We start from the raw sequence: 576,716 nt of genomic DNA, 5'->3' as shown, positions 1-576,716 counted from the left end.
TGACATAAGCATTCAGTAATGCCCGTGACAGTGTCATGTCATAATTAGGATGGTCTTATGACAGTCTTCTGACGCTGTTGTCAAATAAAGTGTTACTGGTTAATATATTTTAGTGTAAATATCCCATAATACATTGAGGACAGCGGCAACTTATAGTGTGGTATGGCTTATCTATAAACAAATGCCATTTTCATGTCAAATTTGTTGGGTGCGCCTTATAGTCAGGTGCGCCTTATCGTCTGAAAATTACGCTATGTCACTTTTGAATGGATGGGAAAAAAAATGCGGACTGGTCATATATGGATTTAGTGACATAATTTGCTGGATGACATCTAATGATATCCGTTCATGAGCATTCATTCAGGCTCATGTCAGAGTCGTGTCATATGTATGACAGTCTTATGAACCTACTCTCAAGTAAAGTGTTAGCAAATTTTGATCAGGACAACTCTAGTGGAAACCTAAATGTGCAAAGCAGGAGACTGACTGACTAACGATACAAGTACACCATGTGCTGTACACTGTACTCACCTCCCGCTTGTCATCTACCATGTTCCAGATGATTTGGAAATGTCTCAAGTCATTGTAGCTCAACAGTTGGTCCTCCTCGGTGGAGTAGAACAGGGAGAAGTTCTCCACAATGATGGCTGCATGGCAAGGATAAGAACACACCATTTTAGAATCTTTGCAATATTCATTCCTACACGTATTTGAACTGCCATGCTATGATTGCTCCTTTACAGATCAATAGCTCTCATAATGCAATAACTGTCAGCGCCATCTATCTTCCTTATGGTCAGAATGATAAACACAGCGATACAAAAACAGGTAGTCTCGGGGTAATAATATGACTCAAGTAACACAAGAACTCGCTCTACCATCGGTGTCATGATAAATAGATATGAACAATAGATAATGGCTACAGCTAGGTGGCAGTGCTGCTCCACAAACACATTCCTGTTCTGTCTCCTTACTGTTGGGAGCGCAAATGAACAACAAGACATGTAAATACCAAAAGAGATCCGCGTACTCACCAACAAGTAGGTTGAGCATGATGTAGGCTATGATGACATAGAAGGAGCAGAAGTAGATGAGTGCTCCGGCGTAGTTACCGCAGTCGGTCTCCCAATAGCGATGCTTATCCGGGGTGCAAAATGGAGCTTGCACCTGACGAGAAAAAAAATGAATGCGTAAAATTATAAAGGCATAGAGTTAAGTCAATGCATTGATAGTGAGAAAGCATATTCTGCCATGTCCGCCTTGATTCATGACATTGGAATGAGTTCATCACTACTAAACGTCCAATTCTTTTGAAGTGGGAGGGTGGTAGCAAATGAACTTTCGATCATTCGCTGCCAGCCCTACCACTTCAAACGAATTGGGCGTCTATGGCGGTCAATGGCAATCAATGAGTTTAATTTTGGGGTATTTTAAGTCATTTGCTGTTGACATTCGGTCACTTTTTGTTGAATTTGGGGGCATTTCTTGTTCACTCCATGTTGATTTCGGGTGTATTTCTGGGTCATGAAGGAATTTGACCTAGCCAGACCGCCGGAATCACTCCAGCCGAACCAACGGACCCGCGCTGACGCAGCTCCAACGACCCATGCCAGGGGGACCCCGGCAATCCGGCCAGAAGGCCAAACTCGGTGAGTTCACCTTAGCCCTAACCCTTTGTACTGACTCCATTTTGAAAGGTTGAAAGAAGGCTCACTGAAACACAAGTTGACAATTAATTCCGGTCGACAACGATCAAAATGGCAAGGCGAAACAGAAATACTCAGGTGGGGAGGCAAGGTCACCCTATCACACGTCAACAAAGGGTTCTAGAGAAAAATGACAACGATTAGTTAAACATTCAGTCTTTGGCAGGAAGAAGGGTGTGTTAGGAATTATTGTCTGTTTGCGGATTGGACGGGAGGCTTCGGAAGTTGCTGTTGTCCGGGCAACGAGGGTTGTGGATTTTGCTACCTCAGCATCAAAGGGGCTCTTGGAGACTTGTCAGTCGTGTTATCAGTTGGATATCTGGCGTTCTCCTGTGTTCCTGGTGTTGGGACAAAGCGTCCCCCCATTTGTTCTGGACTGTCCGGGAGAACTGATTGCGGGACTTGGTGGTGCAGACGAGGGCTTGTCAGCGTCAATCTTGCTCAGTTAGTTGCATGACGCACACGTTGGGCTTCCATGATAAGAAGGCATTGTTTATCTCTTATGCCCTATATTCTGCCTGATTTCTTTAAACTATGGTAGAAGTGCTATTTGTTTTATGTAGGGTGTGTTAGAATAATACAAACAGTCAAATGGTAAATACGAGAAACGATACTATTCCCTGATTGATTATATTAAGAGTGTTAGAATAATGAAAACCTTTAGACGGTGCCGACGAGAAAAGGTACTATCTCCTTCAATCACTTCCTGTTGATTTTGGTTTACAGAACAGAAAGTGACCCAGGAATTTCCCCAAATGAATGGGCAGTGACTATATCTCTAAAGGAAATGACCTGTAAATGACCCAGACCTGACCCAGAAATGCCCCGAAAATCGGAAAGACTGGATGCGAACCTCCCAGTTTCAAAGTATTGGACGTCCAGTGCCGTTATGGTAGCCATTGAGTTAACAGACACTATTCTGGTGAAGATTTTGCTAGCAGCTTATTGGTTCTTTTTTTTTTTTTTTTTTTAACGGAGCCCCTAAAAGGACATCAATAGAAAAAAAAATCAATTCAAACCATCTATTGCACACCAGAAACAATCTGGTTAACATTAGCATTATATAGCATTTAGGCTAGCATCATTTGAGGCTAAGGTCAGGTGCTCATCAGACCCCAGCAGTTTCGACGTACTAAAAATGAAAATATCGGATTTAGTTTAGCTTTTCTTCAATCTTGGACTAAACTAGTGCCTTAGCTTAGCCTCAAACGATATAGAAAAAATAAATAAATGAGGATGTAAGTACAACAAAATAACAATTGGCTCACTTGGAAAGCAAGTCCGCTAGCTTAAATGCTATATAATGCTAATGTTCACCAGAATGTTTCTAGAGCGCAACAGAATCAATCTGGTAAACATTAGCATTATATAGCATTTAAGCTAGCAGACTTTTGCTATGCAAATTAGCCAATTAATCTTTTGTAAGATCCTCATTTATTTATATCGTTTGAGACTAAGCTAAGGCGCGCATCGGACACCAGCAGTTTTGGCGTGCTAAAAATGATAATACAGGATTTAGTTGAGCTTTACTTCATTCTTGGACTCAACTAGTGCCCTAGCTTAGCCTCAAACGATACAAAATGAATAAATAAATAATTGAGGTTCTCAGTACAACAAAATAGCAATTGGCTAACTTGCAAAGCAAAACTCTGCTAGATTAAATGCTATATTATGCTAATGTTCACCAGAATGTCTCTAGTGCGCACCAGAAACAATCTGGTAAACATTAGCATTATATAGCATTTAAGCTAGACGACTTTTGATATGCAAATTAGCCAATTAATCTTTCGTAAGATCCTCATTTATTTATATCATTTGAGGCTAAGCTAAGGCACGCATTCGACACCAGCAGTTTCAGCGCTCCAAAAGTAATATTACAGGATTTATTTGAGATTTACTTCAATCTTGGACTCAACTAGCGCACTAGGTTAGCCTCAAACGATATAATAAATAAATGAATAAATAAATAAATGAGGATCTAAGTACATCAAAATACCAATTGGCTAACTTGCAAAGCAAAACTCCGCTAGATTAAATGCTATATTATGCTAATGTTCACCAGAATGTTTGTAGGGCGCACCAAAAAAAATCTGGTAAACATTAGCATAATAAAGCATTTAAGATAGCACACTTTTGCTATGCAAATTAGCCAATTAATCTTTTGTAAGATCCTCATTTATTTATATTGTTTGAGGCTAAGCTCAGGTGTGCATCGGACACCAGCAGTTTCGGCGTGCCAAACATGATAATACAGGATTTAGTTGTGCTTTACTTCAATCTTGGACTTAACTAGCGCCCTAGCTTAGCCTCAAACGATATAAAAAAAAAAATACATAAATGAGGATCCAAGTACAACAAAATAACAATTGGCTCCCTTGCAAAGCAAAGGTCTGCTAGCTAAATGCTATATAATGCTAATGTTTACCGGAATGTTACTAGTGCGCACCAGAAACAATCTGGTTAATATTAGCATTATATTGCGTCTAAGATAGCAGTTTTTTGCTATGCGAATTAGCAAATTGTTCTTTTGTAAGATCCCCATTTATTTACGGTATATCGTTTCAGGCTAAGCTCAGGCGTGCATCAGACACCAGCAGTTTGGGCGTGCTAAAAATGTTAATACAGGATTTAGTTGAACTTTACTTCAATCTCGGACTCAACTAGTGCCCGAGCTTAGCCTCAAACGATATAAAAAATAAATAAATAAATGAGGACCTAAGTACAAAAAAAAAACAAAAAAAAACAATTGGCTAACTTGGAAAGCAAACGTCTGCCAGCTTAATTGCTATATAATGCTAACATTTACCATAATGTTTCTAGTGCGCACCAGAAACAATATGCTGTGCACTAGATCGTTTGCGGTGTGCACTAGATGGTTTCAATTTATTTTATTTCTGTCGATTTCTGCTCCATATATTTTAAAGAGTGACACCTTTTTAAACGATATATATTACCATTTCGACAGTCGTTGTTTTTTTCACTAATGAGACGTCGCAACGATAACCACATGACCTCCAATCACAGGTAACTATGTTTTTCCTCCACTAGAGGGCACTCCTGCTGTTTGGATGGGTGATATTTATTTTTTCTCTCTTGGATTCCATGATTTTGGTGTATTTCTTTGGTCTTATATGGTCTTGTAATAGGTTATAGTACAGTATAAAAATAACAGTTCATAGCGATGAAGTTGAAAAAAAAAAATCAGACAGTGTAAGCAGTTATTTACAATGTAACTATGACTTCAATTTTCTTTTCAACTAATACTATTTTACATGTACTTGAGTAAATTTTTGGGTGAACAATTTTACTTTTACTTAAGTAACATTATTTAGAATAATGCTACTCTTCCTTGAGTAAAATTTTAGCTACTCTACCCACCTGTGGAAATACATCATAGCTTGGTAATGATAGCTACGCAGATGTCGATATCAAACGTCTAATGTCAACATCATTGAGGTTTCTCTATTTTGGCGAACTTACCATGCAGTCATGCATAATTTTATTCCAGTCCTCGCCTGTGACTATGCGAAAGAGAACAGTGATCGCTTGGCCCGCCGTGGAGAAGTTGGCGTGGCTGCAAGTGGGTGACCAAAATCAGATCAATCTGACTTATTTTGCTGTGTTATTTCACTCAAAACCTACCGGTTGATGTTCTCTCCATACTTGACCGTGCCGAAGAGTACGACACCCGCAAACGCATAACAGAGGAGAAGAAGGAACATCCCTACGATGATGAAAAAGCTCTTGTACATGCTGACCACCACAGTCAACAACAGCATTTTCAGTGTTACCTGTAGACATTAAAAAGACTTACTGTCAATATTTCACATCAGATTTGACACACGTTATTTTTGTAAATTCCAGCCCTTATTATGGTAAGCGCATTATTTTTTATTCAGTAAATTTAAAGTGGGTAGTGCCTGTTTTTCCGCCATATTCAAATAACAATTTTACCTTGAGTCTGTGAAAACTTTACATTTTATACACGACTAAATACTCGGGCTGTCAAACGATTAAAATTTTTAATCGAGTTAATTACAGCTTAAAAATTAATAAATCGTAATTAATTGCAATTCAAACCATCTATAAAATATGCCACATTTTTCTGTAAATTATTGCTGTTAACATTCTGTTAACGCGATCCATGGATAGAAATACTTGTAGTTCTTAAAAGATAAATGTTAGTACGAGTTATAGAAATTTTGTATTAAAACCCCTCTTAATGTTTTCGTTTTAATAAAATTTGTTAAATTTTCAATCAAAAAAAATAAACTAGTAACCCGCCATTGTTGATGTCAATAATTACACAATGCTCATGGGTGCTGAAGCCCATAAAATCAGTCGCACCCAAGCGCCAGCAGAGGGCAACAAAACTCCAAAAAACACAAGTAACAAGTGGACATTGCACTTTGCTGTTATTTTAATCTGTTTGAGCGGGGCATGTGCGTTAATTGCGTCAAATATTTTAATGTGATTAATTTTAAAAAAATAATTACCGCCCGTTAACGCGATAATTTTGACAGCCCTACTAAATACATACTTGTGTTTGCATCTTGGCAATCCAAAACATCTGGAAAAGGGACCCTGTCTCTTTAAGAAACTTGTCCCTCCAGTATTTCTGACATAAGACATTTGTAGCTTATTTTGAGTTTAACTTGTCTATATCGTTAGGGTACGCCGCTAATGCTAAGTTGTATACTCTTCCAGTTTTACGACACTCGAAAGTGGGCAATGTTTAGAGTGAGGACAGGATATCGGGTGTAAAGGTCGCACACGCATTTTTGTGCGAAAATTTTGGTTAAAAAAATGTTATCTATACGCGAACACATACGGTAGGCTTGTGTGATGTTTGAGTACTACGGAGAGGCTGTTCAATAAAAATTTACGTCACGTTAACTCACAGTTTTGACTGTGAAATTTGCATGTGACCCTCCTTTTAAGGCAGACATGTCCAAAGTCCAGCCCGGGGGCCAAATGCGACCCTCGGTCAAATTTCATCCTGCCCCCAGCCTCTGTCATAATAATCATTAACATCTGGCCCGCACAGAATTAATATATTGGTCAGCAGTACTGCTACCAGCATATGAAGTAGCTTACACACTAAATGCTGCTCCTCATTTACCCACGAAAAGGAAGCAGCACTCTAAGCAACATTACCCCGTGTGACCCTTTACTCCCAATTTTCTAAAATGGTGACAATCAACAAAAACTGTTGACTGCGACGGCCGACGCTACAGGGATAGGTGGAAATTGGACCATTTCTTCACTAAAATACACAACAGCTGTGTCTGCCTCATTTGCAAAGAGACAGTGCGCTGTTTTTAAAGAGTTCAATGTTAGGCGATATTACCAGAGGCGATATTACCAAACAAGACCCGCTGACATGTACGAAAAGATTACAGGGAATAAGCGAGAAATTGAAGCAACTTGAAGCTAGTTTAATTTTACAGCAGCATTTTTACATTACATTTACATAACAGCAGTATTTCGCAAGAGCCCGAGGGTCGAAAGAGAACGCCACAAAGGCTAGTTGCGAGATGGTTGAAATTATTCTATTATTTTTTTTAATTCATTTTAAAAATTAGAGCTGCAGCTATTGATTATTTTAGTAGTCGATTAATTGATGAACTAGTTAGTTATAATAATCGAGTAATTGGATAAGGAACATGAAAAATTTAAATACCTGAGCTGAGCCTCAAATGGTATAAAAAACAAATAAGGATAGACAAAAGAACAATGGCTAACTTATATAGCAAATGTTTGCTAGCTTAAATGCTTTAAAACACTAACGCTTTTTTTTCTTAAAAAAAAATTGTTTTTTTAACAATGCTCTTGACTAGGGTTGTTCCGATCATGTTTTTTTGCTCCCGATCCGATCCCGATCGTTTTAGTTTGAGTACCTGCCGATCCATATATTTCCCGATCCGATTGCTTTTTTTTTGCTCCCGATTCAATTCCAATCATTCCCGATAATTTTTCCCGATCATATACATTTTGGCAATGCATTAAGATTTAAATGAATAAAACTTGGACGAATATATACAATCAACATACAGTACATAAGTACTGTATTTGTTTATTATGACAATAAATCCTCAAGATGGCATTTACATTATTAACATTCTTTCTGTGAGAGGGATTCCTCGGATAGAAAGACTTGTGACTTTGTATATTGTGACTAAATATTGCCATCTAGTGTATTTGTTGAGCTTTCAGTAAATGGTACTGTAGCCATGCCCAAATGCATGATAGGAAGTGGAACCATGACTGTGCGTAGTGCTACCAGTTGATATATCTTCTCTGCGTTGGGAAATAACATAAGGTGTTAAGAAAAAGATCAACTGCTACCTTGCTTCCCCACAATATTTCTAATCGTAGGGAGAGGGATTGTAAGGCTTTAGTCAATTAAAAAAAGGGCTCCAAAGGCTGCCCGAATTCACTCTACTTATTTTACGCTGCCTTTTATCTCTCTGTATAGGTAAAACGACGCCATTACAGATTGAGCGCGACAATGCGTGAGTGGGTTGTGCAGCGCATGCATTAATTGCGTTAAATATTTTTAGAGCTGACACGAATACTCGAGCAACTCAAGTAACTCGAGTTTAAAAACTGATCCGAGTAATTTTATTCACCTCGAGTAATCGTTTATTTAGACAGCTCTAAGCATCACGTTTCGCTCGGACTACTTTTAATGCGGGACAACTCGCTGACGTCACGTGCGTAGAGGAAAAAGTAATAAAACAATATAAAAAAACATTTCTGCAGCCGACAGCCGCTCCAAACTACGCCGACGTTGCTAAAAACTAGTCTGCATGATGTTAAATTGGTAGCAGGTAGCATCTGGTGAGTCTCATAGAGATCCCATGTATGTTGAACTAGATGCGAACTGACAGACTCGGCCGCGTCTGGGCAGCGTTAATAAACAGCCGCCATCTTAAAGCAGTAGAGCGCTAAGCGCTAATAAAGAGCGCTAAACGCTAATAAATAAGATTAACGTTACTGTCTGAGTCACTAGCTCACGTAACGTTAGCCCTGCGGAGGGCTAGGTTTCTATTAATTATGACCACTTTTGATGCGTGGCTAACGTGTCTTACATACAGGCTTTAACATAACATAGCTTTGTGGAGTGATGAGGGTGTAAAATAAAAACTCAATAATGCTAACTATCAATTTTAGCTTAGTAGTCACTGCTGGATAAAACACCAAGTAGCACTGGTCCCTAATGTGCTCTGTACACTGTAAAAACACAAAATCCTATCAGGACTTACAGTTTAGAGTAGCGTAAAACTTAACTAGAACTTAAAAATGGCTTGACACAAATAGAAATTCAATTGAAACACGTGGGAAAAAATCCCAACTTTTAAGTGATGTGTGTTATCAAGCGTAATGGCATTTTTAGGTATATATATCTTAAAATAAGATCTAAAGGTTTTTTGAGTGAAAGCAGTGAATTTGTCTTTTTTTTTTTTTAATTCTAGTTAATCTGAGATGCAATTGTTGGCTGTTTTCAACAATATACATCGAAAATAAAGACATTGATTGACTGAAAATGGTTCAAGATTAGATGAAATGTCTTGTTTTCTCATGTATATTAATAATTGCTCTTCACCTAAAAATATATTTGTTTTATCCGATTACTCGATTAATCGATAGAATTTTCAGTCGATTACTAAAATATTTGATAGCTGCAGCACTAAATATTTTAACGTGATACATTTTTTAAAAACTTAATTACCGCCGTTATCGGGATAAATTTGATAACCCTACCTTAAGCCTACACTAAAGACTCTGGATGAGTGTAACATTATGTCTGTAACGTTAAATACAATTAGAAAACGATTTGATTAAAAAATATATATATTAAAAAAAGGCATGGCCGATCATTTTTTGCCGATTCCGATACTTTGAAAATGACGTGATCGGACCTCAAAAAAAAAAAAAAAAACTTGGCTTATGTTGGTTTTAACATGGAGCAGCTGGATTCAGCCATGTGAAATGAGGCAGACTAGAGGGCAGTGTATCACTTTAATTAAACGAATACTCGAAGCAGCAAATTTAATTCAAATCTTTTTTTCTTTAATCGAATACTGGAGTTAATCGATTCATCGTTTCAGCACTAAAAAAAAATAATAAAGCAAATGTGACACACAGAATGGCTTGCTAACATTTCCTTAAATATACTGTTCTACGTAAAGGACGTCAACCAAGGTCGGCCCTCCACATTTTTACCACACCAAATCTGGCCCCCTTTGCAAAAAGTTTGGACACCCCTGTTTTAAGGATGATTTCCATTTGTGCATTCTGATTCAAATTTAATGGGAATATAGAACATTTTGTTTGCTAACACTTACGTGCTTCCCGCATATTGTAAAGAATCGGAAGACAATCACACATGTGCCCATCATGTAAGTATACGCATTCTGGAGAGAAAAAACAGAAATGGATTAGTTTTCTGAAACACATATAGCATCTGAACATAATGTTGTTTCTAACCAGGAGAGCAAAGTGAAGCACAATCCAAATGACGCCGAGCGACGTCACCAGCAGGTCGTAACGATTCCGTCGACTTTGCCAGTAACCGGCTGGAGACATGGCTATCAGCTTCATCGTAACCTAGGAACAACAAGGATTTGACCATGTTGTATGAAAGGCAACACCACCTTGAAATAAATGCAGCCGAGCAGCGTCACCTCCAGTACGAATATAAAGGTGAAGACCACCGACATCGTGGCAAGAGGAAATGTAACTTGGTCGTCTACATCCCACTTAAAAAGAGGTTGCTTGTGTTAGTTTTCCAGGTTGTTAAATTGGTCTTTCAAATGCAATTTCGTATGTACCTTGACTGAGAGCAGCACAGACTGGGCCAATACCAGTACAGCAATGCCACGTTTGAAGAAAGGGTGTTGTGTGATGTCATACATCTTGGCCCGGAACCCTCCATTCTCTAATGGGAGCAAGAACAAAACGCATGTAACACAAAGATTGTTGACAATATTCGGCACGTTTTCGCTGAAAAATCAAGCGGCTTATAATGTATTTGGGGTCTAATGCTTTAAGTGATATTTTAATTGATTTGGCTTCACACTGTCCGCTGCCAACATTTTTAGACACAGTGAAGATTCCTAATATCCCAAGTGAAACCAAACGCTACATACACTTCTTCATATTTCCTCATCTTAGCTTTCGGGAGGCATCTGACATCCGTGTTAAATGTTTTTTTCCATGGTTTCGCTGTTTGGTTAAAAAATACTGCACACACTCTGAAAATGAGAGCGCCACTGCCACCCACTGACTAAATGTGCAATTACATTTCATTTTAGTATGGCAAAAAAAGAATGTTCCCTTAAGTCCCCTAAGAAGGATTAAATATAATGCAAAAAAGGACTGATTAAATATAATGCAACGAAATGTATCGTCTATGTCCTTTTGATGGCAATCAAGTACTGCTGGATAGTGTTCTTGTTTTCAAAATGAAATGTTTAATAAATAAGCATACACATACCTGGACGGGGAGGTAGGTGGAGGGGTTGAGCTATTTTAAGGCGACTTTTCAAATCCTCCCATCGCCTCTGATCCACAGTAAGCAAAGCAGTTCCCTGGAAGGAGATATAGCCATGTTAGCCCAGACACAGAAAAAAAATATTAACATGTAATAATACCCTAAACCATCAATCCATCTCTATCTGTACTATCCATCGGTATCCATTCATCCATATCCCTCCATCCCTCCATCCATATCCCTCCATCCATCCATCTGTATTCATATCATCCATTTACAATATATCCCTCCATCCATCCATGTATCCATATTATCTGTATCCATCCATCTGTATCATCCACCCACCCGTACCATCATCCGTATCCATCCGTCTATCTGTATCCAACCATCTGTCTCCATCCATCCATCCATCCATCTGCATCCAACAGCTGTATCCATCCATTTGTAACCATCATCTGTATCCATCCGTCTATCTGTATCCAACCATCTGTCTCCATCCATCCATCCATCCATCCATCCATCCATCCATCCATCCATCCATCTGCATCCAACAGCTGTATCCATCCATCTATTTGTAACCATCATCTGTATCATCCATCCATTCATCCCTATCATCCATCCGTCCATCTGTATCCATCATCTGTATCCAACCATCTGTATCTATTATCTGTATCCATCAATCCATCCATTTCCATCTGTGTCCATCCATATCCATCATTTGTATCATCCATCCATCCATATCATCCATCTGTATACTAGTACATCCAACCATCTGTATCCATCCATCCATCTGTATCAATCCATCCATCCATCCATATCCATCATCTGTATCATCCATCCATCTGTCCATCTGTATACATCCATTATCTGTATCCATCCATCCGTATCCATCATCTGTATAAATCCATATGCGTCATCCATCATCCATCATCCATATCCATCATCCATCCATCCATCCGTATCCATCCTTCCATCTGTATCCAACCATCTGTATCATCCATCATTCATCCATTTGTATCCATCCATCTATCCATAATCTGTATCATCCATCCATCTGTATACATCCATCATCTGTATCCATCCATCCATCCATCCATCCATCCATCCATCCATCCATCCATCCATCCATCCATCCGTAAAATACATCCGTTTCCATCATCTGTATAAATACATATGTATCATCCATCCATCCATCCATCCATCCATCCATCCATCCATCCATCCATCCATCCATCCATCCATCCATCAGTATCCATCCATCCATGTTTTCATCATCTGTATAAATCCATCAAATGTATCATCCATCCATTCATATCCATCCATCTGTATCCAACCATCTGTCTCCATCATCTGTATCCATCCATCTATCCGTAACCATCATCTGTATCATCCATCCGTCCATCTGTATCCATCCATATCCATCCATCCATCCATCCATGCGCTTGTAAAAAAAATAACATACTTTTAATTTCTTTTTCAGATTATTGAACCTTAAAACTGATGCCTTGAATTATTGATGGACAACATGGGGGTTTATTGGGAGTATTGCATGCATTAACTGAAATTTAATTACAATTTTTTCGATGGTGAAAATACATTCAATATATGAGCACATTCACGTTATGAGCTCGTTCGCGGAACGGATTGTGCTCGTACCATGAGGGTTCACTGTATAAATCCCTCCCCTCATAGTCCAGTAATGTTAGTGACTTAAAGCCCTTACTTTGTTCTCATTAAAGTTGGCAATGACGACACCAACAAACAGAGTGAGTCCAATCATGCATCCAAGGAACACGAAGACATGGATGTAGATGCCATGGATCTGTTCATACAGAAGATAACACTTAACCAGTAGTTACCACAACTGAAATACAGACTATGAAGTGCATTCAATACCGGTCCAACACGGTGAATAATGACATCTCGGACTTCCACCCATCCTTTCAGAGAAAGTACCTCAAACAGCGCCAACATGGCGTTTCCCACATTGTCAAAATTAAAGTTGCGAGGATTAGCCCTGGAAGGCAGCAGAATGACACAAACACATATTTAATCACCAATTGTACTGTAACAATCCATGAGGTTTAGCAGAAATAAAAGACCACATTACCAGACTCTCGGAACCCAGAATCCTGGCTTCTTCTCTCCGATTTTCAGTTTCAGATTAAGATTTTTGGAAACGCTGACATTAATCCTGAATATACCGTGACAGTCAATCTGCCATGAACACAATCGACAAAAGTTGCAAGTAAACGTGTAAAAACAGCGATATTATAGTTCATCTTACATTCCGTTGGTGGATTAGGAATGATCACGTCTCTTGCCATACCTGCCTGAGAACATGGGGGTCGTTGCACTTGGCCAATTTTCCAGCAAACAGTTGAACTCCAAAGCTTGCAAACACCAACATCAGCGTAAGAAGTAGAATGGAAACCTGAAGATCATCAATCAACCAAAGAATCAAACGACAGAATAATCAGAATATTATCCAGTTTTCTATGACATACAGCTCACGGCTGCTAGCTCTGACTTAGCAAGAGCAGTTTGGTTGGACTTCATGAACCATTATGGGGATTTTATTGCTGGAGAAGCGTCCGTGCGCTGCTAGGTGCCACTAAAGAACAATCTAAAGCTCACCATGGGTAGTTAAATACATTTTAAAAAGACTAATATCCAAGCTATGCTACAACAAAGCACAACGCAGCTAGCCGTTCATTAAACACTGTGTTTTTAAGTGGGTTCCATCAGCCCTTTAATTTTGGTCTTCATCTTAGTCTTTGGGACAAAAATGTTTATTAGTCTTTGTCATATTTTTGTCATTTCAAAATGTGTTAGTCTTCGTCTAGTTTTAGTCGACAAAATCTCATACAAATTTCTCCTAGTTTTAGATGTACATGGCCATTAATGGCATGGACGTGCATGGCTGTCAATGGCATCGACTTACTTGGGCGCCAGTTGAATGTCAATGGGCTGTAATGGTAACGTTTTGGTAAAAACAAATCAAAACCACACAGGTTTTTCTGCCATCGAAAATGAATGGGAAATTTGGACGTACTTGTCCGCCAATGGCATGGACGTTTATGGCTGTCAATGGCATCGACTTACATGCGCGTCAGTTGAATGTCAATGGGCTGTAATGGTAAGTTTTTGGTCAAAAATGACAGCCACACAGGTTTTTCTGCCATTGAAAATTAACAGGAAATTTGGACGTACATGGCCGTCAATGACACGGATGTGCGTGGCTGTCAATGGCATCGACTTACTTGGATGCCATTTGAATGTCAATGGGCTGTAATGATAAGTTTTTGTTTAAAAAATGACAGCCACACAGGTTTTTCTGCCATTGAAAATGAATGGGAAATTTGGATGTACTTGTCCGCCAACTGCATGGACGTTTATGGATGTCAATGGCATCGACTTACTTGGGCGCCAGTTGGGTTTCATGGTAAGTGGTCAAAAATCACAAGAACCTACGTTTTCCTGCCATTTAAATTGAATGGGAAATTTGCGTGTCAATTTGTAATGAATGGGCAAGTTTTTGGCGAATTTTGGGGGAACCGTAGGTTTTTGCCAAATTCTGTATCCAACTTTTATGTCCCCTACCGTCCTGGCAAAATGGATTTTGACATGTGGTATGTTTGTTGCATTTTTGCGGGGGGTTTATGTGGCATTTTTTGGGGTGTATGGCAGTTTTGCAGGCCATGCACTTCCATGCCATTGACGGCTATGTACGTCCATTCATTTTAAATGGCAGAAAAACATGTTGCTGTTTTTACCATAAACTTTACATGAAAGCGCAATGACATTCAACCGACAACAAAGGCACGCTATACCATTCATGGCTATGCACGTCCAAATTTTCCATTCATATTAAATGGCAGAAAAACATGTGGCTGTGATTTTTGAGCATACACTTGAATGCCACATGTCAAAATCCATTTTGCCACGTAGCAAAAAAATGCCACATGACAAAAAAAAAAAAAAAAAAATGCCACATGGCAAAATCCATTTTGCCATATGGCAAAAAAAATGCCACATGGCAAAATCCATTTTGCCATAAGGCAAAAAAAATGCCACATGGCAAAAGCCATTTTGCCATATGGCAAAAAAAATGCCACATGGCAAAAGTCATTTTGCCACATGGCCATGCACTTCCATGCCATTGACGGCTATGTACGTCCATTCATTTTAAATGGCAGAAAAACCTGTTGCTGTGATTTTTGACCATAAACTTTTCATGAAAGCGCATTGACATTCAACCGACAACAAAGGCACGCTATGCCATTCACGGCTATGCATGTCCAAATTTTCCATTCATATTAAATGGCAGAAAACATATGTGGCTGTGATTTTTGAGCATACACTTGAATGCCACACGTCAAAATCCATTTTGCCACAGGGCAAAAAAAAAAAGCCACATGGCAAAATCCATTTTGCCACATGACAAAAGAAATGCCACATGGCAAAATCCATTTTGCCACACAGCAACAAAAAATGCCACATGGCAAAAGCCATTTTGCCAGATGGCAAAAAAAATGCAACATTGCAAAAGCCATTTTGCCACATGGCAAAAAAATGCCACATGACAAAAATACGCCACATGGCAAATACCACTTTTGGTTCTCGCTGTCTCTCCAAAATTTTCGGTCATTTTGATATTTGAACGATGCCGATCGGTCAAACATTTGCCTTGCAAAGCCCCATCTAATAACATTTGATTGTCAACTAAGCTACCAACCTATTAACCTTTTAAACATCTAGATGAGAGTGGAATCGCTCACCAGGAAAATCTCTTTGAAGCCTTTGAGGACCTCCCGCACCACCTTCCTCATCTGAGGCACCAGCTTAAAGATCCTTAGTGGTCGCAAGCTCCGTAGCATCATCAGCAGCTGAGCGCCAGACTCGGGAGGGACGTCATGCGGCAGCCAGCACAAAAAGATGAGACTAACCTGCGGCAGCAAGAAGAACACTCGTTCATTTCACACTATTCAAGCATACTCTGTGCGTCAATCTTTCCTCACAAGGTAAATAAAGATGTCCATCACGCCTCCAAAGTCTCTAATCACCGCCGTGGGTGTGAAGAACAGACCGTCTGCCATGATCTTGAGGTTTAATTCGATGCTCATGAAGATGACAAAGACATACTCCCCGATCTTTGGGAGAAGATTGTTGTTCAGAGATGCTCCATGAAGGACGCTGATGCTTTCCTCACCTGCAGGGTCGGTACGTGCATGACCCTGGTGAAAGGTGACTCGAACATCATGGAGATGCACGAGCAGATGGTCACGATGATCATCACCCAGTCCAAATAGGTGACCAGGCCCAATAGGTCGCTGCAGGCGGAAACATTAAAACACACTTACACACGCATTTAGTGAAAAAAAAAAAACATTAAGGATTTCAATGAACATATTCATTCATCTTCTGTATCGCCTATAGAGCCTACCCACGTACCACGTGCTTGCTGTATGGTTCCGCCCACTTGTCCGTCATTTTGACTCTGTATTAGCATTGTTTTCAATTGATGGCGGAATTTAAAATGCATTTCATGGAAGACCCGGTGCTTTCTGATGCCGCAAACTCACTGGATCTGTTGCATAAAAGGCGTTATGAGGAAAAGCTTCGTTCTATACAGTCGCCAGATCCATATTTGATGCCCAAATCGATGTTTTTCGACCCACTGTCTTCGCCCTGTCTGCCTGACATCTGCTACGCAGATATTTACAATTATCTTGTCCACACTAAATCAGCCTATTCTCACGAAAATATGAAAAACTTCAAGAGCTTGGAGGCTTATAAATACTTCGTTGCTGGTTGGGTGAAACAGGTCCTCGTCCACGAAAATTCGGCAGGAATCTATCTTGTGCTTGGAAAGGTGAGTTACGAAATTTTCAATTCAAAATCTTTTGTTATTGCTAACATCCACTGTCAAGTCTAATGTATTTCATGTCGTTTGTCAATGGAGTTAAGGCTTTTAACGTTTATATGGTTTAGCGATAGCATTCTCACTACATACATACGTGTATGTTGTCGGCGATTAGCCTAGCAATGATCTTAATTGTGGTTATTTGTCAGCCCCGTAGACGAGGCCAGTTTCTTTCACTTGGTACCAGCTAAATATTATTCAAAAAATAACGATGGTGGAAGAAAGGGAAGTCACAAACATCTTGAATTTGAAACTATGTCGTACTACGTCGTATGTTGTCGGCGATTAGCCTAGCAATGATCTTAATTGTGGTTGTCAGGCCAAAACCCTCTAAATATATATTAAATGCATCTTACCGGATATAAAATGACTACTACATAGTCTGTGGTGATTTTTTGGTGTCCAGTTTTCACGTCGAATTGTAGCCGTCCATTTCGCTCTCCTCTTTGGATCCCTCGGAATACGGTAAAACTTCAAGTCTCTCCTTCCATCTTCTCTGTTAGTGCAACCAACAGCCACACACGCCTTCACCATTTTGATTATTAATGTTAAGGAGCAGAAAAACACGCCGTAAATAGGAGAAATGTACGTAGCCGTAACAGGTTAACACTATGTTTTGACGGACAAGTGGGCGGAACCATACAGCGAGCACGTGGTACGTGGGTAGGCTCTATACTCACGAGCAGGGGACTGGATCCTACAGTGGTATGAAAAAGTAACTGAACCTTTTGGAATTTCTCACATTGCTGCATAAAATCACCAACAAATGTAAAATACCGTATTGGCCCGAATATAAGTCGGCCCTGATTATAAGACGACCCCTTTTTTTTTTAAGACTCAAGTTTGAAAAAAGACTTTTTGAACACAAAATTAATTTTCATACAGAAAGTAATCACAATACATCTAAAACGATTATAACAATATATTTGAGAGAAAAAGCATGTTATTTGGCCTCCTTCAAATCTTAATATCTGAACATTTAAATATCTAAAGTGCAATCATATTCGTAAATGAATGGTTTATTTACATTTCAAAAACCAGAAGCCAATCTATTGTGATAAAACAACAAAATTGCAATAACTGCATTAACCATCAAAGTGAAGTCTAACTGTAACTGTAGTCTTGAAACTAATCTGAATCAGGAAAAACATTGCAATAAAATAATGCAAACTGGTTAAACTTGAGAGTAGCTGAGATCTGTCATGACAGAACATCGCTTCAATGATATCTGGCGCCATCTAGCATCGTGAATTGGTATAATGTCTAGACCCCGAATATAAGACGACTCCAACTTTTTCAGTCTTATTTCAATGCAAAAAAAACCACCGTCTTATATTCGGGCCAATACGGTACAGTGTCTGCTTTAACTAAACTAAACCACCCAAACATCTATAGGTTTTCATATTTTAATGAGGATAGCATGCAAACAATGACAGATGGGGGAAAAGTAAGTAAGTAAACCCTCTGCCTAAGGAGTCTTAAAGAGCAATTGAAACTAATTTTTACCAAACATTTTAAGTCAAGTGTGTGCCCAATCCCTGATGAAGGATTTAAAGCTGCCCTGCCCACTATAAAACACACACCTGGTAAGAAATGTCTTGATAAGAAGCATTGTCTGATGTGCATCATGGTTCTGTCAAGAGCTATCTGAAGACCTGCAATCAAGGATTGTTTATTTGTATAAAGCTGGGAAAGGATACAAAACCATCTATAAAAGTCTGGATGTTAATCGACAGTCAGAGAAGTTGTCCTCAAATGGAGAGAGTTTGGCACTGTTGCTTCTCTCAAAGGAGTGGCTGTCCACCAAAGATGACGCCAAGAGTTCAGCGCAGAATACTCAGAGAGGTAAAAAAAGAACCCTAGAGTGTCTCCGAAAGACTTACAGAAATCACTTGCACAGTCCAATATCTCTGTGCACCCATCAACTATATGTAAAACTATGGCCAAGAATGGTGTTCATGGGAGGACTCCACGGAGGAAGCCACTGCTGTCTAAAGAAAACATTGTTGCTCATTTAAAGTTCGAAGAAGGCACTTGGACACTCCACAGAAGTTTTGGCAACATATTTTGTGGACTGATGAAACCAGAGTTGAATTGTTTGGGAATAACACACAACGTCATGTGTGGAGGAAAAATGGAACAGCTCACCAACATCAACACCTCATCCCCACTGTGAAGCATGGAGGAGGGAGCATCATGATTCGGGGCTGTTTTCCTAACTCAGGGCCTGGACAACTTGTAATTATTAATGGAAGAATGAATTCAAAAGTTTATCAAGATGTTTTGCAGGAAAACCTGAGGCCGTCTGTCAGACAGCTGAAGCTAACAAGAAGATGGATGCTTTAACAAGACAGTGATCCAAAACACAGAAATAAATCAACTTCAGAATGGTTTCGGAAGAACAAAAATACACGTTCTGGAGTGGCCAAGTCAAAAGCCAGACTTGAACCCCATTGAGATACTGTGGCATGACCTAAAGACAGCGATTCATGCCAGACATCCCAGGAATCTAACTGAACTACAGCAGTTTTGTAGAGAAGAATGAGCCAAGATAGTCCTGATTGATGTGCCAGACTGATATGCTGCTACAGGAAGCGTCTGGTTGAAGTTATTGCTTCCAAAGAGGGCACAAATTATTAAATGTGATGGTTCACTTACTTATTTTTCCCCCCTTCTGTCATTGTTTGCGTGCTATCCTCATCAAAATATGAAAACCTATAAATGTTTGGGTGGTCTTAGTTAAAGCAGATGCTATTTTTTCATCTGCGTGATTTTAACAAAGATCAGATCACATGATGGTAATATTATGCAGAAATGTGAACAATTCCAATTTCATACCACTGTACCTCACTAGTCATATCTGGCGCTTTTGATGAGTGCGTCTGGCTCTACAAATGTTTCTCTGTTTACTAGCTGTTTTTTGGTAGACTATCCTAGAATGATTTCCTGACCCATGTATCGGTAAATTGTATCGCCATATCGTGAGATCTTCGTATTGTGAAATACCCAGAGATTCCCCGACAACTTTGGGTGTTCCACTTTGTGATACTTCAGAACTTCAATCTGGCAACCATTCACGAGGATTGATTGGAGCAGACAGTGGTAGCATGTGCTGCATCATGACTTGAAAAAGAATATGATCCTTTGGCTGCTAATGAGAGCTGTCAGGTGAGCGCAGGCCTCAGAATAATTGAAATCTCCAGGTGCCGTGGCCGAAATGAATTTAATTATTGAAGTTCCGCTAGAAGGCACACGTTCCACAGAGAAATGTTTTGGAAATTGAATCCCAAATCAGCATAACAAGACACTCATTGGATATAGCGTTTAGATACACCTGCGCGATGATAGAGTTCATCGCACTGAGAGATTTTAATAATTATGCCCCTGTCATCTAGCCAAATCCATCATCTGTCATTTAGTTATGATGCATGGGTGTTGTCAGGGCCGGCCCAGCCTATACGCAGACTATGCAGCTGCTTAGGGCCCCTGACCACGAGGGGGCCCCCAATCTGGCAATTGTTTAATCTGTATTCTATTTTGTTCACTACAGTTTGATTTATTTGACTTTTGTGAGTTTTGAGACTTGATTACAAGCTTAAAAAAATAAAATCTCTTCCTTAACTTTTTTCTTTCCTCTTTTAGAAAAAGGTTTGGCGCTATCTACTGTAAGTACTGACAATCATTTGGGGTGAGAAGTTTGAAGTATGCAGTACAACAAAATCTGATTAATATAGAAAATATGGCCGTATGGGTTGGATTGCTTGTATGGGTTTCACAGTACACTCTGACGAAATGGTGGGCCAAAAATATGGGCCCCTTTGCATCATTTTGCTTAGGACCTCCAAATGGCCTGGGCCGGCCCTGGGTGTTGTACACCACAAAAACATAGGAGTGGGTACCCCACGATACGATTATTCCGATAAGATACAATTTGCGATACCAGGCTCACAGTAACGATGTCACGATTTGGCGGGACAATCATAACACCATACACAATAAAAATATGAGCCACAGAACCATGTTACTGTATCTATTGCATTTTCTTTGAACCCAATTTTGAGTTGTTTTTTTTTTTCAGGTAGGAAAAACAATTCTGAAAACCACTTACTAAAGTTGGTGATACTTTGTGTTCTTCACCACTCCTGTGATCGGGTCCGTTTTGGATCTAGAGATGGATTCACAGAAATAAATCATATTATTATGACAATAACGCTGCCTCCATGTGGTGTCATAATTACAGTAAATATCACTTGTCAAGTTTAAAATTGCATGTGAACACCCCCTCAAGTGATATTTTCTACTAGAGAACTGGGATTGTATTATGATACTTGAGTTTCCAAGATAGTACTATTCAGTGGCGGTTCTAGGATTTTTCTGAAACAGGGGCCAAGAGGGGGGGGCCACATGTAACCCACAGGGGCTAAGTGCTGTTGCCATCTTTGTTCAGTGTTTGCTTTGTTCAACAAGGCAATACACAGATTATCCTGCATGTGACAGTAAAACATCTTTGCTTGACAGTGTCAAGTATAGTTTAACTCTGCGAGGTTGGGCCCCCGTCACAAGCAAATTTATATTAAAATTATGTCAATCATTTGTGCTTGTGCGTTTTTAAATTATTAAATGGTGTCGCCGGCCGAAAAATGTGTGTCAGCCCACCGGCCGGACGGCCAGTCCACCTCTGCCTCGAGGTATGAAAGTTTCTGTATAAATTTCATTTTACAACTTGATATGCCACCTTATATGATGCTAACAGTACTTGCTGGTTAACTGATATAGCGGCGTATCAACGTGATTGGGGTCTAATGTCTTTAAGTGACATCTTCATTGATCTGGCTTCCTGCTGATCGCTGCCAACATTTTTAGATGTAATAAACAGACTGGTCTTCCTGATCTCCCAATGTATTAAAAGTCAAAGCCAAACGCCACATACACTTTGTCATATTTCCTTGTCTTAGCTCTTCATATCTCCAGTGCTCTTTGCTGTGTGCTCTTGCTTTGGTTCAAAAATACTGCGCATTCTCTCTAAATAAAAGCGCAACTGCACCCCACTGAGTGGATGTGCAATTACACTTTATTCTAGCATGGCAAAAAAAGCTAGAAGTAGTGTCTTACGCATTGAAGCGAGCTCGAACGATCATTCGGCAGAAGTTCCTGAAGCGGTGTTCCCGGCCGACAATAAATAGAGGCTTATCGAAGTATGGGTGGTTCTCCCTCAGCTCTTCCTCTTGGACTTTTCTGTCAGACCAACCAGGAAGAAGCATAAGTCAAACAGTGGTTTAGGTACAATAAAGACAGTTTCCTATGTTGACTAAATTTTATGTGCGACTACCGTTTCATTTCTGCTTGTTCTTTCTTTTCTTGGATCATCTTGATCTCGCTGTCCTCTCTCTGGGCGTTACGGTAGCGGACAGTGCTGGAATGCTGACCAAATAAAGACAGAAAGTTAACAAATACTAGGGCTGTCAAAACTATCGCGTTAACGGGCGTTATTTTTTTTAATTAATCACGTTAAAATATTTGACGCAATTAACGCAGATGCCTCGCTCAGACAGATTTAAATGACAGTACAGGGAAACGCTCACTTGTTGTGTTTTATGGAGTTTTGCCGCCCTCTGCTGGCGCTTGGGTGCGACTGATTTTATAGGCTTCAGCACCCATGAGAATTGTGTAAGTAATTATTGATATCAACAATGGCGGGCTACTAGTTTACTTTTTGATTGAAAATTTTACAGATTTTATTAAAACGAAAACATTAGGAGGGGTTTTAATATAAAATTTCTATAACTTGTACTAACATTTTTCTTTTATGAACTACAAGTCTTTCTATCCATGGATCGCTTTAACAGAATGTTAATAATGTTAATGCCATGTTGTTGATTTATTGTTATAATAAACAAATACAGTCCTTATGTACCGTATGTTGAATGTATATATCCATCTTGTGTCTTATCTTTCCATTCCAACAATAATTTACAGAAAAATATGGCATATTTTCTAGATGGTTTGAATTGCGATTAATTGTGATTAATTATGATTAATTAATTTTTAAGCTGTAATTAACTCGATTAAAAATTTTAATCGTTTGACAGCCCTAATAAATACGTCATCTTGGAGAGTCAAATATATGCATGTCACTGTGAAAGTATATTTTATTCATGCTCATAAAAACACAAACATCAACTGCTGTGAAACTATATGCGTTTTTTATGTTTTCATGTGAGACTGTATCAATGTTTGAGTGCTCCATGTATTCCTTTGAACATTCTACAATGAGTATTTGTTTTGACTGCCTTATCTGATTTGACTCCCTCTTGTACCAGCCAGAGCTAGATTCCAAGGTCATAACTCAGGATGTTTTTCTGTGGAAAATCACCAGAGGGCTGTAATAAAGTTCACTTTTGTTTTCGTAAGGTATCGTTTCATAGTAAGCAACGCCCTTTCAACAAGCATATATATATATATATATATATATATATATATATATATATATATATATATATATATATATATATATATATATATATATATATTAGGGCTGTCAAACGATGAAAATTTTTAATCGAGTTAATTACAGCTTAAAAATTAATCGTAATTAATCGCAATGAATCGCAATTCAAACCATCTATAAAATATGCCATATTTTCTGTAAATTGTATATATATATATATTCTGTAAAATAAATTGTTGGAATGGAAAGATAAGACACAATATTGATATATACATTCAACATACGGTACATAAGGACTGTATTTGTTTATTATAACAATAAATCAACAAGATGGCATTAACATTATTACCATTCTGTTTAAGCGATCCATGGATACAAAGACTTGTAGTTCTTAAAAGATAAATGTAAGTACAAGTTATAGAAATTTTATATTAAAACCCCTCTTAATGTTTTCGTTTTAATAAAATTTGTAAAATTTTCAATCAAAAAATAAACTAGTAGCCCGCCATTGTTGATGTCAATAATTACTTACACAATGCTCATGGGTGCTGAAGCCTACAAAATCAGTCACACCCATGCGCCAGCAGAGGGCGGCAAAACTCCATAAAACACATTTAACAAGTGGGCATGTCACTCTACTGACATTTAAATCTGTCTGAGCGGGACATGTGCGTTAATTGCGTCAAATATTTTAACGTGATTAATTTAAAAAACTAATTACCGCCCGTTAATGCGATAATTTTGACAGCCCTAATATAAATATATATATATATATATATATATATATATATATATATATATATATATATATATATATATATATATATATATATATATGTATACCCTTGACTTGTGTATTTTCGTTGTACTCCTGCGTGGTCACAGCTCCTGGCTGGATCACACCATTTGTACCCTTGATATACATCTAGCTTATAAAGTCTTCGTAGAAGGCAATCCTTGGCCGAGTTGTATTCTTTTCTCTTATTTGAGCTATTTGTTGATACTTGTCTCGGAGCTCAAACGTGAACTTCCCTGACACTTGAAATCATAAGAAGTGCTTAATCTGTGATTTAACATGTTAAACTACTAGTTGGGTTCATTTTGAAGTTTTGTAACAGATTCTAAAAATGGTGATATGTAAGATGCATACAGTAACATTCCTAAGAAAAAGTACTCACATCTTGGGTGAGGGTCTCTAGCGACTTTCCTCGGCTGATCCTCTGACTGGTAGAACCATGTCGTAAAGACCTGCGCTCTTGCCGTATGTGATGTTGCACGCTAAGGATGGAACGTTCCTTGGTCGGCTGCCCTTCCAAGGACCCACTGAGCATTCGCTGTCTTGTGCAAGCCCTGCATTAAACAGTAGGCGGTGACATTTATGTTTCAAAATCAACTAATCTCATTATTTGAACAGAGGGCATGTGGTAAGGACAAACGCCAGCTAGTCTTGAAGGAAGTGCATGCAGAGGTTGAGGAGAAACGAACCAGCAAGATGGTGGACATGCAGCAGCAGAGAGAATGGACAAGGTGGGAGGGTGCACTGGAGAGGTAGGGGACCTGGTCTGGGATCAGGCAGGCAGAACCCAAGCCCAATAAGTTCCCAGCCCAGCCAATCTCCAACTCTGGGGCCTGAATGACTCTCCATCCTGCATGTTGTGCTCCAAAAAGGCTGGAGCACATCCTGAGCAGCTGCTCGAAAGCTCTGGGGGAGGGTCACTACAGTTGGCGGCGGGAACAGGTGCTGAAGACCATTGCTGAAGCCATAGCTTAAGCCGTGGCTAAAAACAACAGCAGCAAACAACAACCTGACGAGGAGAATCGCCTTTGTCAGGCCAGGAGAAGAGCCTCGGTCACAGCCCAAACCAGCTGCCGGGCTCCTCATCTCAGCATTGGACTGGGTTCTACAAGCGGACTTGGGCAAACAGCTCAAATTTCCAGACTGCATTACAAAAACTTCATTGAGGCTAGGCATTGTACTTACGTCAGTATCTTCAAGGCAGGTACTACTGATACAACTGACAGTTCCCTTGGAGGATCGCATAGAGGAGGTGAATAGAGGAAGCGGTCAAAGTACCAGGAGCTCGTTGAGCAAAGCCCATTGAAGTTGGGTGTAGAGCAATGGTGTCAAACCGATTCCACAAAGGGCCGCAGTGGGTCCTGGTCCTTGCTCCAACAGATCCAGCACAGACAGTTCAACCAATGAGGTTTCTGCTAAAATAAGCAGCACCTGACTGCAATCAACTGATTACACTTGTAAGATACCAGATTGGTGAAAAGGTGTCGCCTGGTATTGTTGGAATGAAATCCAGCACCCACTGCGGCCCCATGTGGAATAGTTTGGACACCACTGGTGTAGAGGGTTTTGCGGGACGCTCACCATGCAAGGTGCTAAAGGGAATAGTATCTTTTCTCGTATTTACTGTTTGACTGTTTGTATTACTCCAACACACCCAATATAAAATAAATAGCTTTTATATCATAGTTTAAGAAAAACAAAATATATTAGATATTATGACCAGTTGCATGATTGGAACTTGCAGCGCCAAGACAACGGGCAGATAAGAACAGAGAGATACAGGACACCAGACCACAGAAGCCCAACGCGTGCATCATGCAGCTGACTGAGCAAAATTGATGCTGAAAAGCAGGTGATAGGCAAGACATCTGCAAGCCCACGTCTTCATCACCAAATCCCGCAATCAGCTCTTTTAGACAGTACAGAACAAATGGCGGGACATCTTGTCTTGCCACAAGGAACATCTGATATGGAGGAACCAGCGACCGAGAAGCGAACACTCAATAATCACGTGGCCCTGAGGTGGCAAAATCCTCATGCTGTCGTTGCCCTGACAACAGTAACGCACCCTCCAGCCCAATCCACAACAGAGAAGAATCCTAAACAACACTTAAACACAACCTCTTCCGGACCACAGCCCGCCTCACCAGAGCCTTTAAAAGACTGAATGTTTAACAAGTTGTCATTTTTTTTCGGGAATCTTTTGTCGACTTGTGATATGGTGACCCTGGATCTAGTTTGCCTCCTCGCCTGGGTCTCTCTGTGCTGATTGCTGCCGACTTGGAATAAATTCTCAACTTATGTTTCTAGGCATTTTTCCAGCTTTTAAAATGGAGTCAGTGCAAGGGGTTAAGACTGAGGTGAACGCACGCACCGGCACGGGTCGTGGGAATTGCGCTAGCGCGGTTCCAGCGGTTCGGCTGGCGTGATTCTGGCAATCTGGCTAAAAAGTCAGATTTCTTTAGTGCTCACAATTCTGGCCATCACAGGTGATGATGATGAGGATGGTGAGGAAAGGAAGGTAATGAAAACCACCTTGAAGGCACCAGAGAAAGCCTCTAGATGGCTCTGGATCAGGAGGCGCAATCAGAGGGCCAATGCTACTGGGACACAAGCCGGGGTCTGATCAACCCTGCCTAGGTCACCTGAGGGAGGGGGTATGATGTTGGAAGACCCGAAACCCCTGAGGATCTTAGGCAAATCACTGATAATGTGTCCCAGTGCATGCTACAATGCATCTTACAACCATATGACATATAATACATGTTTTTGGATAGTTACTTGAGATTTAGGGGTTATTTAAGGGTACCTAAAGGGTTAATTCTTGGAAACTCGGGTTATGTCGCCACCGTAGGAACGGAATTTGACTATTGATTACCGTAATTTTTGCAGTATAAGCAGCACTGGACTATAAGCCGCAGCTGTCCTCACTGTAATACGAGATATTTACACTAAAAGATATTAACCGGTTTATTTGACAGCGGCATCATATGACTGTCATAAGACCAAATGAACCACCATGAAGCTTTGAACCAATTGGCTGCAAAGCTTCATTGCTTCATGAAGCTTCATTTGGCCATCACTGCTTCCATTGGGGAGACAGTCAACATCTGCTGCCACCTGCTGTCAACTCTGTTGTCGTCCAACATGCCTCCTGGCATGCATTGCAGCACTACAGATGTAAATAAGTATAAAATTCATGCTCTGTGCTAAGTATTTCTTCAGTTACTGTTCCAGTTGTTTCATTAATTGCTAGTTATGGTATTTGGTAACACTTTTTTTTGACAGTGGTGCTATAGGACTGTCATTAGACAATCATAATTATGACATGACACTGTCTTGAGCACTAATGAATGCTTATAACAGATGTCATTTAGTGTTATCCGACAAATTATCTCACTTTGAATGAATGTAAAAGATCTGAGTGAGATAATTTGCGGATGACACTTAATGACATCTGTCATAAGCATTCAGTAATGCCCATGATAGTACCATGTCATAATTATAACGGTCTTTTGACAGTCTTATGACGCCCCTGTCAAATAAAGTGTTGCATATTAACCCCAAAAAACCCACAAACAAGCCACAATGGACTTTAAGCTGCAGGATTCAAAATGAAGGAAAAAAGTAGCGGCTTATAATCCGAAAATTACGGTACTTTTCAAATGAATGAATCATTAAGTCTTACAGCTGAAAAGTGTTTCCCCTTGCATTCTTTGCGTAAATAAATACACACATCTATTTCTTACCGTAGTATTTTACTGATCGTTGTTTCTTTTTCCAGCAGGTTCCGGGCCTGGATACTAAATATTGACCTGCGAAGCTGAGAGGCCACACACAGATTGCAAAACACTGCAAGTTAATTAAAGTTGGAACAATTGATGAATGTAGACGCACACACACACACATTATAGCTCTCTATTATTGCTTTTATTACTGAGTATTAGTCCCAAAGTTATATAAAGGAAGAAAGTTATAACCCTCATACCTGTGTGGTGGTGGACAATAACTTGAGCATTAAATCACCTTTTGGTCGATATACTTGTTGTCTTCAATGGCCGAGCGTTTGGAGTGGTCGCAGGAGGACGAGGAGGCTGAAGGGAGTCTCCGAAATAAACAGCTGGGGTCCTGCTGTTGCCTATCAATGAACTGCTTCATGAAGCTCTCCCTTTAGGATGTAGCACACAGTAACGGTAAGCATTTATACACTTTTATGATAGTAACTGATGTATCAGGGACATTTTGTCAGAGTGGGATTCTTGCTGGAACCAAATTGCTTTAGAGCAGACATGTCCAAAGTCCGGCCCGGGGGCCAAATGCGGCCCGTGGTCAAATTTCATCCGGCCCCCAGCCTCTGTCATATAATCAATAACGTCTGGCCCGCACACAGACTTAATAAATTGGTCAGCAGTACTGCTACCAGCATATGAAGTAGCTTCCACACTAAATGCTGCTCCTCATTTACCCACTAAAAGGCAGCAACACTCGAAGCAACATTACCCCATGTGACCCTTTACTTCCAATTTTCTAAAATGATGACAATCAACAAAAAAAAAAGAAAGTTGACTGTGACAGCCGACGCTTAAAGAATAGGTGGAAATTGGACCATTCTCCAAAATACGCAACAACTGTGTCTGCGTCATTTGCAAAGAGACAGTCGCTGTTTTCAAAGAGTTCAATGTGAGGCGATATTACCAAACAAGACACGCTGACATGTACGACAAGATTACAGGGAAGATACGTAGTGAGAAATTGAAGCAACTTGAAGCTAGTTTAATTTTACAGCAGCAGTATTTCGCAAGAGCCCGAGAGTCGAAAGAGAACGCCACAAAGGCTAGTTGCGAGATTGTTGAAATAATTAATTTAGGGCTGTCAAACGATTAAAATTTATAATCGAGTTAATCACAGCTAAAAAATTAATTAATCGTAATTAATCGCAATTCAAACCATCTATAAAATATGCCATATTTTTCTGTGAATTATTGTTGGAATGGAAGGATAAGACAAGACGGATATAAACATTCAACATACTGTACATAAGTACTGTATTTGTTTATTATAACAATAAATCAACAAGATGGCATTAACATTAACATTCTATTAAAGCGATCCATGGATAGAAAGATTTGTAGTTCTTAAAAGAGTTATAGGAATTTTATATTAAAACCCCTCTTAATGTTTTCGTTTTTTTTTTTTTTTTGTGTGTAAAATTTGTAAAATTTTCAATCAAAAAATAAACTAGTAGCTCGCCATTGTTGATGTCAGTAATTACACAATGCTACTGGTGCTGAAACCCATAAAATCAGTCGCACCCAAGCGCCAGCAGAGGGCGACAAAACACCAAAAAACACAAGTAACAAGTGGACATGACACTGTACTGTCATTTTAATCTGTTTGACCGGGGCATGTGCGTTAATTGCGTCAAGTATTTTAACGTGATTAATCCAAAAAATTAATTACCACCCGTTAACGCGATAATTTTAACCCTAAATTAACTAAAAAAAAAAATAAAAAAATAAAGCAAATGCGACACACAGAATAGCTTGCTAAAATTTGATTAAATATATTGTTCTACGTAAAGGACGTCAGCCAAGGTCGGCCCTCCACATTTTTACCACACCAAATCTGGCCCCCTTTGCAAAAAGTTTGGACACCCCTGCTTTAGAGTGACGTATGAAGCAGTTCTGCTAACTAAAAATTTGGAACAATACACGGTTAATGGTAGCTTTGCAGGTATTACAAAAGCTACCTATCTATGGTATTCAGTTTTTTTCTTCTTTTTTTTCAGCAGTGTTTGTTAGGGATGCAGCTTCGATTATTTTAGTAGTTGATTAATCGATGAACTTGCTAGAGTCTCAAACGGTTTGAAAAATAAATAAGGATCTATGTATAACAAAAGAACAATTAGCTAACTTACATACCAAAAGTTCGCTAGCTTCAACGCAATAAAACGCTAACTTTTTTATTTTTTATTTATTTTTTTTAAATAATGCACTTAACAAATGGTCCAGACACATATTCCCACGAAAAAAAAAAAAAAAAAAAAAAAAAAAACGGCTAAATATACTTATAAACTAAATTATGAATGCATTGAAATAAGCATTAGTGCAAACAAAAACTTGGCTTATGTTGGTCTTAACATGGAGCAGCTGGATTCAGCCATGTTAAATGAGGCAGACTAGAGGGCAGTGTATCCACCTAAATCAATAAAACAGAATGCAAACACTTTCAGAATAAACCATGAAAACGCCACTTTAATTAAACGAATACTCAAAGCAGCAAAATTTAATTTGAATCTTTTTTTTCTTATCGAATACTCGAGTTAATCGATTATTCGTTGCCGCACTAGTGTTTATACACAGTTTATACACCAAAACGACCTGAATTCTCATGTGACACGGGCTCTCTTTTGTTTGACACTCCAAAAATGACTGTTCGCTAATCAAATCCTTTATATTCATTGAGAAAATGAGGACGCTAAGGGGAACAAAGTTCTATAGTTTTTTGCTAAAAATGTACGGCTCGACCAAAATTTTCCAAAAACATACCCATTCATTTCTAATGGGCAAATTTTCCCATGGATTCCCAATGGCTCTATTTGCCATTCATTTCAATGGCACAAAAACCTCCATTCACTCCTATTGATTTCCAACCCAAGTGACCAGATATCAATAGGAAGTGAACCCGAATTCCCCCCAAATCAACAGGGCGTGACCCTGAAATGACCCAATATCAACAGGAAGTGACCCGATAAAAAAATTCACAACTTCAACTTTTGACTTTACAATAACGTCCATTCACTTCTATTGTTTTCCAACCCAAGTGACTCATAATAAAAAGGAAGTGACCCCGAAATCCCCTTAAATCAACTGGAAGTGACCTTGAAATGTCCCAAAATCAACAGGAAGTGACCCGATAAAAAAATTCACAACTTCAACTTTTCACTTCACAAAAACCTCCATGCAATCCTATTGATTTCCAACCCGTGTGACTCAATACCAACAGGAAATGACCCCCCAAACCCACTATATAAAAAGGAAGTGTCCTAATATCAACAGGAAGTGACCCCCCAATCTCCCCAAATCAACAGGGTGTGACCCTGAAAGGTTACAAAATCAACAAGACGTCGCCCGATAAAAAAATTCAAAACTTAAAACTTTTCACTTCACAAAAATGCACTTTCACATCTATTCTTTTCCGACCCAAGTGACCCAAAATCAACAGAAAGTGACCCCATAATCCCCCTCAGATCAACAGGAAGTGACCCTGAAATTTTGGTAATGATGTAAGTAATGAGGACTAGGGATGTCCTGATGTTTATTTTTTTTTCTTTTTTTACTTCCAATCAGGGCAACGCTGATCATCATCTCTCTGCTTCAGCTGGTACTAGATGCACAACGTAAACTTGGAGTGTTATGTCCATCAGTTATCACATGGCGAGGGTGTCACATTTTTCAGATGCTGGCCTATTCTTATCACTTACTCAAAATGCTATACTGTTTGATACTTCAAAAACAGAGGCGCCAATACCGATACAGAGTATTGGATTGGCTCTTCACTTTCTGCTTTAACAACCTCGGTGCTTTCTATTTCAACTTTTTTTGGGCCGCAACAAGCAGTGAATAAATCATTTTTGCCTGCACTATAAAAAAGGCTAATTACCTGATTCTGGGCACGGTGAAGTCTGACGGCAGCTTAGAGATCTTCACCATCTGAGGTCTGTTGGGGAATTTTTCAAAGATCCTTAACCGGAGAGGGAGCTTCTCTTTCGTATCGGCATTCGCCTCACTTTGCTTCAGCTAAAAGAGAATGAGTAAGAAGAGTGGAAAGTTACTGGTATTGCATCGAACACAACGGTTGATAGAGAAACTAAAAAATGAGCTTTTTCTGATGTAAAATTATGATATTTCAAATATTTTTTTCAAGGTTACACTACAGAGTTCGGTTGTAGGAATGTCTCAGGCTCTCCCTAAATTATTTGCAAATTAATTATTTTGTCGATTCTAAACTATGAGATATTTTCAGCCAAAATGCAAAGTCTTTCAGAACTAGTCTCAACTTTGTGTATAAAGATTTTTTTAAATAAAATATTTTGTATACAACTGCGTTCAAAATGAATCAACCCACGTGCTGGCCAAAAGTATTGGCACCGCTTTAGTTATTGCCACCACTTGTTATGTACCACAGGTAAGCAGAGGCGTAGCAAGGGGCACCAGGGGCCCCAGGCAACGAGCAACATGGGGCCCTTCGAGCGTGTGCAAGTAAGAGGGACAGTTGGACTTTGAGCAGTAGCATATTTAATAAAAGTATAATAACGCCTTGGTCTCATAGAGCACTTTTTAGGACACTACAAGTGCCCGGCTTTTACTACATTAGGACATAAAACTACAGTAACATACAGTAACTCAAAATCCTATCAGGACTTACAGTTTAGACTAATTTAAAACTTAACTAGAACTTAAAAATGGCTTGACACAAATAGAAATTCAATTGAAACACGTGGGAAAAAATCCCAACTTTTAAGTGATGTGTGTTATCAAGCGTAACGGCATTTTTAGGTAAGATATATATACATATATATATATATACATATACACATATACATATATACATGTATACATATACACATGTATACATATACATATATACATATATACATGTATACATATACATATATACACATATATACACATACATATACATATATACATATATACACATACATATATACATATGCATACATATACATATATATACATATACATACATATATACATATACATATATATATTTTTTTTAATAAGATCTAAAAGTTTTTTGAGTTAAGCAGTGAATGTCTTTTTTGTTCTAGTTACATCTGAAATGCAATTGTTTGCTGTTTTCAACAATATACATAGAAAATAAAGACATTGACTGAAAATGGTTCAAGATTAGATGAAATGTCTTGTTTTCTCATGTATATTTATAATTGCTCTTCACCTAAAAATATATTTGTTTTATCCGATTACTCGATTAATCGATAGAATTTTCAGTCGATTACTCGATTACTAAAATATTCGATATATTAATATTATTTGCGTTAAATACTTTAATGGCATTAATTTAAAAAATTAATTACCGCCCGTTAACGCGATAAAATTGACAGCCCTAAAAATAAAAATAAAAACTTTTTTTGTATTGGTCGGACAAAATATGCTAATTTTTGGAGATATCCTGGAAAAACCTAAAATCTCTTTTTTGCCAAAATCATCAATATTAAGACAATGAAAGGCTTGAACTACTTCAGTTGTGTGTAATGAATCTAAGATATATGAAAGTCTGTTTATCAGTACATTACAGAAAATAATTAACTTTATCACAATATGCTATTTTTTTTAAAAGGACTAGTATATTATAATTGGATTCAAACTGACAAGGAAGAGACACATCACATGGGTTTAGGGGAAATTGAGGATTGCGACGCTAACGTCCTGCTCAATGATTCTAACTAAGCAGCGGGAAAGGAATGAGCTTCAACTTTCTTCCTGATGATGGCAGCAACGAGCTTACCTTCAACACAGCACACTCACATAAAGGCACACTTGAGATCTGACTTACTTTGGAGAAAATAATGGAAGAAGCCAACAAAAGAGAGAAAACAAAGATTACTTTGGAGTGGTTGGTGGGGGAAAAAAGATGGAAAAAATATGGACAGCAATAGAACAATGTTGATAGAAGCAAAGAAAATAAAATGACAAAAGGGAAATGAGAGCAATTATTTCCATTTAATTACATATGGGGGAGGTTGATTGAAAATCCTGGCAGGTAGTCTGTGTGGGTGCCCGCAGATAACCTTTGATGCATTACCGATTAGAACCGCGCTGCATTTAAAGCAATGCCGAATGGCAGCTTATCATTCTGAGCGGGCCGCTCGCTGTGTGGCAAATTAGTCGAGCTTGGTTAATGTTTTGCCGTCCGTCCGCCTGTGCGCGTGGTCGCAAACATCCCGTCATGCTGGTCGTCTGGCTGTGCGGCGCGACAACAGTGCCATTACATTCCTGGAATTTTTGTTTATTTCACTTTTGATTTGGCAGTCAAAGGGAATAGTTTCTTTTCTCGTATTTACCGTTAGACTGTATTACTCTAACACACCCAATATAAAATAAACTAGCCCTGCAAGCAGGACTCAACGGGCCCTCAGGAGTCCTATGTCAATTTCTCCAATTTCTTTTCGGTTATTTTTTTTGGGGGGGGCTCATTAGGTTTTTTTCCCTTTCAGGAGGAGTCGGCCTAGTAAAAAAGGCCATTTCCTGTTCCCAGCAGGGGGCGCCAGGCCTAACGGGTGATATTTCAATGAAGTCGAGTTCAGGCTGGGATACATCAGGTAAATGCCAAATATGAAAAAGATTGAACGTTGTATTGGGGAGTTATTAGTCATTTTCTGAATTTGGTGTTTTGTCAAAAAAATGTCCGACTTTGGCACCCCATCGACTTTGGCACGATGAAAAATACTTTGTATCTTTTTTTCTCCAACAGATGAAGTAGCAGAGTGTGAAGCAACAGCCTTACTGAGTCAAAGCAGTTCTTCAATGCTGTCATTAGATGAACCAATTTATCCCTAATATATTTCATCAAAAAGTACATAGTATTTTTTTCTCCAACAGAAGAAGTAGCAGAGTGTGCTAAGCCACACACACACAAAAAAAAAAAAAACGCCCCGCACAGGTCAGGCCCGTGAATGAAAAGTCACCATTTTGATATGTGCAAATTTTGGTGAGTTTTCGAGCATGTTCAGAACTTCAAATTGGCAATTTTCATTTGCCCTGAAGAAGGCCTAACCCCAAACCCTAATCCCCAAATAAGCCCGACTTTGGTACTCCGCCCAGGTCAGGCCCGTGGATGAAAACTCACCATTTTGATAACATCTCATATGTCACATGAAGAGTCTCACCAATTTTGAGGAGGATCCAACTAACTGCCTCGGCGCAATGGTCTCAAACGTGCACCCTGGTTTTGGACAAAAATGGCATGTTTTTCAATATTCAATCCAAATTACCTGATTTTCTGTTGGTTTTGGAATATGGGTGCAAGAGACTTTTTGAAGCATTCTTAAACAAGGTATCGACTCCTCAAATTTAATCGCGCTACGTTGAAAAAAACAAAATGGAGAGGCCTTTTTTTTTTTTTTTTTAAATTCCAGGGGACGCCAGTGAGCCATTTTGTGATTTTTTCACAACGTTGCCAAATTATCGAAATTTTTGCGAATCCGCATGTTTGTGCAAATTTTGGTTTGAGTTTTTGAGCATGTTGAGACCTCCAAATTGGCGATTTTCATTTGCCATGAAAAAAGAAAAATAATAATAATCCTTTGCATAACAATAGGGCCTTCGCACCATGTTGGTGTTCGGGCCCTAATATCATAGTTTAAAGAAAACAAGCAGAATATTTTTGACACAAGGCATAGGAGATACATGACGCTTTCTGACCACGGAAGCCCAACGCGTGCGTCATCCAGCTGACTGAGCAAGATTGACGCTGACTACCAGGTGATAGGCAAGATATCTACTGTCCCACGTCTGCAACACCAAAACCCGCAATCAATTCTTTTTCCAGAACAAATGGCGGGACGTCCTGTCCTATAAGGAACACTGGCCTGATATCCAACTGATAAGACTCCAAGCGCCGCCTTTGACACTGAGGCGGGCAAACTTTCCTACTCCAGTTGCCTTAATAACAGTGACTTAGCAACTGTGACGCACGAACTAAACAGCCCAAACTGCAATAGAAGAAAATCGTAAACCAACGCCCAAACAGACCCTTCTGTCTGCCCACAACCCGCCCCGTGAGAGCCTTCAAAAAGACAATGTTTCACTAATAGTTGTCATTTTTTTCCCAAGAATCTTTTGTTGACTTGTGATATGCTGACCCTGAATCCTTGCTTGGATCCCTCTGTGCTGTTTGATTGCTGTTGACTCAGAATAAATTTTCAACTTGTGTTTCGAAGCCCTTTTCCAGCTTTTAAAATGGAGTCAGTACAAGGGAAAAAGAACAAGGTGAACGCTTTAGTTACATCAGTCCACAAAATATTTTGCCAAAACATCTGTGGAGTTTTCAAGTGCCTCTTTGCGAACATTAAACGAGCAACAATGTTTTTAGCTAGCAGTGGCTTCCTCCATGGAGTCCTCCCCTGAACACCATTCTTGGCCATAGTTTTACATATAGTTGATGTGTGCACAGAGATATTGGACTGTGCCAGTGATTTCTGTAAGTCTTTAGCAGACACTCTAGGGTCCTTTTTTACCTCTCAGAGTATTCTGCGCTGAACCATTGACGTCTTTGGTGGACGGCCACTCCATGGGAGAGAAGCAACAGTGCCAAACTCTCTCCATTTGTAGACAACTTCTATGACTATGAACATCCAGACTTTTAGAGATCGTTTTGTATCCCTTCCCAGCTTTATACAAATCAACAATCCTTTCAGACAACTCTTTTGACCGAGCCATGATGCACATCAGACAATGCTTCTCAACAAGACAATTCTGGTGAGACCAGGACCAGGTGTGTGTTTTATAAAGGGGTAGGGCAGCTTTAAACCACTCATCAGTGGTTGTGCACACACCTGACTTAAAATTGTTTGGTAAAAATTGGTTTCAATTGCTCTTTAAGTCTCCTTAGGCAGAGGGTTCACTTACTTATTTACCCACTTCTGTCACTGTTTGCATGCTATCCTCATTAAAATATGAGAACATATGAATGTTTGGGTGGTTTTACTTAAAGCAGACACTTTTTTTTTCATCTGTGTGATTTTGACAAAGATCAGCTCACATTTGATGGTGATTTTATGCAGAAATGTGAGAAATTCTAAAAGATCAGAGCTGCAACGATTAATCGATATACACGAGTATTCGATTAGAGAAAAACTTTTTTTTCCTGCTGAAAGAAGAGAGTCTAATCTTTCTTTTGGTGGATTCCATGTTTATATAGCAATAGAACAGAATTTTCTGTGGGCCTTGCAAAATCAGTCAAAATCCAGTAAAACGGCCGGGAGCGAAGAGGGTTGCACCGGTGAAAATGGCTGGGAGTAAGTGAGTTAAGAGTGGTGCCTGAACACGAAATCCACATTCATGGAGTTGAAAATAAAGGTATACTTAAGCTCTCTGCGGTGCGGCAATTCTCAGGTAGAAACCCAGAAAGTGTTGATTCATCACAACTGCCCAATTGAACCCACCGAACACAAGAGCAATGCGCACATACGGGAGACAACAATGCAGAATTAATATGGACCTTACAGTACTGTTCCCTAAGGTTCTAATCAATTGCTCTGACAAAAGAAACGTCCCATTAAACCTGAACTTTCAATAAAAATCACCCATTTTGTTGCTCCGTGTGCCAACTTGTAAGTCCCTTACTTTCCCAAAACTTCAAAACAAAGATTTAAATAGACAGTTGCGACATAAGCCAATTACTTGTATACTGTGTTTATTTCCACTGTGGGCATCCTGGCGGAAGAAGGATAAAACAAGGAAACGGTGTGCTGGATTTAATTGAATTTCACCCTGGGAGCACAGTGCCACGTACTACACTGGAGCCCATTTAGATTCTCCAAGACGCGCTATTTTACCTTACAGCAATTAACGTCCAGAGTCCATTGTAAAAAAGAAAAGTGTCAGCTTTACTAGAATGGTTTCCTTTGTTCACCGTTTATCTATTGATGTTGGGCAGGGTTGTTCACCTGCTGTGTTGCTATTGCCATGGATCACTATTAACCTTACAGTACATGTGCTAAAACTGTGCGGTCGATATACAGGATCAATAACGTGCACATTAATAAAGGGCAAAGGGGAAAATATATGACTTTTCATATGACTTTTCAGCCCATTATGTTCCGGTACAGCTTTTAAAGCAAGTGCTACAGTCCTGGTATAAACAGTTTACTTGTTGTAAGTCTACATATTCAGTAGAGCGTCTATTCTCCAGAGTGTGACGGTGAATGGATGAGATTTACTGTAACAATGGAGCGAAGACTAATGTGTTTCGCCTTGAGGAATCACTCAGTTGAACAAACCACTGCTTCCTCCTTCATTCCGGACAATTTCAGGCTCGGCTAGGCTAAAGAAGCTGAACCTCTCGAACCATTTTCCTTACCAAGGCTAAGGCGGACTATAAGGCACACCTGACTGTAGGCCGCCACCCACCAAATTTGATATGAAAACGATATTTGTTCATAGCCGCACTGGACTATAAGCCGTAGCTGGCCTTTCTGTATTATGGGATATTTACCACAAAAGATAAAAACCGGTAACACTTTATTTAACAGGGGCGTCATAAGACTGTCATAAGACCAAATGAACCACTATGAAGCTTTGAACCAATTGGCTGCAAAGCTTCAATATTTAGCAGAGACATGAATTTTGTTATTTACATCTGTAGCACTGCAATGCATGCTCGGAGGCATGTTCTACGACAACAGTGTTAACATCAGGTGTCAGCAGAGGTTGACTGTCTCCCCCAAGGGAACAGTGATGGCAAAATGAAGCTTCTTAAAGCAATGAAGCTTTGAACCAATTGCCTCATTTTGCTAGGAGGCATGTTGGACGACAACACTGTTGACAGCAGGTGGCAGCAGAGGTTGACTGTCTCTCACATGGAAGCAGTGTTGGCCAAATGAAGCTTCTTGAAGCAATGAAGCTTTGCAGCCAATTGGTTCAAAGCTTCCTTGCTTCATTTTGCTAGGAGGCATGTTGAATGAAAACAGTGTTGACAGCAGGTGGAAGCAGAAGTTGACCGTCTCTTCCAAGGAAGCTGTGATAGCCAAACGAAGCTTCTTGAAGCAATGAAGCTTTGCAGCCAATTGGTTTAAAGCTTCATTGCTTCAAGAAGCTTCATTTTTTTCTAGGAGGCATGTTGGACGACAAAAGTGTTGAAGGCAGATGGCATCAGAGGTTGACTGTCTCCCCCAAGGTAGCAGTGATGGTCAAATGAAGCTTCTTAAAGCAATTAAAGTTCATCGCTTCATTGCTTCATTTTGCTTGGAGCCATGTTGGACGACAACAGTGTTGGCAGCAGAGGTTGACTGTCTCTCACAAGGGAGCAGTGTTGGCCAAATGAAGCTTCTTGAAGCAATGAAGCTTTGCAGCCAATTGGTTCAAAGCTTCCTTGCTTCATTTTGCTGGGAGGCATGTTGAATGACAACAGTGTTGACAGTAGGTGGCAGCAGAGATTGACTGTCTCCCCCAAGGGAGCAGTGTTGGCCAAATGAAGCTTCTTGAAGCAATGAAGCTTCGTAGCCAATTGATTCAAAGCTTCCTTGCTTCATTTTGCTAGGAGGCATGTTGGATGACAACATTGTTGACAGCAGAAGTTGACCGTCTCCCCCAAGGAAGCAGTGTTGGCCAAATGAAGCTTCTTGAAGCAATGAAGCTTTGCAGCCAATTGGTTCAAAGCTTCCTTGCTTCTTTTTGCTGGGAGGCATGTTGGATCACAACAGTGTTGACAGCAGGTGGAAGCAGAGGTTGACCGTCTCTCCCAAGGAAGCTGTGATAGCCAAACGAAGCTTCTTGAAGCAATGAAGCTTTGCAGCCAATTGGTTTAAGGCTTCATTGCTTCAAGAAGATTCATTTTTTCTAGGAGGCATGTTGGACGACAAAAGTGTTGAAGGCAGATGGCATCAGAGGTTGACCGTCTCCCCCAAGGTAGCAGTGATGGTCAAATGAAGCTTCTTAAAGCAATTAAAGTTCATCGCTTCGTTGCATCATTTTACTTGGAGCCATGTTGGACGACAAAAGTGTTGACAGTAGGTGGCAGCAGAGATTGACTGTCTCCCCCAAGGGAGCAGTGATGGCCAAATGAAGCTTCTTGAAGCAATGAAGTTTCGCAGCCTATTGGTTCAAAGCTTCATTGCTTCATTTTTCTAGGAGGCATGTTGGATGACAACAGTTTTGACAGTAGGTGGAAGCAGAGGTTGACCGTCTCTCGCAAGGGAGCTGTGATAGCCAAACGAAGCTTCTTGAAGCAATGAAGCTTTGCAGCCAATTGGTTTAAAGCTTCATTGCTTCAAGAAGCCTCATTTTGCTAGGTGGCATGTTGAACGAAAACAGTGTTGACAGCAGAGGTTGACAGTCTCCCCCAAGGGAGCAGTGATGGCCAAATGAAGCTTCTTGAAGCAATGAAGCATTGCAGCCAATCGGCTCAAAGCTTCCTTGCTTCATTTTATTAGGAGGCATGTTGGATGACAACAGTGTTGACAGTAGGTGGCAGCAGAGATTGACTGTCTCCCCCAAGGGAGCAGTGTTGGCCAAATGAAGTTCCTTGAAGCAATGAAGCTTTGCAACCAATTGGTTCAAAGCTTTCTTGCTTCATTTTGCTAGGAGGCATGTTGGACGCCAACAGTATTGACAGCAGGTGGCAGCAGAGGTTGACTGTCCCCCCCCCCCCCAAGGGAGCAGTGATGGCAAAATGAAGCTTCTTAAAGCAATGAAGCTTTGAACCAATTGCCACTTTTTGCTAGGAGGCATGTTGGATGACAATAGTGTAGCCAATTGGTTCAAAGCTTCGTTGCTTCAAGAAGCTTCATTCATGAAGCTTGTAGATGACAGTCTTATGGCGCCACTGTCAAATAATGTGTTACCAAATACCATAACTAGTAATTAATGAAACAATTGGAACAGTAACTGGAGAAATAATTACCACCGAATATGAATTTTGATTGTTATTTACATATGTAGCGCCGCAAAGTATGCTAGGAGACATGTTGGACGACAACAGTGTTTACAGCAGGCGTGTCCGCCTGGACTGTCGCGTTGTATGGCTGAGAGGAGCAAACTCAGATTACTGACACAGATAAAGGATAGCTGCGCTCTTGTTTGGTCCACATAAAGCTGTAAGTTGTTTCAGCCAATACATGTTTGTGTATGCATTTCTAATTAAGTTTACAGCTCCAGTGTTTGTAAATTAATAATAAATCATTATCAAATCAAAATTGTAAATACGTTACCATTCGTAGCATTTAAGCTAGCGGACTTTTGTCAAGCAACTTAGGCTAATTTAATCAACTAAATTTACATACTGATCAGAGTAGATGGGTGTTTGAACACCAAGGATTTTGTGTCAAGTGTTTTATTGTTAAAATGCGTGTTGCTGGCCCAGGTCGTCTGCTACTCTGCATGTTGATTGGATGATCTGTCTGAGGCTGAATCCCTTTTTTCAGTGATTCTTGTTGCATTAACATTGATGGGGGAAAATATTACATTAGGCCTTTGTGATGTATGATTGCTTCTGTGACCTAGATTGTAACAACTTCTATTGTTTTTTACCTTGAGTTTCATAGTTAGGAGGGAATCTCACGAGATAACTTGTTTTGCACTCATAATATTTTCCGTGGGAACACAACATCTGCTACCGGACTGCGCAACCTGGGAACCATGCAAAGAAAAGCCCCTTTTTCGAGGGGCTGAACCAAAAGTAGTTTTGTCATTGGACGGGGCCGCGCCGCCTGGGAGCGGAGTTTGGCCGTCTCCGCCCCCGTGTGGCGCGTTCCTACAAAACCGGGCAACCAGGGAAGTCTGCCAGTGGATTACGTTAGGGTCGCCTGGTTTTGTTCCTATGCCGCTTTGCTGGAGTGTTCTGGCTCCCCGCTCATTTGTCACGGTAAGCGATTTTCATTGCTAAGAGACATTTCGTTTTGCTGTAACGGTAATGTGGAGATTCTGGGGTTGACAAACTCAAATCTAGCGTCATCTTTGACATTTTTTGTTACTTGTTTGCTTGCTCTTGTGGAATTGTAATCAATAAATCTCATTTATTCTGCATTTTCTAATCAATAAACATTGTCTATTTTGCAAAAGTGTTCCTGTTACTGATTCACCGCGAACCTGGAAATTTCGGAAAACAAACATCCACAGGATGCATTTTAAAATTTTCATTCTGTTGTTCTGAGTTGAACCAGAGACTTTCATAATAGTACGAGTGACACTTACGACTAATGAAAAATCGAGCTTCCATTTCTTGTGTTATGTTTTTCCTCTATTGTAGCTGCTCGTCTTTGTAGACTTGACTTCTGGCACTCTAGTTTCTTTCCCTACCAAGCAGCGGGTGAATCTGAGCCCTGAGCAGTTTTTTGGCATTCCCTGTCATATGTTATATGGGACTTTACAAACTCCTGCTTTTACCATGACAGCTATGGCTACAACGAAGGCTAACATTATGTGTACCGTGCCATTTAATAACCTACTTGCACTCGACACATTTGGGTTGGGTCCCCTCATGCCTCAGGGCCCATTCAGCTGCACTACCCAAGGGGAAGGAGAGCTGAGTGAGGGAGCAGGGTCACCCTCTCCTTCTCTCATTAGCTGGCTAATGAGGCGTGCCGTCGAGCCGCTGTCGAGCCACGCAGCCCATAAACCTCTTATAGCTACCTTCAAGACTAAAAACAACATAGAGCAGTGCACTATTATTATCAATAAAACACACCTATGGTCTCCGAGTGTATTTTGGCAAATCATTTCTTGCCTTGTTTTTGCAAGAAGTCTAAATAACAAATGTAAGGAATAAACACACCCGGAGCTTTCCGTTATTGTGTTTGTACTGCGTCGAGCAAAGTCCAATATTAACCGTCTCTCGCTACCTTCCTTGATTTAAGCCTCCCGGGTTCAGTCTTAAAGTTGTGAAGATGTCAGACGCAGGTGGTAAATACAAATTGATGAGAGGAAAAACTGGACTTGCTGACTGAGCAAAAGTAGATATTGGATATTGGGTACACCCAATATTTGAGACCTAAATTTCAGAAAGGGACACTTTGGAATTTATAATACAGTATGTGAGACCTACTATAGCCAATGTTCTAATAGTGGGAAACACAATCCAACTCAGGTTATGTCTACACGTACAGTGGGGCGAATAAGTATTTAGTCAACACTAATTGTGCAAGTTCTCCCACCTGAAAATATTTGGGAGGCCTGTAATTGTCAACATGGGTAAACCTCAACCATGAGAGACAGAATGTGGATAAAAAAACAAGAAAATCACATTGTTTGATTTTTAAAGAATTTATTTGCAAATCATGGTGGAAAATAAGTATTTGTTCAATACCAAAAGTTCATCTCAGTACTTTATGTTTACGGAGGCCAAATGTTTTCTGTAACTCTTCACAAGCTTTTCACACACTGTTGCTGGTATTTTGGCCCATTCCTCCATGCAGATCTCCTCTAGAGCATTGATGTTTTGGGGCTGTCGTTGGGCTACACGGACTTTAAACTCCCTCCACAGATTTTCTATGGTGTTGAGACGGGCTAGGCCACTCCAGGACCTTGAAATGCTTCTTACGAAGCCACTCCTTTGTTTCCCTGGCTGTGTGTTTGGTATCATTGTCATGCTGAAAGACCTAGCCACGTCTCATCTTCAATGCCCTTGCTGACGGAAGGAGATTTTCACTCAGAATCTCTCCATACATAGCCCCATGCATTCTTTCCTTTACACAGATCAGTCGTCCTGGTCCCTTTGCAGAAAAACAGCCCCAAAGCATGATGTTTCCACCCCCATGCTTCACAGTGGGTATGGTGTTCTTCGGATGAAATTCAATATTCTTTTTGCTCCAAACACGAGAACCTGTGTTTCTACCAAAAAGTTCTCTTTTGGTTTGATCTGACCATAACACATTCTCCCAGTCCTCTTCTGGATCATCCAAATGCTCTCTAGCGAACCGCAGACGGGCCTGGACGTGTACTGACTTCAGCAGGGGGACACGTCTGGCCGTGCAGGATTTGAGTCCCTGGCGGCGCATTGTGTTACTGATAGTAACCTTTGTTACTGTGGTCCCAGCTCTCTGTAGGTCATTCACTAGGTCCCCCCGTGTGGTTCTGGGATTTTTGCTCACCATTCTTGTTATTTTGACGCCACGGTTTGAGATCTTGCATGGAGCCCCAGATCGAGGGAGATTATCAGTGGTCTTTTATGTCATCCATTTTCTAATAATTGCTCCCACAGTTGATTTCTTTACACCAAGCATTTTACCTATTGCAGATTCGGTCTTTCCAGCCTGGCGCAGGTCTATAATTTTGTCTCTGGTGTCCATCGACAGCTCTTTGGTCTTGGCCACAGTGCAGTGTCCTCTGCAGTCTCCAGGCTTGCACACAGGGTAAGATTTGTTTTCTTATCTTGGCTAGAGAGAATATGCAACGTTGCTTTAGCCTTTAAAGCTCTGTGCTGAGTGATCATCACACACTAAATGTAACTTGTAGCATTAGCATAGCATTCACATTAGGCTAATGCTAACGGCGTGTGTCCTCAAACGCTCGGACAACGTTTTTACATACAGTTCGTGGCGTCCAGCTAGGTATAATCAATGGAAAATAATGTACTGTTCTCCTGCTGAGTGTGTATTATCACCAATTTGGGGTTGTCCTTATAGATGCTACAGTATGTGTCTGTCAATGTCCATCCGAAATAGTTGGAACTCTTTATTTTGGAGCATATATTTTTTTAATTTTACAGACGAAAACATTTTTAGGAAACGTCAACAAAAACTAGACTAAGACAAACACATCGAATTGACTAAAACTACTAAGTTTTATCATCCAAAAGACTAAGATGGTAAGGAACGCCATTGTGGCTTCTCAATTGATAACTGAAGGTGACATTCAAAGAATCCGTAAGAGCACATTGTACTGGGAATTCTCTGAGGGGGGAAAAGCTCTTTTCTTCTGCACTCTCCTCTCTCTTGTCTATAGGCTTTCTTCTCTGTCGCTAAATCCCTCTAAATAAGCCCTCGCTCCATTAAGTCCCACAAATGGAGGGCCAGGCTTTTAGTTTAATTAATAAACAATCAGGTGGTAACACATTCACCTCCATAATGCATTTGATCAGGTGGAATTCACCTTTCAATGCAAAAACAGGGTTTTAATACAGCCTTTATGATTCTTTGTCATTCTCAACATAATTTACTGAATATATCCCGATTCCTCTGCTTTATCTCTAGCTTCATCTCCACACTTGATTTCTCGCAGCCTCTTGGACAGTTACAAAATGTGGACTGACGACTGCATGGTGTTACCACCCGCAACAAGCTAGTCGTACTTGAAAGAGGGGCGGAGTGTTAATAAAAAGATTAGCACTGCATCACATCATGTTGGATTTTGTGGATTTGCAGAAGTCCCTGCAGACACAGAATACATGCTGACTCGGAGTGTGACAATACAGGTAGTCCCCGGGATACGAAATACCCAACTTACATGATTTCGATTTTACGAAACCTGATTCTCGTCGTTTTTTTTTTTTTTTTTTTTTTTTTTTTTGCCGTTTTGTTTTTTTAAAAAATGTTTTTAAATCTCGACTTTAGTTTTGTGACGCATGCTTTTATTTTGGCGCAGGAAGCGTAGAGAAGGTAGTACCTCCGCAAAGGAGCTCATGTACACAGTGAGAGCAGCAGAGTGAGAGAAAGAGGTGACAGCCTGCACTCAGATTTGTTGCTTGTGAAGCATCCAGAGGTGATGGCTGTATACAACCCCTTTTGGACTGTTTTGTTTTGCGTTTTCAATTGTGGTTGAATACTTGGGGCGAGTTTATGTGATTGTTTTTGATGATGTGTAGACATGTGCCGATTACCGGGTTCAAGGGATTAAATATTTGCTTGTGCTCATACAGTGCCTTGCAAAAATATTCGGCCCCCTTGAATCTTGCAACCTTTCGCCACATTTCAGGCTTCAAACATAAAGAGATCAAATTTAATTTTTTTGTCAAGAATCAACAACAAGTGGGACACAATCGTGAAGTGGAACAACATTTATTGGATAATTTAAACTTTTTTAACAAATAAAAAACTGAAAAGTGGGGCGTGCAATATTATTCGGCCCCTTTACTTTCAGTGCAGCAAACTCACTCCAGAAGTTCAGTGAGGATCTCTGAATGATCCAATTTTGTCCTAAATGACCGATGACGATAAATAGAATCCACTTGTGTGTAATCAAGTCTCTGTATAAATGCACCTGCTCTGTGATAGTCTCAAGGTTCTGTTTAAAGTGCAGAGAGCATTATGAAAATCAAGGAACACACCAGGCAGGTCCGAGATACTGTTGTGGAGAAGTTTAAAGCCGGATTTGGATACAAAAAGATTTCCCAAGCCTTAAACATCTCAAGGAGCACTGTGCAAGCCATCATATTGAAATGGAAGGAGCATCAGACCACTGCAAATCTACCAAGACCCGGCCGTCCTTCCAAACTTTCTTCTCAAACAAGGAGAAAACTGATCAGAGATGCAGCCAAGAGGCCCATGATCACTCTGGATGAACTGCAGAGATCTACAGCTGAGGTGGGAGAGTCTGTCCATAGGACAACAATCAGTCGTACACTGCACAAATCTGGCCTTTATGGAAGAGTGGCAAGAAGAAAGCCATTTCTCAAAGATATCCATAAAAAGTCTCGTTTAAAGTTTGCCACAAGCCACCTGGGAGACACACCAAACATGTGGAAGAAGGTGCTCTGGTCAGATGAAACCAAAATTGAACTTTTTGGCCACAATGCAAAACAATATGTTTGGCGTAAAAGCAACACAGCTCATCACCCTGAACACACCATCCCCACTGTCAAACATGGTGGTGGCAGCATCATGGTTTGGGCCTGCTTTTCTTCAGCAGGGACAGGGAAGATGGTTAAAATTGACGGGAAGATGGAAGCAGCCAAATACAGGAACATTCTGGAAGAAAACCTGTTGGTATCTGCACAAGACCTGAGACTGGGACGGAGATTTATCTTCCAACAGGACAATGATCCAAAACATAAAGCCAAATCTACAATGGAATGGTTCAAAAATAAACGTATCCAGGTGTTAGAATGGCCAAGTCAAAGTCCAGACCTGAATCCAATCGAGAATCTGTGGAAAGAGCTGAAGACTGCTTTCACAAACACTCTCCATCCAACCTCACTGAGCTCGAGCTGTTTTGCAAGGAAGAATGGGCAAGAATGTCAGTCTCTCGATGTGCAAAACTGATAGAAACATACCCCAAGCGACTTGCAGCTGTAATTGGAGCAAAAGGTGGCGCTACAAAGTATTAACGCAAGGGGGCCGAATAATATTGCACGCCCCACTTTTCAGTTTTTTATTTGTTAAAAAAGTTTAAATTATCCAATAAATGTTGTTCCACTTCACGATTGTGTCCCACTTGTTGTTGATTCTTGACAAAAAAATTAAATTTCATATCTTTATGTTTGAAGCCTGAAATGTGGCGAAAGGTTGCAAGATTCAAGGGGGCCGAATACTTTTGCAAGGCACTGTATATAACCAATATAATCATTTAATCTCAGTTAAACTCATTTAATCTTACAAATATATAACCAATATAATCAAGATTCATGATTAATGCTTGCTAGAATAGGAAATGTTTGAAGTGATTATTAAAGTGTTTGATTATGCCAGAAAGGTCTAACTCATGATGAAAACTGCCTTGCCTTTCAGACCAGTTTAGGCCAGTCTGAGTTTCACAGGTCATCTTCCAGGACAAGCCGCAGACATTAGCGAATTAGACTGTCTGGTACATTTAAGAAATCAAGTTTGACGTGCCATTTTCCTCAGACGCCATTGCTTCATGAAATGTATTAGCACACATGTATATAATTCCACCTACACGCACACACATAGCCAAACAACTTCAAGGGGTGTCACCAGCTTGTTTCCCCTTCCCTTTTAGGGCAAGACACTCATCTGTTGCTAGGGCCAAACCTCAATAAAAAGAAAGGGTGCAGGAGGGTTTAGTTTAGAGCAACTTTGGTGACTGTATAGTGTAATCTAGTATTTCACCGTCTAGTCCCTCCTGCTCTCCTTGCGCAAGTTCACAAAAGCTGAGTGCCATCTCTCCTTATTTTGGGTAATTTTATAAATGTCTACCTAAGGATTGTGATTTGAATAGGGTTGCAGCTATCGATTATTTTAGTAGTCGATTGATCGATGAACCATTAGTTCGAATAATCGAGTAATCGGATAAGGAACATTAAAAATTAAATTACCTGAGCTGTGAAAAATAAATAAATGAGGATCTATGTACAACAAAAGAACAATTGGCTAACTTACATAGCAAAAGTCCACTAGTTTAAATGCTATAAAATGCCAACTTTTTTACAATGCTCTTAACAAATGGTTGAGACACATACTCCCACAAAAATAGGCTAAATATACCTAAACTAAATTACGAATGCATTAAAAAAAAAACATTAGCTCAAACAAAAACGTATGTAGGTCTTAACAGGGAGCACCTAGATTCAGCCAGGGAAAACGAGGCAGACTAGAAGGTAATGTATCCACCCAAATCAGGAAAACTAAATGCAGTTTCAATACAAACCATTAAGATGCCACCTAAATTAAACGAATACTCGAAGCAGCAAAATTTAATTCGAATCTTTTTTTCTAATCGAATACTCGAGTTAATCGATTAATCGCTGCAGCACTAGATTTGAACTTGACATATACCGAAGTATGAAAACGCCAAGGTTTCAAAACCGCAAAAAAATTGTGTCATACCGTTCCTAAGGTATTAGCTATTTTTTTATGTCCCAAAAATACATGGAGAAATCCCTCACTGCAGCTGTAAGGCTCAACCCTCCCCCACCGGTTGTTGCTCAGTGTCAGTGAGTCAGCTGTGCTACACAATGGCTGGGGGAGGTGAAACTCCTGAACTTTTTCCCCCATAAAAGACTGGGAATACTTCAGCTAGAGAAAAGTTACAGAGGGCCGCGGCTTAGAGGAGGAGGGCAAACTAAGATGTGAAACATGCTTGCGGAGGGTGGCTACTAAGGAGGCAATACCTCCAATATGATTTTGCCTTTATAGAAAAACAAGGGTTAGTAAACACTAGGGTTGTTCCGACCATGTTTTGTTGCTCCCGATCCCGATCGTTTTAGTTTGAGTATCTGCCAATCCCGATATTTCCCGATCCGATTGCTTTTTTTTTTTTTTTGCTCCCGATTCAATTCTAATCATTCCTGATAATTTTTCCCGATCATATACATTTTGGCAAAGCATTAAGAAAAAAAATGAATAAAACTCGGACAAATATATACATTCAACATACAGTACATAAGTACTGTATTTGTTTATTATGACAATAAATCCTCAAGATGGCATTTACATTATTAACATTCTTTCTGTGAGAGGGATCCACGGATAGAAAGACTTGTGACTTTGTATATTGTGACTAAATATTGCCATCTAGTGTATTTGTTGAACTTTCAGTAAATGATACTGTAGCCATGCCCAAATGCATGATGGGAAGTGGAACCATGACTGTGCGTAGTGCGACCAATTGATATATCTTCTCTGCGTTGGGAAATAAAATAAGGTGTTGAGAAAAAGATCAATTGCTACCTTGCTTCCCCACATTGCTTCCCTCGATGTTTCTAATCGTAGGGAGAGGGATTGTAAGGCTTTAACCAATTAAAAAAGGCTGCCAAAATTCACTCTACTCATTTTACGCTGCCTTTTATGTCTCTATATAGGTAAAACGGCGCCATTACAGATTGAGCGCGACAATGCGTGAGTGGGTCGTGCAGCGCATGCATTAATTGCGTTAAATATTTTAACGTGATACATTTTTAAAATAATTAATTACCGCCGTTATCGTGACAAATTTGATAACCCTACCTTAAGCCTAAAGACTCTGGATGAGTGTAACATATTATGTCTGTCACGTTAAATACAATTAGAAAACGATTTAATAATAAAAAAATATATATATATATATATATATATATTAAAAAAAGGAATGGCCGATATTTTTTTGCCGATTCCGATAAAATGACGTGATTGGACCCGATCGATCGGCATGATCGGGACATCTCTAGTAAACACTGTCATGAACGTTTCCCACCAGCCACGAGAGTTAACTCCAGCGTGTTTAGTGTGTCTAGCGGTGGTGAAACATATTTTTTTTTTCTCTCCTCATGTTTTTTTTTCTCTCTGGCAAAAAGAGAGTGTGTGTATGATGTAACCTTGATACAAGTCATACACACGTGTTTTTATGGAAAATAATTATTTTTGTTCTGATGGTAAAAATGTTGAGCTGTGGCGGTGGGTTTAGGCTCACCTAAAGGACTGCATTTATTTTATTTTTAATTTAGAATATTTAGCTATTTTTAAAAATGTATTTTTTATTGTAATTAAAAAAAAAAAAAGGATTTTAACTTATTATACTTACAAATTGTATACCAATAAATACCGAAAAAACCTGTTCAATAGAAAAAGATTTTTTTTTTAAACCCAGATATCTCAAAGTAACACATTTTAGAGCTTTAATTGCGATACCGTGCAACCGTGATATTTTGGCTTAAGGTCATCATACCGTCAGAATATCATACCAGCACATGCCTAATGATGTGCGGATGCTAATTGATACATGCTAATCATTTGTTATTGCTGTATCAGCAGCTAGTTGTAAAAACAAATTGTCAAGAGTCAAGAATCTGCATTGGACAAGGTGTCAAGAGTCAACAATCTGCACTGGACAAGGTGATGACGCTGGAACTTTTGTTTGGTGGCGTTCCAGTGAGATATACAAAGATGACTGCCTGAAGAAAACATCAAAATTCCCTCAGTCCTTGATGATATGGGGCTGCATGTCAGGCAAAGGCACTGTGGTTAAATCTTCGTTAAATGCACAAGTTTACATTGAAATTTTAGACAGCTTTCTTATCCCTTCAATTGAAAATATGCTAGTCATTTTCCAAGATGACAATGTATCATGCCACAAAGCTAAAACTGTTAAAGCGTTCCTTGGAGAAAGACCCATCCAGTCAATGTCATCATGGCCTGCAAGTAGCCCAGATCTCAACCCTATTGAAAACCTGTGGTGGAAATGGAAAAAAATGGTCCACAGCAAGGCTCCGACCTGTAAGGATGATCTGGCAACTGCAATCAAAGAGAGTTGGCACCAAAATTTATGAATAATACTAAACAAGTCCATCCCTCAGAGACTGCAAGCTGTCATAAAAGCCAGAGGTGGTGCGACTAAATACTAGAGATGTGTTTTGATTGTTATTTCTTCTTTTGTTTCTAATGATTCAATTTTTTTCCTCAGAATGGAGTGATTCCATATATATTTCCCTGCACTTGCTCTATAATAGTCACATTTACTGACCACCGCAATGTTATTATTCAATTCTTTTAGTGTTTCTGAATGCTAAGGAGTTGCACCTTTGAACTAATCAATTATTTTTTCAAAGTTTTTGTCAGATTTTGGTCTACATGATAAAATGTCTGAGTGAGTGCTCGTCCGAGACTGGTGATTCCATACTTTTTACTAAGGGTTGTATCAAAGATGAGATTTCTTTTCATTTTATTTGGCGGGGTACACATCCACACTGGTGCTTTGTTGCTGGTCGGTGATAAAAACATTCCACTTCCAACCGTATATATAGGCGCTCCCAAGAGTTGACACAACCACGCACAGCACAGAAAGTCCCAGAGCCTCATCTACATCGTGCTCCATCCATTTTTGTAGATTCCGTGGGTTCCTCTGGATTGATTTTGATTTCAACTTTGTGTACACACAGCCGCACTTCATGTTTTTCTGTCTAAACCGTAAGTCCATGGCAAAAAAATGGCAAAAAATTTTTTTCGCTCGGGAAAGTTGTCTATATGCAGAACATTTGGGGGTTGAGGGTCAATTTACCCTCTGGCTCATCTTACCCCACTGCTCTTTGGATCCCTAGAACACAAGTACCTACTAAATCTCATTCTGATTGATCCTCTGATAATGAGGAGTAGAAATAAAGACCTCTTGCTGGGCAATCTAAAAATATTGAAAGCCCACTGCAATGGAAAGAGCACTTTTTCCTGATTTTTAATATTTTCTGATAAATCTGTTGAGCACAGAATACACACACTAATCTTTCGATTACTAATATCTGAGTAAGTATGACCAACTGCTCTTTTTGTTTGCTTGTGCATCAGAACCACAGTTGACTCATCGTGTTATATCCTGGATTTTTGTTTTGTGAGAGCTGGCATTCATGTTAGGATTAGATCCGTACTAGCAAGTACTTCTAGATAAATGGCTCGGTGAGATGAATTAATGTAAATCTAGTCACCATTAAGGGCGGGAACCTCTGGGTATCTCAAGATATGATACGATTTGCGAAACAAGGCTCAAGATAATTACGATGTCACAATATGGTGATACAACAATCATCTATACATGGATCAGGAAATCATTCATCATAAGTGAGAACATTGAATGAAATGGCGGACACTGGCTTTCTCGAGCTGGCGATTTTTGTGAGTCTGCTGCAGCTGCAAGGTTCGTATGCACAGGGGCGCAGTTCGCCCTCAGTGGTATTTCAAACGATATCACGCGCCACATTGTGTCTGTGCTCGGGTACTCGGCAGCGGTCAAAGCTCAATGCTTTGTTGTCTTTCCGCCAAAGGGGAACATGTATACGGGGCTCAAGACACACTTTCTCAGGGTCTTTGAACAGTCTTGCACATTTATGACTTCAAAGACGCTTGAGGTGCCCGTCACAAGAGCCCAACTGCACAAGGGTTCCGACGACAACAGCGACACTTTCGCCCCGGTTCCCCGCACTCAAGCTCCTGTCCCGGTGCCGCAGCTTGCTCCCAGTCTGGCGCTTCCAGACACTGACATTATTGTCTGTACTCCAGTGCCACTACTGCTCGCTTCAGCTCCAGCGATTCTCGACGACCACACAGCGTTCGTTCCTGGCCTTCTCGATGACGACCGCTGAAGGCAATCCTGTGCCTGCACCTCTGGCCATCGATGACGTCGCTTTTGTGCTAGCGCCTCCGGAAGTCTCCGGTGTCGCTCCTCTGCCAGCGCCTGCGAACGTCACTCCTTTTTCGCCACTGCTGAACGACGAGGAAGTCGCTTAGATTCTGGTTTCGGTGCACCCTTCGCTCCTGCTACGACTGGTCGGCTTGGTTCGTTCCATCAGTTGCCCTCGTCCACGGCCACGATGGGCAACACATACCACCTCTCTGGTCGCCCGTTTCTCCAGCCAAGGTTGGGCTGTGCTGCACAACGCGCTCCTCGTCCTGGACATCCACCCATTCGTCCTGCTTGGTCGGTCTATGCCTGGCATCCCAGACGTCCACCCTGTCATCGTCCACCCTTCCGTCCCGTTCGGTCGTGCCACGCCTTGCATCCCGGACGTCCACCCTGTCGTCCCGTTCGGTCGTCCCACGCCTGGCATCCCGGACGTCCACCTTGTTGACCCGTTCGGTCGTTCCACGCCTGGCATTTTGGACATCCACCCTGTCGTCCCATTCGGTCCTCCCACGCCTGGCATCCCGGACGTCCACCTTGTTGTCCCGTTCGGTCGTCCCACGCCTGGCATTCCGGACGTCCACCCAGTCGTCCCGTTCGGTCGTCCCACACCTGGCATTCCGGACGTCCACCCTGTCGTCCCGTTCGGTCGTCCAACGCCTGGCATCCCGGACGTCCACCTTGTTGACCAGTTCAGTCGTTCCAAGCCTGGCATTTTGGACAGCCACCCTGTCGTCCCATTCGGTCCTCCCACGCCTGGCATCCCGGACGTCCACCTTGTTGTCCCGTTCGGTCGTCCCACGCCTGGCATTTTGGACGTCCACCTGGTTGTCCCGTTGGGTTGTCCCACACCTGGCATTCCAGACGTCCACCCTGTCGTCCTGTTCGGTCGTCCCACGCCTGGCATCCCGGACCTCACCTGGATTGTCATTCTCTGTCGTCCCATTCTGGCACTCAGGACGTCCACCCTGCCGTCCCGTTCGGTTGTCCCACACCTGGTATCCACGACGTCCATCCTGCCTTCCCGTTCGGTTCTCCCATGTCTGGCATCCCGGATGTCCGCCCTGCCGTCCCGTTTGGTTGTCCTACGCCTGGCATTCCGGACGTCTACCGAGTCGTCCCGTTCGGTCGTCCCACGCCTGGCATCCTGAACGTCCTCCTGATCGTCCCATTCGGTCATCTTCCACCTGGCGCCCCGGGCGTCCACCCGATTGTTCCGTTCGGTCAGATTACACCTAGCCTCCTGTGTGGCTGAATTCTGGGGTGAGCCTGTATAGTGACTGCCACATCCTCTCTACATAATTCACCCATGGAACTAATGTGGGGGATGTTGTGCTCCAAAGGGGAACACTTTGACGCATGGTTTGCAGACTAGAGACAGGAGCAGCCAACACACGACACATCTGCTCAACTCGCGGCCACCAACTCACAACGTCTGCTACAACAGTATGTTTAAAGTGGAAAAACTGCCCATTGGGTTATTGTAGTTTGTTTGTTTGCGACTCATTTCAAAAGGAGGAGCAGTGTAAATATTACAAGAGTAAGTGAAAGACTTAGTATGACTCAAATCAATGTTACGGTATATCCATTCATTATGTGCATCACTGGTCCCCAAGTGGGTTGGGTTGCAGGGGTGCTTGAGCTTATTACTTAGTCTCTACTTTTACAACAGGCTTCCCTTTAGTCATCATCATTTTGATTTATAATTTTTACTAGCCCTTTCCTTTCTGTTTTTTCCCCCCGAACAATTTCTCCAACGCATCTCATGACTCATCTACCTGGCCTGAAGACGTGGATGACTGCTACACGTTTCCCTACAAACATGCCCACGTGATTACCATCACAACTGCAGCCTGAGGGCTAAACACCCCCCCCCCCCCTTCAAATTGGACGATATTTACTCGCACAGGTTAAACATTTCCGCCTATCTCTTGCACCTCCTTCTGACCCCATGGGCACGTGGGCAGTAATGATTTGTTAGATAGTATCAGTTTCTTCCAAAACTGAGGCCGATGAGGCCATCCATACACACATTTTGCAGCATTTTCTACGTTGCACATCTTCTACGGGCGTTGATGAGTGTGTGGGCGTGCGGTGACGGCGCGTCACTTCTGCTTTCCTCTACTGTCCGTCTACCACTCTGCTGCAGTCTTTTTATTAAACCTTTGGAACAAACCTAATTTCACGCGCTAAATACATTATCCTAATCAACACTGATGAGTGTGTGTGTATTTTCAGTATCACACAACAATGTGATGTGTGTCCCAGACAGCTTCCTCCCACCTCCTAATTAATACAGGACCGCTCTCGGTGCGCACACGTGAGAGTGATGAAGGCACCGCTCAGGCATGGCTTCACATCATTTAACTTCAAACATGTCATTAAAAGTGGCACAGCCGGCTCTGATCAATTCGGGATCCCCCATCTTCGCCCGATGAATGAGTCGCAGAAATACCCAAAATAAAAAGAAGTATGCCGTGATTAGAACTGCAAGTAGAGGCAGGTCAGGAGAATTAACATAATTATATTACAAGACTATAAGCCGCACCCACCGACTTCAATCGACAAGAAAACTACTGTATGTTTATGTGACTTTGGTAGACAGACTACTTCTTGCAGTCTATTCTGCAGGTGCTTTTATAAAGTCAATCTTCACTCTATTTTCAGCTCGCGTCATAAGGTGATTCTGCGAATACCAGCAGGCGAAAAGGGTTTTGGGCCCTCTAAGGTGTACATTTTTAATAGGGCATGACTCACAGACATAGCCCTTTTACTGACTGCTGACCTATTAGACTTAAAATAAAGAGAATAAGGTCACGAGTTGAGTTGGGGAAACTTTAACCACTTCATATTTTGTGAATAGCCTGAGAGTATTTGCCTGAGAGTATTTTCGAACAATTTTGGAACTAATGTACAAAACATTTAAAAAAAAAAAAAAAAAAAAAGAAAAAAAAGGAGGGGGGTGCATCAATAATTGTTTTATAATCGAATCGCAGCCTCTGAATCGTAATCGTAATCGAATCGTTAGGTGCCCAAAGATTCCCAGCTCTACTTGTTAGGGTGCATGGCATCATGAATGCTTTGAAATACCAGGACATTTTAAATCAAAATCTGTCGCCCTATATCCGAAAGCTGAAGATGGGTCGTCACTGGGTCTTTCAACAAGACAATGACCTTAAACCTATGGCCAAATCTACACAGAAATGGTTCACCAGACACAAAATCAAGCTTCTCCCACGGCCATCTCAGTCCCCAGACCTTGTTTTGTTGGCAAAAGGGGGTTGTACAAAATATTAACACCAGGGGTGCTAATAATTGTGACACACATTATTTGATGTCAAATAATTTTTTCTTTATGTGGGATTTTTTCCCCACTAAATGAATGCACTTGTATTGAAGGTTGGATTTTCTCTTTTTTTTCTATTAAGGTCCCATATTATTTGAATTTAAAAAAAAAATTTATTAGAAGCTAAAAAAAAAACACATCTTAACCAGGGGTGCCAATAAATATGGAGGGCACTGTATATACAGTATATTATATGTGTGTGTATAGTCTCACTCTAAGTTTTCACAAATTGAGAGCGCTGGTTGTACCGTACACGATGGTCATGAATTACAGTTACGTATTTTAGGTTGCGTTTGGTCGTTTTATTAGACTTCAAAAATAATAACACTTTGCTTTTGCCTTAGCAAGCGATATACTATAGAAAAAGGACTTGATAAATGGCTCCCTGGCAGCATGCATAATTGTGCAGGTAAGCTTTATTGCTTCAAGCCTGACTGCACTTTTGAATTTCCATTTCAATGTGTCACACTTACACACTTAGAAAATCACATACACAGATACGTGCACTGTATGTGTCGGGTTTTTCTTGGGTCGAAGAAGCACAATACAATGGCACCCGAGTGGAGCTGACATGTTTGGCAGCTTTTCTCTCACACATTGCTGGCGTATATGGAGCGTGACAGAAAACGTGAGATGTTGGGGTTAGATTTACAGGAACCACCAAACATCATGTGAGCCAGCCTGGTTACAGTTTTGAAAGGTTGTTTTCACAGAATATTTTCAATGTCATTTAAATCATACGGAGACAAAAACACTATAATTTGCATTCAAAAATATTTCGTTTATTGGAATTAGGTATTCTATCATTACTAGTTCTAAGCATAGATACAGTATTTAGAAAAGTGCATATCACATACATTCAATAAGCAATAATAACTTAATGCACCACTGTGCAGGACATTTTATAGTATATTTTGATGTTTGGTAGTATTTTACCATCGATAACGATGAAACAATAAAATGCAACACTCGTTTTTAGGGTCATTAACTTGTGTTTTATTTTTTTTCTAGTACTTTTCTCTGGCACTGTGCCTAAGCTTTCAAGACGAGTGTCCGACTTGTACCGAAAAGACTCAATTCTGTGAATCTTATCAATTCTAGGCTAGATTTAGAAATTTTAACCTTGTTTCATACAGTACATCCCATTTATCTGGAAAATAATTGAAAAAAATTACAGTCAGGGTTCAAACACCTTTCTCATGTCCAAATTCAAGCACGTTCAAGATGAATTATCCAGTACCTTTTAAACGTTATGATGAAATAAAATAGGAACGGGATTGCGTAACAGGGTTTATTGAAAACACACACAAAAAAACACACCATCGCAACAGTAGGTAGGGATCAATAAAAAAAAAAAAAAAAAAAACGAAGTAAAACAGTGATGAAACTAGCATTGAAGGGATAAACTGTCAAATGGCACCAAGTCAATCTCTCGGCAAGCCGCCTATGATCGGTTTAAAGACACTGCTGATGAGCTGGATGCAGGTACGACATTGGGAACTCATCCCACATCTCTAACATAACAATCTGATCAACTGCCGGAGGTGGGTAGAACAGCCAAAAAATTTTCTAATTTTAAGATTATAATGATAATTTAAGATAATTTTAAGAGTGGTGTTACTTCTAGTGTTGCAACGATTAATCGATTAACTCAAGTAGGGCTGCAACTATCGATTATTTGAAATTTCATCGCGCCACGTTGAAAAAACCTGAATGGAGAGGCCTTTTTTTTAAATTCCAGGGGGCGCCACTGAGCCATTTTGTGACATTTTTTCACAACGTTGCCAAATTACCCAAATTTTCGTGAATCTGCATGTTTGTGCAAATTTTGGTGAGTTTTTGAGCATGTTAAGACCTCCAAATGGGCCATTTTCATTTGCCATGAAGAAAGCATAATAATAATCCTTTGCAGAACAATAGGGCCTTCGCACCATGTTGGTGCTCGGGCCCTAATAGAACGTATTTAAACGTTTTTGGGAGCAAATGAGTTAATGGCTATATTATGAATTATTTTGAGGGGAAAATAAATGAACTCTATTATATAAGCTGCACACAGACTACTTTTCATTGTGTCAAAGTGTCATTTTGTCAGTGTTGTCCCATGAAAAGATATACTTAAATATCTGCAGAAATGCGAGGGGCGTACTCACTTTTGTGATACACTTGTAAGTCCAAGGTTCCCTTTATAGGTTTTACAACACTGGTTACTACCCACCTCTGGCTGCGGCACACTCGTCCTTGTTTTTAATAGTACAAATACAAGCTTCAATGATCGAGTTAAAGCCCGTGAGCTAAGAAATGTCTAATGAAGTTGACCTGTTGTGTCTGCGCATATGTGTGCATGTATGACTGTTAATTAGCTCTGCCCACTTGCTCAACCCTCCGGAGACAAAAGAAGGTGAGAGGGTGCCTGCCCACATACGAATATATTATGCAGTCTTGTCACTCTTCCCGAGTTGGTACCACAGAAGCATTTTAAATAAAATATGGCAGTGAATGGGAAATGGCCGAGAGTGGAAGGACAATATGTTGTTCGTGCTTGTTGATTCAAATGAGATCAAATTCCTTACCTGTTTGAGCTTTTTCAAATCTTCATCCAGCTCAAGATTGTCCAATATTACAGCCACAAAGAGACTGAGCAGAATCTAGAAAAACAAAAGGGGCGGAACAAGATTTTGTTAGATACCTTGAATTTTGGATTTTTGTTTTGTTAGGAGTCAAGCTGCAAAAAAGAAGTCATGCCAGAAATGACAGAGGAAGTCTGCCATTTTGATTTGAAGTGGCCATTTCTAACAGTTCTTCAAAAATAATTACAGTAATTCGATTTGATGCTCGCGCCGTCCTCAAAGACATTATTTGGCGCGAGGAGGCGGTATGAGTCATACAGACGCTTCCCAATATTAGGAGGACAAACACTAAAATGTTAGCACTCCTCAAGTCTGCTGCTGATTGGCTGTAAAGCTCGAGGAAGCGTAGCGGGGTGATCAGGCGGCAACTAATTAAATGCATTAAGATAAGAAAACAATTCGTGTAGCTTGCGTGCCATTTGCTTGCTTTAAATGCTTACAAATAATGTTCACTCAAATTAAATGTCACCCTTGTTTTCCTATCTTAATGTTATTTTCGTAAAGTGGGCTTTAGTGGACCGTCTAAATTGTTAGGAAGTAATTTTAACATTTGTTAGGTTTTAACATATTTCAGTATCAATGCATTAACATTTCGGACACTGGAGATGAACAAACCCCAATTCCACTGAAGCTGAAGTTGTGTATGTCAATAAAAACTGAGATGATGATTTGAATTAAATTGTGTACACTGCAAAAACAAGGAGAGACAGCCAGAACAGAAATGTTTTTTGGCATTTGGCAGTTTTTTTTTGTTTTTTTTTACATATGGCAAAATGGCTTTTGATATATGGCCGTTTTTGTACCTATGGCAAAACTGCTTTTGACATATGGCAGTTTTTTTTTTTTTTTTTTTTTTCATATGGCAGTTCTTTTTGCATGTGGCAAAACGGCTTTTGGCATATGGCAGTTTTTGTACCTATGGCAAAACGGCTTTTGGCATATGGCAGTTTTTGTACCTATGGCAAAACGGCTTTTGGCATATGGCAGTTTTTGTACCTATGGCAAAACTGCTTTTGGCATATGGCGTTTTTTTTTTTTTTTTTTTATACATATGGCAGGTTTTTTTTTGCATGTAGCAAAAAGACTTTTGGCATATGGCAGTTTTTTGACATGGCAAAATGGGTTTGGGATATGGCAGTTTTGTCATTCGGCAAAATGGTTTTGGCATATCGCAGTTTTTTTTGTTTGTTTTTTTTTTAACATATGGCAGTTCTTTTTGCATGTGGCAAAAAGGCTTTTGGCATATGGCAGTTTTTTTACATATGGCAAAACGGCTTTTGGCATATGGCAGTTTTTGTACCTATGGCAAAACGGCTTTTGGCATATGGCAGTTTTTGTACCTATGGCAAAACTGCTTTTGGCATATGGCAGTTTTTGTACCTATGGCAAAACTGCTTTTGGCATATGGCAGGTTTTTTTTTTTTTTTTTTTTTTTTACATATGGCAGGTTTTTTTTGCATGTAGCAAAAAGGCTTTTGGCATATGGCAGTTTTTTGACATGGCAAAATGGGTTTGGGATATGGCAGTTTTGTCATTCGGCAAAATGGTTTTGGCATATCGCAGTTTTTTTTGTTGTTTTTTTTTAAACATATGGCAGTTCTTTGTATATGGCAAAATGGCTTTTGGCATGAGGCAAAATGGCTTTTGGCATATGGCAGTTTTTTTGGCATATGGCAAAATGGCTTTTGGCATATGGCAGTTTTTTGGCATGAAGCAAAATGGCTTTGGCGTATAGCAGTTTGTTTGGCATGTGGCAAAATGTTTTTTGGCATAGGCAATTTTTTGACATATGGCAAAATGGCTTTTGGTATACGGCAGTATTTTCGCATATGGCAAAATGGCTTTTGGCATATGGCAGTTTTTTTGCCAGATGGCAAAATGGCTTTTGGTAGATGATAGTTTATTGGCAGACGGCAAAATGGCTTTTGGCATAGGGCAGTTTTTTTTTTTTTTTTTTTTTTTTTTTTTTTTTTTTTTTTTTTTTTTACATATGGCAAAATGGCTTTTGGTATAGGACAGATTTTGCATATGGCAAAATGGCTTTTGGCATATGGCAGGTTTTTTTTCTGTTTTTTTTTTTATACACGGCAAAATGGCTTTTGGTATACTGCAGTTTTCTTGACATATGGCAAAATGGCTTTTGGTATACTGCAGTTTTCTTGAGATATGGTAAAATGGCTTTTGGCATAGGGCAGTTTTTTGACACAAGGCTGTTGTTTTGGCATATAGAAGTTGTTTTTGTTTTTATTTTTTTTAATTTTGCATATGGCCATTGTTATGACATATGCCAAAAGCCACTTTGCAATTTGTCAAATACCATACCATTATTCTAACAAGCATGTGTATGCTATTATAGGCTAAAGGCCAACTGGTCACCTACAGGCAACAATAAGTCTGCACTAGCCTCTTTTGGTAAATTCCTAGCCTACAGAAAGCTGTCCTCTGCTGGCTAACTCCTAACTATAATTCCTTAACGTTAATCAGCCATGATATATAAAAAAAAAAAGCAAGCTCAGAAGATCAATAGATATTGGCCTATGTTAAATAGATACCAAGTTTCAAGACGATATGGTCACAAATGAGGAAGGAGTAGGATTTTAAGAACAACAACAATCACCTATGTGGCGACTTGACATGCTCAAGGGTGATAGGATCTTGATTTTGTATTTACCAATATGGGCTAGCATCTAATGTAACAACAAATAAAGTGAGTATACTGAAAATCAAGTAAATAGTTGCAGTCTCATATACTTCAAATGACATCAAACCCGTTAAAAGTCTTACCAAGGTTGCAAACAGATGGTAGAGAATGAAATAAATGGCCACGACAGGAGCCCACATGTGACCCACTGCCACTAGGGTCTGATCCATAACATCGACCCAGCCCTCCTGTGTCAAGATCTGGAACATGGACATGAAAGCCTACAGGGGGGAATAAAAACATGGTAGACTGTGAGAGTGTGAAGAGGCTTGAGGGCAACACAAGGTGAAGACGCAATGCACAGGATGCTTCTCGCTAACTATGTTTTCCACCCTGCCATTGCGAGATTTAGAAACTTAATCATCTGCTGCAAGTAGAGGTCAGAGATGCACGCCCTTCCTTTCTTCTTTACAGACAAATAGCATCCTCACCTCCCCTCTACTCCAATTCTGACTCCTGCAGTCCAATCATTGCAAATAATGATACAACCTACAGAGATTGAAAAAACCTGACAAATGTGTGGGTGGGAAGCACAAGCCGTAAAAAACAGACAATATTTGAGGGGCTTGTGATAATCAGGATCATTATCAAGCTCCGGCAGAGCTTGCCAAAGAGCTGATCATTTGATTCAGGTGTGTTTAAGGAGAGAGACATGGAAAACAAGACGGCTAGGGGCTCTCGAGGACCGGACTTGAAGACCCCTGCATTACGGCAAGGTTTAACTGTACTTCTTTCACCAATAAAATTAAGATTTTATGAGAAAATGATCTTCATTTTGCTAGAATATCATTGCAAGGTATTTTATTGAGAAGCTTGGTTGTTCTCTTACCCTTGGGAAGGTGGTGAAGCGATCCAGGTCTTCCACAAAGCAGAACATCTGAAGACTGATGGCCGACATGACGATGAGGAGGCTGGCGGTGAACACCACCAGGCTTCCCAATTTTTTACCCGGTCCAAATATCTTGTAGACAAAGTCTTCCAATGCTGGGGAGATCTTAATCAAACGTACCACTCGAAGTACCTTTGGAAAAACACGAAAATTTTATGGAAACAAAAACCAACAATAAAAGTTGCTTGTAGAATCTTGTCTTTCCAGAATTATATACAGTATATATAGACCTACAGTGAGCAGCAGAAGTATTTGCACCCCCTGGGATTTTGCAAGTTCACCCACTCAAAAAATAGGTAGAGGTCTGAACTTTCAATCATCTATGCATTTCCACTTAAAGAGACATAATCTTAAAAAAAAAAAAAAAATCGCGGGACTCACATTGTATGATTTTTAAAAATAATTTATTTGTAATTTACTAAGAATCAGCAATAATGATGACACTCAAAGAGCGTGGCAAAAGTGGCAAAAAAAATGCCACATGCCAAAATACATTTTGCCACATGGCAAAATCAATTTTGTTACATGCCCTAGAAAAAAAAAAAAAATTAAATGCCACATACCCAAAAATGCCACATGCCAAAATTCATTTTGCCACATGGCAAAATCAATTTTGTTACATGCCCTAGAAAAAAAATTAAATGCCACATACCCAAAAATGCCACATGCCAAAATTCATTTAGCCACATACCAAAAAAATGCCACATGGCAAAAAAGAAATGCCACATGCCAAAATTCATTTTGCCACATACCAAAAATTTGGACACATACCAAAAAAATGCCACATGGCAAAAAAGAAATGCCACATGCCAAAATCCATTTTGCCACATACCAAAAAAATGTAACATACCAAAATAAAAACATTTTTTTTTAAATGCCACACGCCAAAATCCATTTTGCCACATACCAAAAACAAATGTCACATATCAAAAAATTGCCACATTCCCAAAAAAATGCCACATGGCAAAATCAATTTTGTTACATACAAAAAAAATGCCACATACCAAAAAAAATACAACAAGGCAAAAAAGAAATGCCACATGCCAAAATCCATTTTGCCACATACCCAAAAAAATGTAACATACCACAAAAAAATGTTTTTTTAAATGCAACATGCCAAAACCCATTTTGCCACATACCCAAAAAGCAACATACAAAAATCCATTTTGCCACGTACCAAAACAAGAAATCTAACATACCAAAAAAGCCACACTTTGCCACATACCAAAAAAAATTTTTTTTAATGCAACATGCCAAAATCCATTTTGCCACATACCCCCCCCAAAAAAATACCAAAAGAAATGCCACATGTCAAAATCCATTTTTGCCACATACTAAAAAAAACAAAAATTAAACGTACCAAAAAAAAAAAGCACATTTTGCCACATATCAAAAAAATGCCACATTCCCAAAAAAATGCCAAATGGCAAAAAAGAAATGCCACATGCTAAAATCCCACTTTGCCACGTACTAAAAAAGAAATGCAACATACCATAAAAAATAAAAAAAAGCCACACTTTGCCACATATCAAAAAAATGCCACATTCCCCAAAAAATACCACATGCCAAAATACATTGTGCAACATGGCAAAATCAATTTTGTTAGATACCAAAAAAATGCCATATACCAAAAAAATGCCAAATGGCAAAAAAGAAATGCCACATGCTAAAATCCCATTTTGCCATGTACTAAAAAAGAAATGCAACATACCAAAAAAAAAAAAAAAAAAAAAAAAAAAAAAAAGCCACATTTTGCCGCATATCAAAAAAATGCCACATGGCAAAAAAAAAAAAAAAAAAAAAAAAAAAAAAAAAAGCCTCATGCAAAATTCCATTTTGCAACATACCAAATAAAATGCAACACACTAACAAAAAAAAAATGCCACATGCCAAAATCCATTTTGCCACATAGCAAAAAAATTGCCACATGACAAAATCTATTTTGCCACATACCAAATACCACTTTTCGTTCACGGCCCTGCTGAAAGCTCTTGCCCTCGCGACACTAACCCGGATTAAGCGGTAGATAATGGATATATACACACATTATACTGTACACACCAATTCCAATATTTGTCACAATGTTTAACCAACAAACTGTCAAATACTTTCATCAAACATTGAAGCATTTGGGTTTAAATATGCATCTTTTTCTTCACAACTGACTCCTTTTGAATCGGATTACTGTTACATGGCATATAAACAGTGTTTTCCAGCAGCTACAAATTAGACACGGACAATGGCACCCCTGCATCACTGCCAGAATATTCCTGGCCCCTCACAAGACATTGAAATGATTTGCATGAAATGTAATTATATGATGTATTGTAACACACTGTCGCTGTCACAGGCATCTGATTTATTTTAAACAGATATTGGCAGCACTCTCACACCCCGGCACTTCGAAGGGCCAAGAATCATCCGTCGCCGTCTTTCTGAATGAATCAGACGGACTGAGCTGTTGACTCATGCAGCTAGTGAAATCATTGCAATTCTGAGCACAGATAGAGAAGAATGGCTCCTTTGGCTGATTAAAAATCATTCTAAGCCATGTCAAAATTGTTAAGTGAGGCTGAGAAGCATGTGAAATTTGTTTGGATTGAAAGAGTATTAGGCACAGTGAAGTACCACTATTCAATACCTTTAATGTTGTGTTTGCAGGTATAATCTTTGATTTGCCAATTACAGGTCTGACATTTAAGAGCCACGTGTAAATCCCAAAAACAGGTGCTTACAAAAACAGCTTGTATTTTTGCTGAATATCCTTAAGATGATAGTTTAGCACAGGAAATGAGTATGTGTGTAAGAATGCTGACCTGAAAATAGGTGAACTGGGAATGGTAGAGATCTGGGTAGATGTGAAGGGTGGTGCCTACCACCAGCAATAGTTCAAACTTGTGCAGGGAGGAGCTGAAGTAGCCGGTAAAGCCCAGACACCATATCTTAAGAAGCGCTTCCAGGTCAAATAACACAGTAAAGGCAACCTAAAATGACAAACATTACAAAAACAGATTAGTATGCAATATTTTAAGTGTATTTATTGAATTAATTATAATTGATGGTAGCTTTGCATTATTGCAAAAGCTACAAAGCTCATCAAGTTCCTATTTCTCGTCCACTTTGTCCATGTTTTCCTAACCTTCTACACACACACTGCAGTACCTTAGCTCGGCGGTTAGCATGTTTGACAACCAACATAACAGAGTGGGTTAAATCCAGACTGAAGAGGGCAACGATGAGAAATGCTGTGACAGATGCCACCAGCAGCAAGAGTAGTTACTAAGAGTAACCGTATTAGTCTTCGTCCCGAACCGGGCATCACGGTTCGGTGCAAGCAGTCAGACAGCCAAGATGTTTGGTTAAAAAATGTTTATATTAGGGCTGTCAAAATTATCGCGTTAACGTTGTGGTAATTATTCTTTTTAATTAATCACGTTAAAATATTTGACGCAATTAACGCACATGCCCCGCTCAAACAGATTAAAATGTCAGCACAGTGTCATGTCCACTTGTTATTTGTGTTTTTTTTCTCCCTCTGCTGGCGCTTGGGTGCAACTGATTTTGGAATGGAATTTTATTGTCCTCATCATCGGTATCATTGACAATCATTGACAATTACAAGATGTGATATGATTTGCCCGAAGGAACCGAAGAGAGGACAAAGGCGGACGGGATGAAGCATATGCTTATCAGTTTCCCGTCCCCCATACAACTAATGACGCACATTTAGGCATGGAACATACATCAAAACTGTACCATAACACAATCAACAATCTGAGTTTAGTAACTTAGCGTCCAGTCAAGCAGCTCAATTAGTTTCAGGGCGTGCTTAGTCATGTCCCTGACATTTTTGCATCTGTTTGCTGTGGAACATTTTGTTGTGGTTATGTGTCTGGCAAAAGTGATTATAAGTTATCACAGCTGGTGTGAGTAGCAACAATTGGCGCACATAAAGGTCACTGTAACAGCTTCATCAGACATGAATGTATAAAATCAAACAACATGCTGTACATATTTTATCCCAAGATTAATGTCGCCACAACGAAAACATGCTTATTATTTGTTTTATACAGTATCTTTTCCATATACTAGACATTTGAATCAGGAGCTCGGTAGACACAGCAGATAATTATGTTCTTACAATTGGGGATTAGGAGCTCAATTGTAATACATTCCAGGAGATTGTCAATCATAATTGCAACACCCCCTCCCCCCTAGATGCCCGATTCATTCGTGTCATGTTATGTCCGTGCAAATTAAAGTCAGAGCCTTTGTTATCTTTAGTAGATAATCCTTAGTGTGTTTGAGATTCTTGTAGAGACTCCTGCCGTTGATAGGTTTCAGCTTACCGTCCGCATCCACGAGTTGTTATACTGGTCCGCTGTGTCGTATTTACAGTTATCCAGCTAGTATATTCAGTTGGTCAAGACTCGTGATAGCTTTTATCTTCCTATCTTGCATCTTGACAAGGATCCTGCAATCCGAGACCCAGGTGTTGGCTATTTTCCCAGCTTTCTTGAGTTGACGTGCTTTTCTTCCAATTTCGGCATTTCGAATCCAGAAATGATGAGGTCATTTGCGCGTCAGCACTGGTTGAGATCGTCAGCCAAAATTTCCAGCCTCTTGATGCGAACATCTCTCTCTCCTCGACCGCCTGCTTGAGTTTCTCGTTTTCAGCGGGAAGTAACTGGAGCTCTCTGACAATTTCTTGATTCTGGTTTTGAATCAAGCCAGTCAAGGAGACCTCCAACTTCTGTATGGAGGATTTAATTTCATCCAAGTCTCCAGGTTTCAAATTCTTTGGAGCCATACTGGGAGTCGAGCTTGCTGGCCCTGAGCGCTTATCGGTTAAGATAAGAGAGTGCTTCAGGAGTGCGTCTGTACGCGTTGAAGGCTGAGCAGCAATTTTATGGGTTTAAGCACCATTAGCATTGTGTAAGTAATTATTGACATTAACAATGGCGAGCTACTAGTTTATTTTTTTGATTGAAAATTTTACAAATTTTATTAAAACGAAAACATTAAGAGGGTTTTTAATATAAAATTTCTATAACTTGTACTAACATTTATCTTTTAAGAACTACAAGTCTTTCTATCCATGGATCGCTTTAACAGAATGTTAATGTTAATGCAATCTTGTTGATTTATTGTTATAATAAATACAGTACTTATGTACAGTATGTTGAATGTATATATCCGTCTTGTGTCTTATCTTTCCATTCCAACATCTTTCCATTCCTGGCATTTCAAAGCATTCATGATGCCATGCACCCTAACAAGGTTCCCAGGGCCTTTGGAAGCGAAATAGTCCCACAACATCACTGACCCACCCCCATACTTCACTGTGGGTATGAGGTGCTGTTCAGCATGCGCATCTTTCGTGGCACGCCAGACCCACTCAGAGTGTTTGTTGCCAAAAAGCTCAATCTTGGTCTCATCCGACCAAAGCACACGGTCCCAGGCGAACTCCAAATGTTTGCGTTTATGATTGTGAGTGAGGAAAGGTTTTCTCCATGCATGCCTCCCAAACAGCTTGTTGGCGTGTAGACAGCACCTCATACCCACTGTGAAGTATGGGGGTGGGTCAGTGATGCTGTGGGGGTGTTTCGCTTCCAAAGGCCCTGGGAACCTTGTTAGGGTGCATGGCATCATAAATGCTTTGAAATACCAGGACATTTTAAATCAAAATCTTTTGCCCTCTGCCCGAAAGTTGAAGATGGGTCGTCACTGGGTCTTTCACCAAGACAAAGACCCTAAACATATGGCCAAATCTACACAGAAATGGTTCACCAGACACAAAATCAAGCTCCCCCCATGGCCATCTCAGTCCCCAGACCTTGTTTTGTTGGCAAAAGGGGGTTGTACAAAGTATTAACACCAGGGGTGCTAATATTTGTGACACACATTATTTAATGTCAAATAATTAATTCTTTATGTGGGATTTTTCCCCACTGAATAAATGCACTTTTATTGAAGGTTGGATTTTTCTCTTTTTTTCCATTAAGGTCCCATATTATTTGAATTAAAAAAAAATTATTAGAAGCTAAAAAAAACACATCTTAACCAGGGGTGCCAATAATTATGGAGGGCACTGTATATATAACAAATAGAAGTCTTACCTCCGCCAGGTAAAACTCATCATAGTGCCTGCGATGGTTCTCGCCTTTGTAATAATTGCTCGCAGCGACGATCACGTCAACGGCGACCATACTCAAGATGAACATGTGGAACACGGATGAGCGCATCAGTTGCTGTGGAAACAAAGTAGTAATTGCTTGAACTGTCATTTCAATTTGTCTGCTATTGAAACTCAACTCATGGCTTACAGGCACAACCGGAAAAACAATTGTATTAATATATTGCATAATACGCAAAGGATCCGTACGTCATACATATGCTATGGAATGCATACGTTAATGGACAAACCAGCAAGCGCAATTCCTTAAAACTCAAAGCAATCAAGGACCTTTTTTCTGAACGCGACGTCAAGCCAAACAACCAAATCAGTGTGTATTCACACCGTCAGAAACAAGTGCAGAAAGGGGCAATCACTGTGTGTTATTTCTCGCGGGACGCGCTGTGAAATTGAACGCCTACAACAACATCGCAAGGAGGAAACAATCAGTGCACAAAGAAAAAGTGATAGAGGGAACAGACACGCACTTGCCTGTGTTGGTTTGGAAACAATTTAACAGATGTGATCACGACCTTGCATGGACTGCACGTGTGTGGCAAGAGAGGGAACAGCTTGGGAGTGGGCGAAACATCTAACCCGGAAAAAAATGAAGAAGAAAAAAAAAATGAGATGGGCAATGCTTCAAATGAGAGGAAGACAAGAGAAAGCGGAGATGTTTGACGAAAAATGACAGGGAATGAGGCTGTAATGCAGAAACACCGGCTACGACTACAGTACACTGGCATGTGTAACATAGACGCAATACAGCCGATGGCAGAGAAAACATACTTTCCTTAGAGCTGCAGCTGCAATGTAGTAATATGCCAATTATCAGTGGCGTGCACACATAGACGCCAGGTGGTGCTCAAGCACTGGCCCATGCCCTCTTAACCGAGCAAATGACCTTATCAAGGTTATTAAGTCGTGAAAATTATTATGTTAGTAATTAGGGTTGTTCCGATCATGTTTTTTTACTCCCGATCCGATCCCGATCATTTTAGTTTGAGTATCTGCCGATCCAGATATTTCCCGATCCGATTGCTTTTTTTTTTTTGCTCACGATTCAATTCCAATCATTCCCGATAATGTTTCCTGATCATATACATTTTGGCAATGCATTAAGAAAAAAAATGAATAAAACTCGGACGAATACATACATTCAACATACAGTACATAAGTACTGTATTTGTTTATTATGACAATAAATCCTCAAGATGGCATTTACATTATTAATATTCTTTCTGTGAGAGGGATCCACGGATAGAAAGACTTGTAATTCTTAAAGGATAAATGTGACTTTGTATATTGTGACTAAATATTGCCATCTAGAGTATTTGTTGGGCTTTCAGTAAATGATACTGTAGCTATTTAACTGTTCTGCCCAAACGGATGATGGGAAGTGCAACCATGACTGTGCGTAGTGGCACCAATTGATATATCTTCTCTGCGTTGGGAAATAATATAGGGTGTTAAGAAAAAGAACTACTACCTTTCTTCCCCGCATTGCTCCCCACGATATTTCTAATTGTTGAGAGAGGGATAGTAAGGCTTGAGCCAATTAAAAAAAAAGCTCCAAAGGCTGCCAAAATTCACTCTACAAACTACGTCCACATAATGGTACGGTAGATATCATTTTATATAGGACTAGATGCAAAATAACAGACTCGGTGGCGTTAGCAGCACATGTACAGAAAGCTAGATGCGGGCGTTAGTAAACGGCCGCGATCTTAAAGCAGTAGACGTCCCTGCAAGGCTGTTGTAGCGAACCTTCCAAGCGAACCTAATTAACAGTTTAACTAAAATACTCCTAAATCGGCAAAATATTGACTTGAATCTATCTTTAAAATAGTTTTAAAACTTTCAGATGTCGAAAGTAGACAGAAGGGAAATTATGGAATAACGGGAGCAATTTTAACAACTTTAACGGTTGATTCACAACATTAAATTAATTGAATGTAGTTTAAAGCTGCTGATACAGAATGGTGATTTGAGTATATTATTTATTGTTTTTAACTGTTAACTTGATACTGAAATAGTCGTTTATCTAAGCCTGCGAACATTGTGGCGGTCAGTAAATGTTAATTTTGTAGAGCAAGTGCAGGGAAGTATATATGGAAATCCTCCATTCTGGGGAAAAATAATCATGAGAATCATGAGAAACAAACAAAGAAACAACAATCAAAACACATCTCTAGTATTTAGTAGCACCACCTCTGGCTTTTATGACAGCTTTCAGTCTCCGAGACATGGACTTGATGAGTATTCTTCATCAATTTGGTGCCATCTCTCTTTGAATGCAGTTGACAGATCATCCATGCACGTCGGAGCCTTGCTGTGGACCATTTTTTTCAATTTCCACCACAGGTTATCAATAGGCTTAGGATCTGGGCTATTTGCAGGCCATGCCATTGACTGAGTGAGTCTTTCTCCAAGGAATGCTTTAACAGTTTTAGCTCTGTGGCATGATGCATTGTGATCTTGGAAAATGCAAACATATTTTCAATTGAAGGGATAAGAAAGCTGTCTAAAATTTTAATGTAAACTTGTGCATTTATTGAAAATTTAACCACAGCCATCTCACCAGTGCCTTTGCCTAACATGCAGCCCCATGTCATCAAGGACTGATGGAATTTTGATTTCTTCTTCAGGCAATCATCTTTGTAAATCTCACTGGAACGGCACCAAACAAAAGTTCCAGCAGCATCACGAATCTGCATTAGACAAGGTGTGCAGAGTCAAAACTCTGCATTGGACAAGGTGATGATGCTGGAATTTTTGTTTGGTGCTGTTCCAGTGAGACCTTAAATCGCCCAAAACTACCTAATTGCCTGGCATTTACTGCCACTGCCAGCCATAGACGTCCAATCCATTTGAACTGGGAGGGTGGCAGCGAATGAACATTCGTTCATTCGCTGCCACCCCTCCCACTTCAAACGGATTGAACGTCTACCAGTGATAATCTAATTCCAATTCACACTAGAAGGTTGTTTTTCTGGTAATTAGTTATTTGTCGAATATCCTAGAATGATTTCCTGACCACTGTATGTTATCGTATAGTGAGGTATCAAGAGGTTCCCACTCCTAGTTCATACTACAGGTCTTAATGCACGAATCCGATTTTTTGTCATATCTGCATCAAAACAAATGACTACACATGCTGGCTGTCATCAGTCATTCCAGGGCGATCATATTTTGATTTCCGAAAAGAGGACACAAATAACAGACATTAATTATCCCTGTTTAGTTTCATTTTCAAAGTTTATATGGACTGATAAAACGCATAGTGCGTGAAATGACGAGTGTGCGTCAGTTTGCCCTGGCTCGGCCATGTGTGCAATAATGAAATCGGCGCACAGAATGAAAATCGAAAATTTTAAGGGCTATCCTTTTCTTCATTTTATTTTTTTTATGACTGTGGTCAGGCCTACTTCGTTCAAGCTAGGCGCTAATGCCTACATCGCTGCCGTCCTCCATGCGTCTTGCTCTTTGCTGACGTAATTGCTGCATGAATTCCGATTTGGGAGTCTTGACAGTTCAGACCGCCAGTCACGTTCTGAAAAAATGTGGCCCAGATCGGATTTGAACCACATACGAAAGTGACCCAGATCGGATTTGAAATGGTCCACTTCTATGCGACTTGTCACGTTCAGACCATCAAGTTAATTGATGTAGTATATAGTTGATTATCCACTCCGATATCAGTCACACAGACGTCAACACAAAATCAGAACTGAGCTAAGATAATGAGCTAAAGATACTGAATTTCAATTCAGCTTGAATCAAATCAGCTTGTTGTGAACATCACGATGTATCTAAAACCTCTGTTAGGTTAGTGAACCTTGAGTTCTCAATATCCGCTATGCTTTGCCTCCTCCTCCTCCATTTCCTGCCTGGCTCTTCAGACCTGCGCATATATACGGTACGCTGTATCTGATAATAAGCTGCATCGAATAAACGGTCTCATTCACATTCATGAACACTCCAACTGTGTCACTCCTCGTTCATTTCCGGAAAGATTTGTGTCCAGGAAAGAATGGGGGGGAAATAGATTTCATCCAGCTATGCGCTTTTGTCATTCTTGATAAAACAGATTCATTTGTTTTTCATCAATTTAATTTGTATTTTCTAAGTTCCCTGAAATGTAACTACCAGGGGCGGACCGGTAATCTGAAGCTCCTGGGGGATCACAGAATGGCCGGTGCTCTGGACGGCCGGCGGCCGCCACACATACTTCACTGTTTTAACCCCCCTATCCTCTATGATTATCTACAGTTCACATCCAATCCGACAGGTGGCAGCAATGCGCCTGGCTGTTAACCACAAATCTGATAGGAGAAGAACGAAGAAAACACAGAGTAGACTACTTTGGTAAAGCCTTACTTCTTACGGAGGCAAAAGAGCGACGAGCGTGGATAAACAATATGGATTGTTTGGATTGGAAAAAAACACAACACGCACTCCAATTTCAATCTAGAACTTTGCAGAGACGCGGACTTCAATAGCTCTTCAATGACACCAAGTTCAGCTGCATTACATTTAATTTAACACTCCAGGGTTCCGAGCGCGGAAGATTCAGATTCATAATGCTTAGATATTCCTGATTTCCACTTAAATAAAACATTCACCCACACGGTCCATCAAGACTGGAGGTTGTCATATTAAAGACGTCAGGTTGCGACTAGGCATGTGCCGGTATGAGATTTTCACGGTACGATAACCGTGAGCAAAAATACCGCGGTTTCACGGTATTGCAATTATAGCTCCAAAATTTTGAGATGTATGGGTTTCAAAAAAAATTTTTTAATCCATTGAACAGGATTTTTTCAAAACATATTTGCAAATTGGAACATGAATATAATGTGAAAATAAATAAATTAACAAAAAATAACAAATATTATATAAAATTAAAATAAATAGAACCTAGACTATACCCACAGCCACAGCTCAAGTTGCTCAATATTAGAGTAAGAACAAAATAATTGCTATAAAAAGTAAAAACACTTCTAAATAAAATTAAAAATATATACTGTATGACTTTTTTTTGAGGGGGGAAGCTCAAGTGAAGTTTCGCCATTTTCAGCCACTGTGTCAACTCTAGTCTACATGATGCCATGCCTTTGTGTTAAAAAGAACAAAGAATTCATAAGTTAATAAGTTAGTTAAAAATGTATGAGTTAATTTTATAAATTAGTTAAAATGTAAATATTGTTGAGGAAAGGTTTCATCTAAAAAAAAAAAAAAAAAAGTGAGGAGAGAGGAGTGAGACCTCCTCTCTCAATTAGCGATCTTTGACGCGATTCTTTTTCTTTCCCCCCTTCATTCAAGCTTTTCTCTCACTCAGCGGCTGTGAGACATAAAAGAAGCTGCTCTCCCAGTTTAGCCTAGGCTAACATTCGTCTTTGTAAGTTTTAGTTTGTGTATTGAATTTGAAAGGAAAATGTGTGTTTTGTTTTTGGCGAACTTTTTAATGGTGCTACTGCTATCCTGTTGAACCTAATCACACGTGGAAAAATACAATTGTACAACGTTTTAAATGTATTTATTTATATATTTCACCACGATTTGAGAGCTCAATAAATTGAAGAAAAGTACGCCTTGTGTTTGGAGGATTTGTTTTTGGGTTTGCTGGCTGTTTAGTGACACTCACGGCAACAAACGGGAAGGGGTGAGCGGTGCCGCACCAAGCCACTTCGGCTGCATTTTGGCACATGAAAAATAGCGAATACCGTACTAAGGTATGACGGAAAATTTTAGTGGTTTTGAAACCGCGACGTTTTCACACCACGGTAAACCGTGAAACCGGTAACCGGCACATGTCAGGTTGCGACACAGTGGCAATAGAATTAAAAAAGTCGATAGAAAACCAGGTAAGGAGGCCAACTTTGTGCGTCTCAGCCAGCTAAACGGTAAACAGTGGTGGGATCTGGAGGTTGCATGGGAAAATAGTGACGGACAGGAACTTGTCATGTGACAACAGTTTTGGACTAAACCACAACAAAAGCACATGTACACTGCTAGCCAAAAGTATTGGCACCCCTGCTGTCAGATAAGGCTCAATTTCTCCCAGAAAATGATTGCAATTACAAATGCTTTGGTAGTAATATCTTCTTTTTTTTTTTTTTTGCTTGCAATGAAAAAACACAAAAGAGAATGAAAAAAAAAAAGTAAATCATTATCATTTTACACAAAACTCCAAAAATAAGCAGGACAAAAGTATGGGCACCCTTTGAAAAATCATGTGATGCTTCTCTAATTTGTGTAATTAAGAGCACCTGTTACTTACCTGTGGCATATAACAGGTGGTGGCATTAACTAAATCACACTTGCAGCCAGTTATAATGGATTAAGTTGATTCAACCTCTGTCCTGTGTCCTTGTGTGTACCACATTGAGCATGGAGAATAGAAAGAAGACCAAAGAACTGTCTTAGGACTTGAGAAGCAAAATTGTGAGGAAGCATGAGCAATCTCAAGGCTTCAAGTCCATCTCCAAAGACCTGAATATTTCTGTGTAAACAGTGCGCAGTGTCACCAATAAGTGTAAAGCCCAGGGCACTGTGGCAAACCTCCCTAGATGTGGACAGAAAAGAAAAATTTCAACGAAAGATTGTGCGGATGGTGGATAAAGAACCTCGACTAACATTCAAACAAGTTCAAGCTGTCCTGCAATCAGAGGGTACAACAGTGTCAACCCATACTATCCGTCGGCGTCTGAATGAAAAGGGACTCTATTACCCCTTTCCCACTGGCCAAAAAACCCATGTCAACCCACTAACAATCGGCTTTTGGTGGCAGTGGGAAAGGTGCAGCGACCCGCCTCTACCCGTGTCAATCAACCCGCCAAGCGACCCGCGTTAAAATTACCTCGGTTCTGATCGTCATGCAGTGTTAAAGCAAAACCCCGGGTCAACAGTCAACACCCTAATCTACGTGGTGACGTAGGCTCTTACGTGATGCGTCATAACAATTTCGACCATTTTGAGGGCAATAAAAAGCATGAAAACAGAGAACACAAACTGATAGGAGGCTTCCATGTTGCTCTGCATTGTTTACTTCCTTCAACTGAATGAATTCGGTCGCACTTGTGTTGACGCGCATCTTAGCGTGGTGACATCATGTAACCTTACGCACGGCTGAGGAGGGGTGGGGGGTTAGACGGGTGGAAAAATTTAAAAAAGAGACGGCTTTTTTTTTTTTGTCAATGGGAAAGGTGCCAAATGCCAATTGTTAGTGGGTTGCATCGGCTTGGAAAAAATGCGCGTTGACCCACTAGTTTCAGTGGGAAAGGGGCTTATGGTAGGATACCCAGGAAGACCCTACTTCTGACCAAGAGACATAAAAAGCCAGGTTGGAGTTTGCCAAAACTTACCTGAGAAAGCCAAAAACGTTTTGGAAGAATGTTGTCTGGTCAGATGAGACAAAAGTAGAGCTTTATGGGAAAGGGCAACAGCGGGAAAAAACGAGGCCTTCAAAGAAAAGAACACGGTCCCCACAGTCAAACATGGCGGAGGTTCCCTGATGTTTCGGGGTTGCTTTGCTGCCTCTGGCACTGGACTGCTTGACCGTGTGCATGGCATTATGAAGTCTGAAGACTACCAACAAATTTTGCAGCATAATGTATGGCCCAGTGTGATAAAGCTGGGTCTACGTCAGAAGTCATGGGTCTTCCAGCAGGACAATCACCCAAAAAGCACTAGAAAATGGTTTGACAGAAAGCACTGGAGACTTCAAGCAATTAGTCCAGACCTTAATCCCATAGAACAACTGTGGAGAAATCTCAAAACGGCAGTTTGGAGAAGGCACCTTTCACATTTCAGAGACCTGGAGCAGTTGGCTAAAGAAGAACGGTCTAAAATTCCAGCAGAGCATCTAAGAAACTCATTGATGGATACCGAAAGCGGTTGTTCGCCATTATTTTAGCTAAAAGTTGTGCTACCAAGTATTAGTCTGAGGGTGCAAATACTTTTGTTCGGAACATTTTTGGAGTTTTGTGTAAAATGATAATGATTTCCTTTTTTTCCCTTCCCTTTTGTGTTTTTTCATTGCAAGCAAAATGAAGACATAACTACCAAAGCATTTGTAATTGCAATCATTTTCTAGGAGAAATTGAGCATGATCTGACAGGATTGCAGGGTGCCAATACTTTTGGCTAGCACTGTACATGTCTTTCTATCCGTAGTACCCTTTAGGTGTCAATTTTTGAATCGCTGAATGTCTACGAACAGATTAGTGGTCTGCATTAGTACATTGAGGTGGTTTAATAGAGAGTCTGGTGGGTTTGGATGTCAGTGTGGGTAGTGCCCATCTGCCAGCATGCAAAACATTCTTATCTGATGGCCAATTAATCTGGAGGCAGACAGAACAGAACACAAGCTTACACATTACTTGTCCTTCACATGCAGGCAGATGGCACTGCAGTCTGGACCTCCGAGCTTACCTATCTTTATGTTTTAGTGCTGCAACGATTAATCGATTAACTCGAGTATTTTGATAAGAAAAAAGATTCGAATTACATTTTGCTGCTTTGAGTATTTAATTAAAGTGGCGTTGTAAGGGTTTGTTTTGAAAGTGTTTGCATTTAGTTTTATTGATTTGAGTGGATACACTGCCCTCTTATGGCAACAGTGAATATGATATAACTAATTTCACATGGCTGAATCCAGCTGCTCCCTGTTAAGACCAACATAAACTAAGTTTTTGTTTGAGCTAATGTTTTTTTAATCCATTTGTAACTTAAAGGTATATTTAGCCACTTTTTGTGGGAATAATGGTTCGAACTTGTAGCAGACCTACTACGAATAAGGCTGAGACTTGACTGATAATTTAGTGTCTTTACAGTCTTTTATTATCAAACCTTGCAAAACGTTCCCTATAACCATAAGAAAATAAAACCGATCGCCTTAGAATATAAAATGATCACTAGGGTCACTGTAAGCACTTTGCCTAATCCAGAGGGGCCACTAGACAATATAAAAACACACTTTCGCCGTCACTCCTTTTCGCCTGTCTTCAAGCTACAAACATTGGAAAACACTGGAAACAGAAAATATACCAAAATAAAAGCGTAAGTGGAAGTCATGGCAAATTACAAAATAAAACTGATTTGGTAGACAGGAAAAAAATGAGGCTTCGGTTATTTACAGAGCCAGCCATGTGTTAATAGCATTGTAAAATAAATAAATAAATTGTTAGCATTTTATAGCATTTAAGCTAGCGGACTTTTGCTATGTAAGTTAGCCAGTTGTTCAATTGTTGAACTTATATCTTCATTTATTTATTTTTTTTCATACCGTTTGAGGCTGAGCTCAGCTCTTAATTTTTTGTGTTCCTTTTTCAATTACTCAATTGGTAAATGGGGTTATACTTGTATAGCGCTTTTCCACCTTGAAAGGCGCTCAAAGCGCTTTACACTACATCGCCATCCACCTACTGGTGACTAGCGGTGCAACGGTTTGCAGTTCAAAGCCGAACTGTACGGTTCGCCCTGTACGGTTCAATAAGCCTTTATGAACCGCACCTTTTCGGTTTTGCAATTAATGTATTCCGAACGCTTGTGGAATGAATTGATCGAGCTGTGTGTGACGTGAAGTACCGCTGTGGAGAAATTCCCGCCCCGCAAGTAAATGTCGGATCGCTGTCAAGCACCTGTGTAATAGAAGCCGAGTAACGCCCTCTCTCGTTTACGAGCGAAGTGAAAGTGAAACAAGAAAACAAATAGCTATGGCGAGCGGAGGAGTGGAGAGACCGAATTTTGAGGAAGCACCGACTTCTTTCAAATCTGCGGTGTGGCAAAATTTAGGTTTCCCCGTGGACTACAATGCGGAGGGAGAGAAAATATTGAAGAAAAAAAAATTTGCAAGCATTGCCCAGCGCTTGCTAATGGCAACACTTTTATAACATGACTCCGGCACCTCACCCGGCATCACCCACAGATATCACTTTCTCAGGGCAGGACAACCCCGAAGATGACACCAGTGAAAACACACGGCGGGTTTCGTTAATTTATTTGCAACGCTTGACCCGCGTTACATTGTTCCCTCGCGGACATATTTCTCCAACAACGTAATCTCCGACATTTATGAAATGGCACGCAAAGCCATCGAAGATGATTTCGCTAAAGCACATAGTTTCGCCCTGACCACTGATAGTTGGACGCCCCGTGCTACAGAGTGCTACTATAACACTATAACAAGGTGTACGGTCTTGGCGTAATTTGTACAAGTGAGCACTGATTTTTAAATGTGTACCCCGTACGTTACGTTCAAAATCTGCACGTTTTTCGTGGATTACGGTTTTTTTTCCCATCCGTTCCGATTTGGTCACCGTTTCTGCAACGAGAAAATGTTCGTTAATCCGTTGGTTGAATGACGCAACAAAAGTCAAGAGACACGGAGAGGGAAGAGTGTTTGTTGAGATGCTGTAGCAAACGCGATGCTAGGCTAGGTGGCTCCAATATTTCCTGACTGTAGCCGACAGCATACAATCTACGCCTAGATATCTCATGTATAGAGAACTACATGCGAAATGACAGACTCGGTAGCGTTAGTAAACAGCCGCCATATTAGAGCAGTAAACTTCTCAGACAGGCTCTGTTGCAGTAAACCTTCCGAGCCAACTAAGCAACTTTTTATCCAAAATACTCCTAAATCGGCAAAATCTTGACTTGAGTCTTATCTTTAAAAGATGAAACAGTTTTAAAATTTTCACATGTCGAAAGTAGACAAAAGGGAACTAATGCAAAAACGGGAGCAATTTTATCGACTTTAACAGTTGATTCACAAGATTAAATGACCTTCAAACATAGCAACGGTTACTCTGTTTTTGTTTTTTTTTTTGCTTGTTTTGTTTTTTAAATGAAAACAAAACAAAAAAAAAACATGAAAGGTATCACCAGTCACTTTGCCAAGTAACTTTTTTACTACTGTGTATTTCAGTAGTCAGTCACTCCACTAGCCAAAGAGCGAAGAGGCATTTTAACAGTCGAAAATGTTTACATTTCATTTTTTTTAATAAGCAAAATAAAGGCAGTTTATAAAAAAAATAAAAAAAAAAAAAAAAAAAAAGCAAAACCGAAACCGAACCGAAACCATGATCCCAAAACTGAGGTTCAAACCGAACCGTGGGCTAACTGAACCGTTGCACCCCTACTGGTGACGCAGCACCAGGAGCAATGTGGGGTTCAGTATCTTGCTCAAGGATACTTAGGAGAGTTCATCAGGGCAGAGAATCAAACCCACAACTTCTGGGTTGGGGGACAACTACCACTGAGCCACGCCATCCCCATATTAATTATCTAATCATTCGAACTAGGGCCGCAGCTATCGAATATTTTAGTAATCGAGTAATCGACTGAAAATTCTATCGATTAATCGAGTAATCGGATAAAACAAATATATTTTTCGGTGAAGAGCAATTATAAATATACATGAGAAAACAAGACATTTCATCTAATCTTGAACCATTTTCAATCAATCAATGTCTTTTTTTTCGATGTATATTGTTGAAAACAGCCAACAATTGCATCTCAGATGTAACTAGAATTAAAAAAAAAGACAAATTCACTGCTTTCACTCAAAAAACCTTTAGATCTTATTTAAAAAAATATATATATATATACCTAAAAATGCCATTACGCTTGATAACACACATCACTTAAAAGTTAGGATTTTTTCCCACGTGTTTCAATTGAATTTCTATTTGTGTCAAGCCATTTTTAAGTTTTACGCTACTCTAAACTGTAACTACTGATAGGATTTTGAGTTTTTGCAGTGTTCAAAATAAATGTATGATACAGGCTGTATTGGAGCACATTAGGGACCAGTGCTACTTGGTGTTTTATCCAGCAATGACTACTGAGCTAAAATTGATAGTTAGCATTATTGAGTTTTTATTTTACACCCTTATCACGCCACAAAGCTATGTTATGTTAAAGCCTGTATGTAAGACACGTTAGCCACGCATCGAAAGTGGTCATAATTAATAGAAACCTAGCCCTCCGCAGGGCTAACGTTACATGAGCTAGTGACTCAGACAGTAACGTTAATCTTATTTATTAGCGCTTAGCGCTCTTTATTAGCGCTCTCCTGCTTTAAGATGGCGGCTATTTATTAACGCTGCCCAGACGCGGCCGAGTCTGTCATTTCACATCTAGTTCAACATACATGTGATCTCTATGAGACTCATCAGATGCTACCTGCTACCAACTTAACATCATGCGGGCTAGTTTTTAGCAACGTCGGCGTAGTTTGGAGCGGCTGTCGGCTGCGGAAATGTTTTTTATATTTTTTTATTGCTTCTTCCTCTACGCACGTGACGTCAACGCGTTGTCCCGCATTAAAAGTAGTCCGAGCGAAACGTGATGCTTAGAGCTGTCAAAATAAACGATTACTCGAGGTGAATAAAATTACTCGGAACAGTTTTTAAACTCGAGTTACTCGAGTTGCTCGAGTATTCGTTTCAGCTCTAATTCGAACTAACTAGTTCACTGATTAATCGACTACTAAAAAATGTACCTCTAATTTGTCATGATGAGTACACAGAGCCCTGCAGAGACTGCACGTACATCCCCATAGGAGTAGCAGCAGCGCTGTTTCATGGAGCCTCCGCCTAGTTTATGCTCGGCAAAATCACTTTTCTAACCCACTTAACAACTGCTACATCACATTTTTCATGGAGTGAACTGTGTTCAATGTTTCGTGTTCAACAGAAACCCCAGAATATCTGCTATGTCTGTTTGAGGAGTGTTTTCGCGCTATTGTTCTGAAGCGCAATGCTGCAGGGATATCTACAAGAAGATCCTGAGAAACCTGACAATTTGAATATAGCGTTTGACTGTTTGTAGTATTTCACACTAAATTCTCTTGAGAAAATACTGCTCCGGGTGATACATTTAATGGAGCAGAAAGCTCAGAGGGAAGTCAGCCGTGTTTATCCCTCTGGTTATCCCTATCTAAATCCTCCTCTCCATGTGATGATGGTGCTCTGGAGGGGAAATACTGCATATTTCACATGCTATATCTCCTCTCCACATTCCTCTATTTTTAAATTCTTTCTTCACCATCTTTCTGGTATCTCTCTCAGCGTGAGGCCAGTCTTTCGCCCCGCGCGGCTATCAACAGAGGTCCAGCTGCAAGCTGTGTTCGGCTTATCTCAAAAGCACTGCTGTTCGGATCACACTGACCACATGGCTAACAGCGGCGTCCTGCCTTGTTTACTGGAGACGTCATTTATAAGTCATTCATCACTAGCGACATCATTAGTGCAAGTCTACACTTTATTAAAACTTCACTCACTTGTCAGCTTGGTTGACTAATAGTTTCTCGGATTTTCAAACAGCATGAATAAAAGTTTAGCAGCTTTAAAAAAAAAAAAAAAAAAAAACATGACATGACATGAAACAAAAATAATCAATAATAATCTAGGGCTGTCAAACGATTCAAATTTTTAATCGAGTTAATTACATCTTAAAAATTAATCGTAATTAATCGCAATTCAAACCATCTATAAAATATGCCATATTTTTCTGTAAATTATTGTTGGAATGGAAAGATAAGACACAAGATGGACATATACATTCAACATACGGTACATAAGTACTGTATTTGTTTATTATAACATTAAACCAACAAGATGGCATTAACATTATTAACATTCTGTTAAAGTGATCAATGGATAGAAAGACTTGTAGTTCTTAAAAGATAAATGTTAGTACAAGTTAGAATTTTTTTGATATTAAAACTAGGGCTGTCAAAATTATCGCGTTAACAGGCGGTAATTTTATTTTTTAAATTTTTTTTTTAATCGATCACGTTAAAACATTTGACGCAATTAACGCACATGCCCCGCTCAAACAGATTAAAATGACAGCACAGTGCGATGTCCAAGTGTCCATGTGCAATGTTTTGGGAGTTTTGTCGCCCTCTGCTGGCGCTTGGGTGCGACTGATTTTACTGGCTTAAGCACCCATGAGCATTGTGTAATTATTGACATCAACAATGGCGGGCTACTAGTTTATTTTTTGATTGAAAATTTTACTAATTTTATTAAAACGAAAACATTAAGAGGGGTTTTAGCATAAAATTTCTATAACTTGTACTAACATTTATCTTTTAAGAACTACGAGTCTTTCTATCCATGGATCGCTTTAACGGAATGTTAATAATGTTAATGCCGTCTTGTTGATTTATTGTTATAATAAACAAATACAGTACTTATGTACCGTATGTTGAATGTATATATCCATCTTTTGTCTTATCTTTCCATTCCAACAATAATTTACAGAAAAATATGGCATATTTTACAGATGGTTTGAATTGCGATTAATTACGATTAATTAATTTTTAAGCTGTGATTAACTCGATTAAATATTTTAATTGTTTGACAGCCCTAATTAAAACCCCTCTTAATGTTTTCGTTTTAATAAAATTTGTAAAATGTTGAACCAAAAAAAACTAGTAGCCCACCATTGTTGATGTCAATAATTACACAATGCTCATGGGTGGTGATCCCCATAAAATCAGTCGCATCCAAGCGCCAGCAGAGGGCGACAAAACTCCAAAAAACACAAGTAACAAGTGGACATTGCACTGTGCTGTCATTTTAATCTGTTTGAGCGGGGCATGTGCGTTGATTACGTCAAATATTTTAACGTGATTAATAAAATAATAATTACCGCCCGTTAATGCGATAATTTTGACAGCCCTATAATAATCATATAATCTGATATTTGAAAATGCTTTTATCGGCTACCCGATAATATCGGACAATTTTAAAATGTGTTACTTCGGATATCTGGTTTAAAAACAAAAAAATCCATTGAACATGACTTTTATTTTTTAAAACAGATTAGCAAATTGGAACATAAGTATATTGTTAAGTTAAAATAAAAAATAAAAAATCTTAAATAAAATAAAAATAAATGCAGTTTGCTGCAACGGTTAATCGATAAACTCGAGTAATTCAATTCGAAAGAAAGCTTCGAATAAAATTTTGCTGCTTCGAGTATTCGTTCAATTAAAGTGAGGTTGTATTGGTTTGTTTTGAAAGCGTTTGCGTTTAGTTTTATTGGCTTGGGTGGATACACTGCCCTCTGGCGGTAATAGTGAGTATGACATAACTCATTTCACATGGCTGAATCCAGCTGCTCCCTGTTAAGACCAACATAAGCCAAGTTTTTGTTTGCGCTAATGTTTTTTTTAATGCAGTCGTAATTTATTTAATAGGTATTTTTAGCTGTTTTTGTGGGTATGTGTTGAAACTATTCGTTAAGAGCATTCTAAAAAAAATAATAATAATAAAAAAAAAAAAGCACTTTTTAGCATTTAAGCTAGCGGACATTTGCTATGTAAATTAGGCAATTTTTCTTTTGTTGTACTTACATCATCATTTTTTGGGGGGGGGGGGACATCGTTTGAGGCTCAGCTCAGGTATTCGAACTCACTAGTTCATCGATTAATCGACTACTACAATAATCGATAGCTGCAGCCCTAAAATGCAGTCCTTTAGAAAAGCCTATACCCACAGCCACAGCTCAACATTATGACCATAACACCACAAATAGTTGAATTATTTTCCACAAAAAGCATGTGTGTATGACTCGTATCATGTTTACATTATACACACACCATTTCTCAATACAGACAGTTGCCAAAGAGAAAAAAAACACCCTTTTTTACCACCGCTAGACACACTAAACATACTGGAGTTAAATCTCGTAGCTGGTGGGAAACATTCATGACAGTGTTGACTAACCTTTAATTTTGTATAAATGCAAAATCCAATTGGAGGTACTGCCTCCTCGGCAAACACCCTCCCGCAAACATGTTTTACATGTTGGTTTGCCCTCCTCCTCTAAGCCGCGGCCGTCTAACTTTTCTGTAGCTGAAGTATTCCCTTACAGTGAAGAAAATAAGTGTTTGAACACCCTGCTATTTTGCAAGTTTTCCCACTTAGAAATCATGGACGGGTCTGAAATTTTCATCGTAGGTGCATGTCAACTGTGAGAGAGATAATCTAAAAAGAAAAATCCAGAAATCACAATGTATGATTTTTTTTTTTTTTTTTTACAATTTATTTGTGTCATACTGAGAAATCGAATGCTAATATTTGGTACAGTAGCCTTTGTTTCTAAGTACAGAGGTCAAACCTTTCAAGTAGTTTTTCACCAGGTTTGCACACATTGCAAGAGGTATGTATCTTGGTCCACCCATCAGTCAGTTTTATGGACTGTCGCTGAAAAATACAGAGTTTGAGCTCCCTCCAAAGGTTTTCTATTGGGTTTAGGTCTGGAGACCGGCTAGGCCATGCTAGAAACTTGTTATACTTCTTACGGAGGCACTCCTTGGTTTTCCTGGCTGTGTGCTTCGGATCAATGTCATGTTGGAAGGCCCATGCAGGACCCATCTTCAATGTTCTGACTGAAGGAAGGAGGTTGTTCCCCAAAATCTCACAATACGCGGCCCTGATCATCCTCTCTTTAATACAGTGCACTCGTCCTGTTCCATGTGCACAAAAACACCCCCAAAGCATGATGCCAACACACCCATCTTCAGCTTTCGGGCAGAGGGCAACAGATTTTGATTTAAAATCTCCTGATATTTCAAAGCATTCATGATGCCATGCACCCTAACAAGGTTCCCAGGGCCTTTGGAAGCGAAACAGCCCCACAGCATCACTGACCCACCCCCATACTTCACAGTGGGTATGAGGTGCTTTTCAGCATGCGCATCTTTCGTGGCACGCCAGACCCACTTAGAGTGTTTGTTGCCAAAAAGCTCAATCTTGGTCTCATCTGACCAAAGCACACGGTCCCAGGCTTCAACTGGGACCGCGTGCTTTGTACTCTGCCCGAAAAAAGAAGGTGGGTCATCACTGGGTCGTTCAGCAAGACAATGACCCTAAACATATGGCCAAATCTACACAAAAATGGTTCACTAGACACAAAATCAAGCTCCTCCCATGGCCATCTCAGTCCCCAGACCTTGTTTTGTTGGCAAAAGGGGCTTGTACAAAGTATTAACACCAGTAATTGTGACACACATTATTTGATGTCAAATAATTATTTCTTTATGTGGGATTTTTTTCCCCACTGAATAAATGCACTTGTATTGAAGGTTGGATTTTTCCCATATTATTTGAATTTTAAAAAATTATTAGAAGCTAAAAAACACATCTTCACCAGGGGTGCCAAAAATTATGGAGGGCACTGTATATTAATTATTCTAATGTTACTTAAACATTAGTTATTGTGTAAAAATGCATTAATTAAATGTTAATTAAGGGACCCTTAGTGTAAAGTGTTACCAAAATAGCTAATACCATCGGGACGGTATGACGGCAAATTTTTGCGGTTTTGAAACTGACGTTTTCATACCACGGTATACCTTGACACCAGAAATCGGCACATGTCTAATGCTAACCAAACAACATTTCCTTGCTACGGAAGCCTGTTACGTGCAAAAGGTATTTGAGTCTGGTCTTGTTCAGACCACGGTGCGATCGCTTTCACACCGATAGCGGACCGCACCAAGGTCCGCTTAGAAGCGAACCGAGATCACCTCTCCGGTGAGGTCTCTGACCGGCTGTTTGGTCCGCACCAGAGTTCGCCGATTTGTATTCACACCAGCCCGAACGGTACGCACCACAATTTTTTTTATTTAGTCCTGACCAACAAGGGCAGGTCTGAATATGCTTAAAAAAAAATTCTACTCCGTGCATGCTCCACCAATGCCATGAGATTCCCTTCAAAAGCTATTTTCCTGCCTGTAATAAAGAGGGTTCAGGTCGACTACTCTAACCGAACACATGCCTGTGTACATCCACACGCGTCCCCGCAGCAGCAGCAGTTTTGCCGAGTGTCTACTTGGCAAAACACTTTTCTAACCCACTTAAGAGTTGTTACTAACTGTGTATACGTTTCTGGGGCTGATTTGTCGGGCTTGATGCCCGTACAAGATGTGCGACATGCACGAGCTGCAGTTACGCTTCAGGCCAGAGGTGGCATTTGCGTCTAAAAAAGTGCCTAACTCTGTATAATCTCTTTAAGAGTCATTCCATCAGAAAATAAGACCTACAATTATATTCCCAAGAGTGAAATTAAGGGAAACGTAAACATTATTCCACTCAACGCAGCTAATAAAACAGGTTAAGAAATTTACCTGGAGGCAGGCAGGTGCTCGCCCATGTGGTTTGTTGACATCCACGGCTACGAGTTGCCATCCCCCTGCAGTATCTTCGTGGAACATCTTTGGCACAACCACACCCCCCAAACAAAAACGTAATAAACCAAAGAAAAATAAATGCACACCATTAAAAACAAATAACACCATTCAAACAACACAAACATTCAAAAGTCACATACCTGTGTCGTCGCTGTGGATGTCGTGCTACTCCTGGATCCCCACATCTGCTGAAATTGAACTCTAATTTCAGCAAAGGTCTCGATAATGACAGCGATGAACACGTTCTGTGAAAAGACAAATATAAACCGTTCGTTTGCAACTCGCTACAATCGATGGCAAATGTTGGTTCAATTCAAGAGACACTTTGCAGGAAAACAATCTCACCTTCACAAGCCACGCCAGGAAGAAAATTAGAGTGATAAAGTAAAAATAGGAGCGCCAGCGAGGGAAACTGTCGATTGCTCGGTACATGAGAAACACCCAACCCTCCTGAGAGGCAGCCTCGTACACAGTAAAGATGCTTGTCCCTAAAATATAAAAACCAAGGCCAATATTAGACCAATATTGTCGAAACAGACAATGAAGTGTTTTTAAAAAAAATTCAGGTAACTATATTACCCAGCTCGTTGAAGCCACTATAGCCGAGTTCCTGCCTGCTAAGGCCCAGTTCTTCAAGGTCCATACATTTAAAGCCAAGAGGACACTGGTAGCCTTCACCATCGGGTGAGCAGTGGGTGTCAGGGATGGCCAAGCTATTCCATGTCACATTGCTAAACAAATGAAAAACAAAATACCTAGAGTTGTCCCATCATGACTTTTTAACCGATAACCGAAATCAAACCAATACAGATATATGCGTATATACTATATACAGTGGGGCAAGTAAGTATTTTGTCAACCACTAATTGTGCGTAAAAGTTCTCCCAGTTGAAAATATTAGAGAGGCCTGTAATTGTCAACATGGTTAAACATCAACCATCAGAGACAGAATGTGGAAAAAAAAACAGAAAATCACATTGTTTGATTTTTAAATAATTTATTTCCAAATCGTGGTGGAAAATAAGTATTTGTTCAATACCAAAAGTTCATCTCAATACTATGTTATGTACCCTTTGTTGGCAATAACGGAGGTCAAACGTTTTCTGTAAATCTTCACAAGCTTTTCACACACTGTTGCTGGTATTTTGGCCCATTCTTCCATGCAGATCTCCTCTAGAGCAGTGATGTTTTGGGACTGTAACACGGACTTTCAACTCCCTCCGCAGATTTTCTATGGGTTTGAGACCTGGAGACTGGCTAGGCCACTCCAGGACCTTGAAATGCTTCTTAGGAAGCCATTCCTTCGTTGCCATGGCTGTGTGTTTGGGATCATTGTCATGCTGAAAGAGCCAGCCACGTCTCATCTTCAATGCCCTTGCTGATGGAAGGAGATTTTCACTCAATATCTCTCGATACATGGCCCCATTCATTCCTTTCACACAGTCAGTCGTCCTGGTCCCTTTGCAGAAAAACAGCCCCAAAGCATGATGTTTCCATCCCCATGCTTCACAGTGGGTATGGTGCAATTCAGTATTCTTTTTCCTCCAAACAAGAGAACCTGTGTGTCTACCATTCGCTGCTCAGCCTTCACCGTGTACAGACGCGCTCTGAGCTAATCGAGCTGCTTGACTGGACGCTTAGTTACTAAACCCAGATTGTTGCCTGTGTTATTTTACAGTTTTGATGTATGTTCCATGCCTGAATGTGCGTCTTTAGTTGTATGTGGGATGGGAAACTGATAAGCATATGCTTCATCCCGTCCGCCTTTGTCGTTTTCTTCGGTTCCTTAAATCATATTACATTTTGTAATTGTCAGTGATTGTCAATGATACCGATGATGATGACAATAAAATTCCATTCATTCATTCATTCAGTCATTCAAAAAGTTCTATTTTGGTTTCATCTGACCATAACACATTCTCCCAATCCTCTTCTGGATCATCCAAATGTTCTCTAGCGAACCGCAGATGGGCCTGGACATGTACTTTCTTCAGCGGGGGGACACGTCTGGCAGTGCAGGATTTGAATCCCTGGCTGTGCATTGTGTTACTGATAGTAGCCTTTGTTACTGTGGTCCCATCTCTCTGTAGGCCATTCACTAAGTCCCCCCGTGTGGTTCTGGGATTTTTGCTCTCTGTTCTTGTTATCATTTTGACGCCACGGGGTGAGGAGGGAGTTGAAAGTCCGTGGGTTAGCTAAGAGTGACACGCTGGAAGTTCGGCCCGGTGACGTCATGCACTGTGACGTAACAAGAATGGCGACCTATCACTTAAAATATTTTTACAAATTTTATTAAAACGAAAACATTAAGAGGGGTTTTAATATCAAATTATTATAACTCATTTAATATTCATCTTTTAAGAAATACTTGTCTTAAAAATCGAAGATCTACAGTGGCCGAGAGGTGTCAGGCGAAATGCATAGTCCAAACACTTTGCAAATATAAAAAAGTATGAACCCCAGTTGCAACAAAATGACAGCAAATGGCTCGTAGCACGAATGCAAATTTTCACAACACAATCCCCAATTCCTAAAGTGCGATTGCAAATTGGCAAAAGCACGAACCCCAATTGCCACAACACGACAGCAAATGGCTCGTAGCACAACAGCAAACGGCTCACAGCACAGCAGCAAAATCACGCAACACAACGGCAAGAGGATGACCCGGAAGTTAAAAAAAAAAGAAAAAGGACGACACTTTACACACTTTAAATACGGACATCCATGAAGTTGCCCCCACCCCGCAAATTTATATAAAAATGATGTTAACCGTTTGTGCTACAACGGTTTTGTAGATACAGTATTATGCTTTTATTGAGATATTAATTTCGAGTGGTGACGTCACTCGTAGCTTTTCCTCAGTTTAGCTCCCGCGGCCAATGAAGCGTACCAACTCTCTCAATAACAGAGGGCTGTCCTAATAACTAGCACGATCATAACACATTTTGCAGTAAATGAGGGGCTTAGAGGGACGTCATCACTCGAAATCAACATCTCAAGCCCCCCAATTTACTGCAAAATTGACCCAAATTTGTGTTATGATCGTGCTAGTTATCAGGACACCCCTCTGATAAGCACTTTGAATTGCCTTGTGTTGAATTGTGCTATATAAATAAATTTGCCTTGCCTTGCCTTGATATTGAGAGAGTTTGTACGCTCCATTAGCCGCGGGAGCTAAACTGAGGAAAAGCTATGACTGACGTCACCACTCGAAATTAATATCTCTATAAAAGCATAATACTGTATCAACAAAACCGTTGCAGCACAAACGATTGACATCATTTTTATATAAATTTGCATCTGATGGGTGGGGTTCGAGCTTTTGCCAATTTGCCATCGCGCTTTAGAAATTGGGGATCGTGTTCTGGCAGTTTGCATTCGTGCTTCTTTCTTTTGCAAAGCTTTTGTAATTTGGGTTCGTGCTTTTTTCTATTTGCAAAGTGTTTGGACTTTGGATTTCGCCTGCCACCGTAAGTATCACTTTAATTGGCTGAATTCTAAATCAGATGAAATCGTGACCCTGCCAACGTCATCATCCAGCTGGGAACGCTAGAGCGGTATAATGACAGGCGGGGCTAAACGGCAGATTAAAAGACTGATTTCTCGTCATCTGCTCTTTGCCAAATTGTTGTATAGAGTCGAATTATCTCAAAATATGATTGTAATTCACATAATAATGCTATTTAAGATTTTTTTATGCTGTCATAGGCACTTTAAGACCTTTCAATTCAGTTAGATCTGTGAGAACCCTGCAAATGTAATTGCCACTAAAGAATTCTTGTTTTCGATTGCACCGTTTAGGTTAGCACAGATGCATAGGCAACAATAGTGTTAATTACCCTTTCTGCGTGTCATTGGTAACACAATGATGGTTGAAGGTTCCAAACATCTGCACACCCAGAATTCCATAAAGTAAGAGAAAGAACAGCAGGAAGATTGATACACTCCAAATCTGCTCCCCGGAACGCCTGTCCAACAACAACAAGGCTTTAGACAAATAACATTTTACTGACCTAGTTCTTGATGCACAATCAATTTCAGTAAGAATAAAATGCTCAAATGTACTTAAGAATGTTAGTGATGCGGGAGCGAGGAAGCTCAAAGCGGAAGTAGATCCTGAAGGCCCGTATCATAATGAGCGCTCTGGGGATTCTCAGCATCCCCCACGGAGACATCTGATCCACCAGCTCCGCAATCTCAAACACCTTAAAACAAAGAGAGGCAGATGGTTGAAATAGTAAAACGTCTTCAATAAAGCTGGATGAGCAAATCTGAAGCGGTTATAAAGAACGAGTGCAGCAAAAAACGTTAAATGTCGCAATATACCTGCAACACCAGGGACACCCAGATGAAAAACACCATGAATCCATCAAACATGCACCAACGATCTTTCACATAGGAGTTATCCCCCTGTGCAGAGAGTAGGAGGAAATGGCAACGGAACAAATCAACAGTTATCACTCAAAAAAAAACAAAAAAAAAACAAGAAGGTAACAGTTTTAATGAGAAGCAGCCCACAGCTTTCCGCTGTGCCTCATACACACAAAAACGCACACACACGTAGACAGCACAGTGCTTAATTTGTAAATCATAAAGGTGCCGGAAAGCAAAGTACATATGACAGCGCGTGGATGACGTGACAAGCACAGGTCCCGGAACATACGCAGAAAATGGTGCTGAAAACAAAACGCAAATGCCCACTTGCCATACTGTGGGACATTTCTTTCTTTTCTTTGCGCTTTTCCGACTCTGAACCATCTTCCGTCTTTGTGAAAAAAAGACCGTAAATTCAACTCTTTTTGGAATGTTGATATAGACCCCACTCACCAACGTCACACAATGACGTGTCGCTGTATCCGGCCACCATATTGTCCGTCATTGTTTATCCGTATTCTCAATGGTTTCAATTTGTCGTGCAATTTATAGTGCAATTCAGTGAAGCCCCGGTGCTTTCAGACGCTGTAAACTCATTGGATGTGTTGCATAAAAGGCATTATGTGGAAAAGCTTCGGTCGATCCATTCGCCAGATCCATATTTGATGCCTAAATCGATATTTTTCGACCCACTGTCTTCGCCGTCTCTGCCTGACATCTGCTACCCTGATATTTACAACTATCTTGTCCACAGAAACTCAGCGTATTCTCACGAAAGTTTGAAAAACTTTAACAGCAGCACTCTAAGGGTCATTACCCCCGTGTGACCCTTTACTTCCAATTTTCTAAAATGGCGACAATCAATAAAAAAAAAGTTGCCAGCGATGGTCGACGCTTCAAGGATAGGTGGATATTGGACTATTTCTTCATTAAAATACTAAAGTTGCACCGATACCAGTATCAGCAGGGGGCGCCGATCCGGCCCGAATTGGTGGTATCGGTATCGACGAGTACCAACATTTAGGGCGCCGATACCATCTACTGGCATCACTTGAACGCAAATGTACTGTCCTCCCCACGTGAGCTAACTTCCCAAATCCCAATGCATGACATCTGTATGCCTTTCTCTCAAAATTACCAAACGAAATTAACTCCTTCGTCTTCAATTTTAAGGATGTAAACTACAACGCATATCCGCGATGTTACGCTGCTCATCTAACATAGCATTCACAAACGATTATCATGCGTAAGCTAACGTCTGCTATTAAAGCGCCGATGGGATCAGAAACGTTAAAACCGAGGGAGACTAAGCAAACTCATGGTTTCATGATGAACAATGAGTGGCAAATTAAGAGCGCCGTACTTCAAACTCATCCTGTTTATGAAAGACGACTGTCATATGTGTTGTGCAGTAATGAGCATAAGTGACTTCTGTGGCCAGAAAACACTCAAGCGGCGCAGCCCGCACACTAGATCTCATCAAATAGCAACCTAGATGTGCTACATTAGATCCCATGCCATTAGCTGCGTGAGCCTAAAGCGACGTGTAGTCCATATACTACATTGATGAATTAGAAACCGCCATGACTGAATGGAAGTTAAGCAGGCCAAATCAATCCATACCAGTGACTATAGATAATGCTGCAAATACTGTTAATTCAGTACATGTTACAGATGGACTCGGACCACAAATAGGATGTTTTGCTTAGATGGTAAATATAGCTGCTAAGAGAGCTGCAGCAATCAACAGCGTGCCCCACTTTACAAACAGTAATGATTGTTCTCGGCACTTATAGACAAAATTTCTACAGATCAGTAAGAAGTAAGCACATAAATATTATGCACTATACTAAATACTAAATGTATTGAATTGTATCGAAAATCGTACCGAACCATGACTTAACTGTATCGTTGCAACCCTTATACATACATATATATATATATATATATATATATATATATATATATATATATATATATATATATATATATATATATATATGTTTTTTTTGTTTTTTTTTCCCAACAGAGTGGTATCGGAATGGTATCGGTATCGGCCGATACTGCACAGCCAGGTATCTGTATCGGTATCGGGCCCAAAAAAATGGTATCGGTGCAACACTATAAAATACGCAACAACTGTGTCTGCCTCATTTGCAAAGAGACAGTCGCTGTTTTCAAAGAGTTCAATGTGACGCGATATTACCAAACAAGACACGCTAACAGGTAAAACATTACAGGGAAGATACGCAGCGAGAAATGAAAGCAACTTGAAGCTAGTTTAATTTTACACCAGCAGTATTTCGCAAGAGCCCGAGTGTCAAAAGAGAACGCCACAAATACGACATTGTTGAAATTATGAATTCAAAAAAAAAAATAATAAAGCAAATGTGACACACAGAAGGGCTTGCTAAAATTTGTTTAAATATATTGTTCTATGTAAATCGGGTAGCCCCCCGCATTTTTACCACACCAAATCTGGCCCCGTTTGCAAAAGGTTTGGACACACCTGTTTAACTGATGATCCGTAGACGAGGCCAGCTTCTTTCACTTGGTACCAGCTAAATATTATTCAAAATGTAATGATGGTGGAAGAAATAAGCATCTTGAATTTGAAACTGTATGTTGTCGGCGATTAGCCTCGCAATCATCTTAATTGTGGTTGTCAGCCCCAAACCCTCTAAATATATATTAAATGCATCTTACCAGATATAAAAGGACTACTACATAATCTGTGGTGATCGTTTGGTGCCCAGTTTTCTCGTCGAATTGCAGCAGTCCATCTCGCTCTCCTCTCCGGGTCTCTCGGAATACGGTAGAACTTCAAGTCTCTCCATCTATCTTCTCTGCTACTGCAACCAACCGCCACACACGCCTTCACCATTTTGATTATTAATGTTAACGAGCAGAAAAACACGCCATAATAGGAGGAATTTACGTAGGGGTAATGCGTAAACATGACCAGTTGACGGACAATATGGCGCGGAGGCGTGGTTGTGACGTCACGTGAGTGGGGTCTATACCGTTTGATCCTAGCTCGTTGTTCCCTAGATGCCGCGAATTTCAATTTCATTTTCATTAAAAAAATTTTTTTTTTTTTAATTTCAGAGTCGTGATTTGTTGGTCCAGCTTTTCAGTGCAACAACAAATCTCAGACTCTTTCAAATGATGTTAAATTTTTATAAACAACATGCAATTGTTGAGATTTGTTCTGTAAATGAATTTATGCATATTACTGTATTGGCCCGAATATACGACGGCCCATCTTATCAATATCCTACCGTACTAGGATTTAAAATATCGCGATTTATCACCTTATCCATTTATTGTCCCACCCCAGAAATACTGCAAAGCTGCTGAACAATGACAGCATTGTTTACATAATATGAAGTGATAGTAGTAAAAAGATTATTCGAATACCTTTAAAATAAGCAGTATTCGCCTCGTAAATTCAATAATTTTCCTTTACCAAACCCTAATAACACGTTTTTTGACCTGCCCACTGAGCACAAACAGTGATGTGTCAATAGGTATTATATATGTGTGTATCTTCAGATTTTCAGCATTCCGGCCGTCGTGCGGGGAAATGAGAAGCAACCTGTTTTCAACATGATAAGCCGAGGAAAATGACAAAAGCCCCCAGGTATAAACAAAGTAAAATGTCAAGGGGACATTGGATGCAGGAGGAGAGTATGAGAAAGAAAGACTGCAAAATAGCAGGGTGTGTTCAGATGAACACCATAGATGAACAAAAGCTTTGTTCATTCAGTCAAATTGCAGATTTCTTTCCAGCAAGGACATTTAATTACCGTATTTTTCGCACAATAAGGCGCAACTAAAAGCCTTCAATTTTTGCGCTATAATGGATCGATATTTGTTAATCATGGCATGATATTCCCTTTAGCACAGCTCCATCTAGTGGAAGCATAACACAACCCCTACGACTACGACTAATGTTGCGCCTTATAATGCGGTGCTCTACCTCAAAATTAACAATTGACCTAAAATTAACTAATTGCCAGCCATTGATAATGACAGATATCCAATTAGAATCTACAGGGTTTTGGTCACGTCTCCAGAAATTGCATCTTCTATTTTTGAGTAGTTAGGGGGTGAAAGTGGGCTGGAACGGTCCGGAACGCCGTTCTCGTATAAGATTCGGGGCAGAATGGTGCTTTGATCCCGAAAACATGACTCCAACTGTCAAAACCCTATGTTAAAAATTTTTTTAAAACCCGCATCTCATCTCCAAGAAGATAATCTACCAACGTCAAATTTACATACACAAGTGAACAACAAGCATAATAAGGTGCTTGTGTAGCGTCATCCATTTCCACCGATATTTATTATTTAATTAAGCAAGTTAACCAATTGTTGTACACATTAGCATTATATAGCATTTAAGCTAGCGGACTTTTGCCATGCAAATTAGCCGATTGTTGTAAACATTAGCATTATATAGCATTTATGCTAGCGAACTTTTGCGATGCATGTTAGCCAATTGTTGTAAACATTAGCATTATATAGCATTCAAGCTAGCGAACTCTTGAGTTGCAAGTTAGCCAATTACAACAATGGAGGTTGGGGTTACTGCTTTTTTTTTTTTTAACTTTTATTTTGCAAATCATTGAAAAAATACAATTTTGAATGAAAATCTGGGTTTTTTGTTTGTATGAGTTATAGGAATAACTGTGCCCAAAGCAGTTTTATCTGCATTTCATTGTTTTAGGACAGACATGTCCAAAGTCCGGCCCAGGGGCCAAATACGGCCCGTGGTCAAATTTCATCCGGCCCCCAGCCTCTGTCATAAAATCAATAACGTCTGGCCCGCACACAGATTTAATAAATTGGTCAGACGTACTGCTACCAGCATATGAAGTAGCTTACACACTAAATGCTGCTCCTCATTTACCCACTAAAATGCAGCAGCACTCTAAGCAACATTACCTTGGGTGACCCTTTACTCCCAATTTTCTAAAATGGCGACAATCAACAGAAAAAAGAAAGTTGACTGCGACGTCCGACGCTTCAAGGATAGGTGGAAATTGGACTATTTCTACACTAAGGGACCGTTTACATGGTGACTCTCCGAGCATACGAAAAATTTCAAATTTGCATCTATATGGGCCCGCTCCATTCGAACAATGTCGAAATTCCGCATGAAAACGATGTAGTATTCATGCCAGGCCATAGGGGGCAGTGCAGATTTAAATGGAGACAGTTAATGATGCACTTTGACCCCAACAAGCTCCTCAGCCTGGAAAAAAATATGCCCGCCCACTCGAAGCAATGGCATTTTTCTTTTGTTCAAAAAGGCACAAAAATGGAAACAATCAACATATTTAATTTAAAAATATTATTAACACAGTAAATTAAAGCAGAAATTCCGCTGTTTTTAATGTTTAGTAGCACCGCTGCGCATGCCCAAAGTGACGTGTACGAGTGCTGACATTATTGGCGCGTTCTCGCGCCGCAGGAGCTTTTGATATTCATGCGGAGCAAGCCCCCCTCAATCCCCCGCAATCGAATTCTTCCACTTTGGAGGCAGGATTTAGACTTTTTCGTCTTCACCTTACGTCTTCGCCGACACCATATGCACGAGAGGCGATTCCGCTACTCAGTCATTGCGTCTTTGTGTCGCAGAGTCGCCATGTAAACTGCCCCTAAACTACGCAACAACTGTGTCTGCCTAATTTGCAAAGAGACAGTCGCTGTTTTTTAAGAGTTCAATCTGAGGCGGTATTACCAAACAAGACACGCTGGCAAGATTACAGGGAAGATACATAGCGAGAAATTGAACCAACTTGAAGCTGGCTTAATTTTACAGCAGTAGTATTTCGCAAGAGCCCAAGAGTCAAAAGAGAACGCCACAAAGGCTAGTTGCGAGATTGTTGAAATTATTAATAAAAATAAAATAAAATAAAGCAAATGTAACACACAGAATGGCTTGCTAAAATGGCTTGTAAAGGACGTCAGCCAAGGTCGGCCCCCCACATTTTTACCACACCAAATCTGGCCCTCTTTGCAAAAAGTTTGGACACCCCTGTTTTAGGAGGTTTGACCTCACCCCACCCTCCTAGTAAGAAAAAAAATTCTGGCTCCGTGGCAACCTTCATGTCCAGGAGATCCGGCAAGAAATTCTAGCCACTTTCAACCCTATGAATAGTAGTAGTAATAATACTAAGCTTGATTTCCATAAGTTTCAAAGAACAAAATGTATCATTTTTCTACTGTAGTGGTGGTCGTTACCTTGATAATTCCTCTGATGTGCATCTTGGCGATCATCTCGGCCGTGTAGAGGAACATAAGCAGCGTGTCCAGAGTGAATGTCACGTACTGCAGGGGTGGATAGTGCTCGAATGTCTTTGGGGTGTTCATGCACACAGAGATGACACTGATGATGGCACAGGCTCTCAGCAGGGTGTGCACCCACTGCAGGAAGTTAAGAGACAAATTGTTTTAATATGTACTGCACATTTTCTGTTAGAGAAATTATGAAAAAGACGCAAACACATCACTAAAGAAGCATCAAGCGAACCCACACTAATTTGGCAAAATGTGCAAATTGATATAACCATCCATGTGTCCGTCTTCCGCTTATCCTAACAGGGATGACGGGGGTGCTGGAACCTATCCCAGCTGACGAAATTTAGCTATATTTTTACATTATGATTTATTTTTGTGTTTGTATTTTTTGGCGTAGGTTTTCTCATTTTCAGTTTAGCCAAGAATTTTTATTTAGATGCATTCCTATAAAAAACAGATGACTTCCAGTTATGTGACAAGATAATTCAAGCATCTGATAAAAAAAAAAAAAAAAAAGTGAGAGGCTTTATTATTAATTTAGTTTACAGTATACTGTACATACAACAGCCATACCTGTACGACAGTTAAGCAGAGGTGGGTAGAATAGCCAAAAATTATACTCAAGTACAACTAGAGTTGCTTCAAAATACTGTAATATTACTCAAGTAAAACTAAAAGTCGTCATCCAAAGAAATTCCTGAAGTACAAGTAAAAAATGTGTTCGGTAAAAAGAAAACTTAATGAGTAATTGTGTTAAAAGGTCTTTTTTTTTTAAACAATGGTATGTTATTCTTAGCACAATGGGGGTTTACAGGGTTTCCCCTACATAAAAAACATTGTGGCTCACCTCCACACCAAAATAAAAGCTGCCATGCCTTGCAAAAGAGTTTTTTGTTTTGTTTTGTTTTTGTTTTTAAGGCCGTTTCAAACTAGCAGCAGCCTAGTGTAAAGGGTTCAGGAGCAACCTATTCATTGTGTACAGCTGCTCCCTGTTAAGACCAACATAAGGTTAGTTTTTGTTTGGGTTAATGTTTTTCATGCATTCGTAATTTAGTTTATAGGTATATTTAGCCATTTTTTGTAGGAATATATGTTTGAATGATTTGTTCAGCGCATTCTAAAAAACGTTAGCATTTTATAGCATTTAAGTTAGCGGACTTTTGCTATGCATGTTAGCCAATTGTTCTTATGTTGTTCCGATATATTTTTTTATCTTTTGAATACCGTTTGAGTCTAAGCTCAGGTATTTTAATTGATTTTGAAATGCATTTATTGCTCTTGTGAAATGAAAGTGCAATTCTGCATAGTTTGAACACTCTCCTAAAATGTATTCTGCAACGCATTAAATGTTCCTAATTCGAATAACTCATTGATAATCGATTACCTAAATAATCGATAACTGCAGCCCTACTATTATTATACTGTACTATGACCTATTACATAATAATATTAGGCCCAAAAAATACAGAAAAATCCTAAAATTACAACAACATAAATCTACTGAAATGAAACAACACCTGTCTAAAGAGCTTGAGTGCCCTCTGGTGGAGAAAATATTTTTGAGTAATGTTGACTGCAGCGCTCGATGTCAAATAGTTTTTAATAGTGCTTTAAAGACGCCATGTGATTGAACACGCCGGCGTGATCATAGGACTTCCAACTGCTAGCTTGTGCATGGTCGTGTCACTGTAATTACATTTGATTGGAATAATGCAGTCATGTGATGAGTTGTGACGACTCATAGGTGAAACTGCTAGAGCCACTGTCTGGCAAGTCAAATCGAATATGTAGATTTTAAAAAAGGAATCATGTACGGACTCAAAGTAGTGGAGTAAGAGTACTGTTTCTTCTGCACAAATCTACTAAAGTAAAAACTATAGCGTGGTAAAATTACTCTTATCAGAAAGTACTCAAGTAAATGTAACAGCGTAAATGTAACGCATTACTTACAATGTCTGTAGTTAAGAATGTTCAATTGTTTATTACCCTACCAGTTAATAAATGTCAAGGAACAGATGGCGTTCCAAAAAAAAAAAAAAGATTATAAAAGTGCACCCACTGGTTTGTTGATCCAGAAGATGTCCGCACTATCTGCTAGGGTCTCATCCGGCCCAAAGTCGGTCATGGGCTGGGTCTCGACCCTGGAGCTTTGTTTCCTCTTAAGCATGCTGGGGCTTGCTGTGCTATACAGAGAGTGGATCTGACAGAGAGAGCAAGTAGACCACACAGTGACCAAAGCTAAACCAGCAAAATCAAAGCATTCTGTATCTGTTTTCAAGTCCGGAAAGTATAATGTGGCATTCAGGTAATGCTTCTTCAAGTTGGATTAAGTGTAGATCAAGGGCAGGTCAATATTAACTACATTTATGTGAATATTTACATTTGTCGTCATGAAATCACATATGAATCAGGTGTTAGCTTAATGTTAACATTAGGTTCAAAATCGAATGACAGAATACATATACAGTAGTTTTCAGGGGGATGAAAAAGTATCTGAACCCTTTGGAATTTTTCACATTTCTGCATAAAATCACCATCAAATGTGATCTGATCTTTGTCAAAATCACACAGATGGAAAAAAAACTGCTTTAACTAAAACCACCCAAACATGAATAGATTTTCATATTTTAATGACGATAGTATGAAAACAATGACAGAAGTGGTATAAATAAGTAAGTGAACCATCACATTTAATATTTTGTGACCCCCAGTTTGGCAGCAATAACTTCAACCAGACGCTTCCTGTAGCTTCAGATCAGCCAGGCACATCGATCAGGACTCATCTTGGCCCATTCTTCTCTACAAAACTGCTGTAGTTCAGTCAGATTTTTGGGATGTCTGGCATGAATCGCTGTCTAGTGGTCATGCCACAGCATCTCAATGGGGTTTAAGTCTGGACTTTGACGTGGTCACTCCAGAACGTGTATTTTGTACTTCTGAAACCATTCAGAAGTTGATTTATTTCTGTGTTTTGGATCATTGTCTTGTTGCAGCATCCATCCTCTTTTTAGCTTCAACTGTCTGACAGACGTCCTCATGTTTTCCTGCAAAACATCCTGATAAACTATTGATTTCATTCATCCATCAATGATTGAAAGTTGTCCAGGCCCAGAGGCAGCAAAACAGCTCCAAATCATGCTGCTTCCTCCACCATGCTTCATGGTGGGAATGAGGTGTTGATGTTGGTGAGCCGCTCCATTTTTCCTCCACACATGATGTTGTGTGTTACTCCCAAACAATTCAACTTTGGTTTCATCAGTCCACAAAATATTTGGCCAAAACTTCTGTGGAATGTCCAAGTGCCTTTTTGTGAACATTAAACGAGCAACAATGTTTTTTTTTTAGACAGCAGTGGCTTCCTCCGTGCAGACCTCCCATGAACACCATTTTTGGCCATAGTTTTACATATAGTTGGTGTGTGCACAAAAATTTTGGACTGCACCAGTGATTTCTGTAAGACACTCTAGGGTTCCTTTTTACCTCTCTGAGTATTCTGCACCGAAATCTTGGCATCATCTTTGGTGGACGGCCAATCCTTGAGAGAGAAGCAACAGTGGCAAACTCTTTCCACTGGTAGACAACTTCTCTGACTATCGATTGATGAACATCCAGACTTTTAGAGCTGGTTTTGTATCCTTTCCCAGCTTTATACAAATGAACAATCCTTGATCGCAGGTCTTCAGACAGCTCTTTTGACCTAGCCATGATGCTCATCAGACAATGCTTCTCATCAAAACAGTTCTTACCAGGTGTGTGTTTTATAGTGGGCAGGGCAGCTTTAAACCACTCATCAGTGACTGGGCACACACCTGGTTTAAATTGTTTGGAAAAAACTGGTTTCAATTGGTCTTTAAGTCTCCTTAGGCAGAAGGTTCACTTATTTTACTTCTTCTATCATTGTTTGCATGCTATCCTAGTTAATATATGAAAACCTAGAAATGTTTGGGTGGTTTTAGCAGAGACTTCATTATGTATTGAGGGGACATGGGGCAGATCAATAGGGGGGCTGCATTGTTGGTGAGGCCGTCAAAGCTGATCGAGTGGAATCACAGACAAAGAGGTTTTCCGGTGAAAGTTCTAGTGAATAAATGCTTAAATCCCTGAATTCTTTATAGATATGGATGTAAAACAGTCTTGATTCTTGGTTAAAAGCAAAAAAAACCGTGCAGTTAGCATTTATTTTACATAAATATGTCGAAGTACAATGCTAGTCTGTTAATGAATGTAGCTAGCGGCCGCTTGATGTAAACAGAGCTTTTCCGGTGAAAATTCTTGAGAATAAATGCTTAAATCCCCGAATTCTTTATAGATATGGACGTAAAAAGGTCTATTATTGGTTAAAACAAACAAACAAACAAAAATAACGTGCAGTTAGCATTTATTTTACGTAAATATGTCGAAGTACAATGCTAGTCTGTTAATGAATGTAACTAGCGGCCGCTTGATGTAAACAGAACTTTTCCGGTGAAAATTCTTGTGAATAAATGCTTAAATCCCCGAATTCTTGATAGATATGGACGTAAAAACGTCTTTATTTTTGGTTAAAACCCCCAAAAAATAAAATAAAATAACGTGCAATTAGCATTTATTTCACGGAAATATGTCGAAGTACAATGCTAGTCTATTCGTGAATGTAGCTAGCGGCCACCTGATGTAAACAGAGCTTTTCCGGTGAAAATTTTTGTGAATATATGCTTAACTCCCTGAATTCTTTATAGACTTAAAACTGTCTCGATTCCTGGTTTAAAGCAAAAAAAAATGTGCAGTAAGCATTTATTCTACGTAAATATGTCAAAGTACAATGCTACACTATTAGTGTATGTAGATGGTGGCCGCCTGATGTGAACAGAGCTTTTCCGGTGAAAATTCTTGTGAATAAATGCTTAAATCCCTGAATTCTTTCTAGATATGGACATAAAACGGTCTCAATCCTTGGTTAAAAGCAACAACAACAAAAAACGTGCAGTTAGCATTTATTTTACATAAATATTGCGAACTATGATGTCAATGCCGTAGCGGCTAATTTCTCCCGTTGATTTTTTTCACTTTTCAAAATGCATGCATGATACGAATAATAATTACCTTGAATCCTCAAACAAATCACTCCTGAGACAACCCTTCCTGTTTGTATGTGGTACAGCTTTCGTACTTTTAACCTAAATCCGGCATTGAATCACTGCACGTGTCGTTGCGACCCACTGCGAATAACTGAAGCGGATTGTGGGATGTCTGGACCCCCGCTTGAAGGCGTGCACAGGGGCTGGCCGAATTGACCCGTCAATACAATTATGAAGTCTATGGGTTTCAGTTAAAGCGGACACTGTTTTTAAATCTGTGTGATTTTAACAAAGATCAGATCATACTTGATGGTGATATAATGCAGAAATGTGAGGAATTTCAAAAGGTTCAGATACTTTTTCATACCACTGCAGTATAACTAGAACTACCACCAAAAAAAACAATGGATCTTTTAATGTGAATGTATTTTAGACACTATTTCCTTATATAGTGCTTTGGAGTGTTTAGTCCAGGGGTGTCAAACATGCAGCCCGCGGGCCAGAAGCAGCCCACCAGGGGGTCTAATTTGATCATCTAATTTGATGATTTTACTCTGACATTGGCGCCGTTAAACCGGAGATTTGTGAACTAGGCTCACTTCTATGTCCGCAGTCACATTTGTTCATTCGCCTCGTTCTTGTCAAAAATGGAACTGACATCTAGCGCCATAAATAGCAGCCAATGAATTGATAACGAAATGAAACAAAAATGCCTCGAAACGAAAAGGAAATGCCCCAAAATCAACAGAAAGTGACCCGGTAATACCCTACAACAGTTGTTCTTAACCTTGCTATAGGTACTGAACCTCATGAGTTTCACATGTGCATTCACCGAACCCTTTTAACACTAGAAGTCCCAGAGATTTCTGATACTCCTAAGAGTCCCAAACAATGGCCAATATGGCCTCTCCCCCGGAAAACCCAGAGGTGGCCAAATGACCCAAGTGCTTTTGAATTGGCAAGTCGTTGTCAGACACACAACAGCCGTTTAAATGGAAATGCAACCACTAGACATACATTGACTTCAGACACAATGACCACAATCCATACTCCATGCCCCTGATTCAGTCCTTCTAAACTATGGACACAATTCCTGCTTTACACTCAAATTGCAGTTCTAAAACGCTTTTTCTTCTTCTTCAAAACAATGTACACATTTGGGCCATTCTTTCTATCGTTGTGTGTGGAGTAGAGATGTCCCGATCGGGTCCGATCACGTCATTTTCAAAGTATCGGAATCGGCAAAAAAATATCGTCCAAGCCTTTTTTAAAAAAATATACAGTATATATTTTAAATAAATCGTTTTCTAATTGTATTTAACGTTACAGACATAACATTTTACACTCATCCAGGGTCTTTGTTTAGGCTTAACGTAGGGTTATCAAAAATATCCCGATAACGGCGGCAATTAATTTATTAAAAAATGTATCACGTTAAAATATTTAACGCTATTAATATATGCGCTGCACGACCCTCTCACACATTGTCGCGCTCAATCTGTTATGACGCCACTTTACCTATATAGAGAGATTATAGGTAGCGCAAAATGAGTAACGTGAATTTTGGCAGCCTTTGAAGCAGGTCTTCAAGTGGCTAAAACCTTGCAATCCCTCTCCCTATGATTAGAAATATCATGGGAAGTAATGTGGGGCAGCAAGGAGGCAATAGATCTGTCTTAACACTATAACTTATTTCCCAAAGCAGAGAAGATATATCCATTAGTAGTACGACGCACAGTCATGGTTTTACTTCCCATCATGGTTCCACTTCCCATCATGCATTGGGGCATGCTGCAGTATCATTTACTGAAAGCTCAACAAATACACTAGATGGCAATATTTAGTCACAATACACAAAGTCACAAGTCCCTCTCACAGAAATAATGTTAATAATGTAAATGCCATCTTGAGGATTTATTGTCATAATAAACAAATACAGTACTTATGTACTGTATGTTGAATGTATATATTCGTCCGAGTTTTCTTCATTTTTTTCTTAATGCATTGCCAAAATGTATATGATCGGGAAAAAATATCGGGAATGATTGGAATTGAATCGGAAGCAAAAAAAAAAAAGCAATCGGATCGGGAAATATCGGGATCGGCAGATACTCAAACTAAAACGATCGGGATCAGATCGGGAGCAAAAAAACATTATCGGAACTATCCTAGTGTGGAGTATAGGAGAAGTGAATTAAAAAATGTGTAAAAAGTGTCAAACTTCATAAACACATGTAATTAAATAAATGTAGCTTGACTTGAAGTGATACAAACTATCACATGAGTCTCGGAGGAGAGGCCAAATCGGCCATTGCTAGGGAATATTAGGAGTGTTTGTCTTGGGAAAGGCCAAGTCAGCCTCTGCTGGGTTTTCTTGTTTTAATAATGAATTCCCCCCACTCCAAATTCAAAGACGATGCAGCTACGCTAGCAAAATAATTTCTAAGGCTATGTTCATACTGCAGGTCTTAATGCACAAATTACATTTTCCCGCATTTTTCCGACTCAAGTGAGACATGAACTTGACGTTCTGATCAAGACACCTCGAATAGGAGTCGACCATTTCAAATTTACGTAAAGACAAAAATACCCGGACTTGAACTTCCAGTACAGAGTTGTCTTCCCGACGTGTTAAACACGTGATGCATGATGCCATCATGTCACACGACAAAGCACACATGGGACACAGGACAAGTGTATTCACAGCGGAACACGTCCAGCAACTTACCGTGTGACGAAATCACGCATGATCGTCATCATGCAGCACGAGTATAAGCGAGTGCGCACTTAATGCGTGTTCTGGATTGAGCGCGCGTGTGAGTACATTGGATAGAAAAAGTTGGCGACTTTTTAAATCCGCAGCACAAAGTGAAAGAAAGGTGTCTACAAGGCCATGTTAGCATATGAACAGAAGGAGAAATGGCACTCTGAATGGAGACAAAGCGCACATACCAAAGGGTAAAGTAAAGCTGAAATTGCTCCAGCACGGCACATAACATGCGATCAGGCATACCCTGCAAATAACACACAACAGTTAGTCAACGTTATGGCTCATATGGCGTACATTTACACTATACCCACATCTACAGTACGCGCGGAGAGACAGAAATGTCCACCACATCTGACATCACGGCATTTATGCGACACGTTCTGTGAATGGGTGCGGAGGAGGAAGATGGCTCGGACGAGAAGGCAAAGACTCACTGTGAGGCTCCTCATTGGTGCGTTCATCCCCGGGGCACAGAGAGGTGGAGAGACCAACCAGAGAGAGCGGAGATGCAAAAATCAAGAGTGTCCTCAGGGCCTGAAGGTGCTGTGGCAGCAATCAGTAGTGGACATAAGTTACATAACAGTACAAAAGAGACATTGGAGGACAGAACAGTAGGCTTGACATTAGAGCTGAAACGAATACTCGAGCAACTCGAGTAACTCGAGTTTAAAAACTGATCCGAGTAACTTTATTCACCTCGAGTAGTCGTTTATTTTGACAGCTCTAAGCATCACGTTTTGCTCGGACTACTTTTAATGCGGGCCAACGCGCTGATGTCACGCGCGTAGAGGAAGAAGCAAAAAAAAAAAAAAAAAAAACTTACTGCAGCCGACAGCCGCTACAAACGACGCCGGCGTTGCTAAATACTAGCCTGCACGATGCTACGTTTGGTAGCAGGTAGCGTCTGATGAGTCTCATAGAGATAACATGTATGTTGAACTAGATGCGAAATGACAGACTCGGCCGCATCTGGGCAGCGTTCGTAAACAGCCGCCATCTTAAAGCAGTAGAGCGCTAAGCACTAATAAAGAGCGCTAAGCGCAAATAAATAAGATTAACGTTACTATTACTAGCTCACGTAACGTTAGCCCCGCGGAGGGCTAGGTTTCTATTAATTATGACCACTGTCGATGCGTGGCTAACGTGTCTCACATACAGGCTTTAACATAACATAGCGATGTGGAGTGATGAGGGTGTAAAATAAAACCTCAATAATGCTAACTATCAATTTTAGCTCAGTAGTCATTGCTGGATAAAACACCAAGTAGCACTGGTCCCTAATGTGCTCCAATACAGCCTGTATCATACATTTATTTTGAACACTGCAAAAACTCAAAATCCAATCAGGACTTACAGTTTAGACTAACTTAAAATTTAACTAGAACTTAAAAATGGCTTGTCACAAATAGAAATTCAATTAAAACACGTGGGAGTGATGTGTGTTATCAAGCGTAACAGCATTTTTAGGTGTATGTATATATATATATATATATATATATATATATATATTTTTTTTTTTTAAATAAGATCTAAAGGTTTTTTGAGTGAAAGCAGTGAATTAGTCTTTTTTTTAATTCTAGCTACATCTGAGATGCAATTGTTGGCTGTTTTCAACAATATACATCGAAAATAAAGACATTTATTGACTGAAAATGGTTCAAGATTAGATGAAATGTCTTGTTTTCCCATGTATATTTATAATTGCTCTTCACCTAAAAATATATTTGTTTTATCCGATTACTCGATTAATCAATAGAATTTTCAGTCGATTACTCGATTACTAAAATATTCGATAGCTGCAGCCCTACTAGACATTCACTACATACAGTTTTTAACCGTTAACTGATATCCCAATGTTGTCCAACTCCAAAAATCTGATACCGATATTAAACCAATGCCAATATATGCGGTCGTGGGCTTAACATATTATTGCTATTGTATTGTGATTAGAGCTGAAACGAATACTCGGACACTAGTGTGAAGCCGCCGACGACTGCAGGGGTGGAACTTAAGAGGGGTGGGACCGCACCCGGGCCTCAAAGAGGCCAGGTTTGCGTGCGTAAACGACACGTGGTTGGGCGAGAGGGTTAAATAGAAAGGTAACATGATGCTCGGAGCTATAATACAGGTAGTTCCCGGGTTACGAACGAGTTCCGTTCCTACGCTGGCGACGTAACCCGAACTTTCGCACAAGTCAGAATCAACCTTTTGACCCTTAATTTCTAGGGGTGCACGGTATCCATTTTTTGAACCGATACCGAGATCGATAACTTCCTGCTCCTCAAAGCCGATACCGATAACCGATAATAAATATATAATTTTTAAAATGTAGAACCTGAGTTTTTGAACACCTGGAGGTTTAAAAAAAAAAGTCCGCATTACTGCAGACGCTGCACCGATCCGCCTGTCGATCTCCCGCTCCCTCCTACCCTCACTCATGAACAACACCCCTAGATATTTGAACTCCTCCACTTGGGTCAGGATCTCATTCCTGACCCGGAGAGGGCACTCCACCCTTTTCCGACTGAGTACCATGGTCTCGGATTTGGAGGTGCTGATCTTCATCCCAACCGCTTCACACTCTGCTGCGAACCACTCCAGTGAGAGTTGGAGGTCACGGCTTGATGAAGCCATCAGCACCACATCATCTGCAAAAAGCAGAGATTCAATGCTGAAGTCACCAAACCGGACCCCATTAACACTTCGGCTGCGCCTAGAAATTCTGTCCATAAAAATTATGAACGGAATCGGTGACAAAGGGCAGCCTTGGCGGAGTCCAACCCTCACTGGGAAGGAATTCGACTTACTGCCGGCAATCGGGACCAAACTCTGACACCGGTCGTACAGGGACCGAACAGCCCTTACCGAGGGGCTCGGTACCCCGTACTCGCGGAGAACCCCCTCAGGACTCCCCGAGGCACACGATCGAACGCCTTCTCCAAATCCACAAAGCACATGTAGGCTGGTTGGGCGAACTCCCATGCACCCTCGAGGACCCTACCGAGGGTGTAGAGCTTGTCAGATGTTCCACGGCCGGGACAAAAACCACACTGCTCCTCAGCCAATTTGAAGAGATTAAAATAAATATCAAATCCACTATCCGCCTGATAGAACAGACACACAAATATAAAAGATTTAAATGTTTATTGAATATCCATTTTAGTCTTGTTTAACTGGGAGAATTGGTCACAAAAGACAGGCTTTAATTTGTTATATTATGCACAGGCATTGTCACAAATGTGATCACACAAAACACAACCACGCATCGCAACCCCGCATTTCCTCCTTCTCCTGAGTTCTCACAAATAAAACTAAATTTAAGGGGGGATTTTCGGGCTCGCACCTACAAATAAAACATAAAATTTTGTGGTTTTTTCGGGCTCGGACCTGCAAACCCAGTTCATTGATTGGGCTCGGGCCGGGTCGGGCTGGATTTTTTGGGGGCAAGGATTTAACCTCTAGTTTGGCCTACACCAGGCTGTAAGTTGTTTCAGCTAATATATGTTTGTATTCATTTGTAGTCAAGTTTATAGGTACACTTTGTGGAGTTATGTGTCAGCAATTTGCTATGAGAATTGTTAAGACGTTAGCATTAGTAGCATTTATGCTAGCGGACTTTTGTTTGGTAATATAATCTACTAAATTTACATATTATTCAGACTACATGGACGTTTGAACACCAATTGCTTTGTGTCGTGTTTTATTGTTAAAATGTGTGTCATTTTGAACATAAGTGTACATATGTGGGTTGCAGCTTCACAAATTGTCAAAAGTGAAGGAATGAAAAAGCTTCAAAATGAACAATTGCCTTGTTTGCTGTTTGTAAAGCCGAACAACTTCATGTTGAGTGAGGCCAGAACAAGTCATGTTAATAAAGTTAAAAAATTTTTTTTAAAAAGATACTGTGAGGTACAAATAGGTACTGCTTGCGAGACAATAGTAGACGAGACTTCGGTGCCATTAAATCGAAATCGCCTTAAGTGGAGTATGTCGTAACCCCGGAACTACCTGTATAGGGCAGGGGTATCCAACTCCGGTTCTCGAGAGCCCCTATCCAGCCGCAATTAAAAAACAGATCACTTTCACCTGATTCCAAAACGGTGCGATCGCCCCGATTCCCAATCACGTGATCGGGACATCCCTCGTTTTAAGTTGTTTGGAGAGGCCTACAGAAAAAAATTCCACCTGCACCCCACCCACACAAACTGGACAATCGTCTTGAGGAGCCCGCAGATGATTGTCCACCAGCAACCCCCCCCCCCCCCCCCCCCCCCCGGACGATACACTCAGGGGGTCCAGTTTATACTCATAATAAATAAAAATTACAAATAAATCACATTTACACTAGTTACCCCCAAAGAGGTACTCAACTGTAACCAAAGCATTATAAATACAGGCAGGTAATCATAGGACATGCATATGCAATGAATATTCCCAAGATGCATTTTGCTCGGCGTTTGCACAGATTTTTAATTATAATGTGTTTTATTACTTTTCTTAGTGACTATTTCTTTCTGGCGAAGCAGTAGTTAGTAGGTATTAAAAAGTTATTAAGTGTTGTTTGAAATTTCACCACATCCTTCAACTTATTACATCTCATTATCGAGATGTCAAGATTTTTTCAATATATATCTCACGAGAAAAGACCACCAGGGATGGCAAGCAGAAAGACTGATAGCAAAGGAAACACAGTGCTAACATCACAGTTCTGGCTGCTCCGTGCACTGAACAACTTTAAAACCAAGTGTCACAAAAAAAAGGCAAAAACAAATCTCAGCATTATGACAGGAAAGTGAAACCTGGCCATCATTTGCCTTCACATTTAAAATACACTCACATTTAGAAACAATTAGAGATTGTGATTATTGCACTTAACGTAGAGAGAAGAGTGACAAGAAAATAACAAGGCCTGGCTGCTATTATGTGGGAGGACCGGTGGTGAGAACGACAATTAACTTTCCATTTGGGGGAAAGAGGACACGTTCCTTGCAATCTGGATGAAATCACATCAATTGTAAATCAGTGTGAGAAGGATTCTTTTTTTAACTTTTCACAACAAGAAACACTAACAGACTCAGGAGAACAAGTGCACAAATCATGGACTATTCACCAAAGTTTATACAAAAGTTGTGCTTCATTAATTGTGTTCCATTCCAACAATTGGGTTATAGGTATTACAAGACATCAGTATATTCTATCTTCAATGCTAAGCATCCCATGGAAAAACACAAAGATTCATTCATTCTAAGGCTGCAACAACTGATCCATTAAAACTGATAAATAAATTAGTTGCCAACTTGTCAATTTTGCCAGGTGCCGATTTGATAATCGATTTTTGCCTAAAGCTATGAGCAGTCCCGTATTGGTCCTCCTTGCGGGAGACTGAGCGAGTTCACTGCTACACTAAGTTTGGGATGCTGAATCAGTATAGTAACATTACGAAGTGTCAAGAGTAGGCCTGAACGACATTGGAAAAAACTATTGCTGCGATTTTTTTGGTGTTTGCGATATTATATTGCGATATTATTATTTTTTTTTTTTAAGAAATTTTTACTAGATGACTTCAATAGCTGTTTGGAAAGACTTTGGATGACTCATCATGACCACAGTGTACAGTATTCCATCGTTTTTCGCAGTTAATAGGGACCGGAACCCGCCGCGATAAGTGAAAAACTGCGAAGTAGCGCATATACCCCCCCACCCCATTTCTTTTTTGGTGTGTGTGTGCTCAATGTATTTATTCAGATCTAGCACTGTAAAGAGATACATATAAGACATGTTTTTTTCACACTTTTTCCCCCCAAAGTATGATTTTAAAAAATGTACATATATATATTAGGGCTGTCAAACGATTAAAAAAATTAATCGAGTTAATCACAGCTTAAAAATTTATTAATCGTAATTAATCGCAATTTAAACCATCTCTAAAATATGTCAAATTTTTCTGTACACAAGACGGATATATACATTCAACATACTGTACATAAGTATTTCTTTATATGAATAAAGCAACAAGTTACAAGATGGCATTAACATTAACATTCTGTTAAAGCAATCCATGGATAGAAAGACTTGTAGGTCTTAAAAGATAAATGTTAGCACAAGTTATAGAAATTTTATATTAAAAGCCCTCTTAATGTTTTCGTTTTGATAAAATTTGTAAAAATTTTCAATAAAAAATAAACTAGTAGCTCGCCATTGTTGATGTCAATTAGTGATGCACGATAATACATTTTTCAACCGATATCGATAACCGATAATTACCTGCCCCTTCCACCCGGTAACCGATAATGTCACACCAATAATTCTATTCAAATATGTACTGTATGTAAAATTTTAAAGTATACAGCAGGGGTCCCCAAACTACGGCCCGCGGGCCGGATACGGCCCGCAGCCACATTTGGTCCGGCCCCCTGAACAAAAAAAAAAAAAAAAAAAATTTGTTAAAAAAAATAAATAAATAAAAATTCCCCCCCAATAGAGTTATTTATGTCCTGGCTTTTTTCTGTGAAGAACTGAGCAGTGGTTATTTGGTCATTATCTATTTAATTAATACAGTATTATTATATTACATGATATGATATGATATGATATGATATGATATGATATGATATGATATGATATGATATGATATGATATGATATGATATGATATGATATGATATGATATTATATTATATTATATTATATTATATTCAGGGGTGCACATAAGTGGTCCGCACATGCGTACTGGACGTAGACAAACGCGCTGGCCCTCAACGGCTTCCATACGCTTTTGCAGAGACGTCACCGGAGCTACCGAAAAAAAGGACTTTTGCTGAAAAGTAGCTACAGGAGGTACCATGGCTAGAAGTGAATGATGCTCGCACGGAAATGCGGTACAAAATGTGCCGTGAGAATCCCAATGTCGCCGATTAGAGCAACGCATTTTATGTAGGTTCAAAGAATTTCAGCCATCCAAACTTTGAAAAGCACGAAAAAAACAGAAAGCATGTGGCAATTAAGCAAACTATCGATGTCAAACAGGACCCCACTCGCCCTATGGACATGTGGCGGAATAAAGGTAATGAACAGCGACATGCGACAAACGTGTTTTTGCTCGCATTTTACAAAGCTAAACATACACGTTCAATGAGGTCTTATGAGGAGGACATCCCACTTTTAAAAAGGCTTGGAGTTAATGTGGGAGCCGCATAATGCCCTTTATTTTGAATTGGTGCTTTTATGTTTATTTCTTTACATTTCACTTCAAAGTAATGGCAATTTTGTTGTGCCAGTTGATGTTAATCAAGCATTAACTGTTAATATAATTAATCAAAGTTAATTGGCTCTAAGTAAAGCTTGTCATAAATTTATCGCATCAGGTGGGTCGGCTCTCAAGCTCAATGAGGACCAAGTCACATCTCCAGGTCCTCCTCTGAGAACCTGGGCAAAAAAATTATGTGCACCCCTGATTATATTATATTGTATTATATTATATTATATTAAGGGCTGTCAAAGTTATCGCGTTAACGGGCGGTAATTAATTTTTTTCATTAATCACGTTAAAATATTTGACGCAATTAACGCATATGCCCCGCTCAAACAGATTAAAATGACAGCAGTGTCATGTCCACTTGTTACTTGTGTTTTTTGTCTCCCTCTGCTGGCGCTTGGGTGCGACTGATTTTATGCACCATGAGCATTGTGTAATTCTTGACATCAACAATGGTGAGCTACTAGTTAATTTTTTTGATTGAAAATTTTACCAATTTTATTAAAACGAAAACATTAAGAGGGGTTTTGACATAAAATTTCTATAATTTGTACTAAAATCTATCTTTTAAGAACTACAAGTCGTTCTATCCAGGGATTGCTTTGACAGAATATTAATGTTAATGCCATCTTGTTGATTTATTGTTATAATAAACAAATACAGTACTTATGTACAGTATGTTGAATGTATATATCCGTCTTGTGTCTTATCTTTCCATTCCAACAATAATTTACAGATCAATAAGGCATATTTTAGAGATGTTTGAATTGCGATTAATTATGATTAATTTTTAAGCTGTGATTAACTCGCTTAAAAATTTTAATCGTTTGACAGCCCTAATTATATTATATTATACTATATTATATTATATCATTTTTATTTTATTTACTTTGGTTCCGTGAAGAATCCAGAAAGGGTTATTTGATTGTGGCTTTCTGAAAAACAATACATTTTTACATTTAGGCACTCCTGCAATCGTCACACTTTTTCTGTTACAAACTGACCCCGGCCCCTCATCAGAGAAGAGAAGGGTTATGTGGCCCTCACAGGAAAAAGTTTGGGGACCCCTGGTATACAGGATCAAATGTTACTGTGCAAAAATGTAATTTAGTGCTATTTTTTTTCCACATCGAATGTGAACAAGTAGTATATTCCAACAACTAAACAATGGCAATGACATTGTGTAATGGTAAGCTTTTGGCAACAATTACTTAGAGAATAAACACCCAAGTTGCACAAAAATGCCTTTAAAAGTAAGCCATTCCTAACATATATCGCATTACTACAATGTAAAAACACCTCCTTAAAACTAGCAGAATTGGACAAAACTGTTGATTGCGCACATTTGAAGGCTAAATCAAGTATATAATTATCGGATTGCATTATCGGTTGAATTTCGTTTTATCTGGATTATCTGTGTGAAGTCATAATTGCCATTATCGGCCGATAATTATAGATGACCGATATTATCGTGCATCTCTAATGTCAATAATTACATTACATTATGGTGCTTAAACCCATAAAATCAGTCGCACCAAAGCGCCAGCAGAGGGAGACAAAAAAACAAGTAACAAGTGGACATGACACTGTTCTGTCATTTTAATCTGTTTGTGCGGGGCATATGTGTTAATTGCGTCAAATATTTTTTAAAAATTTTTAAATTACCGTCGATAATTTTGACAACCCTAATAATATATATATATATATGTATATATATATGTATATATATATATATATATTTTTTTTTTTTTTTAATAAATAAATGCTTTTTAAGCACTTCAAATGTAATAATTATGATCAGTTTTAAACATAACTGTCCCACCGAATCATTTTTAAACAAGAATAAAGTACTATAGTAGAAAAATGCTTGGCTTTATTAAATGCTTCTGTTTACCTAACATGGCTGTGACTCTTGGAGTGACATGTAGAAATTACAAACTCCTCATAATCACTTCTGGCGTTTATTTTATATGTCTCGAAACGCCCCCCCCCCCCCCCCCCCCCCCCCCCCCACAGACACACACATTCATTCCAGCATTGCAGAAACTGTTTAAGTTAAACGATGATTGACAGATTGCTGCCGTGTGAAGTCGGCTTCTTTGGCCAGATCATCGTTAACTTTAATAAGCAAGTGCCGCAGTGACTGAAAGCTGGGAGAGGGAGTGAGGGAGGCTTTGAGCGCGGATGAAGCAGAACAAAGGTTTGTGGATTGGAATTTTTTTTTTTAAAAACTGTCGCACGTCCTTGCGATGGGACTATTGCACATGCGCACATCGCGATGGCGATGTTTAAACGATATATCGTTCAGGCTTAGTCGAGAGTTAGATTGTCTTTTGTGTGCCTCCGTCAGAGGTGAGTAAATGAAGCCAATTGTATTGTTTGTATTCTTCTTAGATGAGACATTACCACTTAGCACGGAGCGCTAAGCTAGCTAGCAATTATGTTGCCAGTGTCTTAAAGTGCCTGTGACACGGAAAAGCATGTTTATTTCATATTACATTACACGCGGTATTTTATGCTCCTGAATGAAATGGACCACTTGGATGTGTGGAGAAGCGATCCATATATTTATTCAATTTTTTAAATCCCACTCTACGAAACCAGCTTCGGTCTTGTATTGAGGAAGAGGCCGCTGTGACATGTACGGGAGGAGGAGTCCTCTTCACTATATAGCCGTACTGTTGTATGAGAAGGACTAAAGATTCAGCTGATTTTGCGGATTAATTCGTTTATTTTTCGCCTCACGCCAGCCAAACGGCTGCAGAAAAATCTTGCTCTACGACAGAGAGGCTTGTGCGCATTTTTGGGGTTTCAAAAGGTTCCCATTCACCGGTGGATATTGGCCAAAACAAGCCCTACTACTGTGGAACCATGGGACTTCCGAGGAAGTGAGTAAACATTGTGTTTTGTATTACGTCAAATACTGGGATCATTTTAATATGCAGGTGGCTTGCATTTTGTGGCTGACATGCTTCTTGTCCCCTTGGCCGACGACCGGCGGCTTGTCGCATATCCCCCCACCGGGAGAGAACTACACTCAGGTTATTGCCCTCTTCATGTGCCCGGTGCTCTGTCAAATTTTCCAACCGATCAGAAATTGCAACTTTGTGTTAAAAATAGCCGCGAATACAGGAATCACAAAGTAAACACTACAAACTTTCTTTAAATAAAGGACTACTTACGGTTGATCATGGATGAGCATGTAAAAAGCTCTCCTCATACACATGTTGTCATATTAGCAGCATAACAACTGCAGCATGATAAAATGCATGTTTATATGATGGCAATTTAATTTTTGCCCGTTAGCAAAAAAAAAAAAAAAAAAAAAAAGGAACAAAAAATACAATTGTTATTTTTTTTTCCAGAGCATTAAATGTATTTAATCGAATCGAAAATTGTGTCCCCCGTATCGAAAATCGTACCGAACCTTGACTTAACTGTATCATTGCATCCCTATGGAACACCATAGCAGAAGCTATGAGGGGGAAAATTTATTAAGTTATTAAGTGCAATTTTTTTTTTTCTTGAAAAACACATTTGACTTATTCTGTGTTTCTGTGCGGTATTAATATTGTTGTCTTTTACTTAAGAGGCATGGTCTATTGTTTTTGGTTGTGATTTCTTAAACAGTATTTTTTTAAAATTTAGGAGTAAACATTTATCGCGTTTAAATGGGTGTACTTGATCTATTGTATTCTCACTGTGTTATTGTTTTTTTTAAAAAAATTGACGGGGGGGGGGGGCAATAATATCGCATATCGCAATAATTTATGAGATAAATTATCGCACACTAAAATTTGTCATCGTGGCAGGCCTGCTTGATTCCATCCATCATTCCAAAACCATCCAAGGTAGGGTGATTGAACACTCCAAATTGTATGAATTATGGGGTGTGACAAAATATCAAATAGGCGATATACCGCGATACTTCATAGACCAAAAGGTTATCGATATGCTCGATTATACAAATTAATCAATAGATTACCAAACACATTAGCATGTCAGTAATAAAACAACAAGATAAATGCATTGATGACAGCTAGAATGAGTGCATTTTCACATCATCATCTAAGCTGTCTCACCACCGTGATATTGACCAAAAAACTGCGCACAATCATTGATGTCAATCAGGAAATGAGCGTCCACATTAAGATGAATGACACCCAAGACAGCCAAGGTTACTATGGAAACGTTTAGAGGGCTAAACCGCTACATTGTCCTTTAACAAGCAGAGTACAACACAAATAAGCGATTGGTGAACAAACATTCAAACTGACAAGCATATCAATTTATATTTTAGAAACTACACATAAAAAAAACCCAAAAAATACAAGTCATGGCCTACTACAGAGGTTGCTACATCTCCACTTCCGGTCTCCAACTAGCTAGCAGGTGGGAATGCCTCGCGCTGGTAATACAACCACTGCCGGAGTACCAGGTAGACGCCAAAAGAATACAACCGCGTCATATTTGGACGCGCGATAAATGACTTACGGCAGCGATTTATTCCCCTCATCGACTGCGTGGCATCGTGTCGGTGACATCAGCTGTTTTACTCCTGTGCTTCTGCGTGTGTGCTTACGTGGGGGTCGTTTGGGAGATGTGTGTGCGCGCGCAGCCGGCAATCTCATCAGCAGCAGCAGCTGCTGCAGACTGGCGCGCCGCCGTATCCATGGTAACACAGGACCAAGTCGGTTAAAATCCACTTTTAAAGCAACATTATGTAACTTTTCATCCTTCAAAAAATATTTTCATAACATTTTTGATGATATGTCGACTGACAACTATTTGAATGGCACCTTTTTTATATCTTGAGGGGGTCTATATCACTTTCACCGGCATGAATTAACTTTGAGGAGGGTGGCAGGAACCCTGCCACACACACACAAAAAAAAAAAAATACAAATGTGATGACTGCTTTACGGCATACGTCACTTCCCACTTTCCCCATTCGATGCTAACGCTTTAGTGCCAATTATGTAAAGATGGCAGAGTAACCAAAAGAAACAAAAAGTTTTGTTCAAGGAGGGAAAAAAATGAAGGCTACCAGGATATACAAAATATACATTGGCCCGGCTTCCACGCTCTGGCATGACGCCTCCCCCCGTCAGTGCTGACGAGTTCGGTTGGGTGGACGTGGAGGGGTTAGCCACGCTAAGCCACACGGTTGCTAACTGTTATGTGCTATTGTTTAGCCACAACTGGATTCATTACCTTATTACTAGAGCTGGGAATCTTTGGGCACCTAACGATTCGATTACGATTACGATTCAGAGGCTCCGATTCGATTATAAAACGATTATTGATGCACCCCCCTCCCTTTTTTTTAATTTTTTTTTTTTTTTTTTTTAAATGTTTTGTACATTAGTTCCAAAATTGTTCAAAAATACTCTCAGGCTAAACCAAACTACTATTTCAGTATCAAGTTAACATATAGCAGTAAACAAATATACAAAAATAACAGTAAATAAAAAACTCCAGTCCCCATTCTGTATCAGCAGCTTTAAACTACATTCAATTAATTTAATGTTGTGAATCAACCGTTAAAGTTGTTGAAATTGCTCCCGTTATTCCATAATTTCCCTTTTGTCATGTGAAAGTTTTAAAACTATTTTAAAGATAGATTCAAGTCAATGTTTTACCGATTTAGGAGTATTTTAGATAAAAAGTTAATTAGGTTTGCTTGGAAGGTTTGCTACAACAACAGCCTTGCAGGGAAGTGTACTGCTTTAAGATGGCGGCCGTTTACTAACGCCCGCATCTAGCTTTTTGTAGGTGTGCTGCTAACGCTACCGAATCTATATTGCATCTAGTCCTATATAAATGGTATCTACCGTAACATTATGTGGATGTACTTTGTAGCAGCTTTTCGGCAGCAGTCAGGTATGTTGTTGTGTTTTTTTTTTTATCTCGTGGCATGAGTTGAGCTAGAGCCGTGAGTTGAGCATTGGCATTACCCGAGGGGCCGGGTAATGAGAAGCATGATGTTTAGCTACCCTCGCGCCGTTCCTCATTGACCGCGCGGCGCGCTGAGTGTGTTGTACTTCCGCTTTACTTGGCATATTTCAATAATCGGAATTTGGATGTTTGTGAATCGTTCTCGAATATTCCACGGCCAAATCGCGAATAATCTAAGAATCGGAAATTTTGCACACCTCTACTTATTACTATTCATCCTTCACACAGCCACTGGAAACAGAAATGTTGTTTAATCCATCTGCAGGCGACCGGCAGATTGATTTTTGATTTATTGATGATTTTACGACACTGCGGGTGTGCGCTGGTCTTGCCTGGCACGGCCAAACTGTTCTCCCTGTATTTTTCAAACACTGTGAGAATAGTCTGGGACCCAGCCCATTAACGGCCTCTCGAGCAAGAACAAAATCAACCGTCCAATCAGATTCGTTTATTTGCGTGACGTGTTCTTAACGAGCATTGTCACTCTTCCGCGTCGGAAGTCAACGAACAGGAGAGCCGAGAATATGTTCCAATCCACGGTAAAATCAGTTTTAAATGAACAAAAACACATTGACACAAGTCAATGACAACAGGCTGCCTTGCGCTAGCCATGTTAAACAAACTTCTCCGTTCTCCGCTCGCGCGCACGAGTTGTCGCTTTACCTACGTCACATCTGCCCGTCGCTGATTGGTCCACTCCGCTGTCTGTTAGCTGTGGCTTGCTCCGCCCTGGAAATTTGATCCGCTCATTGGTCACTAGACTCAAGTGCTGGAACAGGTCTCATCTGACCAAAGCACACGGTCCCAGTTGAAGCATGGGACCGTGTGCTTTGGTTAGATGAGACCAAGATTGAGCTTTTTGGAACCAAACACTCTAAGTGGGTCTGGCGTGCCACGAAAGATGCACATGCTGAAAAGTACCTCATACCCACTGTGAAGTATGGGGGTGGGTCAGTGATGCTGTGGGGCTGTTTTGCTTCCAAAGGCCCTGGGAACCTTGTTAGGGTGCATGGCATCATGAATGCTTTGAAATACCAGGACATTTTAATTCAAAATCTGTTGCCCTCTGCCCGAAAGCTGAAGATGGGTCGTCACTGGGTCTTTCAGCAAGACAATGATCCTAAACATATGGCCAAATCTACACAGAAATGGTTCACCAGACACAAAATCAAGCTCCTCCCATGGCCATCTCAGTCCCCAGACCTTGTTTTGTTGGCAAAAGGGGGTTGTACAAAGTATTAACACCAGGGGTGCTAATAATTGTGACACACATTATTTGATGTCAAATAATTATTTCTCTATGTGGGATTTTTTTCCCCAGTGAATAAATGCACTTGTATTAAAGGCTGGATTTTTCTCTTTTTTTGTCCCATTAAGGTCCCATATTTGAATTAAAAAATATATATATATTAGAAGCTAAAAAACACATCCTAACCAGGGGTGCCAATAATTATGGAGGGCACTGTATTTCAAACAATTTCCGCAAAACGTAACAACAAAAATCCTCTAAAAATTCCCAAAACTGGCATTTGACTACATTTCGTGGATTCATTGATTATTAAATTAACAATTAATTTATTTTTTAACATAAAAAAAAAAAACTCAAACAATCATTACTAGCAAATAAGACCTGTTAGCACATGTAAATTTGCTGTCTTTCTATCTTCTGTCGTGGACAAGAATTTCAATAACCGCTTATGTCAGGTCGGCCAAGTTCATACAACAAAAAATAAAGTCCGCTCTAAAGGTAAACGGAGTTTAGACAAATACAGATAAAGTCAACTGAGTCAGGAAATCATAGACTTTTAGCCTCGTCAAAGTACAACAAGCACATGTGAAAGCAATAACACCCAATGGAGCGCTGAAGCATCTCAGGAATCCCAATGATTTTACACTCACACAACAGCTGGATGTTGAATTGGGGAAGCTACACAGAACTTAGTCATTGGTCATGCTCAAGGGCGATGTATTTCATAATAAAGAGTTATGGATTGATACATGACCTATTGAGGTTTCAAATTTAGATGAAGGGAGTGATGATGAGGAAAGCATGCCGTTTTGTTGTTAACATTGCGCTTTACGATATACGTATATGTGTTGTTCGTTTTTACCTCTGTGTTGATCTTTGTTTGGTCACCTATTCCTACGAATTGTGAAATTAAATCATTCAATTTTACTCCTTACGTATCAGGGAGTTAACTGCGGTAAATTACTCTGGTCGCAAATTGAAGTCGCAGATTACAGTGAGCCAAATAAGTATTCAGTCAACCACTAATTGTGCAAGTTCTCCCACTTAAAAATATTAGAGAGGCCTGTACTTGTCAACATGGGTAAACCTCAACCATGAGAGACAATGTGGAAAAAAAAAACAGAAAATCACATTGTTTGATTTTTAAATAAATTATTTGCAAATCATGGTGGAAAATAAGTATTTGGTCAATACCAAAAGTTCATCTCAATACTTTGTTATGTACCCTTTGTTGGCAATAACAGAGGCCAAACGTTTTCTGTAACGCTTCACAAGCTTTTCACACAGTGTTGCTGGTATTTTTGCCCATTCCTCCTTGCAGATCTCCTCCAGAGCAGTGATGTTTTGGGGCTGTCATTGGGCAACACAGACTTTCAACTCCCTCCACAGATTTTCTATGGGATTGAGATCTGGAGACTGGCTAGGCCACTCCAGGACCTTGAAATGCTTCTTACGAAGCCACTCCTTTGTTGCCCTGGCTGTGTGTTTGGGATCATTGTCATGCTGAAAGGCCCAGCCACGTCTAATCTTCAATGCCCTTACTGATGGAAGGAGATTTTCCTTCAAAATCTCTCGATACATGGCCCCATTCATTCTTTCCTTTACACAGATCAGTCGTCCTGGTCCCTTTGCAGAAAAACAAATGTTTCTACCCCCATGCTTCACAGTGGGTATGGTGTTCTTCGGATACAATTCAGTATTCTTTCTCCTCCAAACACGAGAACCTGTGTTTCGAACAAAAGTTCTATTTTGGATTCATCTGACCATAACATATCATTTTAATGCCACGGGGTGAGATCTTGCATGGAGCCCCAGATCGAGGGAGATTGTCAGTGGTCTTGTATGTCTTCCATTTTCTAATAATTGCTCCCACAATTGATTTCTTTTCACCAAGCATTTAACCTATTGCAGATTCAGTCTTCACAGCCTGGTGCAGGTCTATAATTTTGTCTCCGGTGTCGTTCGACAGCTCTTTGGTCTTGGCCATAGTGGAGTTTGGAGTGTGACTGACTGAAGTTGTGGACGGGTGTCTTTTATACCGATAATGAGGTAAAACAGGTGCCATTAATACAGGTAACGAGTGGAGCCTCGTTAGACCTCGTTAGAGGAAGTTAGACCTCTTTGACAGCCAGAAAGCTTGCTTGTTTGTAGGTGACCAAATACTTATTTTCCACTCTAATTTGTGAATAAATTATTTAAAAATAAAACAATGTGATTTTCTGTTTTTTTCCCCCACATTCTGTCACTCATGGTTGAGGTTTAACCATGTTGACAATTTCAGGCCTCACTAATCTTTTCAAGTAGGAGAACTTGCACAATTGGTGGTTGTCTAAATACTTATTTGCCCCACTGTAGCTGCTGTCTTTTAGCTAACTGGCTATGAATATAATGACACTTAAATGAGAGAGGTGAGAGGCTCTCACTCAAGAGCTTGGTCTAATATTGTGTTAATATGATATTTTTGATATTTGCACTGTATCAATACTGATGCTGTTTATTGGAATTTATTTATATGACCAAAATGAATTACAGTGGTACCTCTACTTAAGAAGGTCTCAGGTTTCAGGTTAAGATACGCCTCAAACGGAAAATATTGCCTGTTGTTAAGGAAGAAATTTCAGGATAAGAAAGGCAAAAATGCAGTATGGCTGGTACTCGCAGCTCCAATAGTTGACTAAAAGTAACATAGCTATTCTGCCATTGGCTATTGCCTAGCATTCTTGGCATCCAATTGGCTAAGAAAGACTGCTACTGTATGTGTATGTATGTATCCCAGTGTCCTCTTCATTCAGCCCTCATGTTCCGACAGCTTTACATGAGTGTATTACCGTAATTGTCGCACTATGAGGCGCACCTGACTATAGTTTTACAGTTACAAAATGTACTGTCAATAGTTTTTGTTTGCACCTTACTGACAGATCTTGTCAATGATTTAGTGTACATGTGTAAACATTGTACTTGCAGGTTTTTTTTTTATTTGTATTTTTGTTTAAGTCAAAAAATGTTTTGTTAATTTATTTTTATTTAATCAGAATGTACATTGTATTTTTGTTTGGTCAAAAGAAAACCACCTTTACCACCTTCGAGCTGCCTTATACTTGACCAACATTAATAAATAGACCCGTGCTTGTATGAAAAAAATATTTGTGGACCTTCAAGATTTGTATTTGAGGACCCCGGATCTAGCCTATAAATTATTTAGGTTCTAGGTTTAGATGTGTTATCAATGAAAAAAATTTAAAGTGTTCGTTGGCTGTCACTGAGTAGCATTTGCGATCGCTACACAAAGCTAACTAAATTACCCCCAAGAACGGTAAGAGACGTAGGACAACCAGAGGATATATAAGAAAGACAGGGCTGATGGTAAAGGATAGCTTGTTGAAACAGGAGAATGTAATTTCAGTCGCGTCGATAAAAAAAGCTAAAGCTATGATTAGGTCGGCTCGTCTTTTTCGTCGTTTTCAGCCTTCGACGCTAAAGCCATCTCTTTAACTGAACATTTTTATGTTCTTCCACATCTTTGCCTGTCAATTTGGCACCAGGCACATCATTTTCAGAGAGAATTGGTAGGTTTAGCTCTGTAAACATCTCCTTCGTACACGATTTCCATTTATTTCCTATTAGGGACCAACGGTGGCTTGTCCCTACTTAGCAAAAGTAACTAATGTCATGAATATTAATGAGCGGAAGTGACGTGTTGCTTGCGGTAGGCCATTGCCTACCTTTGGGATATAACCTCTAACAGTTTTACTTGTGTGCTCATCATAATTTCCAGCTATTTTACAAGCAGATCTCTTGCCAATGAATATTTGAAAGTTATTCGCTCGCAGCAAGGATAAATCAGCAAGGAGGAATGAGAGAGGTAAAATAGGTAACCTACCCAGGCAACATAAACCACTTTAAAGGGTATGACAACACCTGGGGAAATGCTAATATTCCATCATTTATTCATCAACGCATGCCTTTTGAATTCATATCATGCCACTTCGTGTGATTACACACATCGCAACACCAAGAAAATGATAGAAATTAGGTCAATTGTCAAGCTAAAAGGACCCGCCCCCGAGATGCCAGAAATCTAGCATATTGTGTGCGTGACGTCACTATAGGGAAACAACCGGCTCAGTGCTTAGTACTGAATGGCGGCGATGATGGTGGACAATTTTGTCTCTGTTTGCAGCGACGAATCCGACGTAACGAACATTCTTCTAATGGTGACGAGGAGAGTTATGAACCTTTCTTTGGTGTTTTGGGTTATCAATTTGAGCCCAAACGACAGCCAATGCAGCCTAATGAAAGGATCATTGAGGGGAGCAATCACACTGATGAAACACCGGCGGCAACAGAATTACCGAATGGTTTGTTTTGCATTTCTTTTTGTGACGCTGATACACCGTGACCGCAAAATAAAGTAATGTATAAAATAATTATCATTTTATATGCTATCATCGGTTTCGCTCTGCCAACCGACACAAATATGAATGGGATTAGAGCAGGGTTCCCCAACCTTTTTTGCACCACGGACCGGTGTGATTTGGGTCTTTTTTTCACGGACCGGTGTCCTGTCAAATTTTGCACCCTTATAAAATTTTGCTTCCAAAGCTTTTGTGGCGGTGAAAAAAGCCCTCTTTTATATTCAGTTGGACTCTCAATGTTATCCAATGGTGCTAAAAAACTATTTACATCATAAACATACATGTGCAACACGGAAATGGCGTAAATTAATGCTTAACAACACGGCGAAGTCGTTAAGTGAGAGGGCTACGTGCAGTTGTTGTGTGCGCCAAACATGGCAAACGTAAGTTAATATTCCTTTCTTTAAAGAAAGTTTGTAGTGTGTACTTAGGAATCGCTGCATTTGCGGTCCTTTTTAACGTTACGCGCATGCCAACTTTGTCAGAACACCGGCAATGTGCGGCAGAAAAATACAGCAAATATAAAATAGCATTTGTTTTTAGCCCTGTCGTGTTAAGTGCAGGGAAAAAAATACAACTCACCCGCTGAATCAGTGGGAGGGCTGAGTTTGTTTCGTTGAGACGAGATGGTCCCGAGATGGGAGAGTGAGAGAAGCTAGCATCACAAATACACGATGTTGGAAATTGTAGCACAGTTTTCAGCACGCTCCTAGCGATGTCGGGATATTCCGAAATGACTTTAATCCAGAACTTCGGTAGAGTTGTTGTCTCAAATGTACGTTGAAGTCGCCGTGATTTGCGATCTCTACAAGCTGATATTCCTGTTCCACAGACATGCTCGAATCACTCGATTTATTCACATACGGGTCAAGAATTCACTCCTTCGCAGTTCGTGGGTCTTTAGTGATTGGGAAGTAGCATAAATTTTGTTTTCTTTGAGGTTGTAGGCACATCTTCTGGCCTGTCAGGTTCCCTTTTCCCCGTAAAATTGTAAAATTAGCCCTCTTAGCACTGACGAACTTTACTCATTGTCTGCGTAGTCATGCTCTTTTTCTCGCGTTCGGGAACTCATGGGTACTACATTGCGACAAATGGCTATTTGTAAACAACATAGCATGACAGGTTTGAACCATTTTAGCGATTTTTTGATAAAACACGAACACAACTCTCTCGTCGATAAACAACGATGGCACCTGCCTCAACCTTTTGTTTCCTTGTTATGACGTCTCCGCCCCATTCGGCTGTTTCCGGAACACTTTCGGAAATCTTCGTCATTTTCGATCTATTTTTGATAATTGCTCATTAATGTGATTGATTTTTTTGTTAACTTTATCAATATTTGTTATCTTGGCACATAACAGTTCTATTGATGTCTCACACCCCCTTTGCGTTTTCATACCCTTTAAGGTCACAACCTACCAGTTGAGAAAGACTGATTAATGTTGTGTGAATTCTTGAGCAGATTTTTCCATATTTTTGTCAGTTCAACCAGCTTTCCACCCTGTAAAAACCTTTTAAGCCATATGATTTCCTTCCACATCTGATAGTGTCTTTATGCATTTGTATACTTTCCTATACATAACTTTCCATGTATGTAAAAGCTTCTGGTGGAGTCCAAAAAGAAAGAATCATCTGGAAAAAGACAGAGGAGGGGAAAAAGTGAAACAAAAAAAAGTAAAAACAGTCTGCTTTTCATTACTTTCTTAAACTAGAGAGTGAACTTTTCAGTTTGGCAGTTATCCGCCTGTAGAACTTTAGGCCAGGACCGAGCCTGGGAGTCGCAACTAATGAAAGGCACTTGTACGAGAAAAGATCGGGCCAGCCTGCTGCTTTTTTTCCTCCACCTTTTGGTTTCTCTCCCCTCCTATTTTCTTCTTCTTCCTGCAACTGTCAACGAAGGAAGAGTGGGAAAATTCCTTTAAGCTACTTTAACTCCGGGTTAACCGTGGGATCTAAACATGCACACTGAAGTTTGGGTGCAGCCTGTGCTAGTGCTGCTAATTCTGCTCTCCAGCGCCGAGGACACATTGTTACAGTCTGTGAGGTGAGTTTCAACGCAACTTCAAGCTCCACATGCAAAAATAAGTTTTTCATGTTTATATTGGGCTGAGTTGAGGGTGCTAGTAGGAAAAGGAGGTGCAGATATTGATGACGACTGTAGAAAAGTTGAAGATACCAAGATGCTGTTTGCATTTTAACTTTGTGTTGCTGTTGTTTTTAAAAACAAATCTGGAATGTAGACCAGGTTTTTCCTCTTCTTTGTATCCGTTGCGTTACAATCTGTGGGATTCATTTTAATTAAGTGAAAAAACAGCTTTCCAATCAAGTTATTGCTGGCACAGGAAAAATTAGCATGAACTAAACCCTGGGTCACTATTGGTTCTGACTACTGTGGGAACAATTCGTATGACCTCAGCTCTGAGTCACTGGCAGGGGCGGGGCTAGGGAACAGGCAAGCCAGGCAGTTGCTTGGGGCCCCGAAGGGCTGCCAAAAAATGTACTCTGCTGAAACGACAAGATTTAGCCATGGGAAATAACCTCGCTTAGCTTTGCAAGCAAGATGGTACTTCATCATTCCATTTCGCAAACCTCATCTGATGGTTGAGCCGATCAGAAGAAAGAGGCAGGAGGTGCAGACTTATATTATACAACCCCTAGCAAAAAGTATGGAATCACCAGTCTCGGAAGAGCACTTACTCAGAAATTTTATCATGCAGAACAAACTCAGATAAAAAGCTTGAAAAATATTGGGTTAGTTAAAAAGTGCAACTCCTTACCATTCAGAAACACTAAAAGAAATGAATAAAAAAACATTGTGGTGGTCAGTAAATGTTACTTTTATAGAACATATGCAGGGAAATATATATGCAATCACTCCATTCTGAGGAGAAAAAAAATGGAATCATGAGAAACAAACAAAGAAATAACAATCAAAACACATCTCTAGTATTTAGTAGCACCACCTCTGGCTTTTATGAAAGCTTGCAGTCTCTGAAGCATGGACTTGATGAATATTCTTCATCAATTTAGTGCCAACTCTCTTTGATTGCAGTTGCCAAATCATCCTTGCAGGTCGGAGCCTTGCTGTGGAAAATTTTATTTCAATTTCCACCTCAGGTTTTCAATAGGGTTGAGATCTGGGCTATTTGCAGGCCATGACATTGACTGGATGAGTCTTTCTCCAAAGAATGCTTTAACAGTTTTAACTCTGCGGCATGATGCATTGTCATCTTGGAAAATGACAAACATATTTTCAATTGAAGGGATAAGAAAGCTGTCTAAAATTTCAATGCAAACCTTTGCATTTATTGAAGATTTAACCACAGCCATCTCCCCCAGCGCCTTTGCCTGACATGCAGCCCCATGTCATCAAGGACTGAGGGAATGTTGATGTCTTCTTCAGGCAGTCATCTTTGTAAATCTCACTGGAACAGCACCAAACAAAAGTTCCAGCATCATCACCTTGTCCAATGCAGATTCTTGACCCTTGTCCCAAGAGATTTCTAGTTTGGAGCCCCAAGGGACCCTAGCGATGCCACTGGCAGTGCAGTGGATCACATGGCAGATTTAAGCAGTTGGCGTAGTTTATATGTCCGTAATCTCAACCAGTTCTAATGGTTTACTTAATTCCAGCTGTTGTGTGTACGTTTTATATTTACGGAGCTCCCTGAGTACCAGGGTAGAAAAAATTTTTCATAGCTAATCTGTACCCACAGTACAACAGCAGGGCTACAAATTGTAACCAAATGGTCGCATTTTGCGACTAAAATTATAATGCACGATCAGTAATATTGCACATTTTGTTTGTTTGTTTGTTTGCTAATTTGTTTTCGTTGAGGACTACTGTTCTGGGTCATTGCTAAACAGTGGCCACAGATTACTAAACTATGGGTGCAGATTACTAAACTGTGGGCAGTGTCGTTTTCATCGACGATAACGATAACGAAAATACCTCGTCGACAAACAATTTTTTCAAGATGACGAGTAGACGCTAACGAGCTAAAAACACTTCTTTGATAGACTAAAATATTACGAGCCAAATGCCATTTTACGTCTGACGAGACAAGAACGAGAAGAAAATGCGTCATAGTTTCCGTCAAATGTTCACAATGTGTAACATTTTTATGTATAGTTTAGCTGTCCGGTTGTATCACTCATGTGATATGCTGCACCCCCCAGCCCCAACTCACTGGTGTTCTCTTCTCTCCAGGCTTGCTTGTTTTAAAACACTTGGTAATATTTCTCATGTTGGTAAAACAGAATATGCAATGTTGCTTTAGCCTTGAAAGGTCTATGCTGAGTGATCATCACACACTAAATGTAACTCGTAGTGTTTGCATAGCATTCACGTTCACGTTAGCATTAGGCTAATGCTAAAGGCGAATATCCTCAAACTCTCAGACATGTTTTTACTAGGGCTGTCAAACGATTAAAATTTTTAATCGAGTTAATTACAGCTTAAAAATTAATTAATCGTAATTAATCGCAATTCAAACCATCTATAAAATATGCCATATTTTTCGGTAAATTATATATATATTCTGTAAAATAAATTGTTGGAATGGACAGATAAGACACAAGATGGATATATACATTCAACCTACGTACCATAAGGACGGTATTTGTTTATTATAATAATAAATCAACAAGATGCATTAACATTATTAACATTCTGTCAAAGCGATCCATGGATAGAAAGACTTGAAGTTCTTAAAAGATAAATGTTAGTACAAGTTATAGAAATGTTATATTAAAACCCCTCTTAATGTTTTCGTTTTAATAAAATTTGTAAAATTTTCAATCAAAAAATAAACTAGTAGCCCGCCATTGTTGATGTCAATAATTACTTACACAATGCTCATGGGTGCTGAAGCCCACAAAATCAGTCGCACCCAAGCGCCAGCAGAGGGCGGCAAAACTCCATAAAACACAATTAACAAGTGGGCATTTCCCTCTACTGACATTTAAATCTGTCTGAGCGGGACATGTGCGTTAATTGCGTCAAATATTTTAACGTGATTAATTTAAAAAATGAATTACCGCCCTTTAACGCGATAATTTTGATAGCCCTAGTTTTTACATATAGTTCATAGCATCCAGGTGGGTATAATTAATTGAAAATAATGTAATGTTTTCCTTGTGTGTGCATGATCACCAAGTTGGCGTTGTCCTTGTAGATGCTACAATATGTGTTCCTCTGTTAATTTTCCTTGGAAATAGTTGGAAACCTTTATTTATTTTTGGAATATTTTTTTATTTTACAGTAAAACATTTTTAGTAAACGTCAACTTAAACTAGATGAAATTAGCCTCAAAGTTTCCTCAACAAAAACTACACGAAGACAAACATATTTTGGAATGACTATAACATGACTAAGACTACTAAGTATTATCGTCCAAAACACAAAGACGAAAATTAAAAGGGCTGCCAAAAACAACACTGCTCCGTACATATTAATATCACCGAACTGACTTTTGTTTCTTGAAGATTATAAAGATAACTTTGTTGTTCTTTGTTTTTGAACAGTCAAGTTGCTGGTGTTTGTAGGCTATCTACCGAGTCGTCTCTGCGTCGCTGCCGGACACCCGATGGAAACATTTGCAGCGGGAGGGGCAAGTGCGACTGTGGTGTGTGCATGTGCCAAGCATCGGATCCAGGGAAATTCTACGGGCCTCGCTGCGAGTGCCACGACTGGGTCTGTGCCACACACAATGACAAAAATTGTAATGGTGAGTACACAATGCAGATGCCATGATTATATACTAGTATATGGCAGAAAACAGTCAGGTGACTTGAAGTTCCGCTCTGAGACCCCCAATTTGGCCAAACTCAAAATTGTCCTATATGCATGTATGATAAAGCTTAAAATCTCAATTTTCTGGGGGAAGAAAAATTTTGAACAGGAGAAACCCTATCGGGAGGTGAGCACACGCAAGAGCAGAATTACAGACGCCAAGACTTTAACGAGATATTATCGTGTAATTACCTTGTTTCGATCCAAAAACTCCATGTAGCATGCATCACTGAGTGTCAAGACACAGCTGTGAATGGCCACAGCTGGATTCTTTTGGGGATTTTATGGATGAAACATGGTCATATAACAAGGGTCGCGATGCAGAAATCGCAGACATCAAGGAGTGGTCGAGATTTTCTTTTTCATATATTTACCCTTTTAAACGTTTTTTTTTTTTTCAATATTTCTTTGTTTGGATCCATTTATCATCTAACATATCGGAGAAAATGCAACAGTAACAATAAATAAATAAATAAATAAATAAATACAATTAAGCGATAGTTATGAGGTAGATATTAAGCTTGAGAACGATAAACCGATACGACCGGATATCCGGTTTTATAGGTGAGAGCTATAGATGTATCGATAGTAAAGTTACCATTCGACAGTAACTATTAGGGTTGTTCCGATCATGTTTTTTTGCTCCCGATCCGATCGTTTTAGTTTGAGTATCTGCCGATCCCGATATTTCCTGATCCGATTGCTTTTTTTTGCGCCCGATTCAATTCCAATCATTCCCGATAATTTTTCCCGATCATATACATTTTGGCAATGCATTAAGAAAAAAATGAATAAAACTCGGACGAATATATACATTCAACATACAGTACATAAGTACTGTATTTGTTTATTATGACAATAAATCCTCAAGATGGCATTTACATTATTAACATTCTTTCTGTGAGAGGGATACACGGATAGAAAGACTTGTGACTTTGTAATTTGTGACTAAATATTGCCATCTAGTGTATTTGTTGAGCTTTCAGTAAATGATACTGTGGCCATCCCAAATGCATGATGGGAAGTGGAACCATGACTGTGCGTCGTGCTACCAATTGCTATATCTTCTCTGCGTTGGGTGTTAAGACAAAGATCAATTACCACTTTGCTTCCCCACATTGCTTCTCATGATAATTCTAATCAAAGGGAGAGGGATTGCAAGCTTTAGCCAATTAAACAAAGGCTCCAAAGGCTGCCAAAATTCACTCTACTCATTTTGCGCTGCCTTTGATCTCTCTATATAGGTAAAACGGCGTCATTATTGAGCGCGACAATGAGTGAGATGGTCGTGCAGCGCATACATTAATTGCGTTAAATATTTTAACGTGACACATTTTTTAATAAATTAATTGCCGCCGTTATCGGGATAAATTTGATAACCCTACCTTAAGCCTAAACTAAAGACTCTGGATGAGTGTAACATATTATGTCTGTAACGTTAAATACAATTAGAAAACGATTTAATTAAAAAATATATATGGCGGAAAACACTTAAGTGATTTGAAGTTCCGCTCTGAGACCCCTAATTTGGCCAAGTTTCAAAACTGTCCGATATGCATGTGTGATACATCATTGGAAAGCTTAAAATCTCCATTTTCTGGGGGAAGAAAAATTTCGAACTGGAGGGCATTTTTAAAAAAAACTTTTTTTTAAACAGCAAAACCCTATTTGGAGGTGAGAACACGCAACAGCAGAATTACAGACGCCATGACTTTAATGAGATATTATCGCGTACTTATCTTGTTTCGATCCAAAAACTCCATGTCGCATGTATCACTGAGTGTCAAGACACAGCTGTGAATGGCCACAGCTGGATTTTTGGGGGATTTTATGGGTAAAACATGATAATATAACAATGGTCGCGATGCAGAAATCGCAGACATCAAGGAGTGGTCGAGATTCACTTTTTCATATATTTACCCTTTTAAACGTTTTTTTTTTTTTTTTTTTAACATTTTTTTTGTTTGTATCGATTATCATCTAACATATTGAGGAAAATGCAACAGTGACAAAAAAATACAATTTAGCGATAGTTATGAGGTAGATATAAGTGACTTTTTTACAGATGCCATTTTTTTCATTGTGACATAATTTGTTTAAAAATTTAAAATATGCGAGTGAATAATTTTTTAAAGTCGTTTTTTTTTTTTTTTTTTTTTTAAACAAAATATTAGATCTCAATTAATGATTCTAAGCTAAAAACGACAGACATTTTGAATAATAAATATAATTACGTACCTTATTTTCATGGCTGGGTCAAAACAAAAACAGTTGCGCGACGTCTGTAAATGGGGGTTTTGAGGGTAAAACGGGTAAATTAAAAATAGTTCGGAGGCTTAATGCGCCATGAATCTGTTATGGCAGCATATAGACATATAGTTCTATCAAACACAACAGTTGTTTTGCCTTAAAATACAGCAGTTTCTTTTAAAGAGGAGTGCAAGAGCAGAAACTGCTTTTTCAGTCTTGTCTGTGTTTTCCGCCACATATACATTTAAAAAAGGCATGGCCGATATTTTTTAGCTGATTCCGAGACTTTGAAAATGACGTGATCGGACCCGATTGATCGGCATCCCGATCGATCGGGACATCTCTAATAAGTATAATTACTTACCTTGTTTTCATGGCTGGGTTGAAACAAAAACGGTTGCGCGACGTCCGTAAACGGGGGTTTTCAGGGTAAAACGAGCAAATTAAAAATAATTCGGGGGCTTAATGCACCATGAATCTGCTATGGCAGCATATTGACATATTGTTCTATCAAACACAACAGTTGTTATGGCTTAAAATACAGCAGTTTCTTTTAAAGAGGGGTGCAAGAGCAGAAACTGCTTTTTCAGTCTTGTCTGTGTTTTCCGCCATATATCAGTGGTGCTCCATACATTGTCACTAAGCGACACCCTTACCACAAACACTGCTCATCCATTTTGTTTTTCTTGTTGACGACCAATGTCCTTTTGTGAATATAAGCACAATGTACGCTAGTCATTGACCGTCCTGTGCTTCAACTGACTGTGGTGCAGGGAATGTGTGCACCATTCCAACTTATTAACAATGTGAGTGGTTGTCTGTCTTTATATGTACCCTGTAATTGCCTGGTTCCAATTCCACATGAACTGAAATCTACAAGATGGATTGATGTACTCTTGTGCAGTTGTACCTAATGTTGCAGCCATACTTTTTTCCACTTAGTTGTGTTGAATAGGCAAGCATGTCGATGTGTGATATTCAAATGTCAGGTTGAAACGAGCAGTTGCAAAAGAAGAGCTCTACAGTAATAGAGATATGAATACAGGTGTGAGCGTCAGTTGCATGTGATGACTTTGTGATTTATTGGGGCAGACAACACGGCTGCTGCGAGGGGCTCATTACGGTTCAGCAGTCTGGAACGATGAAGTCCGACTTTTTGGCCTCTGATAATGGGCTTTCACTCACGGTTGCGCTGCGTGGCATCCGAGGAGGGATGGTCTTTCACACTTTGACGCACACTAACGCCAACACACTGGCGAGAAAAGGATCTGCCGATAGCATACGGTACTATACTAGTCCGAGTAAAAGTGTATAGCAGACCAACAGAAAGACAATATTGAAAGTAGGGTTGTTCCGATCATGTTTTTTTGCTCCCGATCCGATCCTGATCGTTTTAGTTTGAGTATCTGCCGAACCCGATATTTCCCGATCCGATTGCTTTTTTTTTGCTCCCGATTCAATTCCAATCATTCCCGATAATTTTTCCCGGTCATATACATTTTGGCAATGCATTAAGAAAAAAAATGAATAAAACTCGGACGAATATATACATTCAACATACAGTACATAAGTACTGTATTTGTTTATTATGACAATAAATCCTCAAGATGGCATTTACATTATTAACATTCTTTCTGTGAGAGGGATCCACGGATAGAAAGACTTGTAATTCTTAAAGGATAAATGTGACTTTGTATATTCTGACTAAATATTGCCATCTAGTGTATTTGTTGAGCTTTCAGTAAATGATACTGTAGCTATTTAACTGTTCTGCCCAAATGCATGATGGGAAGTGCAACCATGACTGTGCGTAGTGGTTCTAATTGATATATCTTCTCTGCGTTGGGAAGTAACATAGGGTGTTAGGGAAAAGACCAACCACTACCGTTCGTCTCCACATTGCTTCCCACGATATTTCTAATTGTTGAAAGAGGGATTTAAGGCTTTAGCTAATTAAAAATGGGCTCCAAAGACTGCCAAAATTCTCTCTACTCATTTTACGTTGCCTGTTAGCTCTATATATAGGTAAAACTGCGTCATTATAGATTGAACGCGACAATGCGTGAGTGGGTCGTGCAGCGCATGCGTTAATTGCATTAAATATTTTAACATGATTAATTTCAAAAAAATTACTTACCGCCGTTTACGCGATGAATTTGATAGCCCTACTTTAAGCCAAAACTAAAGACTCTGGATGAATGTAAGACATTTTGTCTGTAACGTTAAAAACAATTAGAAAACGGTTTGATTAAAAAATATTTATATATATTAAAAAAACGCATGTCCGATATTTTTTTGCCGATTCCGATACTTTGAAAATGACGTGATTGGACCCGATCGATCGGGACATCTTTAATTGAAAGGACATTTAATGGAGCAAATGGTCTCTTAAATTCAAGTTTTTGTCATTTTCAGAATGTCAATTTGCAAAAAGTAAGACCTCTGAGAAGTTGACCCCCATCAGATGCATATTTATAGCGGAAAACACTCAGGTGACTTGAAGTTCCGCTCTAAGACCCCCAATTTAGCCAACTTTCAAAACTGTCCGATATGCATTTGTGGTACATCATTGGAAAGCTTAAAATCTCAATTTTCTGGGGGAAGAAAAATTTTGAACAGAAGGGCATTAAAAAAAAAAAAAAAACAATAATAATAATTTATACAGCAAAACCCTATTTGTAGGTGAGAGCACGCGAGAGCAGAATTACAGACGCCATGACTTTAATAAGATATTATCGCTTACTTACCTTGTTTCGATCCAAAAACTCCATGTAGCATGTATTACTGGGTGTCAAGACACAGCTTTGAATGGCCACAGCTGGATTTTTTGGGGATTGTATGGGTGAAACATGGTCATATAACAAGGGTCGCAATGCAGAAATGGCAGACGTCAAGGAATGGTCAAGATGTTCTTTTCATTTACCCTTTTAAACTTTTTTTTTTCAATTTTTCTTTGGAACGACTATTTATCATCTCAAATAACGGGGAAAATGAGACAGTAACAAAAAAAATATACAATTAAGCGATAGTAATGTGGTAGCAGAGGTTGCGCTAGACTTTTTCGTTGTCTGTCATTTTGACTGACAGGGTCATAAAAATCAGGTCATAATCTATTTTTACCCGTCACTTAAATTTTTTAAATGATGATAATGACATTGTGGTGACCCTTTGTTTGGCATAATTCACCTTCCGTACTTGTGTGTCCATTTGGCCGAGCGCGTTACCGGCTACGACAGTCACGAGACAGAGACACTTAAGAGCCGCGCGCGGTCCCCTCACTATCCACTCGCTCTCGCTATATGATTGGCCGAAGAGTCGAAATGCTCTCCCGTGAAATGCCTGTTTAAAAATGTTCCCGTTGTTACTTCTTGCGTTAGCTTAAAAGTGCCCATTTAAAAAGGAAAAGCGATGGATGATACTACACACAGAGCGTATTATTAACAAAATTTAAAGTTGTATAATCATATAGCGAGAATAAGGAACGTCACTGACAAGCGCAGGCCCCCGCGAGTGTATAGTGAGGGGAATAGGATAGTGCGCCTACAGCTAACAAGACTCTTAACATTGCATACCGCTTCAACATATTCAATAGTATTTAGTTTTCATTCATTTTAAATTAATATTCTGTCTGAACAAGCTTAACAGAGAATCCACACCGTGCCATAACACATCAAGCAGATGAATATGTAACTTTTTCTCTGCAGTGACAAAAACAGCTGACTGTGGCCCCAGTAGGTAGGCTACATTATGGAACAATGAAATGAACAGTTCACCTGCTGTGGCCTGAACGTAGTCTCACACTTTCCTCCTGGTGCGCATGGACTTGAATTGCGTGCCCGCTTGTGCAGTCCCTGTTTTTTCACCTCTTTTATCAACACCATCGTCGTTTTGGGGCTTTTTGAAGAAACTTCGAACACTCAGTTGCCTTGACATTTTTCAGAGTAAGGTCAACGACGTCATGCATCAAGAGAGACAATATCTAATTAATATGCTCACTCGCCACCCTGTGGTCTGGTATGTGAATTGCAACCGGTCAAAATGACGGATGGACTTCAGTTTTTTCCGTCAACGTTTTAAAAAATCGGTCAAAGACGGAAAATATTCGGTTAACGCGACCCATGTGTGGTAGATATCTGTGACATTTTTACAGACGCCATTTTTTTCACTGTGACGTAATTTGTTTAAAAGTTTGAAATATCCGAGTGAATAATTTTTTTAAAGTCGTTTTTTTTTTTTTTTTTTTTTTTTTTTAAACGAAATATCAGACATCAAATAATGATCCTAAGCTAAAAATGACAGACATTTTGAATAATAAATATGATTACCTACCTTCTTTTTATGGCTGGGTTGAAACAAAAGTGGTTGCGCGACGTCTGTAATCGGGGGTGTTTACTGAAATTTCCAGGTTCGCGGTGAATCAGTAACAGGCACACTTTTGCTCAATAGACGATGTTTATTGATTAGAAAATCCAGAATAAATGAGATTTATTGATTACAATCCCACAAGAGAAAGCAAACAAGTATCAACAAATGTCAATGATGACGCTAGACTTGAGCTTGTCAACCCCAGAATCCCTGCGTTAACGTTACAGCAAAACAAAATGCCCCTTTAGCAATGAAAATCGCTTACCATGACAAGTGAGTGGGAAGCTAGCAACACTCCAGTAAAGCGGCAAAGGGACAAAGCCAGGCGATCCCCTGGCGGACTTCACGGGTCGCCCGGAAATGTCCGGTTTTGTAAGGACGCACCCCTCGGAGGCGGAGAGGCCAAATTCCGCCCCCGAGCGGTGCGGTCCCGTCTAATCACATACATTTAAGCTACTTTTGGTTCAGCCCCCTTGAAAAAGGGCTTTTCACATGGGACAAATGAGCTGTGCTGCAACAGATGCCAACAAATGGTTATCTCTATGGGACCCAGGCGTGTAACTATGGGACCCAGGCATGTACTATGGTGCAAAACAAGTTATCTCGTTAGATTCTCAAGCGCGTCTCCTAACTATGGGAACATGGTGAAAAACAATAGAAGTTGTTACAATCTGTCACAGAAGCAATCATACATCACAAAAGCATAATGTAATATTTTCACCCATCAGGGGGTTTCCAGGGTAAAATGGAACAATTAAAAAGGATGTTGCTTTGATGCCTTGATGGCATCATACCTACAGTAATATAATATGAACACATGTAGCAGTCTCCATTTTCGTTGCGGTATGTTCCCTGAAAAGAGTACATTAGAGTACATAATTGATATAATATACTGGTGGCAGAAGAGTAGAAAAAAATAGCCTTTGGGCTGAATTAAAAGCTGTACCTCAGATAGCTGATACACTGTTTATTTCTTTTTGTTATTTTGCTGAGTTTGCAGCTGTACAGCCTCTGAAAATAGAGCATTATATGTATGAAATGTTACTTTAAAAAGTAATTGGTCACAGATACAAATGACTTCTTCCAAAAAGTAGTTGACTTAGTAACATAGTTTCCACGTCACTATCCTTAAATATTCCGTGAAGTAACAATATTAAATAATAATTCAAGTTGGAGAACGCTACCTTTGAAATTCCCTGGCCCGTCGTCATTATCGCTGCCTTGTCGTGTTTGCCAGAGCGTGCCGTAAAGCATGGTATGAGCCGTCCACCTAGCTAATCATCACATTTGAAACGGCGTCATCACCCCCTTCCCCTGTCATCTGTTCAGCCCTGTCAATTTAAACCCGAGAGGAATATTAATGAGCATGACAGCACTGTCGATATTTCACAAAATGAGCAGCAAAATGAACAGGAAAGACGGGATGAGACGAGACGAGAATAGGACAAAATCGGTGTTCTGCCAAAATTTGCTACACCGGCAAAAGGTCCTAAAAGAGACTTATTTGACACCCAAAGTACTACTGTGCGCTTTCAGCTTGTTTTGTTTTGATGCATACAGGCAGAACATACTAAAGATGCCTTAAGAAAATACTTAAATGTAGTAATATCTTAGGGTGGTTTAAATACGCTACGTGTAAGGTATGAGAGGGAAAACACATGCAAAAAGTCTTTTGAGGCGATGAAAAGGCAATAAAAGACTCAATAAAACACAAATAGTAAGTACTCACCGCTTTTAACCAATGTGAACATGTGTTGGATGTCTTCCCGCATAAAAAACCAAGGCAAGGATCCACAATACAAACTGTCAAATGGAAGCAAGTCAATACCAGGGCAACCTGCCTAGGAGTGGTTTAAAGACACTGCTGAACAGCTAGAATTGGATGCAGGTACGACCTCGGGAACTCATCCCACAGTTCTGTCACAAAACAATCTGACCAGCAGCAAAATGTGACAAAATCCTGCCAGTCGTCATACTAGCTTCGCTTGCTAGCTCGCGCAGCTATTCTAACAGTCCAAGCCAACTACGTCATCACCCCGAGCGTCCATTGTGCGCATCTGTTTGAGCAGGGCATGTGTGTTAATTGCGTCAAATATTTTAACGTGATTCATTAAAAAAATTAATTACCGCCCGTTAATGCGATAATTCTGACAGGCCTACTAATAACATATTTTAGTAAAAGAGCACAATTGTGGCTTATTCGAGCCTACAAGTCTTTAAATCTGAGGGTCCCTTTAAGTAAATACTGTATAGCGTATAATACACCATAGCTGTTCTCTGATGTCTCAGTTTGGCCCTGTTTCCCTATTTGATTTAATTATTATTTTGTACAACATCCCACTAAATTCTAACTACAACAGGCTCGGGCAGAGTAATATTATGGTGGCCTTGACCAACATCTGCTTACCAAATGTGCAAAAATGACTTGTCATATTTTTCCATTGTTTTGTTTCTCCCTCTTCTCTTCCTCATCTCCACATATCTTTTCATTTTGAACAGTTTTTTACAAGCCATTGTACTGAAATCATTTCCAAAGTCATCACATAACTTGAGAATAGAAAAAAACTAGTCACTGGGACTATTTAACACTCCAATTTTTTTGTCAACTTGCTTATTCTGCATCATGGGGAATAATTTTAGAAGCACAAGGACATGACTGAAGAGGAACAGTTTCATAGTTTCACACCAACAAACTAACTGTCAAACTAATACATACATAGGGGCAAATAAGTATTCAGTCAACCACTAATTGTGCAAGTTCTCCCACTTGAAAATATTAGAGAGGCCTGTTATTGTCAACATGGGTAAACCTCAACCATGAGACAGAATGTGGGAAAAAAACCCAGAAAATCACATTGTTTGATTTTTAAAGAATTTATTTGCAAATCATGGTGGAAAATAAGTATTTGGTCTATACCAAAAGTTCATCTCAATACTTTGTTATGTACCCTTTGTTGGCAATAACGGAGGCCAAACGTTTTCTGTAACTCTTCACAAGCTTCTCACACACAGTTGCTGGTATTTTGGCCCATTCCTCCATGCAGATCTCCTCTTGAGCAGTGATGTTTTGGGGCTGTCATTGGGCAACACGGACTTTCAACTCCCTCCTCACCCCGTGGCGTCAATATGATAACAAGAAGAGGGAGCAAAAATACCAGAACCACACGGGGGGGACCTAGTAAATTGTCAGGAATACGCGGGCAGACAGGTTGTGTGGACCCAAAAGCAGGAAAAAGGAAGCGAGGCAGAAGGGCGGTGCAAAAGGTTTTTAATTAATGCCAACAAAAAACAAAGTACCAACAAAACGACTGGGGTATCCAAAAACTCTTAACAAAAGTCGGGCTAACAAATAAACTTACTTTCAAAGCAGGGCGAGTAACACGAGGAACTGGGGGGGGGGGGAGGAACGCAGGCATGAACGTGGACCAGTACATTGACAATGGAATGAAAAGAAACTGGGAGCTTATATACACACACGCAGACAAGGGGTAACGAGACAACGAGGAACAGGTGAGCACAGGAGGATGCAAGTTCAGAGATAAACTAGGAGAAGGCACAACAGGTGAAATTAATAGGCAATCATGGGGACACACTAGGAGGAAACCAACACAAAGCCTAACATGAATGACCTACAGAGAGCTGGGACCACAGTAACAAAGGCTATCATCAGTAACAAAATGCGCCGCCAGGGACTCAAATCCTGCACTGCCAGACATGTTCCTCTGCTGAAGAAAGTACACGTCCAGGCCCGTCTGCGGTTGCGCTAGAGAGCATTTGGATGATCCAGAAGAGGACTGGGAGAATGTGTTATGGTCGGATGACACCAAAATAGAACTTTTTGGTAGAAACACTGGTTCTCTTGTTTGGTGGAAAAAGAATACTGAATTGCACCATACCCACTGTGAAGCATGGGGGTGGAAACATCATGCTTTAGGGCTGTTTTTCTGCAAAGGGACCAGGACGACTGATCTGTGTAACGGAAAGAATGAACGGGGCCATGTATCGAGAGATTTTGTGTGAAAATCTCCTTCCATCAGCAAGGGCATTGAAGATGAGACGTGGCTGGGTCTTTCAGCATGACAATGATCCCAAACACACAGCCAGGGCAACAAAGGAGTGGCTTCGTAAGAAGCATTTCAAGGTCTTGGAGTGGCCTAGCCAGTCTCCAGGTCTCAACCCCATAGAAAATCTGCGGAGGGAGTTGAAAGTCTGTGTTTCCCAATGACAGCCCCAAAACATCACTGCTCTAGAGGAGATCTGCATGGAGGAATGGGCCAAAATACCAGCAACTGTGTGTGAGAAGCTTGTGAAGGGTTACAAAAAAAATGTTTGGCCTCCGTTATTGCCAACAGAGGGTACATAACAAAGTATTGAAATGAACTTTTGGTATTGACCAAATACTTATTTTCCACCATGATTTGCTAATAAATTATTTTAAAATCAAACAATGTGATTTTCTCCTTTTTTTTCCACCTTCTGTCCCTCATGGTTGAGGTTTAACCATGTTGACAATTACAGGCCTCTTTAATATTTTCAAGTGTGAGAACTTGCTCAATTAGTGGTTGACTAAATACTTATTTGCCCCACTCTATATCTAAATGTCAAATCTTGATGCAGGTAAGTTAATAAAATTTTAATAAAATGTACAATACAGCTCTGCCTCCTTGTTCAAATGTCACACACACCTTGTATCCTGGGCTTTGCAATCTATTTGTATTTACCGAAATTCGGTATTAATAAACAGCTTGCAGTGTGTGGCGTTTCCTTTCAGATAACGGCTACTGCGACTGCGGGAAGTGCGAGTGTGACGAGGGCTGGTTTGGAGAGGCCTGCCAATTCCAGGAGGAGTGCAAACTGTCTGGAAAGAAGAGCAGGGAGCAGTGCAAAAACCCGCAAGGGGTGGTATGCTCGAACAGAGGTACACACTTGCATTTAGTTATAATAAATAAGTCGACATCTATTCAAAAGTTATTGTTAGCTTAACTAAGAGTACTAAAATAAGTAAAAAAAGATGGAAGCAAGAGTCATATTTAGTCGTAAACTTTCCTTGCCTTACGTTCTTGAACCATTTAGCATTGTTAGCATGTTGTCACGGGTCGCTACCGCGCGCGGTCGCTTATGTGTTCATATATGTGCATTTTACATATTTTTAATAAGTTCGCTATGTGATGTTGTAAGATTCCAAATCATCCGTGAGCAGTCCCTGAATATAAACACGCTGGTCCTCACGGGAAACGCAGTCATCCTTAAGTGAAAACACTACCGCTTTTGTCCACGGGCGTCGCTAAAATCGACTAAAACTGAGAAGTTACCAATTTAGTGTAGTGTCATGAAGCTTGTCAGCTTAGCAACCGTAACTAAGGGGGGCAAAGCTTTTGCCAAAGGTCAATTTGAATGTTTCACATAATTAATTTAAGGAAAACATTTTTTTTTAAAGGTAGAATACAATAAATACATAAATAACCAATATCCTTTTGTAAATATGCCATTTATTGGCATGTTTTTGATGTCACATAAAGCAGGTTTTGTTTTTCAAATATTTAAAATAAAAACCCTGTGGACAAAAATGTATTTAAACTAGGGCTGTCAAACGATTAAAAATTTTAATCGAGTTAATCACAGCTTAAAAATTAATTAATCATAATTAATCGCCATTCAAACCATCTATTAAATATGCCATATTGTACGTGTAAATTATTGTTGGAATGGAAAGATAAGACACAAGACGGATATATACATTCAACATACTGTACATAAGTACTGTATTTGTTTATTATAACAATAAATCAACAAGATGGCATTAACATTATTAACATTCTTTTTGTTAAAGGGATCTACGGATAGAAAGACTTGAAGTTCTTAAAAGCAGGGCTGTCAAAATTATCGCGTTAACGGGCGTTAATGAATTTTTTTAATCAATCACGTTAAAATATTTGACGCATTTAACGCACATGCCCCGCTCAAATAGTTTAAAATGACAGCAAAGTGTCATTTCCACTTGTTACTTGTGTTTTTTGGTGTTTTGCCGCTCTCTGCTGGCGCTTGGGTGCGACTGATTTTATGGGTTTCAGCACCATAATTATTATTGATATCAACAATGGCGAGCTACTAGTTTATTTTTTGATTGAAAATGTTACAAACTTTATTAAAATGAAAAAATTAAGAGGGGTTTTAATATAACATTTCTCTAAATTTTACTAACATTTATCTTTTAAGAACTACAAGTCTTTCTATCCGTGAATCCCTTTAACAAAAAGAATGTTAATACTGTTAATGCCATCTTTTTGATTTATTGTTATAATAAACAAATACAGTACTTATGTACAGTATGTTGAATTTATATATCTGTCTTGTCTTATCTTTCTATTCCAACGATAATTTACAGGAAAAATATGCCATATTTTATAGATGGTTTGAATTGCGATTAATTTTGATTAATTTTTAAGCTGTGATTTACTTGATTAAAAATTTTAATCGTTTGACAGTCCTACTTAAAAGATAAATGTTAGTAAAAGTTATAGAAATTTTATATTAAAACCCCTCTTAATTTTTTCGTTTTAATAAAGTTTGTAAAATTTTCAATCAAAAAATAAATTAGTATTTCGCCATTGTTGATGTAATTAATAATTATGGTGCTGAAACCCATAAAATCAGTCGCACCCAAGCGCCAGCAGAGAGCGGCAAAACACCAAAAAACACAGGTAACAAGTGGAAATGACACTTTGCTGTCATTTTAAATTGTTTGAGCGGGGCATGTGCGTTAAATACGTCAAATATTTTAACGTGATTAATTTTAAAAATTAACTAACGCCTGTTAACGCGATAATTTTGACAGCACTAATTTAAATCATAGACTTCATAGTATTTTGACATGACATGGGCCGCAGGGACGAGCCGTAAGGGGCCTATTTTGAAAAACTTCAAGTTCAAATATTTTCAAAACTAAAGCTGCTACTGACCGAATACAAAAACAGGCACCTACCTTAGCCATATATGAGTCTCCATGAGCAGTGGCATCAAAAAAGTCGTTCCCTTATAAAATCCCAATTATTATTTTTTTAAATGACAAAACTGAAAATGGCTATAAAATTCTCAGATTATACTCTACACAAAAATCACCAAATGCAGTGATAATCATCTATATTTTCAGGATCAATAACAATATTTAACATACAGTATATAATTTTTTTTGCCCAAAATAGCAACTTAAATTTTTTTCAACAGCTAATAAATCACTCAATTTTCACACCAGAAACTTAATACTTGAGGAAAACATGCAGAATCAATTATAAATAATTTATAAATAGATTATTAATACATTATTTATACAATCACAACTTATTATAGAATAGAAAAGCCTTTTATTGTCATTATACAGTTGTATAGTTGTATACAATGAGGCTAGCGGCCGCCTGAAGTAAACAGATCTTTTCTGGCAAAAATTCTTGTGAATAAATACTTAAATCCCCAAATTCTTAATAGATATGGACGTAAAACAGTCTTGATTGTTGGTTAAAAGCAAAGAAACCGTGCAGTTACTGTTTATTTTACGTAAATATGTGGAAGTACAATGCTAATCTGTTAGTGAATGAGGCTAGTGGCCTCCTGATGTAAACAGATCATTTCTGGTGAAAGTTCTTGTGAATAAACGCTTAAATCCCTGAATTCTTCATAGATATGGACGTAAAACAGTCTCGATTGTTGGTTAAAACTAAAGAAACTGTGCAGTTAGCGTTAATTTTACGTAAATATATCAAAGTACAATACTATATCTGTTAGCGAATGAGGCTAGCCTGATGTAAACAGATCTTTTCTGGCGAAAATTCTTGTGAATAAATGAAGTGTCAGGTCAATAGAGTTTGAAGTCCATGGCTAAATTTATGTTAATTTATCTTCCATACATTCAACTGACTATATTTACGGAATGGATTGCACTCAATATAACTGTCTTGAAGGGACTTGCCACTGCGGTAGCTGCATGTGCAACAACGAGGACAACAAAGGCTTGGTGACGGGAGCCTACTGCGAGTGCGATGACAGCGAATGTCTGGATGAAGACACTGGTGAAGTTTGCGGAGGTCTGTGTCACAGCTCGCATCTTGATGAATATAAACAATGTCATAAAAGTATAAGAGTTGAGTCAGAATAACAAGTTCAGATCATCTTAATATAGGTGAGCATCGATGTACAACCCTCAACAGGTGTGACCTCATCAGGTTGTTGCTTGTTGCACTGTGCTTCCAGGCCACGGCCAGTGTTACTGTGGAAACTGTTACTGTGCCGCCGGTTGGCATGGCGACAAATGTGAATTCCAATGTGACATCAGCCCATGGGAGAGCAAGCGCAGATGTTCATCTCCAGACGGCAAAATCTGCAGCAACCGAGGTTTGTTGGTCGGCCAAGAAGCGGCAGGAGAACTACAATCATTGAGAATTACCATATCGGCCCAAATATAAGACGACCCTGATTATAAGACGACCCCCTCTTTTTCAAGACTCAAGTTTGAAAAAAGACTTTTTGAACAGCAAATTAATTTTTATACAGAAAATAATACAGTACATCCGAAACAAATGATTATAACAATATATTTGAGAGAAAAAGCATGTTATTTTGCCTCATTCAGATCTTAATATCTGAACATTCAAATATGTAAGCTAAAGTGCAATCACATTCGTAAATGAATGGCTTCTGGTTTTTGAAATGTAAATAAACCAATCTATTGTGATAAAACAACAAAATTGCAATAACTGCATTAGGGCTGCAGCTATCGAATATTTTAGTAATCGAGTAATCGACTGAAAATTCTATCGATAAATCGAGTAATCGGATAAAACTAGAGATGCCGATCGATCGGGTCCGATCACGTCATTTAAAAAGTATCGGAATCGTCAAAAAAATATCGGCCATGCCTTTTTTTAAATTTATATATATTTTTTAATTAAATCGTTTTCTAATTGTATTTGACGTTACAGACATAATATGTTACACTCATCCAGAGTCTTTAGTTTAGGCTTAAGGTAGGGTTATCAAATTTATCCCGATAACGGCGGTAATTATTTTTTAAAAAATGTATCACGTTAAATTGTTTAACGCAATTAATGCATGTATTGCACGACCCACTCAAGCATTGGCTCAATCTGTTATGTTGCCGTTTTACCAATATAGAGAGATAAAAGGCAGCGTAAAATGAGTAGAGTGAATTTTGGCAGCCTTTGGAGCCTTTTTTTAATTGGCTAAAGCCTTACAATCTCTCTCCCTACGATTAGAAATATCATGGGAAGCAATGTGGGGAAGCAAGGTAGCAAATGATCTTTTTCTTAACACCTTATGTTATTTCCCAACGCAGAGAAGATATAACAATTGATAGCACTACGCACAGTCATGGTTCCACTTCCCATCATGCATTTGGGCATGGCTACAGTATCATTTACTGAAAGCTCAATAAATACAATAGATGGAAATATTTAGTCACAATATACAAAGTCACAAGTCTTTCTATCCGTGGATCACTCTCACAGAAAGAATGTTAATAATGTAAATGCCATCTTGAGGATTTATTGTCACAATAAACAAATACAGTACTTATGTACTATATGTTGAATGTATATTTTCGTCCGAGTTTTATTCATTTTTTTCTTAATGCATTGCCAAAATGTATATGATCGGAAAAAATTATCGGGTATGATTGGAATTGAATCGGGAGCAAAAAAAAGCAATCGGATCGGGAAATATCGGGATCGACAGATACTCAAAATAAAACGATCGGGATCGGATCGGGAGCAAAAAAACATGATCGGAACAACCCTAGATAAAACAAATATTTTTTTAGGTAAAGAGCAATTATAAATATACATGAGAAAACAAGACATTTCATCTAATATTGAACCATTTTTAGTCAATCAATGTCTTTATTTTCGATGTACATTGTTGAAAACAGCCAACAATTGCATCTGAGATGTGACTACAATAAAAAAACAAAAGACATTCACTGCTTTCACTCAAAAAACTTTTAGATCTTATAAAAAATATATTCTTACCTAAAAATGCCATTACGCCTGATAACACACATCACTTAAAAGTTAGGTGTTTTTCCCCACGTGTTTCAATTAAATTTCCATTTGTCTCAAGCTATTTTTATAGTTAAGTTTTAAGTTAGTCTAAACTGTAAGTCCTGATAGGATTTTGAGTTTTTGCAGTGTTCAAAATAGATGTATTGTAACATATCAAGTTATAATATGGCGGGGATATTTGCATGCGTTCCTGAATGCACTGCATGACGTGCGGGGTTGAGGGATGTGCGGGAGAGCGAGCGACGTGCCTTCCTGTTGTTGTGGTTCTGGCGGGTGCGTGTGTGTCGGCTTTGGCAGACAGCAGTTGTGTGTTGGTTGTTCCACAAGTTCCCAAAAAAGAAATAATTGCAACCTAACGAAGCGGGTGACTCTATGTCAACGTTACAGTATGATACCTGCTGTATTGGAGCACATTAGGGACCAGTGCTACTTGGTGTTTTATCCAGCAATGACCACTGAGCTAAAATTGACAGTTAGCATTATAAAGTTTTTATTTTACACCCTCATCACTCTACAGCGCTATGTTTTCACAGATTAAATAAAGTCTGTATGTGAGACACGTTAGCAACGCATCGACAGTGGTCATAATGTATAGAAACCTAGCCCTCCGCAGGGCTAACGTTACTTGAGCGAGTGCTTTAAGATGGCGGCTGTTTATTAACGCCGCTGACTCTCTCCTTTAGCATCTAGTTCAACGTACATGTGATATCTACGAGATGCATCAGTGCCATGAGACGCTACCTGCTGCTACCACAGTAGCATCATTTGGGCTAGTTTTTAGCAACGTCGACGTAGTTTGTAGCGGCTGTTGGCTGCGGTAAGGTTTTTTTTATTTTTTATTTATTGCTTCTTCCTCTACGCACGTGACATCAGCGCGTTGTCCCGCATTAAAAGTAGGCCGGGCAAAACGTGATGCTTAGAGCTGGCAAAATTAAACGATTCCTCGAGGTGAATAAAATTACTCGGATCAGTTTTTAAACTCGAGTTACTCGAGTATTCGTTTCAGCTCTAAACTGCAGTAACCATCAAAGTGAAGCCTTACTGTTGCTGTAGTCTTCAAACAAATCTGAATAAGGAAAAACTAATAATTGTGGTAATATTTCAGTGTGCCATCTACTTTATTTTCTGGTTAAAATAAACAAAAGATGAACAGTTTTTTCCCCCTCCCCCAAAAATGCGGAATGCACACCAGAAAAAACATCTGAACTCACACAAAGTATTCAGAAAATGGTTGTCCGGGACATTGCAATTCATTTTAACATTTAGAACAATATAGACAATGACATACCACAAAAAGAGTAATAATTGTCACAGTGTTTCCATTAAGCGGCAGATGATGGATTGATGGATGGATGAGTAACATTACAATTTACAAAATAAGTACAAATGACTTACATTAGAAATATTCTAAAGAAAAGTGGATGAACAACAGATGTACAGCAGTACATTAGAGGCATCTTAGAGTGGTAGTTGAGTGAACAGTACTACGAAGAGTTAGGAAGGGGTGGAAAATATTTGGGAACTTTTCATGGGAAAGATGAAGAATTTTAGAAGTACAGTGGTATGGAAAAGTATCTGTACCTTTTGGAATTTCTCACATTTCTGCATAAAACTACCATCAAATGTGATCTGAACTTTGTCAAAATCACACTGTTAGGTTTTGTGTTGGTTTTCTCCTAGTGTGACTTGTCCCTGTGATTGCCCATTGATTTCACCTGTTGTGCCTCCTAGTGTATCCTCCAATCTGCATCCTTCTGTGCTCACCAGTTCCTCATTGTGTCGTTAACCCTTGTCTGTGTGTGTGTGTGTGTGTGTGTGTATATAAGCTCCCAGTTTCTTTTCACTCCGTGTTGCGTCATTGTCTATGTCAACGTCACTTTCAAGTCCTGTCCAAGCCCCCGTGTACCAGTCCCTCCGTTTAAGTAAGTTTTGGTTTGAACATTGCCTTTTTGATCCCCAGTCCTTTTGGTTGTACTTTGTGCTTTTGGTTAGTTGTTATTAAAACGTGTAGAGCTGAAACGAATACTCGAGCAACTCGAGTAACTCGAGTTTAAAAACTGATCCAAGTAATTTTATTCACCTCGAGTAATCGTTTATTTTGACAGCTCTAAGCATCACGTTTTGCTCTGACTACTTTTAATGCGGGACAACGCGCTGATGTCACGTGCGTAGAGGAAGAAGCATAAAAAAAAAAAAAAAAAACGTACCGCAGTCGACAGCCGCTACAAACGATGCTGACGTTGCTAAATACTAGCCCGCACAATGTTACGTTGGTAGCAGGTAGCGTCTGATGAGTCTCATAGAGATCACATGTATGTTGAACTAGATGGACATTGACAGACTCGGCCGCGTCTGAGCAGCGTTAGTAAACTGCCGCCATCTTAAAGCAGTAGAGCGCTAAGCGCTAATAAAGAGTGCTAAGCACTAATAAATAAGATTAACGTTACTGTCTCTACCTCACGTAACGTTAGCCCTGCGGAGGGCGAGGCTTCTATTAATTATGACCACTGTCGATGCGTGGCTAACGTGGCTTACATACAGGCTTTAACATAACATAGCGATATGGTGTGATGAGGGTGTAAAATTAAAACTCACTAATGCAAACAACAATGCTATCAATTTTAGCTCAGTAGTCATTGCTGGATAAAACACCAAGTAGCACTGGTCCCTAATGTGCTCCAATACAGCCTGTATCATACATTTATTTTGAAAACTGCAAAAACTCAAAATCCTATCAGGACTTGCAGTTTAGACTAACTTAAAACTTAACTAGAACTTAAAAATGGCTTGTCACAAATAGAAATTCAATTGAAGCACGTGGGAAAAAATACTAACTTTTAAGTGATGTGTTTTATCAAGCGTAATGGCATTTTTAGGTAAGAGATATATACATATATATATATTTTTTAATAAGATCTAAAGTTTTTTTGAGTGAAAGCAGTGAATTAGTCTTTTTTTTATTCTAGTTACATCTGAGATGCAATTGTTGGCTGTTTTCAACAATATACATCATAATAAAGACATTGATTGACTGAAAATGGTTCAAGATTAGATGAAATGTCTTGTTTTCTCATGTATATTTATAATTGCTCTTCACCTAAAAATATATTTGTTTTATCCGATTACTCGATTAATCGATAGAATTTTCAGTCGATTACTCGATTACTAAAATATTCGATAGCTGCAGCCCTAAAAACGTGTTTTGAGTTCACCGCCACCTGCCTTGCTGCTTATTGTTTCCCTGCAATTGGGTCCACACCACCTGCCTGCCCGTGTTTCCCTGACACACACAGATGAAAAAACAGTTTCTGCCTTAACTAACACCACCCAAATATTTATAGATTTTATTATTTTAATGAGTATGTAAACAATGACAGAAGGGGGGGAGGGTAAGTAAGTGAACATCACATTTAATATTTTGTGGGCCCCCCCTTTGGCAGCAATAACTTCAACCACACGCTTCCTGTAACTGCAGAGGAGTCTGGTTAATCGATCAGGACTAATCTGGGCCATTGTTCTCAGATTCCTGGGATGTCTGGCATGAATCACTTTTCTTTAAGTCATGCCACAGCCAGAGGCGTAGCAAGGGTCCTCGGGGGCCCCAGGCAACAAGCAACATGGGGCCCTTCGAGCGTGTGCAAGTAAGGGGGAGAGTTGGACTTGGAGCAATAGCATATTTAATAAAAGTGTAATAACGCCTCGGTTTCATAGAGCGCTTTTTAGGACACTCAAAGTGCCCAGATTTTACTACATTAGGACATAAAACTACAGTAACATAGTACACTCACAACTGTCTTGCTTCCTTTTCTCCTCTTCTGCTCTGTTTTCTTTCTTTTGTCGCTTCCAGAAGGATAACTTCTCTTCATTTTGGATATACGCCAATTTAAAAAAAGCCAAATCGCCGCTCACTCTCACTCTGAGTCACTTTGGGGGGGTGAAGGGGCCCCTTCAGGGAACTCAGACACAAGGCTTTCACTGGCACTGTCGCACTTGTCGCTGTGACAGTGCAGTAAAGCTGCGTGTGCTAAATCTGTTGGCCCTCTGGCGGCCCCAGGCAATTGCCTGGTTTGCCTAATGGGACGCGACGCCTCTGGCCACAGCCTCTCAATGGGGTTCAAGTCCGGACATTGACTTGGCTACTCCAGTATGTATATTTTGTTCTTTGTAAACCCTTCTGAAGTTGATTTACTTCTGTGTTTTGGATCATTGTCTTGTTGTATTATCCATCAGCTTTTTAGCTTCAACTGTCTCACAGACGGCCTCAGGTTTTCCTGCAAAACATCCTGATAAACTTATGAATTCATTCTTCCATTGCAAGTTGTCCAGGCCCTGAGGTAGCAAAACTGCCCCAAATTATGATGCTCCCTTCACCATGCTTCACTGTGGGGATGAGCTGTTGATATTGGTGAGCTGTTCCATTTTTCCTCCACACATGACATTGTGTGTTACTCCCAAACAATTCAACTTTGGTTTCATCAGTCCAAAAAATATTTTGCCAAAACTTCTGTGGAGTGTCCAAGTGCCTTTTTGTGAACATTAAACGAGCAACAATGTTTTATTTAGACAGCAATGGCTTCCTCCATGGAGTCCTCCCATGAACACCATTCTTGGCCATAGTTTTACATATAGTTGATGTGTGCACAGAGATATTGGACTGTGCCAGTGAAGTCTTTAGCAGACACTCTTGGGTTCCTTTTTACCCCTCTGAGTATTCTGCGCTTAACTCCTGGCGTCATCATTGGTGGACGGCCACTGTTTGTGAGAGAAGCAACAGTGTCAAACTCTCCATTTGTAGACAACTTTTCTGACTGTCATTTGATGAATATCCAGTCTCTTAGAGATGGTTTTGTATCCTTTCCCAGCTTTATACAAATCAGCAATCCTTGATCGCCAACAGCTCTTTTTACCGAGCCATGATTCACATCAGAGAATGCTTCTCATCAAGACAATTTTCACCAGGTGTGTGTTTTATAGTGGGCAGGGCAGCTTTAAACCACCCATTGGATGCATTAATAATAATACTCGCATAACAATTCCAAAACATTGGAGTTTGGAGACATCTAATAGTCAATAAGCATCACTGCTGTTATAAACTGTGACCAGCTCTTGTACAAAGTCTTTTACATTCACTTTGAAGGCAACATGCATGTTGGCCTAAAATCGATAATAAAAAACTGATGCCGATATTATCCAATATCATTTTAAAATGCTTTTATCGACCGATATTATTGGCTACCCAATATATATACAGTATATTCATATGTTATACATTATAATGTATATTTGTCATTTCCCATAAACTCACTATAATTGGAGGTAGTCCCCGGGTTACGATGTACATGACTTATGTGATTTCGACTTAACCACGCCAGAGTCTCAACCGCCATTTTGTCTCCAGTTTTTTTTTCATGTAAACAGTACCTAGTTCCTGTTACCGTTTTTCATATCAGGATCCCGCTTTGAGAGGGGCAACACTGGCGACCTGAGCGGCCATGATATTTCCCCTCTTTCGCCTCCCTACTCGTTCTACAGCGGCCTTTTCTCTCAGCAAGGCGACTCACTCGCGAATAACGTACCTCACAGTATCTTATTTTTTACTTAATCTCATCAATATGACATATAATACATGCTTTTGGACAATTATTTTGAGATTTAGTGGGTATTTAGGGGTTCTCAAGGGGTTAATTCGGACTTGTGTGGAAATTCGCGTTACGTCGCTAGCGTAGGAAAGAAACTCGTTCATAACCCGGAGACTACCTGTATATGAAAAAATTTGAAATTCCCTAAATTTTTTCAGCTCCACAGTTAAATCACGTGTTCAGAGATATATATCGGCTAGATGCAGGTAAGGATGATTATTTGAGAAGGGTCATTCTAAAGATGGCCGAGTCCTTTTAAAGGTGAGGAGTAGAAAATAGGAATAAATTGTGTGTGTGTGGGGCTCGGGTCTATCATGGAGATCATCTGAGAGAGGTAATCAAGGGAGAAAGATGAGCCCATCCTGGAGGATTTGGAAGTTATTTGGGGGAGGATAAGGGTGATCACTGTGGAGGATGGGAGACTATTTGGAGAGGATAGGAGCTCAATTGGCAGTATAGAGCATCGTAATTACACCCTGGAAAAGTATTTCTTCAAACAGTGGCTTACACTGTAATCGACTTCTTACCCCCACTAATCACTGTATACATGTCCATTTGAATAAGTACATTCCACCCTTTTCCACCCATTATTTCATGTGACGCATACATTTCAAGTTTGACCTGAAACTAGAGTGTGTTGGTTTGTATCACTTTACAATAAAGGTCACTTAATTAACATTAGTTAATTCATTTTTAGACAACAACTAATGCTTAAGTAATATAATCCCTTACCTAACATTAATTAATATATTTATTAGCATTAGTAATGCATAATCACAGTAACTGAACTAAGAGAGACAGCGAGAACCAAAAGTGGTATTTGCCATGAGCCAAAATGGATTTTTCCATGTGGCATTTTTTTGCCATGTAGGAATATGGATTTTGCCATGTGGCATTTTTTGTTTTTTTGCCATGTGGCAAAATTGATTTTGCCATGTAACATTTTTTTTTGCCATGTGTCAAATTTGATATTTCCAAGTGGCATTTTTTTGCCATGTGGCAAAATGGATTTTGCCATGTGGCATTTTTTTTGCCATGTGGCAAAAGTGATTTTGCCATGTAGCATTTTTTTTTTGCCATGTGTCATTTTTTTGCCGTTTAGCAAAATCCACTTTGCCATGTGGCATTTTTTTGGCATGTGACAAAATTGATTTTGCCATGTAGCATTTTTTTTTTTTGCCATGTGGCATTATTTGCCATGTGGCAAAATTGATATGGCCATGCGGTATTTTTTTGCCATGTGGAATTTTTTTTTTGCCATGTGACAAAATTGATTTTGCCATGTGGGAATATGGATTTTGTCATGTGGCATTTTTTGTTTTTTGCCATTTGGCAAAATGGATTTTGCCATGTGGCATTTTTGCCATGCGGCAAAATGGATTTTGCCATATGACATTTTTTTGCCATGTGGGAATATGGATTTTGTCATGTGGCATTTTTTGTTTTTTGCCATGTGGCAGGTTTTTTTTGCCATGTGGCATTTTTTTTGCCATGTGGCAAAATTGATTTTGCCATGTAGCATTTTTTTTGCCATGTGGCAAAATGAATTTTGCCATGTGGCATTTTTTTTTGCCACGTGTCATTTTTTGCCATTTAGCAAAATCAATTTTGCCATGTGGCATATTTTTGCCATGTGTCAAAATTAATATGGCCAAGTGGCATTTTTTTGCCATGTGGCAAAATGGATTTTGCCATGGGTCATTTTTTTTGCCCTGTGTCATTTTTTTTTTTTTGCCATTTAGCAAAATCAAATTTGCCATGTGGCATTTTTTTTGCCATGTGACAAAATTGATTTTGCCATGTAGCATTTTTTTTGTTGCCATGTGACATTTTTTTGCCATGTGGCAAAATTGATATGGACATGTATTTTTTTTTTGCCATGTGGCATTTTTTTTGCTATGTGGCAAAATGTATTTTGCCATATGGCATTTTCTTTTTTGCTATGTGGCAGAATGTATTTTTCCACATGGCAAATACCACTTTTCCTTGATTTCAAGAGGAAAATGACCCAGAAATGCCCCCAAAATACTACTACGCTACAGATGCAGTGTAAAATACTAGTATTCTTATTCACTAATCAAATGAATTGTACACATTATATTCCATCAACCTACAGATGTGCAAGTTTTCTTGCAAGCATTCTTTTTCAGCTCCCCTGTGTGAAAGACTTGACTGACAGAAGACATTGAAGTAGCGTCTCCATCGCCTACCTAATAATACGCTGACTGGCGTGCTGTCAAACCGATAGCAGTTGGGTGGTGGCGCTCAGGGCTAAATGCATGCATTAACACACAGCAAGGTTCACAGCATTCTCTATAGGAAGACTGCGGGTGTGCGGCGCGGTGCACGATAGAAAAACATAAGAAATTGAATGTTCAAACTCTGTGAGGGAAATGTGGGTGTAGATGGTGCAGTAGTGGTACATAGTTGCAGTGATTAGACGGTGAGAGGATGTTGAACCTGGAGTAAAGGGAGCTTTTTCACACCCTAGGGCAAGCCATTTGGCATATTCACCAGCTAACTCATGCTATGAAAAGCAATGATCACTAGTGACTGATGGGAGGATGCGTTAACGAGATGAAAATGCGCAATAGTTTCCGTCACATGTACAAAATGTGTGACATTTTATGTATAGTTAGCCTGCATCTTAGCAGTGTCTGGTTGCATCACTCATGTGACGTGTTGCTTCTCCTACACACGGTTAGATTTTTTTTTTTTTAAATCTTGGCCAGAGAGAATATGCAATGCTGCTTTCGCCTTTAAAGGTCTGTGCTGAGTGATCATCACACACTAAATGTAACTCGTAGCGTTAGCACAGAGGTTGCGCTAGACTTTTTCGTTGTCCGTCATTTTGACTGACAGTGTCATAAAAATCCGGTCATAATCTATTTTTACCCATCACATTTTTAAAATGATAATAATGACATATTCAATAGTATTTAGTTTTTGTTCATTTTTAATTAATATTCTGTCTGAACAAGCTTAACAAGAGGCAAACCGACAGCGGAGTGCACAAATCAGCGATGGGCAGACGTGTCGTTAGCAAAGCGACGGGGGCAGGACGAGGGACTTGCGCGCGGAAGTAAACATACGAGGAGAACAGAGTTTATTCAACATGGCTAGCGCGAGACAGACTGTTGTCAATGACTCGTGTCGATGTGTTTTAGCTCATTTAAAACTGAATTTACGGCGGATTGGAACATATTCTCGGCTCTCCCGTTCACCATCCGTGTTGTTGTAGAGACGACTTTCGGCGCGCAAGAGTGACTTTGCTCGTGAAGAACACGTCACGCAAATAAACAAATCTGATTTGTCGACTGATTTTGTACCTACTCGAGAGGCTGTGTCCCAGACTTTTCTCTCAGTGTTTGAAAAATACAGGGAGAACAGTCTGGCCGTGCCAGGCAAACACTCAGTTGCCTTGACATTTTTCCGAGTAAGGCCAACGACGTCATGCATCAAGAGAGACAATAGCTAATTAATATGCTCACTCGCCACCCTGTGGTCTGGGGTGTGAATTGCAACCTGTCAAATGACGGATGGACTTCAGTTTTTTCCATCACCATTTTAAAAAAACGGTCAACGACGGAAAATATTCGGTTAACGCGACCCCTGCGTTAGCATATTATTCCTGTTCGCATTAGCATTAGGTTGCAAGTATTTTTTTCACATACAGTTCCTGGTGTCTAGGTGGGTATAATTAATTGAAAATAATTAGGGCTGTCATAATTATCGCGTTAATGGGCGGTAATTAATTTTTTAATTAATCACGTTAAAATATTTGACGCAATTAACGAACATGCCCCGCTCAAACAGATTAAAATGACAGCACAGTGCAATGCCAACTTGTTACTTGTGTTTTGGGGAGTTTTGTCGCCCTCTTCTGGCGCTTGAGTGCGACTGATTTTATGAGCTTAAGCACCCATAAGCATTGTGTAATTATTGACATCAACAATGGCGTGCTACTAGTTTATTTTTTGATTGAAAATTTGACAAATTTTATTAAAACGAAAACATTAATAGGGGTTTTAATATAAAATTTCTATAACTTGTCCTAACATTTATCTTTTAAGAACTACAAGTAGATGGATTGCTTTAACAGAATGTTAATGTCAATGTTCATGTTAATGCCATCTTGTTGATTTATTGTTATAATAAACAAATACAGTACTTATGTACAGTATATTGAATGTTTATGTCAGTCTTGTGTCTTATCTTTCCATTCCAACAATAATTTACAGAAAAATACGGCATATTTTATAGATGGTTTGAATTGCGATTAATTACGATTAATTAATTTTTAAGCTGTAATTAACTCAATTAAGAATTTTAATCCTTTGACAGCCCTAAAAATAATATGTTTTCCTGCTGAGTGTGTATTATCACCAAGTTGTACAATATGGGCTCGTCTGTCAATTTTCATTCAAAATAGTTGGAAACTTTAATTTTACGGACAAAAACATTTTTAGGTTACGTCGACCAAAATTAGATAAAATTAGTCTTGAGTTTTCGTCAACAAAAAGTACTGTAGATGAAGACAAACATATTTAAGTTGACTAAAATATGACTCATAAGTATTATCGTCCAAAAGAGGAAAATTAAAAGGGCTGCCAAAAACAACACTGGCATGAGGGAAAATTAAGCAAATTAGAACTGTGTGATAATAATTCGTATTTTGTGTTTCTTTTATTAGGCACCTGTGTGTGTGGAGAGTGCAGCTGTTATGATGTGGATCCTTCCGGCGATTGGGGAGACATCCACGGCGATACCTGCGAATGCGACGAGAGGAACTGCCACATCACTTACGACCGGTACACGGATGACTTTTGTTCAGGTAATCATGTCTTGTCATTTAGCTGATAAAAATACAGAATCACACTGTTATCGCACATTCGCTATTTTCGGAATCTAATTCTACCTTCTCAGTTGAGCTACAATAACCTTACAGAAGGATGCAGCGCAGTTCTGCATCACTATTAGAGGTTGACCGATATAGGATTTTCAAAGGCCGATACCGATTTATTAATAAAAAAAAAAAATTCAGCCGACACAAGAAAGCCTGCCCGTCTCATCAGACCATAGGACATGGTACCGGTAATCCATGTGCTTTGTTGACATGTCTTTAGAAAACTGTTTGCGGGCTTTCTTGTGTACCGTCTTCAGAAGAAGCTTCCTCCTGGGGTGACAGCCATGCACACCAATTTGATGTAGAGTGCGGCGTATGGTCTGAGCACTAATAAGCTGACCCCCCCACATCTTCAAATGCTGCAGCAATGCTGACAGCACTCCTGTAACGAGTCACATGACATTTTGGAGGGACAATGACAAGCAGTACTCAATTTGGACATTTAGGATTACGTTTTTTTCAAAGGGGTGTACTCACTTTTGTTGCCAGAGGTTTGCTAATAATGGCTATATTTTGAGTTATTTTGAGGGGAAAATAAATGAACTCTATTATATAAGCTTCACACAGACTACTTTTCTTTTATTAATTTTTTAATTTCAATGTATTTGTTGTTGTTGTTTGTGGTTCTTCTCTCTCTCTCTCTCTCTCCTTCTTTTCTTCTGTTCCCCTCCTTTTCGCTGCTGTATCCTAATAAACGAGGTACGTTGAATGATCACAATGGGAGTATGTTACACTCCTATGTGATATATTAAAACTTTTCAAACAAATCAGACACTCATTTCTCCGTGTCAAAAAGCTGCACAGGACAGGTTAAAGAAAAAAATGTTCCTAATTCAAGAATAGATATTGTTCAAAACATTATTTGAAAGCATTTTTTTTTAATGTATGTGAAAAAATGACTGACTTTTAGATGTATTGGCTTAATAGGAAAAAAATGCTAATATTTAGTAAAAGTAAATGGAAGAATCTGACGCATAAATCTGTTAACTAGCCTGTAAAACTAAAACTAAAAACAAGATGAAAATTATTCGACTAGATTTAAGAAAAATTATCAGGGGTTTAGATATTAATGGCTATATTTTGAGTTATTTTGAGCGGAAAATAAATGAACTCCATTATATAAGCTGCACACAGACTACTTTTCATTGTGTCAAAGTGTCATTTTGTCAGCAATGTCCCATGAAAAGTGATACTTAAATATCTGCAGAAATGCGAAGGGTGTACTCACTTTTGTGATACACTGTATGCCTGCTGTCTGAATCGAATGTTTTTGTTTGAAGTCTTGATTATCCTCATATTCCGTTTTTCTTGTTTGCTTAGTGTTTTTGGAAATAAATCTTCAGTTTACCATCAACCCTTGGCATTTGAAGTTTCACGAAACACTTATCTTTCTTAGCTCAAAAAATGAACAATTGGTGCAGGATTGGGTGTTTGATGAATCTTTCCCCCCTCCAGGTCACGGTCAGTGTCACTGTGGCAGGTGTGACTGCAAGGATGGCTGGTCTGGAAAGAAATGCGAGCATCCGCTCTCCTGCTCGATGTCCCTGGAGAGCAGCTTGAAGAAGTGCCGGGGAACGTCCAGATTGCCCTGCTTTGGACGAGGTACACCCTCTTTCTTGCCTTTTGTGCTCCTGTTGCCATGGTTACCCCCTTACTCTCACTTCACGGAGTAAAAGTGGGTCATTTCGAGTGCCTCTTTTGAATGGATCCAACCACAACAGAACACAACAAACAAATACCTCTCTGCCAGTGCCAATCAAAAAAATCATTACCATCAGATCATTTTATATAACTCGCTGGGTTTCTCCTCCCATCTGTGTTAAGGCTGATTTAAGCTTCTGCGTTGCGGTGACTGCAGACCTACGCCGTTAACGCAGACCCCCCCCCCAAACCCCCCCCACCCCCGATGTCCGACCCTACTTGGGCTGCCGCTATCTTTTAGTAATCGAGTATTCCACTGAAAATTCCATCGATTAATCGAGTAATCAGATATCATAAATTAAAAATATTCACGACAAAACAAGACATTTGACCTAATATTGAACCATTTTTAGAATATGTCTTTATTTTAGATGTACATTGTTGAAAACAGTCAACAATAGCATCTCAGATGTGACTAGAAAAACATCAAATTCCCTGCTTTCACTCCAAAAAACCTAAGATTATATATATATATATATATATATATATATATATATATATATATATATATATATATATATATATATATATATATATATATAAAGCTTATTTCTTACCTAAAACGTCATTACGTTTGATAACACACATTACTTAAAATGGCTTTTTTTTTTTGTATATAGCATTTTTCAATATGGCATTTTTGCAGGCCATGCACGCCCATGCCATTGACGGCGATGCACGTCCAAACTTTCCATTCATTTTGACATACCAAAAGTCATTTGCCACATACAAAAAAAATGCTATGTATCAAAAGCCACTTTGCCATATGCCCCCCAAAAATGCCACATCCCAAAGAAAAAATGCCACATACTAAAATCCATTTTGCCACATAACAATAAAAAAAAAAAATCCCAGATACCAAAATCCATTTTGCCACATACCACCAAAAAATGCCACATACCCCCCCCCAAAATGCCACATACTAAAATCCATTGTGCCACGTACCCCAAAAAATGCTACATATGAACTAAAAAAGCCACATACCAAAATCCATTTTGCCATATGCTAAAAAAATGCCACATGGCAAAATCCATTTTGCCACATGCCAAAAAAAAAAAAAAAAAAAAATGCCACAGGCCAAAAGCCATTTTGCCACATACCCAAAAAATGCCACATGCCTAAATCCATTTTGCCACATACCAAAAAAATTCCACATACCAATATCCATTCTGCCACATACCAAAAAAATCCACATTCCAATATCCATTTTGCCACATACCAAAAAAATGCCACATGCCAAATGCCATTTTGCCACATACCAAATAAAAATGCCACATACCAAAATCCATTTTGCCACATACTAAAAAAATGCCACATACCAAAATCCATTTTGCCACATACCAAAAAAAATACCACATGCCAAATGCCGTTTTGCCTCATACCAAATGAAAATGCCACATACCAAAATCCATTTTGCCACATACTAAAAAAACCAAAAAAAAAAAACAAAAAAAAAACGCCATATGTCAAAATCCATTTTGCCATAAAAAAAAGCCACATACCAAAATCCATTTTGCCAAATACCCCCCCAAAAAATGCCACATGCCAAAAGCCATTTTGCCACATAGTAAAAAAAAATGCCACAAACCAAAATCCATTTTGCCACATGCCAAAATCAATTTTGCCACATACCAACAAAATACCACATGCCAAAAAAATACCACATTCCAAATGTCATTTTGCCTCATACCAAATAAAAATGCCACATACCCAAATCCATTTTGCCACATACCAAAAAAATACCACATGCCAAAATCCATTTTGCCACATACCAAAAATTACCACATGACAAAAGAAATGCCACATGCCAAATGCCGTTTTGCCACATACAAAAAAAAAAATGCCACATGCCAAATGCCATTTTGCCACATACCAAATAAAACTGCCACATGCCAAAATCCATTTGGCCACATACCAAATAAAAATGCCACATACCAAAATCCATTTTGCCCCTACTAAAAAAAAAAAAAAATGCCACACGCCAAAATCCATTTTGCCACATAGCACAAAAATGCCACATGGCAAAAAAATGCCACATACCAGAAAATACCACATGCCAAAAGAAATGCCACATGCCAAATGCCATTTTGCCACATACAAAAAAAAATGCCACATGCCAAATGCCATTTTGCCACATGCCAAAATCCATTTTGCCACATACCAAATAAAAATGCCACATACCAAAATCCATTTTGCCCCTACTAAAAAAAAAGGCCACACGCCAAAATCCATTTTGCCACATAGCACAAAAATGCCACGTGCCAAAATCAATTGTGCCATATAGAAAACAAATGCCACATACTAAAATCAGTTTTGCCAAATACCACTTTTTGTTGTCGGCCCTGCTGTGTTTTTGGATGGGAAAAACAAATAAAAATCCTCAGCACCCCCTTTTGAGTGACTTCCAGAGCCCCTGACTCACAATGTTATTCATTGTTGAGTATTCTTTTCAAATAAATACTTTTTTACTTGTACTTGAGTAAATTTTTGGATGACTACTTTTACTTTTGTAATAATATTTAGAAGTTAACGCTACTCTTAATTCAGTAATTTTTTTGGCTACACTCTTCACTCCTGCCAAAAACTGCAGCAATTTTGGCAGCATTGTATTGACAACTTGACTGGGGGAGAAAAAACCCCCTCAAATGTAAACCGGCAGCTTGAAACACTTTTATATTTGTCTCCCTGACACACAAAAAGGGAGCACATTCTTTCCACCCTGTGGTATTTCCTCTAGGAAACACCTGCTCCCATCATCGGGATTTCCTCACCGAGTATGATGTTTAATACGATGAACGGTAAATAGTCTCATGTCTGACATTTGATGTGTGGAAAAAGGTCAGAGTTAAAGGGAGTCATTGCAGTTTATTTTGTGAGGCGATGCGAAATAACTGCGAGGCAGACTATGAGTGACATTTTCGATTCGATTTCCCTCCGCACCTCGCCTCTGACAGAATGTGTCATCCTGATGACTTCTCACTTGACTGGTCTCCAGCTGGTACTACGACACTCACTTTGAAACAATGCTGAAGGTCACTGACTAAGTAATCAAAGGCTATTTTAAAGCAATTAACACTTCTGAGGAGTAGCATCCTCAACCCGGATTTTAACATTGAGACCACAGATGGAAAGACATGTAGTTCTTAAAAGATAAATGTTAGCATGTGTTATAATAATTTGATATTAAAACCCCTCTTAATGTTTTCGTTTTAATAAAAGTTGTAAAATTAGTTTAACTAGGTCGTCATTGTTGTTGATGCACAACGCAATGCACTCTGGGCGGGGACGTCACTGTCACTTTTTAACTACATAAACATGTCGTTGGTTCTGCCCTTCCGATTTGAACCCGAGTGGCACATTAATGAGTAGGACAGCCCTGTCGATGTTTTGCAAAAGCAAAACGAACAGGGAAGACAGGATGAGACGAGCGTAGCACAAAAACCGGAAGTGTTCATATGTTAATGCTCTAGTGACGGAGCGGGAGAGTGTTTGATATCAGAATATAATTGCAGATCTTCACGGTAAACTATTGTGTGATCCAACTTATTCCAATATTATGGAGATAGTTAGCATCCAAAGCTGCCGTGTACTTTACATATAATTAGGATATACAGTGAAACACAGCAGTCTGATTATTTTTGTGCATCACAGCACACAATGCAGTTTGCCTCTACCAAGACCTCTACCGTGACCGAGAGAATGCTGCCTTACCTTATTTTTGCCACGTAAAAGCACTGTCCGGATTGATGATTAAATGGCAGTAAGTCAATATCTCGGCCAGCCGCCTAGGATCGGTTTAAAGACACTGCTAATGAGCTGGAATTGGATGCAGGTAAGATGTTGGGAACTCATCCCACAGCACAAAACAATCTAACCAGCAGTAGAATGTGACAAAATCATGCCAGTTGTCGTACAAGCTTCGCTTGCTAGCTAGCACAGCTTTCTCCCAGTTCCGCCCTACCGCGTTATCACCCCCAGCGTGCATTGCGCGCGTAAAACATGGCGCCCTCCGTAGGTCAACACACGTACTCAATATTATAGATTTTTAAATCAATGGCAATAATATATGTTTCTAATAGCATTTTAGTAAGAGATAACAATTGTGGCTTATTAGAGCCTACAAGTCTTTAAGTCTAAGGTTCCCTTTAAGCCCATACATCTAAAAATGGGTAATTTTTCACCTTCTCGTATTAAGAACATTTCTGACAAACATTAAATATACTTATTTATTATTTAAAATAAGTCTGTTTAGCTTATTTTTGGCTAGCTATTTTTATTGTTTGTAAATTATTATTGTGAGTAACTGCTTACGATGTTTGATTTTTTTTTTTTTGAAACAGTGGTATTTTTTTTCTCAGCACATATTATATGTGGCAGAAAACACAGACAAGACTGAGCAGTTTCTGCTCCTGCACCCCTCTTTAAAATAAACTGCTGTATTTCAAGCCAAAAGCCAAACTGTTGTGTTTGATAGAACATTGTCTATATGCTGCCATAGCAAATTCATGGTGCATTAAGCCCCTGAACTATTTTTAATCCGTCCATTTTACCCTGGAAACCCCAGTTTACAGACGTCGCGCAACCGCTTTTGTTTCAACCCAACCATAAAACGAAGGTAATTAATTATATTTATTATTCATTTTTAGCTTAGAATCATTAATTGGTGTCTAATATTTAGTTTAAAAAAAAACAACTTTAAAAAATTATTCACTCACATATTTTAAATTTTTAAACAAATTACATCACAATGAAAAATTTGGCGTCTGTAAAAAAGTCACGGATATCTACCTCACAACTATCGCTTAATTGTTTTTTTTTTGTTACTGCCGCATTTTCCCCGATATGTTAGATGATAAATAATCGATCCAAACAAAAAAAATTGAAAAATAACATTTAAAAAGGTAACTATATGAAAAAGACAGTCTCAACCACTCCTTGTTGTCTGCTATTTCTGCATCGCGACCCTTGTTATATCACCCTGTTTCACCCATAAAATCCCCCCAAAATCCGGCTGTGGCCATTCACAGCTGTGTCTTGACACTCACTGATACATGCTACATGGAGTTTTTGGATCGAAACATGGTATGTATGCGATAATATCTCGTTAAAATCGTGGCGTCTTTAATTCTGCTCTCGCGTGCTCTCGCCCCCAGTTAGGGTTTTGCTGTTTAAAAAAATGTATTTTTTAAAAAATGCCCTCCTGTTCAAATTTTTTCTTCCCCCAGAAAATTGAGATTTTAAGCTTTCCAATGATGTATCACATGTGCATATCGGACAATTCTGAAATTTGGCCAAATTGGGGGTCTCAGAGCGGAACTTCAAGTCACCTTAGTGTTTTCCTCCATATATGAATTGTTATTATTATATTGTACTGTACTAAACTATTATATAATCACATTAAGCCAAAGAATTATAGAAAAAAAATTCTGGCGAAAGAAAAAAAAAAAAATCAACAGAACTGAAGCATCATTCGTCCAAAGAGCATGAGTGCCCTCTAGTGGAGAAATTGTTCGTTCATAATTCCTATTATGAAATTAAAAGGTTAACATCTCCGGTTTTCCATGGTCAATCGGCGCCAAATAAAAACAGTGAGGTTAAATCTGCGCTTTCGAGTCATGTTGACGGTGGTGCTCTATGTCAAATACTTAAATTTTAAAGATGCCACGTGATTGGACGGGCCAGCGTGTTAACAGAATGGCAATCTTGAGTCTGATTGGTATCATGGAGTCATGTGATTATTGTGCCAGATCTCATTGGTGAAACTGGTAACTAGGGTTGTTCCGATCATGTTTTTTTGCTCCCGATCCGATCCCGATCGTTTTAGTTTGAGTATATGCCGATCCCGATATTTCCCGATCCGATTGCTTTTTTTTTTTTTGCTCCCGATTCAATTCCAATCATTCCCAATAATTTTTCACGATCATATACATTTTGGCAATGCATTAAGAAAAAAATGAATAAAACTCGGACGAATATATACATTCAACATACAGTACATAAGTACTGTATTTGTTAATTATGACAATAAATCCTCAAGATGGCATTTACATTATTAACATTCTTTCTGTGAGAGGGATCCACGGATAGAAAGACTTGTAATTCTTAAAGGATAAATGTGACTTTGTATATTGTGACTAAATATTGCCATCTAGTGTATTTGTTGAGCTTTCAGTAAATGATACTGTAACCATGCCCAAATGCATGATGGGAAGTGCAACCATGACTGTGCATTGTGGTACCAATTGATATATCTTCTCTGCGTTGGGAAATAACATAAGGTGTTAAGAAAAAGATCAATTACTACCTTTCTTCCCCACATTGCTTCCCACGATATTTCTAATCGTAGAGAGAGGGATTGTAAGGCTTTAGCCAATTAAAAAAAGGCTCCAAAGGCTACCAAAATTCACGCTACTCATTTTACGCTGCCTTTTCGCTCTATATATAGGTAAAACGGTGCCATTAGATTGAATGCGACAATGCGTGAGTGGGTCGTACAGCGCATCCGTTAATTGCGTTAAATACTTTAACGTGATACATTTTTTAAAAAATTAATTACCGCCGTTAACGGGATAAATTTGATAACCCTACCTTAAGCCTAAACTGAAGACTCTGGATGAGTTTAACATATTATGTCTGTAACGTTAAATACAATTAGAAAACGATTTGATTAAAAAAAAAATATATAAATAAAAAAAGGCATGGCCGATATTTTTTTGCCGATTCCGATAATTTGAAAATGACGTGATCGGACCCGATCGATCGATTGGGACATCTCTACTGGTAACGCTATTGTTAGCGCCGCTGGCAAAAAATAAAAACAATTCAAATCTTATATGTAGAATAAAGAGGACAAATGTAACGACTCGTTTAGCCCAAATTAGCTTAGTAAGAGCAGCTTTTCTTCTTCACAAATCTACTCAAATAATAGTAAAAAGTATGGCTTGGTAAAACTACTCTTAGAAGTACATTTTTGTCAAAAATTTTACTCCAGTAAATGTAACGGAGTAAATGTAATACGTTACTACCCACCTCTGCTAACATGCGCAGCAGAAGCCTGCTAGCATGAATGCTATACAATGGTAATGTTTACAACAATTTGCTAAGTTGCATAGCAAAGGTCTGCTAGCTTAAAAGCTATATAATGCTAATGTTGACAACAATTGGCTAAGTTACATAGCAAAAGTCTGCTAGCTTAAATGCTATATAATGCTAATGTTTACAACCTGGTGTGCACCAGATTGCTTAAATTTGTTTTACTTCTGTCGATGTCCCTTTAGGGGCGCCGTGCTAATGTCACGTACGTTTACAATGAAAATTTCGCACCGCATTTTGGTACTCAGCCGTAACTGAGTGCTACAAGACCCACACTCTCACTTCACCAGCCTCAGTTAGTGGCATGCACTTGTGGGGTTATCCATGAAAATTCAGCCAAAATTGTCTCTTGGCAAGCATTTGCCGACTGACTATCAAAACGCGAGTAACCTCGCACACAAGCACATTCTATGGATACACAGGCCCTCCAGGTGTGACTAGTATGACAGGCGGATATAATCGATAAGGCAAGGGTGTTATTACATCAGTGGTTGCCAGGGTAACAGACTGCCTTGCACAGATGGTGCCATGATGTGTGTGTGCATGCGTGTGATTTACATAAGTCCAAAATGTTCATGAAAGTTTGCATAACAAAAAGTAGATGAATAGATTTCACCGTTGAAATGTATTATCTTGCATTTCCACTTTGGTGCTGAAAAAAATAAATAAACGCACACATTGCGCCGCGTGCTGTCCCAATTTTTGGTTCAATGAAAACTCTTTTTGCTACATTTGTTGAATATCAAGTCAGCCAATCACGCGGCATTATCGACTTTAGCGATTAAAGCATAACTTCAGAATGAAAAAGCTTCGGCGCTGTCGCATGCATCATTCGAGGTGTCACATTTATGAATTTTTGCGGTGTTTAATACCAACACAAACAATGTATACTGCACAAAAAAAAATTTTACAGCACAAACAAACGGCACCACTTAGGGTCCATTTCGCAGGAAATGAGGGGCTGCGTGACGTCATCACAACAAATCTCCAAAACCGTTGCAGTTCAAGCCAACATTGAAAAAATTGACATTTTTTTTTTTTTTTTTTTTATACAAAAGTTACCAAGGTTAGTGAGTCCTACCTGACTTTGTTACCTCAGTCAGTCCCTACAAAAAAGAGGTGTTTTGTCTATTTTTGCACAGAATTGTGAATTTTAAACAATGTTAAAACCAGAAAAAACATGAATTTACTGAAAAAAACTCATACGCAGAGATTGATATGAAGCAGGCAAGGCAGTGTCCCCCCAGTGGCTGAAAAATATCATTGCATGTAATTGACTTTCCTATATTTGAGTTTAAAATAAAGACTCGGCCGGTAAGATAAAAATTGTAAAGCAAAAAGACAAACAATAAAAATGAATGAAATAAAACAAGAATCCGATAAAGTATTTCAGAATTGGTCAAAATTATTTTTCGAACAGATCATGTGAATTGTACCTTAGAGACCCTAACCCTACTAATCGAGCATATACCGTCATTTTCGGCCTATAAAGGCTCACCTGACTATAAGCCGCAACCCACCAAATTTGACATGAAAACAGCATTTGTTCATAAATAAGCTGCACTGGACTATAAGACAAAGCTGTCCGCACTGTATTATGCATATTTACACCAAAATATATTAACCACTAACACTTTATTTGACAGAGGCATCATAAGACTGTCATAAGACTAAATGAACCACCATGAAGCTTTGAACCAATTTGCTGCAAATTTTCATTGCTTTAAGAAGCTTCATTTGACCATCACTGCTCCCTTGGGGGTGACAGTCAAACTCTGCTGCCACCTGCTGTCAACACTGTCGTCGTCCAACATGCCTCCTAGCATGCATTGCAGCGCTACAGATGTAAATAAATCAAAATTCATGTTCTGTGCTGATAATTTCTTCAGTTACTGTTCCGGTTGATTCATTAATTGCTAGTTATGGTATTTGGTAATACTTTATTTGAAAGTGGCGCCATAAGATTGGCATAAGACCATTATAATTATGACATGACACTCCCATTAGCATTAATAAATGCTTATGACGGATGTCATTTTGTGCGATCTGGCAAATGATTTCACTTTTGAATGGATGTAAAAGATCTGATCTGGACATAAATGGAGTTAGTGACATCATTTGCCGGATGACAATGACATCTGTCATAAGCATTCATTAATGCCTATGATAGTGTCACGTCATAATTATGAAGGTCTTATGGCAGTCTTATCACACAGCTGTGGCAATGGCAATAAATAAAGTAAATGGAATTAGAAATGAATGGAAAATTTGGACATCCATGGCCATCAATGGCAGCACCCTCTATAAGTGTTAATGGAAGCGGGGAAGTTTGGAGAACACGTCCCATTGATATCTGGTCATTTTCTGTTGATTTGGGGAAATTTTGTATTTTTCCCAATTGAAAATGAATGGGAAAAATTTTGGACGTCCATGGCTGTCAATGGCATTGACTTACATAGGTGTCATGGGAATCCAAGTACATTGGCATCAACACAATGGAGAAACATGCCCGTCAATGGCATTAAACAAAGTAAATGCCATGAGAAATGAATGGGAAATTTGGACGTCCATGGCCGTCAATGGCAGCATCCCCTATAAGCGTCAATGGAATCGGGGAAGTTTGGGGGACACCTCCTATTGATATCTGGTCATTTTCTGTTGATTTGCGGGGAAAAAAATTTCCCCCATTGAAAATGAATGGGAAAAATTTTGGACGTCCATGGCCGTCAATGGCATCGACATTCATATAGTCAATAGAATCCAAGTACATTGGCATCAGTAGATTCGACAATGTAAATTCCATTGGAAATACCATTGTAAGTGAATGGGAACTTTTCCTATTAGAAATGAATGGGAAAGTTTTTGGCAAATTTCCAGGGAACCGTAAATTTTTTCCAAATTCTGTATACAACTTTTATGCCCCTCACCGTCCCGGAATTTTTGATGCCCAAATTATGTGATTAGGTAAAAAATTGTAGGGATACATTTTGAAACTCTTTTTAAATTTTTTTTTTTTTTTCGGAAAATTGCCGTTTACGAGCGAACGGAAAATTTTTCGGGGCCGTTTGAAAAATTCCCATCGTTACGCGATAATTCCGGTCGTGCCGATACTTGAACGGTGCCGATCGGTGCAATGGTTCGGGCTGCGCAACGCGCCAAAAAAACGCGGAGAATAAGATGAAAACCTAAGAAAAAAAATAAGTAGGCTAAAGTTGCAGAACAACATTAACTTGGCTTTCCCTTTGGGAAAGACCCAGGTAACAAGTAATGAAACAATTGGAACAGTAACTGAAGGAATAATTAGCACAGAACATGAATTTTGATTGTTATTTACATCTGTACAGCTACAATGCATGCTAAGAGGCATGTTGGACGACAACCATGTTGACAGCTGGTGGGAGCAGAGGTTGACTGTCTCCCCCAAGGGAGCAGTAATGGCCAAATACAGCAATGAAGCTTTGCAACCAATTGGTTCAAAGCTTCATGGTGGTTCATATGGCCTTAGCCCAAATAAATCAACAAATAAACTGCACTGGACTATAAGCCGCAGGATTCAAAATGAGGGGAAAAAGTAGCGGTTTATCGTCTGAAAATTATGGTATCTTGTAACTTCATTTTATTGCTGACACTGCGTTTCGGGGTCATCAACATGGTTTGCGCCCCTCCTCCCACAAAACTAAACAGACCAATACCATCACTTCGGGTCCATTTCACAGCAAATGAGGGGCATTCTTCTCAATATCTATAAAACAATAACACCACAAACGAAAATTTTTACAGCACAAACAATTTTTAATTGGTTTAGATCAAACTTTTGGGCTAGGTGATTTCAGATCGACCAATAAAAGAATTGTAAATATCTAAAAAAAACGATAGCAGCACAAAAGGATTGACATCATTTTTCTCCAAATTTGCGTCTGATGGGTCGCAAAATACTGACCCAGGCTACATCCCACTCCAGCAGGGCTGTACTGGTCTATTCTTGTCAAAAGGAATGGACAATTGACATGTGAAAACACCGTATTGTGTCTGTGTGACTTTTGTAGGTCAGTGCCAGTGCGGACAATGTACTTGTCACCCACCTGGGGACAGTCGGGTTCACGGCAAGAACTGCGAGTGCGACGACCGCCAGTGTGAGGACCTCTCTGGGGAGGTTTGTGGAGGTAAGTGCACTCTCGCTCAACACACAAATGATTATTATCAAAGTGCAGTGAAATGAAAAGACGGTATTGAAACTTGGCGGGACTTGAAGACAAAAAAATGATATCGCGAGTTGACTTTCTCCTTTTACAGATTGTTTAATCCTCTCAAATGAACAGAGTACAGTGGTATAAAAAAGTATCTGAACCTTTTGGATTTTTTCACATCTCTGCATAAAAAAAATCCATCAAATGTGATGTGATCTTTGTCAAAATCACACAGATGAAAAAACTGTCTGCTTTAACTAAATCCACCCAAACATTTATAGGTTTTTATATTTTAATATAAAGGATAGTATGTAAACAATGACAGATGGGGGGAAAATAAGTAAGTGAACCATCACGTTTAATATTCTGTGGCTCCCCTTTGGCAGCAATAACTTCAACCAGTCACTTCCTGTAGCAGCATATCAGTCTTTCACATCGATCAGGACTAATCTTGGCCCATTATTCTTTACAAAACTGCTGTAGTTCAGTCAGATTCCTAGGATGTCTCCCATAAATCGCTGTCTTTAGGTCATGCCACAGCATCTCGATGGGGTTCAAGTCTGGACTTTGACATGACCACTCTAGAACGTGTATTTTGTTCTTTTGAAACCATTCTGAAGTTGATTTACTTCTGTTTTTTTTTTTGATCTTTGTCTTGCTGCAGCATCCATCCTCTTTTTAGCTTCAACTGTCTGACAGAGGGCCTCAGGTTTTCCTGCAAAACACCTTGATAAACTTTTGAATTCATTCTTCCGTTAATGATTGCAAGTTCTCCAGGCCCTGAGGCAGCAAAACAGCCCCAAATCATGATGCTCCCTCCACGGTGGGGATGAGGTGTGGATGTTGGTGAGCTTTTCCATTTTTCTTCCACACATGACGTTGTGTGTTACTCCCAAACAATTCAACTTTGGTTTCATCAGTCCACAAAATATTTTGCCAAGTGCCTTTTTGCGAACATTAAACAAGCAAAAAAAAATTTTTTTTTTTTTTTAGACTGCAGTGGCTTCCTCCGAGGAGTCCTATTCTTGGCCATAGTTTTACATATACTTGATGTGTGCACAGAGATATTGGACTGTGCCAGTGATTTCTGTAAGTCTTTAGTAGACACTCTAGGGTTCTTTTTTTACCTCTCTGAGTATTCTGCGCGGAACTCTTGGCATCATCTTTGGTGGACGGCCACTCTTTGGGAGAAAAGCAACAGTGCCAAACTCTCTCCATTTCGGGAGACAACTTCTCTGACTGTCGATTGATGGACATCCAGACTTTTAGAGATGGTTTTGTATCCTTTCCCAGCTTTACGCACATCAACAATCCTTAATCGCAGGTCTTCAGACAGCTCTTTTGACCGAGCCATGATGCATATCAGACAATGCTTCTAATCAAGACAATTTTTTACCAGGTGTGTGTTTTATAGTGGGCAGGGCAGCTTTAAACCACCTCATTGGATGCATTAATAATAATACTCACATAACAATTCCAAAGCATCGGAGTTTGGAGACATCTAATGGTCAATAAGCGTCACTGCTGTTAGAAACTGTGACCAGCTCTTGTACAAAGTCTTTTACATTCACTTTGAAGGCAACATGCATATTGGCCTAAAACCGATAATAAAAAAACTGATGCCGATATTATCCTATATCATTTTAAAATGCTTTTATCGACCGATATTATTGGCTACCCAATATATATACAGTATGTTATACATTTTATAGCTTTAAACCGCTCATTAGTGATTGGGCACACACCTGACTTAAATTGTTTGGTAAAAATTGGTTTCAATTGCTCTTGAAGTCTCCTTAGGCAGAGGGTTCACTTACTTATTTTCCCCCTTCTGTCATTGTTTGCATGCTATCCTCAGTAAAATATGAAAACCTATACATGTTTGGGTGGTTTTAGTTAAAGCAGTTTTTTCATCTGTGTGATTTTGACAAAGATCAGATCACAGTTGATGATTTTATGCAGAAATGTGAGAAATTCCAAAAGGTTCAGATACTTTTTCATACCACTGTATTACCTTTCCGATATATTGTCACATCCTGAGTACAATCTGTTCTCGGTGCGAGGCAATGGCGGAAGCGGAATGAACTTCCACGCCGCTTCCGTCGCTCCCAATGAATGACTCTCCCTCCGTACCTTGACTGATTGAGGCAGCCGTGCGTAGAAGGCCACCGCTGCAAAGTTGGACAAGCCATCGCTTTTGATTTTAGAATGTTACATGTGGCGCTCGCTGTACCTCGCACACAGCGTCAGCCACCTAAATGTTATCGACAAGACTGATGTATCAGAGTGTTGCCTTTAAAATTACAATCACATTTCAATTAGCTGCGAACACTTTCATCGTGATCGCCTTTTATACTTTGTTGTTTAGTTTTTTTTAGGTTGTATTGGAAATCACAGAGTGTCACAACCTCTTATCTTATTCATGAACGATTGGGTCATGTGGAAGTATTTTTCTTTCCTTCCTCTCTCACCAACCAGGTCACGGTTACTGCTCCTGTGGACGCTGCATCTGTGAGAATGGCTGGTTTGGCAAACAGTGCCGCTTCCCCAGGTCATGTGACATCAGCGACGCTCAGAGCAAGGAGCAGTGCGAGACTTCTGATGGTGTCCTATGCAGCGGCAAAGGTGACTTACATTCATATTAACAATGAGAATTTCATGAAAGGGTTCAATTCTGTCAAATTTTATCTTATGTTGTAGGTTCCTGTCACTGTGGCCAGTGTATTTGTTCCACCACAGACTGGTGGGTGTCCGGAGAATACTGCGAGTGTGACGACAGAGAGTGTGACAAACATGACGACCTTGTCTGTACAGGTACACTAGCTGAATTTGAATGCCACAGCCCCAAAAATATTGATTTATTTGGCTCAAAATTGGCAGAACACACCTCCACCCACACCACACCACCAATAAACAGAGGTGGGTACTAACAATCTGGTGCGCACTAGAAACAATCTGCTGAGCACCATATTGGAGAGACAGCGAGAATCAAAAGTGGTATTTGCCATGTGGCAAAATGGAGTTTGCCATGTGGCCTTTTTTTGCCATGTGGCATTGTTTTTGCCATGTGGCAAAATGGATTTTGCCATGTGGCAAAAAGGATTTTGCCATGTGCCATTTTTTTCTGCCATGTGGCAAAATTGATTTTGCCATGTGTCAAAATGGGTTTTGCCATGTGGCATTTTTTTTGCCATGTGGCAGAATGGATTTGGCCATGTGGCATTTTTTTTTTGCCATGTGGCAAAAAGGATTTTGCCATGTGGCATTTTTTTTTGCCATGTAGCAGAATGGATTTGGCCATGTGGCTTTTTTTTTTTTGCCATGTGGCAAAATTGATTTTGCAATTTGGCAAAAAGGATTTTGCCATGTGGCAGAATGGATTTGGCCATGTTGCATTTTTTTGCCTTGTCGCAAAATTGACTTTGCCATGTGGCATTGTTTTTACCATGTGGCTAAACTGATTTTGCCATGTTGCTTTTTTTTTTTTTTTTGCCATGTGCCAATTTTTTTTGCCATGTGGCAAAATTGATTTTGACATGTGGCATTTTTTCTGCCATGTGGCAAAATTGATTTTGCCATGTGGCATTTTTTTGCCATGTGGCAGAATGGATTTGGCCATGTGGCATTTTTTTTGCCATGGATGTGGCATAATGGATTTGGCCATGTGGCAAAATGGATTTTGCCATGTGCCATTATTTTTGCCATGTGGCATTTTTTTTTGCCATGTAGCAGAATGGATTGGGCCATGTGGCATTTTTTGCCATGTGGCAAAATTGATTTTGCAATGTGGCAAAAAGGATTTTGCCATGTAGCATTTTTATTTGCCATGTGGCAGAATGGATTTGGCCTTGTTGCATTTTTTTTGCCTTGTTTTGCCTTGTTGCAAAATTGACTTTGCCATGTGGCATTGTTTTTACCATGTGGCAAAACTGATTTTGCCATGTTGCTTTTTTTTTGCCATGTGCCAATTTTTTTCTCTCCATGTGGCAAAATGGATCATGCCATGTGGCATTTTTTTTGCCATGTTGCAAAATTGATTTTGCCATGTGGCATTTTTTTTTTCCAGGTGGCAAAATTGATTTTGCCATGTAGCACAATGGATTTTGCCCCGTGACTTTTTTTCTGCCATCTGGCATTTTTTTCTTTGGTATGTGGCTTTTTTTTTTTTTGTTATGTGGCAAAATGGATTTTGGTATGTGGCTTTATTTTATTTTTATTTGTTTTAGTATAGAGCATTTTAGCAGGTCGTGCACGTCCAAATTTTCCATTCATTTTAATTGGCAGAAATTTTAAATGGCAGAAATGTGATTTTTGACTATACACTTACCATTAAAGCCATTACCACATGGCAAAAAAAGGGCCACATGGCAAAATCAGTTTTGCTACATGGCAAGAAAAATACCACATGGCAAAATCAATTTTGCCACATACCAAACACCACTTTTCCTTCTCGGCCCTCCAGCCGAGATTGTTGCTAGTGCACACCAAGAACAATCTGGTAAACATTAGCATTATATAGCATTTAAGATAGCGGACTTTTCCTATGCAAGTTAGCGAGAAATGCTAATGCTTACCAGATTGTTTCTGGTGCGCACTAGACTCAACTGAAAACATCTTACTGCATTACTTGCACATTTTCATCATGCTATATTGTACAATTGGCTAACTTGCACAGCAAAAGTCTGCTATCTTAAATTTTATATGATGCTAATGATTACCGGATTGTTTCTGGTGTGCACCAGAAAAAATCTGGTGTGCATCACATACTATCTGGTGTGCACCAGATAGTTTCTAGTGTGCACCACACACTATCAGGTGCGAACCAGATGGTTTAAATTTGTTTTATTTCTGTCGATGTCCCATTAGGAGCTTCGTACTACGTACAATTACTGTACATGCAATGGCATTTTTCGGCAACTAGGAGGGGCACTCCCCCCCGCCCACGCTCAATCTCCGCTTATGCTGTCAAATACAGCTTTTTCCTATTTTTTTTTTTTCACGTTGCAGGGAACGGACTATGCAACTGCGGCACGTGTGAGTGCTGGGACGGCTGGACCGGGAACGCTTGTGAAATCTGGGTGGGGGCCGATTACTGAGACCCCAACAGCGACAGCCACGAACCAATGCACAGAGAAGCAAAAACACGGACTTCCATTTTCAAAATTCACATATTGTGCTGGTTACGCGCTGTTTGTAAAATTGGGTGTTACGCCATACTTTTCATGAATAAAAGTACATAGAGTCGCTTATATGTAAAAATCAGATGCTGCCAAATGAACACAAATGAGTCGGAAAGTTTGCATTGTTTGAGCTTTTTATTTCTTTTATCTTTTTTTTTTCAAATAATAAAACATTAAATGTGCCGCATGACACGACATTTTGCATGGAAAACAATGCAAAGAAGACCTTAAACATACGTACATGGTTACAAATTCGGTTTATAACATGACATAAATCCAATGGGCATACTTGCAATGGTAATATAGTATTAGATATTTGTTTTTCCAAAAAAATAAATCATTTCATTCGTGACTTTTCTTTAATCTTCCCTAAAAGAACGAGACTCAGACTGCTAGGTACGGGTATTCCTCATACAGTACACTTGAGAGTGGAGAAGATTGAGAGGACATACAGTACATGCACTAAAGTATAAGAACATGTGTGCGTAAAACCTGAAGTGAAAATGCAAGTAAATATGGAGTTGGAACCTCCCTCTTTGCATCCCTGACAGCATTCAGAAGAACATTTATAAGTTTGATATGAGAGACAGTGGGGAGAACATGCCGATTTTGCTGGTTTTCCCACTTGCAAAGCATGTAGAGGTCTGTAATTTGTATCATAAGTTCTTTTCAACTGTGAGGGACGGAATCTAATACAAAAAAACAAAAAATCACGTTGTATGATTTTTAAATAATAAATTTGTGGCATTTAATTGCATGAAATAAGTATTTGATACATCACAAAAATCGAACTTAATATTTGGTAAAGAAACCTTTGTTTGCTATTACAGATACCAAACGTTTCCTGTAGTCTTTGACAAGGTTTGCACACACTGCAGCAGGGATTTTGGCCCAGTCCTCCATGCAGATCTTCTCCGGAGCCTTCAGGTTTCGGGGCTGCTGCCGGGCAACACTGACTTTCAGCTCCCTCCATAGATTTTCTATCGGGTTCAGATCTGGTGACTGGCTAGGCCACTCCAGGACCTTAAGATGCTTCTTACGGAGCCACTCTTTAGTTGCCTTGGCTGTGTGATTTGGGTCGTTGTCATGCTGGAAGACCCAGCCACAACCCATCTTCAGGGCTCTCACTGAAGGAAGGAGGATCTTGTCAGCCAAGATCTGGCGATACATAGCCCCATCCATCCTCCCCTCAATGCGGTGCAGTCGTCCTGTACCCTTGGCAGAGAAGCAGCCCCCAAAAATGATGTTTCCACCTCCATGTTTCACGGTTGCGATGGTGTTCTTGGGGTTGTACTCATCCTTCTTTTTCCTCTGAGTTTAGACCAAAAAGTTCCATTTTGGTCTCATCCGACCACATGACCTTCTCCCATTGCTCCTCTGGATCATCCAGATCAGGGGTCCCCAAACTTTTTCCTGTGAGGGCCACATGACTTTCCCTTCTCTGATGAGGGGCCGGGTCAGTTTGTAACAGAAACAGTGTGACGATTGCAGCAGTGCCTAAATGTAAAAATGTATTGTTTTTCAGAAAGCCACAATTAAATTACCCTTTCTGGATTCTTCACGCAACAAAATAAAATAAAAATAATAACATAATATAATAGGATATAATATCATATAATAATGAATAATAACACTATTAATTAAATAGATAATAACCAAATAACCCTGTTTGGGTTCTTCACAGAAAAAAAGCCAGGAAATAGATAACACTATTTGGGGGGGGGGTTCAGGAGGCCGGACCAAATGTGGAGGCGGGCCGGATACGGCCCGCGGGCCGTAGTTTGGGGACCACTGATCCAGATGGTCAGTGGCAAACTTCAGACGTGTCTGGACCAGTGTTGTTAAAAACGGCGTTACAAAATAACGGCGTTACAATATAACGGCGTTATTTTTTTCGGTAGTGGGTAATCTAATTACTTTTCTCATCTTGGCAACGCCGTTGCCGTTACTGAGGACGGCAAGGCATGCGTTACTATGCGTTATTATATTGGTTGAAAAGTCTGAGGGAGACGGACTCACCGAGACGACAGAGCAGAGCAGGAGTGGGGAGGAGGCAAGAAAGTTGTGATGCCGAGCAAACACGATGCTAGGTAGCTCCAATAATACCTGTTGTAGCCGATAGCCTACAAACTACGCCCGCATGTTATGGTAGATATGGTAGACATAGTAGATATCACATGTACTGTATATAGATATAACTAGATGCAAAATGACAGACACTCACTAGATGCGTTAGTAAACAGCCGCCATCTTAAAGCAGTAGACCTTTTATTACGGCTCTGTTGTAGAGAACCTTCCTAGCGAACCTAAGTAACTTTTTATCTAAAATACTTCTAAATCGGCAAAATCTTGACTTGAATCTATCTTTAAATGATGACACAGTTTTAAAACTTTCATATGTCGAAAGTAGAGAGAAGGGAACTAATGCAATAATGGGAGCAATTTTAACACCTTTCAACAGTTGATTCAGGGTAAAGGGTACATTAGGGTAAAGAATTGGGCTCGGGCCAATTGTACCAAAAACCTTCACAAAAACCTTTACATAGTGTGGCCAATGTTTTTATTTATTTATTTTTTTTGAGGGGAAAAAAAAAAAGTAATTATCACCAATTACTTTGCCAAGTAACTAATTACTCTTACATTCAGGTAATTGAGTTACTAACGCAATTACTTTTTAGGAGAAGTAATTTGTAACTATAATTAATTACTTTTTTCCAGTAAGATTAACAACACTGGTCTGGACATGCACTGGCTTCAGCAGCGGGACCTTGCGTGCGCTGTAGGATTTTAATCCATGACGGCGTAATGTGTTTCCGATGGTTTTCTTCGAGACTGTGGTTCCAGCTCTCTTCAGGTCATTGACCAGGTCCTGCCGTATAGTTCTGGCCTGATCCCTCACCTTCCTCATGATCAGTGATGCCCCACGAGATGAGATCTTGCATGGAGCCCCGAACGAGGCAGATTGATCGTCAACTTGAACTTCTTCCATTTTCTAATAATCGCTCCAACAGTTGCTACCTTCTCACCAAGCTGCTTGCTTATTTTCCTGTAGCCCATCCCAGCCTTGTGCAGGTCTATTATTGTATCCCCGATGTCCTTACACAGCTCTTTGGTCTTGGCCATTGTGGCGAGGTTGGAGTTTGTTTGTCTTTTATACAGGTAATAAGTTCAAACAGGTGCAGTTACTTCCGGTAATGAGTGGAGAACAGGAGGGGTTCTTAAAAAAGAACTAAGAGCCGAAATATTTACTAGTTGGTAATGTATCAAATACTTATTTCATGCAGTTAAATACAATTTTATTATTTAAAAATTATACAATGTGATTTTCTGGATTTTTGTATTAGATTCCGTCCCTCACAGTTGAAGAGAACTTATGATACAAATTACCGACCTCTACATGGCTTGCAAGTGGGAAAACCAGCAAAATCGACAGCGTATCAAATACTTGTTCTCCCCACTGTACGTGCAAGTGCAGTACGTCAGCTAGCTTTAAAGTAAGATTAACAACACTGGTCGGGAGGGATCTCTTAGTCGGGGATGCTGGCCAGCGAATCAGAGCGGTTGATTTTGAGTTATTGTCATTTGAGTACCTGACTCTGCTGGCTTACAAGCAACTTTCACACCATATATATATTTTTTTTAAATCTGAACGTACAAGGGCTTAAAAGTTATGAGGGATCACTGTACATTTTAGTCGTTTACATTATTGCATTGCTGCTCAACGGAATGATCTATTAAAGTACATATGATCTTCTGCATGATGAATAATCCTTCGTAATATGAAACGAACAAAGCTTTGAAAAAAGTTTTGTGTGCCGAAGCTTGCGTATCTCAAGGTTCCACTGTACTTTCTTTTCATGGATTACCGTGACCTGGACGACTGAAAATTTACACACTGTCTCAAATACAGGACAAGTACAATGCTTTCCAGCTCTTAAATCTACTCATACAAACATATTGTAACATAATATTCACCGATGATTGTGTCTTATTCGTGATAAACGTGAAAATGTGACAGTTATAAATGAACTAAAGCTGAATTAAAGCAAGACAAACCTCATGTAATGGTCAACATCTGCCAACGCTAATGATGAGAGTAACAATGTGAAAGTGCAGAGTAGCTTGCGAGAGTGCCGTAGCCTGCAACATGCCCATGTCAAGTCCTACACTACGTATATCCCGACACCTCTGAAAGTACATGCACGTGACTAATTGAAGGTAGACAAACCTCTTCAAAATGACATCAAGTTAAGACCTTTTGGAAGGAGCGGGGTAAAGAGCGCAGTCACGCATAGATCTCGCCGGGGTTCGGAACCGAAAATGCTATCACAGTGAAAGCGTTGATGACTTGAGAGGGTTTTCTAGGAATCTTCCTGGTTGGTGTGCAAGGGAGGGGCTTTGGTCATTTTAGGCCTTGTTCAGACTGGAAGCCAAAATCCGATTTTTAGCCCATCCAGATTGAAACTGGATGGCCGCCAGGCTTCGAGAGTATGTCTCTTGCGACATAAACATTTCATCTGTTCAGCCCTTTCAATTTTAACCCGAGAGGAACATTAACGAGCATGACAGCACTGTCGATATTTCACAAAATGATCAGCAAACGCAAATTGAAAAGGAAAGACGGGATAAGACGAGAATACGACAAAACCAAAATGTGCTACTCCAGCGAAACATCCTATAGGAGGCGAATTTGATACCGTGCGCTCTCAGCTTGTTTTGTTTTAGATGCATACAGGCAGAACGTACTAAAGACGCCTTAGAAAGTACTTGAACGTAGCAATATCAAATAAGGGTGGTATACCCTACGTGACTAATGTGGTCAACAGATCAGCAATCTGCTTGAAAGCTACAACAAGAAAACAATGCTGAAAAGTATGAGTGGGAAACACGTGCAAAAAGTATTTTGAGGCAATGAAAAGGTACCACAAGGAGAGACAGCGAGAACCCAAAGTGGTATTTTCCATGTGGCAAAATGGATTTTGCCACGTGGCATTTTTTTTTTTTTGCCATGTGGCTTTTTTTTTTTGGTATGTGGTAAAATGGATTTTGGTATGTGGCAATTTTTTGAGCTGTATATGGCGTTTTTGCAGGTCATGCACATCCATGCCATTGACAGCTATGAACGCCCAAATTTTCCATTAATTTAAAATGGCAGAAAAAAATGTGTGGCTGTGATTTTTGACTATGCACTTACCATAACAGCACATTGACATTCTACTGGCACCCAAATTTGCAACATACAAAAAAAATGCCACATGTCAAAATCAATTTTGTCACATGGTATAAAAATGCCACATGGCAAAATCCATTTTGCAACATGGCAAAAAAAATGCCACATGGCAAAATCCATTTTGCCACATGGTTAAAAAAATGCCACATGGCAAAAAACAATGCCACATGGCAAAATCCATTTTGCAACATGGCAAAAAAAATGCCAGATGGCAAAATCCATTTTTCCACATGACAAATTTTGCAACATGGCAAAAAAAATGCCACATGGCAAAATCAATTTTGCCACATGGTAAAAAAATGCCACATGGCAAAAAACAATGCCACATGGCAAAATCCATTTTGCCACATGGCAAATTTTGCCACACGGCAAAAAAAAAAAAAAAAAAAAAAAAAAAAAAAAAATGCCACATGGCAAAATCCATTTTGCAGCATGGCAAAAAATAAAATGCCACATGCCAAAATCAATTTTACCACATAGTAAAAAAAAATGCCACATGGCAAAAAAATCAATTTTGCCAAATGGCAAAAAAAATTGCCACATTGCAAAACCCATTTTGCCACATGGCAATATCAATGTTGCCACATGCCAAAAAAATTCCACATGGCAAAAAAATGCAACACGGCAAAAAATAAAAAGCCACATGGCAAAATCCATTTTGCCACATGGCAAAAAAATGCCACATGGCAAAAAAATGCCTCATGGCAAAAAAAAATCCATTTTGCTACATGGCAAAAAAAAAAAAAAGCGACATTGCAAAACTCATTTTGCCACATGGCAGTATCAATTTTGCCACATGCCCCCCCCAAAAAATGCCACATGGCAAAATCAATTTTGCCACATGCCAAAAAAATTCCACATGGCAAAAAAATGCAACACGGCAAAAAATAAAATGCCACATGGCAAGATCCATTTTGCCACATGACAAAAAAAATGCCACATGGCAAAAAAATCCATTTAGCCACATGGCAAAAAAAAAAAAAAAAAAAAAATGCCACATTGCAAAATCCATTTTGCCACAGGGCAATATCAATTTTGCCACATGCCCCAAAAAAATGCCACATGGCAAAAATTTTTTTGCCATGTGGCAAACACCACTTTTCTTTCTCGGCCCTGCTGGAAAGACTCAATAAAAACATAAATAGAAAGTACTCGCCGCTTTTGACCGGTCAGCGCATGTGTTGGACGTCTTGCAGCGTAGGAAGGAATTGCAGAACACCGGTAGTGTTGTTCCAGTGACGGTGGCAAACTAGGTCATCAACCCGAGCGTCCATTACCCGCATAAAACATGGCGCCCTCCGTAGGTCAAAACATGTACTAAATATTATAGATTTTTAAATCAATGGCAATATTTTATGTATTTCTAACAACATATTTATAGTAAAAGACAACAATCGTGGCTTATTAGAGCCTACAAGTTTTAAACTCTGAAGTTCCCTTTCAATCATGTGGCCCAGTCTGAACAGGACCAGATCAGATTTGGACACTTGCTAAAAATAGCGTGAACAGTCAGCCCTAAAAATCAGATTTGAGGAGAAATCCGATTCGAATCCGATAGGGCTTCAGTCTGAACGCAGCCTTAGAGTGAGCGGGGTGATTCTCGCTATGCTAATGATGCTACGTGTCCTGTTAATGATGCTGCGTGGGTGTTCAGGTGGGCGAGGCACCTCTGGCCCAGTCGGGACTGGACCGGTTTTTGCATGCCGGGAAAATCCAGGTTGAAAACAGGCACGTGATAGACCAGAATGATCAGTATTGGACTCTGCATGCTGAGCTAGGAGACGATTCCTCTTGAATAACAACCTACCTGTTTAAAAACTTCTGTTGAGTCATTTCCCCGCCCTCCCCCCCTGTACTTTTAATATAATACAATTAAAATGTTACAATATACATTATGCTGTTGCTGCAAGAGAGAGAGACAACACAAGATCAATCTTGCCCATGCTTTAGTTTGCAGATGCAGCCGATAAATGTTGAAAATGTCGCGGATGCCGGTCTCGGGCGGACCGTCTCGGCCGAAGGTCGACGGCCGATAAGTTCGAGAAGTCGGCAACGGAGGCCCACAAGGCCGAGAGATATTCCTAGAGCCCACGCTCGGAAATAAAACTTTAAGAAAAATAGATATACTGTACCAGAGAAGGCGGACTGCTGAACTTACGCTCGGTGGGACTTGTATGATATGTTGACACCGTTCCTGTGCGGCGTTTTCCCCGCTCACGTCTCTTTTAACGTGTTTACGGAGAGCCCCGTCGCACCGATTGCATCAGCTGTTGCAACTAGCGCTCCGTCGAGAACCTCTCATTTAGCGTTTCTGTACGTCTTCGTTTTACGCGAGTCGAAAAGTGAAGTGTGACCGCTTCTAGAAAAACCAAAAAGGGGAACATACTCGTTAAAAAATAGAGGACGTTCGTCCACATATTTACTCTATCTATACAGCCGTTATCCCAGGACATAGCTGGTGAAACTGTGGTATAGAAAATAGATTTCAAGGTACCTATTTGCAGGTTCCTCTGCATTAAAGAAGGGAAAAGGATTTTTTTTTGGAAAGATTTTTTTTTTTATATGAACCTTCAGCAAGCAAAGTGGCTGTAAAACACACGTTCACACTGCAACCTCACAGTTCCAGAGGAATTTTTTAAAGGCATTCCAGGATCAGAGATGTCCGTTAATGTCCTCCAGCGGCGGGGAACTCGCCTACCACCCTCCCGGTACCCTCCCCAGCCTCAATCTAAGAATCCTTCCGTCAGACAGCTGGAAAAGGGAGAGGGCGAGGCAGAGACAAAGGTGGACGAGCAGAGAGAAGAAACGGAGGAAAGATTCGCCCGCCGGGTCCGCCGGGGAAAGACGCTCCGACGAGGGGGGAAGAGGCCCGCCGCCATCTCCCCGGCACGCAGCAAACAGTCAAGAAGGGGAGGTGACATGTGGCTATGTGGCGGGTTTGTCAGGCTTGCTTACAGGTTTACCTCCGTTCATTACCACAGGCTCACTTGTGCTTTTACTGGCTGGGACCGCCACCTTGGGCACCGTCTCTCCGACGTCATGCAGTGATGGCTCTCGGTACATGGCGACTAGGGATGGAAGGAGAAATGGCACGCTGTTAGTTTATTTGCTTGAAATACACTCACCGGCCACTTCATTAGGCGTAACTGTCCGAATTTCTCATCAGCCAATCACAAGGTATCAACTCAATGCGTTTAGGCATTGGCCTAAAGTATTGACACCCCTGCAATTCTGTCAGATAATGCTAATTTTCTCCCAGAAAATGATTGCAATGGCGTACCGCAAGCAGGCTATTTTTAGACCGTTGTAACGGTCACTTCTGTGATACTCTTTGTTCCTTAGGACATCCACCACACGGTGCTGCCTCTTTATGTTGTATGTTCACTTTCTTCTTCAGTTGCTACCTACTTTTTGGGGAGTCAAGTGTGATCATGTGTGCATGGTCTGTTGCACTCCCAAGTGACGAGTGGTTGAGCTGGATTTATTTATTTTTGTCTATTAAAAGTGCATAAGTGGACGTCTACTCCCTTTTTTACCTTTTATGCACTCATCCTGCCCTGCCACGCGTTACAAATGGCGCCCGAATATTCTTTCCCTGGACCTCAGTCAAGTTTTGGATCTGAAGGTGACTTTGACTGCCTCAAGTGGATGGTTGTTGGCGATTCCTGTGCCTCTGAGGATTGGAGTTTTCCCGACCGCAGCCACGACATTAATGTGAGAGGGATCCGTCTATTTCTTGGATGTGATGGTCCGACCGCTGTTTCGACATTGGTTTGGGATCCGTCTAGTTCCTGGATCGTCAAAACGATACGACCTCAGGCCCAGACGTTGCCCCAGGATGGCGTCTGGTTGGGCTAATCGTATATGGACCAATGCCTTTCACACTGACAGACTTGACTCGGAGTAAGCAGTTTCTGGTCGTTGGCCATGTTTTGTGCTGCTGTTCTTTTTTTGTCATGTGTTGATTTGGTTATCATATTTGCCCATGTTTGTTGTTGAAATTGAGGTTCATGTTTTTCAAAGGTTTTTGAAGTTCAGAGAGTACAAACCACTGTGCATTTGTTTTTGTTATTTTTCATATAGTTTTTGCCCTATGTGCCTTTCAGCCTTTACAGTTGTCTATGTATAGCATGCTGTTTAGCTGTTTTATGGTTCATCTTCAGCTGTGTACGGCTGTGGACAGCCTTTTTCTCATCAGGGGGGACTATGTAACGGTCACTTCTGTGATACTCTTTGTTCCTTAGGACATCCACCACACGGTGCTGCCTCTTTATGTTGTATGTTCACTTTCTTCATCAGTTGCTACCTACTTTTTGGGGAGTCAAGTGTGATCATGTGTGCATGGTCCGTTGCACTCCCAAGTGGCGAGTGGTTGAGCTGGATTTATTTATTTTTGTCTATTAAAAGTGCATAAGTGGACGTCTACTCCCTTTTTTACCTTTTATGCACTCATCCTGCCCTGCCACGCGTTACACCGCGACGTTGCATTGTAAAGCGGAAGTAAAGCTGAAGTGGGACATTATAGACCCACCCTCGCATAGACAAAACGTAATGAGTGCTACTTTTCTCCGATAATCTTTCAAAAACGAACATGCCGATCACGCATTGCTTTTTTGGAACTTGTAGAAACGACTCTAGACATTACGACACATGAAGGATGTTTTCTTCATACTTTTCCGGAAACCAAAAAGTCGGGAGGAAAAAATTTGAAGACCGAATCAACTTGCGCGGACTTTAACACCAGCTCGGCGAATCCATTCACGTTTCATATGCAGTAAACATTATGTTGGGTTGGCATGGTCTTTCAGAGGACAAAGAGGTCAGCCATTTTTATATTTTCAACTTATTTTTTTAGCGTAACGTGACAATGAATGACCTGAAAAGAATTACAATGGTATCTGACTGCCACTGTTACCGTTTCTGTTATATATATATATATTAAAAAAAAAAAAAAAAAAACTTTAGTTAGGAGAAAGTGTAAATAAATTATAGGATTAAGATGTGTTATCAATGAATAAATTAAAAGTGTTCGTAATAAACAAAGAAAGAAAGAAAGACATATATGCGTAAATGTGTGTAGCGCCCCCTAGGACAAAATCAACATTTCATTTTATTTTATTTTTCTTAAGGTGAAAGAGGAGGCAACAACACAAAGGTTAAAACTTAGGACACACTATATAGAGGCGTGCGAAATTTCCGATTCTTAGATTATTCGCGATTCGGCCGTGGAAGATTCGAGAATGCACAAACATCCAAATTCCGATTATTGAATTATACCAGGTAAAGCGGAAGTAAAACACAGTAGGCGCGGTCTTTGGGACGCAATGAGGAACGGACCGAGAGTAAATATCATGTTCAACTCTGCCGCTAGATTAAAAAAACAATCATACCTGAATGCGGCCGACAGCTGCTACAAACAACGCCCAGTTGCTAGCTGCTGCAAACATACAGCTACAGTAGATATCATATATATGTAGAACTAGATGCAAAATGACAGACGACGGCGGTGTTAGAACATGTATTATTGAACAGAGATGCGAAATGACAGACTTGCCGGCGTTAGTGAACAGCCGCCATCTTAAAGCAGTAGACTTCTCTAGAAGGCTCTTTTGTAGCGAACCTAATTAACTTTTTATTTAAAATACTCCTAAATCGGCAAAATCTTGTCTTGAATCTATCTTTAAATGATGAAATAGTTTTAAAACTTTGACAAAAGTAGACAGAAGGGAAATTATGGAATAACGGGAGCAATTTTTACAACTGTAACAGTTGATTCACAACATTAAATTAATTGAATGTAGTTTAAAGCTGCTGATACAGAATGGGGACTGGAGTATTTCATTTACTGTTATTTTTGTATATTTGTTTACTGTTATATGTTGACTTTATACTGAAATAGTACTTTGGTTTAGCCTGAGAAGATTTTTGAACAATTTTGGATAAGGGTGTAACGGTACATGTATTCGTATTGAACCGTTTTGGTACTTGGCGTTCGGTTCGGAACGGGGGCGTACCGAACGAGTTTCTGACGTAATGTAACCCTTACTTTTCGAGGCTGTGAGTCGATCGGGTTACAGTTTCTTGGTGTAGATTATATTTACTCCGTCTTCCCTACTATAATGAGGACCAACACAGTAGGACAGTAAGAAACGTCAACGGCGCAACAACGTGGCCGCCGCAAGAACGCAGTGAAACGCGGCCGTTAAAGTTAATCAGCGAATGCACACCAGGCGCAGTGCGGCCGCGTGTTGCGTCCCAGAAACGGCTCAACGTGATGCACGCGAAAACAACGGCAGAGTTTATTATTTGACGCGAGACACGGCCCTCCTGCGTCAATACTACTAGCTAGCAGACCGGGCAGATCGGAAGTCACTTGTGTAAAAATACGGTGGATCCAGTCGATTTTCAAACTAGTATGCTACCGTAACCCACTTTTTGAGTCCATCAGATCTCTTGAGTGGTAGATCGGGGCACAGTTGACTTGTCTTTGTTGATTTACAGTTGTCTTCTCTGCTATAATACTAACCAACACGGCCCCATATTCAATACAAAACCCTCCTACCACAACAAAACAAGTAGGAACTAAGGCTACGTTCATACTACAGGTCTTAATGCACGAATCCGATTTTTTGTCATATCCGTTTTTTTGGCGTGCCCGTTCAGACTGCCTTTATCCATTGAGACCGTTCAAGTATTACGCATGCGCACTAATTCGCAGTCGGACACGCGCTAAGCAAGAAGACCCGCATGCGCAGAAGCATCAAAACAAATGACAGACGTCATCCGTCATTCCAGGGATATCATATTTTGCTTTTCAAAAGGTGGACACAAATAACAGACATAAATAATCCCCGTTTAGGCTTATATTCAAAGTTTATATGGATCGATAGCATGCACGCACTGTCCGTGCACGTCACACACATATGGGCAGTTTGCCCCGACTCTCTCTCGGCCGTGTAAGCAATGTTGAAATATTGCTCACTTGTAACAGAGAAAACTGAGCATTCTCAGGCTTATCCTCAACCCATTTTTATTTTTTATGACTGTTGTGAAGCCCAACCCTTCCCCAAAAGCCGTGTTCACTGCAAGCTAGGCGCTAATAACGCACAGGTGCATCGCTACGGTAACGACTCTCTCGCTATTTGATGACGTAATTGCAGCATGAAATCTGATTTGCGGGACTGGACAGTACAGACCGCCGCGACAGTCTGGAAAAATGTGGCCCAGATCCGATTTGACCCATATACGAAAGTGACCCAGATCGGATTTGAAATGGTCCCGTTCTATGCGACTTGTCACGTTCAGACCGTCAAGTTAATGCCTCACTCGAGTCGGAAAAACACGAAAAAATCGGATTTGTGCATTAAGACCTGTAGTATGAACGTAGCCTAATATTCACATAGGAACTTAAGTTATACAACATAAAATATACAATATAAATGAATACTACATCACATTTGTACAATACGATCACATAGTAAAATAAATAATAGCCCATTTAAATAAAATAACTTGAAATGAGCTAAAACAGCTGTATTTAAATAATAAGAATAATATACAGATCCTACTTACACAGTTACATTTATTAATTTCTGTGTGGCGCTTTAACTTGAGAAAATCCATCAATAAAGCTTTTGAAAACCGTTCATGAGAAAAAAAAAAAAATTATTGAGGCATTTAATTTGTAAAATTCATGTTAAAATCTTTGTCATTGGGATTGCTTTTCTCTTTAGCACAGGACTTCTTTTTTCTTCCTGCTTTCAGAGAGAAAGCTGACCAATACACGGGGTCTGAAAAGCAAAATTGTTGTTGGATTATTATCTTTAAATACCCGCTACTTTTGGAGCAGAATTCCAGCTTTGTATAGGCTACTGTTCCTATTGTTGAAAGCACAAAAGTGTGTAATCACCAACTAGCACATTGATATTTTGCATTTTGTTTTCTTACTGTACCGAAAATGAACCGAACCGTGACCTCAAAACCGAGGTACGTACCAAACCGAGATTTTTGTGTACCGTTACACCCCTAATTTTGGAACTAATGTACAAAACATTAAAAAAAAAAAAAAAAAAAGGAGGGGGGTGCATCAATAATCGTTTTATAATCGAATCGGAGCCTCTGAATCGTAATCGTAATCGAATCATTAAGTGACCAAAGATTCCCAGGTCTAGTACTATATGAATGGGATACCATTCACGGTGGCCAGACTGCGTGTACACCCCCCTCCCCCCAGTAACACCCCTGACATGGTCTGAGTTTTTCCAGAAAGTGAAGAAAACTAAGCGCCTGCGTCCGAGATATAAATACCTGGATGAGCACTAACTATCTTCTACTTAACCCTGAAAAGACAGAAGTCCTTATAATAGGCCCGAAAAGTGTGAGAGAGACTTTAGCTGCCCAGATAGTCACTCTGGACAATGTAAGTCTAGCCTCCAGCACCACAGTTAAAAACCTAGGAGTTTCATTTGACCCTGACTTATCGTTTAAAGCAGACATTAAACAAACCTGTAGAACGGCTTTCTTTCACCTGCGCAACATCGCCAAAATTAGAAATATTTTATCTAAAAGCGATGCAAAAAAATTAATTCACGCGTTCGTTACATCGAGATTGGATTATTGTAACTCCCGACTTGCAGCTTGTCCTAAAAGCTCTCTAAAAGGTCTTCAGCTAGTCCAAAACGCAGCAGCAAGACTTTTAACAGGAACCAACAGAAGAGAGCACATCACCCCTGTGCTCCAGGCACTTCACTGGCTTCCAGTCGAGTTTAGAATTAAATTTAAAATCCTCCTTCTTACATTTAAGACCATTAATGGGTTGGGGCCATCTTATCTCACCGATGCTCTGGTTCCATACCGCCCCAACAGAACACTCCGATCTCAGAATGCAGGTCTACTGGTAGTTCCCAGAGTTTATAAAAGTACTGTCGGAGCTAGAGCCTTTAGCCACCAAGCCCCTGTTTTATGGAATCAGCTTCCAGCTAGTATTAAAGAAGCCGAGACAGTCTGCACATTTAAGATTAGATTAAAAACGTTCCTATTCGACAAAGCTTATGGTTAGGCTAGTTGAAGTCGGAGTAGACTCACAATTTAGTCTAAGCTGCACTAGAAGCTATAATGCTGGGGGCAGTACAGCCGCTGAGTTCTATCTCCTTTTCTTACTCTACCTACCACTTGTCTTACTTTATTTCTATTTTTCCAATGTTAATATCTAGTTGTCTAATCTCTTCATCACTAGTCACCCGGTGTCCCCTTTCCCCCCTCCCCTATGGGGAGGGGCTATTTTTCAGCTGCAGCCTCCTGACTGTCCGGACCCCTGGCTGGATAGACGTCCTCGCTGCTACCCCCGTCTCATCTGACTAGAGGGACCTCTTCTTGCTCCTTTACTCCACTGTATTTTTACGGACTATAACTTCGCTTGCTAATTCCCATTAGCAGTTCTGGGGTTCCTGTCTATCCGTCCTGGGATTGGATCTCTCCTGACTGTGGTACTCCCCAAGGTTTCTCATTTTTCTCCCAATTGACTCTGGAGTTTTTCCTTGCCGGCATGGAGGGTCTTAGGATAGGGGATACCCAGGACTTGAACTGTATCTATTCATTTTTGTTGCTTCATTTCTAATTGTGTATCATATTGCCTCTGTAAAGCCCTTTGAGACTTCTGTTGTGATTGAGGGCTATACAAATAAAATTGAATTGAATTGAAGGACAAGAATCTTAAATTTAGCCAACGCTCTGTTGCACTACTCAGTTTTAACACTAGACGGAGCTAGTGACTTAAGCAGTGCCTCTCCATGAGCTAAAGGCAAAATCTGGTGAGTTCTTAGCAGGACAAACTGAACTCCACTGAAGCACTCTTCTCGTTATATTTTGAAAGGCTGAAATTTTGTACCAGATCGCAAATAAACCTAATATTTAAATACAAACCGTACCTTCTAATGGCTTGGGCAGGAAGTGAGCGGCTGGTTTGGTTTTCTTCACTCGGTTCCCCTTCATGGCTTGACCCTCCTTATTAAGACCGAGGAACCAGGCCCGACCTGACTCCTGCTGTCGGTATAACATGGACGAGTAGATGACGTAGTAGTTCTCGAACACCGACTCTTTGAATTTGCACTCTGCCGTGAAGAGCTCCTGCAAAGACAGACACACTGAACTCAATTTCCGTGTAACAGCAGGAGATGATCATGACACCCACACAGGGAAAGTTATTTTGCGCCTCCAAGCGAGGTCATCTGGCCCACCGCATCTCAGTCCAGCAAAACAAGTGAACTGTATGTCGCTAAGAAGAAATGCAGCAGTTGCAATTTATCGCCCCTTAAGACAGCTAGGATAGGCTCACCCGCAACCCTAATGAGGACAAGCGCGACACAATAGAAAATGGATGGCTATCGTTCGTTAAAAGCGAACCGCAATTCTCGATCCGAGATGTTTCTTTTGAGTTGAATTCACACAAGAGTTGCTTTCTTCTTAGCAACTTGTTAGCGTAGCCTCGTGGGCCATCGCGCAAATGATGATGGAGCTAACCGAGCGCCTGCTCGGTCCTCCGTCCACGCCTCGACGTGGCAAAGACAAATGAATCCAGAAGGCGCCACTTCTCTTACTCACTGTCGCCCATTCATCTCCAAACAGAAGGGTAATAAAATCGTTTCCACATTGTCCCCGCCCATCCTGCCCAGGCTAAAAATAAAGGGCCGCAATGCGATGTGTTAATCAAGGCACTTTGCGCATCTGTTATGTGAAAGTCACACACTCGAGCTGGCTAAAATACTTATGAAATACTAGAAAATGGATACACAAACATTGCTAGGACAGGGCGAAACCGCAATGGTGAAAATGATCGTTTGTGTCATTTTCAGCCATTTTTAATCAAAATGGGGGTCTGGCTGACTGTGAAAAGAATTGTAAATATCTCAAACACGACAGCAGCACAAACAACTTTTCTTGGTTCCAATTAGGGGTGTGACAAAATATCGAAAAGGTGATATATCGTGATACTTTGTATCCCAAAAGGTAATCGATATGCTTCTGCCAAAAATCGAAATATCGTTTTACAGGGTCCCCCCGGGATTGATAAATCTAAATTCAAGACTTTTAAGACCTTTTTTAATACCATTTCAACTGAAAATACTTTTCTCGCACCCATTATTCAGATAATATTGAATCATATTAAAAAAATAACGCACTGAACATCAAATTTAACCTCAATTACTGTGTTTGACAAAAGAATGCACATTTACTGAAGATACAATTAAAACACATTTAAATATAAAGTCTTTCAGATTTTTTTTTTTTCCCAGGATAAAGCAACTTCAGAAATTACATTTGCAATACAACAGGTTTCCCTTTTAAGAGGACCTAGTCAAGGTGGTAGGTTGGTGATTGTCAAGTTGGTCACCTTAACTGTAAAGTGCTTGGGAAAATCTTGCAATTGGCAGTGAAAGTTTGAAAAACAGCCACTAAATAGCAGTCGTTTACCAATAATTACCACAAAATAAAAAAAAGCTACACATGGCCGTTTCCCTTGGTCATTGTTTTTTTCTAATCACATTACAAGAAGTATACAAAACACATGTTAATCCTTTGTTAGCTATTGAAGACATTTCTTTTAATCAGATAGAGAAAATCCATATTTTTATTCAATCAAGAAAAACATTTAAATATAACAGGAGGTGTTTTACTCTCACCTACATTATAATTTGCCTATCACCATGCCATGTTATTCAGATCAACGTTACCCCGCACTCGTTCCAATTATAGTGTCAACCGTGTTGTGTATCTGAGGGTGATGGTGGATCTACGACTCCGGTTTATCCATGGTAAGGCTAGTGCACCTGCCAATACCCCATTGAACATGGCTAACTCTTGAGTTAAAACTACGAAATTCACATTCATTCGAAAGGCAAACCGTGCAGAAATACATTATTGCATCTAACACATTTTAATTGGAGAAATTGGCAACTTACTTTGAAATGTTAAGCAGGTCCACTGCCTTCGCATGACCCATAAACTGCGACCCAAAGAATCTGGATGCGACTTGGTCGCCGATCCAATACCTCACATGCTGGTCCAACTGTTTGGACTTGGTTGTCTTGTTGAGGCTTTCTTCGAACATAACAACTAAGGCATCTGAGCAGTTCCTTACGTTAGCACACAGTAGGCTACTGTGCAATTGCCTGCTGTCGTGATGTTGATGCTAATGATGCTAACAGCGCGCACGCACGAGGTGCATTATGATTTGTAGTGAAGTGCATCGTAAAAATTCTACGCGTCATCTTCGTTATGGATTAAAAAAAAACAAAAAAACTTCGTCACGGATATAATTTAGGTTGCACTGAGATGTTCTTGAAAATTAAAACCACGGTGAAAAAATTCCAGACTTACGACAGCTAATTTAATACTTTTAGTACCTTTAATAATGGAAAACTAAATTCAATGCTTTTTTTAATACTTTTAATAACCCGCGGGTACCCTGTTTTAAAAAGGTGTCAATGTCAAAAAAAAAAGTACAAATAAAAATGAACCAACAAGTGGCTACCAAAATCTTCCACCATAACAGTGTCTCAATTAACTTTAAAGGCCGAGTTATACTTCCGCGTCAGACCTGCGCCGTCAAGGAAAACCCAAGTTACGACCCTACGCCGTAGCCTGACGCGCGCCTCTCGAATTTTCTAACCTTCGCGTCACGTAGACGTGTATGACGTGGCGAAAACGGACTGTGATTGGTCCGCTCAGACTGTTGTTTCCGGTTTAGCGCGAAATCACCGCCGTTGTAGAATAGAATCAAACATTATTTTCTACACGCAAAAATGGACCAAGTCGACGGGAGTATCATCGAAGAGCAAGTCTCGTCAAGACATTCTTGTGATTGCCAAATGGCAAGGTCGGCGATTGAAAAAAAAAAAAAAAAAAATGGAAGAACCACCGAGACGTGTGTTCGGAATCGAGTAGCCACACGAAGCGGTGACCCAGTCGGCCAAAAACTGCACAGATTTGGTGTCAAAAGAGTTGTTTTTAATTTTCAATAACAGACAGTTCACACACGATACATCATCACTGATTGAGAGTGCCTCGGTGCTTTTTATGATAACGTTAAAATCAAGGCTCCCAACGCAGTTTGGGAAGTTCCATAGACGCCAGAAATCTGCTATGGCTTCCCATTGGCTGGTTGTAGGACACGGCAAACAAATCGGGCTGGAGGGCTTTGCAGACCTTGAACGCAGTGCTCGACGCCAGTTTGAAGCTAGCCGCCACAGCTAGCTCTCTCCACCCGAGTCTAAAACTCTATGTGCGTCATCAAAAGTCGGCCAGACCGCCTCGAAACCGTCTTCTGCGTCGCCTGCCCCTCCAGATTTGTATGTCCAATATTATTTTTTAAGCGCAGCCCATCCCTCCTCCCGCAGCCCAGCAAAGGAGCCCCGACCCCCCACCCCACTCCCGCGGCCGGCAGCCCAGCTTGTTTTCTGTTTATTAGTTGTTTGTAGAATATCCCAGAATGATTTCCTGACCAATGTATCGATATTCGTTGTATCGCCATATCGTCAGGTCATCGTTATCGTGAGCTTTGTATCGCAAATCGTATCGTATCGTGAGGTACCAAGAGGTTCCCTCTCCTAGTTCCAATTGCTACTAGAAAAACACATTAAATAAGCTGTCAGGTCCTCTGATAGTCTGTCTTTATTTTTAATGTATTGACCCACCCTGGTAGAGCTAAAGGTAACTAGTTTGGTTGATTCCAGCACATTCTACAGACGTTATCACATGACTACTCAAGCTCATAACAAAAAGGAAGGATGAGCTAACTTCGGCAGCCATTGCTTGCTGTTTTGTCTCGCTGTTTGTGCCTCGAAACCATTGCTTGTAAGTTAGATTCTTCTTTTGTTTTATGTACATGAACATTGTGTTGCACATTTTGTTGTGTATATTTCCTTTGTATACATTCACTCAAACGTAGTTGCAATGTTGCATTGCTGCAAGATGGACTTACCTATTACAGAATGTATTATCTTTCGTATGTAAAGTGGTATGAAAAAGTATCTGAACCTTTTGGAATTTCTCACATTTCTGGATAAAATCACCATCAATCAAATGTGATCCGATCTTTGTCAAAACCGCACAGATGAAAACACAGTGTCTGCTTTAACTAAAACCACCCAAACATTTATAGCTTTTCATATTTTAATGAGGATAGTATGCAAACAATGACAGAAGGGGGAAAAATATGTAAGTGAACCATCACATGTGATATTTTGTGGCTCCCCTTTGGCAGCAATAACTTGTACCAGACACTTCCAGATCAGTCTGGCACATCCACCAGGACTAATCTTGGCCCATTGTTCTCTACAAAACTGCCGTAGTTCAGTCAGATTCCTACGAGGTCTGGCATGAATCGCTCTCTTGGGGTTCAAGTCTGGAATTTGACTTGGCCACTTCAGAATGTGTATTTTGTTCTTCTGAAACCATTCTGAAGTTGATCTACTTCTGTATTTTGGATCATTGTCTTGTTTCAGCATCCATCCTCTTTTTCGCTTCAACTGTCTGACAGGCGGCCTCAGGCTTTCCTGCAAAACATCCTGATAAACTTTTGAATTCATTCTTCCATGAATGATTGCAAGTTGTCCAGGCCCTGAGGTAGCAAAACAGCCCCAAATCATGATGCTCCCTCCATGATGGGGATGAGGTGTTGATGTTGGTGAGCTGTTCCATTTTTCCTCCACACATGACGTTGTGTGTTACTCCCAAACAATTAAACTTTGGTTTCATCAGTCCACAAAATATTTTGCCAAAACATCTGTGGAGTGCCAAGTGCCTTTTTGCAACTGTTATAGTTGAGATATTGGACTGTGCCAGTGATTTCTGTAAGTCTTTAGTAGACTCTCTAGGGTTTTGTTTTACCTCTCTGAGTATTCTGCGCTGAATTCTTGGCATCATCTTTGGTGGACGGCCACTTCTTGGGAGGGAAGCAACAGTGCCAAATTCTCTCCATTTGTAGACAACTTCTCTGACTGTCGATTGATGAACATCCAGACTTTTAGAGATGGTTTTGTATCCTTTCCCAGCTTTATACGAATAAACAATCCTTGGTCTTAAGACAGCTCCTTTGACCGAGCCATGATGCACATCAGACAATGCTTCTCAACAAGACAATTCTTACCAGGTGTGTGTTTTATAGTAGGCATGGCAGCTTTAAAACACTCAACAGTGATTGGGCACACACCTGACATAAAGTGCATGTGACACGAAAAAGCATGTTTGTTTCATAATACACGCGGTATTTTATGCTCCTGAATGATATGGACCGCTTGGCTGTGTGTGGAAGCGATCGCTATATTTATTTAGTTTTTTGAATCCCGCGCCATGAAAATGAGTGACTTCCGGCTTCGGTCTTGCATTGAGAAGGAGGGCGCTGTGACCTGTACGGATGAAGGCATCCTCTTCACTATACAGCCGTACTGTTGTGAATGAGGACTAAGGATTCAGCTGATTTTGCGGATTAATACGTTCATTTTTCGCATCATGCCAGCCAAACGACTGTAGAAAAATCTTGCTGTATGATGGAGAGGGGTGTGCGCCTTTTTGGAGTTTAAAGGTTCCCATTCACCGTGGATATTGGCCAAAACAAGCCCTACTACTGTGGGATCATTGGACACCGGCGGCTTGTCGCACATCCACGTGCCAGGAGAGCACTATATTCTGCTTATTGTGCTCATGTGCCCGGTTTTCTGTCCAATTTTCCGACCGAACAGAAATTGCAACTTTGAGTTAGAAATAGCCGCGAATACAGCGATAACAAAGGAAACACTACAAACTTTCTTTAAATTAAGGACTACTTACGTTTGATCATTGATAGGCATGTAAAAAGCTCTCCTCATGCACTTTAGCTGCACGTTAGCTGCACAACAACTGCAGCCGCCCTACTTCGGGGAACGAGCTGTAAATTGCTCTCCGGCGAAGACAATCTACAACCCAGTCGTCATGTGAAATGATCCGGGCTAGTTATGTGTGATTTTCCGCTTCGAAGACTTTGAAACATCAACCTCTTGGTTTGTTTACATTATCCGAAGCCGGGGAAGGGAAATTACATATTTCCGATTTAGGTGTCATAAAATATCGTTCAGGAGGTGCGACAGTAAAGGTGAAGTCGACAGTTTTGACCATTATGGAGTAATTTTGCCATGTCATCCTGAATAAATGCATTTTTATTATTTCATATTCCATTTAGCACAAGACTGTTATTTGTCATGACCATGACATTTATTTAGCAATTGGGGAAAATACTTGGATAAAAAGAATATCCCGTAAAAATATTGGAGTAGAGAGACTGAAACAATGACATTTTGCGGCTCTCTTCGTCACGTTTTCCTCGTTCTGAATAATTCCCCCTCAACGGGCTGCATAGTAAAACCGATGATCCCAGTCTCCCGCTGACGTCATCCACCTGTTGGGGACGCTAGAGCCCTATAATGGTAAGCGTGGCTAACCGGCAGATTAAAAGACTAATTTCTCGTCATCTGCGCTTTGCTAATAATTCAGATAATAATGCTATTTAAGACATTTTCTCTCCTGTCGTATGCTCTTTGAATTGTTTGGTAAAAATTGGTTTCAATTGCTCTTTATGTCTCCTTAGGCAGAGGGTTCACTTTAGGGCTGCAGCTATCGATTATTTTAGTAGTCGATTAATCGATGAACTAGTCGGTTCGAATAATCGAGTAATCGGAAAAGGAATATGAAAAATTAAAATACCTGAGCTGAGCTTCAAATTGTACTAAAAAAAAATGAGGATCTATGTACAAAAAAAGAACAAGTGGATAACTCAAATGGAAAAAGTCCGCTTGCTTAAATGCTATAGAATGCTAACTTTTTTTTTTTCCCCAATGCGCTTAACAAAAGGTTCGGACTCATATTCCCACAAAAAAATGGCTAAATATACATATAAACTAAATTACAAATGCATTAAAAAACTTTAGCCCAAAGAAAAACTTAGCTTACGTGGGTCTTAACAGGGAGCAGTTGGATTCAGCCATGTGAAATGAGGCAGACCAGAGGCCAATGTATCCACCCTAATCAATAAACTAAATGTAAAAACTTCCAAAATAAAACATTACGCCACTTTAATCAAACAAATACTCGAGGCAACAAAATTTAATTTGAATATTTTAGGGCTGTCAAACGATTAAAATTTTTGATCTAGTTAATTACAGCTTAAAAATGAATTAATTGTAATTAATCGCAATTAATCGCAATTCAAACCATCTATAAAATATGCCATATTTTTCTGTAAATTATTGTTGGAATGGAAAGATAAGACACAAGATGGATATATACAATACATTCAACATACGGTACATAAGGACTGTATTTGTTTATTATAACAATAAATCAACAAGATGGCATTAATATTCTTAACATTCTGTTAAAGCGATCCATGGATAGAAAGACTTGTAGTTCTTAAGAAAAAAATGTTAGTACAAGTTATAGAAATTTTACATTAAAACCCCTCTTAGTGTTTTTGTTTTAATAAAATTTGTAAAATTTTCAATAAAAAAATAAACTAGTAGCCCGCCATTGTTGATGTCAATAATTACTTACACAATGCTCATGGGTGCTAAAGCCTATAAAATCAGTCGCACCCAAGCGCCAGCAGAGGGCGGCAAAACTCCATAAAACACAACAAGTGAACGTTTCACTGTACTGTCATTTAAATCTGTCTGAGCGGGGCATCTGCGTTAATTGCGTGAAATATTTTAACGTGATTAATTTAAAAAATTAATTAACGCCCGTTAACGCGATAATTTTGACAGCCCTAGAATATTTATTTCTAATCGAATACTCGAGTTAATCGATTAATCGTTGCAGCACTAGTTCACTTACTTGTTTTTTCCCCTTCTGTCATTGTTTGCATGCATGCTATCCTCATTAAAATATGAAAACCTATTAATGTGTGGGTGGTTTTAGTTAAAGCAGACACTGTTCATACATCTGTGTGATTGTGACAAAAATCAGATCACATTTGATGGGGATTTTATGCAGAAATGTGAGAAATTCCAAAAATTTCAGATACTTTTTATTCTCTGCTAATTTGGTTCAGGGAATGGTGTTTTAGCAATTGTGGAAAAACTCTTAACGTCCATGTAGCCTTTTAAAATGACTTAATTTCTTTGGGGAGAGTGACAGAACGTTTAGACACCTTTTATGTGTTTGGTTCTCCGAGCACTTAAGTGTTCGCTAAAGTCTCCCTGAAGAGTGACACCCTTATACTAGCCCAGGCAGCTTGGCTGACTCATTCGACACATTGACAAAAGTGAAAAAATGTCTCTTGGCGACTCGGAGTGGTAAGAATATCAGGTCAAATATGCGCGTTTTGTTCTGGGTGAGTGCAACAGCTCATAGGATGAATCATATCTTGAAGCAGTAGCAGAACAAAGTCTGTATGACTTAACAGCAGCATCTAAACGCCATTGCTACCTGCTTTAAACTTTTAAACAGGTGAGTCAAATGTACAGGGGTTCCCATTTGGCCCGCAAGTTTGTCGCTCATTCATGCTGTAACCGCCACATTGTCTATGTTGTCATTGCTACGCATTTACCGTATTTTTCGGACTATAAGTCGCACCCGAGTATAAGTCGCACCAGCCATAAAATGCCCAACGAAGAGGAAAAAAACATATATAAGTAGAGATGTCCCGATCGATCATGTCATTTTCAAAGTATCGGAATCGGCAAAAAAATATCGGCCATGCCTTTTTTTAAAATATATTTTTTAATTAAATTGTTTTCTAAATGTATTTAACGTTACAGATATAATATGTTACACTCATCGAGAGTCTTTAGTTTAGGCTTAAGGTAGGGTTATCAAATTTATCCCGATAACGGCGGTAATTAATAAAAAAAAAAAAAGTATCACGTTAAAATATTTAACGCGATTAACGCATGCGCTGCACGACCCACTAACGCATTGTCGCGCTCAATCTGTAATGGCGCCGTTTTACCCATTTAGAGAGATAAAAGGGAGCGTAAAATGAGTAGAGTGAATTTTGGCAGCCTTTTTTTAATAGGCTAAAGCCTTACAATCCCTCTCCCTACGATTAGAAATATCATGGGAAGCAATGTGGGGAAGCAAGGTAGCAATTGATCTTTTTCTTAACACCTTATGTTATTTCCCAACGCAAAGATATATCAATCGGTAGCACTACGCAGTCATGGTTCCACTTCCCATCATGCATTTGGGCATGCTACAGTATCATTTACTTAAAGCTCAACAAATACACTAGATGGCAATATTTAGTCACAATATACAAAGTCACAAGTCTTTCTATCCATGGATCCCTCTCACAAAAAGAATGTTAATAATGTAAATGCCATCTTGAGGATTTATTGTCATAAACAAACAAACAAATACAGTACTTATGTACTATATGTAAAATGTATACATTCGTCCGAGTTTTATTCATTTTTTTCTTAATGCATTGCCAAAATGTATATAATCGGGAAAAATTATCAGGAATGATTAGAATTGAATCGGGAGCACAACAAACATGATCGGAACAACCCTATATATAAGTCGTATGCTCAATTTCTCCCAGAAAATGATTGCAATTACAAATGCTTTGGTAGTATTTTTTTTTTTTTTTTTGCTTGCAATGAAAAAACACAAAAGAGAATGAAAAAAAAATTCAATCATTATCATTTCAAAAAACTCCAAAAATGGGCCAGACAAAAGTATTGGCACCCTCAGCCTATTACTTAATAGCACAACCTTTAGACAAAATAACTGCAAACAACTGCTTCCAGTATCCATCAATGAGTGTTTTACAATTCTCTGCTGGAATTTTAGACCATTCTTCTTTGGCTACCAGCTCCAGGTCTCTGAGATTTGAAGGGTGCCATTCTTTGGTCTTCTTTCTTTTCTCCATGCTCAATGTTGTATACACAAGGTCACAGGACAGAGGTTGAGTCAACTTGAATCCATTTTAACTGGCTGCAAGTGTGATTTCGTTATTGCCACCGCCTGTTATGTGCCACATGTAAGTAACAGGTGCTTTTAATTACACAAATTAGAGAAGTCTCACATGATTTTTCAAAGGGTGCCAATACTTTTGTCCGGCACATTTTTGGAGTATTGTGTAAAATGATAATGATTTAATCATTTTTATCCATTCTCTTTTTTGTTTTTTCATTGCAAGCAAAATAAATGAAGATATTACTACCAAAGCATTTGTAATTGCGTACCGCATGCATGCTATTTTTAGACTGTGACGTCGCATCGTAAAGCGGAAGTAAAGCCGAAGTGGGACATTATAGACCCGCCCTCGCATAGACACAACGCAATTAGTGCTACTTTTCGCCGGTAATCTTTCAAAAACGAACATGCCGATCACGCATTGCTTTTTTGGAACTTGTAGAAACGACTCTAGAGATTACGACACATGAAGGATGTTTTCTTCATACGTTTCTGGAAACCAAAAACTCGGGAGGAAAAAATGTGAAGACCGAATCAACTTACGCGGACTTTAACACCAGCTCGGTGAATCCATTCACATTTCATATGCATTAAACATTATGTTGGGTTGTCATGGTCTTTCAGAGGACAAAGAGGTAAGCCATTTTTATATTTTTAACTTATTTTTTTAGCGTAACGTTGTGCCGTACTGCTTCTGTCTGACAATGAATGACCTGAAAAGAATTACAATGGTATCTGACTGCCACTGTTATCGTTTCTGATATATATATATATATATTTTAATTATTAAATTTATTAGGATCATGGAAGCTTCCACTTGGGGAAAATATATACATACAGTATATCCTGTATATACATAATATAATAAAAATATACAGTACTGAACATATATATATATATATATATATATATATATATATATTTTTTTTTTTTTAATTAAATTTATTAGGATCATGGAAGCTTCCACTTGGGAAAAATATATACATACAGTATATCCTGTATATACATAATATAATAAAAATATACAGTACTGTATATATACAGTATATATACTGTGTATATATATATATATATATATATATATATATATATATACACATACATATATATACATACACATACATACATATACATATACATACATATACATATATACATATACATATATACATATATATATATATTAGGGCTGTCAAACGATTAAAATTTTAATCGAGTTAATTACAGCTTAAGAATTAATTAAACGTAATTAATCGCAGTTCAAACCATCTATAAAATATTCCATATTTTTCTGTAAATTATTGTTGGAATGAAAAGATAAGACACAAGACGGCTATATACATTCAACATACGGTACATAAGTATTAATATTAATATTCTCTTAAGGCGATCCATGTATAGAAAAACTTATCGTTCTTAAAAGATAAATGTTAGTACAAGTTATAGAAATTTTATATTAAAACCCCTCTTAATGTTTTCGTTTTATTAAAATTTGGAAAATTTTCAATCAAAAAATAAACTAGTAGCTCACCATGGTTGATGTCATTACACTATGCTCACTCCCCAAACCCATAAAATCATTTGGACCTAAGCGCCAGCAGAGGGCGCCAAACAACAAAAAACAAGTAACAAGTAACAAGCGGACATTACACTGCTGTCATTTTAATCTGAGCGGGGCATATGTGTTAATTGCATCAAATATTTTAACGTGATTAATTAAAACAATTAATTACCACCCGTTAACGCGATAATTTTGACAGCCGTAATATATATATAGTATATAAAACAACTTTAGTAAGGGGGAGAGTGTAAATAAATTATAGAATTAAGATTTGTTATCAATGAAAAAATTAAGTGTTCGTTGGCTGTCACTGAGTAGCGTTTGCGACCGCTACTCAAAGCTAACTAAATTACCCCCAAGAAAGGTCACAGACATAAGACAACCAGAGGATTTATTAGAAAGACATGGCTGATGGTAAAGGATAGCTTGTTGAAACAGGAGAATGTCATTGTAAGTCACGTCGATAAAAAAAGCTAAGGCTATGCTTAGGTCGGCTCGTTTTTTTCGTCTTTTTCAGCCTTCGACACTCAAGCCATCTCTTTAACTGAACATTTTTTATGTTCTTCCACAACTTTTCCAGTGAATTTGGCATCAGGCAGATCGTTTTCGGAGAGAATTGGTAGGTTTAGCTCTGTAAACATCTCCTCCGTACACAATTTCCATATTCATTTCCTATTAGGGACGAACGGTGGCTTGTCTCTACTTAGCAACAGTAGCTAATGTCATGAATATTAATGAGCGGAAGTGACGTGTTGCTTGCGTTACGCCATTGCAATAATTTTCTGGGAGAAATTGAGCATTATCAGACAGAATTTTAGGGGTGCCAATACTTTTGGACAGCACTGTAAGTGTGGATATGCTGACATCCTATTCTATGCTGCCTGGTCGCTAATCCTGGCACTGACAATCTCTCAACTTGAGTGTGGCTAACTGCATTTAGTCATGAATTAACCCACTCAGACATGTGATAGTCCTGCAGAAAAGTGGAAATGAAGCACGGGGGCCGCCCCAGGGTCCCGGGAGCGCTGCAGCCAATCAGGGGGTGAGCAAGCGTGCCCCATCCCTCCTCTGGCAGCTCCAGGAAACGGACCACCGGCATCTCCCTGGGACCCAGGGTGGTCCCCCGGACCATCCGCGCCCCCATTAACCGGCACTCAGGGAAGGGATGAGTAGACACACCACCGCAACCCAAAGCTCGTCCACACCACCACCCTCTTACCGGGCTCTCCAGCCACTGCCACAACACCCCAACCAACAACAACAATGACAATTATTCACGGTAGGTGCGCCGCATTTGCGCATTACACCGATGAAATTCATCTCAAATGGACATCAGAAGGCTTCAATGGCGTTATTCAAAGACGGCCAATCTTTCCAATGTAAAGCGACGCCTTTGATGGAAGATTGCATAATAACTCTCAAAAACATGCTAGCCTTCTTCGTGAACGCGCATCTTTTCACCATTCAACTCTCAAGCTGTTGTGTCGACTCACCCGCGAAGTGGGGGAGGGGGCTCGTGTCATGTTTGAAAAAAAAAACACATTTTTATGCTCGCAGCCTTTCTGAAGCTCTCACACTCTTATTGATTATTTGCATCTCATGGGGGGGGGGACTTTCATAAAACGTTTCAATTCTGCCATGGAAACAGAAAAAAAAAGAACTCCTGTGGAGAAAGGGGTGGGGGGAACTCGAGTTATTACACATAGGCAGACGAGTGGAGAACTGTGGGCATTTCTGTCACTGTGAAAGAATCCCCATCCTTCACACCCACCCACACTCGAATCCAAGCGGCTGAGAACAGCATGAACGAGACAGCAAAATAACACAAAGCCGCTGAAAGATTAAAGCCGCGGTAAACCAAAACAACTCTTGTAGCAGCAAAAGATGCACATAAATTAATCTTGATGCTCCATAAGTGAAATATAAACGGATTGTGTACGTGAGTAAAATTGAGCAGGAGTAAATCATTGTTATACAATTTACACATACAGATACAGTGGTACCTCTACTTATGGAATTAATTGGCTCTGGAAGTAGTTTCGTAAACTGAAAATTCCCTAAGAAGAGAGGCATTTTCCATGTAAATGCCCTAATTTGTTCCAAGCCCCCCAAAATTTAGACAAAAATCTTTTATAAAGCATAACAATTAGGGCTGTCAAAAATATCATGTTAACAGGCGGTAATTTTTTTTTATTTTTTTTATTAATCATGTTAAAATATTTGATGCAATTAACGCACATGCCCCGCTCAAACAGATTAAACTGACAGTACAGTGTATGTCCGCTTGTTACTTGCTTTTTGGTGTTTGGCGCCCTCTGCTGGCGCTTGGGTCCAACTGATTTAATGGGTTAGTACTAGGGTTGTTCCGATCATGTTTTTTTGCTCCCGAGCCGATCCCGATCGTTTTAGCTTGCGTATCTGCCGATCCCGATATTTCCCGATCCGATTGCTTTTTTTGCTCCCGATTCAATTCCAATCATTCCCGATAATTTTTCCCTATCATATACATTTTGGCAATGCATTAAGAAAAAAATGAATAAAACTCGGACGAATATATACATTCAACATACAGTACAAAAGTATTGTATTTGTTTATTATGACAATAAATCCTCAAGATGGCATTTAAATTATTAACATTCTTTCTATGAGAGGGATCCACGGATAGAAAGACTTGTGACTTTGTATATTGTGACTAAATATTGCCATCTAGTGTATTTGTTGAGCTTTCAGTAAATGATACTGTAGCCATGCCTAAATGCATGATGGAAAGTGGAACCATGACTGTGCGTAGTGCTACCAATTGATATATTCTCTGCATTGGGAAATAACATAAGGTGTTAAGAAAAAGATCAATTGCTACCTTGCTTCCCCACATTGCTTCCCATGATATTTCTAATCGTAGGGAGAGGGATTGTAAAGCTTTAGCCAATTAAAAAAAGGCTCCAAAGGCTACCAAAATTCACTCTACTCATTTTACGCTACCTTTTATCTCTCTATATAGGTAAAATGGCGCCATTACAGATTGAGCGCAACAATGCGTGAGTGGGTCGTGCAGCACATGCATTAATTGCGTTAAATATTTTAACATGATACATTTTTTAAAAAAATTATTACCGCCGTTATCGGGATAAATTTGATAACCCTACCTTAAGCCTGAACTAACGACTCTGGATGAGTGTAACATATTATGTCTGTAATGTTGAATACAATTAGAAAACAATTTAATTAAAATATATATATATATTTTAAAAAGGCATGGCCGATAGTTTTTTTGCCGATTCCGATACTTTGAAAATGACATGATCGGACCCGATCGATCGGGACATCTCTAATAGGTACAAATCGCAATAATAATAATAGTAATAAAATATGTACCGATTCGGATTCTAATGTGGCGGTTGTGTTTTGCATGCTGCTCCATCCTGTCAGCCGCGGGGACGTGCGTCGACATGCTATGGAAGGTAAAGAAGGGGGCTTTTTGGGGCACTCTCAGTGAAAATGTCTAAGCTCCCTGTACCCATCAGGGCATTAGTGGAACATGCATGGAGTAGAAAGTGATCCTCTAACTTAAATACATGTGGGCTCTAATAAACCACAATTGTTCTCTTGTACTAAAATATGTTGTTAGAAACACATAAAATGTTAAATCAATGGCAATATTTTATCAAATTTAGTCCATATTTTGACCGTTAGTTGGCGCCATGGTTTGCGGGCTCGCAGTGATGACGTCATTGGGATCTTTCCAAATGTGTAGCGTGTTCAACAATTGCTTATTGCTGCCTAAACTCGCGAAGTAAAATGCCACGATGTGCTGCTTTTGGATGCAATTTCCAGTCAAATGTAAACAAGGGGAGTGAAGTGAGTGGTCAAGGTGGAATTATTATTTTTAGTCAATAAATGTGCATAAGTGGAATCTTCTCCCCCTTTTTGGTCCCTGTATGCACGTATCCTACCCACCACGCGTTACAACTGGCGCCCAAACAAATTTCCTGGATCCTCAGTCACGTAAGGGATCCGTCTATTTTCTGGATCCGATGGTCCCACCGTGTCTGCAATTTTGGTTTCGGATCTGTCCATTTTTTTGATTCGTCAGTCCCACAGCGGCTTTTCGGATCAGTCTATTTTGTGGAATCGACGGCCTGATCAATGCTGCAACATTGCCATGGGATCGGTCTAATTCCTGGATCTTCGAGTGAGTAAAAAAATGTGGATTTGGATCACTATTGCTATCTTTTTTGTTGACTATCCTTCGTGGGAGTTTTCCCCAAATCATACTAAATAATTAAAGCACTATGGCACGCTACAGTGACGACAGTGACTCTGACGTGGACCTTACAACAATGTTGGAGTTCGTCAAGGAACGCGTGTTTGCATACTACTGAGCTCCCGAGTGAAGAGTGGTCAAGGTGGAAATATTATTTTTTGGGAATAAATGTGCATAAGTAGAAGCTTCTCCCCTTTTTGGTACTTTTATACATGTATCCTAGCTACCATGCGCTACAATGTACAAGACATGGATTACACAAGGTGTGCTCTTTGGCCTGTACTGTATGTAAAACACACGACAGCTCTGGATGCTAACAATCTACATAATTATATTGGGATAAGTTTGAAAACGCAATATGTTTACTTTGAATAACTGCTAATAAAACCGGAAAGCTTACACTCTCGCTCCTAACCGGAGTTCCCAACAGCACTCTCTCGCATCACCAGTTTTGCCCAACTTTTGTTTTATCAGGTATTTGCTGCACCCATTTTTCCCTGAAGCTCGTCTTGTGAACGACCGACAGTGCTGTCCTGTTCTTCGCTTTTCAGATCTGGTTCAAATAGGAAGGGTAGAACTGACGACATGTTGGGAAAGCTAACAAGTGACACGCTGGAATTTCGGCAACGGGACCGGTGACGTCACGCACTGCAACGTAACAAGTATAGCGATCTATCTCTTAAAATAATTTTACAAACTTTATTAAAACAAAAACATTAAGAGGGGTTTTAATATCAAATTATTTTAAGTCATACTAACATTTATCTTTTAAGAATTACTTGTCTTAAAAATAGAGGATCCCTTTAACACTATCGATTTCGTATAGTGCCTTTAGAGGTGGAAATGTTGTCCATGTGACGGTCCAGGGAAAAAACAACTTTGTTACACTCCTAACTGATCCACAGACACAGGTGACAAGCACTGGCAGTCTTCGACTGCGCTTTCGTATTTGTGGCTCTCGGTGTAAACACTCCCAGCTCGCTATTTATGACCCTCGTTCCGCCCTAATTGCCTTCCCATAGCATGAATGTCAAGCACCGTGCAAATACAAATTGTACACTTGTCGCCTCAAGAGCAGCGTTAATCTGGGAGCGAGTCGCAGCAGTCTGCGGTAGCTTGTGAAGCAGCAAGTTGTCTCCAGACAATAATTGAATGTGTGACACCCATAAGCATACACTCACATTTATTTATATTTAGTAGGATTGTGTATGAAAACAATTGCGCTCTATTACAGTATATATAAACTGATCATTTGGATGGATGGTTAATTGTGTCTATTCATCAGGAGGAATTGTATGCAAACAATAGGGGTTGTCTGAATTAGTGATTTTGTTATAGTGTTGATTGTAATATTAGATTAGTTCTAACTACCCGAGACAAATTCCATGAGTGTTCTAACATTCTTGGTCAATAAAATTCTGTATTTAATTCCCTTGTTTCTTTCCTTTAAAACAGGGCTAAAAACACTACTGTTTATCTACTAAAACTACTACAGGTTATCTCTATGTAGTCTAGGGGCTGGAACCTCTGAGTACCTCACGATACGATACGATACGATTTGCAATACAAGGCCACGATAACGATGATCTCATGATATGGCGATACAACAATTATCGATACATTGTTCCCCCAATAGCAAGTGACAGTGCTCCGGATCCGGCGTCAGCTCGCCAGATCCACAAAGCAATCACGCCAGCTGAAAGTCAGTGCCAGATGCGGCCGGGATCATCAATCTGACAGTCCAAATGATAGGTTACACACTGTAACAGGGCGGACCGTGCAGACCAGACGCACTAAAAATCAAGAAATTTAACGGTGGACGTGTGACGTCACAACAGCGCGCACCCTGAAGGCGGGCATCTGCTGCCACACTAGAGGGGAACACGCAGGATTCAAAACTCGTCAACTCCGCTTCAAAAAATGTTTATCGTAAGTGCTTTAGTAAAAGTCATAATATCGTTTGAAGTCACTGCTTGACTGCTAAACAAGTTATTGAATCGAGTGTTAATAAAATGGCCAGTGCTTTCAAGTGATCTGCAATGTCTGCGAGTTATTCAAAATTTGTTGTATAACAACATATAGAGTGGGGCAAATAAGTATTTAGTCAACCACTAATTGTGCAAGTTCTCCCACTTGAAAATATTAGAGAGGCCTGTAATTGTCAACATGGGTAAACCTCAACCATGAGAGACAGAATGTAGGGAAAAAACATCAGAAAATCACATTGTTTGATTTTTAAAGAATTTATTTGCAAATCATGGTGGAAAATATGTATTTGGTCAATACCAAAAGTTCATCTCAATCCTTTGTTATGTACTCTTTGTTGGCAAATATGGAGGCCAAACGTTTTCTGTAACTCTTCACAAGCTTTTCACACACTTTTGCTAGTATTTTGGACCATACCTCCATGCAGATCTCCTCTAGAGCAGTGATGTTTTGGGGCTGTCGTTGGGCAACACGGACTTTCAACTCCCTCCACAGATTTTCTATGAGGTTGAGACTTGGAGACTGGCTAGGCCACTCCAGGACCTTGAAATGCTTCTTACGAAGCCACTCCTTTGTTGCCCTGGCTGTGTGTTTGGGATCATTGTCATGCTGAAAGACCCTGCCACATCTCATCTTCAATGCCCTTGCTGATGGAAGGAGATTTTCACTCTAAATCTCTCGATACATGGCCCCATTCATTCTTTCTTTACACAGATCATGATCAGATGTAAACCAGCAATCATCATCGTACTCTAGAGTTAGTTATGGTGTGCCGCAAGGATCTGTCCTCGGGCCCATCTTGTTTACGCTGTATATGCTTCCTCTAGGTAACATCATCAGAAAACATAGCATTAACTTTCATTGTTACGCTGACGACACACAACTGTATTTATCAATTAAACCTGAGCAGGTCAGGCAAGTAGAAAAACTAAGCGCCTGCGTCCGAGATATAAATACCTGGATGAGCACTAACTATCTTCTACTTAACCCTGAAAAGACAGAAGTCCTTATAATAGGCTCGAAAAGTGTTAGAGACTCTTTATCTGCCCAGATAGTCACTCTGGACAATGTAAGTGTAGCCTCCAGCGCCACAGTTAAAAACCTAGGAATTTTATTTGACCCTGACTTATCGTTTAAAGCACACATTAAACAAACCTGTAGAACGGCTTTCTTTCACCTGCGCAACATCGCCAAAATTAGAAATATTTTATCTAAAAGCGATGCAGAAAAATTAATTCACGCGTTCGTTACATCGAGATTGGATTACTGTAACTCCCTACTTGCAGCTTGTCCTAAAAGCTCTCTAAAAGGTCTTCAGCTAGTCCAAAACGCAGCAGCAAGACTTTTAACAGGAACCAATAGAAGAGAGCACATCACCCCTGTGCTCCAGGCACTTCACTGGCTTCCAGTCGAGTTTAGAATTAAATCTAAAATACTCCTTCTTACATTTAAGACCATTAATGGGTTGGGGCCATCTTATCTCACTGATGCTCTGGTTCCATACCGCCCCAACAGAACAAACAGAACACTCCGATCTCAGAATGCAGGTCTACTGGTAGTTCCCAGGGTTCATAAAAGTACTGTCGGAGCTAGAGCCTTTAGCCACCAAGCCCCTGTTTTATGGAATCAGCTTCCAGCTAGTATTAAAGAAGCCGAGACAGTTTGCACATTTAAGATTAGATTAAAAACGTTCCTATTCGACAAAGCTTATAGTTAGGCTAGTTGAAGTCGGAATAGACTCACAGTTTAAGTTGCACTAGAAGCTATAATGCTGGGGGGCAGTACAGCCGCTGAGTTCTATCTCCTTTTCTTACTCTACCTACCACTTGTCTTACTTTATTTCTATTTTCCAATGTTAATATCTAGTTGTCTAGTCTCTTCATCACTAGTCACCCGGTGTCCCCTTTCCCCCCTCCCCTCTGGGGAGGGGCTATTTTTCAGCTGCAGCCTCCTGACTGTCCGGACCCCTGGCTGGATAGACGTCCTCGCTGCTACCCCCGTCTCATCTGACTAGAGGGACCTCTTCTTGCTCCTTTACTCCACTGTATTTTTACGGACTATAATTTCGCTTGCTAATTTCCATTAGCCGTTCTGGGGTTCCTGTCTATCCGTCCTGGGAGTGGATCTCTCCTGACTGTGGTACTCCCCAAGGTTTCTCATTTTTCTCCCAATTGACTCTGGAGTTTTTGGAGTTTTTCCTTGCCGGCATGGAGGGTCTTAAGGATAGGGGATACCCAGGACTTGAACTGTATCTATTCATCTTTGTTGCTTCATTTCTAATTGTGTATCATATTGCCTCTGTAAAGTCCTTTGAGACCTCTGTTGTGATTGAGGGCTATACAAATAAAATTGAATTGAATTGAATTGAATAGATCAGCCATCCTGGTCCATTTGCAGAAAAACAGCCCCAAAGCATGATGTTTCCACCCCTAGGCTTCACAGTGGGTATGGTGCAATTCAGTATTCTTTTTCCCCCAAACACGAGAACCTGTTTTTCTACCAAAAAGTTCTATTTTGGTTTCATCTGACCATAATACATTCTCCCAGTCCTCTTCTGGATCATCCAAATGCTCTCTAGCGAACCGCAGACGGGCCTGGACGTGTACTTTCTTCAGCAGGGGGACACGTCTGGCAGTGCAGGATTGGAATCCCAGGCGGCATATTGTGTTACTGATAGTAGCCTTTGTTACTGTGGTCCCAGCTCTCTGTAGGTCATTCTCTAGGTCCCCCCGTGTGGTTCTGGGATTTTTGCTCACCGTTCTTGTTATCATTTTGTCGTCACGGGGTGAGGAGGGAGTTGAAAGTCCATGTTGCCCAACGACAGCCCCAAAACATCACTGCTCTAGAGGAGATCTGCATGGAGGAATGGGGCAAAATACCAGCAACAGTGTGTGAAAAGCTTTTGAAGAGATACAAAAAACGTTTGGCCTCCGTTATTGCCAACAATTGGTACATAACAAAGTATTCAGATGAACTTTTGGTATTGACCAAATACTTATTTTCCACCATGATTTGCAAATAAATTCATTAAAAATCAAACAATGTGATTTTCTGGGGGGGTTTTCCATATTCTGTCTCCCATGGTTGAGGTTTACCTTATGTTGACAATGACAGGCCTCTGTAATATTTTCAACTGGGAGAACTTGCACAATTAGTGGTTGACTAAATACTGATTTGCCCCGCTGTATAGGGGCAAAGCATTTACTCTGTGTTGCTGTAAATGTTTCAATGTTTAAATACTGTTATTGAAACTGAGCCCGTCCTCTTTGTTTTTGTGCATGTGTGTCACTGCCATGATTGCACAGATGGGTGCGTCTGGGACCAGGTGCCGCTGATCATTGTCAGCAGCTTACTTAAACTGGTCCTTGGCTTCACAGCATCGCCAGATCAACAACTCAGCTACGTGACTTTCAGCTAACAAAGAATCTTGTAATCCTGATACTGAGGTCATTTTAGTTTTTTTCCCTGTACTGCTTGCCTGCCTACCCATTCACCTGCTCTATCAACAAACTGCCCACCGGATTCTTCGGACACTATCTGCCACTTGTCAATGAATACTTTTTACCACTGCCAGTTTGCCTCTGTCTCTGTGCTTAGGTCCCCCGTTCCCCCAGAACATGAACAAATACAGTTTGTTGTTTACAATCTAAAATTGGGCCATCTTTAATGTGGAGTTGCTTGTTCCAATTAAAATACTGTATATCGTGAAAAAACAATGTAGTATGGTACAACAATACGGAATAATAATGGCATGAAAAGAAGTGTTGACATTATTGCTTTTAAGAGACATTTAATTTGCAATATAAACACATTACAGTATGATACATTGAACAAAATGGACTCAAAATGTAATGTATGTAATGTAAAACAGTTTTTATACAAATCTGGCCCAGATTGGGTAACTGTGCCAGATCTGGGACATACATTAATATTGTGTCTGCTACTTTGGACCAGTTCCGGCCCAAAACTGGTCGCTGATCTAGAAAGTGACGCCCAAATGATACATTGTACAAAATTGACTCCAAATTTTAATACTGAAAACTGTTTTGATACAAATCTGGCCCAGATTGGGTAACATGTGGGCCATATCTGGGCCATACATTAATGTAGTGTTTGCTACTTTGGACTAGTTCTGGACCAAAACTGGTTGCTGATCTGGCAATTCAATCCCTACTGAGTTTGGCCCAGTGTTCAAAAAGACACTGGGGTGATCAGTTTTACGAGATTGGGCCGAAATTTGCAACACATCTGGCCCATGTCCGCTCCAGTTACAGTATATTTTCTCTATCTGGGTCAGGAAATCATTATGATATTCTACAAACTAATAAACAGAAAAACAAGCTGAGTTTATCACTAGTAGACGTCCAATCAGTTTGAAGCGGGAAGGTGGCAGCGAAGCCAATGCCAGGCGATGAGTTGATTTTGGAGCATTTCACGTCATTTCCTGTTGATTTTTGGTCACTTTCTTTTTCCTTTGGGGCATGCTGCAACCCAATGTGAGTACCGACAGGATGTGAGTGGCGCATGTGTAGTAGGGCTGCAGGTATCGACTATTTTCGTAATTGATTTTAATCTATCAATTAGTTAGTTCGAATAATCGAGTAATCGGATTAGGAACGTTTAATGTGTTGCAGAATAAATTTTAGGATTGCTAAGATTGCACTTTCAAAAGAGCATTAAATGTGATTAAAATCTTCAATCTATGCAGAATTGCACTTTCATTTAAAAATAAATTAAAATACCTGAGCTTAGCTTCAAACAGTATGAAAAAAAAAAAAAAAAAAAAAAAGGATCTAAGAACAATTGGATAACTTGCATAGCAGAAGTCCGCTAGCTTAAATGCTATAAAATGCTAACGTTTGTTTTTACAACGCTTTTAACAAATCGTTTAAACACATTCCCACAAAAAAGGCTAAATATAACTAGAGATGCCGATCGATCGGGTCCGATCACGTCATTTTCAAACTATCGGAATCGGCAAAAAAATATCAGACATGCCTTTTAAATTTTTTTTTTTTTTTTAATTAAATCATTTTCTAATTGTATTTAACGTTACAGACATAATATGTTACACTCATCCAGAGTCTTTAGTTTAGGCTTAAGGTGGGTTATCAAATTTATCCTGTTAACGGCGGTGATTAATATTTTGAAAAATGTATCACATTAAAATAATTAACGCATGCGCTGCACAACCCACTCACGCATTGTCGCGTTTAATCTGTAATGACACTGTTTTACCTATATAGAGAGCTACAAGCTAGCGTAAGCTAGCTGGGATAGGCTCCAGCACCTCTGCGCCCTCGTGAGGAATAAGCGGCATGGAAAATGAATGAATGAATGAACCTCTGGAGTAGAGTGAACTTTGGCAGCCTTTGGAGCCTTTTTTTAATTGGCTAAAGCCTTAAAATCCCTCTCCCTACAATTAGAAATATCGGGGGAAGCAATGTGGGGAAGAAAGTTAGTAAGTGATCTTTTTCTTAACACCCTATGTTATTTCCCAACGCAGAGAAGATATATCAATTGGTAGCACTACGCACAGTCATGGTTGCACTTCCCATCATGCATTTGGGCAGAAGTTAAATGGCTGCAGTATCAGTTACTGAAAGCTCAACAAATACACTAGATGGCAATATTTAGTCAGAATATACAAAGTCACATTTATCCTTTAAGAATTACAAGTCTTTCTATCCATAGATCCCTCTCACAGAAAGAATGTTAATAATGTGAATGCCATCTTGAGGATTTATTGTCATAATAAACAAATACAGTACTTATGTACTGTATGTTGAACGTATATATTCGTCCGAGTTTTATTCATTTTTTTCTTAATGCATTGCCAAAATGTATATGATCGGGAAAAATTATCGGGAATGATTGGAATTGAATTGGGGGGCAAAAAAAAGCAATCGGATCGGGAAATATCGGGATTGGCAGATACTCAAACTAAAACATTCGGGATCGGATCGGGAGCAAAAAAACATGATCGGAACAACCCTAAATATAACTATAAACTAAATTACGAATTCATAAAAAACATATTAGCTCAAACAAGAACTTGCCTCATGTTGACCTAAACAGGGAGCAGCTGGATTCAGCCATGTTAAATGACTTGTTATATTCACTGTTGCTACTCCACCCAAATCAATAAAATTAATTGCAAACACTTTCAAAAACAAACCATTACAACGTCACCCTTATTAAATACCCAGAGCAGATAAATTTGAAGATTTTTTCTAATCTATGAAAATGAATAATGTTTGCGTCATTTTATCCACCTACAGAAACTATATTAAACTCAAAAAATATTTCCCTCCCCCATCTTTTTCCATTTTCAAACATTTTTGAAAAAGCTCCATGGAGCCACTAGGGCAGCGCTAAAGAGCCGCGGGTTACTGACCCCCGCACTAAACAAACCTGCAAAGAACTTTTAACAATCCAAGGAGCGCATTAAACAGCAAAAAAAGCTTTATTCTTATCACAAGTCGACTACGACGCCTACTTCTGACCTTGTTATTCATTAATGCATGAGGCTGCTCTCCCGCCAGCTCTCATGACCCAAACTATTTCTGACACTGCATTAAAAGGTAGGAGAGAGCAACAATTTGGATATAATGAGCAAAACTCCACCACCACCCATGGTACTCCCCACGATTAAGCTGGTAATTACAACATGCGGAACACTTCTGGAGACTGTAGACATATGAAATTATTATGGTCTGCACACCTTTCACGGGTTTTAGTTAGTCAGTAGATTTGTTCAAATGCTAATAATGTGCAGAGGGACCTATTACGACCATGTTAAGTTTCATTAATAGCAAAGAGCCTAAGTGAGCTAAAATTATTGGACCTGAGAGATCGGTCGAGGCTAATTTATTGTTTTCTCGTGGTGTTGAAGAATATTAAGCTGAACATTATGAACTGCTGTAGTCATTTTTAGCAGAAAACAATTAGGGGACTGTTTTTTTCCGACACTTTTTTAATCCTCTAGCTGAAAATTGTCCATGAAATTTACTGCTTAGCTTTTGATCTGTGTTGCTGGTTATGCAAAAAGGACAGATTGACGGTAATGGTTCGGTATGGGTTCGGTCAGAGATAGTTAGTAATGTGTTACATTTACTCTGTTACATTTACTTGAGTAGCTTTTTGAGAAAAAATGTACTTCTAATAGTAGTTTTACTAAGCCATACTTTTTACTTTTACTTGAGTAGATCTGTGAAGAAGAAACACGACTCTTACTCAGTGCTTAATTTGTAAATCATAAGGTGCCAGAATGCAAAGTACATATGACAGCGCAGGGATGACGAGACCGGCACAGGTCCCGGAACATGCGCAGAAAATGGTGCTGAAAACAACACACAAATGCCCACTTGCCAAGCTCTGGGACTTACAAGCCTCAATTTCAGATAATATCCATGGTAAAAATTAGAACCCAATCGATCGGGACCGCGGGTCCGATCACGTCATTTTCAAAATATCGGAATCGGCAAAAAATATCGGCCATGCCTTTTTTTAATATATATATAATTTTTAATTACATCGTTTTCTAATTGTATTTAACATTACAGACATAATATGTTACACTCATCCAGAGTCTTTAGGCTTAAGGTAGGGTTATCAAATTTATCCTGATAACGGCAGTAATTAATTAAAAAAAAAAAGTTTCACGTTAAAATATTTAACGCAATTAATGCATGCGTCGCATGACCCACTCACGCATTGTCGCGCTCAATCTGTAATGACGCCGTTTTACCTATATGGAGAGATAAAACACTGAATTTTGGCAGCCTTTGGAGCCTTTTTTTAATTGGCTAAAGCCTTAAAATCCCTCTCTCTACGATTAGAAGTATCATGGGAAGCAATGTGGGGAAGCAAGGTAGCAATTGATCTTTTTCTTAACACCTTATGTTATTTCCCAACGCAGAGAAGATATATCAATTGGTAGCACTACGCACAGTCATAGTTCCACTTCCCAGCATGCATTTGGGTTGAATGGCTGCAGTATTATTTACTGAAAGCTCAACAAATACACTAGATGGCAATATTTAGTCACAATATACAAAGTCACAAGTCTTTCTATCCGTGGATCCCTCTCACAGAAAGAATGTTAATAATGTAAATGCCATATTGAGGATTTATTGTCATAAGAAACAAATACAGTACTTATGTACTGTATGTTGAATGTATATATTCGTCCGAGTTTTATTAATTTTTTTCTTAATGCATTGCCAAAATGTATATGATCGGGAAAAATTATCGGGAATGATTGGAATTGAATCGGGAGAATAAAAAAGCAATCAGATCGGGAAATATCGGGATCGGCAGATACTCAAACTAAAACGCCCGGGACTGGATCGGGAGAAAAAAAACATGATCGGAACAACCCTAGTATAAATGTTATGGCAACAATTTACAATTATTTAGGCTATACTCAGCACAGCATGGGCAGTTGCCCACAGGTGGGACTTACAGTAACGTACAGTCTAACTTGTAAAACATTAAAAAAAAAAAAATCTGAGATAACAATAAATAACACAAACCCACAAACCCATTCTTTTGTGAGTTTCATCCCCCGTCTTCTCTGGCCCCAAAGTTTCCACCGCCTTACAAATTGTGCAGCCCAAACCCGAATTTCCCACAGGCCTGTTGCTTTGGCTGTTGGTGGTCCACCTGGCTAACTGCTGGCGCTGTAACTGGCCCCTACTCCGGGTGGCGCTGAACCTGACCAGCTGCTGCCACGGTAGCAGCCTTCTGCCCCGGCTTGGCTGGCTGTCCGTGAACCTGGCTAGCTGCTGCGGCGCTAGCCTCCTACTGCACCCGGTCCTGCCCGTTAGCATGATCGCTGAAGCTGCCCTCATTGCCGGTTGTTGCTTTTCTGACTCGTTTTGAACCATCTTCCTTCTTTTCGAAAAAAGACAGTAAATGCAACTGTCTTTTTGGCATGTTTAAATACCGCTTGATCCTCCTGGCTGCTTGCTCCCCAGATGCTGAAAATTTCCTAAGTTTATTTTTTTTTTCTTTTATGTCAAGGGCGTGATTTGTTGGACCAAATACGTTAAATTCTTCTAAACAACATTCAATTCTTGGGATTTGTTCATAAATAAATTTATGCATATTATTATTTTATTTTATATTGTAATTTCCGTAACTACGCACGGTCCCTTTAAGACTGGGACTGGAGAGCTCTGAGGTAGTAGGAAGCGAGGGCGGGACGGGCGAGAAGCAAAAGTTAGCGGTCTAATGTAGCGGCAGTCCACTGTTATTTTGTTTATTGCTTTCTTATTGTTGCCACAATAAGGTGGAGAAAGCCATCAATGACTCGTCTCCTTCTTTCCCTCCCATTCAGGGCTATTACAATACCATTTTTAAAAAAGGTTTCTATATTATTATTATTTTCTATACACGAGAGGCGCCGGATCTGCCCAAGTAATTTTCCGAAACACAGGGAGGCCAAAAGCAAGAGGTCTTGTTCCGGCAGGATCAGTCACAAATTAATCCCTGCTCTTACTTACTACACTAGTGGTTACATTTTTCTTCTTTATTCTAGATTTTACTTCTTTTTTTTTTTCTCTTTTTTTCTGCCAGCGATACCAACAGTAGCTCTACCAGTTTGCCCAATGAGACGTCGCAACAATAATCACATGAGTCCATTATACCCATCAGACTCAAGCTTGCCGTTCTACCATCACACCGGCCTGTTCAATCACGTGGCGTCTTTAAAGCACCGTAAAGAAGGAGGAATTTGACATTTTAACTTCTCTCCTAATTTTTATTTGGCACCGATTGACCACAGAAAACCAGAGATTATGATCCATGTTATTTCATAAATGGAACTATGAAGGAACTAATCAACTATTAAAACTAGCAACAATTTTCTCCACTAGAGGGCACTCGTTCTCTTTGGACGAATGATGCTTCATTACTGTAATTTGTTTTTCTCTCGCCAGAATTCATTTTTTTCTTTTTAATTTTTATTTCCTTGGCTTAATATGGTTATTGTACAGTAAAATAACAGCTCATTTGTGCTGAGAAAAAACATCATAAGAAGTTATCCAAAATCTTACTCATTACTTGAGTATTTTTTTCACTAAATACCTTTTTACTGTACTTGATTACAGTCTTTGGATGACTACTTTAAAGAATTTTTTTTTTTTTTAATTTTCAATTACCACAGCCAAACTAAGGAAGAAACCGCAACTGAACAATTCACACAAGAACAGAAAAAGAACATTTCACACGGAGGTGCGAACACCCCGACCAAACAACTACTACTACTACTTTTACTTAAGTAATATTATTTTGCAGTAACGCTACTCTTACTTGAGTAAAGGTTTTGAATACTCTACCCACCTCTGGGTTCAGTACAAGAGGGAAAACAAAAAGCATTATCACAGCATTTAAAAATTACTTGGTTAAAACTAAAAAGCTGTTATTAAGTACAAAATAGGAATGTGCTGGTCTGAGATTCAGACGGTTTAATTGGACGGTATAGTTGATTTCAACAAATCCCGTGCAGTTTTTTTTAGTTATTTATTATATTCAGGAGTGGCTAAGCTAGCGCAAGTCAATGGTCAATGGACCCGTACGAAACCTGTATAATGGGATATTTTGGTTTTGATTCTCTTGACATTTTAGCCTGCTCATCGCATTGTTCCATCCATGCAACTATAACAGTACATTTGTATTCAACAACGCTGAAAACAGGTTCGCGCAAAACCATCTGTTAGCCACTGACCTTACACACACACATAAACTGCGCACACACACTTTGCACTGGAGGTGTCTGCTGAGTAGGTGCTATGCTTGTGTTAATCTAAAAATGTAACTTTTATGGTTTCCGTATGCTGATTAGAATAAAGGAGCTGTTGGCGTCAGGACCAAAACATTATTGTGACATTTTGTTGTCCTTTTGTTTGCAACCTCACATGTGCTATTCAAGAAATGCTTAAACAGCATCGAGATATTCATGTCATCATTTGGAGAAATGCCAAGTCTAGTTCAACGCTAATCACCGATATACAGTAGATTAGGGGTGTGTCAATGCATCGAAAAAGTGATATTGATATGCTCTCACCAAGAATTGATATATTGTTTTAAAAAGGTGTCACTTAAAAAAAAAAAAGAAAAAAAAAAAAGAGAGAACCAACAGGTTGATACCAAAGTCTTCCATTAGAATAGTATCTACGTTAGCTTACTGGCTGCAATTGACGGCACTGGACATCCAATTCATTTTGACGAGATTGGACGTCTAACGCCGTCAATGGCACTGAAACCAGACCATTTTATGGGCATTTACAGGTCATTTCCTGTTCAGTGTAGCGCATTTACAGGTTATTTCCTGTTGATTTTGAGTCACTTCCTATTTAGTTTCGGACATTCTTCCTTTTCAGTAACCCAAAATCAACAGGAAATGACCCACAAATGCCCCGAAATGAACATGAAGTGACGAATAAAATGCCCCAAAATGAACAAGAAGTGACCAATAAAATGTCCCAAAATGATCAGGAAGTGACCAAAAATCAACAGAAAATGACGTGAAATATGAAATTACTGGCTGCCACTGACGGCCATAGGGTGTCCAATTCATTTGAAGCGGGATGGATGGCAGTGAATGAACGAATATCCAGCGCCATCAATGGCACTGGAACCAGAGCATTTTATGGGCATTTACAGGTCACTTCTGGTTCGTTTTAGGGCATTTACAGGTTATTTTCTATTGATTTTGAGTCATTTCCTACTCATTTGGGGACATTCTTGACTCATTTACTTTTCAGTAATCTAGAATCAACAGGAAGTGGCCTGTAAATGCCCCCAAATTTACAGGAAGTGACCGAATATCAACAGGAAATGACCTGAAAAAAATTAACACATCCCTGGTATTGGCTGCCACCAGTGTTGTCACAGATTACTTGAAAAACTAATTTAATTACTGATTACTGATTACACCTCAAAAAAGTAATCTAGTTACTTTACTGATTACTTCATTATCAAAGTAACTAAGTTACTTTAAAAGTAATCTGTCAGTTACTTTTTACCCATTTTTCTCCCTTTGCCGCCTCAACATAAGAATGACAAACTGAAAAATGTCATCACATGTAATTGACTTTCCGATGATTGAATTTAAAGGGGAATATCAGAATTTCGCGCTAGCTTAGCCACTCCGGAGCCCTGAAACTAACAAATATCTGACAAACTGCTTGGAATTTGTTGAAATCAACTCCACCGACCAATTAAACCCCGCTAACTCTAAGATTAAGCCTAATGTCAAAACTTCTGAATTTCGGCTTATGGTTAACAGCATATGAGTGCCAATGTAAAACAATGCAAACTGACTGCAAAAAATTGCAAAGGTGGTGGGCGCGGATGCGCGTCCACAAACCGGAAGTAGTCCTCTCAACACACACTCGGTCAATTTGGCCACAAAACGTGGCGGCAACTAAGCACTTTATACTCAATTGGACTTACAACAAATCCCACAGATGCTAAACAAACACATCACCTCACAGCATAAATGTGCAACACGCATATGATGTAAACAAAGCTTGCCAACTTGGATCGATGACTGCCTGTCGTTGCTACAGCAAAGCTACGAAGCGGCCGCGCATGTAGGAAGTCCAACCTTTTGCTGATACCCTTGAAGGGGAAAAGATATCATCATCGCACACACCATATAATTGTTTGCATTAGTCTAACACATATATAGTCTAACACATACATATGGTACAGGTTCTCGTAGGCACCGTCTAACTGTTTGCATTACTCTAACACACGTAGTATAATTAATCAGGAAATAGTATCATTTTCATATTTACGGTAGGACTATACTACTAATATAAAATAAATAGCACACCATAGTTTAATGAGAAGAAATAGAAGAGACACACAATGCCTTCTTATCACAAGATTGACGCACCAACTCTTGCAATCAGCTCTCCCAGCAAACTCCAAGGACAAAGCGCTTTGTCCTAAAACAAGTACAACCAGCCCGGACAGCAAAGTTGATAGCGGGCGTCCCAATCCGCGCACGAACCTAACCCGCCCGAAACCGGCCACAGAGGGGATGACCCAAAAGCAACGCCCAGAAACGCCTTCGACAAGGCCCGCCTCAGCAAAGACTTTAAAAAGACTGGACACTGAGATAACACAGATTTTTGCTGCTCGGAAACATGTAGCCTTGTTTTGGATCCAGAATTGTCCCTCCGTCGTCTGTTTTTGCCTTCTTTTTACCATTGTCGACGAATAAATTGTCAACCTGTTTTCGGTGAGTGTTCTTCAAGCTTTTGAAACATGGAGTCAGTACAAAGGGTTAAAATAAGAGGACGCGCAAAGTTCTGCCTTCCCGGTCGCCGCGCACGGAGGCAGCGTAGGCCGAGCGGCACTTGTTTTGGCTGGTGCTGTTCCCGGGTGCGTCTGGGCCGGGGGGGTGAATTTCAACACCCTCCAGAATGAAGGAAAAATACTCACTTTCATTCATGGATATCCACAGATCAACATTCCCTTGCAACGTGTCAACACTCGGCTCCAATGTCCACCCGCCTGGCCCACGCCTTCAGTCCCACAACACATGTGACACGAGACCAAAACAGGAAACAGCTAAGAGGTTGTCATGGAAACACGTACCGGGAACCTTTTATTTTAGCAGTTTCTATTCAAAATGCTCCTTGTACATGACTACAATAATCTTCATTTTACATACGTTATGAGGCAATGAAAAAATAGTAATGCAGAGAAACTAAGGAAACTAACTTTAATCAGATTACTGGTGTAGAAAAATGAACGCGTTAGATTACTCGTTATTGAAAAAAGTAATCAGATTACAGTAACGCGTTACTGACAACGCTGGCTGCCACTGACATCCATAGTAGTGATAAACTTACACTTACAACTTATAATGTGTGTGAGTGATTGGAATTTGCAGCGCCAAGGCAACAGGGAGATAACAACTACAGGGAGATGCCTGCTGACTACGGAATCCGACCTGGGAATCATGCTGACTGGGAGACCCGACGTGTGCGACATGCAGCTAACTGAGTGAGACAAGCAGTGGATGGCCAAACCTACAAGCCCACGTCTGGAACACCAAATCCCACCATCAGCTCTTCTGGTAACCAACAACGGACAGTCTAGAACAACAGAACATCCTCTCCTCACACAAGGAACATCTGATAACTGAGGAACCCGTTGGACACTCAGCACTCACGTGGCAATGAGGCTGGCAAAATCCTCAACTCTCGTTGCCCTGACAACAGCAACACACGAACTTTCCTGCCCAATCCACACCAGACAATCATTTTGGAAAAGAAGAACTCTGAAAATCGGTTTGGAATAAGCTTAACAATTAAAACAGATTATGTAGACGAAAGGAATGTAAATATCATGGAGTGAAAACAAGTCCCGATCCTGGATGACATACTAAACTCATTGGCCCATATCGCAAACAGAAGCGACATGGCGGTGACGGGCGTTGGTCTGTGCCTTGCCTTTAACATTCCTTAACCGGCCAGTCGATGGATGAACCGGGGAGTGTTCTCGAGATAGTTTCACACTTAACCCCTTCTTGCCAAATGTATCACATTTGATACACTTAATATTTCATGATTTTGACACTAATTCAGAATTTTGAAATATCTTTCCTCAAAAAAAAAAAAAAAATGAATGCAAGTCAACTCATACATCTCCAGGTTCCATGAGAAAAAAAAAAAGAAAAGATTTAGCAAGGGTTATAGATATTAGAGCGCTTATTACTAGGGTTTTTCCGATCACGTTTTTTTGCTCCCGATCCGATCCCGATCGTTTTAGTTTGAGTATCTGCCGATCCCGATATTTCCCGATCCGATTGCTTTTTTTTTTTTTTTGCTTCCGATTAAATTCCAATCATTCCCGATAATTTTTCCCGATCATATACAGTTTGGCAATGCATTAAGAAAAAAATGAATAAAATGTATGAATATATACATTCAACATACAGTACATAAGTACTGTATTTGTTTATTATGACAATAAATCCTCAAGATGGCATTTACATTATTAACATTCTTTCTGTGAGAGGGATCCACGGATAGAAAGTCTTGTAATTCTTAAAGGATAAATGTGACTAAATATTGCCATCTAGTGTATTTGTTGAGCTTTCAGTAAATGATACTGAAGCCATGCCCAAATGCATGATGGGAAGTGGAACCATGACTGTGCGTAGTGTAACCACTTGATATATCTTCTCTGCGTTGGGAAATAAAATAAGGTGTTACGAAAAAGATCAATTGCAACCTTGCTTCCCCACATTGCTTCCCGTGATATTTCTAATCGTAGGAGGAAGGATTGTAAGGCTTAAGCCAATTTAAAAAAAGGCTCCAAAGGCTGCCAAAATTCACTCTACTCCAGAGGTTGCGCTAGACTTTTTCGTTGTCTGACATTTTGACTGACGGTCATAAAAATCCGGTCATAATCTATTTTTACCAGTCACTTAAATTTTTAAAATGACTATATCTTGATGCAGTCACTATATGTATATGCACAATAATACAATATAATATAAAGTAACTAACATTAGTGCAGTCATGGATTACAGTAAACAGGCCAGTACTGTGTTTCCATATATATTTTTATTATATTATGTATATACAGGATATATATATATATATATATATATATATAATTTATTTATTATTATTATTAAATAAAAATGCACGTTGATACGACGCACATAAAGGCAACTTCCAATTTTTTAAAAAAATCGTTAGAAAGTTGTATGGACTTACAATCCGCTAGCTTGTTGTTTCCTGTTGTCTTCCGAAATACACTTGGGTGACGGCGCATCAAGTGTTCGTTCATAGCCGACGTGCTACCGTGGCATGCGAGCTCAGCTTAGCAAAAAGAGTACACACAGTGGTGGCACCCTCCTTTCCTTGAAATAATTTCAGGCTCTGGCTAGTCTGGTCCACTTTTTTGGCTTTATGCCGCTTTCACCGTGTTACCAATTCTGCCCTTCTTGGTAATTGGCGGCGTTTTCAACTGCTCGCCGCAGTGGGGAGTGAACCGGCGATTCACTTGATTCGTTGTCATCCTTCACTGCATCAGTCCCTCTTTTTTCACCTCTTTTATCAACACCATCGTCGTTTTGGGGCTTTTTGAAGAAACTTCGGACACTCAGTTGCCTTGACATTTTTCCAAGTAAGGCCAACGACGTCATGCATCAAGAGAGACAATAGCTAATTAATATGCTCACTCGTCACCCTGTGGTCTGGGGTGTTAATTGCAACCTGTCAAAATGACAGATGGACTTCAGTTTTTTCCGTCACCGTTGTAAAAAACCGGTCAACGACGGAAAATATTCGGTTAACGCAACCCCTGCTCTACTCTGTCTTTTATCTCTCTAAATAGGTAAAACGGCGCCATTACAGATTGAGCGCGACAATGTGTGAGTGGTCGTGCAGCGCATGCATTAAATGCGTTAAATATTTTAACGTGATACATTTTTTAAAAAATTAATTACCGCCGTTATCGGGATAAATTTGATAACCCTACCTTAAGCCTAAACTAAAGACTCTGGATGAGTGTAACATATTATGCCTGTAACGTTAAATATAATTAGAAAACGATTGAATTAAAAAATATATATATATATTAAAAAAAGGCATGGCCGATATTTTTTGCCGATTCCGATACTTTGAAAATGACGTGATCGGACCCGACATCTCTACTTATTACACATATTTTTTTTTTCTTTTTTACAAATGTGAAAAAAAAGTTTCATTAAGACCTTATTTTTCTAATTTTGTGATTCTCTGACATTTGCTTCATATCGCAGGCATTAAAGGGCTAAACAACGCCCAAACACACCTGCCCCACAAAAGCCTTCAAAAGACTGAATGTTTAGCTAATGACTGTCTTATCTCAGGAATCTTTTGTTTACCTGTTGATTGTTGAACCTGGATCCAGCCTTTCTCTTTGTCTGTGTTTGTTTGCTGTTTTTGCCTTGTTGTCTCATTGCTGTCGACTTAGAATAAACCGTCAACTTGTTTTTCGAAGCCTTTTTCCAGCTTTTAAAATGGAGTTAAAACTAAGGTCAACGCGTGGAGTTTTGCCTTTTGGCCCGGTTGTTGGTGTTGCGCTGGCCCGGGTCGTTGGAATTATGCTAGCGCGGTTATGGAGATTTGGCTGGCGTGATTCCAGCAATCTGCCTAAAGCATCAAATTCCAACACGCCATATCGTGAGATCAACGTTATCGTGAGCCTTGTTTGGCAAATCATATCCTATTGGAGGTATCCAGTCTTGGCCTCCATACTATGCAGAAGATGTATACATCTCTCTGTAAATGCTGTTGTTTTCATTACCTCCAGAGTTCAAATGGGCTCAGCTGTTAACTCTTATATATCCCTGTTTAATGAATAAAGATAAATTACGGTTATGATCAATGTTTCATTTTTTTTCCCTGATTGGAAAAAGTTCAATTTTTGATGTTTTTTAATTGTCATTGTTTATTTTCTTTCCTGCCTAAGAGTCAGCTGGTTACACGGTTGTAATAGAAAATCATTGACTCGCCGCCTTGCTCGATCTTTAATTACAGGGCTTAATGAAACACATTTTAGTCAATATGAATTCGCCGATGTCTGCAGTTGTGCTCACGCGTCGCCAATAACGAAAACATGCAAAACAATGTCTCAGGAATAAATGTTGAAATTAAAGTTTGTTGTATTCAGCTTTAATACTTGTTAAAAGCTTGGTGGCACAGATGGTTGAGCGGTTAGTCCAGTGTTTGAAGGATCCAAGGTTCAATACTCGCTCCCATTGTTTTTGTATCTTTGGGAAGTTTACGATTTGCCTGTGTGAACTGTGAAGCTGATTCATAGTTATGCCATTTTTTGTTTAAAGAGCAACTTGAGCTCTGAATAGTTAAGCTACATAAAAGTTCTCAAAACATTGTTTCCCCTTTAGGACTGTAATCAAATTATTCTAGACCAGGTATGCCTAGTAGAGACTAAAGTCATCCTAATGGAAACTCCTTGGAGAAAACCATGCTTCTTATTAAATCTCAGAGGGAATGTCAGCCATAGCAGAAAAGATAAATTAGCCACACGTTCATTGGCTCATACAGATCAGAAAGGCGTTGGGTGATTGAGCTTTCCTTTTGTTGCAAGCTCCTTTTTTTTTGTCCGGTGCTTTGATACCACTTAGAAACACTGTGGGACTCTCGCACAAAAGAATATGATGCACAACCACGGGGGCATTGACATGTTTGTTATCTTCCTGGAAAAAGTCATGGCTCTCTGTTAATTCATTTCTGGTGAAAGTGCGTCATCATGAAATAATCAGTGAGCAAATTCTGCAAATTTGACCTTTTCTAAAAGAAAGAACTGAGGTCTGACCTTGGTGCGCTAGTTTTTGGAGGATTATATTATGATTTATATTTTAACATTCAAATTTGGATTAGAATTCAAATCAGGAATAAATGTCAGCGGTATGTTTTTTGAAACTTTACCAAAACCAGTGTTGTTTTCGCCGATAATGACCATAACGGAAATATTTCGTTAACGAACAATTTTTGCATGACGATGTCGAGACGATAATGAGCTAAAAACATGTTTTGGGAGACTAAAACATAACGGGACACATGCAGGTTTTCGTCAGACGAGAACGAGATGAAAATGCATCGTAGTTTCCGTCACATGATAACAATATGTGACATTTTATGTGTAGTTAGCCTGCAACCTAGCAGTGTCTGGTTGTGGCACTCATGTGAGGTTCTGCAACCCTGACTCACCAGTGTCCTTCCAGTCTCCAGGCTTGCACACAAACATACGTAAGATTTGTTTTCTTATCTTGACCAGAGAGAATATACAATGTTGCTTTGGCGTTGAAAGGTCTCTGCTGAGTGATCGTCACACACTAAATGTAACTCGTAGCGTTAGCATAGCATTCACGTTCGCATTAGGCTAATGCTAATGACCGCCGTCCTCTTAAAATCACGGACAGCTTTTCTATATACCCTTTGTGTCGTCCAGGTGGGGTAAATTTAATTGAAAATACAGGTAGTCTCAGGGTTACGATGTACCCGACTTACGTGAGTTCGACTTTACGACATCTACTTACGACATTTAAAAAAAAAAAAAAAAAAAAAAAAAAAAAAAATTAAATGTTGACCTTTGTTTTGTGATGCATGCTTTTATATTGGTGCAGCAAGCGTAGAGCAGGTTGTCCTTCCGCACGCGAGAGCATTGAGAGGAAGAGCAAAGCCAAGTGAAGAGGTGACAGCCTGTGCGAACATTTGTTGCTTGTGAAACATCCAGACGCGACGGCTGTATATAACCCCTTTTGTACTGTTTATTGAGCGTTTTCAATTGTGGTCAAATTCTTGGGGAGAATTAATGTGATTGTTTTTATGATACATGCTAATCATTTGTTATTGCTGTATCAGCAGCTACTTGTAACCACAAATTTGAATTGCTGTTATTGAAGATGAGACTGATTTAATTTGATTCTGCAAGTGTTGATGTCATGAGCAGCTGAAGATACGGTAGTCTGCAAACCACGCGGACGTCAGACATTGTCTTTTCGGAGCTTAGCTTGCTGTCTAGCTAGGACTTCGCGCCATTGTCTTGGTGAGAACATTACAATGACCTATAATGTTTTGGATATTTTTTATTTTTTTTAATTTAGAGGGTGTTTTGGGGTATTTAAAGGGTTAATTCAGATTTATGCGGAAAACCGGGTTGCATCGCCAGCGCAGGAACGTTACTCGTTCGTAAACCGGGTACTACCTGTAGTCAAATAATGTGCGTTTAGTGTATGTTTTCTCGTTTTTTTTTTATTCAGGAAAATTGATGTGCTTTACGTCTTTCTGTTACAAACAAAAACAATGTTATTTAAAGTTCGACTTGATTGTAAGTTGATAAAAAAAAAAAAAATCTTTAATTTTACCAAGGAAACAATGCTATGCAGAGGTGTCCTAATAATATTTTTACAGACAATGATACTATTTACTACGGTTGTTCCCATCGTGTTTTTTTGCTCCCGATCCGATCCCGATCGTTTTAGTTTGAGTATCTGCCGATCCCGATATTTCCCGATCCGATTGCTTTTTTCTTGCTCTCGATTCAATTCCAATCATTCCCGATAATTTTTCCCGATCATATACATTTTGGCAATGCATTAAGAAAAAAATGAATAAAACTCGGACGAATATATACATTCAACATACAGTACATAAGTACGGTATTTGTTTATTATGACAATAAATCCTCAAGATGGCATTTACATTATTAACATTCTTTCTGTGAGAGGGATCCACGGATAGAAAGACTTGTGACTTGGTATATTGTGACTAAATATTGCCATCTAGTGTATTTGTTGAGCTTTCAGTAAATGATACTGTAGGCATGCCCAAATGCATGATGGGAAGTGGAACCATGACTGTGCGTAGTGCTACCAATTGATATATCTGCTCTGCGTTGGGAAATAACATAAGATGTTAAGAAAAAGATCAATTACTACCTTGATTACCCACATTGCTTCCCATGATATTTCTAATCATAGAGAGAGGGATTGCAAGGCTTCAATCAATTAAATAAAAGGCTGCCAAAATTCACTCTACTCATTTTACGCTGCCTTTTACCTCTCTATATAGGAAAAACGTCGCTATTACAGATAGAGCGCGACAATGCGTGAGTGGGTCCTGCAGTGCATGCATTCATTGCATTAAATATTATAACGTGATACATTATTAAAAAAATTAATTACCGCCGTTATTGGGATAAATTTGATAACCCTACCTTAAGCCTAAACCAGGGGTGTCCAAACTTTTTGGAAAGGGGGCCAGATTTGGTGTGGTTAAAATATGGGGGGCCGACCTTGGCTGATGTCCTTTATGTAGAACAATATATTTAAGCAAATTTTAGCTAGCCATTCTGTGTGTCACATTTGCTTTATTATTTTTTTTAATCAATAATTTCAACAATCTCGCAACTAGCCTTTGTGGCTATGACGTGATCGGACCCGATCGATCGGACATCTCTACTATTTACAGTGGTGGCAGAAAGTTGGGGAGGCGTGAAACATTTAATTATTCCTTTAGTAACACAAAATAATTGAGAAGCACTGCTATAGCCTTTAAAGGTCTATGCCAGGGGTCAGGAACCTTTTAGACAGAGAGAGCCAAAACTCAACATATTCTAAAATGCGATTCCACAAGAGCAATACAGTGTGTGTCTATGTGTATGTATGTATATAAACACACACTGTATATTCCATGTTCTTTTTCCATCTCGTACGAGTCTGTTTTGTAAGCACTGTTTCTTTCGTGAATGCATTAGACGGGAGGCAGAGGGTGGCTGCTGCTTTTATGAGCAGTCGCTCAATTACAATTGAAATCTTGAGAAAACGACAAAAGTCTGACATTTCTACTTGGGTTGTTACAATCGTTGCGCAGTTGTGCACTCACCATAAGGAAAATAACAAATAGAAACATGGTGTGGCGATGCGTATATTTCCTGGAATAGGAAACCACAATCGAGGACGACCAGAGGGACTTGTCAGTAACGGCGGTTGAGACAGGCGGAACCTTTCGAGGCGGTCGTTTTGTGAGTCTCTCCTGGAAGTGGCGACAATTTGACAGTCCAAAAAGTCACGAAAGTGAAGCGCCTGTGTGACTTGGGCTAGGTTCATACTACAGGTCTTAAAGTGATCCTCTAACTTATATACATGTAGGCTCTAATAAACCACAATTGTTCTCTTGTACTAAAATATGTTGTTAGAAACACATAAAATGTTAAATCAATGGCAATATTTTATAATATTTACTACATATTTTGACCGTTAGTTGGCGCCATGGTTTGCGGGCTCGCAGTGATGACGTCATTAGGATCGTTCCAAATGTGTAGCGTGTTCAACAATTGCTTATTGCTGCCTAAACTCGCGAAGTAAAATGCCACGATGTGCTGCTTTTGGATGCAATTTCCAGTCAAATGGAAACAAGGGGAGTGAAGTGAGTGGTCAAGGTGGAATTATTATTTTTAGTCAATAAATGTGCATAAGTGGAAGCTTTTCCCCCTTTTTGGTCCCTGTATGCACGTATCCTACCCACCACGCGTTTCAACTGGCGCCCGAACATTTTTCCTGGATCCTCAGTCAAGTAAGGGATCCGTCTATTTTCTGAATCCGACGATCCCATCGCGTCTGCAATAATGGTTTTGGATCTGTCCATTTTTTTGATTCGTCGGTCCCACAGCGGCTTTTCGGATCAGTCTATTTTGTGGAATCGACGGCCTGATCGCGGCTGCGATATTGCCATGGGATCGGTCTAAATCCTGGATCTTCGAGTGGGTAAAAAACGCGGATTTGGATTACTATTGCTATCTTTTTTGTTGACTATTCTTCGTGGGAGTTTTCCCCAAATCATACTAAGTAATTAAAGCACTATGGCACGCTACAGTGACGACAGTGACTCTGACGTGGACCTTACAACAATGTTGGAGTTCGTCAGGGAACGCGTGTTGTCGTCCTGCTGAGCTCCCGAGTGAAGAGTGGTCAAGGTGGAAATATTACTTTTTGTGAATCAATGTGCATAAGTGGAAGCTTCTCTCCTTTCTGGTACTTTTATACACGTATCCTAGCTACCACGCGTTACAATGTACAAGACCTGGATTGCACACGGTATGCTCTTTGGCCTGTACTGTATGTAAAGCACACGACAGCTCTGGATGCTAACAATCTACATAATTATATTGGGATAAGTTTGAAAACGCAATATGCTTACCTTGAATATCTGCTAATAAAACCGAAGTTCCCGAATCCCAACAGCATGCACTCTCGCTCCCAACCGGAGTTCCCAACAGGACTCTCTCGCATCACCAGTTTTGCCCAACTTTTGTCTTATCAGGTATTTGCTGCACGCATCTTTCGCTGAAGCTCGTCTTCTGAACGACCGACAGTGCTGTCCTGCTCTTCACTTTTCAGATCTGGTTCAAATAGGAAGGGTAGAACTGACGACATGTTGGGAAAGCTAACGAGTGACGCGCTGGAATTTCAGCAACGGGACCAGTGACGTCACGCACTGCGACGCAACAAGAATGGCGACCTATCACTTAAAATCATTTTACAAACTTTATTAAAACAAAAACACTAAGAGGGGTTTTAAAATCAAACTATTATAACTTATACTAACATTTACCTTTTATGAATTACTTGTCTTAAAAATAGAGGATCCCTTTAATGCACAAATCCGATTTTTTGCTATATCTGTTTTTTTGGCGTGCCCGTTCAGACTGCCTTTAAGTATCACGCATGCGTACTAATTCGCAATCCGAGATGCGCTCAGCAAAAAGACCCGCATGTGTAGAAGCATCAAAACAAATTACACATGCTAGTTGTATGTCATTCCAGAGTGATCATATTTTGATTTCCAAAAAGAGGACACAAATAACAGACATTAATAATCCCCGTTTAGTCTTATATTCAAAGTAGGCCTGTCAAAATTATCGCGTTAACAGGCGGTAAATAATTTTTTAAATTAACCACGTTAAAATATTTGACGCAATTAACGCACATGCCCTGCTCATACAGATTAAAATGACAAAACAGTGCATAGTCCACTTGTTACTTGTGTTCTTTGGAGTTTTATCGCCCTCTGCTGGCGCTTGGGTGCGACTGGTTTTATGGGCTGCAGCACCAATGAGCATTGTGTAATTATTAGGGCTGTCAAAATTATCGCGTTAACGGCCGTTAATTAATTTTTTAAATGAATCACGTTAAAATATTTGACGCAATTAACGCACTAGGCCCGCTCAGACAGATTTAAATGTCACTACAGTGAAAGGCCAACTTGTTAATTGTGTTTTATGGAGTTTTTCCGCCCTCTGCTGGCGCTTGGGTGTGACTTGCATATGTTATGTGGCGTAATGTCGCCCTCTGCTGGCGATTCAGTGCAGCTGATTATTTGGGTTTCGGCGCGCTTTTCTGACGTGATTATTATGTCGACGCGAACTCACACTAATAGACAGTGCTATTCAGACCAGCTAACGTCCGCATCCAGTATTCAGTGGCAGTTCTCATAGCCCCATCACACTGTTTGTGTCTAATACATGCATCACTTGTGAGTTATATTCCTCCTTTGTTTATATTCATCAGCATTAGATAGTTATTGATGATGTGTATTTGAATTTGTTCACATATATGGTGAAATGCAGTTACATTGTTAGATGCTTGTGAGCTAATTGGCTAGTGCTACTGCTCAAATGGACACGTGTGTGTACATTTAATGTTATTTTTTGATTTATTCAAGTTATTGACACATTGCCTTGTTATTTTCAGTTTTACAAAAATACAAGAAACGTGCTCCTGTCAAAAAGAGATGACTTCAGTAAAGCCCATGCAACTTTGCCACACCGTCTGATTTCTTTTTGGAACTTATGTTCGCTATCTGTCAATTTGTGTACTCACACACATTGAGGACAGAATAGGGCTACTAGTTTATTTTTTGATTGAAAATTTTACAAATTTTATTAAAACGAAAACATTAAGAGGCGTTTTAATGTAACATTTCTATAACTTGTACTAATATTCATCTTTTAAGAACTACAAGTCTTTCTATCCATGGATCACTTTAACAGAATGTTAATAATGTTAATGCCATCTTGTTGATTTATTGTTATAATAAACAAATGCAGTCCTTATGTACCGTATGTTGAATGTATACATCCATCTTGTCTTATCTTTCCATTCCAACAATAATTTACAGAAAAATATGGCATATTTTATAGATGGTTTGAATTGCGATTAATTGCGATTAATTACGATTAATTAATTTTTAAGCTGTAATTAACTCGATTAAAAATTTTAATCGTTTGACAGCCCTAGCAATTATTGCAATCAACAATGGCGGGCTAATCGTTTATTTTTTGATTGAGAATTTTACACATTTTATTAAAACGAAAACATTGAGAGGGGTTTCAATATAAAATTTCTATAACTTGTACTAACATTTATCTTTTAAGAACTACAAGTCTTTCTATCCATGGATCGCTTTAAAAGAATGTTAATAATATTAATGCCATCTTGTTGATTTAATGTTATAATAAACAAATACAGTACTTATGTACCGTATGTTGAATATATATATATCCATCCTGTGTCTTATCTTTCCATTCCAACAATAACTTACAGAAAAATATGGCATATTTTATAGATGGTTTGAATTGCGATTAATTACGATTAATTAATTTTTAAGCTGTAATCAACTCGATTAAAAATTTTAATCGTTTGACAGCCATTATTTTTAGTAAACGTTGACTAAAACTAGACGAAATTGGTCTTGAGTTTTTGTCAACAAAAAAACTGACGAAGACAAACACATTTTAAGATGACTAAAATATGATTAAGACTAATAAGTATTATCATCCAAAAGACAAAGACGAAAATTAAAAGGGCTGCTAAAAACAACACAGATCAAAACCAAAGTTAGACCAGCGTCACTCAACAGCTCATGGCTGCACTTAGATGTATGTTTTTTCCCTAACATGTTGTTCGCCACACTTACAGCTACATTAAAATAACCTTCAGAACAGTTTTTTTTGAAAATGTAAGTGCACTACCTTTAAACACAACTAATGGTTAGAAGTAGCAAGGCCAATCTGAAGCGCAAAGCGATAATGGCAGAAGAGGTTGTGCCTTTCTTACGGAGGAGGATGAAGAGCGCCTGGCAAGGCTGCCATTTCCCCACTAAAAAGGGTCTGCTGAAGTGGGCGGCTTGCTTGATCACAACCTCCATTAGCAAGCAGAAAGAAGCGGCGGACAGATCAGCGAGGCGAGCAGAGGCGCACATAAGGAACACGATGCCCCGACCTTAATGACTCCCACTTCAAATGCGTCTGGAGGTTAGTAGACACATCAAGATCAACAGTACGTCACAAGAAGACACTTTGTTATGCAGTACTTTAGTGACAATATACATCAAGGGTTGGGCACCTTTCTTTCTATTTCATTGATACTTCCAAACCGCAGACATGTTTTCTGTAGGATGACCACCTGTCCATGTCCGGCGTCCGATACAACTCATTTGCCGGACGCTATTTGTCCGGCTTTTAAAGAAAATGGGTTCAGTTTATGTGACGAAACTCAGCCCCACGGTTGTCCCAACCGGTCTGTGATTGGCTTCAGTTGAAAACGTCCTATATCATTGGTTGAATAAAACGTTAACAAAGCTTCACATGCAGCTATCTGACGACATCATTTCCTCGCCGAGATTTTTCAACAGTGCTAGCAAACTTGCTCAAACGGCGGACATCTTTTCACATTGAACGGACGATAGAGCACAATTCCTTCGACAAAAGCTGTCGAGACTCATTCCACAGTTTCTGCACGTTTTGCCGGTGTGACGTGGATGTCAGCAGCAGGGGCTAATATCCGCAGAACGTCACGTGGTGAGCGTGAAATATAAAAGAATGAAGCGACAAGCAGGTGCGTCGACATTAAAAACATTTTTTCGAGAACTATCAATGCTTCTAAATAACAAAATAACCGCAGCTGAACTTTGGCTATCAAAGACAGTGGTGAGAGAAAGAAAAGAATGCTCAGAATTTTTTTTTTTTTAAAACAGACAGATTTGAGCGCAAATTCATTATCTACATGTAAAATTACATTAGTGCAGTCATTTTCCTTTTTGGACATGATCACCATTTCATAGCACCGTCAAGAAAAAGAACTTTTGATGTGAAATTTCAGGTTTTGCCACCACTGCTAAATTGCATATTCAACCAAATGCTGACATAAGAGGACCTACAACATACTCCAATGTACTTACTGATGTGTAGAGATGACCCTCCCCGTTCATGGCGATGTATAAGCCCGTCTTCACAGACTGGATGGCGACGACTCGGAGGCCCACGGGAATGAGGTTGAACAAAGCTGAAAATAATAACATAACGTACATCATTTCCATCCTGACCTGAGTTTGTCAGAAAAACAGAAGATGGTGTCTGGCGGCAAAGTGGCCGCCAACTGCAGAACTTCCTGTGAGTTTGCTAATGAAATGGTTGCTAGGGTATCTGGTGTCCATCATGGGTGCATGGTTGATGTAATAGTCATATTGTTGCTATAATAGACTTCATGTGCCTGCTTGTGTGAAAAGGAGGAACAATAAATGTGAATATACTTCATACCACTAAGAACTACTGTCATTTTTGCTGTATAAGTCGCACCCACCAAATTTTAGAAGAAAACACAACGCTGCTTAAACTGCTGCAAAACTCAAAAGAATACATGTTTTTGATCATGTAAAAATATTCTCCAACGTCAATGTCCACTGGGCCTTTTTATCCTATTTGAAGTGACATGTGCCACATCTCGTCAGTCTGACACGCTAATGCGACGTGTCACTCGTTAGCAGCTAGCAGTCAAATGAGGCAGCTAGCCTAAAGCTGCAGCGCCGCTACCAGCTATTAATACCCTTTTCCAACACTTTCCCGCACTTCTCCGTCTGTTTCCCGGGCGACCATCCGTCTCAGCGGTTTCAGCGCTTGTGACCCGTAAGCATAAATCAAGGTTACCAATGCTAATGAGGGTAAATACATCACTTGATTAATGTATTTACATTCAAAGGCTGTGTTCCCAGGGTGAATAGATTTACTTTTTTCTAGTACAATTTACAACAGAATGCAATCCAATGCTATGAATAATGGCCGAATGATAATGAATGAAAATTGATAGCGGGGCCGCATGAAGTTAATTATTTAAATTCTTTAACCGTCATTAGCTCGCTGCTTTTCTGACATCGACACCCAGTTTGTCATTTAAACTGCCTAAGTCACATAGCTTGCATTTTCATTTTTTTAAATGTGACTTTAAGGCACAAATAACTACGGTACTCCTTGTGAAATCTGCCTAGCAAAAAAAAAAAAGATATTTTGTCACTGAATTATCACCTCTATATGAAACCAACATTTTCTTTTTAATTCAACAGTTTTTTTTTTTTTTTTAACGTTTTCCAAGCAACAGGTGGCCTAGATTTCCCTTATGGGAGATCGATAAAGAATTATCTGATCTTATATTTTATCATTAGGGCTGTCAAAATTATCGCGTTAACGGGCAGTAATTAATTTTTTAAATTAATCACGTTAAAATATTTGACGCAATTAACGCACAAATGCCCTGCTCAAACAGATTAAAATGACAGCACAGTGAAAGCTGTACTTGTTGTGTTTTTTGGAGTTTTGCCGCCCTCAGCTGGCGCTTTGGTGCGACTGATTTTATAGGCTTCAGCACCCATGAGCATTGTGTAAGTAATTATTGACATCAACAATGGCGGGCTACTAGTTTATTTTTTGATTGAAAATTTTACAAATTTTATTAAAACGAAAACATGAAGAGGGGTTTTAATATAAAATTTCTATAACTTGTACTTAAATTTATCTTTTAACAACTACAAGTCTTTCTATCCATGGATCGCTTGAACAGAATGTTAAAGAATAATGGTATTGCCATCTTGTTGATTTATTGTTATAATAAAGAAATACAGTACTTATGTACCGTATGTTGAATGTATACATCCATCTTGTGTCATATCTTTCCATTCCAACAATAATTTACAGAAAAATATGGCATATTTTATAGATGGTTTGAATTGCGATTAATTGCGATTAATTACGATTAATTAATTTCTAAACTGTAATTAACTCGATTAAAAATTTTAATCGTTTGACACCCCTACTTATCATATATCTATATATACAGTAAATAGATATATAGAGAGATATAGATATAGAGGGATGGAAACAGTATATAGATATACTGTATATAGCCACAAGAGGCACTTGCTATCACAGTTAGAGATTGATTAGGCACAATTTGTCTCATCCAAGGTACAAATATGCTACGGCAAGGGGGCGTCAGGACAAGTGGGGGGTTTCACCATCACCCCCCAACATTGAAATTGGGTACCAAGCCCGAAGAGCGGAAGTGAATGAGAGAGCAGCGGACCTGAGAGAGAAGATAAAAAAGTCCTGGGGGAACTCAACTACCTCTTGCCTGCCAAGGCTGACAAACAAAGTACCATCAGAATCTCTACTAGAAGATGTAAATACAGCACTGCTGAACATCCCCACTGTAAAAATCACTGAGACCACTCAGCTGATATATGCAGCAGCATCAGTCATCCTAGAGTCACTTGGCTACAAGATAAACAGCGCCAGTAGCCGGAAGGAGCCTCCATGGAAACAAAGGCTGGAGGCAAAAATCATGGCAACGCGGAGAGAAGTTAGTCTCCTAACAGAGCTGAACAAAGGCGTGAAACCTAAGAAACAACTGCCTAAGAAATACAGCAAGCTGTCCACAGCTGAGGCACTGGAGACTGCTAAGCAAGGGCTCACAGCCCTAGCTAGCCATCTAAAGAGGTACACAGGAGAAGTAGAGGCCAGCAGAATAAACACTATGTTCGCCAATAATCCAGCTAAGGTCTACTCTCAGTGGCAGGGTAGCAAGACCACAGCAAACCCACCCAGGGCTGAGACTGAACAACACTGGAAGAGTATCTGGGAAAAAGAGGCGTCTCACAACACTAACGCCCAATGGCTGGCAGACCTGCAGTCAGAACATCACAACATCCCAGAACAAGACCCAGTAGTCATCACAACAGCAGACATTCACACAAGACTGTCCAAAATGAAGAACTGGACAGCTCCAGGGCCCGACAAGATTCATGCCTACTGGCTTAGAAAGCTAACTGCACTCCATGAACGCCTAGCAGCACAAATGAACTCGCTGCTGAAGTCGGGGACCCACCCAGAGTGGCTAACACAAGGTAGGACAGTCCTCATCATGAAGGACCCCCAGAAGGGAACAGTACCATCCAACTACCGGCCTATCACCTGCCTCAGCACCACATGGAAGCTCCTATCAGGCATCATAGCGGCTAAAATGAGCAGGCACACGGAGCAATGCATGCACAGGGCACAGAAAGGGATTGGCAATAACACCAGGGGAGCCAAGCACCAACTACTGGTGGACAGCGCAGTCGCCTGAGACTGCAAGGCCAGGAGCACCAACCTGTGCACTGCCTGGATTGACAACAAGAAAGCCTATGACTCACTGCCACACACAAGGACCTTCCTCTAGAACTCAATGGAGCTGCGGAAGACAACTCTAGAAGTCAACTCAAAGCCAGTTGTACATGTGAGCATCAAATGTAGCATCTACCAAGGAGATGCTCTGTTACTCCTGTTGTTCTGCATAGGCCTAAACCCCCTCAGCCAGATCATCACCAAGAGCGGTTTCGGGTACCGGTTCCGAAGTGGAACAACCATCAGCCACCTCCTCTACATGGATGATATCAAGCTGTATGCCAAGAATGAGCGGGACATCGACTCCCTGATTCACCTCACGAGAATATACAGCAATGACATCGGGATGTCATTCGGACTAGATAAGTGTGGGCGAATGGTATCCAGAAGAGGGAATGTGATCTCAACTGAAGGGGCTGAACTACCTGAAGGCAACATAACAGATATGCAGGACAGCTACAAATACCTGGGGATCCCACAGGCAAATGGGAACCATGAGGAAGCAACTAGGAGGTCTGCCACAATCAAACACTTACAGAGGGTGAGGTAGGTCCTCAAGAGTCAGCTGAATGGCAAGTAAGATCCAGGCCATTAACAGCTATGCCCTACCAGTAATCAGATACCCTGCTGGCATCATATCCTGGCCACTGGAAGAGATGCAGGCTACCGTCATCAAGAAATGGAAGCTCCTTACAATGCACGCAGCGTTTCACCCTAAGTCCAGCAACCTGAGGCTCTACACAAAGCGGAAAGAGGGAGGCCGAGGACCAGTGACCATCAGAGTCACTATCCAGGAGGAAACTACATCCCACCAAGAGTAAATCATTAAAATGGCCCCCAGTGATGACCTGCTCGGTGAATGTCTCAGGCAACAGAAGCCCAGTAAGAAGGAGGACCCTGAGGAGATATCATGGAAGGACAAGCCTATGCATGGTAAGTACCACCGACAAATTGAGGGGGTAGTTGACATGGGGAAAACATACCAGCGGCTGGAAAAGGCCGGACTGAAAGACAGCACGGAGGCACTGATCATGGCAGCACAAGAACAGGCCCTAAACACAAGATCAATAGAGGCCGGGGTCTATCACACCAGACAGGACCTCAGGTGCAAGCTATGCAAAGAGGCCCCTGAGACAGTCCAGCACATCACAACAGGGTGTAAGATGCCTGCAGGCAAGGCATACATGGAACGACATAACCAGGTAGCAGGCATAGAGTATAGGAACATCTGTGCCGAGTACGGACTGGAGACCCCAGAGTCAAGGTGGGCGACACATCCGAAGGTGGTCGAAAACAACCGAGCCAAGATCCTGTGGGACTTCCAGATCCAGACAGACAAACTGGTGATGGCCAACCAGCCTGACATAGTGGTGGTGGATAAACATCAGAAGACAGCAGTAGTAATAGATGTAGCAATCCCGAGCGATAGCAAAACATCAGGAAAAAAGAACACGAAAAGCTGGAGAAAGGGTTGAAGGAAGAGATGGAGAAAATGTGGGGAGTGAAGGCAACAGTGGTGCCAGTAGTGATTAGGACACTAGGGGCAGTAACCCCCAAGCTGGGTGCTTGGCTCCAACAGATACCAGGAACAACGTCCGACGTCTCCGTTCAGAAGAGAGCAATGCTAGTGACAGCTAAGATCCTGCGCAGAAAGAGGACTCGAGCTTAAAAGTTTTTTTTTTTTTTCTAATACATTAAATATCTTATAACATATATCTTATCTTTTACCTTATCTCATTATATGTAAGATAAATCTCATCTTTTTTTACCTTATCTTATAATATGTAAGATAAAGCTCATCTTTTTTTAATAATGTAAACAAGTCTACCCGGCTTCCTGTTCGTCAACCTTTTCTGTTAATCTAACAATGATGATTGGGCCTGATCAAATCTGCTCAGCAACAAGTGCCCATGCAAGTACGTCTCTTGAATCCTGTTGCTATGCTGCTTGATTTGATATTTTTAGAGTCAAGAATGTGAGACTGGCATTTTCTTCAAATTGGAAATTTCTTTGAATTATTTTACCTAACGAGAAGTTTCTCAAGTCTGCTTGAAATCATGTTCTTGTACCTTCAGCCATTTAAATGCGGCTGACATGAGAATATTTCCAATGAACTACGGGTAAATCTTAGTTTCAAGCTCTTTCCACGTATCCTCAACTAAGGTGTGCTTGAGCTTATATCAACTATATTTAGGTTTATTCTGGGAATCCTGATTGAACCGCCCGGGGTTGACTTTTCACACCTACTGACAATTTATAGTCTACTATACATATTTTTTTTGATGTTGTGTAAAACCTCATTACAAATTGACAAAGTACGTTGTTTTTCCAAAACTGAGAGAGTGGTTGTAATCGCTTTCTGCTGGTCAAATCAAGTAATATATTTGGTACTTGTATTTATACAATGTACAGTCAACACAAATGTTATCTCACGCCTGTTTTCATTTGGAACAAGTCTAGAACGATGTAACATGATATATTTCCCATTTATTCACGCATAATGACACATATTTGTTCATTGCACTTGGCTTATTTATTTTCATATACCGTAATTTCCGGACTATAAGCCGCTACTTTTTTCCTTCATTTTGAATCCTGCGGCTTTTAGTCCAGTGCGGCTTATTTGTTGATTTATTTGGGTTAATAGGTAACACTTCATTTGACAGCGGCGTCATAACACTGCCATAAGAGCGTCATAATTGACAGACATTATCATGGGCATCAATGAATTCTTATGACAGGTGTCATTTAGTGTCATTTGCCAAATTACCATTTATGTCCAGCTCGGATCTTTTACATCCATTCAAAAGGGAGACAATTTGCCAGATGACACAGAATTATGTCTGTCATAAGCATTCATTAATGCTCATGGCAGTGTCATGACATAATTATGATCGTCTTATGACAGCCTTATGGCGCCACTGTCAAATAAAGTGTTACCGAATTCCATGACTAGCAAATAATGAAACAACTAGAACAGTAACTGAAGAAAAAAATAGCACAGAACATGAATTATGATTGTTATTTACATCTGTAGCACCGCAATGCATGCTAGGAGGCATGTTGGACGACAACAGTATTGACAGCAGTGGTTGCCCCCCACCCGCCCTCCAAGAGAACAGTGATGGCCAAATGAAACCTCTCGAAGCAATGAAGCTTTGCAGCCAATTGGTTCAAAGCTTCATGGTGGTTCATTTGGTCTCACGATAGTCTTATGTTACCTAGCCAAATACTGTCAAAAAGTGTTCCCGGTTCATATCTGTTGGTGTAAATATCCCATAATACAGTGAGAACAGCTGTGGCTTATAGTCCAGTACGTCTTATCTGTGAGCAAATGACGTTTTCATGGCAAATTTGGTGGGTGCCGGCTTATAGTCAGGTGCCATTATAGTGCGAAAATTATGGTGAACATGTACAATTATGTGTATTCATTCATTGCGGTTTTGCTACTGTGTTCAGGCACAGACTTCATAATGATATTGACGGGTAAGATTCCACCTTCAGTGCCCCACACCTTCAAGTAGGGGTCCATTCCACAATCCGCTTTAGTTATTGGCAGTAGGTCGCAGTGACACATGCAGTGATACAACGCCAGATTTATGTTGAAAAAGTACGAAAGCTGTACCGCATACAAACAGGACAGATTGTCTCAGGAGTGATTTGTTCGAGGATTCACGGTAATTATTCCATTTTTCATACCATGCATGCATTTTGAAACGTGAAAAAAATCAATGGGAAAAATTAGCCGCTACAGCATTGGCATTATACTTTGCAATATTTACGTAAAATAAATGATACCTACACTTTTTTTTTTTTTTTTGCTTTTAATCAAGAGTCGAGACTGTTTTACATCCATATCTATAAAGAATTCAAGGATTTAAGCATTTATTCACAATAATTTATAAAGAATTCAAGGATTTAAGCATTTATTCACAATAATTTTCAACAGAAAAAGCTATTTGTTTACATATGGGGGCCGCTAATTTCCTTACTGACTAGCCTCATAGTTCGTAATATATGCGTGAATTAAATGCTACCTGCACATTTTTTTTTTTTTTTTTGCTTTTGGCCAAGAATCAAAACTGTTTTACATCCATACCTATAAAGAATTCAGGGATTTAAGCATTTCTTCAAAAGAATTTTCACCGGAAAGGCTCTGTTTACATATGGCGGCCCCCACATTGATTGACAGACCAGCATTGTACTTTGACATATTTACGTAAAATAAATGCTAACTGTACGTTTTTTTTTTGTTTTGTTTTTGTTTTGCTTTTAACCAAGAATCGAGACTGTTTTACGTCGATGTCTATGAGGAATTCAAGGATTTAAGCATTTATTCACAAGAATTTTCACCGGAAAAGCTCTGTTTGAATATGGCGGCTGCCACATTGACTGACAGATTTGCATTGTACTTCGACATATTTACGTAAAATAAATGCTAACAGCACGTTTTTTTTTTTTTTTGCTTTTAGGTAAGAATCAAGACTGTTTTATATCCATAGCTATAAAGAATTCAGGGATTTAAGCATTTATTCACAAAAATTTTCAACAAAAAAGCCTCTTTGTCTGTGATTCCACTCGGTCAGCTTTGACGGCGATGCCAACAATGCAGGCCCCCTAATATTCGGCCCCGTCAATATCATTATGACGTCTATTCATTGATTTTTGCATACGAAAATTTGGAAAACTGGTCAATTCTGACCCCAACGCAATACAAGGGATAATCATGTAGAAAATACATGTATTCATTCATTGCGGTTCTGTTACTGTCTTCAGGCTTGTTCACAAAGTGCCTTTTCTCGTCTCTGTAAACATTTGAACTCTCCTTCTCAAAGATATGATAAGGGGACAAAGGAATGTATTGTTTACACTTTGAATTTATGTATAATTCCATGGCTCAGGGCTGGTTTACAATTGCATTTTCTCAAAGGATTCTTTCCTGTCAGTTTTTTCTCATTTAATTCTATACTTTGGTCCATATTTTATTCATAATTCTTATATTAACCCTTTACACTCCACGCTGTACAATTAGGGACACCGGCGTTCCTTTGATTTCTGTGGGCCATAACATCTGTTGTACTCGTTATGAAGACGTCATTTTCGGCCAGTATATAGAAGAATAGTAGCTCTTTCATTCAACACCAGATGTCAGCACTGTCGCATGGTAACTAAATGAGTTTTCCTGAGCTGACTTGAAGTTAGTGAGTTGAAGTTCGCCGCCATCCTGCATCTACGACGTTTCATATCACGTCTCTGCTGGAATAATCCATTTTTCTCACAATTACATTGACAAAATGGCATCACAACGACTAGGCAGGGGTAGAAGAGGTGTAGAACACAGGTAGAAGAGCATTCGGTCCTTGGAACATAGATTCTGAGGAAAAGGATTTGCTCAACAATGGCATTGATCCCCTCCAAGAAGGTAACAAAAATAAAAAAATAAAGTCACTTATCATGAACAGACCCCTTCCACATGTAAAAGATGAAGTGTTTAGAAATGAATAGAAAATGTAATTTTTCACGTTACATGACAATAATGTCTTTTGTTTACAAAATATTGTCAGAAAGTGCCAATTTTGGAATGTAAATGACTCCGTGCTCATTTGCTCAACCTCTATGTACAATATATCAAAGCTAAGATGTTCAATTTTTATGATACGTTGTCAAAACCTTACTGAGGTTTATAGTGTATCAGTAAATAAAAAGATGTGCAACAGGGCATGTTTGAACTGTTTTTTAGTTTATAAATACTCATAGAAAAGTTAAAAAAAAAAAAAAAAAATACTCGGAGTGTAACGGGTAAATTTGTTATGACTAGTGTGTTGTCATCGTCTGTTCATTCAAGAGAATTTTAAAAACCTGTAAAAAGAAAAAGTCGACCTAATGAACAAGAACTATGGCAACAGCGTCGAGACTAAACTCTCTCAGAAATACTGAACTGAGACTTGAACATGAAAAAACAAAAACAAAATTTGCAGGATTTATGACGTCAGTTTATATTGAAGTTATGCTGTATAATAAATCATCAATGATTTGTTTCCTGTATGATTCATAACAGTGCCATTCCCAGAAATTGGGGGGGTAAAAGACAGATTTTTCATCATGAGAACACCATGACAGCTAGAGAACGAGCCGACTACTCACAGGAATTACTGTTGTCATCCTTGGTGCCATCGAGAGAGCCATCGGGATTCATTTGCAAGTAGTAGCCCTGTCTGCAATATAACCTGGTCACTATACCCTTGAGCTGGGGATCTGCAAGAGGGGAAAAAACACACAATTATAAGGAAAATCTAAAGGTTTTTCTAAATGAAATACTCTATGCACAACTTACATAAATATGACATGTTTCTACAACATGCACACATATTTGGGGTTTCCTAGCTGTGATCGTAAACACAAGAGCGCTATCTTTGGCAGTTTGGTGTACTGCATCTAAAGGGGGAAATGACCACTTTGAACTTTTTCTATGGTTTGGCCTATCATCCACACAGACGCACATTTTGGCCATTAACTCATTCACTCCCAGCCATTTTCATCAGTGCGACCCCCTTCGCTCCCGGCCGTTTTACTGGATTTTGACTGATTTTGCAAGGCCCACAGAGAATTCTGTTCTATTGCTATATAAACATGGAACCCACCAAAAGAAAGATTACTCCATTCTTTCAGCAGGAAAAAAAGTTAGTTCATATCTTTTTCCATTTTTTAGAAATCAGCATTAGGAAATAGCTTAGTTTGAGAAATTTTCCAATTTCTGATGAAAAAACAGAAATTGAGCTTTTTGTAAAACCACACATTTCAAACATAACTTTGACTTTAACACAGCTATTTTTTGCTTTTGTGACATCCCAAACATCTGAATAATGTTTTCCTTCTACACAATAACATAAACAACAAGACAAATAGAGCTTTTGATTAGGGTTGTTCCGATCATGTTTTTTTGCTCCCGATCCGATCGTTTTAGTTTGAGTATCTGCCGATCCCGATAGTTCCCGATCCGATTGCTTTTTTTTTTTTTTTTTTTGCTCCCGATTCAATTCCAATCATTCCCGATAATTTTTCCCAATCATATACATTTTATACAAACTCGGACGAATATATACATTCAACATACAGTACATAAGTACTGTATTCGTTTATTATGACAATAAATCCTCATGGTGGCATTTACATTATTAACATTCTTTCTGTGAGGGGTTCCACGGATAGAAAGACTTGTAATTCTTAAAGGATAAATGTGCCTTTGTATATTGTGACTAATTATTGCCATCTAGTGTATTTGTTGAGCTTTCAGTAAATGATACTGTAGCCATGCCCCAATGCATGATGGGAAGTGCAACCATGACTGTGCGTAGTGATACCAATTGATATATCTTCTCTGCGTTGCGAAATAACATAGAGTGTGAAGAAAAAGATCAATTACTACCTTTCTTCCCCACATTGCTTCCCATGATATTTCTAATCGTAGGGAGAGGGATTGTAAGGCTTTAGCCAATTAAAAAAAGTCTCCAAAGGCTGCCAAAATTCACTCTACTTAACTTACGCTGCCTTTTAGCTCTATATATAGGTATAACGGCGCCATTACAGATTGAACGCGACAATGTGTGAGTGGGTCGTGCAACGCATGCGTTAATTGCGTTAAATATTTTAACGTGATAACTTTTTTTTAAAATTACTTACCGCCGTTAACGGGATAAATTTGATAACCCTACCTTAAGCCTAAACTAAAGACTCTGGATGAGTGTAACATATTGTGTCTGTAACGTTAAATACAATTAGAAAACGATTTAATTAAAAAATATATATATATTAAAAAAAGGCATGTCCGATATTTTTTTGCCGATTCCGATACTTTGAAAATGACGTGATCGGACCACATCTCTACTAGGTATGTCTTTTGTGAAAAAACATAAAAGACGTATAAATACGTTTTTGGGACACTGAAACAATTAAAAACAGAATGTATTTATGTTTTTGGAGCAAATGAGTTAAAAATGATGTTTTTTATAAACTCCAACCAAAGTGAGGATTTGTGAATTCTGCCTTTGATGTGTCATCATATGGACAAAGAAAAAATGTTTTTTAACAGTCAAAACGTCACTTCCAGCAACAACAAAAAAAGGAAAATTAGCGACGCGTTTGTATTCAGCGACTGCGCTTACGCTCACGGAGAATTCGGAATCTTACAACATCAAATCACAAATGTATTTACGACATTTACATATATGAACACATAAGTGACCAGGCGCAACAGCGACCTGTGCTAACATGCTAACGATGCTAAATAGTTCATGAACGCAAGGCAAGGAAGGTCCATAGATTCAAACTGATATTGACGGGACACATTCTCCAGACAGCGCGCCACGCCTCGAAGTAGTGGGCCGTCCCACACTCCGCTTCAGTCGGTCGCAGTTATTCTCAAAAACATGCCGCGATCCAACGCCGGATTTAGGTTGAAAAAGTAAGAAAGCGGTACCGTATACAAACAGGAAAGATTGTCTCAGGAGTGATTTGTTTGAGGATTCAAGGCAGGGGCGGACTGGGACTAAAAAGCAGCCCTGGACTTTGACTCGGCCCAGCCTACAAGAATCGCTGTACGAAGGGAAACACAGACCCCCTAGGGGGTCTGGGGGCATGCCCCCCCCCGGGAGACTTTTTTCTTTTTTCTTCTTTTTTTTTTTTTTTTTTTTTTACATTTTATTGTAAAATGCATCAATTTTGTGCACTTTGAGAGAAAATGTGTCTAGACTGTGACTGTCTGACTTGGGGCGCTCAAAGTATTGCAAGGCTGAACTGGAGTTGGGTTCATTATCTTTACTAGCTCTATGATCAACCTGAAAAAACAAATGAAAGAATTTATTTTTCAAAGCAAGTTTTATGTATCCAATTGATTACAATATATCTCTATATATCTCTGCCTATAAAATGATTTCATTGTTTATGCCATAATTCAGTGGTCTCCAAACCATTCCACATAGGGCTGCAGCGGGCGCAGGATTTCATTCTAACAAAACAAGACAACACCTATGCACCAATCTGGTGTCTTACAAGTGTAATCAGTTGATTGCAGTCAGGTGCTGCTTGTTTTAGCAGAAACTTCATTGGTTAAACTGTCGGTACTCGATCGGTTGAAACAAAAACCAGGCCCCACAGCGGCCCTTGAGGACCGGTTTGGAGACCCCTGCTATAATTAATCTTGCCATACAAATAATACATTTCAATGAAAATACAATAAACATTTCAAGACAAATCCTGGATACATAACCTTCATTGGAAAGTATTAACCAGAAAACAAAACGATGTATATACATGATTAAAAATATATACAATGGGGAGAACAAGTATTTGATACACTGCCAATGGGTTTTCCCATTGACTGTGTATCAAATACTTGTTCTCCCCACTGTATCATATCAATTTAACTAACAAACTTTAAAGTAAAACCATTCATTTTATTAATATTTTGTTATATTTCTTCTGAATTAATATTGCTGCTGCGTGTGCATATGTTGTTTTACAGCTAAAATATTTTTCCGTAGGAGAGTGATAGTAGGACTAGCATACTGTAACTTGACACGATTGCAAACGGAGTAGCTGGCACTAACCCTTTAATTTAAAATGTAGCTACCTGGTTGATAACAATTACCAGTATACCGAGCAAGTGACCCTTTTTACTTGCCCTGCGCTTGTCTGGGGAACTTCCTCCAGCTTATCATTACACCCTCCCTCTTCTTTTCTCTCTCCCTGCACCGGCTGCACGTCAGAGCAGCTCCCGCTCCTCCTCTCACCATCGCCGGGGGCTGGGCTGCTGTTACCCGACGTGGCCGTTGTATGGACTGCTGCTTGCGAAAATATTTGTCAACTTATGACATTTTAATGCTTTGCTCTCCATTTTCTTTATTTTTTTTCTCCCTAACCTTCTCCGTGCCACCCTTCTCTTTTCTTTTTTTGCCACCACCATCCATATTGTGCATTGACGCTCGTCACTAGTTTGCTTCCACAAAGAACCAATGAAGGCTACTTTGTGCTTTCTTCGTTCTTCTATCAGACTGGCGATGAACAGCAGGTGCATTGCTGCCACCTGTCGGATTGGATGCGAACTGTAGATAATCAGAGGCTAGGGGGGATAAAAACAGTGATGTATAATGAATGGCGGCCACCGGCCGTTCTTTGATCCTCCAGAACCCACAGATTACCAGTGCGCCCCTGATTCAAGGTAATTATTATATTTTTCGTACCATGTATGCGTTTGGAAACGTGAAAAAAAAAATCAATGGGAGAAATTAACCGCTACGGCACTGGCGTCATAATTCGCAATATTTACCTAAAATAAATGCTAACTGCCCGTTTTTTTTCTCCTTTTTTCTCTCTTTTAACCAAGAATTGAGACTTTTTTACGTCCATATATATAAAGAATTCAGGTATTCAAACATTCCACTCGGTCAGCTTTGACGGGGATAGGCTCCCTATTAATCGGCCCCTCGCCCTGTGTCCCCTCAATATATTAATAACTCGATGAAAGGTCCATTTTGCCACATGGCAAAATCCATTTTGCCAAATGACAAAAAAATGCCACATGGCAAAAAAAAAATGCCACATGGCAAAATCCATTTTGCCTCATGGCAAAGAAATGGCAAAAAAAGAAAATGATGTGGCAAATACCACTTTTGATTCTCGCTGTCTTTCTGGACATGGCCATAATGTCTTCTTTTGAGTGTATTTTTATGTTCAGTAAAGCTATCAATCAGACAGAAAAGTACACAAACAAGAGGTGACCATGGTCCTGAGCAGAAAAAGTATTACTACAAGTACGCCTCATAAAAATGATGAGACAGAGACTGTCAACAAGAACCTGTTGCAGCCATCTGTTTCTTGCTCGTGCAACCTGTCGCACCACAAGATGCATCAAAATGGTTTCCGTAGCAACAAAAATGAATATATGGTCGGGGAAAAAAAGATGATTCACGCTTTCCACACCACCTCTGATACAGGACATATTAGATATATTTTAAAAGATATATTAGAGACTGTTGATAAAAACATTGCTGGAATTATTTGACAATCAGGATGCGGCTTATGATTTTAATTGAGATATTAATTTCGAGTGATGACAAGACCCGCTGCCCCCCATTTACTGAAAAATGGACCTGAAAGGGTGCCATTCGTTTGTGCAACGTTAGCGCTAGTTGTTGGGACACCCTCTGTTATTGAGAGAGTTGGTATGCTCCGTCAGCTGCGACGGAGGGGCTGCGATTGACGTCATCACTCGAAATTAATATCTCAATTTCTATAAAATGATAGCAGCCCAAACAACAACTACAAACAAAGCATAAACGATTGATACAATTTTTAGTAGGGCCGTCAAAATTATCGCGTTAACGGGCGGTAATTAATGTTTTTAATTAATCACGTTAAAATATTTGACGCAATTAATGCACATGCCCCACTCAAACAGATTAAAATGACAGCAGTGTAGTTTTTGGGTGTTTGGCGCCCTCTTCTGGCGCTTGGGTCCAAATTATTTTAAGGGCTTCAGCACAATGAGTGAGCATGGTGTAATTATTGACAACAACAATGGCGAGCTACTAGTTTATTTTTTGATTGAAAATTTTACAAATTTTAATAAAACGAAAACGTTAAGAGGGGTTTCAATATAAAAAAAAATATATATATATATATATATATATATATATATATATATATATATATACTAGGGCTGTCAAAAATTATAATTAATTATTTTTTTAAATTAATCACGTTAAAATATTTGACGCAATTAACGCACATGTCCCGCTCAGACAGTATTCTGCCTTTTGGTAAGTTTTACAGCAAGGCTTTTTGTGCTGTCTAACAGCAAACTCTTGTGGTCGCTTTGCGACATGGTTTATTGTTTTCTTGCCAGTTCAACTTCAATATGGCTGCATGACGTCTCGGGCTGACCCCTACGTTGTAATGTTGTGCTTATATGATCCTTGGACAAGATTTTTCCGTACGTATGGTTGTTGTAAAGAATGTACATATTATGTTAGTAAGCGAAATGTTATATTTTTTGTATGAGACGCTTTTTGTTTGTGTTTAGTGAACCTGTATAGCGTGCTAAGCTAACGTTGTTGCTAATGCAATGCTTGTGTAAATTTTTTTTTTTGTAGTTTTACGATGGTCTAAAGAGGACAATGGTTTGAGGCCATTTTATTAATAAATCAGATGAAAAAGGAAGAAGTCTGATTATTAAGGCGTCGTTCACTAGCTGTCTAGCTTTGGAAAAAGTAGACGCTTCGGAGTGAGGACAGCATAGACAGATTTAAATAACAGTAGAGTGAAATGCCCACTACAGTCCTTATGTACCGTATGTTGAATGTATATATCCATCTTGTGTCTTATCTTTCCATTCCAACAATTTATTTTACAGAATATATATATATATAATTCACAGAAAAATATGGCATATTTTATAGATGGTTTGAATTGCGATTAATTGTGATTAATTACGATTAATTAATTTTTAAGCTGTAAGTAACTCGATTAAAAATTTTAATCGTTTGACAGCCCTAATATATACAAATATATTGTAATTCATTGACAGCCCTAATTTTTAGCAATTTTTAATCAAAATGAGCTGGCTCACCTCAGATTTACCTATAAAAGAATTGTAAATATCTTAAAAACGATAGCAGCACAAACAAGACTTTTTACAGCACAAACTTAGCACAAACAATTGACATCAATTCTATATAAATTTGCGTCTGATGGGGGCAACTTTAAGGAGGTCATATCCCTCCATATTTTCATAATTTACCAATAAAGACGAGGCAACCGGCCGTACTTTTGACCCCACTGGAAGAATGTGATCACATCCTTCAATGATGCAACCCAAGCAGGACAAAGCCAAGTTAAAATTTGGCCTCCAACATAGAAGAAAAACATCTCCATTTACAGTAATTGTCCACAAGAGAGTGCCGAAGAGCTCCAACGCTCACTTGGAAAAAATAAAACAAATAGCCCAGTGCGTGTGTAAATATGTGTTTGTGTGTAAATGTGACTCATTCGTCATGCTTAGGTGTAATTTATCGCTTCTCCGCCAAGTGCAAACACATACACACGCGCATGTTAGTAGAGAAAAAAAATTGGAATCATCAAAGTAAACATGATTAATCCACACTTAATTATCATGAATAGTTCTTGCTCCGTTTTTCTTTAAAATGAAACATTTGTTATTGTGTTTTGTAAAGTACAGTCTGATAAAACTTGTTATGCGTAAAAAAAATACTAAATTTCTTTCTTGACACATGGGGTGCTTTCTTAATTTTCAATTCCATTTAAAGAGATGCCCTTCATTGTGCTGTGTGTGCCACAAACAAGTCAAATCTACTGAAATGTGACATTTAAAATAATAATAATAAATTCCCCCTTCTACCAATTGCCCTTTAAAATACACAAGATTCCTGATTTGACTTCAGATTAAATGTTTGAAGAAGGTTGTACGATAATTGGAGCTAATATGACATGGGGAAATAAAACCTGTCCTGAACCATCATTGCTCTCCAAAAAAAAAATAAAAGCCTTCAAAATATATCATTTTTCATTTTTCCTAGAATTAATGGGCTGGGCAATATGGCCACAGTGCACAACAACCTTCCATTAAACGAGTTTAATTCCCTTGTTTGTTGGAAATCAGTGAAATTATCTGCCAGTGCTTCAAGTAAATTTTGCTCATTTAGATTTCTTGAAATGAAAAGATATTTAAATAAGATAATATGAAAAATAGCTTGGCTTTCATTTAACTGAACATAAACTTATTTCAAGCAATAAACTTGTATATTTAATCTAAAAAAAAGTTTTAAGCACTAATTTTAAGTAGCATTTTGTGTATAATAAGTAGAACTGAAACAAATACTCGAGCAACTCGAGTAACTCGAGTTTAAAAACTGATACGAGTAATTTTATTCACCTCGAGTAATCGTTTATTTTGACAGCTCTAAGCATCACGTTTTGCTCGGACTACTTTTAATGCGGGACAACGCGCTGATGTCACATGCGGAGAGGAAGAAGGGGAAAAAAAAAAAAAAAAAAAAAAAAAACCTTACTGCAGCCGACAGTCACTACAAACGACGCCGACGTTGCTAAATACTGGCCCGCACGATGCTACGTTGGTAGCAGGTAGCATCTGATGCGTCTCATAGAGATCGCATGTATGTTGAACTAGATGCGAAAAGACAGACTCGGCCGTGTCTGGGCAGCGTTAGTAAACAGCAGCCATGTTAAAGCAGTAGAGCGCTAAGCGCTAATAAAGAGCGCTAAGCGCTAATAAATAAGATTAACGTTACTGTCACTACTAGCTCTCGTAACGTTAGCCCCGCGGAGGGCTAGGTTTCTATTAATTATGACCACTGTCGATGCGTTGCTAACGTGTCTTACATACAGGCTTTAACACAACATAGCATTGTGGAGTGATGAGGGTGTAAAATAAAAACTTAATAAAATTACTATCCTCATTAAAATATGAAAACCTACAAATGTTTGGGTGGTTTTAATGAAATCAGACACTGTTTTTTCATTTGTGCGATTTTGACAAAGATCAGATCACATTTGAAGGTGATTCTATGCAGAAATGTGAGAAATTCCAAAAGCTTCAGATGCTTTTTCATACCACTGTAAAATAATGTGGAATGTGATAGATTTGTTTTCCTTGAAACCTCTGTGACGTTATTTTACCGCATTTGAGTCTTAGCTGTAAATGTCGTCGAAAAGAGTTGTATTCACACACCGACGAAAAAAATCGGACAACACAATTTTGTGGTTACAGCTGCCTAAATACAAACACAAATGCATAAATATGAGTACGAAAGTCTGGACTTTGACTTGGCCACTTGGGAACGTGTATTTTGTTCTTCTGAAACCATTCTGAAGTTGATTTACTTCTGTGTTTTGGATCATTGCCTTGTTGCAGTATGCATCCACATTTTACCTTCAATCAGGTTTTCCTGGAAAAACATCCTGATAAACTTTTGAATTCATTCTTCCATTAATGATTGCAAGTTGTCCAGGCCCCGAGGCAGTAAAACAGCCCCAAATCATGATGCTCCCTTCACCATGCTTCACGGTGGGGATGAAGTGTTGATGTTGGTGAGCTGATCCATTTTTCCTCCACACATGACATTGTGTGTTATTCCCAAACCATTCAACTTTGGTTTCATCAGTCCAAAAAATATTTTGCAAAAACTTCTGTGAAGTGTCCAAGTGCCTTTTTTCGAACATTAAAACAAGCAACAATGTTTTTTAGACAGCCGTGGCTTCCTCCGTGGGGTCCTCCCATGAACATTCCTGGCCATAGCTTTACATATAGTTGATGTGTGGACAGAGATATTGGACTGTGCCAGTGATTTCTGTAAGTCTTTACCAGACACTCTAGGGTTCTTTTTTACCTGTCTGGGTATTCTGCACTGAACTCTGGCTGTCATCTTTGGTGGACGGCCACTCCTTGGGAGAGAAGCAACAGTGCCAAACTCTCTCGAGTTGTAGACAACTTCTCTCACTGTCAGTTGATGAACATCCAGACTTTTAGAGATGGTTTCGTATCAGTTCCCGGCTTTTTACAAATCAACAATCCTTGATCGCAGGTCTTCAGACAGCTCTTTTGACTGAGCCATGATGCACATCACACAATGCTTCTCATCAAGACAATTTTTACCAGGTGTGTGTTTTATAGTGGGCAGGGCAGCTTTAAACCACTCATCAGTGATTGGGCACACACCTGACTTAAATTGTTTGGTAAAAAAATGGCTTCAATTGCTGTTTAAGTCTCCTTAGGAAGGGGGTTCACTTACTTATTTCCCCCCTTCTGTCATTGTTTGCATGCTATCCATATTAAAATATGAAAACCTATAAATGTTTGGGTGGTTTTAGGTAAAACAGACACTGTTTTTACATCTGTGTGATTTTGACAAAGATCAGATCACATTTGATGGTGATTTTATGCAGAAATGTGAGAAATTCCAAACGTTTCAGATACTTTTTCATAGCTGTGTGCATCACAGAAACTAATCTAATACCCCTATCTACATAGTATAATGTACTAATTGAGCTAGATTATTGAAGCACTGAGATTACAGATGTGTGGGGAGTGTAATCGGATTTACAAGTGATTAATCCTCCTCCAAAATCGCAGACGCTACGTCCTTGGGAAAAAAAGCATAAATTGTAATTGAAATGCTCAATTAAAGATCAAATCTTTAATTTTTCAAAAATATTTTTAAAAATAATTCAAGTATAAACCCCCCCCCCCCAAAAAAAAAAAAGAGTCCACTAGCCTAAATACTACAAATGCTAATGTGTTAACAATTCTCATAGCAAATTGCTCACACGTAACTCCACAAACTGTAGCTGTCGCCAACGGGCTTACACTCACAAGGGATTCACACGATTACTGGGTTCTAGATCACAGAGCTGATTTGTGTACACTCTACCCCTTTCAATCACTCAGCTTATAGATTCCCTCACCCCCTGACCCCTTCTTTCCCTGGTCAACAGGCCCCCCACATGGTGTCAACCAAAAATACATCTAGCTGACGATAGCACCAACATGTTAATAGTTAGTGTAGGCGTTCAATGTATTTCTTGTTGTTGTCTTTCTTGTCTCTCCTTCTTTTCTTCTGTTCCGCCTTAATTCCTCCCTGTTCGCTGCTTTGTCATAATAAACGAGGTACGTTGAATGATCACAATGGGAGTATGTCATACTCTCAATGTGAAACATTAAAACTATTCAGACCAACCGGACACTTAGACTTCCTTTCTCCGTGTCAAACAGCTGAACAGGACAGGTTTATAAAAAATATATATATATATTTTTTAAATGCATACACAAAGACATATTAGCTGAAACAACTTACAGCCTTATGTGAGCCAAACCAGAGCGCACCATGTCAGACGAGTCTGCTCCTTAGCCATACAAAGCAACAGTCCAGTCAGACCCTACGCTGCCACCAGAGGGCAGTGTATCCTCCATCATGAAACAAAATACTTTTGGTCTTTTTGGATAGTTATTTTGGGCTTCTTAAAAGGTTAATTCCGATTTATGCGGAAATTTGGTGTACACCGCCAGTGTAGCAATGGTATGGGGGGGTTTTACGATAACATTTTCTCATATTTAGTGCCAGACAGTGTTTAAAACGTGGTGTGAAATTTTTAGAGTCACTTTTTTTTGCACATTTACAACATTAGTTAGCAACTTAAATATTTATTTTTAAATAAGAAATTTTGGGCCTGATTGTGTAAATCCAGAACTAAATATTTAATTTAAATCCTAAATTTATGTCCTAAATGCTAAATCTGGAAACGGTTGGAACTAAATATTTAGCATAATATGCAAATTCACATGACTGGAGACCGGAAGTGACAAAATAAAAGCTGGAGCACACAAAATACTCTTGAAATAGTTTCTCCTAAATATGTATTTTACCTATATATTGTTATTATCACAATGACTCATGTCCAAGAGCAGACTGCCACCGTTGAGTAGGTTTTATTCATTTTCACGCAACGTAAACAGACAGTCTGAGCTGCTCCACCAGATTTTATTTTGTTACTTCCGGTCTCCAGTAAATTAAATATTTAGTTCTGGATTCAAACAATCAGGTCGGAAACTTCATATTTTATAACAAATACTTAAATTGCTAAATAATGGTTTAAATGTGCAAAAAAAAAAAAAATGTGACTAAAAATTTCACACCATTTTAAACACTGTGTGGCGCTAAATGTGAGAAAATGTTGTCGTAATTTTGAGCATGTGCTGCTTTACAAATGGCGTCCCATAATATCCATCCCACTGCCACTACTATTCAAATAATGCATAAAAAAACAAGGTGAAACAACAGTGTATGTGTGTGCATTTCGAGCCAAGCCTTCAAATTGCATAGCATCGTTTGATCACAAACAAAAATGCACAGCATCTAGATGGGTGAGGCTTTTTCTCTGAGGTGACAAAGGACAACACCAATGCAATGCATCTGCCATTTTGAAGCACCCTGACCCGTCTCCAGATGGGTCCCGTATCTGCTATCACGCACATGGACATTGCACACATATAGACTAGAGAAAAGCCATTATAATCCACCCGGGGCCTGCCAGGGCAACGTTTGAACCCTGGCTCACTACGTTTGGATTGGAGGATAGTTAATATTTCAATGACAACAGCTGCACTGTGAATTGTCACTTGAAATCAGTCTGAGATGCAGCACACGGTTCGTGCAACAGGTTCGATACCTGCTGATGGGGACGTCAACGCTAACTGATTATGATTGTTTTATCTTCGCTTAATCAGAAAAGGCTGCTCTTCCCACTTTTACGATGTCAAATGCCAAAATCTCATGAAATACTTAATATTAATTAATATCACCAGAGTATCAACTACTTTATATTGTTCATTGCAAAATGGCATTACAATTAACCAATTTTTAAAAATAAATTTTCATGAATGAATTCTGATTCCCCCCCCCCCCCCCCCCTTAAATGTTTTTAATACATTCATCTAGGACAGGGGTCTTAAATTGGGGGCGCATGGGCAAATTGCGGCCCCTTGGACAATATTTTGCAGCCCCTATTTTACATTTCACTGTAGTATTAGTGTTATTTTGCAATGGGCCAAATGGGCAAAAGAAGAAAAAAAAAATAATAATCATAACAATAATTATAATAATAATAAACAATAAAAAAACGCTCTAGAATATGTATGGATAATATGTGTATATATATATATATATATATATATATATATATATATATCAAATATATATATATATATTTGTATAAATATATATTCTTTTATATTTTGGGCAGGGGTGATGAAATTATATAAATTATTATTATTATTATATAAATTATATTCTTAATTCATAATAATAAATAATAAATTTTAAAAATATGTTTAATACTATATATATTTATAAAAAATATTTTATATTTATAAAAATATGAATATATAAATAATACTAATACATGTAGTAATATATAATAATAATATTAAAAATACTGATTATCATTATCATTAAATAAAATATAAAATAGTAATGAAATAATGGGGTGGAGGGATCAAAATATAATGAATTATTATTATAATAATTCAAAAATTAATAAAAATAAAAAAATTGGTATATAATACTACATATACTGTATATATATAATTAGAAAATATATTTATAATACCAATAATATAAAATAACTTAAAATTATAATTATTATATATTAAATATGATAAAATAGCAATTAATTTATGGGGTAGGGGGATCAAAATATAATGAATTATTATAATAATATAAAATTCTAATAAATAAATTATATATATATATATATATATATATTTATAATACCAATAATATATAATAAGAACTAAAAAAATTATCATTATCATCATCATATATTAAATATTATAAAATAGTAATGAATTTATGGGGTGGTGGGGATCAAAATATAATAATTATTAGTATAATTAAAAATATTTAATAACAAAAATAAAAATATAATATGTATAATGCTTTATACATATGTATAATTAAAAATATATAATACCAATAATATATAAGAGCTAAAAAAATATATATATATATTATTATATATTAAATAAAATGTTATAAAATAGTAATGAATTTAAAAAAAGACAAGCATATTAAAAATAATCCTAAGTAAAATAAATTTTTAACAATTAAAACGTCAAAAAATACATTGTAATACATTTGGAGGATGAAAAAAAGGAAAACAAATTCAAATAAGTGTATTTTGCCCTGGGAATATTATTTATTCCTTGTTTTTGTTTTGTGACCTCAAATAGCTTAACTCTTTTGCTGCCATTGACGAAAATAGACGTCCAATCCATCTTTTTTTTTTTTTACTGGAAGCAATTGAATGATTTCTCCCCCCCCCCCCCCCCCCCCCCCCCCCATTTTATAAAATATAATTTACGAGTTTTAACAGCAAATAGATAAGCACTATATATATCTATATATATTATATATATATATATATATATATATATATATATATATATAAATTAAAAAATGCATACTATCGAGTTACTCAGCCATTTAACACCTATATATGCCGTCCAGAGTAGACCAAGCATGCAGCAAAAAATGAACGTTTTATCCCCTTTTACGCACGCAGAAAATGAAAAATAAAAAAACTGAAGGTGAGCATGTCTCCTATAAAAGGAGTGGCAATCAACCAGTGGCTGCGTCGCCAAAACTTGCACCTTGTCTCCGTAGCCTGCGCTTCCTGAGGCCAAAGATGCGCACTTTGGAGAAGATGTCCACCAGGTTGCTGTTGCACAGCCCCTTGTTCTTGTTGGGACTCTTCCGACGCCGGTTCGTAGAGGGCCGGTCCAAATGCTGCTCCCGCGCTTGCCTCTTTTGCCGGATGAGTCCGCTGGCGATGGCAGCGGCCATGGCTGCCCGATATCAGCCCTCTCCCGGGAGACGCTCCGGGTCCCGCGGTTTGCGCACGAAACGGCTCCCGTCCCCGGCCACCAGGTCACGGTCCCGGCATGGTGGGACGCGAGCGTTCCGCTCCGGTCCAGTCCAGTGCAAAAATGTCACTCTGCTGTTTATTAAAACCGATAACAACCCTCTTGCTGTCCGATCACTACATGATAAAAACTGAATTCTGTATATCATCCAGGAAATCGTGCGTAAATCCGCATGTCTGCGTAAGAAGAAAAAAAAACAGTCTTCAAAAAGAACTATCTTGCAAAATGCTCCCGATTCATGTAAATCGTTATGATACTAAAATAAATGTCCAGTTGTGGCTTGCAGCGTGCTGGGAGGCAAATGCACTCCTATTTTTTCCCATCCTTTTCACCAGCCGGGCTTGTCCTCCCTCCTCCCCTTCCTTCCTTCTGTCAGCGGAGCGCGCGCGCTCACGCACGCTGCTGTTTAAGTGACGCTCGTGCACGTGCGCATAAAAGAACTGGATTTGAAGTTTGTCCCGGAGCGAGACGTCCGAATGCGGGCGCAAAATTGGCATTTTCTAAAGAGGATAGGAATAAGTTATATATATAAAAAATGCATTTAATTTTGAATTATTAACTCATTTGCTGCCATTGACCCCAACAGACGTCCAAAACAGTCGCGCCTCCAGAAATTTTTCATAGGGGTGGCCAGATGGGGCCACTAAAAATCTTGGGGTAACCAAAACTAAAAGCCATAATTTCAGGTTTTCATTATATTATTGCAGTAAAAAGGCCAGGGGAAAACTATCAGAAAGACTTAAGGACACATCTACTGATATATTTTGGTGTATTGAGTAATATTTGATGTTACTAATGATTTAATGTGCATAGTCCATAACTGTCCAGTCAACATTTTGAGTTCCACAACAATTCTTGTTGTTATGTATATATTAGGCATAAGGTGTACATTTAAACAGGGCTGTCAAACGATTAAAATTTTTAATCGAGTTAATCACGCTTAAAAATTAATTAATCGCAATTCAAACCATCTCTAAAATATGCCATATTTTTCTGTAAATTATTGTTGGAATGGAAAGATAAGACGGATATATACATTCAACATACTGTACATAAGTACTGTATTTGTTTATTATAAAAATAAATCCACAAGATGGCATTGACATTATTAACATTCTTTCTGTGAAAGGGATCCACGGATAGAAAGACTTGTAATTCTTAAAGGATAAATGTGAGTTTGTATATTGTGATTAAATATTGCCATCTAGTGTATTTGTTGAGCTTTCAGTAAATGATACTGTAGCGACTTAACTGTTCTGCCCAAATGCATGATGGGAAGTGGTGCAACCATGACTGTGTGTGGTGGCAGTGTTAAGAAAAAGATCAACTCCTGTCATTCTTCCTCACGTCGCTTCCCACAATATTTATAGTTGCTGTGGGAGAGATGACAAAGCTTTTGCCAATTAAAAGCACGGCCCCAATGAATGCTTGTATCTACTCCACTCTGCCTCTTATCTCTGTATAGAAGTAAAACGGCACCATTGTAGGCTGTTTGCGGCAATGCGTGAATGAGTCGTACCGCAAATGTGTTAATTGCGATAAATATTTTCACGTGATTCATTTTTAAAAATTCACTACCGCCCGTTAACGCGATAAATTTGACAGCCCTACATTTAACAAAACAAAATAAATGCATTAATTTGCAATGAAATGCATAACCGATGCTACAACAATCTAACGATATACTGGCAAGCGGGGTGGCCAGTGGGGTGGCCAACCAATTTATAGGGGTGCCCGTGGCCACCCCTGGCCACCCCCTGGTGGCGCCACTGCCCAACAGACATCCAATAAATATATATATATATATATATATATATATATATTTGTATAAATATATATTCTTTTATATTTTGGGCGGGGGTGATGAAATTATATAAATTATTATTATTATTATATAAATTATCTTCTTAATTCATAATAATAAATTATAAATTTAAAAATATATGTTTAATACTATATATATTTATAAAAAATATTTTATATTTATAAAAATATGAATATATAAATAATACTAATACATGTAGTAATATATAATAATAATATTAAAAATACTGATTATCATTATCATTAAATAAAATATGATAAAATAGTAATGAAATAATGGGGTGGAGGGATCAAAATATAATGAATTATTATTATAATAATTCAAAAATTAATAAAAATAAAAAATTGGTATATAATACTACATATACTGTATATATATAATTAGAAAATATATTTATAATACATTTGCTGCCATTGACCCCAACAGACGTCCAAAAATTTGACTGGCATGCACTGCCAGCCCGCAGTCAAATTGGACTGGACGTCTATTGCCGTCAATGGGAGTGAAATGTGATCATTTGATGTATTTAGCTGTTAATAGCAGTTAAATGGCACTGGCAGACAAGCAACAAAATAGAACGCTGATGGATATTTGTGTGCAATGTGAGTGTTCTGAAAAGTGGGTGTTACATGGAGGCTTATTGGACCTTTTAGTTCTAGAATGTGTGTTTGTGTGTCATTGCACCGACTAGCTGCAGAGATTTGCATTATAATACACGGGCGCTTTTATTACCAATACAAAAACTCCAAGACACTGTCGGTGAAATAGAACTCTGTCTTTATAGTAGCCTAGTAGAAGTACGTAAACTATCCAGCATGCGTGTGTACTGCCATTGTGCACGCCATATGGTGAAAAAACATGAGCAATTTGGAGGGAAACGGCTGTTTTTGGATGGGAAAAACAAAATAATATCAAAAAGGCATAGGCGGAGTTTGACTTTTGGGGCAGGAGGGCACAACATGTTGATGACCCTGAAACGCAGCGTCAGCAATCGTTTACGGGAATATTTATAATAATAAGAAGACAATGAGCGTTTTTTGTTTCCCATCATTCTTGAGGGGAATTCTAAACCAGGGTGCTTAGGCAATACTTTTCGCCAAGATCGTCAACCATTGAAAATGGTACGCCTGCCGGTGTCGTGCTAATGTAGTTACCCCAGTCAAAAATTGTATCCCCTGGGCTGAGCCATATGGAGGTAGATTTGTGTCTTTATTATTCAATTAAAAAAAAAAAAAAAAAGTTGCTTCAATCAAAAAAAGAAAAAAAAGAATGTTTGAATGCAAAAATAAATGCATTTGAAAGCTATTTTTCTTTGAATTTTTTGTTTTGTTTTTTTTGTTTCAATTTTTTTTTTTTTCCTGATTAAAGCAACTTTTTTGATTAAAGTAACGTTGATTTGTGTTTGGGCCACATTTTGGCTAGGACGTTTTTGTCTTTATTATTCAATCAAAAAAATAAGTTGCTTCAAAAAATATATTTTTTCAAAAAGAAAACTTCAATAGGAAAAAGAAAAATTTCAATCATAGAAAATGTTTTTGAATGCGAAACAATATTTGAGATTGAAAAATTTGTATTTGAACACCTAATTTTTCATTGATTGGAGCAATCCTTTTTGTGTTCGGGCCATATTATGGGTAGGACATTTGTGTCTAAATCATTCAATCCCAAACAAGGCTGCTTCAATCAAAAAAAAAAATTTCAATCAAAGAAAAAAATCATTTGAAAAATTAAATTGCCCCCCCCCCCCGCCCTATTTCTTTTTTTAATTATATGCAAAGCAAATGACACACATGATCACATGATCCGTTCGAAAAATAATTTCCACCCATTATAAAAAAATTTTTTTGTTCATTTATTCATTTGTGTTGCAGTTTTATTGATTTACAACTTTTATATATATATTCATTCATTCAATCATTCATTTTCCATGCCGCTTATTCCTCACGAGGGTCGCGGAGGTGCTGGATCCTGTCCCAGCTAACTTCGGGCAGTAGGCAGGGGACACCCTGAATTGGTTGTCAGTCAATCGCAGGGCACAAGGAGACACACAACCATTCACGCACACACTCACACCTATGGACAATTTAGAGTGTTCAATCAGCCTACCATGCATGTTTTTGGGATGTGGGAGGAAACCGGAGTTCCCGGAGGAAACCCACGCAGGCACGGGGAGAACATGCAAACTCCACACAGGAAGGCCGAAGCCCGGGATTGAACCCTTGATCTCAGAACTGTGAGGCAGACGTGCTAACCACTCAGCCACCGTGCCGCCTTTTTTTTTTTTATATATATAGGAAAGTCAATTTCATGCAATGACACTTTTCGGCCACCAGCAGGGGCCTGGCTCCCCTGGTCCCCCCTTAAAATCCGCTTATGCGAAAAGGTAATTATATTATGATAATTGTAGTCCAAAAGGTTATCGATATGCTCCCACCAAGAATTGATATATTATTTTAAAAAGGTGTCGCTGTTTAAAAAAATGAAGAAAAAAAAAGGAACCAACAGGTTGCTAGCAAAATATTCCATTAGAATGGTGCCTATGTTAACTCGCTGGCTGCCATTGCCTCTGCTTGACATCCAATTCATTTTGACTGGATTGGACGTCTAGCGCCATCAATGGCACTGAAACCGGAGCACTCACAGCCAATCTTTTGTGGGCAATTACAGGTCACCATGCCCATTTTAGGACATTTACAGATTATTTCCTGTTGATTTTGAGTCACTTCCTATTCATTTGGGGACATATTTAAGTCACTTCTATTTCAGTCACCCAAAATCAAACAGGAAATGCCCCAAAATGAACTCATTTGCCTGGCATTGGCTGCCAAAGATGGCCATAGATGTCCAATTGGACGTCAATAGTGTTCACACTCATTCCCATTAACAACAGAAGGATGAAAAAAAGTTTCTTTCTATCTATTTATCTACAGTGGTATGAAAAAGTATCTGAACCTTTTGGAATTTCTCACATATCATCATAAAATCACCATCAAATGTGATCTGATCTTTGTCAAAATCGCACAGATGAAAATACAGTGTCTGCTTCAACTAAAACCACCCATACATTTATAGGTTTTCATATTTTAATGAGGATAGCATGCAAACAATGACAGAAGGGGGGAAAATACAGTGGGGCAAATAAGTATTTAGTCAACCACTAATTGTGCAAGTTCTCCCACTTGAAAATATTAGAGAGATCTGTGATTGTCAACATGGGTAAACCTCAACCATGAGAAACAGAATGTGGGGGGAAAAAAACAGAAAATCACATTGTTTGATTTTTAAATAATTTATTTGCAAATCATGATGGAAAATAAGTATTTGGTCTATACCAAAAGTTCATCTCAATACTTTGTTATGTACCCTTTGTTGGCAATAACGGAGGCCAAACGTTTTCTGAAACTCTTCACAAGCTTTTCACACACTGTTGCTGGTATTTTGACCCATTCCTCCATGTAGATCTCCTCTAGAGCAGTGATGTTTTGGGACTGTCGTTGGGCAAAAAGGACTTTCAACTCCCTCCACAGTTTTTCTATGGGGTTGAGATTTGGAGACTGGCTAGGCCACTCCAGGACATTGAAATGCTTCTTACGAAGCCACTACTTTGCCCAGGTCGTGTGTTTGGGATCATTGTCATGCTGAAAGACCCAGCCACAACTCATCTTCAGAGATTTTCACTCAAAATCTCTCGATACATGGCCCCATTCATTCTTTCCTTTACATAGATTAGTCGTCCTGGTCCCTATGCAGAAAAACAGCCCCAAAGCATGATGTTTCCACCCCCATGCTTCACAGTGGGTATGGTGCAATTCCGTATTCTTTTTCCTCCAAACACAAGAACCTGCAGGCTCCGACCTGCACAGATGATCTGGCAACTGCAATAAAGGAGAGTTGGCACCAAATTGATGAAGAATACTCATCAAGTCCATGCCTCAGAGACTGCAAGCTGTCATAAAAGCCAGAGGTGGTGCTCCTAAATACTAGAGATGTGTTTTGATTGTTATTTCTTTGTTTGTTTCTCATGATTCCATATTTTTTTCCTCAGAATGGAGTCATTCCATATATATTCCCCAGCACTTGCTCTATAAAAGTAACATTTACTGACCACCACAATGTTTTTCATTCATTTCTTTTAGTGTTTCTGAATGCTAAAGAGTTGCACTTTTGAGCGAATTCATTATTTTTTTTCAAGCTTTTTATCCGAGTTTGTTCGACATGATAAAATGTCTGAGTAAGTGCTCGTCCGAGATTGGTGATTCTATACTTTTTGCTTGGGGTTGTATCTATCTTCCTTTTCAGTAATCCAAAATCCAACAGAAAATTGCCTCTAAATAACCCAAAATCAAAAGGTAGTGACCCGCAAATGCCCTAACTTGTTTATAGACACATTATGACAGAGGAAATGATATTAGGGAAACTACCTTTTGAGATGAATGTTTGATCATTCGCTGCCTTCCCTCCCACTTCAAACGGATTGGACATCTATGGCGGTCAGTGGCAGCCAATGCACTCATTTTTAGGTCATTTCATATTGATTTTCAGTCACTTTCTTTTCCTTTTGGGGCATTTACTGGTTAATTCATGTTGATTTTGGGTTACTGAAAAGTCTGAAAGGGTACTTTCTGTTCATTGGTCACTTCCCTTTTGATTGTAGGGCATTTCCGGGTCACCGCCGTTTGATTTTGGGTCACTTTCTGTTGATTTTTGGGGAATCTACAGGTCACTTCTTTGTTGATTTTGGGTTCCTGAAAAGGGAGGGACTCGAGAATGTCCCAAACGACAAGAAAGTGACTGAAAATTAGCAGGAAATACATAAAACGCCCTAAATTTGGACAAATTTGGAGCACCGTCATTGGCAATGAAACCAGAGCATTCACAGCCAGTGATTTTGTGGGCATTTACAGGTCTCTTCTTGTAATTTTAGGACCTTTACAGGTTACTTCAAGTTGGAATTTGAGTCACTTTCTACTCATTTTGGGACACTCTCGAGTCTCTTCCTTTTCAGGAACCCAAAAATCAACAAGGAAGTGACCTGTAAATTCCCCAAAAATCAAAATTAAGTGACAGGAAATCAATAGGCAGCGACCAGGAAATGCCCTAAAATCAACAGGGAAGTCTCCGATGAACAGAAAGTGACCTTTTAGACTTTTCAGTAACCCAAAATCAACATGAATTAACCTGTAAATGCCCCAAAAGGAAAAGGAAGTGACTGAAAATCAACAGAAAATTGCCTGTAAATTTCCCAAAATCAAAAGGTAGTGACCCATAAATGCCCAAAACCAAAAGCGACTGAAAATCAACAGGAAATGACGTAAAATGCCCCAAATTTGGAAACCTAGCGCCGTCAATGGCACTGAAACCAGAACATTCACAGCCAGTCATTTTGTGGGCATTTGGAGGTCACTTTTTGTAATTTTAGGGGCCTTTACAGGTCACTTCCTGTTAGATTTTGAGCACTTCCAATTCATTCAGGGACTTTCTCAAGTCACTTCCATTTCAGGAACCCAAAATCAACAAGGGAGTGACCTGTAAATTCCCCAAAAATCAACAGAAAGTGACCTGAAATAAATAGGCAGTGACCCGGAAATGCCGTACAATCAACAAAGAAGTGACCGATGAACAAAAAGTGACCTTTCAGACTTTTCAGTAACCCGAAATCAACATGAATTAACCTGTAAATGCCCCAAAAGGAAAAGGAAGTGACTGAAAATCAACAGAAAATTGCCTGTAAATTTCCCAAAATCAAAAGGTAGTGACCCATAAGTGCCCAAAACCAAAAGTGACTGGAAATCAACAGGAAATGACGTAAAATGCCCCAAATTTGGACACCTAGCGCTGTCAATGCCGCTGAAACCTGAACATCCACAGTCTTTTTGTGGGAATTTACAGGTCACTTGTTGTAATTTTAGGGGCCTTTACAGGTCACTTCCTGATGGGTAAAATATGTGATCACATGACCCGGAGTGAATAGCCATAATATTGCTTGTGTTGTGTGACAATAAAGTTGTTTACTCCGCCACTCTGACACCTGTTACGCCTGCTATTTCACGCTGTACTGGCGCCTGTACTACACAACAAACCTCAACTGGGAGGGAATCTCATACAATAACGGGGAGGGAATCTTATGATAGTAATACGAGCTGAAATCGCCATGTATGGGCAACATGGTTCATCTTCTGAGCTTAGAGGCTGGCCACCTTTGTGCTCACGAGATGTACTGTTATAAAGCCAGGAGCATTCTCCACCCCGTTAGAGTCCGCCAAAGGATGACGTACGAATCGCGTGGCTCTATTCCTCTTCTGACTCTGATCGGAGTGTTGGCTCGCTGCCCTTTTGTCACGGTAAGAGTTCTTTTGCATTATTAGGGGAATATTTGTGCTTAGACGGTAGCGTGGGGATCAGGGGTTGCGTTAACCGAATATTTTCTGTCGCTGACCGTTTTTTCTACAACGGTGACGGAAAACAGTGAAGTCCATCTGTCATTTTGACAGGTTGCAATTCACACCCCAGACCACAGGGTGGCGAGTGAGCATATTAATTAGCTATTGTCTCTCTTCATGCATGACGTCGTTGGCCTTACTCGGAAAAATGTCAAGGCAACTGATTGTCCGAAGTTTCTTCAAAAAGCCCCAAAACGACGATGGTGTTGATAAAAGAGGTGAAAAAAGAGGGACTGATGCAGTGAAGGATGACAACGAATCAAGTGAATCGCTGGTTCACTCCTCACTGCGGCGAGCAGTTGAAAATGCCGCCAATTACCAAGAAGGGCAGAATTGGTAACACGGTGAAAGCGGCATAAACCAAAAAAGCGGACCAGACTAGCCAGAGCCTGAAATTATTTCAAGGAAAATATGGAGGGTGCCACCACTGTGTGTACTCTTTTTGCTAAGCTGAGCTCGCATACCACGGTAGCACGTCGGCTATGAACGAACACTTGACGCGCCGTCACCCAGGTGTATTTCGGAAGACAACAGGAAACAACAAGCTAGCGGATTGGTCCATACAACTTTCTAAAGATTTTTTTTTAAAATTGGAAGTTGCCTTTATGTGCGTCGTATCAACGTGCATTTTTATTTAATAATAATAAATTAAAAAATATATATATATATATATATATATATATAATGGAATTATATAATATTTTATTATCATTAAATGTATTAGGATCATGGAAGGTCCCACTTGGGGGAAAAAAAACATATATATCCTGTATATACATAATATAATAAAAATATATATGGAAACACATTACTGGCCTGCTTACTGTAATCCATGACTGCACTAATGTTAGTTACTTTATATTATAAAGTATTATTGTATTATTGTGTATATACATATTAGTGACTGCATCAAGATATAGTCATTTTAAAAATTTAAGTGACGGGTAAAAATAGATTATGACCGGATTTTTATGACCCTGTCAGTCAAAATGACAGACAACGAAAAAGTCTAGCGCAACCTCTGGAGGGGATACTAGAAGTGACAATCTAGATCTAGCGTTATCGTTATTACATGTTATGCTTGTTTGATATTTGTTTGCTTGCCTTTGTGTGGGACTGTACTCAATAAACCTTTTAAATTCTGCAATAATCATCAATAAACATTGTCTATTGAGCAAAAGTGTGCTTGTTGCATACTCACGGCGAACCCGTAAATTTCGTAAGACACTTCCTGTTAGATTTTGAGTCACATCCTTTTCAGGAACCCAAATCAACAAGGAAGTGACCTTTAAATCCCCCAAAAATCAACAGAAAGTGACCCGTAATCAATAGGCAGTGACCAGGAAATGCCCTAATATCAACAAGGAAGTGACCGATGAACAGAAAGTGACCTTTCAGACTTTTCAATAACCCAAAATCAACAGGAAAATTACCTCTAGATGCCCCAAAAGGAAAAGTAAGTGACTAAAAATCAACAGTAAGTGATGTGAAATGCCAAAAATGAGCGCATTGGCAGTCACTGACGGCCATAGAAGTGGGAGGGATGGAAGAGAATGAACATTTCAATATCTCTAAAGGTACTTTTCCCCAATATAATTTCCTCTGTCATATTGTGTCTATAAACAAATTTAATAACATACCAATCAATGTATCTAGGCTACGTTTTCAGCACCATGGACAGCGGCATTGACTCAAACATGATGTTCATCTGTGAACCCATGGATTAAAATTGATAGTATGATCATACGGGTGTGTGTGTTTGTATGTGTATTGTGCACGGCTCTTCAGAGAGCGAGCGAGACTCACACAGCAAATCACAGGCAACCAAATTAAAACTCAAGAGAGCCATCTGCTGTTTGTAGCTGTAATTAAAAGCTCTCGGCTACAAAGAGGTAGGACAGAGCGACGGGGTTGTCCCCGGGGGTCCCCCGCGCACCTGTTGAATCCAGCTGCACTATTATTGGATGCCGGGAGCTGACGGATGAGCATCTGCACATTCATCCATCCTCATTAATGAATATATCGTATTTTTTTCCCCCTGAGATAGATGGGATTTTAAAAAAATGGAACACCCGGCTGAACATGACTGATAAGGGAATTAAAATCCACACATAAGGAGACGTAAAGTCCGCTTTTCACGCGCCAACACCAATGCTTTCTCCGCTAAACGTGCAAGGAATGAGTGATCGTGACACCGCATCGACTGGAGGATGCAGTAAAAGGCTGCGACCAGCAGCGGACACTGTCAGACCGTGACTGGGACACTGTTAGGACGATCTACTTGTCTAATCATAGTGGGGACAGAGCACTCGGTTAAAAGGAAGAGGTGTGATAGCAATCAAGCGGAAGACTAACCTTTCATGGCATGGACTTGATATTTCACCTCCCTAGGGGGGGCATAGCAAGCACACACAGCCATTAAATGAGGTGAGAATTGAGGGTAGGAGTGTGCTCACCTTAAAACACAGGGTTTTAAATCAAAACCAACCAGACACATCACTTCATGGAGCTGCGAAAAGCTTCCATGTAATGTTCCAAAAATGCAAAATGTCTTCACTATAAATACAATTGAAATGTTTTAAGCATTAGTTTTTTTAAACAATAAATTGAACAATAGTTGAATAATTTATTTCCTTCCCTTTTCCTGGTTTTCCAGTTTTTTCCAAAAGCATCTTGTGCTTTGATGGCAAGTATACATTTTCATGTTATCACAGTGAGTCGTACTGACTTTGAAAATAAGCGTAATTAAAATGAGATAAATGCTCCTGTAAGATATGCAGTGGGGATTTTTTTTTTTAATTTATTTATTTAATAGGGACAGTGCACATTGATGAACATCTAAAAAGATGTAAATATGCCAGATTGTAGCAAGTATATGCTAATTTACATCTGTAGTCCCTAAACAGGTGACACAAAGATACAAAAAGGAAAGAAATAGCAAAAGATTACAATAAAACAACCCAATACAATACGTTACTAAGAACTTAAAAGTCAGTGATTGCAAGACTGATTTGCTTTCAACCACTGCTTGAGCTGAGTTTTGAAAGTTCGTATTGTGGGACATTGCCTGATGGCGAGTGGTAAACTGTTCCAGGTTTTACAGGCCTTTACAGAGAGAGAATTTAAGAAAATAAGTATTTAGTCAACCACTAATTGTGCAAGTCCTCCCACTTGAAAATATTAGAGAGGCCTTTAATTGTCAACATGGATAAACCTCAACCATGAGAGACAGAATGTGGAAAAAAGAAAAATCACATTGTTTGATTTTTAAAGAATTTATTTGCAAGTCATGGTGGAAAATAAGTAATTGGTCAATACCAAAAGTTCATCTCAATTAGAGCTGAAACGAATACTCGAGCAACTCGAGTAACTCGAGTTTAAAAACTGATCCGAGTAATTTTATTCACCTCGAGTAATCGTTTATTTTGACAGCTCTAAGCATCACTTTTTGCTCGGACTACTTTTAATGCGGGACAACGCGCTGATGTCACGTGCGTGGAGGGAGAAGCAAAAAAAAAAAAACTTACTGCAGTCGACAGCTGCTATAAACGACGCCGACGTTGCTAAATACTAGCCCGCACGATGCTACGTTGGTAGCAGGTAGCGTCTGATGAGTCTCATAGAGATAACATGTATGTTGAACTAAATGCGAATGACAAGATTCGGCCGCGTCTGGGCAGCGTTAGTAAACAGCCGCCATCTTAAAGCAGTAGAGCGCTAAGCGCTAATAAAGAGCGCTAAGCGCTAATAAATAAGATTAACGTTACTGTCACTAGCTCACATAACGTTAGCCCGGCGGAGGTCTAGGTTTCCATTAATTATGACCACTGTCGATGCGTGGCTAACGTGTCTTACATACAGGCTTTAACATAACATAGCATTGTGGAGTGATGAGGTTGTAAAATAAAAACTTAATAATGCTAACTATCAATTTTAGCTCAGTAGTCATTAGCACTGGTCCCTAATGTGCTCCAATACAGCCTGTATCATACATTTATTTTGAACACTGCAAAAACTCAAAATCGTATCAGGACTTACAGTTTAGACTAACTTAAAACTTAACTAGAACTTAAAAATGGCTTGACACAAATAGATATTCAATTGAAACACGTCGGAAAAAATCCTAACTTTTAAGTGATGTGTGTTATCAAGCATAACAATATTTTTATTGGCAGTGCATCAAATACTTGCTCTCCCCATTGTGTATATATATACATATATATATATGTGTGTGTGTGTGTGTGTGTGCGTGTGTGGGTGTGCGTTTGTGTAAATTTTTTTTAATAAGATCTAAAGGTTTTCTGAGTGAAAGCAGTGAATTAGTCTTTTTTTAAATTCTAGTTACATCTGAGATGGAATTGTTGGCTGTTTTCAACAATATACATCGAAAATAAAGACATTGATTGACTGAAAATGGTTCAAGATTAAATGAAATGTCTTGTTTTTTCATGTATATTTATAATTGCTCTTCACCTAAAAATATATTTGTTTTATCCGATTACTCGATTAATCGATAGAATTTTCAGTCGATCACTCGATTACTAAAATATTCGATAGCTGCAGCCCTAATCTCAATACTTTGTTTTGTACCCTTTGTTGGCAATAACGGAGGTCACACGTTTTCTCTAACTCTTCACAAGCTTTTCACACACTGTTGCTGCTATTTTGACCCATTCCTCCATGCAGATCTCCTCTAGAACAGTGGTGTTTTGGGGCTGTCGTTGGGCTTTCAACTCCCTCCACAAATTTTCTATGGAGTTGAGATCTGGAGACTGGCTAGGCCACTCCAAGACCTTGAAATGCTTCTTACGAAGCCACTCCTTTGTTGCCCTGGCTGTGTGTTTGGGATCATTGTCATGCTGAAAGACCCAGCCACGTCTCATCTTCAATGCCCTTGCTGATGGAAGGAGATTTTCACTCAAAATCTCTCGATACATGGCCCCATTCATTCTTTCCTTTACACACATCAGCCGTCCTGGTCCCTTTGCAGAAAAACAGCCTCAAAGCATGATGTTTCCACCCCCATGCTTCACAGTGGGTATGGTGTCCTTCGAATGCAATTCAGTATTCTTTCTCCTTCAAACACGAGAACCTGTGTTTCTACCAAAAAGTTCTATTTTGGTTTCATCGGACCATAACACATTCTCCCAGTTCTCTTCTGGATCATCCAAATGCTCTCTAGCGAACCACAGATGGGCCTGGATGTGTACTTTCTTCAGCAGGGACACACGTCTGGCAGTGCAGGATTTGAGTCCCTCGCGGCGCATTGTGTTACTGATAGTAGCCTTTGTTACTGTGGTCCCAGCTCTCTGTAGGTCATTCACTAGGTCCCCCCGTGTGGTTCTGAGATTTTTGCTCCCCGTTATTGTTATCATTTTGACGCCACGGTGTGAGGAGGGAGTTGGAAGTCCGTGTTGCCCAACGACAGCTCCAAAACACCACTGCTCTAGAGGAGATCTGCATGGAGGAATGGGCCAAAATACCAGCAACAGTTTGTGAAAAGCTGGTGAAGAGTTAGAGAAAACGTTTGGCCTCCGTTGTTGCCAACAAAGGGTACATAACAAAGTATTGACCAAATCCACCATGATTTGCATATAAATTCTTTAAAAATCAAACAATGTGATTTTCCGTTTTTTTCCCCCACATTCTGTCTCTCATGGTTGAGGTTTACCCATGTTAGAGGCCTCTCTAATATTTTCAAGAGGGAGAACTTGCACAATTAGTGGTTGACTAAATACCTATTTGCACCACTGTATATACAAATACGTTTATACTACTGAAACAGTTTCCTACCATGATTACAACATGTCAGGGTTTGATTTGATCCCTGTGCTAATGGTGAATCACAGTTTAAGCGACTAGCTCGAGCTAGTGTTGAAGCTTAGAAGCGCAACAGAATGTAGACTGAATTCAAGCTTTTTGTGCGGATCATATTTAATAATATTTAAATCATTCGCTGTGGCTCAATAAAAGTAAGCCCACGGGCTGTGGCTTAGACAACCAAGGCCTGGCTAGCATGGCTGGCTTATCTTTCATTGGCCCAAGGGACACAATTGACTATGCATCTTGAATTCTGCCGAGCATAATGTTTGACTTCCTGTTCCTGCACTGTCAGTCCCCAGTTAGCCATTGAAACAGACCAGTAGGAATGACTGGCATACAACTGATACTTGCATTGGAGGGGAAAAAAATGAGAAAATTTAACTGTCCAAAGTTGACCACATCATACATGAAGGATCAACTTTTTGAAAGTCAGCTAGAAAACCGTATCAGGCAAGTGCCGATGATGAAAAAACATCTGCTCCTTGTGTACATAAACTGGCACTGCAATACATAAAGCACTATGAAATCATGAAAACACAAAGGGAACTGCTCGGGTTGCCCCTGAGATTTTTGATTGCCATAAGATGTACAGTATCACATTTTTAATTAAAAGCTCTTAGGAATTGCTTAATTTGAATTCACATTTTGAAAATAATATCTTAAACTATCATAAACATTTTGTTTCCCCGCCCTCCTTATCCAAAGGACTATTCCATTCCAAAACTTAACCCCTTACGTTAGTAAAGTTAGATTAAAATAGCAGAATGCTATGATGACAGTTTGACCTGCTTAAAATTTTATTTACAGTAAAATATCTAATGGATTCATGTCTCAAAACATGTACTATTACGCATTATTTTAATGATCACCATAGGGAAGTAGGCATATAAACCTTATTATCTTTTGCCATTTTTTGTATTCTGTTCTTTGTGGCGCATGATGGGTCAAAATAATAACTTCAAAATTTTAAAAAACACTGTCATTATGACGGGACCATGAACACAGCACAACGGTAATGACAGCTTCAAACTAGATTTTCCTTATATATATATATATTTATATTAGGGCTGTCAAAATTATTGCGTTAACGGGCTGTAATTAATTTTTTAATTAATCACGTTAAAATATTTGACGCACATGCCCCGCTCAAACATTAAAATGACAGCACGGTGAAATGTGTACTTGTTGTGTTTTTCTGAGTTTTGTCTCTCTCTGCTGGCGCTTGGGTACGACTGATTTTATAGGCTTCGGCGCCCATGAGCATTGTGTAAGTAATTATTGGAATCAACAATGGCGAGCTACTAGTTTATTTTTTGATTGAAAATTTTACAAATTTTATTAAAACGAAAACATTAAGATGGGTTTTAATATAAAAATTCTATAACTTGTACTAACATTTATCTTTTAAGAACTACAAGTCTTTCTATCCATGGATCGCTTTAACAGAATGTTAATAATGGTAATGCCATCTTGATTTATTGTTATAATAAACAAATACAGTACTTATGTACCGTATGTTGTATGTATATATCCATCTTGTGTCGCATTTTTTCATTCCAACAATAATTTACAGAAAAATATGTCATATTTTAGAGATGGTTTGAATTGCGATTAATTGCGATTAATTACGATTGATTAATTTTTAAGCTGTAATTAATTCGATTAAAAATTTTAATCGTTTGACACCCCTAATTATATATATATATATACTGTATATATATATACTGTATATATATATGGTTTTTTTTTTAAAATAAAAACTAAGAAACCATTTTATCTATATAATTTAGCAAATTTTTAGCAAATTTTTTAAGACAAATTTGGTTTTTTTTAATGAAATTGATTCACTATTCATGATGCTGTAATGAGAAAACGTATTGTAAAACTATTTTGCTTATCATAATCCGCAAATGATATAGTTTTGATCAAAAGTATATATTTTTTCACGAAATTGACTATTTATGATGCCATATTAAGGTGAGAATACCAAAGGCTTTCATCGACGCATTACAGTACTGAATTTACAACTCTAAAATCAGTAAAAAAAAAAAATAAAAAATAATAATACAAAACAATACAATACAATACAAAATACAATTTTGGGCTACACAATAAACATATTTATTACTATTTCAGGTTTTCATGACAATATCCCTTCAAAGACATACAACCCCTAGCAAAAAGTATGGAATCACCAGTCTTGGACAAGCACTCACTCAGACATTTTATCATGTAAAACAAACCCAGATAAAAAGCTTGAAAAAAATAATGAATTAGTTTAAACGTGCAACTCTTTAGCATTCAGAAACACTAAAAGAAATGAATAAAAAACACCTTGTCAAGAGTCAAGAATCTGCATTGGACAAGGTGATGATGCTGGAACTTTTGTTTGGTGCCGTTCCAGTGAGATTTACAAAGATGACTGCCAGAAGAAAAACATCAAAATTCCCTCAGTCCTTGATGATATGGGGCTGCATGTCAGGCAAAGGCACTGGGAAGATGGCTGTGGTTAAATCCTCAATAAATGCACAAGTTTACATTGAAATTTTAGACAGCTTTCCTATCCCTTCAATTGAAAATATCTTTGTCATTTTTCAAGATGACACTGCATGATGCCACAGAGCTAAAACTGTTAAAGCATTCCTTGGAGAAAGACTCATCCAGTCAATGTCATGGCCGACAAATAGCCCAGATCTCAACCTCATTGAAAACCTGTGGTGGGAATTGGGGGGGAAAATGCTCCACAGCAAGACTCCGACCTGCAAGAATTATCTGGCAACTGCAATTAAAGAGAGCTGGCACCAAATTGATGAAGAATACTCATCAAGTCCATGCCTCAGAGACTGCAAGCTGTCATAAAAGCCAGAGGTGGTGCTACTAAATACTAGAGATGTGTTTTGATTGTTATTTCTTTGTTTGTTTCTAGTCATTCCATATATATTTCCCTGGACTTGCTCTTTAAAATTAGCATTTACTGACCACCACAATGTTTTTTATTCATTTCTTTTCGTGTTTCTAAATGCTAAAGAGTTGCACTTTTGACCGAACTCATTATTTTTTCAAGCTTTTTATCTGAGTTTGTTCTACATGATAAAATGTCTGAGTGAGTGCTCGTCCGAGACTGGTGATTCCATACTTTTTGCTAGGGGTTGTAGTATAGCTTGGGTTAATGAGAATCGACCTACAAGTACCAACTTGATTCAGGAAGAGGATCACAATTAGCAAAACAAACATTTCTGGAAAAGTTTGTAATTCACATTTGGATCAAATTCACACTATTTTATGTTGAACATTAAAACTGAACATATCTGCTGTACTGTCAAGGAATGTGAATAGATTCATGAAACTGCTGTCCTTAGGCCCGCTAATGACTGAACATATCTATAAAACAATGCATGTTCAAAGAGGGTGTGGCAGGCTTCAATTTGCTATATGTAAAGTGATGTGAAATTTCAATAAACTATAATGGGAACATTACAATATAGACAAACTCTATTGAAAAATTTTCATTCAAAATATAAATGCAACACTTCGGATCACTGCTACAATCCAGGATTTCTTGCAACGTCCACCACAGCATTTCATCACTAATAGCATGAAGACAATTTAGAGGAATGCTCTAATCAGAGAAATAGATAAACATGTTGAGCGCACACGTACCTACATTTCTTTTTCTCCTGCATGTAAATGCACGAGTCTCCATGTCGATCCCATTCCAAAGCTCACTTTAGCCAAAAGCCTTGCCTACTGCTCCCAAATGCCAGCATTTATACCGCCTCTACTCGGAGCTAACGTGGTTACGGTTAACTTGACAGTTGAACCCCCAGAGCGTGTTGCATTCATTTGCAGGAAATTGCAGCAACAACAGGTAGGATCGTTATGTTTCGTCGTCAAAAAACTAAAAATAAAAAATACATTGGATGTATATCTTGATATTTTGGCTGTGGTTTCAAAGAAATTTTCAGTGACAACTTTGATGAAAGTGAGGCATTAAATGTGAAAGAAGATGGATGTACTATTGCAGGGGTGTCAAAACTTTTATTCAAAAACAATAACTTGAAATGTATAAGAAAAATTATTTATTATTTTTAAGTATTCACTCATTGGCAGTCACTGATGGCAATGGATGTCCAATCCATTTTGACTGGGAAAGCTAACAGCGATCGTTCGATGTTAGTATAAGGATGTTGAAAAGAAATAAAATAATTACACCGTATATTCATATACAGCATATATATACACCAGGTAGTTCCTGGGTTATGACCAGTGTTGTTTTTTGCAGCCCTATTAATTTTCGTATTAGTCTTTTGGACAATAATACTTATTAGTCTTGGTCATATTTTCAGCAGGGCAGAGAGCAAAAAGTGGTATTTGACATAGGGTGGTTTTTATTGGCATATGGTCTATGTCAGAAGTCAGAACAACTGCCATATTAAAAAAAAAACTGCCATTTACCAAAAACAACTGCCATATGTTTAAAACTGCAATGTGCCAAAAGCCATTTTGCCATATGTCCAAAAAAAGAAAAAACAACAAAAAAGAAAAAAATCTACCATAAGCCAAAAGCCATTTTGCCATGTCATAACAAATGTCATATGCTAAAACTGCCATATGCCAAAATCAATTTTGCTCAATGCCAAAAAAAACTGCCACATGCCAAAAGCCATTTTGCCATGTCAAAATAGCTGCCACATGCAAAGCAAACTGCAAAAGCCCAAAAACATTTTGCCATATGTCAAAAGCCATTTTGCCAAATGCCAAAGACTGACATTAGCCAAAAGACATTTTGCCATATGTCAAAAGAACTGCCATATGCAAAAAGCCATTTTGCCATACGTCAAAAAAATGACAATGTAAAAAAAAGAAAAAAACAAAAAAAAAACAATTGCCATAACCCAAAAGCATATGTCAAAACAACTTCCATATGCTAAAAACCTGCCATATGCCACAAGCCCTTTTGCCATATGTTAAAAAAAAAAGGGGAAAAAAACTGCCATATGCCGAAAGCCATTTTGCCATATGTATAAAAAATAAAACCTGCCATATGCCAAAAGCAATTTTGCCATATGCCAAAAAACTGCCATATGCCAAAAGCCATTTTGCCATGTCAAACAAAACTGCCATATGCCAAAAGCCATTTGGCCATATGTGAAAACAACTGCCATATGCTAAAATACTGCCATATGCCAAAAGCCATTTTGCCATGTCAAACAAAACTGCCATATACCAAAAGCCATTTTGGCATGTCAAACAAAACTGCTACTGTATATGCAAAAAGCCATTTGCCCATGTTTTAAAAAATAAAATAAAATAAAAACTGCTATATTTAAAAAAAAAAAAAAAAAACTGACATAGGCCAAAAGCCATTTTGCCATATGTCAAAACAACTGCCACATGCTAAAAAACTGCCATATGCCAAAAGCCATTTTGCCATGTCAAACAAACCTGCCATATACCAAATGCCATTTGGCCATATGTCACAACAACTGCCATATGCTAAAAAACTGCCATATGCCAAAGGCCATTTTGGCATGTCAAACAAAACTGCCATATACCAAAGGCCATTTTGGCATGTCAAACAAAACTGCTACTGTATATGCCAAAAACCATTTGCCCATATTTAAAATAAAAATAAAAATAAAAACTGCTATATTAAAAAACTGCCATAGGCCAAAAGCCATTTTGCCATATGTCAAAACAACTGCCACATGCTAAAAAACTGCCATATGCCAAAAGCCATTTTGCCACGTCAAACAAACCTGCCATATACCAAATGTCATTTTGCCATATCAAAAACTGCCACATGCCAAAAGCCATTTGGCCATATGTAAAAAAAAAAAAATTGCTATATTTAAAAAAAAAAAAAGAAAAAGAAAAAAAAAAGAAAAAAAAAAAAACTGCCATAAGCCAAAAGCCATTTTGCCATATGTCAAAACAACTGCCACATGCTAAAAAACTGCCATATACCAAAGGCTATTTTGCCATGTCAAACAAAACTGCCATATGCCAAAAGCCATTTTGCCACGTCAAACAAACCTGCCATATACCAAATGTCATTTTGCCATATCAAAAACTGCCATATGCCAAAAGCCATTTGGCCATATATATATATATAAAAAATGACATATTAAAAAAAAAAAAAAAAAAAAAAAACTGCCATAAGCCAAAAGCCATTTTGCCATATGTCAAAAAAAACTGCCACATGATAAAAAAAACTGCCATATGCTAAAATCCATTTTGCCATATACAAAAAAAAAAACCCAAAAAACTGCCATACGCCAAAAGCCATTTTGCCATGTCAAAAAAAGCCGTAGGCTGCATTTAAGCTTCTTATGCAGGCCACATTCAATGATATATTCATCATTTGTTATGGGCCAATAAAAACTGCGTTGGGCCGCATTTGGCCCGCGTGCAGTAGTTCGTACATCCCCGTTTCAAAATGTCTATACACGTAATAAAAAAACGAACAGTACGTAACAGTGAGGATAAAGCGGAGATGCAATAGAATCGGATGAAGGCTCGCCTCATCACGACCAAACACTCTAATTCAATCTGCTTTGAGGAAATGACATTAGCTCGAGTTCAATGTCCTGCAGCGACGCTACCACCAAATGTCAGCCGACACAACTTGGATAAACAACCCGATTGATGATGATTCTCGCCGCTCCGCCTGCAGGCCGCGTTCCTTCATTAATGTGTAATGCAGGGAACAGATACCTTCAAAAGCGCATTTCAATAGATTTGACCAATAACCTATTTGCTTGTTTTGTGACACCTACAACAAACGGAGAGCTATAAACAAGCTCCCTGCAAACTTGGACCGCTCGCAGGAATTCCCGCTCTCCAGACACCCCACTGCCAATTTGGACCACTCACAGGAATCCTCCGCTCTGAAACTCTGTCAAATAAACTTGTTGTTTCTAATGCCCGTCTGCCTGCAGTTCTAGCATTTGGCTGTCACAAATCTACTGTGTTTGCTTCTAATATACTTAAATGATAACCCGTCAAGGGAATAAATAGCATTTGAATAATAGTTTAAGAAAAGCAAGTAGAATATATTTAATGCTATGAGTAGTTGGACTTGGGGTGATTGGAATTTGCAGCACCAAGACAACTGGCAAATAATGGCATTAGAGATACAGGATGCCTGCTGACAAAGGAGAATCCAGAACAATGGCGGGACATTCTGTCTTGCCACAAGGAACGCCTGTTAACAAGAAAACTCCACAGCTGAGAATTTGAACAATTAGCGCTGAGGCTGACAAAATTTCCAACTCTGGTTGCATTGACAACAGTGAAGCACGAACTCATCGGCCCAACCTTCAACAGAAAATTACCCTAAACAACATCCAAACACACCCTTCTCCTGGACCACAGCCCGCTACACCAGAGCCTTTAAAGACTGAATTTTTTAGCTAGCGCAGTCTTTTCTCGGGAATCTTTTGTTGATGGTGACTCTGGATCCAGCCATCCTCCTGGCCTGGGTCTATTTGCTTTTTGCTTTGCTATATGATTGCTGTTAACTTGGAAAAATTGTCAACTTGTGTTTCGAAGCCTTTTTCCAGCTTTTAAAATGGAGTCAGTTTAAGAGGTTAAAGAAAGGTGAGTGCGCGGAGTTTGGGCTTTTGGCAGGGTTGTTGAGACACCGCCGGCCCGGGTCATTGGAATTCTGCCGAGGTCTACAGAGGTCTACTGCTTTAAGATGGCGGCTGTTTACTTACACCGGAAAGTCTGTCATTTCGAATCTCTGTTCAATAATACATGTTCTAACACCGACGTCGTCTGTTATTTTGCATCCAGTTCTACATATATATGATATCTACTGTAGCCGTATGTTTGTAGCAACTAGCAACTGGGCATTTTTTGTAGCGGCTGTCAGCTGCAGTCAGGTATAGGGTTGTTCCGATCATGTTTTTTTGCTCCCGATCCGATCGTTTTAGTTTGAGTATCGGCCGATCCCGATATTTCCCGATCCGATTGCTTTTTTTTGCTCCCAATTCAATTCCAATCATTGCCGATAATTTTTCCCGATCATATACATTTTGGCAATGCATTAAGAAAAAAATGAATAAAACTCGGACGAATATATACATTCAACATACAGTACATAAGTACTGTACAGTGGTACCTCTACATACGAATTTAATTCGTTCCAGGACCTTGTTTGTAAGTCGAAATGGTCGTATGTCGAGCAAGATTTTCCCATAGGAATACATTATAATTCCATTAATTCGTTCCAAAGCCTAAAAACATACACTAAATTCTTAATAAATACTGCTGGCACTGTTACAAATGGCAATTAAACATAGAAAAACAAATAAGTTATAAATAAATAATTCAGAATAATATAATAATAATAAGAATAATTAATAATTATTCCCGTAAATAATGTAACGAATCGGATTCTAATATGGCGGACACTTTTTACTGTCCCTGAACGACCGCGAAGCTGACGTCTCAGTGAGATAGGTCGGTGCGGTAGAGATAATACTTTCGTTTTCTTGAGAGCAGTCAACTGCTTAAGACAATGGGCGTTTTGTGTTGGATAAGTTCTTAAATAAATGATAAAAACGTGACGAAGCTGGCGATTTCCTTGGCAATGTTACCACAATAATAATTGTCACCTTGACTTATAAATAGTGGCGAACGGTGGTCGGAAGTGGACCATGGAGCTGTATTGTTGAGCCAGTTCAGGGACGCGCACCCCAAGCTCATATTTTTCTATAACTTGCATCTTCATTTCAAAGGTAAGCATCACTTTTTTCCTTGTTTTTCCAACTGTATCAACTTTTTTTGAAAACTGTGTTGATTTCTCACACAAGAAAATCCACCGTGCGTTCGTTTGCGGTGCTGTCATGTCGTCGTATTTCGAGCATGTCGTCGGATGTAGAAACAAATGGCGAGTCAGATTTTACGTCGGATGTCGAAAAGATCGTGTGTCGAAGCGATCGTATGTCGAGGTACCACTGTATTTGTTTATCATGACAATAAATCCTCAAGATGGCATTTATATTATTAACATTCTTTCTGGAAGAGGGATCCACGGATAGAAAGACTTGTGACTTTGTACATTGTGAGTAAGTATTGCCATCTAGTGTATTTGTTGAGCTTCCAGTAAATGATACTGTAGCCATGCCCAAATGCATGATGGGAAGTGGAACCATGACTGTGCGTCGTGCTACCAATTGATATATCTTCTCTGCGTTGGGAGATAACATAGGGTGTTAAGAAAAAGATCAATTACTACCTTACTTCCCCACATTGATTCCCACGATATTTCTAATCGTAGGGTTAGGGATTGTAAAGCTTTAGCCAATTTAAAAAAGGCTCCAAAGGCTTCCAAAATTCACTCTACTCATTTTACCCTGCCTTTTAGCTCTCTATATAGGTAAAACGGCGCCATTACAGATTGAGCGCGACAATGCGTGAGTGTGTCGTGTAGCGCATGCATTAATTGCGTTAAATATTTTAACGTGATACATTTTTAAAAATATTATTTACCGCCATTATCGAGATAAATTTGATAACCCTACCTTACGCCAAAACTGAAGACTCTGGATGAGTGTAACATATTATGTCTGTAACGTTAAATACAATTAGAGAACAATTTAATTAAAAATATATATATATATTAAAAAAAGGCATGTCCGATATTTTTTTGCCGATTCCGATACTTTGAAAATGACGTGATCGGGACATCTCTAGTCAGGTATGATTGTTTTTTTATCTAGCGGCATGAGTTGACCATGATATTTACTCTTGGTCCGTTCCTCATTGCGTCCCAAAGACCGCGCTGACTGTGTTTTACTTCCGCTTTACCTGGTATAATTCAATTAGAGCTGAAACGAATACTCGAGCAACTCGAGTAACTCGAGTTTAAAAACTGATCCCAGTAATTTTATTCACCTCGAGTAATCGTTTATTTTGACAGCTCTAAGCATCACGTTTCGCTCGGACTACTTTTAATGCGGTACAACGCGTTGACGTCACGTGCGTAGAGGAAGAAGCAATAAAAAAATATAAAAAATATTTCCGCAGCCGACAGCCGCTCCAAACTACGCCGACGTTGCTAAAAACTAGCCCGCATGATGTTAAGTTGGTAGCAGGTAGCATCTGAAGAGTCTCATAAAGATCACATGTATGTTGAACTAGATGCTTTATGATAGACTCGGCCGCGTCTGGGCAGCGTTAATAAACAGCGGCCATCTTAAAGCAGTAGAGCGCTAAGCGCTAATAAAGAGCGCTAAGCGCTAAAAAATAAGATTAATGTTACTGTCTGAGTCACTAGCTCACGTAACGTTAGCCCTGCGGAGAGCTAAGTTTCTATTAATTATGACCACTTTCGATGCGTGGCTAACGTGTCTTACATACAGGCTTTAACATAACATAGCTTTGTGGAGTGATAAGGGTGTAAAATAAAAACTCAATAATGCTAACTATCAATTTTAGCTTAGTAGTCATTGCTGAATAAAACACCAAGTAGCACTGGTCCCTAATGTGCTCCAATGCAGCCTGTATCATACATTTATCTTGAACACTGCAAAAACACAAAATCCTATCAGGACTTACAGTTTAGAATAGCGTAAAACTTAACTAGAACTTAAAAATGGCTTGACACAAATAGAAATTCAATTGAAACAGGTGGGAAAAAATCCTAACTTTTAAGTGATGTGTGTTATCAAGCGTAATGGCATTTTTAGGTATAAATATATATATTTTTTAATAAGTTCTAAAGGTTTTTTGAGTGAAAGCAGTGTATTTGTCTTTTTTTAAATTCTAGTTACATCTGAGATGCAATTGTTGGCTGTTTTCAACAATATACATCGAAAATAAAGACATTGATTGACTGAAAATGGTTCAAGATTAGATGAAATGTCTTGTTTTCTCATGTATATTTATAATTGCTTTTCACCTAAAAATATATTTGTTTTATCCGATTACTCGATTAATCGATAGAATTTTCAGTCGATTACTCGATTACTAAAATATTCGATAGCTGCAGCCCTAAATTCAATAATCGGAATTTGGATATTTGTGAATCACGAATAATCTAAGAATCGGACATCTCTAGTAGTTATAAACATATTCCAATTCACAGCAGAAGGATGAAAATAGCTTGGTTTTCTACTACTTTGATATTTTTTTTTTAGAATAACCACGAATAATTTCCTAACCCATGTATCGCAAATCGTATCATGAGGTACCCAGATGTTCCCACCCCTACTGCTCTAGCTAACAATCCAATCGGGCCAACGCACACAAACCTTTAACCCGACAGCTCATCATCTGGCAAGCATGTGTCATAAAATCATTTAAATGTACATCCTATAATGGCTACTAGGCACTCAAATGTGCCTTAGGAGTCGATGTCATGCCACATTCAAATTTGTCTCCATTTCGGGAGCATGATGGAGCCTTGCCCAACCCCAACAGCACAAGATTAAAGCCTAGCCTGGGGCACGGAGGCCTCTGACAGGGACACTAATGAAACGCAGTAAGTGCCACTCAAAAATAGCCCACTCGCCGCTTGAATGACTTCTTTAATACTTAAATTGCTGTGATTAGCTTCCCCCGTGAGGGAGGGAACCAGTAGAAAGGCTAGGTCGGAAAGATGACTGGTTACCAAGGGAACATACAGTACTGATTGAAATGTGATGACAACACATGACCTGATTTGGATACCTTTTAAGTAGAAAGGTCAAATGCTTACAGTAGAGACTTAATTTGCCTGCAAAAACATATTTCAAATTTGACCCGGAACAGCAATAACAAACGATTAGCATGTATAAGTTAGCGTCCGCACATCATCAAAAAATAATCAATATCTACTAGAGGTGGGAATCTTTGGGCACCTAACGATTCGATTACGATTCAGAGACTCCGATTCGATTATAAATCGATTATTGATGCCCCCCCCCATTTAAAAAAAAAAAAAAAGTTTTGTATATTTGTTCCAAAATTGTTCAAAAATCCTCTCAGGCTAAATAAACCAAACTACTATTTTAGTATCAAGTTACCGGTTAAAAACAGTAAATAAAATACTCAAGTCCCCATTCTGTATCAGCAGCTTCAAACTACATTCAATTAATTTAATGTTGTTAATCAACCGTTAAAGTTGTTAAAATTGTGCCCATGATTCCATAATTTCTCTCATGTCTACTTTCGACATGTGAAAGTTTTAAAACTGTTTCATCATTTAAAGATAGATTCAAGTCAAGATTTTGCCGATTTAGGGGTATTTTAGATAAAAAGTAATTAGGTTCTCTATAACAGAGCCTTCTAGAGAAGTCTACTGCTTTAAGATGGCGCCTGTTTACTAGCGCGGTAAAGTCTGTCATTTCACATCTAGTCTAGATATATGTGATATCTACCATAGCCGTATGTTGCCGTATGTTTGTAGCAACTATCAACTGGGCGCTATTTGTAGCAGCTGATGGCCGCAGTCAGGTAGAGATGTCCCGATTGATCGGGTCCGATCACGTCATTTTCAAAGTATCGGAATCGGCAAAAAAGTATCGGTTATGCCTTTTTTTAATATATATATATTTTTTAATTAAATCGTTTTCTAATTGTATTTAACGTTACAGACATAATATGTTACACTCTTCCAGAGTCTTTAGTTTAGGCTTAAGGTAGGGTTATCAAATTTATCCCAATAACGGCGGTAATTAATTTTTAAAAAAATGTATCACGTTAAAATATTTAACATAATTAATGCATGCGCTGCACGACCCACTCACGCATTGTCGCGCTCAATCTGTAATGGCGCCGTTTTACCTATATAGAGAGATAAAAGGCAGCCTAAAATGAGTAGAGTGAATTTTGGCAGCCTTTGGAGCCCTTTTTTAATTGGCGAAAACCTTACAATCCCTCTCCCCACAGCTAGAAATATCATGGGAAGCAATATGGGGAAGCAAGGTAGCAATTGATCTTTTTCTTAACACCTTATGTTATTCCCCAACGCAGAGAAGATATAGCAATTGGTAGCACTACGCACAGTCATGGTTCCATTTCCCATCATGCATTTGGGCATGGCTACAGTATCATCTACTGAAAGCTCAACAAATACACTAGAAGGCAATATTTAGTCACAATATACAAAGTCACATGTCTTTCTATCCGTGGATCCCTCTCACAGAAAGAATGTTAATAATGTAAATGCCATCTTGAGGATTTATTGTCATTATAAACAAATACATTACTTACTGTATGTACTGTATGTTGAATGTATATATTCGTCTGAGTTTTATTCTTTTTTTTTTTTTTTTTTTTAATGAATTGCCAAAATGTATATGATCGGGAAAAATTATCGGGAATGATTGGAATTGAATAGGGAGCAAAAAAAAAAAAAAAGCAATCCGATTGGGAAGTATCGGGATCGGCAGATACTAAAACGATCGGGATCGGATCGGGAGCAAAAAAACATGATCGGAACAACCCTACAGTCAGGTATTATTGTTTTTTTTTTTTTTTTTTACCTAGCGGCATTAGCTGCATTACTCTCGGTCCGTTCCTCATTGTGTCCCGAAGACCGCGCTGACTGCGTTTTATTTCCGCTTTACCTGGTATAATTCAATAATCGGAATTTGGATGTTTGTGAATCGTTCTCGAATCTTCCACAGCCGAATCGCGAATAACCTAAGAATCGGAAATTTTGCACGCCTCTAATAGCTACTAAATATTTTCAAGTAACCCTACTCTTACTTGAGTCAGATTTTTGGCTACTTGACCCACTTCTGTGTGTAATTATGTACGGAAGTGATGATCAAAAAGATTTTGTTGCATGACTTGGCCAAATGGCATCGACATGAAAATTTTGTAAAAGTGATCAACCCTTCCTCTGACCTTCCCTTGGTGGCCTTCCTTCACTCTACGTAGCACTTGGCAATAGCAGAGGATAGCCTGGCAAGCGTAGCGAAACCGCCTGTCATCTGCATTCCGATCACATATCCATACTGTTGACATCCTAGTTTTAAGGATGCAGCAGAGGAAGAGGGAGACGAGCTTAGTCAGCGGTTTGGCTTTCCTTCGGGAAGTCCGGGGCAGCGTGGGAGAATATCAATTAGTTGGAGGTGACAACGGCGTACTGTATGGCAAAATTTAGCCCCCCAAAAAACAAGTCTTTAACATGCATGTGTTGGTAAAGAGTGGTGAAGAGATACTAATGCAGTCCTTCTCAAATATTGGGGCCTGCAACCCCCCCCACACACACACGGGGGTGCAAAGCAATGCCAGAGGTGAGGGGGCATGTGACCTCGGGGAACATACTTTTTTTTATTGCACATCTACTCAGTAGGGGGCAGTGGCGCTCTTATTTTCAAAGTACAGGTAGTACCCGGGTTACGACGGACTCGATTTCGACTATACGGGGTCCCAGGGGTCCAATTTGATTCTGATTTTAAATTTGAGAAGCAGATTTCTTGTGTTGTACGGGACTGTTTTTATCAGCTTCGCCAGATTGCTAAGGTGAAATCTATTGTTTCACGCTCTGATATGGAAAAATTGATTCATGCTTTTGTCATAACTCGGCTGGATTACGGTAATTCTTTGTATGCAGGTGTCGGTCCGGCGGCACTGGCCCGTCTGCAACTTGTACAAAACTCTGCTGCCCGACTCTTGACTAGAAACCGCAGGCGCGAACATATCACCCCGATTTTAGCATCTCTTCACTGGCTCCCGGTACATTAGCGAATACATTTTAAGATATTATTATTTGTTTTTAAATGTTTGAATAATCTTGCGCCGCCATATCTGTCAGAACTGCTTCAGCCTTACAGTCCAACCAGAACCCTCAGATCAGCTGACCACCTGCTTCTAGTAGTCCCAAGATCAAGGCTGAAGCTTTGGGGTGACCGTGCATTTGCGGTGATGGCGCCCAGGCTGTGGAACCAATTACCACTTACTATTAGACAGGCCCCCTCACTTACGGATTTGAAATCACGCCTTAAAACATTTTATTTTTCTTCAACTTTTAATGTGCAATAACAGTTTATGACCTCGTCTTTTATTTATTTTATTTTATGTGTTTGTTTTATCTTTCAAAGTTGACTTATTTTGCTGTGTTATGCTATGTAAAGCACTTTGGTCTCCTTGGCGGATTTTTAAATGTGCTATACAAATAAAGTTGATTGATTGATTAATTGATACGATGCCGGAATCTCGTCCGCCATTGTCTCCATGACAGTGACATGCACACCGTGCGTGTAATGAGCGTGGACGGAAACTCAGATTGTTACTGGGTCACAGCAAAGTTAGAGGGTCATCCAATCAAAATGCAAATTGACACTGGGTCAATATGGGGAGAGATTTGGCTTAAAAATATTCTCACAAATACATCCACGATTCACACATATGTTTTGTAGATCCACAAATATATCCAAGACTTTCACATGTATTTTCAAGATCCACAAATATATCCGATGTTTGACCAAGATTTTCTCACACAAAACAAGCTGAGAATTTTGACAAGGAGGGAGACATGGAAAACAAGCTGGATAGGGGCTCTCGAGGACCGGGATTGGGCACCCCTGCTCTAACACAATATAATCAATCAGGGAATGGTATTTCTCGTATTTACTGTTTGAATGTTTGTTTTACTCTAACACACCCAATATAAAATAAATAGCACATATACAGTGGGGCAAATAAGTATTTAGTCTACCACTAATTGTGCAAGTTCGCCCAGTTGAAAATATTAGAGAGGCCTGTAAGTGTCTACATGGGTAAACCTCAACCATGAGAGACAGAATGTGTGGGAAAAAACCCTGAAAATCTCATCGTTTGATTTTTAAAGAATTTATTTGCAAATCATGGTGGAAAATAAGTATTTGGTCAATACCAAAAGTTCATCTCAGTACTTTGTTATGTACCCTTTGTTGGCAATAATGGAGGCCAAACATTTTCTGTAACTCTTCACAAGTTTTTCACGCACTGTTGCTGGTATTTTGGCCCATTCCTCCATGCAGATCTCCTCTAGAGTAGTGATGTTTTGGGGCTGTCGTTGGGCAACACGGACTTTCAACTCCCTCCTCACCCCATGGTGTAAAAATGATAACAAAAACGGTGAGCAAAAATCCCAGAACCACACGGGGGGACCTAGTGAATGACCTACAGAGAGCTGGGACCACAATAACAAAGGCTACTATCAGTAACACAATGCGCCGCTAGGGACTCAAATCCTACACTGCCAGACGTGTCCTCCTGCTGAAGAAAGTACGCGTCCAGGCCCGTCTGCGGTTCCCGAGAGCATTTGGATGATCCAGAAGAGGACTGGGAGAATGTGTTACGGTCAGATTAAACCAAAATATAACTTTTTGGTAGAAACACAGGTTCTCGTGTTTGGAGTAGAAAGAATACTGAATTGCATCCGAAGAACACTATATCCACTGTGAAGCATGGGGGTGGAAACATCATGCCTTGTTGCTGTTTTCCTGCAAAGGGACCAGGACGGCTGATCTGTGTAATGGAAAGAATGAATGGGGCTATGTATCGAGAGATTTTGCGTGAAAATCTCCTTCCATCAGCAAGGGCATTGAAGATGAGACGTGGCTGGGTCTTGCAGCATGACAATGATCCCAAACACACAGCCAGGCCAACAAAGGAGTGGCTTCGTAAGAAGCATTTCAAGGTCCTGGAGTGACCTAGCCAGTCTACAGATCTCAACCCCATAGAAAATCCTTGGAGGGAGTTGAAAGTCCGTGTTGCCCAACGACAGCCCCAAAACATCACTGCTCAAGAGGAGATCTGCATGGAGGAATGGGCCAAAATACCAGCAACAGTGTGTGAAAAGCTTGTGAAGAGTTACAGAAAACATTTGGCCTCCGTTATTGCCAACAAAGGGTACATAACAAAGTACTGTGATGAACTTTTGGTATTGACCAAATTCTTATTTTCCACCATGATTTGCAAATAAATTCTTTAAAAACAACATCAAAGAATGTGATTTTCAGGGTTTTTTTCCACATTCTGTCTCTCATGGTTGAGGTTTACCCATGTTGACAATTACAGGCTTCTCTAATATTTTCAAGTGGGCGAACTTGCACAATAAGTGGTAGACTAAATACTTATTTGCCCCACTGTACCATAGTTTAAGGAAAACAAGCAGAAAATAGGCTATAAGAGATACATGATACCTTCTTTTCACGGAAGCCCAACGTGTGCGTCATGCAACTGACTGAGCAAGATTGACTCTGACAAGCCCATGTCTGCACCACCAACGCTCGCAATCAGTTCTCCCGGACAGTCCAGAACAAAAGACGGGACGCCTTGTCCCAACACAAGGAACACAGAAGAACGCCTGATATCCAACTGATAAGACTCCAAGATCCCCTTTGACACTGAGGTGGCAAAATCCACAACCCTCATTGCTGTGACAACATTAACTCCTAAATCCTCCCGTCCAATCCACAAACAGACAATAACCCAAAACACACCCTTCTTCCTGCCCATGGCCCGCCCAGCAAGAGCCTTCAAAAGACTATGTTTAACTAAGCGTTGTCATTTTTTCTCGGGAACCTTTTGTTGACGTGTAATATGGTGACCAAGGAACGAGTCTGCCTCCTCGCCTGAGTCCGTTTTTGTTTGATCGCTGTCGACCTGAATAAATCATACCTGTCAAGTTGTACAGTTTCGGCGTAATTTGTACAAGTGAGCACTGATATTTAAATGTGCACGCTGTACATTCAAAATCTATATGTTTTTCGTGCATTTCGTTTTTTTTTTTCTCCGTTCGGATTTTGTCACTGTTTCGGCAACGAAACAATGTGCATTACGATGCGTTACTACGTTGGTTGAATGACGCAAGAAAAGTCAGAGACAATGTGAGAGAAGAGTGTTGTGACGCTGTGGCAAACATGATGCTAGGCAAGATGGCTCCAATATTTCCTGACTGTAGCCGACAGCCTACCATCTACGACTGGATATCAAATGCTTATAGAACTACTTGCGAAATGACAGATGGCGGCGTTAATAAACAGCTGCCATTTTGAAGCAGTAGACTTCTCAGAAAGGCTCTGTTGTAGTGGACCTTTCCTTGCGAACTTAAGTAACTTTTTATCTAAAATACTCCTAAATCGGCAAAATCTTGAATCTATCTTTAAATGATGAAACATTTTTAAAACTTTCACATGTCGAAAGTAGACAGAAGGGAACTAATGCAAAAAAAGTAGCAATTTTAACAACTTTAACATTTGATTCACATTAAAAGATTTCCAAACATAGCAAAGGTTACTGTGTTTTATTCATTTATTTATTTATTAAATGAAAAAAAAAACATGAAAGCTAACACTAGTTACTTAGCCAAGTAACTAGTTACTCTTACCTTCAGGTAACTGAGTTACTAACTCAATTGCTTTTTGGGAGAAATAATTTGTAACTAATTACTTTTTAAAAGTAAGATTAACAACACTGGTCATAAAGATGAAGTCTGCAGAATGAAAAGTGACAAAAGTGAAGATTTCATTCTGCCAATTTGTTGCTGAACACAATTTGCATTTTGCTGATCATTTCTCAGAATTAGCAAAAGAAATGTTCCCTGACTCAAAGATTGCATCGGTAAGTTCATTTTATCAATTGACCTTTTTAATTTATAATTGGACACACTAAGGAACTACCTTCAACATATGCGGATTTTAAGGGGGGGCCAGGCCCCCCCTGGTGGCCGAAAAGTGTCATTGCATGTAATTGACTTTCCTATATATACAAAAGTTGTAAAGCAATAAAACTGCAAACAAAAATAAATGAAATGAGCAAAAAATATATTTTTATAATAGGTCAAAAGTATTTTTCGAACAGATCATGTGACTAGCAACTTAGACGGTCATTTGCTTTGCGTATAATTTTCCCAAAAGAAAAAAATTAGGGGAGGGCAATTTTATTTTTCAAATGATTTTTTTTTTCTTTGATTGAAAAAAAAAAAATTATATACATATATATATATATATATATATATATATATATATATATATATATATATATATATAGATATATATATATATATATATTTTTTTTTTTTTTTTTGATTGAAGCAACTTTTTGGGGATTGAATGATTTGGACACAAATGTCCTACCCATATTATGGCCCAAACACAAAAAGGATTGCATCAATCAAAGAAATCTTTTTCGCTGAAAAATTGAGTGTTCAAATGCAAATTTTTCAATCTCAAATATTTTTTTGCATTCATAAAATTTCTCTATGATTGAAATTTTCCTTTTCTTTTTTCTGATAGAAGTGATTTTTGTTTTTGAAAATATATATATTTTTTGAATCAACTTATTCTTTGATTGAATAATAAAGACAAAAATATCCTAGCCAAAATGTGGCCCAAACAAAAATAACATTACTTCAACCAAAAAAGTTGCTTCAATCAAAAAAAAAAAAAAAAAAAATCAAAGAAAAAAAGCTTTCACATACATTGAGTTTCAAATTTATTTTTGCATTCAAAGTTTCAGACACATTTTTTTTTTCTTTTTTTGATTGAAGCGACTTTTTTTTGGGTTGAAATTATATATTTTGATTGAAGCAACTTTTTTTTTTTAATTGAACCAACTTTTTTTTTATTGAATAATCAAGACACAAATCGACCTCCATATGGCTCCGCCCAGGGGATGCAATTTTTGACTAGGGTAACTACATCGGCACGACACCGGCGGGCGTACTATATTCAATGGATGATGATCTTGGCGAAAAGTATTGCCTAAGCAGCCTGATTTAGAATTCCCCTCAAGAAAGATGAAAAAAAAAAACGCTCATTGTCAATTTATTAGTATAAATATTCTTGTAAGTTAATTTTATTGCTGACACTGTGTTTCTGAGTCATCAAGTTGTGCCCCCTCGCCACAAACGTCAACCTCCACCTATGCCTTCAAGTCAAACTGAATTGCGAGCTGAAGTGCAGCCATCAAAAGAAATGATAGAAATGATAGAAAAAAAGTGCTACATACGTACAATTATAACAAAAGTCACTGTTAAATTTTAGTAATCATGATGTAGCTGAAGATATTGATTGTTCTTTGATTGCACCAGGTTATGTGTTACAATATTACCAATAAATTCATATTATTTTAAAAATTGAGTTTTATTTTTGTTTCGTATTGCACGCTATATAGAACGTTGTAAGATTAGTCACCAATTTGCAAGGCCATACGACACTATTTGTAAGATTGCCAACGGCCTCGGGTTGACAGGTATGATCAATTGTCAACTTGTTTTGGGTGAGCCTTCTTTTACATTAAAAGTCCCAGAGAATTCTGGTACTCCTACTAGTCCCAAACAATGGCCGATATGGCCTCTCCCCCGGAAAACCCAGAGGTGGCAAAAATGACCCAAGTGCTTTTGAATTGGCAAGTCGTTGTCGGACAGACAACAGCCGTTCATATGGAAATGCAACCACTAGAAATACATTAACTTCAGACACAATGACCACAATCCATACTCCATGCCCCTGATTCAGTCCTTCTAAACTATAGACACAATTCCTGTTTTACACTCAAATTGCAGTTCTAAAATGCTTTTTTTTTTCTTCTTCAAAACAATGTACACATTTGGGCCATTCTTTCTGTCGTTATGTGTGGAGTATAGGAGAAATGAATTAAAAAATGTGTAAAATGTATCAAACTTCATAAATAAATGTAATTAAATAAATGTAGCTTGACTTGAACTGACACAAACTATCACATGAGTCACGGAGGAGAGGCCAAATCGGCCATTGCTAGGGAATATTAGGAGTGTTTGTCTTGGGAAAGACAAGTCGGCCTTTGCTGGGTTTTCTAGTGTTAAACCTTTCAAAATGGAGTCAGTACAAGGGGTTAAGACCAGGGGTGAAGGTGGGCCAGAACAGTCAGAAACGCAGTTCCTGTATAAGATTCAGGGTCAGAACGCAGTTCCGGTAAAAGATTCAGGGCCGGAATGCTGTTCTGGTACACTGTGCTTTGATTCCGAAATTATGACAGCAACTGTCAAAACACTATGTAAAAAAAAAAAAAAAAAAAAAGTGAATGTTTACATTAACTTCAATTTTAATATATATCCTATGTTCTTAATTGAGATTTGGCATTTAGTATGTGAGGAAATCAGGGAAAATAAAAATTAGAAGATGGAGGATGGGGTTATTGCTGTTTTTGTTAACTTTTATTGTGCAAAACATTGAAAAAAATAAAACTTAGAATGGAAATTAAATTAATAACATTTCTGGCTCCGTGGCGACCTTCACGTCGGAGAGTTCCGGCAAGAAATTCTAGCCACTTTCACCCCTGGTTAAGACTAAGGTGAACGCGCAGACTTTGGCCTTTTGGCTGGGATGTCGAAGTCCCGCCGGCCCGGGTCATTGGAGTTGCCTATGAACGGAACTCGTTCGTAACCCGGAGACTACCGACCTAGCCCTTAGAGCCAATCCTTGTCCCGAAGTTACGGATCTGACTGGGCTCACGCAGTAACCTGCTGTGATTTCCGGTTTTCACGTGTCCGCCCGACGCCGCTGCCCTCACCTACAGTTCTCCCCTGGCCGCCATGTTTTCATGAAATAAATTGAGGTCAATTACAGGAGGTGAAAATGAAGAACCAGACCCTAATGACGTCTGTAAAGGCTAACATAACTGCCCCGGGCCATTAACTGAGGTGACATCAACCTCTTGATGGAGCACGTCAAAGAAAATATAACGTACGAGACATTTATGGAACACCGATGGCGACATTTTGCCAATGAGGTGACAGTGATATGAATGATGTCGTTTCACTCCGTACGTAGAGTAATAGCTTTTAGCTCTAGGCTTAGATTTCACTCAGCAGCAGATCAATTTGAGAGTAAATAGAGATGAGATTCTTTTGTGACATTTTTGTTTGTGTTGTGACATTTGTTTCATGGAAAAGATGTCCCTCGGCTCAAGAATGACTCAACTGGAGTAAAAACTCCAGGAAAAAAAAACATCATAATAACTGGCTGCAGATGCTGTTCTAGCATTGAGCCACTAGAGGACAGTGCGGCGCTCAGCAGGACCTGAGAGAAGTCAACAAATACACACACTTTGGCTCTCTCCCTTCTCATAAAAGACTACAAGCCTCATGGTCGACGAAACAAGCAAAAGGGGGCAACCTCTAAATGGAAATCCATCAAGTCCAATTTGCTCAGGGCCAACACAGCGTGGAGCGATATCATGAATTAAACATGGATCAAATATATCCGATGGAGGAAAAAATAAGCGCTGTCTCCAGACTGGATTTTACAGTTTAATCGTGTCCTGGCGCTAAAATAAGAACAACAACAAAAGACAAGAAGCCTTCGAGTGGTCATTAACATGTCACGTTACGCTCACTGTGTTTTGACATCCACGACATTTCACTCTTGATCAAATCTATCAAGCTTATCGTTTCATTTAATAAGGCTTCCACGGTTGTGACAAGCGATGAACTACTGAGAAGCTCTGACTGTGTATAATATAATATGTGGCAATGAGGGGTGCACCTAACTATTATTTTTATAATCGATTAATCAGACTATTAATTAAATGACACTTATTTCAATTACCTTTATATTTTAACAAAGGCTGTCAAACGATTAAAATTTTTAATCGAGTTAATTACAGCTTAAAAATTAATCGTAATTCAAACCATCTATAAAATATGCCTTATTTTTCTGTAAATTATTGTTGGAATGGAAAGATAAGACACAAGATGGAGATATGCATTCAACGTACTGTACATAAGTACGATATTTGATTATTATAACAATAAATCAACAAGATGGCATTAACATTAACATTCTGTTAAAGCGACCCATGGATAGAAAGACTTGTAGCTCTTAAAAGATAAATGTTAGTACAAGTGATAGAAATTTTATATTAAAACTAGGGCTGTCAAACGATTAAAATTTTTAATCGAGTTAATTACAGCTTAAAAATTAATTTATCGTAATTAATCGCAATTAATCGCAATTCAAACCATCTATAAAATATGCCATATTTTTCTGTAAATTATATATATATTCTGTAAAATAAATTGTTGGAATGGAAAGATAAGACATAAGATGGATATATACATTCCACATACGGTACATAAGGACTGTAGTGGACATTTCACTCTACTGTCATTTAATATCTGTATGCTGTCCTCACTCCGAAGCGTCTACTTTTTCCAAAGCTAGACAGCTAGTGAACGACGCCTTAATAATCAGACTTCTTCCTTTTTCGTCTGATTTATTAATAAAATAGCCTCAAACCATTGTCCTCTTTAGACCGTCATAAAACTACAAAAAAAAAGTACACAAGCATTGCATTAGCAACATTAGCTTAGCACGCTATACAGGTTTACTAAACATAAACAAAAAGCGTCTCATACAAAAAAATAGAACATTTCGCTTACTAACATAATATGTACATTCTTTACAACAACCATACTTAAGGACAAATCTTGTCCAAGGATCATATAAGCACAACATTACAACGTAGGCGTCAGCCCGAGACGTCGTGCAGGCATATTGAACTGGCAAGAAAACAATAAACCATGTCGCAAAGCGACCACAAGAGTTCGCTGTAAGACCGCAAAAAAAGCAGAATACTGTCTGAGTGGGACATGTGCGTTAATTGCGTCAAATATTTTAACGTGATTAATTTAAAAAATTAATTACCGCGCGTTAACACGATAATTTTGACAGCCCTAATTAAAACACCTCTTAAACCTCTTAATGTTCTCGTTTTAATAACGTTTGTAAAATTTTTAGGGCTATCAAAATTATCGCGTTAACGGGCGGTAATTAATTTTTTTAATTAATCACGTTAAAATATTTGACGCAATTAACGCACATGCCCCGCTCAGATTAAAATGTCAGCAGTGTCATGGCCACTTGTTACTTGCGTTTTTTGTCTTCCTCTGCTGGCGCTTTGGTGCGACTGATTATATGGGTTTAAGCACCATGAGAATTGTGTAATTATTGACATCAACAATGGCGAGCTACTAGTTTAGTTTTTGATATAAAATTTTACAAATTTTATTAAAACGAAAACATTAAGAGGGGTTTTGATATCAAATTTCTATAACTTGTAGTAACATTTATCTTTTAAGAACTAAAAGTCTTTCTATCCATGGATCGCTTTAACAGAATGTTAATGTTAATGCCATCTTGTTGATTTATTGTTATAATAAACAAATACAATACTTATGTACAGTATGTTGAATGTATATATCCGTCTTATGTCTTATCTTTCCATTCCAACAATAATTTACAGAAAAATATGGCATATTTTATTGATGGCTTGAATTGCAATTAATTACGATTAATTAATTTTTAAGCTGTGATTAATTCGATTAAAAATTTTAATGGTTTGACAGCCCTAAAAATTGTCAATCAAAAAATAAACTAGTAGCCCGCCATTGTTGATGTCAATAATTACACAATGTTCCTGTGCTTAAGCCCATAAAATCAGTCGCACCCAAGCGCCAGCAGAGGGCGGAAAAACTCCAAAAAACACAAGTAACAAGTTGGCATTGCACTATGCTGTCATTTTAATCTGTTTGAGTGGGGCATGTGCGTTAATTGCGTCAAATATTTTAACGTGATTAATTTAAAAAATTAATTACCGCCCGTTAACGCGATAATTTTGACAGCCCTAATTTTAACTTGAAGTTGTTTTAAGCATGTTGTGAGTAACAATGACGACAAAATAGATGACTATTTTGCTCAAAAATAATATTTTATTACAGCTTCCTGAGTTAGCTGTACTATAGTCTACAACTGTACTGTTCTAAGTACATAAAACGTGTTAAAGTGCTTAATAATGGTTCTCAGCATAAAACAAAAATAATTTTTAAGGACACAAATCAGAAAAAAGTCATTTATATTCACAGTTCATTCACATAAAAATTGCTGCTGATTGACATTTATTTCTTGTGGGCAAAGCAGTGCTATACAGTTCTGGCCAAAAGTATTGGCATCCCTGCAATTCTGTCAGATAATGCTCAATTTCTCCCAGAAAATGATTGCAATTACAAATGCTTTATTTGTAATATCATAAATTATTTTGCCTGCAATTAGAAAATCCCAAAAGAGAATACAAAAAAAATTTAAATATTATTATTTCACACAAAACTCCAAAATTGGGCCAGACAAAAGTATTAGCACCCTTTGAAAAATCATGTGATGCTTCTCTAATTTGTGTATTTATCAGCACTAAATCACACTTGTAGCCAGTTAAAATGGATTAAAGTTGACTCAACCTCTGTCCTTGTGTGTACCACATTGAACATGGAGAAAAGAAAGAAGACCAAAGAACTGTCTGAGGACATCAGAAGCAAAATTGTGAGGAAGCATGGGCAATCTAAGGGCTACAAGTCCATCTCCAGATACCTGAATGTTCCTGTGTCTACCGTGCGCAGTGTCATCAATAAGTGTAAAGCCCATGGCACTGTTGCTAACCTCCTTAAATGTGGATGGAAAAGAAAAATTGACGAGAGATTTCAACCAAAGATTGTGCGAATGGTGGATAAAAAACTTCAACGAGCATCCAAACAAGTTAAAGCTGTCCCGCAGTCTGAAGGTACAACAGTGTCAACCCGTACTATCCGTCGGCGTCTGGATAAAAAAGGGACTCTATGGTAGGATACCCAGGAATACCCCACTTCTGACCCAGAGACATAAAAAAGCAAGGCTGGAGTTTGCCAAAATTTAGCTAAGAAAGAATGTCCTCTGGTCAGATGAGACAAAAGTGGAGCTTTTTGAGAAAAGGCATCAACATAGAGTTTACAGGAAAAAAAAAATGAGGCCTTCAAAGAAAAGAACACGGTCCCCACAAGCAAACATGGCAGAGGTTTTGGGGCTGCTTTGCTGCCTCTGGCACTGGACTGCTTGACCGTGTGCATGGCATTATGAAGTCTGAAGACTACCAACAAATTTTGCAGTACCAGGAACTCGGGAAGACAGGTGGTGTGTGGACCCAAGCGCAGGGAAAGGGAAGCGAGGCAAAAAGGTGGTGCAAAAGTAATTTAATTAAAGCTGACAGAAAAACAAAGTACAAACCAAAACTGAGGTGATCCCAAAAACAAAGTAGCAAACAAAACCCAGGGTATTGGCAAAAGACTGATCTCAAAAACTCACTAGGCAGAGGAACACATTGGCTGGGGCGCAGGAACGGACAATGATCAACGTTGGCATGAACGAAGACATTAACAATGACGCAACAAGGAGTGAAAAGAAACTGGGAGCTTATACTGTATACACACACGCAGACAAGAGGTAACGAAACAACGGGGAACAGCTGGGTGACACAGGAGGATGTAGTGTGGAGGATACACTAGGAGCAGGTACAACAGGTGAAATCAATGGGCAATCACAGGGACACACGAGGAGGTAACCAACTCAAAACCTAACAGCAGTATAATGTAGGAGCCAGTGTGAGAAGCTGGGTCTCCCTCAGAGGTCAGGGGTCTTCCAGCAGGACAATGACCCAAAACACACTTGAAAAAGCAATAGAAAATGGTTTGAGAGAAAGCACTGGAAACGTGACCAGCAATGAGTCCAGACCTGAATCCCATAGAACACCTGTGGAGAGATCTGAAAATGGCACCCTTCAAATCTCAGAGACCTGGAGCAGTTGGCCACAGAAGAATGATCTAAAATTCCAGCAGAGCATTGTATGAATCTCTTTGATGGATACCGGAAGTAGTTGTTGGTAGTTATTTTGTCGAAAGGTTGTGCTAACAAGTATTAAGCTGAGGGTGCCAATACTAGTCCGACCCATTTTTTGAGTTTTGTGTAAAATGATGATGATTTAATTTTTTCCCATTCTCTTTAGTGTTTTTTTTTTTTTTTTTTTTAACTGCAAGCATTTTAACTGGCTACAAGTGTGATTTAGTGCTGATAAATACACAAATTAGAGAAGCATCACATGATTTTTCAAAGGGTGCTAATACTTTTGTCCGGCCCAATTTTGGAGTTTTGTGTGAAATAATAATATTATTTTTTTTTTTGTATTCTCTTTTGGGATTTTCTAATTGCAGGCAAAATAATTGATGATATTACTACCAAAGCATATGTAAATGCAATCATTTTCCGGGAGAAATTGAGCATTATTAGACAGAATTGCAGGGGTGCCAATACTTTTGGCCAGCACTGTATATGCCTAAGGGAGATGCCTAATTTGGTTTTAGGTCATTAGCGGTTTGGTTTTGAAAATATTTGAATTTTAAGTTTTTGAAAATAGGCCCCCTACGGATCGGCCCAAGTCAACTGATAGTGAAGTCTATGTGTCGATATACACAAAAGTGTCCTTTTCCCTTTAGAAAAAAAAAAAAAAAATCAAAACAAAACTAGATCATTTGCCGTTCTATAATCCGAGTTGTTGCTCCGACGTGAACAAGCGAGAGCCGTATCGATCACTAAATGCTAATGTCTGCTCCGGACACTAAATTCACACGGACAGAGCAGCCGGCGTAATAATAGTATCATCCTGCACCTCTCACTGACGGCTATTGGAAACCGTGTCCTCAGGCTATGATCTACTGTATGTACGGGCCTCTGTTACATAACGTGGAAATTGGCATCACATACTCTTAGATAATGACGCCCACTTTTTGATTGACTCGACCAGAAATGTAACAACACGATGTTATGGACACTTTCGATGCTATTGATGATAGATGTGCAATCACGTGGCTCTTAAAAAAGTCAATTCCAACTCTTTAAATGAGTTTATAGCTAGTATGATTACAGTATATACAGTATACTTTAGGGCTGTCAAATGATTAAAATTTTTAATCGAGTTAATCACAGCTTAAAAACTAATTATTCGTAATTAATCACAATTCAAACCATCTCTAAAATATGCCATATTTTTCTGTAAATTATTGTTGGAATGGAAAGATCAGACACAAAATGGATATATACATTCAACATACGGTACATACAGTGGGGAGAACAAGTATTTGATACACTGCCAATGTTTTCCCCACTGTAAGTACTGTATTTGTTTATTATAACAATAAATCAACAAGATGGCATTAACATTATTAGCATTCTCTTTAAGCGATCCATGGATAGAAAGACTTGTAGCTCTTAAAAGATAAATGTTAGTACAAGTTATACTAATTTTATTTTAAAACCCCCTCAATGTTTTCGTTTTAATCAAATTTGTAAAAATTTCAATCAAAAATATAAACTAGTAGCTAGCCATTGGCACATGGGCTCCCTGCCGTTCTTCCACAGCATCTGAAACTACGTAAGGTAGTGATTGGAATACACCACAAGGTTTCACAATGGTGAGTTTTAAATTAATTAGAGATCTAGCCAACGAGTGTGTTTCGCCCCTCGACTGAAGCCGTAGTTTCCGGGTTCATTGTACCATACGTTCATTTGAGTATTGGCTTCACAACGTACGAGACCTCTGATAGTTTGTATATTGTGACTAAATATAGCCATCCAGTGTTTTTGTTGAGCTAAACAAAATATTTGAATAGTTTGACCAAAGCCTGAGTAAGTTTTATGTGTATTTTGCATCTGCAGCTATTTTGATTGGGAATGCCAGTCCTCTTTGCATTGTTGTTTAACTGTGTGAGAATAGGGCCTCATTAATACAGATTTAAGCGCTTTTCATTTTGTGAACATAATTTTTTTGGGGGGGGGATATTATTTTTGTTGTGCTTTCACTAAATGATACTTATGTTTGTTGTTAAGAAGTTGCCGAAGCTTATGCCAATAAACGGCGCGGTCCAATGAACGCCTGTGTCCACTCGCCTTTTGTAATTTTCTGATATAGAGTTATCCGAGGCACCCTGAAGTGCACGCGGCGTCAATGTTGTTTACTCACATGATGCAGGAGTGAGTTAGAGTTACGGCCTGCCGAGGGCTGCAAGCTGTGTTAATGTTGAAGCTGGATGTGCTAATAAAGAAAGAAATGTCGCGTGTGGTATACCTTTGTTAAGAAAAAGCACAAAACAAGACACCTTTCTCTGCCTCTTAGCTCTCAATGTGCAAAAAAACGGCATCATTGTAATCTGTTTGAGTCAATGCATGAGCGGGTCATTCCGCGCACGCATTAAATGCATCAAATATTTTAACATGATTAATTTAAAAAAAAAATTACCGTCGGTTAACGCGATAAATTTGCCAGCACTAATATATATATATATATGAGCATGCATACATAGATACAGTGGTATGAAAAAGTATCTGAACCTTTTGGAATTTTTCACATTTCTGCATAAAATCATCAAATGTGATTTGATCTTTGTCAAAATCACACAAAATCATATTCTAATGAGGACAGAATGTAAACAATGACAGAAGGGGGAAAATAAGTGAACCATCATAATTAATATTTTGTGGCCCCCTCTTTGGCAGCAATAACTTCAACCAGACGCTTCCTGTAGCTGCAGATCAGTCTGGCACATCGATCAGGACTTGGCCCAGTCTTTTCTACAAAACTGCTATAGTTCAGTCAGATTTCTGGTATGTCTGGCATGAATCGCTGTCTTTAGATCATGCCACAGCATCTCAATGGGGTACAAGTCTGGATTTTGACTTGGCCACTCCAGAACGTGTATTTTGTTCTTTTGAAACCATTCTGAAGTTGATTTACCTCTTTGTTTTGAATCATTGCCTTGTTGCAGAGATCCTCTTTTTAGCTTCAACTGCATGACAGACAGCTTCAGGTTTTTCTGCAAAACATCCTGATAAACTTTAGAATTCATTTTTCATCAATGATTGGAAGTTGTCCAGGCCTTGAGGTAGCAAAACAGCCCCAAATCATGATGCTCCCTCCACCATGCTTCACGGTGGGGATGAGGTGTTGATGTTGGTGAGCTATTCCATTTTTCCTCCACACATGAGATTGTTTGTTAGTCCCAAACAAATCAACTTTGGTTTCATCAGTCAAAAAAATATTTTGCCAAAACTTCTGTGGTGTGTCCAGGTGCCTTTTTGCAAACATTAAACGGGCAACAATGTTTTTTTTTTTAGACAGGAATGGCTTTCTCCGTGAAGTCCTCCCATGAACACAATTCTTCACCACAGTTTTACATATAATTGATGTGTGCACAGAGATATTAGACTGTGCCAGTGATTTCTGTAAGTCTTTAGCAGAACCTGTAGGGTTATTATTTTTACCTGTCTGAGTATTCTGCGCTAAACTCTTGGCATCATCTTTGGTGGACGGCCACTCCTTGGGAGAGAAACAACAGTGCCAATTTTTCTCCATTTGTAGACAACTTCTCTCACTGTCAGTTGATGAACATCCAGACTTTTAGAGATGGTTTTGTATCCTTTCCCAGCTTTGTACAAATCAATAATCCTTGATCTCTTGTCTTCAGACAGCTCTTTTGACCAATCCACATCAGACAATGCTTCTCATCAAGACAATTCCTACCAGGTGTGTGTTTTATAGTGGGCAGGACTGCTTTAAACCACACATCAGTGATTGGGCACACACCTGACTTAAATTGTTTGGTCAGAATTGGTTTCAATTGCGCTTTAAATCAGAGGGTTCACTTACTTATTTTCCCCCTTCTGTCATTGTTTGCATGTTATCATTAAAATATGAAAAGTGTCTTTTCATCTGTGTGATTTTGACAAAGATGGTGAGTTTATGCAGAAATGTGAAAAATTCCAAAAAGTTCAGATACTTTTTCATACCACTGTATGTGTGTATATATATATATATATATATATATATATATATATATATATATACACATACACACATGTATTCGGGCTGTCAAAATTATCGCCTTAACGGGCGGTAATTAATTTTTTTAATTAATCACATTAAAATATTTGACGCAATTAATGCACATGCCCCGCTCAAACAGATTAAAATGATAGCACAGTGTCATGTCCACTTGTTACTTGTGTTTTTTGTCTCCCTCTGCTGGCGCTTTAGTGAGACTGATTTTATGGGTTTAAGCACCATGAGAATTGTGTAATTATTGACATCAACAATGGCCTGCTACTAGTTTATTTTTTGATTGAAAATTTTACAAATTATATTAAAACAAAAACATGAAGAGGGGTTTTGATATAAAATTTCTATAACTTGTACTAACATTTATCTTTTAAGAACTACAAGTCTTTCTATCCATGGGTCGCTTTAACAGAATGTTAATGTTAATGCCATCTTGTTGATTTATTGTTCTAATAAACAAATACAGTACTTATGTACAGTATGTTGAATGTATATATCCGTCTTGGGTAATATCTTTCCATTCCAACAATAATTTACAGAAAAATATGGTATATTTTAAAGATGGTTTAAATTGCAATTAATTACGAGTAATTAATTTTTAAGCTGTGATTAACTCGATTAAAAATTTTAATCGTGTGACAGCCCTAAATATATATATATATATATTATAAAATATTGTTGAAATTAACAATAAATTATTAATAATCACATTATAATTGTAATATGTAATTCAATGTTCCTCTTGTTCTTGTCTCGTCAGATGATAACTGACATTAGTCATTTTATGTCCTAGTCTCCTGAGCCATGGTTTTAGCTTGTCACCTCATCGTCATTAAAGTATTGTTTTGTCGAAGAAATACTTATTTTCAATTATAACTGTTGACGAAAACAACACTGGTGTGCATCTATTGAAATAGTGTAATCTTAATCTCTATAAAGATGTGGTTGTCTGTGTGTCTTGCTAGCAACCTGTTTATACTTTTTTCTTTTCTAAACAGCGACACCTTTTTTTAAAACGATATATCAATTCTTGGTGGGAGCATATCGATAAGCTTTTGTTATGATACGTCTATCAACATTTCGATATTTTGTCACAGTCCTATTGTAGACAATCGCGAGGTGTTCAGAGCGGACGGGGAATCGAGTCATTTTTTTTCATCCACGAAATATATGATGTACTTCATACCTTAAATCTAAATGATGTCAAAGGGCCATTGAAGCACCCTCCACGTCAAGTCAATGAAGATCTACAGTTGGAGCACAACACATACATTTCTCTGCATCGGTAATTTTATGTGACGGACAATGAGGAAGCCCGTGTTTAAAGGTCATAGGTTGGCAAGACTGTTGAGTCTAAGAAGTACTATTTTTAGAATGAATCCATCACCATGTCATGCTACAGTGGTATGAAAAAGTATCTGAACCTTTTGGAATTTCTCACATTTCTGCATGAAATCACCATCAAATGTGATCTGATCTTTGTCAAAATAACACTGATGAAAAAACAGTCTGCTACAACTCAAACCACCCAAACATTTATAGGTTTTCATATTTTAATGAGGATAGAATGCAAACAATGACAGAAGGGGGAAAAATACAGTAAGTAAGTGAACCCTCTGCCAAAGGAGACTTAAGAGAGCAATTGAAACCAATTTTACCAAAGGTGTGTGCCTAATCACTGATGAGTGGTTTAAAGCTGCCCTGCCCACTATAAAATGTACACCTGGTAAGAATTGTCTTGATGAGAAGCATTGTCTGATGTGCATCATGGCTCGGTCAAAAGAGCCGTCTGAAGACGTGCGATCAAGGATTCTTGATTAGAATAAAGCTGGGAAAGGATACAAAAACTCTTAAAGTACGGATGTTCATCAGTCGACAGTCAGAGAAGTTGTCTATAAATGGAAAGAGTTTGGCACTGTTGCTTCCCTCCCAAGGAGTGGCTGTCCACTAAATATGACGCCAAGAGTTCAGCGCAGAATACTCAGAGAAGTAAAAAAAAAAAAAAAAGAAGCTAATGAGCAAAAATTAAATTTCCATCACATAAAAATGCATTTTAGTGCATAATATTTATGTGCTTACTTCTTACTGATCTGAAAAATGTTTGTATAAAAGTGCTGAGAACAATCTTTACTGTTTGTAAAGCGAGGCGGGGCACACTGTTGATTGCTACAGCTCTCTTAGCAGCTAGGTTTACTACATGAGCAAGACATCCTATTTGTGGTCCGAATCCATCTGTGTCACGTACTGAATTAACAATATTTGCAACATTATCTATAGTCACTAGTATGGATTGATTTGGATTCCTAACTTTCATTCAGTCATGACAGTTTAGAATTCATCGATGTACAATATGGACTACGTGTCCCATTATCACTCTGGGCTCACGTAGCCAATGGCATGGGCCATAGCACATCTAGTTTGCCATTTCATGATATCTAGTGTGTGGCCGCATTAAAAAAGTTAGCAAGCGCCGCTCAAGTCACGTCTGCTCATTACTACACAACACCAGCATATGACAATCGACTTTCAGAAACAGGACGAGTTTGAAGCTCAGCGCTCTTAATTTCATTCAGCTGTTCGTTGTCAAAGCGAGGTTGTTCGTAGCAGCCAAGTCGGTAACAATGTTTTGGCGGACTTCGTTGTAAACTCCTGACGGGAGCGCCCACACGTCAACAACACCGGCGCGCCGTAGATGGTCCACAGTCACTCCGGAGCACTGACGCGGCCGCTATACGTTGAACAGCAGGATTTAATGGGAACGATTGGCTCCGGCGCTAGTTTTTGCCGGACATGGAACGAAGATGCATTTTGCGCAGTTAGTAACGAGCAATCCGAACTTTTAACAGCACGTCTGCCGCACACGCGCACGCACGTGCACGCGAGGCGATAAATCGCAGCAGAAAAATTACCACCTTCATTTTAATTTGTCGCGCGATAAATGGAATTATTGCATAATGCAACAGGCTTACATTGAAAATGAATGGGAAATTTGGACATACATGGCTGTCAATGACATCACATTAGAAATGAATGGGAAAGTTTTTGGCGAATTCTGTAAACAAGTCAAAAGTTACATTTAAAAACCCTATTTTGTTTTACCCTATTCAGAAACCCGTGCTATAGACCTACAGCTAAAATTTCATTCAAATTTATATGTGAAAACACCCCCACCCCAAAAAAAGTTATTAACCACAGCTTTTCTTATTTTACGAGAGCCAAAATGCATTAAACATGACTCCTATTCATAGTGTTCTGAATCACTCCCACTGCTCCCACATATGTGCACTGCTTCGCAACTCATTCACACTCAAGTACGATGCTAACCCGCTAACATAAGCGCCTAAATGTAGCGCTCGCCACGAAAACACACATGGTGATTACGTAAACCTTTCAGATAATAAGATCCTTTCTTCTTCTTCTTTCAGTCTTGGTATCATCATCGCCAGTGCAATCTTCCAAAAAACCCTCCCACTACTTACCAACCCACTCTTTCCTCCCACAGCGCTTTCAAAGCTGCGCTCCAATCCCAAAGAAACTATGTCATCGCAAGCACGATCCCTTTGGGTAGAAGAGGGAGGAAATGGATGGGTCGGAGCATCAGTGGGACTTGGTCGCCATGAGTCAACCCACAAGACTGCATTAGCTGATTAAGAATGCTACATGTGACTCGAGTAAGAAGCTATTGTTGTGGATGTGCATTAGAGAGGAGCAACTTCAAATACAAATCTTGGGGCAATAGCGGTTGACATTTATACAGTTTTGTCCCGATTTTGTTGATTTTTGTTGAAGCATCTTTGTGTTGCTTGAAAAACGCTCTAGAAATAAAATGTATTATTATTATTATTATATTATTATTATTAGGAAGTGTCCCCCAAACGTCCCCCATTCCATTGACGCGTATAGGGGGTGCTGCCATTGACGGCCATGGACGTCCAAATTTCCCATTCATTTCTCATGGCATTTACTTTGTTTAATGCCATTGACGGGCATGTTTCTCCATTGTATTGATGTCAATGTACTTGCTTTCCATTGACGTAAATTGACAAAAATTTTCCTATTCATTTTCAATGGGGAAAAAACAAAATTTCCCCAAATCAACAAAAAATTACCAGATATCAATAGGACGTGTCCCCCAAATGACCTAAAATGATCAGGCCACGCCCCCAAATATTCCCAAATGACCTGATATGATCAGGCCACGCCCCCTAAATGTTCCCAAATGATCTGATATGACTAGGCCACGCCCCCAAATGCTCCCAAATGACCTGATATGATCAGGCCACGCCCACTAAATGTTCCCAAATGACCTGATATGACTAGGTCACGCCCCCAAATACTCCCAAATGACCTGATATGAATAGGCCACACCTCCCAAATTTTCCCAAATGACCTGATATCATTATACCAGGCCCCATAAATGTCCGCAACTAGACAGAAAGTGACCTGATATTGTCCCCGAATTGTCCCCAAACCAATCTGGGCTGGAGCTAAGATCTGTATCTCCACATGGTAAAGACCAGAAGTAATTTCTCCCGAAATTGCAGTTTCTAGTTATTATTATTATTATTATTTGTTTGGGTTAATGGGCAACACTATATCTGACTGAGGTGTCATAACACTGCTATAAGACTTTCATAATTATGACTTGACACTATCATGGCCATAAACGAATGCTTATAACAGATGTCATTAAGTGTCATCCGGCAAATTATGTCACTAAGTCCATTTACATTCAGCTCAGATCTTTTACATCCATTCAAAAGTGAGATAATTTGCCGGATGACACTACATGACATCTGTCATAAGCATTCGTTAATGCTCATGGCAGTGTCATGTCATAGTTAAGATGGTCTTATGCAGTGTTGTTAATAACGGCGTTAGAATATAACGGCGTTACTAACGGCGTTATTTTTTCAGTAATGAGTAATCTAATTAATTTTCTCATCTTGGCAAACGCCGTTACTGGAAAGGTGTGCGTTACTAAGTTGGCTGAATAAAAAAAGTCTGAGAGAGACGGACTCACAGAGACGAGAGAGCAGAGCAGGAGTGGGGAAGACGCCGTTGCAAACGCGATGCTAGGTGGCTCCAATAATACCTGACTGACTGTAGCCATAGCCTACAAACGACGCCCACATGATACGGTAGATATCACATATTGTAGAACTAGATGCAAATGACAGAAACGGCTGCATTGGCAACATGTTTTATGGACTACATGCGTTAGTAAACAGATGCCATCTTAAAACAGTAGACTTCTCAGGATGGCTCTGGTGTATAGAACCTTTCTAGTGAACCGAAGTAACTTTTTATCGAAAATGCTCCTAAATCGGCAAAATCTTGACTTAAATCCATCTTTAAATGATGAAACAGTTTTAAAACTTACACATGTTGAAAGTAGACAGAAGGGAACTAATGCAATAACGGGAGCAATTTTAACAACTCTAACGGTTGATTCACAACTTTAAATGACTTCCACACATAGCAAAGGTTACTCTCTAGTTATCGCAATATCCGCCGTACACCTGTGTCTGGTTAAGTTTAGGGTAAAGAATTGGGCTAGGGCCAATTGTCCCCAAAACCCTTTAAACTTCACACTGTGTGACCTGTTTTTTTTTTTTTTTTTTTTTGAGGGAAAAAAAACATGAAAATTATCACTAGTTACTTTGCCAGGTAACTAATTACTCTTACATTCAGGTAACTGAGTTACTAACGCAATTACTTTTTGGGAGAAGTAATTTGTAACTGTAATTAATTACTTGTTTAAAGTAAAATTAACAACACTGGTCTTATGGCAGTCTGATGGCGCCACTGTCAAATAAAGCGCTACTAAATACCATAACTAGCAATTAATGAAACAATTGGAACAGTAACTGAAGAAATAATTAGCAAGGAACATGAACTTTTAATGTTACTTACATTTCCAGTGCTGCAATGCATGCTAGGTGGCATGTTGAACCAAAACAGTGTTGACAGCAGAAGTTGACTCAAGGGAGCAGTGACGACTAAAGTAAGCTTCTTGAAGCAATGAAGCATTGCAGCCATTTGGTTCAAAGCTTCATGGTGGTTCATTTGGTCTTATGACAGGTGTTATGATGCCACTGTCAAATGAAGTGTTACCAAATACCATAACCAGCAATTAGTGAAACAACTGGAACAGTAACTGAAGAAATAATTAGCACAGAATATGAATTTTGATTGTTATTTACATCTGTAGCGCTGCAATGCATGCTAGGAGGCATGTTGAATGAAAACAGCGTTGACAGCATGTGGCATCCGAGGTTGGCTGTCTCCCCCAAGGGAGTAGTGATAGCCAAGAAGCTTCTTGAAGAAATAAACCTTTGCATCCAATTGGTTTAAATCTTCAGGGTGGTTCATTTGGTCTTATGATACCGCTATGAAATAAAGTGCTACTAAATACCATAACTAGCAATTAATGAAACAACTGGAACAGTAACTGAAGAAATAAATAGCACAGAACATGACTTGACTGTTATGTACATCTGTAGAGCTGCAATGCACGTTAGGAAGCATGTTGAACAAAAACAGTGTTGACAACAGAGGTTGACTGTCTCCCCCAAGGGAGCAGTGATGGCCAAATGAAGCTTCTTAAAGCAATGAAGCTTTGAAGCCAATTGGGTCAAAGCTTCATGGTGGTTCATTTGGTCTTATGGCAGTCTTATGATGCCGCTATCAAATAAAGTACTACTAAATACATAACTGGCAATTAATGAGACAACTAGAACAGTAACTGAAGAAATAAATAGCACAGAACATGAATTTCGCTTGTTCTTTACTCGATGGCGCTGTAATGCATGATAGGAGGCATGTTGAACGAAAACAGTGTTGACAGCAGGTGGCAGCAGAGGTTGACTGTCTCCCCTAAGGGAGCAGTAGGGGCCAAATGAAGCTTCTTTAAGCAATGAAGATTTGCAGCCAATTGGTTCAAAGCTTCATGGTGGTTCATTTGGTTTTATGACAAGTCTTATGATGTCGCTGTCAAACTGTTATCGGTTAGTATCTTTTGGGTAAATAGAACATAATACAGTGAGGATAGCTGCGGCTAATAGTCCAGTGTGGCTTATCTATGAACAAATGCCAATTTCGTGTCAAATTTGGTGTGTTGCCCCTTATAGTCCGAAAATTATGGTAATTCTTAACGTGAATGGCCACTCTCAGTGCCTAGAAAGGTCTATCCTATACGCCACCTCTTCAACCTGTTACCCTCTAGCAGGCGCTACAAACCCAAAACAAAAAGACTCAGAGAACTTTTCTTAGGAAACCATACGCAACTCAAATTTGCACTGAAATGTCACGGTCATTGCACTGCTAATGCCACAACATTGTCACATTCACCTCACTAAGTAATATGTCCTCAGACATAATCTGGATATTGCATAATCTGGGTACAGGTGGTCCCTGGGTTGCAACGTACTTGATTTCCGGGATTTCCACTTGATTCCGCCATGTTGTCTCCAGTCGTAACACGTTCTGTCCTCACTAAACGTGACGTTGTTCAGCTTGACAGACAGCAAACAAGGGAATTCCCTTTACTTCACTTCACTTTTGACAATTTGTAAAGCTGTAACACACATATGTACACTTATGATCAAAACTACACGCATTTTAACAATATAACAGTCATCACCAAACAATTGTTCAAATGTCCATCTAGTCTAATCAATATGTACACTTAATAGATTAAATTAGCCTAATTCACCTAACTAAAGTTCACTAGCTTAAATGCTACGAATGCTAACTTATTTACAATTGTCAATGCAATTTGTTCACACGCAACTCCAAAAACTGTCGCTGTAAACTTAATTACAAATGCATATACAAACATACATTAGCTGAAATACCTTAAAGCCCAATGGTGACTTAACCAGACCATGTCAAACGATGGTCTGCTCCTCAGTCATAAGGTGACAGTCCAGTCAGACCCAACATTGCCACCAGAGGGCAGTGTATACTCCATCATTAACCCTTCACACTCTGCACTGTACAATCAGGGACGCCGACATCCCCCTTGATTTCTTTGGGCCATAACGTCTGTTGTACTCGTCACTAAGACCTCATTTTTAGCCAGCATATAGAGGAATAGTAGCTCTTTCATTCAACCCTAGATGGCAGCACTCTCGCATGGTTACTAAATGAGTTGAGGTGAGTTGAAACCCCGCCATCTTGCATCAGTGACATATCACGTCTTTACTGGAATAATAAATTTTTCTCACAATTACATCGACAAAATGGAATCACAACGACAAGGCAGGGGTAGAATGAGGTGTAGAACACCAGGAGGACATCATCCAGACCTTAGGAGATGAGTAGAAGCAGTGAATTGCTCAACCTTGATGTGGAAACGTTAAATTAAAGCTAGGATGTTATATTCCGAAAAAAAACAATTGGTCTGAGTAGTGTAAATTGTCATATACGCACTGTTATATTACCACCACATCACCAATTGCTGCTACGCACTTATTCACTATTCCCCATGTCTTCCCTGTAACCTGTTTTTATGTTAACATCATTGTACTTCTGCTTTTTGTAGTGCACATTATGGCGAAGCTTTAAATCTTGTTGTAGTCTGTACAATGACAATAAAGGCTTTCTATTCTATTCTATTTTATCTAGTTAAAACGTATTTCATGCACAAATTTTGATGACCTAAATAACATTATCAGAAGTCATCACCTAGCTGCCCACAGGAGTAAGCCTGAAAGGGTTAAACAAAATAGCATACAATAAAATTGTGAAGACATTAAAACAACATGACTGACAGAAGGTTAAATCCGATTAAACTCCATTGCCATAGTTAAAGCAAATGAGGTAATATGATGGCCTGTACTTTTGACAGTGAGTATTTCATTCTGAAACCCTGCTTGTTTATTTTTCATCTATTTAAAGCCAAACTTGCGTCCGCCTCTGAGATTAGGATGTTAGCACAGAGGGCACACACGTTGATCTGAGGTGTTGTCAAAAAAAAAAAAAAAGCTCTTCTTGTTGAATATTAATGATGTTTTTATCTTTGAATTGAGTGGATTCAACTTTTAAAAATGGACGCCACACGATAATATGAAAGCAAAATGTGACATCTTTCAGTTGACTAACGAAGAAACACAGTCATGAACAATAAAAAAAAAAAAAAGTATTATTAACAAAATAATAATCCTTGGGTTCAACACCTCACATTGCTGATTTGTGTTAGCTCCACCCCATCTAATCACATCAGTTTCTAACTCCCCCCCTTCTTTTTCCATTGGTCATCAGGCCCCCCACATGGTGTCAACCTAAAATACAATTAGCTAACGATAGCACTACTATATTCATAGTTAGCTTCGGCGTTGAATGTATTTTTTGTTGTTGTTTGTTCTTCTCTTCAGTCTCTCTCTCTCTCTCTCTCTCGCTCGCTCTCTCTTCTTTTATATAACCTTTATGCATACATGTACAGTATATACAGTGGTTTTGGAATTTCTAACATTTCTGCATAAAATCATCAAATGTGAGCTGATCTTTGTCAAAATCACACAGATGAAAAAACAGTGTCTGCTTTAACTAAAACCACCCATTTATCGGTTTCATATTTTAATGAGGATAACATGCAAACAATGACAGAAGGGGAAAAATAAGTAAGTGAACCCTCTGCCTAAGGACACTTAAAATGTTTGGTAAAAATTGGTTTCAATTGCTCTTTAAGTCAGGTGTGTGCCCAATCACTGATGAGTGCTTTAAAGCTGCCCTGCCCACGATACACACACCTGGTAAGAATTGTCTTGATGAGAACCATTGTCTGATGTGCATCATGGCTCGGTCAAAAGAGCTGTCTGAAGACCTGACATCAAGGATTGTTGATTTGTATAAAGCTTGGAAAGAATACAAAACCATCTCTAAAAGTCTGGATGTTCATCAGTCAACAGTCAGAGAAGTTGTCTACAAATGGAGAGAGTTTGGCTCTGTTGCTTCTCCCCCAAGGAGTGGCCGTCCACCAAAGATGACACCAAGAGTTCAGCGCAGAATACTCAGAGAGGTAAAAAAAGAACCCTAAAGTGTCTGCTAAAGACTTACAGAAATCAGTGGCACAGTCCAATATCTATGCGCACTCATCAACGATACGTAAAACTATGGCCGAAAATTGTGTTCATGAGATGACTGCACGGAGGAATCCACCTCTGTCTAAAAAAAACATTGTTGCTTGTTTAATGTTTGAAAAAGGCACTTGGACACTCCACAGAGGTTTTGGCAAAATATTTTGTGGACTGATGAAACCAAATTTGAATTGTTTGGGAGTAACACACAACGTCATATGAGGAGGAAAAATGGAACAGTTCACCAATATCAACACCTCATCCCCAACGTGAAGCATGGTGGAGGGAGCATCAGGATTTGGGGCTGTTTTGCTACCTATGGGCCTCGACAACTTGCAATCATGGAAGAATGAATTCAAAAGTATATCAGGATGTTTTGCAGAAAAACCTGAGGCCATCTGTCAGACAGTTGAAGCGAAAAAGAGGATGGATGCTGCAACAAGACAATGATCCAAAACACATCAGTAAATGAACAAAATACACGTTCTGGAGTGGCCAAGTCAAAGTCCAGACTTGAACCCCATTGAGATGCTGTGCCATGACTTAAAGACAGCGATTCATGCCAGAAATCCCAGGAATCTGACTGAACTAAAGCAGTTTTGTCGAGAAGAATGGGCCAAGATTAGTCCTGATCGATGTGTCAGCCTGATCTGCAGCTACAGGAATCATCTGGTTGAAGTTATTGCTACCAAAGGGGGGGGGGGGTGCTACAAAATATTAAATGTGATACTTCACTTACTTATTTTTCCTCCTTCTGTCGTTGTTTGCATACTATCCTCATTAAATTTGGAAATCTATAAATGTTTGGCTGGTTTTAGTTCAAGCAGACACTTTTTTTTACATCTGTGTGATTTTGACAAAGATCAGATCGCATTTGATTGTGATTTTTATGCAAACAATGTGAGAAATTCTGAAAGGTAGATATATACATACATAGAGTAAATACAGTGGTACTGTAGTATATACATCCATACGTTAAATACAGTGGTATGAAAAAGTATCTGTACCTTTTAGAATTGGGCAAACACCTGATTAAATTGTTTGGTTTCAATTGCGCTTTAAATCTCCTTAGGCAGAGGGTACACTTATTTTTCCCCCTTCTGTCATTTTCTGCATGGCATCCTCGTTAAAAGATGAAAACCTTAAATGTTTGAGTGGTTTTAGTTAAAGCAGACACTGTTTTTACATCTGTGTGATTTTGACGAAGATCAGCTCACTTTTGATAGTGATTTTATGCAGAAATGTGAGAAATTCCAAAAGATTCAGATACTTTTTCATACCACTGTACCTCATTTTAATTACACAGTATATATTGAACCTATGTGAAGTAAATGAAGAAAGCCTAATCTCCCTGCAAAATATACACACTTTACATCCAGATATGATATATATGAAACATCAATGGAAAATATTGGTTGTATTTATATTTTCCTTTTATACCACATACATAATTTTTACTTGTTTCAAACTCAAATCCTTTAACTTTTTTGTATGAAAAGAAAGCATAAATGGCCACTTCATCATAGGATAAGACTTTTAAAGATTTACTTCTTGAATGGATGTACATTTTTATATGTTTTTTCAATTTCTTTTTCATATGAGACACATTACCATAATGTGTAATATGTTTTTAGACATGAATCAATTCCAGCAAATAAAATATTACTGAGCTAAAACTGTTGATGGGAAAAAAATGACTGAGTTATCAAAGCATTCTGCTATTTTAAACTAGTTTAGGTAAATGTTTCATTACCGTGATGCATCGCTTTCACGAGAATCACCTTACTGTACGTTAGCTTACTGCTAGCGTGGCAAATAATTAATGGTTCTCTCCTATGTCTGTCACTGACCCTTGTAGTGTATCTAAACACCTCACATCTATTCAACAGTGTTATTACAAGCCATCCCTGTCATCAGTTAGCCTCTATTTAGCAACAGGAAAAACCCCTGTAGGCTGTTGTGCCGCTGCCTTGCACACATTGCGAGCCTGTGACAACAACACCTTGACGTGCATTAGCACGTAAACACCAGGTAATTCATCATGCATAGACCCCCGCCCCGCCCGCACATTACGTGTTAAAAGGTGCTAGAAAACGGCGATGGTGTAAATCACCCAGACAGAATCAGGACGGCTCCGGCGAGCATCGGCAATCAGAAAATGCGCCGGTACATCTGCAAATATGCACTGGTCCTTTGGAATGACATCCTCACTTATAAAAAGCCCACCTTCAATAGGACTTTGTTGAATACCCCTTTTTGCGGGCATTTTACAGGTCACTTTCTGTTCATTTTGGGGAATTTACAGGTTACTTCCTGTTGATTTTGAGTCATTTGGGGTCATTTTTGAGTCGCTTTCTTTTCCTTTTTAACCCAAAATCAACAGGAAGTGACCTGTAAATGCTTTAAAATCAACAGGAAGTTACCTGTAAATGCCCCAATGGAAAAGGAAGTGCTTGAAAATCAACAGGAAATGATGTGACATGCCCCAAAATTAACTTGTTGCCAGTCTTTCCGATTTTCAGGGCATTTACAGGTCACTTTCTGTTCATTTTAGAGAATTTACAGATCATTTACTGTTGAATTTGAGTGGCCGCCTATTCATTTAGGGAGATTCCAGGTCGCTTCCTGTTTTCTTTAACCCCAAATCAACAGGAAGTGACCTGTAAATGCTGCCAAATCAATTAGAAGTGACCTGTAATTGCCCAAAAATCAACAAGGAAGTGACTGAAAATCAATCGGAGATGACCCGAAATGCCCCCAATATAAATTCATTGGGTCATTTGAGGACACTTTCGATGTTGCTTTTTGGGTTAATGAACAGGAAGTGACTTGTAAATGTCCCAAATCAACAGGAAGGTAGCTGGAAATCCCCCCCAAATGATCAAAAAGTGACTAAAAATCATCAGCAAATGACCTGAAATGCCCCCAAAATAAACTTGTTAGTTCATTTTGGGTCAAGCTCGAGTTACTTCCTGTTCAGTAACCCAGAAATCAACAGGAAGTGACCTATCAATGCCCCAAAAACAAACTCATTAGTTCATGTGTGGACATTCTCGACTAACTTCCTGTCCAAAAACCCAAAATTCAACAGGAAGCGACCTGTCAATTCCAAAAATTATCAGGAAGTCACTGAAAATCAACAGCAAATGACCTAAAATGTGCCAAAAACAAACTCATTGGCTCATTCAGGGACATTCTCGAGTCACTTCCTGTTCAGTTACCCAAAAATCAACAGCAAGTGACCTGTCAATGCCACAAATGATCAGGTAGTCACTGAAAACCAACAGTAAATGACCTGTAATGCCCCCAAAACAAACTAATTGGTTCATTCTAGAGTCACTTCCTGTTCAGTTACCCAAAAATGAAAAGGAAGTGACCTGTAAATGCCCCAAAATTAACAGGTAATTACCCAGAAATGCCCAAAACTCAACAAAAAATGACCAAATATAAACAACAAATGACCCAAAATTCCCAAATAACAAACTCATTGGTTTATGCGGGCACATTCTCCAGTCACTTCCTGTTCAGTTACCCAAAAATCAAAACGGAAATGACCTGTAAATGCCCCAAAATTAACAGGTAATGACCCAGAAATGCCCAAAACTCAACAAAAAAGACCAAATATAAACAGCAAATGACCTCAAATGCCCCAAAAATAAACACGTTGGTTATTTGGCGACATCCTTGAATGACTTCCTGTTCAGTAACCCAAAAATCAACAGGAAGTGACTTGGCAATGCCCCAAAATCAACAAATACTGACTGAAAATCAACGGCAAATGACCTGAAATGCCCCAAAATAAACTCATTGGTTCATTCGGGGACATTCTCGAGTCACTTCCTGTTCAGCAACCCAAATCTCAACAGGAAGTGACCTGTAAATGGTCCAAAATCAACAGGAAGTGACTGAAAATCCACAGCAAATGACCTGAATTTCCCAAAAAACAAACTCATTGGTTTATTCGGGGATGTTCTCGAGTCACTTCCTGTTCAGTTTAGGGCTGCAGCTATCGAATATTTTAGTAATCGAGTATTCGACTGAAAATTCTATCGATTAATCGAGTATTCGGATAAAAAAGATTTTTTTAGGTAGGAAGCAATTATGAATATACATGAGAAAACAAGACATTTCATCTAATATTGAACCAACAGCCAACAATTGCATCTCTGAAGTTACGAGAAAAAAAACGAAAAATATATATATATATTTTTTTTACTGCTTTCACTCAAAAACTTCTAGATCTTTTATAAAAAAAAAAATAAAAAAAAAATTAAAAAAAATCTTATTTCTTACCTAAAAAATTCATTACGCTTTATAACCCACTAGGGCTGCAGCTATCAATTATTTTAGTAGTCGACTAATCGATGAACTAGTTACCGTAATTTTCGGACTATAAGCCGCTACTTTTTTCCTGAATTTTGAATCCTACGGCTTATAGTCCAGTGCGGCCTATTTGTTGATTTATTTGGGTTAATAGGTAACACTTTATTTGACAGCGGTTTCATAACACTGTCAAAAGACCGTAATAATAATGACATGACTCTATCATGGGCGTTACTGAATGCTTATGTTATTAAGTGTCATCCAGCAAATTATGTCGCTAACACCATTTATGTCCAGCTTGGATCTTTTACATCCATGCAAAAGTGAGATAATTTGCCGGTTAACACTAAATGACATCTGTTATAAGTCTTCATAAATGCTCATGACAGAATTATGTCATAATTATGATTGTCTAATGACAGTCTGATGGTGCCACTGTCAAATAAAGTGTTACCAAATACCATAACTAGCAAATAATGAAACAACTGGAACAGTAACTGAAGAAGTAATTAGCACAGAACATGAATTTTGATTGTTATGTTATGTGTTATGTTATGCTGTAGCGCTGCAGTGCATTCTAAGAGGAATGTTGGATAACAACAGTGCTAACAGCAGGTGGCAACAGAGGTGGACTGTCTCCCCCAAGGGAGCAGTGATGACCAAATGAAGCTTCTTGAAGCAATGAACCAACTGGCTGTAGCGCTTTATGGTGGTGGTTCATTTGGTCTTATGACAGTTTTATGATGCCGCTGTCAAAAGAAGTGCTGTATCCCATAATACAATGAGGACAGCTGTGGCTTACAGTCCAGTGCGGCTTATCTATGAACAAATGCCATTTTCGTGCCAAATTTGGTGGGTAGCGGCTTATAATCAGGCGCGCCTTATAGTGCGGAAATTACGGTAGTTCGAATAAGTGAGTAAAAACAAACCATTACAACGCCACTTTAATTAAACGAATACTCGCAGCAGCAAATTTTAATTCGAATCTTTTTTTTCTAATCGAATACTCGAGTTAATCGTTGCAGCTCTAGTTCAGTTAACCAAAAACCAACAGGAACTGACCTGTAAATGTCTCAAAATTAAAAGATAATGACCCAGAAATGCCCAAAACTCAACAAAAACTGACTGAAAACAACGACAAATGACCTGAAATGTCACAAAATTAAACTCGTTGTCCACCACTGACGGCCATAGACGTCCAATCCATTTGAAGTGGGAGGGACGGCAGCGAATGAACGAATGCCAACCTCCCACTTCAAACGGATTGGACGTCTACTAGTGATGAACTCACAGCAGAAAGATGACATTAGCTTTGTTTTCAGCTTATTAGCCGTTTTGTAGCATATCCTAGCATAGTTTCCTGACCACTGTATCAATAATCGCCATATCGTGAGGTCACCACTCACTCAGAACGACAAGTATGCTAAATGACCAACGGACAAAACAACTTCCTCGCATTTTTGTCGCGACAAAAAAAGATAAAGTCTAAAAGGAATGACTTTGATGGATGGAACATGACAAAAGCCACAGGCCCAAATGCACAAATGCATTAAATAATGTATTCCGAGGTATTTTAAGACACTCGACGTGCAGTAAATTCAAAGCAGCTAAAAAAATATGAAACTCAGTCGAGATTAAGACCTCCAGAAATCCAGCCACAGTTTCTAACAAACGTTCGATGAGAAATAGTCTTCATTGTGACAGACATACCTTTCAACCTCATGCTTAAAAAGTGTCCAAATTTGATGCTAGCAGGTGGCACGTATTGTATCCGAGCCCATCTGCTTCATGTCAACGACAAAAGCGTAAATTATACGATTTGAAATGACTTTGTAGGCACCTTCAGCACAATCTGACACTTGCGCGTGTTGACGCTAAACAACAGATGGGTATGAATATGCCCACTGACAGCTAGATGCTAAATGTTAAACGCTAAAGCAGCGCTGGAACACACGACCGACCCAACAATGTACGTACGGTGGTGGCCCAAAGTATTGGCACCCGTGCAATTCTGTCAGATAATACTCAATTTGTCCCGGAAAATGAGTGCAATTACAAGTAGTAAAAAAATAAATAAAATTAAATTTAAAAAAAAAATACATCATTTTCCACAAAACTCCAAAAATGGGCGGGTCAAAAGTTTTGGCTCCCTTTGTAAAATCATGTGATGCTTCTCTAATTAGTGTAATTAACAGCGCCTGTTACTTACCTGTAGCACATAACAGTTGGTGGCAATAACTAAATCACACTTGCAGCCAGTTAAAATGGATTAAAGTTGACTCAACCTCTGTCCTGTGTCCTTGTGTGGACCACATTGAGCATGGAGAAAAGAAAGAAGACCAAAGAACTGTCTGAGGACTTGAGAAGCAAAATTATGAGAAAACATGGGCAATCTCAATGCTACAAATCCATCTCCAAAGACCTGAATGTTCCTGTGTCTACCGTAAGCAGTGTCATCAATAAGTGTAAAGCTCATGGCACTGTGGCTAACCTCCCTAGATCTGGACGGAAAAGAAAAATTGACCAGAGATTTCAACGAAAGATTGTGCGGATGGTGGATAAAGAACCTCGACAAACATCCAGACAAGTACAAGTAATGTTTTGCGTCCATATCCCTAACAAATTTGGATTTTTAAGCATTCATTCACAACAATTTACACCGGAAAAGCTCTGTTTACATCAGACAGCCGCTAGCTACATTCACTTACAGATTAGCATTGTACTACGGCATATTTACGTTAAAATAAATGCTAACTGCATGTTTTTTTTTTTTTTTTTTTTTTTTTTACTTTTAATCAAGAATCGAGACTGTTTTACGTCCATCTCTATAAGGATTTAAGCATTTATTTATTAACAAGAATTTTGACGGGAAAAGCTCTGTTTACATATGGCGGCCGCCACATTGACTAACAGACTAGCATCGTACTTCGACATATTTATGTAAAATACATGCTAACTGCACGTTTTTTTTTTTTGTTTTTTTTTTGCTTTTAACCAAGAATTGAGACGGTTTTGCGTCCATATCCCTAAAGAATTCGGATTTTTAAGCATTCATTCACAACAATTTTCACCGGAAAAGCTCTGTTTACGTCAGACAGCCGCTAGCTACATTCACTAACAGATTAGCATTGTACTACGACATATTTACATAAAATAAATGCTAACTGCACTTTTTTTTCCCCCGCTTTTAACCAAGAATCGAGACTGTTTTACGTCCATATCTATAAAGAATTCGGGGATTTAAGAAATTCATTCACAACAATTTTCATAAGGATTTAAGCATTTATTTATTAACAAGAATTTTGACGGGAAAAGCTCTGTTTACATATGGCGGCCGCCACATTGACTAACAGACTAGCATCGTACTTCGACATATTTATGTAAAATAAATGCTAACTAGACTTCTTTTTTCTTTTTTTGCTTTTAACCAAAAATCAAGATTGTTTTGCGTCCATATCCCTAAAGAATTCGGATTTTTAAGCATTCATTCACAACGATTTTTCACCGGAAAAGCTCTGTTTACATCAGAACGCCGCTAGCTACATTCACTAACAGATTAGCATTGTACTACGACATAGTTACGTAAAATACAGTAAATGCTAACTGCACGGTTATTTATTTATTTATTTATTTATTGCTTTTAACCAGGAATTGAGACTGTTTTACATCCATATCTACAAAGAATTCAGGGATTTAAGCATTTATTTATTCACAATAATTTTGACGGGAAAAGCTCTGTTTACATATGGCGGCCGCCCTATTGACTAACAGACTAGCATCGTACTTCGACTTATTTACGTAAAATAATTGCTAACTGCCCGTTTCTTTGCTTTTAACCAAGAATTGAGACTGTTTTGCGTCCATATCCCTAAAGAATTTGTATTTTTAAGCATTCGTTCACAACAATTTTCACCGGAAAAGCTCTGTATACATCACACAGCCGCTAGCTACATTCACTAACAGATTAGCATTGTACTACGACATATTTACGTAAAATAAATGCTAACTGCGCTTTTTTTTCTTCTTGCTTTTAACCAAGAATCGAGACTGTTTTACGTCCATATCTTTAAAGAATTCGGGGATTTAAGAAATTCATTCACAACAATTTTCACTGGAAAAGCTGTTTACATCAGACAGCCGCTAGCTACATTCACTAACAGATTAGCATTGTACTACGACATATTTACATAAAATAAATGCTAACTGCACGTTTTTTCTTTTTGCTTTTAACCAAGAATCGAGATTGTTTTACATCCATATCTATAAAGAGTTCAGAAATTTAAGCATTTATTCACAAGAACTTTCAAAGCAGGCCCCGTATTAATCGGCCCCGCGCCCCGTATCCCATAAATATCATTATGAAGCCTATGTACATAGCTAGCCTTGTTTGGTAGTATCAGAAGAAAAAAAACAAGTACAAAAATAAATTTCTAAACACTCTGGTGTGAGCTCATTGGTTAGACACTCACTGAGCCGAAGTCTCATGAAATTTTCAAACAATTCTGGCATGACTGAGCATATTCATAAGGAGCCCCCCCACCCTTGCTTTCTGATCCTCTGTTTCTACTCTACTCACCGCACTCGATAAACCACACGTGTCATCACTGTGTGTGCATGTCTGTGAGTAACGCTTGTGTGTGATGAGCAAAAAAGGAGGCGAGGAGGCAGAGAAAAGGTTAAGTGTACACAAAGATATCGACGTGTGATTCAGGTGGAGAAGAAAGAGCAGTGGAAAATAGCTAGATCGTGACTAAACGATATAGCAGCAGACCAAAGAAAGTGATATTTAAGCTATTTTTCAAGTTGTATTAACATCTTTGACCTGCTTTTCTGTGTACATAGAACTCGCTAGCCAAAATGAGGAATAAAGTAACACATTAGATTTACTACTTTAGACCAAAAAGATCTCTTCTATCTCACTCTTCGCGACGCAAGAATGCTAGGAGCCTTGTGCTCATTTGGCTCAGACGTCGACCCGCTATATCAACAATAACACTATTGCGCCTTTTGGAATTTGTCACATTTCTGCATAAAATGTGATCTGATCTTTGTCAAAAACACACAGATGAAAAAACTGTGTCTGTTTTAACTAAAACCACGCAAACATTTATAGGTTTTCATATTTTAGTGAGGATAGCATGCAAATAATGACAGCAGGGGGAGAAATAAGTAGGTGAACCATCACATTTAATATTTTGTGCCCCCCTTCCCCTTTGGCAGCAATAACTTCAACCAGACGCTTCCTGTAGCTGCAGATCAGTCTGGCACACCCATCAGGACTAATCTTGGCCCATTCTTCTCTACAAAACTGCTGTAGTTCAGTCAAATTCCTTGGATGTCTGGCATGAATCGCTGTCTTTAGGTCATGCCAAAGCATCTCAATGGGGTTCAAGTCTGGACTTTGACATGGCCACTCCAGAACGTGTATTTTGTTTTTCTGAAACCATTCCAAAGTTGATTTAATTCTGTCTTTTGGATCATTGTCTTGTGTCCTCCATCTAGCTTCAACTAGGGTTCAAGTCTGGACTCTCCAGAACATGAATTTTGTTCTTCTGTAACCATTCTGAAGTTGATTTACTTGCGTGTTTTGGATCATTGTCTTGTTGCAGCATTCATCAAAACAGCCCCAAATCATGATGCTCCCTCCACCATGCTTCACGGTTGGTGAGCTGTTCCATTTTTCCTCCACACATGACATTGTGTGTTACTCCCAAATAATTCAATTTTGGTTTCATCAGTCCACAAAGTATTTTGCCAAAACTTCTGCGGCGTGTCCAAGTGCCTTTTTGCGAACATTAAACGAGCAGCAATGTTTTTTTAGACAGCAGTGGCGTCCTCCCATGAACACCATTCTTTGCCACGAGTTGATGTGTGTACAGAGATATTGGACTGTGCCATTGATTTCTGTAAGTCTTCAGCAGACACTCTAGGGTTCTTTTTTACCTCTCTAGGTATTCTGCGCTGAACTTTTTTGCAGTATTGTATAGTTTTTGTTCCTCTCGCAACCTGAAATTTCATTCATAATAAGAGGCAATATTTTCCCGTTTCGTAACCTGAAAATTACGTTTGTAGAGGACGTTGGTAAGTAAAGGTACCAATGTACAGTATATGTAAGTAGTTTTACCATGCCAAACTTTTTACTTTAGTCCAGTGGATTTGGGAATAAGGAACACTATGGGGGTGCATTGCCTCATAGCTAGCGATACGATGTCTTTCACGATTCACAGGTCACGATTTGATTTGATCCCGAATAATCTCGAAACGACACTTCACTATGATTATTGCGATACTTGTATATCATTTATTCATTTTCCGAGCCGCTTATCCTCACTAGGGTCGCGAGGGTGCTGGAGCCAATCCCAAATAACTATGGGTAGTAGGCGGGGCACACCCTGAATCGGTTGCCAGCATAGGCAGAATTTGATTTTTGGGGCGGGGGGCACAATATTGCTGATGACCCCGAAACGCAGTGTCAACATTAAAATTAACTTACAAGAATATTTATAATAATAGTTGACAAAGAGCATTTTTTTGTTTCCCATCATTCTTTAGTGGAATTCTAAATCAGGCTGCTTAGGACAACTATACTTTTCGCCAAGATCGTCATCCATTAAATATGGTACGCCCGCCGGTGTCGTGCCAATGTAGTTAACCGAGTCAAAATTGTATCCCCCTGGGCGGAGCCATATGGCGGTAGATTTGTGTCTTTATTTTCAACCCAAAAAAAGTCGCTTCAATCAAAAAAATGTGTTTGAATGCAAAAATAAATTTGAAACTCAAAAAACTAAAAAAAAAAAAAAAAAAAATGCATGCGAAAGTTATTTTTCTTTGATTTTGATTTTTATTGATTTTTTTTTTTTTTTATTTAAGTCAGGTTTTTTTTTTTTAATTGAAGCAACTTTTTTTGATTGAAGTAATGTTAATTTGTGTTTGGGCCACATTTTTGATAGGAAATTTTTGTCTTTATTAATCAATCAAAAAATAAGTTTCTTCAAAGTAAAATATAGATTTTCAAAAAGAACAATCACTTCAATCAAAATAAGAAAAATTTCAATCATAGAAAGTTTTTGAATGCGAAAAAATATTTGAGATTGAAAAATTTGCATTTGAACACTTAATTTTTCATTTAAAAAGTTTTCTTTGATTGAAGCAATCCTTTTTGTGTTTGGGCCATATTATGATTAGGACATTTGTGTCAATTTTTCAATCAAAAAAAAAAAATTTCAAAGAAAAAAATCATTTAAAAAAAATATTTTTTACAAATATATATATATATATATATATATATATTAGGGCTGTCAAACGATTAAAATTTTTAATCGAGTTAATTACAGTTTAAAAATTAATTAGTCGTAATTAATAGCAATTCAAACCAGCTATAAAATAATAAAATATGCCATATTTTGCTGTAAATTATTGTTGGAATGGAAAGATAAGACACAAGATGGATATATACATTCAACATCCGGTACATAAGTACTGTATTTGTTTATAACAATAAATCAACAAGATGGGATTAACATTATTAACTTTCTGTTAAAGCGATCCATGGATAGAAAGACTTGTAGTTCTTAAAAGATAAATGTTAGTACAAGTTATAGAAATTTTATATTAAAACCCCTCTTAATGTTTTCGTTTTATAAAAATTTGTAAAATTTTCAATCAAAAAATAAACTAGTACCTCGTCGTTGTTGATGTCAATAATCACACAATGCTCACTCCCCAAACCCATAAAATCATTTGGACCCAAGCCCCAGCAGAGGGCGCCAAACACCAAAAATAAGTAACAAGCAGACATTACACTGCTGTAATTTTAATCTGTTTGAGCGGGGCATGTGCGTTAATTGCTTCAAATACTGTAACGTGATTAATTAAAAAATTTATTACCGCCCGTTAACACGATAATTTTGACAGCCCTAATATATATATATATATATATATATATATATATATATTTTTTTTTTTTTTTTTTTTAAGTACATGCAAAGCAAATGAACGTCTAAGGTGCTCGAAAAATAATTTTGACCCGTTATAAAAAAATTTTTTGGGGGGGTTAATTTCATTCATTTTTGTTGCAGTTTTATTGCTTTACAACTTATATATAGGAAAGTCAATTACATGCAATGACACTTTTAGGTCACCGGGGGGGCCTGGCCCCCCCTTATAATCTGCTTATGGTTGCCAGCCAGTTGCAGGGCACAAAGAGCCAAACAACCATTCGTGCACACACTTATACCTAGGGACAATTGCTAGCAAAGCTGTCCAATGTGCTGTTCACTACTGTAAAATTTCACCAGAATTTTTACAGGTTCATTTTTTTCCCCCTAGGGATAGACATTATGATTTGACAGAAGTAAATAACGCATCTTGCCACTAACATTCATCTTTTGAAGAAATACGCTCCTCTAAAACTGGTTCAGGGTTGTTGATAAACAGAACACTCTCAGTCTGATTAAAAGATGAGAACAGATACATGCAAAAGAGCACTGCCACATGCGCATGATGACAGGTATACTCTTAAAGTTTCCATAGGCAACACAAGTGGGAGCTAGTGAGTGGTGATGAGTGGGTTTAATTTTGGAGGAAGAGTAGTAACAAAGGAGCTGCCACACAGGTCTGGTTAAAGAGACCATGTACCGAGGATAAAGAGATGTTCAATTATTAAGATAGTCTGGCTGTGATACCTATATTCAGGGTGCGTACACAAATTCAAGCTCTATCAAGACCAATTCTCCAGTTTTTTCCAGTACCTTATAAACACGATTCCAATGTTTATTTAGTTGTTGTTTTTTAGAAAAGAGGCTTGAGAATTTTAGTTTGAAAGGTGCCGATTTTAAACCAGAGAGCATTTTGTGGCAAATTCTGAGCGCGATTTTCAAAACCGCACCATTTTGGTTTATCTAAGCCTCCGTAGTTTCTTCTGCATTTCCGCTTCCTCCCACGAGAGTGCGCCGTCTTAAACAACAAGAACAACAACCATGGCTACTGGCGATTCTGCTACTTTGGCCTAGCCAACTTTAGACACAAATTGCATAACGTAATGGGTAATAGTATTGAACCGTTTCGGTACGTGGTGCTCGGTTCGGAACGGAATTTCTGATGTAATACAACCCTTACTTTTCGAGGCTGAGTCGATCGGGTTACAGTTTCTTTGTGTAGATTATAGAGCTGGGAATCTTTGGGCACCTAACGATTCGATTACAATTACGATTCAGAGGCTCCGATTCGATTATAAAACGATTATTGATGCACCCCCCTCCTTTTTTTTTTTTATGTTTTGTACATTAGTTCCAAAATTGTTCAAAAATACTCTCAGGCTAAACCACACTACTATTTCAGTATCAAGTTAACATATAGCAGTAAACAAATATACAAAAATAACATTAAATAAAAAACTCCAGTCCCCATTTTGTATCAGCAGCTTTAAACTACATTCAATTAATTTAATGTTGTGAATCAACCGTTAAATTTGTTAAAATTGCTCCCGTTATTCCATAATTTCCCTTTTGTCTACTTTCGACATGTGAAAGTTTTAAAACTATTTTAAAGATAGATTCAATTCAATATTTTACCGATTTAGGAGTATTTTAGATAAAAAGTTAATTAGGTTTGCTTGGAAGGTTCGCTACAACAGCCTTACAGGGAAGTGTACTGCTTTAAGATGGCGGCCGTTGATAACGCCCGCATCTAGCTTTTTGTAGATGTGCTGCTAACACTACCAAATCTATATTGCATCTAGTCCTATATAAATGATATCCACCGTAACATTATATGGATGTACTTTGAAGCAGCTTTTCGGCAGCAGTCAGGTATGTTGTTGTGTTTTTTTATCTCGTTGCATGAGTTGAGCTAGAGCCGTGAGTTGAGCATTGGCATTACCCGAGGGGCCCGGTAATGGGAAGCATGTTTAGCTACTCTCGCTCCGTTCCGTCCCGAAGACCGCGCGGCGCGCTGAGTGTTGTGTACTTCCGCTTTACTTCGCATATTTCAATAATCGGAATTTGGATGTTTGTGAATCGTTCTCGAATCTTCCACGGCCGAATCGCGAATAATCTAAGAATCGGAAATTTTGCACACCTCTAGTAGATTATATTTACTCCGTCTTCTCTACTATAATGAGGACCAACACGGTAGGACAGTCCAGAAACGTCAACGGCACGACAACGTGGCCGCCACGAGAACGCAGTGAAACGCGGCCAATGCACACCAGTCGCAGTGCGGCCGCGTGTTAGATGCGTCCCAGAAGCGGCTCAACGCGAAACACGCGAAAAGAACGGCAGAGTTTATTATTTGACGCGAGACGCTGCCCTCCTGCGTCAATACTACGACTGGTAGCTAGGATCGGGCAGACCGCAGGGGCGGACTGGTAATCTGTGGGTTCTGGAGGATCACAGAACGGCCGGTGCCCTGGACGGCCGACGGCCGCCATTCATTATGCATCACTGTTTTTATCCCCCCTAGCCTCTGATTATCTACAGTTCGCATCCAGTCCGACAGGTGGCAGCATTGCGCCTGCTGTTCATCGCCAGTCTGATAGAAGAACGAAGAAAACACAAAGTAGCCTTCATTGGTTCTTTGTGGAAGCAAACTAGCGACCAGTGTTGTTAATCTTACTGAAAAAAAGTAATTAGTTATAGTTACAAATTACTTCTCCCAAAAAGTAATTGCGTTAGTAACTCAATTACCTGAATGCAAGAGTAATTAGTTACTTGGCAAAGTAATTGGTGATAATTACTTTTTTTTTTTTTTCCCCTCAAAAAAAAAAAAAAAAACATTGGCCACACTGTGTGAAGTTTTTTGCGGAGGTTTTTGGTACAATTGGCCCGAGCCCAATTCTTTACCCTAATTTACCCTTTACCCTGAATCAACTGTTAAAAGTTGTTAAAATTGCTCCCATTATTGCATGAGATCCCTTCTCTCTACTTTCGACATATGAAAGTTTTAAAACTGTTTCATCATTTAAAGATAGATTCAAGTCAAGATTTTGCCGATTTAGAAGTATTTTAGATAAAAAGTTACTTAGGTTCGCTAGGAAGGTTCTCTACAACAGAGCCGTCCTAAAAAGCCTACTGCTTTAAGATGGCGGCTGTCTACTAACGCATTTAGTGCCATGTCTGTCATTTTGCATCTAGTTATATCTATATACAGTACATGTGATATCTACCTTGTCTACCATATCTACCATAACATGCGGGCGTAGTTTGGAGGCTATCGGCTACAACATGTATTATAGGAGCTACCTAGCATCGCGTTTGCTCGGCGTCACAACTTTATTGCCTCCTCCCCGCTCCTGCTCTGCTCTGTCGTCTCGGTGAGTCCGTCTCCCTCAGACTTTTCGACCAATATAGTAACGCATAGTAACGCATGCCTTTCCGTCCTCAGTAACGGTAACGGCGTTGCCAAGATGAGAAAAGTAATTAATTAGATTACCCACTACTGAAAAAAATAACGCCGTTAGTAACGCCGTTATATTGTAACGCCGTTATTAACAACACTGCTAGCGACGAGCGTCAGTGCACAATATGGATGGTGGTGGCAAAAAAAAAGAAAAGGGTGGCGCGGAGAAGGTTAGGGAGAAAAAAAATGAAGAAACTGGAGAGCGAAGCATTAAAATGTCATAAGTTGACAAATATTTTCGCAAGCAGCAGTCCATACAACGGCCACGTCGGGTAACAGCAGCTCAGCCCCCGGCGATGGTGAGAGGGGGAGCGGGAGCTGCTCTGACGTGCAGCCGGTGCAGGGAGAGAGAAAAGAAGAGGGAGGGTGTAATGATAAGCTGGTGGAAGTTCCCCAGACAAGCGCAGGGCAAGTAAAAAGGAATGAAGAGGGTCACTTGCTCGGTAAACTGGCAATTGTTATCCACCAGGTAGCTACATTTCAAATGAAATAAATGACAATTAAAGGGTTGGTGACAGCTAGTCCGTTTGCAATCATGTCAAGTTACAGTATGCTAGTCCTACTATCACTCTAAGGAAAAATATTTTAGCTGTAAAACAACGTATGCACACCCAGCAGCAATATTAATTCAGAAGAAATATAACAAAATATTAATAAAACAAATGGTTTTACTTTAAAGTTTAGTTAAATTGATATGATATATATATATATTAATCATGTATATATCGTTTTGTTTTCTGGTTAATACTTTCCAATGAAGGTTATGTATCCAGGATTTGTCTTGAAATGTTTATTGTATTTTCATTGAAATTTATTATTTGTATGGCAAGATTAATTATGGCAGGGGTCTCCAAACCGGTCCTCAAGGGCCGCTGTGGGGCCTGGTTTTTGTTTCAACCGATCCAGTACGGACAGTTTAACCAATGAAGTTTCTGCCAAAACAAGCAGCACCTGACTGCAATCAACTGATTACACTTGTAAGACACCAGATTGGTGCATAGGCGTTGTCTTGTTTTGTTGGAATGAAATCCTGCGCCCGCTGCGGCCCTATGTGGAATGGTTTGGAGACCACTGAATTATGGCATAAACAATGAAATCATTTTATAGACAGAGATATATAGAGATATATTGTAATCAATTGGATACATAAAACTTGCTTTGGAAAATAAATTCTTTCATTTGTTTTTTCAGGTTGATCATAGAGCTAGTACAGAAAATGAACCCAACTCCAGTTCAGCCTTGCAATACTCTGAGCGCCCCAAGTCAGACAGTCACAGTCTAGACACATTTTCTCTCAAAGTGCACGAAATTGATGCATTTTACAATAAAATGTAAAAAAAAAAGGTCTCCCGGGGAGGGGGGGGCATGCCCCCGGACCCCCTAGGGGGTCTGTATTTCCCTCCGTATAGCGATTCTTGAGGGCTGGGCCGAGTCAAAGTCCAGGGCTGCTTTTTAGTCCTAGTCCGCCCCTGGCAGACCGGAAGTCACTCGTGTATAAATACGGTGGATCCGGTCGATTTTCAAAGTAATACGCAATCGTAACCTGCTTTTTGAGTCCATCATATCTCTTGAGTGGTAGATTGGAGCACAGTTGACTTGTCTTTGTTGATTTACTGTTGTCTTCTCTGCTATAATAATAACCAACATGGCCCCGTGTTCAATACAAAACCCTCCTACCACAACAAAAGAAGTAGTAACTAATTTTCACATAGGAACTAAAGTTATACAACATAAAATATACAATATAAATGAATACTACATCACATTTGTAAAATATAAACACATAATAAAAATAAATAATAGCCCATTTAAATAAAATAAATTGAAATGAGCTAAAACACCTGTAATTACCGTAATTTTCACACTATAAGGCGCACCTGACTATAAGCCGCCACCCACCAAATGTGGCACAAAAACTGCATTTGTTCATAGATAAGCCGCACTGGACTATAAGCCGCAGCTGTCCTCACTGTATTATGGGATATTTACACCAAAAGATATTAACCGGTAACACCTTAGTTGACAGCGGCATCATACGACTGTTATAAGACTAAATGAACCACCATGAAGCTTTCAACCAAATGGCTGCAAAGCTTAATTGCTTCAAGGAGCTTCATTTGGCCATCGCTGCTCCCTTGGGGTAGATAGTCAATCTCTGCTGCCACCTGCTGTCAATGCTGTTGTCGTCCAACATGCCTCCTAGCATGCATTGCAGCACTACAGATGTAAATAACAAAAAATTCATATTCTTTGCAAATTATTTCTTCGTTACTGTTCCAGTTTTTTCATTAATTGCTAGCTGTGCTATGTGGTAACACTTTATTCGACAATGGTATCATAAGACTGTTATTAGACAATCATAATTATGACATGACACTGTCATGAGCATTAATGAATGCAGATGTCATTTAGTCTTATCTGGCAAATTATCTCACTTTTGAATGGATGTAAAAGATCCAAGCTGGACATAGTTTGTGACATAATTTGCCATATGAAACTTAATGACATAAGCATTCAGTAATGCCCATGATAGTGTAATGTTAGTGTCAGTCTTATGGCGCCGCTGTCAAATAAAGTGTTACCTATTAACCCAAATAAATCAACAAATAAGGCGCACTGGACGATAAACCGCAGGATTCAAAATGAAGGGAAAAAGTAGCGGCTTATAGTGCGAAAATTACGGTAAATAATAAGAATAATACACACATCCTGCTTACACAATATAAATTTATTAATTTCTGTGTGGCGCTTTTACTTGAGAAAATCCACCAATAAAGCATCTCTGGCTAGATCAAACCCTAACGCCTGTTAATCATCGTTAACTTTAATAAACAATTCCAGTGCACAGCCTTACCGAAAAAAAGCGGCAGAAGGGAGAGTGAGACTACGTGATCGGATCGGGAAAGCTCATTCTGTATTTATTTATTTATTTATTTATTTTAATTGAACAAAAAATCCAGGACTGAAGTTTTAAGTGCAAAGTAGCAAGGGATCACTGTAAAGTTAATGTGATTTAAGCATTACAATGGAAATCAAGTCAGTAACATGTGACATATATTCACTCTCAAAAGTCACTCTCCCAAAATGCACACATAAAAGGAAAGCACTCTATTTCTTCCCGGAGGCACACTGCAAATTTATTTGCAGGTTTTGGTTGTACACTTTTGTCCCCACGCAAACCTCACGACACAACGTTGTTGTTCCTACTATTACTACGAAATAAAAGCACAATGACAAAGTGACATACCTGCCCAAAAAAAAAAGTAAAAAAATTTTTGTGCCTACTTTCATTCAACCAGATATGCATTTACATAAAAGTTCATTCAATTATGTGAGCATTTCCAGCTTATCTGCCTAAAACAAGCAACAAAAGTGCTTTGTTCACTGCTCTAAAAAAGGAGGTGGGCTTAAGATCATTATAAATTTAACATGGAGATAAGAAATGCAAGAAAAGGCTGCTGCTGCTGCTGTAGTATATTTCCGCTGTAGCGACTCGCAGACAAAATGTACATGCAGGCGCACTTTAACAAAGTTGCCGGCCCCGTGACGTGTGTTGCAGCACTTGTTTTATATTTGATTCCGGGGGTAATGGGAATTTGGGAGGTTTTAAAGTGTTCGTGAGGACTTTGTTCTGTTTCCTGTACCGTCGAGAAGGGCCGTGGTAATGCGTTTGGTTTTTGTTTTTTTCCAGCTAGGTGTAATCACACCCATAGATGGATCTACTATTCAGGCGAAGTCGACGATCGCCTTAGGCCCCCAACCAGTAGGGGGCCCCCAACCAGCTGCCCTTGCCCCAACGAGCAACGGCTCGGGCCACCGGAGCCAGCAGCACCCCCAACTATTTATCATGTATAATTATGTCATCATACCAAACAAACAAATAACAAAACAAAAAAGAAAGCCATTTGAATGCTGCGTTTATATTATCCCCCCCCCCCCCCCCCACACACACACACACACACACACGCACTACATTGGACTGTTCCACGACGATGGACTGAGTATCAGTCGCTTAGCTTTATTAGCGCCGTTTAGCATCGCTTAGCTGTTCATTAGCTTCACTTGGCTCTCCCGCGGTTTTCACGCCACTAAGCTCGCTATTTTTACAGCTCAGTTGCTACTTTGCACGTCGGCTATCGTTTATTTCGAACACATGAGCAAACGTGCTCTCCATGAGAGCCAAAGTGCTGTGAGGGAGAAGTTGAGAACAGGCCTCTAATGCCTCTTTTAACTTTCTTCTTCACACCGAACATAAAATACACGACAGCACACCCTGTGGCATAAGAATGTAGTACAGTTCCAATCACTCAACAGCTGGTTAACAGCAAAAGCACGTCATGTTCGTCATATAAATAATGATTTCTGGAGTTAATCCCACATACTTCAGAATTAATATTATAATATTTTGAATAAAGACTACATAATACAGATTCTACACTAAGAATAGCTTTCAAATGACACTCTTCATGACAAATATGATTGGCAATGAATAATTATTATAATTATTATACTACTATTACACATAGTAGTATACTATAATAATATTGCTATAATTTATTGTATAAGAATTGTTTTGAATAATGTTGGAAAGGCAAAGTCAGCGTTCTGAATCTGTTTACTTTCCATTCTTTTGCACTAGTAAATGCTATCAGCATTTAACCTCATTGTTTGTGATTAATTATTGTTATTTACTTGATTATGTGTACTATAATAAAGAATTTAAGTGTTCCAAAATAGTTTTGTGAATTAATAAGCATCAACAAAAATGTCATTGCTAAATTAGTAAAAAATAGAAAATTATTAGATTAGTCGATTAATCGTAAAACTTGTCAGCTGACTAATCAGGAGAAAATTTGTCGTTTAGGACAGCCCTAGTGTACCAGAACATATTTCATCCACACCCTTCTCACCTTTTTAACCCTTGACCCATGAAGAGGGCCCCTGGATATGTTCGCCTTAGGCCCCAAAATTGCCAAGTCCGCCACTGATCACACCTTAATTAAATCTTACTCAATTCTCATTGTTAAACAAAAATTCTATTCAGTAAGAAGTTCTGGAGAAATTGCTTGAGGATGATCTACGCTCTTTCCCAAGGGTCACCTTCTTGTAGATTTTCAGTCACTTCCTGTTAATTTTGGGGCATTTTCACGTCATTTTTATTTTATTTTATTTTTTGTTAACTCAATGGTGGCCATTGATGGGGCTAGACGTCCGATCCGTTTTGACTGAAGGAAGACGAATAAACAAATAAACTAGGGCTGTCAAAATTTTCGCGTTAACGGGCGGTAATTAATTTTTAAAATTGAAATCACGTGAAAATATTTTACGCAATTAACGCACATGCCCCGCTCAAACAGATTAAAATGACAGCCCAGTGAAATGTCCACTTGTCGCCCTCTGCTGGCGCTTGGGTGCGACTGATTTTATAGGCTTCAGCACCCATGAGCATTGTGTAAGTAATTATTGACATCAACAATGGCAGGCTACTAGTTTATTTTTTGATTGAACATTTTACCAATTTTATTAAAATGAAAACATTAAGAGGGGTTTTAATATAAAATTTCTCTAACTTGTACTAACATTTATCTTTTAAGAACTACAAGTCTTTCTATCCATGGATCGCTTGAACAGAATGTTAATAATGTTAATGCCATCTTGTTGATTTATTGTTATAATAAAAAAATACAGTACTTATGTACCTTATGTTGAATGTATATATCCATCGTGTGTCTTTCCATTCCAACAATAATTTACAGAAAAATGTGGCATATTTTATAGATGGTTTGAATTGTGATTAATTGCGATTATTTACGATTAATTAATTTTTAAGCTGTAGTTAACTCGATTAAAAATTGTAATCGTTTGACACCCCTAGTTTAGATATTAACTCATTTGCTCCCAAAAACGTATAAATACATTCCATTTTTAATTGTTTCAGTGTCACAAAGATGTATTTATACGTCCTTTTTTTTTCTCCTTTTTTTACAAGAGACATCACTCGGTTCCGATTCAATTTAGCTCCAAAGCACAAAGCTTAAAATCCATTTTTAAAAAATTATTTTTTTAAAGCAATAAAACTGGCCACTGGATGGCAATAGCGCATTTGGTAAGACCCACAACCCGATTCACCGGCAACGATGGGCCGGGCCGCTTGGCCGGGGCTCCGGCGGAAGACGATTGAATGGAGAACAACCAAGAGGACGCCCGGGATGCTAGGGGGTGGACGACCGAGCAGAACGACCGGGACCACCAGTGCAGCGGACGATGCCATTAAGTCCGTACTACTCGCCGAGCAGAGACTAAAAAAAAAAAATCCATCTTTATTAGACAGGCAACGTTGAGGGAAAAGTTTAACCACCTGTCGCGGCCGCAATAGCGTCATCTTTCAGTTAGTTATGTGTAAATAAATTGTTACTTTTCTATCAAAAGCTCTATCTGTCTTGTTGTTTATCTTATTTTGTAAAAGGAAAACATTATTCAGATGTTTGGGATGTAACTACAGCAAAAAATAACTGTTAAAGTCAAAGTTATCTTTGAAATGTATGCTTTCACAAAAAGCTCACAAAATTTCTCAGTTTTTTCATCAGAAATTGGAAAATTACTCCAACTAAGCTATTCTCTAATGCTGATTTCTAAAGAATGGAAATAGATATGAACTAACTTTTTTTTCCTGCTGAAAGAATAGAGTCTAATCTTTCTTTTGGTGGGCTCCTTGTTTATATAGCAATAGAACAGAATTTTCTAAAGGGGCCTTGCAAAATCAGTCAAAATCCAGTAAAACGGCCAGGAGCTAGGGCCTTGCTCCGGTGAAAATGGCTGGGAGTGAATGAGTTAATCGATGGAATTTTCAGTAGAATACTTGATTTCTAAAATATTCGATAGCTGCAGCCTTACTTTCCTTACACTTTTGCTGTTAAGCTAAATCCAGTTGTCCAATTTACTGATTCGCACCGCTCCTTATTCTATTAGGCCAAGCTGGCAGCGAGGTTGATGACAAGAATAAGTGACAAGGACGTCCAGCGAGCAACAATGTCCTTTACGTTACGCGCTACCACCGTCTTTAATGCTGAGCTTTTCAGAAAAGTGCCCCTCAAACCTTTCGCTGTTGCATGTTTGATCTTATTAGCACGTGTGGCTTATAAATAGACCGAAACACTATTTGGGAATTTCAAATAAAGTCGCGTGGCTGGGATACCTGAGGGTTAATGGTATTGTAGCGAAAGTACACTATCAGCAGATGACGCATAAAGGAGTTTTCTTGAAATGTTTTCGAGTAAAAATCAATGGATTTGGGGATATTTAACAACATGTTTTAATATATTCTTGATGTGGTAAATATTACGTCATGATGGTTCTTCTCTATTGTTCAGGCTGTCACACAGTAGTGGGAGTCTTTATGATCAGGCCCAATGTTATTGCCATGTACTACATCATGATGTAACACTAAACAACATGATGCATGACAAATGACGCGGCGCTTGCTCATTGTGTCCTTACAGTAGAGCGAAGGACGTTGTAGAATTATTACATCAGCTACAAATGAGTAAAGAGAAAGAAAAACATTGGAATAATGTTTACATTCTTGCTTTCAAACTAGGGGTGTGATGACATCTTGAACAGGTGATATATCGTGATATTTTGTCGCCCAAAAGGTTATTGACATGCTCCTACCAAGAAATGATATATTGTTTTAAAAAGGTATCACCGTTTAACCCTTTAACACCTAAGCCTACTACTATGGTCAAAAAAGGTTATATACAGTGCAAAATAGTGAGGAAAAAAAAACTATCATCTAACACAAAAAGGGTTTGGAGGATATCTCTTTGTGAAGTTAGGTGTTGTACCCATCACCTAATCAAAAGTATACACGTACATGCAATCAAGCTTCTCGAAGACACATCTACATGAAAATTGAAAAGATTATAGTGAAGAAAAAATATATATAACATTGGAAAAAAAGTATTTCCAAAAATATTGACAAGTAGTCCAGTTCAATTCAAATCTTTCAGGCATGCGACCCAATAAAGTTTTTTTTTTTTTTTTTTTTTTTTTGCGCACTCAATAAGGCTTCTTTTTGAACAGATCACGGAGCTGCGTCACACAGCCTACTCTTTCGCCGTTTGTGCGCTACTGTCACTTCTACTCGCCGAGACGCTGACTCATCCAAAGAAAACAACGACAAATACGGCTCATCTTCATCCTTGTGTTACTGAAATAATGCATTAGCTTGCGCTAACTTTAGTTTTAGATTAATTCTGCAGGTTTCAAAGTCGCTTGCTCAAACCAACCAGCCGTTGCTTGCTTCGCATGCCTCCCTTTCATTAGTTGGCGCCTCGCTCGGAAATGTATTAAAAATGATGACATTCGGTTCGTCCTTCTTGACATCACGATGGCTCTTGGGATATGTAGTCTTTTGTGTTGCTTTCGGTTTTGAAAAAGGACAAGAAATGATGGAAATATGGAGATAGATACATGGTCCATGCAGCGTTTTAATGCATATTTATGAGTGCAATAAAACTATAAAACTCAAATGACATTACCTCCCGTTTTTCTTGGTCAATTGACTTCAAATAAAAACTGGTGTGGACATCAACTTCTGCACTTTCAAATGAGACCAACCAGCAGCACGTGGGTGACGTAATTACAGTGTGACGAAGCTTCAAAGACGATATGCGTAAATGCGTCGCTGCCGACACCTTCGGTGTTAAAGGGTTAAGAAAAAGGAAACAAGGAAAAAGGAACCAACAGGTTGCAACCAAAACCTTCCATTAGAAAAGTGTTTTCATTAGATCACTGGCTGTCATTCGCGGTGCTTGACATCCAATTTATTTTCACAGAATTGGACGTCTAGCGCCGTCCATAGCACTGATATCAGAGCACCTACAGCCAGTCTTGTGTGGGCATTTACAGGTCAATACCTGTTCATTTTAGGGCATTTACAGGCTACTTCCTGTTCATTTTGAGCCCTTTCCTATTCATTTGGGGACATTCTTCAGGGTTTCCCTTACAGATAAACGAACATGGCGCACCGCCACACCACAATAAAACCTGCCATGCCTTGCAAATGATATATAGCGGAAAACAACCGACAAGAATGAAAAAGCAGTTTCTGCTCTTGCACTCCTCTTTAAAAGAAACTGCTGTATTTTAAGCCAAAAGAACTGTTGTGTTTGATAGAACAGTATGTCTATATGCTGACATAGCAGATTAATGCCGCATTAAGCCCCGGTACTATTTTCAATTTGTCCGTTTTACCCTGGAAACCTCCATTTACAGACGTCGCGCAACTGCTTTTGTTTCAACCCAGCCATAAAACGAAGGTAATTCATTATATTTATTATTCAAAATGTCATTTTTTTTCCTTAGAATTAAAGATGTCCGATCACGTCATTTTCAAAGTATCAGAATCGGCAAAAAAATATTGGACATGCCTTTTTTTTTTTTTTTTTTTTATATATATATTTTTTTAAATCGTTTTCTAATTGTATATAACGTTACAGACAAAATGTCTTACACTCATCCAGAGTAGTTTTGGCTTAAAGTAGGGCTATCAAATTTATTGCGTTAACGGCGGTAATTATGCGCTACACGACCCACTCACGCATTGTCGCGTTCAATCTATAAAGGCGCCGTTTTATCATAATATAGAGCTAAATGCAGCGTATAATGAGTTGAGAGAATTTTAACAGCCTTTGGAGCCTTTTTTTATCTGGCTAAAGCCTTAGATTTCCCTCTCTCAACAACTAAAATTAACGTGGGAGGCAATGTGGGGAAGATAGGTAGCAATTGATCATTTTCTTAACACCCTATGTTCTTTCCCAACGCAGAGAAGATATATCAATTGGTGCCCCTACGCACAGTCATGGTTGCACTTCCCATCATGCGTTTGGGTTGAATGGCTGCAGTATCATTTACTGAAAGCTCAACAAATACACTAGATGGAAATATTTAGTCACAATATACAAAGTCACATTTATCCTTTACAAGTCTTGCTATCCGTGGATCCCTTTCACAGAAAGAATGTTAATAATGTAAATGCCATCTTGAGGATTTATTGTCATAATAAACAAATACAGTACTTATGTACTGTATGTTGAATGTATATATTCGTCCGAGTTTTATTCATTTGTTTTCTTAATGTATTGCCAAAATGTATATGGTCGGGAAAAATTATCGGGAATGATTGGAATTGAATCGGGAGCACAAAAAAAAAGCAATCTGACCGGTAAATATCGGGATCAGCAGATACTCAAACTAAAACGATCGGGATCGGATCGGGAGCAAAAAAACATGATCGGAACAACCCTACTTAGAATCATTCATTGATGTCTCATATTTCGTTTAAAAAAAAAAAAAAAAAAAAAAAAACGACTCCAAAAAATTATTCACTCGCATATCTTAAACTTTTAAACAAATGACATCACAATCAAAAAAATGGCGTCTGTAAAAAAGTCACGGATATCTACCTCATAACTATTACTTAATTGTATTTTTTTGTTACTGTCACGTTTTCTCTGATATATTAGATGATAAATCGATCCAAACAAAGAAAATTTGAAAAAATAGTTTAAAAGGGTAAATATAAGAAAATCTTGACCACTCCTTGATGTCCGTGATTTCTGCACCGCGACCCTTGTTATATGACCATATTTCACCCCAAAAATCCCTGTAAAATCCAGCTGTGGCCATTCACAGCTGTGTCTTCACACTCGGTAATACATGCTACACTGAGTTTTTCGATCAAAACAAGGTAAGTACGCGATAAAATCTCGTTAAAAGTCATGGCGTCTTTAATTCTGCTCTTTTAATCTCTCACCTCCAGATAGGTTTTCGTTGTTTAAAAAAAATGTTTTTTTAAAATGCCCTCCTGTTCAAAATGTTTCTACCCCCAGAAAATTTCCGTCTTCAGAAGAGGTTTCCTCCTGGGGTGACAGCCATGCTCACCAATTTGATGCAGAGTGCGGCCTATGGTCTGAGCACTAACGGAAGAACTACCAAGGGTAGATCAGTTGATACAAATCACTTTTGTAACCAGAGAAAGATAATTTGACCCTAATCAGCATATCTTTCATTAGTCATTCCCATTCACACTCACAAAAACACAGGGTTGGATTGCTCCAACGAGCATCTTGAGTGTTTGCAGGGCAGGGGTTCCTTGGCTGATGAGGGAAGGGTAAACTGGTATTCAAGCTAGCCTGTTGTCACTTTCAAGCCCAGAAGACAGGTTGTGGTGAAAAAGCCATAAACTAGACCAAACTACTGACAGGATGTGACTATTCTTTTTGAGTGTTTACTTGTCCCTTCAACTCTTCCAGTTTTATCCTCTGTGTAAACCAAATGGAACATACTAGTCAGATTTTATTTCTTTTGCTTTTTTTTTTTTTTTTTAACTTCATGCATGGAACCATACTGTGGTTAGACTTACAGTCTGTCTCACATACAGTGCCCTCCATAATTAGTGGCACCCCTGATAAAGATGTGTTTTTTATAGGGCTGTCAAACAATTAAAAATTTTAATCGAGTTAATTACAGCTTAAAAATTAATTAATCGCAATTCAAACCATCTATAAAATATGCCATATTTTTCTGTAAATTATATATATATATTCTGTAAAATAAATTGTTGGAATGGAAAGATAAGACAAGATGGATATATACATTCAACATACGGTATATAAGGACTGTAGTGGCCATTTCACTCTACTGTCATTTAAATCTGTCTATGCTGTCCTCACTCCGAAGCATCTACTTTTTCCAAAGCTAGACAGCTAGTGAACGACGCCTTAATAATCAGACTTCTTCCTTTTTCATCTGATTTATTAATAAAATAGCCTCAAACCATTTTCCTCTTTAGACAGTCATAAAACTACAAAAAACCAAAGTACACAAGCATTGCATTAGCAACAACGTTAGCTTAGCACGCTATACAGGTTCACTAAACATAAACAAAAAGCGTCTCATACAAAAAATAGAACATTTCGCTTACCAACATAATATGTACATTCTTTACAACAACCATACTTACGGACAAATCTTGTCCAAGGATCATAAAAGCACAACATTATCAGCCCGAGACGTCGTGCAGCCATATTGAACTGGCAAGAAAAAAATAAACCATGTCGCAAAGCGACCACAAGAGTTCGCTGTTAGACAGCGCAAAAAGTCTTGCTGTAAAACTTACCAAAAGGCAGAATACTGTCTGAGCGGGACATGTGCGTTAATTGCGTCAAATATTTTAACGTGATTAATTTAAAAAATTAATTACCGCGCGTTAACGTGATAATTTTGACAGACCTAGTTTTTTAGCCTCTAATAATTCTTTTAATTCAAATAAAATGGGACCTTAATGGAAAAAAAGAGAAAAATCCAAACTTCAATACAAGTGCATTCATTCAGTGGGGAAAAAATCCCACATAAAGAAATAATTATTTGACATCAAATAATGTGTGTCACAATTATTAGCACCCCTTTTAATACTTTAAAGTGGTTTAAAGTGGTTTGAATTGCGATTAATTGTGATGATTTACGATTAATTGATTTTTAAGCTGTAATTAACTCGATTAAAATTTTTAATCGTTTGACACCCCTAATTTAAATATCTGCAGAAATGCGAGGGGTGTACTCACTTTCTGTATATATATTTTTTTAAGTTCAACAAAGTGGACAGAAAAGTTCCTGCAATCACGGGATTAAAAAAAAAAACATGACTCACTAACAAGGAGAAGAGTTTCTCCTGTCAATCAATGAAGCAAAGGGGCTAAGTTTCTGTCGCAGTATCTTCGACCCTGACAGAGGTCACTAGCCTCAAAATAAATAATACAAGCACTCCAGTTGTCTTCCCCCATGGATCACATGTACTGAAGTAGGTTTTTGATTTTTTTTTAAATCACAGTCTTGGAAAGTCTGCTGAGAATTTTAATTTTAGTTCGTCATTAATACATGTCCAATCTATTTGAAGTGGAAGGGTTGGCGGCGAATGAACGAATGTCTACCGCTGTTAATGGCAACCACTGAGATAAAATAATTTGCTGTGAATTGGAATGACTTTATTGCTAGTAGACGCCCAATCCGTTTGAACAGGGAGGGTGGCAGCAAATGATTGTTCGTTCATTCGCTGCCATCCCTTCCATTGCAAACAGATTGGACGTCTGTGGCAGCCAATACCAGGCAATGAGTTCATTTGGGGCCATTTCACATCATTTCCTTCTGATTTTCCGTCCCTTCCTGTTGATTTCGGGGTATTCACCAGTCAATCCTGTTGATATTGTGTTACTGAGAAGGAAGTGACTCAAGAATGTCCCCAAATGAAGAGGAAGTGACTCAGATTCAACAGGAATTAACCTGTAAATGACCAAAAATGAACAGGACGTGACCTGTAAATAACCACAAGAGACGTCAAAATAACTGAAAACAGAAAAACAAGGCTATTTTCATCGTTCTGCTGCGAACTGGTATACAGTGGGGCAAATAAGTATTTAGTCAACCACTATTTGTGCAAGTTCTCCCACTTGAAAATATTAGAGAGGCCTGTAATTGTCAACATGGGTAAACCTCAACCATGAGAGACAGAATGTGGGGGGAAAAAAAACAGAAAATCACATTGTTTGATTTTTAAAGAATTTATTTGTAAATCATGGTGGAAAATAAGTATTTGGTCAATACCAAAAGTTCATCTCAATACTTTCTTATGTGCCCTTTGTTGGCAATACCAGAGGCCAAACGTTTTCTGTAACTCTTCACAAGCTTTTCACACACTGTTGCTGGTATTTTGGCCCATTCCTCCATGCAGATCTCCTCTAGAGCAGTGATGTTTTGGGGCTGTCGTAGGGCAACATGGACTTTCAACTCCCTCCACAGATTTTCTATTGGGTTGAGATCTGGAGACTGGCTCGGCCACTCCAGGACCTTGAAATTCCTCTTACGAAGCCACTCCTTCGTTGCCCTGGCTATGTGTTTGGGATCATTGTCATGCTGAAAGACCAAACCATGTCTCATTTTCAATGCCCTTGCTGATGGAAGGAGATTTTCACTCAAAATCTCTCGATACATGGCCCCATTCATTCTTTCCTCAACACACATCAGTCATCCTGGTCCCTTTGCAGAAAAACAGCCCCAAAGCATGATGTTTCCACCCCCATGCTTCACAGTGGGTATGGTGCAATTCAATATTCTTTTTCCTCCTAACACGAGAACCTGTGTTTCTACAAAAAAAAAAGTTCTATTTTGTTTTCATCTGACCATAACACATTCTTCCAGTCCTCTTCTGGATCATCCAAATGCTCTCTAGCGAACCGCAGACGGGCCTGGACGTGTACTTTCTTCAGCAGGGGGACACGTCTGGCAGTGCAGAATTTGAGTTCTTGGCGGCGCATTGTGTTACTGGTAGTAGCCTTTGTTACTGTGGTCCCAGCTCTCTGTAGGTCATTGACTAGGTTCCTCCGTGTGGTTCTGGGATTGTTGCTCACCATTTTTGTAGTCATTTTGATGCCACGGGGTGAGGAGGGAGTTGAAAGTATAAAAGTGATAAATTTGGCAATAAAGGGTTAAACCACTCATCAACGATTGGGGCACACACCTGACTAAAATTGTTTGGTAAAAATTGGTTTCAATTCCTCTTTACGTCTCGTAAGGCAGAGGATTCAATTACTTATTTTCATTCTGCCATTGTTTGCATTCTATCCTCATTAAAATATGAAAACCTATAAATGTTGGTTGGTTTTAGTTAAACACTGTTTTTACATCTGTGTGATTTTGACAATGATCAGATCACATTTGATGGTGATTTCATGCAGAAATGTAAGAAATTCCAAAAGGTTCAGATACTTTTTCATACCACTGGATATCAGCTTTTCCTTAATACGACAAACACAATAACATACTGTCCATTGATTACCGCTGTGAATCATAACTGACCATTCTTTGTCAGGGCAGCATTATTGCTTAGTCTCCAGATGAACCTGTTAAAAGTGTCCGATTTGTACATATTTGTTTTCGCGTGTTTTGCCTGTGATGACATTTCTGAGCGCTCGCCGGCTTTGCGGCGGATGGATTCAATTTCATTTAAGTGATCTTTTCATTTGCTGCTGTCGTCTGCACTCGCCCCACTGAGTCAGCAGGGCGACTGCTAGCGTATGTTTTATATTACACTCGTTGCGTGGAGGTTCATGAATACATTAAGGGAAAAAAGTGATTAAAAGCGAGAGGGATTGTTACGTTATCGCTATTGCACCAGCGCGGACTGATAGTGTTTACGTGTTTACAAAGGTTGACGACCAGTCAGGCTGAACAAACCCACGAGCCGACTTGAACAGCCTGTTAGGCCACTTCTGATCCGCGGGCGGCATTTTTGACAGTGTAGTTTTAATGATTTTCAGTGAAAATGTCTTTTTACATCAGTTACAAAGGGGCAAATAACTATTTAGTCAACCACCAATTGTGCAAGTTCTCCTACTTGAAAAGATTAGAGAGGCCTGTAATTGTCAACATGAGCAAACCTCAACCATGAGAGACAGAATGTGGGAAAAAAAACAAAACAGAAAATCACATTGTTTGATTTTTAAAGAATTTATTTCCAAATTAGAGTGGAAAATAAGTATTTGGTCATCTACAAACAAGCAAGATTTCTGGCTGTCAAAGAGGTCTAACTTCTTCTAACGAGGTCTAACAAGGCTCCACTCGTTACTTGTATTAATGGCACCTAATTATCGCTATAAAAGACACCTGTCCACAAGCTCAGTCAGTCACACTCCAAACTCCATTATGGCCAAGACCAAAGAGCTGTCGAAGGACACCAGAGATAAAATTGGAGACCTGCACCAGGCTGGGAAGACTGAATCTGCAATAGACCCTACCCACGTGACGTCACAACTCCTTCCTCCTGACTGGTGCCGCCCACTTGTCCGTCAACACATCATGTTTACCTGTTACGGCTACGTACATTCCTCCTATTTACGACGTGTTTTTCTGCTCGTTAACATTAATAATCAAAATGGTGAAGGCGTGTGTGGCGGTCGGTTGCAATAACAGAGAAGATAGACGGAGAAGACGGAGAGACTTGGAAGTTCTACCGGATTCCGAGAGACCCGGAGAGAAGAGAGCGAGATGGGCTGCTGCAATTCGACAAGAAAACTGGGCTCCAAACGATTACCACAGATTATGTAGTAGTCATTTTATATCTGGTAAGATGCATTTAATATATATTTAGAGGGTTTTGGGCTGACAACCACAATTAAGATCATTGCTAGGCTAATCGCCGACAACATACACGTATGTATGTAGTGAGAGTGCTATCGCTAAACCATATAAACATTAAAAGCCCTAACTCCATTGGCAAACGACATGGAATACATTAGACTTGACAGTGGATGTTAGCAATAACAAAAGATTTTGAATTGAAAATTTCGTAACTCACCTTTCCAAGCACAAGATAGATTCCTGCCGAATTTTCGTGGACGAGGACCTGTTTCACCCAACCAGCAACGAAGTATTTATAAGCCTCCAAGCTCTTAAAGTTTTTCAAACTTTCGTGAGAATAGGCTGATTTTGTGTGGACAAGATAGTTGTACATATCAGGGTTGCTAGCAGATGTCAGGCAAATACGGCGGAGACAGCGGGTCGAAAAACATCGATTTAGGCATCAAATATGGATCTGGCGAATGGATAAACTGAAGCTTTTCCACATAACGCCTTTTATGCAACGCATCAAGTGAGTTTACGGCATCCGAAAGCACCAAGTCTTCCATGAAATGCATTATAAATTGCTCGATCAATTGAGACCATTGATAATACAGACACAAAATGACGGACAAGGGGGCGGAACCATACAGCGAGCACGTGATTTTGTGACGTCGGTGGATAGGGTCTATAGGTAAAACACTTGGTGTAAAGAAATCAACTGTGGGAGCAATTATAAGAAAATGGAAGACATACAAGGCCACTGATAATCTCCCTCGATCTGGGGCTCCATGCAAGATCTCACCCTGTGGCGTCAAAATGATAACAAGAACGGTGAGCAAAAATCCCAGAACCACACGGGGGGACCTAGTGAATGACCTACAGAGAGCTGGGACCACAGTAACAAAGGTCGAAATATGCTGCACTGTTTTTTAAACTGCGACACTATATCCCACTATCTGCACTTCTCACCCTGTATAAATCTTTATTTGAACCACATTTACCATATTGCAATATCATATGGTGCAACACATTTCCAACCTATCTAAAAAAGCCTGAAACCCTACAGAACAAAGTTATACGTGCCATAACATGGTCTGGGTTCAATGCTCCAACTAAATTAATATTTCACCACCACCACCTTCTGAGGCTAAAAGAACACAACTACTTTCAAAATGCTTGCATAATGTATCAGGTCATCCATAAACTAAACCATAAATTAAGTGACCTCATCCCAATCAGTACTCCTCAGCACACATATACTACCAGAAGAAAAAATCACATCACTGGAAAAAGCAGAAGTCTAGTCTACAAGCTTTGGCATTGTATGCAGAGGACCACAGATCTGGAATGAACTGGACGAAACACTGAAAATGTCTCACTCCATCTCCATTTTTAAGAAAAAACTGAAAGCTCACCTCCTTGCAATGTATACTTAATATGCTGAGTCTTTGAATAACACTACTACGGTATCACATGTCAAATCCGATGTAATCAGAATGTTAAAATTTTCCATTGTTAACTGTATGTATGTGTATGGGTGTGTGTATGTGTGTGCTGTTTGACTGGGTTCCTACTAAAAGCTCTAAACAGTTTATTCGGAGTGTCCCTTTCATGCATCTTATTAGATGAACTGCTTGTATATATGACCATGTTCCTGTGTGTACCATGATACGATGTGTGAATAAATTGAAACTGAAAGGCTCCTATCAGTAACACAATGCGCCGCCAGGGACTCAAATCCTGCACTGCCAGACGTATCCCCCTGCTGAAGCCAGTACTCATCCAGACACGTCTGCGGTTCGCTACAGAGCATTTGTATGATCCAGAAGAGGACTGGGAGAGTGTGTTATGGTCAGATGAAACCAAAGTAGAACGTTTTGGTAGAAACACAGGTTCTCGCGAGAAAAAATACTCAATTGCATCCGAAGAACACCATACCCACTGTGAAGCATATGGGTGGAAACATCATGCTTTGGGGCTGTTTTTCTGCAAAGGGACCAGGACGACTGATGTGTGTAAAGGAAAGACTGAATGGGGCCATGTATCGAGACATTTTGAGTGAAAATCTCCTTCCATCAGCAAGGGCATTGAAGATGAGACGTGGCTGGGTCTTTCAGCATGACCATGATCCCAAACACACAGCCTGGGCTGTGGCTTCGTAAGAAGCATTTCAAGGTCCTGGAGTGGCCTAGCCAGTCTCCTGATCTCAACCCCATAGAAAATTTGTGGAGGGAGTTGAAAGTCCGTGTTGTCCAACGACAGACCCAAAAAATCACTGCTCTAGAGGAGATATGCATGGAGGAATGGGCCAAAATACCAGCAACAGTGTGTGAAAAGCTTGTGAAGAGTTACAGAAAACGTTTGGCCTTCGTTATTGCCAACAAAGGGTGCATAACAAAGTATTGAGATCAACTTTTGTTATTGACCAAATACTTATTTTCCACCATGATTTGCAAATAATTTAAAAATCAAACAATGTGATTTGTTTTTTTTTTCCACATTCTGTCTCTCATGGTTGAGGTTTACCCATCTTGACAATTACAAGCCTCTCTACTATTTTCAAGTGGGAGAACTTGCACAATTAGCGTAATTTTCGCACTATAAGGCGCACCTGACTATAAGCCGCAACCCGCCAAATGTGACACAAAAACGGCATTTATTCATAGATAAGCCACACATTATGGGATATTTACACCATAAGATATTAACCGGTAACACTTCATTAGACTGCGGCATCATACGACGGTCAGAAGACCAAATGAACCACCATGAAGCTTTGAACCAACTGGATGCTAAGCTTCATTGCTTCAAGAAGCTTCATTTGGCCATCACTGCTTCCATGGGGGAGACAGTCAATCTCTTCTGCCACCTGCTGTCAACACTGTTGTTGTCCAACATGCCTCCTAGCATGCATTGCAGTGCAACAGATGTAAATAACAATCAAAATTCATGTTCTGTGCTAATTATTTATTCAGTTTTTGTTCCAGTTGTTTCATTATTGCTAGTTATGTTATTCGGTAACACTTTGACAGTGGCGCCATGAGACTGTCATTATGACATGACACTGTCATGGGCATTAATGAATGCTTATAACAGATGTCCTTTAGTGTTATTCAGCAAATTACCTCACTTTCGAATGGATGTAAAAGATCCGAGCTGGACATAAATGGAGTTTGTTACAGTCTCTCATATTCTCATTTATTTTATTTGCACTTGCACCTTTCCGCCATCTGGTGGTGATTTGTGAGTAGGAACTTAATTAGAGAATAACTGTTCTACTCGATGCTTTTTGGATGACGCAATCATTAAGCGAGGGAGAAGAAAAGGCGAGCGAGCGGTCGGATGGTAGCTAACTCCGTGCTGCTCTTTTTTGTTGTTCAAACTCCTAAAAAGACTGCATTAAGAAGTTTGGAGAAGAACTTTTTAGCTCCTTGTGGATGTGAGCCCACGAGGTTTGTGCACTTTCTTTATTTAATTTGCAATTATCTCTGTATATATTCTTAAGTGTATTTTTCATTGTGTATGTGTTTGACCAGTTCTCACGGGTTGCCAAGGCTTTTCAAGAGTTGTCAAGAGCGAATTAAACCCTGTTTTTTAATCAAACTTCGTGTCGTGCTCGTTGCAACATCCGGAGGGAGCTTCAGTGAGAACTCTCCAACTCCGACGCATGGTTTGATGAGGAAGACTGTGCCAGGGCGAGTGAGAGCTGTTCAACTCGGCGCATGGTTTGACGAGGAAGGCGGTGCCAGAGCGAGAGCGAACGACCATCGTGCCGCCATCTTAAATGACGACGTGAACTCCACCTTCACGAGTGTGACAAGATAAGCCACTTTTGAAAACAATCTTGAGTCATTTCATGGTGTAAAAAAAAAAAAAAAAAAAAAGAGAAACATTTGTTGTCAAAGGACTGTAATATAACGTATTCACTATTTCATACACTGTTTTATTCAATGTTATATGTGAGTTTAATTGTTTTTCCATTCATTTTTGGGGTGATTTAAATAGCAAATGTTTAATTGCTTTAGAAATAAGAAGTTATCGTGTGTAAGGTGTAATTGTTGACTAATGTATGTGTAACTATATTTCTTGAAATTGAATCTTTAATTTCCATTTGAAAATAAGGCAGTTTACTGTGTATGTAAATTCTAGCAGTAATTGTAAGTGACAAAACATTTTCAAAATATAGCCAATTCAAATATTGCGTTTTTTCACAATAAGTTTCAAGCAAATCAAACGTAAGTCAAACTAATAATGGCAACGTTTGAGTCTCGGTCAAAAAGCAGAGATAGTGATATTGAGCAACCACTTTCAAGTGAAGGTGCCAAAATTGACGTACTTACAACTCAACAAGAGCAACAAAGGAGCCAAAGAACCCGCAAGCTGACGGAAAAGGGCCAAGAGCTGCACGATGAGCTTGTAAGTAAAGCTACACGTCGATTTGGTGTTTTCTACGCAAAGTGGAAAGATGCTGCTAAGGATGCTAAGAAAGCCTTGAATGAAGGATGCTCAGAAGATCTCTTGCGTGAAATTGTAAACAATGTTACGGAAGTTTCAAAAATTGTGAACACAACTTATGATGAGTTAAGACGCATTGATTTTCCTGATAATGACACAAGACGAAGAATGGACACATGTGAAGCAGTGACGAAGACAATTATTCAATCTGCTGAAGAGTGTTTAGAAATGAAAAAAATGGGAAATTACGAAGAAAAAGTAAAAACAGAATTTGCGTTCAGTTCTGCAAATTCTGAAATGATGAGCATCAAATCATACATCACAAAGTCTTCAAGTCACTCGAAGGTTTCAAAACGTTCTAGTCTGAGTTCTGCTAAAAGACAAGATGCAGCTGCTGAAGTTGCAGCCAATGAAGCAGTCTTGGAAGTTCTGCTTGAACAAGAAAGCCATATTAAAGAAATGGAAAGACAAGAAGCAGAAATAGCAGAAAGGCAAAGAATGTTAGAAGCAAAGCGAAGAGAACTAGAGCGGCTAGAGACTATCAAGAAGCTGAAAGCAGCTAAGGCAAGACAACAAGTATATGAGCAAAGCGCATGTTCAGATGAAGAAATACATGAGCTGCTTCATTCAAATTTCAAGCAACAAAATGAAGTAAAATCGAATATAAGTGATTCACATTGTAAATCCTGCTCATCAACTCAAAATGTGTCTCATCCAAATCAAGAAATAAGTACTAAAGAGCTTGTCAAAGTCATTGCTGAGTCAATAAGTTGTAGTCGACTTCCTGTACCGGAACCAGCAATGTTCAGTGGGGATCCACTCAGATATAAAGATTGGAAAAATTCCTTTAAGACTCTCATTGACAGGAAAAATATTCCAGCTGAAGAGAAGACATATTACCTGCGGAAATATGTGAGCGGACCTGCCAGAAAAGCCATAGAAAGCTACTTTCTGTTGGGCACAGAATCAGCCTACAATGCTGCATGGGCAGTCCTTGACGAAAGGTATGGCAATCCATTCCTTATATCCAAAGCATTCAGAGACAAACTTGATGCATGGCCAAAAATAAGCACAAAGGGCAGTATAGAGTTACAAGAGTTTGCTGATTTTCTTCGAAGTTGCAAGTCAGCCATGTCAGAGATTAAAGGACTTGAAATACTCAATGACTGCAATGAAAATCAAAAGATGCTGTCAAAGCTGCCAGACTGGCTTACATCAAGATGGAATCGGAAGGTGACTGAAACACAAGAGCAAAGTCAAACATTTCCAAGCTTCAGCCAGTTTGTTGAGTTCCTCAACATTGAAGCAAAAATTGCATGTAACCCCATAACATCTCTCCATGCTCTGAAACCAAGTGAAGCTGATAAGATAAAAGTCGTTAAAAGCAGAAACTACGAAACAAAGGTTTTGGCAACTAACACAAATGAAAAGACTTTCAATGTAAGTTGCATCTTCTGCGAGAAAGCTGGCCACAGCCTACAGAAGTGTTGGAAGTTCATGAACAAACCAATCAGTCAAAGACTTGCATTAGTCCAAGAAAAGAAGTTATGCTTTGGATGCCTAAAGTCTGGCCATCGCTCAAAGGATTGTGAAGGAAGAGAAACATGCGACACTTGCAGTAAAAAACACCCAACCTGTCTTCATGACGACCAAGCGAAAGAAGTGAGAGTGCAAGCAAGGACCAAAAAGACAAACAGTAGTAACACTTCAAATTCAAGACAAACAGAATGTGCACCAAACGACAATAATATTCCACAAACAAGTGCAGCAACATCTAACAGAATTATGCAAAATGATGAAGACACTCATACGTCTTCCATCATCCCAGTATGGCTGTCAAATGAAAAGGAGCCAGAGAATGAAGTTCTTGTGTATGCACTTCTTGATACACAAAGTGACACAACTTTCATACTTGAGGAAACTGCAAGATCTCTGAACACCACGCTTCAACCAGTCCAACTAAAGCTCACCACAATGTCTACAAGAAATGCCGTGATAGCTTGTCACAAGATATCTGGTTTGCAAGTGAGAGGATTTTATTCAAATAAATTAATTCCTCTACCTGATTCTTATGCAAGGGATTTCATTCCAGCCAACCTTGATCATATTCCAACTCCAAAAACAGCTAAGGTTTGGCCTCATCTTGAGCATATCGCAAATGAAATCGCTCCTTTACAAAGTTGTGATGTTGGCCTTCTGATTGGCTACAATTGCCCACAAGCACTTGTTCCCCGAGAAATAGTTTCAGGGAAAGAAAATCAACCATTTGGGCAAAGAACAGATTTGGGATGGAGTATAGTTGGCTTCGGCAATCCAAGTCTTGATTATGGCGATGCAATCGGTGTAAGCCACCAAATCATCGTGAAGCAAGTAATGCCAAGCATTCAACCATCTTCAAGTCTCACCAGTCAAGTCCACTATGTCTGTAGAACTCAGATAAAAGAAATGGTCACGCCTGCAGATGTCATAAAGATGCTGGAGTCAGATTTTGTTGAAAAAACTACACAGGACATACAACTCTCACAAGAAGACATCAGATTTATGGCAAAATTGAAAGAAGGTATCAAACACAAAGAAAATGGACATTATGAGATGCCACTTCCATTCAAAAATGAAAAACCTGATTTACCCAACAACAAAGAATGTGCCATCCATCGTCTCAGATGCTTGGAAAGAAAGCTGAAAAGAAACATGCAGTTTTACAAGGACTACAAAAAGTTCATGGATGAAATCATAGCCCATGGCGACGCTGAAAGAGTTCCTGAAAAAGACAGTGATAAGACACCAGCTTGGTATATCCCACATCACGGGGTGTATCATCCACAAAAGCCAGGTAAAATTCGTGTCGTCTTTGATGCCTCCGCCAAATTCAAAGGTACCTGTCTAAATGACCATTTGTTGACAGGCCCAGATTTAACCAACACCTTGCTTGGAGTCTTATGTCGTTTCCGTAAAGGTCATGTGGCGTTTATGTGTGACATTGAACGCATGTTCCATCAGTTTCATGTGTGTGCCAATGACCAGGACTATCTAAGATTCTTGTGGTGGGAGAATGGCGATGTGGAAGCACCGGTTGTCATTTACCGGATGAAAGTACACCTTTTTGGTGCAGCTTCCTCCCCCGGTTGCGCCAATTATGGACTCAAGCACCTAGCCTCTGAAGGTGAAGGACATTTCAGTGACGACACCATCAAGTTCATTAAAACCAACTTCTATGTCGATGATGGGTTGGCAAGTGTTGACACTGAACCTCAGGCTATTGAGCTAGTAAAAGAGGCACGTGAGCTATGCAGCAAAGGCAAACTTCGTTTGCACAAATTCATCTCCAACAGCACCAAAGTCCTAGCTACGCTCCCAAGTGAAGAATGTGTTGTAGCAGCCAAAGACTTGGATATGGCACTAGGTGAAATGCACATAGAAAGAGCGCTTGGCGTGCAGTGGTGTGTTGAGTCGGATGAGTTTCAATTCAGGATTGTCGTCAAGAAAAATCCACTCACACGAAGAGGAGTTTTGTCCACAGTTGCGTCAGTATTTGACCCACTGGGATTTGTGTCGCCCTTTATCCTGCTGGGAAAACAGATCCTGCAACAAATGTGTCGGGATAAACTCAGTTGGGATGACCCCTTACCAGACAGTTTGAGACCTCATTGGGAATCATGGCTTCTTGACCTACAAAATCTGGTGAAAGTTAAAGTCCAAAGATGCTACACACCATCAAGCTTCAAGGTTCAGCACTATGAACTCCATCATTTCTCCGATGCAAGTGTATCTGGATATGGAATGTGTTCCTACCTTAGAGCAGTAAGCACAGCTGGAGAAGTTCATTGTTCCTTAGCAATGGGGAAATCAAGAGTGCCACCTTCTAAGGTCACAACCATACCACGACTTGAGTTGTCAGCAGCTGTAGTGGCTGTTCGTACTGGTGACATGTTGAAAAGAGAGCTGGAAATTACACTGTCAAAAGAAGTGTACTGGACAGACTCCAAAGTTGTACTCGGGTACATCAACAATGAAGCCAGAAGATTCCACGTTTTTGTTGCAAACCGTATAGAACGTATCAAACAAAGTACAGAGTCAACGCAATGGAGCTATGTGGTCTCTGAAGAAAATCCAGCAGATCATGCGTCAAGAGGGTTGACAGCAGAACAGCTCCAAAGATCAAATTGGTTCACAGGCCCTGCTCTTCTCTGGCAGAAAGTTGTGCCCAGTGTTGAAGTCAAGGTGGGAGAGCTATCTGTTTGTGACCCAGAAGTTAAAAATGTTCAAGTTCTGAGCACTCAAGCAAATGAACAAAGGTCACTTCTTGATCGCCTTTGCAAATTTTCCAACTGGTCAAGAATGATTAAAGCTATTGCCAGACTTACACGATTCCTGAAGGACAAAAAGAATCCCAGGAAAGGATCCAGTCAAGCAAGTACTCTTCAAGACAGAAAGGAAGCAGAGGTACTGATCTTAAAACTGGTCCAAGACACAGCATTTTCTCATGTTATGCAGTCGCTTAAACATTCAAAGACAATGCAGACTGAAGACAAAGTCAACAAGCTGCACAAGTTATGCCCATTCAAAGATGACCAAGGCATTCTTCGAGTTGGAGGACGTCTTACACATGCCACTTTAGATTCTCACGTTAAGCATCCAGTGATTCTTCCAAGAAAAGGTCATGTGTCATCGCTGCTTGCTAAACATTATCATGAAAGAGCATACCATCAAGGAAGAGGTATCACAGTAAATGAACTTCGTTCCAATGGCTATTGGATTCTCGGTTGCAGTAAGCTTGTATCATCACTCATCTTCAAATGTGTGAAGTGCAGAAAATTCAGGAGACGCACAGAACAACAGATAATGGCAGATCTCCCTGAAGAACGAATGGAGACCAGTCCACCGTTCACATATTGTGGGATGGACTCCTTTGGTCCTTTCTACATCAAAGACGGTAGAAAGGAGTTGAAGCGCTATGGTTTGGTAATCACCTGCATGTGTTCCCGAGCCATACATATTGAAATGCTGGAAGATTTGAGTACAGATGCCTTTATCAACGCCCTACGTGCATTCATTGCCATTCGAGGTCCAGTTCGACAGATAAGGTGTGATCAAGGCACAAATTTCATCGGTGCCAGAAATGAGTTTGTGGACGCATTCAAAGAAATGGATCAAGGCCAATTGGAAAGACTTGAATGCGAATTTGTCATGAATACCCCAGCATCAAGTCATATGGGAGGTGTATGGGAACGGCAAATTCGCACGATAAGAAGCGTGCTTGGATCCATCCTCGAACAATCTGGAAAACAACTAGATGGGCCATCACTCCGCACATTCCTGTATGAAGTAATGGCAATTGTCAATAGCAGACCACTTACAACGGACCATCTGTGTGATCCATCAGGCCCAGAACCCCTAACACCGAACCACATACTCACGATGAAATCAACGATCATTGCACCACCTCCAGGGAAATTTGTAAGAGAGGATCTTTATCTTAGAAAAAGATGGCGTCGTGTTCAGCTCTTAGCAAATACTTTCTGGACGAGGTGGAGAAAGGAGTATGTCCTCAATCTTCAAAGAAGACAGAAATGGACTAAGGAACGCAGAAATGCCCAAGTCAATGATATTGTGCTTCTACAAGATGACTTAAGCGCACGCAACCAGTGGAAATTGGCAAAAATTGTGGAAGTGTATCCTGGACAAGATGGAAGAGTGAGGAAAGTGAAATTACTCATGAGGGATTCAACTCTGGATAGTAGCGGGAAACGCATCTTGAAACCTGTCTACCTTGAAAGGCCGATTCAGAAGACAGTGACACTTCTAGAAGCCGAATGATATTGTCCAGCCTCACTCATTGCCATTAAAATGTTTATTTAATATAACTTCAAATAGTTCATAGTTGTTATAAAAGTTCAGACCTTTAGTCACGCAAAGTAATCACAAGTGATTGGTGGGAGTGTTACAGTCTCTCATATTCTCATTTATTTTATTTGCACTTGCACCTTTCCGCCATCTGGTGGTGATTTGTGAGTAGGAACTTAATTAGAGAATAACTGTTCTACTCGATGCTTTTTGGATGACGCAATCATTAAGCGAGGGAGAAGAAAAGGCGAGCGAGCGGTCGGATGGTAGCTAACTCCGTGCTGCTCTTTTTTGTTGTTCAAACTCCTAAAAAGACTGCATTAAGAAGTTTGGAGAAGAACTTTTTAGCTCCTTGTGGATGTGAGCCCACGAGGTTTGTGCACTTTCTTTATTTAATTTGCAATTATCTCTGTATATATTCTTAAGTGTATTTTTCATTGTGTATGTGTTTGACCAGTTCTCACGGGTTGCCAAGGCTTTTCAAGAGTTGTCAAGAGCGAATTAAACCCTGTTTTTTAATCAAACTTCGTGTCGTGCTCGTTGCAACATCCGGAGGGAGCTTCAGAGTTAGTAACATAATTTGCCAGATGACACTTAATGACATCTGTCATAAGCATTCAGTAATGCCCATGATAGTGTCATGTCATAATTATGACTGCCTTATGACAGTCTTATGACGCTGCTGTCAAATAAAGTGTTACCAAATACCATAACAAGCAATTATGAAACAACTGGAACAGTAACTGAAGAAATAATTAGTACAGAACATTAATTTTCATTGTTATTTACATCTACAGTCCTGCAATGCATGCTAGGGGGCATGTGTTGCCTAATGACCCCCCCCCCCCAAAAAAAATCAACAAATAAGCCGCACTGCACAATAAGGCGCAGGAGTCAAAATGAAGGAAAAAAATAGTCCAAAAATTACAGTAGTGGTTGACTAAATACTTATTTGCCCCACTGTACGTCTGTAGCATTAAATAGAGGTTCAGTAGTCGATACATGAAAATACAATCATCTTGTAATTTGTCTCTTAAACGCAGAAGACGCCACTATCTTTGCTGGTTTGTTTGGAACAGTTACATAAAACACCCAGCTAGAAGCTCGCGGGAGAACTGATGTAATGCTATTGAGAGCGTCACAAAAGACGGCCTTGGCAGATCGTGACTCCGTTGGCGACGACGGAACGAGCCCTCATGGAAGTCACATGTTGAAGCGTGAGACTCGATAAAGGCGATGTTATCTCGTCAAGAGTAAAAATTCACGTCAAGCTCGAGTTTTGGATCATATCTCTGAAGAATTTATGACAATGTCTGCTTTTCTGCTCCCATCAAATAAAACCAGGAGTGCTTCGATGCATAAATCAGCAACAATGAAACGCGTTCAAAGGGGTTCATACATACACATGCTACAATGATGACCTTCAGGTTTGATCATCTGCAATGCGGTAATCAGTTTTATTGACGTTAAGGCACGCTGCACAGATAAAGTCAGCTTTATCTCATGTTTCTATCAATGTGTTGTTTTATGCTAACCAAACATATGACTTCGGGGGTCACTAGGTTTTATAGGGGAAGTTTTGAATTTTGACATTAGGCTTAATCTTCGAGTTGGCGAGGGTTTGATTAGTCGGTGGAGCTGATTTCAACAAATTCCATGCAGTTTGTTAGTTTCAGGGCTCCGAAGTGGTTAAGCTAGCGTGAGTCAATAGTGCCTGCTTAGCATGCAAATAAAAAAACAATATTACCAGATGTAACATAGTCCGGGTTGCTGATCGGTGAAGGCAATCGACAACCCCGCCGTGTGATATGATCCAGGGTAGTTTCGTGTGATTTTTCGCTTCGAAAGGCAAGAATAAGACCTGGAAACGCCGCTCGGTTCAGGTTAGCATGTCAGCTACCTGTCACGCCTCTTGGTTTGTTTACGCTCTCCGAAGCAGGGCACGGGAATGACAAACGAACTCTGGTGGCATAAAATATCGTTCGTGATGTCCAAGAAGTCGATAGTTTGGACTATTATTGAGTAATTTTGCCATATCGTGCTGAATAAATTTTATATTTCATATTCCATTCAGCACAAGATTGTTATTTGTCATGACCACACCATTATTCATGACCATTTATTTAACAATTAGGGAAAAAATACTTGGATAAAAAGAAAAATACTTAGATAAAAAGAATATCCTGTAAAAACATTGGAGTAGACAGATTGAAACAATGACATTGTCTGGTGGTCATTGTCCAGCTGCTTCCCCGCAAACACGCTCTCTGCCCTCAGCAGGGGAACGACGAGCTCTAACTCGCTCGCCGGCAAGCGGGTTGCCAATCGGCGAAGACAATCGACAACCTCGCCGCCATGTGAAATGATCCGGGCCGGTTTTGTGTGATTTTTCGCTTCAAAGACTTTGAAACATCACTCATTTCGGGTTAGCATCTCGGCCAGCTGTCACGCCTCTTGGTTTGTTTACATTCTCCTAAACCGGCAGGGAAATGACAAAAGCCCGACTAACTACGGTGGCACAAAATATTGTGCGGCAGGTGCAAGAAGTGGACAGTTTTGACCATTATGGAGTAATTTTGCCAAGTCGTCTTGAACAAATGCATTTTATTATTTTATTATTATTGGTCTTTGCTGTAAAGCACTTTGGGGACCTTTCGGGTTTTGTAGAGGGCTATATAAATAAATTTGATTTGATTTGATATAAAACATTCAACCAAATACACAAACGCAGAGCAATTAATACAAGACTAATACAACATACTGCATCTCTTTGTACATATATAACCCAATATAAAACAGAAGATACATGAGCGACATTAGCAGGAGATAAACTTACAGAAAGGTGTACGGAGCACCATAAATGTCTCTTAGAACTACTCCTTACTGCAGTCTGTAACTGCCTGTTTTCATGCCAAACCGTCAACCCAGTAGATGGCGGTAATGCCCCATATTACAAGGGGTAAATTGTACTCTTCTCCCGCACCTACTAGTAAGACCCACGTCAACGCAAGCAAACGCTGCCCCCCAGCGGCCGGAGGGATTCTCTTCAAATTGGTCCCGTGAAAAATCATAAAAACCGGACATTTTCATGAATTTATAAAACCCGGCCGGAAGACGAGGACACGAAAGGTGGACATGTCCGAGCAAAAGAGGACGTTTGGTCACCCTACAGTAACATGCGCATTTGAACAAATCAGAGCTTACTAGCTATGCTGATCAAATGTCAGTATGTCAACCAACTGAACAGACAACTGGAGTCCAGGCAGGGTGGTTTGCATGCGCACCTCGACGCGAGTCGAGTCTCTCTCTCATTGAGAGAAATCCATGAAATACAGTGCCCTCCATAATTGTTGGCACCCCTGAAAAAGATGTGTTTTTTAGCTTCTAATAATTTTTCTTTTTATTCAAATAATATGGGACCTTAAAGAGTATACGACATGAGAAAAAAAAGTCTTAAATGGCATTATTATGTGAATTAGAATCATATTTTGAGACGATTCGACGATATACAACAATTTAGCAAAGCGCAGATGACGAGAAATTAGTCTTTTAATCTGACGGTTAGCCACGCCTACCATTATAGGGCTTTAGCGTCCCCAACAGGTGGATGACGTCAGCGGTAGACTGGGCTCATCGGTTTTACTATTCAGCCCATTGAGGGGGAATTATTCAGAACGAGGAAAACGCGACGAAGAGAGCCGCAAAATGTCATTGTTTCAGTCTCTCTACTCCCAATATTTTTACAGGATATTCTTTTTATCCAAGTATTTTTCCCCAATAGCTATATAAATGGCTTGAGAAGGACCAGTCAGCCCCTGAGTGGGAACTATTCACAACGAGGAAAACACGATGAAGAGAGCTGCAAAATGTCATTGTTTCTGTCTCTTTACTTCAATATTTTTACAGGATATTCTTTTTATCCAAGTATTTTCCCCAATTGCTAAATAAATGGCATGGTCATGACAAATCGCAGTCTTGTGCTAAATGGAATATGAAATCATAAAAATGCAATTATTCAGGACGGTATGGCAAAATTACTCCATAATGGTCAAAAAACTGTCGACTTCACCTTTACTATCGCACCTCCGGAACGATATTTTATGACACCCAAATCGGACATATGTAATTTCCCTTCCCCGGCTTCGGAGAATGTAAACAAACCAAAAGGCGTGACAACTAGCCGACATGCTAACCCGAACCGAGTGATGTTTCAAAGTCTTTAAAGCGGAAAATCACACATAACTAGTCTGGATTATTTGACATGACGACTGGATTGTCGATTGTCTTCGCGGATCGCCAAACCGCCCGGCGGAGAGCAATTTACAGTTCGTTCCCCGGAGGAGGGCGGCTGCAGTTGTTGTGCAGCTAACGTGCTGCTAATGTGCACGAGGAGAGCTTTTTACATGCCTATCAAGGATCAAACGTAAGTAGTCCTTTATTTCAAGAAAGTTTGTAGTGTTTACTTTGTAATAGCTGTATTAATATTTGACATAATTCAAAACAAGATGTTTACTCACTTCCTCGTAAGTCCAGCGGTCCCACCGTAGTAGGGCTTGGCCAATATCCACGGTGAATGGGAACCTTTTGAAACTCCAAAAAGGCGCATACGCCTCTCTCTCATACAGAATGATTTTTCTGCAGCCGTTTGGCTGGCGTGATGTGAAAAATAAACGTATTAATCCGCAAAATCAGCTGAATTCTTCGTCCTCATACACAACAGTACTCTGTATAGTGAAGAGGACGCCTTCTACCGTAAACGTCACAGCGCCCTCCTCCTCAATGCAAGACCGAAGCCGAAGTCACTCATTTTCATGGCGCGGGATTCAAAAAACTAAATAAATATAGCGATCGCTTCCACACACATCCAAGCGGTCCATATCATTCAGGAGCATAAAATACCGTGTGTATTATGAAATAAACATGCTTTTTCGTGTCACATGCACTTTAATGGAAAAAAAGAGAAAAACCCAACCTTCAATACAAGTGCATTCATTCAGTGGGGAAAAAATCCCACATAAAGAAAAAAATTATTTGACATCAAATAATGTGTGTCACAATTATTAGCACCCCTGGTGTTAATACTTTGTACAACCCGCTTTTGCCAACAAAACAATGACTGGGGACTGAGATGGCCATGGGAGGAGCTTGATTTTGTGTCTGGTGAACCATTTCTGTGTAGATTTGGCCATATGTTTAGGGTCATTGTCTTGCTGAAAGACCCAGCACGTGCATCTTTCGTGGCACGCCAGACCCACTTAGAGTGTTTGTTGCCAAAAAGCTCAATCTTGGTCTCATCTGACCAAAGCACACGGTCCCAGTTGAAGCCCCAATACCGCTTGGCGAACGCCAGACGTTTGGATTTATGATTCTGAGTGAGGAAAGGTTTTCTCCGTGCATGCCTCCCAAACAGCTTGTTGGCGTGCAGACAGCACCTTATACCCACTGTGAAGTATGGGGGTGGGTCAGTGATTCTGTGGGGCTGTTTCGCTTCCAAACGCCCTGGGAACCTTGTTAGGGTGCATGGCATCATGAATGCTTTGAAATACCAGGACATTTTAAATCAAAATCTGTTGCCCTCTGCCCGAAAGCTGAAGATGGGTCGTCAATGGGTCTTTCAGCAAGACGATGACCCTAAACATATGGCCAAATCTACACAGAAATGGTTCACCAGACACAAAATCAAGCTCCTCCCATGGCCATCTCATACCTGTTAAGTTATAGAAATTGCAAACAGGGAGATTTCTGTTTGCCAACCCCGATGACGCGCGCGCGCGTGCGACAATCGCTAAGACAAAATGCAAGCATTTTTTTTCAAGTTCATTTTGGTCACAACACTTGTGTAAAAATTAACTACACTGTCAAAGAACCTCTTTTTGGTGGCATCAGAGATAGTCTTCAAATTGCTCCATGTATTGTCTGGCATCATGTGATACTGCTATGTTGCCTGTGTCATGCCAGTTCTCCTTGTTCCTGTAATCAACATCTAGGATATCCTCAGCTTTCCTGATCACATCCATTTGCACAAATTTGGACATCAGCTTCCTCAGCAGCCGCTTCATCTCATCAACCATCACTCCAATTAGGGTTTCGTGAGACTAAATCAGCAAGATTAAAAACATTAATTACATCATTTAGAAAATGAATCATATTTGTTTTTAAAAGTATCTTTGTCATGGCAGTTTTTTAATTGAATTGTAACCTAAAATTGAAACTTTATATTTTTTGTTTCAGCACAGTAATAATGATATAATGTACTAAAGTGTATAGTATACACTTTAGCTTTAGCATAATAGCGAATCTAAATGATTAAACTTCAAGTAAGTAACGATACGCTTTCTCACTTAAATTCATATATTGTGGGGGTAGGACCGCAGTGGTTTAATATTCCATGATGTTTGATCCACGAAAACACAGAGTAAAGCAGCGACTTCTTCCTCGTCATCGTTCTCCCATCATTAGCTCTAATGCTATTAGCATTAGGCTAGTTAGCTATCGCTGGCAGGTAAGACTTACGGCAATTACGTTGACGAACGTCGTTTTTCCCGAATACTGGAGGCCGACCAGGGTCAGCTCCATCTCTTCCTTCCAAAATAAAGACTTGAACCAGTCTAAAAGCCGGTTTATTAGTGCCAGCATCTTGGGAAGTCGGTGGTGCTTCGCCTCTTCCCTCCCTGTCAGATGTATGGGTTGGGCTTTTCCAGCTCTGAAGGGGAGGGAGGGCAGGGAAGTCGGAGACGGCCAGGCTATTAGTTGTTGGTCACTTTCCGAATCGGGCCGAATGGTATCGTTACAAAACGGTGACAAACAAAAACGTAAAAAAAAAAAAAAAATTGACATTTTTGGAAAATCGGGAGATTTGGCTTTCTAATCGTGAGGCGTGAGCATTGGGGTCAAAATCGGGAGTCTCCCGACCAAATCGTGAAACTTAACAGGTCTGCCATCTCAGTCCCCAGACCTTGTTTTGTTGGCAAAAGGGGGTTGTACGAAATATTAACACCAGGGGTGCTAATAATTGTGACACACATTATTTGATGTCAAATAATTTTTTCTTTAAGTGGGATTTTTTTCCACACTGAATGAATGCACTTGTATTGAAGGTTGGATTTTTCTCTTTTTTTTTCTATTAAGGTCCCATATTATTTGAATTAGAAAAAAATATTAGAAGCTAAAAAACACATCTTTTTCAGGGGTGCCAATAATTATGGAGGGCACTGTAAATAAATAACCAGTATCAGTGGAAACGGATGACGCTACTTTGTTAGGTTTGTTGTTAACACTTGTGTATGTAAAAATCTGACGTTAGTAGATTGTTTTCCTCTTGGAGATGCGTGTGTTGTCGCCTGGCAGTTTTTTGTTGTTGTTTTTTTTAACATGGAGGTTTGACAGTTGCCGTCATATTTGCTGGATCAAAGCACCGTTCCGCCCTGTTCCGCCTCAGAATTTTACACCAGAACGGCGTGGAACTTCATGCTTTCACCCCTGAAGCTAACTTTAACAAAGACTGGGATACGTTCAACACTAATTTTTGTGCAAACCTAGTAACATGGCATCAAGGGTTACATATTAAAATGCATGTACATGGAAAAAAAAGTAGTAGTATTTATCCCGCTTAAGCTAGCCATGGCTCTTTCACAGGACTTACTGCTCTGTTCCGTGTTGAGCGCCCTGCGAACTTGTCGCCCCACAATCTTAGCAAAAGATGCAGCCTCCATATATAACCCGTAAAAAGCTTAAGCTAGGACTATTTAACATATCCTCTACTATCCTATCCCCGGCGTTTACTGTACCAGGTTTTCACACCCGTGTTGATATGACCCACTGAGGTAGGCGCCACCTTTTAAGCCTCTCTCGCGCAAATATTTAAGCTGTCACATGCTTGTAAGGACGCCGTCAGCGCTACAAAATCCTTAAATGTCCCGCAGATAACAGCGACACCTTCTCGGCTCGCCGCAGGCAATGTCAAGTGCGGTGCTGTCACTGCCACGTTGTGTTCTTGCAGATACGTGCTTGTTTGTATGGCAGGCTTTGTCCAAAATTCCAGTGAAACTTTAGCGAGATTTTAAAATCTAACGCAATTTAGAATAATTATTTCAGTCAAAATGTTTTCTGTTCACATTAAAATCAATTTCAGTGTCATTAAATGCGTGCTGGTATACTTTTTTTTTTTTGGTGGGTCATTGAACCTGAACTAATCACCGTGTGTCTTGCAAACATTGCAAACTAAGGGTGTCAAATTTACAGCCCACTGGCAGGGTTGTTGTGCCTGACAGGAACCTTGAAGCTCGTTCATGCTATAAATGCACCCATATTAACAGGAAGTGACCGGGAAATGCCCCAAAATCAACAGGAAGTAACCCAAAATAATTTCTCTCAGACTTCTTGTAGATATTGGGTTACTTCTTTTTGATAATGAGGCATTCCAAGGGCCATTAGCTGTTGATTTTGAGGCATTCCAGGGTTACTTCCTGTAGAGATCAGGTCACTTCCTGTTGATTTTGGGAGTTTGGATTTCAGACATCGCAGAGTTACTGAGTATGCTATCATGCACTCAGAATTAGAGGTGTGACAATTAGGGCTGTCAAACGATTAACATTTTTAGGGCTGTCAAAATTATCGCGTTAACGGGCGGTAATTAATTTTTTAAATTAATCACGTTAAAATATTTGACGCAATTAACGCACATGCCCCACTCAAACAGACTAAAATGACATTATAGTGTAATGTCGGCTTGTTACTTGTTTTTTGGTGTATGGCGCCCTCTGCTGGCGTTTGGGTCCGACTGATTTTATGGGTTAGTACCATGAGTGAGCATGGTGTAATTATTGACACCAACAATGGCGAGCTACTAGTTTATTTTTTTATTTAAAATTTTACAAATTTTTAATAAAACAAAAACATTAAGAGGGGTTTTAATATAATATTTCTATAACTTGTACTAATATTTATCTTTTAAGAACTGCAAGTCTATCTATGGATCGCTTTAAGAGAATGTTAATAATGTAAATGCCATCTTGTTGATTTATTGTTATAATAAACAAATACAGTACTTATGTACCATATGTTGAATGTATATATCCGTCTTGTGTCTTGTCTTTCCATTCCAACAATAATTTACAGAAAAATATGGCATATTTTATAGATGGTTTGAATTGCGATTAATTAATTTTTAATCTGTAATTAATAGAGGTGTGCATCAGCACTCCCGTCACGATTCGATTCGATTACGATTCGGAGGGCCACGTTTCAATTCGATTCGATTCAGAGGGTCACGATTCGATTCGGTTCGATTCGGCAATGCATCGCGATGCATTAAAGCCTGGGATGCATTAAAATTCTAAAGCAAAGCATATTTTTCGTGAATCATGAGGCAACACAAGCCGTCAGACTTTATTGGCTCTTGTGTCACTCCTGGTTGAAGTCAAGTGAAAATACTTACTTATACATATATATAAATTTTTTTTTTTTTTAATTTTTAAAAACAGAATTTTTTTTTTTTTTTTTTTTTTTTGCTGGAGTGACGCGGGAAAAAAAACGCAGCAGCAGCAGCAGCAATTTATTTTCAAGTTTTCTTAATGTTTAGATAGTCTACATATTTTTATGATCATTATAAAAGTATTTTCACAACGAAATAACGCTGGGAAAGTTAATATAAAAAAAAAAAAAAAAAGTTTTGCAGACACACAGAGGAGAAGATTCAAAAGGGTCACATTTCTGTTGCCTTTGTGTGCTTAAATAAAAGTGTCCTTCATAACGAATTTTCAGTTGGCAGAAAAAAACGCAAGTTTTCTTAATGTTTAAATAGTCTACATATTTTTATGATCATTATAAAAGCATTTACACAACTAAATAACGCCGGGAAAGTTTAATATTAAAAAATAATAATAATAAATGCGGTTTTGCAGACACACAGAGGAGAAGATTCAAAAGGATCACATTTGTGTTGCCTTTGTGTGCATAAATAAAAGTGTCTTTCGTAACGAATCGCAAGCGCCACAGTGGGAGGTGAAGAAGAAAAAGCGGGCGGCGCTACGGCGTTCATGTGCGTGCACAAGCAAATGCAAAATACAGAGAGCCTGCTCTCGGTTTCATCCCATTTTTCAAAAAAAATAATTTATTAGTCGGCGCGGCGGCCCGACCCGACCCAAACGTGAATGCTTAACATTTTGGGCCCGACCCGAATTTCGGGTTGATGCACCTAAGACATTGAAAGCAGACATCTGGAGACATTTTGGCTTCTACGAGGTTGGTGGGAAACTTGACCAGAGTTATGCGTGTGTAAAAAATCAAACATGAGAATAATAATACAAATGGGGAAACCAAATCCGTTGCATCACTGGAATTGCACAGGGAAGATTTTTTTAACGTACTTATATATTTTAAAATATATTTTAAAATGCGCTGAATCGATTCGGCTTGTCGCCCGCATCGAATCGAATCGTCCATGCCCCGCATCGGGATGCATCGCCGCATCGATTATTGTTGACACCACTATTAATTAACTCGATTAAAAATTCAAATCGTTTGACAGCCCTAAAAATTTTTAATCGAGGTAATCGCAGCTTAAAAATTAATTGTAATTAATCGCAACGTGATATATCGCAATACTTTGTAGCCCAAAAGGTTATCGATATGCGCCCACCAAGAATCGAAATATAATTTTAAAAAGGTGTCATTGTTTAAAAATGAAACAGGTTGCTACCAAAAAGGAATTGACCTGAAATGCCTCAGAATTACTGGTGCACGATAATTATTGGTCCGATAATTATCGGTCCGACAATAGGAATTATGACGTCATCCCGATAAATCAAATAACATTTATAATAGGACCGATAATATGTACTGTTCTGGCTTTGCAGTTTACACAATAGTATGGGAAATCAGTTGACCATTTGCGGGGCATTGCTCCCACCTGCTGGTCAGAATAATTCAATACACCTATTTTTTGTTACTGAAGTTTGGTTCAGTCACTTACACATTGCGGTGTCTAGCGGTAGCATTGACAATCGTGTATGCTTTCTGTTACGTTTCCGCCTCGGAAATATATGTAAGTATTTTATGTTTACTTTTACATATGGTTGTGCAAAATATGTTTACTTCTGTGTTGAAGGGTTATATATACAGAACTTCATAAGTTGTGTTATAGAAGCCAGACAATGCTTTAGTAGCTCAAGCTAGTGTGCTATGCTATACATATAATAGTTGTGTATATAAGTGTATTGTGCAGTTTGTTGTATATTGAGTATTGAATATGTGTATTTTTCTGTAGTGCTTTCACAATATTAAGACGAGTGTCTTCCCATAAAAGCAAGAAAGACCAAGCCTTGTGGTTTATGGAAGTGCATTCATTCTTAGCTGGCTGTCGGGCAGTGCAGAAGTGAAACGCACTGTTTTGTTCATGTCATTGTGAAAAATCTGATGAGATTAAAGGTAAATCTCTGTGGAATCCACCACTATTTTTTAAACCACCAGGTGTTCAAAAACTCAGGTTATACATTTTAAAAATTATATATTTATTATCGGTTATCGATATCGGTATCAGCTTTGAGGAGCAGGAAGTTATCGGTTTCAAAAAATGGATATCGTGCACCCCTACTCAGAATGAACTACCTGGCATTATCTGCCACTGATGGCCACAGACGTCCAATCCTCCTGGTATCACAAATCGTATCGTAACATACCTAGAGCTTCCCACCCCGACTTCCCAATACTATGTACAGACAAGAAATGATTTAGGCAGCATGAGACTGAGAAAAAGCAGCAGAAAGTGAGACCACAGCAGCACAAGACTTCCTGCTGCACTGCAGCAAAAATCTACACAGCAAACCTCAACCTCTTGACAACGTCCTGCACCAATCATCACAACCCTCAACACAAAAAGCCTTACGTTGTAATTAGAACAATCGATCATTAGCATCCCGTCAAACCATATATTACACTCTTAGCAATGTGAGAAACCTTGGACTGAGCGCTGTTGCCAACACAGTGCAATTTGAAACACGCTCTGTAAATGCGCTACATTTGGTTTAAAAATATCTATAAAAATCTGAAGTTTGAGATGTAACTAAGAACACAAATTTGAAAAAAATACTACAAACTATTTGAAGTTGGAAACGTGTTATAATGTGCACCGAAAGAGCATATTTCTTTGTGGGTTTTTTTGTTTGTTTGTTTGTTTGTTTTTTTTTAACCTGTCCTGCTCAGCTGTTTGACACGGAGAATGGAAGTCTAAGTGCCGGGATGGTCTGAACAGTTTTAATTAGGGCTGTCAAACGATTAAAATTTTTAATCGAGTTAATCACAGCTTAAAAATTAATTCATCGTAATTAATCGCAATTCAAACCATCTATAAAATATGCCATATTTTTCTGTAAATTATTATTGGAATGGAAAGATAAGACAAGATGGAGTTTTTGGATCCGTCTATATATATATATATGCAGTATATAACAATAAATCAACAAGATGGCATTAACATTATTAACATTCTCTTAAAGCGATCCATGGATAGAAAGACTTGTAGTCCTTAAAAGATAAATGTTTTTCTTTTTATAAAATTTGTATAATTTTCAATCAAAAAATAAACAAGTAGCTCGCCATTGTTGATGTCAATAATTACACAATGCTCATGGTGCTGAAACCCATAAAATCAGTCGCACCCAAGCGCCAGCAGAGGGCGACAAAACACCAAAAAAGACAAGTAACAAGTGGACATGACACTGTGCTGTCATTTTAATCTGTTTGAGCGGGGCATGTGCGTTAATTGCATTAAATATTTTAACGTGATTAATTAAGAAAATTAATTACCACCCGTTAACGCGATAATTTTGACAGCCCTAAATTAAATTTAAAAAAAAAAAGTAAATGTGACACACAGAATGGGTTGCTAAAATTTGCTTAAATATATTGTTCTACGTTAAGGCCAAGGTCGGCCCTCCACATTTTTACCACACCAAATCTGGCTCCCTTTGCAAAAAGTTTGGACACCCATGGTTTAGTCTATTTATTTTAATTTTGTTTAAAATATTTCAGTTCTTTTTTTTTTTTTTTTTTTTTTTAAATTATTTTATTTATTTTAACATTATGCTCATGTTGATGCTGCAATTTGAAAATATGTTGGAAAAAATTTTTAAAAATCCTGTCCAATGGAAAAACTTTTCTTTTTTTTTTTTTTTTAACTCAAAATATCTCAAAAGAACACATTTTAGAGGTATAATAGCAATACTGTGAAACCACAGTATTTTTGCTTAAGGGTATCTCACCGTCAAAATCTCATACCCGCACATGCCTAGTCTTAACCTGAAAATTCTGTATGCAGAGACTTTCGTAAGTAGAGGCCCCACTGTACTAACCATGCAGAAAAGTGAGAGTACCACGCCAGTCCTCTGCTGGAAAGTCTCTGGTAACTTAATCTAACTCTCAAAGGCTGATATGGTCAGTAATCAAGACGCGGCAGGCAGACGATCACATCGGTAGATACACAGGGACGCCTAGCAGACTGTAATGGGAATATGATTAAAACCAGGATAAGACACTGCAGACCAGGTAAGGCAACATGGAGGGAGAAACTAACAGACTTTTAAAAAAATATCTCCCAGATAATTCCTCACGCAGGTCAGGGTGGTGGCAGATCGTCCCCCTCATCCTCTAATGAGAACCTAACTAGCTCGAAACTGGCCTCTTTTTTTGGGGATTAGGAATACATTCACACACCTAGGAGAAAAACCCAATTGAAGAGGGTCCTTCAAAACAGGAGGCACTACTGAGCTGTGCACCCACTTCCTTATTCAAAACCAAAAAAATCTTCTAATTAGGCCAATTCGACCAATTGTGCCAAATTTCGTGTCTCTATAAGTTGCCTAAGCCCCGGAAGAAATCTACTTTTTTTAATTGCAAACAAAGGGTCGTCAAGGCAAGAGACAGACATGTGGAAACGAGCCTTAAAGTGTAGTATTACAAAAGGTCTTGTAACTACAACTCCTAGCAAAAAGTATGGAATGACCAGTCTCGGACAAGCACTCAGACATTTTATCATGTAGAACAAACTCAGAAAAAAAGCTTGAAAAAAATATTGAATTAGTTCAAGAGTGCAGCTCCTCCAACATCATCACCTTGTCAAGAGTCAAGAATCTGCATTGGACAAGGTGTCAAGAGTCGAGAATCTGCATTGGACAAAGTGATGATGCTGGAACTTTTGTTTGGTGCTGTTCCAGTGAGATTTACAAAGATGACTGCCTGAAGAAAACATCAAAATTCCCTCAATCCTTGATGATGCGGGGCTCTATTGTACAGTGTCCTTCAGTGTTTGAAATGTGCTTTGAAATAAAATGTATTATTATTATTATTATTATTAATGCTAACGCGAATGCTACGCTAATGCTAGGAGTTTGCCTGGCACGGCCAGACTGCTGTTCTCCCTGTATTTTTCAAACACTGAGAGAAATAGTCTGGGAACCAGCCCATTAACGGCCTCTCGAGCAGGTACAAAATCAATCGACAAATCAGATTCGTTTATTTGCGTGACGTATTCTTAACAAGCAACATCACTCTTGCGCGTCGGAAATCGTCTCCACAACAACACAGATGGTGAACAGGAGAGCCGAGAATATGTTCCAATTCACGGTAAAATCAGTTTTAAATGACCAAAAACACATCGACACGAGTCAATGACAACAGTCTGTCTCGCGCTAGCCATGTTGAATAAACTCCGCTCTCCTCGTATTTTTACTTCCGCGCGCAAGTCTCTCGTCCTGCCCTCGTCGTTTTACTAACGTCACGTCTGCCCATCGCTGATTGGTCCACTCCGCTTCTGTTTGCTGTGGCTTGCTCCGCCCTGGAAATTGTATCCGCTGAATGGTGGCCAGACTAAATAGCTGGAACAGCAGTGAGTCTGGTGTACCAGGCAAGCTACGAGTTACATTTAGTGTCTGATGATCACTCTGCACAAGACCTTTAAAGGCTAAAGAAACACTCCATTTTCTTTTTTGTCAAGATAAGAAAACAAATCTTACCGTGTTTCCAAACTAGTAAGGTGGATCAAGCCTAGCTTAAGATACATCCTAAATTGAGGAGAGTGAGGGACAGGTTCTGCACATCTCACATGAGTAACACGACCCAAAAACTGTTACAATGCAAGCTTACGTACTCCACGTACAATATAAAAATGTCACGCATTGTGAACATATAACAGAAACGATGTCGCATTTCTGTCTTGTTCTCGTCTCGTTATGTTCTAGTCTCCTGAGCCACGTTTTTAGCTCATTATTGTCACATCGTCATGAAAAAAAAATTGTTCATCGACAAAATATTTTCATGATCGTCATTGCTGCCAAAAAATACTGTCTAAGACTAATACTTAGTCCAAAAGACAAACGAAAATTAAAACACTGCTGCTTCCTTCAAAAAAATGAGCAAAAACCAGCACATAATATTTTTCACAACGGTTTCTTACACCTCAGAATACATATTAAGGTGCACACTTTCAGGCTGGGATACCCATCATACATGCCAGATTTGAAACAGACTGAACCTTGGATCAGGGAGTTATTAGTCAATTACTGAATTTGGCATGATGCCAAAAAAAAAGCCCGACTTTGGCACCCCGCCCAGGTAAGGCCTGTGATTTTCATAAATTTAGATCTCATATGGCTCATGAACAGTCTCACCAATTTTGAGGAGGATGCAATTAACTCCCTAGGTGCCAATGTCTCAGATATGCACCCGATAACTCGATAGAAATTTCGCACTCAATTAGTGCTGCAACGATTAATCGATTAACTTGAGTATTCGATTAGAAAAAAAATATTCAAATTAAATTTTGCTGCTTCGAGTATTCGTTTAATTAAATTGGTGTTGCAATGGTTTGTTTTGAAAGTGTTTGCATTTAATTTTATAAACTTGGGTGGATATGCTGCCCTCTAGTCCACCTAATTTCACATGGCTGAATCCAGCTGCTCCCTGTTAAGACCAACATAAGGTAAGTTTTTGTTTGAGCTAACGTTTTTTTTTTTTTTTTAATGCATTTGTAATTTAGTTTAAAGGTATATTTAGCCGTTTTTTTTTTTTTTTTTTTTTTTTTGGTGGGAATATGTGTTTGAACTATTAAGAGTATTGTAAAAAAAAAAAAAAAAAGTTGGCATTTTATAGCATTTAAGCTAGCGGAATTTTGTAATGTAGGTTAGCCACTTGTTTTTTTTGTTGGACATATACCCACATTTATTTATTTATTATTTTTTATACCGTTTGAGGCTCAGGTCAGGTATTTAAAATTTTTATGTTCCTTATCCGATTAATCGATAGCTGCAGCCTTAACTCAACCCAAAATACCAGATTTCTTGTTGGGTTTGGAACATGGAAGCAAGAGACTTTTTGGAGCAGTTTTGCACAAGGTATCGTCTCCCCAAATTTCATAGCTCTACGTTGAAAAAACCTAATCGAGTAGGTCTTTTTTTTTTTTTTTTTAATTCAAGGTGACGTCACTGACCCACACTTAGTGCTCGGGCCCTAATAAAATTCAAAAATAAGATGCTGTACCTGGTATTATTACTGAGAGTTGGATGGAGAGTTAGGGTTTTCAGTGTTTTACAGTGGTACCTCGAATGTATACCCGTACTGTACTACAGTATACTGCATAGAGGCTAGGGAGTGATTTCAGACCCAGCCACGGATATATTTGCAAACAGCATGATATTATGAAAGTCAAATATATCCAACAGCCTGAGTAAATTTCCGTTGTTGAACATAATTGGTCTTTTACCAAACACCTGGCAACTCTGTAGGGAGGCAAGAGGAAACGGCGGCATCGTAAGATTTTTCCTCTCGAGTTGGAAAGCACAGTTCACATTATGGCCCGGCGTAATAAATGAGCTGCAGGCCAGTGGTGACTCATGAAATCATATCAGCAATCAATCATAATCAAATCAATGAGATGTACTCTGGGCACAGGAAAGTAAGCAGGGCCTGGCGGACCTCACCGTATTTTTCTGCTCTTCTCATCGGTCTAAAATGAATGGCGGTCCTCTGGGTGAATTATTTGGCATCTTTTAGACCTTTATTGGAATTAACAATTACCAGCGTGTGCTTATGGACATACTGTATGCACTTATAGTATAATATTTTTACAGGATATTCTTTTTATTCAAGTATTTTTCCCCAATAGCTAAATAAATGGTATGGTCATGACAAATAACAGTGCTAAATGGAATATGAAATAATAAACATGCATTTATTCAGTACGACATGGCAAAATGACTCCATAATGGTCAAAACTGTTGACTTCACCTTTATTGTCGCACCTCCCGAACGATATTTTAAACCACCGTAGTTAGTCGGGCTTTTGTCATTTCTCTGCCGGCTTCGGAGAATGTAAACAAACCAAGAGGTGTGACAGCTAGCCAACATGCTAACCCAAACAGAGTGATGTTTCAAGGTCTTCGAAGTGGTAAATCACACATAACTAGCCCGGATCATTTCACACAGCGACGTTGTTGTCGATTGTCTTCGCCGACCAGCAACCCGCCCGGGGGCGAGCAAGTTAGAGCTCGTCGTTCCCCTTCTGAGGGCAGAGGACTTATTTGCCGGGAAGCAGCTGGACAATGATCGCCGGACAAACCGGCCGACGTCGGAGGAGAGCGTAGCTGCAAAATGGTCGGCGCGAATTTGTCAAAATAATGTGTTACTACACGGCGAAGAGTACTAAACAGTGAGAGAGTCATAGGAGAGTGGCTGCAATTGTTGTGCAGCTAACATGACAGAATGTGTCTGGCAGTGAGCATTCCTACATTCCCATCCATGATCAAACGTAAGTAAATAGTCCTTTATTTAAAGAAAGTTTGTAGTGTTTACTTTGTAATCGCGGCCATTTTTAACACAAAGTTTAATTTTCTGAGCGGGTGGAGATTTTGACAGAACACCGGGCATAAGAAGTGGGCAATAAACCGAGTATAGTGCTCTCCCGGCGGGGGGTTGTCGGCCGAGTGGACAAGGAGCATGTCAGCCACAAAATGCAAGCCACCTATGTATCAAAAGGATCCCAGTATTTGACATAATACAAAACACAATGTTTACTCACTTCCTCGTAAATCCAATGGTCCCACAGTAGTAGGGCCTGTTTTGGCGAATATCCACCGGTGCATTGGATGCTTTTGAAACCCCAAAAAGGCTCTCACGCATCTCCCTGGTGCAGCAACATTTTTCTGCAGCCATTTGGCTGGCGTGACACGAAAAATAAACAAATTAATCCGCAAAACAAGCTGAATCCGCAGCTGTTCTGCATATGCAGAACAGGATGTCGCTCATTTTCATGGCGCGGGACTAAAAAAAAAACTAAATAAATATATCGACCGCTTCCACACACATCCAAGCGGTCCATTTCATTCAGGAGCATAAAATACCACGGAAAATATGAAATATAAATAATTTTTGCTGTCATAGGCACTTTAAGGTGTTTACTGAGTGATATAGGGTGAGCGTAGCATTCGCGTTAGCATTAGCTTTAGCATGGGGGGCATGTATTTATTCATTTTTTAACTAAAATGTTTCAATTTCACAGACAGAAACATTTTGAGTAATCGTCAACGAAAGCTAGATGAAGATGAACACATTTTGAAATGACAAAAATACGATTAAGGCAAATAAGTATTGTTGCACAAAAGACTAAAACGAAAATTAAAAGGGCTGCCAAAAACAACACTGGTTACAGTGCTGGCCAAAAGTATTGGCACCCCTGCAATTCTTTCAGATAATGCTCAATTTCTGCCAAAAAATGATTGCGATTACAAATGCTTTGGTATTAATATCTTCATTTATTTGCCTTGCAATGATAAAACACAAAGAGAATGGGGGGGGGGGGGGGGGGAATAATTATTATCATTTTACACAAAACTCCAGACATGGTCCAGACAAAAGTATTGGCACCCTCAGCCTGATACTTGGTAGCACAACCTTTAGGCAAAATAACTGCGAACAACTGCTTCCGGTATCCATCAATGAGTTTCTTACAATGCTCTGCTGGAATTTTGGACTATTCTTCTTTGGCCAACTGCTCCAGGTCTGATTTGAAGGGTGCCATTTTCAAATCTCTCCACAGGTGTTCTATGGGATTCAGGTCTGGACTCATTGCTGGCCACTTTAGAAGTCTTCAGTGCTTTCTCTCAAACCATTTTCAAGTGTGTTTTGGGTCATTGTCCTGCTAGAAGACCCATGACCTCTGAGGGAGACCCAGCTTTCTCACACTGGGTCCTACATTATACTGCTATTAGGTTTTGAGTTGGTTACCTCCTCGTGTGTCCCTGTGATTGCCCATTGATTTCACCTGTTGTACCTGCTCCTAGTGTATCCTCCAACCTGCATCCTCCATCATTATGCTGCAAAATGTGCTGGTAGTCTTCAGACTTCATAATACCATGCACACGGTCAAGCAGTCCAGTGCCAGAGGCAGCAAAGCAAACCCAAAACATCAGGGAACTTACACCATGTTTGACTGTGGGGACCATGTTCTTTTCTTTGAAGGCCTCATATTTTTTCCTGTAAACTCTATGTTGATGCATTTTCCCAAAACGATCTACTTTGTCTCATCTGACCAGAGAACCTTCTTCCAAAACGTTTTGGCTTTCTCAGGTAAGTTTTGGCAAACTCCAGCCTTGCTTTTTTTTTTTGTCTCTGGGTCAGAATTGGGGTCTTCCTGGGTATCCTACCATAAAGTCCCTTCTCATTCAGACGGCAACGGATAGTATGGGTTGACAACGTTGTACCCTCGGACTGCTGGACAGCTTGAACTTGTTTGGATGTTAGTCTAGGTTCTTTATCCATCATCCGCACAATCTTTCGTTGAAATCTCCCGTCAATTTTTCTTTTCCGTCCACATCTAGGGAGGTTAACCACAGTGTCGTGGGCTTTACACTTATTGATGACACTGCGCACGGTAGACACAGGAACATTCAGGTCTTTGGAGATGGACTAGTATCCTTGAGATTGCCAATGCTTCCACACAATTTTGCTTCTCAAGTCCTCAGACAGTTCTTTGGTCTTCTTTCTTTTCTCCATGCTCAATGTGGTACACAGGACAAAGGTTGAGTCAACTTTAATTCATTTTAACTGGCTGCAAGTGTGATTTAGTTATTGCCACCACATGTTATGCGCCACAGGTAAGTAACAGGTGCTGTTAATTAAACAAACTAGCAAAGCATCACCTGATTTTTAAAAGGGTGCCAATACTTTTGTTCGGCTCATTTTTGGAGTTTTGTGTAAAATGCTAAAGATTAAATTTTTTTCCCCATTCTCTTTTGTGTTTTTTCTTTGCAATCAAAATCAATAAAGGTATTACTACCAAAGCATTTGTAATTGCAATCATTTCATGGAAGAAATTGAGCATTGTCTGACAGAATTGCAGGGGTGCCAATACTTTTGGCCAGCACTGTACCTGTCAACACTAACCACAAAACATTTCAAACCGGGCATGTTTTTCTTGTCACAAGAGAGGAGGCAGGTGCTCACTAGGCCTCAGCTGCAAAGGACTAGATATGGTACTCCAGCTCTATGACTGTACAGTATTTATAGAAACTCCAGCTGAAGTGTGAGAAGACACAGACAAAGCTGACAAGGTAGTCAAGTTGGGCATACGTGATAAAAATTAAGCCCCCTTTCAAACCTGACTTTCAGTCAGCTGATTCACTTTCAAACCTGGGGAACTATTTCATTTGGATTTTGGGGTAGGTGGCAGACGGTGTGCAACTTAGGAGTGGGTGGGACCCAGCACCTGTGGATTAGATTACAAGTGGATGATAATTATTGCCATAAATTATTAGCAATTAAAAAAGTAACTGTAAATTGATATCATGTCTGGTTGGTGCCAGACGTTTGATCTGTAGGGAAAAACTAATAAATTAAATAAATAAATGTTCATTTGTCAGTTGCCTTCAGATGATCCCTTCAGCCATCAATTATGATGATGGCTTCCAAAAAATGTCCTGTCCAACCTGGCATGCCAATGTTTACTTTGTTTTATCTGAACGTCTTAATTTTTTATTACTTTTATTCTGCTGTGTTTGTTCATTTCTAATCTCTGTTGTTCTCTGTGTTTGAAAGGCACTTTGAAATAAAATGTATTATTATTATCATTAATAATGCTAACGCAAATGCTACGCTAATGCTAGGAGTTACATTTTTTAAAAATCTCTATTGTACAGTGCTCTTCAGTGTTTGAAAGGCGCTTTGAAATAAAATGTATTATCATTATCAATGCTAATTTGAATGCTATGCTAACGCAAGGAGTTACATTTTTTTTATCTCGACTGTGCAGTGTCCTTCAGTGTTTGAAAGGTGCTTTGAAAAAAAATGTATTATTATTATCATTATTCATGCTAACGCGAATGCTACACTAATGCAAGGAGTTACATTTTTTATCTTTATTATACAGTGTCCTTCAGTGTTTGAAAGGCAATTTGAAATATGCTAATGTAAATGCTACGGTAATGCTAGGTTACATTTTTTTTTTTATCTCTATTGTACAGTGTCCCTCAGTGTTTGAAAGGTGATTTGAAATCAAATGTATTGTTAATGTCATTAATCAAGCTAACGCAAATGCTACGCTAATGCTGAGAGTTACATTTTTTTAATCTGTATTGTACAGTGTCCTTCAGTGTTTGAAAGGCGCTTTGAAATAAAATGTATTATTATTACCATTATTCATGCTAATGTAAATGCTACGCTAATGCTAGCAGTTATTTTTTAATCTCTGTTGTAGTGTCCTTCAGTGTTTGAAAAGCGCTTTGAACTAAAAAGTGTTATAATCATTGCTAATGCTCACGCAAAATCTACGCGAACGCAAGGAGTTACATTTTTTTATGTCTATTGTACAGTGTCCTTCAGTGTCTGAAAGGCGCTTTGAAATAAAATGTATTATCATTATTAATGCTAATGTGAATGCTGTGCTAATGCAAGGAGTTACATTTTTTAATCTCTATTGTACAGTGTCCTTCAGTGTTTGAAAAGCGCTTTGAAATAAAAAGTATTATCATTGATAATAACGCAAATGCTACGCTAACGCAAGGAGTTACATTTTTTTTTTTTAATCTATTGTACAGTGGCCTTCAGTGTTTGAAAGGCGCTTTGAAATAAAATGTATTATTGTTATCATTATTAATGCTAATGCAAATGCTATGCTAACGCAAGGAGTTACATTTTTTTTTTTTTTAAATCTATTGTACAGTGGCCTTCAGTGTTTAAAAGGCACTTTGAAATAAAATGTATTATTGTTGTCATTATTAATGCTAATGCAAATGCTATGCTAATGCTAGGAATTACATTCATTGTCTGATGATCACTCAGCACAGATCTTTAAAGGCTGAAGAAACATTGAATATTCTTTCTTGGCAAGACAAGAAAATAAATATTACCGGGTTTCCAAACTAGCAAAGTGGATCAAGCCTAGCTTGAGATACATCCTAAATTGAGGAGAGTGAGGGAGAGGTCCTGCACATCTCACACGACCCAAACACTGCTACGATGCAAGCTTATGTACTCCGCGTACAATATAAAAACGTCATGCATTGTGAACATATTAAAGAAATGATGTTGCATTTCCGTGTTGTTGTCTTCTCGTCATGTTCTAATCTCCCGAGCCGCATTTTTAGCTCGTTCTCGTCACGTCGTCATGAAAAAAAAAAGTTCCTCGACAAAATATTTTTGTGATTGTTGACGAAAAAAACAGTGTCTAAAGAGTAATATTTAGTCCAAAAGATAGACGCAAACTAAAACACTGTTGCTACCTTTAAAAAATGAGCAAAAACCAGCACATAATATTTTTCACAACTGTTTCTTACACCTCAGAATACATATTAAGGTGCACCCTTTTGAATTTGTAACAATTGGTCATTCAGGCTTTGACAGTCTGACCGTTTAATTTATACTTTGTTAAGTCAATTAAAATAATGAGCCAGCTGAGTTGAAAGAATAGAGCATGCATTAGCTTCACCTCCTGTGTAAGCGATGACGCAGTTGTCGTCTTGAAACTTAGCAAATGTCACTTATGGGGGGGGCGGGGGGGGGGGGGTTCTAACTGCGGTGGATAGCCACGATCTAATGAGGTCAAAAAATCGTGGTCAACGTTGGAGGATAAGGCTGCGGCATGTACTGTTCTGTGGAATCAAAGTGTTGATGGGCACTCAGTGAAATGTTAACTCTGTGTTTTTTTCTGACTGTTATTTTAGAAGCAACATTCAGCTCATGATTATGCATGTCATAAAATTGTATGACCGAACCTTCTCCAAGGCAACATCGGGCATTCGAGAACCAAAGCCAAGGCCTGCATTTTAATTGTTCATTTCTTAATAAATAGGGATGGGAATTGATAGGATTTTTACGATTCCTTTATCGATATTGCTTAACGATTCGATTCTTTATCGATTCTCTCATCGATTCCAACTTGGGGGAAAAGAAGGAACAAACGTATTGATTGGCATCGAGTTTGTTTAATCAGAAGTGACAACCTTAGAAACTCACAACGAGGTCAAAAGAGGCCCAAAGCCTCAATGTTAACTGCGGCAATAAGTGGCAAATACACAATAATGTGTAACATTTTACTGAAACATTTTTCTAATAGAAATATAAAATATTGGTATTAGGGCTGTCAAAATTATCGCGTTAATGGGCGGTAATTAATTTTTTAATTAAACACGTTAAAATATTTGACTCAACTAACGCACATGCCCCGCTCGAACAGATTAAAACGACAGCACAGTGAAATGTCATCTTGTTAATTGTGTTTTTTGGAGTTTTGTCGCCCTCTGCTGGCACTTGGGTGCAACTGATTTTTATGACCATAAGAATTGTGTAATTATTGACGTCAACAATGGCGACTGTAAGATGTGCTCTAATGCTTTTGTACGCTACCCTAACCCTTACAAAAGAAAGAATGTGTTGTGTAAGGTCACATCCAACTGAAGGACAGATGTCAGCATGACCCAGTGAGGCACATTTCCTGTTTTTGGTTTCTATTACTGACCATAAAGTTTCAACACAATGAGACAAGTAACTGCCCGCACCCATTTCTCAAGATAACAGCTATTTCTCAGGATGTGAAACTCACACATGTGTGTTGAAACTCTCCCACTTTGTCAATAAAAGGCGCAACCCCAGGGAGGGGGCTGAGAGAGACTCACTGACTTTGCGAGTAAGCGTACAGCACTGTCAACTCTCTCCCTGGTGGCCGCCGGTGAAAACTTATCTCCGTTCTGGTCTGATCCTTCCCCCGTCCTTCTCTAGGTCTTTAATTAATTACAAAAGTGAGTTTAGACCTAACAGCGACCTACTAGTTTGTTTGTTGTTTGATTGAAAATTTTACAAATTTTATTAAAATGAAAACATTGAGGGGTTTTATATATAAAATTTCTATAACTTGTATTAACATTTATCTTTTAAGAACTACAAGTCTTTCTATCCACGGATCGCTTTAAGAGAATGTTAATAATGTTAATGCCATCTTGTTGATTTATTGTTATAATAAACAAATACAGTACTTATGTACCGTATGTTGAATGTATGTATCCATCTTGTGTTTTATCTTTCGACTCCAACAATTTACAGAAAAATATGGCATAATTTATAGATGGTTTAACTCGATTAAAAATTGTAATCGTTTGACAGCCCAAAATATAATATCATATAATATAACATAATATAATATAATAACACTATTAATTAAATAGATAATAACCAAATAACCCTCACTGGGTTTGTCACAGAAAAAAAGCCAGGAAATAGATAACACTAATGGGGGGGAGGGGGGGGGTTGTTCAGGGGGCTGGACCAAATGTGGAGGCGGGCAGTATCCGGCCCACAGGCCGTAGTTTAGGGACCCTTGTTGTAGATGGTACATAAAATATGTGCTCGTCTGTCAATGTTCATTTGTAACAGTTTTAATTTTACAGGCGAAAACATTTTTAGTAGGGTTGTTCCGATCATGTTTTTTTGCTCCCGATCCGATCCCGATCGTTTTAGTTTGAGTATCTGCCGATCCCAATATTGCCCGATCCGATTGCTTTTTTTTTTTTTTTTGCTCCCAATTCAATTCCAATCATTCCCGATAATTTTTCCCAATCATATACATTTTGGCAATGCATCAAGAAAAAAATGAATAAAACTCGGACGAATATATACATTCACCATACAGTACATAAGTACTGTATTTGTTTATTATGACAATAACTCCTCAAGATGGCATTTACATTATTAACATTCTTTCTGTGAGAGGGATCCACGGATAGAAAGACTTGTGACTTTGTATATTGTGACTAAATATTGCCATCTAGTGTATTTGTTGAGCTTTCAGTTAATGATACTGTAGCCATGCCCAAATGCATGATGGGAAGTGGAACCATGACTGTGCGTAGTGTTACCAATTGATACATCTTCTCTTCATTGGGAAATAACATAAGGTGTTAAGAAAAATATCAGTTGCTACCTTGCTTCCCCACATTGCTTCCCATGATGTTTCTAATCGTAGGGAGAGGGATTGTAAGGCTTTAGCCAATTAAAAAAAGGCTCCAAAGGCTGCCAAAATTCACTCTACTCATTTTACGCTGCCTTTTATCTCTATATATAGGTAAAACGGCCCCATTACAGATTGAGTGCGACAATGCGTGAGTGGGTCGTGCAGCGCATGCATTAATTGCGTTAAATATTTTAACGTGATAAATTTTTAACAAAATTAGTTACCGTTATTGGGATAAATTTGATAACCCTATCTTAAGCCTAAACTAAAGACTCTGGATGAGTGTAACATATTATGTCTGTAACGTTAAATACAATTAGAAAACGATTTAATTAAAAAAAATATATATATTAAAATAAGGCATGTCCGATATTTTTTTGCCGATTCCGATACTTTGAAAATGACGTGATCGGCGTCCCGATCGATCGGGACATCTCTCATTTTTAGTAAACGTCGACTATATCTACACGAAATAAGTCTGGGTTTTCGTCATTAAAAACTAGACTAAGACAAACTTTGCGACGACTAGAATATGACTAACACTGAAAAGTCAAATCAACTAAAAGACTAAGACGAAATATAAAAGGGCTGCCAAACACCACACTGTGTTCTAGTGAACAGTAGACTGCAGTCATCCGTCCCTGTATCTTTTAAGTGTAGCTGTCAAACAAAAATAGAGTTCCTCCGAGTAAAACGGATGCACTTATTTGTCTACGATGTCTTTAAAAAGCTTTCCTGAATAATATATGTGAACTCGTTTAATTGGTACTAGCAACAGACAAAGAAAAGCGACGCTAAAGAGTGGGTGAACATGCAAACAGAACTCCTACAATTAGAAGAGAACGGCAGTATTGGCTAAAAATATCCACCTCCAACCAGCAAGACTCACTGCTAAGATTCATCACAAAAGTGCATTAGGAAGGGCCTGTTTATGCAAAAACCAAAATGTTATTTACAAACATATATATAATGGTTGTAGTAGAGAGGGGAGCCTATTTATGTGTCAATCATATTACAAAACATGCAATACAAACTGATCTGTCAAATCAATTTGAATTTATTACTATTTATTGATTTTATCAACAACAACAAAAATTCACCATCAAATGGTCAAGAAATGTATCGAGTATTTTTACAGTTGGATGTGACTTTTTTGTTTAATTCAGGCAAATTGTTGCGCTTTAAGTGTTTTCTGCTACAAACAAAACAATGTTAAAAAAGTTACTACCGTAATTTCTGGACTATAAGGCGCACCTGACTATAAGCCGCCAGCCACTAAATTTGACATGAAAGCGGCATTTGTTCATAAATAAGCCGCACTGGACTATAAGCCGCAGCTGTATTATAGGATATTTACACCAAAAGGTATTAACCAGGATCACGTTATTTGACAATGGCATCATAAGACTGTCATGAAACCACCATTAAGCTTTGAACCAATTTGCTGCAAAGCCTTATTGTTTTAAAAATCTTCATTTGGCCGTCACTGCTCCCTCGGGGGAGACAGTCAACCTCTGATGCCACCTGCTGCCAACACTGTTGTCATCCAACATTCCTCCTAGTATGCATTGCAGCGCTACAGATGTAAAAACAATCAAAAGTCATGTTTTGTGCTAATTATTTCTTCAGTTACTCTTCCAGTTGTTTCATTAATTGCTAGTTATGGTATTTGGTAACATTTTCTTGGATAGTGGTGCCATAATACTGTCATGATTATTACATGACACTGTCATAGGCATTACTGAATGCTTATAATAGATGTCGGTTAGTGTCATCCAGCAAATTATCTCACGTTTGAATGGACATAAAAGATCTGAGCTGGACATAAATATAGTTAGTGACATAATATGCAACATGACACATTTTGACATCTGTCATATTAATTCAGTAATGCCCATGATAGTGTCATGTCATAATTATGACGTTCTTATGACAGTCTTATGATGCCGCTGTCAAACAAAGTGTTACCTATTAACCCAAATAAATCCTCAAATAAGCCCCACTGGACTATAAACCGCAGGATTCAAAATGAGGGAAAAAAGTAGCAGCTTATAGTCCGCAAATTAGGCCTAATTTTCGCACTATAAGGCGCAACCGACTATAAGCCGCCACCCACCAAAATTGGCATGAAAACGGCATTTGTTCATAGATAAGCCGCACTGGACTATTAGCCGCAGCAGTCCTGTATTATGTATTATTGCTATGTATTATGAGATATTTACACCCAAAAATATATAGTAAATGGTAAAACTTTATTTGACAGCGGCATCATACGACTGTAATAACACCAAATGAAACACCATGAAGCTTTGAACCAATTGGCTTCATTGTGTCAAGATGCTTCATTTGGCCGTCACTGCTCCCTTGTGGGAGACAGTCAACCTCTGCTGCCACCTACTGTCAACACTGCTGCTGTCCAACATGCCTCCAAAAATGCATTGCAGTGCTACATATGTAAACAACAATCAAAATCCATGTTTTGTGGTAATTATTTCTTCAGTTACTGTTCCAGTTGTTTCATTAATTGCTAGTTATAGTATTTGGGAACACTTTTTTGACAGTGGCGCTATAAGACTGTCACAATTATGACATGACACTGTCATGAGCAATAATGAATGCTTATAACAGATGTAATTTAGTGTCATCCGGCAAATGATTTCACTTTTGAATGGATGTAAAAGATCTGAGCAGGACATAAATGGAGTTAGTGACATAATTTGCCGGATGACACTTCATGACATCTGTTATAAGCATTTAGTAATGATAGATATAGATACATAGAGTCATGTCATAATTATTGCGGTCTTATGACGCCACTGTCAAATAAAGCGTTACCTATTCACCCAAATAAATCAATAAATAAGCCGCACTGGACTATAAGCCACAGGATTCCAAATGAGGGGAAAAAAGCGGCTTATAGTCCAAAAGTTATGGTATATACTCTAATATAAGTTGATACAGTATATGATACGTTTTTTCTTTTATAGAAAAAAAGGACACAATGTTAGGCAGAGGTGTACTTATATTTTTTTATATTATATGAAAGAATTATATTATATTATATTATATTCAAATCTACAGTGGCAGCAGAGGGTTGGGGGATGGGGGGGCGTGAAACATTTACGTCTTCCTGGGGAGGAGGCGTAAGGGAAAATAATTGAGAAGCACCGAATTATACGGTAGTATGAAAAAGTATCTGAACCTTTTGGAATTCCTCACATTTCTGCATAAAATCACCATCAAATGTGATCTGATCTTTGTCAAAATCACACAGATGAAAAAACTGTCTGCTTTAACTAAAACCACCCAAACATTTATAAGTTTTCATATTGTAATTAGGATAGTATGCAAACAATGACAGAAGGGGGGAGGAGGGGGTAAGCAAGTGAACCATCACATTTAATATTTTGTGGCCCCTCTTTGGCAGCAATAACTTCAACCAGACACTTCCTGTAGCTGCAGATCAGTCTGGCACATCGATCAGGACTAATCTTGGCCCATTCTTCTCCACAAAACTGCTGTAGTTCATTCAGATTCCTGGGATGTCTGGCATGAATCGCTGTCTTTAGGTCATGTCACAGCATCTCAATGGGGTTGAAGTCTGCACTCTCCAGAACGTGTATTTTGTTCTTCTGAAACCATTCTCAAGTTGCTTTACTTCTGTGTTTTGGATCATTGTCTTGTTGCGGCATCTATCCTCTTTTTAGCTTTAACTGTCTGAAAGTCGGCCTCGGGTTTGCCTGATAAACTTTTGAATTCATTCTTCCAATAATGATTGCAAGTTGTCCAGGCCCTGAGGTAGCAAAACAGCCCCAAAAAACGATGCTCCCAACGATGCTCCCTCTATGATGCTTCACGGTGGGGATGAGGTGTTGATGTTGGTGAGCTGTTCCATTTTTCCTCCACACATGACGTTGTATGTTACTCCCAAACAATTCAACTTTGGTTTCATCAGTCCACAAAATATTTTGCCAAAACTTCTGTGGAGTGTTCAAGTGCCTTTTTGCGAACACTGAACAAGCAACAATGTTTTTTTTTTTAGACAGCAGTGGCGTCCACCATGGAGTCCTCCCATGAACACCATTCTTGGTCACAGTTTTTACACATCGTAAATGTGTGCACATATTGGACTGTGCCAGTGATTTCTGTAAGTCTTTAGCAGACATGCTAGGGTTCTTTTTTTTTACCTCTCTGAGTATTCTGCGCTGAACTCTTGGCGTCATCTTTGGTGGACGACCACTCCTTGGAAGAGAAGCAATAGTGCCAAACTCTCTCCATTTGTAGACAACTTCTCTGACTGTCGATTGATGAACATCCAGACTTACACAGATGGTTTTCTTATCCTTTCCCAGCTTTATACAAATCAACAATCCTTGATCGCAGGTCTTCAGACAGCTCTTTTTACAGAGCCACGATGCACATCATTCAATGCTTCTCATCAAGACATTTCTTACCAGGTGTGTGTTTTATAGTGGGCAGGGCAGCTTTAAACCACTCATCCGTGATTGGGCACACACCTAAATTAAAATGTCTGGTACAAATTAGGGCTGTCAAAATTATCGCGTTAACGGGAGGTAATTAATTTTTTCAATTAATCACGTAAAAATATTTGACGGAATTAACGCACATGCCCCACTCAAATAGATTAAAATAACCGCACAGTGTAACATGTCCACTTGTTACTTGTGTTTTTTGGTGTTTTTTCGCCCTCTGATGGCGCTTGGGTGCGACTGATTTTATGGGCATTGAGCATTGTATAATTATTGACATCAACAATGGCGAGCTACTAGTTTATTTTTTGATTGAAAATTTGACAAATTTTATTAAAACGAAAAGATTTGAGGGGTTTTAATATAAAATTTCTATAACTTGTACTAACATTTATCTTTTAAGAACTACAAGTCTTTCCATCCATGGATCACATTAACAGAATGTTAATGATGTTAATGCCATCTTGTTGATTTATTGTTATAATAAATAAGTGCAGTACTTATGTACCGTATGTTGAATGTATATATCCGTCTTGTGTCTTATCTTTCCATTCCAACAATAATTTCCAGAAAAATATGGCATATTTTATAGATGATTTGAATTGAGATTAATTACGATTAATTTTTAAGCTGTAATTAACTCGATTAAAAATTTTAATCATTTGACAGCCCTAGTACAGATTGGTTTCAATTGCTCTTTAAGTCTCCTAAGGCCGAGGGTTCACTTGTTTATTTTTCCCCCCTTCTGTCATCGTTTGCATGCTTTCGTCATTAATATATGAAAAGCTATAAATGTTTGAGTGGTTTTAGTTAAAGCAGACACTGTTTTTACATCTATGTGATTTTGACAAAGATCGGATCACCTTTGATGGTGATTTTATTCAGAAATGTTAGAAATTCCAAAAGGTTCAGATACTTTTTCATACCACTGTATCATGAAAATACTTCCTTTCATTCAAGAGAATGATAGCACACTCTTTGTTTGTTTTGGTCATTTCAGATGGGGCTCACTAGTAGTCTTGAAAAATTCTGGATGATAAGCAGGTGTCACAATTGCATAAAACAGCTTCTTTCAGCTCAATGCGAAAAGGAGTCTTTTACAATTAAAGAATCGCTGAGTAAACCGAGGCATCGCGGACAATGTTGTTGTGATCGTGTGGTTTCCGTGGTAACCACTTTAAAAGGGGTCAAGTGATTCGGAGTTTGTCAATTTAATGTTCCTAACACCCCACGAATGTCACTTTAAAACATGTAATCAATGCTATTTATAAAAATGAAAACAGGCGTCGTATACAGTAGGCGTTTTATTCAATTTAACCTCTACCTCAAAATGAATTGCAGGCAAATAGTCTTTGAAGAGGACTGTTAAGTAGTTGAGGGAATTGGAAGCATAGGTATCTACCTACAATATGAAGTGAGCCAGATGCTTACAATAGAAAAAAATATATTAAAAAGGAAAATGAATGATGCTGATAACTCTAAGCAGTTTTTGTTTCAACTTTCTAAAGCAGGGGTGTCCAAACTTTTTGCAAAGGGGGCCAGATTTGGTGCGGTAAAAATGTGGGGGTCCGACCTTGGCTGACGTCCTTTATGTAGAACAATATATTTTAGCAAGCCATTCAGTGTGTCACATTTGCTTTATTGTTTTTTTAAATTGAATAATTTCAACAATCTTACAAATAGCCTTTGTGGCGTTCTCTTTCGTCTCTCGGGCTCTTGCAAAATACTGCTGCTGTGAAATTAAACTAGCTTCAAGTTGCTTCAATTTCTTATTGCGTATATTCCCTGTAATCTTGTCGTACATGTCAGCATATCTTGTTTGGTAATATCGCCTCACATTGAACTCTAAAAATAGCGACAGTCTCTTTGCAAATGAGGCACACACAGTTGTTGCGTATTTGAGTGAAGAAATAGTCCAATTTCCACCTATCCTTGAAGCGTCGGCCGTGACAGTCAACTTTCTGTTTTTTTTGTTGATTGTCGCCATTTTAGAAAATGGAAGTAATGGGTCACACGGGGTAATGTTGCTTAGCCCTTCAATACCTGCAACATGAAGCGATTATCAGAGAATCCCAAAATTTTAAAAATAAGGTCCTAATGAAACTATTTTTTCAAATTTGTAAAAAGAAAAGTCAAAATGAATATGTGTAATAAGCGCTCTAATATCTATAACCCATGCTAATCATGTTGTGTTGCTTTTTCTCATAGAACCTGCTAGAGCTGCAACGATTAATCGATTAACTCGAGTATTCGATTTGAAAAAGATATTCGAATTAAATTATGCTGATTCGAGTATTTGTTTAATTAAAGTGACGTTGTAATGGTTTATTTTGAAAGTGCTTGCATTTAGTTTTATTGATTTGGGTGGATACACTGCCTTCTATTCGGTCTCAATCCACATGGATGAATCCAGGTGCTCCCTGTTAAGACCAACATAAGCAAAATTTTGTTTGAGGATTTTTTTTTTAATGCATTTGTAATTTAGTTTATATGTACAGTATATAGTGTCTGAACTATTTGTTAAGAGCATTGTAAAAAAGTTTTGTCATTTTATAGCATTTGAACTAGTGGACTTTTGCGATGTAAGTTAGCCAATTGTTCTTTTGTTGTACATAGATACTCATTTATTTATTTATTTATAATACCATTTGAGGCTCAGCTCAGTTAATTTATTTTTTCATGTTCCTTATCCGATTACTCGATTATTCGAACTAATGGTTTATCGATTAATCGACTACTAAAATAATCGATAGCTGCAGCCCTAGAACCTGCAAATGCATGTGTTGACTTGCATCCATCGTTTTTAGTTTTTTGGTTTTTTTCAAAAAGAAATGTCAAAATTCTAAATTAGTCTCAAAATCATGAAATTTTAGGTGTATCAAATGTGATACATTTGGCAATAAAGGGTTAAAGTGCTGCTGCCTTTTAGTGGGTATATGAGGAGCAGCATTTCGTGTGTAAGCTATTTCATATGCTGGTTGCAGTACTTCTGACCAATTTATTAAGTCTGTGTGCGGGGCCAGACGTTATTGATTTTATGACAGAGGCTGGGGGCCGGATGAAATTTGACCAGGGGCCGCATTTGGCCCCCGGGCCAGACTTTGGACATATCTGTTCTAAAGGATTGATTCTCACACAGGCTGCACTTTTGCACATTTTCCAACATTTTGGTTGGCTCAGCCAAGGGTGTAGGTTTGGTCTCAACATTGGTAGGGACAATATAACAGCATGTCCACTTTTTGCTGGGGACGGGACATTAATAAGACCAAACAGATTGGGTGAACGGGGGTCAGGGCTACATTTCTCATGAATATGAACCTAATTAATTGATAGGCTAAATTATCAATGCAAAATAAACCTGTATTGATTTATACTTTAATGTGTATTGATTCAGGTGATAAACAAAATAAATCTGAATTGACTAATACTTTAATGTGTATTGGTTCTGGTGATAAACCGTTCGATTCAGACCTTTGTTTTGGAAAAACTACTTAAACATTTTGAAAACTTGCAGAATAAATGTCTGGATTTTTTTTAGCAAATTCGAATTGCAATATTTGAACATAAATTATATCAACATACAAATGTTAATCACCTCTTAACTATCCAGGAATGCAAAAAAATAAACATTTGTCTGGAAGGGAAAAGGTACCGTTCTCGCACTCACCATATAATTGTTTGCATTAGTATAACGCAGGGGTGGGCAAACTATTCCACAAAGGGCCGCTGTGGGTGCGGGCTTTTGCTGCAACCTATCGAGAGGACACCTTTTCACCAAACTGGTGTGTTATAAGTCCAATCAGTTGATTGCAGTCAGGTGCTTCTTGTTTCCATTGAAACCTCATTGGTAAAAGCTCTGTGCTGGATCAGTTGGAACAAAGACCAGGACCCACTGCGGCCCTCGAGGACCGGTTTGCCCACCCCTGGTAGAACGCATTCATTTAACTATAGTTTAGGCAGACTTCACTCATTGGCCTTGAACACAGTAAAGTGAATCACCTTATCGGCGCTCATGAGGGGAAAAGGAAAAAACGGTACCGTTTCTCGCAGGCACCGTCTAACTGTTTGCGTTACTCGAACACACGTAATATAATCAATCAGGGAATAGTATCATTTCTCATATTCACTTTAGGACTGCACTACTCTAACACACCTACTGTAAAATAAATAGCACACCATAGTTTAAAGAAACAGAATAGATACAAAACGCCATCTTATCATGGAAGCCCCAACGTGTGCGCCACGAGCAAGATTGACGCACCAACTCTGGCAATCAGTCCTCCCGACAAACAAACACGGACAAAGACCAGCGCGCTTTGTCCTAAAACAAGTAGAGCCAGCCCGAATAACAAAGTTGATAGCGGGCGCTTGTGACGTCAAGACCAGCGTCAGTCGCTGTGGCAACCACATCCCATCCACGCACGAACCTAAACAGCCCGAACTCGGCCAGAGAGGGATGATCCCAAAGCAACGCCCGGACACACCTTCGGCCGGCCCACGGACCTAAAAAACACTGGACACTGAGATAAGACAGATTTGCTGCTCGGAAACATTTGCTATGCAGCCTTGCTTTGGATTCATCATTGTTCCCTCCGTCATCTGTTTTTGCCTTGTTTTTGACCATTGTCGACGAATAAATTATCAACCTGTTTTTGGTGAGCCTTCTTCAAACTTTTGAAACATGGAGTCAGTACAAAGGGTTAAAATAAGAAGAGAACGCGCGAAGTTCCGCCTTCCCGGTTGGCGCACGCGAGGCAGCATCGGCCGAGCGGCACTTGTTTTGGCTGTTTCCGTGCGGTTTGACTGGGGAGGCGAATTTCAACAGTCTTAAGACTACTCAACATTATGTGTCTAAATAAAGAAATAAAATATAACTGAAAAAAAATCGTTGTCAGGGATCAAAAAAAAAAAAAAAAAAAAAAAAAACGTTTGGTAAGTCTAATAAATGTTAACAGCTTCCTAAGCTTCCTACTTGTATTTTGCAGGTTAGCAAATTCACACAGTTTAATGTCAACTCTGGGGTCGGACTTTTAGTAGCAAAATTAGTAGTGTGTTCACCACCTCCACAACATTGATTTCTTTTTACACTACATACAGTGGCTGCTACAGCTAGGGGTGGAAAAAAAATTCAAAGGGGGCGGAGGAGGTGGCATGTTGTCGACATGTTGCATTTTTGTGAGGGCTGTTAGTGTCTGTGTTGGGGGGTTGGGGGGTCAAGTCATCAGCCAAACAAACGTGCGTTTGAAAGGAAAAAAAATGGACTGGCACATTCACCAAGTCAAAAGATTTAAATCTAAGTCTGAAAATAATGCAAATCACTTAATAATGGTAGGGTCAATTCTATCCTTACAACAATTGGAAAGACATTCGAAAATACCTTTATAACTAAAGTCATTATATAATGCAAATAAGGTTGCTTAAAAGTTGGTGGGGACAATTTGAGCGTCCTGAAATGTTGGTAGTGTTACAGTATGTCCCTACCGTCCCTATGCAAACCTACGCCCTTGGGCTCAGCTGCTTTATTTTGAAGTCCAACCTCTCATCATGCTTCATTTAAAAGTCCTGTAACTCATTTTCATGTTTTTTTATTTATTTATTTAAAATTTAGCAATAAATTAGTATACTTAAAAAAAAGTTTGTTTGTCATAAATGTTCTTAATTTAAGAATAGATATTGTTCAAAAGCTAGGGCTGTCAAAATTATCACGTTAACGGGCGGTAATTAATTTTTTAAATTAATCACGTTAAAATATTTGACGCAGTTAACGCACATGCCCCGCTCAAACAGATTATAATGACAGCACAGGGTCATGTGCACTTGTGTTTTTTGGAGTTTTATCGCCCTCTGCTGGTGCTTGGGTGCGACTGATTTTATGACCATGAGAATTGTGTAATTATTGACATCAACAATGGCGACCTACTAGTTTATTTTTTTTGATTGAAAATTTTACAAATTTTATTAAAACAAAAACATTAAGAGGGGTTTTAATATAAAATTTCTATAACTTGTACTAACATTTTTCTTTTAAGAACTACAAGTCTTTCTATCCATGGATCGCTTTAACAGAATGTTAATATTAATGCCATCTTGTTGATTTATTGTTATAATAAACAAATACAGTATTTATGTACAGTATGTTGAATATATATCCATCTTGTGTCTTATATTTCCATTCCAACAATAATTTACAGAAAAATATGGCATATTTTATAGATGGTTTGAATTGCGATTAATTACGATTAATTAATTTTTAAGCTGTGATTAACTCGATTAAAAATTTTAATCGTTTGACAGCCCTATTCAAAAAAATTTTTTGAAAGTATTTCTTTCTTGATTTAGGTGAAAAATGACCAACTTTTATACAGTACGTATGGGCTTAAAAAGAACAAATAGTAACATTTACTTCAAGTAAGTGGAAAAAAACTGACGCATTAATCTGTTAACTAGTTATTGTTGAAATTTGCCCCCCTGGCCCAGACGCACCCGGGAACAGCACCAGCCAAAACAAGTGCCGCTCGGCTGACGCTGCCCCGCGTGCGCCCGCCGGGAAGACCAAACTTCGCGCGTCCTCTTATTTGAACCCTTTGTACTGACTCCATGTTTCAAAAGCTTGAAGAACACTCACCGAAAACAGGTTGACAATTTATTCGTCGACAATGATTAAAACAAGGCAAAAACAGACGACGGAGGGACAATTCTGGATCCAAAACAAGGCTACATGTTTTCGAGCAGCAAATAATCTGTGTTATCTCAGTGTCCATTTTTTTTTAAAGTCTTTGCTGAGGCGGTCCGTGTCGAAGGCGTTTCTGGGTGTTGCTTTTGGGTCTTCCCCTCTTTGGCCGGTTTCGGGCGGGTTAGGTTCGTGCGCGGATTGGGACGCCCGCTATCAACTTTGCTGTCCGGGCTGGTTGTGCTTGTTTTAGGACAAAGCGCTTTGTCCTTGGAGTTTGCTGGGAGAGCTGATTGCACGAGTTGGTGCGTCAATCTTGTGATAAGACAGAATTGTGTATCTCTTCTATTTCTTCTCATTAAACTATGGTGTGCTATTTATTTTATATTAGTAGTGTAGTCCTACCGTAAATATGAAAATGATACTATTTCCTGATTAATTATATTACGTGTGTTAGAGTAATGCAAACAGTTAGACGTTGCCTACGAGAACCTGTACCATATGTATGTGTTAGACTATATATGTGTTAGACTAATGCAAACAATTATATGGTGTGTGAGGTGACGATATCTTTTCCCCTTCACACTCAAAACAAGATGGAGAAAATGACTGATTAGATTGAGGAAAATAATCTTAATAAGACATTATAAATTTGCAGTGTAGTAACACGTTACATTTACTTGAGTAGCTTTTTCATATCAAAATGACTTCTAAGAGTGTCACATGACCACACGCAAACTTGCATATGGAAGTCCTACAATCACACCGGCGTGTTCAACGTGGCATTAAAAGTATATATAGTGTATTTTGTGTATATTTGATGGCGGCACAGGTGGCCCGGGGGACCATCCTGGATCCCGGGGGGGCGGAATTGCCCTGCGGGAGGAGGGATGGGCTACGCTGGCTACTAGACTTCCATTCTCCATGTCAAACAGCTGAATAGGACAGGTTTAAAAAAAAATAAATAAAAAAAATGTGTATTTGACTCGACCTTTTTTCCCTGTTTTTGCTTGGCAATGATAGACCAACTGAAACCGGAGATATGATCGTTTTAATATCATGGTTGGAATTTTATTCTCCACTAGAGGGCACTTGTGGTCATTGGACAAGGTGATATTTCATTTCTGTGGATTTTTTTTCTATTCAAAATTCAATGAATTTTGTATACTTTTTTGGGGGGAGGGTTATATGGTGATGTCATAGGTGGTATACAGTATACTAATACCAGTATTTTATATACTTAATACTACGGTGACCATATTTTGATTTCCAAAAAAGAGGACACTCGGCCTGGCCTCAAGATACTTGAATTTTACTCGAAGTTCACTCAAAGATGCCTATATCACTTTAATATATTTAAAGTGTGCCCCCTCACTCTGGATGGAAAAATGCAGTTTGAAAAAAAGTAATAATAATAACAACATATATATAATGCAGACCCATGGAAATGTAGTCCAGTCAATACACACACACACTGTAGGCTATGTGCCAACTAAACATTTTTTTAAATTACTATCACGACAATTGTCCTTGACGAATTGTTATTCCCATTCAATTTACATTCTCATTCAATGTTCTACATTGCACACAAACAATAACCGAAATAAACTGACAAACAATTCAACCAGCGTGTTTACAAAGGTAGCAGTCCAAAACTACGTTTCCCATAATGCCTAGCATGGTTTAGCTTACTGATAGCTAGCTGAGGCAAAAATCAAACTTTGCTATAAAAGTTTACAATCATCGGCAGCGCAACGATGCGACACCAAACGGGATTTTACAGTCAAAGCTCCGACTGAAGTCAACAGTTGCCATTATATACGTATTTATCGTAAAAAACTTAACCACTAGGCAGGCGTTGTGGCCGAATCATCAACCCAGTAGATGGCAGTAATGCCTCATGATAGGGGTAAACTGCCAACAAAAATAAGAAGAACTACTCCTTCCCTCCCTTCTAGTAGGAGCCGTGTCAACTGCTGCCACCCAGCGGCCGGAGGGATTCTCTTCAAATTGGTCCCGTGAAAAACCATAAAAACCGGACATTTTTATGAATTTATAAAACCCGCCCGTACGACGAGGATACTACGTGAAAGTAGGACTTGTCCGGGCAAAAGAGGACGTTTGGTCACCCTACTTAATACTCAATTACCTACTCATTACTTGAGTATTCTTTTCACTAATATTTTTTTTTACCTGTACTTGAGTAAATTAATTTGATAACTACTTCTACTTTTACTTTTACTTGAGTACTACTATTTTGAAGTAACGCTACTCTTATTTGAGTACACTTTTGGCAACTCTACCCACCACTGGTTGAAAAGTTAATGAACTAAAGTGTTTACCAATGTCCTTGAAAACAAACGCCTACACTTGGTGAGTGTCTCTTTGTTTCTATTCTAATACTCTCCTTTCCCTCAAGTATTATCACACATTTGGATACCATCCAAAGTCAAGTTGTGGGTTTTGTAACTTGCAAAGATATATTACGGTCCTACAAAAACCTGTATGGCTGCCTCTTATAAGTAACAGTGTCTCTCTGTTTGTAAAGCTTGAAGAACACCTCTGTGGCCATAGTGCTAGATTTTAGATTAACATTTTCTGTTCAAGTTGGTGTTTGACTTTTTGACAATTTATCGCCTTTTTGACATGCTAAAGCTATTGTGACAGTAATAAAGTGATATTTACAGTGGACAGCTTTTCAAAAGTTGATACTTGAATTTTTTTCCTATGGTTTGGCATACCGTCCCCACGCACATGTAAACGAAGGTTCTTAAAAACTGCACCCAAAGTGACAATGTGTGAATTCTGTGTTTGTGGCACCATGATGTGGGCACTGATAACCGAAGACTTAGCTGTGGAAACGTCACTGACTGCGACAAACTTTGTCCCTACGTCACACATGAGACCAATGTTTACATTTGGAGTAAATGAGACAGGTGCTTTTTTTAACTTTAATTTATTTACAAACTCTTGCAGTGTTTCAAATTGAAGAACACATGAAGAGGCTGGGGATATTATGGACAATTGTTTTTCACGCATTGTTCTATTTGTACGGTACTTAAAACTGAATGAATGTGGTTGGCTATGGAAGTTTTTTTTCTACAAATGTGCTAGTGTGGATGTAATTATTTTCCCCCCGACCTATTAGGGCAGAAATCTCAGTTAAAAAAAAAAACCAAAACATGCTAGGTGTAGAAGTTGCCTTAGTTTCAACAGTATTTTAAAGGGAACCTCAGACTTAAAGACTTGTAGGCTCTAATAAGCCACAATTGTTCTCTTTGACTAAAATATGTTATTAGAAACACATTAGATATTCCTATTGATTTAAAAATCTTATAGACTCCCCCACCCCCGTTTCCCTCTTTCACTGGTCAACAGGCCCCCCACATGGTGTCAACCGGAAATACATCTAGTTGACGATAGCACCAACATATTAGTAGTTAGTGTAGACATTCAATGTATTTCTTGATGTAGTTTGTGTTTCTTTTCTTTCTTGTGTTTTTCTTCTGTTCCCCCATAACTCTTTCCTGTTCGCTGCTTTGTCAACAGAGGAACCCACCAAAATAAAACAGGATATAAAAGCACAAAATCAAGACTTCTGACCACGGCTTGCAACAGAGAGAAAATAAACGGGATTTTTTTGGGGGGCAAAATCGAACAGCCCTAGTACGAACCCTGCTAAATTCCGTTTCGTAGTAGCGAACAGCTAGTTAAACAATTGCTAATGTGCTGCTTAATCCTGAAGCAAACATTGGGATTCGCCCAAAAACTGATTACTTAACTTGTATTAGGGAGGGTAAAACTTTCATAGAAATGCAAGATAGTCACTCATTGACCAAAACATTCAGCATCACAACAATCTAATCAAATCACTCAACCCAAAAAGTGTCTTTAAGCCCTAACAACGCTCACATTAGAGTTGCACCATCACAACTGCATTAATTCCACAATTTATTTTGGCTTTGCAGTCCGCTGCACTGCATCATATCCAGATATGTTCAGGTTATATTTGCAATTTAGCCTATACCTAACGTCGTGGCCTTCTTCGCTTTTATTCAACTGTTTCTCCTGCAGTGTCAGAGTGTCTCTCCATGCAGTCAGATGTTGACGTGTGGTGCAGTTGCACTGTACTGCTGAGCTCATCATCTTCCATTCGCCCGGCTGCATGGAGTAACAAGTAGCCCCGTACAACACGCACCGCCACCAGATGCACTATTATTACACACATCTTCTTATTCCGCCTGTTGAAATAAACATTGCATTGTTGCATCAGCACAGCTACCCCCCACCTTCCAAAAAAAAAAAAAAACACTGCATTGCTTTGCCAATGCAGTCCTTCAGCTGGGGGCCTGTTTAATCGAGAAGTGATGTTGCAGTGGAGGGCTCCTGCTGCTGCAGTACAAACCAGGATGGCATCATGTAGTGCAGGGGTGGGCAACGTGCACCACGTGGGCAATACGGCGGCCCGCGACAACTGTTAACCCGGCCCAAAAAAAAATACATCGAAACACCAACCGATAACTTAGTATGACATTTAATTAACTTAAAAAACCTGGCAACAGGAACTAAATGTCTACCACCAATGTAATAACTGTGTAATAAATGTGTAATAACTATGTAATAACTGTAATACTGTAATAATTGTGTAATAACTGTAATGACCACTATTTATGTAATAACTATGTAATAACAGCTAGTTTGAACGTAGAAAAGTTGCAGTTGACGCGATGCAGCTTTTTACCGGTCCGGAAAAAACTGATAGTACATGCACAGAAGTTGTCCCTCATCCCTTATGCATGCGTGTGCGCCTCTGCATTACTGCATGAATAGCATTGCAGGTTGCTCCGTCACAATTTACACAGCGGAGGAGCGATAAAACACACACTTAGTGTCTAATCAGAGCGATGATAGAGATGATGAGGAAAAAAGACGCCGCTTACCACTTGGATTCTTGTTTTTCTTGAGACTCTTGCCACAAAGACACTGCAGCATATGCGTTCCTTTGCTGAAAATGTTCCAAAGAAACCACATTGATTGATTTGGGCGAATCCAGTGGTTCAAACACCCGGTGAGAGATGAGATCCTTGCGGTTGCATAATAATAACAATGGGAAGAATAATGACAACACAGTTCTCCACGTTAAGCCTGCCAGTTGTATCATATAGGAAGAGGAAAGGAGGAAAAGATATATCCTGTCTGTTCTTGTGTTTCTCTCACGTGGCTTAATTCGCAACAATGCTACGATTTCTTCTTCTTCTTCTTGCGGCGTCCTCAAGTAGAAAAAGGTACTCTTTTAATTGCATGTGTCGCACCGGGGAGGAGACGCCAGCACGCACACACGCACACACACGCGTTCACCCATGCACACGCGCGCACAACACTCACACACGCACGCTACACAACGCACACACACGCAACTAAAACAATAAAAGACGGCGGGCTTCTTCCGAGGAAGAGAGAACCATCGCCGCGTTTAGTTCATCACTCTGAAGCTGGAGAGGAGGAGGAGGAGGCGGAGGGTGGATCAGTACCGCGTCACACGCCAGGGGAGGATGCATCCTATGAAGACCCCCTGCACAAGTCCAAATTTGCTCCCCCTAGTCAGACGCCACCCGCCGCAGTTTGCATGTCCCCGACAGTCCCGCACCGATGCTGTGTGGATCCGTGACTGTGTCAATGCTACGCTATCCCCCCCCCCCCTTAAAAAAAAAAAAAAGTGCACCCGTATCCGACAGGGGTGGGAACATCTGGATACCTCATGATGCGATTTGCGATACAAGGATAACGATGATCTCTCGATATGACCATACAAGAATTATCGACTCAAAAATGTCCCCAAATGAATAGGAAGTGACTCAAAATTCCATTCCATTCATCCAATTTAGAGCTGAAGCTATCGATTATTGTAGTAGTTGATTCATCTATCAACTATTTACAGGGGTGAAAGTGGGCCGGAACGGTCCGGAACACCGTTCCGGTAAAAGATTCGGGGCCGGAACGGTACTTTCATCCCGGAAATGTGACGCCAACTGTCAAAAAATGTTTTTAAAAAAATACCCAACCACACTGCCACACATGCATCTCCATTAAGAACAATCTACTAACGTCAGATTTACATACACAAGTGTTAACAACAAGCCTAATAAAATACCGTATTGGCCCGAATATAAGATGGTGTTTTTTTGCTTTGAAATAAGACTGAAAAAGTGGGGGTTGTCTTATATTCGCGGTCTAGACATCATACCCATTCACGATGCTAGATGGCGCCAGATATCATTGAAGCGATGCATTGTCATGACAGATCTCAGCTACTCTCAAGTTTAACCAGTTTGCATTATTTTATTGCAATGTTTTTCCTGATTCAGATTTGTTTCAAGACTACAGTTACAGTTAAACTTCACTTTGATGGTTAATGCAGTTATTGCAATTTTGTTGTTTTACCACAATAGATTGGTTTATTTACATTTCAAAAACCAGAAGCCATTCATTTACGAATGTGATTGCACTATTTTTGCACATGTTTAAATGTTCAGATATTAAGATTTGAATGAGGTAAAATAACATGCTTTTTCTTTCAAATATATTGTTATAATCATTTGTTTCCGATGTATTTTTTTCTGTAAAAAAATTAATTTGGTGTTCAAAAAGTCTTTTTTCAAACTTGAGTCTTGAAAAAGAGGGGGTCGTCTTATAATCAGGGCCGTCTTATATTCGGGCCAATACGGTAATTGGACAGTGATCAATCAGGTTATTTTCATGTTGTGATTTTTTTAAATTGATTAATCATTGCTGCACTGGTTAGTGAAGGGAATAGTGACCTTTCTCGCACACAACTGTTTGCATTACTCTAACACACGTAATATAATCAATCAGGGAATAGTATAATTTCTCATATTTACTGTAGCACGTTTTATATTACTCTAACACACCTAATATAATATAAATAGCACTTACACCATAGTTTAATGAAAAGAAGCAGAATAGAGGCTACACAACGCCATCTTATCACAGAAGCCCAACGTGTCATGAGCAAGATTGACACACCAACTCTTGCAATCAGTTCTCCCGGGCACTCCAGGACAAAGAGCAGGGTGCTCTGTCCTAAAACAAATAGTATCGCCCAACCAGGATAACAAGTTGACAGCGCGGGCACCTTGGACGTCAAGACCTGCGTTGGTCGCTGTGGCAACCAAGTCCCAGCCACAAAGGATGACGCACTAACCTGACCTGCCACAGAGAGATGATCCCAAGACAACACCCAGTCACGCCTTCAGCCCGGCCCACTCCACTGCAGCTTTCAAAAAGAACTGAACATTTAGATAACACGGTCGCTGCTCGGGAACATTCCAATGTGTCCGTTGTTTTGCGGACCTTGAATCTGACACTGCCTCTCCGTCGTCTGTTTTTGCCTTGTTTTTGACCATTGTCGACGAATAAATTGTCAACCTGTTTTCGGTGAGCCTACTTCAAACTTTTGGAACATGGAGTCAGTACAAAGGGTTAACACGGGAGTGAATGCGCGGAATCTTGGCCCTCACGGGTTCGCTTGCGGGAGCTGTGCCAGCCAAATTCCTTCAGTAGCCTAGCTACATTGGGTTTGAATTAAGAAAAAAAAATTGCTTCTTGAACTAATTCCAAAGGGTTCGGGTTCGGTACGTTTTGCGATTAAGAACTACAGTTTTAGAATACATGTTGTACTGTATATAGAAAAGAATATTAAAAAAAAACACTTGCTGTTAATCTGGTGTTTTGACTTCAAGACTGAGGGGTTGAGCGGTGTAGCACAACATCTGACGCTTTAATTAATTTATCCAGTTATCGCACAGTGCTTGTCTTTATAGCTTATTTTCCCGAGAGTCAACGGTACAAACACAGTATTTTTAATGATAGCACCCTGAAGGATCAATGGCACGCTGTTTGTGTGTTGTCATGTAGGCAAGAGAGTTGGGAATATTTATGAGCCGACGCGGCCAGTGAGAGTCTGATGGCAGTGAGGCGCGTGAGGTAAGGTGTGCGCCACATGCTAAGTAGCGCACATTTACGTTAGTCATCTTTACAGTTTCATTTCTGTGGACTGGCGAAGCTTCATAACATACATGTGTATGTTGTATGAACTATACGACTCTACTATGGACGGATGGGTAATTTGTAAGATTGAGAACGATAAACCGATACGACCGGTGTTCTGCCAAAATATCCTGTATCGGCGAAACGTCCTACATTAGTCGAATTTGACACCTAAAGTACTACCGTGCGCTCTAAACTTGTTTTGCTTAGATGCATACAGGAATAAGGTACTAAAAAAATGCCTGCAGAAAATACTTAAATGTAGTTATATCAAATAAGGACGGTTTAAACACGCTACGTGACTAATGTGGTCAACTGCTTCAAAGCTAACACAAAAAAACACAATGGTTAAAAGTATGAGAGGGTAATACATGCAAAAAGTATCTTTGAGGCTGTGAAAAGGTTCTAAATAACTAAATAAAAACAAAAATAGTGCGTAATCGCCACCTCTAACCGATGTGCGCATGCGTGTGAATGCATGCGCAAGCGCCCTGAGCATTGTGTAGGACATTTCGCCGCGTAGTAAGGAATGGCCGAACACTGGATATCCGGTTTTACAGGTGAGAGATACAGCTGTATCGATAGTAAAGTTGCCATTCGACAGTAATTAGCCATTAAATATTCAATGAACCGATAATAGAGATAGAATCGGCTTCTAATGCCTAGTTCAATGCATTGCTTAGTGCAGGGGTGTCCAAACTTGGTGTGGTAAAAATGTGGGGGGCCGACCTTGGCTGACGTCCTTTACGTTGACCAATATATTTAAGCAAATTTTAGCATGCCATTCTGTGTGTCACATTTGCTTTATTATTTTCAACAATCTCGCAACTCGCCTTTGTGGCATATTCTTTCGAATCTCGGGCTCTTGCGAAATACTGCTGCTGTTAAATTAAACTAGCTTCAAGTTGCTTCAATTTATCGCTACGTATCTTCCCTGTAATCTTGTCGTACATGTCAACATGTCTTGTTTAGTAATATCGCCTTACGTTGAAATCTTTAAAAGCAGCAAATGAGGCAGACACAGTTGTTGCCTATTTTAGAGAAGAAATAGTCCAATTTCAACCTATCCTTGAAGCGTGGGCCGTCGCAGTCAACTTTCTTTTTTATGTTGATTGTTGCCATTTTGAAAATTGGGAGTAAAGGATCACATGGGGTAATGTTGCTTAGAGTTCTGCTGCCTTTTAGTGGGTAAATGAGGAGCAGCATTTAGTGTGTAAGGTACTTCATATGCTGGTAGCAGTGCTGCTAACCAATTTATTAAGTGTCAGGAAATAAAACACCCAGAGTATTCTGTTCAAATGACAGTCACAAGGAGAAAAACCTCCCACCTCATCGGGGATAAAACCATTTGCAGTCAGAAACCACTCGAGTCTCAAGGTTTCAACGGGCACACTGGGTTTCGGCAGATACCAAGCTAGGCCTCGCTAAAGTCTTCCCACCTGTCGAAGCGTTCGCAGCCTTTTGATTTATAAAGTCACATGGTCAGAAACATGTGGGTAGTTGGTGCGCGATAATTGGTTAGTTCAGAGTGAGTCAGCTCTAACTGCTTCTCCTTATTTGGTGACGTTCCTCAAAACTGGATGCTTACTGTGAAACAGAAGTGAAACTTAAAAACAGCTCGACTTGGGAATTTTCCAAAGACCTTGGGAACTTCCCTGTAGCTGGGACGAAAGGTAGTGAAGATTAGTCCACAGAAACTAGTTTCACATGCAAGCATATAGCTTCACAGCAGTTGATAATTGTGTTTTATAAGCATGAATAAAATATATTATTTCACATTAAATCTGTGTGCAGGCCAGACGCTATTGATTTTGTGACAGAGGCTGGGGGCCGGATGAAATTTGTCCACGGGCCACATTTGGCCCCCGGGCCGGACTTTGGTCATGTCTGGCTTAATGGGATGATAATTTAGCTTTTACTTCACATGCTGCGCTTGTGTCATTCACCACACAGCGCACTTAGATTGAGACAGCACGCATGATATAATATGGACAAGCACAACTCACGGTCGTGGTTGCTTCAACTTCCCATTCATTTCGGCAGAACCGCTAGTAGTCGCCGTCATTACCCGATCGTCACGGGCGTGTCATAACAACGCGAGAGCTAACAAAACCATTGTAACGCACGCTCCGTAGCGTTTTCTTCACACCCCAAAACGAAACTCGTAGCTGCAACGAAGCAACATGCTAAAACAATGGACAGTTTGCGCACCACGCCAGCGACGTGCAGCGATTGATTTTCAATAGGGTTGTTCCGATCATGTTTTTTTGCTCCCGATCCGATCCCGATCGTTTTAGTTTGAGTATCTGCCGATCCCGATATTTCCCGATCCGATTGCTTTTTTTTTGCTCGCAATTCAATTCCAATCATTCCCGATAATTTTTCCCGATCATATACATTTTGGCAATGCATCAAGAAAATAATGAATAAAACTCGGACGAATATATACATTCAACATACAGTACATAAGTACTGTATTTGTTTATTATGACAATAAGTCCTCAAGATGGCATTTACATTATTAACATTCTTTCTGTGAGAGGGATCCACGGATAGAAAGACTTGTAATTCTTAAAGGATAAATGTGACTTTGTATATTGTGACTAAATATTGACATCTAGTGAATTTGTTGAGCTTTCAGTAAGTGATACTGTAGCCATCTGTTCTGCCCAAATGCATGATGGGAAGTACACCCATGACTGTGCGTAGTGGTACCAATTGATATATCTTCTCTGCGTTGGGAAATAACTCAGGGTGTTAAGAAAAAGATCAATTACTACCTTTCTTCCCCACATTGCTCGCCATGATGTTTCTAATCGTAGGGAGAGGGATTGTAAGGTTCTAGCCAATTAAAAATAGGCTCCAAAGGCTGCCAAAATTCACTCTACTCATATTATGCTGCCTTTTAGCTCTATATATAGGTAAAACGGCGGTATTGGTTTCGGATCTGTCCATTTTTTTGATTCGTCGGTCCCACAGCGCCTTTTCGGATCAGTCTATTTTGTGGAATTGACGGCCTAATCGCGGCTGCGACATTGCCATGGTATCGGTCTAATTCCTGGATCTTCGCCTGAGTAAAAAACGCGGATTTGGATTACTATTGCTATCTTTTTTGTTGACTACTCTTCGTGGGAGTTTTCCCCAAATCATACCAAATAATTAAAGCACTATGGCACACTACAGTGACGACAGTGACTCTGACGTGGACCTTACAACAATATTGGGAGTTAGTCAGGGAACGCGTGTTTGCGTACTGCTGAGCTCCCGAGTGAAGAGTGGTCAAGTTGGAAATATTATTTTTTGTGAATAAATGTGCATAAGTGGAAGCTTCTCCCCTTTTTGGTACTTTTACACACGTATCCTAGCTACCACGCGTTACAATGTACAGGGCATGGATTAAACAAGGTGTGCTCTTTGGCCTGTACTGTAAGCACACGACAGCTCTGGATGCTAACAATCTACATAATTATATTGGGATACGTTTGAAAACGCAATATGCTTACCTTGAATATCTGCTAATAAAACCGGACAGCTTACACTCTCGCTCCCAACCGGACTTCCCAACAGGACTCTCTCGCATCACCAGTTTTGCCAAAGTGTTATCAGGCATTTTCTGCACGCATTTTTCCCTGAAGCTCGTCTTTTGAATGACCGACAGTGCAGTCCTGCTCTTCACTTTTCAGATCTGGTTCAAATAGGAAGGGTAGAACCGACGACATGTTGGGAAAGCTAACGAGTGACACGCTGGTGACGTCCCCCAACTGCGACGTAACAAGAATGGCGACCTATCACGTGAACTAATTTTACAAACTTTATTAAAACAAAAACATTAAGTGGGGTTTTATTATCAAATTATTATAACTCATACTAACATTTATCTTTTAAGAATTACTTGTCTTAAAAACAGACGATCCCTTTAAAACAAGCCCTTACAACTAGGGATGGGAATCGAAATCCGATTCCAATTTCGGAACCGGTTCCGAGTGTTTCGAGGCCTCGACATCACAATGAAAAAGCCTTAACGATCCCTTTAACGATTCCTAAAGACGCGTATTGCGTCGTGACGTGTCTTGTTGTCCAGACGCATCAAACTAGCATGGCGCCAAGAACCACTCGCTCCAAAGTTTGACTACACTTCACCAGGAAAGAGTGTGAAAATGAAAGGTTACGACGGGTAAGCACGAGCATTGCCGCCATAAACATAACAATGACAGCACGTAGGTTCAAACGCTTGAAAGTGTGTCTTCACTTCACGAGGAAAAATTACAACAAAGCGACTTGCAGTCATTGCAAGGTGGAGATAACTGCATCGGGAGGGAATACGACTGCGCTGTCCTCACAGAGAGGCTAAGGCTCAGTTCTGGCTATACAGCTGGCTAAACTCCCAAATGACGATGTAGAAGACGTTGTTATAATTTGCTGACTTTATTCAACCATCACTTGAAGAGTGAAACTAAGAATAGAAATGAAACAAATCAATTTCGTCCCCAATAACAAACAGGTTTGCATCAACGTAAATCAGCGATGATTAGCTGCTAATAACAGTATGGTTAGCATTCGTTCGCTAGCATTAGCACATCGTTCAAACCACTACACAACTGGATTTAAGTGTCCGATCGCGAGTGGAAACAACAACAACACAAAAGATGATACATACAGGCGTTGCCTCTGTAGATATTAACCTTAACAAAAAACGTAGGCTCATAGAAGTGTTTCTCTCTCTCACTTCGCTGGCTCACTCGCTTGGATGCGGCATTTCTGCGGGTGCCCAAACTGCGGCCCGCAGCCCAAATACGGCCCGCCTCCACATTTGGTCCGGCCATTTTGAATTTTTTTTTTTTCCTCAATCGTGTTATTTCTTTTCTGGCCTTTTTCCTTGAAGAATTCAGAGAGGGTTATTTGGTTATTATCTATTTAATTAATAGTGTTTTTTATTATTAATTGTTATTATTATATTATTATTTTTATTTTATTTACTTTCATTCCGTGAAGAATTCAGAAAGGGTTATTTGATTGTGGCTTTCTGAAAAACAATATTTTTTTACATTTATGCACTTCAGCAATCGTCACACTTTTTCTGTTACAAACTGACCCCAGCCCCTCATCAGAGAAGGTATGTGGCCCTCACAGGAAAAAGTTTGGGGACCCCTGCTTTAACACATATTGCCAAAGGCAGAACAACAACCTATCTGCCAATATATACCAATATTTTTTATTTCTATTAGATAAATGTTTCAGTAAAATGTTACACATTCTTGTGTATTTGCCACTTATTGCCACAGTTAACATTGAGGCTTTGGGCCTCTTTTGATTTCGTTGTGAGTTTGTAAGGTTGTGAGTTCTGATTAAACAAACTCGATGCCAATCAAAACATTTGTTCTTTTTCCCCAAATTAGAATCGATAAGAGAATCGATAAAGAATCGAATCGTTAAGCAATATCGATAATGGAATCGGAATCGTAAAAATCCTATCAATTCCCATCCCTACTTACAACCTTACTCTAATTTAATGATCCCTCGAAGCAACAAAATTTGATTCGAAGCGTTTTTCTAATCGACTTACTAGAGTTAATCGATTAATCGTCACAGCACTACTTAAAGGTGTAATCAGGGTTAGTGCTTATTTAGCAGAAACTTCAATGGTTAAAATGTTCCGCGCTCAATCGGTAAGGACGAAAACCAGGACACAAAGCGACCCTTGAGGACCGATTTGGACACCTCTGTTCTAGACAGAGGTGGGTAGAGTAGCCATTTTTTTTTTTTTTTTTTTTTACTGAAGTAAGAGTAGTGCTACTTCTAAATGTTAATAAAGTATAAGTAGTTATCCAAAAATTAAATCAAGTACAGGTAAAAAAGTGTATGTTGAAAAGAACATTCAAATTATGATATATTTTTTTTATTCGATACAGGTCACAAGGGGCCACTTGCTGCTGGCTGCGGCCCTGGGCAATCAAAAACAAGTATTGTAATGATCCCTGACAAGCCCGTCAGACAATATCCTCCAGGGTGCAATGATACTTTACATTACTGTGGACGGATCGATGTAAAAGATGCGTCGAGGTCGAAAGATCCTCCACTTGCGCCGATTCCACAGTGACTACATTTGACCTTATAAAAATAATACACATTCAAAAACAGGCTGTGGTTATTGAAGTCTTGAACGCAGTGTTGCTTTTAAATACAAAATAAAGCTTCTATCTCTTCTTTGTGGCAAGATATCACGCAAATCTAAAATTGAAGTAATTTGAGATAAATTGTAAAACATCTTAACTGCACTAACGTCTTATCAGTCTCTGCAAAAAAGTTCAGATTGCAAAACCTAGCCATTCCCTGCTGTTGGAATTTGACCTTTCAGCCAGATTGCCGGCATCACGCCAGCCGAACCGCCGTAACCACGCTACCGCAATTCCAACGACCCGGGGCGATGCAACAGCAACAACCCCCCCAAAAGGTCAAACTCCGCACGTACACCTTAGTTTTAACCCCTTTGTAGGTTCCGAAACGCAAAAAAGCCCAGCTCGACGCTCTCCCCGCTCGTCTCCCTCAAGCCCACCGGACAGCGGCCAAAAAAATACTCCCAACTCTCGTGTAGTTCGTAGGTCACTGTGAGCTAATGCCTATAGCCATGGGACCAGAGACAACCAAGGATTAACTCTTTGAAGCGGTAGTAAATTGTTTTAAAGAGTATTTCACAGGGGTCCTGAGGGGGACTTGCAAATTTCGCCCATCCCTGTTTAAACTGTTTATCAATTGCTAAATTTTTTCCACCACCTGCGAAAGCTAAGTTCTAAGGCCACATCCATGTTTTTACGATCCCCTGTCGGGGCTCGTGAGGGGGATTGAAGGGAATAGGTACCGTTCTCACACACACCATATAATTGTTTGCATTAGTCTAACACATTCATCTAACTTTAGTTTAGGCAGACTTCACTCCGTGCCCTCGAACAGAATAAATCACCTTATCGGCGCTCATGAGGGGAAAAGGGAAAATGGTACCGTTTCTCGTAGGCACCGTCTAACTGTTTGCATTACTCGAACACACGTAATATAATTAATCAGGGAATAGTATCATTTCTCATATTTACTGTAGGACTGCACTGCTCTAACACACTTAATGTAAAATAAATAGCACACCATAGTTTAAAGAAACAGAATAGATACACAACGCCATCTTATCACAGAAGCCCAACGTGTGCGTCACGAGCAAGATTGACGCACCAACTCTTGCAATCAGTTCCCCCAGCAAACTTCAAGGACAAAGCACTTTGTCTTAAAAAAAGTAGAGCCAGCCCGGATAACAATAGAGCTGGGAATCTTTGGGCACCTAACGATTCGATTACGATTCAGAGGCTCCGATTCGATTATAAAACGATTATTGACGCACCCCCCCTCCTTATTACTTTTTTTTTAATTAAATGTTTTGTACATTAGTTCCAAAATTGTTCAAAAATCCTCTCAGGCTAAACCAAACTACTATTTCAGTATCAAGTTAGCATATAGCAGTAAACAAATATACAAAAATAACAGTAAATAAAAAACTCCCCATTCTGTAACAGCAGCTTTAAACTACATTCAATTAATTTAATGTTGTGAATCAACTGTTAAAGTTGTTAAAATTGCTCCCGTTATTCCATAATTTCCCTTTTGTCTACTTTTGACATGTGAAAGTTTTAAAACTATTTTAAAGATAGATTCAAGTCAATATTTTACCGATTTAGGAGTATTTTAGATAAAAAGTTAATTAGGTTTGCTTGGAAGGTTCGCTATAACAGTCTTGCAGGTAAATGTACTGCTTTAAGATGGCGGCCATTTACTAATGGCCGCATCTAGCTTTTTGTAGATGTGCTGCTCACGCTACCGAATCAATGGTCCATCTAGTCCTATATAAATGATATCTACCATTACATTATGAGGATGACGTACTTTGTAGCAGCTTTTCGGCAGCAGTCAGGTATGTTGTTGTGTTTTTTTATCTCGTGGCATGAGTTGAACTAGAGCCGTGAGTTGAGCATTGGCAACTGCATTGGCCGAGGGGCCGGGTAATGAGAAGCATGATGTTTAGCTACTCTCGCAGCGTTCTTCCTCGTTGCGCCCCGAAGACCGCGCGGCGCACTGAGTGTGTTGTACTTCCGCTTTACTTGGCATATTTCAATAATCGGAATTTGGATGTTTGTGAATCGTTCTCGAATCTTCCACGGCCGAATCGAGAATAATCTAAGAATCGGAAATTTTGCACACCTCTAGATAACAAAGTTGATAGCGGGCGCCTGGACATCAAGACCAACGTCGGTCGCTGTGGCAACCACGTTCTATCGACGCACGAACCTAACCGCCTAAAACAGACTACAGAGGGATGGTCCCAAAGCAACACCTTCGGCCCGGCCCACTCCACCACGGACTACAAAAAGACTGGACACTGAGATAACAAACGTGATTCGCAGCTCGGAAGCTTTGTTTGTATGTAGCCTTGTTTTGGATCAAGCATTGCTCCCCCATCGTCTGTTTTTGATTTGTTTTTTGACCATTGTCGATGAATAAATTGTCAACCTGTTTTCGGTTAGCCTTCTTCGAACTTTTGGAACACGGAGTCAGTACAAAGGGTTAACATCAGAGATGAATGCGCGGAGTTCCGCCTTCCCGATTGGCGCGCGCGGGGGCAGCATCGGCAGAGCACCACTTTGTTCGGCTGTCGCTGTTTCCGTGCGCCTTGGCCGGAGGGGTGAATTCCAACACTTTCATTCAACAAAACACTAATCCACAGATCGACTCCAAAACGTAAACAAAAGAGATCCCAAAACACAGAAGTTGAAAAACTGTGTGGCTCTCTCTGGCTTATGCCTTAACGCAACTCTCGCACACACAGCAACTCCCGCAAACATCGTAAAACGTGACGTCACAAGCTAGTCCCCATGAAATCAAATAAACAAATCAAAATCAACCAAGGGCATAGGTTTGCATCGGGACAGTAGGGACATAACACTACCAACTTTTCAAGACGCTCAAAAATTGTCCCCACCAACATTTAAGCATTATACAGTGTATCACAAAAGTGAGTACACACCTTGCATTTCTGCAGATATTTACAGTGCCTTGCAAAAGTATTCGGCCCCCTTGAACCTTGCAACCTTTCGCCACATTTCAGGCTTCAAACAAAGATATAAAATTTTAATTTTTTGTCAAGAATCAACAACAAGTGGGACACAATCGTGAAGTGGAACAAAATTTATTGGATAATTTAAACCTTTTTAACAAATAAAAAACTGAAAAGTGGGGCTTGCAATATTATTCGGCCCCCTTGCGTTAATACTTTGTAGCGCCACCTTTTGCTCCAATTACAGCTGCAAGTCGCTTGGGGTATGTTTCTATCAGTTTTGCACATCGAGAGACTGACATTCTTGCCCATTCTTCCTTGCAAAACAGCTCGAGCTCAGTGAGGTTGGATGGAGAGTGTTTGTGAACAGCAGTCTTCAGCTCTTTCCACAGATTCTCCATTGGATTCAGGTCTGGACTTTGACTTGGCCATTCTAACACCTGGATACGTTTATTTTTGAACCATTCCATTGTAGATTTGGCTTGATGTTTTGGATCATTGTCCTGTTGGAAGATAAATCTCCGTCCCAGTCTCAGGTCTTGTGCAGATACCAACAGGTTTTCTTCCAGAATGTTCCTGTATTTGGCTGCATCCATCTTCCCGTCAATTTTAACCATCTTCCCTGTCCCTGCTGAAGAAAAGCAGGCCCAAACCATGATGCTGCCACTACCATGTTTGACAGTGGGGATGGTGTGTTCAGGGTGATGAGCTGTGTTGCTTTTACGCCAAACATATCGTTTTGCATTGTGGCCAAAAAGTTCAATTTTGGTTTCATCTGACCAGAGCACCTACTTCCACATGTTTGGTGTGTCTCCCAGGTGGCTTGTGGCAAACTTTAAACGAGACTTTTTATGGATATCTTTGAGAAATGACTTTCTTCTTGCCACTCTTCCATGAAGGCCAGATTTGTGCAGTGTACGACTGATTGCTATCCTATGGACAGACTCTCCCACCTCAGCTGTAGATCTCTGCAGTTCATCCAGGGTGATCATGGGCCTCTTGGCTGCATCTCTGATCAGTTTTCTCCTTGTTTGAGAAGAAAGTTTGGAAGGACGGCCGGGTCTTGGTAGATTTGCAGTGGTCTGATGCTCCTTCCAATTCAATATGATGGCTTGCACAGTGCTCCTTGAGATGTTTAAAGCTTGGGACCTGCCTGGCGTGTTCCTTGGTTTTCATAATGCTCTCTGCACTTTAAACAGAACCCTGAGACTATCACAGAGCAGGTGCATTTATACGGAGACTTGATTACACACAGGTGGATTCTATTTATCATCATCAGTCATTTAGGACACCATTGGATCATTCAGAGATCCTCACTGAACTTCTGGAGTGAGTTTGCTGCACTGAAAGTAAAGGGGCCGAATAATATTGCACGCCCCACTTTTCAGTTTTTTATTTGTTGAAAAAGTTTAAATTATCCAATAAATGTTGTTCCACTTCACCATTGTTTCCCACTTGTTGTTGATTCTTGACAAAAAAATTAAATTTAATATCTTTATGTTTGAAGCCTGAGATGTGGCGAAAGGTTGCAAGATTCAAGGGGGCCGAATACTTTTGCAAGGCACTTTATTAATATATACTGTATTCTCACTGTGTTATAGTAAATTGGTCAAAAAAAAAATTGGGGGGGGGGGGGGGCGCAATAATATCGCATATCGCAATAATTTGTGAGAATAATTATCGCACACTAAAATTTGTTATCGCAACAGGCCTAGCGGACATTGCACCGGTCCATCGTGGTGAAGAAGGAGCTGAGATGAAAGGCGAAGCTCTCGATTTACCAGTCAATCTACGTTCCTACCCTCACCGATGGTCACGAGCTAGATGAGTTTCCTCCGCAGGGTGTCCGGGCTCTCTCTAAGAGATAGGGTGAGAAGCTCGGTCATCCGGGAGGGACCGAATAGCCATGCCACTACTCATCTGCTTTGAGAGGAGCCAGTTGAGGGGGCTCCGATCTGGTTCGGTTGCCGACTGGACGCCATCCCTCCCACCCTAAGCGGATTGGACGTCTACTAGTGATAAACTCATTCCAATTCCAAGCTGAAGGATGAAAAGTAGCTTGTTTTTCTGTTCATTAGTCGTTTTGTAGAATATCCGAGAACAATTTCTTCTATGTAGCAATAATTGTCATTAGAAGAGCATTATCGTGAGCCTTGTATCGCAAATTGTATCAAATCGTGAGATACCTTGGAAGTTTCCACACCTCACGGTGAAGCTAAAGAATTAAAACCAGATACACTTTGCTCTTCATACATGTTAGCTCTCATTTGATACTTGTACATGCACATTATGTTTACACTCTGTATGTCCAGCTATGGGCTATTGATTAATTCTTGCAGTGCCAACAAAATGATCAATAGTTAAGCTATTTTCTGTTCCCTATTTCACTAATGATCTGCCTGAGTAATGAAGCACTATGTTATGCTCCTTACACCATCTTTATCCTGTAACTCATGGCGTTTTCAGACCTGTCTCGTTTGGGGTGTTTTTTTCCCCCGAAACGGACCAAAAGATTAGTTTGTTTGGGCATACCTGTGCACAATCGTCTTTTAACAGGCAATTTTAGAAGAGCAGAATCGGGCGATAAAATGATTCAAGATGTAAAAGGATATCATCAAACAAAAAACAAAACAAAAAATAATGTTTTGGACTACACAACATTACAAAACCAACGGAAACTGCAAAACCAGCAATAAACAACACCGGTAGAGATGTCCCGATCGATCGGCATCGATCGGGTCCGATCACGTCATTTTCAAAGTCGCGGAATCGGCAAAAAAATATCGGCCACGCCTTTTTTTAATATATATATATATATCAGGGGTCGCGTTAACCGGATATTTTCCGTCGTTGACCGGTTTTTTAAAACGGTGACGGAAAAAGCTGAAGTCCGTCCGTCATTTTGAGAGGTTGCAATTCACACCCCAGACCACAGGGTGGCGAGTTAGCATATTAATTAGCTATTGTCTCTCTTAATGCATGACGTCGTTGGCTCTTCTGTCAGAATATTGTAGCGTCACCGGGGTCTGGCAGTGGCACCGTGATTGACACATCAACGCGAGGTTCTTATTGGTGCACCCGGTGTGCCAGTGCGTCATCCAATTGATGGACAAGATGACCCCAATCACATGACGTCACAACTCCGCCCCCCTGACTGGAGCCGACATATCGTCATGTTTACACATTACTGCTACGTACATGCCTCCTATTACGGCGTGTTTTTCTGCTCGTTAATATTAATAATCAAAATGGTGAAGGCGTGTGTGGCGGTTGGTTGCTGTAACAGAGAAGCTAGACGGAGAGACTTAAGTTCTACCGTATTCTGAGAGACCCGAAGATGAGAGCGAGATGGACTGCTGTAATTCGACAAGAAATCTGGGCACCAAACGATCACCACAGACTATGTAGTAGTCATTTTATATCTGGTAAGATGAATTTAATATATATGTAGAAGATTTTGGGCTGACAACCACAATTAAGATCATTGTGTGACGTTGGTGATTGGGGTCTATATCTTTGCCTCTTTTTCTTTAGGGGCGGAGTTGTTGGCGGTAAGCAGAGTAAAAAGGGAGAAAAATACCATGACTTCCGTGTCTAATTTTTCGCCGCCAAGCAAGCGTTACAATATTAATTAAAAATGAATAAAAACTAAACCATTGAATATGTCATCATTATCATTTTAAAAATTTAAGTGATGGGTAAAAATAGACTATGACCGGATTTTTATGACCCTGTCAGTCAAAATGACAGACAACGAAAATGTCTAGCGCAACCTCTGATATATATATATATATATATATTTTTTTTTTTTTTTTTTTAATTAAATCGTTTTCTAATTGTATTTAACGTTACAAACATAATATGTTACACTCATTCAGAGTCTTTAGGCTTAAGGTAGAGTTATCAAATTTATCCCGATAACGGCGATAATTTTATAAAAAAATATCTCGTTAAAATATTTTACGCAATTAATGCACGCGCTGCACGACCCACCCACGCATTATCGCGCTCAATCTGTAATGGCGCTGTTTTACCTTTATAGAGAGATAAAAGGCAGTGTAAAATGAGTAGAGTGAATTTTGGCAGCCTTTGGAGCCTTATTTTAATTGGCTAAAGCCTTACAATCCCTCTCCCTACGATAAGAAATATCATGGGAAGCAATGTGGGGAAGCAAGGTAGCAAATGATCTTTTTCTTAACACCTTATACTATTTCCCAACGCAGAGAAGATATATCAATTGATAGAACTACGCACAGTCATGGTTCCACTTCCCATCATGCATTGGGCATGGCTTCAGTATCATTTACTGAAAGCTCAACAAATACACTAGATGGCAATATTTAGTCACAATATACAAAGTCACAAGTCTTTCTATCCGTGGGTCCCTCTCACAGAAAGAATGTTAATAATGTAAATGCCATCTTGAGGATTTATTGTCATAACAAATACAGTACTTATGTACTGTATGTTGAATGTATATATTCGTCCGAATTTTATTCATTTTTTTCTTAATGCATTGCCAAAATGTATATGATCGGGAAAAATTATCGGCAGTGATTGGAATTGAATCGGGAGCATAAAAAAAAGCAATCAGATCGGGAAATATTGGGATCAGCAGATACTCAAACTAAAAACATCGGGATCGGATCAGGAGCAAAAAAACATGATCGGAACAACCCTATTATAAAATTGTTATGCTAGGTGTCACAGGAAGCTAACGTTGAGATAGCGTGATTATGTCTATAATAAATATTAGTAGTCGTAAAATTCTTTTTTTAAATGGCATTTCTTCAGCGTTCCACACAGCCCAAACCGTTTGATCGACCGTCACCGTTCAAATGTCAAAATGACCGGAATTTTCATGAGACGCAGGGAATTTTTCGAACAACCCCCCAAAATTTATGTTCGCCCATAAATGTGATTTTTTTTTTTTTAATGCTACTTGTCCTACAATTTTTTACCAAATTGCATAATTTAAACAACAACAATTCCACAACGGTAAGGGGCATAAAAGTTGTATACAGAATTTAAGGAAAATTTAAAGTTTCCCCACAAAATTCCCCACAATTCGTCAAAAACTGTCCCATTCATTTCTAATTGGATGCCATTGACAGCCATGTATGTCCAAATTTCCCATTCATTTTCAATGGCTGGAACACATTCTTGTGATTTTGACCATTTACCATTAAAGCCCATTGACATTTTGTGACCTGATATCAACAGAACGTGTCCGCAAAATGTCCCCAAATGAAGAGGAAGTGAACTGATATCAACAAGACGTGTTCGCCAAATGTCTACAAATCAACAGGAGGTGACCTGATCTATCACAGCAAAGCCCCACCGTAATTCCTCATGAAATTGCAGTTTCTAGTTATTTATTATTTCTTTGCGGCCCGGGAACAAATGCCCCACGAACCGGTACCGGTCCCCGGCCGGTGGTTGGGGATCCCTGATCTAAGGGATACAAATAGTCCAAAATCGACCAAAGAAAATCATCTTTCTCCATCATGACACATGTGGTGAAAATTCCAAGCCGCAGAAACGGCGACAGCCAAACCAAAACGGTGTTCCGCTGGCATCTCTCCTGCAAGTCGGCCAGAAGGCGCCAAAATCCCGCGCGTTCACTCCGGTAATAACCCAATGGTCAATGGTCAAAAACAAGGCAAAATCAGACAACCTAGAGACAATGCTGGATCCAGGGTCGGCAAAACAACGGCCACATAGAAATGTTCCCGGGAAGCGACAGTTGTTATCTAAATGTTCAGTCTTTTTGAACGCTGCGGTGGAGTGGGCTGGACCGAAGGAGTGGTTGGGTGTCGTCTTGGGATCATCCCTCTGTGGGAGGTTTGGGCGGTGAAGTTCGTGCGTCATCCTTCGTGGCTAGGACGTGATTGCCATGGCGACCGACGCAGGTCTTGACGTCCAAGGCGCCCGCGCTATCAAGTTGTTGTCCTGGTTGGGCGAGGGTGTTCTCCGATGCTACTCGTTTTAGGACAGAGCGCCCTGCTCTTTGTCCTGCAGTGCCCGCGAGAACTGATTGCAAGAGTTGGTGCGTCAATCTTGCTCATGACGCGTTGGGCTTTTGTGATAAGATGGCCTTGTGTATCTTGTATGCCCTCTATTCTGCTTCTTTTCATTAAACTATGGTATAAGTGCTATTTATTTTATGTGTGCTAGAGAAATACATATAGTCCTACAGTAAATATGAGAAATGATACTATTCCCTGATTGATTATATTACGTGTGTTAGAGTAATGCAAACAGTTATATGGTGTGTGCGAGAAAGGTAACTATTCCCTTCACTAACCAGTGCAGCAATGATTAATCCATTAACTCGAGTAATTCAATTAGAAAAAAAGCTTCAAATCAAATTTTGCTGCTTCTTAATGGTTTGTTTAGGGAGTGTTTGCATTTACTTTTGCTGATTAGGGTGGATACCGAGCGGCAACAGTGAATATGAAATAACTCATTTAACATGGCTGAATCCAGCTGCTCCCTGTTATGGCCGACAAAAGGTGATTTTTTGAGTTAATTTTTTTTCATACATTCGAAATTTAGTTCATAGGTATATTTAGCCATTTTTTGTCGGAATATGTGTTTGAATGATTTTTTTTTTTTTCAGAGCATTGTTAAAAAAATGTTAGCATTTCATAGCATTTAGGCTAGCGGACTTTTGCTATGCAATTTACCCGATTGTTCTGTTGTTGTATTTAGATCCCCATTTATTTGTTTTTATACTATTTGAGGCTAAGCTCAGGTATTTCAGTAATGCAAACGGTTAGACAGTGTCAACGAGAAACAGTACCATCTCCTTCGTCCTGACCCGACCGGAGACTTGATGACGTATTTTTCTTTGCTTATCAGGCGAGCGCTGATAAGCCGGTCAACTTTACTGTGTCAAATGGCATGTAGTATCATCTCCCGCACTGCTTTACTATAAGAAATGTGTTAGACTTTGCTGGTTTTCCCACTTGCAAGCCATGTAGAGGTCTGTAATTTGTATCATAAGTTCTCTTCAACTGTGAGGGACGGAATCTAATACAAAAAACCCAGAAAATCACATTGTATAATTTTTAAATAATAAATTTGTATTTAACTGCATGAAATAAGTATTTCATACATTACCAACTAGTAAATATTTGGCTCTTAGTTCTTTTTTAAGAACCCCTCCTGTTCTCCACTCATTACCGCGAGTAACTGCACCTGTTTGAACTTGTTACCTGTATAAAAGACACCTGTTCACATGCTCAAACAAACAAACTCCAACCTCTCCACAGTGGCCAAGACCAAAGAGCTGTGTAAGGACATCAGGGATAAAATAATAGACCTGCACAAGGGTGGGATGGGCTACAGGAAAATAAGCAAGCAGCTTGGTGAGAAGGTAACAACTGTTGGAGCGATTATTAGAAAATGGACAAAGTTCAAGTTGACGGTCAATCTGTCTCGTTCTGGGGTTCCATGCAAGATCTCACCTCGTGGGGCATCACTGATGATGAGGAAGGTGAGGGATCAGCCCAGAACTACAGGGCAGGACCTGGTCAATGACCTGAAGAGAGCTGGAACCACAGTCTCAAAGAAAACCATCGGAAACACATTACGCCGTCATGGATTAAAATCCTACAGCGCACCAATGTCCCGCTGCTGAAGCCAGTGCATGTCCAGACACGTGTGAAGTTTGCCACTGACCATCTGGATGATCCAGAGGAGCAATGGGAGAAGGTCATGTGGTCGGATGAGACCAAAATTGAACTTTTTGGTCTAAACTCGGCTCGTTGTGTTTGGAAGAAAAAGAAGGATGAGTACAACCCCAAGAACACCATCCCAACCGTGAAACATGGAGGAGGAAACATCATTTTTTGGGGCTGCTTCTCTGCCGAGGGTACAGGACGAATGCACCGTATTGAAGGGAGGATGGATGGGGCTATGTATCGCCAGATCTTGGCTGACAACCTCCTTCCTTCAGTGAGAGCCCTGAAGATGAGTCGTGGCTGGGTCTTCCAGCATGACAACGACCCAAAGCACACAGCCAAGGCAACTAAAGAGTGGCTCCGTAAGAAGCATCTTAAGGTCCCGGAGTGGCCTAGCCAGTCACCAGATCTGAACCCGATAGAAAATCTATGGAGGGAGCTGAAAGTCCGTGTTGCCTGGCAGCAGCCCCGAAACCTGAAGGCTCTGGAAAAGATCTGCATGGAGGAGTGGGCCAAAATCAATACAAATACAAATACAGATACAAATTACACACCTCTACATGCTTTGCAAGTGGGAAAACCAGCAAAATCGGCAGTGTATCAAATACTTATTCTCCCCACTGTATATACACATATATACACACATATACACACACACACATATATATACACATACTACTATATATATATGCTATTTGTGGACCGTCCCTAACACAGATGGCAACAGAAACAAGAGCACAGAATGCAGTTTGCAACATAAATTTGCAAGAACAAAATATTCAGTCATAATCTAAATGTAAACGTAATTGTTGTGGCTTATTCTTGATCCAAATTTATGATCAAACCCAAGTAGGAACTTCAGCGTACACTGTATCTTCGTAGTCTGCTAATTTGTTACCCTCGTAAGTCATTCCGCTGTTACGTAACCGCCCCAACAGTCTGTTTCGTTTCATTATTTATATCCTTTCATAGCGGCGACCTATCTGAGTATTAAAAAAAAGGCATTCAGTGGAAAGTGCATCTTGTATGTGCCAAATTGCGATCAAAACAGCCGCTTTTGGGGGTTGCGGGGCCGTGCGCATAAAGCCTACTTCCGAGTCAAAGAATTCATCCCGGTGGAACTCGGCAGTATTAATGGAGAGTGCAGTGCCTTAGAGTCGTTTTCTATTCCGCCATCCATTAGTTGGCTTTAAAAACTGCTTTTGATGAATCAGGTAGGAAAGCTTTTCAGATTGTGTTAGAGTCAGCCTTCCCATTGCAGTTAGTTCAGCATAAATTTGTTTCTTCTGAAATACTTTTGTTTTTGATAGAATAAGTCTAAAATGGAATGGTGTGAATACAAATGATTGGCGTATTATGAAAGATGGGGACGTCTGTTCAGATTTAATTCGGAAAGTAAACGTTTCGACTTATTTCGTTCGCACGTAAAACTGTATAGCCCATTTCAGACAAATGCTGAACTCCGGTTAAAGTGCATGTGACACGAAAAAGCATGTTTATTTCATAATACACGCAGTATTTTATGCTCCCGAATGATATGGACCGCTTAGATGTGTGTGGAAGCAATCGCTATATTTATTTAGTTTTTTGAATCCCGCGCCATGAAAATGAGTGACTTCCGGCTTCGGTCTTGCATTGAGAAGGAGGGCGCTGTGACGTGTACGGGTGAAGGCGTCCTCTTCACTAAACAGCCGTACTGTTGTGTATGAGGACTAAGGATTCAGCTGATTTTGCGGATGAAAACGTTTATTTTTCGCGCCACGCCAGCCAAACGGCTGCAAAAAATCTTGCTTTATGAGATCGAGCGAGATTATCAGTGGTCTTGTATGTCTTCCATTTTCTAATAATTGCTCCCACAGTTGATTTCTTTACAGCAAGCATTTTACCTATTGCAGATTCAGTCTTCCCAGCCTGGTGCAGGTCTACAATTTTGTCCTTCGACAGCTCTTTGGTCTTGGCCATAGTGGAGTTTGGAGTGTGACTGACTGAGGTTGTGGACAGGTGTCTTTTATACCGATAATGAGTTAAAACAGGTGCCATTTATACAGGTAACGAGGGGAGCCTTGTTAGAAGAAGTTAGACCACTTTGACAGCCAGAAATCTTGCTTGTTTGTAGGTGACCAAATACTTATTTTCCACTCTAATTTGGAAATAAATTCTTTAAAAATAAAACAATGTGATTTTCTGTTTTTTTTTTTTCTTTCCCACATTCTGTCTCTCATGGTTGAGGTTTACCCATGTTGACAATTACAGGCCTCTCTAATCTTTTCAAGTAGGAGAACTTGCACAATTGGTGGTTGACTAAATACTTATTTGCCCCACTGTATGTGAATTAGAATCATATTTTGAGACGATTCGACTATAAACAACAATTTTGCAAATCGCAGATGAGAAGAAATTAGTCTTTTAATCTGCTGGTTAGCCACGCCTACAATTATAAGGCTCTACCGTCCCCAACAGGTGGATGACGTCGGCAGGAGAATAATCTCATCTGTTATACTATTCAGCCCATTGAGGGGGAATTATTCAGAATGAGGAAAATGCGACAAATATTTTTACAGGATATTCTTTTTATCCAAGTATTTTTCCCCAATAGCTAAATAAATGGGATGGTCATGACAAATAACAGTCTTGTGCGAAATGGAACATGAAATAATAAAAATGCATTTATTCAGTACGACATGGCAAAATTACTCCGTAATGGTCAAAACTGTCGACTTCACCTTTACTGTCGCACCTCCCGAACGATATTTTATGCCACCGTAGTAAGTCAGGCTTTTGTCATTTCCCTTCCCCGGCTTTGGAAATTGTAAACAAACCAAGAGTCGTGACAGCTAGCCGACATGCTAACCCGAACAACGAAATGTTTCAAAGTCTTCGAAGCGGAAAATCACAAATAACTAGCCCGGATCATTTCACACGACAACGGGGTTGTTGATTGGCAATCTGCCCGACTGCGACCAAGTTAGAGCTCGTCGTTACCCCGCTGAGGGCAGAGGGCTCGTTTGCGGGCAAGTGGCTGGACAATGACGGACGGACAAACCGGCTGACATCGGAGTAGCGTGGTCAACACGAATATGGCAAAATAATGCTTTAATACAGACGTAAAAGGCGAGACAGTCACAGGAGAGCGGCTGCAGTTGTTGTGCAGCTAACATGACAATGTGTATGGGGAGAGCTTTTTACATGCCCATCCATGATCAAACGTAAATAGTCCTTTATTTAAAGAAAGTTTGTAGTGTTTACTTTGTAATCTGTGTATTGGCAGGTATTTTTACCACAAAGCTGCAATTTCGGATCGGGTGGAAAATTTGACAGAACACCAGGCACATGAAGAGGGCAACAAGCCGAGTATAGTGCTCTCCCGGCGGGGGGATGTGCGACAAGCCGCCGGTCGTCGGCCGAGTGGACAAGGAGCATGTCAGCCACAAAATGCAAGCCAACTACGTATTAAAATGATCCCAGTATTTGACATAATACAAAACACGATGTGAGTAGCCGCACTGTCGCATTATGGTGGGTTTTTTGCATGTTTAACAATGGTTTGCTAACAAATACAGCCAAGAACCTCAATTTCAGTGTGTCAGATAATTTGGAATATCACAAAAGCACAGGAGAGGATGTTCACTTGGAGGAGGTTTCTTTTTTTGTTCATGTGATGGAAAGTCACTAAGGTAACATGTCCCATAGGGGAATCCTGTTTGAGATCTACATAGATTTTCCATGGCGTGCAGGTAAAGTGCATAGAGCTTGTCAGTAGAGGTGAGCATAAAGCTCATCAGGGTTTACTAGTAAATAGTAAATTGATTGAGATGACATGAGCTGGTGTCAAAATGTAGTTTTTCTCTTCACATAAAACCAAAAGAAATGTGACTACAGGCCAAACATTGGAGGTGTGGATTAGTGGCATGGTAAGCAGTGTGAGGCAGCTTCCTGTAAAGTGGATGCTCCTACGGGATAGTTACCCTAGTCACTTTCCATCACACGGACAAAAAAATACTCCTTTATAGTGACCTTGGGGAAAAGCACTGACTCCTTGAGCTCCCGTTGATCTTGCTTGTATTTGGTCCCCGTGGGAGCACTGAGGAAAATATGAGCACTTATGTTGCCGTTTGTCTAAACCTGAGGAGACCGCTGACATTGGACGCGGTACAAAAAAATAAAACATGAATGGTGATTAGATCATTTTGATTTTTAAAAAATTATAATGTTGCAATTTTAAATGAAATTAATTGAGAGGTGTAAATCATGCAAAAATGATATAGAACAGTTGTATGTATCGTTTAAACATCGCCTTCGCGATGTGCGCGTGCACGATAGTCCCATCGCAAGCACGTGCGAGTTTTTTTTTCTTCTAATCCACATACGCCTTGCTTTCTGCTCTGCGCACGGCCTCACACCCTCCCTCTCCCAGCCCTTTGTTCCTCACAGTCTTTGCAGCACTTGCTTATTAAAGTTAACAATGCTCGTGGTCTTAGATCTTGCCAAGAAGCGTACTTCAAAGCGGAGTAATGTGTCAATCATCGTTTAACTTGTTAAACAGTTTCTGCAAGGAAGCCGCGCTGGAATGAATGTGTGTGTGTGGAGAAGTTGGAGACATAAAATAAAGGCCAGAAGTGATCATGAGGAGTTTGAAATTTCTACATGTCACTCCAAGAGTCACAGCTAAGGTAGATAAACAGAAGCATTTAATAAAGCCAAGCATTTTTCTGCTACAGTACTTTATTCTTGTTCAAAAATGATTTGGTTGGACAGTTATGTTTAAAACTGATCATAATTATAACATTTGAAGTGCTTAAAAAATATTTATTTATATACATTCTGGAAATCACTTTGGGGGAAAAAGTGAGAAAAAAATATGTATGTGTGTATATGTCTTATATGTATCTCTTTCCTATGCTAAATCTGAATGCATACATTGAGCACATAACACACACACACACACAAAAAATGGGCGGTGCACTACTTCGCGGTTTTTCACTTATCGCGGCGGGTTCTGGTCCCCATTAACCATGAAAAACTAGGGATCACTGTACACTGTGGTGATAGTGAGTCAGCCAAAGTCTTTCCAAACAGCTATTCAAGTCATCTAGTGAAAATTTCTTTAAAAAATATTATATATATATATATATATATATATATATATATATATATATATATATATATATATTTTTTTTTTTTTTTTTTTTTTTTTTTTTTTTTAATATCGCAATATATCGCAAACCCCCAAAAAATCGCCACAATAGTTTTTTCCAATATCGTTCAGGCCTAGTATGTACTGTGTGTTAGTTGTTTGTGACGTTACTGATGCTTAAGTTTTTATAAAATCCTATGAACATGCACAAACATATCATTCCCATGCATGCACAAATTTCATTGTATACAATTGAAACATGTTTTTTATCACCTTTAATTCATTCATGAGGGCTATGGCTATGCACTGAGACGTGACCGTCACTTGGGAAGGAAGCTAATTGGCTTTTCTGTCGGGAGATGTCAAACATGAAGAATCATCCTTTGTCAAAATGCCCTCTCTAGACCTTGGATTCTTGTCTAAAATGCAATATTTGCACTCCCAAAAAATGTTAACAAGTCCTTTATATACCATATACTACACATATGGTGTCGGTTTGAGGATGCAGAGTGGGACATAGTGGCAGTGGTGGATGAGGTACTCACTTTTTTTTTTTTTTTTTTTTTTTTTTTTTACTTAAGTACAGACATATGCAAAAACTTGCTTAAGAACAAGTACTTAAGAAAAAACCTCAAGTACAAAGTACTTGCTTTAAAACTTACAAGTATTTTCTCCCACATTCCTGCATAAACTCACCATCAAATGTGATCTGATCTTTGTCAAAATCACACAGATGAAAAAAAACTGCTTTAACTAAAACCACCCAAACATTTATAGGTTTTCATATTTTAATGAGGAAAGAATGCAAACAATGACAGTAGGGGGAAAATAAGTATGTGAACCCTCTGCCTAAGGAGACTTAAAGAGCAATTGAAACCATTTTTTAACCAAACAATTTAAGTCGGGTGTATGCCCAATCACTAATGAGTGGTTTAAAGCTGCCCTGCCCACTATAAACACACACACCTGGTAAGAATTGTCTTGATGAGAAGAATTGTTTGATGTGCATCATGGCTCGGTCAAAAGAGCTGTCTGAAGACCTGTCATCAAGGATTGTTGATTTGTATGAAGCTGGGAAAGGATACAAAACCATCTCTAAAAGTCTGGATGTTCATCCATCAACAGTCAGAAAAGTTGTCTACAAATGGAGAGAGTTTGCACTGTTGCTTCTCTCCCAAGGAGTGGCCATCCACCAAAGATGACGCCAAGAGTTCGGCGCAGAATACTCAGAGAGGTAAAAAAGAACCCTAGAGTGTATGCTAAAGACTTACAGAAATCACTGGCGCAGTCCAATATATCTGTGCAACCATCAACTATATGTAAAACTATGGCCAAGAATAGTGTTCATGGGAGAACTCTATGGAAGAAGCCACTGCTGTCTAAAACAAACATGGTTGCTCGTTTAATGTTCGCAAAAAGGTACTTGGACATTTCACAGAAGTTTTGGCAAAATATTTAGTGGACTGACTGATGAAACCAAAGTTGAATTGTTTGGGAGTAACGCATAACGTCATGTGTGGAGGAAAAATGGAACAGCTCACCAACATCAACAGCTCATCGAGCATCATGATTTGGGGCTGTTTTGCTACCTTAGAGCCTGGACAACTTCAATCATTAATTGGAGAATGAATTCAAAAGTTTATCATGTTTTGCAGGAAAACCCGAAGCCATCTGCTAGACAGTTGAAGCTAAAAAGAGGATGGATGCTGCAACAATACAATGATCCAAAACGCAGAAGTAAATCAACTTCAGAATGGTTTCAGAAGAACAAAGTGCACATTGTGGAGTGGCCAACTCAAAGTCCAGACTTGAACCCAACTGAGATGCTGTGGCATGACCTAAAGACAGCGATTCATGCCAAACATCCCAGGAATCTGACTGAACTACAGCAGTTTTGTGGGAGGATTTGTTGGCCTCCCAATGGTGTACCGCAAGTTACTCGTCAATTTTGCTCATTAATATTCATGACGTTAGCAATTGTTGCTAGGTGGGTCAACCTCCTGTTTGTCCCTAATAGGAAATGCATGTAAATAGTGTACGAACGAGATGTTTACTGAGCTAAACCTACCAATTTTGTCCGAAAATGATATCCCTGGTGTCAAATTCACTGGTAAAGATGTGGAAGAACATACAAATGTTCGGTTAAAGAGATGGCTTGAGTGTCGAAGGCTGAAAAATATGCGAAAAAGAGCCGACCTGATCCAGAGTTGGCTTTTTTATCGACACCTTTTTCATAAGTGCATTGCCATACGCAACTGACAATGACATTCTCCTGTTTCAACAATGTATCCTTTACCACCATATGCCCCGTCTTTCTTATATATCATATCATCTGGTTGTCTTACGTCTCTGACCATTCTTGGGGGCAATTTACTTTGCTATTTTTGTGTAGTGATCGCAAATGCTACTCAGGGACAGCCAACAGATAATTTTTTTCATTATTAACAAATCTTAATTCTATAATTTATTTACACTTCCCCCTTACTAAAGTTGTTTTTTTACAACAGAAAAGGTAACAACAGTGGCAGTCAGGTACCATTTTAATTTTTTCAGGTCATTTATTGTCAGACAGAAGCAGCACGGCAAAACGCCACGCTAAAAAATAAGGAAAATATCAAAATGGCTAAACTCTTCATCCTTAGTAGGACCATGGCGCCCAACAAAATGTTTACTGCATATGAAACGTGAATGGCTTCACCTTGCTGGCGTTTAACTGGTCTTTTGGTTTCTGGAAACATAAAGACAACATCCTTCATATGTCGTAATGTGTAGAGTCGTTTGTACAAGTTCCATAGCAGCAGTGTTTGGTTGCCATGTTCTTATTTGAAAGATTACCGGAGAAAACAAGCAGAAATAACATGGATTATATGCGATGGCATGTCTATAATGGCCCACATCCGCGTTACGATGGCGACGTCACAGTCTAAAAATAGCATTCGTGCGGTTAGCTATTTAAGTGGATTGGATGTTAACTTGTGCCAAATTCTTTTAAAGAGTTTTAATTTAGTTTTTAAGAGCCATTTTTCCCTTCTTGATTCATGTAGTATAACAAATACTACCGAGTATATTTTGGAGTATCTTCAGAGTTAAAAAATGTTAGTACTGTGACAACAGTAGTCTGAATATCCCTGCGGCTTATAGTCCAGTGCGTCTTATACATGAATATATGGTGTTGTTTGTTTGTTTGTAAAAATCTAATATTCCAAAAATTTAAGGTTTCTATCAGGGGTCCCCAAACTTTTTCCTGTGAGGGCCACATAACTTTTCCCTTCTCTGATGGGGCCGGGGTCAGTTTGCAACAGAAAAGGTGTGACGATTGCAGGAGTGCCTAAATGTAAAAATGTATTGTTTTTCAGAAAGCCATAATCAAATCACCCTTTCTGGAGTCTTCACGGAACAAAAGTAAATAAAATAATAATAATAACAATATAATACAATATAATATAATAAAATATCAAAATTATCGTGTTGATGGGTGGTAATTTTTTTTTTAATTAATCATGTTAAAATATTTGACGCATTTAACGCACATGCCCCGCTCAAACAGATTAAAATGACAGCAGTGTCATGTGCACTTGTTACTTGTGTTTTTGGGTGTTTTGTCGCCCTCTGCTGGCGCTTGGGTGCGACTGATTTTATGAGTTTCAGCACCATTGTGTAATTGTTGACATCAACAATGGCGAGCTACTAGTTTATTTTTTTGATTGAAAGTTTTACAAATTTTATTCAAATGAAAACATTAAGAGGGGTTTTAATATACAATTTCTATAACTTGTACTAACATTTATCTTTTAAGAACTACAAGTCTTTCCAACCATGGATCGCTTTAACGGTTAATAGTGTTATTTCCATCTTGTTGATTTATTGTTATAATAAACAAATACAGTACTTATGTACTGCATGTTGAATATATATATATCCGTCTGTCTTATCTTTCCATTCCAACAATAATTTACAGAAAAATATGGCATATTTTATAGATGGTTTGAATTGCGATTAATTACGATTAATTCATTTTTAAGCTGTGATTAACTCGATTAAAATTTTTAATCGTTTGACAGCCCTAATAATAAATAATAATAACACTATTAATAATATAATTAGGGCTGTCAAAATTATCGCGTTACCGGGCAGTAATTAATTTTTTAAAATTAATCACGTTAAAATATTTGACGCAATTAATGCACATTCCCCGCTCAGACAGATTTAAATGACAGTACAGTGAAATGCCCACTTGTCAATTGTATTTTATGGAGTTTCGCCGCCCTGTGCTGGCGCTTGGGCGCGACTGATTTTATAGGCTTCAGCACCCATTAACATTGTGTAAGTAATTATTGACATCAACAATGGCGAGCTACTAGTTTATTTTTTGATTGAAAATTTTACAAATTTTATTAAAACCAAAAAATTAAGAGGGGTTTTAATATAAAATTTCTATAACTTGTACGAACATCTATCTTTTAAGAACTACAAATCTTTCTATCCATGGATCGCTTTAACAGAATGATAATAATGTTAATGCCATCTTGTTGATTTATTGTTATAATAAACAAATACAGTACTTTTGTACCGTATCTTGAATGTATATATCCATCTTGTGTCTTATCTTTCCAACAATAATTAACAAAACAATATGGCATATTTTATAGATGGTTTGAATTGCGATTAATTGCGATTAATTACAATTAATTAATTTTTAAGCTGTAATTAACTCGATTAAAATTTTTAATCGTTTGACAGCCCTAAATATAATAAATAATAGTAACACTATAAATTAAATCGATACTTACCAAATAACCCTCTCTGGGTTCTTCACAGAAAAAAAAGCCAGGAAATAAATAACACTATTGAGGAGAAAAAAATATATACTGTATATTTATCTATTTATTTATTTATTTTTTGTTCAAGGGGCCGGACCAAATGTGGGGGCGGGCCGTATCCGGCCCGCGGGCAGTAGTTTGGGGACCCCTGGTTTATATGGTTGCTTTCAAAAATGGCCATTAGACAAATGTAGAGCTCGACATGACCACGAGAGGGCAGTGTTGTGATATACAGAACTGTACAGTGTCCCCATTCATTCATAAGCAATATCAAGAGCATTCAGTGAACAAACATGATGAGAATGATTTAATATAAAATGGATTTAAATGACAATTTCTGCAATATGGTGTTTATGGGAATAGCCATGTTAGAAATAGATAAAAGTATGTAAAGTGAGTTTGTTTCTTAGTAGAAATTACAAAATCACCCTTTCATGAGTCTTTTTTTTTTTTTTTTTTTTTTTTCTAATAAAGGATTCAACTTCTAGACTGACTTAGCCATAAGGAATTGTTTTAATTCGGTTTTAGAGTGTGTTGTAAATATTTCCATTTTGGCTTTACTTTTGCATGCCAGAAAGAAGCACAGCCACTAAGATGCCTCATTATCTTTCATTGTGTGTGTCAAAATAGTAACCATTCATTTCTGCTTGTCACAGCTGCTGCCATAGCAACCACGAGTAGCAGAAAGCAAAACAATTTGTCGCTGCACAACGTTGCCTGCGCAGGTGTAACTTCATACCTGCAGAAAACCTTCGAGAGGTGAGTGGAAAGTTTAATGCATACTTCTTTTCATTACTTTTATTGGCGATTACTGTCATTAATCCTTACGGTATTCGGAAAATGTGTGTCGTTTGTGCCGCAGACTACAATATGTCATCTCACCTGGCCTATCAACCTCTGCTGCCCTGTGGGAACAAGTACCTTCAGCAGAAATGGGACCAAATTTCATACGATTTTCACCGAAAAAAGGTTGGGGAAGAACTGGGTTTGGCACAACAGATCATGTTCAAATTACAAAAGCAATCATACATGCAGTAATCATTCATTCTCCCGTCAAGCTGTTTATGTGTATCTATAAAGGTTAAGTCCATGCAACCAACAGTGGACACAAAAGCACCAAAGAAATATGATCACCTCTCTCTGAAGACACCAAAGGTAACTCACAGTATACGACACTTGGTACTTTTAAATTATTACATATGTTGTTCAGCAATCCAAAATAGGGATTCAATTTTATTTGAATATAGAAATAGAATATAACATAAAACACATTAAACAATGGGAAGCTGAATTGCAGACTTACAGTTATGACTGTATGTAGTAGAGATGTCCCAATCCGATATTTGGATCGGCTCGGACACCGATATGGGCAAAAAAATGCGCATCGGTATCAGATCGGCCGACACGGAAAAATTCCGATCCAGACTTCAGATCCAGTTTTTTTTTTTAAAGTCCGGTCCGGGTTTTCCAGCGCACCGAGTTACATAATCCATTCCAGTTTTTGCTTCGGTTTCTCCGATTATTGAAATATGTCAAGTAAAGCGGAACTAATAGACAGCGCGGGCTTCGGGACGCAATGAGAAACGGATCGCGCGTCCCGAGAGTATGATGAGAGCATGCTTGTCATAGACCCAGGTAATGCCAATGCTCGACTCACGGCTTTAGCTCAACTCATGCCGCTGGATAAAAAACACAAGAATGCCTGACTGCTGCTGACAGCCGCTACAAACTACGTCAACATCGTTTTGCTGTAGATAATACAGTAGATATCATATGTATATAGAACTAGATGCAAAATGACAGACTCGACGGCGGTAGCAACATTGAACTATGGACAACTAGATGCGTTAGTAAACAGCCGCCATCTTAAAGCAGGAGACTTCCCTAGGCTGTTGTGAACCTTCCAAAAGAACCTAATTAACTTTTTATCTAAAATACTCCTAAATCGGCAAAATCTTGACTTGAATATATCTTCAAAACAGTTTTAAAACTTGAACAAGTCGAAAGTCGACAGAAGGGAAATTAACGGGAGCAATTTTAACAACTTTAACGGTTGATTCGCAAAATGAATTGAATGTAGTTTAAAGCTGCTGATACAGAAAGGGAACTTGAGTATTTTATTTAAATAGTCGTTTATTTAAACCTGAGAGGATTTTTATACAATTATTGTAACTAATGCACGAAACATTAAAAGCATCTAATAGCTTGGGGGTTTTGTGGGATTTTCCACTGAGGTTGTTTGTGTGTTTTGCTTTTTTAAGACAGTTTACAATATTATTTGCACATTTTACTGACTGACTAACTATGCCATTTTGTTTGTTATTTATAATGTTTTGTGTTTGTCACTGAATAAACAGGTCAGTTTCTTTTTACCAACCGTTGTGTGTTATTCAAACTCACCTAATTCAGCTGGCTAGTTGTTATCAAGAGTACTAAAACCCTATTCAACATGAGTCTGACAACTAAGTAAGGAGGCTAAATAACTTTAAACTTTAACACATGCTCAGATAGGCCGGTATCGGATCGGAAGTGCAAGACAATATCGGTATCGGAGCGTAAGTGCAAAAACCTGGATCGGGACATGCCTAGTATGTAGGCCGTGTACAGTACAAAATGAGATTATATGACACCAGAACTCATTCCAGACCGGGTGTCTGCTAACCTAACTAATTAATACTTAAATAAAAAATAATGGGCATTTTCGTAGGGAACGACTTGAAATTTTTTTATGCCACAGCACATGGAGACTCGATTATTCCTAAGGGAGGTGCCCATTTTTGTTTTAGGTCGCTAGCGGCTTTGGTTTTGAAAATATTTGAATTTTACAATTTTAAAAAATAGGTCCCCTATGGAATGGCCCTGTGCCTAGTTTTCCGTCAACTGATAGTGAGCTTGATGATAAGCTTGAATTAGCAGCAGGTACGACGTCGGGAATGCTCCCACAACCGGCTCTGTTACAAAACACGATTTGACCAACCGAATTTAACAGCCATTGCCGACCAAAAATGACTTCATGTCCAGGTTATAAAATCGCGTCAGCCGCCGTCCCCGAACAGAGCGTGCCGAGACGCCAGCCTGAGATAAATCATGCCACTTTCACACATACAACCCGGTTTATTCCCGGGACATTTCCCCATGCGTGAAAGCCATGACATGGCTAAATCCTGCATCATCTTACGCGGGAATTTACCAGGATGTAAGTCTGAAAGGGGCTTTAGTCTACTTAACAATGTGAACACAGAATGCTCATTAATCGTACATTGTAATGCTTGTACTTCATTAAGAGCAAAGATATGGGGACCATGAAGATTCAGAGAGAAAACCTCTTACTCCTGGAAAAATTATCCCACATCACGTTGACCTCCGGACGAGTTGACAACAGGAATTGTTACGAAAGAAAAAGGTACGTCTGGATGTAAAATGATCATAAGAAGGTTCATCATGATTCCTTCTGCATTTCAGTCTCAACATTGAGAAACGCCAGCGGGAGTTGATGCAAATCAACATGGAGAACCAGGAGATGTTGATACGCCTGAGCCAGTGTAAGCCTCATTATGACGTGAAGAAATCGCAAGGCGATTGGCTCAAAGCTCTGAAGGTGGTGGATGCAATCGCACGTTACCCGCGAGGAAGAAGTCAGCAAATGGTTGTTGTTTCTTTCTTTTTCTTACACAAGTACAGTGTGCAGATATGAATGGAGTATTTCTGACAAATACAGTGGGGCAAATAAGTATTTAGTAAACCACTAATTGTGCAAGTTCTCCCACTTGAAAATATTAGAGAGGCCTGTAATTGTCAACATGGGTCATCCTCAACCATGACAGACAGAATGTGGGGAAAAACTCCAGAAAATCACATTGTTTGGTTTTTAAAGAATTTATTTGCAAATCATGGTGGAAAATAAGTATTTGCTCAATACCAAAAGTTCATCTCAATTCTTTGTTATGTACCCTTTGTTGGCAATAACGGAGGCCAAACGTTTTCTGTAACTCTTCACAAGCTTTTCACACACTGTTGCTGGTATTTTGACCCATTCCTCCAAGCAGATCTCTTCTAGTGCAGTGATGTTTTGGGGCTGTCGTCGGGCAACACAGACTTTCAAGGGTTGAGATCTGGAGACTGGCTAAGCTACTCCAGGATGTTGAAATGCTTCTTACGACACCACTCCTTTTTTGCCCTGGCTGTGTGTTTGGGATCATTGTCATGCTGAAAGACCCAGTCACGTCTCATCTTCAATGTCCTTGCTGATGGAGGAGATTAGCAAGTGAAGGAATCTGAGTTTTTAGCCAGATTGCTGGAATCACGCCAGCCAAACCGCCGGAACCGCGCAAATGAAATTCCAACGACTGACGGAATGCCGACAACCCGGCCATAAGGCCAAACTCCCCGCGTTCACCTAAGTCTTAACCCCTTGTACTGACTCCATTTTAAAAGCTGGAAAACGGCTTCGAAACACAAGTTGACAATTTATTCCAAGTCGGGAGCAATAATACAGCACAGAGAGACCCAGGCGAGGAAGCAAACTGGATCCAGGGTCACCATATCACAAGTCAACAGATTCCCGAGAACAATGACAATGATTAGTTAACCCTTGAGAGTCGAAGGACGCGCCGGCGCGTCCTCAGCGCACGTCGTCTTTGAAGCACCCTCGCGTTTTAATTACGTCACCCACATGCCGTTGGTTGGTCTCGTTTTAAAGTGCGGAAGTTGCGGTTTACTCTCGTTGTTATTTGAAGTCAATCGACCAACTAAAACGTGAGATATTGTCATTTAAGTTTTATAGTTTTATTGTCCTCTCAAAAAAACATTAAAACGCTGCATGGATCATTTGTTTATGTCTATATTTCCATCATTTCTTGTCCTTTTTCAAAACGGAAGCTCCATGAAAAAAACACAAATCAAACGAACCCTTTCGAAGTCACAGTGGAAGCACAAAATGTGTTTTTTTTTTTTTTTTTTTATAAATATAACTGCCGCGCGAGGTTCCACCGAACTAGAGGGAGGAGTGAATCTGAAGCAGCGAGGGGGCGAGCGACGACTTTGTGTGACTTTGAGGATGAACGGAAAACTAAATTTAGCGCAAGCAATTGTGCTTTTTGATCAACTTGAGGAAGACGGTGGTCCAAATTCGTCATCATCGTCTTCTTCGGAAGAGTCCTCGAGTGAAGATAGTGACAGATTTGAACACGTGGGTGACGCCATCGACGAGCAGAGGTAAGCCAACTCACTTTTTTTTTTTTTTTTTTATGCTGTAAAAGTTTCTTTTGATATTGCAAGACAAAGTTAATTTTGATGCAATATAAGTGCGTGTTTGTGTATGTAATAATAAGATGTGCATATCAGATCAAAGTATAATTTGTGGTCTTCTTTCTATATGAAGATTAGGGATGTAGCACATATTCAGCTACGGTATTCTTTCTATTGTCATACATATAGATTTCCATTATTATTTATTGCTGTATATATTTTTATTTTATACTTTATTATTTTCATAAATACTGACTTTTGTTTCATGTACATTTATAGTGACAATGAAAGTAAAGTGAAATGAAAATGGAAGGGTGGAAAGAGGACCGACACCCCATGGAAGTGTGGGCTGTGATGTAGCCCTGTGTCTAATTCCAGGACGAAACTGCTTTTCGGAGTGGCATGCCTGAAAAAAATGTAACTTGTTTATTGTAAATATTTTTGAAAATACTTTTTTCCCCAATGTTATATATATATATATTTTTCCCACAATCAGTCTTCTCAATTTGTGTATATAAATGTGTGTTCAAGAAGCTTGATTGTGTGTACATAGTTTTCATCAGGCGATGGGCCGCAATACCTAAACTCATAAAGAGATGGCCTCTAAACACTTTTTGTGTTAGATGGTATATTTTTTCACTGTTCTTCACTGTTTGGTCTGCTGTATATAACCTGTTTTGACTAGAGCATGTATAAATGCAAAAAACGCCTATGGCTATACCTGTTGTTTATGTTGAATTGTCAAATAAAAGACTATTTATTCTAAATTTTTTTGGTTGAATGTTCATCCTAACATGTTGAATAAATATTACAAAGTTTCAAAACGGTTCGTTACGCATGTTTGGTTGTCAATTGGACATCAATATTAAAAATTTTGACAAAACGATTTTGGAATTTTTGGTCTTTTTGGGCCCAAAATTATGACTTATAATTGGTCAGTGAAGGAAACAACAGTTTGGACATGAAGTTCAAGGTGTCACAAAAAAAGGGACCAAACCAGGCCATCGTAAACAATTCTGTCTTTGAAATATAAAGGCAACTTCAAAGGCATGCAAAATCAGACAAAATAGGCCCAGACCTTAAAGGGTTAAACATTCAGTCCTTCAAAGGCTCTGGTGAGGCGGGCTGTGGTCCGGCAGTAAAAATAAAATATTAGAGAGGCCTGTAATTGTCAACATGGGTAAACCTCAACCATGAGAGACAGAATGTGGAAAAAAAACAGAAAATCACAGTGTTTGATTTTTAAAGAATTTATTTTCAAATCATGGTAGAAAATACTAAAAGTTCATCTCAATACTTTGTTATGTACCCTTTGTTGGCAGAAACGGAGGCCAAACGTTTTTTTGTAACTCTTCACAAACTTTTCACACACTGTTGCTGGTATTTTGGCCCATTCCTCCATGCAGATCTCCTCTAGAGCAGTGATGTTTTGGGGCCGTCGTTGGGCAACACGGACTTTCAATTCCCTCCACAGATTTTCTACGAGGTTGAGATCTTGAGACTGGCTAGGCCACTCCAGGACCTTGAAATTCTTCTTACTAAGCCACTCCTTTGTTGCTCTGGCTGTGTGTTTGGGATCATTGTCATGCTGAAAGACCCAGTCACGTCTCATCTTCAATGCCCTTGCTGATGGAAGGAGATTTTCACTCAAAATCTCTCGATACATGGCCCCATTCATTCTTTCCTTTACACAGATCAGTCGTCCTGGTCCCTTTGCAGAAAAATAGCCCCAAAGCATGATGTTTCCACCCCCATGCTTCACAGTGGGTATGGTGTTCTTCGGATGCAATTCAGTATTCTTTCTCCTCCAAACACGAGAACCTGTGTTTCTACCAAAAAGTTCTATTTTGGTTTCATCTGACCATAACACATTCTCCCAGTCCTCTTCTGGATCATCCAAATGGCTCTCTAGCGAACCGCAGACGAGCCTGGACGTTTGCTGGCTTCAGCAGGGGGACACGTCTGGCAGTGCAGGATTTGAGTCCCTGGCGGCGCATTGTGTTACTGTTAGTAGCCTTTGTTACTGTCGTCCCAGCTCTCTGTAGGTCATTTACTAGGTCCCCCCCATGTGGTTCTGGGATTTTTGCTCACCGTTCTTGTTATCATTTTGATGCCATGGGGTGAGATCTTGCATGGAGTCCCAGATCGAGGGAAATTATCAGTCTTGTATGTCTTCCATTTTCTAATAATTGCTCCCAAAGTTGATTACTTTATACCAAGCGTTCTACCTATTGCAGATTCAGTCTTCACAGCCTGGTGCAGGTCTACAATTTTGTCTCCGGTGTCCTTCGACAGTTCTTTGGTCTTGGCCATAGTGGAGTTTGGAGTGTGACTGACTGAGGTTGTGGACAGGTGTCTTTTATACCGATGAGTTAAAACAGGTGCCATTAATACAGGTAACGAGTGGAGCCTCGTTAGAAGAAGTTCGATTTCTTTGACAGCCAGAAATCTTGCTTATTTGTAGGTGACCAAATACTTATTTTCCACTCTAATTTCGAAAAAAATTCTTTAAAAATCAAACAATGTGATTTTCTGTTTTTTTTCCCACATTCTGTCTTTCATGGTTGAGGTTTACCCATGTTGACAATTACAGGACTCTCTAATATTTTCAAGTGAGAGAACTTGCACAATTGGTGGTTGACTAAATACTTATTTGCCCCACTGTATATTCTTAGGAAGTTAAGCTTTGATTTCTTGATTTGGTGTTTATATCTGTCAATGGCAGTGAATTAATTAAGCAACAAAATAACCTATAGTAACAATAATCCGATAAGGATATTGCGAAAATTTTTACAAGTGCCGTTCCCCAAGCAGACAAAAAACAAAAAATTAATGGAAGTAAAAAAAATGCTGTTACTGAACCTATAATTGTAAAATTCTTCTATTCAGCTCTCTCTACTTACTAACATGAATTTCATTGTCTGTGGCAATAACAGGGAGAAGAAAAGCCCGGCAAAAAATTGGTGACAAAGAAAAAAACAACAAGGAATACAATATCCACAGCCCACAACATGGTCAACAATACAGCCTCGAGCACAGAAAATTTGGACAAAATTACAAGAAGCACGGTGAAAGATGACACAGGAGAGGAAGCAAGTGATGAAAAAACAGATGAATCCACTTCATCATAACCAGAGGCTGGAGGAAGTCATTGTTTCACAAGTCTAAAGTCAAGTCCCATGTCGATTTGCAAGTCTGACACTTTGAGTTTCAAGTCCTTTAAAGTCATTTTAACAACCTTGGATATATTATATTAACACATATGCTTTTAAAATCTGTATCAAGTCAGTTGATAAAAAGTAGGATTGAAGTTTAACTTTAAAACAAAACTAGTGTTGATATTGCAATTGAACTGCACTCTTTGCCATTTAATTTGTATTCGGCAAGAATATTCTTCCATTTATGACAGTATTTCTTCGCATAATAAATTTGATGGACGTACAACAGAGTAAAAAAAAAATTGTTGTTGTTGTTGCAGGTTTCCTATGCTGCTTTGCATTTGCACAACACAAAATTGTCTTTCGGTCATTTGTACACGATGTGGCTTTTTTGAATGTCATCTATTTGTCATCAATTACAATAATACTGTACAGTGGTATGAAAAAATATCTGAACCTTATGGAATTCTTCATATTTCTGCGTAAAACCATCAAATATTATCTGATCTTGTCAAAAACACACAGATGAAAAAACAGTGTCTGCTTTAACTAAAACTACCCAAACATTTATAGGTTTTCATATTTTAATGAGGATAGTATGCAGACAATGACAGAAGGGGGAAAAATAAGTGAACCATCACTTTTAATATTTTCTGCCCCCCCCTTCCTTTTGGCAGCAATAACTTCAACCAGGCGCTTCCTGTAGCTGCAGATCAGTCTGGCACATCGATCAGGACTAATCTTAACCCATTTTTCTTCACAAAACTGCTGTAATTCAGTCAAATTCCTGGGATGTCTGACATGAATCGCTGTCTTTTTATCATGCCACAGCATCTCAATGGGGTTTAGGACTGGACTTTGACTTGGCCACTCCAGAACGTATATTTTGTTCTTCTGAAACCACTCTGAAGTTGATTTACTTCTGTGTTTTGGATCATTGTCTTGTTGCAGCATCCAACCTCGTTTTAGCTTCAACTGTCTGAAAGACGGCCTCAGGTTTGCTTGCAAAACATACTGATAAACTTTTGTACTGATTCTTCCATTAATGATTGCAAGTTGTCCAGGCCCTGAGGCAGGAAAACAGCCCTAAATCATGATGCTCCCTCCACTATGCTTCACAGTGGGGATGAGGTGTTGACTTTGGTGAGCTGTTCCATTGTTCCTCCACGCATAATGTTATGTGTTCCTCCCAAAAAATTCAACTTTGGTTTCATCAGTCCACAAAATATTTTGCCAAAACTTCTGTGGAGTTTCCACGTGCCTTTTTGTGAGCATTAAACGAGCAACAATGTTTTTTTTAGACAGCAGTGGCTTCCTCCGTGGAGTCCTCCCCTGAACACCATTCTTGGCCATAGTTTTACATATAGTTGATGTGTGCACATAGATATTGGACTGTGCCAGTGATTTCTGTAAGTCTTTAGCATACACGCTAGGGTTCTTTTTGACCTCTCTGAGTATTCTGCGCTGAACTTTTGGTGTCATCTTTGGTGGCCGGCCACTCCTTGGGAGAGAAGCAACAGTGCCAAACTCTCTCCATTTGTAACAACTTTTCTGACTGTCGATTGATGAACATCCAGACTTTTAGAGATGGTTTTGTATCTTAACCTAGCTTTATACAAATCAACAATCCTTGATCGCAGGTCTTCAGACAGCTCTTTTGACAGAGCCCTGATGGTAAATGGTAAATGGTGTTATACTTATATAGCGCTTTTCTACCTCTCAAGGTACTCAAAGCGCTTTACACTACATTGCCATCTACCTACTGGTGACACAGCACCAGGACCAATGCGGGGTTCAGTATCTTGCTCAAGGATACTTAGGCGAGTTCATCAGGGTGGAGAATCGAACCCACAACCTTTGGGTTGGGGGACAACTACTCCACCACTGAGCCACGCCATCAGCATTGTCCGATGCACATCAGACAATGCTCCTCATCAAGACAATTCTTACCAGGTGTGTGTTTAATAGTGGGCAGGGCAGCTTTAAACCACTCATCAGTGATTGGGCACACACCCGACTGAAATTGTTTGGTAAAAATTGGTTTCAAGTGCTCTTTAGGTCTACTGAGGCAGAGGTTTCACTTACTTATTTTTCCCCCCTTCTGTCATTGTTTGCATGCTATCCTCATTAAAACATGAAAACCTATTCATGTTTAGGTGGTTTTACTAAAAGCAGCCAGTTTTTTCATCTGTGTGAGTTTGACAAAGATCAGATCACATTTGACGAGTTTATGCAGAAATGTGAGAAATTCCAAAAGGTTCAGAATACTTTTTCATACCACTGTATAGCAATCTTAAAATCACATTAACCTGGCTTTTATTGTGTACTTTGTTAAGACATTTTTGACTGTTTCTGGATTTTATAAAGCAAAAATTTTGACTATCACTGCTTTGTATTAAAACTATCAGACTGGGCTGTATAGACTCCATCTGGATTGCTTACATGCAGTACGGTCATACAGTTACGTGAACATTGTGTTACCTTCCCTAGTGCTAAAAAAATATTTACAATTATTCTTTACATATTGTTAAAAAAAATCTCATCTCTACAAATCTAAATTTCTAAATTTAGCCCCCCAAAAATAAGTTATTTTGGTTAAAGTTAAAACAGATTTGAAAGCTCTTAATATAATAATAATAAAGGCAAGCCAGCAAGTGAAGCTCATTCAGAAATATTTTGCAAATAACATTTATCTCTTTTTTTGGTTCTTTTGTTTTTTGTCTGTCTCAATATGGTAAGGTAATACATGCATATATTTTCATGTAATCATGTAAACTGGTTGCTTTGTAGTTTCTGTATTTTTTATTGTTCCATAAAATAAATGACTAAATAAAAAAAAATACCTTACCTGATGCTGAGGCAGTACGCAGCGCTGTTTCGAGCTGATTTTGTCAATTTACTTCAGGTGAGCATCAAAGTAGGAGTCAGGGCTGGAACCTACAGTACAGTGGACGTAAGTGATTACGGTGTTTGCAATGTTACCAGAGAGTTTCCAGTCTCATTAAATACGCAGCTAGCAAAGATAATTAGCCAATAAACAGGCATTTGCTGAGCGTTTGTTATTTACCGTTCGACTTCAGAATTTCGAAGTTGTAGCTTCTCTGTCCGTGAGCTTCGACCCGCGTGTTTTTCACACTACAATTTGTTTTTTGTTGACCACTTTGTAGTTTTCCTGCCCAAACTACACTACTGTCTGTGACAATTTTGCACTTTGGCGCTTTTCTGTTGCACTGACTGTTCTGCAATTTGATTGGATGCTGTCAGATTAGAACAAGGTGCACGCTGTTCCAATCTAACGTTATTAACAATTAAATCAAATAAAATGAATAAATAAAGGACCAAAACTAAAAGTTTTTCACGGTTTTTAGATTTTTCGCGATTGGTGAGTGAGTGTTTTTTTTTTTTTTAATTCATTTATTTTTATTTTATTTTGTGTGTGTGTGCGTGTGCGTGTGCGTGTGCGTGTGCGTGTGCGTGCGCGTGCGTGTGCGTGTGCGTGTGCGTGTGCGTGTGTGTGTGTGTGAGGTGGTGGTTTTTGGCAATTTTTTGTGTGGGTTTCTTTCTTTCGTTCGTTTTTTTTTTTTTTTTTTTTTTTTTTTTCAGTTTTTGAATTTTTGTGGGTTTTTTTCTGGATTTTGCGGATTTTTCATTGTTGTTGTTGCCGTTTTCGCAGCATTTGGTTGACCTTTTATCAGGGAAAATGAATGAATTCATGAATTTATTCATTCATTCATTTATTCATTTTCCATTCAATAAATAAATGAACAAATAAATAAAATACACACGTACATACTATTTTAAAATATCGTGAAAAATACATGCTACGTATTTAAAATGGAAAACGTGAAAAATGGTTGAATTCAACAGGAACCATTCAGCGGAATCGCTTTTGTTTCTTGTCGACGGAGTTTAACGAAGCAACGGGAGCGCCAGTTGAAGGCAAAATCCGCATATTTGATTTCATGCGTCGCTTAACCATGACACGTATTTGATATTTCGGCTACCTGCGCAAAAATACAATTTAAAATGAATCTTGACAGACTTCGCAAGCGAGTGCGGCAGTACATTGACCAGGTAACGAGAATGCTAAGTGTTTTTAGTGCCTATGTAAGCTAGAGTTAGCTTGCATTCAAACCTAGGGAATGTTGCAAAAAATAGGATTATGGACAGCCCTATGTTATTCGTTTTGAGTAATTGTATGTGTGTAATTACAGCAACAGTACCAAAGTGCGCTGTTTTGGGCTGACAAGATCGCATCTCTTTCCCATGGTAAGTGCCAAGTTGATTAGCTGGTGTTAATAAGGGCATTAATATTTTTACCAAATAACCTGTATGAATTATAATTTGGCTACGTACTAGCCTAATTCCCAAAGAAGTAGGGACGAACTCATCTCCTAGCAATGTATGTTTAATATGCTGATTCTTTAAATAACATTACTAAGGTACTGTATCTCATATCAAAACCAATGTAACCAGCAGTGTTGTTTTGGCAGCCCTTTTAGTTTTCGTCTTATAGTCTTTCGGACAATAATACTTATTAGTGTTAGTCATATTATAGTCATTTCAAAATGTGTTTGTCTTGGTGCAGTTTTTGTCGGCGAAAACTCACTCATTTTGCCTAGGTTTAGTCGATGTTTATTCAGTGTTTTCGTCTGTAAAATTTAAAAAATGAATAAATAAAGGTTTCCAACTATTTCAAATGAACATTGACAGACGAGCACATATTTTAGATTCTACAAGCATCAACAAATAGATCATAAAAAAAATATTTTCAATTACTTAGACCCACCTGACGCCACAAACTGTAAAAAAAAAAATGTCCGACAGTTAAAGAGGACGCTCACATAACGGGAATGCTATGCTAATGCTACGAGTTACATTTAATGTGTGATCATCACTCTGCACAGACCTTTAGAGGCTAAAACAACATTGCATAATCTCTCTTGCCAAGATAAGAAAACAAATCTTACCGTGTGCGTTTCATAACAAACAATGGGGAGACTGGAGATTACACTGGTGAGTTGGAGGGATGCAGCACGTCACAGGAGTGACACAAACAGACACTACTACAAAGCAGGCTAACTATACATAAAATGTCACACATTGTGAGCATGTGAAGAAAACTATGGCGCATTTTCGTCTGGTTTTCGTCTCGTCAGACAAAAACTGGCATTTGTTTCATCGTGTTTTAGTCTCCGAAGACCCGTTTTTAGCTCGTTATCGTCTCATCATCGTCATGAAAAAATTGTTCGTTGACGAAATAATTTAGTCATAGTCATCGTTGACGAAAACAACACTAACCAGAATGTTGAATTTTCTATACATAATTGTATGTATGTGGCTTTAAATAGCTTCAATGGAGTGTCGTTTTCGCCGATCTTAACAGATGAACTGTTCATATATGAACATGTATTGATATATGAACATGTATTGTGTGTACCTTGAATGATGTGTGTATAAACTGAATAAACTAAAAAAATAAACTAAACCGGTTCATTGAGTCAACTCCGACGACCACTCCTGTGGCTGTGACATAACTTCAAGCAATGACTTTGTGTTTTTCTCTTATTTTTGATGTACAGAAGATCCACAGGACATCTACTGGCTTGCACAGTGCCTTTACTTGACATCGCAATATCACAGAGCCTCGCACGCGCTCCGTTCCAGGAAACTTGATAAGGTATTTCAATTTCCGCATCTCATTTTATTGAAGGTCTGAATATTATACTGTATTACATTCATGAGGATGAAAATTGAGTTTACACTTAGAATTATGTCTTGAAATGAAATGTATTATTCATTTGCATTATGCTACTTGTTCTTTTTTATGCAGATGTATGGAGCTTGTCAATATCTTGCCGCACGGTGCCACGTAAGTTGCTTGGACATGCTGAGGAACCTCTAAAGTCAAACCCAACAGTGTTTTTTTCGTCAACGATGACTATAACGAAAATATTTCGTCGGCGAAATTTTTTTTTGACAATGACGAGACGATAACAAGTTAAAAACGTATTTTGGGAGACTAAAACTTAACGACACGAATGCCAGTTTTTGTCTGACGAGACGAGAAAGAGACAAAAACGCACCATAGTTTCTGTCACATGTTCACAGTGTGTGACATTTTATGCGTAGTTAGCCTGCCTGGTTGTGTCACTCATGTGACATGCTGCGACCCCCCAACTCACCAACTATTTTAGTGTCCTCTCCAGTCTTCCCTATGAGACACACACGGTAAGATTTGTCTTTTTATCCCGGCAAGAGAGAATATGCAATGTTGGTTTATCCTTTAAAGGTCTGTGCTGAGTGCTAAATGTAACTCATAGTGTTAGCATAGCGTTCACGTTAGCATTAGGCTATTGCTAACGGCAAGCGTCCTCCTAAACTCTCGGACAACTTTTGGACAAGATTTGTAGATGCTACAATATGTCCTCGTCTGTCAATGTTCTTTGGAAACGGTTTCTTATTTTTGGAGGGAAATGTTCCATTTTTACAGACGAAAATATTGAGTTAACGTCGACTAAAAATAGAAGAAGACACATTTTGAAATGACTAAAATATGACTAAGACTAATAAGTATTATCGTCCAAAAGACGAAAACTAAGACGAAAATTAAAATGGCTGCCAAAAACAACACTGCACAACATACAGATTTGCTTTGATTTTAAAGCGTTTCTGCAATTCTGTTTAACTGAGGACAACCAAGGTACCGTAAGGTCTCAATACTAGAGGCGTGCAAAATTTCCGATTCTTAGATTACTCGCGATTCAGCCGTAGAAGATTCGAGAACGATTCACAAACATCCAAATTCCGATTATTGAATTCTACCAGGTAAAGCGGAAATAAAACGCAGTCAGCGCAGTTTTCGGGACGCAATGAGGAACGGACCGAGAGTAAATATCATTGTGCAGCCAATGCCGCTAGGTAAAGAAAAAACAATAATACCTTACTGCAGCCGTCAGCTGCTACAAACAGCGCCCAGTTGCTAGTTGCTACAAACATACGGCAACATACGGCTATGATAGATATCACATATATCTAGACTAGATGTAAATGACAGACTTTCCCGCGCTGGTAAACAGGCGCCATCTTAAAGCAGTAGACTTCTCTAGAAGGCTCTGTTGTAGAGAACCTAATTACTTTATATCTAAAATACCCCTAAATCGGCAAAATCTTGACTTGAATCTATCTTTAAATGATGAAACAGTTTTAAAACTTTCACATGTCGAAAGTAGACATGAGGGAAATTATGGAATAACGGGCGCAATTTTTACAACTTTAACAGTGGATTCACAACATTAAATTAATTGAATGTAGTTGAAAGCTGCTGATACAGAATGGGGACTTCAGTATTTTATTTACTGTTTTTAACCGGTAACTTGATACTAAAATAGTAGTTTGGTTTATTTAGCCTGAGAGGATTTTTTGAACAATTTTGGAACAAATATACAAAACATTAAAAAAAAAAAATGAGGGTAGGGGGGCATCAATAATCGATTTATTAATCGAATCGGAGTCTCTGAATCGTAATCGAACCGTTGGGTGCCCAAAGATTCCCACCTCTACTCAATACTGTTTCTTTTGATAGACAGTATATCTGCCAATAATTCCTTATTGTATATGGTTGTGTTTAACTGTAGAACTTTCACTGTAATAAAAACGATAATGATACGGGATGATGGATGTTTTACTGTTTGCTCTAGTATGCAGCAAAAGAGTTCCAGCAGGCCTTGGATATTTTATCAGAGGAGGCAGGTTGTAAGAAGCTACTGGAAAGAAGCGTGAAGGAGGAGGCCGGGACACCTGAGGCAAACAAGGATTGGGACATGTCTGCTGCATCCGTAAGTCATAAGCTGTGTGTACCAAATTCACAAATAAAGTATTCACGCTTGTAATTTTGAAGGAACTCCAGTAGGGCTGCATGATTTTGATGAAAACCCTACTCAATGCGTGACAAATATTGCAAATGGATTGAACCGGAATTTTAAACGAAATAAGTAATTACTTTTGCAAGAGTCTTGCATAGTCTGTGTTGACAAAAATGAGAAAACATACCCTGAATTGATGGAGAGGCATTGTTTAAGTGACTTGCTCCATCGAGTGTTAACTTAAAACTGTCAAAGTTCAACATAATGTAGGCTGAATTCAAGCTTGGGCAGGCTGTAGTCAATATTTTTTATATAATTTGCTGCATATATTTTTGCTGCAGGCCAATAAAATCCGAGCTTGTTGATCTGTAGTTTGGACTAACTGTTGTATTTAGAGTAGACTCCATTTGTGTTAATACTGTATAACAGATTAGGAGCTCCATTTGCCTCCTGCGTGGGAAGATCTACGACGCCATGGACAACCGCCCACTGGCCACCTCCAGCTATAAAGAGGCCTTAAAACTGGATGTCTACTGCTTTGAAGCCTTCGAGCTTCTAACGTCCCACCACATGCTAACTGCTGAGGAAGGTAAGAGCTCTCAACCCAAAACTACATTGGCACATCCTAAAACATATCTCTATTGGTGATGTATTGTGATTTTTTTTTTTGGACCAAAAACTTTCCATTAAAGTCCATTGAAATTCGACTGGGACCCTCGATGCCGTTGACGCTCATGGTATATATCAGAGTTTTTCAACCGGTATGCTGTGAGAGATGGTCAGGTGTTAGCATTTATTTTACGTAAATATTGCAAACTATTAGGCTAGTCTCTAAGGAAATTTGCAGCCGCCATATGTAAACAAAGAGTTTTTCCGTTGAAAATTCTTGTGAATAAAAATTTAAATCCCTGAATTATTATTATTTTTTTAATGGAATTTTATTGTCATCATCATCGGTATCATGGACATTCATTGACAATTACAAAATGTGATATGATTTGCCCGAAGGAACCGAAGAAGACGACAAAGGCGGACGAGATGAAGCATATGCTTATGTTTCCCGTCCCCCATACAACTAAAGACGCACATTCAGGCATGGAACATACATCAAAACTGTAAAATAACACAGTCAACAATCTGGGTTTAGTAACTAAGCGTCCAGTCAAAAGCTCGATTAATTTTAGGGCGTACAAGGTTATGACTTTGTCATGTCCCTGACGTTTTTGCATCTGTTTACTGTGGAACATTTTGTTGTGGCTATGTGTGTGACATGTTATCACAGCTGGTGTGAGTAGCGATTCAAAATGCTTTTCTTATAAGTCTCTTAAGATACATTGCTGAGGTGTACATGGTATGGACACCTTTATAGACCCTATCCACGTGACGTCACAACTCCTTCCTCCTGACTGGTGCCGCCCAATTGTCCATCAACACATCATGTTTACCTGTTACGGCTACGTACATTCCTCCTATTTACGACGTGTTTTTCTGCTCGTTAACATTAATAATCAAAATGGTGAAGGCGTGTGTGGCGGTCGGTTGCAATAACAGAGAAGATAGACGGAGAAGACGGAGAGACTTGAAGTTCTACCGGATTCCGAGAGACCCGGAGAGAAGAGAGCGAGATGGGCTGCAGCAATTCGACGAGAAAACTGGGCTCCAAACGATTACCACAGATTATGTAGTAGTCATTTTATATCTGGTAAAATGCATTTAATATATATTTAGAGTGTTTTGGGCTGACAACCACAATTAAGATCATTGCTAGGCTAATCGCCGACAACATACACGTATGTATGTAGTGAGAGTGCTATCGTTAAACCATATAAACATTAAAAGCCCTAACTCCATTGACAAACGACATGAAATACATTAGACTTGACAGTGGATGTTAGCAATAACAAAAGATTTTGAATTGAAAATTTCGTAACTCACCTTTCCAAGCACAAGATAGATTCCTGCCGAATTTTCGTGGACGAGGACCTGTTTCACCCAACCAGCAACGAAGTATTTATAAGCCTCCAAGCTCTTAAAGTTTTTCAAACTTTCGTGAGAATAGGCTGATTTTGTGTGGACAAGATAGTTGTACATATCAGGGTAGCTAGCAGATGTCAGGCAAATACGGCGGAGACAGCGGGTCGAAAAACATCGATTTAGGCATCAAATATGGATCTGGCGAATGGATAAACTGAAGCTTTTCCACATAAAGCCTTTTATGCAACGCATCAAGTGAGTTTACGGCATCCGAAAGCACCGGGTCTTCCATGAAATGCATTATAAATTGCTCGATCAATTGAGACCATTGATAATACAGACACAAAATGACGGACAAGGGGGCGGAACCATACAGCGAGCACGTGATTTTGTGACGTCGGTGGGTAGGGTCTATAGGTATGGACATAAAACAGTCTTCGATTCTTGGTTAAAAGGGGGGAAAAAAACATGCGGTTACCATTTATTTTAGTTAAATATGTTGAAGTACATTGCTAGTCTATTAGTGAATGTAGCTAGCGGCCGCCCTATGTAAACAGAGCTTTTCCAGTGAATATTCTTTTGAATAAATGCTTAAATCCCCTAATTCTTTATAGATATGGACGTAAAACAGTCTCGATTCTTGGTTAAAAGCAAAAAACCTTGCAGTTAGCATTTATTTTATGTAAATATGTCAAAGTACAATGCTAGTCTGTTCCTGAATCTAGCTAGCGGACGCCTTGTGTAAACAGAGCTTTTCCGGTGAAAATTCTTGTGAATAAATGCTTAAATCCACAAATTCTTTATAGATTTGGACGTAAAACAGTCTCGATTCTTGGTTAAAAGAAAGAAAAAAAACGTGCCATTAGCACTTATTTTACGTAAATATTACGAACTATGATGCCGATACAGTAGCGGCTAATTTCTCCCATTGATTTTTTTCACAACGTTTCAAAATGCATGCATGGTACGCAAAATATAATCATTAATTTGAATCCTCGGACAAATCACTCCTGGGACAATCCTTCCTGTTTGTATGCAGTACAGCTTTCGTACCTTTTCAACAGAAATCTGGCATTAGATCGCTGCGTGCGTGTTCGTGAATAGCTCCTCTTGATGTGGGCGGCCCCCTACTTGAAGGCGAGGCGCAGTGCATGACCGATCTGACTCGTCAATACCATGATGAAGTCTATGTCCTCCCTTAGTTTAAATTTTAGTCTTCGATTTTTGTTGCCATATTTTGCCATCTAAATAAACATCGCAATCCACAATTTGCATTAATTGTCATCGTTGCTCATTGTGTAACAGAGAAAGAATTCCTCGACTCGCTGCCGCTGAGTCAGCAATGCACAGAGGAAGAGGAGGAGCTGCTTCATTTCCTATTTGAGAATAAGTTAAAGAAGGTACCTATTTTTATGAAGTCAAATGTATAGGAAAATTTAGTTGTTTTTATTAATATTTTAGGATTAGCGTTAGCATGTTGTTAGCAACTCTCTGGAACATTAACTGTGTAATGTAAACATTATAGTAGGTCAGCATTACCCTGAAGTGTATCCGCTTATCTTTTGTCTTGGTAGTACAATAAACCCAGTGACCTGGTGGTGCCCGATATGGTCAACGACCTGCAAGACAACTTGGACGTGGTGGTGTCCCTAGCTGAGAGGCATTATTACAACTGTGACTTCAAGATGTGTTACAAGCTGACGTCCACGTATGTTAGTTTTTGTTTGGCGGTCACATTGCCTTTAGCTCACTTTTACATCTTTTGTTTCTTTAGAGTGATGGTTAAAGACCCCTTCCATGCTAACTGCTTACCGGTGCACATAGGAACTCTCGTCGAGTTGGGAAAATCAAATGGTAACGTATGCCGCCTCAGATGTCAAGCTTGAACTCACTTGAAGCACAAAAATGAGGGAGTGAACATCACAGAGAAGTTAGCATTTGTTTGTGCTAACTAGAGCTGAAACGTATACTCGAGCAACTCGAGTAACTCGAGTTTAAAAACTGATCCGAGTAATTTTATTCACTTCAAGTAATCGTTTATTTTGACAGCTCAAAGCATCACGTTTTGCTCGGACTACTTTTAATGTGGGACAATGCGCTGGTGTCACGTGCGTAGAGGAAGAAGCAAAAAAAAAAAGAAACATCAGCCGACAGCTGCTACAAACGACGCCGACGTTGCTAAATACTAGCCCGCACGATGCTACGTTGATAGCAGGTAGCGTCTGATGAGTCTCATAGAGATCACATGTATGTCGAACTCGATGCGACATGACAGACTCGGCCGCGTCTGGGCAGCGTTAGTAAATAGCCGCCATCTTAAAGCAGTAGAGCGCTAAGCGCTAATTAAGAGCACTAAGCGCTAATAAATAAGATTAACGTTACTGTCACTAGCTCACGTAACGTTAGCCCTGCGGAGGGCTAGGTTTCTATTAATTATGACCACTGTCGATGCGTGGCTAACGTGTCTTACATACAGGCTTTAACATAACATAGCGTTGTGGAGTGATGAGGGTGTAAAATAAAACCTCAATAATGCTAACTATCAATTTTAGCTCAGTAGTCATTGCTGGATAAAACACCAAGTAGCACTGGTCCCTAATGTGCTCCAATACAGCCTGTATCATACATTTATTTTGAACACTGCAAAAACTCAAAATCCTATCAGGATTTACAGTTTAGACTAACCTTAAACTTAACTAGAACTTAAAAAAGGCTTGACACAAATAGAAATTCAATTGAAGCACGTGGGAAAAAATCATAACTTTTAAGTGATGTGTGTTATCAAGCGTAACATCATTTTTAGGTATATATATATATATATATATATTTTTTTTTTTTGAAGATCTAAAGGTTTTTTGTGTGAAAGCAGTGAATTTGTCTTTTTTTTTTTTATTCTAGTTACATCTGAGATGCAATTGTTGGCTATTTTCAACAATATACATCGAAAATAAAGACATTGACTGAAAATGATTCAAGATTAGATGAAATGTCTTGTTTTCTCATGTATATTTATAATTGCTCTTCACCTAAAAATATATTTGTTTTATCCGATTACTCGATTAATCGATAGAATTTTCAGTCGATTACTCGATTACTAAAATATTCGATAGCTGCAGCCCTAGTGCTAACATATTGATTGTTTTTTCATATGTATGCATGTGTTTTTCACGCAGAGCTGTTTTATCTATCACACAAACTTGTGGACTTGTATCCCAACAACCCAGTAAGTGTCACTCCTTCCATACCATTTTGATATGAGTACATTTATTTGCGCTGCTAAGCTAACGATAATGCATTACCAGGTATCCTGGTTCGCTGTCGGCTGCTACTATCTCATGGTTGGCCATAAAAATGAAAACGCACGTCGCTATCTCAGGTAAACATATTACCAGTCCACGAGAAGAATGTTTTTTTTTTTTTTTTTTTTTTTTTTTTGGGGTAAGGGGGTGTCAAATCAATGTTTGACTTGTCCTGTAGCAAAGCCACCACTCTGGAAAGGACGTATGGTCCCGCATGGATCGCTTACGGTCATTCCTTCGCCATGGAGAGTGAGCATGACCAGGCTATGGCTGCTTACTTCACAGCCGCACAGCTGATGAAAGGGTATGTTGCGGACTCAAAAATATATCTCTGTATTTCCTGAACTACCATCCTAGGCGAGTGTTGGCATAATCATGATTGACACATTAAAGAGCACACATGGCATCTGTAACACTACATTTAAACTGTTGACTAAAGCAGTGTTTTTCAACCTTTTCTGAGTAACGGCACGTTTCTACATTGGAAAAAATCTTGCGGCACACCACGAACCAAAAATGTTCCAAAATTACTTTCTGTGTGATGAACACGAAGACGATATCCTGGCAGGAATCCTCGTCAACAGCTCTCAGTCTCTCTCTGTTATTTTATTTATTTTATTTTATTTTTTGCAGTTAGGCTTGAAAAGCTCAATATGATCAGACAGGGGGACTTTAGCAATGTCTTTAACCGCATCAGGGCCGAGCATCTGGCTGACAATAGCTTTACAAGCAGGTAGTATTAAGGTCTCTGCCACAGTGGGGGACTGTTTTGATTTAGCAACGCAGGGTTACTGGGTTTGAGGGCTTTCTCATTTACCTGTGTAGTTTTTCTCAAAAATGTTGCCTGTTTCTCTGTTTTCACAAAGGCGAACAAAATAGTCCATCGACTGGTTTTGAAGTGTTTCGTTTGGAGATGACGTTTAGGATAGCTGCTCGTGTCGCGTTCAAGAACCGCTCGGATTTCTAGTAAGCCTGAACGATATATCGTTTAAACATCGCCATCGCGATGTGCGCGTGCGCGATAGTCCCACCGCATGCACGTACGATAGTTTTTATTTTTTTTAATCCACATACGCCTTGCTTTCTGATCTGCACAGCCTCACACCCTCCCTCTCCCAGGCCTTTGTTCCTCTCAGTCACTGCAGCACTGTGGTCCACTTTGTCGTGGACAGCAAGGATGCTGATGGCGAGAAATCTGAGCATTTCTTGAATGCGACACGAGCAATACTTCACTCATCTGGAGACGACTGCAACTTTCTATCCTTCCTTCCTACTGCAACTCTGCCCATCGAATTAAAACAAAACAAAACAAAAAAAGCGATATAGGATCATTTCTCGCAGCACACCTGACGATCTCTCACGGCACACTGGTTGAAAAACACTGATCTAAAGCAGCTGAAGATGTTAAACATGGCCGCTTACTACAACATGTCATAGCAAAACACAAAAGGAGTTAAAGCTGAATTTGAGACATCTCTCCAATCTATTTAGTTTAGCTAATACGATCAAAACTGTGACGCTGTACAGTGTTGGCCAAAAGTATTGGCACCCATGCAATTCTGTCAGCTAATGCTCAATTCCTCCCAGAAAAGGATTGCAATTACAAATGCTTTAGTAGTAATAGCTTTATTTAATTTGCTTGCAATGAAAAAAAAAACACACGCAAGAGAATGAAAAAAATAATAATAATAATCTTTTTTTTTTTTTTTTGCACAAAACTCCAAAAATGGGCTGGACAAAAGTATTGACACCCTCAGCCTAACACTTGGTAGCACAACCTTTAGACAAAATAACTGCGAACAACCGCTTCGGGTATCCATCAATGAGATTCTTACAATGCTCTGCTGGAATTTTAGACCATTCTTCTTTGGCCAACTGCTCAAGGTATCTGAGATTTGAAGGGTGCCTTTTTTAGATCTCTCCCAGGTGTTCTTTGGGATTCAAGTCTGGCTACTTTAGAAGTCTCCAGTGCTTTCTTTCAAACCATTTTCTAGTGCTTTCTGAAGTGTGTTTTTGGTCATTGTCCTGCTGGAAGACCGATGAACTCTGAGGGAGACCCAGCTTTCTCACACTGGGCCCTGCATGATGCTGCAAAATTTATTGGTAGTTTTCAGACTTTTTAATGCCATGCACACAGTCAAGCAGTCCAATGCCAGAGGCAGTAAAGCAGCTCCAAAACATCAGGGAACCTCCGCCATGTTTACTGTGGGGACAGTGTTCTTTTCTTTGAAGGCCTATTTTTTTCCCGTTTTTTATGTTTTGGGTCAGAAGTGGGGTCTTCCTGGGGTATTCTACCATAGAGTCCCTTTTCATTCAGACGCTGACAGATAGTATGGGTTGACACCGTTGTACCCACGGACTGCGGGACAGCTTTAACTTGTTTGGATGTTAGTCGGGGTTCGTGATCCACCATCCGCACAATCTTTTGTTGAAATCTCCTCAATTTTTCTTTACCGTCCACATCTTGGAAGGTTAGCCACAATGCCGTGGGCTTTCCACTTATTGATGACACTGCGCACGGTAGACACAGGAACATTCAGGTCTTTGGAGTTGGACTTGTAGCCTTGAGATTGTCCATGCTTCCTTACAATTATTCTTCTCAAGTCCTCAGACGGTTCTTTGGTCTTCTTTCTTTTCTCCATGCTCAATGTGGTACACACAAGGACACAGGTAGAGTCAACTTTAATCCATTTTAACTGGCTGCAAGTGTGATTTAGTTATTAGCACCACCTGCTGTGTGCCACAGGTAGGCATGTGCCGGTTACCGGTTTCACGGTTTACCGTGGTGTGAAAACGTTGCGGTTTCAAAACCACTAAAATTTTCCGTCAGACCGTAGTGCGGTATTCGCTATTTTTCATGTGTCAAAAATGCAGCCAGAAGTGGCTTAGCGCGGCAGCGCTCAGCCCCTCCCGTTTGTTGCTGTGTGTGAAAGTGACGCTATCGGCTTGACAGCCAGTGAACCCAAAAACAAATAAACCAAACTTAAGGCGTACTTTTCTTCAATTTATTGAGCTCTCAGATCATGGTAAGTGGAATATACAAAATTAATACATTTAAAACGTTGTACAATTGTATTTTTCAATGTGTGAGTAGCATCAACAGATTAGCACCATGAAAAGTTCGCCAAAAACAAAACACATTTTCCTTTCAAATTCAGTATACAAACTAACTAAACGCTTACAAAGACGAATGTTAGCCTAGGCTTAGCTGCGAGAGCAACTTCGTCGAGTTTTACAGCCGCAGAGTGAGAAAACCAATTTGATTCGCTTGAATGAAAGGGAAAAGGAGATAGCATCAAAGATCGCTACTTGCAAAAGATGCTCTTGCCCTAAGCACAAATCCACGTTCGCTGGATCAAGGAGAGGTCTCACTCCCAATGTTTTTTTTTGTTTTGTTTGTTGAGATGAAACCTTTCCACAACAATATTTACACTTTAAACTAACTTATACATTTTTAACTTATGAACTTATGAATTCTTTGTTTTTCAACACATAGGCGTGACATGTAGACTACAGCTGACACAGTGGCTGAAAATGGCAATACTTCACTTGAGCTTTTCCGCCCTCAAAAAAAAGTCCTGCAGTAGAATTTTTAAAAATTTTTATTCAGAAGTGTTTTTACTTTTTTATGGAAATTATTTTGTTCCTGCTCTAACCTTGAGCAACTTGAGCTGTGGCTGTGGGTATAGTCTATAAGTTATATTTATTTTAATTTTATTTAAAATATATATTTTTTTTTTAATTGATAATTTTAACAATATATTCATGTTCCAATTTGCAACGTTGCAATGTTCTGAATTTTTTTTTTTTTTTTTAAATCCTGTTCAATGGAAAACAAAAATTTAACCCATACATCTCAAAATAACACATTTTGGAGCTATAATTGCAATACCGTGATCCCGTGAAACCGCGGTATTTTTGCCCATGGTTATCGTACCGTCAAAATCTCATACCGGCACATGCCTAGCCACAGGTATGTAACGTGTGCTGTTACACAAATTAGAGAAGCATCACATGATTTTTCAAAGGGTGCCAATACTTTTGTTTGGCCCATTTTTGGAGTTTTGTGTACAATGATAATGATTTTTTTCCACTCTTTTTGTGTTTTTTCATTGTAAACAAAGTAAATGAAGATTTTACTACCAAAGCATTTGTAATTGCAATCATTTTCTGGGAGAAATTGAGCATTATCTGACAGAATTGCAGGGGTGCCAATACTTTTGGCCAGCATTGTTGGCGATACATTCAAATTACTTCCTAGTTATTTTGATACAGACTCTTTGGTTTCCAGGTGTCATTTACCAATGCTGTACATTGGCCTGGAGTACGGCCTGACAAACAACTCAAAGCTGGCCGAGCGCTTTTTCAGCCAAGCGCTTAGCATCGCTCCAGAGGATCCCTTTGTCATTCACGAGGTGGCAGTGGTTGCCTTTCAGAATGCAGAGTGAGTCAAGCGCTCCTGTCGTGAATTTAATTAAATGACAGTTACGTTGTTGAGACCTGTTTGCACATATGCTTTTGCAGCTGGAAGATGGCTGAGAGGTATTTCCTTGACGCCATGGAGAAGATCAAAGCTATCGGAAATGAGGTAGCTGCATTAATATTTTAGTATATAACATTTTCCGCACTATAAGGCGCACCTTCAATGAATGGCCTATTTTAAAACTCTTTTCGCATATAGGGCGCGTCACATTATAAGGTGCAGTAATAGTCGTAGTAGTGGTTGGGGTTGCGGTATTCATTCACTTGGTGAAAAAAACAATGTCATATCACTGAAATGTTGCTGTTCATACTGTAACTATTGACATGCAATAGTAAATTTTAATAACTTCATTCTGTAAGTATAGCCAACACTATTGATTGAATGGGTCGTCGGTGATTCTCATGCGTGCGTATGTCGTTTTTTTATTGGTATGCTAAGCATGCACCATTGACACGCGCTAGCTTAGCCACTCCGGAGCCCTGAAACTAACAAATAGCTAACAAATTGCACAGAATTTGTTGAAATCAACTCCACTAATTTAACCCCCGCGAACTTTAACATTAAGCCTGATGTCAAAAATTCTGGATTTGCCCTTTAAATTCATTTATAGCAAAGTCAACTACATCCAATGACACTTTTCAGCAATCTCCGGCCATACACGGGATTTATAAAATGTAGTAGTAGTGGTTGGGGTTGCGCTATGCATCCCCTAGAGGGAGCTGTGCTAAAGACAATGTCATACCATGATTAACCAATATTGATCCATGTATAAATCGCACCAGATTATAAAGCGCACTGTTGTTTTTTGAGAAAATTGAAGGCTTTTAGGTGTGCATTACAGTATATTGCGGAAAATACAGTCATCAACATTAATCATTCTTATGGATTTCTTTTTAATTGTAATTTGGAAATTGTTGTTCGATTTGTTTGTACCTCTTCATAATTAGGAAGTTGTTCATTTTAATGTTACTGAATTGTAATTGTGTATAAAATTTCATCTTTACCATTATTTTTGACAAAACTAATTTTTATTTTGTATTGGAATCTTTTTAAATAACATTTTTAGTCAACGTTGTATTCTTTTATTCAACATTCATTGTTTAATGAACTAAATTGGCTTTATTAATACTATTATTTAAAATCAAATCAAATTGCTATTCTTTTGAATTATTTCACAACTGGCTAATGTTTTATGACTCCATGCATTTAAGGTGACTGTAGACAAATGGGAGCCTTTACTAAACAACCTGGGTCACGTGTGTCGCAAACTCAAGTATGTAACACGACCTATGTTGAATTTTCCCAATGAATATAGGTTTATTAAATATCTGATATGCATATGTGCAGAAAATATGACCAAGCTTTGGAGTACCACCGACAGGCGCTAGTGCTGATTCCCCAGCACGCCTCCACTTACGCTGCAATAGGATATGTACACAGCCTGATGGGTGACTTTGAGAGCGCTATCGACTACTTCCACACGGTAATACTTTTTTAACTCACTGGCCACTACTTAAGGGCACATTTTTTAAATGATTTTTTTTTTCTCCTGATAAGTTCAGGAGGAGGGGGGTAGAAGGAAATGAGACAATCAAATTATGTAGAAATATATAGATCAATACAAACTGGTTATACAATCTATAACAAGAGCAATATAAGAAATTCCTTCCCCAAGCAAAATGGGTAACGGGTAAATAATATTTACTAGGGATGTACCCGATCTGAAATCATTTCATTTTTAGAAGATCAACACAATCCCATCACGGTGCTGCGTAATGGCTGCCAGTCAGGGACCTGGCAGCCTCAGTAACAGGGCAGTGGGTCACACAGTTTTGTGTCCCCTCATCCCTTCCCTGAAGGCACGTTAATGGGGGTGCAGATGGTCCGCGGGACCACCCTGGGTGGATGACGGCGGCTGGAGCTGAGGGAGGAGGGATGGGCTGCGGTGGCCCTGATTGGCTGGGGAGGGGCGGCCCCCGCGCAGCATTTCCACTTGTCTTGTCTATCACACGTCTGATGGGATTCTCGCATGCCTGCGTGCAATTCAACATAGGATTAGCGATCAGGCAGCATAGAATAGGATGTTAACGTATCCACACTTATAAGTGATTCACATAATATTGGGTTCTACACCTCACATTTCTGATTTGTGTACGCACCATCTAAATCATATCTCTGACTCCCCCACCCCCTCCTTTCTCTCCTCGGTCATCAGGCCACCCACATGATGTCAACCGGAAATACAATTAACAGTTAACGATAGCACTACTATATTGATAGTGTAAGCGTATTTCATACTTCCATGTGATACATTAAAACTCTTCACACTAATTGGACTCTAAAATTCCAGCTGAAGGTTTTAAAAATAAATAAATAAATAAAAAGATTGGAATCGGGTGAAAAAGATCGGGTTCTTCCAGATATTTTTTATTTATTTAAGGTAGGGCTGTCAGAAATTATCGCGTTAATGGGCGGTAATTATTTTTTTTAATTAATCACGTTAAAATATTTGACACAATTAACGCACATCCCCCACTCAAACAGATTAAAATGACAGCAAAGTGTCATGGCCACTTGTTACTTGTGTTTTTTGGTGTTTTGTCGCCCTCTGCTGGCGCTTGGGTAGGACTGATTTTATGGGTTTAAGCACCATGAGCATTGCGTGATTATTGACATCAACAATGGTGAGCTAGTAGTTTATTTTTTTGATTGAAAGTTTTACAAATTTTATTAAAATGAAAACATTAAGAGGGGTTTTAATATAAAATTTCTATAACTTGTACTAACATTTATCTTTTAAGAACTACAAGTCTTTCTATCCATGGATTGCTTTAACAGAATGTTAATAAGGTTAATGCCATCTTGTTGATTCATTTTTATAATAAACAAATACAGTACTTATATACAGTATGTTAAATGTATATATCCGTCTTGTGTCTTATCTTTCCATTCCAACAATAATTTACAGAAAAATATGGCATATTTCATAGATGGTTTGAATTGCAGTTAATTACGATTAATTAATTTTTAAGCTGTGATTAACTCGCTTAAAAATTTGAATCGTTTGACAGCCCTAATTTAAGGTAATGATGAAACTATGATGTGCAAGGATATAGTCAAAAGAAATAAAGAAATGTTATTTTTTGTTCTACGCAACTTTTTTAAAAGACGGGGAAGAATTGTTTTGAATGTTTTTAATGGCTACAAAAGCAAAATAATTAACTCCTTCAGACCCGCATTTTTTCTGCTTGGCAAAAAAAAAAATCTTTGCTGATTTTCATTCTACTCAAATACCAGAACAATGTGCGTTTTTTTGGTCGGGGATATTTCATGCTTTTATTGGATGTTTTTAATATTAATGTTGAATTATTTTTAATGAGAAATGAGCACTTGCGATTGCCTTTTTGAAGTTGCGTTTCGTCCCAGCCATTTTCAAAGAGCCAAAAATGGCAAAGAGGGCGTGCTCAGGTCTGGACGGGTTAAGATGGTCAAGGACGTTTTCAAAAGAAACAACAAAAAATGTATGTTTTGTCACATTGATAAATTGTCTTGGTATCGAATCTGTACTCTCTATCGGCAGATCCTCATAATCAGGTGACTTGGACTACGGTGCAAAAATATGTGATTGGGACAACTCTAATATTTATTAAATATACATGGGCTTGTTATAACTTTTGTTTGACTTTAAATTGCTGAAAGGTTGTCTCTATCCCCTCCCGCATTTCAGGCACTTGGGCTGAAACGAGACGACACGTTTTCCGTGACCATGCTCGGCCACTGCATCGATATGTACATTGGTGAAACGGACGCCTACGAAGGTATGTGGCAGTGTTAATGAAAAAAATAAGTTACCAGTTAGGAATTACCCTAATAAGGTGCAGCTGCGTCTAAGTCGCCACCTACCAAATTTGACACGAAAACGGCATTTGTTCATAGATAAGCCGTGATGACGAATACAGCGAGTCCAAAGTAAACACCACAGACTGTTTATAAAGAAAAGAGTATCGTCTTACATTTGGTCATAGACGCACACAAAGGAAAGTTAACCTCACACCCTACCATGCGGCTGCACTCAACCTGACTGCACATTCGAGGCCATTTGTAACGTTACGTGCATGCGCAGAACCGCAAAATTGCCATTTCTGACGGGGTTCAAAATCTGACAGAACACCCTGAACTAGGGATGTCCCGATCCAGGTTTTTGTACCAGGTTATCTGTACCGATCCGATACCGATATTGTTTTGCACTTGCGATCCGATACCGATACTGGCCGATACCGATACTGGCCTATCTGAGCATGTGTTGAAGTTTAAAGTTATTTAGCCTCCTTACTTAGTTGTCAGACTCATGTTGAAAAGGGTTTTAGTACCCTTGATAACAACTAGCCAGCTGAATTAGGTGAGTTGGAATAACACACAACGGTTGGTAACAAGAAACTGACCTGTTTATTCAGTGACAAACACAATACATTATAAATAACAAACAGAAATGGCATATTCAGTTAGTAAAACGTGCAAATAATATTGTGAACTGTCTTAAAAAAAGCAAAACACACAAACAACCTGTGGAAAAAACCACAAACCCCCGAAGCTAGTAGATGCTTTTAATGTTTCGTGCATTAGTTGCAATAATTGTATAAAAAGCCTCTCAGGTTTAAATAAACGACTATTTCAGTATCAAGTTAACATTTTAAAACCGTAACTAAAATACTCAAGTCCCCATTCTGTATCAGCAGCTTTAAACTACATTCATTTAATTTTGCGAATCAACTGTTAAAGTTGTTAAAATTGCTCCCGTTATTCTATAATTTCCCTTCTGTCTACTTTTGACATGTGAAAGTTTTAAAACTGTTTTGAAGACAGATTCAAGTCATAATTTTGCCGATTTAGGAGTATTTTAGATAAAAAGTTAATTAGGTTCGCTTGGAAGGTTCACAACAGCCTACTAGGGAAGTCTCCTGCTTTAAGATGGCGGCTGTTTACTAACGCAACTAGTTTTCCATACTTCAATGTTGCTTATGCCGTCGAGTCTGTCATCTTGCATCTAGTTCTATATACATAGGATATCTATTAACTACAGTAAAATGATGTTGACGTAGTTAGTAGCAGCTGTCAGCAGCAGTCAGGTATTCTTGTGTTTTTTTATCCAGCGGCATGAGTTGAGCTAAAGCAGTGTGTTGAGCATTGGAATTACCCGGGTCTATGACTAGCATGATGTTTACTCTCGGGACGCAATGCGGTCCGTTTCTCATTGCGTCCCGAAGACCGCGCTGTGTATTAGTTCCACTTTACTTGACATATTTTAATAATCGGAATTTGGATGTTTGTGAATCGTTCTCGAATCTTCCAAGGCCGAATCGCTCAAGGATGTAATGACGGCTGGGCATGTTGTACTGTGGTTATAAGTGTTGGATGGTGCGTCTTTACTCACAAGCGATAACGGCTCGTCATCCAGAATGAATTCTCCGGCAATAACTCTTGTTATTCCCTGGGCTTTGGGACTGTCGAGTGCCAGTTTGTCACGCATAGCAAAAGTTTCTGCCAGTGTTAGTTGCGTAGGACCTTTGTTTTTGTCTTCGGTTTTCTAAACATACTCCTCATATTGTTTGTGGTGGTATTTCGCTAAATGCATGATTAGGTTGGTTGCATTAAAACTTCTTACAGCTTTACGACCACGCTTGAGTTAATTGTGGCATATGTTCCACTGTGCCTCTTCGTCTTTGTCTTCCTTTAAGGTGAAATAATCCCACACAGCTGACATTTTTACCGATAGTCCCTCGGTAAATTGGGAGACGGTAATGTAAATGTATTGTGTTGAAGGTGTGCCGTAAAATGCGGACCGGATTTTAGGGAAACCGAAGCAAAAACTGGAATGGATTATGTAAATCGGTGCGCTGAAAAACCCAGACCGGACTTTAAAAAAAAAAACTGGATCGGAATTTGTCCGTGTTGGCTGATCCGATACCGATGCGCATTTTTTTGCCCATATCGGCGTCCGATCCGATCCAAATATCGGATCGGGATATCTCTACCCTGAACGCACCCTCCCATTGGGTTTCAGAATCGGCACCTTTCAAACTAAATTTCTCAAGCCTCCAGGGTTCTCCAGGTAGAACCAAAGGGCATTAATTGGAAAAATACTGAAATCCCAATTTAAACGGATTGAACGTCTACGACTGACTCAACTCAAGCTCAATATAGCTTGTTTATCTGTTTAGTAGTTGTTTTGTACAATATGTAGAATGATTTCTTGACTGTCTGTCTTATGTGCCTGGGAAGGCACAGACATCAGCGACAAGGTGCGAGGCAGTACCAACACGCAGACGCTGATGAAGACGCTCAACGCTACGGAGTCCTCCGAATCGCAGGCCTCGCCGCGACTGGAGGACGCCAGCGCCATGACGGTGGAGACGCCGCTGTCCGGCCAGGACAAGATGGTGCTGGACATGCCCCTGCGGCTCTCCCTGACGCTGGAGTGCGACATGTACGAAAGCGACGTCATGTTGGACACCCTATCGGACACCAGCACGTGATTTCAAAGATAGCAGGTTTGTTAGCCAAAGTGCGTGGCTTTAGAAGGCGGCAGTTCGCGTGTGCCTTTGTTTGGGGCCCTTTAACGAGACCTGGAGTTGGACGTGAGGACTCGGTGAAGATGCCTGTTTTTTTTCCGGGGTAGCAGACAGAAAATTCACCTCGCCACTTGAAAGAGTTGTCACTTTTTTTTTATTATAATTGCTCCTCCCGACAGTTCCTGTGGATTTTCATCATGATGTAAGAGATGCAACACAGACTTAAGTTCAAGCATGTCCATTTCAATAAATCATGCGTTTCTCTTTATTTGACTGGTAGTATATAAATGTTGAACAGCCAGTGTTGATTCTATTGTCCTTTGTATCAGGGATGTCCCGATCTGATCACGTGATCTGAAATCCGGACGATCGCACCATTCTTCTGAGGATCGGAATCGGGTGAAAAGAATTGGGTTTTTTAAAAACTGTACGTGGCGGAAAACACAGACAAGGCTGAAAAAGCAGTTTCTACTCTTGCACCCCTCTTTAAAATGGACTGCTGTATTTTAAGCCAAAACAACTGTTGTGTTTGATAGAACAATATGTCTGTATGCTGCCGTAGCAGATTCATGGCGCACTAAGCCTCCCAACTATTTTTAAATGGTCCGTTTTACCCTGAAAACCCCCGTTTGCAGATGTCATGCAACTGCTTTTCTTTCAACCTAGCCATAAAAAAGGTAAGTAATCGTATTTAGTATTCAAAATGTCTGTCATTTTTAGCTTAGAATCATGAATAAATGTCTAATATTTAGTTTAAAAAAAAAAAAAGATTAAAAAAATTATTCACTCGCATATTTAAAAACTTTTAAACAAGTGACGTCACAATGAAAAAATTGGCGTCTATAAAAAAGTCACGGATATCTACCTCATAACTATCGCTTCATTTATTTTTTTCATTACTGTCGCAGTTTCCCCAATATTTTAGCTCAGGGGTGTCCAAACTTTTTGTGAAAGGGGCCAAATTTGGTGTGGTAAAAATGTGGGGGGGCCGACCTTGGCTAACGTCCTTTACGGAGAACAATATATTTAGGTAAATTTTAGCAAGCCATTCTGTATCACATTTGCTTTATTATTTTTTGTAAATTAATAATTTCAACAATATCGCAACTAGCCTTTGTAGCGTTCTCTTTCGACTCTCGTGCTCTTGTGAAGTACTGCTGCTGTAATATCAAACTAGCTTCAAGTTGCTTCAATTTCTAGCTAAGTATCTTCCCTGTAATCTTGTACATGTCAGCGTGTCTTGTTTGGTAATATCGCCTCACATTGAACTTTTTAAAAACACAGACTGTCTCTTTGCAAATGAGGCAGACACATTTGTTGCGTATTTTAGTGAAGAAATAGTCCAATTTCCACCTATCCTTGAAGCGTCGGCCGTCGCAGTCAACTTTCTTTTTTTTGATGTTGATTGTCAACATCTTGGAATATTGGGAGTAAAGGGTCACACCGGGTAATGTTGCTTAGAGTGCTGCCGCCTTTTAGTGGGTAAACGAGGAGCAGCATTTAGTGTGTAAGCTGGTAGCAGTACTGCTGACCAATTTAGTCTGTGCAGGCCAGACGTTATTGATTTTATGACAGGCTGGGGGCCGAATGAAATTTGACCACGGGCCGCATTTGGCCCCCGGGCCGGACTTCGGACAGGTCTGTTTTAGATGATAAATAATCGATACAAAAACAAAAATTAAAAGGGTAAATATATGAAAAAGAAAATCAGGACCACTCCTTGAAGTCTGCAATTTCTGCATCGCGACCTGTTGAGGTGGTTGCAGCTCAACGTTTCATTTGTAGCAAAAATTGACGGAGAATAAGTTGTCTTTTAGCCAAAACTCGGCGTGTTTAATTTCCACTGACATGCGGATACATCCTCTCTCATTGCTGTCTTCACAGGCAATCCCACAAATCAAAGTAATCAAAGTCAAACACAAAGAAGTAATAAAAGTAGCTCTTTAGACAATTAAGTCCCATCCTGCCATCTTGTGGTGAAAAGATAATATGTCAAAAATAACAAGCAATAGGAACATTATTTCAACATCAACTGAGGACACATTTATGAATACAAAACATTTCCTCCACCATTTCTCTCAACACGACCCTTGTTATATTACCATGTTTCACTTATAAAATCCCCCCCAAAAACAGCTGTGGCCATTCACAGCTGTGTCTTGACATTCGGTGATACATGCGGAACTTCAAGTCATCATGTTTTCCGCCATATACAGATAGTTCCTGGGTTACAACTAGGGGTGTGACAAAATATCGAAATGGTGATATATCGTGATACTTTGTATGCCAAAAGGTTATCGATATGCTCCTGCCAAGAATCGAGATATCGTTTTAAAAAGGTGTCAATGTTTAATTTTTTTTTTTTTTTTTTTTTAATATGGAATCATGAGAAACAAACAAATAACAATAAAAACACATCTCTAGTAGCACCACCTCTGGCTTTTATGACAGCTTGCAGTCTCTGAGGCATGGACTTGATGAGTGTTCTTAATCAATTTGGTGCCAACTCTCTTTGATTGCAGTTTCTAGATCATCCATGCAGGTCGGAGCCTTGCCGTGGACCATTTTTTTCTATTTTCACCACAGGTTATCAATAGAGTTGGGATCTGGGCTATTTGCATGGCCCAAAATGACCTAATTGACTGCCATAGACGTTCAACTAATGAACTAATGTTCATTCGCTGCCACCCTACCAGTTCAAATGGATTGGACGTCTACTCGTGATACTCATTCCAATTAACACTAGAAGCTTGTTTTTCTGTTAATTAGTTGTTTTTTTAGCAAAACCCTATCTGGAGGTGAGAGCAGAATTACAGACGCCATGACTTTCATGACATATTATCGCGTACGTACCTTGTTTCGATCCAAAAACTCCATGTATCACCGAGTGTCAAGACACAGCTGTGAATGGCCACAGCTGGATTTTTGGGGGGATTTTATGGGAGAAACATGGTCATATAACAAGGGTCGCGATGCAGAAATCGCAGACCTCAAGGAGTGGTCGAGATTTTATTTTTCATATATTTACCCTTTTAAACATTTTTTTCTTCAATTTTTCTTTGGATCGATTATCCATCATCTAAAATATTGGGGAAAATGCAACAGTAACGGGAAAAAAATACAATTAAGCAATAGCTATGAGGCAGACGCTAATTTTTTCTTTGTGATGTAATTTGTTTAAAAGTTTAAGATATGCGAGTGAATAATTTTTTTAAGTTTTTTATTTTATTTTATTTTTTAAACGAAATTTTAGACATCAATTAATGATTCTAAGCTAAGAATGACAGACATTTCAAATAATAAAAACAATTAGTTCTTTTTATGGCTAGGTTGAAACAAAACCGGTTCCGCAACGTCTGTAAACGGGCGATTCCAGGGTAAAACGGACGAATTAAAAATAGTTCAGGGGCTTAATGCGCCATGAATCTGCTTTGGCAGCATATAGACATATTGTTCTATCAAACACAACAGTTCTTTTGGCTTAAAATACAGCAGTTTATTTTAAAGAGGGGTGCAAGAGCAGAAACTGCTTTTTCAGCCCTGTCTCTTTTCCGCCTTACACAAACAGACAATACATATCGATTTGACTCATCACAAACCTACAAAAATTGAACCAAAAACACCAAACTGAGGGGCAGTCCCAAAATAAATGCACAACAGATTCTTGGGCTTCACAACAGAAGGTACAGTTCTTATTGAACATTTTCACAATAACATTTCTAGCTGGGTAAGTTCTGTGTATCAAAGTACATCTGCTTCACAAAACAGTTGACAAAAAATTGACACATACAGATGCAATTAACACGGTTATATTATCATTGCTAAATAAAATAAAATAAAATAAAATAAATAAAAAACATAGTTGTTTAACATGTAAAATTGATATAGAAATGTCAGGGGAAAACATGTATTCTCATCAGTATATATATATATATATTTAATTGCTAATTAATCTTATTGATTTCAATGTATAATCTTTTACAAAGCCAAAGATGTTAAGCACATAGGGCGAACAAATGATGTTATAAATTCTACAGGACGAATGGTTTTATTACGAATTTCAAAGGGTTATTTGTCCATCGTCCCATCCTCTCGCGACACCTGCAGGTCCTCGCGAGAACAACGCCAACCTACAGACAGCCTAGCAACAGCACACTCTCCAGGATTCTGAAAAATGGAGCGAGATGAGGTCTGAAAAGGAGCAAATGACGGCGAGCAAGGACAAGGGACTCGTCGAGATACAGTTCAGGGACAACTCCGGGGACCAGGACAACATTCCCAAACAGAAAGAAGAGAAGAAAGAGGTTTTTACGAAGGTGCTTAGCTCTGTTGTTTACGTTGAACGGGGAAACATGGCGGACGGCGGCTGTCTTTCAGCACCGCGGACAGAGATTCGAGAAAACGCTTGTTTCCCTTTGAATTGCTCTAAAAAGCCATGTTGGTCACGTATTTTATGGTTTTTACATGATTCGAATGTTTCTGCGCTGACTAGTTTGGCACTTTAATTTCGTTGTACACGTTACAGTGACAAATATTCTACGTGACGTATATTTTTAATAAATGAGTTCATCGTTTTTTAATCAATAGTTGAACTTAAATCTCCTCATCTGTAATGCCGACATCGCTGCACTTTCGCCACAAACGTTCACGGTTCTCACCCCCCAAAAAATCCCCATTAATTTCAATGGCAAAAACATCACATTTTAAACTTTCAAAATGGTAGTTCTCCTTCTAGTTTTTGTTTGTACCATTATTAATATGAATTCGTAACATCACGGAGCACAAAAAATAACCGCTGTATTTGTCAAAAACGTACAATTCTGTCCAAAATTTGAGAATTGCTTCCCCCCACAATTTTCAATTCCCCCCAAAAATTTGCACAAAAACGTGCCATTTCAATCTTATTTATTTTTAACTTAGACCTGCAAAAAAGTTCCATTCCATAGTATTTTTGACCCCTAAAAAATAAAAATCCTCAAATTTCCCCAAAATTAACAAAGAGACACCAAAAATCCCCCAGAATCAACAGGAAGCGACCCAAAATGCCCTAAAATCAACAGGAAGTGACATGAAAATGCCCCAGAATCAACAAGAAGTGACCCCTTAATTAACTCATTGCCAATGATCGACATTAAATTCATTAAAACATTCTTTTTTTTTTTTTAAACATTGTTCTTAATCAATTGTTCAAACACACATATATATACACACACAAAAACTGCTCAATATACCTATAAACTAAATTAAGAAAGAAAAAAAAAACATTTGCTCAAACAAAAACAACAACCTTATATTGTTCTTAACATGTAGCAGCTGGATTCAGCCATGTTGAATGAGTTGTGTCATATTTACTGTTGCCACTAGAGGGCACTGTCTCCACCCAAATCAATACATCTAAATGCAAACACTATCAAAACAAAGCATTACAACGCCACTCTAATTAAACGAATCCTCAAAGTAGCAAAATCAGCCGGGCCGAGAACCAAAAGTTGTATTTGCCATGTGGCAAAATGGATTTTGCCATGGGTCATTTTTTTGCCATGTGTCTTTTTTTTTGCCATGTGGCAAAATTGATTTTTTCATGTGGCATTTTTTTTGCCATGTGGTGCTACGGATTTTACTATGTGGCATTTTCTTAGCCATGTGTCATTTTCTTTGCCATGTGGCAAAATTGATCATGCCATGTGGCATTTTTCTTTGCCATGTGACAAAATGGATTTTGACATGTAGCATTTTTTTGGGGTATGTTACAAAATGGATTTTGGTTTGTGGCATTTTTTTTGGGAGGGAGGGGGCATTACAGCGCATTGACATTCAACTGGCACCCAAGTCAATGTGCTGTAATGTAAAGTTTATGGTCAAAAATCACAGCCACAGAAGTTTTTCTGCCATTAAATATGAATGGAAAATTTGGACGTGCATAGCCGTCAATGGCATAGCCTGACTTGGGTGCCAGTTGAATGTCAATGTGCTCTAATGTAAAGTGTATGGTCAAAAATCACAGCCACACATGTTTTTCTTCCATTTACCATGAATAGAAAATTTGGACATGCATAGCCGTCAATGGCATTTTTTCTTTGCCATGTGGCTTTTTTTTTTTTTTGACCATGTGGCAAAATTGATTTTGACATGTGACTTTTTTTTTTTTTTTTTTTTTTTGTATGTTACAAAATGGATTTTGGTTTGTGGCATTTTTTGGGGGGTAGGGGCATTACAGCGCAGTGACATTCATCTGGCACCCAAGTCAATGTGCTGTAATGTAAAGTGTATAGTCAAAAATCACAGCCCCACACGTTTTTCTGCCATTAAATATGAATGGAAAATTTGGACCTGCATAGCCGTCAACGGCATAGCCTGACTTGGGTGCCAGTTGAATGCCAATGTGCTCTAATGTAAAGTGTATGGTCAAAAATCACAGCCACACGTTTTTCTTCCATTTAAAATGAATGGAAAATTCGGACGTGCATAGCCGTCAATGGCATGGCCTGACTTGGGTGTCAGTTGAATGTCAATGCGCTGTAATGGTAAGTGAATGGCCAAAAATCACAGCCACACGTTTTTCTTTCATTTAAAATGAATGGAAAATTTAGACGTGCATAGCCGTCAATGGCATAGCCTCACTTGGGTGCCAGTTGAAAGTCAATGCTCTCTAATGTAAAGTTTATGGTCAAAAATATCAGCCACGCATGTTTTTCTGCCATTTAAAATGAATGGAAAATTTGGACGTGCATAGCCGTCAATGGCATGGACGTGCATGGCCTGCAAAACTGACATATACCCCATAAAAATGCCACATACCCCCCCCAAAAAATGCCACATGGCAAAATCCATGTTGCCTCATTGCAAAAAAAATGCTAAATCAATTTGAAATAAAACCTGTAAACATAACTGGAATCCATGGAGTTGCTGTATAATGGAAAAAATGGCCGTTTGTCATAATTTAGTCATTTACGTTTGTGCTTGATTGATGGACAGGTGGTCATTCGAAGGCTCCCACCTCACCTGACCAAGGAGCAGTTAGAAGAACAACTCAGCCCGCTTCCTTCCTACGATTACTTTGAGTTCTTCCCAGCCGATCCAAGGTATCTCCTTACTGCAATAGTGTGTACAGTGACATTTATGAATCGTTTTATTCATCACCTTTGTGTCTGTAGTTTGTACCCACATCTTTTCTCCAGAGCCTACATCAACTTTAAAAACCAGGATGATATCCTTCTCTTCAGAGACAGATTTGATGGCTACGTCTTCATTGACAACAAAGGTGACCACCGTTTTCTTTAAAACACCGCTTTGTGTTTGCTTTAAATTAGGGCTGTCAAACGATTAAAATTTTTAATCGAGTTAATTACAGCTTAAAAATTATTTGTAATTAATCGCGATTCAAACCATCTATAAAATATGCCATATTTTTCTGTAAATTATTGTTGGAATGGAAAGATAAGACACAAGATGGATATATACATTCAACATACGGTACATAAGTACTGTATTTGTTTATTGTAACAATAAATCAACAAGATGGCATTAACATTATTAACATTCTGTTAAAGCGATCCATGGATAAAAAGACTTGAAGTTCTTAAAAGATAAATGTTAGTACAAGTTATATAAATGTTATATTAAAACCCCTCTTAATGTTTTCGTTTTTTAAAAAATTTGTAAAATTTTCAATCAAAAAATAAACTTGTAGCCCGCCATTGTTGATGTCAATAATTACACAATGCTCATGGGTGCTTAAGCCCATAAAATCAGTCGCACCCAAGCGCCAGCAGAAGGCGAAAAAACTCCAAAAAACACAAGTAACAAGTTGGCATTGCACTGTGCTGTCATTTTAATCTGTTTGAGCGGGGCATCTGCGTTAATTGCGTCAAATATTTTAACGTCATTAATTGAGAAAATTAATTACCACCTGTTAACATGATAATTTTGACAGCCCTACTTAAGATATGGTGGTTATTCAAGTGTACCACTCATTGATTAATTTAATCATGGTATCTAGTTGGGCTGCACTGCAATTTATTTGACAGTGTCTCATAAGTATTCATTAATGATTCAATTCAATTTTATTTGTATAGCCCTGGATCACAACAACGTTGTCTCAAAGGGCTTTGCAGAGGCAATATGGTACACAATCAGAAACAGCAAATGAAGCAACAAAGATGAATAAATAAATTCAAGTCCTGGGTATCCCCCATCCTTAGACCCTCCATGTCGGCAAGGAAAAACTCCAAAAACTCCAGAGTCTTTGGGAGAAAATGAGAAACCTTGGGGAGTACCACAGTCAGGAGAGATCCACTCCCAGGACGGATAAACAGGAAGCCCCAGGACCGCTAATGGGAGTTAGCAGGCAAAGTTACAGTCTGTCAAGATGCAGTGGAGTAAAGGAACAAGAAGAAGTCCATCTAGCCAGATGAGACGGGGGTGGCAACGAGGACGTCCATCCAGCCAGGGGTCCGGACAGTCAGGAGGCCGCAGCTGAAAAATAGCCACTCCCCAGAGGGGAGGGGGGAAAGGGGATATTAACATTGGAAAATAGAAATAAAGTAAGAGAAGTGGTAGGTAGAGTGAGAAAAAGGAGATAGAACTCAGTGGCTGTACTTCCCCCAGCTTTATAGCTTCTAGTGCAGCTTAGAATGAACTGTGAGTCTACTCTGACGTCAACTAGCCTGACCATAAGCTTTGTTGAATAGGAACGTTTTTAATCTAATCTTAAATGTGCAGACTGTCTCGGCTTCTTTAATATTAGCTGGAAGCTGATTCCATAAAACGGGCTTGGTGGCTAAAGGCTCTAGCTCCGACAGTACTTTTAGAAACCCTGGGAACTACCAGTAGACCTGCATTCTGAGAGCGAAGTGTTCTGTTGGGGCGGTATGGAACCAGAGCATCGGTGAGATAAGATGGCCCTAACCCATTAATGGTCTTAAATGTAAGAAGGAGGATTTTAAATTTAATTCTAAACTCGACTGGAAGCCAGTGAAGGGCCTGGAGCACAGAGGTGATGTGCTCTCTTCTATTGATTCCTGTTAAAAGTCTTGCTGCTGATGATGACAATGATAATGACAATTCCATGTTGAAATTATGATGGTTTTATGACGCCACTGACAAATAAAGTGTGACCATTAATTATCCTTAAAGCACGTCGTGTTGCATTTTGTTCATTTAGTAACACATAAGCACAGTCATGTCATTCTCATAAAAAAATCGCCATAAAATTCTCAATATTGTTGACCTCATTGGCTTTCAGACCACTTGATGGTGCCATAAAGCAAACGAACCACCATGAAGCTTTGACCCAATTGGCTGCAAAGAAAAAATATGTACCGTATTTTTCGGACTATAAGTCACAATTTTTTTTCATAGTTTGGCTGGGGGTGCGACTTATACTTAGGAGCGACTTATGTGTGAAATTATTAACACATTATGATATCATTTCACATGTTATTTTGGTGTTTTGGAGTGACACTGATGGTTTTGTAAACTTGTTAGCATGTTCTTTATGCTATAGTTATCTGAATAACTCTTAATAGCTATGGCCACATTCACGTTCTGCCTTTGGCAATGTTTGTTCAATTGTATTATTGACTTTTTTTATATAGAAATGCATGCTTTTAGTTTGTGGCGCTTTCACGCCCATGTGGGGGCGCACTCACACTCGTTTACGTGAAAAAGAGCACTCACACGGCAGAAGAAGACCGACAGCTACGCAGCTCTGAGTGAGTGGGCGAGTTAGCGAGAGAGAAACACGGCTGCGTACCTACGTTCATTGTTTATGCTTGTAAAATATCGCTACAGAGGCAACGCCTGTGTGTATCATCTTTTCTGTTGTTGTTGTGTGTTTTCCACACGCGATCGGACACTTAGAGCCAGTTGTGTGGTTGTTTGAACAGTGTGCTAATGCTAGCGAATGCATGCTAACCATTTGTGTCATGCTGTAATAGCACCTAATTATCATTTATTTACGTTGATGCGAACCTGTTTGGTATCAAGGATAAAATTGATTCAGCAAATTATACGGACGTCCAGCATCATCTCATCTGACCAAAGCACACGGTCCCAGTTCAAGCCTGGGAGACCAAGATTGAGCTTTTTGGCAACAAACACTCTAAGTGGGTCTGGCGTGCCACGTAAGATGCGCATGCTGAAAAGCACCTCATACCCACTGTGAAGTATGGGGGTGGGTCAGTGATGCTGTGGGGCTGTTTTGCTTCCAAAGGCCCTGGGAACCTTGTTCGGGTGCATGGCATCATGAATGCTTTGAAATACCAGGACATTTTAAATCAAAATCTGTTGCTGGGTGAGCTGAAGAGGAGAGGACCCACGTCTCTGGATGATTTAGAGAGATTCTGCAAAGAAGAATGGCTGAAGATCCCTCTTTCTGTCTTTTCCCATCTTGTGAAACATTATAGGAGAAGATTAGGTGCTGTTTTCTTGGCAAAAGGGGGGTGTACAGAGTATTAACACCAGTGGTGCTAATAATTGTGACACACATTATTTGATGTCAAATAATTATTTCTTTATGTGGGATTTTTTCCCTACTGAATAAATGCACTTGTATTGAAGGTTGGATTTTTCTCTTTTTTTCCATTAAGGTCTCATACTATTTGAATTAAAAAAAAAAAAAAAAAAATAGAAGCTAAAAACGCATCTTAACCAGGAGTTCCAATAATTATGGAGGGCCACTGTATTAGCATCTAGTGAACACATAATTATGAAGAAATACATTGTTCAATCCACTGGTAACAGTGCTGACTAAGTCTTTAACCTCCAAACAGGTCAGGAGTTCCCTGCTGTGGTAGAGTTTGCCCCCTTTCAGAAAGTCTCCAAGAAGAAGCTCAAAAAGAAAGATGCCAAAGCCGGAAGCATCGAAGAAGGTAGCGTGAATTCTGCATCAGAGCCAATCAAATGATGTCAACACCAGCATCTGGTGTGATGTGTAAACAGTGTTGTCAGTAACAACGCGTTACTGACAACACCTTAAATTAATGCGTTACTATAGGCTGATTACTTTCTTTCAGCAACGAGCAATCTAACGCGCTCATTTTTGTACATTTTATAGTTAGTTTGTAATCATAGGCGGAGTTTTACATTTGTGGAACTGGGGGGAGGAGCATGTTGAAGACTGAAATGAAAGTCAAAAGTTTGGACACACTTCATAATTTTTGCGTTTATATATTTTCATTGCTATTGTAAATTCTCACTGAAGACATCAAAACTATGAACGAACATGTGGAATGGCAAAAAAAGTGAAATAACTGAAAACAGGTTTTGTATTCTACATTCTTCAAAGTATCCACCTTTGAGGTGCTTCCAAACTTTTGGCCAATAAAGTATATATATGTGCGCATTAGTGCTGCAACGATTAATCGATTAACTCGAGTATTCGATTAGAAAAAAATATTTGAATTAAATTTCATTGCCTCGAGTATTTGTTTAATTAAAGTGGCGTTGCAATGGTTTATTTTGAAAGTGTTTGCATTTAGTTTTATTGATTAGGGTGGATACACTGCCTTGTGGTCTGCCTCTTTTCACATGGCTGAATCCAACTGCTCCCTGTTAAGACCAACGTAAACTAAGTTTTGTTTGAGCTAATGTTTTTTGAATGCATTCATAATTTACTTTATAGGTGTATTTAGCAGTTTTTTGTGGGAATACGTGTCTGAACCATTTGTTAAGAGCATTGTAAAAAAAAAACTTTGCATTTTATAGCATTTAAGCATTTTTCATGTTCCTTATCCGATTACTCGATTATACAAACTAACTAATCCATCGATTAATCGAGGACTAAAATATTGGATTGCTGCAGCCCTAATACCCATCTTGATACTGTTCGAGGTCAATCAACTGTTCAAGTTGCTGTTGGTAGCGTTTGAAAGCTTAGGTTTAAAGAAATTCTAAATATCCATCTTGCCTCCTCTGATGTAGTTTTGGCGAAGCAAAACATAGGGTAGTCTCCAAGGTGCTAGTCACGTGATCTGTCCGAAAGATGATTTCGACCCATTATGAAAACTGTACGTTGTAGGATTTTTGCTCATTTCATTATTTTTTGGTTGTTTGTTTTATTGCTTTACAACTTTTATAGACAACATTTTAACGGCTAGGTCTTTATTTTAAAGGGGAAGTTCAGATCTTGGAGCTAGCAGGGGTTTAATTAGTCGTTGGAGTCGATTTAAACAAATTTCGTGCAGTTTGTCAGTTATTTGTTAGTTTTAGGGCTCCGGAATGGCTAAGCTAGGGTGAGTCAATGGTAGTTGAAATCAACTCCATCGACTAATTAAACCCCCGCTAACTCAAAGATTAAGCCTTATGTGAAAAACTCAATTACACGCGATTACATTTTTCTGTTATTTTTATGTTGAGGCAGCAAAAGGAGAAGTTATTTTTAACGTAACTTAGTTACTTTGATAATAAAGTAATCAGTAAAGTAACTAGATTACTTTTTTTTAGGTGTAATCAGTAATTAAATTACTTTTTTAAGTAATCCGTGACAACGCTGTGTGTAAAATACGGTTGTTTTTAATGGAACATCTCTGAAGGCGTGTCCTTCACTGCCCTGCCTCTAAGAAAATGCTTGTTTCAACCACATAGTCACATACTGTATCTGTGCCAGTACTTTAGTCTCACTTCCTCCTTCAGACCCGGAATACAAGCGATTCTTGGAAAACTACTCCTGTGATGAAGAGAAGTCCATGGCTAATCCTGAGACCCTTCTGGGGGAAATCGAGGCCAAGACAAGAGAGCTGATAGGTAAGCTTTCCAATGAATATTATTTGGGAATTTTAAGTTTCTTCACAAGAATTGCATCACTTTCAAAGTTACTCAAAATTTGTGTTTTAGTCTCCCAACGTCATGAAAAAAAAAGTATCGACGAAATGTTTTCAATGTCGAAAACAGCACTGGTCACAAGTAGGCCTGTCGCGAAAGCAAATTTTAGTGTGCGATAATTATCTCCTAAATTATTGCGCTATGCGATAGTATTGCGCCCCCCCCCCCTTTTTTTTTTAAAACCAATTTACAATAACAGTGAGAATACAGTGTATGTTAATTAGGGCTGTCAAACGATTAAAATTTTTAATCGAGTTAATCACAACTTTAAAATTAATTAATCGTAATTAATCGCAATTCAAACAATCTCTAAAATATGCCATATTTTTCTGTAAATTATTGTTGGAATGGAAAGATAAGACACAAGACGGATATATACATTCAACATACGGTACATAAGTACTGTATTTGTTTATTATAACAATAAATCAACAAGATGGCATTAACAGTCTGTTAAAGTGATCCACGGATAGAAAGACTTGTAGTTCTTAAAAGATAAATGTATGTACAAGTTATAGAAATTTTATATTAAAGCCCCTGTAATGTTTTCGTTTTAATAAAATTTGTAACATTTTCAATCAAAAAATAAACTACCGTATTTTTCGGACTATAAGTCGCGTTTTTTTCATATTTTGGCTGGGGTTGCGACTTATACTCAGGAGCGACTTATGTGTGGAATTATTAACACATTATGATATAATTTCACATGTTATTTTGGTGTTTTGCAGTGACACTGATGGTTTTGTAAAGTTGTTAGCATGTTCTTATGCTATAGTTATCTGAATAACACTTTATAGCTACGGCCACGTTCGCGTTCTGTCTTTGGCAGTGTATGTTCAATTGTATTATTGACTTTTTTATCTTGAAATGGATGCATTTAGTTTGTGGCGCTTTCACGCCCACGTGAGGGCGCACTCGCACTTGTTTACGTGAAGAAGAGTGCTCACACGCCAGAAGAAGACGGACAGCTACGTAGCTCTGAGTGAGTGAGTAGGCGAGTTAGCGAGAGAGAATAGACGGCTGCGAACCTACTTTCATTGTTTATGCTTTTAAATCATCTGTACAGAGGCAACGCCTGCGTGTATCATCTTTTCTGTTGTTGTTGTGTGTTTTCCACCCGCGATCAGACACTTAGAGCCAGTTGTGTGGTTGTTTGAACGATGTGCTAATGATAGCGAACGCATGCTAACCTGTTACTTATTACTAATAGTACCTAATTATCATTTATTTATGTTGATGCGAACCTGTTTTCTATCGAGGACCAAATGGATTCAGCAAATTATACGGACGTCCAGCATTGTCTTTTGGGAGTTCGCTGTATAGCCAGGACCGAGCCGTAACGTAGGACAGTATATTCACATTTCGTTGTTCATACACTGTACACTGTACATTTATTTAGCATGTTGTTCTCTATTGTATTTTAATATTAAATTGCCTTTCAAGATGACATGTCTGTTCTATGTGTTGGATTTTATCAAGTAAATTTCCCCCAAAAATTCGACTTATACTCCGGTGCGACTTGTATGTTTTTTTCTCTTCGTTGGGCATTTTATGGCTGGATCGACTTATACTCAGGAGCGACTTATAGTCCGAAAAATACGGTAGTAGCTCGCCATTGTTGATGTCAATAATTACACAATGCCAGTCGCACCAAAGCGCCAGCAGAGGGAGACAAAAAAAAACACAAGTAACAAGTGGACATGACACTGTTCAGTCATTTCTATCTGTTTGAGCGGGGCATGTGCGTTAATTGCGTCAAATATTTTAACATGATTAATTTTTTTAAATTCATTAATGCCCGTTAACGTGATAATTTTGACAGCCCTAATATTAATAGATCAACTACACCCATTTAAACACGATAAATGTTTACTCTTAAAGAAGAAATCACAACTAAAAACAATAGACCATGCCTCTTTGAAGTAAAAGACAACAATATTAATACCGCACAGAAGCACAGAATAAATAAAAAGTCTTTTTCAAGAAAAAAAATAAAATTGCACTTAATAACTTAAGCATATAGGCAAAATGTTCGTCTTCAAAAATGTCATCACAGATTGAGTTCCAATTCAGCGTCAATTCAGAAGTGGGATGTGTTTAGTGCTGCAACGATTTATCGATTAACTAGAGTAATTTGATTTTAAAAAAGCTTTAAATCAAATTCTGCTGCTTCAAATATTCGTTTAATTACTTTGGTGTTGTGATGGTTTGTTTTGAAAGTGTTTGCATTTAGTGTTATTGATTTGGGTGAATACACTGTCCTCTAATGGCAACAGTAAATATGACACAAGTCGTCTAACATCGCTGAATCCAGCTGCTCCCTGTTTTGACCAACATTAAATAAGTTTTCGTTTGAGCTAATATGTTTTTTATGCATTTGTAATTTAGTTTATAGGTATATTTAGCCATTTTTGTGGGAAATTGTGTTTGAACCATTGGTTAAGAGTGTTGTGTAAAAAAAAAAAAAAAAAAAAAAAAAACGTTTTATAGCACCTAAGCTAGCGAACTTTTGCAATGCAAGTTAGCCAATTGTTCTTTTCTTGGACTTAAAACCCCCTTTATTTATTTAAATACTGTTTGAGGTAAAGCTCAGGTATGGTGTTACACTTACAGTGCCTTGCAAAAGTATTCGGCCCCCTTGAACCTTGCAACCTTTCGCCACATTTCAGGCTTCAAACATAAAGATATAAAATTTTAATTTTTTGTCAAGAATCAACAACAAGTGGGACACAATCGTGAAGTGGAACAAAATTTATTGCATAATTTAAACTTTTTTGACAAATAAAAAACTGAAAAGTGGGGCGTGCAATATTATTCGGCCCCCTTGCGTTAATACTTTGTAGCGCCACCTTTTGCTCCAGTTACAGCTGCAAGTCGCTTGGGGTATGTTTCTATCAGTTTTGCACATCGAGAGACTGACATTCTTGCCCATTCTTCCTTGCAAAACAGCTCGAGCTCGAGTCTTCAGCTCTTTCCACAGATTCTCGATTGGATTCAGGTGTGGACTTTGACTTGGCCATTCTAACACCTGGATACGTTTATTTTCGAACCATTCCATTGTAGATTTGGCTTTATGTTTTGGATCATTGTCCTGTTAGAAGATAAATCTCCGTCCCAGTCTCAGGTCTTGTGCAGATACCAACAGGTTTTCTTCCAGAATGTTCCTGTATTTGGCTGCATCCATCTTCCCGTCAATTTTAACCATCTTCCCTGTCCCTGCTGAAGAAAAGCAGGCCCAAACCATGATGCTGCCACCACCATGTTTGACAGTGGGGATGGTGTGTTCAGGGTGATGAGCTGTGTTGCTTTTAGGCCAAACATATCGTTTTGCATTGTGGCCAAAAAGTTCAATTTTGGTTTCATCTGACCAGTGCACCTTCTTCCACATGTTTGGTGTGTCTGCCAGGTGGCTTGTGGCAAACATTAAACGAGACTTTTTATGGATATCTTTGAGAAATGGCTTTCTTCATGCCACTCTTCCATAAAGGCCAGATTTGTGCAGTGTACGACTGATTGTTGTCCTATGGACAGACTCTCCCACCTCAGCTGTAGATCTCTGCAGTTCATCCAGAGTGATCATGGGCCTTTTGGCTGCATCTCTGATCAGTTTTCTCCTTGTTTGAGAAGAAAGTTTGGAAGGACGGCCGGGTCTTGGTAGATTTGCAGTGGTCTGATGCTCCTTCCATTTCAATATGATGGCTTGCACAGTGCTCCTTGAGATGTTTAAAGCTTAGGAAATCTTTTAACTTTTTGGAAGCTTTAAACTTCTCCACAACAGTATCTCGGACCTGCCTGGTGTGTTCCTTGGTTTTCATAATGCTCTCTTCACTTTAAACAGAACCCTGAGACTATCACAGAGCAGGTGCATTTATACGGAGACTTGATTACACACAGGTGGATTCTATTTATCATCATCGGTCATTTAGGACAACATTGGATCATTCAGAGATCCTCACTGAACTTCTGGAGTGAGCCGAATAATATTGCACGCCCCACTTTTCAGTTTTTTATTTGTTAAAAAAGTTGAAATTATCCAATAAATGTTGTTCCACTTCACGATTGTGTCCCACTTGTTGTTGATTCTTGACAAAAAAATTAAATTTCATATCTTTATGTTTGAAGCCTGAAATGTGGCAAGATTCAAGGGGGCCGAATACTCTTGCAAGGCACTGTATATAGCGCTTTTCCACCTTTCAAGGCACTCAAAGTGCTTTACACTATCTCACCATCCACCTACTGGTGACGCAGCACCAGGAGCAACGTGGGGTTCAGTATCTTGCTCAAGGACTTAGACGAGTTCATCAGAGCGGAGAATTGAACCCACAACCTCTGGGTTTGGGGGACAATTACTCTATCACTGAGCCACGCCACCTGTATTTTAATTTATTTTTAAATGAAAGTGCAATTCTGCATCGTTTGAAGAATCTCTTGGGAATTTTATTTTGTATTTGTGATTAATGCTGTTCTGAAAGTGCTAAGCAAGCCTTTGTTTACATCTGTTAAAATTTATTCTGCAACACATTTAATGTAACCATGACTCAATGATTGGAACTAACAATTTGGTATATTAATTGACTCCTTAAATAATCGATAGCTGCAGCTCTACACATGCTCGAAATTGAAATCCCAGTTGAATCACACAATAGTATCCTGCATGTGTTTAATTTTCATAAACTTAAAGTCAAAATTTTCTATTGGCAATGGACATCATGTGACTGATTTTCCCTCAAAAGTTACTATCACGCAGCAAATTGTGAAAATACTTTTGATATGGCTCACACGAGAAGCTTAAATTCCGCCTACAGATCTCATTAAACATTACTTGTCCAATTCCAGCCAAACGGACAACACCCCTTTTGGAGTACATCAGAAACAAGAAAATGGAGAAGCAGGTGGGACACAAAACCACAAATATGAATCGTTCTTATTAGGAGAAAACACGAAAACATGCTTGAATCATTACAGAGAATCCGCGAGGAGAAACGAGAGGAGAGGCGACGGCGAGAGTTTGAGAAGAAGCGACAGCGGGAGGAAGAGAAACGGAAGCGACGCGAGGAGGAGAGGCGCAAACGGAAAGAAGCCGAGAAACAGAAGAAACTCTCGGACAAAGACATTAAAATCAAGGTGAAGGGTTTTCCGTAAAATCTGTGTGTATCCTGCAGAAGTAACAAGTACTGATGAATTTTTTTTCCTTAAATTTTTGCTGCGTATAAGCTGCTGAAGAAGAGCGACAGGGACGAAGACGTGGACTCGGACCGCGTAAAGGACAAAAGTGAAGTCGGGGATGTGGAAAGAGGAAAATGGGAAAAATCTGGCGGACAGATGAAGTCCAAGGATTCAAAGGAAAAGTAAGGACCAGTACTGCAACGATTAATTGATTAAAACGGGTGATTAGATTAGAAAAAAGCTTCAAATTAAATTTTAGCGCTTCGAGGATTCATTGAATTAGAGTGGCGTTGTAATTGTTTGTTTTGAAAGTGTTTTTATTTAGTTTTATTCATTTGGGTTGATACACCGCCTTCTAGTGGCAACAGTGAATATGACATAATTCATCTAACATCCAGCTGCTTCCAACATGATAAGTTTTTGTTTGAGCTAATATTTAAAAAAAACAAAAAACGACTAAATATACCGATAAACTTAATTAAGAATGCATGAAAAAACATATTAGCTCCAACAAAAACTTAACTTATGTTGGTTTTAAAAGGGAGCAGCTTGATTCAGCCTTTTTAAATAAGTTATGTCATATTCACTGTTGCCACTCGAGGGCAGTGTATCCAGCCAAATGAGAACACTGCAAAGGCAAGTATTGAGTGATCATGTTTCACTGCCATTGACAGCAATCGACATCCAAACAAGTGTATTCTACATCAACTGTAATCTCTCCACTAGAGGTCAACCCGAGAGCGACAAAGAGCAGCAGCCTCAGCCTCGCCGCCAACGCGACAAAGACCACCGCGGGAAAGACGACGACAGGAAGCGCCAGAGGCACCATTACGACTTTGATAAGTTTTCGCGGCGTAAAGACGAGACCAAGTGGGGTAAGGGTTACTGCCAGGACCGCGCCAAGAAGGAGGGCCATCACCACGCCTACGTCTTCTGCCCCGACAGCGGAGATAAGCAGATGAAGGAAGACCGGGACGAGCTGGCAAACAGGAAGGAGCGCCTCCGAAACAAGGTGAGCGAGAAGGTGAGCATGCGCTGGGGTTCATCTGATATTATACCTGTTATCAACTTGAAAACTGCATCTACAGTATTCATGACTTTCAGCAAAGACAGGCTAATACAGGTAGTCACCAGGTTACGAACGAGTTCCGTTCCTACGCTGGCGACATAACCCGAATTTCCGCGTAAATCAAATTTAAACCTTGTTTGATGATGGAGGATACACTGCCCTCTGGTGGCAGCGTCGGGTCTGTCTAGACCAGGGGTGTCCAAACTTTTTGCAAAGAGGGCCAGATTTGGTATGGTAAAAATGTGGGGGGGCCGACCTTGGCTGATATCCTTTACGTAGAACAATGTATTTAAGCAAATTCTAACAAGCCATTCTGTGTGTCACATTTGCGTCATTATTTTTTTAAATTAATAATTTCAACAATCTCGCAACTAACCTTTGTGGCGTTCTCTTTCGAGTCTCGGGCTCTTGCGAAAGACTGCTGCTGTGAAATTAAACTAGCTTCAAGTTGCATGAATTTCTAGCTACGTATCTTCCCTGTAATCTTGTCGTACATGTCAGCGTGTCTTATTTGGTAATATCGCCTCACATTGACCTCTTTAAAAACAGCGACTGTCTATTTGCAAAAGAGGCAGACACTGTTGTTGCGTATTTTAGTGAAGAAATAGTCCAATTTCCACCTATCCATGAAGCGTCGGCCGTCGCAGTCAACTTTTTTGTTGTTGATTGTCGTCATTTTAGAAAATTAGGAGTAAAGGGTCACACGAGGTAATGTTTAGAGTGCTGCTGCCTTTAAGTGGGTAAATGAGGAGCAGCATTTAGTGTGTAAGCTACTTCATATGCTGGTAGCAGTACTGCTGACCAATTTATTAAGTCGGGCGGGCCAGACGTTATTGATTTTATGACAGAGGCTGGGGGCCGGATGAAATTTGACCACGGGCCGCATTTGGCCCCCGAGCCGGACTTTGGACATGTCTGGTCTAGACTGTCGCCTCAGTTCAGTTCAAGTTTATTGTCCCCTAAGAAGGGGAAACTTATCTTACAGCAGGCAAGCATTCAGATAACACAACAACAGGTAGCTCATACACATAAAATAACACAGACTACAATCGCATCTAGGTGCAAGAATTGTGCAAATTTAGCAGCCTAATCGTACTTGGTAAGAAGGAGTTCTTTGTCCTGTTGGACTCAAAACGAGGGACTCTGACTCTCCTGCCTGAAGGGAGGACCTCAAACAAACAATGAAGACGATGATCTGCACCATCCAGTATGTCATTTGCCTTCCTAATAACCTGCCTCTCATAAATATATGTTAAGGGGACCTGCGGACTCAGAGGTCTGACATGGATAAAGGATAGCTGTGCTAAGGTTTGGCCCACATAAGGCTATAAGTTGTTTCAGCTAATATATGTTTGTGTATGCATTTGTAATTAAGTTTACTGCTCCAGTTTGTGGAGTTAATGTGAGCGATTTGCTATGAGAATTGTAAATACATTAGCATTCATAGCATTGAAGCTAGCAGACTTTTGTTAGGCAAATTAGGCTAATTTAATGTACTAAAGCTACATATTGATCAGACTAGAGCGACGTTTGAACAGCAATTGTTTTTTGTCAAGTGTTTTATTGTTAAAATGCGTGTCGTTTTGAACATAAGTGTATTGAGTGTGTTCCAGCTTTACAAATTTTCAAAAGTGAAGGAAGTCAAAAGCTTCAAAAACCACAATCACCTTGTTTGCTTTCTGTCAAGCTGAACAACTTCACGTTTAGTGAGGACAGAACACATCATATTAATAATACATTAAGGTGAAAAAATAAGATACTGTGAGGTACAATAAGGTACTGTTTATGTGACTAAAAAAAATGACTGGAAAGAAAATAGCTGACGAGACTCCGGCGTCATAAATTTGAAATCATTTAAGTCGAGTACGTCGTAACCCGGGGACTACCTGTACGGTGTATTTAGAAATTTAATGGACAAAAAAAATAGGAGTGAATGGTACAGGGTTAAGGCATTTCCGGGCCACTTTTTGTTGATTTGGGGGCATTTCCAGGTTACTTCCTGTTGATTTCAGGTCACTTCCTGTTGGTTTTGGGGCCTTTGTGGGTCACGTCTTTGTCAGTTCATTGGCTGCCATTGACAGCGTTAGACGTCAATTCCATTTTGACAAAAATCCAGGCGGCGAATGACTGAGTGTGACTGCTGACCCAAAAGTGAACCAAGTGTAGAAATGCACAAATGTCCAGTTTTTTTGTGCTCATGTCAAATTAAAAGCATAAGATTCTGTATGTACAGGATGAATTGGGGATGTGACGAAATATCGAAATGGTGATATACAGTGCCCTCCATAATTATTGGCACCCCTGAAAAAGATGTTTTTTAGCTTCTAATATTTTTTTTAATTCAAATAATATGGGACCTTAATGGAAACAAAGAGAAAAATCCAACCTTCAATACAAGTGCATTCATTCAGTGAGGAAAAAAATCCCACATAAAGAAAAAATTATTTGACATCAAATAATGTGTGTCACAATTATTAGCGCCCCTGGTGTTAATACTTTGTACAACCCCCTTTTGCCAACAAAACAAGGTCTGGGGACTGAGATGGCCATGGGAGGAGCTTGATTTTTGTGTCTGGTGAACCATTTCTGTGTAGATTTGGCCATATGTTTAGGGTCATTGTCTTGCTGAAAACACAGTGACGACCCATCTTCAGCTTTCGGGCAGAGGGCAACAGATTTTGATTTAAAAATGTTTAGGGACTACAGATGTAAATTAGCATATACTTGCTACAATCTGGCATATTTACATCTTTTTAGATGTTCATCAATGTTTACTGTCCCTATTAAATAAATAAAAAAAATAAAAAAATGTCCTGGTATATCAAAGCATTCATGATGCCATGCACCCTAACAAGGTTCCCAGGGCCTTTGGAAGCAAAACAGCCCCACAGCATCACTGACCCACCCCCATACTTCACAGTGGGTATGAGGTGCTTTTCAGCATGCGCATCTTTCGTGGCACGCCAGACCCACTTAGAGTGTTTGTTGCCAAAAAGCTCAATCTTGGTCTCACACAAAAATATAGCCTGGGACCGTGTGCTTTGGTCAGATGAGACCAAGAAAAAGCTCAATCTTGGTCTCACACAAAAATACACACGGTCCCAGGCTTCAACTGGGACCGTGTGCTTTGGTCAGATGAGACCAAGATTGAGCTTTTTGGCAACAAACACTCTAAGTGGGTCTGGCGTGCCACGGAAGATGCCCATGCTGAAAAGCACCTCATACCCACTGTGAAGTATGGGGGTGGGTCAGTGATGCTGTGGGGCTGTTTCGCTTCCAAAGGCCCTGGGAACCTTGTTAGGGTGCATGGCATCATGAATGCTTTGAAATACCAGGACATTTTAAATCAAAATCTTTTGCCCTCTGCCCGAAAGCTGAAGATGGGTCGTCACTGGGTCTTTCAGCAAGACAATGACCCTAAACATATGGCCAAATCTACACAGAAATGGTTCACCAAACACAAAATCAAGCTCCTCCTGTGGCCATCTCAGTCCGCAGACCTTGTTTTGTTGGCAAAAGGGGGTTGTACAAAGTATTAACACCAGGGGTGCTAATAATTGTGACACACATTATTTGATGTCAAATATTTTTTTCTCTATGTGGGATTTTTTTCCCCACTGAATGAATGCACTTGTATTGAAGGTTGGATTTTTCTCTTTGTTTCCATTAAGGTCTCATATTATTTGAATAAAAAACAATTATTAGAAGCTAAAAAACACATGTTTTTCAGGGGTACCAATAATCATGGAGGGCACTGTATATATAATATATATATATATTTCTGTCTCCATCCGTGTACCCGTTTATAATGCGCACCATGATTTTACAAGTTGATTTTGGGGGAAAAAAGTGCGTGTTATATTCGGGAAATTACGGTATTTTATGGATCACTTTCTGTTGATTTTGAGTTACAGACCTGGGAATCACCCGAATGAATAGGCAGTGACTCAAAGTCAATAGGAAATGACCTATGAATGCCCTAAAATGAACCGCAAGTGACCTATAAATGCCCTGAAAACCCAGAGTCTACACGGATTGGGCGTCGTGCACCGTCAATGCAGCCTTAGCGTTAACTGAGACACTATTATGGTGGAAGATTTTGGTAGCAACTTGATGGTTCCTTTTTATTTTTTTAGATATTGACACCTTTCTAAAATGATATATTGATTGGCTTTTGGGATACAAAGCGTCACGTTATATCACCATTTCGATATTTCGTCACACCCCTAGTTCCCACCCCTAGTATGAATGAGCTACGAGGTGCCTGTCAGGCAGAACAATCCCGCGGGCCCAATCTGACACCCTGGTGGTCCGCTTCTGGCCCGCGGGCCACATGCCTGACACCCATGACATAACCCATAAGATGTCATAACTTGTTCCTCACTGTCCTGTGTAGGACCGCCCAGCCATGCAGCTGTACCAACCGGGCACGCGAAATCGCAAAGGCATCAACTCGGCCGGCAAAGGCTACGATTGCGTGCAAGCCGGTCACTCGCCGGAGAACGAGGCGGGGGCTTGCTTCGAGGTGGCCGCCATGGCGACAGTGTTGGACAAAGCCTACGACAATAGCAACGACGAGCACTTGTGAGGAAATGCCCATCATTTACAAGCGAGGTTTTAAAACCGATGCTATTTATTTTCTTATAATGTACGTGATATTCATTTATATGAGATCAATTCCACAAAAAGAGTTATGAAATAGAAATAATGCACTTGTTCAAAATAAATTCCTGCTTTGTGTGCCAGGAGAATAAACAAACACTGTGTCGTTTTTATACTAACATTTAACGATTGTTTCTGTCTTAGAAAGTCAACTTTACAATAGTCTGATACATATTATAACTGAAGACGGAACTGAATAAAATGTTTTGTGGCAATCTTATCCTGTGATCTCGAAAAAGGCCTGAAGCTCCGCCCACTGTACCCCGCCCTTTTGAACGAACATCACAATGACGTACCGCAAGCAACACATCACTTTTGCTCATTGAAGAGATAGTACCTTTTCTCGTAGGCACCGTCTAACGGTTTGCATTACTCTAACACACCCAATATGAAATAGATAGCACTTATACCTAGGGTGACCATATTTTGATTTCCAAAAAAGAAGACACTCAGCCCGGCCTCAAAAAACTTGAATTTTACTCAAAGTTCACTCAAAGGTGTCTATATCACTTTAATATATCTAAAGTGTGCCCCCTCACTCTGGATGGGAAAATGCAGTTTGAAAATAAAAAAATAAATAATAATGATCTGAAATCTGTGTGCAATCTAGATTGCACACAAACAATAACCGAAGTAAAGTGACAAACTATTCAACCAGCATATTTCCAAACGTAGCAGTTCAAAACTACGTTTCCCATAATGCCTAGCATGGTTTAGCTTACTGATAGCTAGCTGAGGAAAAAAATCAAACTTTGCTAGAAAAGTTTACAATCATCGGCAGCGCAACGATGCGACACCAAATGGGATTTTACAGTCAAAGCTCCAACAGAAGTCAACAGTTGCCATTATTTACATATTTATTGTTAAAAACTTAACAACTGGGCAGGCGTTGTGGCCAAATTGTCAACCCAGTAGATGGTGGTAATGCCTCATGATAGGGGTAAACTGCCAACAAAAACAAGAACTACTCCTTCCCTCCCTTCTAGTAGGAGCCATGTCAACTGCTGCTACCCAGCGGCCGGAGGGATTCTCTTCAAATTGGTCCCGTGAAAAATCATAAAAACCGGACATTTTTATGAATTTATAAAACCTGCCCAGGCGACGAGAATACTACGTGAAAGTAGGACTTGTCCGGGCAAAAGAGGACGTTTGGTCACCCTACTTATGTCATAGTTTAAGGAAAACAATCAGAATATAGGGCATAAGAGATAAACAACGCCTTTTTATCACGGAAGCCCAGCGCGTGCGTCATGCAACTGACTGAGCAAGATCGACGTACCACCTCTCGCAATCAGTTCTCCCAGACTTTAGCGTTTCCCCTTCATATGAAATATCGTGGCGTGTTGCCACACCAAAAAAAAAAAGCCGCCAAGCCTATGGAGGTAGATTTGTGTCTTTATTATTCGATCAAAAAAATAGTTGCTTCAATCAAATAAAAAGTTTCTTCAATCAAAATATATATTTTCAATCGAAGAAAAAGTCACTTCAATCAAAAAAAAAATGTGTGTGATCCTGCCGGAACAAGATCCGGCAGGTGTGGAAATGTTCTTTTTTCAAAATTGGCTTAAATCCAGTTTGTCAAGAATTTATTGAATTTAGTTTGTTAACAAGGGAACTTACTTCGGAGCTGTAGCCTATCCTCCTGACTACCAGTAGTTCAAATTTGTCCTCTGTACAGGACATTTATAAACCTAAATATCTCCCACCCACTGCATCCAATTGAATTAATTCCTTTCGTGCTCTACAGAGGACATCCAGAGCTTTCCAAGGATACCAAATGTGTAGGGGTGGGGTTTTGTTAACCTTTACTTTACCATGGAAGAAAATGGCTTCCGTCAATGCAAGCACATTTTATGGGAAGAGGAAAAGTAAGTGTTTAATACTTTTTATCGAACACATTTTGTCTTGAAATGTTGTTGGCGTTTTGTCTAGAAGACTCTTAAGAACACATTTAAGTGTTGTTTGAGTTATTTTAAGTGTATTTTAGCAGAGTATTCAAGTGTTTAAAAAATGTCCTCTGTATCGGACATTCGAAGTACTTTTGTACATTTTACCCTTTCCCAAATGACAAGAAAGGTCATTCTCAGGAGCAGAGCGAATTTTACTGTTCATACTGGCAACCAGTTCAGGGTGTCCCCTGCCTACTGCCCGTAGTTAGTTGGGATAGGCTCCAGCACCCCTGCGACCCTCGTGAGGAATAAGCGGCATGGAAAATGAATGAATGTTGATGGAAACTCAGACATTGAGTTATCTGATGAAGATGATGAATATCCACTATTTGACGCAGAAATAGAGGAAGATGATTCAGGGACCTCTGAGGAGGAAATTGAAGCAGAGCAGACCAGAAATCGGTTTTACAAATTGAGAAACTCCATCAAGCTTGTCAACGACCTTGATGTTTCAAATGAAGAAAAAACAAGTGATGTCTTGTGGATAATCAGGGCCCTCTTGACCAAACTACGGCAAGGGCGTCCGAGTCTGCCAAGAACAGGAAAATTGTGACAAGCAAATGGTTCCTTTGACTGATCGATGCCCAGTGTGCCAGTATGTACCGGGCAAACCAAACCCAAGTAGACTCAAGGTAAATATTTGTCTTTGGTGCACCAACTGCGGTCTAGTTTTGGATTTTGTGGTCTACCAAGGAAAGACAACCTTCACAGTTCCAGGAGGAAAGAGCATTGGGGAACAAGCTGTTCTTCAATTGACATAGTCTGTTCTCAAGGCACCCACCTGTCCTTTGACAGGTACTTTACAACAATCAGCCTCCTTGACACCCTGATGACAAAAGGACTGACAGCGACTGGAACCCTCATGAATAACAGGGTTCCAAAAGACTGCAAGATCAGAGGGGATGAGCTCTTCAAAAAGAACTAAAAAGGGTCACCAGAGATGGTTGTGAGACAAAGCACATCTGAACTTGCTGTCATAAAATGGTTGGACAACAAGCCAGTGGTCATGGCATCATCTGCTTATGGGATTGAACATCAGGGCACACTCAGAAGATGGTCCAAGAAATAGAAAAGGTTTGTCCAAGTGTCAAGGCCACTGGCAATTGCTGGGTAAAACACCAACATGGATGGTGTGGACTTGGTCAATTGAATGTAGAGTTTTTACAGGATGCCCGCTCAGACTAGAAAATGGACATATCGTGCCATTTTCCCCTTTTTTGACCTGGCAACTGCCAACTCATGGCTTCAGCATAAGAGTGACTGACAGTGTCTGGTGAAGAAACCACAGAAGTTCCTTGACTTCAAAGTGCTCCTTGGTGAAGGATTAATTGCTCGAGCCCAAGCAGGACGTGCAGCAAGTGACAGTGAAGATGACTACACTCCCCCATGTCAAAAATGAAAACAACAGACAAATGCAGCTCTGAGACACTATGGAGCTGTGCATCTTTCAAGAGATGGTGGATGAAATACATGCATCAAGGTGTCGCCGATCTGACTGCAACAGTAAAACATACAGTATGCTATGTGCTCCGAATGCAAGATTTCCCTTGTGTTACCAAGAAAGGGAATTGCTTTTGAAGTATCCTACCAAAAAACACAATAGAAGTAAAAGTGAAACAAAAGAAAAGGACAGTTATGTTTATGTTGAAGCCTTTGTCAAGTTGACTCTTTGATATTTTCTGTTGGACTAACTGTTTGACAATGAAGTTCTGTTTCCCCTTTATTGGGTTCCGATGTCCACTGTAGAGGACACATCAAAGCTTAAAAACAAAAGTAAAAATTTAAAAAATTTCTTTTGCAGTATTCTAATTACTTCACATAGATTGGGGAATTTCAAAATAAATGTGATTGGACAACATTTTTTTACCCTGGTAGTCAGGAGGATCTATAGTGGGGATCGCGAGTTTCCATATGGGGCTAAGCCTACTCCATACTGAAATACTGTAATTGTTTGCCATCTAGTGTTTGCTCCACTTTTAGCTTACATTTAATTAGTACAGCAGGCAAACCCTTAGCAAGCTCTTCATACTAAAACAGTTGTATACTGTATTCTGTAATGTATACTGTAGTATAGTTAAGTTAAAACAAAACATTCTAAGTCATTCATTATGGTATTTGCTTTGAGAATATTTCTAATAAAAATATATTTAGATGATAAAAGATTGCCTTCAGTACATTTCTTCAAGATGATATCAGTCAATTCATTCTTGCTCTATATGCTGTATGTTTACATCAATATATTTTCATCTTAAATTAATGCAGAAAATGCACAAATTAGTGTGTAGAGATTCACCAGAATGCAGGAAATTACGTAGTTGATACTCTAAATCTGTGTGTGTCCCCCGACACTGGTAGTGGGGCCCAAAGTGGTATGTGTTTATTAGGGTTGGGAATCTCTGGCATGAAGCCGATTCGATATGTATCTAGATACACAGGTTACGATTCGATTAAAAAACGATACATTTTTAAGGCCGAGCGATTCGATACGATTCGATACAGTTTAAGAACGATACGGTTCGATACAGAGTGAAAACGATACGATAGTAAACATTTGTTGTGTGTGTTCGTATTTGAAACATATAAAAAAAAAAGATTAAAGATTAAATCAAACAACAAAATTTCATACCAATGTATTTTTTTATGAAAAAAAAAAAATAAAGCCTACTATATGACCATCATTTTGTTGGATGGGATTGATAATAAAATATAACTCCAGTGACAGACAACAATAAAGTGCAGTAATTTAATTACTGTATTTCCTGGTGTTTTGAACCGAATAGGTAAGTAATTTAAGTGCAAACTTTCAACATAAACATCATTAAGCAAAAATGTTAATTATATGCAGCAGCTCTAGAAAAAAAGAATTAAACCTGCTAGTGTTATCATAAATAAATAATAAATTATGCTTTACCACTGATATAACTGGGGGAATAAAAACATGGCATTTTAGACGGACAGGTCTATAATCATTACTTTAACCTTGTACACAGCAAAGTCATTCACTTACGCCTGTGCGTCCACATTTTTTTATTCCTCATCACTGTCTATATCTTTTTTGAAGGGCAGATTTTTCTTGAGGAAGATCAACTGATCCTCATGTTCATGTTTAATTAAGTAGACTGTGTTTCGTGGAAACAATATGCCGCCCTTTCCACTATTGTAGTGGGTTAATTTTTATGGTTAAAAACTCACTATCTCTGTCCCGCTTCACACTTCTCACTAGCTCTGTCCCATGCGAACAGATCTGGCTGCCTTCGTCACTTCAAAGTCCGACTTTTGTTTTCCTGGGTGCGTTGAAAATCAATCGCTGCTCCTCGCTGGCGTGGTGCGCAAACTGTCCATTGTTTTAGCATGTTGCTTCGTTGCCACTACTAGTTTCGTTTTGAGCTGTGAAGAAAACGCTACGGAGCTTGCGTTACAGTGGTTTTGTTAGCTCTCGCATTGTTATGACACGCTCGTGACATCGGGTAATGACGGCGACAACTAGCGGCCGAAATGAATGGAAAGTTGAGGCAACCACGACGGCGGTCACAATCTACGTGCGCTGTATGGTGAATGACACAAGTGCAGCATGTGAGGTAAAAGCTAAATTATCATATTAACCAATGCATTGAACTAAGCATTAGAAGCCGATTCTTGTGCTCGTGATAGCCAAATTCTATCTCTTCTATCGGTTCATTGAATATTTGATGGCTAATTACTGTCGAATGGTAACTTTACTATCGATACAGCTGTATCTCACCTGTAAAACCCGATATCCGGTCATATCGGTTCATCGTTCTCAAGCTTAGTTTTCATGGGGCCCAAAATCCCTGGCAGCGCCCCTGGCTGGCAGTGTATGTCAGGGGAGATCGGGCAAGAAATTCTAGCCACATTCACCCCTGCTAATAAGTATTATCGTTCAAAAGACATAGACAAAAATGAAAAGAGCTGCATAAAGAGCACAGTAATTAAGTGAGTTATATTTGATAACAGATCTTTTTTCTGATCCAAAAGAGGACTCTGTTTATTTTTTTGTGGATCAATACAAATGAAGCTCAAAACGTTCTAAAATTCAATTAATCAGACACTGATAGCATGTTTTATTTATTTATTTTTGCACGGGTTAAGGGGTACCAGGCTGAAAAAATGTTGAAAAAGCCCTGATGTACAGTAATTTGGTTAAATGCAACTCAACAGCTTGTCCACCAGGAGGCAGCATTGGTTCACAAAAAAATGTACAGTATTGGGGCTTCGCCCAAGTGGCTGCCATTATTTTCAGGAATACCTCGAGAAATTCTCCCAAATTTCAGTTTTGCTGAGGCCTCATATTCCAAATATAAAGTTTAGAGTATAAAAGGGTTTGTAATTTATGAAAATTGTTTAAAACGTTTGTGTGTGCACGTACGTTTCAGCTGTTTTTCATGTTCAGTGTAGAAATAAATGTTTTTAAATTATTATTATTATTATCTAATTGTTTTAAATCTATTCATTTTATGAATGAATAATTAAATAGCTTTTTATTTCATATATACAGTGGGGCAAATAAGTATTTAGTCAACCACCAATTGTGCAAGTTCTACCACTTGAAAATATTACAGAGGCCTTTACTTGGGTAAACCTCAACCATGAGAGACAGAATGTGGGGGAAAGTAACTCTTCGCTTGGTGTAAAGAAATCAACTGTGGGAGTAATTATTAGAAAGCGGAAGACATACAAGACCACTGATTATCTCCCTCGATCTGGGGCTCCATGCAAGATCTCACCGTTAAAATGCCAAAATGGAAACATGATAAAAATATCCACAACATATTCCAAAAATCGAATTGAAACAACCTTTTATGGCTATGTCAGTCTAGAAGTTGAATACACACACACACAAAAAAAAAAAAATCGTGAAAGGGTGAGTTAAAGATTTCTACTAAGAAACAAACTCACTTTACATACTTTTATCTACTTCTAATATGGCTATTCCCATGAACACCATAATACAAAAATATTCAGTTGAACATATTGTATATTAAAAAATTCTCATGAAAATTCCAGCATTTTATTTGTCAAAGTATAACACCACCACCACCACCACTGAATCCTATTGATATTGCTTATGAATGAACGTGTACAACTGGGTATCACAATACTGCCCTCAAGTGGTCATATGCAGCTCTACATTTGTCTAATTGTCCTTTTTGAAGGCAACTATTTAAACCGCAAGTTTTTGGAAAATGTAATTTTTTCAAACAAACAACACTATACAATCTATGAATATACTAAAAATAAAACGCTCAATAGTATTTTACATACTACAGTGGGGCAAATAAGTATTTCTGGCTGTCAAAGCCTATATTACCTGTATTAATGGCACCTGTTTTAACTCATAATCGGTATAAAAGACACCTGTCCCCAACACAGTCAGTCACACGCCAAACTCCACTATGGCCAAGACCAAAGAGCTGTTGAAGGACACCAGAGACAAAATTGTAGACCTGCACCAGGCTGGGAAGACTGAATCTGCAATAGGTAAAACGCTTGGTGGAAAGAAATCAACTGTGGGAGCAATTATTAGAAAATGAAGACATACAAGACCACTTATAATCTCCCTCGATCTGGGGCTCCATGCAAGATCTCACCCCTTGGCGTCAAAATGATAACAAGAGGGTGAGCAAAAATCCCAGAACCACACGGGGGGACCTAGTGAATGACCTACAGAGAGCTGGGACCACAGTAACAAAGGCTACTATCAGTATCACAATGCACCGCCAGGGATTAAAATCATGCACTGCCAGACGTGTCCCCCTGCTGAAAAAAGTACATGTCAAGGCCCATCTGCGGTTCGCTAGAGAGCATTTGGATGATCCAGAAGAGGACTGGGAGAATGTGTTATGGTCAGATGAAACCAAAATAGAAGTTTTTTGGTAGAAACACAGGTTCTCCTGTTTGGAGGAGTGTCACGGGTTCTTCCGGCTACTAAAAAAAAAAAAACTGATGGCGTAGTCAGGAGAATACAGGTGTTGTGAGTTTTAATAGGTTCGAACCCCAGCAAAAACAAAGTGCACCATTGGATTATATACAAAAAAGAAAAAGTATATAACTATTTACAGCAAAAATGTCAAAATCACGAAAAATGAAGAAAATACTATTTACAAAAAATATGAGTGGATTTCCACAGCAACATCCAAACATATAAACACAAGAAGCAAAAGTGGGATTACGCTCAGACAAAACTACCTCTCTGCTCTGGCATGGACAAACCCACCTCACACTTCCCTCTACCTGCAGAAAATGCCTCTTTTTATACTAGTAGCTCCTCCCCTCAAGCGCACCTGCTTCCAAATTACACAGGAACTTTTCCCATTTAAGGGTCCTAAAACCTTCACGCCTTTTTGGCTCTCCCCACTTCCTCCTTGCCGGTAAGTGATAACTGATCAGAGTGAATGGATCGTTTGGAAGTATGTGGAATGAATTTATTTAACATGGTGTAGAGCGACGAGTGCGCACCCCCGGTCGCGCTACCAATTGTGAGAGAATATTAGAAAGAGAAAAGTGTCCCGATTGTCCAAACAACGGCGTGAGTAATACAAAACGACCACCATGTGCGTGAGCGCAGCTGCTGCCTATTGTGTATGTGCGTGCGTGTGCACGCCATCAGTGACGGAACCGCTCCGTCACAAGGAGAAAGAATACTGAATTGCATCCGAAGAACACCATACCCACTGTGAAGCATGGGGGTGGAAACATCATGCTTTGGGGCTGTTTTTCTGCAAAGGGACCAGGACGACTGATCTGTGTAAAGGAAAGAATGAATGGGGCCATGTATCGAGAGATTTTAAATGAAAATCTCCTTCCATCAGCAAGGACATTGAAGATAAGACGTCGCTGGGTCTTTCAGCATGACAATGATCCCAAACACACAGCCAGAGCAACAAAGGAGTGGCTTCGTAAGAAGCATTTCAAGGTCCTGGAGTGGCCTAGCCAGTCTCCAGATCTCAACCCCATAGAAAATCTGTGGAGGGAGTTGAAAGTCTATGTTGCTGTAACCGGTGTGTCAGCACCGCCCCACGCTCCGCTCCCACCTCTGACCAGGCCGGGACGCACACCTGCACGCCACGACGCTACCACTCGCTAGATAGGGACGTTAACCACTGCGCCAATAAAGCTCAAGCCAACGGCACAGCTGCCAGCGTCCCTACATGAAGGAATCGGAAGGGAGGTTTCCACGCTCCGCTACGGACCTGCTACATTGCCCAACGACAGCCCCAAAACATCTAACATCTCTAGAGAAGATCTGCATGGAGGAAGGGCCAAAATAGCAGCAACAGTGTGTGAAAAGCTTGTGAAGAGTTACAGAAAACGTTTGGCCTCCGTTATTGCCAACAAAGGGTACATAGCAAAGTATTGAGATGAACTTTTGGTATTGAACAAATACTTATTTTCCACCATGATTTGCAAATAAATTCTTTAAAAATCAAACAATGTGATTTTCTGTTTTTTTTTTTCACATTCTGTCTCTCATGGTTGAGGTTTACCCATATTGACAATTTCAGGCCTCTTACTTCCGGACCACAGCCCGCATCACCAGAGTCTTTAAAGGACTGAATGTTTAACTTATCATTGTCATTGTTCTCGGGAATCTGTTGACTTGTGATATGGTGACCCTGGATCCAGTTTGCTTCCTCGCCTGGGTCTCCGTGTGCTGTATTATTGCTCCCGACCTGGAATAAATTGCCAACTTGTGTTTCGAAGCCGTTTTCCAGCTTTTAAAATGGAGTCAGTACAAGGGGTTAAGACCAGTGTTGGGCACGTTACTTAAAAAAAGTAATTAGTTACATTACTCACTACTTCTTCCAAAAAGTAACTGAGTTAGTAACTGAATTACTCTATAGTAAAAGTAACTAGTTACCAGGGAAAGTAACTATTTCCGTTACTTTAAAAAGAACTTGTTGTATGTCAAAGAATTTGAAATTTTCTGAGCAGTATTCGGGGTCAGTGGAATAGAGAAAAACAGACAGGTAGTTAACTTGTTAGGTTCTTCAGCAGATTTGAATTGATTACCACAGATGTCGACAAAAGCTTTGCCCCGGGACATAAATTACACATTACATGCAGGTTCTTTCCTTTAATTTCGACAAACTTGAAATAGTGTCTATATCTCCACCTCTTAAAGGACAATTTTTCTTGTGAATGCTCTGCCATCCCAACCCTGTGCATCTGTTTTGCGTGTGTGTGTTTGCCGCACGCGCTGTTCCGGTTTGCTTGTGAAATCACGTGTGAATCTACGACACATGACTCTAACCCTCAGCCAATCACAATCACTTCCATCGCATCTCTCGAAGGGCTGCATTTGGGTAGGCTCGTTTCCCGACAATTCACGTCACATTCAAAGTGTCTGCCGTCCTCAAGATGGAAGCAGAATTATTGCTGGCTGACAGTGGGAGATGGGTACGAGGCTAGCATCAGGTGTAGCAAACAGAGAAACGTTACCAAACCTTGGAAAGCATTGTCTAATTGAATGAGCAGGGACAAACAGCTTGGAGTCAGAAGTACGTGCGCTATTCTCGAACCTGAACGCACCCCAAGTCTTGGATGACAAATCAACAGAGCAGAGAGTCGACTCGACACGGCTGGTAGTTTCTTCAATTTATTCAGAGTAAGTAACGCACCGCTTTTGACCGTCAGTAACGGTAACGGCGTTGTAACGGCGGAAAAAGTAATTAGTTAAATTACCCCGTTACTGAAAAAATAACGCCGTTATTTATAACGGCATTACTCCCAACACTGGTTAAGACTAAGGTGAACGTGGGGAGTTTGGCCTTTTGGCCGAGTTGTAGGGGTTCGTGGGTTGTGGCGTGATTCCGGCAATCTGGCTAAAAACTAAGATTCCTTCACTTGCTAACGTAACGTTAGCCCTGCGGAGGGCTAGGTTTCCATTAATTATGACTACCGTGGCTAACGCGTCTTTCATACAGGCTTTATTTAATCTGTAAACCACAGCGCTGTAGACTGATGAGAGTGTAAAATATAAGTGAGCTGTAAATACCCCAAAATCAACAGGACGTTATCTGAAAATCAAGGAAATTACCTGAAATGCCCCACAATGAACTCCTTGATTGGCATGGCTGCCACTGATAGCCATAGTGGTACAATCCGTTTGAAATGGGAGGGTTTCCATCAAATGAACAACCCTCCCACTTCAAATGGATTGGACGTCTACTAGCGGTGCAACGGTTTGCGGTTCAAAGCCGAACTGTACGGTTCAATACGCCTTTATGAACCGCGCCTTTTCGGTTTTGTAATTAATGTATTCCGAACGCTTGTGGAATGAATTGATCGAGCTCTGTGTGCCTGTGTGTGAGACGTGAAGCACCGCTGTGGAGAAATTCCCGCCCCGCAAGTAAATGTCGGATCGCTGTCAAGCACCTGTGTAATAGAAGCCGAGTAACACCCTCCCTCGCTTACGAGCGAAGTGAAAGTGAAACAAGAAAACAAATAGCTATGGCGAGCGGAGGAGTTGAGAGACCGAATTTTGAGGAAGCACCGGCTTCTTTCAAATCTGCGGTGTGGCAACATTTTGGTTTCCCTGTGGACTAGGGAGAGAAAATATTGAAGAAAAAGAAATTGCAAGCATTGCTCAGCGCTTGTTCCCCATGCTAATGGCAACACTTTTATAACATGACTCTGGCACCTCAGCCGGCATCACCCACAGATATCACTTTCTCAGGGTAGGACAACTCCGAAGATGACACCAGTGAAAACGTACGGCGGGCTTCGGTAATTTATTTGCAACGCTTGATCCCTCGCGGACAATATTCTCCAACAAGGTAATCCCCGACATTTATGAAATGGCACGTAAAGCCATCGAAGATGATTTATCTAAAGCACATAGTTTCGCCCTGACCACTGATAGTTGGAAGTTGGACGTCCCGTGCTACTACCTAACTGTGACGGTCCAATATAATTCATACCTGTCAAATTGTTGGGTCTTGGCGTAATTTTTACAGGTGAGCACTTATTTTTAAATGCGTACGCCGTACGTTACGTTCAAAATCTGCACGTTTTTCGTGCATTACGTTTTTTTTTTTTTTCATCCGTTCGGATTCTGTCTCCGTTTCTGCAACGAGACAATGCGTTGGTTGAATGACGTGAGAAAAGTCGAGACTCGGAGAGGGAAGAGTGTTTGTTGAGACGCTGTAGCAAACGCGATGCTAGGCTAGGTGGCTCCAATATTACCTGACTTAGCCGACAACATACAATCTACGCCTAGATATCTCATGCATATAGAACTACATGCGAAATGACAGACTCGGTAGCGTTAGTAAACAGCCGCCATTTTAGAGCAGTAAATTCTCAGAAAGACTCTGTTGTATTAAACCTTCTGAGCGAACCTAAGCAACGTTTTATCTAAAATACTCCTAAATCGGCAAAATCTTGACTTGAGTCTATGTTTAAAGGATGAAACAGTTTTAAAATGTTCACATGTCGAAAGTAGACGGAAGGGAACTAAAGCAAAAACGGGAGCAATTTTATCAACTTTAACGGTTGATTCCCAACATTAAATGACCTCCAAACATAGCAAAGATTACTATGTTTTTGGGTTTGTTTGTTTGTTTGTTTGTTTGTTTGTTTGTTTGTTTGTTTGTTTGTTTGTTTGTTTTTTATGGGGAAAAAAAAAACTTGAAAGGAATCACCAGTTACTTTGCCGAGTAACTTTTTTACTACTGTGTGTGTATTTCAGTAGTCAGTCACTACACCAGTACTTCTCAAATAGTGGGGCACACCCCCCTGGGGGGGCGCAGAGCGATGCCAGGGGGGGCGCGTGTGACCTCGGGGAACATGCTTTTTTTTCTTTTCTGCCGTACTGGAATAAAGACAGTACGTCGCCGCCCGAGAAGTGACATTTTCGGCTTGGGATCGTCACGTCGACCGCCCTCACCTACGGTTCTACCTCGGCCGCCGAGAATGCGCGTTTTTCGTGCCGTTCGCCTTTTAGCTTTGACTTTTAATACAGTGGGTGATGAGGAAAGACCACTGTTTACTGTGTCTAAAAATAATTATAGCGGACAGCCAGAAGCCAAATCAATTAAGACGCCACTTAAAGACATTAGACCCCAATCTCATTGATAAGCCGCTTGATTGTTTTTCAGTGAAAACGTGCCGAATATTGCCAACAATCGTCCTGCTTTGTCAGTGTTGTATCAGTAAACCGGTGAGCATTGTTAGCATGCTCACTGCAAAATAACGCCATACCATTGCAAAGGAGGTAAATACTGTGAGCAGCAAAAATAAAAACTGTCCTGTCCAAGGACACTTTTTTTTTTTCTTTTATTCAGTTTTGTTTTTTCGGTCAAATTTTTTGGCATATTGTCCTCATGAGTGAATGTTTCTAATCAATTTGAATTTGTTATTATTTACTGATTTTATTACATTTTATTTTTCTGTATCAAATGGTCAAAAATGTACCTTGAGTGTATTTTTACAGTTTGAATGTGACTTTTTTTTTTTTTTTTTTAATTCAGCCAAATTGATGCACGTCAAGTCTTCTCTGTTACAAACAAAACAATGTTAATAAAGTTATACTTTATTATAAGTTGATCTATGTTACTTTTTTTCTTTATTAGAAAAAAAGGACACAATATTAGGCAGATGCGTATTTATAATAGTAATTTTATAGACAAATAATACTATTTACAGTGGCGGCAGAGAGTTTGGGGGGGCGCGAAACATTTACGTCTTGCTTGGGGGGGGCGTAGCAGAAAATAATTGAGAAGCACTGCACTACACTAACCAAAGAGCTAAGAGGCATTTTAACAGTTGAAAATGTTTACATTTTAAGTGTTTTTAAAAAAAATTTGAAGCAAAATAAAGGCAGTTTTAAAAAATAAATTAAAAAAAAAAAGCAAACTGAAACCGAACCGAAACCGTGATCCCAAAACCGAGGTTCAAACCGAACCGTGGGCTAACTGAACCGTTGCACCCCTAACGTCTACCAGTGATTTTTGTTGTGACTTTTGGACACCTGTTTAAAAATGACCCATCGCTTCCATATTGTTCACAGTGAATTGTGCCCCATTGATTTTGTTTCAAGACAAAAGAGGCAAAAATAACCTCCAGGCATGTAACACTTAGAAATAACAACGCAACCTTCTCCGCTCTGTGCTGTTTGTTTGGCTTGACATCAGCTTACAGAACTTTAATGAGAATAAGGGACGGGGGTAGGGGTTATGTTTTTATTTTCCTTTATTTTTTAAGGATGGCACAGTCCTGTGTTTCAACAATGTAGCGGTCATACGTGAGACAAAGATGTTCCTCCCGTGTTTTGTGACGTCGGAGGCGTCAAGTGGTTGCAGACGGGACTTTGATCCGGCCCACCGACGATTCTTTGTTGTTATTTTTGGGATTTCTCATGGGTGTAGCGCGAGAGACAGAGCCGTCGACAGACATATCAGCGCAAGTACATGCGCGCATGCTAAGGCAACGCTTAAACTGTAAACAATTTATCATGTCGAGTTTAACAATACGAATCTATACGGACAATAGAAATCCTCAACTATTGGATTTGGTGTCTTAAACAGAGGTGGGTAGAGTAGCCAAAACATTTTACTCAAGTAAGAGTAGCGTTACTTCAAAAGAATATTACTCAAGTAAAAATGAAAGTAGTCGTCCAAAAAATTTACTCATTTATTCAGTGAAAAGAATACTCAAATAATGAGTAACATTGTGAGTAACTGCTTACGGTGTTTGATTTTATTTATTTTTTTTTACAATTTTTTTCTGAGCACAAAGTTATCTATATGAACTGTTGTTATAATGATACTGTGCAATAACCCATTACATAACCACATTAAGCCAAAGAAAAGAAAAAAAAAAAAATCATTGAATTCCGACAAGAGAAAAAAAAGAAAACGCATTATTTGTTCAAAGAGCATGAGTGCCCTCTGGTGAAAAAAACAATTCCTAATTTGAATACTGAAGAATTCTCTCATAATTACTATTTTGAAACTTTTCCCCCCCCATCAAAGAAAACAAAATCGCTGGTAGGGGAATACTTCAGCCATAGACTTAATGTATGTATTGACGGGACACGTGGCAGATAAATAGGGGGCCTGCGTTGTTGGCAAGGCCGTCAAAAATGACCGTGTGCAATCACAGACAAAGTGCTTTTTTCATTGAAAATTCTTGTGGATAAATGCGTAAATCCCTGAATTCTTTATAGGTATGGACTTAAAACAGTCTCGATTCCTGGTTAAAAGCAAAAAAATTGTGCAGTTAGTGTTTATTTTACATAAATATGTTTGAAGTACAATGCTAATCTGTTAGTGAATGTAGCTAGCGGCCGCCTGATGTAAACAGAGCTTTTCCAGTGAAAATTCTTGTGAATAAATGCTTAAATCCCTGAATTCTTTGTAGATGTGGACGTAAAACAGTCTTGGTTAAAAGCAAAAAAAGCACACAAAAAAAACGTACAGTTAGCATTTATTTTACATAAATATTGCGAACTATGAGGCTAGTCAGTAAGGAAATTAGCGGCCGTCATATGTAAACTATACGCTTTTTCTGTTAAAAGTTCTTGTGAATAGATGCTTAAATCCCTGAATTCTTTATACACATGGACGTAAAAGAGTCTCGATTCTCGCTTAAAAGCAAAAAAACCAACAAAAAAAAAAAACGTGCAGGTAATTTATTTTACGTAAATATTGCAAACTATTAGGCTAGTCAGTCAGGAAATTAGCGGCCGTCATATGTAAACAAAGAGCTTTTTCCGTTAAAAAGTCTTGTGAATAAATGCTTAAACCCCCAAACTCTTTATAGATATGGACGTAAAGCAGTCTCTATTCTTGGTTAAAACGCAAAAAAATGAGCAGCTAGCAGTTATTTTACGTAAATATGTCAAAGTACAATGCTAGTCTGTTAGTGAATGTAGCTAGCGGCCGCCTGATGTAAACAGAGCTTTTCCGGTGAAAATTCTTGTGAATAAATGCTTAAATCCCCAAATACTTAATAGATATGGATGTAAAACAGTCTCAATTCTTGGTTAAAAGCAAAAAAAAAAAAAAAAAAAAGTGCAGTTAGCGTTTATTTTTCGTAAATATGTTGAAGTACAATGCTAGTCCGTTAGTGAATTTAGCTGGCGGCCACCTGATGTAAACAGAGCTTTTCCGGTGAAAATTCTTGTGAATAAATGCTTAAATCCCCAAATAGTTAATAGATATGGACGTAAAACAGTCTCAATTCTTGGTTAAAAGCAAAAAAAAAAAAGGTGCAGTTAGCGTTTATTTTATGTAAATATGTCGATGTACATTGCTAGTCTGTTAGTGAATGTAGCTAGCAGCCGCCTGGTGTAAACAGAGCTTTTCCAGTGAAAGTTCTTGTGAATAAATGCGTAAATCCCTAAATTCTTAGTAGATGTGGACGTAAAACAGTCTCAATTCTTGGTTAAAAGCAAAAAAAAACGTGCAGTTAGCGTTTATTTTACGTAAATATGTCAAAGTACAATGCTTGTCTGTTAGTTAATGTAGCTAGCTAGAGGTCTATGCTTCAGCTACAGAAAAGTTACACACGGCCGCGGCTTAGCGGAGGAGGGTTGACTGACATGTAAAACATTTTTACGGAGGGTGGCTGCTGAGGAGGCAATACCTTCAGTATGATTTTGCATTCATACAAAATTAAAGGTTATTAAACACTCTCGCTAACATTCCCCACCAGCTACAAGAGTTAACTCCAGTGTGTTTAGTGTGTCTAGCGTTGGTAAAACGTGTTTTTTTTCTCTCTGGCAACTGTCTGGGTTGAGAAAGAGTCTGTGTATAATGTTAACATGATACGAGTCATACACACGTGCTTTTCATGGAAAATAATTCAAATTTGTTTGTTCTGATGGTATGGTAATCATGTTGAGCTGTGGATGCTTGTTTAGGCTCCTGTTCGATGATTTAATTTTTATTTTTTAAACCAGATATCTCAAAGTAACGCATTTTAGAGCTGTAATTGAAATACCGCGATATTTTGGCTTTAGGTTATCATACAGTCAGAATCTCATACCGGCACATGCTTAGCGCCAAGCAGAATGACTTTGACATCCCTGAATTAGACCAGAGTTAACCGTAAATGCGCAGAGGGCCACGAGGATCAGGTCGTCGAGAGAGAAGTCAAGACAAGTCTTTGAATCCGGTGGAATTCCTCTCCTCATCCGCGACTCCTCTGGGGAGCGAGCCGAAAGGAAGACGGGGGCCTGTCAGGAACAAAGCTCCAAATTCGCATGATATGTTTAGCTAAAAGGCTGAAAGGAGAAATGAATCAAAGCGTCGCAGGATCAAAGCCAGCCAACAATAAAGTCAAGGCGGTTGCCATGGGAGCAGCGGGAGATGCATATCATTTATACGTCAGACGTTAGCTAGCCGCGCTAGTTCCATTGTAGTGACGAGGCGCAGCCAGGCACGGGTTAAGAGGAAAGGTCAGCGTCGCGCTGCGAGAGGAGCGTCGGCGCCATGTTTGGAACAGCCGCCGCGTCTGATGTGACGCCACGGAGTCGAAGCGAACACGCGACGAGACGTTACGCGCGTCAACCCTTTAAGTATCATAGCGACACAAACCGTCGCCGGGCTAAATATTTGTTTTGTATTTCGCGGCAGGTGAAAGGTCGCCGTTACTTTTAGAGCGTGATATCAAACAGCTGACGTTTATTCACGTTTTATGCAGGGACGCCGTCGATGTGCGGATGCTAACGCACGCTAAAAGTAGCTTTTTTCGTCTCACGTTTAAACATGCGAGTGCACGAAGAGCTTTGCTGTGATGGTTGGTATATTAGGTCATACACTTCGTAATATAAACTCACCGGCCACTTTATTAGGTACACCTGTCCAACTGCTCGTTAGCACTTAATCTCTAATCAGCCAATCACATGGCGGCAACTCAGTGCATTTAGGCGTGTAGACATGGTTTAAGACAATCTCCTGCAGTTCAAACCGAGCATCAGAATGGGGAAGAAAAGTAATTTGAGTGACTTTGAACGTGGCATGGTTGTTAGTGCCAGAAGGACTGGTCTGATTATTTCAGAAACTGCTGATCTACAGGGATTTTCACGCACAACCATCCCTAGGGTTTACAGAGAATGGTCTGAAAAAGAAAAAATATCCAGTGAGTGGCAGTTCTGTGGGCGGAAATGCCAGACTGGTTCGAGCTGATAGAAAGGCAACAGTGACTCAAATAACCACCCGTTACAACCAAGGTAGGGAGAAGAGCATCTCTGAATGCACAGTATGTCGACCTTTGAGGCAGATGGGCTACAGCGGCAGAAGACCACGCCGGGTGCCACTCCTTTCAGCAAAGAACAGGAAACTGAGGCTAAAATTTGCACAAGCTCATCGAAGTTGGACAATAGAAGATTGGAAAAACGTTGCCTGGTCTGATGAGTCTCGAGTTCTGCCGCGACATTCAGATGGTGGGGTCAGAATTTGGCAACAACAACATGAAACCATAGATCCATCCAGCCTTGTATCAACGATTCAGGCTGGTGGTGGTGGTGTAATGGTGTGGGGAATATTTTATTGGCACTCTTTGGGCCCCTTGGTACCAATTCAGCATCGTTGGAACGCCACAGCCTACCTGAGTATTGTTGCTGACCATATCCGTCCCTTTATGACCACAATGTACCCAACTTCTGATGGCTACTTTCAGCAGGCTAATGCGCCATGTCATAAAGCTGGAATCATCTCAGACTGGTTTCTTGAACATGACAATGAGTTCACTGTACTCAAATGGCCTCCACAGTCACCAGATCTCAATCCAATAGAGCATCTTTGGGATGTGGTGGAACGGGAGATTCGCATCATGGATGTGCAGCCGACAAATCTGCACCAACTGTGTGATGCCATCATGTCAATATGGACCAAACTCTGAGGAATGCTTCCAGCTGCTTGTTGAATCTATGCCACGAAGAATTGAGGCAGTTCTGAAGGCAAAAGGGGGTCCAACCCGTTACTAGCATGGTCTACCTAATAAAGTGGCCGGTGAGTGTAGTGATGGGACACGGGGCCAATTTGTAAAAACAATGGGCAGTTAGCATTTATTTCACGTAAATATGTTGAAAGGAATAGTTACCTTTCTCGCACACACCATATACAGTTGGTAGTGTGTCAAATACTTGTTCTCCCCACTGTAACTGTTTGCATTACTCTAACACACGTAATATACCAGTAATCAATCAGGGAATAATATCATTTCTCATATTTACTGTAGGACTGTTTGTATTACTCTAACTCACCTAATATAAAATAAATAGCACTTACACCATAGTTTAATGAAAAGCAGAATAGAGGGAATAAAAGATACACAACGCCATCTTATCACAGAAGCCCAACGCGTCATGAGCAAAACTGACGCACCAACTCTTGCAATCAGTTCTCCCGGGCACTCAAGATGTGTCATAATGTCTTAAAACAAGTAGCATCGGAGGGCACCCTCACCCAACCAGGATAACAAGTTGATAGCGCGGGCGCCTTGGACGTCAAGACCTGTGTCGGTCGCCGTGGCAACCATGTCCCAGCCACGAAGGATGAGGCACGAACCTGACCTGCCACAGAGGGATGATCCCAAGACAACACCCAGCCACGCCTTCAGCCCGGCCCACTCCACCGCAGCTTTCAAAAGAACTGAACACTTAGATAACACGGTCGCTGCTCGGGAACATTTCTATGTAGCCTTGTTTTGCCGACCCTGGATCCAGCAGGGTCTTTCCCTCGTCTGTTTTTGCCTTGTTTTTTGACCACTGTCAACGAATAAATTGTCAACCTGTTTTCGGTGAGCCTTCTTCAAAGTTTTGGAACATGGAGTCAGTACAAAGGGTTAACACCGGAGTGAACACGTGGAATTTTGGCCCTTCCGGCCGACTTGCGTGAGCGGTGCCAGCAGAATACCCATTTCGTTCAGCTGTCGCTGTTTCTGCGGCTTGGCCGGGGAGCCAAATTCCTTCAATATTGAATGTGATGCTAGTCTTTTAGCCAATGTGGCGCCGCCTTATCACAACAAAGAGCTTTTTACGTTGAAAATTGAAGGGAATAGTATCTTTTCTCATATTTACCGTTCGACTGTATAACTCTAACACACTTAATATAATCTATCAGGGAATAGTATCTTTTCTCATATTTACTGTTTGACTGTATTACTCCAACGTACCCATTATAAAATAAATAGTGTTTATATCACAGTTTAAGGAAAACAAGCAGAATATATTTGACATAGGGCATAAGAGATACATGACGCCTTCTGGTCACGGAAGCCCAACGCGTGCATCATGCAGCCAACTGAGCAAGATTGACACTGACAGGTGATAGGCAAGACATCTACAAGCCCACGTCTCCAACACCAAATCCCACAATCAGCTCTTCAGGACAGTCCAGAACAAATGGCGGGACATCCTGTCCTATAAGGAACAACGGCCGATATCCAACTGATAACACGACTGATAAGACTCCAAGCGCCCCTTTGACGCTGAGGCGGGCAAAATCTCCAACCTCAGTTGCCTCGGTAACTATGACCCAGCAATGGTGACACACGAACTTCTGCAACAGAAGAAGACCCAAACACACCCTTCTTCCCTCCCGCGGCCCACCACGCGAGACCCTTCGAAAAGACGGAATGTTTAACTAAGCGCTGTCATTTTTCTCGGGAACGTTTTGTTGACTTCTGATATGGTGACCCTGAGTCAGCCTCCTTGCCTGGGTCTGTTGCTGTTTGATCGCTGTCAATCTGAAAAAATTGTGCTTCGAAGCCTTCCTCCTGCTTTCAAAATTGAGTCAGTACAAGGGGTTAAGACTAAGGTGAACGCGCAGAGTTTGGCCTTTTGGTTGGGTTGTCGGAGCTGCGCCAGTGCGGGTCTGCCGGTTTGGCTGGCGTGATTCTGGCAATCTGGCTAAAAGGTTAGATTCCTTCATAGGGCATTTCCGGGCCACTTCCTGTTTTTTAGCCACTGCCTGTTGATTTTGAGGCATTTCCAGGTTACTGCTAGTTGATTTCAGGTCACTTCCTTTTGATTTTAGGGCATTTCCGGGCCACTTTCTGTTCAATGGTCACTTCCTGTTGATTTTGGGTCACTTCCTGTTGGTTTCAGGGCATATCAGGTTGTCTTCCTTTACATTTGGGATCATTACCTGTTGAATTTAGGACATTTCCGGGTTATTCCTTGTTCATTGGTCACTGCCTGTTGATTTTGGTGCATTTCCAGGTTATTGCCGGTTGATTTCGGGTTGCTTCCTTTTGATTTTAGGGCATTTCCGGGCCACTTCTGTTCAACGGTCACTTCCGGTTGGTTTCAAGGCATTTCTGGGCCACTTGGTCACTGCCTGTTTTTTGGGCGTTTCCAGGTTAATTCTTGTAGAATTTGGATCACTTTGTATTGATTTTAGGGCATTTCCTGTTCGATGGTTACTGCCCGTTGATTTTTGGCATTTCCATGTCATTTCCTGTTAATTTCAAGTCACTTCCTTTTGATTTTAGGGCATTTCCGGGCCACTTTCTGTTCAATGGTCCCTTCCTGTTGATTTTGGGTCACTTCCTGTTGGTTTCGGGGCATTACAAGGTCTCTTCCTTTACATTTGGGATCATTACCTGTTGAATTTAGGAAATTTCCAGGTCATTCCTTGTTTATTGGTCACTTCCTGTTGATTTTGGAGGCATTTCCAGGTTATTGCTGGTTGATTTTGGGTCACTTCCCTTCGATTTTAGGGCATTTCCGGGCCACTTTCTGTTCAATGGTCACTTCCTGTTGATTTTTGGTCACTTCCTGTTGGTTCGGGGCATTACAGGGTCTCATCCTTTACATTTCGGATCCTTTCCTGTTGATTTTATGACATTTCCAGGGCACTTTTCATTGGTCACTGCCTGTTTTTGGGGCGTTTCCAGGTTAATTTTTGTAGAATTTGGGTCACATCCTATTGATTTTAGGGCATTTCCTGTTTGATGGTTACTGCCCGATGATTTTTGGCATTTCTATGTCATTTCCTGTTGATTTCGGGTATCTTCCTTTTGATTTTAGGGCATTTCCGGGCCACTTTCTGTTCAATGGTCCCTTCCTGTTGATTTTGGGTCACTTCCTGTTGGTTTTGGGGCATTACAGGGTCACTTCTTTTACATTTGGGATCATTACCTGTTGAATTTAGGAAATATCCAGGTCATTCCTTGTTTATTGGTCACTGCCTGTTGATTTTGGAGGCATTTCCAGGTTATTGCCGGTTGATTTTGTGTCACTTCCTTTTGATTTTGTCAGGGAATGCGCGGGAAGGCAGGTTGTGTGGACCCAAAAGCAGTGAAACAAAAATGCAAGGCAGGAGGCAGTGAACTAAAAAAAAAAACGTTTTAATAATAACTAACAAAAATCACAAAGTTTAAACAAAAGGACTATGGATCAACAAAACTTACGTAAACGGATGGACAGGTACGCGAGGGCTTGGACGGGTCTTGACTTTGGCAAGGACAGACATAGACAATGACGCAACAAGGAGTGACAAGAAACTGGGTCATTATATACGCAGACAAGGGGTAACGAGACGAGGAACAGCTGGGTAACACAGGTGGATGCAGATTGCAGGATACACTGGGAAAACACACACAGGTGAGAGCAATGGGTAATCACAGGGACAAGTCACACTAGGAGAAACCAAACACAAAACCTAACAGATTTTAGGGCATTTCCGGGCCACTTTCTGTTCAATGGCCACTTCCTGTTGATTTTCGGTCACTTCCTGTTGGTTCGGGGCATTACAGGGTCTCATCCTTTACATTTCGGATCCTTTCCTGTTGATTTCAGGGCATTTTTGGGCCATTTTTCATTGGTCACTGCCTGTTTTTGGGGCGTTTCCTGGTTAATTCTTGTAGAATTTGGGTCACATCCTATTGATTTTAGGGCATTTCCTGTTTGATGGTTACTGCCAGTTGATTTTTGGCATTTCCATGTCATTTCCTGTTGATTTCGGGTCACTTCCTTTTGATTTTACGGCATTTCCGGGCCACTTTCTGTTCAACGGTCACTTCCTGTTGATTTTAGGTCACTTCCTGTTGGTTTGGGGTATTACAGGGTCTCATCCTTTACATTTCGGATCATTTCCTGTTGATTTCAGGGCATTTTTGGGCCATTTTTCATTGGTCACTGCCTGTTTTTGGGGCCTTTCCAGGTTAATTCTTGTACAATTTGGATCACTTCCTATTGATTTTAGCACATTTCCTGTTAGATGGTTACTGCCCGTTGATTTTTGGCATTTTCATGTCACTTCCCTTTGATTTCGGGTCACTTCCTGTTGGTTTCAGGGCATTACAGGGTCTCTTGTTTTACATTTGGGATAATTTTCTGTTGATTTAATGGCATTTCCGGGCCACCTTCTTTTTATCGGTCACTGCTTGTTGATTTCGGGCCTTTTTAATTTACTTCCTGTTGATTTCTGGTCACTTCCTGTTGGTTTCGGGGCATTCCTGGGTTACTTCCTTTACATTTTGGATCATTTCTTGTTGAATTTAGGGCAGTTCCTGGCCCCTCCTTGTTGATTGGTCATTGCATGTTGATTTTGGGGCATTTTCAGGTTATTTCTTGTTGATTTCGGGTCGCTTCCTGTTGGGGTTAGGAGCATTTTTGGGTCACTTCTTTGTTAACTCATTAACTACTATTGACGGTGCTAGACTTCCAATCTTTTTTGATTGGAGGTACAGTACATTATCATTATTTTTGGGAGGGGGTGGCAATACATCACTCTTTTAGGACCAAAAAAAAACATGACGTGAGCTAATACCTACCCACCTAGCATCTCCACGACTTGCATGAAAGGCAGACATTGACATCTCAATCAGATGAAAAGATGCAAAAGTTTTGATGGATCGGAAAAAGTAACAAAACATGATCACGGAGAACCATTAAATCTTGACGTATAATCAAACTCAAACTGATTTGAACACGAATATTTGCTCAATGAATGCAAATGACTTCACCTGTCAAATATTTTGATGATAAATTAGCTCCATAATTTGCATCTCAGTTATTTTGCCCGTCTTTGAACAATGACAGTTTTGCACAATCACAGCAATATAAGCTTTCACTAACAATGCAGAAGCTTTATCCAAAATACTCATTGACAACATCATATATTAAGTTAATAATGGTTTTCATTGTGGTTCATTAGTCAAATATGACCTATTAACCTACAGCTAGCTGTTCCGTCAATGGCGCAACACATTTATTGTAGTACGAAAATTGACCAATGGAGGGCAGTGTGACTGTTGGCAAAAGGCCCCTTTCAAGCACTCAACATCGAGGAATGACTTTTGCAGGTTTCTCACGTTTGTAAAACGCTGTCATGAGAACATTTGAATAGCAATAATACATAGAATATATAAATTAAGCAATTTTGCCTTTCTGTCTTTTCAAATTGTAATGTTCTGCTCCCGGTTTGCATTACAATTTATTCACACTGTCAAATGAAATTCATGTCATTTCACATTTTGTTTCTCGCATTTCTTTTCAATCCATACAAATCCCAAAGAAATGCTTTTCGGCATATTTCAGATAAAATAAGATACACAGCACTCTTTCCACTGTTGGAAAAAACTAGGTCATCTAATGTAATCATTTTTTTAAGTAAAAAAAAATCACCAAAAATCACAACATGAAAATAACCTAATTGATCACTGTCCAATTAAAAGCATCTAATCCAGTGGTTCTTAACCTGCGTTCGATCGAACCTCATTGGTTCAGTGAGTCAGTCTAAAGGGTTTGGTGAACATTCAGAAACGCAGGACACTATTTTTTGACACTGACTAAATTTAGGCAACTTGCCGCATCGGACCGGTTAGTCCCTAATTTACAGGCTTTATTCCAGTTCTTTCAACTAGTAGTTCTCTATCTGATGGGAGGATAAACTAGTTTGCCTAGTGGAAGGTTGACTCTCACCAGAGGTGGGTAGAGTAGCCAAAAATGTTAATGGACTCAGTGGAATCCAAGTACATTGGAATCAATAGAATTGACATATATGGGGTACATCAGCGTCAATGCGATGTAAATGCCATTGAAAATGAATGGGAAATTTGGACGTTCATGGCTGTCAATGGCATCGACTTACAAATGCCTGAATGGAATCCAAGTACATTGGCATCAATAGAATTTACATACATGGCCGTCAATGGCACCTGTGTACATGGGCGTTAATACAATGTAATTGCCATTGGAAATAAATGGGAAATTTGGACGTACAGTACATGGCCGTCGATGGCATCGACTTACAAATGCGTCAGTGGAATCCGAGTACATTGGCCTCAATAGAATCGGCTTACATAGCCATCAATGGCATTAACGTGCTTAGCCCTCATTGGCATCTCTGTAAATGGGAATCATTGCAATGTACAGTGGGGCAAATAAGTATTTAGTCAACCACTAATTGTGCAAGTTCTCCCACTTGAAAATATTAAAGAGGCCTGTAATTGTCAACATGGGTAAACCTCAACCATGAGAGACAGAATGTGGGAAAAAAAACCAGAAAATCACATTGTTTGATTTTTAAAGAATTTATTTGCAAATCGTGGTGGAAAATAAGTATTTGGTCAATACCAAAAGTTCTTCTCAATACTTTGTTATGTTTACGGAGGCCAAACGTTTTCTGTAACTCTTCACAAGCCTTTCACACAGTTTTGCTGGTATTTTGGCCCATTCCTCCATGCAGATTTCCTCTAGAGCAGTGATGTTTTGGGGCTGTCGTTGAGCAACACGGACTTTCACGTCCCTCCAAAGATTTTCCATGGGGTTGAGTCCAGTCCAGGACCTTGAAATGCTTCTTACGAAGCCACTCCTTTGTTGCCCTGGCTATGTGTTTGGGATCATTGTCATGCTGAAAGAACCAGCCACGTTTCATCTTCAATGCCCATGCTGATGGAAGGAGATTTTCACTCAAAATCTCTCGCCCCATTCCTTCTTTCCTTTACACAGATCAGTCGTCCTGGTCCCTTTGCAGAAAAACAGCCCCAAAGCATGATGTTTCCACCCCCATGTTTCACAGTGGGTGTAGTGCAATTCAGTATTCTTTTTCCTCCAAACATGAGAACCTGTGTTTCTACCAAAAAGTTCTATTTTGGTTTCATCTGCCCATAACACATTCTTCCAGTCCTCTTCTGGATCATCCAAATGCTCTCTAGTGAACCGCAGACGGGACTGGACGTGTATTTGCTTGAGCAGGGGACACGTCTGGCAGTGCAGGGTTTGAGTCCCTGGCGGCGCATTGTGTTACTGATAGTAGCCTTTGTTACTGTGGTCCCAACTCTCTGTAGGTCATACGCTAGGTCGCCCCCGTGTGGTTCTGGGATTTTTGCTCACTGTTCTTGTTATCATTTTGACGCCATGGGGTGAGGAGGGAGTTGAAAGTCTGTGTTGCCCGACGACAGCCCCAAAACATCACTGCTCTAGGGGAGATCCGCATGGAGGAATGGGCCAAAATACCAGCAAGTGTGTGAAAAGCTTGTGAAGAGTTACAGAAAACATTTGGCCTCCGTTATTGCCAACAAAGGGTACATAACAAAGTATTGAGATGAACTTTTGGTATTGACCAAATACTTATTTTCCACCATGATTTGCAAATAAATTCTTTAAAAATCAAACAATGCAATTTTCTGTTTTTTTTTTCTCCACATTTTGTCTGTCATGGTTGAGGTTTACCCATGTTGACAATTACAGGCCTCTCTAATATTTTCAAGTTGTAGAACTTGCACAATTAGAGGTTGACTAAATACTTATTTGCCCCACCTGTAAATGCCATTGGGAAAAAAGGAATGGGAAATTTGGATATACTTAGCTGTAAAATGACTACCAAAGCATTTGTAAATGCAATCATTTTCTGGGAGAAATTGAGCATTATCTGACAGAATTGCAGGGGTTACTTTTGGCCAGCACTGTAAACCAGGGGTCTCCAAGTCCGGTCCTCGAGAGCCCCTATCCAGCTTGCCTTCAATGTCTCTCTCCTTCAACACACCTGAATAAAATAATCAGGATCGTTATCAGGCTCTTACAGAGCTCGCTGATGAGCTGATCATTTGATTAAGGTGTGTTAAGTAGGGAGACATGGAAAACAAGCTGGATAGGGGCTCTTGAGGACCGGACTTGGAGACCCCTGATTTAAACACTATATTACAGCTCAGCGCATCATCTTACCTTTCTGTTTGACCCATCCCCTCACCCAAGCATGCTCACTTTACGGCCGCAAACCACCCCCCTTAGTTCCGCTCCTTTTCCCAACAGTTACAGCTAGGGCTGTCAAAATTATTGCGTTAACGGGCGGTAATTAATTTTTTTAGATTAATCACGTTAAAATATTTGACGCAATTAACGCACATGCCCCGCTCAAACAGATTACAATGGCAGCAGTGTAATGTCCACTTGTTACTTGTTTTTTGGTGTTTGGCGCCCTCTGCTGGTGCCTGGGTCCAAGTGATTTTATGGGTTCCAGGACAATGAGTGAGCATGGTGTAATTATTGACATAAAAAATGGCGAGCTACTAGTTTATTTTTTGATTGAAAACTTTACCAATTTTAATAAAATGAAAATATTAAGAGGGGTTTTAATATAAAATTTCTATAACTTGTACAAACATTTATCTTTTAAGAACTACAAGTCTTTCTATCCATGGATCGCATTAAGGGAACGTTAATAATGTTAATGCCATCTTGTTGATTTATTTTTATAATAAACAAATACAGTACTTATGTACCGTATGTTGAATGTATATATCCGCCTTGAATCTTATCTTTCCATTCCAACAATAATTTACAGAAAAATATGGCATATTTTATAGGTGGTTTAAATTGGGATTAATTCCGATTAATTGATTTTTAAACTGTAATTAACTCGATTAAAAATTTTAAGTTACAGCTCATTATCGTTTCGTCATTGTCATGAAAAAAAATGTTCGTCTACTAAATGTTTTTGTTATCGTCATCGTTGACGAAAACAACAACGATTTGAAAAATGTCTCCTAACTTTGTTTCCAATAAAATGGCATCTTTGGCTCCTCCCTCCCATGCTACAACTCTACAATGCATTTGTGATCTGCGCCAACAGCTGCATAATAAATAAGTGAGGCTGTCTAAACGTGGCTGCGAGTCATGTATCTTTAAAAACGATTTAAGAACGGTAATCAAGATAATCAACATCGCGCCAATTACATCTTTACACTCTCACTTCTTAATTATGGATGGTGCGGAGAGGCGGCGGCTCTCAGGTGTATTGCTCTTCTTAAGTGTTTGCGAAATAGAAAGTGGAGCAACTATTTGCCAAATAGCAACAGTGGTGGAATCGCTATGATTTATTTATTGATGTTCGTTTGTCGGGAAAAAGTTCATTATCATAAAGGCCTCCGGTCACGGGTGCCAAGCCGCCATCTCGCGTACAACGCTGGAAAGTTAGCATTCCTACGAGGAATCCCATACGTCACCCACAAAACGTTAGCTCTTTCCTCTTTTCGATTTGAAATATGTCAAATCTTTCCACCTCAGCTGCAGGAGGAAGACGTAAAAGCTTTACACAATGCACCTGCTCTCAGATCATCTCCAAAGCTCGTGACGTCGATATTTTTTTGTCACGAGCTATCCAGTGGGTGAAAACTCAATATGAACCCTGCAGAGGCCTTTCCTCGCTCCCTGTTCAATTATTTAGACTCCAAAGAAGAAAACGAGGAGGAGAGAGCGGCAGATTTCCCGACACGAGCGCGAGCGAATCGCATATTTATCCAACCCCGTCTTTGCCAAATAGCCGCCGAATGGAAGCAAATACCTTCAATGGAACGCCGGTGTTTGCTTTGAGCTGTACAGCTCGTTTTGGGAATGAGCACGACACCCAGAGGTGGGTAGAGAAGCCAAAAATTTGACTCAAGTATAGCGTTACTTCAAAATAATATTACACAAGTACCGTAAAAGTAGTCATACGAAAAGTGTACTTAAGTACAGGGGAGCTGCAGTAAGGTGCTGGGGATCTTTTTTAGTTATTCCCATCCAAAACTAGCCGTTCCAGTCCAAATTTACCATAATCGCGCGTTTTCTCCATGTAAAGCATTCACAATGGCAGTACACACAAGCAAGATAATTTACGTACTCCTACTAGGCTACTAAAAAGACAGCGTTCTATTTCACCAACAGTGTGTGTTAGAGTTTTTGTATTGGAAATAAAAGCCCCTGTGTATTATAATGCAATTCCCCGCAGCTACACTGCAAAATGATACATAAACACATTTGAAATCTAAAAGGTCCAATAACCCTCAATTTAATATGTGTTTAAAACTAGCTGCTGATACTGCGATAACATTCCACTCAAACGATTAGCATGCATCCGTTAACGTCCGCACATCATCACACAGATGCTAGATAATTTACGTACTACTACTAGGTGAAGGGAATAGTATCTTTTCTCATACTTGTATTACTCTAACACACTTAATATAATCAATCAGGGAATAGTATCGTTTCTCGTATTTACTGTTTGACTGTTTGTATTGCTCTAACACACCAATGTAAAATAAATAATATCATAGTTTAAGAAAAACAAGCAGAATATATTTGACATAGGGCATAAGAGATACATGACACCTTCTTGTCACGGAAGACGAACGTGTCCGTCATGCAACTGACTGAGCAAGATTAACACTGGCGAGGCAAGGCATCTACAAGCCCACGTCTGCACCACAAACTCCGGCAATCAGTTCTTCCTGACAGTCCAGAATCGATGGCCGGACATCTTGTCTTGACAAGGAACATCCGATAAGGAGGAACCCGTGACCGAGAAGTGAACTCTCAGCACTCACGTTCCGTTGAGGTGGCAAAATCCACAACCCTCGATGCCCTGACAACAGTAACTCCCAAATCCTCCTGTCCAATCCACAAACAGACAATAATCCTAAACAACGCCCAAACACACCCTTCTTCAGCCCACAGCCCACTCCGCGAGAGCCTTCAAAAACACTGAATGTTTAACTAATCGTTGTCTCTGAATCCTTGCATAGGTCCCTCTGTGCCATTTGATCGCTGTCGACCTGAATAAACTGTCAACTTATGCTTCGAAGCCTTTTTCCAGCTTTCAAAATGGAGTCACTACAAGGGGTTACGACTACGGTGAACATGCCGAGTTCGGCCTTTTGGCCGGGTAGTCGGATTTTCTCCGGCCCGGGTCGTTGGGTTAAGGTTCGGCTAGCGTGATTCCGGCTTCAGCCGCCTTAAAATAGGCCTAACGATGCCAATGGGTATTGGACTCATTTTATGAGTGTCCCAGAGCTTGCGAAACTTTTTTAAAAAAGCGCATTTATCAAGGTTTTGTCGGCTGTGACTTGCGTGTAGCCATCTGCCGAAACAGCCTGACAGCACAGATACAGTGCCCTCCATAATTATTGGCACCCTTGAAAAGGATGTGTTTTTTAGCTTCTAATAATTTTTTTTATTCAAATAATATGGGACCGTAATGGAAAAAAAGAAAAAAAATCCAACCTTCAATACAAGTGCATCCATTCAGTAAGATAAAAATCCCACATAAAGAAAAAATTATTTGACATCAAATAATGTGTTTCACAATTATTAACACCCCTGGTGTTAATACTTTGTACAACCCCCTTTTGACGAAAAAACAAGGTCTGCGGACTGAGATGGCCATGGGAGGAGCTTGATTTTGTGTCTGCTGAACCATTTCTGTGTAGATTTGGCCATATGTTTAGGGTCATTGTCTTGCTGAAAGACCCAGTGACGACTCATCTTCAGCTTTTGGGCAGGGGGCAACAGATTTTGATTTAAAATGTCCTGGTATTTCAAATCATTCATGATGCCATGCACCCTAACAAGGTTCCCAGGGCCTTTGGAAGCGAAACAGCCCCACAGCATCACTGACCCTCCCCCATACTTCACAGTGGGTATGAGGTGCTTTTCAGCATGCGCATCTTTCGTGGCACGCCAGACCCACTTAGAGTGTTAGTTGCCAAAAAGCTCAATCTTGGTCTCATCTGCAAGGGCATTGAACATGAGACATGGCTGGGTCTTTCAGCATGACAATGATCCCAACCACTCAGCCAGGGCAACAAAGGAGTGGCTTCGTAAGAAGCATTTCAATGTCCTGGAGTGGCCCAGCCCGTCTCCGGATCTCAACCCCAAAGAAAATCTGTGGAGGGAGTTGAAAGTCCGTGTTGCCCAACGGCAGCCCCCAAAACATCACTGCTCTAGAGGAGATCTGCATGGAGGAATGGGTCAAAATACCAGCAACAGTGGTTGAATAGCTTGTGAAGAGTTACAGAAAAAGTTTGGCCTCCGTTCTTGCCAACAAAGGGTACACAACAAAGTTTTGAGATGAACTTTTGGTATAGACCAAATACTTTTTTTCCATCATGATTTGCAAATAAATTCTTATAAAATCAAACAATGTGATTTTCTGTTTTTTTTCCCCACATTCTGTCTCTCATGGTTGAGGTTTACTCATGTTGACAATTATAGGCCTCTCTACTATTTTCAAGTGGGAGAACTTGCACAATTAGTGGTTGACTAAATACTTATTTGCCCCACTGTATATATAACTTCTCAGTTGTTTATATTATCAGATTTCTTCATTATATTTTTGTTAAATCAAAGTATCAAAAAAAATCTGCTTTTACTTTGAAAAAAACAATTCACATTTTTGCCAATTTTCCTACATCTTACTATCCAAACTAGCTTCTTAATGACGCTACAACAACTAATCGATTATATCAATTAGTAAATTAGTAGCCAACGAATTTTATCTCCGATTTTTGCCGGCAGCTCTGAGCAGTCCCGTTTAGGTCCTTGTTTGTGTGTAATGTGAGGCTGCGCGTGCGCGTACCAGTGATTAGAGCAAGACAGAGTTCCCTGCTTCACTCGAGTTGGGTTGCTGAATCAATAATATTGTGAAATGTCGAGAGTTAGATTGTCTTTGGTGTTGTTAGATCCTGTGTGCCTCCGTCAGAGGTGAGCAAATGAAGCCACTTGCATTGCTCGTACTCTTTGTTGGTGAGACGTGACTACTTATTGTGAAAGAAATTTTATTCATGCTTATAAAACACACAACTGCTGTGATACTATATTCATTTGTTAGACTTTATTCATCCATGTTCGTGTGCTGTATTTCTTTGAAAATAAAATAAAAAATAATAATACAAAGAGTTTCTGTCGACTGTCTTATCAGATTTTCACTCCCTTTCGTGCCAGCTTCGGCTAGGTTCCCAAAGTTCTAATTCACAATATTTTTCAGCTAAAAATCACTAGTGGTGCGCTGTAATAAGTTTCGTTTTTTGCTTTTACAGTATACGTACCGTTTTCATAGTAAGCAACGCCCTTTCAACCAGCATATGTAAACCCTTGAGAATTGTGTATCCTCTTTGTACTCCAACGTGTTCACGGCTCTTGGCCGGATCATGCCATTGTATCCTTGGTATACAGTGGGGCAAATAAGTATTTAGTCAACCACCAATTGTGCAAGTTCTCCTACTTGAAAAGATTACAGAGGCCTGTGATTGTCAACATGGGTAAACCTCAACCATGAGAGACAGAATGTGGGGGAAAAAAAACAGAAAATCACATTGTTTGATTTTTAAAGAATTTATTTCCAAATTAAAGTGGAAAATAAGTATTTGGTCACCAACAAACAAGCAAGATTTCTGGCTGTCAAAGAGGTCTAACTTCTTCTAACAAGGCTCCGCTCGTTACCTGTATTAATGGCACCTGTTTAACTCATTATTGGTATAAAAGAAACCTGTCCACAAACTCAGTCAGTCACAGTCCAAACTCCACTATGGCCAAGACCAAAGAGCTGTCGAAGGACACCAGAGACAAAATTGTAGACCTGCACCAGGCTGGGAAGACTGAATCTGCAATAGGTAAAACACTTGGTGTAAAGAAATCAACTGTGGGAGGAACTATTAGAAAATGGAAGACATGCAAGACCACTGATAATCTCCCTCGATCTGGGGCTCCATGCAAGATCTCACCCCGTGGCGTCAAAATGATAACAAGAACAGTGAGCAAAAATCCCAGAACCACACGGGGGGACCTAGTGAATGACCTACAGAGAGCTGGGACCACAGTAACAAAGGCTACTATCAGTAACACAATGCGCCGCCAGGGACTCAAATCCTGCACTGCCAGACGTGTCCCCCTGCTGAAGCCAGTATACGTCCAGGCCCGTCTGCGGTTCGCATTTGGATGATCCAGAAGAGGACTGGGACAATGTGTTATGGTCAGATGAAACCAAAATAGAACTTTTTGGTAGAAACACAAGTTCTCGTGTTTGGAGGAGAAAGAATACTGAATTGCATCCGAAGAACACCATACCCACTGTGAAGCATGGGGTGGAAACATCATGCTTTGGGGCTGTTTTTCTGTGTTAAGGAAAGAATGAATGAGGCCATGTATCGAGAGATTTTGAGTGAAAATCTCCTTCCATCTGCAAGGACATTGAAGATGAGATGTGGCTGGGTCCTTTAGCATGACAATGATCCCAAACACACAGCCAGGGCAACAAAGGAGTGGCTTCATAAGAAGCATTTCAAGGTCCTGGAGTGGCCTAGCAAGTCTCCAGATCTCAAGCCCATAGAAAATCTGTGGAGGGAGGTGAAAGTCTGTGTTGCCCAATGACGGCCCCAAAACATCACTGCTCTAGAGGAGATTTGCATGGAGGAATGGGCCATAATACCAGCAACAGTGTGTGAAAAGCTTGTGAAGAGTTACAGAAAACGTTTGGCCTCTGTTATTGCCAACAAAGGGTACATAACAAAGTATTGAGATGAAGTTTTGGTATTGACCAAATACTTATTTTCCACCATGATTTGCAAATACATTCTTTAAAAATCAAACAATGTGATTTTCTGGATTTTTTTCCACATTCTGTCTCTCATGGTTGAGGTTTAGCCATTTTGATAATTACAGGCCTCTCTAATATTTTCAAGTGGGAGAACTTGCACAATTAGCGGTTGACTAAATACTTATTTGCCCCACTGTATGCAAACCGTTGAATTGTGTATCCTCTTTTTAGTCCTGCGTGTTCACGGCTCTTGGCCGGATCATGCCATTGTATCCTTGATATATCAAGTTTTTATATAAAGTCTTCGAAGCAGGCAGTCCTTGGCTGGTCTGATTCATTTCTCTCATCGAGCTATCGAGTTTAGACTTGTCTTGGAGTTCTAAGTTGAATTTCCCTGACACTTATCACGGAGTGCTAAGCTAGTTAGCGATGATGCTAAGCAGTGTCCTAAACGTCCATTTGTATTGCGTTTTGGAGAAGCATATTGGTGCTTGAGTTATTGTTAGATAGAAAAGTTGAAGTAAATTTCTTTTTGAAAAAGAAACCACACACATAAACCCAGCTTAGAGCCTCTTTTCAACACAAACTCTTACTTAAACTGTAAATTGTCATACAAGAGAGTGTGCTTTGAAATTGGATTTTGTCTCCATTGTTAGTTACAACATGCCTAAAACAACTTCAAGTTAAACTGTGAAGAGAACTGAAAAAAATTGACATTTATCCGATTAATCGTTTAATTGGCCGATAATCGATTATAAAATTAATCTTTAGTTGCAGCCCTAGGTCACATCCAATTGTCATCTGGAGTGTGATTAGCATCGTCACTCAAAAGTATACGCAAAAATTCACCTTATTATTTCCAAAGCCGCTTATCCGCCCTTATCAGAAATGTTCCTTGGTGTGATAACCGTCAAAAAGACAAGGGGGAAAAAACTAACTCCACTGTAGCTGTCAGCATTTCCACCCTGTCTGATCGTCTCCTTTACACGCACTTCGCGGCGTGTAAACATTCGCGTGCACAAAAGACACACTGCAACAACAACAAAAAAAACCTGTACGCCCACATACACGCAAGCCGCAATTTCCTGTAGTGTGGGAAGCTGGGAAACCTGTCAGACGCTTACAAAGAGAACAGCAAATTTATTTATTTCTCCGAGTTCAGAGTAATTATAGGCATTACGGAGGTGCGTGCTCGTGACGTCTCTTTATACCATCAGGTGTCAGGCTACAGAAGGGAGGAGGCGAGACTACGTGACTCCTTCCTTACGTCTAATCTCTAATCAAATTAAATAGGTGAGCGCTTCCTCTGCAGATTCTTAGTCCCATTTTATAAGACAGGGGGAGGTGACAATCGTACGTTCATGAAGTTGGCTCCCTATCAGACGCAAATTAATATAAAAATGACGTCGATTGTTTGTGCTACGTTTGTGCTGTAAGTTTCATTTGTGCTGCTATCATTTATATACGGAGCCTCTAACGGGACATCGACAGAAATAAAATAAATTTAAGCAATCTGGTGCGCAAGAGAAACAATCTGGTTCGAAGGTTTAGTAACTATCTAGTAAACATTAGCATTCCCTTTAAGATAGCGGACTTTTGCTTTGCATGTTAGCCAATTGTTTTAGACATTAGCATTATATAGCATTTAAGCTAGCTAACTTTTCCCATGCAAATTAGACAGTTGTTGTAAACATAAGCATTATATAGCATTTAAGCTAGCAGACTTTTCCCATGCAAATTGGACAGTTGTTGTAAACATTAGCATTATATAGCATTTAAGCTAGCGGACTTTTGCTATGCAAGTTAGTCAATTGTTGTAATGATTAGCGTTATATAGCATTTAATCTAGCGGACTTTTGCTATCCAAATTAGACAGTTGTTGTAAACCTTAGCATTATATAGCATTTAAGCTAGCTGACTTTTCCCATGCAAATTAGACAGTTGTTGTAAACATTAGCATGATATAGCATTTAAGCTAGTGGACTTTTGCCATGCAAGTTAGCTAATTGTTGTAAACATTAGCATTATATAGCATTTAAGATAGCAGACTTTTTCTATGCAAATTAGACAGTTTTTGTAAACATTAGCATTATATAGCATTTAAGCTAGTGGACTTTTGCTGTGCAAGTTAGGCAGTTGTTGCAATTGCTAGCAGACTTTTGCTATGCAAATTAGACAGTTGTTGTAAACATTAGCATTATATAGCATTTAAGCTAGTGGACTTTTGCTGTGCAAGTTAGGCAGTTGTTGCAATTGCTAGCAGACTTTTGCTATGAAAGTTAGCCAATTGTTTTAAACATTGGCATTATTTAGCATTTAAGCTAGCAGACTTTTGCTATGCACATTAGCCAGTTGTTGTAAACATTAGCATTGTATAGTATTTAAGCTAGCGGATTATTGCTATGCAAATTAGCCAATTGTTGTAATTGTAACAGAGTTATTATGGATTTGCGTGATTCCACTTGTTCACATTAGATGGCACAATAGCGCCTCCAACTCATGCAGTGACTATGAATAGCTGGGCGCTCGCCTCATGTGCGTGTGTTATGCAGGTACAATTATTGCTTATTATTTGCTTTTGCCAGTTGTATTTTGTCATTAGCAAAGCACGTTGCGGCGAGGCCTTGAGAATGACCAGCTCACATTGAGTGCGTGTCTTATTCAGACAATAAAAAGTCAAAACCATCCACGTCTCCTGGAACTATTTTAAAACACAACACAATGCAGAGTCCAGGAATTTGACGCTCCAAATCGCAGCAAAGAAAAAGGGGTTACGTAAAAATTAGCATTTTAGCATTTTAGCTAGCAGACTAATGCTATGCAAGTTAGCCAATTGTTGTAAACAGCTTTATAGAGCATTTAAGCTAGCGGACGTTCATTTTGAAAGTTAGTCAGTTCTTGCAATTGCTAACAGACGTCTGCTAGCTTAAATGCTATATAACGCTAATGTTTTCCAGATAGTTTTTGGTGCGCACTAGAAACAATCTGGTGTGCACCAGATTGCTTAAATTAATTTTATTCTGTCGATGTTCCTTTAGGGTTCCATATTTTTTGAGATATTGGCTTGAGATATTAATTTCGAGTGATGACATCACTCGCAGCCAGTGGTGGATGAAGTACTCACTTTTTTTTTACTAAGGTAAAAGTACAGATACAGGTGCAAAAAATTACTTCGTATCTTAAGTATCAGAAAAAATACTCAAGTAAAAGTACAAATCACATTGTAAATTGTTGATTTGTATAAAGCTGGGAAAGGATACAAAACCATCTCTAAAAGTCTGGATGTTCATCAATCGACAGTCAGAGAAGTTGCCAACAAATGGAGAGAGTATGGGACTGTTGCTTCTCTCCCATGGAGTGGCTGTCCACCAAAGACGCCAAGGGTTCAGCGCAGAATACTCAGAGAGGTAAAAAAAAAAAAAAGAACCCTAGAGTGTCTGCTAAAGACTTACAGAAATCACTGGCACAGTCCAATATTTCTGTGCACACATCAACTATATGTAAAACTATGGCCAAGAATGGTGTTCATAGGAGAAGTCCACGGAGGAATGCCACTGCTGTCTAAAAAAAAACCTTGTTGCTCATTTAATGTTATCAAAAAGGCACTTGGGCACTCCACATAAGTTTTGGCAAAATATTTTGTCAGCTGATGAAACCAAAGTTGAATTGTTTGGGACTAACACACAACATCATGTGTGGAGGAAAAATGGAACAGCTCACCAACATCAACACTTCATCCCCACAGTGAAGCATGGTGGAGGGAGCATCATGATTTGGGGCTGTTTTGCTACCTCAGGGTCTGGACAACTTGAAACCATTAATGGAAGCATGAATTTCAAAGGTTTATTAGGATGTTTTGCACGAAAACCTGAGGCCGTCTGCCAGACACTTGTAGCTAAAAAGAGGATGGGTGCCGCAACAAAACAATGATCCAAAACACAGAAGTAAATCATCTTCAGAATGGTTTCTGAAGAACAAAATACACATTCTGGAGTGGCCAAGTCAAAGTCCAGACTTGAACCTCATTGAGATGCTGTGGCATGACCTAAAGACAGTGATTCATGCTAGACATCCTGTTAAGGCCCCTGCTCCCTGAGCCCTGCTCCTCCTCCTCGTTGTGGTTAATCCAGTCCCTGGCCTCACTTCATAGCAACAACTCCACTCCAAGAGTTTGTGACATTAGCCTTTGTTAATTCCAGAATTCTGTACTGTCTTACTTTAGCTCATTTTACCTTTGTTCACAGATCCTGCATTGCTCGCCTGCCTGCACAGCTCACCTGCCTACACACCAACTGCCTGCCTGACTATCTGGACAAAGACTGCCTTCACATACAGCTATAAACAATTGTTACCACTGCCACCTTGCCTTCCTTCTCTGTGCGTGGGTCCCCCGCTGACCAGAAACCTAACACATCCCAGGAATATGACAGACCTACAGCAGTTTTGTAGAGAAGAATGGGCCAAGATTAGTCCTCATCGATGTGCCAGACTGATCTGCAGCTACAGGAAGCATCTGGCTGAAGTTATTGCTACCAAAGGGGGGGCATAAAATATTACCGTATTGGCCTGAATATAAGACGGTGTTTTTTGCATTGAAAAAAGACTGAAATAGTTGGAGTCATTTCGTATTCGGGGTCTAGACATTATACCCATTCGCGACGCTAGATGGCGCCAGATATCATTGAAGCGAGTGCTGCTGTCATGACAGATCTCAGCTACTCTCAAGTTTAACCAGTTTGCATTATTTTATTGCAATGTTTTTCCTTATTCAGATTTGTTTAATAACATGCTTTTTCTCTCAAATATATTGTTATAATCATTTGTTTCAGATGTACAGTAATTATTTTCTGCATAAAAATAATTTGGTGTTCAAAAAGTCTTTTTTCAAACTTGAGTCTTGAAAAAGGGGGGGTCGTCTAACCCTTATATTCGGGCCAATACGGTATATGTGATGGTTCACTTTAGGGCTGCAGCTTTCGAATATTTTAGTAATCGAGTAATCGACTGAAAATTCTATCGATTAATCGAGTAATCGGATAAAACTTTTTTTTTTTTTTTTTTCAGGTGAAGAGCAATTATAAATATACATGAGGAGAAAAAGACATTAAGGCAAGGCAAGGCAAGGCAAATTTATTTATATAGCACAATTCAACACAAGGCAATTCAAAGTGCTTTACATCACATGAAAACCATAAAAATCACATTTAAATCAACACAACGTAAAAACCAAGACAAAAGATCGCATTTAATCACAGAATAAAAATAAATAAATGAAAATAAAACAAAAATAGAAATAAAGCCAAAACTACTACTAATAATAATCATTGAAATCAGCAATGGAGATATGCACAAGAGGAATAGAAGGCAGGTAGATTGAAATATATAGACAGTTATGGATATGCAGTGCTAAACAAAAGCGTTTTTAGCCCTGATTTAAAGGAGCTAACGGTTTGAGCATACTTCAGACGTTCGGGTAACTTGTTCCAGAGGTGAGGAGCATAATAACTAAATGCTGCCTCACCCTGCTTGGTTCTGGTTCTTGGAACATGCAGAAGACCCGTTCCAGACGACCTTAGGGGTCTAGATGTCTCATAGGAATCTAACAAGTCAAGCATGTATTTTGGTCCAAGGCCATTAAGTGTTTTGTAGACGAGCAGTAGTATTTTATAGTCTATCCTTTGACTCACTGGAAGCCAGTGTAGCGATTTCAAAACCGGTGTAATGTGGTCCAGCTTCCTTGTATTTGTGAGGACTCTGGCTGCAGCATTCTGTACTAGCTGCAGCTTCCTGACTGATTTTTTATCAAGACCTGTAAATATACCGTTGCAGTAGTCCAATCTGCTGAAAACGAATGCATGCATAAGTTTTTCCATGTCTTGTTGAGTCAGAAGCCCCTTAATTCTGGTTATATTTTTTAGGTGGTAATAAGCGGATTTAGTGACGGACTTTAGATGGCTATCAAATTTTAGGTCTGAGTCAATAATTACGCCAAGGTTTCTGACTTGATTTGTAGCTGTAAGTGACATTGTGCTAAGTTGGCTGCTTATCTTTGACCTTTCCTTTTTTGGCCCAAAAATGATCACCTCTGTTTTCTCCACATTTAACTGGAGAAAATTCTGGCACATCCATTCATTGATTTGATGAATGCATTTACTCAGGGAGACTAAGGGACTATAATCATGTGGGGACACAGAAATGTACAGTTGTGTGTCATCTGCATAGGCGTGATAGGAGATGTCATACTGTTCCATTATCTGAGCTAACGGAAGCATATAGATGTTAAATAAGAGTGGTCCAAGAATTGACCCTTGAGGGACTCCACACGTGAATTTGGTTCGTTCTGACTGATAATTTCCGATTGACACAAAGAAATCCCTATCATGTAAATAGGATGTGAACCACTGAAGAATAGTGTCAGTAAGCCCTACCCACTGTTCCAATCTGCTGAGTAGTATGTTGTGATCAACCGTGTCAAATGCGGCGCTGAGATCCAATAGTAGCAGAACAGATGATTTGCCTGCATCGGTATTCTGACGAATATCATTTAGGACTTTGATAAGCACGGTCTCGGTGCTGTGTTGTGGCCGAAATCCAGACTGAAATGAGTCAAAAAGATTGTTTTGGATCATAAAAGTCTGGATCTGTTCAAACACAACCCTTTCGATAATTTTCCCCAGGAATGTCAGATTTGATATTGGCCTGTAATTACTAATGGTTGAGGCATCCAGATTAGGTTTTTTTAGGAGAGGTTTTATTACTGAAGTTTTTAAAGTCTGAGGAAACTCTCCTGTTTGGAGGGAAGTATTTATAATCTGAAGTATGTCTGGGGCTATGCAATGAAAAACAGTTTTGAAAAAGTTTGAAGGAAGGATGTCAAGGCAGCATGTTGTGGGCTTTAGTTTCGACACAATTTCTGTTAAAGTGGCATAGTCCAAGAGGCTAAACTGTCTAAGATTGACGTGGGGGACATGTTGGGAGGCATTTAGTGTAACATTTGTTAATCCGGAGTTGCACACAGTCTGTCTAATCATTAGTACTTTGTGTGTAAAAAATGCTGCGAAATTAATCCAATTCAATTAATCCAATTTTGAACCATTATCAGTCAATCAATGTCTTTATTTTCGATGTACATTGTTGAAAACAGGCAACAATTGCATCTAAGATGTGACTAGAAAAAAAAATCACTGCTTTCACTCAAAAAACTTCTAGACCTTAAAAAAAAAAACATATTTCTTACCTAAAAATGTAATTACACACATCACTTGAAAGCTACGTGTTTTTCCCACGTGTTTCAATTTAATTTCCATTTGTGTCAAGCTATTTTTAAGTTCTAGTTAAGTTATAAATTAGTCTAAACTGTAAGTACTGATAGGATTTTGAGTTTTTGCAGTGTTCAAAATAAATGTATGATACCTGCTGTATTGGAGCACTTTAGGGACCAGTGCTACTTGGTGTTATATCCATCAATGACTACTGAGCTAAAACTGACAGTTAGCTTTATTATGTTTTAACTTTACACCCTCATCACTCTACAGCACTGTGTTTTTACAGATTAAATAAAGCCTGTATGTAAGACATGTTAGCCACGCATCGACAGTGGTCATAATCAATAGAAACCTAGCCCTCCGAAGGGCTAACGGTACGTGAGCAAGTGACAGTAACGTTATATTTATTAGCAATGAGAAGTCTACTGCTTAAAGATGGCGGCTGTTTACTAATGCTGCCCAGATGCAGCTGAGTCTGTCATTTCGCATCTAGTCCTAAATGCATGCGATATCTATGAGACGCATCGGACACTACCTGCTACCAAACTAGCATCATGCGGGCGTAGTTTGTAGCGGCTGCCGGCTGTGGTAAAATTTTTAAAAAATTTTTTATTGCTTCTTCCTCTACACACGTGATGTCAGCGCGTTGTCCCGCATTAAAAGTAGTCCTGGCAAAACGTGATGCTTAGAGCTGGCAAAATTAAGCGATTCCTCGAGGTGAATAAAATTACTTATTTTCTCCCTTTTTTCATTGTTTGCATACTGTCCTCATTAAAATATGAAAACCTATAAATGTTTTGGTGCTTTTAGTTAAAGCAGACACTGTTTTTTCACCTGTGTGATTTTGACAAAGATCAGCTCACATTTGATGGTGATTTTAGGAGAAATTCCAAAAGGTTCAGATACTTTCCCATACCACTGTACGGTGCTGTCTGTAATGACTGAATAATGGACTGACCAATGGAGATTGGTTTACTTGCTGCTTTGCCTTGAGGCATTCTAATTGACAGCCCTCATTACATGCGACCTCACAATATTCCCCTTCCGCGGCCTGTCACTCCGCAGCGGTGATGCGCCCGGGAGGGAGGGTGAGAAAGTGCGCATGATCAGAGACGGGGGGCATTTTTGCGCAGGCATCCTGACAGGGGTCCTCTTGTAAACAAACTCCAACAACCGGCGTGGCCTTCTAACAATGAACTACAAATGAGACGAGGGAGTCCTATATGAAATGCATACGAGGAGCTTGATATAAACATAGCAGGTGTATACAGTATGCGCCGTCTTTCGAGGCACACAAAAGGTTCTTCCGCGGAATCTTAAGTACCTTATGCAAACTGTATGTTTGCCGGGAAGGCAGAGCACACTGATGATGAGTGGCTCATTATGGCAACAGCAGCGGCGGTACACACTGGGTATCGCATAATCAAAGCCTGGGGGTACGTATTAATTATCCTTTTGAATAGTGATGAAATTTTAAAAAGCTTTCTCCTTAAGGCTCACATCACAGCGAGATGAAACAAAGCGCAGCACAGCTTGCGTGCCCGGGCCCACATGTGTTTTTACATCTGTTCAGGATATTTCAATTTGATGCTTCACGAGCCGAACGCGGAGATTAAAGGATAATAATGTGTCATCCGAGCGCGCTGCCGTCGTTTTCCGCGGCTTTCAGGAGGAGCTAACAGTCATCACAGGCAAAGTCGACGCGTGCGTGTCTGCAGTCAGTCGGGGGCACTGTCGCACCCTCGACCCCACCCTTCGCTACGAAGTGGTGCTTGATTTGTATAGTGATTTGCTTGGAGGAAATATTTATGAGCTGATTTTTTTTTTCACAGCCCACGTTTCATTGTCTTGAATGAAAGATGATTCCGCAATGGCTAATTCAAAGGGGAGGGTGATCTGCATTTTGCTAATTACTGATGGTGAAGGTGGAGTCTCTCGTCGGTGACGCTCACGGGACGCTCCTCGGCAGCTGCAACAGCAGATAATGTGTTTCAAAAAGCCAATAAACATTGGCGGAGCTTGATTTTTGTGGGAGGTGAAAGGAATAGGTACCATTCTCACATACACCATATAATTGTTTGCATTAGTCTAACACATTCATCTAACTATAGTTTAGGCAGACTTCACTCCATGCCCTTGAACACAGTAAAGTGAATCACCTTATTGGCGCTCATGAGGGGGAAAAGGAAAAATGCAGGGCCGGACCAGCCTATACGCAGACTATGCAGCTGCTTAGGGCCCCTGACCACCAATCTGGCAATTTTTTTTTTTTTTTTTTTTTTTTTTTACTACAGCTTGCTTTATTTGACTTTTGTGAGTTTTGATTACAAGCTTAAAAAATAAAAGTTCTTCCTTAACTTCTTTCCTCTTTTAGAAAAAGGTTTGGCGCTATCTACTGTAAGTACTGACAATCATTTGGGGTGAGAAGTTTTAAGCATACAGTGCAACAAAATCTGATTAATGTACAAAATATGGACGTATGGGTTGGATTGCATGTATGGGTTTCACAGTATACTGTGACGAAATGGTGGGCCAAAAATACGAGCCCCTTTGCATTATTTTGCTTAGGCCCCCAACTGGCCTGGGCCGGCCCTGGAAAAATGGTACCGTTTCTCGTAGGCACCGTCTAACTGTTTGCATTACTCGAACACACGTAATATAACTAATCAGGGAATAGTATCATTTCTCATACTTACTGTAGGACTGCACTACTCTAACACACCTAATATAAAATAAATAGCACACCATAGTTTAAAGAAGCAGAATAGATACACAATGCCGTTTTATCACAGAAGCCCAACGTGTGCGTCACGAGCAAGATTGACGCACCAACTCTGGCAATCAGTTCTCCCGACAATGAACAAGGACAAAGACCAGCGCGCTTTGTCCTAAAACAAGTAGCTCTAGCCCGGATAACAAAGTTGATAGCAGGCGCTTGGGACGTCAAGACCAGCGTCCAGGGCCGGCCCTGCTTATACGCAGACTATGCAGCTGCTGAGGGCCCCTGACCACTAGGGGGCCCCCAATCTGGCAATTGTTTAATTTATATTCCATTTTGTTTACTACAGTTTGCTGTATTTGACTTTTGTGAGTTTTGATACTTGATTACAAGCTTTAAAAAATAAAAGTTCTTCCTTAAGTTCTTTCATTCCTCTTTTAGAAAAATGTTTGGCACTATCTACTATAAATACTAGAGCTGGGAATCTTTGGGCACCTAACGATTCGATTACGATTACGATTCAGAGGCTCCGATTCGATTATAAAACGATTATTGATGCAACCCCCTCCCTTCTTTTTTTTTTTTTTAAATTAAATGTTTTGTACATTAGTTCCAAAATTGTTCAAAAATACTATTTCAGTATGAAGTTAACATATAGCAGTAAATAAAATGTACAAAAATAACAGTAAATAAAAAAACTCCAGTCCCCATTCTGTATCAGCAGCCTTAAACTACATTCAATTAATTTAATGTTGTGAATCAACCGTTAAAGTTGTTAAAATTGCTCCCGTTATTCCATAAGTTCCCTTTTGTCTAATTTCGACATGTGAAAGTTTTAAAACTATTTTAAAGATAGATTCAAGTCAATATTTTACCGATTTAGGAGTATTTTAGATAAAAAGTTAATTAGGTTTGCTTGGAAGGTTCGCTACAACAGCCTTGCAGGGAAGTGTACTGCTTTAAGATGGCGGCCGTTTACTAACGCCCGCATCTAGCTTTTTGTAGGTGTGCTGCTAACGCTACCTAATCTATATTGCATCTAGTCCTATATAAATGATATATACCGTAACATTATGTGGATGTACTTTGAAGCAGCTTTTCGGCAGCAGTCAGGTATGTTGTTGTGTTTTTTTATCTTGCGGCATAAGTTGAGCTAGAGCCATGAGTTGAGCAGAGGCATTACCCGAGGGGCCGGGTAATGAGAAGCATGACGTTTAGCTACTCTCGCTTCGTTCCTCATTGACCGCGCGGCGCGCTGAGAGTGTTGTACTTCCGCTTTACTTGGCATATTGCAATAATCGGAATTTGGATGTTTGTGAATCGTTCTCGAATCTTTCACGGCCGAATCACGAATAATCTAAGAATCGGAAATTTTGCACACCTCTAATAAATACAGACAATCATTTGGGGTGAGAAGTTTGAAGTATGCAGTGCAACAAAATCTGATTAATATACAAAATATGAACATATGGGTTGAATTGCATGTATGGGTTTCACGGTACACTGTGACGAAATGGTGGGCCAAAAATATGGGCCCCTTTGCATTATTTTGCTTAGGGCCCCCAAATGGCCTAGGCCGTCCCTGCCAGCGTTGGTCGCTGTGGCAACCACGTCCCATCCGCGCACGAACCTAAACCGCCCAAAACCAAACCGGCCACAGAGGGAAGGTCCCAAAAGCAACGCCCGGACACACCTTCGGCGCAGCCTCCTACACCACGGACTTATAAAAAACACTGGACACTGAGATAACACAGATTTGCTGCTCTGAAACATTTTGATCAATCTGCTCCCTCTCAAGTCATAATTACATACCCTCACTTGGAATCGAATTTGTAGGTTGGACGAGAGACAATTTGAGTGGGCCTTGTACATCATCTGAACAGTTTTGAAGTGTATCAAATCATGAAATTTTAAAAGCTTGGATTTGTTGTAGAGCTCATTTGTGTGTGATCTGAATGGCGCGTTGTGGATGATCCGAATTGCTTTCTTTTGAAGGATCAGTAGAGGATGGAGATGTACCTTGTGTGTGTGTCCCCATACCTCTGAACAATAGCTAAGATGCGGCAATAGCTCAATCAATGTCTGATATTTCGTTTAAAAAAACCCACTTCAGATAGGGTTTCGCTGTTTAATTTTTTTTTTTTAAATGCCCTCCTGTTCACAATGTTTCTTCCCCCAGAAAAATTGAGATTTTAAGCTTTCCTATGATGTATCACACATGCACATCGGACAATTTTGAAAGTTGGCCAAATTGGGGGTCTCAGAGCGGAACTTCAAGTCACCTGAGTGTTTTCTGACATATATTGTAGTGAACTCCCAACTCAACGCCTTGTCTTGAGTTGAATAAATTGAGGCCAGGCCATTTTTCTCAGTCTTTATTTTTCAGTCAGTCGTTAGAAAAAGTACACTACGTGAACCCAGATATAGCAGTGATGAGATGGGTGGAGAGTGACAACCCATGGATGGGTATCGTAAAATTGCACATAATTAAATCTATCAATTAGAATGCCTCAACATCAGGCATTAAAACAAGTTCAATCTCGATTTTGTGGAAGGACACTGCACTGCAACCAGAAATTTTACAACAGAATCCCATTTTTGTCGAACATTGTCCACTTCCAAGCAACTTCCCTACCCATAAAAGAGCACCACTATCATATGGACACAATCTCCTGTGACGTTTTATTCCCTGAATGACACTCAATCTCTCTTTGTAGCAAGGGGCTAAAATAGGAGGACGTCATCCGGGATTTACCGCAGTGCCGAAAACGGACAGCGATGGCGGTTTAGCCCATGAAGAATTTTCACATGTTCACACGGGAGTGAAATGACACGCCGTGATGGGCAGACATCAAGGGCCAACTCGGGCGACTCCTCCATTTTAGAATCCAATTGCGTGTCTGACACTGTGCGGAATTAGCTTCGGACAGGTGAGTGATCACTTCCCTGGGTGGCAAACAGATACGAGTCAGAACAGAGCGCTCCACATGGATATAATACAGTGGTGCCTCAAGATAAGAAAATATTTTTTGATGAATTTTTCATACAATGAATGGCGTTTTACATGTAAAGCAATACTAAAACACAATATTAAATTTTCTGGCATGTCCTCTGATTGCCTGTCTTTATTTGTGATCCTTTGTCGCCCCCTAGTGGTGCTTAACTTGTTCGTTAAGCTTATTCTACAGATGTTATCACGTAACTACTCAAACTCACGGCAAACATGGAGCGCTACTAGACTATTCAAGTTTCGGCGGCCATTGATGTGCTCTGATAAAGCATCGGTAGCCCAGAGAAAAATAGTGAAGCGTTATACCCAATAACAACACTAGAGGGCATGAGCGACATTTGAATGAAGTCAGACTCACAACTGTGACGTCAGCGCATGCGCACTTTCTTTTGGAACGTTGGCCTTTTCTGACTGAGGGGGGAAAGTTCTGTTCGCCCCAGAAAGAAATGAAAAAAAGATCAAGAAAAGCAAATTGACGAATGCATCAACTGTTGCTGTGTGGCGTCTGTTGCTTGAACCGAATTCAGACGGTCGCGTAGTGAAAATATAGGGAATGGGACGTACTACGTCACTGTTTGGACGCGCCTCCATGCTGGCAATATGATTTACTTCCGGTTCGGCAGAGTCAATGCGGATTGTAACGTGTGGTAGTGCTAAGCTAACTCTTTCGGTGTTTTAGAAAGAAAATATGGGTGCTTATTGTTGCGTTACCGGGTGCAACAGCATCTCCTACGACAAAAAAAGGGGTTAGGAAAAATGGACTCACTTTTCACCGTTTTCCTGCATGGAGGACCAAATATCAGATCACGAAGGTACGACGGATGGCTGGATTGCAGCGGTTCGTCGGAAAAGCATTTCTTATGATCATATTTCTGCTGGAATGAGAGTGTGTTCCTGTCATCTCTACTCTTGTAAGTTGAACGATTTATCCACTTTTGGTTTCAATACGTTTTTCTTTTTTTACACCGTTGTGTAAATCTGCCTCGGTAGCAATGCTCGCCTACTACGACTCACCTGTTGTGTTCCTAGGTAAACCTGCTGACAACACATCCCGATTTGTCACCATCTCTCTTCTTGGATCATTTGACAAAGAAAATTTGTTCAATGGAGTGGTTCCATTTGTCCTGTGTCGGACTCAAACAAGCCCCTGCTGCAGACGCCATCTGGGTCTGCCCTTCTCGTCGATGAACTGCGGGCTTTTAACTTGTGAAAATGCAAGAACTGTAATGCACATATTTATTCTGCCTGGCTATTTAACTATGGCCAGTGACGTATTATTATTATTATTATTTTTTTAAACCACTTTGACAAAGACGTTTCATTGTAATGTTGAATTTATATATTCTATTATTATTTTTAAATTATAATATTCTTATTTGCACTTATGGAGACTTTAGACTGTCAATTCAAATAGTGTTGGAAAAGTTGCAATACCTAAAATAGAAATGCAAGAACTGTAAAGTACATATTTTTACACCTTTATTTACCTAAGGCCACTGGATGTTTTTTAACTGCTTTGAAAAAATACAGGTTTTGTTGTGATCTTGTATTTATATAGTATATAGCTTTTTATAATGTATTATGTATTATAATATTTGCTGCCCCCTGCCAGAGTGTGGGCCATTTTGTACTAAAAGGATTTTAAACTGTCAGTTCAAATACTGTGTTGGAGACTAGTACTTGCAATACTTAAAATGGAAATGCAAGAACTTTAAAGCACATATTTATCCTGTCTGGCAATTTACCCAAGGCCAGTAAATAGTGTTTTAAACTGCTTTGACAAAGACACGTTTATTGTGATCTTGTATTTGTGTATTACTTATAATTATATAATATTTGCTGCCACCGTCAGAGGGTGGGCCTTGTTTGCACTAATTTAAAGATTTTAAACTGTCAATTCAAATATCGTATTGGAGAAATTGCATTACTTGAAATAAATCTATTGCAACTTATCAGTCCCAGTTCTTGTCTACAACACTGTCCAAAAATTGTCAATGCATATTCCAAATAGAATAACAAAATTAAGTCACCTGACTTTGTAATTATTACACCTGTTTATTATGAAGACCTGAAGTAAACAACAAGCAGTTACAGTTTGTCAAGAAGTTGTTCAAGTCATGTTTTGGTATTCATATTTTATTGACTTTTCACAACAACACTTGGGATCGTGTTTGTAAGAGCAGAGCAAACTGAAGTTTCAGCGTGCACTCTTCGCCTTTCCAACCTCTCATAACGCTCCGATGTGGTGGGCTTGACCTCAGAATAACCCAAGAAGAGATATGGTGACCAATCGGGATGTGTTGTCAGCATTTCATATGCAGGTTTTCCTAGTAACACAACAGGTAGGTGAGGAGGAGTAGGTTAGCATTGCTACCGAGGCAGATTTACACAACAGTAAAAAAAAACACACAAAAAAAAACGTATTGAAACCAAAACGGATAAATCGTTCAACTTACAAGAGTAGAGATGAGGGGAATACTCTCATTCCAGCAGAAATATGATCATAAGAAATGCTTTTCCGACGAACCGCTGCAATCCAGCCATCAGTCGTGCCTTCGTGATCTGATATTTGGTCCTCCATGCAGGAAAACGGTGAAAAGTGAGTCCAGTTTTCCTCGCCCTTTTTTTAGTCGTAGGAGAAGCTGTTGCACCCGGTAACACAACAATACACACCCATAATTTCTTTCTAAAACACCGAAAGAGTTAGCTTAGCACGACCACACGTTACAATCCGCATTGAGTCTGCCGACCCGGAAGTGAATCATATTGCCAGCATGGAGGCGCGTCCAAACAATGACGTAGTACGTCCCATTCCCTATTGAGCAGAAACCACTCGGTAAGATGTGGAAACAATTCGCTAATTCGCTAATGCTAAATTTGCATTCAAGGCTAAATGCTAGCGCCTTATTCATGCAGGCCAAAAGCTTTGTGTGAGAGGAAGAGGACCAGGCGTCGTCAGTTAAAACTATTCAGTGAGATATTTTTATCATAATATACTGCAATTTGAAATGGTATAAAATATATTTTCCATTTGAAAGGAAAAAAAGATATAATTTCTGTTTTTGGTTATGGAAAATGTACCATTTACAGTGTTGTATGAAAAAATGCTTTTGAGAGCGTGAGAAGTAACATTTTTGTGTGAAAAATGTATATTTTATTGCATACAAAATGCTAGTTAATGATTAGAATTTTTATTATTGAGTGATTATTCAGTATTGTTTGAAAAAGTTGTTCAACAAAAAATGAACCTGAAACACTGAAACTGAAAACATTGTAACTCAGGACCTGTGTTAAATACAGGTCAGGGTTTTTTTTTCTGATTGGAAAAAAAAAAAGAAAGATCATCAGATTGGATTCAACGATGGCGAGCTAACCCAGAGTGATTTGAAGAACCAAGAACATTGAAAATTCTGGAATAACAGACGGACTGTCTGTGCGGTAGGATTGTATCAGTCATTGGACTGATACCTACATTTTACTTTTTTTTTCCCTTCCAAAGAGTGCACTCCAACGAACATTTGAAAAAAAAACTATTGCAATAGAAAAACTGAGACATTGAATTAGTTGCCCCTGCAACTAGTATTGGACAATTTTGACTTTGACGAAACAATTGACTTAGACTGAAGACTATTTTTTTCTTTTTTTATTTCGTTTGTTGTTATCACTAGTTCATTGTGTGTTTAATTGTTAAAATTGTTTGTTGTATTGTTCATTAAAAAAATATAAAATATACAAAACTAAGATTCCAATTGCCTAAACCTGATGTATGATGTGATCATCGTATCTAAATCAATTAAAACGAACCTAGATTGCAGCTCCTATCGGTATACATACAGAAGGGTATAGATAGGGTATACACGTCGCCTGTAAGTTATATTCTTTTGTTTCCTATACTTGAGCATTGTGTATGTACATTGTAGTACATATTATAGTCAAACGTAGTTAACCAGATAGCAAACTATAACTGGAGAGGGCATGGGCCAGTTGTCCAGCAAATTTCGGCCCGATTTCATTAAACGGATCCGCCCTACCCTAGTAGCAGGTACTCAGCTCGCCAGATTCGCATGGCAATCACACCAGCTGAACGCCAGTGCGCCAGATGTGGCCCGTATAATCAATCTGACAATCCAAACACAATAGCAGGTGACTGTGCGCCAGGTCCGGCGTCAGTTCGCCAGGTTCACATAGCAATCACGTCTGCTGAACGCCTTAGTGCGCCAGATGTGGCCGGGATCATCAATCTGACACTCCAAATGATATGTTACGCACTGGTCCAGGGCAGACCGTGCAGACCGGACGCGCTAAAAACCTGAAATTGAATGTCCAGCATGTGACGTCACAACAGCGCGCACCCTGAAGATGGGCATCCACTGCGAAACGGCGGAGCGATGAGCATTTGAAGTTCTGCGTCAAGGGAACATGATGCTCTGTAATTCACCGCCATGCCACTAGAGGGGTGTGGCTTTATCTTTTTACGATTTTGGGGGACTCATGTCAAATTCCTTTTAGTTTGCCTCAGGTCATTAACAGCAGTGGCAACGAAGATGGAACGTGTGTATTTGGAGCTGTAGCTAATCAATATTGAACAAACAAATGTTATTAATACACATGTTGAAGCGTAAGGGACATAGAAGACGTTTGGAAATGTTTGAAAACGGCGGTGTTGTTGTGCTGAACCGGAAACATTCTGAGCGGACCATTCACAGTCCGTGACGTAAACGTCAAATTTTTTGGAGGTGCACGTCAGAATCAGGTTTAAACAGGAGAGCACGCAGGATTCAGGACACATGATCTCGGCGCACGGAAATTTTTATGGTAAGTGCTTTATTCAGTCATAATTGCGTTTTGAAGTCACTTCTTGACTGCTAAACAAGTTATTCAATTGAATGTTAATAAAATGGCCGGTGTATTCAAGTGATCTGCCATGTCTGCAAGTTAAGTAATTCAAAATTTGTTGCATAACGATATATGGAAGGAGAAAGCATTTACTCTGTGTTGCTGTAAATGTTTGAATACTATTATTGAAACTGAAGTAATCTGACTTTATAGCCAGATTGCCAGAATCTCACCAACCGAACCACAGGACCTGCACTGGCGCAGGTCCAACGACCAGGGCCGGCGAAAATGCGACAACCTGGCCAAAAGGCCAAACGCCGCGCATTCACCTTAGTCTTAAACCCTTGTACTGACTCCATTTTGAAAGCTGGAAAAACGCTTAGAAACACAAGTTGACAATTTATTCCGAGTCGACAGCAATCATACAGAAAGGCAAAACAGCAACAGACCCAGGCGAGGAGGAAGACTGGTACCAGGGTCACCATATCACAAGTCAACAAAAGATTCCAGAGAACATAAGACAACGATTAGATGAACATTCAGTTTTTTTGAAGGCTCTCGCGGGGTGGGCCGTGGGCAGCATGAGGGATGTGTTGCAGATTTGGGCGGTCAAGTTTGTGTGTCACCGTGGCTGGGTCATGGTTAATGAGGCAACTGAGATGGGACGTTCGGCGCGCCTCACCGTCCGAGCGGTACTGAGCTATCAAACTTGAGAGTTATTTTGTTATCGGGTGTTGTGGTAGTACAGGATGTCCCGCCATTTGTTCTGGACTGTCCTGAAAAGCTGATTGCGGGATTTGGTGTTCCAGACATGGGCTTGTAGATGTATTGCCTATCACCTGGTAGTCAGTGTCAATCTTGCTCAGTCAGCTGCATGGGCTTCCATGGTAAGAAGACGTCATGTGTCTCTTATGCCCTATGTTAAATATATTCTGCGTGTTTTCCTTAAACTATGCTATAATTGCTACTTATTTTATATTGAGTACGTTAGAGTATAAAAAACAGTCAAACTGTAAATACGAGAAAAGATAATATTCATTCAAAACTGAGCCCGTCCTCCTTGTGTTTGTGTATTTGCGTCCCTGCCTTGATTGCACAGATGGGTGAGCCTGGGACCAGGTGCCACTGATCATCGTCAGCAGCTTACTAAAACCGGTCCTTGGCCTCACATCATTGCCAGATCAACAAGTCACCTATGTGACTTTCAGCTAACAAAGAATCTTGTAATCCTGATACTGAGCTCATTTTTGTTTTATTCCCTAGTCGATCCTGTACTACTTGCCTGGTAAAATGCCTGCCTGCCTATCACCAAACTGCCCACAGAATTCTTTAGACACCATCTACCACTCCCTCTCATCATTCTTGAGCTCTTGTTACCACTGCCAGTTTGCCTCTGCACTTAGGTCCCCCATTACCCCAGAACCTTAACAAATACAATATGTTGTTTACAGTCTAAAAATGGGTCATCTTTAATGTGGAGTTGCTTGTTCCAATTAAAATATTTTGTGAAAAAACAATGTTGTATTGTTAGGATGTTGTATGCTAGCATTAATAAATGGCATGAAAAAGAAGTGCTGTATTTTTTGCTTTTAAAAGACAAATGTAATTTGCCATTTAAACATTACAGTATGGTACATTGAACAAAATGGACCCCAAATTTAATGCAGAGAACGGTTTTGATACAAATATGGCCCAGATTGGTAACGTTGGCCATATCTGGGCCATACGTTAATGTCGTGTCTGCTACTTTGGACAAGTTCTGGCCCAAAACTGGTTGCTTTTGGTTGCCATTGTTCAAAAAGACACTGGGGCGGATTCGTTTTATGAGTTGGGCCGAAATTTGCAGTATATCTGGCCCATGTCCGCTCCAGTTATATTTTGCTATCTGTGTAGTTGTTGTTTTTTTTTTTCCCCAAAAGGCAGGTTTTCTACCGTAAATTAATCTGGGATCGTCAACGAAAATTGTATGTATACTTATTGATTTTGATTTTCAAGCATTTTTCCACGCTAATTTGTTTTAGGCGTCTGGAGAGGAAGTAGCAGGGTGCGATTTTTGCTTTATGTTGCATGTGAGGTGTTAAAAGCGCTTATCGTGTCAGTTACTGATCAATACATGTCCTGGGGCTTCAAATATATTATACATGCATTGCCCCCAGTAGAGTTTAGTGTTGATGAAATTATTAAGTCCGATGGTGGTGGGAGTGGACTTTGCTAGTGGAAAACATTTTGAGGGGCCCATGGCACTTTCGCGGGCCCCTCAAGAAAATCCATACTTTTGTGGGCCCCACAAGCTCCACCCCTGGTCAGCTTCACATAAGCCATGGGTGTCCAAACCTGTCCTCAAGGGTCGCTGTGGGTCCTGGTTTTTGTTCCTACCAATCGGGCACACACAGTTTAACCAATGAAGTTTGTGCTAAATCAAGCAGCACCTGACTGCAATCAACTGATTACACTTGTGAGACACCAAATTGGTGAAAAGATGTCGTCTTGTTATGTAGGAATGAAATCCAGCACCCACTGCGGCCCTATCTGGAATAGTTTGGACACCACTGACATAAGCAGTTGACAGCACAAGAAGCGATGCTTCATTGTTCAGTTACAGTGGGTCAAATAAGTATTTAGTCAACCACTAATTGTGCAAGTTCTCCCACTTGAAAATATTCAAGAGGCCTGTAATTGTCAACATGGGTAAACCTCAACCATGAGAGACAGAATGTGGAAAAAAACAGAAAATCACATTGTTTGATTTTTAAGGAATTTATTTCCAAATTACAGTGGAAAATAAGTATTTGGTCAATACCAAAAGTTAATCTCAATACTTTGTTATGTACCCTTTGTTGGCAATAACAGAGGCCAAACGTTTTCTGTAACTCTTCACAAGCTTTTCACACACTGTTGCTGGTTTTTTGACCCATTCCTCCATGCAGATCTCCTCTAGAGCAGTGACGTTTTGGGGCTGTCGTTGGGCAACACGGACTTTCAACTCCCTCCACAGATTTTCTATGGGGTTGAGATCTGGAGACTGTCTAGGCCACTCCAGGACCTTCTTACGAAGCCACTCCTTTGTTGCCCTGGCTGTGTGTTTGGGATCATTGTCATGCTGAAAGACCCAGCCACTTCTCATCTTCAATGCCCTTGCTGATGGAAGGAGATTTTCACTCAAAATCTCTCAATACATGGCCCCATTCATTCTTTCCTTTATACAGATCAGTCGTCCTGGTCCCTTTACAGAAAAAAAGCCCCAAAGCATGATGTTTCCACCCCCATGCTTCACAGTGGGTATGGTGTTCTTCGGATGCAATTCAGTATTCTTTCTCCTCCAAACACGGGAACCTGTGTTTCTACCAAAAAGTTCTGTTTTGGTTTAATCTGACCAAAACACATTCTCCCAGTCCTCTTCTGGATCATCCAAATGCTCTCTAGCGAACCGCAGACGGGCATGGATGTGTACTGGCTTCAACAGGGGGACACGTCTGGCAGGGCAGGATTTGAGTCCCTTGCGGCGCATTGTGTTTCTGAGTAGCCTTTGTTACTGTGGTCCCAGCTCTCTGTAGGTCATTCACTAGGTCCCCCCGTGTGGTTTTGGGATTTTTGCTCACCGTTCTTGTTATCATTTTGACGCCACGGGGTGAGATCTTGCATGGAGCCTCAGATCGAGGGAGATTATCAGTGGTCTTGTATGTCTTCCATGTTTTAATAATTGCTCCCACAGTTGATTTCTTTACACCAAGTGTTTTACCTATTGCAGATTCAGTCTTCCCAGCCTGGTGCAGGTCTACTATTTTGTCTCTGGTGTCCTTCGACAGCTCTTTGGTCTTGGCCATAGTGGAGTTTGGAGTTGGACTGACTGAGGTTGTGGACAAGTGTCTTTTATACCGATAATGAGTTAAAACAGGTGCCATTAATACAGATAACGAGTGGAGCCTCGTTAGATCTCGTTTCACAGCCAGAAATCTTGTTTGTTTGTAGGTGATCAAATACTTACTTTCCACTGTAATTTGAAAATAAATTCTTTAAAGATCAAACAATGTGATTTTCTGTTTTTTTTTTTTTCCCACATTCTGTCTCTCATGGTTGAGGTTTACCCATGCTGACAATTACATCCCTCTCTCATATTTTTAAGTAGGAGAACTTGCACAATTGGTGGTTGACTAAATACTTATTTGCCCCACTGTATGTGTCAACCATTACAACCAGCTTATTCATGTTTCACTGGTCATTTGGTTACGTCGCTCACTCGTTATTGATGAGTCTACATGTTAATAATTGAAACGCGGAACCTAATCGATGAAAGATGTCTAACTTTTACCCTCAAGTTTTTTTTTTTTGCCTTTTGAGTTACCGCTACATTGACACTTAACCCTCTCCGCACCCTGCCGTCCTTCCATCCCTGTGGTCAGCAGGTGTCAATCAAAAGTTGGCCCTCACGAAAAGTACCCTCACATTCACACCGCAATTACGAGCGGCCTGAAATATGGATTCTCGCCTCGATGCCGCGCCACTCGTCATTCACGGGGGCCAGCGGGGTCCTGCCATGGGAAGCAATTATCGCTAGATACCAGCTGACAGCCGGATTCCATTGCCAGCGCCGATGCCTCTCATCCCCGGGCTTTCTCTAGGCAAATAGCATTCTCATCCTTCAAATCAAACCTCTTTGCCACTTTTGGCTGTTATCAGAGAGGTTCCCTTTGTTTCGCAGGACAATGCTGTGGAATTAGGTGGACGGAACAATAAAGAGGCGCTTCTCCATTTTTCAAGCAAGCGAAGTCTTTGGAAAAGCCGAGTTAAGACTGTTGCCAGGAAAATGATAATAGACCGCTACAAATCTCAGTAGGTCGACTGTGAATTCCCTCATCATGACTTAAAAATTTGGAACGTGTTGAATATCTGCTTTTTTTTTTAAAGTTTGGCCTGTACTGTTCCACTTCTTTCCTTTAGGGGGCGGTCTATTGAATAGCAACATGTTATTCATTGTATTGGCATTCAAAGCCAGTCCAATAATACTTGACTGCAGCTCAAACCCCGCCTTGTACAAACTACGCCCATATGATGCTACGGTTGTAGCGTCTGATGTGTCTCATAGATATCACGTGTATATGGCGGAAAACACAGACAAGGCTGAAAAAGCAGTTTCTGATCTTGCACGCCTCTTTAAAATAAAGTGTTGTATTTTAAGCCAAAAGAAGTGTTGTGTTTGATAGAATAATATGTCTATAATCTGCCGTCGCATTTTCATGGCGCATTAAGCCCACAAACTATTTTTAATTTGTCCGTTTTACCCTGGATACCCCCGTTTAAAGACACAGCGCAACTGCTTTTGTTTCAACCCAGCCATAAAATGAATTATATTTATTATTCAAAATGTCTATCATTTTTAGCTTAGAATCATTAATTGATATCTTATATTTAGTTAAAAAAAAAAAAATTATAAAATTATTCACTCGCATATTTTTAACTTTTAAACAAATTACGTCACAGTGAAAAAATTAGTGTCTAAATAGGTCACGGACATCTACCTCATAACTATCGCTTAACTGTATTTTTTTTTTTGTTACTGTTGCATTTTCCCCGATATTTAAGATGATAAATAATCGATCCAAACAAGGAAAAATTGAAAAAACGAAAAGGGTAAATATTGGAAAAGACAATCTCGACCGATCCTTGATGTCTGCGGTTTCTGCGACCCTTGTTATATTACCGTGTTTCACCCATAAAATCCCCAAAATGTCCGGCTGTGGCCATTCACAGCTGTGACACTCGGTGAGACATGCTACACAAGAGTTTTTCGATCAAAACAAAGTAAGTACGCGATAATATCTTGTTAAAATCATGTGTCTTTAATTATGCTCTCTCATGCTCTCAAATCGAGTTAGGGTTTCGGGGTTTAAAATGGTTTTTTGTTTTTTTTAAATGCCCCCCTGTTCAAAAATTTTCTTCCCCCACAAGATTGAGATTTTAAGCTTTCTGATGATATATCACACATGCATATAGGACAATTTTGAAATTTGGCCAAATTGGGGGTCTCAGAGCGGAACACCTGAGTGTTTTCCGCCATATATAACTAGATGCAAAATTATACTCGGCGGCGTTAGTAAATGGCCGCCATCTTAAAGGCAGTAGACTTCTCTAGAAGGCTCTGTTGTGGTGAACCAAATTAACTTAAAAAAAAAAAAAAATGCCACATGGTCAAATCAATTTTGACCCATGGCAAAAAAAATGCCACGTGGCAACACAAATGCCACATGGCAAAATCAATTTTGACACATGGCAAAAAAACACCACATGGCAAAATCAATTTTGACAAATGGCAAAAAAAAAAAAAGCCACATGGCAAAATCAATTTTGCCACCTGGCAAAAAAAGCTACATGGCAAAAAAAAAAAAAAAAAGCCACATGGCAGAAAACAAAATGCTCAATGGCAAAACCAATTTTGCAACATGGGACAAAACCAAAATACCAGATGGGAAAAAAATGCTACATGGCAAAATCAATTTTGCCACCTGGCAAAAAAAAAAAAAGCCACATGGCAAAATCAACTTTGACACCTGGCAAAAAAATGCCATATGGCAAAATCAACTTTGACACATGGCAAAAAAAATGCCACATGGCAAAATAAATCTTGCCGCATGGCAAAAAAAGTGCCAAATAGCGAAAAAAAATGCCACATGGCAAAAAAAAAAAAAAAACCCACATGGCAACGAAAAAATGCCACATGGCAAAACCAATTTTGCCACATGGCAAAAAATAAAATACCACATGGCAAAAAAAATGCCACATGGCAAAATCAATTTTGCCAACTAGCAAAAAAAAAATGCCACATGGGAAAATCAATTTTGCCACCTGGCAAAAAAAAGCTACATGGCAAAAAAAAAATGCCACAGGGCAAAATCAATTTTGCCACCTGGCAAAAAAAAATGCCACATGGCAAAATCAACTTTGACACATGGCAAAAAAAATGCCACAGGGCAAAATCAATTTTGCCACCTGGCAAAAAGAAAAAAAGCTACATGGCAAAAAAAAAATGCCATATGGCAAAATTAAATTTTGCCACATGGCAAATTCCACTTTTGGTTCTCAACCCTGCTGCTTTTTTTCTGTCCACCCACAACTCCTTCCCGTTTGCTGCTTTCTCCTAATAAACGAGGCACGGCGAATTATCTCAATAGGAGTATGGCTTACTCCCATGTGATATATTAAAACTTTTAAGACCAATCGGTCACACAGATTTCCATTCTCTGTGTCAAGCAGCTGAACAGAACAGGTTAAAAAAAAGACTTCGAAACACAGCAAAGGTTACAATCAGTTATCGCAATATCCGCAATACCCTTGTCTAGTTAAGTTTTGGGTAAAGAATTAGGCTAGGGCCTTATATCCCAAAAATTCTTTGAACTTCACATAGTACAGTAAACGAATTCTTCGCGCCACCGTACCAACAGCAGGCGTGGTTTGAAGGGGCGTAGTTTGCATGAGGCGTTGTTTGTAGCAGCTGTCGCTTGGACGCCCCTTGAATTAAAGTTTTTACGATTTCACTTAATTGGGAAAATATACCAGAAAAAGCACGAATAACAGCAAAAGTGCCTTTTTTTCCCCGAGAAGCGCCATTATCCTAACGAGCCGATTTGCCTAAATCATGTCCTTGCCGTGATTGCGGCCGTTGTCGTTCCCTTGTGGCTAATGAGCCCGGTCTACATGACACCTCTTTTATTGCGCTCACACTAAACGGAGGCAATGATGACCGTCTGATTCATCGCCTTGATGACACGCTGTTTTGCCCTCTTTTAATATTTGATTGTTTTCTTCTCTTCAATGGTGACACCATTTAGTCCAATTCATCAATCGAGCCTTTCATTTCATGGTTTAATGCGGATGTTCTGATTATTGGACCCTTGATCCCCTTTGATAGCACCCCCTTTTTCTAGACCCAATTTTGGCCAAGAAAAACTTTTGTCGTTTAACTTTGGCATATTTTTGCTCATTTGCCGTGCTCTGAAAATACGGTGGATAAAATGCATCAAAGTGTTTGTAGTTTAGGTCCTTTCATTTAACACATCGCAAGGGTTGTTATGGAATAAAAACACAATATGATAGCCAGGAAAGGTCATAATGTTTGATTAAATTTATCGTTAAGAAATCTGCCAAGAATTCATATTTTGTATAATAAAACTTAGAAACATCTGGTACCTTTTCGGAATATTTCTCAATAACGCTTGTGCGCAACTGGAGCTATTAACAAGCTAACAAGCTAATAACAAGTTATAAGTTAGTAACACGCTATTGACAATTTTCATCATTCTGCTGTGAATTGGAATGAGTTTATCACTGGTAGATATCCAATACCAGAAAACGGGTTCATTTTCGGGCATTTCACATGCATTCCAATCAATTTCCTGTTTATTTTTGGTCACTTCCTGATGATGTCAGGGCATTTTACGGGTCACTTCGTGTTGATTTCAGGTGACTGAAAGGAAGTCAATCAATGTCCCCCAAATGAATAGAAAGCGACTCAACCCGTTATAGCCAAATGTAGGGATGTACCGATCCGATCGTAAATTGGGCCGATATCGCCATTTTTCAGGGGATCGGAATTGGGTCAAAAGGATCGGGTTTCTTAATTTAAAAAATATGTTTTTCATAGGGCTGTAAAAAATTATCGCGTTTTACGGGCGGTGATTAATTTTTTAATTAAACACGTTAAAATATTTGACTCAACTAACGCACATGCCCCGCTCAAACAGATTAAAACGACAGCACAGTGAAATGTCATTTTGTTAATTGTGTTTTGTTGCCCTCTGCTGGCGCTTGGGTGCAACTGATTTTATGGGCTTCAGCACCCATGAGCATTGTGTAAGTAATTATTGACATCAACAATGGCGAGCTACTAGTTTATTTTTTGATTGAAAATGTTACAAATTTTAATAAAATGAAAACATTAAGAGGGGTTTTAATATAACATTTCTATTACTTGTACTAACATTTATCTTTTAAGAACTACAAGTCTTTCTATCCATGGATCGCTTTAAGAGAATGTTAATAATGTTAATGCCATCTTGTTGATTTATTGTTATAGTAAACAAATACAGTACTTATGTACCGTATGTTGAATGTATATATCCGTCTTGTGTCTTATCTTTCCATTCCAACAATAATTTACAGAAAAATATGGCATGTTTTATAGATGGTTTGAATTGCGATTAATTACGATTAATTAATTTTTAAGCTGTAATTAACTTGATTAAAAATTTTAATCGTTTGACAGACCTAGTTAAAACTAAGGTGAACTTGCGAAGTTTGGCCTTTTGGCGGGGTTGTAGGTATTTCGCCGGCCCGGATCTGGCGGTTCGGCTGGCGTGATTCCGGCAATCTGGCTAAAAGGTCAGATTCCTTCAACACCAATTGTTTTGTGTCAAGTGTTTTATTGTTAAAATGCGTGTCGTTTTGAACAGAAGTGTACATATGTGTGTTACAGCTATGAGATGCATCAAATGCAAACACTCATCATGTGGGCGTAGTTTGTAGCAACGTAGCATCATGTGGGCGTAGTTCGTTGCAGCTGTCGGCTGCAGTCAGTTATTATTGATAGTGATTCAAGGAATTCGGCCAGCTGGCGCAGCCCCAGCAAGTCGGCCGGGAAGGCCAAACCCCACGCGTTCACTCCAGCGTTAACCCTTTGTACTGACTCCATTTTGAACGGTTTAAAGAAAGCTCACCGAGAACAGGTTGACAATTTATTCGTCGACAGTGATCAAAAGCAAGGCAAAAACAGATGACGGAGAGGCAATGTTGGATCCAAGGTCCTCAAAACAATGGATACACCGAAATGTTCCCGAAAGCGACAGTTGTTCGCTATAAGTTCAGTCTTTTGAAAGCTGCGGTGGAGTGGGCCGGGCGGAAGGCGTGCCCGGGTGTTGTCTTGGGATCATCCTTCTGTGGCAAGTTGGGGCGGTCAAGTTCATGTGTCATCTTTCGTGGCTGGGACGTGGTTCCCACGGCAACTGAGGCATGTCTTGACGTCCAAGGCGCCTAGCTATCAACTTGTTGTCTTGGTAAGGCGGGGATGTTCTGACCCCAACTGAAGAGCGTCTGACGTCCTTTCCTTCGCTTATCAGGCGAGGGCTGCTAAGCTGTACAACTTTAATGTGTCAAATGGCATGGAGCAACGTCCCTCAAACTATGGATAAATGCTTTACTATAATTAATGTGTTAGACTAATGCAAACAGTTATACAGTGTCTGCGAGAAAGGTAACTATCACCTTCATGATCAATGATTTCTTTTTCGTCTATGTTGGTTTTCGTCATTATCCGTAATGTCCGTTGTTTGTTTGGTTGCATTACATCTACCGCCCCCTAGGTTGGAGGAGGACCACCTGCAACATGGATTATTATTATTATTATTATTTTTTTTTTTTTTTTTTACAGCTCAATTTATTATGTTGGATTTTTTTTTTCTAAAGATGTATTCATGTAAAACTAAATATTGAACTTCTACAGTTTACTACATTGATTTCAACATGTCAGGTTTTGACCTACAAGCTAATGGGGAGGCACCGTTTAAGTGACTAGCTCCATCTAGTGTTGAAGCTGAGAAGTGCAACAGAAAGTATAATCAATGATATTTTCATAATTGGGTGCGGGCCAATAAAAACTGGGCGGTGTGTCATAGTTTGGACACCCCTGTTCTATAGGAAATGTAACATGGCACATCTGTCTGCATTCTTATTGTGTGCATGCGCGTTTGAATAGGCAGGAAGAGTTCTTTACAGTATATTTAAAACATGAAAAAAAAGTGCGGAGGATTTAAACGGTACATTCAAAGTAGCTATTAGTCTGATTAACATCAATTGGTGTCTGATGTCTGAACTCTGACAGAGATTGACCAGAAGGTTAACAATGACTTTCAGCGGACACAAAGCACCAATTGTGTCATGATTTGAACTTCCAAGTAAGTAACTTGGAGTGCCCTGTGTCACACTGTCTCTCTCCTTCGTTCTTATAGCTTAATCAGTCAGCTGTGAGAAAAGAGCTCGACTGCGCACGACAGGGCAATAACGTGAGAATGAGCATGCGGCCAGACAATTTTTATTTGGCAGCGGCACAAAGGGAAGCTTAAGTAAGCCGAGACGGTCACAATGCCGGCGGTTCCCTTTGGGCTTCACAAGGCCGAGTGCCGTGTTGTGAGAACCTGCCAGTGCCTTTCAACAATCATATACTATATAGCCTTTGGATTCAAATGTAATAACGCACAATAGGACAAAAACACATACAGTGTCGTGATAAACCTCCGTGAAGTTGGCCCCCCATCAGGGCAAATTTATTTAAAAATGATGGAAATCGTTTGTGCAACGTTTCAGCTGTAAAAATGTTTGTTTGTGCTGCTAGCGTTTTTGAGATATCTTTGATATTCTTTGATAGGTCCATCTGAGATCAACCAGCCCCCCATCTAAACTTGCTAAAAATGGGAGAGACAGCTAGAACAGAAAGTGGTATTTGAGATATGGCTTTTGGCATATGGACATTTTTTTGACGTATGGCAAAATGGCTGTGGCATATGGCAGTTTTTTTTAGCGTATGGCAGTTGTTTTGACATATGGTAAAATGGCTTTTGGCATATGGCAGTTTTTATTTTACATATGGCAAAGTGGCTTTTGGCATATGGCAAAATGGCTATGGGCAGTTGTTTTTTTTTTTAACATATGGCAGTTTTGGTATTTGGTAGGTTTTTTTTTTGGCATATGGCAGTTTTTTTTTCTTTTTCTTTACATATAGCAGTTTTTATTTGCATAGGGCTTTTGGCATATGACAGTTTTTTTTGGGCATGGCAATTTTTTTTACATATGGCGAATTGGCTTTTGGCATCTGGTAAAATGGCTTTCGGCAGTTTTTCTTTTTTACATATGGCAGTTGCTTTTTGTATTTGGCAGGGGTTTTTTTTTGGGCATATGGCCTTTTTTTGCCAAATGGCATGTTTTTTGCATATGCAAAAGGGCTTTACGCATATGGCAGCTTTTTTTGGCATATGGCAAAATGGCTTTTGGTATATGGCAGTTTTTTTTGTTTGTTTTTTGTGTGTGTTTTTTTAGCATATGGCAGTTGTCTTGACATATGGCAAAATGGCTTTTGGCATATGGCTTTTTTTTGTTGTTGTTGTTGTTTTTTTTTTTTTACTTCTGGCAGTTTTGCATATGGCAAAATGGCTTTTGGCATTTTTTTTTTTTTTTTTTTTTTTTTTTTTTACATATGGCAGTTGTTTGGTATATGGCAGGTTTTTTTGGCATATGGCAGTTGTTCTGACATATACCATATGCCAAAAAAACTGCCAGATGTTGAAAGCAATTTTGCCATATGTCAAATGCTATTTTTTTGGTCTCAGTCCTGGTTAAAAATGGGAGAGACAGCGAGAACGGAAAGTGGTATTTGACATATGGGATAATGGCTTTTGGCATATGGCTTTTTTTTTTTTTTTTTTAAATACATATGGCAAAATGGCTTTTGGCATATGGCAGTTTTTTTGGCATTTAAGTTTTTTTTTTTTTTTTTTTTTTTAGATGTGGCAAAATAGCTTTGGCATATGACAGTTGTTTTGACATAAGGTAACATGGCTTTTGGCAGATGGCATTTTTTTACATATGGCAAAATGGCTTTTGGCAGATGGCAGTTTTTTACATGTGGCAGTTCTTTTTGTCAAATGCCAATTTTTGTTCACAGCCCTGGCTACAAATGGGAGAAACAGCGAGAACGGAAAGTGGTATTTGACATATGGCATAATGGCTTTTGGCATATGGCGGTATTTTCTTGGCATTTGGTAGTTTTTTTTACATTTGGCAAAATGGCTTTGGCATATGGCAGCTGTTTTGACATATGGCAAATGGCTTTTAGCATTTGGCATTTTTTTTTACATGTGGCAAAATGGCTTTTGGCTGTTTTGGGGCGTATGGAAAAAATGTTTTTTGGCATATGGCAGTATTTTATACACATGGCAAAATGGCTTTGGCATACGGCAGTTCTTTATGTCAAATGCCAATTTTAGTTGTCAGCCCTGGCTAAAAATGGGAGAGAACAGGTCACTACTGTTGATTTGTGGACATTTCGGGACCATGTCCTGTTGCATTGCTGTCATTAGCATTAACTTTCTTGGACGCCAGTTGAATGTCAATGTGCTGTAATAGTAGGTTTTTGGTAAAAAAAATCACAACCCCACAGGTTTTCTCTATACCATTAAAAATGAAAAGGGAAATTTAGACGTACATGGCTATCAATACCATCGAATTACTTGGGCACCAGTTTAATGTCAATGGGCTGTGATGGTAAATAGTCAAAAATCCCAAGGGCGTGTCGCCGTCCATGGTGCTGACCCCTGTGACACTGGTACGCCACAATATATATTAATATTCTAAGTTAATTTTGACAGCCCTAAGTTTTAGCAATAAAATTATCGCGTTAACGGGCGTTAATTAATTTTTAAAATTAATCACGTTAAAATATTTGACGCAATTAACGCACTAGGCCCGCTCAGACAGATTTAAATGTCAGTACAGTGAAAGGCCAACTTGTTAATTGTGTTTTGTGGAGTTTTTCCGCCCTCTGCTGGCGCTTGGGTGTGACTTGCATATGTTATGTGGCGTAATGTCGCCCTCTGCTGGCGATTCAGTGCAGCTGATTATTTGGGTTTCGGCGCGCTTTTCTGACGTGATTATATGTCGACGCGAACTCACACTAATAGACAGTGCTATTCAGACCAGCTAACGTCCGCATCCAGTATTCAGTGGCAGTTCTCATAGCCCCATCACACTGTTTGTGTCTAATACATGCATCGCTTGTGAGTTATATTCCTCCTTTGTTTATATTCATGAGCATTAGATAGTTATTGATGATGTGTATTTGAGTTTGTTCACATATATGGTGAAATGCAGTTACATTGTTTGATGCTTGTGAGCTAATTGGCTAGTGCTACTGCTCAAATGGACACGTGTGTATACATTTTATGTTATTTTGTGATTTATGCAAGTTATTGACACATTGCCTTGTTATTTTCAGTTTTACAAAAATACAAGAAACGTGCTCCTGTCAAAAAGAGATGAATTCAGTAAAGCCCATGCAACTTTGCCACACCGTCTAATTTCTTTTTGGAACTTATGTTCGCTATCTGTCAATTTGTGTACTCACACACATTGAGGACAGAATAGGGCTACTAGTTTATTTTTTGATTGAAAATTTTACAAATTTTATTAAAACGAAAACATTAAGAGGCGTTTTAATATAACGTTTCTATAACTTGTACTAATATTCATCTTTTAAGAACTACAAGTCTTTCTATTCATGGATCCCTTTAACAGAATGTTAATAATGTTAATGCCATCTTGATTTATTGTTATAATAAACAAATACAGTCCTTATGTACCGTATGTTGAATGTATATATCCATCTTGTCTTATCTTTCCATTCCAACAATAATTTACAGAAAAATATGGCATATTTTATAGATGGTTTGAATTGCGATTAATTACGATTAATTAATTTTTAAGCTGTAATTAACTCGATTAAAAATTTTAATCGTTTGACAGCCCTACTAAAACTACGTTTCGGGGTCATCAACATGTTTTGCCCCCTGCTCCCACAAAAGTCAAACTTCGAAGTTACGAGTTAGCTAGTAGCGTTCAGCCAGTAATTTGCTGTTCGTCAGAATGCCTTACTATCTGCCATGCTTTCTAGGAATAATGAATTGTTTAATAATCACATTTTTCGTTTCTTTCTAGGATGTAATTCTTCTTAATGTTTGAATTAGAAAGCTCGCTGTGGGGAGAAATTTAACACGATTTCAGTTTGGACAAAGACAGCTCGGGCTATTAAACAGACTGTAGTCAAAGCTAGCATCCGTACGTCATGTGCTGGACACGTTTCACTTGGAAATGTTGGGTTTGACCTCTGCACAGGTACTTGAGAATGAATTTTCATGAGCTGCAGCCGTACAGTGCTTTGAATCACAGCTTCCTGCGGGGGCCTCTTAGAAACACTAAACTCAACCTCCTCAGAGCGCACGCTGCGATTTAGCACTTGAGTGTTTCAAAACGTAAGAAAAAAACAACACTTTTTTCTTTCGTCTGGTGTCCAAGTATCCATTCCAGCGTGACACCGAGGGACCAATTGAGTAAGAACTCTATTTGCACTCCTCTGTGCTGCGTTACGTCTGAACGGAACAGAAAGCACACATTGCCTGCAGTCAGTAATCGCTAGGGTGGAAGAAAAGAATAGCTACAAAGCAGCTTAGCACATTTAGCGTGCGCTTATTAAGCCTCGTGCCTCCGCGGCGGCTGCCGAGAGATAAAGTCGAGCTATTTGCTTCAGACGGACGGCGAGTCTTGGGTATTTCTGATGAAATGCTGTGACATCGAGACAACTCGCTCGCTGGATGCTCTGCTTCGCGCGAAACGCCGAGTTACGCACCGCTGAGATTTGCGCAGTTTGATACATATTTGTGTTGCGGAGCGTTTAGGCACTTGGAAGCTATCATAGCCGCCGTCTGTCGCTTTGCACAAGTTTTAATGTGGTGGTTAAGGCTGAGAGCCTACTAACAATTGAAGGATCATGATCAAGTTGTTTTTTTAGGGCCATTTTAGGATGATAGAGCAGTGTCGAGTAGAGCAGGGCGGTAAACCGAAAATTTACCGTGACCGAAATTCTTCACGATGACCGACGTAATTTTGACCATGTCGGTAAATTCGGTAATTTAATAAAAGAAGAAAATATAGTCTTTTCATCCCGCTTTGACTCTGTGTTGTTCGGCTATGTTCATTCCCCTTTAAGAAAGCTGACAGTGTGCTTACGTTTGGAGTCACATGGTTTTCAGGAAGCCAATCAAACAGAAGCCCGGTAGGCTAACGCTAGCAGCTAACGCTACAAGTAAGCGGGATGAAGTCGGGCTTAAGTTAGCTTCGCCAAACTTTCACCCGACATTAAGTAAACTCTTGACGGGTTCCAGATAGGGATGGAAAAACCGAGGCTTTCTGAAACAATGAACCACTTTTAAGACAATTGCCCAAAATTGAATCACTGTTTGACACACTGCAAGAGCCCCATCTACTGGATTAACAGTGCACGTTTCTTTTTAAAAGTAAAGTTGACAAATTGCCTCAGCATTACATATCTTCAATAGAATTAAGTGGATGTCGTCTATTTCAACCAGGAGATCGTGTCGTCATTAAGTGTGATTTACACAATTAAAGTTGACCTCTTTAAGCCTGTGTCATTGCTTTTGTCTGTGAAGATGTGTTCAAAGCAGTATTTGTAATACACGACAGTGCTAGTCTTGTAAGTGGCTCGTCCTAGATGACGGGGAGTAACTATGTATTGTTTATTTTTTTGTAAAAATTACAGTACAGTAAGCACAGTGCTTGGGAACAGGAATATTATTTATTGCATACTGTAAGGATTTCCAAAATCATAAGATGTAAATAATTGAGCCGAATAAAAGAAAGGAAAGGTTTGTGAAACATTTTATTTTTTAATTAAGTATAATTTCTGGGGGGCGGGTGGATGTGTCGTATTTGTATCTATTCTAAATATCTAAACGAATGCCACTATCTAGTGTATAACAATGCGGAATGAATTTAATGAAATTCAAGTGATGATATTTTTCAAGTCATACAAGCTGTTATAAATGTTCACACAAGAATTCTTATTGTTTACAATATTTTTTTTAATGCTTAATGTTTAGACTGCATGTGCAATTGTTAAATTGAAAGCTGGTAAATAAATTTAACGAGAAACTGTTAATTTGTATTCCATGCATTGATTCAAATGTATATATATATAACAGTTTGCTTGGGCGAATTTATCGTCATTTATCGTTATCGAGGTAAATCTGCTCAATTTACCGTGATATGTACTTAAGGCCATATCGCCCAGCCCTAGTGTCGAGCGTCTCTCTTGCATTTTAATGAATTTCAGTGTGAGATGCCTTTATTCTAGGATGACTAAAATGTTGTCTGTTCTGTACAGTATGTGGGTGATTCTCATGAAAGCTATGTTGTATTACAAATGAAGGACGTTTACCAAAGCTAGCTTAAAATAGCAGATCATACAGAGCAGGGAGACCCAGACAAGGAGGCAAGTTGGCTCCAGGGTCACCATATCACAAGTTAACATTCCGGAGAAAAATGACAACGATTAGTTAAACATTCAGCCTTTTAAAGGCTCTGGTGAGGCAGGTTGTGGTCTGGAAGAAGGGTGTTGTTTAGGATAATGTTCTGTTGCAGATTGGGCTGTATTATTCGTTCAAGTTCACAAACGTTTTTTTGTGTTATCATTTACAGTTGTGGTCAAAAGTTTACATACACTTGTGAAGAACATAATGTCATGGCTCTCTTGAGTTTCCAGTTATTTCTACGACTCTGATTTTTCTCTGATAGAGTGATTGGAACAGATACTTCTTTGTCACAAAAAACATTCATGAAGTTTGGTTCTTTTATGACTTTATTATGGGTGAACAGAAAAAAGTGATCAAATCTGCTGGGTCAAAAATATACATACAGCAGCGCTAATATTTGGTAACATGTCCCTTGGCCATTTTCACTTCAATTAGGCGCTTTTGGTAGCCATCCACAAGCTTCTGGCAAGCTTCTGGTTGAATCTTTGACCACTCCTCTTGACAGAATTGGTGCAGTTCAGTTAAATTTGACGGCTTTCTGACATGGACTTGTTTCTTCAGCATTGTCCACAAGTTCAAGTCAGGACTTTGGGAAGGCCATTCGAAAACCTTAATTCTAGCCTAATTTAGCCATTCGAATACCAATTTTGATGTGTGTTTGGGGTCATTGTCCTGTTGGAACACCCAACTGCACCCAAGACCCAATCTTCGGACTGATGACGTTAGGTTATCTTGAAGAATTTGAAGGTAATCCTCCTTCTTCATTATCCCATTTACTCTCTGTAAAGCACCAGTTCCATTGGCAGCAAAACAGCCCCGCAGCATAATACTACCACCACCGTGCTTGACGGTAGGCATGGTGTACTTGGGTTAAAGGCCTCACCTTTTCTCCTCCAAACATATTGCTGGGCATTGTGGCCAAACAGCTCGATTTTTGTTTCGTCTGACCACAGAACTTTCCTCCAGAAGGTCTTATCTTTGTCCATGTGATCAGCAGCAAACTTCAGTCGAGCCTTAAGGTGCCGCTTTTGGAGCAAGGGCTTCCTTCTTGCACGGCAGCCTCTCAGTCCATGGAGATGCAAAACACGCTTGACTGTGGACACTGACACCTGTGTTCCAGCAGCTTCTAATTCTTGGCAGATCTGCTTTTTGGTGATTCTCGGTTGAATCTTCACCCTCCTGACCAATTTTCTCTCAGCAGCAGGTGATAGCTTGCGTTTTCTTCCTGATCGTGGCAGTGACAAAACAGTGCCATGCACTTTATACTTACAAACAATTGTTTGCACTGTTGCTCTTGGGACCTGCAGCTGCTTTGAAATGGCTCCAAGTGACTTTCCTGACTTGTTCAAGTCAATGATTCGCTTTTTCAGATCCATGTATGTATATTTTTGACCAAGCAGATTTGATCACTTTTTCTGTTCACCCATAATAAAGTCATAAAAAAACCAAACTTCATGAATGTTTTTTGTGACAAAGAAGTATCTGTTCCAATCACTCTATCGGAGAAAAATCAGAGTTGTAGAAATAACTGGAAACTCAAAAGAGCCATGACATTATCTTCTTCACAAGTGTATGTAAACTTTTGACCACAACTGTAGATATCTGGCGTTAGCCAGCATTTCTTGTGGTAAAACGGGATGTCTCATCCCTATTCCTATTCCCTTTATTACGGAATATTTTGTTGCTTGTCATTGACAGCTCCGGACATCAAATCCATTTTAACTAAGAAGAATTGGTACTGAATGATCATGTTTCACAGCCATTGACGCCAATAGCCGCCCACTCCAAATTGGATTGGCGTCAATCATTTATACTTAAAAATAAACACATTTTAAAAGGGTTTTCGTCAGGGAATTGAGGCATTCTCAATCTCTGTTTTGCTCTTCCAAAGACAATGAGCCCCTCATGAGCGTAACGCCGTGGCCTCTCTCACCCTTTTTAGCAGCAGCTGGCGGCTAACACGGCCAACGAGATGAAAAGCACCACTCCGCAGCTCGCCCGAGTGGTACCGATGGAACCTTTTAAAGAGGCGAATTGCCCCAGTGAGTGAAAACATGGCCAACGCTCAGGCTGATGTCATATCCCAGCTGTTGCCTCGGCGTCCGAGCGGGCCTCAGAGCGACACATTCTGAGCAACGCGCGGTATTGCGCGGAGAGCCGTTTGAAGCGCCGCCACTCCGCTTGTACCCCAGCGTCCCGAAAGCCAACTAGTAGGTCTCCGAAGGCCTCGCCGGTTAAAAAGAGCCTGGCTCAATCAGCACATGCTTAGACGGGTGATGACTCCGCTCCCTTGTTGCCGCAAGTCCATCAGTGTTCCCTTGTTTCGCCCTCCGTAACAGGCGGCACTCCCATGCAGCTGTTGAGCGCTTGTACCTGACATCATCCTAATAGCACCCGGCCCCCTCTGTTTAGCATCCTTCTCTCAGCACGTGCTCCTAAGCATTTTTGTTCGATGACATCTTCCTCGCGCTTTTTCACCCACACAGGCCGATGATTAACCTATCTCTTTTCATGTGAACGCCACCCGTTTGCTGCCTGTTTGTCGTAACTCGAGTAGTGAAAGCCACTGGAAAAGGCAGAGATGTTTGGTTTCACCCCCCCACCCAATCCCCAGTTTTAACAGTCAGTACACCAATATGAGTTAAAATTAGGGCTGCAGCTATCGATTATTTTAGTAGTCGATTAATCGATGAAGTAGTTAGTACGAATAATCGAGTATTCGGATAAGGAACATGAAAATATTAAAATACCTGAGCTAAGCCACGAACGATATTTTTTATTTATTTTTTTTAAAAATCAGGATCTATTTACAATCGGCTATCTTACATAGCAGAAGTCCGCTAGCTTAAATGCTATAAAATGCTACCGTTTTTAGACACATATTCCGACAAAAAACGGCTAAATATACCTATAAACTAAATTACGAATGCATTAAAAAACATTAGCTCAAAGAAAAACTTAGCTCATGTTGGTCTTAACAGGGAGCAGCTGGATTCAGCCATGTTATATGAGATGTCATATTCACTGTTGCCACTAGAGGGCAGTGTCTCCACCCAAATTAATAACACTAAATGCAAACACTTTTAAAACAACGTTTACGTTGGTCTTAGCAGGGAGCAGTTGGATTCAGCCATGTGAAATGAGGCAGACTAGAGGGCAGTGTATCCAACCCTGATCAATAAAACTAAATGCAAACACTTTCAAAATAAACCATTACAACGCCACTTTAATTAAACGAATACTCAAAGCAACAAAATTTAATTCGAATATTTTTTTCTAATTGAATACTCAAATTTATCGATTAATCGTTGCAGCACTAGTTGAAATAATTTTAAACGTGTTAATGACAGTGAACAGTGGAGGCTAACACAGCACTTATCGATCAGATTTCTGCTGTTTTTAACCCTTTAACATCGAAGGTGTCAGCAGCCATTTGAAGCCTCGTCACGCTTTAGTTACATTACCCACGTGCCGCTAATTGGTCTCATTTGAAAGTGCGGAAGTTGAGGTTGACGCCCGTTTTTAATTGAAGTCAATTGACCAACTAAAACGGGAGACAATGTCTTTTGAGTTTTAGAATTTTATTGCCCTCATAAATAATCATTAAAACTAGGGTTGTTCCAATGTTTTTTCGCTCCCGATCTGATCGTTTTAGTTTGAGTATCTGCCGATCCCGATATTTCCCGATATTTCCCGATCCGATTGCTTTTTTTTTTTTTTGCTCCCGATTCAGTTCCAATCATTCCCGATGATTTTTCCCGATCATATACATTTTGGCAATGCATTAAGAAAAAAATGAATAAAACTCGGACGAATATATACATTCAACATACAGTACATAAGTAGTGTATTTGTTTATTATGACAATAAATCCTCAAGATGGCATTTACATTATTAACATTCTTTCTGTGAGAGGGATCCATGGATAGAAAGACTTGTAATTCTTAAAGAATAAATGTGACTTTGTATATTGTGACTAAATATTGCCATCTAGTGTATTTGTTGAGCTTTCAGTAAATTATATTGTAGCCATGCCCAAATGCATGATGGGAAGTGCAACCATGACTGCGCGTAGTGGCACCAATTGATATATCTTCTCTGCGTTGGGAAATAACATAGGGTGTTAAGAAAAAGATCAGCTACTGCCTTTCTTCCCCACATTGCTTCTCACAATATTTCTAATTGTGAAAATAAGGCTTTAGCCATTAAAAAAGCTCCAAAGGCTGCCAGAAATTCACTCTACTCATTTTACGCTGCCTTTTAGCTCTATATATAGGTAAAACGGCGCCATTATAGATTGAACGCGACAATGCGTGAGTGGGTCGTGCAGCGCATGCGTTCATTGCGTTAAATATTTTAACGTGATTAATTTTTAAAAAATTAATTAACGCCGTTAACACGATAAATTTGATAGCCCTACTTTAAGCCAAGACTAAAGACTCTGGATGAGTGTAAGACATTTTGTCTGTAACGTTAAATACAATTAGAAAACGATTTAATTAAAAAATATATATATATTTTTAAAAAAGGCATGTCCGATATTTTTTTGCCGATTCCGATACTTTGAAAATGATGTGATGAAGCCGGTCGATTGGGACATCTTCAATTAAAACGCTGCATGGACCATGTGTTTATGTCTATATTTCCATCATTTCTTGTCCTTTTTCAAAACCGAAAGCACCACAAAAAACGACATATCCCAGGAGCCATTGTGAGGTCACGAATCACAGAAGTACCGTAATTTCCCGAATATATGGTGCAGCCATGTATAATGCGCACCCCAAATTTACTTGTAAAATCTAGGGAAAATTATTGTACCCGTTCATAACGCGCACCCTAATTTTAGCACCAATAAACAGAAGAATACAAGAAAACAGAGCTCGTGTACAGATACAGATCATGTCATTTTACCGACTGGTGAAACACAGCACAAGCATAGCACATTGGTAGTTCAAAACATAACCATAAACTGACAATATTTACGGTAATAATATGATTTGACAACTTCTCCAACTTACCAGAATCTAGGACAAAACAAAACAGATGTGACTTTTCTTTTATAGGCTGCTGTATAACTTGCTTGTTTCATCATGATGAATAAATGTTTCTTCCATGGATTGATACGTTAAAATGAAAGTGAGATCGTAAGTCGGAAATCCGAGAGAGCTCATCGCTGTCGACACGACAGTAAGAATAGGAGCTATTGTTATTTGGGTTTGAGTTTCCCGAGGGACAGATATAGTTGACGGACACACACAGGAAGTTTGTGTTGTTACGTTTGTTATGGTCCGAGTTGCGGAGCTGCAATAAACGTTGACTCAAATGAGTTCAAGAAACAAAATTCTGTGCTTTATGAAGAGTGAAAAAAACAGAATTTAACACAGACGAAATCATTCGGCCGATTAGAGTGAAGTATTACCGAAACAAAATGGTGACGTCACGTACCGTAATGGTCGGCAACGGATCGCAGCATACGTAGCCCCAACAGTCCCAGGGTAGCATGATGTTTCCACCCCCGTGCTTCACAGGGGGTATGGTGTTCTTCGGATGCAATTCAGTATTCTTTCTCCTCCAAACACGAGAACCTGTGTTTCTACCAAAAAGTTCTATTTTGGTTTCATCTGACCAAAACACATTCTCCCAGTCTTCTTCTGGATCATCCAAATGCTCTCTAACGAACCGCAGACAGGCCTGGACATGTACTGGCTTCAGCAGGGGGACACGTCTGGCAGTGCAGGATTTGAGTCCCTGGTGGCACATTGTGTTACTGATAGTAGCCTTTGTTGCTGTGGTCCCAGCTCTCTGTAGTTCATTCACTAGGTCCCTCCATGTGGTTCTGGGATTTTTGCTCACCGTCCTTGTTATCATTTTGACGCCACGGGGCGAGAGCTTGCATGGAGCCCCAGATCAAGGGAGATTCTCAGTGGTCTTTTATGTCTTCCATTTTCTAATAATTGCTCCCACAGTTGATTTCTTTACACCAAGCGTTTTACCTATTGCAGATTCAGTCTTCCCAGCCTGGTGCAGGTCTACAATTTTGTCTCTGGTGTCCTTCGACAGCTCTTTGGTCTTGGTCATAGCGGAGTTTGGAGTGTGACTGACTGAGATTGTGGACAGGTGACTTTTATACCGTTAATGGGTTAAAACAGGTGCCATTAATACAGGTAACGAGCGGAGCCTCGTTAGACCTCGTTAGAAGAAGTTAGACCTCTTTGACTCCCAGAAATCTTGCTTGTGTGTAGGTGACCAAATACTTATTTTCCACTGTAATTTGGAAATAAATTCTTTAAAAATCAAACAATTTCATTTTCTGTTTAATTTTTTTTTTTTTTTTAAGTTTACCCATGGTGACAATTACAGGCCTCTCTAATCTTTTCAAGTAGGAGAACTTGTACAATTGGTGGTTGACTAAATACTTATTTGCCCCACTGTAAATTGTCAGCTTGTGTTTTGAAGCCTTTTTCGGGCTCTCAAAATGGAGTCAGCACAAGGGGTTAAGACTAAGATGAACATGCGGGGTTTGGCCTGTTGGCCGGATTGTCAGGGTTCCGCCAGCCTGGGCCGTTGGAGCTGCGGCAGCTTGGATCCGGCGGTTCGGCTGGCGTGATTCCGGCAATCTGGCTAGGAGGTCAGATTCCTTCAATAGCTTTCATGAGAACCACCCTGGCGCTGCCAATGGCAGCCAATGAGTTACCCAAAAAGTGACCTGTAAATGTCCCAAAATTAATAAGAAAGCGACCAAAAATGTACAAGAAATGACCCATGAGAGCAAAACATCCCCACGCAATTTCTCCCCAAAAATTGCATCCTTTAGTCAATAGTTCTCTTTGTGAAACCTCACTATGCAGGCTTGTTTCTCCATGAAATAAGTCGCGCTGTCTCTTTCTGTGTCACCAAGTAGCGTAAACACTTGATTGAATGTCACCTGGAGGGGGAGAAAAAAATTACAGACGAGAAAACTCCCGTCAGCAACAACTTGATTAGTTATCACAATCAAACAAAGCCGACTTTGCCGCGTGCACGCTAACGATCCTAGACAGTCGCCACGAATCCCTTCAACCTTGCCAAAATTCCAGCTGTGAGAAAACAAGAGCAGACGCTATTATTTTAATTATGCCCTCTTTTTTTTGTTGTTGTTTATTTCGCACACACACACACAGCTGGATGTCAAAAAGTGCGCGAGAGAGAACAAGTGAGCGCTAGCGAGCACCCAAGTGGTTGTTCAGCAGCTACAAAAGGCACCAATGTAGGAAATAGCTCTTATTAAAGTCAATACACATACATATTCCTGATGCATAATTTATGGCTCCTTCAGTAGCAGGAGAATAAAACTTCACACAGCCGCTCGGTTTGGGATGTTTCAAAGCCTTTCTGAAAGGTGCATAAAATATCACAAAATAAAAACCTGGTGCGTTTGAGAGAGAGTTAACCGCTTAGGTCAACGAAATACACCTTAAAGTAAATATTGTGTGTATTATGTGATTCAAAACTAACTTTTGGTAATCATTTCCATACTATTGCCGACAGCCTTATTTAAAACGCTGTTTATTGTGGTTGTCACCTAATTCCATTGTAAACGGAGGTGGGTAGAGTAGCCAAAAATTTGTCCCGAGTAAGAGTAGCGTGAATTCAAAATACTAGAAAACAGTATCTGTCAAGGCGTAGGTTTGGTCTCAATATTGGTAGGGATGATATAACAGCATAACCTGCATGTACACTTTAATAAGACCAAACAGATTGGGTGAAGAGGGGTCAGGGCCACATTTCTCACGAATATGAGCCTAATTAACTAGAACTACCAAGGGTGGATCAGGTGATACAAATCCCTTTTGGATCCAGAGAAGGGTCATCTGACCCAAATCAGCATATAATTTGTTAGCATTGAGGCCCTCATTATTTTATTTTATTTTTTATTTTTTTTAAAAACCTGTCCTGTTCAGCTGTTTGACACGGAGTATGGAAGTCTAAGGCTACGTTCATACTACAGGTCTTAATGCACGAATCCGATTTTTTCATGTTTTTCCGACTCGAGTGAGGCATTAACTTGACGGTCTGAACGTGACAAGTCGCATAGAACTGGACCATTTCAAATCCGATCTGGGTCACTTTCGTATGTGGTTCAAATCCGATCTGGGCCACATTTTTCCAGACTGTCGCGGCGGTCTGTACTGTCCAGTCTCTCAAATAGGAATTCATGCAGCAATTACGTCATCAAAAAGCGAGAGAGACGCCACCGTAGCGGTGCAGCTGTGCGTTATTAGCGCCTAGCTTGCCTTGAACACGGCTTTTTAGGAAGGGTCGGACTTGACAACAGTCATAAAAAAATAAAAATGGGTTGAGAATAAGCCTGAGAATGATCGGTTTTCTGTCTGCTCCATATAAGCAATATTTCAACATTGCTTACACGGCCGAGAGTCGGGGCAAACTGCTCGTATGTGTGTGTGACATGCACAGATAGTGCGTGCATGCTATCGATCCATATACTTTGAATATAAGCATAAACTAGGATTATTTATGTCTGTTATTTGTGTCCTCTTTTTAAAAAGCAAAATATGATATTCCTGGAATGACGGATGACAGCCAGCGTGTGTGGTCATTTGTTTTGATGCTTCTGCACATGCGGGTCGTCTTGCTCAGCGGATGTCTGACTGCGAATTAGTGCGCATGCATAATACTTGAATGGTCTCAATGGACAAAGGCAGTCTGAACGGGCACGCCAAAAAAACAGATATGACCAAAAATCGGATTCGTGCTTTAAGACCTGTAGTATGAACGTAGCCTAAGTGTCCGGATAGTCTGAACAGTTTTGATGTTTAACATTGAGAGTCTGACATACTCTCTTTGTGATCATTTAACATACCTCATTTATCATGACAAAACAGCGAACAGGAAGGGGTTATGAGGGAACAGAAAAAAAGAAACACAAGAGAAGAAAGAGAAGAAACACAAACAACAACAAGAAATACATTGAACACCTAACTACACTAACTACTAATATGTTGGTGCTATCGTCAGCTAAATGTATTTCCGGTTGACACCATGTGGGGGGCCTGTTGACCAGAGAAAGAGGGGGAAGAAGGTGGGGGAATCTATAAGCTAAGTGATAGAGAGGCGTAGAGTGTACACAAATCATCTCTGTGATCTAGAACCCAGTAATCGTGTGAATCCCTTGTGAGTGTAAGCTCGTTGGCGACCGACCCTACGCCGCCCCATTGCCAATCCCGGCACCGGGACCCCCCGCCCGAGCGTGCCCAATAGCATCCAGCCGCACGCGAGACCCGCCGGGCACGCAACAGCCACGCAGACGAGCGGAGATGCCACGCGGGCGCCGACACAGGGCCACGGCCCCCACCCAGCCAACCCAGGAAGGGAGGGCGGTCCCAGTGTGGGGGGGCGGCAGCGCAGCCCATCCCTACTCCCGCAGCCCAGCAAAGGAGCCCTCGTCACAGAGCCCCCAGCTGGCACCTCACAGAGCCCCCAGTGGCCCACCAAGCCCAGGGCAGGGTCCCCCGCCGTAGCAGGCAACATCCAGCCGATACACCGCCGCCCAGCCAGTGATCCGCGGCGGAGCACAGGGCGGATACCCAGTTAGAGAAGAGAGGGGGGAGAGGCAGGAGAACGCCGAGGAGCCGCCGTGGGGCGACACGAGACCGGAGCCCCAACCTCCCCCCACTCCCGCGGCCAGCAGCCCAGGCAGAGAGGAGGCCACGCCTCGGGAGCCATGCCATAGAAAAAAAAGTGTGGGCCCTCATTAGTCATTCTCATTCACACTCGCAAAACCACAGGGTTGGATTGCTCTTGATAGCATCTTGAGTGTTTGCAGGGCAGGGGTGCTTTGGCTTTGTCGGACAGTGGACCGCTCCGGCAGGCAATCGGGCGGACAACCTTTTTACATCTTCCAAAAGCTGCAGTTTGCCTACACTGCTGACCAAAAGTATTGGCACCCCTGCAATTCTGTCAGATAATGCTCAATTTCTCCCAGAAAATGATTGCAATTACAAATGCTTCGATAGTAATATCTTCATTTATTTTGCTTGCAATGAAAAAATAGGCATTTATTCACAAAAATTATTGCCAGAAAAGCTCCTGTTACGCCAGGCGGCCGCTAGCCTCATTTGCTAACAGTATATAGTGTATAATGATAACAAATGGCTATTCTTTTCTCTTATAATAATAATACTAATAATAATAATAATAATACATTATTATTTATAACGCACTTTACATTTGAAAAACAAATCTCAAAGTGCACATTGGCATGTAAAAAATAGAATAAAAATAAAAAGACTAAGAATAAAAGTAAAAGCAAAAAACAGACAGAAACACAGATAAAATCAGATAAAAGTAAGATAAAATTAGCCAGAATAAGCTTTTTGAAAAAGGTAAGTTTTTAGTCCTTTTTTTTAATGCATCCACTGTCTGCGGGGCTCTGAGGTGGTCTGGGAGGGCGTTCCACAGACAGGGAGCAGCAGCTGCAAAGACCCTGTCGCCCATTGTCTTAAGCCGAGTCCTGGGCGGTAGTAGACGGTGCAGTTGGCCTGATCGGGTTCTGGCTTAAGTATTTGGTCTGAGGAGTTTTGTGAGGTAGGTGGGGGCTACACCGTGTAGACAGTGATGGGTGTGAAGGAGGATTTTGAATTCAATACTGAAGTAAACAGGGAGCCAGTGTAGGGTGTGAAGGATGGGGGTGATGTGCTCATGTTTACGCACCCTCATTAGGACTTTGGCAGCGCTGTTTTGGACATATGGAGCCTTTGTAGGCTCTTGCCAGGGATCCCGATGAGGAGTGCGTTACAATGGTCCAACCTGGAGGAGATAAAGGCATGGACGAGTCTCTCTGCAGCAGGATGGGAGAGAGATGGCCGGAGTTTGGCAATATTACGGAGGTGAAAGAAGGAGGTTTTGCAAATAAAATTGATGTGATTATTAAAGCTAAGATGGGGGTCAAACCAGATTAGTCACAGAAGGGGAGAAGGAAAATTTGTGGCCGAAAAAAGACTGAGGAAATGGGGGAAGAACGGAGCTGGTGAGGAGTACCAATTGAGGCATTACTGTCTTCGCCAGTCTCCAGTCTCCAATGGAGTCATGTGATTATTGTTGCGCTGTCTTATTGGTGAAACTGGCAGAGCCACTGTTTACATCTCTGTAAAAAAAACAAAACAAAAAAAAAACAAGTGAAATCTAATACAGTGGTACCTCTACATACGGAGTTAATCCGTTCCAGGACCTTGTTTGTAAGTCGAAATGGTCGTATGTCGAGCAGGATTTTCCCATAGGAATACATTATAATTCCATTAATTCGTTCCACAGCCCAAAAACCTTCACTAAATCCTTAAAAAATACTGCTGGTACTATTACAAATGGCAAATACACATAGCAAAACAAATAAATTATAAATCAAAATCGGAATAATAATAATAATAATTCCTGTATTAATGTAACGAATCGGGTTCTAATGTGGCGGACGTTTTTTGCTGACCCTGAACGCACCGCGGGGCTGACGTGCCAGAGACAGACCGGTGAGCTTTAGTTTCACTTTCACTTTGAATGTTTTCTTGAGAACACCGTCAATTGCAGCAGACAAAAGGTGTTTTTGTTTTGAATAAGTTGTGAAATAAATGATAAAAACGTGGCGAAGTTGGCGATTTCTCTGGAGATGTTACCACAATAAGAATTGTCAGCTTAACTTATAAAGACTGGCGAACGATGGTCGGAGGAGGACCGTGGAGATGTATTGTTGAGCCATTTCACGGATGCCCACCCTACGCTCATATTTTTCTGTCATTTGCATCTTCATTTAGAAGGTAAGCGTCAACTTTTTCCTTGTTTCACCACCTGTACCAGCCTTTTCTGAAACCAGTGTTGATTTGTCACACAAGAAAATCCGCCGTGCATTCGTCTGCGGTGCTGCCATTGTCGTCGTATTTCGAGCATGTCGTCGGATGTAGAAACAAATGGCGAGTCAAATTTTACGTCGGATGTCGAAAAGTTCGTGTGTCGAAGCGATCGTATGTAGAGGTACCACTGTATTTAGAAGAAAGAGGAAAAATGTTACGACTAGTGTAGCCCAAAGTAGCAGAGTAAGAGTAGTGTTTCTTCTTCACAAAGCTACTCAAGTAAAAGTAAAAAATATGGCTTAGTGAAACTACACTTGGCAGTACATTTTTCTCAAAAACCTACTCATGTAAATATAACCGAGTAAATGTCACGAGTTCCTACCCACCTCCGGCCAGTTGTTAAACTTTTTAGCTAGCATGTGTCATGAGAAGCTAACTGTCACAATCAGCGATTGATGTTCCATTTATTGAAGGCAAAAATACAACTGTGCCTCGTCAGACAACAGGTTAATGGGGCAAAAAAACTCAGTTAAATAAGTCAACAGTTTGCGGTTGCTGGGTTCCCACCATTAGCAACGTAGCCGCACAGGCCAGCGTATTGTACATTCCAGAGTAAAAGCGGGCCATCTGGTTGCCGAGCGTGCAGAATGCCTCTTTCATATTAAGTGTTTATTGTTTTTGTTAGATCGATACTGTTAATATCGGGCCTTTCAGGATGACAGATTAGCATCGAGCCCTAATCAGCGCCATTAGAAGATAAATATCGGTAATTCAATCACGCCGGCAATTTCTTTCGCAATAATACCATTTGCGAATGTAAGTGATTAAGTCATTAGCTTTGCATCTGCGACGATTACAATCAACGCTTGCGATCGTCTTTAAGATTACGCGGCCGCATTTTGGTCTTGTTTTTCTATTTTTATTTGTTCGTTTGCAAATGACCGCCGCGTGCCCTCGGGTGAGTTTTCGGAATAAAGACGAGCTCGTCTCCTTCTCAAGGATATTTTTGTTTCTCGAAGAACACTAGCCTTTGGGCATCTCCTCATTTCAATATTTTAGCGCTCTACAATTTTATTTACAATGTAATTTGTCGGTTAGTGTTAATTTCCTAAACGCAACATAAAAGGAGCGGAGTTGTGTGTGTCGGAGAGGAAAAAACTTTGGAGGGGAAAGTCGTAAAAACAGCAGAGAATCAAGGAAAATTGCTTCCATGTGTTCGCAGCTGGCGGCGGGAAAGGAAGCGGAGAGCTGCCCTAAACGCCGCTGACCCGCCGAGGCCGGGCCAATTCACTTTGAAAGGCCGCGGCTCGCTAATGAAGGCCTAATTTTTATTGCCACTCTGTCGGTTTCAAAGTCACGCAGCTTGCCAAACATAATTTAACTGGAGGTATTTTCAGGTGCACTGCAAATAGTTCATAAATAATTTCCCCATTAGTTCAGCCAATGCGCTTTCTGGGGTGAAGGCTTTGTCCATTTAGTCCCTTCAATTTCTGTACTCCAGAAGTTGTGACATCGCAAGTGGCTGACCTGCATCCTTCCGCTATCCGAGCAGCAGACAATAGGGACGTGACAAAATATCGAAATGGTGAAAATTCGCGATACTTTGTAGCCCAAAAGGTTATCAATATATCGTTTTAAGAAGGTGTCACTGTTTAACAAAACAAAAAAGGAACCAACAGGTTGCTAGCAAAATCTCCCATTAGAATAGCGTCTACGTTAGCTCACTGGCTAACATTGACGGTGGCGCCGTCAACGGCACTGAAACCAGAGCATTCACAGCCAGTCTTGTGGGTATTTACAGGTCACATGAATTCATGTTCACTCTCTGCCAGCATCCAACTTGAAATGGTTTCGACATCAATGGCTGTCAGTGGCAGGCAATCATTTTGGGGAATTTCACGTCATTTCCAGTTGATTTTCCGTCACTTCCTTTTTCTTTGGTTGGATTTATGGGTCACTTCCTGTTCATCTGGGGGTATTTACTAAGCTTCAGAACGATAAACTGATACGACCGGATATCCGGTTTTACAGGTGAGAGATACAGCTGTATCGATAGTAAAGTTACCATTAGACAGTTATTAGCCATTAAATATTCTATGAACCGATAGTAGAGATAGAATTCGGCTATCGCGAGCACAAGAATCGGCTTCTAATGCCTAGTTCAATGCATTGCTTAATATGATAATAAGTTAGCTTTTACCTCACATGCTGCGCTTGTGTCATTCACTACACAGCGCACTTAGATTGTGACCACCGTAGTGGTTGCCTCAACTTCCCAGGGTACCCGCGGGTTATTAAAAGTATTAAAAAAGCATTGAATTTAGTTTTCCATTATTAAAGGTATTAAAAGTATTAAATTAGCTGTCGTAAGTCTGGAATTTTTTCACCGTGGTTTTAATTTTCAAGAACATCTCAGTGCAACCTAAATTATATCCGTGAAGTTTTTTTTTTTTTTTTTAAATCCATAACGAAGATGACGCGTAGAATTTTTACGATGCACTGCACCTTGTGCGTGCGCGCCGTTAGCATCATTAGCATCAACATCACAACAGCAGGCAATCGCACAGTACTGTGTGCTAATGCAAGGAACTGCTCGATGCCTTAGTTGTTATGTTCGACAAAAGCCGAAAGCCTCAACAAGACAACCAAGTCCAAACAGTTGGACCAGCATGCTAGGTATTGGATTGGCGACCAAGTCGCATCCAGATACTTTGGGTCGCAGTTTATATGGTCATACAAAGGCAGTGGACCTGCTTAACATTTCAAAGTAAGTTGCCAATTTCTCCAATTAAAATGTGTTAGATGCAATAATGTATTTTTGCACGGTTGGCCTTTCGAATGAATGTGAATTTCGCAGTTTTAACTCAAGAGTTGGCCATGTTCAATGGGGTATTGGCAGGTGCACTAGCCTTAGCATGGATAAACCGGAGTCGTACATTTACCATCACTCTCATGATACACAACACGGTTGACACTGTCTATTATTGGAACGAGTGCGGGGTAACGTTGATCTGAATAACATGGCATGGTGATAGGCAAATTATAATGTAAGTGATAGTAGAACACCTCCTGGTATATTTAAATGTTTATCTTGATTAAATAAGAGTATGGATTTTCTCTATCTGATCAAAAGAAATTTCTTCAATAGCTAACAAAGGATTAACATGTGTTTTGTATACTTCTTGTAATGTGATTAGAAAAAACGATTACTAAGGGAAATGGTCATGTGTAGCTTTTTTATTTTGTGGTAATTAATGGTAAACTACTGCCATTTAGTGGCTGTTTTCTAAACTTTCACAGCCAATTGCAAGCACTTTACAGTTAAGGTGGCCAACTTGACAATCACCTACCTACCACCTTGACTAGGTCCTCTTAAAAGGGAAACCTGTTGTATTGCAAATGTAATTTCTGAAGTTGCTTTACAATAATAGTGTAAAATCCATTTTATGCTGGGAAAAAAAATTCTGAAAGACCTTATATTTAAATGTGTTTTAATTGTATCTTCAATAAATGTGCATTCTTTTGTCAAACACACTTAGTAATTGAGGTTAAATTTGATGTTCAGTGCTTTATTTTTTTTAATATGATTAAATATTATCTAAATAATGGGTGCGAGAAAAGTATTCATTTTCAGTTGAAACGGCATTAAAAAAGCTCTTTAAAGTCTTGAATTTAGATTTATCAATCCTGGGGGGACCCTGCTTCCCATTCATTTCGGCAGAACCGCTAGTAGTCGCCGTCATTGTCCGATCGTCACGGGCGTGTCACAGCAACGCGAGAGCTAACGAAACCACTGTAACGCAAGCTCCGTAGCGTTTTCTTCACAGCCCAAAACGAAACTAGTAGTGGCAACGAAGCAACATGCTAAAACGATGGACAGTTTGTGCACCACGCCAACGACGTGCAGCGATTGATTTTCAACGCGCCCAGGAAAACAAAAGTCGGACTTGAAGTGACGAAGGCAGCCAGATCTGTTCGCATGGGACAGAGCTAGTGTGAAGCGGTACAGAAATCGTGAGTTTTTAACGCTGAAAAATAACCCACTACAATGGTGGAAAGGGCGGCATATTGTTTCCACGAAACGCAGTCTACTTAAACATGAACATGCGGATTAGTTGATCTTCCTCAAGAAAAAAATCTGCCATTCAAAAAAGATATAGACGACAGTGATGAGGAATAAAAAATGTGGAAGCACAGGCATAAGTGAATGACTTTGCTGTGTATAATATTATATATTATAGACAGGGGTGCACATATTTTTTTTGCCCAGGTTCTCAGAGGAGGACCTGGAGATGTGACTTGGTCCTCATTGAGCTTGAGAGCCGACCCGCCTGATGCGATAAAATTATGACAAGCTTTACTTAGAGCCGATTACCTTTAATTAATTATATTAACAATTAACGCTTGATTAACATCAACTGGCACAACAAAATTGCAATTACTTTGAAGTGAAATGTGAAGAAATAAACAGGGGTGTGCATATTTTTTTGCCTCCCACATTAACTCCAAGCCTTTGTAAAAGTGGGATGCCCTCCTCCTCATAAGAGCTCATTGAACGTGCATGTTTAGCTTTGTAAAATGCGAGCAAAAACAGGTTTGTCAGTGCATGGCGCCGTTCTTCATTAACTTTATTCCGCCACTTGTCCATAGGGCGAGTAGGGTCCTGTCTGACATTGATAGTTTACTTAATTACCACATGCTGTTTTTTTTTCATGCTTTTCAAAGTTTGGATGGCTGAAATTCTTTGACCCTAAATAAAATGCACTGCTCTTATCAGCGACATTGGGATACTGACGGCAAATTTTGCACCACATTTCCGTGCGAGCATCATTTGCTTCTAGCCATGGTACCTCCTGCAGCCACATTTCAGCAAAAGTCCTTTTTTTTTCTCGGTAGCTCCGGTGACGTCTCTGTCGTCTGTCTGTCTTTTGACGGGGGTGGGAGAACACGGAAATGATTACTCAGTGGGGCCTGCCTCTTTGACATCTTGAGAAGTGATTTTCTCGTGTCCGCCGCAAATACAGTGGTCAGCCATTGGTACGCAAAAGCGTATGGAAGCCGTTGAAGGCCAGCGCGTTTCTCTACGTCCAGTCTGTATGCACGCATGCGGACCACTTATGTGCACCCCGATTATAGACCTGTCTGTTTAAAATGCCATGTTTGTATTCCCCCAGTTATACCAGTGGTAAAGCATAATTTATTATTTATTTATGATAACACTAGCAGGTTTAATTCTTTTTTCCTAGACCTGCTGCATATAATTAATATTTTTTGCTTGTAAGATGTTTACGTTGAACCTATTGTGTTCAAAAAACCAGGAAATACATTAAGTAAATTACTGCACTTTATTGTTGTGTCACTGGAGTTTTATTTTATTATCAGTCCCATCTAAAAAAATGACGGTCACATAGTAAGCTTTATTTTTTTTTTTGAATAAAAAAATAAAACATAACACTGGTATGAAATATTGTTGCTTAATTTAATCTTTAATCTTTTTCTATATGTTTAAAATACTGTACGAACACACACAACAAATGTTTACTAACGTATCGTTTTCACTCTGTATCGAACCGTATCGTTCTTAAACTGTATCGAACCGTATCGAATCGCTCGGCCTTAAAAATGTATCGTTTTTTTAATCGAATCGTAACCTGTGTATCTAGATACATATCGAATCGGCTTCATGTCAGAGATTCCCAACCCTAGTATTTACAGGTAACTTTCTGTTTCTGTCCAGTTCATTGCGACCAAAATCTTCCATTAGAAAAGTGTCTACATTAGCTCACTGGCTACCTAGATATCTATATCTATCTCCATATCGTTAGATAAATGTCGCATAAATACCAGAGGTCCTCAAATACAAATCTTGAAGGTCCACAATTATTTTTTTCATACAAGCATGGGTCCATTTGTTAACGTCGGTCAAGTAAAAGGCAGGTCGGAGGTGGTAAAGGTGGCTTTCTTTTGACCAGACAAAAATACAATGTACATTTTTTTTTTTTTTTTACTTAAAATAAAAATACAAAAAACAACAACAAGAAAAAAATGCAAAGTATAATATTTACAGATGTACACTAAATAATTGCCTAAATCTGTCATTAAGGTGCAAACAAAAACTATTGACCGAACATTTTGTAACTGGAGGAAAACATCTTCAAAAGACTCTTTAACATAGTGGTGTTTCACATTTTCACTTTTTATCAGAGCAACCGCCTATAAGCATATTAAGCACATAGCGGGTCCAATCACGTCATTTTCAAAGTACCGGAATCGGCAAAAAAATATCGGCCATGCCTTTTTTTAATATATATACTGTATATTTTTTAAATCGTTTTCTAATTGTATTTAACGTTACAGACATAATATGTTACACTCATCCAGAGTCTTTAGTTTAGGCTTAAGGTAGGGTTATCAAATTTATCCTGATAACGGCGGTAATTAATTAAAAAAAAAAAAAGGATCATGTTATAATATAACGCAATTAATGCGTGCGCTGCACAACCCACTCACGCATTGTCGCGCTCAATCTGTAATGGCGCCGTTTTACCTATATAGAGAGATAAAAGGCAGTGAAAAATGAGTGGAGTTAATTTTGGCAGCCTTTGGAGCCTCTTTTTATTTGGCTAAAGCCTTACAATCCCTCCCCCTATGATTAGAAATATCATGGGAATCAATGTGAGGAAGCAAGGTAGCAATTGATCTTTTTCTTAACACCTTATGTTATTTCCCAACGCAGAGAAGATATATCAATTGGTAGCACTACGCACAGTCATGGTTCCACTTCCCATCATGAATTTGGGCATGGCTACAGTATCATTTACTAAAAGCTCAACAAATACACTAGATGGCAATATTTAGTCACAATATACAAAGTCACAAGTCTTTCTATCCGTGGATCCCTCTCACAGAAAGAATGTTCATAATGTAAATGCCATCTTGAGGATTTATTGTCATAATAAACAAATACAGCACTTATGTACTGTATGTTGAATGTATATATTCGTCCGAGTTTTATTCATTTTTTTTCTTAATGCATTGCCAAAATGTATATGATCGGGAAAAATTATCGGGAATGATTGGAATTGAATCGGGAGCAAAAAAAAAAAGCAATCGGATCGGGAAATATCGGGATCGGATCGAGCAAAAAAACATGATCGGAACAACCCTAGTACTTGCAGTTGGTAAAATGGACGCATATTTGTCACTCCATTCCTCATTGAAACGGCAATTTCTGTTGTCCACTTTTCTTCTCTTGGTCAACTTTGAGCATGCCATTTTGTTAAGTTTGGTCTTCTACTGGTGGCACGTGTGGTGTTAGTAAACAATGCTTAACGTTGTGATCTTCTACTGGTGGCACATTTGGTGTCAGTGAACGTTGCTTAACGTTATGATCTTGAACGTTGCCCGCATGCAGCGAGAGTGCCGGAGTAACGCGGGGAAATACATAAATAAATCACGTTTGCTCACAGTATGACTCACGTTCTTGAATGAAAAATAAAGTTCACGACAACATGTACAAACAGATTGCAAAGTGCCGGGTGCTACTCGTGTTTGGGGTTGCTGACACTGCTGCGGTGCTAGTAGCATGCAGGCTCTCTCAGCCAATCAGCGCATCCATGCACGCTCTCTCAGCCAATCAGTGCATTCACGCAGGCTCTCTTAGTCAATCAGCGCATTGTTGTCATAGCGATAACAGAAGAAGTAAAAACATGGAAGATATTTGACTAAAAATCAAACAGAATTTAGCGATGGAATAGTTAGATAGATTGGCGAATCATACAAATGTTGGAAAAAAAGTTGTTGTTTTTCTTTCGTTTTTTCGTACGTCCGTGGGTCCGAGAGGTCAGAGATGTGTGCCGTGGTCTGGTCGTGGTAGCGGACCGGGGGTATATATAGTATATGCTTAATTAACATACAAGTGCGTATGTATGTATGCCTCGTACAGCCTTCGAGTCAATGGATTCCTAAAAATCCGGGCATCATTTACCGCTTAATCCGGTGTCAGGTCGTAGGGGTAGCAGCTTTAGTAGGGAAGCCCAGACTTCCCTCTGCTCAGCCACTTCAACCAGCTCCTCTGGGGGGATCCCAAGGCGTTCCCAGGCCAGCTGAGAGACTCCAGTGTGTCCTGGGTTGTCCCGAGGCGTCCAGGAGGCATCCGAACCAGAGGCCAGAGCCACCTCAACTGGCTCCTCTAAACGCAGAGGGGTAGCGGCTCGACACAGAGTCCCTCCTGGATGACCGAGCTTCTCACCCTATCTCTAACAGAAAGCCTGGACACCCTGCGAAGGAAACTTGGTTCGGCCTATTGTGTCCGGGATGTTGTTCTTTCAGTCACTACCCAAAACTCATGACCATAGGTGAGGGTAGGAACGTAGATCGACTGGTAAATCGAGATCTAGTACAGAGTCCGCATCCTTGCAAACGCTGCACTGATCCACCTGTCGATCTCCCGCTCCCTCTTACCCTCACTCGTGAACAAGACCCCAAGATACTTGAACTCCTCCATCTTTCATCCCTGACCTGGAGAGGGCACGCCATCCTTTTCTGACTGAGGACCACGTTCTCGGATTTGGAAGTGCTGACCTTCATCACGACCGCTTCACACTCGGTTGCGTACTGCTCCCGTGAGAGTTCCAGGTCACAGCTTGATGAAGCCAACAGCACCACATCATCTGCAAAAAGCAGAGATGCAATATCTGAGGCCACCAAACCAGACCCCTCGACGCTTCGGCTGCGCCTCAAAATTCTCTCCATAAAAATTATGAACAGAATCTGTGACAAAGGGCAGCCTTGGCGGAGTACAGCGCTCACCGGGAATGAATTCGACTTACTGCCGGCAATGAAGACCAAACTCTGACACCGGTCCTACATGGACCGAAAAGCCTTTACCAAGGTGCCTGGTATCCCGTACTCCCGGAGCACCCGCCCACAAGACACCCCGCGGCACACGGTCGAATGCCTTCTCCAAATCCACAAAACACATGTAGACTGGTTGAGCGAACCCCCTAGGACCCCGTCGAAGGTGTAGAGCTGGTCCACTCTTCCACCACCACACTGCTCCTCCTGAATCTGGGATTCGACTTCCCAACAGAACCTCCTCTCCAGCACCCCTGAATAGACTTTAGAGGGGAGGCTGAGGACTGTGATCCCACTATAATTGGAACACACCATCCAGTCCCCCTTCTTAAAAAGGGGGACCACCACCCCGGTCTGCCAATCCAGAGGCACCGTCCCAGATGCCCATCCGATGTTGTATAGGTGTGTCAGCCACGACAGCCCCACAACATCCAGAGCCTTTAGGAACTCCGGGCGGACCTCATTGATGCCCGGGGCCTTGCAACCGAGGAGCTTTCAAACCACATCAGCAGGCCCTAGACTCTGCCTCCTCAAAGGAAGGTATGTCGGCGGAATTGAGGAGGTCTTCGAAGCATTCTTCCCACTGACTCACGACGTCCTGAGTTGAGGTCAGCTGTACCCCATCTGCAGTATAACACTGTGTATAGTGGAGATGGGATTCCTGAAAATTTGGGTTAAATTCCAAAATGTAAAACCTTAAGAGACCCAAGTTTGTAAGATCCTAATCCAGCCAAATGTTGTGGTTTAGCAAATGGTTAAGCGCTGCTCTGCACAGGATATCATGAAAATCATAACAGTGTCATAACAGACCCCGGTAAAAAAAAAAATATATATATTTTTTTTTTAGACCAAATGTACATCTCACAAAGCACAAATAGCAAGACGATTGCTCATTAATCACTTCACTCCCTGCCCGGCATCTCTATAATAACCCATATTTCGCCACCTTTTTACATTTCAATGTTGTGATTGTTCTGTAATTGTGTTTCCTCCCCTGCAGCACAGTACCTCCTTTGAAGCGGGGAAAATGGAACACTTTTTTTTTCTTGAGGGGCCAGCCGTTTTTGCAATAAAACTGGCCTGGTGTCATTGTATACACATGTTTATTGAGCAAACAGGCCATAAATCACAGCAGGGATTACCAAATACTCTTCCGCCTATATCCACGCGGTAACTCTGCCTCCTAATTATGAGCCAGTATAATACATATTTTTTGTGGTGGTGATGTGTCGTATTTACGGGAGCGTATTGCTGCCACTCAAAAAAAAAAAAAAAAAAAAAAAAAAGTCCAGTATCACGTTTTTACATAATGTACATGACATGTAAAAATGTGATAATTATCATGTAAAAACGTGATAACTACCATGTAAAATGTGATAATTATCGTGTGAAAAGTGATATTTACCGTGTAAAAAGTGATAATTATCAAGTAATAATCTAATAGTTATGTAAAACTTGATAGTTAACATGTAAAAAAAAAAAAAAAATAACTATCATGTATAACCATGATACTTTCATGGAAAAAAAGTCACAATTATTAAGTTAAAAAGTGATCATCATCATGTAAAAACGTGAACACTATCATGTAAAAAGTGATAATCATTGTGTGGAAAAGTGATATTTATCGTAAAAAAAAAAGTGATAATTATCATGTAAAAATCTGATAATTATGTAAAACAGGATAGTTATGTAAAAACGTGAAAGTTGTCATGGAGAAAATGTGATGACTATCATATAAAACCATGATACTTTCATTGAAAAAGTAATAATTATTTTGTTAAAAAGTGATAATTATCATGTAAAAACATGAGTTAACATGTAAAAACATAATAACTACCATGTAAAAACTTGATAATTATCATGTAAAAATGTGATAACTATCATTTAAAAACATAACGATCATGTAAAAATGTGACAATTATCACGTGAAAACGTGATCATTGTGTCATGTAAAGACATGATATTTATCATGTAAAAATGACAACGATCATATTAAACCGAGAGACTTTAATGGAAAAAGTTATTAAGTTGAAAAATGATGTCTATCATGTAACATGAGTTACATAAAAAAAAGATAACTATCACGTAAAAAAATTATATAATTTTATAATTGATCATTATAATTATCATGTGAAAACGTGATAACTACCACGTCAAAAGTGATAATTATCATTTAATGAAAGTGATATTTATTGTGTAAAAAAGTGATAAATATAAAACCGTGATACTTTCAAGGAGATAATTATCATGTAAAAACATTTATCGTGCAAAAATGTAATAACTATCACGTAAAAAGTGATAATTATCACATAATTACAGTGATAACTATCATGGAAAAATGTGACAATTATATAAACCGTGACAGTTCTGTTAAAACATAAAATCGTGATACTTTCAAGGAAAAAATGATCATCAAGTTAAAAAGTCATAGTTATCATGTAAAAATGTGATAACTATCATGTAAAAACATGATAACAATCATGTAAAAATGTGACAATTATCACGTGAAAACTGAGAAATAACGATAGAGATAACGATCATGTTAAACCGTGAGACTTTCATGGAAAAAGTTATTAAGTTGAAAAGTGATGTCAATCATGTAACATGAGTTACGGGAAAAAAAAGTGATAATTATCATGTGAAAACGTGATAACTACCATGTCAAAAGTGATAATTATCATTTAATGAAAGTGATATTTATTGTGTAAAAAAGTGATAAATATAAAATCGTGATAATTTAAAGGAGATAATTATCATGTAAAAACATTTATCATGCCAAAATGTAATAACTATCACGTAAAAAGTGATAATTATCACATAATTACAGTGATAACTATTATGGAAAAATGTGACAATTATATAAAACGTGACAGTTATGTAAAAACATAAAATCGTGATACTTTCAAGGAAAAAATTATTATTATCAAGTTAAAAAGTCATAATTATCATGTAAAAATGTGATAACTATCATGTAAAAACATGATAACGATCATGTAAAAATGTGACAATTATCACGTGAAAACTGACAAATAACGATAGAGATAACGATCATGTTAAACCGTGAGACTTTCATGGAAAAAGTTATTAAGTTGAAAAGTGATGTCAATCATGTAACATGAGTTACAAAAAAAAAGAAGTGATAATTATCATGTGAAAACGTGATAACTACCATGTCAAAAGTGATAATTATCATTTAATGAAAGTGATATTTATTGTGTAAAAAAGTGATAAATATAAAACTGATACTTTCAAGGATATAATGATCATGTAAAAACATTTATCATGCAAAAATGTAATAACTATCACGTAAAAAGTGATAATAATCACATAATTACAGTGATAACTATCATGTAAAAATGTGACAATTATGT

General features: G+C 39.4%; 5 protein-coding genes across 15 annotated transcripts in view; 3 read left to right on the top strand and 2 right to left on the bottom strand.

Annotated features, from left to right (window-relative positions):
• nalcn (sodium leak channel, non-selective) overlaps window positions 1–117,425 on the bottom strand; it is a 128,654-nt gene extending 11,229 nt beyond the window's left edge. For 2 of the 5 annotated variants that reach the window (XM_057852359.1, XM_057852360.1), the window contains exons 1-40: window positions 117,321–117,360; window positions 106,007–106,115; window positions 105,755–105,816; window positions 99,805–99,945; window positions 97,689–97,871; window positions 91,392–91,475; window positions 91,131–91,270; window positions 90,905–91,033; window positions 87,645–87,796; window positions 87,411–87,553; window positions 87,206–87,310; window positions 87,003–87,089; window positions 68,794–68,925; window positions 65,491–65,658; window positions 62,615–62,806; window positions 61,869–62,006; window positions 59,028–59,102; window positions 32,038–32,174; window positions 28,402–28,543; window positions 28,125–28,198; window positions 24,758–24,929; window positions 22,461–22,552; window positions 22,244–22,366; window positions 21,240–21,296; window positions 16,418–16,538; window positions 16,227–16,358; window positions 15,987–16,154; window positions 13,535–13,639; window positions 13,316–13,422; window positions 13,102–13,222; window positions 12,929–13,027; window positions 11,209–11,302; window positions 10,544–10,650; window positions 10,397–10,471; window positions 10,200–10,319; window positions 10,058–10,126; window positions 5,349–5,497; window positions 5,187–5,280; window positions 1,035–1,167; window positions 532–647 (exon numbers count right to left, since the gene is read on the bottom strand). In XM_057852359.1, coding sequence (XP_057708342.1) covers window positions 532–647; window positions 1,035–1,167; window positions 5,187–5,280; window positions 5,349–5,497; window positions 10,058–10,126; window positions 10,200–10,319; window positions 10,397–10,471; window positions 10,544–10,650; window positions 11,209–11,302; window positions 12,929–13,027; window positions 13,102–13,222; window positions 13,316–13,422; window positions 13,535–13,639; window positions 15,987–16,154; window positions 16,227–16,358; window positions 16,418–16,538; window positions 21,240–21,296; window positions 22,244–22,366; window positions 22,461–22,552; window positions 24,758–24,929; window positions 28,125–28,198; window positions 28,402–28,543; window positions 32,038–32,174; window positions 59,028–59,102; window positions 61,869–62,006; window positions 62,615–62,806; window positions 65,491–65,658; window positions 68,794–68,925; window positions 87,003–87,089; window positions 87,206–87,310; window positions 87,411–87,553; window positions 87,645–87,796; window positions 90,905–91,033; window positions 91,131–91,270; window positions 91,392–91,475; window positions 97,689–97,871; window positions 99,805–99,945; window positions 105,755–105,796 — 4,518 coding nt within the window. In that variant the 5' untranslated portion in view covers window positions 105,797–105,816; window positions 106,007–106,115; window positions 117,321–117,360. Of the gene's footprint in view, window positions 1–531; window positions 648–1,034; window positions 1,168–5,186; window positions 5,281–5,348; window positions 5,498–10,057; window positions 10,127–10,199; window positions 10,320–10,396; window positions 10,472–10,543; window positions 10,651–11,208; window positions 11,303–12,928; window positions 13,028–13,101; window positions 13,223–13,315; window positions 13,423–13,534; window positions 13,640–15,986; window positions 16,155–16,226; window positions 16,359–16,417; window positions 16,539–21,239; window positions 21,297–22,243; window positions 22,367–22,460; window positions 22,553–24,757; window positions 24,930–28,124; window positions 28,199–28,401; window positions 28,544–32,037; window positions 32,175–59,027; window positions 59,103–61,868; window positions 62,007–62,614; window positions 62,807–65,490; window positions 65,659–68,793; window positions 68,926–87,002; window positions 87,090–87,205; window positions 87,311–87,410; window positions 87,554–87,644; window positions 87,797–90,904; window positions 91,034–91,130; window positions 91,271–91,391; window positions 91,476–97,688; window positions 97,872–99,804; window positions 99,949–105,754; window positions 105,817–105,883; window positions 105,906–106,006; window positions 106,116–117,320 lie in introns of those variants that run through there. The other 3 variants (XM_057852363.1, XM_057852362.1, XM_057852364.1) reach the window with 3 other exon arrangements.
• An 8,779-nt stretch (window positions 117,426–126,204) lies between these two features.
• itgbl1 (integrin, beta-like 1) lies at window positions 126,205–176,091 on the top strand. The gene is made up of 11 exons (XM_057852365.1): window positions 126,205–126,492; window positions 129,975–130,177; window positions 141,629–141,775; window positions 144,813–144,935; window positions 145,102–145,242; window positions 157,260–157,400; window positions 158,928–159,074; window positions 170,312–170,428; window positions 172,931–173,077; window positions 173,153–173,266; window positions 175,460–176,091. The coding sequence occupies exons 1-11, from the start codon at window positions 126,407–126,409 to the stop codon at window positions 175,546–175,548; spliced, it is 1,455 nt and encodes a 484-aa protein (XP_057708348.1). The 5' UTR covers window positions 126,205–126,406; the 3' UTR covers window positions 175,549–176,091.
• Window positions 176,092–182,715: 6,624 nt separating this feature from the next.
• fgf14 (fibroblast growth factor 14) lies at window positions 182,716–439,282 on the bottom strand. 5 transcript variants are annotated; one of them, XM_057852370.1, is made up of 7 exons: window positions 439,119–439,282; window positions 438,900–438,988; window positions 311,356–311,502; window positions 244,808–244,918; window positions 235,411–235,514; window positions 190,789–190,987; window positions 182,716–183,930 (listed from the first exon to the last, which is right to left on the bottom strand). In XM_057852370.1, exons 4-7 carry the CDS (start codon window positions 244,857–244,859, stop codon window positions 183,788–183,790), a joined length of 498 nt encoding a protein of 165 aa, XP_057708353.1. In that variant the 5' UTR covers window positions 244,860–244,918; window positions 311,356–311,502; window positions 438,900–438,988; window positions 439,119–439,282; the 3' UTR covers window positions 182,716–183,787. The 5 variants fall into 5 exon arrangements, with proteins under 5 accessions (XP_057708353.1, XP_057708352.1, XP_057708349.1 ...); XM_057852369.1 differs by lacking the exon at window positions 311,356–311,502; XM_057852366.1 differs by lacking the exons at window positions 311,356–311,502; window positions 438,900–438,988; window positions 439,119–439,282 and adding an exon at window positions 397,787–398,382.
• Window positions 439,283–439,943: 661 nt separating this feature from the next.
• On the top strand, window positions 439,944–460,595 carry cdc16 (cell division cycle 16 homolog (S. cerevisiae)). 2 transcript variants are annotated; one of them, XR_009066425.1, is made up of 19 exons: window positions 439,944–440,125; window positions 440,266–440,320; window positions 441,634–441,731; window positions 441,885–441,923; window positions 443,752–443,889; window positions 444,346–444,505; window positions 447,196–447,290; window positions 447,465–447,598; window positions 447,665–447,744; window positions 449,064–449,113; window positions 449,193–449,266; window positions 449,368–449,493; window positions 453,481–453,633; window positions 453,714–453,777; window positions 454,884–454,945; window positions 455,020–455,155; window positions 457,400–457,490; window positions 459,952–460,443; window positions 460,571–460,595. XR_009066425.1 is itself a non-coding variant. In XM_057853214.1 (18 exons), exons 1-18 carry the CDS (start codon window positions 440,078–440,080, stop codon window positions 460,203–460,205), a joined length of 1,857 nt encoding a protein of 618 aa, XP_057709197.1. In that variant the 5' UTR covers window positions 439,944–440,077; the 3' UTR covers window positions 460,206–460,525. The 2 variants fall into 2 exon arrangements, 1 of the variants encoding a protein (XP_057709197.1); XM_057853214.1 differs by lacking the exon at window positions 460,571–460,595 and having other exon boundaries at window positions 459,952–460,525.
• A 3,753-nt stretch (window positions 460,596–464,348) lies between these two features.
• On the top strand, window positions 464,349–484,063 carry upf3a (UPF3A regulator of nonsense mediated mRNA decay). Of its 2 annotated transcripts, none has more exons than XM_057853216.1 (10): window positions 464,349–464,557; window positions 467,217–467,323; window positions 467,396–467,502; window positions 471,014–471,112; window positions 472,875–472,985; window positions 477,900–477,955; window positions 478,029–478,187; window positions 478,278–478,411; window positions 478,956–479,253; window positions 483,695–484,063. In XM_057853216.1, the coding sequence occupies exons 1-10, from the start codon at window positions 464,426–464,428 to the stop codon at window positions 483,884–483,886; spliced, it is 1,395 nt and encodes a 464-aa protein (XP_057709199.1). In that variant the 5' UTR covers window positions 464,349–464,425; the 3' UTR covers window positions 483,887–484,063. The 2 variants fall into 2 exon arrangements, with proteins under 2 accessions (XP_057709199.1, XP_057709200.1); XM_057853217.1 differs by having other exon boundaries at window positions 478,956–479,241; window positions 483,695–484,062.
• The last annotated feature ends 92,653 nt before the right edge of the window (window positions 484,064–576,716 follow it).

The sequence above is a fragment of the Corythoichthys intestinalis genome, chromosome 12 (genome assembly GCF_030265065.1).
Source record: "Corythoichthys intestinalis isolate RoL2023-P3 chromosome 12, ASM3026506v1, whole genome shotgun sequence".
NCBI classification, from domain to species: Eukaryota; Metazoa; Chordata; class Actinopteri; order Syngnathiformes; family Syngnathidae; genus Corythoichthys; species Corythoichthys intestinalis.
The sequence above is the reverse complement of the archived record's forward strand: the minus strand, read 5'-3'. Positions and strand labels throughout refer to the sequence as shown.

What these genes read in the sequence shown, in the direction of transcription:
- itgbl1 (XM_057852365.1), top strand. Translation starts at nt 126,407, where the DNA reads ATGCACACTGAAGTTTGGGTGCAGCCTGTGCTAGTGCTGCTAATTCTG. An exon ending in CACGGATGACTTTTGTTCAG is followed by an intron (nt 157,401 to 158,927) that starts GTAATCATGTCT and finishes TCCCCCCTCCAG; the next exon opens with GTCACGGTCAGTGTCACTGT. An exon ending in TGTCCTATGCAGCGGCAAAG is followed by an intron (nt 173,078 to 173,152) that starts GTGACTTACATT and finishes CTTATGTTGTAG; the next exon opens with GTTCCTGTCACTGTGGCCAG.
- upf3a (XM_057853216.1), top strand. Translation starts at nt 464,426, where the DNA reads ATGAGGTCTGAAAAGGAGCAAATGACGGCGAGCAAGGACAAGGGACTC. An exon ending in AGAAAGAGGTTTTTACGAAG is followed by an intron (nt 464,558 to 467,216) that starts GTGCTTAGCTCT and finishes ATTGATGGACAG; the next exon opens with GTGGTCATTCGAAGGCTCCC. An exon ending in ACAAGAAAATGGAGAAGCAG is followed by an intron (nt 477,956 to 478,028) that starts GTGGGACACAAA and finishes GAATCATTACAG; the next exon opens with AGAATCCGCGAGGAGAAACG.
- cdc16 (XM_057853214.1), top strand. Translation starts at nt 440,078, where the DNA reads ATGAATCTTGACAGACTTCGCAAGCGAGTGCGGCAGTACATTGACCAG. An exon ending in AACGCACGTCGCTATCTCAG is followed by an intron (nt 449,267 to 449,367) that starts GTAAACATATTA and finishes CTTGTCCTGTAG; the next exon opens with CAAAGCCACCACTCTGGAAA. An exon ending in CTATCGACTACTTCCACACG is followed by an intron (nt 455,156 to 457,399) that starts GTAATACTTTTT and finishes CCCGCATTTCAG; the next exon opens with GCACTTGGGCTGAAACGAGA.
- fgf14 (XM_057852367.1), bottom strand. Translation starts at nt 259,095, where the DNA reads ATGGCCGCTGCCATCGCCAGCGGACTCATCCGGCAAAAGAGGCAAGCG. An exon ending in GGATGACAACAGTAATTCCT is followed by an intron (nt 235,515 to 244,807) that starts GTGAGTAGTCGG and finishes TATTATTTTCAG; the next exon opens with CTTTGTTCAACCTCATTCCC. An exon ending in CCTGCCCAAGCCATTAGAAG is followed by an intron (nt 183,931 to 190,788) that starts GTACGGTTTGTA and finishes TTCCATCCCTAG; the next exon opens with TCGCCATGTACCGAGAGCCA.